General features: G+C 42.4%; 2 protein-coding genes across 3 annotated transcripts; one reads left to right on the top strand and one right to left on the bottom strand.

The window, feature by feature from the left end:
* Positions 1-125,777: 125,777 nt before the first annotated feature.
* On the bottom strand, positions 125,778-184,815 carry TMEM167A (transmembrane protein 167A). The gene is made up of 4 exons (XM_033923691.1): positions 184,690-184,815; positions 139,011-139,120; positions 131,489-131,523; positions 125,778-126,542 (listed from the first exon to the last, which is right to left on the bottom strand). The coding sequence occupies exons 1-4, from the start codon at positions 184,690-184,692 to the stop codon at positions 126,472-126,474; spliced, it is 219 nt and encodes a 72-aa protein (XP_033779582.1). The 5' UTR covers positions 184,693-184,815; the 3' UTR covers positions 125,778-126,471.
* XRCC4 (X-ray repair cross complementing 4) lies at positions 184,816-417,518 on the top strand. 2 transcript variants are annotated; one of them, XM_033923470.1, is made up of 9 exons: positions 184,816-184,955; positions 206,324-206,395; positions 268,499-268,648; positions 280,002-280,192; positions 319,313-319,479; positions 321,314-321,457; positions 323,463-323,569; positions 343,693-343,843; positions 416,355-417,518. In XM_033923470.1, the coding sequence occupies exons 2-9, from the start codon at positions 206,374-206,376 to the stop codon at positions 416,464-416,466; spliced, it is 1,044 nt and encodes a 347-aa protein (XP_033779361.1). In that variant the 5' UTR covers positions 184,816-184,955; positions 206,324-206,373; the 3' UTR covers positions 416,467-417,518. The 2 variants fall into 2 exon arrangements, with proteins under 2 accessions (XP_033779361.1, XP_033779452.1); XM_033923561.1 differs by lacking the exon at positions 184,816-184,955 and adding an exon at positions 184,973-185,167.
* Positions 417,519-576,716: the final 159,198 nt, after the last annotated feature.

Genomic DNA, 576,716 nt, shown 5'->3' with positions numbered 1-576,716 from the left:
ACGGGAGAGAAAGAGGGGACGGGATTAGTAGCAGAATGGAAGGTTTGTGCAGAATTCTGGTATTAAAAACCAGTGTTCAAACAAATACTGGCCAGCACAGGTTGAATATTGACCTACTAACAGTTTACGCATCACCAGAATTTGTACCTTCCTTTCTGAGTATACTACCAAAACTCTTATCCACACTTTCATCACCTCACTTTTAGATTACTGCAACTTGCTTCTCACAAGTCTGCCACTAAGCCATTTCTGTCCCCTTCAATTTGTTCAAAAGTTTTGCTGCACAATTTATCTTCCATCAGTGTCACTATACTCACACAACCCCTCTCTTCAAGTCACTTCTTTGTCTCTCTATCTATTTCCGTAAACAGTTCAAACTCCTCTTATTGACTTAGAAGTGCACTCATTCTGCAGCTCTAAATTCTCTCTCCTCTCTTATCTCTCCCTATGTTCTTCCCCAAGAACTCTGTTCATCTGGTAAGTCAATATTATCTGTACTCGTCTCCTGCACCGCCAACTCCAGACTCCATTCCTTTCAACTTGCTACACCGTATGCCTGTCCATTTCTGACCCTATTCAATTCTAGGCTAAAAGCCCATTTTTAAGGCTACTTTAAACCCTTAACCCCTTATTTACCTGTTTAATATTCATGCTGTCTTAATAATTACCTTAATAAATGTAACTCCCTAATTCTCTATTTTTCCTGTTTGTCTATCTCAAATAGATTGTAAGCTCTTTCAAGCAGCAACTGTCTCATGTGTTTCATGTACAGTGCTGCATATATCTAGTAGCACTATAGAAATGATAAATATTAGAAGTAGCATTTCAATAGAGCATAAAAATAAAAATCTAAGCATATATATATTTATCAGCATCTAAAACCACATATAGGCTTTCATAAAATCATCAGGAAAGGAATTCTTTACTTATACTTTGAGTTTTTATACTGTAGGATAGGATAAAACCAGACTGGCCCATCATATCCTGCCAAAAATAGTCAATGAGTAATCCAGTCTAAGGTTTATTTAATTGCACAGATACTGTAGGGAAGCAGAAGATTATTCAGTGGTGAAGAAAGCAGTGAGTAGACAATATTCGTGGAGAGACTGAGTCAAACTTGTGGACACTTGAACTTTTTTTCCCCCCCTAATATTCTCTTATTGTGTCTTTCTATTTTCCAAACATTGCTTTCATCCATTCCACTGCCAGCAGCATGAAAATGAATGAGTTACGCTGCTGAACAGATTACAGTTTGGACCACATTCTGTTGCAGCCTCACCGAAAGTTTGAACATTTAAAGAAAGCGACTGCACGATATTGAGAGGTTTAAATGCACTCACAGCGATAGATAGCTCCTTAGGTACTGCAGTAATCATCGACATACATGACAGATACTAAACAATGGGTTGACACTCCGACACGTCTAGCAGACAATATACTTGACCTAGTGTCTACCCCTGTGGAGTGCATGGACGTGACAGGAGTGCACATTGAGTTTAAACCATGGACTGATCATGCATTTGTGTGGGCAGTGGTGCAGATTAAGAAAAGAGTTGGCGAATTTATAATTTCTAAGAATAGGTTGAAAAGAGTAAGATCGATGTATGATGATGCCATGTTGTGGCATGAATGGGGACAAGCATGAATGGCATTTGTCTCTCCAGGCCGCATTGGATAAGGACGTCCTAATATGAGAGATAGTTGTAGGAGAGGTGATTGAGAATAAGAAGTGGATGATGAATGACTTCAAAGAACAATGTAGACAATTGAGAAAATTAGAGCATGATTGGCATAGAATGCAGTCAGATGTTTTAAAAAAGAGTGATACCTGTCCCAATTTACAGAGTTCAGGGTTAAGATTCAGAAGGTGAAGCATAATTTATTTCCAGAATAAGGTGAATGGAGTAGTGGGTAAACAGTTTAGACTGTTTTGATTTTATTTTCACTTCTTTTTAGTTTATGATATATTTTTTAATCTCACTTATTGTTTTACCACTTATTTTGTTTTATTTTATCATTCAAATTTCATTTAAATTTCCCCAGAATTCTATTGCTTCAACGGTTCTCCCTCTGCATCTATTCTTATCTCCCCTCTTTTTAACCTTTCAAATTCCATTAGATCATTGTAATCTTATTAGTATGTTTATTTTCTTATTTTTCTCCTCTATCTCTATTTTCTTTCTTTATTACTCTTCTAATTGTCATTTTTCCTGGTACTTTAGTTAGATTGTGAGCCTTCGGGACAGTAAGGGAATTTCTAAGTAACTAAACTAAACTAAACCTTGGGTTTATATACCGCACCATCTCCACGAATGCGGAGCTCGGCACGGTTTACAGGAAGAAAGATGAGAGAGGAGCTACAGTGGAGAGATTAAAGAGTTAGGTGTAAAGGGGGAAGGTGAGAGGCCTAAGAGGGGGGAAGTGTTACAGTTTTGAGAATAGCCAGGTTTTTAGGTGTTTGCGGAAGAGTTGGAGGGAGCTTGAGGTTCGGAGAGGGGAGGTGAGGTGAAGTTATTCCAAATCTCAGTGATTCTAAAGGGGAGGGATGACCCAAGTTTGCCTACATGGGAAATACCTTTTATGGAAGGGAAGGATAGTTTAAAAATTTGGGAGGATCTGGAGTACCTATCTTACTTATAATTTTAATGCACCAATATATTCATTGTAACCCGTTCTGGGCTCTTTTGGGAGGACGGGCTAAAAAAATCAAATAAATAAATTATTTCAGTTGGTTAAGAAGCTGAGTAGTAACGAGACTTCTGAAAATCTGCTCTGCCCATATTCTGCTGATGAGCTTAACCTCTTCTTTGTGCTGAAGGTTGCGCTGATCGTGCAGAGTATTCTGGTTGTGAATAGAGATTGGAATACAGATTTTGGAGTGGTTGGTACATGGAACACGTTTGCAAGAATGGATGAGTCGGCTTTTGGTTAGATCCTGTGTTCCTGTAGGTCAACAATGGCAACGGCAGACATTTGTCCCTCAGATGTACTGAAGCGGCTTGGTAGTAAAATCACTCCGGTTATTACGTCTTTGATGAATCTGATGTTAGAGGAGGGCGAGGTGCCTGATTTGCTGAAAATTGCGACAATTAAACCGTTAGTGAAGGATAAGAAATTGGGAGTTGGAGACATTAATAAATTTCGCCCTGTGGCTTCTTTGCCAGTACTTTCTAAAACACTAGAAAAATTGATGTATTTGCAGTTTGATAGGTATCTGCAGGAGCATAGTATTTTTACGACTATCAGTATGCTTTCCGAAAACCTTGTTGGTCTCGATGCTAGATGAACTTTGGAATGGTTTGGATAGCAGGAGGGTGTATCTGGCTGTCTTCCTGGACATCTCCGCCGCGTTTGATACATTAGATCATAAAATTCTGTTAGATAGATTGAAGGGTTGTGGCATGGGAGGGACAGTTTTGAAATGGTTTTCATCATTTTTGCATGGCCAGCAGCAAGAGGTACTGGTGAATGGGGTGCTGTCCAGCTATAGGAAGGTTATGACGGGCGTTCTGCAGGGATCTGCCCTTTCAGCTGCTCTGTTTAACCTTTAGCCAATCTTAGATAAATGGAATGTCAAAAACCAATAAACTTGGAACTTGATCTTGTGCCGCTCTGCAAGCTGCTGCAGCCCTTGGGTTCTCCTATAGACTTTATGCGGACAACATGCAGTTCTTTTTTCCCCATTGACGGAGATTTTGATGGGGCAGTGCAGCGGTTGCAGATGGTTGTGGGAAGGATAAAGGGTTGGATGGATCACAATAGATTAAAGTTGAGCATCCAGAAAACAAAAGGTCAGGAATGATACATCGGTTGCACTTGAACTCCTGGGTAAAACTGTAACGGTTGTAACGGAGGCAAAGTATCATACTTAGCAGTTCTTGTGGATTCTGGTTTGACTTTTAGGGGTCATGTTCAGGCAATGGTTCGAAAGGTATTTTTTAAATTGCATATGATAAATAGTCTCAGGCCATACTTGTCCAGCAGTACTTTTAAGACTGTTCTGCAGTCGGTTGTTTTATTCAGCCTTGACTCTTGCAATTTGGCTCTTCTGGGTTTACCTGTTTTAGCCTTATGTATTCTACAGGTTGCACAGAATTCGATAGTTAGGATGCTTTTTCGATTGGAGAGGTGTGAGCATGTGTCAGAATGTTACATTATGTTGTACTGGCTCAAATTGGAATACAGGATCCATTATAAATTGTTGTTAATGGTCTATCTTTGTGTGCATAATTTGGGAGCAAAGTACTGTATTTAGTGGATAACATTCTGCCACGTATTCTGCTCCATCAGTTGCCTTCTGTAGATTATTACAAATGGTTAAGCAGTTAAGGCTAAAGGTGTCTAGGACCAGTATATTTTTCTGTATAGGTCCCCGGGAACGAAATGAGATCCCATTGTATATACGCCAACAGGAGAATTTGCAGAATTTTAAAAAATTACTAAAAAGACACCTGTTTTGTAAAATGAAGTACGGGGCCTGAATTTTGGATTGTATGATGGGGTGCTGGGCGCTTAATTGGTTTTGTTGTCTGTGATTATTTTTGTACATGTATTATTATGCTAATGATTATGTATGTATTTGTAGTGACCTGCTTTGTGCAAGGCGGGATATAAATAAATAAATAAACTATAAACTATTAAATGTGAGACTAGACTACACGTTCAAGAAATTTTATTTAATGGAAATTTTAAGACAGCTCTACAGCCTTCAAATTTCTCACAGCAGACATTATTGTATCTAAAGTCAGTCAGCAGAGTTAGCGGAGTCCTGTCTATTTTTTAAGCCAGTGATTTCATGGGAGGAATGTCTGAAAGGATGTTAGCATGCTGCACAGATCCATCAGCACCTCGTGAAAGAAAGGTGTTGATGGATCATACGCTGGGTGCCAGCTCCATAATGGAATTCATATGGATGACGAGGCTCGGATCGGCTGCTGAGTAACAGAAGCCTTGGATTAGATGACTGGGTAGCATTTGCTACCAAAGCAAAGAAGTCATATTTATAGGATGTTCTAGGACAAATAATTGCATGGAGTTTTACAGAAAATGTCATTCCCATTGTCTGGTTTTCTGTACATTTTGTTAACTTATCCTAAGGCCAATTTGTCCTATGGCTCAGATCTAAGTTTTGGACAAAAAAGAGTCCGTTTACATTTTCAGCTTTGAAATAAAAGTTGAATGTGCTTATATTGTCGTATTATGTGTTATATATTCATGTATTGCACTATTGAAGTATGGAAAATCAATAAAGAATTTTTTTTTTTTTAAAGAAAATTTTCAAAATAAGAAATGTGCAAGTCAAAATTCTTTAGAGGTACTGGAGGATGTTGCCCAATTCTTGTAACATTTTCAAGCAAAAAGCAGGTTTATGAGACACTGTTTCTCGGCCTGAAGCAAATGCACTGCTGGCTGCAGCTGAAAAACCTCTGTCCCGGACCTTGTTTCTTCATTCTGCTGATCTGACTTTCAGATGCTACTTTCTCTTAATCTCTTCCCCACCCAACCTTTAGGCTTTGCTTTCTCTTTTTCCCATATCCTCTCTTATAGTCCACCCTCTCTCGTCCAGTACCCTAGCTTTTTACCCTCTTTTTTCTCACCCTAGCTACTGAATGCACTTTCTCTTTTTTCCTGCCCTGTCTGTTTGCTCTCCACCTGTCTCTTTCCTGCCTACCCCCAATCCTGATCCTACTTATTCATTCTCCTGGCATGATTCCCAGGTCTTATATTCTTTGTTTTTCTCTTCTTCCTATCATATCTTTCTTTTACTACAAATCCCAAGATCTTCTTCAATCTATTATTTCCCTGTACTAGCATTGGTTCTGATATTGAGAGAAGTGGAAGCATCAATGGTATTGATGCTTCTGCTTTTACCAAGGCCCTTATTTCAATACAATAATACACGTGTTTAGATTAACTGAGAAGTTTTATGCTTTATGGGCTTGATTTTATAAGAATGAGAAGCAGAGGCATAGCCATGGGAGGCCTGGGACCCCCTCAGGTTGGGCTCAGGCCCCCTCCAAACCTACAACACCTGTTAAATGGCTGGCAGGGATGCTGAAGCCCCACCAGCCAAATACATTTGTTGCTAAGCCGCTCCCCTTTTCCTCTTGCTGCTGCAGGAAACAGAAGTCTGTGGCATGCCCCAAGTCACCAATACTATGGCTCCTCATGCATTATCAGATTTCATAAGAACTGAGCATATTCGGAGAGTCCTGGAGTTAGCGGCTGAAGGCATGCTGCTGATTTCATGATAACTGCCTTAGTGTGTATTTTCACAGCCAACTGTTGATGGACTCTGCGCCCCCCCCCCTCCCAATAATAGGGTTACCATAATTCAGAACAAAGAAACCTGGATGCATAGCCCCACCCTGCCCTAGCCCTGCCTTGTTCTGCCTACAACACACCACATTCCACCTCCAGCCCCACCCTGTTCTGCCCCAAGCCCTGCCCCCATAAAGCCTTGGGGAGTTTTTGACAACTTGCAGGCCACGTCTCGAGGGCCTGCAGCATGCACAGATTCATGTGATATCATTCACACATGGTTGTTAAAGGCCCTCCAGACATGGCCAGAGCTTGAGGCTTTCCAAAACCCAGGCAAACTGATGGGTTTTGAAAAGTGCGTCTGGGAACCCAGGTAGTCCTCTAAAAAGAGGACATGTACGGGTTCTCCCGGACGTCTGGTAACCCTACCCCACAAGGTGTTGCTATCGAGCCAGCCCAAACTCTCCATCTAGAGCAGGGGTGTCAAAGTCCCTCCTCGAGGGCCGTAGTCCAGTCGGGTTTTCAGGATTTCCCCAATGAATATGCATGAGATCTATTAGCATACAATGAAAGCAGTGCATGCAAATAGATCTCATGCATATTCATTGGGGAAATCCTGAAAACTTGACAGGATTGCGACCCTCGAGGAAGGACTTTGACACCCCTGATCTAGAGATATCACAGCCTGAGGTGGAAGAAGAGGAGGACAATCAGGAAAGAGAAGAGGAGAAGATGGAAGAAATGCTAGAATGTGTGGAAAAGACATAGGAGGAGAGGGAAGGGAGCCAGCTTCAGAGAGAAAGCAGGCTCAGCACCCCATCAGCACCTCCACATCCCATGCTGGAATATCTGCCCCACCTTACCACCTACCTCAGGATGTCCCAGCTGTGATACAACCCCTGGGAGCAGGACTACTGTCTGGCAATTATAATAATCAGTGATTTTGATGAAGAGCATGCCTTCTTCACCCCCCTCCCCTCCCCCAAGCAATGTCCATCTTTACCAAATGCTCCCACTCCAAGGTCACATGCAAGTATTACTCCACCGTGGCCCGCAGATGATTATGGAGATGGTGACTTTTCAGCATTGTTGGAAGAGGATGAGCTGATATGGGAGGGCATATAGTACAAGCTAAAGGCAATTACATAAGAATATAAGAGTTGCCATACTGGGACAGACCAAAGGTCCATCAAACCCTGGATCCTGTTTCCAATAGTGGCCAACCCAGGTCACAACTACTTGGAGTAAAATAGATTTTAAGCTGCTTACTGTAGGAATAAACTATGAATTTCCTAAGTCCATCTTAATAATGGCTTATGGTCTTCTGGGTTAGGAAATTATCCAAACCTTTTTTAAACTATGCTAAGCTAACTGTTTTCACCACATTCTTTGGCAACGAATTCCAGAGTTTGATTATACAGTATGTTGAGTTAAGAAATATTTTCTCCAGTTTGTTTTAAATATACTACTTTGTAGCTTCATCGCATGTCCCCTAGTCCTACTATTTTTAGAAACTGTAAACAAGTGATTCACATCTACCTGTTCCATTCCACTCAATATTTTATAGATCTCTATGATATCATATCACAAGCAGAAGACCAGATGGTTAAAAATGTAAAAAAGGGAGGCAAAAATTTTTCAGATATGTTAGCAAAAGGAGGAAGATGAAAAATGGAATTGCGAGACTAAAAGATGCTATGATCCAATACGTGGAGAGTGATGAGGAAAAGGCAAACATGCTAAACAAATGCTTCTGTTCTGTGTTCACAAAAGAAAATCCTGGAGAAGGACTGAGATTGTCTGGCAAAGTTACATACAAGAATGGAGTAGATACCGCACCATTCACAAAAGAAAGTGTTTATAAACAACTTGAAAAATTGAAGGTGGACAAAGCAATGGGACCTGACGGGATCAATCCCAGGATATTCTAGCAGAACCTATTAAAGATTTGTTCAACAAGTCTTTGGAGACTGGAATGGTTCCTGGAGAATGGAAAAGAGCGGATGTGGTCTCTATTCACAAAAGTGGTCATAGATATGAAGCAGGAAACTACAGGCCGGTAATCCTCACTTCAATTATTGGAAAAATAATAGAAGTGTTGCCAAAAGAAAGTATAATGAAATTTCTAGAATCTAATGGGTTACAAGATCCGAGGCAACATGGTTTTACTAAAGGTAAATTGTGCCAAATGAATCTGATTGAATTTTTGTATTAGGTGACCAGAGAATTGGATCAAGGAAGCAGTGGCCTAGTGGTTAGAGCTGCAGCCTCAGCAGTCTGAGGTTGTGGGTTCAAATCCTGTGCTGTTCCTTCTGACCCTGGCCAAGTCACTCAATCCTCCATTGCCCCAGGTATGTTAGACAGATTGTGAGCCCACTGGGACAGATAGGGAAATGCTTGAGTACCTGATTGTAAACCGCTTAGATAACCTTGATAGGCAGTTTATAAATACCTAAATAATAATAATATGATAGATATAATTTACTTAGATTTCAGCAAAGCCTTTGACAGGGTTCCTCATAGCAGGATCTTGAAGAAACTTGACGGGCTGAAGTTAAGACCCAAAGTGGTGAACCGGATTAGAAACTGGTTGACAGACAGACGTCAGAGGGTGATGGATAATGGAATTCGCTCGGAGGAAAGAAAGTTGAGCGGTGGAGTCCCTTAAGGATCGATGCTGGGGCCGATCCTGTTCAATATGTTTGTGAGAGACATTACCAAAGGGTTAGAAGGAAAGGTATGCTTTTTTGCGGACGATACCAAGATTTGTAACAGAGTAGACACCATAAAAAAGGATCTGTTGTGCCTCTTATAGGAGCCCCCCCTACCTTCTTACATCTTGAATGAGAGAGCAGTGGCCTTAGCCTATATACCTACCTGAATATTGGACTTAACTACATAAGAGACAGCCAGCCGAACAAACCCAGATATTTAATGCTGATGCTTAGACATGGCTCAGCAGTGAATATTTGGGAATAGTGCTGGAGGTGGCTAAAAAATACCTCTTTTCTGACAGCTGGAAATCTATATTGCAGTTGGCTGAGCCTCCCTAAAAATCCTACAAGTTGAAGATTCACCTATTGGTACTTAGAAGCTGATATTCAGACCACAGGAGGCAGGCTGGCTGACTTCCACAACCAACACTGATCGTGAATATTCAATGCTGGGCAATTTTTGGTGACCGGCATTGAATATCCGGGGAAGGGAGGGGGGGGGTTGGGCCACTAAAAAGCTACTGAAAACATTAATTCTAATAGTAATTACTTAATAAATGAAGGAAAAGATATCAGAGTTGCCACTCCCAGGATAATAATGTTATTATCCAAAAGAGAATTGTGGCATGTGGTTTCTTTCATTGATCAAAAAACCTTTTATTGATTGTTGGGATATACGGGTTTCCTACGGCTAGATGAACCTGCCGTTATTTACCGCATCATGTTTAAAAGATAAGTGCCAGTTTAAGGCCTGTTCATGATGTTCTATCTTTGCTATTTTGCATAGCCTATATAAATTGATAAGCTGGATTTGCACTAGCCACTTTAAGAAATGTTTGCACTTTAGGCTTTTTTTGCACAGTAAAAGATTGAAAAAATAAGAAAAAATATTAGATAAGTACTCCTCGAAGATAATGAGATAACTAGTTTAGAGTGGTAGTATTTAAAAATATTTAAGAAAATTTTTTTAGAATTTTGAATATTTAATACAACATTACAATCAATAATGAAGGTTTTTTGATCAATGAAAGAAACCACATGCCACAATTCCCTTTTGGACAATAACATTTTTATCCTGGGAGTGGCAACTCTGAGATCTTTTCCTTCATTTATTAAGTAATTACCATTAGAATTAATGGTTTGTTGTTTTCAGTAGATTAACCTTTTTGTGGATCTTGTCGATAGCGGTTAATCTGTTCTCTTGCTTCCCACTAAAAAGCTAACCATTTAATTCGATATTCAACACTGGCTGCTTAACTCTATAGCAGTCAGAGATAGGACTGCTATATACACAACCAAATTGGTCCACTAAACTTACCCCCTCTTCTATGAAACCGCGCTAGTGGATTTTAGCACTCAGTGAGTGTCAGGAGCATTGCAAGCCATTAAGTGTGGCTCTCTGCACTAAAAACCGCTAGCGCGGTTTTATAAAAGAGGGGGTTAGTTTTTTGGCACTGAAATGGCCAGTTATCACGAGATAAAGCCAGTTAACATTTAGCCATTTTTTTTTTTTTTAAATTCAATTTTTCTATACCGTTCTCCCAGGGGAGTTCAGAACGGTTTACATGAATTTATTCAGGTACTCAAGCATTTTTCCCTGTCTGTCCCGGCGGGCTCACAATCTACCTAATGTATCTGGGGCAATGGGGGGGATTAAGTGACTTGCCCAGGGTCACAAGGAGCAGCGTGCACAAGGAGCATGAATATTCAGCGGAGATAACTGGTTAAGTGTTAGTTAACAGGTCAGCGCTTCTCCTGGCCGGTTAAATATCGACTGCATAAAGAGTTATCTCAAATGGGAAATGAATCCCACTAATATTCATTCCAACATCTAAATTTCCCACTTTGAAATTCCGTAACAATACAACCTTACCGGATGATATTCAAAGCAATTTAGTTGGCCGCTGAGTGGTTAAATTGCTTGGTCAGGGCTAGCCACTGAAATTCATGGTTAACACCTAACTCAAAGCTGGACATTTGGGGGGCATTCCTTGAGCAGAGACAGCACTTGGCCACTTAAGTGCTAATATTCAGCCCTTAAGTGGCCAGGTTATGCGCATAAATGGGATTGCATAAAAGTCTGATAATTAAGTGCTACCCTGTGGTTGCTTATGTGCTCAAAACTAACTGAATATTTAAACCTGAGCCTAGACACAGACCAGATTTGAATATCCAGGAAACATGAGATTCACATGAAAAGTAGGCACCAGAAATGTAGGTCTTGAAAAATCCTGGGCTACATTTCTGACACCTACTTTCCCAAAGCCGTAATTCTATAAACGGTACCATCACGTGATTGAAGCGATCGGCTGCCGTTTTAAGGCGGCCATTTATAGACTCTGGGCCTTAGTCTATTTTTTATTCATTTTGTCTAATAGTGATGAATTTTTAGGGACAAGTAATGTTATCTTCATAACTACAGTTTGAGTCTCACCTATGCTCTACCCAGACTCTGCCAATGTGAATGCCTACCTGTGAAATATTCACCAATAACACAATCTATTTTTCACAAGGGTCCTTAATCAAGACTATTCCACATATGGCAGTATAATTTTTCCAAATATAATCAAGGTACAATCGTATTCTATACAGAACAATCTCAATTTAATGTACGTTGTAGATAGTTAAAGCAGGGGTTCATTCACTCACAGCATCATAAGAAACAGGACAGTTGACAAAATAATAAATGAACAAAGAAAAATAAACGTTTATTTTTCTTTGTTCATTTATTATTTTGTCAACTGTCCTGTTTCTTATGATGCTGTGAGTGAATGAACCCCTGCTTTAACTATCTACAACGTACATTAAATTGAGATTGTTCAGTATAATTTTTCCACCATTAGAATACCCTTATGTATACTCAAGTTTTAAATACAATTTTAAAGGATCCTCAGCGGCACCACTTGGAACTCAATAATATTTCATTGTTCCAAGCTTTATGTGTCAACTCGTCATCGGGTCCTAATTATTTTATCCAGTTTTGACAACTAATCTTCACTTCTGCATATTATCAAACACTTTTGAAATTCAAATATTTTTATAAGCTATCACTTAGCTTTTAGGTGTGGTCTTCGGCTAGGGGAATGTCATACCGACATATTTCGCTGTGAGTAGCTTTATCAAGGAATATCCCCTATCAAAACAGCAAAAGTTACATTAGAATACATACATGCATTACCGCTACCCTGGTGATCCATACATTTTAAAAAATCACCCAGACAGCAAGCCTCTTACCCCAATAATAAGCCGTCAGCCCTTATGACCACTCAGTCTTTAGAGATGGCGGCGGCGTCTTCCGCACACATAGGGGCACACATAGGGGCACATATGCCATTTCTCTCAATATGTACACTCATAATTGGTGCACAAATGTTAGCACCTATTTTATAGAATTACCTCCTTGTTGATTAACATCAAAGGCTCCTTTTACGAAGCCGTGTTAGCGGTTTAACGCGCATAATAGCGCACGCTAATTTGCCGGCCGTATTAGCCGCTACCGCCTCCTCTTGAGCAGGCGGTAGTTTTTCGGCTAGCGCGGGAGTTAGTGCGCGCTAAAAAGGTGTGTGCGATAAAGCTGCTAACGCGGCTTCGTAAAAGGAGCCCCAAGTATCTGTGCATGCTTCTAATAATCGTATTCCACTCATCCTCCAATGTCTTTTTTTCCAAGCTCCCTGTCTGATAGTCCAAGCAATGCATTACTTTTATGGGTATGTTGAGAATGAGGGTACAAATATTTATGAGACTGCAGCCAGTGGAGAATAATGATCTCCGCTGGGCAAGGGGAAAACTTTTATAACTGTCATTGCACAGCAGTCTGAGTTATTCTGGACTGTACATTGAGTTTAATGAGGCACACCTGTTGTGTTTGAGTTTTTTTTAAAAACTAGAACAACTATGTTATAATTTAGGACTTCCAACCTATGTCTAATAACACTTCCATTCAAACTTGGGATGTGAGATAGCTTTAATGCTTGTGTGCTATGAATCTTAAACTTGCCCTGCCTGAGACAGATAAATCCTGTCAAGAAATATATATTTTCTATAAGCCATTATGTCTTAATTAATTCTATGAAAGAGAAACTTCTGCTCATATATCATAGAGATGACAGATATCTAATAAGAAGAGAAAATTTGTATAAGTTAAGCATGCCCTACCAATGTTATGAAATACTCAACAGCAGCTTATTAAAGTATGAGGGCTATAGATAATTCTGGCAGTTCTGAGGTGATTTTATTTATATGGGATGAAACAGACAGCTGTGGGAAGAGAAGCCAGGTGAAACTCAGGCTATTTCAGAAAGTACTGGAGAGAATGTCTTCCAAAGACCATATTCAGTTTTGTAAATTATTATATTTTGCTGTGGAATTCTAAACAAATTGAAAGCTGTTGTGGAGAATAATGTGTAGAAGACATGTTTTATAAGATTCCTCTGGTAGGAAGGAAATACTGTACTATTCAAATCCACCAGAATTAAATTGAATAAGCAAAACTGAAATGGTGATGGAGTAGAGACTACCTATATTATACCAAAGGCTCTGTTACAGATGTGCAATCAGTTTTGTCAGTTACCGCAAATTGGGGCCTTTATACTAAAGGGTGTTAAGCCCTTTGGCCTGGATTCTCTAAACGGCGCCATTGTTGGCAGCCACCATAAAAGTGACCGCTGATTGCGTGTCAATCAAGCGACGATGCTGTTCAGAAAATCACGCCTCCAGCAAAGGTAGGCGCCAAAAATGTAGGCCAGGGTTTTCAAAGTCTACATTTTCAGCACTTACCTTTGATGTGAATTGCGCCTACATAGGCGCCTAATGTCGTCTAACACCACTTCCGACATTAGCCACATCTACAGTGGCATTAGGCACATTCCAGTGCCATTTTTGTAGGTTCTTGTGGACACCTTGAATTGTTTGTTTATTCATTTATATCCCGCACTTACCCAGGGCAGGTTACAAACTTACATACAAAACCATAACATTACATCAAACATTACATACACCATCAACAATACATACTCCCATAATACAAAACCTCCCATACAAAAAGTCCCATAATACAAGAAGTACAAACCATAAAATACACAGGCGACCAGCACCTTATTATATTCTTCTTTTCATTAATAACACAGTCTCAAACCTTATCTTTCATCTGACAAAAAAAGGGAATTGTCTTTTAAGTCCAATTTTAAACTGTGTTTTGGATTTAACTTAGGCACCAGCAGGGCACCTACCGTTGTCTAAGTTAAGGCACGTTTATAGAATATGGGCCAAAATGACTTAGGCACTGGTAGGCATGTACATCTTAGGCATCTTAGGCCTAAATTACAAGTACCTAAGGTAGATGCCTATAAGTGCCTAACTCAATCCATACCCAAACTCTGCCTCAAATCCACCACTAATCATGCCTACTTGTTGGTAGGCGTCTCGGTGTAGATGCCTACATCAAAGTGGTTGGCACCTACTGAGTTAGGCGCCTACCGGCAAATTCATTTTGTTAAAATCATTTTGTAACTGGTTTTAAATGGTGCTTTTAATTATCAGTTAAGCCAATTTAAAAAATGGTGCTTTTAATTGCCAATTAAGCCAATTAAAAAAATTAAGTTAGGCACCTTTTATAGAATCAGGGCCTTTAGGTGCTTCTAGGCGCAATTATACAAACAGCATTTAACTTTGATTGACATGCAGTAGTTGCTGCTTTTCTAGGTGCCTACCAAGTTAGGCACTGTTTATAGATGCTGGATCTAAGGGCTCATGCACTAATCACGTAATAATTGGTTGGCAGCAATGTTCCCTCTAAGCTGCACGGTCATGCACCTTCTTTCATTGTACAGCGTACCAGCTGCTGATTGCCACTCACACAAGAGAGCTCTGTACATACACCAATCAGGGAGACAGAGCTGGAGCTTGATGGCCTAATTTCTGTTTCCACGATGGCGGGGCCCGACAGAGAGGAAGGCCCAAAGCTGATAAGAGCAGTGAGTTGTGAACACTGTGCTGCCGATCCGGTAGAGTGACAGAGAGATGGAGAGGAGGGGGAGAGAATTGCTGCACCTGACTGGGGAGAGGGAGGGAGAAGGAAGACCAGGGAAGGGAGAGGAGAGGAAGGGAAGGAAGGAAAGGAAGGAAGGAAAGGAGATGCCAGACCATGGAGGGGGAAGGAGAGATGCCAGGGCATGGAGGGAAGGGAAGGAGACAGAGATGCCAGACCAAGGAGACAGGAAAGAGTGAGGGAGGGAAAGGAAGAAGAGGATATGCCAGAGCATGGAGGGAGAGGGAGAGGGAGATATAGAAGGGAAGGAGAAGAAAGTGATGCCATTGCCTGGGCATGGGGAGACAGAAGGGAAGGAGACAGGTGCCTGACCAAAGGGAAAAGAAGGAGAGGAGATGCCAGAGCATGGAGAGAGAGGGAGAGATGGAAGGGGAAAAAAGAGATGCCATTGACAGGACAGGAGGGAGAGAGAGAAGGGAGGGAAGGAAGGAAAGGAAAAGAGAAAAATGCTAGAGCATAGGGGAGGGAGTGGAGACAAAGAAAAATGGAGAGAGAGTGAAGCTGAGATGAATCATGTACAAAAGAAAGAAGGGGCATAGGATAGACAATTAATGGAAGGGATATAAAAAGAAGAAAGATGGAATATGGAATATGGAAGGGGGAGAGGGCAGACAGCAGAAGAAAGAGAGAGAGGGCAGATAGTGGATGGAAGTGGCAGAGAGAGGGTGGACAGTGGATGGAAGGGGCAGAAAGAAATGGCAAAGGCCGAATAGAAAGGGCAGAGAGAGAGGGCAGATGCTGCATGGAAGGGAGAGAGAGGAGTCAGAGGACAGACACTGGATAGAAAGAAAAGAAGATATTTAAAGCTGAAACAACAAAAGGTAGAAAATCATTTTTTTGTTGTTGCTTTAGAATAAAGTACATGTTGTATTGATAAATGTTTATAAATAGAAAATGGAAATAAGATAATCTTTTCATTGGACTAATTTTAATACATTTTTTGCTAACTTTCGGAGTCCAAATTCCCTTTCTCAGGTCAGGACAGGATACTGTAATGGCAGTATAATGTAATGTATACAAAAATTATCAAATCAACCACTTCAATAAAGAGGTCTATACCAACAAAAAATAGTTGTATTTTTTCTTATTTTTCTCTTGTCTGTAAACATAATTATTGTATAATTACTAAGAGATTAATATGCAGGAAAAGGCCTCAGAGTCAAAGAGTACTACGTTTGGTTGTCACATCCACTTGCATTATCAACGTAGACACTATGGGGCTCATAATCGAAATAGAAAAACATCCAAAAACCGGCCTGTCGGCACTTGGACAAACATTTCTCAAAAACGTCCAAGTGCCGATAATAAAAACGGGTTTTGGATGTATTTCTATACGACCTAGGCCTTCATAGTGCCGCTGAATGACCAAAGCTAAACGAGGTGTTTTGGGAGGCTTGTCGAGGGCGGGAGTTGGGCGGGACGTGGGCCGTCTTAGACTTAGTCGTGCAGCATGTACCGAAAGTTATACAGCATACAATCGACGGAACTTGGACGTTGTGACTTAGACCATGTAAAACATGGTCTAAGTCACAAAAAAACCACCTAAAATCATCAGATAAGCACTGCAAACACATAAAACAGACCCCCCACACACTACCCCAGTGATCACCGACCCCCCCCCACCCCCATAAAAATTTTAATCACAACTTTAAAATTTAGCCTCCAAACCATCATCACCTGGCAGCCTGGCATAGGAAAGCCTAGTCGTGCTGCCCAGAGGCGTCTTAAACCATCTTGGGTGTGGGTTAGGGACCCATGGAGAGGAGGACCCATGCCCATAAGCCCCTGTAATCACTGCATTGATATTGAAACATGTGCATTCCCCTATACACCCCCAAAACCCTTTTGTACTGGCATATAAGTGGCTCCTGCAGCCATAAGGGCTATTGGGGTGGTAGATAAGTGGATCTAGGGGATTCTGGAGGTGGTTTGGGGGGCTCCCCGTAACCTATAAGGTAAGTAAGCTATAGGGAGGAGAAGCCATGGCACCCTTTTTGTGAAGTTCACAGCAGTGCCCTGTAAGGTACCCCACTGTTTAGGTGGCATGTCTGGGTGTGCATTCCATCACTTTGCAGACCCCTCCCACGTCCAACAGGGCTTGTTCTAGGCGTTTTGGACTAGGACGGAAAGTTGGACGAAAATGTGGTATAAAGATGGACGATTTAGTGGCTTGGACGATCAGTTCGGCAGGACGTATAATTAGATGATTTTCAAAACGAAAAAAAAGTTGGATGTATCTTTCGAAAATGTGTCTTAAGCTCTTTTTAACTTTGGACGACTTGCGAGATGGATGTAAACGGACAGACGTCCCTTTCGATTATGCCCCTCCACAGGTATAGCTACTCGATACTTCAATCACTGGCCAAAAACCTGCTGCTTTTTATGTTCTTACTATTTATTTTTTAGCATATCATTTTAGTATTTTTCTTAGTATGTTTACAGACAAGAGAAAAATAAGAAAAATTACAACCATTTTTTGTTGGTATAGACCTCTTTATTGAAGTGGTTGATTTGATAATTTTTGTGTACTGAGTAGTAGTACCACTTAGTTAGGTTTTTCCTAAAAGTATACTGTAATGACCTGAAGAAGGTGGTTTTGGCTTCTGAAAGCTAATTGAAAAATGGATTAGTCCAATAAAATGTTATTTTCTTTTTTTCCATTTTTTGTTGTTATTTCTATTTGTTAATTTGTAAAGTGGTGATTATTTGTCAGGCTGTTTTTCTTTTTTTTTCAAATTTGCGTCTGCTATCTTAATAGTTTGCAGAGTATTAGGGCTTCTGGGCAGTTCAGTTTAACTTTTTGGCTACATATTTCTATTTTTAGTTTGTGATTACTTATTCCATATTGGGCGAGGGTGTATCTGTGTTCTGTATGTATGAAAAGGACATTGTTTTTTATTTGCATTGACTGTGCAGGATCAATCTACGTATATTAATCTGGCGTATTGAGTTTTACAATGGATGTTCAGTAAAACCTTGGATTGCAAGTAACTTAGTTTGCAAGTGTTTTGCAAGACAAGCAAAACATTTTATTAAATTTTAACTTGATATACAAGCAATGTCTTGCAATACAAGTGTATACACATCACAATTGAGCCAATGATTCTTCTCTCTCTGACGCTGCAGGAGTATAGTGACTGTTCTAAACAAGCAGTCTTATAATACAAGTACGTACAGTATACACGCGTCACATCATCACAACTGAGCCGATGGTTCTTCTCTCACTGATGCTGCGGGAGTATAGTGACTGTTCTAAACGAGGAGGTCTTGCAATAAAAGTATGTATAGTATTTTGTATTAAGTTTCCATTATTTCCTATGGGGAAATTTGCTTTGATATACGAATGCTTTGGATTACAAGCATGTTTCTGGAATCAATTATGCTCACAAACCAAGGTTTAACTGCATTGATGTTCCAGTGCTCACTGCAGTTGTTAAGATGCTGCCTTTTCCTGGGTGCACCCTTGTTGTGCACCTAGGTTTAGCAATGTCTCATGCTCACAGCAGTGCTTGGGGTACAGTCTTTTCCTAGATATGTAGATGCTTGTTGTGTGACTTGTGGAAGTTACTGCTATTATAGTATGTTGGAATTACTCTGTAGGTCCTGAGTGACATTTATAGTGTTTTGTTTCAAGTTCAAGTTTCAAGTTTATTATATTATTTGATTAAACGCTTTTCAGAATACAAAGCGTTTTACAAAGAAATAAAATTAAATTTCTAAAATCACAAATACATTGTAATTAAAATTAACTACTTTAAATTAAAAACAAACTGGGGTAAACAATCCACACGAAACAATGGGAAAGGGGGAAGAAAGAAAAAAAAATACAATTTATAAAAAAAAAAAAAAAAAAGTAAGCAGGTTGGGTTAGTACATAGGGAAGGTATTATTTCGCTATACCTGCCTGGTATTGGATTTAGATCACACTTTTCTCAGTGAGGGCTAAAGGCAAGTTACATTCAAGTAGAGCAGATTTTTGCCTCCCCACCCCTCACCCACTCCAGCCCAGCCCAGCTGCTGCTCAGAACACAGCATGGCTTGCACAGCTGCTTCCCTTGCTTAGAGGGAATATTGGTTGGTAATGTAGCTAAACTAACTGATTAGCACAGAATATGCCTACTCTCTGCCCTGGTCTAATTTTTTTTAGAATATGGGAAACACACACCAAGCCAAAATTACCGCAGGATGCCTGAGCGAGTGCTTACTGCAGCATAGTAAAAGGACCTCTAAGTTTTTAAGACACACTACGTAATAAACTGAATGAATGCCCCTATGTGTATATACTGTGATTTTTATTTGCATTAATTAGGCTATAATATGTTGGATATATGTCTTTGTTTTTGACACTTTCATTTTTATGTTTTCCTTTTTATTTATTTATTTAATTTCTATCCCATAATGCAGCACATTCCGAGGATCTAGTACCAACATACATTTCTTTGTAATCCATCGGTCGTAGGCAGGGGAGTTAGGTGACGAACATAAGAATTGCCGCTGCTGGGTCAGACGAGTGGTTCATCGTGCCCAGCAGTCCGCTCACACGGCAACCTTTAGGTCAAAGGCCAGTGCCCTATTTGAGCCTAGCTTTACTTGCGTATGTTCTGTTCCAGTAAGAACTTATCCAACCTTGTCTTGAATCCCTGAAGGGTGCTTTCCCTAAGATAGATCAAAAACAAATGCGAAAATAACAACACCCTACCAGTGAGCAAGAAACTTCCGATGTGGGGTGTCGGATATGACCAAAAGAAATAAGACGTTTCAATGATCTGTCATTTCGTCATGCATCCCCAAACATCAATATATTTTAACAGGGTATTTTGTCTATGTGTTTTTCTAGTGCCCCTAGCCTTGATAAAGATCAGCGAAACGCGTTGGCAGAGGGGAGCGTTGATTGGAACGCTGGAATACAAGAAAACTAAATTCTAATTTACCATTCACTATGGAACGAAGATAAGTTCATATTTAATCTTCTTTTAAGATAAATGCACTGAAAAAATGTATAAAGAATACTTTAAAGCATAAAAGAAAAATATCTTCAAAAAAATATATTGATGTTTGGGGATGCATGACGAAATGACAGACCATTGAAACGTCTTATTTCTTTTGGTCATATCCGACACCCCACATCGGAAGTTTCTTGCTCACTGGTAGGGTTTTGTTATTTTTCCCTAAGATAGGTCATATGGTCTTTATCTACCTTCTCTACCTACCATGGATGTCTGGTAACCCTAACCTATCTAGTCTGCCTTCACCACCCTGCACCAGAACAACAGCAAGTCAGCCATAGGTCACAGTGTCAGTTGGTAAGTCGGGTTCCCCTGGGACAGGGCATACTTCCACCAAACTGTGCCACAGGCGCCTAAAAAGAAACCAAGTAGGAAAAGACTCTTTACAGTTTTGCAATTACACTTCTCTAACCATTTTAGCGGGTTCGAGAAAAAAGTTAAGTGCTTTTTGTCAGCCAAATGGCAGCATCGGAGAAAAGTGTGTAGAGAGAAAGGGATGCAGAGAGAAAAGTTCAGCACTTCAGCACGGTCAGGCAAATGGCAGCTTTATTCACGACTTCACAGATGCATGAGGGCTATACCACAAACCCAGCGAATAAGAAAGCGAAAACGTATTCATGTTTTTTGGTATTCCTAGACCATCTTTGACCCTAATCCCCACGAATATGGAGGGAGTAGTGTAAATAATAGCACATACTGTATTTATTGCTCAGAGAAGAATTAAAAATATTAACTTCATTTTTTAACAATTCTCAAAGCTTTCTAGCTAACTAACATGTTATGGGGCTCATAATAAAAACAAAAAACATCTAAAAAGTGGCCTAAATGGGTACTTAGACGATCAAAAAGCCTAATCGTCCAAGTACCCATAACCAAATCTGGTTTTAGACATATCTAAAACCAGCTTAGGCCTTTCCTCTGCCTCTAAACGCATAGAGCAAAAAGAGGCGTTTTTAGAGGAGGGGAAAGGGTGGGGGGGGGCTGAGCTAGACATAGCCGTACAGCAGGTATAACCAAAGGTTTAGGCAGGTTACCTAGTCAGCACTTATACGCTTTCACTTAGACCAAGTCAAAACAGGTATAAGTGCCGAAAAAGGGGCCGCTGAACTGATCGCAGCTGCCGTGATCAGCTCAGCAGCCCCAGCAACCTGCCTACCCTCTACCGCAATGATGGCTCATCTCTCCTGCCATGATTGTGATCACCCACATCCATGAACCACGGCATTTCGGGGTGAGGATCACGGCAGGGCCCAAGTCCTCCTGCCCCTTTCAAAATCACAACTCTCCCTACATGATCAGGGCAGGAGGTAGCCCAAGCCCTCCTGCCCTGGCAAAACCACGACCCCCAGCAATGATCGGGGCAGGAGAGAGCCCAAGCCCTCCTGCCCCAGCGACCCCCCTACCCCCACTAAAATATGGGCAGGAGAGATCTCAGGCACTCCTGCCCCGACGCAGCCCCCTATTCCCCACCCCACTAAAATATGGGCAGGAGGGATCCCAGGCCCTCCTGCCCCGATGCAGCCCCCCACATCCGCCCCCCCCTGCACCACTGATCGGCCCCCCCGAACAGCCCTCCTCATCCGCTGACCCTCGAGACCCCCCGCCAACCCCGCGACCCCACCCCCCATATCTGAAGAACGTTGGCCAGACAGACGGGTCCCAAGCCCGGGCCTGATTGGGCCAGGTGCCTCAAACCCCACCCATAGGTGGGGCCTGAGGCGCTTGGGCCAACCGGAATAGGCCTAGTTGCCTAGGCCCCTCCTGTGGGTGGGGTCTTAGGTACATAGGCTAGGTTGGGCAGGAGGGCTTGGGCTCCCTCCTGCTCCAATCGTGTTGGGAGGGTTGCGGCTCACCATGGCAGGAGGGCTTGGACTCCCTCCTGCTCGATCTGATCGGTGGGTGGGAGTGGATCGTGGCAGGAGAGATTGGCTATCTATCTTGCCGCGATCGTTGCGGGGGGGGGGGGGTGGATTCTATAACCGGTGTTCTTTTTGACAGACACCGTTTACAGAATCCAGCTTTTAGGTGAAGGACTGGCTCCTCCTTCGCCTGAAAGCTCTTGTGTTGGGAGTTTGGGACTTAGACTTTTTTGGGTTGATTATATGTTGTTAGTATAGATGTACTGATGGTCTGGGCGTTTAAACAGCTGAACGTAGAGGAAGGACATTATTTTTTTTTAAAAACTCCTTTTGGACATTTTTATTTGAAAATGGATATTTTCCCTGCTTCTTCTTTCAATGTTTAGGGCCTAGACCAAGAGGGGACTTAGATTTTTTTTTTGTATTATGCCCCTCCATGAGGTTTACATTCAGGTTCTCAAGCATTTTTCCCTGTCTGTCCCGGGGGGCTCACATTATATCTAATGTACCTGGGGCAATGGGGGAGCAGCATGGGATTTGAACCTACAGTTCTAACCACTGTGTCTCACACTCCCACTTCTATGAAAGTTTGTGATTGCATAAGCATGTGGAATGTTTGTATCCTCTTTAATGCAATCTGCTTATAGGCATTCGTGGCGCTGTTCTCCTCTTTTGTCGTGTTCGGATATAATTTTGTGGAAATTTTCAGAATTGGCTCCTGAAGAAGGGAATTACCTTGAAACTGGGCACAGGTGATCCATTATCTACCTTGCGATGAATATGTGCCAGGAATATTTATCGGAGACACTTTATTATCCAGAGAACCGTGAAACAACTGAGGAGCCCCTGAGATAAGCACTTTGAAATCGCTAGTTTGAGCACTTTTTTTGAAATGATGGATTGCAATTTTGTATTATATAGTTACATTTAGCACGTGCACTTTTTGGTGACTTTCACTATTTTTTATGCACACGATGTATACCCATGATGGTGCTAAGGTGGCGTGAGAAATAGCCCCTTTATATATTGTTTAAGCCTGTGCAGTCGGGTTTCCGAGGCCTATAGCTTTGACTATTGCACTGAGGTTACATCAAAAATTATTGAATTATTTAATGTTTAAATGGGCTTTTTGCTTATTTGATTAATCATTCTTGCAACCCACCTTTTCTAGAAAAGGAATAGAGGGATATTTATTATTGGTATAGGCATTCCCAGGGCATAGTTTAGGTAGCGTAGAGGTAGGGTTTTGATGAGTTCATGTATTTTAACAACTTTGCCTCTACACATACAGAGTGCATGCAGAAATCTACCTTAACTTCTAAGCAGGTGTAAACAGTAAAGGTAAGTGGCGCGCGAGGTGGTGGCACACCTCCCCTGCCCTGTTCTCCATCCTCTCTTCCGCACACACACCCCCTTCCCTTTGCCCGTACCTTTTTATCTTCTCCGGCGTGAGCAGCATGCCCACGTCGGTATCTGCTCGCCCTTTGATGTCACTTCCTGGGTGCGGGTCCCTGAAGTGACGTCAAGAGAGAGAGCTGATGCTGATGTGGGCAGCAGCCTCGTGCTGCAGAAGTAAAAAAAGGTACGGGGGAAGGCAAGGGGAGCGTGTGTGCGGCAAGGAGAAAAGGGTGGAGAGGAGGAGCAGGGGTGAGCCTTTAGGAAAACCACGCCTGGGGCAGACCACACTTCCCCTTACTATGCCATTAAGTGTAAATGTGATTATATTAGCATCCACATTTGAATGCTAAAAGGGTTGATTCTGGTGCTTGTTTTATAAAGGAATATACAGTAGGTACCTATAGGATTAAATTTTACTGTATATATGGTAGCAGAAAAAAAACGCTCAGAACTATTCTTTAAACGGCACTTTAAGATGGCACGGTTTATAGAATAGTGCTTATACCTGGGACCTGCGCCTAACTTTAGATACGGCCATTTGCACCAATTGAAGCATAAAGCAAATCTTTGCACCTAAATTAGGCACAGATCCCCTTATTCTATAACTATGTGTACAAATCAAAGGAACACCCTTGATCTACTTGTGACCCTCCCCCATTTCTGTACCCCCTTTTTTGTCTCTGACATAAAATTTCATTAAAACTAATTAATGCCAATAATTGTTTGTTACGATCCAAATTATTGTCGCTAATTGGCTCATTATCCAATAGTGCAAATGTCAAATTTGAATGCACAATTTACTGCCCTGGTGGATGCGGATTGAAACCAGGGCTGCAGTTTTCTTTTTCATTTTATATTATTTTGCAAGTGAAGTTAACTATAATCTTACTTTGTTAAGACAGCCTAAATAGTTTAATTGGGCCCGTGAATTTAAAAGAGAGAGAGAGACAGAGAGAAGATAGAAAGTAGAGAATGACACGGTGACAAAATTCATCACCGTTCCCGTCCCCGCGGATAACCGCGGGAAACCATCTTCATGTCATTCTTTAAGGAGAGAGGGAAGAATCAGAGTATAATTGGGCACAACCACTGACCTTCAAGCTTTTCTTTGAAGAATGCTGGTGTAGAAGGACTGAAGTTGAAATAGACACTAAAAAAATGACATGGGATTATTTCCCGCGGTTATCCGTGGGGACGGTGATGAATTTTGTCACCGTGTCATTCTCTAATTGAAAGTTTCTTAGAGGGAAGGGGTTCCCTCCATTCCCAAGTTACAGGAACCCTTGAAAGGGGAAGGTCCCTGACCTACCAACTGCTTTGAAGGGGGCTTGGTGAGAGGCAAGATGCCAAGCGTGGACTGTTTTGGCCAAACTTAGACTTTGAGGAGAGTACTGCAGGGGGAATAAATCTCCCTGGGACAAAGCTGTGTTTACCACTTCACTTTATCCTAGGACTCTAATTTTGTTTGGAACTTCACTAGTAAGTCATTGGTGATTGAATGGCATATAAAATTCCACAAAAGAGGGCATATATCACGCTAATAACCAACTTGTGTTATTGAAAGAAAGAATTGACTTGTAGGAACCAATTCAGTGGAGAATATGCGAAGATCTGGAAGAACAAACTCCTTATCAGATGTACACATACTTGTGTTAAATGCTAGTGGAAAATGAGATGTCCATATCTGGACGTCTCAATCCTGTTTTGTACATCATTTCTAAAATGCTGCAGTACACACTAATGCTGAGGTGTCTCGTGTAAATTTGGCAATTTGTGGGTGCATACTGCATGCTAAAAAAATCATTTTTATTTTCTGGGAAGGGGCATGGTTGGTGGTGAAGTGGGCATGACAATGTTAATCAGCATGTGGGGTATTGCAATGCTGATTAGCACAGGGTTAGCGTGTGACATCTTATAGCCTACAAAACGCTTGGTGGTAAAGGCTCACGTGGTAATATTTTTAATAGCTGCATGCTAATTGTGCAATTAGAACATGGCCATTAATCCTAGAATCAGGAAAATTGACCTATTTATGGCCACTGCAAAAGTGGGCTTGGTAGGGATGCACTAAGGCTACTATTGCAGTGGCTTTAGTAAAAGGGCCCCAAAATGTGATCAAAAACAGGACTAATCCAGCTTCATTTTCGTTTGTCCTCTCCAAACAATTCCATATATTTATTGGCTCTATTGCAACCTTTGCTGAATGCCCAAGGGCTCCTTTTGGAAAGCTGCGATAGCGATTCCCGCACAGCTAATGGAATGCAGCCCATTCAATTCTTATGGTCTATGTCGCATTTGCCACACCGGTGCTCACTACTCTGGCTTTGTAAAACAGAGTCCTAAATCTTTTAGACTTGTGTCCAGCAATATTAATGTTCAAATTAATGGTCCATGTGACTCCATAATTTCATAAACTTTAGCAAACTGAAAGCTTCCTTATTCTGCAATTCACTTTCTAATTCTCCTTGTCCAAGAGATACCCTTTCATTTCCTTTTCTTCCCATTTGCTTTCTTCTTCATCCCATGTTTCCTTTGGGGGTTCACATTTTGATGCAATGCCTACTTTGAACCCAGAGTAAATCAGAATTTTGATTTAGTAATTTGCTTAGAAACCCTGATAAGCAATGTTATCAAATTTTAATGAAAACTTGAAACAAGACGGAATTTGGACCTGGCATAATATTCTATAATAATTGATTTGTTATTTGGAATAACTTGGAAAAGAAGAGTATAAATTTGTTAAAACACATTAAAATAATAGGAAGGCCCTATCTTCATTAAATATTCCCAGAGGGGTTGGAATCCATTTCCCTTCTCCCATACTTTGTTCAAATGCTTGTCAAACAAGAATCTCTGGACCCGTTCCCTTGCCTGCTGCTTATAAAACAGGAAGGAAAAGATAAACTAAATGTCACTGTGGTATAAAAAATTATGTTTACTATAATATGCAGGCTGAGCACTACAGGCATATTAATAAGAATATAATTGAACCCATATGGCACAAGAAAGGCAGAGTTCGTTTTTAAAAAGGGAGGATCAGCTTGGCATCCAGAACAACAATTCTTGTTCCTGATTGGTTATTGAGAACAGGCTTAAAAATGTATAAATATAATTATGTGACATTTGTTTTTTAAAGTTATTTAAACACTGAGGAAACATGAAGACAATAAGAGGACATGTCATTTCATGTTTCACAATCCTGCCCTGGACACACTCCTAACTAGTCTGGTTTTGGAGAGATCCATAATGAATATGCATGAAATACACATGGAACAAAATGTGGTCAGTAACAAAGACAATTAGATCATTTAGAGGCCCTTTTATCATTATTTATATTTTGGAGGAACAGTGGGAGAGGGCGATATGATGGAGATGTTTAAATACCAATGTGGCATAAATGCACATGAGGTGAATATCTTTCATTTACTACTACTACTACTACCATTATTAATAATTTCTAGAGCGTTAACAGACGTACGCAGCATTGTACTTAGTCACTAAGGAGACAGTCCCTGCTTGAATGAGCTCACAATCTAATCAATCAAGCCACGACAAAAAGGATTGCCAGGGTAGGGGTTACATTTAACGGGGTATGGTTAAATTACTGGCTAAGGTGATGAGCAGAGGGTGAGGGTTATACGTTGAAGGCAGTCATGAAAAGGTGGGGTTTCAGTCTATTTTTGAACAAGGGAAGGGAAGGAGCATGATGCATGGACTCAGGAGTCTATTCCAGGCATACGGGGCAATGAGGTGAAAGGAATGAAGTCTGAAATTGGCAGTGGAGGATAAGGGCTCAGATAAAAGTAACATATCTTAGGAACAGAGTTCTCAGGGAGGCATATAAGGAGAGACAAGAGAGGAGAGATACTGAGGGGCTGCGGAATGAACACACTTGTGTTTTAGTAATAGGAGTTTGAACTGGATGTGAAGGGAGATATGGAGCCAGTGAAGTAATTTGAGGAGAGGGATTACATGAGTGTAGAGAAGTTGGGGGGTGGGGGTGGGGGGCGAGAGAGGTGGTTCAGTTGAAGACCTGTTAGAAGTAAACTGCAGCGGGCCAAGCATGAGGTTATGAGGATGTGGATAAGGTTCCGGGTAATGTGCTCAGAGAGAAAGGGGCAAATTTTGGTGATGTTGTAGAGATAGAAGCTAGAAAATAAATCCTTCCTTGATATAGTGAGAAAAGCAAATGGCCAAAATGTGCTAAAATCACAAATTTTTCAAAAACACAAATAATAATAATAATTGTTGTGTTATCGAGGAAGGATTTCTTTTCTAGATAATGCTACATTCTTTTTTTAGTGGGTTCGTGTGATTGGATGTAGAGATGTTTGACCCAGGCCACAAGGAAGCGGGAGAGACATGGTATATATTGGTGGAGGGGGGAGGCAGAAATATTGGACATGGCAGTGAAAGCGAGAAAGGGAGAGACTGCTGCATGGGGAGGGTGAAGAGGGATATTAGATCAAGGGTGCAAGGGAGGGAGAAAGAAAGAGATGTTGGACCAAGGCATCAAGGGAGGGAGAGATGAGAGATGTTGGGTATGGGAGTGTATGAGAGGGAGGGAGAGGTAAACAGCAGGTGGAGAGGGAGAAAGAGGGAGATGGATCTAGGAGCAGAAGGGGGTGATGGAGAGATGTCGAATAATGGGAGTGCAGGATGAGAGAAGTAAAAATGCTGGACCATGGGGGAGAGGGGAAGAGGGAAGATAGTAGGGACAGGGAGAGGTCAGGCTATGAGGCAGAGAGGGGAGGAAGATGGAGCAGATGCTGGGCTAGATAGGTGGAGGGAGGAAGATGCTGGGAATGGTGGAACCCTATTGGAGAGGCAGGGAAGGGGGAGAAGAGGGATAGCATGGAAATGAATGAGAGGATAGTGATGGTAATGGGAAGTAGATTAAAGATGAAAGAGCATGGAGGGTTGAAGAAGGAGTGAGATGGGGAATGGGAGAGCTAGTGATTGAACGAAGATGAAAATTTGATAGATAGCTGAAAAGTTAAAAGGAAGAGAAGGACAAGAAAGACAGAAAAGAGCTAAAAAAAATATTAATAAGTCAGAGGCAGGTGTAGTGTAGGTGTAGACAGGAAAGAGGAGAAAAGACCAATAGGCAGCAACCACATGAAGAAGAATTAGCAAACAGAAAGGACAGCAGAAAAGAAAAACTGGAACTAGCATGATGGCAAAATAAAATGGCCAGACAACAAAGGTAGAAAAAAAGCATTTTATTATGAATGTTTTAAATGGAACGTGTTCCAGAGGATGTGGTAATTGGCTAGCATAGCTGGATTTAAACAAGGTTTGGACAAGTTCCTGGATGGAAAGTCAATAGTTTGCTATTGAGACAGACATTGGGAGAAGCCACTGCTTGCCCTGAGATCGGTAGCATGGAATGTTGTTGCTATTTGGGTTTCTGCCAGGTATTTATGACCTTGATTGTCCACTGTGGAAACAGAATGCTGGGCAAGATGGACCATTTGTCTGACCTAGTATGCCTATCATGTGAAATACGTATGTCATCTTTGGGAAATGTGCAAAACAAATGTCTTTGTTTGGTGTTCAGTAGAAAAGGAAATTATCTTCTGTCTCCAGTATTGCAGTACATGCTAAGTTTAACTTTTTGGGGCTCCCAGTTCAATTTTTGTCAAAATGTTTTTATTTCTAATGAATGATCCCTTGTTCTGTGTTTGATGAGGTTGTGTTATTGTGATACTAATGGCAGGTGGGGAGATTAGAGAAAAGGCAGGGAGGAGAGGGGATCAGGGAGGGGAGCCCTCCTTTATTTTCTGACATGGGCCCTATCAGGTCAAATACCAGTCCTGACCTTTGCTGGTAGGGATCCCCAAGCATCCCCAGCTGAAGACCTTCTCCAAAGACAGCCAGAACTCCCATCTACCGCCAACTAAGCATGCATGGGATGCCGGTTTCAGTGGCTGCTGCCTGCCAAGCTTGGTGAAGAAGGAGTTCTGGCTACCTTTATAAGAAAGTTTTCAGCTTACATTTTGAGGTGGGGGTTTAGTGGGGCAGAGAAAACTTTGTGCCCACCCAAATTTGGCTGTCTGGCTAGGCCATTGTTTTTCAGACAAATTTTGTCAGAAATTGCTGAGTTGTGTCAGATTTGCAGAAAGCGTTGCTTGAGAAATCTTTTTGAATGAGTTGGAAGCATTTTGGAGTAATTTTGGGGTTTCTTTTAAAACAGTTTCAGTGGTGAGTGAGTTTCTGAGAATGTTCATGGGACTAGAGGAAAAGCTGGGTGAGCTTTATTTATGGAAAAAAAATGTGCTGATCCTGTTTTCGGAGAGTTTTACCAGAGTCTAGTGTGATTCCTGGTGAGATTTGTATAGCTCCTATGGGAAAAGCTTTTAAAAAGGGGACTGTTTTATTGTTTTCTTAAAATAAATTGGAGGAACTGAGGTTCCTGGAGGAGGGTTTACTGTTAAAAAAACAAAAAAACAAAATTTGTTTATTTTAAATTTGGCTCTTTAGGAGCTTGGACTCTAGGGAAAAGCCAAAGCCATTACAAGCTATGCCTAGGAGAAAGAAATCTCTCAGAAAACCTTTAAATATGGAGATTTTGGTGACTTTCTTGAATTTTGAGGGAAAGAAAAGTGGCTATAAGTGGTATATAAATTCTTAAATAAATACAAAAATAAAGCTCTTTACTGTGGGTAAAACAGACTGCTTGTAGGAAAAGCTTTAGAAAATTAACCCCTTCAAGTCCACTGATAAAATGAGGCACAACAAGGACGTTGCAGTTCCTTATGTCAGTGGTCTCCAACATGTGGGCCCCGAAGTCCTCCATTGCAGCCTTCAAACAGTTGGCTGAAATGCTCTTCAAATCCTGTAAATGTGTTCATTTCAATCTTGCCCACTTGAGAAAGTAACAATCTCTGAAGTATGATACTCAGGAGTCTCATTTACGGAATTTGCTACTTCCGACAATCCCCCCAAAAGTGAGTTTTTAAAAATATATCCTCGAAGTGTTGTAGAACCAATATTAGTATTAATTTTTAATGTTTAATATCCAAAATTGAACAAACAATTCAAGGCAGTTTTACAAAATTAGTAGAATTTTCTGGTGTCCCTCAGAGCTCTCTTGCATTCACACTGTGGCATTTTACATGAAAAAGGTTGATGACCACTGTTCTATGTTTTTGTTGGATGACTTATGCCCTGCTACCAATGCTCATATGGTGAAGCATGGGCTGCTGCTCTAGGCTAAGCCAGGTATTTGCTTGTTCCAGAAAGTCCAAAGTAGCTAGCAAGTTTGAGCTGGACTCCTCTTCCCTTTCCCCTAGAACCCTCTGGATGGGGTTTCCACTAAGAGGGATACACCCAAGACTCTAACTCTGATATGGTAGCTACTGTTCCAAACAGGTTTTCACACAAGGAAGGTAAATCCAGACAAAGAAGGCCACATACGCCAAAGAACACACTCAAGAACTCAGTCTCTGCAATGAAGTGGGGAGTTATGTGGAGAAGTGTGTGGCATAGCGGTTAGAGCTACAGCCTCAGCACCCTTAGGTTATGGGTTCAACCCCCTTCTGCTCCTTGTGACCCTGGGCAAATCACCTTATCTTTCACTGCCTCAGGTACATTAGATAGATTGCGAGCACACCAGGACAGACAGGGAAAATACTTGAAGTACCTGTATATAAGCCACTTTGAGTGTGGTTGTAAAATTACAAAAGGTGGTATACAAGTCCCAATCCCTTCCTTTTCCCCTTCTAACCATTAAGGAGGATCAGTACACTTTAAATTATTTTCAATGAGCTTATTTGAACCTGAAGTAGAAAACAAGTCCTGAATTTGGGTGCTGAAAAAATGAATGTTATACACTGTTCTATAAATGGTGCTCCGAGTTGCACCGTTTATAGAATACCTCTTAGCACTGGGATCAATGTCCAAGTCCTGAGATTCTTGTCCAATTCTGGGTGTGATGATTTATCTCAACTGAAACCTTATGTGAATCCTAGCACCTAAATTAGGCATGGATCTCCCATGACTTTGTGGCTCTGGGAGAGAAGGTGAAGTAGTCAGGTGCACAGGTGGTATTCTCGTCCATCCTCCCTGTTGAGGGTAAGGGCCAGGTTAGAGAAGCACGCAACCTGGAGATGAATGCATGGCTACGTGGATGGTGTCATCGAGAGCGTTTTGGCTTCCTGGACTATGGGATGATTTTCCAAGGGCTGCTGAGCAGGAATGGTATGCATCTATCAAAGAAGGGAAGAAGTGTCTTCGGTGGAAGGCTGGCTAATCTACTTAAGAGGGCTTTAAACTAGAAGTGATAGGACAGAGTGATCAAAGCACCCGGTGAGTATAAGCCCTCAAGTAAGTAAATCACTGAATGCCTCTTCAAGGATGGGAAAAGGGGGCAATGTCTGAAAAGCAGTATATATCAATACTCAAAGTATGGGAAACAAGATTCTGGATCTAGAAGCTGTGATGGAAGAAGTTGAGTTGAATATAGTGGAAATCACAGAGACATGGTTCACGGAGAACTATGACTGGGGGACTAGCGTTATATGTTAAAAATCATATTAAAACCACATTTTTTAAAATATATTCTTTATTTATAATTTTAATAATTGACAATAAATAAAGAATGAAATGCGTCGGTGGAGAATGAGACAGCAATTGTTCAAAAATCAATCAAATTAATCAAAAAGCTAAGTTCATATATATGTAGATAGATAGATAGATAGAGATATAGATATATTTATTCATTGAAAGAAAAATCTATTAGATATAAGCACAGGCACTTTAAGAAATCTTGACACAAATAATTAATTACACCAATTTAAATAGTTCCGGTGAGGAGAACCACCACACAAGATTTGCCAAACGTATAGTGCAAGTGTGGTAATCTGAGGGACTTCGGTGAATACAAAAGAGTATGTTAGAAGAATGAGCTCTTGAAGAATCATTATTGATAAATACCTACATGACATAAATGTGCATGAGCTGAGTCTTTCATTTGAAAGGAAGCTCTGGAATGAGAGGGCATAGGATGAAGTTTATTTATTTATAGCCCGCATATCCAGCAATTCTATGCGGCTTACAACATAACATGCATGATAACAATATATAAACAATAAATTACGGTAATATACTAGGCACATTAAAAGTTAAGAGGTGTTAGGCTCAGGAGTAATCAAAGGAAATACTTTTATACAGAAAGGGTGGTAGATGCATGGAAAAGTCTGCCAGTAGAGGTGGTGGAGACAGAGACTGTGTCAAGAAAGTGTGGGATCTCTTAGAGAGAGGAAGAGATAATGGTTACAGTGAATGGGCAGGCTAGATGGGCCATATGACTCTTTATCTGCCATCATATTTCTATGTTCTATAATACTGTGTACATCTTTTGTGAAAACCCCAACCCTCCCATGCCACTCCCATGACCACACTCCCTTTTCACTTGTATACTAAGGAAGAATGGAACAAGAAAACCAATTATGAGTGGATAGATCTTCTGTAAGGAGCAGCTCTAATCTGAGAGAAAACTGCATATTGTTTTTTTTATGAAAATGACTTCTTTCAAGCTGATGTACCTATTGTTATATTAAAAAAAATCAAATACAAAATAGCAACAGATGTCTGAACTAGATGACCTTTTGTTTGAACTAAATGCCTGTTTTTTTACCTTCTATTTGGGAATGCACAAAGGTTGGCTCTGCGTCTAACCTTCTGATAAAGATTTGCTCAAATGGATACTCTAACACTGTCTGGTGAACTGTCCTTATTCTTGCCAACAGAAGAAGAGCACATGCCATATTACCCAGATACAGTGAACTTGTTCAGCCCAGAGAATACAGCATGGTGAACTGGCGGAATGAGTTTTTTGGAGGAAAGGGAGGAAATAGAGTGTAGAGAGACCACCTTGGCTGCAGGAGATACCATTGGAGAATGCTGACCTAAGTCAGACTTGGCCTATATTAGTGAAGAGAAAAAAAGAGTTGGTGAAGCCAAAAGAGTTTAATTTTAGGCTATTTTGAATGGCAAAATGTCCCTCTCTGGGCAACTGGGTGCTTTGTCTGATAAGTCTGAGAGTTTTCAGGGAAAATCTTTGGTCCAAGAGAGTAATATTTTGGAAATGCACCAATGTGTGGAAATGTGGAGTTTAAAATGGATAAGAAAGAGTCATAGCATCTTTGTTAAAGATGTTCTTTCTCTGCTACAGACGGTGAGTCCTCAGAGAATAAAGCAAGCGGGTATAATTTCCATCTCATGAATTTTCCAGGATTACATCTGTTTTTGCAATTGATATGTTTAAAAGATTTATACTGGAAGCATTGATGGTTCTGTCAGAAACTGTTCTACCTGTTTCTAAAATATATTATCTACCTCCATTTTAAAAGAATAATAACTTTTTTTTAAAATATATATATATACCGCCAACACCCAAAAAGTTCTAGGCGGTTCACAAAATAAGAAGACTGAACATTCCAGTGATAATACAAAGCACTCTAAAAAGGCACAATACAATATTCCAATAATAATAATAACAGAAGGGTAATTACCAGTTACAATTAGATGTTAATATTTTGATACTTATTTGATTTTTAGAGAAATCTGATTCAGGCCCAGATGCATTAAAGTTGGTGATTGTCTAACGATCGTCACTAAACTGGTTTTGACTGGTTTAGCGATGATCGAATTTGCTGACCTGATACACAAAATGGCTCACTGCGTAGTTTTGTGCACGATCACTCATTCTCCAATCCGGCTATGCAAATAAGATCATTAATACTGAAATGCCATGTAAACTAGCAGAGCGATTGATGCTCTAACTGTCTAACATGACTTCCTGATGCACAAAAAAAAAGGGATCGCTTTTAGCAGTAATTTACCTGTCTTAAAAATATACAAAAAAAGGTCCAAGCACTGAACTGCGCTTGGACCTTTCTTGTGTGTTTGATTGACTCAGCCTTGTATTAACATGGGACTTGTGACCTCTGGATTACAACACTACAGTGACCCCTGATGCAGGTGTTTTGTTGCCGAAACACAGCACAGTTTGTGTGTGTCCTTTATTGAAATAAACAAGACCTTTTTATATCAGTGATTCTCAGTGGAGTGTTCATTGTCCGTTCCTACTGTTTTTGGTGTGATTTTGAATCCATGGATTTTTTTGTCCTGTTGGACTTTTGTTATTAATATATTTATAACATACCATACTTTTTTTTTTTTTAATGGGCACTGATGTTATGTGTGTGTGTTATATATGCAAAATATCTGTCCCATTAAAAAAAATACAAACCGAACCCCCCCCCCAATGATGAACCACCACACCCCCCTGATGACAACCGCAGGTTCCCAAACCCACTGACGATGACGGCCACCCCTGCGACAGTGACACAACCAGAGAGACAGGAGGGATGCCCACTCCCTCCTTCCTCAGCAACCAGGTTGTACATCTGTGCCACCTGGACCCCCGGCACTCCCCCTTGCTCCTCCATGCTCCCCCTGACATCCCCACCACCCTTCATGAAGAACCCCCTCCCACCATACCACAAACAGAACTCCAAAAGATAGCCCTGGTGGGCTGAGGAAGGTGAGCTCAGAACTCTCCCCAACTCAAGCAAACCCCCCAATCCCACCTATGTAACTTGTAGTAGAAGCTGGCAAGAGGGATACCCATTCACTCTTGCCAGCAGGCCCGCCTTTTTGAAATGGCAGGCTTTCCCCTTCCCAGTGCATCCTGGGGTGCACGGGAGAGAGGCATAAGGCCCTGTTTGGCCTGGATACCTTAAGCCCCTCCAATGGGAGGGGTCTTAGTTATCCAGACAAATCATAGTCTTAGGTCCCTCCGCAGTGCATCACAGAATGCACCAGGAAGATGGCCTAAGGCCCCTCCCATAGGAAGGGCTTAGGGTATGCAGGTCAATTAGGGCCTTAGGCCCCTACCCGGGAAGGCCCGCCATTTTGAAGAGGAGGGCCTGCTGGCAAGAGGGAGTGGGCATCCCTCTTGCCGCCTTCTCAGCGAGGTATGGGAGAAGGGCTGGGGGAGGTTTGCTTGAGCTGGGTCGGTTCTGAGCTAACCCCCCCCCCCCTTTCCAGATCACCAGACCACCAGAGCTATCTTTTGGGGTCTTGTTGTTGGGGTGGTGTTAGGGGGGCTATTCATGTAGGGTGGGGGGTGTCGGGGGGAGCTTGGAGAACTGCCATGGGAAGAGTCAGGGGGAGTGTCTGGGGGGGTTCCAGGTGGCACAGATGCAAAACTGGGTTTCTGAGGCAGGAGGGAATGGGCATTCCTCCTGTCTCTCTGGGTGTGTCGCTGTCACAGGGGCAGCCGTTATCGTCGGGGGATTCGGGGACCCATGGTTGTCATCCAGGAGAGGGGAGGGGGGCCGGCATGACTTTTTTTTATAATGAGGACAGATATTGTGCATGGGTAGCATACACAACACCTGTGTCTATTTGAAAAAAAAAAAAAGATTTCCTGCTCCGAGCAGCTGAGTGGCAGGAGGCTGCTTTGGGGCTTCCCCTGCCTCTCAGCTGTTCAGGCTTCCCTTGCCGGCTCTGCGCATATGTGAGAGTCGCTTTCACAGTGATTCATCGGCAGGATCGGAGGGAGATTATGACGAACCTCCGCTCAAATCATTTGCATGCAAACTTTTGTGAGCATCAGTCGCTCTTATGGAATCAGTCAAAAATCGGACTGCAGCGGACCCCCGTAGTTTTACCAACCCTGTTTAGTGCATCTAGGTCTCAGACCTAGTGAAATCTTCTACTTTGACTCTGGCTTTAGTACTACTATTACTATTAATTATTTCTAGAGTGCTACCAGATATGTGCAGCACTGGACAGGGTCACAAAGGAGACAGTCCCTGCACAAATGAACTCACAATCTAATCAGTCAAGACAGACAAACAGGATGCCAGGGTAGGGGTTACAGTTAGCAGAGGATGGTTAAACTGTAGGCTAGAGTAATGAGCAGAGGGGAGAGGGTTATGAGTTGAAGTACTTGATTAAGTCTGGTTATTGAAGATATCTTTTAAAGATAAGGATGTCATGTTTTGAAAATATAGAGTTCAAATGTTTTCTGACTGTACTAGATCAATGTAGAAGAAGAGAAAAAAAAGGTTTTGATTTTGTGACCAAATGGCCTGGCATTGAAGACAAAGGTGCTTTTGTCAAAATTTCCCTGTAAATGTTAAATGTGCTTTTCCCCTCCACAATTACTGCTTTCTTAATTGGTAAGAACTCTAGTGGAGTCTCAGATAATTCTCCACCTACTAGGTTGTAACATTGCTTTATAGCAGTGTTATGGTAACCCTCAGTATAATCAATGCATACACTAAGGGTTCCTCTTACGAAGCCGCTTTAGCGGTGTAACGCGCATAATAGCACGTGCTAAACTGCTGGCCGCGCTAGCCGCTACCGCCTCCTCTTGAGCAGGCGAAGTTTTTCAGCTAGCGCGGGGGTTAGCACGTGATAAAAAGTCACGGCACGATAAAGCCGCTAACACGGCTTTGTAAAAAGAGCCCTAAATCTCAGCAAAGACAATATCCTAATTTGCATCTGTGGAATATGTCCCGGCTCCCATTCTGTAGCTTTTATTTTGGCACAGTCAGGATCATGTGCAAGATAAATTTGTAGCTCCCACAGTATAGCTGAAAGATGAGCATAAAAACACATTTTTCAAACTACCACTCGTATACCGGTTAAACTTTGCAATATAAACATACCACCACTTACTTAACCACGTGGGAGAGGGTCTTACCTGATATAAGTAACTCTGGCCTGATCATAAAGCAAAAAGGCTGTCCTAAGTTACAAAGTAGCTGCCTGGGTACAGTACCTGGGTAACTCCCAGTGCCTCTCCTGAACCTACATAGTCAGTGCTAGTACCTACGTAAGGCTCAGAACCAAATATTTGGGCACAATTAAGTTGGTTGTCACTGGCTGAATATTACCACCAAAATATATAGCAGCAGAAAGTTGGTATAAAATTATTCTACAAAATACTTTCAAACCCCTGTAAATGCTGAGTCTTCCATTTAAAACTAGCATATAAGCTTAAATTTGGACCATACTGTTAACCAAGCCAGGCCGATCCAACAAACCTTTCACATTTGAAGAAAGGACCAGTGAGCCAATAGTGATAGATTTCTGAATTTTTTTTAAAAGCACCATCATAAGGCTGAGCTTTATTTCAATAGTTCTCATGTTATGCTCAGAGCTGCTGAGCAATTCATTAAAATGCATATCAGACAGTTGTAAGTTTATGGAAGTATGATACAGCAGAATGGATTCGTTTTGAAAATAAATTATTTACTGATTGACCTGGTGGCTCATTGTCAAGTGTTAATATAAACGGTCAGCCCAATTCCTAGGCCAAGCTTCTCACCAACTCAGAGACAGCATCCATGATTTCTGGAGTAATAATGTCTTAGTCACTCAGTGGTGACATCTGGTGGCAGGTTTAACGTCCGCATCAGCTGCTTTTCGGAAAGAGTTATGATTTCAATATCCTTGCCAAGGGTTGAGAGGGTGGAAGATTTAAAAAAACATAGAGGACAAAATATCACAGGTGGGCATGAATGAAGGCTTGTTTCACTGCATAAAAAATGACTGATTTCAAATGAGCTGAAAGCCCAAAAGGAGCAAGAGGAAAATGCTAGAAGTTCTCAAAACTGTACCTATAAAGAACTCTTCACTATAGATTTAGGTACATTATAAATTCCAGCTGATAATAATGAGTACCGCCGATAGATTTACTTAGGAAACTGGTAGATCCTGATTTATTGTGAGGAAAAAATTTCATCAGTGTTCTTCAACTTCCTATTTTAACACTTCAGAAGAAGACGTAATCATTTCATCTATCAGTGTTGATAGATCCTGAATGCTGAAATGTGCACTTTTATGTTGCAAGTTCATTGAACTTCTCTGTAGCATTTTGAGCTAGTTATCTTGGACTTTGGATTACCTTCCTGTATTTGAAACCCAAGGGATAACCCCTGCTGACCAGGGCTGCTTATTACTCACTCCTGCCCACATTCATCATTAAGATTAGGCTTCGCTGTAGTTTATGGGAGCTGTCCTAAGCTTCAAAGAGCAAGCCTCCTCCAGTCACAGGACCGTTGTGAGGAGGAAATGAAAAGCACTGAAAGATGTGGAAGTTATAGTTTAGCTTGTAGGAAATGCATGGCAATGGGTCATTGCAAGGGCCTAATGTATCTCCTTCTAGCCTTTCGTTTTTTGTTTTCAGTTCTCTGTAACAGCCGGGTATTGCATTAAATTACACAGATTAAACTCTTTCCGAGCAGGCTGGAGATTTGCATCTATATCCCATTTCCTTAACCTTTCATTAGCATTTGTCTTGGGAGAAATAAAATCAGCTACAGTATCTGATATTGTTTCAAAAAAGCCCATGAAGACTGGAGTGCAATCAATGGCCTGTCTTTTGCCACTTTATTGAAAACAGGCGGCCAGACTTTATCTTGTAGGAAGAGTGAGAGAATTTTACTCCCAAAGGCAATTTAAATCAAATCCTTTCTTTAGGTTTGTGCAGCTGAAAGGGTTTAAGATTCATCAGGGATTAGTTTATCAGGAGAATAGGATCTCCCTAGTAAAAGATCATGTATTCAGATGAAATTGTTTACAGACTCTTACACGTCTATAAAAATTATCAGTGGATGCTTCCTTCTTTCTTCGGCATACATAGTTTTGTTTTGGGATTGTCAAGTACTCATTTTAGAGAGATTAACAAACAAAGCGTGTAATAACCATGGGGCACATATTTCGTTGCAAGACTAAACTTATTGCCAACCGTGACTTTCCCCTAATAGTTATAAGAGGCAAATTCTGAGAAAAAAAACTTCTTTCTTTAAATTGAAATTTTGAAAATATAGAATTCCAAAAACAAATAGAAGAAAATACACCATTCATAAACCTAATGCACTTTTTACTAAACCGTGATAATGGTTATGAGCATCGGGTGCAGCATTCAGCGCAGCTCTCTGCGCAAAAAACACTATCGCGGTTTAGTAAAAGGGGGTGTTATATAATGAATCGTAAAGGGACTCTGTGACTAAGTGTCCTGTGCTATCCATATTATGGGTCTTTCCTGTGCGTTAAAGCCAAAAACATACCTCTTTGATAAATTCCTCTAACCCCCGTCCCCTCGACCAAACTAATAATCCCTTGCCTCCCTCCCTACCCTTCCCCTCTCCCCATGCAACAATTATTGGATCTTTTTGTAATTGTCACTGGTTTATGCCATATAATTGTTAACCAATTCTCCGCACCTACATTGTTTAAATCGCTCTGAACTGTTTTTCGATATGCTGTAACCTCGATGTAACTTTGCTATAACTAAGCTGTAACTTCGCTGTAAATGTACAGTCTCTTATCCTGTAAACCGCTCTGAACTGTTTTGTGGTATTGCGGTATAAAAAAATAAAGTTATTATTATTATTATTATTATTATTATTATTTTAGTGCTGATGGGAAACTGACAATTTTTCTGTTTCCACAATAATGGCCATATGCTATTTATCCCATTAGTGCATGGCCATTAGCACATGAGCACTTACCAACACTCATTTTGTAGGAATGGTAGATGATTGAGAAGGCAGTTTAAACACAAATGCAGGTTTTTGTTGAGAGAGAAAATTTGTTAGATTGTCATCAATATGGTTTTCGGACAGGGCATAGTGTTGAAACATTACTGGTCTCCACAGTTGATGAGTTGAGAATTGTAATGGATAAATTAAGAATGGTGGAGATTGGTCGGTTGGTACTTGATTGATTTGTTTCTTATTTTTTAGATCAATTCATAGAGCTGAAAAGTGGTGGTACTGTTTCTAAAATTTTGCCAATCTGTAAAGGAGTCCCACAGGGATCTGCATTTTCAGCAATGCTTTTTAATCTTTACTTGGCATCATTGGGTTGTATTTTTAGGGAGGTAAATATTAGCTATAGATTTTTGTGCAGATGGTATTCTTTCCTATCTCTGATTGGAAGAATGAATTGAAAGAAATTAGCATTTTATTTGAGAATGATAGATGTTTGGATGCAGCGTCAGAAGTTGGTGTTGAACCTCTCTAAAACTGAATTGTTATTGATGACAAAAGTGGAAGATCCAGAATGGTCAGATAGAAATGAGGTTGATATATTGACAATCCCGGTTAAGAAAATGTAGGGCTCCTTTTACAAAGCCACGTTAGGCTTTTTTATTGCCGGCCGTGGCAGTATTAGCTCTGATGCTCATAGAATTCCTATGAGCATTGGATCTAATACCACAGCAGTTGGCAAAAAAAAAAAAGCCTAACGTGGCTTCAAAAAAGGGGGAATTAAAGTCTTAGGTATCTAGTTGGACTCTTCTTTGTCAATGAGAGGTATTGGCTACTGTTAAATCCTCTTTTTTCAAAATGTACCTTCTAAGTAGGTTAAAACTATCAGGGAATGATTTTAGAATTCTAGTGCAAACAAGGGTATTGAAGATTTTGAACTACTGTAATGCATTATATTTATGGTTGATATCTTCTGGATGTATGGCACTGCAAGTGGTACAAAATGCTGCAGTGCGATTAATTTGTGGTAGTGATAAATTTGAGCGTTTCTCACCTTTTGAAGCAACTGCATTTGCTACCTGTTAAAAGTAAAATTGTATTTAAGGTGTTGATATTGACATATCAACCGGTCCATCATGGGATACCATGGTATCTGTCTCAGGTTATGAGATGGTATCGTCCTCAACGCTTACTGAGATCTGAAATGGTGAAATGTATATTAGTAGATAGATTACACCAGACTAAATATCCAGACACTCTAGAGGAATGCAGGGAAAGGGGAGACATGATTGAGACATTTAAATACATCACAGGTCGTGTCGAGGTGGAAGACGACATCTTCTTTCCTAAAGGACCCTCGGACACAAGGGGGCACCCGCTCAAACTCAGAAAGTATTTCTTCACAGAAAGGGTAGTAGATCACTGGAACAAGCTTCCAGTGCAGGTGATCAAGGCCACCAGCATGCTTGACTTTAAGAATAAATGGGACATCCACATGGGATCCCTACGAGGGTCGAGTTAAGGAACTAGGTCATTAGCACTCAGACTTAATGGGGTAGGTCAGTAGAGTGGGCAGACTTGATGGGCTATAGCCCTTTTCTGCCGTCATCTTTCTATGTTTCTATATCAGAGCTAGAGCTATTTCAGTTGCAGGAATAAAATTATGGAACAACTTATCTAGACAATTAAGGATGGTGAATAATATGCAGCAATGGATAGGACATAGGTGTTGGAATGGGGGAGGTCACAGGAGCTATGGCCTCTCCAAAAATTGCCGGTAGTATTAAGGCCAACAGGGAACCTGATGTGGCAGAGAAACACCAACTGAGGCGAAATGCTTTGGCACTCTCAAGGGAGTGGCATCTTGCTGCCAGCAAGCATCCCTACTGGTCAGCTTTCTTTGCCGCATCCCTTCCCCACATCTCCTCCTCACCCCCCCTCCCCCCGCATGTCTACCATGACTTTCTTGCAACAGAACCAATTCACAGTATCGCTTTGCTGTCAACTCTGACGTTTTCTCTCCACTGCGATCCGCCCCAGTGGAAACAGGAAGTTATCAGAGAGGACAGGCTGCAGAGGAGAGAAGATACCAGAGCTGGCAGTAGAACGATGCTGTGAATCGGTTCCACCACCCGGCAAGTGTTACAAGAAAGTCAGGGTAAATGTATGGGGGAGGGAGAGGAGGAAAGGAGGAGATGTTGGGGAAGGGATGTGGCAGAGAGAGCCGACCAGCAGGGAGGCTGTCCGGCAGCATGATGTTGCTCCCTTGAGAGTGCTGCCTAAAAATAAGGCACCTCCTGAAATATTTCGGATTTGGAGGAGGGGTAGAAGTTAGAGAGGGAGCGATATAGGTCTTGGAGAAGGGAGTGGGGGAAGGGACCAAATGAGGGAAGGAGAGAGAGATGAGAAAGAAAGAAAGAAAATAAATGAGGGTGGAGTAAGCCATAAAAAGGAGAAGTGCTAGAAATGATGGATCCATGTGGAATAGGAGATGAGTGAGCAGAATAATGAGTAGACGAGGGTTGAAATGTGGTAATGGGAAGCAGACAAAAGGGAATAAGAGGATGAGAAATGTGAAAGCTAGAGGATGAGAGAAGGAGATAGAAAGTTGATTAGATAAAAAGTAAAAAGGAATAAAGCAATGTTCTCTCTAAGCTGCGTTGCCGTGCACCTTTTGGCAGCCAGCACACTAGGATCTCTGGCCATACTCTGCTGCTGCCTATTACTTTGTGAAGAAAGAAGTGAAGCTGGAAGAAAGGAGGAGCAGGCCTACTTGGATGTCTTAGAACTGGCCAGAACACAGGTACACAAAACACCCTTGGGAAGGGGCACGAACTTGGGAGAGAGGGGGCACAAACTTGTGACAATGGCTGGAAGGAAGGAAGGGGGCATGAACTTGGGACACAGAAGGGAGAGGGAGAGCGCTTTGGGACAAAGAAGAGAAGAGGCATGAACTTGGAACATAGGAGGGAGGGAGGGAAAGATGCTGAGGTGAGGTAGGGAATAAAAAGGAAGAATTGTCGTAAATGGGTGTGAGTGAGAGAGAAAGAGATGGTCTACATGAGGAAAGGAAGAAAGAGGAGAATTGTTGAACATTGGGAGGGAGAGAATTGTTGGACAAGGTGGTAGGAAAGGAGTGAGGTAGAGAGAGATGAGAGGGAGAAATGTTGGATGTGGTGGTGGAGAGAGAACAGTGGAACAGAAGGAAAGGGATGTAAGAGGAAGGAATGTTGGACGTGGTGGTGGAGAGAATGGAGGAAGAGATGTGACATGATGCTGGAGACGGGTGAAAGAAGGAAAAATGTTGGTCATGGGGCTGGTGAGCAGGGGCGAAAGGTGCTGCACACAGTCCAGGAGCTAAGTGGGAGAAATGTTGGATGTGGCATTAAAGGGGGTGGTAGAGATTTACCCTGGATCCCTCTCTCACTCTCTCATTGACTGTGTATGGGAAAGGACACCAGGGCCTTCTGGCCTTTTCATCTTTGTTATGAGGATTAAAGGAAGAATTGCCCCCTTCCCTTACCTGGGTGTTTGTTGGCAGCTAGCATTTATTTAATTGAATTAAGATTTACCATATATATATATTGCATGAAGCAGGTTCCAAGCAGTTTATGACAACATATCAAACGACATGGCTGATCCTATCCAGTACAAATGCTTTCCAAAACCTCAATAAAATCTACTCATGCCACAATCCCCTTGCATCCCCTTTAGTGAGTTAGGCTTTCACACTATTTGTGTTGCCACATTTCAAACGAACCAGAGTGTCATTGTTATTAATGAAAACAGCTGGTTTATGGTGAAATGTAAATCTTGCATATTTACATATATAGTGACAACTTATGTTTAAATAATGCAATCTTGTTGTGTTTTCAAAGATTAATTGTAGTAGACAGCTGTCACAGTTTCAAGGAAGCCCGAGTAAAAGATTAAAGTGAAAGGAATGAATTCAAGGGTTTGTACTTGTGATTTCCTTGCAATCGCTTTGCAGGAAATAGAAATTCTTAATTGTGAAGTGCTCTGTCAACATGAATTCAGAGTTTCTAAATCCTTTATACCACATTACACAAGGAGCTCACAGTTTACAGTTACTCAGTAGGCCTCAAAACGACTCTGCTTCAGAACCGTAATGTGACCTAGACCACACATAACTGTATCCAGTTTCCTCTTTGCCTCTGATACCAACCTTTTAATGGCAGGCTTATCCCCCAAGGCGTCTAGTGTGCACTTCACTGCAAGAGTTAAAGCTAGAAGTCCCACCAGCTTCCTCTTCTTAATGCTATGCTGAGTAGACTTCCTTTTCAGGGGCAGATGCTTTTTGGTAAAGGCCTAGATAATCTGATGGCCAGTGTGACGGACTATCGCCCCAAGTCCACAACGGACAGCAGATCCCTGACGGCCAGGAGTTTGGGTCAGGGCAATTTATGAGGCTCCTGAAGATGTCATATGTGTTCAGGAGGCAAAACGACACGCAGTCCCTTTCAAGGATAGCATCAGAGATTCAGCGAGGGCAGGAGACAGCAAATCTCTGGCTCTCATTTCACACTAACCACTAAGAAAGCAAAATGACGCCAGGCCAGAACCAAGCTCCCCCAAATGGAAGACAGACTATCGGCCTTTTGGTTGGTCTGGTCTCAGACTGGCGCAGACTGCTGGGTTTTAGATGTAATCTGGGAAGGATACAAAATTGAGTTCTTCCTTCCCCCCCTCTTCCAGACTGCTTTGTAATTTCTCCAGCTGGCCAGAGAGAGCCTTCATAGTTCCAGCTACAGTACCAAGGTTGCTGACTCTTCAGGTCATATAACCAGTCCTGGACGTAGACTTGGGCTTGGACAGGGTAGTGAAAGGATGCCTATGCCTAGAGCTAGGCAAGGGAAAATACTCGCCCAAAGAGATAAAACACTACCCACCACCAACACCTCAGCACAGAACTACAGCCAGGCAAGGAAGGTTCAGTGAAGAGCAAAGAAATACCTATTTGTTTTTGCCAGAGTTAGAGAAGGGAGAACAATGAGTGAAGGGAACTAAAGGTACTCGGGATAGTGTTCCTAGGGGGAGGATGCACCACACATCACCTGACCTTCATGGGGAACACAATTCCAGGCAACACCAGGAACATTCCAGTCCTCCAGTTAGGCAGGAACAAGCTACACCTGTTGCTTATTATCCTGAGGCTTATAGGAACCAGCAGCAGTGCTCAGAGAGGAGGCTGCCACTGAACCAACCCATGTTGTACCAGAGTGGAAGGCCTGGAGACAGGAGACCCATTCCAAGAGCCCGGAGCAATGTACCTCAGCCTAACTCCCAGGTCAGATCTAATTGTTTAGAAGCTGAAATGTTAGAGGAGTACATGAGAGAAGCTTCAGACAGTGAAGACTTTGTAGACCTGGAAGAAGCCATGGACTATAAAGAAGGAAGTGTTGATTCTGACCAGTGGGCTATGGAAACCAATGGGGTTTCAAGAAGTTAGGCTGAGTTTGGGTTGTGCTAGTTAATGGGCTGACTGTCTTTGTAACCTTCAAGCCAGAAGAGAGGTTACTGAAAGCCTTAGTGATTTGAGAGGGTTCCTTGCATTCTTTTGAGCAAGGAACCACAGAGTTTCCAGGCTGAGGCAATTAGCGCTGCCCAGCCTTGGCAATAGTGGGAGACCTTTTTCCTTTTGAAATTTGGCTTAGACTGGATTGTGAGCCCTAGTTGGGAGCCAACGGTCATTGTTGGAGGAGGTCCCTTCTGCCCTGAGCTCTGCATCCAGAGAGCTCAGAGGCGGGTCCAGTCTAAAGCCACCAGAAGTGATTGCCGGCAGAGACTGTATCCAACTAGGAGAGAGTATTTGGAAAGTAGCTGGAATCCATGGACTATTATTGCCTTGATGTAATGAAGAGTCAATTTGGACTATTATTGAGGAACACAAGTTTATTTTTCTTTTGGAACTGTGAAAGCACATTGTAGATTTGAAAGCTGAAGTTCCTAATGAAATAAAGAATTTTGTTTTGAAAGTAGAACTGGGTGTTTTTTTCATTTGATCCACCAACTCCAATCAGCACTGATAATCCGCTCAGTCTGCACCGTGTGCCCTGGGCTCTTTCGGTCACTCCCGCTTGGGCGCGGCCCGGCCTAGATGATACACGGTGACAACAGATACTCTCTATACCTGCTAAACTGGGACGTACGCAGGTGAGGCAGGACTCATTTAAAGCACTGGTCTTTGACGTGGGGGCCGCCGCATGAGCGGACTGCTGGGCAGGATGGACCACTGGTCTGACCCAGCCGTGGCAATTCTTGTTCTTAATAAAGCCTCAGATGACTGTAGATGAGTTCTAGACCTCAAGTTAATCAGTGCAGCTCTGCAGGTACCACACTTCTGCATGGAGTTTGTTCGGTCGGTCATAGCGGCAATGATGCTGGCAGAAATTCTTGCCTCCCTCGATCTGACAGAGGCCTATCTTCACATTCCCATTTTCCCAGCCCACTGAAGGTACTTGCAATTACATGTGCTGGAGCAGCATTTCCAGTTCTCTGTGCTTCCCTTCAAACTGGCCACGGTATCCCACACCTTTACCAAGTTGATGGTAATGTTAGCAGCACATCTCCATAAAGCTGGTATTCAAGTGCACCCATATTTGGATGATTGGCTCATTAGAGCTCCGTCCAAAGAGAAAGGCAAACTGGCAGTTTTGAGAGTGGTACAACTCCTCCAGCACTTGAGCTGGATAGTCAGCCACAAGAATAGTCATCTGGAACCAACTCAGACCTGGAGTACCTGGGAGTCTTGTTCGACATGGCCTTGGGCCAAGTGTTTCTTCCACAGCCACACAGACTGAAGCTCCAGAAGAAGATTTTGGAACTGCTCCAGAGACCAGCTCCCATGGCATGGCATTATCTGTAGGTCCTGGGATCGATGTCAGCAACCATAGAGGTGTTTCCTTGGGCCAGAGTGCACAAGAGATCTCTCCAAGACTCTTTGCTCTCTTACTGGTCTCCTCAATCAGACTCTATACAACAGCCACTCCCCTGGCTACCTACGGAGAAGAACAGCCTGTGGTAGTGACTGAGGTCTGCTTCCCTTTCCAGGGGCATGCCTCTTTGCATTTACTCCTGGGAGATACTAATGACCGATGCCAGCCTTTACAGTTGGGGGGTCATTGCCACAGACATCCAGTCCAGGGGCATAGGACTCTGGTTCAGCAAAAGTGGTCCATAAATCACTCAGAACCATTTGTCTAGTGCTTGAAGCACTAGATAAGTCTCTGGAAGGCAAGGCAGTCAGAATCTTCTCGGACAATGTGACAGCAGTAGCATATGTCAACAGGTAAGGAGGCACCAGACATGCCCCATTGCACCTACAAGCTCAACTCATCTTCCAGTGGGCAGAAGCGCATTTACAGGCTTTCTCAGCTGTGTACTGTACACTGTTACAAACTTTTGTGCATTGGCTTTTGCTCACTAATAGCAACCAAAATTACAGCAGCTAGATGTACTGTTTCTAAAATTAACTACTCCATATAAAGATTAATAAAAGTGATCGCCTCTCTACAATAACTATCTTTCAATTTCACCAAAATGAATTTCCATCCCTGGATTTCCCTGTAAAATCAAATACTGAACAAGGAACATGGCTCTTTGGATTTTTTTCCCCCCAGGCTGGGGAATTCTGTAAAGTCTACCAAAAGTTAGGTGCCTACATGTGGCATGCCTAACCAATGTAGATGCCTGACTTAATTGATTAATAGGCTTAATTAACACTGATAACTGGCACTTAACACCTCATAATTGACATTAATTAGAAATTAATTGAAAGGCACCTAACTTGGTAGGCATGATCAGTGGCATAGTGAGAGTAGGAGGTGCCTGGGGTGGTGGTGCCTGTTACCTCCTCACCATCCCCCATCTGTTCCTTCTGTGCCATCCCCTGCCATCCTTGAGCCCTCCTTTCCCACCCCTGTATCTTTTTTAATCTTTGCTAGTGCGAGCGGCTTCTCTGGCCTGCTGCTCACGCCAGCATTGGCTTTCCCTCTGATGTCACTTCATGGCCTCGCGACCTGGAAGTGATTTAAGAGGGAGCCAGGTCAGTGTGAACAGTAGGCCTTAGTAGTTGCTCACACGGATGAAGATTTAAAGAAGTACATTGGGAGGGCGTGACATGGGGTGGGGCGGAAAGGTGCCGGAGCCCCCATCATGATGGCGCCCAGGGTGGTCTGTCCCCACGCCCCTCCCCCTTACTACGCCACTGGGTGTGATTCTTTAAAACTTAGATGCCTTGTCCAAAGCAGCTACTTAAAAGCGGGCATGGCTAGGGGCGGATTGTGGGCATGTTTTGGAGTTAGGCACCTGTTTTTACATTGTGCACATATTTAGGCCAAGAAAACCCTGGCATAAATTCGGTGTGCCAAAAAGTTAGGAAACCTAGCGATGCCTAACACCACTTAGGTGATGCTAAGCATGATTCTGTACAGTGTGCCTAACTGTTATAGAATGGTGCTTAGCACCGTAGTAGTAAGGGCTGAATTTTTAGGTGACCTATATAGAATTGGATCCAAGGTGCATACAATATTTTTAAGAAGCAAGGCAGGTGGTGACTAGGGACCCAATAAATGTAACAGCATTTATAACATTTTAAACTCAACTACAATCCATATCAGAATTTATCCCCCCTCCCCCCTAATCAATAACATTCTTTAAATTCAAGAAAACCTACCATAAACCCCATTCCTATATACCTTATTTAATATTAAAATCAAAAAACCCCTCCCCACATCCTGGGGAAAAATAATATTCAATCATTACAATATTTTGTTAATGGCTCCCAAATCTCCTGAAATTTTCTAAAATTCCCCTGCTGTGTGGCTATTGTCCTTTCCATTTTATAAATGTGACATAAAGAGTTCCACCAGAAACTGTAATTAAGTCTCTTCCAGTTTTTTCAATTACTCTTAATCTGTTGTATGGCAACCCCTGTCATAAGTAGAAGCCTATTATTCTTAGATGATATTTGACTCTTAGCCCTCATTGACATGCCAAACAGCACCGTATCATACAATAATGCCACTGGATTTTCCAACATACAATTTTACAAAATTGTAATCCTTAAAAAATGGCTCTCATATACATGGAATACGGACCCAACATGGTCCGTGTACCGGAGAAACACTCCTTCCTCAAGGGTCCGGGATGACCAAAGTATCACATGTAGAGAGTAAATGTGGAAAATAACGTTATGTTAAAATCATCAAAATTTTTGTATCAGAAGCAAGAAATTCTCCTTTTGTTTAAATGTATCTCACCAGTAGTTTTAAAAACTAACTCCTTAGGAAAATTGTCTCCTTTGGTCAGTTCCAACCATCCTGTGCCAGTTACACATTTACAAAACATTGTAAAGGTCTTTAATAACTATGAGGTTCAGAAGTATATAGGCTACAATTTTAATTAGTAAAATGCTATTATTTTTAAAGTGCTTTAAGCTCCCACAAAAGCAACTTAAAAACATGTGGTGCTGGGTTGTAAAATTAGGACCAGATATGGATCTTATAGTTCACATGATCCAACTGCTAAAACTGGTGACAACAAAAAAGAGACCACTAATTAGTTTCTTCTTGCCAGGGAAAAGATAGTATGTCTAGTTAATGAATATTCACTAATTTCCTTCTGTTGAATTTTGTATTTGATGTTCCAGCTCCATCTTAATTTCTTCTCCAAGAAAATGTTAACACTTTTCATAGGGAAAACAGTAACTATAAATTTGCTTTGTATCCCACAAAAAAAACACATATTTTTAAGATTGCTTGACATTATTATAACTTTTATGTATAAAAGAGGTGAGGAACTAGAGAATGACACGGTGACAAAATTCATCACTGTTCCCGTCCCCGCGGATAACCGCGGGAAATAATCTCATGTCATTTTCTAGTGTCTATTTCAACCTCGGTCCTTCCACACCAGCATTCTTCAAAGCAAAGCTTGCAGGTCAGTGGTTGTGCCCAATTATACTCTGATTCTTCCCTCTCTCCTTAAAGAATGACATGAAGATGGTTTCCCGCGGTTATCCGCGGGGACGGGAACGGTGATGAATTTTGTCACCATGTCATTCTCTAGTGAGGACCTATTTACAAAAGGGTGTTAATGCTCTATCCTCTTTTAGAACTGTATGTTAATGCCTTTTAGAACTGTATATTAATGCCGTGATGCTTAACATACTGTTCCTAGTACACTTTAATCAGCCCTAGTAAGATGTAGTACAAGCACCTAAGATAAGGAATACTAAGGGCTCCTTTTACAAAGGCACGTTAGTGGTTTTAGCGCATGCAGCTTTTTTGCACACGCTAAACCCGCGCTACGCGGCTAGAACTAACGCCAGTTCAATGTTGGCGTTAGCGTCTAGCATGGCCGGCAGTTTAGCGCGCGCTATTACACGCGTTAAACCGCTAAAGCGGCTTCATAAAAGGAGCCCTATGAGACCCTCTTACTAAAGTGCATTAGATTTTGCAGTTGCCATGCCTTAATGTAATAAATTAAGCCAATATTAGAGGGAGCATATCCAGTATGTTTTTGCAGATCCCACACTAAAATGTCCATTAATGTGTGGGACCCTGGTGGTAGTTTTGTCGTTTTGCCTCCTGGCCATCAGGGATCTGTTATTTAGGAAACACTAAGGCCTGGATTTTCAAAAAGGTGCCAGAATCGGCCGGCGCCTGAAAAAACGGCGCTAGTGGCATGTCACTCAAATTACAGTGCTGTATTGAGACTTGCAGTCTGCGTCGAAGATAGGTGCCAGAAATGTAGGCCTGTAAAACCCTGGCCTACATTTTCAGCGCTTCTCTTCAATGTAGAATCACGCTCTTTTGACATTCAGTGGCAGTAAGCGCCTGCGTAGATGCAATTCAGGTGCCTTTTTTTGCTGACACCTCGTGGCACCTACTTTTTTTCTTAATTAGTTTTTAACTGGTTTGTAATGGCGTGGTCTATTACTGCACCGTTAGTAATCAATTAAAACACTTAACTTAGGTGCCGTCCGGGCACCGTTTTGAGAATCCGGGCCTTAGTGGATCCGCACTAACTGAGCAATTGTCAGTTAGCATGTAGTATGTACCAATGCACTAACTGCAATATACTCTCCATACCTATTCTCCAATGCCCCGCCTACTTATTGCTCCAACACTAAAGGCAAGGTATTCCACTCATGAATGCTTAGCGATGCCTAACTAAAATTTGCATGCACTTTTTTTTAAAATTAGCATAGTAATTAACCACAAAGAAACCAATACAAAAGAAAGCAGAAAAACTAAGCGAAGCGGCACAAAGGACGAGTTCCATAGGGAGAGCTCAGGACACTCCAAAAAGGAATGTAGGAACGTCCCAAACGGATTGTTCTTGTTCTTGGATATCCCTGTGTATTATTGATGTGCTAAGTGCTTTTGTTGTTGAACATGGTATTCTTCTCCGTTGCTGCCTCTGTTTGCTATTTTATCCATGTACTTCGCTTGTTTCTCTTGTTGACTCCTTAATAAAAATGATTTTTTTTTAAAAACCCCAAAAAAAACCAGAAAAATACTGTAATAACCAAACACGTCTACTTGTCATCAGAAACAAAACAGAATCATATGTGCATCACAAGCGCTAATAAAAGGGGAGTACAAGAAGTGCCCAAGAAGCTGAGCAACCAATAAAATGAAAAAAGAGAAGGGAAAAGCCTCAAATCACCCTACAGAGACAGGTAACAGGTATAACAGGGTAAACCTCATAGACATAAAAACCCTCTTCTTATGCAAATTAAATCGGTGCTCTGTAAATCCACTTAAATCCCAAAGATTATGGGTAAGGGATTGGGACTTATATTCCATCTTTTTTATAGTTACACAACCACACTCAAAGCGGTTTACATATAGGTACTTCAAGAATTTTCCCTATCTGTACCAGTGGGCTCACAATCTATCTAATGTACTTGGGGCAGTGGAGGATTAAGTGACTTGCTCAGGGTCACAGGGAGCAGCGCGGGTTTGAACCCACAACCTCATGTCTGGTAAATCAATGTCATCATCTTATATTGTATACAATACTGTACTGATAACCATTGAAGCCTGCTCAACAATAAGGTCACATGTTCAAATCTTGGCCTTATAATCAATCATGATTGCAGCATTCTGGATTCCCTGCAAAGCTCTAAAATACATTTTGGCCATCCCTAAATACTGTATAAGACATTGCAGTAATCCAGTTTTGACAAAATTAAAGGTTGCACAACCACACGAAAATCAAATGCACTCAACAGAGGTTTCAATTTCAACAACATGTAAATTATAGAATGTTAATCTAACAGTCTGACCTCCTTGTTCATTACATTATAAATGAGGATCCAAAATCACCTCAAGACTTCTCATTTGCCTGCCCAAAGACACAGAGCTCCAACCCTTCATACAATTCTTAAAATGGGATAATAGTGTCGGCCACCCATCATTACATCTGTAGTCATTGTCACATTTTAAGAAAATGTTGAAAATGCAATTTTATTTGTCAGTGCCTTCCTGTGCTAAAACTTTTCTCTGTTAATACCTTCTGGTGCCTGTTAATGCTTTTTGGGGATTCTGCGACTCCATCCCGCGGGATGGATTTAAAGAAGATTTTGAAAATGATAGTCTGTTAATGTCTTCCTGTGTTTGTTCTGTTGCAACATGTTTAGCATTCATTTAATATGCATGCATGTAATGTTGTAAACCGTTATTATGCGGTATATAAATTTTAAAATAAATTTCTACCATATAATCCTCTTTCTTCTTAGACATTTCCTCTACTGAAATTAAAAGAAAAGAAATTGAATGTCATCCACATGCATTCTATAACTCACATTCAACCTCTGAAATACTGCTCCTAAAGAGGACATATACTGTACATATTGAACAATAATGCCAACAAGGCAGACCTCTGTGGATTCCCCATTGAGATTAGATATACTGATGACGCATCGTCTTTCACAAGCACCTGTATTGTTCTTTCACTCAAATAAGATTTAAACCACTCATAAGCAGTTCCTTGCACTCCCAAATGACACAGTTTAGCCAACAACATCACATTAATCATGTCAAAAAGCAGAAAAGATATCGAGTGACACAAAAAGAAATCTCTTCCATCCCTCCACAGATCTCATCCACAGCTGATGCCAAAAGTGTCTCAACACTATGCACTCTTCTCAATGGCGTAATAAGGAGGAGGGGGCGGTCCGCCACGGGAGCTGTCATGGTGTGGGCGCCGGCATCCCTCCTCCTCCCTGCCCCCGCCTCTTCCCACTCGTCCCCCGCACCCCCTTCCCTTTCCCCGTACCTCTAATTGTTCACCGCTACAATCAACAACTTCAGCGTGCTCCTCGCAACGACATCAGCTCCTACTGATGTCACTTCCGGGTGCCAAGCACAAGAAGTGACATCAGAAGGAGAGTAGTTGTAAGGAGCATGTTGAAGTTTCTCAAGAAAGTGAACAACTAGAGGTACGGAGGAAAAGAAGGGGTGACACAAACGGCAGGGGAGGGCTTCCACTGCTCCAGGCACCTCTCACTCTCGATACGCCACTGCCTCTTCTAAATTCATATTGAAATGGGTCCAAGTCCTGAACCTGATCAACAAACTCTTCTAATTGCTGTAATACTACCCTCTCGATCACTTTACCTACCATCGGAAACACCAAAATTGGCCTATAATTACAAGGCTCTTCAGGATCCAATGAACCAGAGTACAATAAAGGTTTCACCGTTGCTAATTTCAGAACCACAGGAAAAATTCTTAAATTCAAAGATAAGTTCACAAAAAAAACTCAAAGACAGTGCAACATCCCGCAGCTTTATAATCAAGGGAAAACATGGATGTGTCACAGATTTAGTGGGCTTCAAATTTCACACAAAACATTTGTCACCAATGTTTCATCCAGCACCTGGAATTGTGTCAAACAACTTCCAGGTGCCAATATATCAAATGCAATATCAGTATCTAACACAGTCCCAATTTGCAGTGGCGTACCTAGGGTATGTGGCACCCGGGGCCCATCATTTTTTGACACCCCCCCCCCCCTCATGTAAAATTTTTTTTTTTTTTTTTTTGCAATAACCATGAAATGGAATAAATGGTCAGAATAGAAACAGGCAGTGAAAATTTTCTTTTTTTTTTTTTTTTTTTTTCCAAAGTATTTTTTTTGAGAATGGCAAAAGGTCCAGACAAGCAACCATGGTCTGTACAGAAACTTATACATTATCAAAAAGAACACAGAATGAGAGTAACAGCAACAACAAGCATGAACAAGCCTCTCCCAAGAGAAAATTGCCAATGAGAGGCATAGCAATACACAACAAAAGGCCAAAACTTGGGGCAAGCAAACAAATCCCACCCCAGAACCCACAAGAATAATAAGCCGGACTAGACCCTCAGCCATATTTTATAATGAAAAAAACCCCCACAAACAACAACACCCAGACCGCTCACCAGACACACCAATCCGCACAACAAGCACCCAAGAAACACCCAGCCACCACCCAGACAAAACTACCAGACACACCTACCCCACCAAGCCCAGACCCAACCCCCCCCCCCCCAGAGAGTGCAAGCGCAAAGTGGACCGTGAAAAGGGCAGCTGCAGAAGTGGAAAGCCCCAGATAAGTAGGTTAGCTAAAGAAAGCCCACAGATAGAAGAAATCAGGATAACAGAAGTTCCAACAAATGCTCCCACAGAAAATTTTATTTTATTGAACCTCATTTATGTAACCATTATTCCAAACATAACATAACATAAATTATGTCTGAATTGTCATGACATCAGAAGTACATATGGAGTAGTTGCAGGTGATGCTTGGGACAGTTCTGATTATGTTAGTTTGGTTTTATGTGTTTTTTTAATAGAAGGGTTTTTTATTTCTTTTTTTAAGGTTTTGTAGTTTGTGGTCGAGGTCAATAGGTTGTAGAGTTGGGGGTCAAGTGTTGCAGCTCGAATGGCTAGGAGGTTGTCGAACAGTTTTTTTCTTTTGATGTTTTTGGTTGGAGGGTGTGTGAATGGTGCGTGAGTTCTCCTATGTCTGTTTGAAGTGGATTGAATTATTTAGCTGAAGAAATTAGTTACCCCCCCCCCATTCCACACACATTAATTCTCTTCCATTTTTGTTCCCATTATAAAAAAACACTGATAAGTTCCCAGGAAAAAAATACATTAAAATAAGAAGTGAAAACAAAGGCCCCTACAGATGAGAACATAACATAAGAATAGCCTAACTGGGTCACACCAATGGTCCATCATGCCCAGTAGCCCATTCTCATGGTAGCCAATAGTGCTGCCCGATTCAGAGAAAAATATTTCATTCGATCCGATTCACCCTGTTGAATCGATTTTTCGATTAGATTCACTGTTAATGACACCGCTTTTTAAGTTTAAAACAAAGTATAACAATAAATTTCACAACAACAATAAATTTCACAAAGTACTTAAAAAAAAAAAATCACATTTTTCCATTAAAGCAGTTCTGGAGACATTTGCTTGAACAGTCTTTTTTCCCAGTCCATAAGCAAGCAATATGAAAAAGATTTCCTTAATTATCTACTCAAACATTTTTGCTATTTACTTTCATTGTACCTATACTATTATTCAGTAGAAAAAATGGACTTAACTGTGCAGGAAATGAATCTCCTCATACACCCACCATATAGTGCAAAAATGTGCAAAGGTCTGTTTTTTTCTTTCGATCACTACATAGCCTAATGCCACACAAGCAGCGCTGTTACAAACATATTCTGAAGGTCAATGCTAAGGTTGACAAAGTTTCCTTCCTTGGACCAGAAGGAGATACTGACAAACCACTGGAAGAGATTCTAAAACAACTACCCAGAAATAACACCCAAAGACCCACTCAGTGTGTGAACCAGTTGAGTGGAGTGGACTAACTGGGGGTGGAAATGGGCCCAGAGTTTGCTCAGCAGAATTTCCCAGACTACCTCTTCCTCTCAACACACTGACATGCTACCACCACCACCAACACTAGGAACACCTCACTGAGTATGCCAGCAATGCTTATAAACTTTATAAAACACATTATTATATTTTCTTATAAAGCATATATTTTAACTGAACTCAGCCTTGCCATTCACAAAAATAGAAAAGTTCCCATTTCAAGCTCTCATGTACACTTTTCAAATCTAACATATTGTAATCACAAAACAGAAAATAAAATTATTTTTTCTACCTTTTGTTCTCTGGTCAATATTCAAATCTTGTTGGTCCCAGGCTCTTGTTGTCTTGCTTGCCAGGGTCTCCTTTCTCCGTGCTAACCATCCGTCTGCCATCTCTGTTCTCCCCTTCCGTTTCCCTTCCCTCTCCCGGAGATCTGGCATCTTTCCTTTTTTTTGTCTCCATCCACAGATTCACCTTTTCTCAACTCCCCACCACCCCAGGATCCACCATCTCTCCCTTTCTGTTCCCAACTATCCTCCTATCCAGTATCTCTATCCCCCCTCCACACCATCCCCTGTTTCCAAGTTCTCTCCCTTTCTGTTCCTTCCCTCCCTAAATCCCATTATGCACCATCTCTCTCCCACTCCTCTGTTTTTAGACCCATTATTTCTAACCCCCAAAGTCTGGCATATGCATGTATCTTTGAACCCCCCCTTCCCTCTCTCCCTCTGTGTACTTTTACACCAGGACCCCCCCTCCCCCGAAGGTCTGTCCCCCCTCCGAAGGGCTACACCCCACCCCTGAAGACCTGCACCCCCCGAAGGACTTTACCTCCCACCCGAAGGTCTGTCCCCCTCTGAAGGCCTAAACCCCACCCCTGAAGGACTGCACCCCCCCCCCGAAGGCCTGCACTCCCTTGAAGGTCTGCACCCCCCCGAAGGCCTGTCCCCCCCTTGAAGGCCTGTCCCACCCCCTTGTAGGCCTGTCCCCCCTTTAAGGCCTGCCTGCCTGCCTTTCCCCCCCTTGAAGGCCTGTCTCCCCCTTGAAGGCCTGCACCCCCCCTTGAAGGCCTGCACCCCCCCTTGAAGGCCTGTCCCCCCCCTTGTAGGCCTGTCCCCCCCCCTTGTAGGCCTGCCCCCCCCCCCTTGTAGGCCTGTCCCCCCCTTGAAGGCCTGCCTGCCTTTCCCCCCTTGAAGGCCTGCACCCCCTTGAAGGCCTGCACCCCCCCTTGAAGGCCTGCACCCCCCCTTGAAGGCCTGTCCCCCCCCTTGTAGGCCTGTCCCCCCCCTTGTAGGCCTGTCCCCCCCCTTGAAGGCCTGCCTGCCTTTCCCCCCTTGAAGGCCTGCACCCCCTTGAAGGTCTGCACCCCCCCAAAGGCCTACACCCCCCCCCCGAAGGTCTGCACCCCCCTGAAGGCCTGCCTGCCCCCCTTGAAGGCCTGCACCCCTTGAATGTCTGCACCCCCCCCCCGAAGGCCTGTCCCCCCTTGAAGGCCTGCCTGCCTGCCTGTCACCCCCTCCCCCTTGAAAGCCTGCTTGCCTGCCCGCCCGCCCCACCCTGAAGGCCTGATGCCCCGACCCACCCCGAAGGACCGCTCGCCCCCCTGGCCTCCCCGCACCACCTATGAACAGCCGCAGCAGGATCGCGAAGTCAGCGTCGGGTACCAGCCCTAAGGGGGTGTTCCCGGCCTTGCCGTTCAGTCCCCCGCCACCCCCGAAGGACCGCTCGCCCCCCTGGCCTCCCCGCACCACCTATGAACAGCCGCAGCAGGATCGCGAAGTCACTTGCGTCAGCGATCCCTGCTGCTTCCTGCGCCACGGTCCCGCCCCTCCTCTGACGTCAGAGGAGGGGCGGGAACGCGTCGTAGGAAGCAGCGCAGGGATGCTGACGCTGACTTCGCGATCCTGCTGCGGCTGTTCATAGGTGGTGCGGGGAGGCCAGGGGGGCGAGCGGTCCTTCGGGGGTGGCGGGGGACTGAACGGCAAGGCCGGGAACACCCCCTTAGGGCTGGTACCCGGGGCGGCCCGCCCCCCCCGCCCCCCCCTAGGTACGCCACTGCCAATTTGCCTTCCAGCATTTCAACTTTATTCAACAAGTAACAAACAAACTCCTCTACACTTAGACCCACAGGACAAACATATTTCTCATTCCTATAACATAAATGCTTCATAGTCTCAAACAACTTCCTAGATTGAATGGCAGAAGTTCTAATCCTCTCCCTATAATACACATTACGCTCCTTATCACACACATCAACATATAGTATTCCACCAATTTCAATTTATGTCTCACAGTCATCTGAGTCTTAAGTATGTCTCTATAATTGCTCTGATTGCCACAACTCCCTCCTCAGTGACCTCAATGCTATATTATACCATTGGCAGGAACAACCACCCTTCATTACTTTCACCACCCTAACCAGTGCTGTTTTATCCAAAACTTCCTCCAAAGACTCATACCAACCAGCTACTAGACACAGAGAAACATGATGGCATATAAAGGCCAAATGCCCCATCAAGTCTACCTTATCTACAGACACAGCACCACCAGCACAAATCAGTATAATCTATTGATCCTTTAAAGTAGACATATGAAAAAGGGTTGGTCTTGAATGAATACCCATGTTGGTCATTTTCCCCCAAAAAACTGTATCTAGACCAGGGGTGGGCAACTCAGATACTCGAGGGCCAGAATCCAGTTGGGTTTTCAGGATTTCCCCAATGAATATGCATGAGATCTATGTGCATGCACTGCTTTCAATGCATATTCATTGAGGAAATCCTAAAAACCCGACTGGATTCTGGCCCTCGATGACCGGAGGTGCCCATCCCTAATCTAGACTAACCAATAAACTAATCACTGAATGGTCTGCCTCAGCTGTTATAGACAAGCATACTACACAATTTGCACAATAAAGATGATGCCAAACTATCAAACCACCTAAATTAGTGGAGCAATCACTTTTTGATCCACCAGTGGCTCTCATACAGATGATTTCGTGTAACAGTTTACTTGGTGGGTCTTTAGTTTAAGATAAATAGAAGAGGGAAAAGTGGTAAAGGGGTTTCTTATTTCTTTGTAGGGATGAACGACCTTGAGAAAACTTGGTTGTGATACATGTTGGCTAAGTTATCCCATTAAAGAAGACCACATTTGAAATAAGTTTGTTATTAACCAAAGCTAAACTATTTATATACATATATATATATATATATTAAATTGAATCACTATGAAATTATTATGATCCAGTGAGGATTTAACACTTAAAGCTTAGGACTATGAATTATAGGAGTCCAAGGTGGTGTTTCTGAGGATCAATTAAGCTGTTACATGAAATCATCTATGAGAGCCACTGGTGGATCAAAAAGTGATTGTTCCACCAATTTAGGTCCTTAATAAGGGCTCCCATTTAAATTGGACTATTAAACATAGGTGCTAAAATTAAAAATATCAAACCAAGCATATTTTCTGATGAATTGCAACCTTTATAATCTGTTCCAAAGGATAAGACGCCATCACCTCAAATAACACATAGGGCTCCTTTTACGAAGGTGCGCTAGCGTTTTTAGCGCACGCCCGGATTAGCGCACGCTAGCTAAAAAACTACCGCCTGCTCAAGAGGAGGCAGTAGCGGCTGGTGCACACGGCATTTTAGCGTGCACTTTTCCATTCATTAAGGCCCTAGCGTGCCTTCGTAAAAGGAGCCCATAGTCCTTCATTAAAAACCACAATGACAATGGATCCAATGGTGTGTTAAAATCCTCCAAGACACAAACCCTCTCTAAATTTGAAGGCAAAGTTACCAAAAATTCAATCAACAATGTACAATCCACCTCCTATGCTCTAGGTGGGCAATAAAAAACACATTTAAAAAAACCCTTTTATTCTTTAACACCAAACATTCCACTCGCCCTCCTATTACAGAAGTCTTCAATTTCCTAAAATCTATAAAATCCCTAAAAAGCACAACAACCTCCACCTCTCCTCCCTTCCCTACATACCCATTCTCATTTATACCCACCTGGAGTACAGTACAACCACCATATCAGATTGCAATAACCAGGACTCCATTACCACAAACACATCACATTTTTCAGCTACAATTAAATCATGAACCACAGTAACCTTATTTCTTAATGATCTTGCAGTTACCAGAGCTATTTTCAAAAAGCAGGCACCCATCTCCCTCCTAGATAAAATCCTAACATGATATATCACCCCAGGATTCTCCCACCTACAAAAAGTAAAAGATATTAAAGACCCATACTTTCTCCCTCCCAGTTACCACCTCAGTAGTACATATAGCTATTACTTCCTAATAAAAAAAAAAATAATTACAAACCCACCAGTCACCAGTCTATATATTCCCCCCATCAATCCCCCCTGCCCCCAAATGCCAACCAAAGGAACAGTCTAGGGAGCCCCTTAGTTGCACTCATTTGTCGATATGACAAAGGAGGTGCACTGCTTTTACGACACATCATGCTTCCTGTGTTCTTGTGCCCTTCTTCACTCTAGACCACTGTGTGATATCATTTAGGGGATGGAGCCAGTACTGACCACAGGCAACAGGAAGAAATGCACCATCAAGGTATCCCTGGCAAGATGGAACAGATGGACAAGTCAGGTAGCAGGTAATAGACAGACAGCAGCACCATCAAATCAATTCTCACACCACCTCTTCCTCCTCGATGCTCCTGTGCCCTTCACTCCAGGCCACTGAATGATGTTACTCAGGAGGTGTAATCAGCATTGCCCCAGGGCAACAGGAAGAAACACACCACTGAAGTATCCTGGCATGATGGAATAGTTGGACACCCAAGGTGTCAAGTAATGGATATGCAGCAGCACCAACAAAATGGCCCTCACACTGCCTCTTCCTCCTCCAGTATGCCTGTGCTCTTCTTCACTCTGGGCCACTGAATGATATTACTCAGGGGACAGAGCTAGCACTGTCCCAGGGCAACAGGAAGAAACGTACCAGTGAGTTATCTCAGAGAGATGAAACAAATGGATAAGCCAGGCAGCAGGTAATGAACAGACAGCACCACCACACTGCCTCTGCAGGGATGTAAGAAGTTGTTGTAGGTTTCACATTGGATGGGTGTGTAATCAAAAAATTTCTACTGATGCCAGAATGAGGCATTTGGAGCACTAGAATGACGCTTGGAATGCACTGAGAGGTAGCCAGAACAGCAGAATGAGACTTGAAGCACTCATTGTTTGAACAGTGACTATCACCCAAAAAGACACAGGAGTCTGTTAGGGTCAAAAGGGAACAGAGGGTTGAGAGTAAGTAAATAATAACATCAACATCTCCTGTGAGTATAGATGGGGATAGACTGGATCTTTGCAGGTATTATTGGGGATGGATTAGAGTCCAGGTGGGATGGACAAGTATGGGTGAAATTTCTCTACCCATGCAACTAAAGAGCAAAAGCAAAAATATCTTTCAGAATATGCAATTTTTTAGTTTCTTGCTCTTAAAGTGCCATGGCCCACATATATATATTTGCAAGATTTGATAACCATCCCTCATTGGAAAGACATTAAAACTGTGTATGCAGGCCCAGCAAAGTATTACAGAAAAATGTGGTCATGAAAGAGGAAGTGACTTTAGCGGCAAAGATGGATGCCTGAATGTGAGACTCCAACTTTAACCTGAGAAAATCCCTGAGTTGTGAGCAGTCTGCAGGTGTGGCTTTGGTGCAGAGCTGGAGAGTAGTGACTTCTGTAGCTGTGTGGAGGACCACCAGGCCAATCGGGTTTTCAGGATAGCCCTAATGAATATGCATGGAACAGATTTGCATGACTGTCACTTCCATTATATGCAAATCTCTCTCATGCATATTTATTAGGACTAACCTGAAAACCCGATTGGCCTGGTGGTCCTCCAGGACAGGGTTGGGAACCACTGAGCTAGAGGATAAGGGAGACCTGGGTGCATCAGAATAATTTATAAATATGGGGTGTGCTGGAATCCTTGGAATAATGCAACTTGACAGAGGTGGTCATGAGATTGGCCCTCTGGCTTCTGCAAGAGGAGACACAGATTGAGAGAGCCTATCAGGTCCTAGGGTCCCGGAATCAGAATATTATAATTTGTTTCCAGAGCTTTGCACTTAAGGAGAGAGTGATGCAGAAACTGCAGTCAATGGGTATGTTCCAATGTGTATGTTCCAATGTGTTCCAAAGTGTAGAACTGTTCCAAGATGTTGTGCATTTAATGTGCGATATTGGTGGGCTTTTCCCTTTCAACTGGTGGCCAAGAGATTGTCTGCTTTGAATGCAGCCTGTGAATGTTTATGTAAAGTGGGTATTGCTATGACTATGGGCTCATCTGGAGGTACAGTGCACCAGGATGACCAACAATATCTACAGTAGCTGGATTCAGATAGCAGAGAGTAGAGTACCAGGGGTAAGCAACAAGAGCTGGGGAGAATCAGTCGTTGGCATCAGGATCCACTTGATGCATTCTACTGTGTTGCTGGGGTGTCAGATGTTGGCAGAGGGCACTCTTAGATAATCTTCCCTTGGGTAGCTGTGTGTGTGTGGGAGGGGTGTATGTGAGATGAGATGGTTTGACTGTGCAGTGTGAGTGAGGTTTGAGGGGATATATGAATGGGGGTTGTTGGGGAAGTGAAGTATATCTTGGGGGGGGGGTGTTAGTCATGTGGGATTGAATTGTGTGCCTTTTCTTAGAGGTGGCAATTGCTATCTGATGGGAACTTCCTAATAGAGTGGTAGGAGTTGGTGATATGGTCCTTCTGGAGCGGGATTTATAGGGGAAGAAGGAGGAGGGGAAGGGCTGGAGGGGGAGAAGGGAGGGGGTGGGGAAGCTTTACATCGGCTTAGGGTACAGAGTAAGCTTGATGGTGAGAAATTTGGGACTTAAGGTAGTGTACTATAATGTTAGGAATCTCATTTCTCTCCACAAGCACTGAGCACTATTTTGTGAGCTGCAGAGATTGTGAGTGGTGGTCAGCTTTCTGCAGGAGACACATCTTTTGAGAACTCATGAATCTTGTTGTAAGGACCCAAGATTTCTAGTGACATATTGGGCTTCCAAAGTGGGGTCTCCTAAGAAAAGAGGGATGGAGATTTTATTTGCTAAAGAGATGGTGGTGGACACTGATCGGTTTAAGTGGGGCATGCAAGGGTGTTTCTTGGTGTGTACCATAGATGGCCTGTCCAATACTTAGGTTAACATATGTCTTCAATGATAACCAGAGGGTATTCTGAAATAACCCTTCTGATTTTACAGCTGAAGGAGGCAGAACTTATTTTAGGAAGAGATTTCAATTTGATAACTCCCCACTTCGACAATACCTGTACTAGTTTGAGAGGATCTTCTGGCACTAGAGACAGAAGAGTCTTGTACTCCTTTGTGGAGATGCTAAATATAGTGGATGCTTGGTACTGATTGCATGGGGCAGGATTTCACATATTTTTTTTGAATGTCCATAGTTTATATTCACATATTGACTACATCTTTGTAGATGAGAACCTCATGTTGAGGGTGGATGAGTCTGCTATTGAGTAGATCATTTGGTCAGATCATGACCCAGTGTGGGTTGTGGTGAGGGGATGTTGGACAGACAGCTTGGATCCCTCTGGATCTTCCAGGTAGTCTGGTCACTTCTGATCGTACCATCACCTTGGGGCACTCTGGTTTCTCTGGTCACTGCTGGTCACTCAAGTCACCACTGGATACTTTGGCCATGCTCTGGCTACATCAGAATACTTTGGCTTACCGAGAGTTAGGCAAATGCCAGTATTCCTCCCCTTGAGGGTCACCTGAGAGATCCAGACAGCTCCAAATTCCCAGTGTGTTTAGATCTGGAGTCTTATCATCAGTTCCCCATGTTGGTCATTGTGAGGGCATCATCTCACAGACCGAAGTCCTTTAAATATTTCTTGCAAGGGTCTTCCAACCCTCCTGAGGTGGTTAAGAACATAACATAAAAACATAGGAACATAAGAATAGCCTTACATGGTCAGACCAATGGTCCATCAAGCCCAGTAACCCATTCTCATAGTGGCTAATCCAGGTCACTAATATAGTACTCCCCTGAAATTCATGGGGGTTCCATTCCAGGACCCTCCCACCCACCCCCCCCTCCCCCCCCCCACACACACACTGCAAATTTTGCAAAACTGCAAATGCGGTTTTTAGGCAGGAATGACAAGAGAGGGCAGCTGGAGAGGCAGGAGAGGGTAGCTGGAGGGCTGACGGGTGAAGGAAATCACTTGCGGTCTGCTCTGACTGCCTCTTCCTTTAGTAAAGTCGGGCTATACCAATCAGGAGCTGCTTTGACACACAGTTCCTGATTGGTGTAGCCCAACTTTACTACAGGAAGATGGGGTCGGAGCAGACTGCGAATGACCGGGTCCACGATTCACGAACTACGAATTTGCAGGGGAACACTGTACCTGGTTCTTCATTCTTTTCCTGAATATCCTTCATTCTTATTAGGACTGTTTCCAGAGACATCAACTCTTTATTTTATATGCATATTAGAATGCAAATTCTCTCTAGGGAATTCTGATCCCTGGTCCTAGACCCAAGATGACTTCCAATAATGGTTTTCCACAAGGGAGGTCTGCTCTCTTCTGGGATTCCAGGTGACAGGATGTACAGGGGAGTTGGAGGAGAATGGGAGTATGCTATTGGCAACTTAATAAGAGCCTGCTGGAGGACCCAGTGGTGCAGCAAAGTATATTGGAAGCTATAGAAAATTACTTATCATTGAATGTAGAGAGTGGATCATCTGTGGAGGCAGTTTGGGAAGGTCTGAAGACCATTATTCAAGGTCAACTTATATTTATAGCATCATACCGTAAGTGCAAAAGGAGGGAGGCAATCACGACATTGGTGGGTGTGCTTGGTAGATTAGAGTGTAAGCATAAACACCAGCCTTATCAGGCGGAGTTGTTGCGGCAGTTGGAGGATGTGTGCCATTGTCTATGGGAGTATGAGCTTGAGGATTTGAGGTTTAAACTGAAGCTTTTGCAGCAGAAATTCTTGAATTTAATAACAAAGCTAGTAGATTAGTCCTACATAGACTGAAACTATGGAGAACATGTAACAACATCCTGAGCATTCGTTATGGATCTGGGGAGTTGTTGACCTGGGAGGGGGACATTAGGGTTCACTGTGGAGTGCTATAAGAGACTGTAGACACTGTAGAGCAGGGATCTCAAAGTCCCTCCTCGAGGGCCGCAATCAGTCGGGTTTTCTGGATTTCCCAATGAATATGCATTGAAAGCAGTGCTTGCACATAGATCTCATGCATATTCATTGGGGAAATCCTGAAAACCTGACTGGATTCCGGCCCTCAAGGAGAGACTTTGAGACCCCTGCTGTAGAGTCTGTGTGAAGAGAACGAGATTGAGGTGTACTTGAGGGATACTCAATTCAAGCAGATAGATGATGTGGAGGTGAGCCAGTTGGACATGCACATTGAAGTGCAATAGGCACTGCATGCGATGAAGCTGGTTAAGTCACTGGGCTTGGATGGCTTCACAGTTCAGTTTTATAAATGTTTCTGGGATCTTCTTGTTCCCCCCCCCCCCCCATGGTGGGACTTTTCAACCTCTGTAGGGGAGGGGGCTTCTTTGCCCTAATTTATGAGGTTGGCTGGTATTAGGATTATCCCAAAGGAAGGTAAATATGGCTCAGTGTGGGTCATGTAGGCTCATCTCTCTATTGGAGGTGGACACAAAGATTTTTGCAAGGGTATTGACCAATCGTCTTATGCGCTGGATTCCTAGACTGGTACACTCAGACCAGTCTGGGTTGGTGATGGGGAGGCAGGTGGAAGATAACTTAATGGAGATGTTGCTCCTGTCAGTTGATGCCAAGAAGGGAATGTAGAGTTTGTACTATGATTATAGTGGACAGATATATTGAACAAACTTTTACCTGCCCAATATTTGATATGTATATGGGAGATGTTGTTGATGATGTAACATTGTACTGTCTGATGTTTTCCATAAATGTAAGTTTAAAAAAGCGCACAGGACAATTGTGCCCTGACAATTCCGCTCTGTGAAATGCGCACAGCGACAAGTGCGTGCATGAAGGGAGCAGAATTGTCGAGGCGCAATTTTAAGTGTAGTGTGGGGGGGGGGGTTGCGGCAATGTTCTAATTCAGAACACCCCCTGAGCATGTCATTGTTAAGGTGCCCCCCACACATCCCTCAAAGTGTGTGACCCCCTTCAGAATTACACCCCCCCTCAATGAGAGCATGAGTATAGTGGGGGGTTAAACCACACACACCCCTCAGAGCACAAACAGGAAGGCATAGGGCGGTAGTAGGGGGGTTCCTCCTACCCACCCACACACACACACACCCTCACCTCCCCCCCCCCTTAGAGCACAAACGGGAAGGCATATGGTGACAGTGGAGCAAGTTGAAAGTGTTCAACAAGAGTGTGAGTGTAGTGAGGGGTTCACCCCCACATCCCCCCTCAGAGCAGAAACAGGAAGGCATAGGGCAGCACACATTTGTCCTGCTCACAAATATCAGGGCGGAACTGTCGGCACGCCAATGTCCTGCATGCATTTGACACAGTTTTCATCTTAGATTAACAAAAGGCTAACAACAATGTGGTTTCCCTGCCTTTTTTTGAAGGGGACTGATGTCACACAAACAACTTTGCATGGAATAAAAGGCATAACCAGAATCACACACTATGTTACTGTATTTGATATGTTATTATTTGCTTATATTCCGTGACTACCTACATATGTTTTATGTAGATTACAAAAGAACTTTAACTGGTAGATCAAGATAATTAGGAGCTACAAAATTGGTAATATAGGATAACATGTTTAGATATACAATAAACTGCATTTTCCTTTTCAAGTACATATTTTTGAAAGAAAAAAGTTAAAAGAGCTTTATAGAACAATTGGTAGCTTTTAAGTGATCTTATAACAATATATAGAGAGTTCCAAGGTAGAGCAGCTTGATATAAAAAATAAGAATATAATATCTAGTAGTTGTTTTCCTTTTAATAACTGAAAAACATAATAGAAATTGATTTTGTGTATTGAGGCTGATATACAGAGTGATTTAAGTTGGCAGGAAGCTCTCCATCTGATTTACTCAACTCGTAAATATGATGCTGTGACTGCTTTTTACTTGGAACTGCATTGGCTCCCAGTTTAAGACAGAGTATGATTTAAGTTGTGCATTGCTGTTTTAAAAATCTTATGCAGTACTCTATCTTTACACATGACTGAGCTGATATCTCATCTCCATAAAGGCGATCAATATAAACCCCCAATATTCAGCCAGCGGTTTGGAGGTTTGCAAGTTTGGAGTTGTTTAATCAAGTTTTTTAAAACCACCCGCATAAATAGCATTACAATAGTCCAACTTAATAGGACCAGGTTTGAACCAGCAGTCTGAAATTACTGAGCTCAAAATATTTCTTTCGACCACAGATTTCACTTGAGCCTTTAGGGATAGAAAATGTAAATTTATCCAATCCAATGTTAAAGTCTTGAGATAACCAAAAGTGTTCAATTGAGCCTATTCATTAAAAAAATTGTCTTTTCAATGTTCAGTTTAAGCCAGCAAGATGACATCCAATCTTCGATCAATGTTAAGCACCAAGAAATTTTTTTTCACTGTTGTGGGTCAGTCCTAGGTCACTGTAGGGAGTAGCAATGTAATGTCATTTGCAAAGATGAAAAATTTTAGCCCTAATTTATCTAGTGCCATGCCCAGTGATCAATGTAAAACATTAAACAAAGGAGGGGACAATGGGGAGCCTTGGGGCAGCCCACAGCAGACCTGCCAGGGAGATGAGAAAGTTCTTGCTTTCTTAACACTATAACTTCAAGAAGAAAAGAATCCAAAGAACAAGTTCAAAACTCTAGCCTAAATTCCTGTTTCATTTAAAGCTGTTAACATGAGGATATGATCAACAAGATCAAAAGCACAGAAAAGATCAAACTCGATTATTATGGCTTTTTGACCATAGCTCAGGAAAGATTTCTCAGTGGCAACATGAGACCCTAAAACTGTTTCAGTATTAAAAAAGTTTTTTGCGAAACCTACACTGAGATGGGTTTAGAATGTCATACTGATCCAGATAACTAACTGTCCAGTTGTTGAGTAATGTGACCTTCCATAATTTTAATAGAGTGGGATAAAAGCAGCTAGGTATACAAACCTAAGGATTAGATTAGATTAGATTAGCCAATAATAGCTAGGCTCTTGCAGATTCACTTTTGAATTTTTGGGATAGCGTCAAAACAATATTGCCCACATATACAGAAAAGTTACCCATTTCTAACTGATCATTTAGTCTTTCAGTCAATAATATGACAGGACCAGTTAGGGTTACTCTCAGATGTTCAGAAATTCAAGAAGGTGTTGAAGACAACTTTATTTGTAGAGGCCTTTTCCTGAGAGATTCAGGGCTCCTTTTATCAAAGCGCGCTAAGGGGGTTAGCGCGTCGGACATTTCATCAAGTGCTAACCCCCACGGCAGCCTAAAATCCTAACGCCTCGTCAATAGAGGCGTTAGATACTAGCGCGGCAGGCGGTTTAATGCGTGGTATTCCGCGTGTTAAACCACTACCACGCCTTTGTAAAAGGACCCCTTATTTTTTATTTTGAAGAACTTTTAGTTGAATGTAATTTATTTGTTGTTTTTTGATGATTATGTATGTATTTTGTGAACTGCTTAGTCTTAAGCGGGTAATACATTTTTTAATAAATAAATAAAATAAATACTGTGTATAAAAAAAGAGTCTAAACTACAATTAGATTTAGCGCATTTACACCCCCTTTTACTAAACCGCGATAGCTGTTATTAGTGCAGGGAGCTGCGCTGAATGCTCCGCGCTGCTCCCGACCCTCATAAGAACTCTATGAGCGTCAGGAGCAGCACAGAGCATTCAACGCAGCTCTCTGTGATAATAATCATTATTGCGGTTTAGTAAAGGGAGGGGGGGTTATTTATTAGAGAGCTAACATCATGTACCATAAAAGCTACAAATTGTTCCCATATTGGATCCACTGGGGTATTATGCAATATAGACAATGAGGATAGTTTTAACTTATAAACAGATTATAAATTCATTCTAATAGATTCAATACTGTAATGAAGCTGCAAATTAAGAACCCCTTTTACAGAGCTGCAGTAGCGATGCTGCAACAGTAAATGCAGAGAAGCCCATAAGAACTGAATGGGCCTCGGTGTATTTACTGCAGCAGCATCACTACCAAGGCTTTGTATAAGGGGTCTTAATTCCATGGGCCAGAGCTGGACAAGTCCATATAAAGAGCTTTCATTATTATTGCTCATTATCAACCACTTTGCTGCAATTTGGCCTCCTATCCAGCTCCTTCTCCATCTTTTAAATGTGTTGATCTTCCCAGATAGCTATTCACTGCAGCCTCCTTTCCAAAAAGTAGAAGGAATAAATCCTATTATTTATCTTATGCATTTTAGGCATATAAATTCATAGGTATATCAGCAACCATAAGCCTAAACATCAGCTCAACTTCTATAGAATGACCAAAAAAATTGTGATTTTTGGATAGTTCTAAACCCTCTCCAATGTCAGTGGACTTTTCTAACCACTGGCAAAGCAACATGATCATATGGCAGATTTAAGTTAAATCACTGCTTGCACACACCAAGAGTTGTGAGAAATCTGGATAAGCGGTTTCAGCGGGATGTGCGTCTGAGTTTGCCCCTGATGAAGGAAACAAAACGGGGTACTCTGTAGGGCAATCAGCTCTGGCACGCCTTAAAAGATGACTATCATCAGCTCATACATCTTTGAAAAGATAAGAAAAGGATTATTTTTTATATTAATATTTATAATTGAAGTCAGATTTTTTAGTGCTTTGTTTGGATAGTGGGGCCTTTTAATGATGAACATTTCACTTTTCTATTTAAAGTCTTATTAAAGATATTCCAATGAGGTTTAGGTACATGTAATCACCTGGTGGATATAAAATGATGTGAGGGCTATTACTAACAGTGTGCCTATTTTGGTTCACGATCTGTGGGACAAACCCTGGTGGACTCTCACTAATCATTGTATGAGATTTCCCGTAACTGACAATCCATGCGGTGAGAAAATAATATAATAATATACTTGTAATATACAATATACTGTTTCACTTTTATAGCATTCTTGTGCATTTACTATAAGATTTTCAAACCTAAGGGGGGAAAACTTTTAAAGTCATTATAGGAGACATAGAGCGGGTTTTTCTTGGACACTAGAGAGCTGCATGGGGACGACGGGAATCCCGCGGGACCCGCGGGCATCCCGCGGGTTCCCCCTTTGGGTCACGGGGATCCCGTGGGGATGTCCCCTAGGGTCGCGGGAATCCTGTGGGGACCCCCCCTAGGGTTACAGGGATCCCGTGGGGATGCCTCCGAGGGTCGCGGGGTTCCTGCGGGGCGGGATGTACTCAGTCGCGGGGCTCTTCTTCTCCCTACCTGCTCTGCTTGCAGCACAGAGCCGAACGGAAGTCTTCCAGACGTCAGCGCTGACGTCGGGAAGACTTCCGTTCGGCTCTGTGCTGCAGGCAGGGCAGGTAAGGAGAAGGAGAGTAGCCTCGCAGCACGAATGGCGTACCAAGGGAGGGGGTGGTCCACCCCAGGTGCAGCACAGCCGGCCATGTCCCTTTACTTTTGTGGTGCTTCCCTGACCGACCGACTGACAACAGCCCTGGTCCAACAAACCTCCCTGCCCTGTAGCCGCAAATTTAAATTACCTTCTTACAGCAGCTGTAAGAAGGTAATTTAGATTCGCGGTTAAGGGCAGGGAAGTTTGTCGGACCGGGCCTGTTCTGTTGTCGCTCTGGCGGGGAAGCGCCACGAAGGTAAGGGGGCAGGGAGAGAGAAAGGGAGGAAAGGTGGAGTTGAGAGGAAAAGACGCTTAAGGGAAATGGGTAAAACTGAGGGGGGAGAAGGACGCTGAAAGCAATGGGGAAGACAGGGGAGGAGAGAAGGACGCTGAAAGGACATGGGGAAGACAGAGGTGGGAGAAGGACACTGAGAGCACATGTGGAAGACAGAGGGGGGAGAAGGGCGCTGAAAGGACATGGGGAAGACGGGGGAGAAGGACGCTGAAAGCACATGGGGAAGACAGAGGGGGGAGAAGGACACTGAAAGCACATGTGGAAGACAGAGGAGGAGAAGGACGCTGACAGGACATGGGGAAGATGGGGGGGAGAAGGACGCTGAAAGGAAATGGGGAAGAGAGAGTGGGGAGAAGACACTGGCAGGGAAGAAGACAGAGATGCCAGACTATGGGGGGAGCGGAGGGAAGAAGATGGGTGCCAGACCAATTTGGAAGGGGGGAGAAAGGGAGAGGCACAGTAACAGAGCAAATGGAAGACGCAGAGGGAAGAGAGACAGTGGATGGAAGGAATTGAATGAGAACATGAGGAAAGCAGAAATCAGGCAACAAAGGTAAGAAAAGAATTCTATTTCTTTTTTTTTTTTTTGCTTCAGGATAAAGTAGTATATTAGTTGTGTTGATAAAAATTTATAAACATTAGAGGCTCTGGCAGAAACCCGTTTACAAAGTATGTATTCTTCCCAATTAATATTTCCAAATTAATAAAGTCTTTTTGCTTATTTGTAAATGGGTTTCTACCAGAGCCTTTAATTCAGTAGCATAATTAAATGAAATAACTATTTCTGAAGTTTATAGGGACGGGCGGGGACGGAGGGGATTCCTCACGGGGACGGAGGGGATTCCTCGCGGGGACGGGTGGGGATGGAGGGATTCCTCACGGGGACGGGTGGGACTTTGGCGGGGACAGGTGGGATTTCTGTCCCCGCACAACTCTCTATTGGACACATTTGCTCTAACTTCCTCTTGCATACTGTATATATTTTTCTGAGGGCTTACCCCATCTTCTACGAACCTGCGCTAGCAGTTTCTAGCATGGGGAGCCACGCTAGATGGCCCGTGCTGCTCCTGAAGCTCATAGAGTACCTATGAGCGTCGGGAGCAGCGCAGGCCATTCAGCACGGCTCTCTGCGCTAGAAACAGCGCAGTTTCGTAGAAGAGGGGGGTTAGTTTTACATATAATTAGATTACTTGTCATTTTAGTAGAGACAACTTTGATCACCACAATTTAGAACTTTTTTTTGCCTTTCTTTACTAATATCCATTCCTACTTTATGATCATTCCATCTGGTTTTATGCAAATAAAATTCCTACCCTGTAACACAGCTGAAGATCCAAGGTAGGGTGATAGGGGTTTCTCTTCTTTCCTCTTCTATTTTCTAATCCTTCCATGGCCTATTCTCAGATCTTCTCTCATTCAACTCAATAAAGGTCTCTACCAGTTCTACCAGTCATGTCCCTATTCCTTTCCTGCCTAACTTCAGCACATTGCTGTTGACAGCTGAAAGAGAAGCTTCAAGGCAGATGGCAAAGAAAATAGAAGAGCCTCATGCACAGCATGGACAACCCAATCATTAAGCAAAATTAGACAGTCACCTAGAAGGCAGCTTCTTGGGGCCAGCCAAGAGCAGTTACGGTGAAAGGAAAGCAACAGGTCCTGACAGCCATACATAGTAACACAGTAAATGACGGCAGAAAAAAACCTTCATTGTCCATCCAGTCTGTCCAACAAGGTAGTCGGAGCCATGCCTGCCACTTTGTATAGGCCCCAGTGTTGAAGGCAGCAGAGAGATCAAGGAGGATGAAGATGGAATAGAGGCCTTTGGATCTGGCCAGGAAGAGGTCATTTGAGACTTTATCAAGCTCAGTTTCGATGGAGTGCAGAAGCCTGACTGAAGTGGGTCGAGAATATGCTGTGATGAGAGGCAGTCCAGACAATGGCAGTGCACCACACATTCAAGTAGCTTGGGTAAGAAGGGGAGGAGGGAAATGGGGTGATAATTGGAAGTGCAGGTAGGGTCAAGTGTGGGTTTTTTAAAGAGGGGAGTGACTACTGTATGTTTGAAGGTATCAGGGATATTTGCAGTGGAAAGCGATAGGTTAAGGATATGATAGATAGTGGGGGAGACAATGAGGGAGATGGTGCTGAGCAGATAGGTGGGTATTGGGTCAGAGGAACAGGTGTTAGACTTGGAGGCCAAGAGGAGATGAGTAGTTTCCTCTTCTGTGATTTCAGAGAAGGGAAGGTGGCCGGGGTAGATGGGAGGGAGACTGGGTGGGGAGGAGGAGGATGGGGGAGATGAGCTGGTTGAGAATTCAAGGTTGATCTTGTAAGACTTATTGTAGAAGTACTCCACCATGATCTGAGGAGAGAGTGTTTGGGGGATGGGAGGTGAAAGCACTTTGAGTAGGAAATTCTGTGTGGAAAAGAGGTGATGGGAGTTGGGGCCAAGAGAATTAGTTAAGTGATAATATTCTTGTTTGAAGATTGAGTGGGCAAACTGGAAGGAGGTCAGTAGGAATTTGAAGTACATAAAATCAGAGTGAATGTAGGATTTAAGCATGGGCATTCAGCAGAACAGGCGCAAATGCATAAGCAGCAGATTGGGGGGGGTTAGCTAGGTCTGGGGTTTGGTGCATCTTACTGAATGCTGAATGAGAGGAGTGAGGATATCTAGAGGAGAGGATGGAGTAATCAAAACAAACAGGACAAATAGGGGTTAGGGAATTTCTCACAGAAGGAATGATAAAACAGACATTGGTACTTTACAAGTAAGTAAGAGTTAGGAGTTAAAATCAACCTAAGAAAAGTGGGCTTTGAACACTGCCAGAGACAGAGCTTGATTGATGTACTGACTGAGGCATACTGTGCAACAAGACAGAAGGGGCAGAGTCTGGAGTTGGCAGTAGAGGAAAAAGGTACAGATAAGAGAGACCTGATGAATGGAGTTTTCGAGGAGGAATACAGGAAAAGATAAGAGAGGAGAGATACTGAGGAGCTTCAAAGTGAATGCTTTTGATTCTTGTGGTGGTTTTTTGGAACATAGGATTTTTATTGTATTTCTTGTTAGTTCATTTTTTTATATCTGGAAGTTTGTTTACAACTCCATCATTGTAAACCTTTCAGGAGCTATAGATTGAGACAATATATAAATGCTTTGTTTATTATTACCATGGGCTCCTTTTATCAAATAATGGTAGATCCTTTTTACCACAGGCCAGCGAGGTAAATGCTCCGACGCTCATTCAATTCCTATGAGCATCGGAGCATTTATCTCGCCAGCCCATGGTAAAAGGCTTTACTACTGCTTGATAAAAGGAGCCCTATGTTAGCAAAAGGATCCCTTGATTTCCTGCTACTTTTGAAAGGGAAAGCACCCCACAGGGAGAAATAAAAACCCACACCTGTGCAGCCAAAAACTCTTTGCAAAGGTTTCCTGTGTGATTTTAGCCCAAATTGGCTCAATTTTAAAAACTGCACAGTTTACAGTGCTTCTTACAGAAGTTTTTGTAGGCATGATTTCTGTCTATGGATACATAACCGATACTGAAATCTGGTTCTTTGTGTTTTAGTATGCTTTCTTAATGCTTCCTGGCAGTCTAGTGTAACGCACTGCAGTGCTTTGTATGGTACCCATGAAAGTCAGCTTAAATTAAGACAGGATGTGACATTCTTTTGAAAGTGCTACTTCCATCTGATAGAGTAAAACATCTGTAATCTACCACAGAAGGGAAGAGTATATAAGTTTACTTACTTTCATGGACCTTCCTCAGATATATTCATAGCTCTTTCTCTCTCTACATATACAGTCACACACACACACACACATATATATATTTATTTTATTATTTATATAACTTAAGTAGTTTTACATTCAGATACTCAAGCATTTTTTCCTGTGTGTCCCAGTGGACTCACTCTCTGCCTAATGTACTTGGGGCAATGGGGGATTAAGTGACTTGCCCAGGGTCACAAGGAGCAGCATGTGATTTGAACCCACAACCTCAGGGTGCTGAGGCTATAGCTAACCACTGAAGCACACAAGGGATCTTCAAAATGTTCCAGCACTTATTTTTTTAAACATTATTTATTAAATATATCAAAAGCAAATTTCATCACTTTTCCACATAATCACCTTGTTGCCTGACTAGTCACATGACATTGTATGACAAGCCCTTTTACCACATCTCCTGCTCCAACCATTTCCCGCAAAAATATGAAAGTGTGGAAAATTTTTGAAGAACCCTTGCTCGTATACTCTTGCTCGTAAATTGTAAACCGCCTTGAATTGTGCTGCAACTAAGGTGGTATATCAAGTTCAATAAACGATAAGCATTATTATTAATTGCTGTTCAATTTAGATCTTGTGTACTTATTTTAAAAATGTGTACAAATGGCTGAGAAAATTGCACTTTTCTAGTTATTCAAGCACATTTTTTTCAAAGTTCCTGAAGTTTCTATGATATTTATTTTACAAACCTTGCCTTCGATCTTCTAGATTAAGACCTTTCTAGTAATGTGTTTCAGCATTTGACCACTTAGCACTGAAAATGGGGAAGGGTTTATGATTGAGATATGCTCCTTGATTTGGGGTTTTGTTAGCATCAACACTGGTCACCAATACCACGTTTGACTTGCATCTTCATTATCCCCCCATTTTACAAAACTGCAAGAGCGATTTTTAGCGCCAGCTGGTGTGCTGAATGCTCTCCGCTGCTCCTGACACTCATAGAGTTCCTATGAGCATCGGGAGAACATAGAGCATTCAGCGTGCTGGCCTGCACTAAAAACCGCTTCTGCGGTTTTGTAAAAGGGGGGTATATTAAGTATCAGAAAATGTAAGAGCCTCATATACAAAAAAAAGTGTTAAAGTGGCAATTTTTATGGCTAGAATTGGTGCAAACTTTGTATGAAGATTTGAAAATTAAACCAGAACCAGTACTAGATTCAGTGGCAGAGACAAGCTGAGGAGATAAGGGAAAGGGATGGAGTTTGGTATACAGTACTGCCTTTCTGACTATGCAATCAAAGCAGGTACCTATGATGTACCTGGGACAAAGGAAGTTTAAGTAACTTGCCCAAAACCACCAGGAATTGCAGAGGAAATGAACTCAATTTTGCTGGTTCTCAGGCCATTGCACTAATCATTACACTACTTCTTACTCCACTGGCTGGCATATCTCCTACCCTCTCTTCACTGCAGATCCAGCATCTCTCACTCTTCCTCCCTCTCGCCTTCTCTTCCCCTACAGGTCCAGAACTCTCTCTTCCATCTCTCCTCTCCTCCCTGTTGGTCCAACACCTCTTCCTCTCCATCACTCTCTCCCTCACATCCACACAGGTTCAGTGCCTCTACATCTGCCTCCCTCTTCATACCCCCTCCTGAGATCACTGAAAAGTACTTTCTTTGCCTGAGTGGCAATGATAAACATATGCTTCCCTTCAGCAAACCCCAAAGCCTTTCCTTTGCTGCATCCTACCATACAGAAACAGCAAGTTAAGTCAGTGGGAAGAAGATGGAACAGCACAAAGCTTGTATGGGTGTGAGGGAGAAATGGAGGGAGAGGAAGAGCCGCTTGACTGAAAAGTGGGAAGGAGAGCAGGAGACATGCCAACTATGGGTGGAGAGGGGAGGAACAGGAGAGATGCTGGAGCTGCAGGGGAAGGAACGGGAAAGGAGGGAAAAGAAGATGAAAAGAGAGATTCTACTGCAAACTTTATTAAACACTGATTTAAAAACAAACATTTGTACCCCAGGGCTGGAAATTAACTGAATCCCTTTAAGGCCCTGACCACAAACCACTGAGCCCAGAATCTTTTTCTGTCTTTATCTCTCCCCACACCAACTTCTTCCCTTTCTCTTCCCTTTCTCCTGTATCCCAACCCTGGGACAAGCATTTCTCCCTCTGTTCCCTTTCCAGGGCCCAGCATCTCTTTCTCTCCCTTCATAGGTCCAGCTTCTCTCCCCATCTGTCACCCCCTCCCCCCCCCCCAACCACCACTACTCTAGATCCAGTATTTTTTCCAATCTTTCTTGGATCCATTATCTCTTCCCCTCTCTTGCTCCCATTTGGTTTCTCTCCCCACACCCTCTCCATAGGTCTAGCATTTTCCTTCTCTCCCTCTCTGGTGGGCCTCCAAACTTGTGCCCCATCTTCAGCAGCAGCAATTAAGACAGGCTACCCTCTTTATTTCCCAACCTCCTATGATGCACCTTCCTGCTTCCACATGAGCAGAATGCAGCAGAGAGATGACCCCAGGGCTACTACTGCCAGTGACAAAGCACAAGTTTGAAGGACAATGGTGAGGAGGAGAGAAAAGCAAAGAGAAATACTAGATCTGCAAGAGGGAGGGAAAAGGGTGAGAGAGAGATGCTGAACCATGGAGGAATAGAACAAGAACAGAAAGAATGCACATAAAGAGAGCCTTTTGACATGTGAGCTGGAGAAGAGAGCTAAGTTCAAATGACTTGGCATGTTTGCTAAAGGGAAAGGGAAGAATGCCCTGTATTTCTGACTCTCTGGAATTGAGGACAGTTGGTTATTACAGGCACTTTAGAGGACTCTGGTCTAAATATCAGAAATATCTGGTAACCTTAATCTGTGACCCATTGATCCATGACAATGACTTGGAAGAGATCATCAATTATTTTCATCCATGCTCCACTTGCCTTAGAGATGGCTCCGCTCCATGAGCTGATTCTCATGATTTTGACAGTTGATTTCTGATCAGCCTGGGAAGCCTCTTTAACCCCTGTCATTCCAAATGCTCTCTTAATATCCTGTCTCATAACATCACCCAGTCCTTCAAAGCCAGAAATGACCATGTTTTCAGATCTTGATGCTCCTCAGGCTAGCACACTGTCTTCTGAGACCAGGGCCAGAAGCAGCCAAAGCCATATCACTTATCAGCTAAGAGTGATATGTCCTCTTTCTAACTCCTTTTTGATAAGGTTGTGCCGTCAGGATATATAAAGAGGTAAGTGCTTTCATGGGGAAGAATGACTGCCAAGCTCACTTGTTACTTTTATGGAGGAGGAAAGTGTTATGTTGGGGCCACTAAGTTCCTCTTTTTGAAGATGTCATTTGTTATCTGGTTTTATATTTATGGAAGAGGGACAGACTAGAACTGTGGAACAGGAGGGAGAAGAGAGAGGGTTATGGTCCTGAGTGGTGCTAAGAGTTAGGAGGTTATTTCCATCCCTCTGGAGCTCTGAGAGATGAATGCCTGTCTAGTCTTTTGGAAAGGGGAGGGGGGTAACCAAATCATTCCTTTCCTCAGGCAGCAGGTTGCCTTGAGTAACAGCTGAATAGTGAACATACTATATGGCCTCTAGGTGAAATAGAATCCTATAAAAAAATAAGACTGTACGATTGGATTATATTCAGCAGTTCGCCAGCTAAGTTCAACAGCCAGACAGAGCTGCCTAAAAAGGTGGTATATTTTTGGTCATTAAGACTTAACCAGAAAGAATATTGGCCTAGCCAGCTATGTTGCAGCTGGCCAAAATTAACACCTTCAGCACTGGCATCATACCAACGATATCCCTGTGCTTACTCATGTGAGCATTTCAGTTGGATAGATCTTCCTCAAGGGAATTCTATCCGTGTTGCCAATCTTATATAGTAGAGGCACCAAAGATGTGCTCAAGGCAAGTGCAGCAAAAAACATATCTTTGGTGTCTCTGCCATATAAGATTGGCAACACGGATAGAATTCTCCTGAGGAAGATCTATCCAATTGAAACACTCATGTGAGAGTGAGCGTAGGGCTATCACTGATATGATGCCAGCGCTAAAGGTGTTAGTCGCCCATTACAATAAGTGTTGCTAATCAACTACAGTTGTCTGTTTATAAAAACTCTTTTCAAATTATTTTGTGGGGTTCTTTTGTTCACACTATAAGGGGAGGTTGGAGGTGTGCATAAATGATTATAGCCATTCTCTCAGGATGGAGACCTGAAATAACATCCTGGAAAAGGAGGCAAAGTGCGAGGTTATAAAATTTGCAGACGATACCAAACTGTGCGGCAGAGTTACGACCAGGGAGGAGTGTGAGGACCTACAAAGGGACCTGGACAAGCTGGAAGACTGGGCAAACAAATGGCAAATGCGCTTCAACGTGGACAAATGCAAGGTCATGCATATAGGGAAAAAGAACCCGTTGTTCAGCTACAAATTAGGGGGGGTATTGTTGGGAGACAGCAGACTCGAGAGAGACTTGGGTGTGCTGGTGGATGCATCACTGAAGCCATCTGCACAGTGCGCAGCAGCCTCGAAAAAAGCCAACAGGATGCTGGGCATCATAAAGAAGGGCATAGCAACCAGAACACGGGAAGTCATCATGCCTTTGTATCGAGCGATGGTACGTCCACATCTGGAGTACTGCGTTCAGTATTGGTCGCCGCACCTCAAGAAGGACATGGCGGTACTTGAGAGAGTCCAAAGGAGAGCAACGAAATTGGTAAGAGGGCTGGAACACTGCTCATATGCCGAGAGGCTGGATAGGCTGGGGCTCTTCTCTCTGGAGAAAAGGAGGCTCAGGGGAGATATGATAGAGACTTTCAAGATCATGAGGGGCATAGAGAAGGTGGATAGGGACAGATTCTTTAGACTGAAGGGGACAGCAAATACGAGGGGACATTCTGAGAAACTGAAGGGAGATAGGTTCAAAACAAATGCAAGGAAGTTTTTTTTCACCCAAAGGGTAGTGGACACTTGGAATGCGCTACCGGAGGAAGTGATCAGACAGAATACGGTACAAGGATTCAAACAGGGATTGGATGGATTCCTGAGGGATAAAGGGATCGTGGGATACTGAGGGAGGAGCTGGGAGGTAACACAAGTATAGGAAGTAAATCAGGTAATGAGTATAAACTAACCTGGTCGTGCATGTGCAAGACCGGAGGGCTAGGACTTCGATAGGAAGGCAGGACTTAAATGGGAAACCAAGGTGGCAAGGGAGCCCCTTCTGATGATTCAGACAGGTCTTGACCTGTTTTGGGCCGCTGCGGGAGCGGACTGCTGGGCGGGATGGACCTGTGGTCTGACCCGGCGGAGGCACTGCTTATGTTCTTATGTTCTTAGGTCTTATGATATGAGTTCATTTAGCTTTATGATATGCACTCCTCCTAGTCTCACTTATCATTATTATTATTCTTTTTTCTTTATTTATTGATTCATATATTTATACATTGAGATATTTGCAGATAAAGACACTAGAAAAGTGGGAAACTTTTACTGAAAGGCTAAATAGGTGGTTTCTTTCTTTGATATTATTGTGGTTAATGTTTTTTGTTATTGTTGCAATTTTGTTGCTTTGATTTATATATTTGATATATATATATTAAAGCACATTGCTGGCATTTGCATATTTAAGTAGATTGGGGTGATTTAAGGGCTCCTTTTACTAAGCTGCAATAGCGTTTTTAGCGCATGCAGAATTTTAGCACGCGCTAAACCCACACTATGTGGCTAGAACTAACGCCAGCTCAATGCTGGCATTAGCGTCTAGTATGCGCAGCAATTTAGCATGCGCTACAACCAGCTTATGGCAGCTTAGTAAAAGGAGCCCTAAATGTCTAAGTCTGCAACTTACACATATGAAAACACAATGCAAGGCTTCTAAAATCACCTTAAAGTCATCTTCAAGACTTAAAAAATGTCCACTAAAACAACTGCTACTACATTTGGCAATCTCCAGTTGGCTATTGTTACACACAATGATTTGTCTAGCGCTGTTCAAACGACTAAAATCAAATCATTATTATTAAAAAGGAAATATGGGAGAGTGGTGACCTAGCTTAGTCCCCTGCTTGGATATCCTAGATCACAGCGGATGAGGCTCATGACAGCTTCTTGAGCAAAAAACAGAGGTTGACAAAGGATTGCCCCATCTCTACCCATATTCCGATATTTAAGGGGCAGGAGGTCAAAGTTGGACCACCTACTCCATGGAGTTTTCTGAGAGGTTTGTACATTTGCACAACACATTTGGGATATAAAGGTCAAAATGTGCTCTACCTTTTAAATGTTTTGAGGTTTCACCGTTGATGAACCAGAGAAAGAATCAAGCCACAAGGTTCAGATTAAATCTCGACCTAAGATGGAAGGAGCTCAGTTCTGAGTCAAAGCAAAAGCCCCTGACCTAAAGGTGAAAGAGGTCAGATTTAATTAAAAGCAGCTAGTGTGTCCCTGTTATCTATTTATCCAGAGCAGGGAAAGTGCTGACATAATGTCATGCTTAGACCATGCACACCATACAAGCAACAACTATGTGCTGAGAGATAGAAAGGGAAAGTCAATTAAAAGGGAAAGTAGCTTGAAAATTATTCACAGATTGTGAATTATCTATTCCCTTGGTAGTTGATCATTATGTTGGTATCTTTAGTTTTGCACAACATGAAACAAATTGCTCTTGTAAGGGATTTCCTAAGATTTGTTCAGCAATGGTGTGGATCATTGTTTTCCTTAAATGTTCTTTGCTGTCAGACTTTAATGGAATTATGTTTCCCAGAAATTAATTGATTGAAACAATTGAAAAGATCTGAAAACTAGTATACTTTGCCCATAACCATTAATATTATGTATGTACGTTTTGGAACCCACTTTTTTATAAAGCGGGATATAAATCAATAAACTATTAAATATTATGAAGTGTCTTTTTCCTGTATTTTTTTTTAACCATCTGTGGCACAATTGACATATTGCCCATATGAATATTGCAGTTGGTAAACATGAATGCAACACAGTAAGTCCAGATGTTGTATGTGTAAATTTGCCACTTGGAAATATTTCTGAAAGAAATACGGTGTTAATGAGATCCATTAGTGCCTGACCATAAAGTTTTAACAATGCCATATGTTATATAAGTAAGTTGGGTCATTGTTGGGAAACTATCCTTGATTAACACCATAATATTTGGCTTTGTATTCACTAATGAAAGACTGCCAATATAAATGTATTGCACATGGTTTGTCTACTTTCTTTTTAAGACTTTATATGCACCAAAAGAGGCCTCCCCTGACGTCCACAGAGACCCTATATCAAAAAGAGTTGACTAGTTGACTCTGGAAATTAATGAGAAAAGCAGGAAAGTCTGTATTAGAACCAGTTATATGAGATCAAGCAATGAAATCTGCAAGTCATTTTTTGTTTCCAGATTTTTCTCTGAAATAGAGGAAGCAATTTTTTATTCTCTACATGATAAATATCTGTACAGAACATAGTAAATATCCTCAGAAACTGGTAAGAAAGCTGTTGCTGTTTACTTGCAATTCATTTAAGGTCTTTTAGGGGTCTTTTTACTAAAGCTTAGAATGCACTAACAGACATTAGTGTGCACTAATGCCCGGATTCTGTATAGGACACCCGGTCTCAGAAGCCACCTAAGCAGCTTTTGAGAATCGCACATAGGCATTCTTTACAGAATCATGCCTAAGCCCGCCTAAAAAGAACCCAATTTTCTAACTGATGTCCCTGTTACAGACGCTGGTTAGAGAATCGGGTTGCCGTTGAGTTTAACGCAGCAAAGTATCTCCCTGCCGCAATAGGTTTAGCGACAACCCGTCCCCACCCCCTGCGAAGACTACTGGCAGGAGGGATGCCCAATCCCTCCTGCCCGGTATTCCCCCTAATGATTGCAGCAGGAGGGATGCCCAGTCCCTCCTGCTGAAACCTTCTACCCCATAGATCGCCTTCAGGAGGTATGCCCAATCCCTCCTGCCAGAACCCCCTCCCCCTATAGATGCTGGCAGGAGGAATGCCCTGCCCAGTCATTCCTGAAGAACACCCCCCACCTCCCTGCTGGACTATCCAGCCCACCCCAGGACTCCCCCTCTACCCCCCACCTAGACCCCTCCTATGGGAAGGGCCTTAGGCACATGGGCAAACCTAATATTCCGATTGACTCAGGCACCTAAGGACCCTCTTATGCACTGGGAAGGGGCAAGGCTGCCATTCAGACAAAGGCGGGCCTGCCAGCCAGATGGAAGGAGGTCCTGGCTGGCCGGCCATCCAAAAAAGGTTAGAGGGGAGTCCAGAGGGGTAGGGGGGTCCTGGTGATGATGGAGGGGGGTCAGGGGGTAGGCTGGGTGGTCCGGCAAGAGGGTGGGGGTGTCCAGCAGGAGGGACTGGGCATCCCTTCTGCTGGCAATCTATGGGATGCATGGGGGGGTTCCAGCAGAAAGGATTGGGCATCTCTCCTGCTGGCAATCTACAGGGGATTGGGGGGTTCCAAAAGGAGGGATTGGACATCACTCCTACTGGCAATCTTTGGGGTGGGTGGGGGGTTCTGGCAGGAAGGATTGGGCATCCCTCCTGCTGGGGATTTATTGAGGGGGTACTGGCCAGGAGGGACTGGGCATCCCTCCTGCCGTGATCTATGGGGAGTGCCGGGCAGGAGGGACTAGGCATATCTCCTGCCATGATCATTAGGGGGCTGCCGGGTAGGAGGGACTGGGTGTCCCTCCTGCCGCAATCATTTGGGGGGATGTGTGGCTGCAGCCGTTAAACTTATCGTGGCAGGGATATCCTTTGCCACAATAAACTCAGCAGCCATGTCTACTTACAATGTAGGCCAACATTTTGCTGGCCTACATTGTACGCATTTCCCGTTGGCCTAGGGAGATGCATACGGCCGCCTATGTCTGCCTAAGGCTACTTCCGGGCCAAACCATGCCTAGCCTTAGGTGAGCTTAGGCAGGCTTGCGCACCTCTCTAGGTTCCCGGAGGCGCCTCCAATGTAGGCGGCCTGCCTCGGGAGGTTTTTTAAAAAAACATGTGTCCCAATTGGGTGGTTAGACAGCGGCAGGACGCCTACCGCCACCTACAGTCGAGACGCCGTTTATAGAATTTGCCCCTAATGGTCCAATTCTGTAAATGGTGCCTGGATGGGCTTGTCCTGCTTGTTGATTATTGCTTATATTTGATCATTTTTGCATTTCTGCTGTTGAATTTGTACTTTGTATGGTTGTGACTTTTTCACTGTCAATAAAAATATGTTTAAAAAAAAAAAAAAAACTTAGGCGCCATATAGTGCGGTACCTAGATACAATTCTATAATAAAAGTTAAGTATACTTTATAGAATTGTGCCTAAAATGCGCTTAGGCGTACCATATTTATGCTAGGCTTTTCTAGGCCATATATTAGCATCTACCGGTAAGTTCAAAACAGGTGTAAAACACGCCCACAATCCACCCCTAACTATGCCTACTTTCTGAGAGGTGCCTAATTTTAGACACTATGAGATACATAATTGAAATGAAAATAAGTCTAAAAATCCACCTAAATCGGCACTTGGACAACCTAAAAGACAGGTTGTCCAAGTGCCAATAATCAAAATGGGTTATAGACATATCTGGAGGCATATGAGGCCTTTTGGCTGCTGCTGTGCGTCAAGAGCGAAAAGGGGTGTTTTTCGAGGAGTGGTTAGGGCAGAAGATGGGTGGGATGTGGCCTGACCAGACTTAGTTGTCCTGCAGCTATAATCTAAAGTTTAACGAGACTGCCCAAACAGAACTTATACATTGTGAACTATAAACAGGGGTAAGTGCCCAGAAGGAGTCCAAAGTGACCAGATAACAATTGCAGGGACAAAGTACAGACCCCCACGCACTCCCTCAGTGATCACTGACCCTTCCTCCCCTCAATAAATAAAATCTGAATAAAAACGTACATGCCTGCCTCCAGAACATTAGCACCTAGCATAGGAAAGCCTAGTAGAGCTGCATAGAGGTAGCTTAAGTAGTCTGGGGGGTGGACTAGTGAACCATAGAGAGGAGGACCCAGGCCCATAAGCCACTCTGACCACTGCATTCATGGTGAAAAATGTGAGGCCACCAACCCCCCCCCCCCCAAACCTTACTGTACTGCCAAATAGATGGCACCTGCAGCCATAAGGGCTATTGGGGTGGTAGACATGTGGGTAAAGTAGGTTTTGGGGGGCTCACCATGACCTGTAAGGGAGTTGTGGTGAGATGTTTATATGGCACCCTTTTTGTGAAGTTCACAGCAGTGCCCTGAAAAGTGCCCCACTACTCTGTTACCATGTCCATCACTTTGCTGAACCCTCCCACATCTAAAAGGTCTTGTTCTAGGCATTTTCGACTTGGATGATTTTTTGGACGAGAATGCGGTATAAAGATACAATAGATGACTTGTTGATCTGGACAATCAAATGGCTGGATGTATTATTAGACGATTAAAAAAAAAAAAAAAAAATTGGACGTATTTTTCAAGAATGGACTTTAGACACTGCCAACTTTGGGCGACTAGCGCCCTAGGTCCAAAACAGACTTAAATGGGGTTTTTTTTATTATGCCGTTCCACTTATATAATGAAGGCCTATGTGCCACACAGCTCATAGGTAATAAAATAGGAATACAGCATTTAGTGTAAGCTAATTCCATTAGCACATGCAAAGCTTTAGTAAAAGAGCCCCTTTATTAATATGCAAGCTGATCTGTCTAACAAGACAGAGCCACATAAACACTGTAAAATACTTCAAGTTTTTTAGAAAAGGAGAGAATCATATTTTAAAAACTATTCCTAGTCCCATTTTAGGTCAAAAGGGGGAATTTATCCCTCTCCCCCTTTTATAAAACCACACAAGAGGTTTTTAGCACCAACTGGCATGCTGAATGCTCTGCGTTGTTCTGACGCTCCTAAGGCTCCTCCCCTTTGTATTCAGGATACAAGGAGAACCTAAGGGAGTCCCTGATTGGCTCAGATGCCTAATACCCCACCCAAGGGGAGGGGCTTGAGGCATCTGAACCAATCAGGGCCTTAGACCCCCTCCCTGTGTATCAGATGATGCACCAGGGAGGGGCCTAAGGCCTGCATTGCAGACGGCAGACGGCGGAGGAGCAGGAGGGACTGACTGAGAACCCCTCCTGCTCCCAACTTAAAGGTACCAGGGAGGAGGGGGGCTGATGGATATGGGGGGGAGGCGATGGAGGGTGGCCTCTGCTGGCAGGAGGGAGTGGGCATTCCTCATGCCATATTTCAGTTCAGTGGGGGGGAGGGGAGCATCTGGTGGCAAGAGGGAGTGGGCATCCCTCCTGCCATTTTTTTTTGTTCGGGGAGGTAGGGGGGGAGGGGGCGTTTTGTCGGGCGGGGGGGGGTTGTCAGGAGACTTTTTTCTTTTTTTTTTAATTGGGCAGATATTTTGTATGTGTAATACACACAAATATTTGTACCGAAAAGTCTACAGCAGTCGGGTTTTAGGATCGGTAAAACCCGATGCTAAATAGCCAAGCAATGTAAGTGAATCAATTGCTTGGCTATTTTGCATAGGGTTTTACTAATCTGCATGGCCGGATCAGAAAATGGGCAATTGAGGGGGAAAACACACGTTGGGTCGTTTAGTGAATTGGGTCGGTTAGCAGTGATCAGGTTTAGCGACGATCACTGACTTTAGTGAAACTAGTCCTTAGTCCCCCGGATTAACGGACTGGACACCGCTTATAGCATCATGTTACACGTTTCATCGACTTTTGTAAAAGTCCACAGCTTTATTAAACCCCTGAGAAGGGCACCTTGTTTTGCTTTAGTGCTGCATCAGGAGGCATACAGTTTATCTTAAAAAACCGCAGAGCTTTCACAGTCCATGGCCACATACAGAGTTCTGAAGGTTAATAATGTCAGCAAACTATTTTTTTATATAATTAAATCTTTATTGATTTTCAGTTTTTAAAGTTCAAGTATTACACTTGTAAAGAAAGCAATAATAGTAAGATACATTTGAATTTACCGCTCATAAAGAAAACAACATTTAACTCTTTATGCTCAAGTCCTAAACTTTGGATCCAAGACTTCAGAAACAATGAAGTAAAAAAGAAAATACAAAGTATTTAACAAAAAGCTGACAGCTATATCATTGAAAACGAGGCCCCATGCTTAATCAAATTATAAGGCTCAAGATTTTCTTCCGTCCAGATGAGACATTGCCACAAAAGTTGTCAATTGAGATGGTTCAAAGAACACATACTTAACTGTACGGTAACGCAAAATACACTTACAAGGGTGTCTTAAATAAAAGATATAACCCCAGGTTTCATAAGAAGAAATTCACAGTGGCGCTTTTGTGTCTCCCATGAAAGATCTGGTAACATCTGTATTTGTGACCAAGAAAAATTTTTTGTCTGTTTTTAAAGTAAAGTTTTAACAACCATGTTTTATCTATTGGTAGGGCTACAGTTATAATCAAAGTGGCTGGCGATGCTAAGTCTTTATCAGATGTCTCTAAGATTTCTGAAACATTTAAAGGTTCTTGATCTAAAGATTTTTTTGTTGTTGATTACGGCCTTTATCAGGCAGATAATACACCCGTGAGAATGGTGGTAACATTTAGAACATAAGAACATAAGCAGTGCCTCCGCCGGGTCAGACCATAGGTCCATCCTGCCCAGCAGTCCGCTCCCGCGGCGGCCCAAACAGGTCACGACCTGTCCAAATCACCAGAAGGGGCCCCCATGCCACCTTGGTTTCCTATTGAGTCCTATCTTCCCATCAAAGTCCTAGCCCTCCGGTCTTGCACATGCACGACCTGGTCGGGTTTCTATACTTATTTTCTGGTTAGCTTTCTCAGTATCCCACGATCCCTTTATCCCTCAGGAATCCGTCCAGTCTCTGTTTGAATCCTTGTATCGTACTCTGCCCAATCACGTCCTCCGGTAGCGCATTCCAAGTGTCCACGACCCTTTGGGTGAAAAAAAACTTCCTTGCATTCGTTTTGAACCTATCTCCCTTCAGTTTCTCCGAATGCCCCCTCGTACCTGTTGTCCCCTTCAGCCTGAAGAATCTGTCCCTATCCACCCTCTCTATGCCCCTCATGATCTTGAAGGTCTCTATCATATCACCCCTGAGCCTCCTTTTTTCCAGAGAGAAGAGCCCCAGCCTATCCAACCTCTCGGCATATGGGCAGTGTTCCAGCCCTCTTACCAGTTTCGTTGCTCTCCTTTGGACTCTCTCGAGTACCGCCATGTCCTTCTTGAGGTACGGCGACCAATATTGAACGCAATATTCCAGATGCGGACGCACCATCGCTCGATACAGTGGCAAGATGACTTCCCTCGTCCTGGTTGTTATGCCCCTTTTTATGATGCCCAGCATCCTGTTTGCTTTTTTTGAGGCCGCTGCGCACTGTGCAGATGGCTTCAGTGATGCATCCACCAGCACTCCCAAGTCTCTCTCAAGACTGCTTTCTCCCAACAATGCCCCCCCCCAATTTGTAGTTGAACAACGGTTTTTTTTTTCCCTATATGCATGACCTTGCATTTTTCCACGTTAAAGCGCATTTGCCATTTGTTCGCCCAGTCTTCCAGCTTGTCTAGGTCCCTTTGCAGGTCCTCACACTCCTCCCTGGAGCTAACTCTGCCGCACAGTTTGGTATCGTCTGCAAATTTTATAACCTCGCACTTTGCCTCCTTTTCCAGGTCATTGATAAATATGTTGAAGAGTAACGGCCCCAGCACCGATCCCTGCGGCACACCGCTCGTGACTCCCCGCCAGTCAGAATATTGGCCCTTTACTCCGACCCTCTGCAGTCTACCCGACAACCAGTGCTCTATCCATCGGTGCACATCCCCTCCCACCCAACATTTCCACTAAATATCTCTTAAGCATATCTCTAGGTTTTACCGTCTCAAGCCTAAGAAAATTAATTAACCTTAAATTATTACTACGTGAATTATTCTCAAGCATTACAATTTTCCTCCTTAAATTGATGTTGTCCTTAACTAAAGTCTCTTGAAGTTGTTTAGATGTAGTAATTTCCTTTTCAATTTTCTGTATAGATGAGTTAGACGTAATCATTTCCTTTCTTAAGTCATTCAGTTCTTTAGTATGTTCCTTAATTTTCCCTTCAATTTGTTGAAAAGAAGGAGTAATAGACTTTATAAAGTCAGCCATTAAATCCCATAAAGAATTTAGAGTCACTTCAGCGGGCTTAATCAATGAAATTGGAACTTGTATCGACAAAGAGTGCTCACCATTCTGTAGATTTTCTTCAGGGCTCGTCTTCTGGGCATCACCCTCCTGCAGAGGTGAATCTGCCCCAGATATCTCCATTAGGGCTCTTTGAGAACGAGCCCTAATCTCCAAACTCTCCACCGGATCCAAATTTGCCTCTGAAGACGAGAATACCTCAGGCTCCGGGGTTTCCACACCCCTGGGGGAGCTGGTAACCTGAGGCTGCGGGGGCGGCGCCCTTACATTGGGGCTAAGGGTAGTATCAGGCCCAAAAGGATCTACTACAGGTTTGCCTCCCTGTTTCCTCTGCGGCTACCGTCAGATGACGCTAAGACCTCCTGCATTCGCCTCAGGAGTTCCTCAATGTTGCCGAGACCTGGAACTCTGGGCGCTGCGAAGCAGAAGCAGCGCTCCGGCCTTTTTTCTTAGGCATCGCGGTAAGTAAGTAATTACCGCTAAGAAAATTCCTTCATTAAAAAACACACTGACCTGATGCGAACAGCTCAGCATGTCCAGCTTGCAGCAGCCATTTTGGATCCTACCTTGTCTCAATGTCAGCAAACTATTATGAATGTATATACTTTAGAAAAACACCATTCTTTAGAGAATAAAAAACAAAGGTATGTTTGTGTCACCATTCACTCTTTCTTCTGTTTAAACGATGATGAGAGATGGCAGTCAGAATCAATCAGAGGGGAGCCAGCAGGGCCATTTGGTACAGGCCTCTCACAGAAAACAGAAAGGTTTATTTGTTTAATTTTTTTTTTTTTTTTTAGCTAAACACAAAATTAAATCTGCTGGCTGAATTTATTACTTTGCTTTTTGTACATGAAAGTCTGTTTAACACAATAAGAGTGATCCTAATTTGCACTGACCAGGCCTCTGAATCTTTGAAAAACCCTTTAAATTATTCAGGCCAGTCTCACTTAGCTTCAACAAAACGGAGTGCAAGTTCCTATCTTCCAACAGCATTTTTCTGTTTGTTCCAGGCAATACAGATCATAGCAGCAAGCTTCCAGATGTCCTTGAGTAAGTTAACAAGGGTGACAGAGCTGCAGACACAGAAAGGAAATCTTATCAGTCTGTAGAGTTAAAAGCACACATTTGTATACATACAGCAGTCATTTTCAAGAGCCCAAATTAAAGACAATAAAACTACTATCTCACACCTACTTTTTTGCAGTCCTTATGTACAGAAATTTTGGTAAAATACATTTAAAAAGAAAGAATATAAGCTGATACCTTTTCATTGGACTAAATACATTTTTTTACTGTTTTCAGTATCTAAAACCCTCTTTCTTTGGTCAGGACTCAATTGGCTAATACTGTATAATAGAATATAGAAGTGAATCATAAAAGCAAATAATAAAAACAGTCCTTATATGGAACAACTGTTAATAACATTCCTGTATTTGAATTGTAGATCTATTTTACCCTTTGAAACATAAAATCATATTTACTGAAGCACCTTAAAAATGTGTAACATAGGTTTTTAGTACTTGTTAGTATGCCACTGTTAATTCTGCATTTACTAAGGGATATTAAATAATAATAAGATCCAGGATCTGTTATTCTACTTTTTCATATACCAATCCTGTGATCCCAAAGACTACGAGGGACCGCTAAAAAGTTCTCAGCTCAACCAAGAAGAGAATGGTGTAGAACCATGAAACTTAGAAGTTATTCCACATTTTTTCTTGACACTTTTCATTTCATATCATTGAAACGGAGTGTCAAGAAAAGTGTAGAATAACTTGTAAGTTTCATGGTTCCACATCATTCTCTTCTTGGTTGGGCTGAAAACTTTTCAGCTGCCCCTTGTACTTTTCAGTGGCCTTTATCACTGCTTTTAAAGGGGCCATACGATCTTTTGTACAAAGCCTGGTATCAGTTCAAGAGAATGTACAGGAGAAAGAGGGGTTATCTGGTGGTGGTTGTGGGACTAGGGCAGTTGGCATTGACTAAGGATGTGCACAAGTAAAAAAAATGTTCAATTTTGGAAAAATATGGCCCTTATTTTAGAACCATTCCCACATCTAAATAAAGGCATTTATGGATCCAAGATGGCCGCTGTATCTCTGCTGCAGTGAGGACGCCGCTGAGATTCAATTTTACCTGTAACAATTATGCCGAAGAGACGGGGCAAGAACGCTGGTAGTGCCTCCCGGCGACCAATAGCCGCTTCGGTAACGATCGATGATCTTCTTCGACGTCTACAAGAGCAGGAAACGTCGGGAGCCAGCCCGCTTGGGACACCGCCGGGGAGTAGCGCGGTGGTGAAAACCTCAGGGCTCGATGTTACTCTCAGCCCTGACATCAGGACGCCGCCCCTTCAACCAACGCCGCAGGTAGCCAGCTCTCCATGGGACCAGAATGCACCCGAAGAGGTAGCTCTCTCGTCTGCAGAGGCCAGTGTAATGGAAAGCTTGCCGATTGAAACACCTCAGAGTGACATGCTCTCTCTACCAGGACCTGCGACCGGGACAACTGAGGTCAGGGGAGTACAAGACTTCATTGAGGTAAATCTAATCTCAGAACAGTCTCATACTGCACAAGTACATCTTTTTTCTCCCACTAAACCCCCAGAAGTCACACTTGAAGCATTGTGGGACTTGGTAGTGAGTTTAGGAAACTCCATAAATCCTCAAATTAAAAATTTGGACAAAGATTTGAAAGAACAGAAAGGAGAAATAAAATTGATAAAACAAGATATATATCAGTTAAAAATAGAGACACAAAACACAAGTAAAGAGCTAATATCGCTAAAACATAATCAAGAGTTGTTGGTTAAAGATAATGTAATTCTTAGGAGGAAATTGGAAGCTCTGGAGAACAATGGTCGAGCTAACAATTTGAAATTTATAAATTTTCCTAAGATCTTATCAACTTCTCCTCGAGAAATGGTGAAACGTTACTTTATGGACATATTGGAAATTCCTGAAAGCTCTCTACCTCCTCTTACAAGAGTATATTATCTTCCTGCCAAACCCCAATCCAAAGAAGAAGAAAAAGTTGAGGAATCAGGGATAGACCATTGGACATTTCCGCAATACTGGAACAATCGGATAGAGAATTGGCTGTTCCAGCCACTCTCTTGCTGTCTGTGGCCTTGGCTCCAGACAAGGATTGGATACTAAAACTTTTCTTTAAAAATAAATCCAAGGACTTCCTGGGACATCATATTCAGATATTTCCTGATGTCTCCAGAGAGACTCAAAAGAGAAGAAGAGAATTCTTAATCCTAAAACCTGGAGTGACTCAAATAGGGGGTATTTTCTTCTTGAGATATCCATGTAAATGTGTAGTTAGATACTTATCCTTGAAGAATATTTTTACAGAGCTATCTCATTTGATAAGTTTTCTCTCAATGAAACGTCTTGAGAAAGGAATAGCTGCGCCTAAGGAAAGTTAACTCTCTGTACTGATAAATTGTTTGATTTACTTTGCTCTACTCTTTAAAATCTTGGATCTAAATATTGAGGACTAGTGTGTGATCAAACGAGTTTATTTTATTTTATGTATTGTTATCTTAAGTTTAACTGTTTAACCCAATTTTGGGAATTCAGTTAATTTGTTTTTTGATCGCACTTTTCTGTACAAGATGTTTATGCTTGGCCATATTATAAAATTCTATAAATAAAATTTTAAAAAGGCATTTATATGTGTAGATCGTCACGCATATTAATGCCATTTTAGAAAGAGAGCTATTTACATATGTGACTGTTCGCCATGTTACCTTTAAGTTAGGTGCCATCGACTCGTGTTTGAGTCCTAGCAACTTGATAATGATATCAAATTTTCTGGCAGAATACAGAAGTAGACTGCCGGGCTTTACTACTGACGTTGTCATATCAAACGTGATCCTCCGCCTCCAACACTGCCAATCTGCTGCTGCCCAGATGTATGGCACATTGTTAGTCTGACATCTCCGCTGAAATCTGTCCTTCTTGGGAGGCCCTGCTGGTAGTGAAGCTACCAACGGCATAGCTTTCAGCTTCACAGATGCACACAAGCCCCAGTGGCATGACGAGCCTATTTATCCAAGTTTCCAAGTTTATTTATAATTTGATATACCACCTTATCATGTATTTCAAGGTGGTTGTACAATAGAAACAAGGGTAATATAGATAGTATGCCAAAAAAACAGCTAGCATAAAAGGATAACAAAAAGGACACCAAAGCAGATAATAATAAGACTGGACCAACAGGTACAAAAGGAAATATATATATATAATTTTAAAGAAAGAGAAGATAACAGGAAAAAACTAGAGGGTAAATAACAGGAGGTAAATAACAGGTCTATCTTTGGCTGGTATGACTTAGAGCAGTGGTCTCAAACTCAAACCCTTTGCAGAAACATAGAAACATAGAAAGATGACGGCAGAAAAGGGCTATAGCCCATCAAGACTGCCCACTCTACTGACCCACCCCGTTAAGTCTGAGTGCTAATAACCTAGATTCTTGACTCGACTTCCGTAGGGATCCCACATGGATGTCCCATTTATTCTTAAAGTCAAGCACGCTGGTGGCTTCGATCACCTGCACTGGAAGCTTGTTCCAGTGATCCACTACTCTTTCCGTGAAGAAATACTTTCTGGTGTCCCCATTAAATTTCCCTCCTCTGAGTTTGAGCGGATGCCCTCTTGTGACCGAGGGACCCTTGAGAAAGAAGATGTCGTCCTCCACCTCGACACGACCTGTGATGTATTTTAATGTCTCAATCATGTCTCCCCTTTCCCTGCGCTCTTCCAGAGTGTAGAGCTGCAATTTGTTTAGTCTTTCTTCGTATGAGAGACCCTTGAGCCTGGAGATCATCCTAGTGGCCATCCGCTGAACCGACTCATCTCTAAGTACGTCTTTACGGTAGTGTGGTCTCCAGAATTGCACACAGTATTCCAGATGAGGTCTCACCATGGTTCTGTACAGTGGCATTAGAACTTCAGGTTTCCGGCTGACGAAGCTTCTATTGATACATCCCATCATTTGTCTTGCCTTTGATGATGCCTTCTCCACTTGTCTGGCAGCCTTCATGTCTGCACTGATGATTACTCCCAAATCCCGTTCTTCTGAAGTCCTAGCTAATGTTTCTCCATTTAAGGTGTAAGTTCTGCATGGATTTCCGCTACCGAGGTGCATGACCTTACATTTCTTAGCGTTGAAGCCCAGCTGCCATGTCGAGGACCAGTTTTCTAACGTAAGCAGATCCTGCGTCATACTATCCTGCAGATTGCTTTCACTTACTATATTACATAGTTTGGCGTCATCGGTGAACAATGTTACTTTACCTTGAAGTCCACTGGTCAAGTCCCTTATGAATATGTTGAAAAGCAAAGGACCAAGGACCGAGCCAAGCGGCACTCCGCTGGTCACTTCTGATGTCTCAGAGAGGGTGCCGTTGACCACTACCCTCTGAAGTCTTCCACTCAGCCAATCATTGTCCCATACAGTTAGTGTCTCACCTAACCCCATCGATTTCATCTTGTTTAATAGTCTGCGGTGTGGGACGCTGTCAAAAGCCTTACTGAAATCCAAGTACACATTTTGGATTTGTAGGTACATGGAGGGCCTTAGAAAAAAATAGTTAATGTTTTATTAAAGAAATGATAATTTTGCATGAGGTAAAACTCTTTATAGTTTATAAATCTTTCCTTTTGGCTAAGTCTTAATAATAATATTATAATTTATAGCTAAAGAGATATATGATCAAGGAATTGTTTTATTTTACTTTTGTGATTATGATAAACATACCGAGGGCCTCAAAATAGTACCTGGTGGGCCACGGGTTTGAGATCACTGACTTAGATAGTCAACCAATGACTATTACCATGGCTGGCTATGTCAAACATGGCTCAAAATAGACCAGAAATTCAATGCCAGTTGCCAAATATGGCCCTGGCATTGAATTTTGGGGTTTGCCATTTACCACAGGAGATAGCCAGGCTGTCTCCCACAGTCTGAACATTGGCCCCTGAATGTTTGCCTTTTTTTCTCCCATTTTTATAGATATTTTCATTTAGTTTCACACATTCATGTTAATAAAATTACATTTTAGCACATGTTAAAACTTTTTAAAGTGCTAGTGCACATTAAATCATTCTCTGTGCATTTAAAAAAAAATTATAGCAAGGAAGCAAATGTACACCATCAAATGCATAATCTTAATGCCAGTTCTAATTCTATTTTGGTCAGCAACAAGCAACTTCGAGAGGTAGCAGCCATTCCATAGTGTGCTGTACCACAACAAGGATTGCACATAAGCAGACCAGTCACTTTGTTTTCTCATTTGAAGCACTATAATGTTCTCTTCTACCAATTTCTCTGAATTACTAGTTTTTATAAAAGTGGAAGAACAAGAGTTATGCTTTACCTTACTCTTGATTGAGCTAAGATGGTAAGGCTTCAACTGTTTTATGACTGTTGAGAAGATGCCAAAGAATGTGGTGAACGCAGTTAGCTTAGCAGAGTTTAAAAAAGATTTGGCTCCTTTCCATAAAGAAAAGTCCACAAGCTACTATTAAGATGGACTTGGGGAAATCCTCTATTTATGCCTAGGATAAGCAGCATACAATCTGTTTTATTCTTTGGGATCTTGCCAGGTACTTGTGACCTGGGTTGACCACTGTTGGAAACAGGATACTAGACTTGATGGACCTTCAGTCTGTCCCAGTATGATTACTTGCTTATGTTCTCACATGACAGGATCTTTTGACACAGGCCAGATTTAGAGGAACTAATGAAGTGCATGAAGAGATTCAGCTTGATCAGAACTCTCATTTCCAAGCTCTGTGATAAGGTACATAGTTGACTTGCCTACTATAGCCACAACTCTAACAACTTATTTGTCAAGGTGAATGTGATGACAACTCTGCATTATGTGTCTACTGACTCCTTTCAGAGAGTGGCAGGAGACATAACTAGCCTCTATCAGCCTTCTGTCTCTAGATGTGCCTATCTTTGCTAAGAGCATGCTTGGCTACATGCCCAACTATATCAGTATCATTCTATTAAGCAAGAAATGAAGGTTCCAAAGAGCTTCTATAAAATCATTAATTTCCTTATCAAGATAAGCGCAGTTGGCTGTGCTCTTATAGGTTTGTTGCTCCCAAAATGCAAGCACGCTATCTACCAGAATCATAAGCCTTTTTGCTATTTAACCCCCTCTTTTATAAAAGCCAGCAGCATGGACTGGCGTAGTAACTGCTCTGATGCCCATAAGAATTGAATGGGCGTCGGAGTATTTGCTGCATGGCTTTATAAAAAGGGACCTAAATATCGAAATAAGATGTTGACAAAAGCTTTAGCTACATGCCCAGTGTTTGTTGACTCTTTGCCACAATGGCCGTATAAAAATCAATCTTCCGGTATGAATACATGATTGCTTAGACTCCAAAGATAAATGTCTACTAGTAAAGTGCTGAAACCAATTGAAATGTCAAAGATGATCAGAGTGCGAGCGTGAACTTACTCACAGAGGCTCTCATCTCCCTCCTGTTTTTCTTTTTAATTTGATTTAGCTCATGCTTATGTTTTTTGAAAAGATTCAAATGCTGCATCTTTAATACCCTCTGGATATTGCTGGATCATGATTACTTTCCATGTGTTGTGGATATGTCCAACAAATCTAGGAAAAGCCTGGCAGATCAAGCACATGCAGCTGAACCCAACATGGCAATGGGTAAGGAACAACCAGTTCTTATTAAGTCGGAGGAAGTGGCTCGACATCTAACAAAATGTGTTAAAGCTATCCTTGAAGACAAGGGCCACATTCTATAAATGACGCCTAAAAGTTAGGCGTCATTTAGACCTACAGCTCTACAACACTCAGCGCGATTCTATTATGCATTGACACACCATAGAGAATCGTGCTCAGTGGTGCTCAGCAAATTTCAGTGTGCCTATATTAGACTTTCTGTATAGAATCGAGTGATGTTATGTTTGTGTTTTGTAGAATTGTTTTTTAAGAAGCTGGACTCTGCATACAGTGCACCACAGAAACAGTGACACGTCTCCTAAAGCAATAAATAAATATAAATTTTTTTTCTACCTTTGTCTTCTGTGGTTTCTGCTTTCCTCATCTTCTTGCAACTCTCTTCCTTCCATCCACTGTCTGACGTCTCTCTTCCCCTAAATGGCATCTTCTCTCCTTCTATGCCCCTTCCAGAAACTGTATGCCTTCCCCTTCCATCTCTCCTTTCACCCCCATTGGGCTGGTATCTCTCTTCTCTCCTTCCCTCTCCCACACCTCTCCTCTGCAATCCCTTTCCCTTTTTTCCCTCATTTTCCTTTTGAATTTATTGTCTGCATCTGTCTAGATTACGTACTTACTACCCTCTCATCAATGTCCTCTTTTACTGTATGCCTAAAGCTTGCCACCTCTTTACCTCACCCCTCCAGTGTTTCCCTAACTCAATCCTTTTCTCCCCATCATGTGCCCTCCTTTTATTTATCCCCTTCGTCTATCATGTACCCTCTTTCTCCAACCCTTCCATCTAGTACCTTCTCCTCTCTCTGTCCACTTCCATCCAGCATCTGCTCCCCTCTTTCTCTCCTCCCATTTTCTTCCTGCATTTGCTCCTTTATCTCTCCCATCTGCACTTCCATCCAGCATAGGCTCCCCACTATCATCCAATGTCTGCCCTTTCTCTCGTCATCCACCCCTCTTCAATCAGCATCTGCCCCCTTTCTTTCCCTCCAATATCCTTTCCCCTTATGTCGCTCCCCTTTCTCTGTACATCAATTCCATCAGCACCATCCTGATGCCCCCTGCCCCCTTTCTTTCCCTCCACCACTCTTCCATTCCAGCAGTCCTTCTCCTTTCTATCCCTTCATGCAGCAAGGTCCCACGATGACTGTAGCTGCCGGCTGCCAGTCCACCCCACTCCGACGTACTTACTCTGGAGCGGACTCAGCAGCCGCATACTGGAAGGTCCCGCGATGACTCATCTGCTGGCTCTGCTCCGGAAGAAGTAAGTTACGTCAGAGGGGGTGGACCCGGCAGACGCAGGGAGTTGTGGCAAAGTCCCGCAATGACTGCATCTGCCGGGTCCACCCCCTCCGACGTAACTTACTTCTTCCGGAGCAGAGCCAGCAGATGAGTCATCGCGGGACCTTCCTGCACCTCAGTGCGGCTGCCGACTCTGCTGTAGAGAAAGTAAGTCAGAGGTAACGTGACCATTTATTTTTTTCATCAAAAGGGGACATCTATTAATTGACTGTGTATCCTTTCTTTCTGCACTCAGGCCCAACAATTGTCTCTTTCTATTCCCTCCCTCCTTCCTTCCCATGTCCATAGTGCCCCCAGTGTCTCCTTCCCGTGTCCTTAGTGCCCCCAGTGCCTCTGTCCTGTGTCCTTAGTGCCCCAGTGCCTTCTTCTGCCTGGATGGCCCAGAACGTTCTCTTGGACGTCAGAATTAACGTCGGAAAGAAGACTTCTTGTCAGTGATTATCAGCAGCAGTCGGGAGGTAAGATTGCAGCAGTGCTGACCGGGGGAAAGGAAGGGCAGGAGGACCCGGACCTGGCTGGCTGTGCACCCCCAAGCTGTGCACCCGGGGCGAACCTCCCCCTCCCCTTGGTACGCCACTGTAAAGGAACCTCGAACATTATCCAAAGGAAATCCTAACTGCACAACTAGTGTAGAAAATTGTGGCAATGATATACTATATAACTATCCCAAACAGAGTTCTATCTATCTATCTATCTATTCGACTACATGCATACTTACATTCAAAAACAATTTCCGGGGGGATGTGGGGGGGGAGTATTTTTCAAAAACAAGAGTCTAATGATTTTAGGATACTCATATTTAACCAGTCAACATATCCTTATTTAACGAATTTGTGAATGAAAATTTTGATGTGATTTATATTTGCTCCAAATTTTTGTTTAATGTCTTTGTTCATCTGCACTAGGAGCCAGCATTTCTCCTCCATGAAAACTTAAAACCAGGGAGAGAATCAGGTCAAACCAAAATTATAGGGCAAGGATATTCAGGTTGAGAGATTGTGCACATAACAGAGAAACTGTACAGTATGTTTAACACCAATTCTTACAAGATTTATGTTCAAATGTGTATGGATATCAAAGATGCTCAAATGGCTCAGACCAAGGAACCTGGTATCCTGTTTCCAATAAAACTAACTACAGGACTAAAAAGTCACTGAAATGGTTCATTTAGTTTGAAAAGCACCATCAACCTTGGCAAGTTCAAAATGAAACTATACAGTAGAGTCAGTAAGACAGAGTACTACCACCTGGAAGATAATTTTTTGTGATGTTTTCTAATTAAAGGAGGAGGAGAAAAGAAATAAATATTTCCAGAGAATTTGTAAACTGTGACTGCATATGACTAACTTGGTTTTACTGAGTTTGATGCATGCATAAAATATGCAAGCTTCCCTCATCCTTCAAAAAAACACTCCAGTGGAACCCTTGAATTACCATATTTTTCCCTTGGGTGGGATGTTCCTAAAAACAAGCTCATCCATCAATTGTCTAGACTTATTTTCAGTCCCATTTGCAGGCTTATTTTTTATGTCTTCTTCACTCATGGGAACGCCTAGCTGTAGAGACTTTTCAAGTCAGTAGGACAATATATACATATTGGATGATGTTAAATCTTTTCCTTTACTGAAGATTAATGGACAATTACAATATTTAACAAACTATACTCAACTACTAATGTGTCATAAACATATATATTACTTAAAAGTTATCCAATGTGATCAGTAAAAGAAGTAATTCTGGGCCAGTAGTATGTGCTACTCATTGCCATATAGAAGGGTGTAGGTCTGATTCCTAGGCCAGGCTTGTTTGTCAGAAATCATAGAGAGGAAGCCCACAGGAGGAAGCTTGTCGTAGTTACAGTAAATTATGGTAGATAAAGACCTTAAAGTCCAAGGGAGAATAAAGGTTACTGAGAGTCAAGGGTGTTGTCATGGGGTGAGGGGGAGGGGGCCTGGATCCCCCACTTTGGACTCCAGTTCCCTCAAAAATTGCAGCACCAAATGGGTAGTAGGGATGCTCAAACCCCACTGCCAAAAAGATTTGTCACAGGAACCCCAACCTATACTTTCAGAGGAAGTTAGCAGGGTGCTTTAACTGCCAATTCCAGAACTTCCATACATGCTTAGTTCATGCAATTGAACTGAGCATGTGCAGAATTGCTAGCATCAGAGGCTCAATCTTGCTTCCCTGCTCCTCAGGTAGCATGACCCTAGGCTCTAGCAGAGAATATCCTTGGCTGGCAGGGTTTGAGCATCCCTACCACTGAGTGAGTGGAATTCAGAATGAGAGGAAATACTGGCCTCCCCCAGGAATCAAGTTCTGACTATGCCCCTGCAAGGAGATAGGATTTCATATACCATCTTTCTGTGGTTACAATCAAACTAATTTACATACTATATAGTGACCTTAGAATTACATGGTTCTAATTGTACCGAAAGTCATTCTCACAGTTAGAACCTTGCAATCCCATGCATAGACTAATTTCTGTACATAGAACCATATAATTTCTTATGAAATGAAGGAACGGTTAAGTTGCAATAAATCCTCGTGAGTGTTGTAACATCTACATGTCAGATAGAACCCGGAAATCATCGGAGTTAAAAATACTGAAAATTGTCACTTAGAACTCTGTAATTCTAAGGTTGCGATATATAGGCATTTATTTTGTACCTGGGACAATGGAGGATTAAGTGACTTGTGAAAACTCAGAAGGAGCTGCAGTGGGAATCATGCCCAGTTCCCAGGTTCTCAGGCCACTGTACTGACCATTAGCCTACTCAGTTTATTTTAAGAAACTTAAGGGCCATGTTACTAAAGCTTAGTTTGCACTAATGGATATAAGTGTGTGTCAAATGCCACATGGCCATAGATATACAATAGGAGATACACCACCCAATATTTAAAACCATTTAACCAGCCTAGAATGACTCCTAGTCAGTTAAATGGTATTTATCTGGCTATCTGGCAATGTGTGGTGGTGGCCAAAAAAGCAAACAAGATGCTAGGTATTATTAGAAAAAGGAAGATAAATAAGACAAGAATGTTATAATGCCTCTTTATCACTCCATGGTGTGACCTCATCTTGAGTATTGCGTTCCATTCTAGTCACCATATCTCAAAAAAGATATAACAGAATTAGAAAAGGTTCACAGAAGAGAGACCAAGAAGATAAGGGGGATGGAACTCCTCTCCTATGAGAAAAGACTAAAGGGTCTTCAGCTTGGAAAAGAGACAACTGAGGGGAATATGATTGAATTCTACAAAATCCTGAGTGGTATAGAATGGGTACAAATGAATCGATTTATTCTCAATCAAAAATTACAAAGACTAGGGGGACACTCAATGAAGTTACAAGGAAAAACTTTTAAAACCAATAGGAGAAAAAAAAATAACTCAAAGAATAGTTAAACTCTGGAAAGCATTGCCAGAGGATGTGGTAACAGCAGTTAATGAAGATGGTTTTTTTTTAAAAAAAAGTTTAGACAAGTTCCTGGAGGAAAAGTCCATAGTCTGCTATTGAGTGAGACATGGGGGAAGCCATTGCTTGCCCTGGATCAGTAGCATGGAATGTTGCTACTATTTGTTTTTTTTTTGCCAGGTACTTGTGACCTGAATTGACCACTGAAGAAACAAGATACTGGATTTGATGGACCATTGGTCTGACCCACTATGGCTATTCTTATGTTCAACAGGAGTTTTCCAGCTGAATATTGTCGGTTAAGGTTATATTGTGTGAGTGGAAGGAGGGGGGTGATAAGAGAGAAAAATGTCTGGAGAAGGGATAGGAGGGAGGGAGAAGGGGTAATAATGTCTGAACTGAGCAAGCATAAAGGTCAAAGAACCTCTTTTGGATTGAAGGGAACATCATTACTATTAGATTTTTGATATATTGCATCTATCAAGCCATTACAGTATTAGTATTCATATCCTTAACTAGTTTATATATTGAATCTCCATACATTTCATAAAATGTAGCCTGTGGAATAGAAGGATTCAAAAATATATCATGTGGATTCAGTTGAAAGCTATCTAATGAGTCATGAATCTTTTGAATTTTTGATCACAATCATTCATATATGCATCTGGTAAAACACTATAAGATGCCTTTAATTCCACAGGGACAGTTAATAACACGAGGAAAATCAAGAAAAAGTTAATGTGACCATTTCAGTGAGAAGAGAGCCACTGAATGATATATTCTTACTTTCTTTCTTCCACTGCTTCACAATGTTCTTTAATGGTGTTCGATAAGATTCTCTATCTATAACATTACAAGACATGCCATTTTCTCCCCAACTTACATAAATATATTTTCTGTAAACGCAGATCCTTAGAATACCAAGGTACATAACAAGTTATTTTTACATGTTTCACATTATCCACAATAGTCACTCTCTCTAGGATGGAATACAATGCCTGAGTCAAAAAATTTACATTCAATAGATTCAATAGCCTAATTTATATGAGTAATCAAAGAATAAAACAATACATTGAAATGAAAACCTAGTGCTATTACTATTTGCTAAAATGAAAAACCAACATATGGATCCCATTCCAAAGAACAGATTGGACCACTCTGAGTGCAACATATAAGTATTTAATGAGAGAAAAGACCAAACACGCTAACCTAGTTATTCAAATATAACATTCCACCCACTCAGTCCATCTACTCTCAAAGGAAAATACAAAGAACTGAAACAGACATTAAAACTAACTTTTGGATGTCTAGGGTGCTCATTTCCCCTTAGCATTGTAATATCACAGTCCATACTTGAGTTCTGGTTTTTGATCTTTCCCCTGATAGATCATATGTCTGTTTGATAACCATGTTATTTTTATTTTATTAGGTATTTATATACTGTCTATCAAGGCAGTGGCGTACCTAGGGTATGTGGCACCCGGGGCCCATCATTCTTTGACACCCCCCATGTAAAAAAAATATTTTTTGTAATAACCATGAAAAATAAATGGTCATAATAGAAACAGGCAGTGAAAATTTTATTTTATTGAACCTCATATATGTAACCATTATTCCAAACATAACATAAATTATGTCTGAATTGTCATGACATCAGAAGTACATATGGAGTAGTTGCAGGTGATGCTTGGGACAGTTCTGATTGTGTTAGTTTGATTTTATGTGTCTTTTGAATAGAAGGGTTTTTATTTCTTTTTTGAAGGTTTTGTAGTTTGTGGTCGAGGTCAATAGGTTGTAGAGTTGGGGGTCGAGTGTTATGAGGTTGTCGAACAGTTTTTTTTCTTTTGACGATTTTGGTTGGAGGGTGTGTGAATGGTGCGTGAGTTCTCCTATGTCTGGTTGAGGTGGATTTAATTATTTAGCTGAAGAAATTAGTAACCCCCCCCCATTCCACACACATTAATTCTCTTCCATTTTTGTTCCCATTCTAAAAAACACTGATAAGTTCCCAGAAAAAAAATACATTAAAATAAGAAGTGAAAACAAAGGCCCCTACAGATGAGAACATAACATAAGAATAGCCTAACTGGGTCAGACCAATGGTCCATCATGCCCAGTAGCCCATTCTCATGGTAACCAATCCAGGTCACTAGTACCTGGTCAAAACACAAAGAGTAGCAACATTTCATGCTACCGATCCAGGGCAAAGAACAAAAAATGAACCCTACAAATGGAGGTGGAAAAATCACAAAATAGGAAAAAAAACCTCCCAAACCCCAAGACTAGAAAATGATTAGGGGAAAGAGACAAAGACCAACTGAAACTTGAAAAAATAATAATAACCAAGATTAATAAATATTAATTAAAGCCATTTTCTACCTCGCTTTTCAAGCTGTGTCGGACAATCTGAGAGACCCAGCGCAGTCAAGTTCCTGAAGAAGGGGGTGTGCACCCCCGAAACGGAGTCCCGTAGGACGAAGGATGAAGTTACCACTCGCGGACTGCTCACACACGGAGAAGCTAAGTTCTTCCAGTTTGTGTTTGGCTTGGTGTGATCTGGACACTCTTTTTTTCCTTTTGGCCCCATGCTTGGGGGACAAAGACATATTTCAACTTAACTTTAAGAAGGTGTGTGTTTTTTATGATTATTTTTCACACGCATTGCACTTTTTTGTTGCACTAGTTAATCACTTCTCACGCGGAGAGAGCCCAGGGATGTTCCGCAGTTAACACTCTTTTGGGTGTAACCCCGCGACAGCTACACTCTGGATTTTCCAGCGGTGGCTGTGTGACTGAGGGCTCTCCTGCTTTAATTAATATTTATTAATCTTGGTTATTATTATTTTTTCAAGTTTCAGTTGGTCTTTGTCTCTTTCCCCTAATCATTTTCTAGTCTTGGGGTTTGGGAGGTTTTTTTTCCTATTTTACCGATCCAGGGCAAGCAGACACTTCCCCCATATCTTAATAACAGACTATGGACTTTTCCTCCAGGAATTTGTCCAAACCTTTCTTAAAATCAGCAACGCTATCTGCTTTTACCATAACTTCTGGCCACTTCATTTTTAAGCTTAGATCTTTCCTTCCAAACAGAGACCTTGATAGATGTCAAATACAGAAAGAACAAGGTAACTTCACGAGGACTTAGCTGTGCAGGAAATGTGAATCTCCTCATACACCCACCATATAGTGCAAAAATGTGCAAAGGTCTGTTTTTTTCTTTCGATCACTATATAGCCTAATGCCACACAAGCAGCGCTGTTACAAACATATTCTGAAGGTCAATGCTAAGGTTAACAAAGTTTCCTTCCTTGGACCAAAAGGAGATACTGACAAATCAATGGAAGAGATCCCAAAACAATTACCCAGGCTCAACACCCAAAGACCCACTCAGTGTGTGAACCAGTTGAGTGGGGTGGACTAACTGGGGGGTGGAAATGGACCCGGAGTTTGCTCAGCAGAATTTCCCAGACCACCTCTTCCTCTCAACACATTGACACGCTGCTACCACCACTACCACTAGGAACACCTCACCGGGTAGGCCAGCAATGCTTATAAACTTTATAAAACACATTATTATATTTTCTTATAAAGCACATATTATAACTGAATTCTCTGACATCCTAAAGCCTTGCCATTCACAAAAATAGAAGGAAGAAAAGTTCCCATTTCCTGCTGTTTCATGTCCCCGGTCTATACAATATTTTTCTTCTGCAGATCCTTCAAAAGTCTGACCAAATCCTCGTTTCACTTGCATTATAAAGTACTGAGGATGCCAACTCTCCCCAATCCCAGGTCCTAAAGTCTAAGACAGTAGCGCAAACTAGTGCTGCCCGATTCAGGAAAAAATTTTTTAATTCGATTCAGCCTATTGAATTGGTTTTTCGATTTGATTTTCCTGCCCAATTGGGTGTTTTTTTCAAATATCCTGGTGGGTTTATTTTATAGCTTTTTCATCCCCCTTTGGCTTCTCCTAACCATACTGGCGCTGTGGTGAAAATAAAATAAAGAAACAAAAAGGACTTTTTCTTTCTCTGTTAAATCCTAGCTCACGTTTGCAGTCTAACACCAGCTCTGGCAGGATATACATTTCAGATCTGACATATTGTAATCAAAAAAATAAAATTAGTTTTTCTATCTTTTGTTGTCTGGTTATTTTTCAAATATTGTTGGTCCAAGGCTCTGGTTGTCTTCTGATAACTTGCTTGCCAGGGTCTCCTTCTTCCTTCTTTCTGCATGCTAACCATCCATCTGCCATCTCTGTCCTCCCCGTTTCCCTTCCCTCCCCAGGAGGTCTGGCATCTTTCCTTTTTTCGTCTCTCTCCACAGATCCATCTTTTCTTAACTACCCTTTCATCCAGCATCTCTCCCTCCTTCCCCACCACCCCAGGGTCCAACATCTCTCCCTTTCTTTTCCCAACTACCCTCCTATCCAGTATCTCTATCCCCCCCCTCCACACCATCCCTTGTGTCCAACTTCTCTCCCTTTCTGTTCCTTCCCTCTCTAAAAACCATGGTCCATCATCTCTCTCCCCTTCTCTATTTTCAGACTCATTATTTCTTCCCACCCAAAGTCCGGCATATGCGCGTCTCTTTGAACCCCCCCCATTCCCTCCGTGTATTTCTACACCAGGGCCCCCCTCCCTGAAGGCCTGTCCCCCCCTTAAAGGTCTGCATCCTACCCCTGAAGGCCTGTACCCCCCCGAAGGCCTGCCCCCCTTGAAGGCCTGCCCCCCCTTGAAGGCCTGCCTGTCCCCCCCCCTTGAAGGCCTGCCTGATCCCCTTGAAGGCCTGTCTCCCCTTGAAGGCCTGTCCCTCCATTGAAAGCCTGCCTGCCTGTCCCCCCCCCTTGAAGGCCTGTCCCTCCCTTGAAAGCCTGCCTGCCTGTCCCCTCCCCTTGAAGGCCTGTCCCCCCTTTGAAGGCCTGCCTGCCTGTCCCCCCTTTGAAGGCCTGTCCCCCCCTTGAAGGCCTGCTTGTTCCCCCCCTCTTGAAGGCCTGCCTGCCCCTCCCTGAAGGCCTGATGCCCCGACCCACCCCGAAGGACCGCTCGCCCCCTGGCCTCCCCGCACAACCTAAGAAGTAGCCCGCAGCAGGATCGCGATGCCAGCGATCCCTGCGCTGCTTTTGAACTGCTTCCTCCACCGTGGTCCCGCCCCTCCTCTGACATCAGAGGAGGGGCAGGTCCACGGCGGAGGAAGCAGCACCGAAGCAGCGCAGGGATCGCTGGCATCACGATCCTGCTGCGTGCTGCTTCGTAGGTGGTGCGGGGAGGCCAGGGGAACGAGCGGTCCTTCGGGGGGGGGAGGTACTGAACTCCAAGGACGAGAGCACCCCCTCAGGGCTTGCACCCGGGGCGGACCTCCCCCCCTGCCCACCCTTTGGTACGCTACTGTATCAAGGTTATCTAAGTGGTTTACAATAGGTACACAAGCATTTTACCTATCTGTCCCACAATTTATCTAATGTACCTGGGGCAAGGGAAGATTGTGTGACTTGCCCAGGGTCACATGGAGCAGCATGGGGTTTGAACCCACAACCTCAGGGTGCTGAGGCTGTAGCTTTAACCACTAGGCCAATCTTTCCTGTATAAATAGTATCTTGTATTCCACAAGGTGTCTTTCAGAATAACAGAACATTATTCAAGATTTATGAGTACGAACTAGAAAGAAATTTAGAGGAACATTGGGAAGGCAATAGTTTGCCTATGTTCACTGTTTAAATTCTCACTGTCCACTATCAAGAACTGAGCATAGGTATTGACTTTTGTGTATTTTATCAATTCCTCGCTAAACTTTTTAATATTGAGTCTTTTTACAACACAGTTTTAAAATAGAGAAGAATTGTAGTTCTGCATTCATGATTCTGAAAAAAATATGAAGTCCAATTCCGCATAGGTTGTTTAAGGAGGAAAAGGGATGGCTGAATCTGGACATTTACAATTTGTAGAGGGGCCCTTTTACCAAACTGCAGTAAGCACAAACACAATCTTTCTGCAGCTTAAAATAGTGTTTCACGGGTCAAGCTAAACATCCCATGATATTTATGACATGTGCATGTAATGCCAACAAATTTATTGCACCACCACAAATTTATTTTTTCCCTCAGGAGGGTGTATCTAGGGGGTAGAGAGTGAGCTTGTCTGCACTAATCAATTAGTGTAGCCACAGTTCCACATGCTGATTAGCGCGTGCTTAGTGCTTGAGCCCTTAGGCCTGGATTCTCTAAACGGCACCATTGTCAGCAGCTGCCGTACATGTGGCTGCCAATCCTTCTCCACCCCCTCAAAAACAGTGGAATTTCAGGTTCAGCTCTCCTTTGGTTCTCTTCCTACTTTACTGATCAGAACATCATAGTTCACTCTGGAGGCACATCTTCTTCCCCAATCATTCAAACCTACAGTGTTCCACAAAGATCTATTCTCTCTCCTTTACTTTTTAATATCTTCCTTGCCCCACTACTGACCTTAGCACAATCAATAGGATTTACTTCTTTCACCTGTGCCAATGATATTCAACTTCTGCATCCTATCAATCCCTCAAACATAAATGACATTCAAGAAATAAATTCCAAACTCGACAAACTAAGTCTCTGGCTCCGAACCAACCACTATCTCTCAATATAGATAAATCTCGTGGTTTACTCTTTCCGGCAAAAAAGAACAAAACTTTTAAAGGACCTATCTGCATAGACTCTAGACAAATTCAAACCAAACCTAAAGTTAAATTATTAGAAATCATCCTAGATAAAGACCTCATCTACTACGATCAAATCAGCGTGGTCACCAAAATTGCTTCTGCAAACTTTGATTAATTCACTCTACAACCTCCATTCTTGAACCTGCCACCATTCAAACTTTAATTTATTCCTTGATCATCTCACACATTAAATTGTTCAAAAAGAAACCCGCCGACTACAACTAATTCAAAATACCACCATCAAGCTTATTCACAACGCAAAAAAAAATAAAAAATACAATCACGTCACCCCATTACTCCGTGAAGCCCACTGGCTTCCCATTTCGCATCGAATAAATTATAAAATCCTTCTACTTGTATTCAAGATTAAACTCGTACACATTCCATCATTCCTTGATAAACATTTCATCCCATTCGCATCTCTTTGTACCTTCAGATCCGCCAATCAAAATCTACTGACTGTTCCCTCACTCATAGAACTCTTTTATACTTGAAACACTATCTTCTCTGTCACAGCCCTCTGGAATGCAATGCCATCACATCTCCGCATGGAATAATCTTTCGACAAATTAAAAATTGAAATCAAAACCTTTCTATTCCAAGATACATACCAAAATTCCAGATAAAATCATTTTTCTTTTTATCTTCTATGGTTAAAGAGAACCGCTTTTAAGAAGTGTCCCCCCCCCCCCCTATTCATCCTCTCCCTTCCCCTTCTTATCTTCTTTTTATTGTTACTTTTGACTTCGAGTAATTTTGAATCTTCTCCTTCTCAATTACCTTTTGTATCAACTTTTGTCCATAGCTTTGACCTTGACATGGCATGATTCTGCCCCACTTTATTGTCTTTATTTTTTTAATTTTTTTTCTTTCTTTCTTTTTAAAACTCTTATTTTAGCAATTGTAAGCCATCCAGATATTTGTTTGATGGTCAGTATATCAAACTGTAAATAAACTTGGAAACTTATCAATCACACAAAGGTGCCATTTAGAGAATCACATCTCTGGAAAAGGTAGGCGCCAGAAATGCAGGCCAGGTGTTTAAAGGCCTACATTTTCAGCACCTACCTTTGATGTGAATCATGTCTATGTAGGTGCTTTATGGCACCTAATGCCACTTACAGTGTTAGCCACGCCTACAGCAGCGATAGGCACCCTAAAATGCCTCTGGAGGTGTGATTCCGGTGCTGTTTTTTAGGTGCCATAGGCACCTTGAAAAGTCTTTTAAGTCTTCTTTTAAATGGCGTTTTGGTGCCATTTAGAGAATATGAGCCTTAAAATGGGTGGCACTAAGGTCCACATGGTAATGGCCATGAGTTAATGGCAAAATTATCATGTGGTTTGTGTAGTGCTGGCTTCCAAATATGAGCAATGAAAAGGAACAATATATCCCGGACAAAAGAACTCTCTCATTATAGAAGACCAGAAGCACCAAATCTATTCAAAACTTGAGATAAGTACTGTTTGATACATTTTACTGTCTCTTTGATGACTGTGTGGTTTATCAGTTTTGAGATTGATTTGATATTGAAGTTTTGGCACAATTTACATCTAAATTAAGTAAAGAAAATAAAACATTTTCACCTGTATGATTATATGATCCTTTAAAAATAGGGGAGGTTTTTCTTGGCAATGATTGAATGTGAGCAAATATGGTTACTCCACACTCAACTACTACTATTCTTAATTATTTCTATAGTGCTACCAGATATATACAGTGCTGTACAGAGTCCCTGCTTGATAGAGCTTACAATCTAAACAGACAAGGCTGACAAACAGAATGTCATGGATACAGTTAAAGGGAACGGTTAATCTGCTGGCTAGGTTGGTGGGCAGTGGGGAATGGATTGAAGGTAATATAAAAAGGTGAGTTTTCAGTCTGCTTTTAAAAAAGGTAAGGTAAGGGGCAGAGCAGACAAACTCAGGTAATTTATTCCAGGCATAGGGGGCAGCTAGATAGAAACATAGAAACATAGAAAATGACGGCAGAAAAGGGCCACGGCCCATCTAGTCTGCCCACACTAATGGCCCACCCCCTAACTACCTCCATGAAGAGATCCCACATGCCAATCCCATCTTTTCTTAAAATCTGGCACACTGCTAGCCTCAATTACCTGTTGTGGAAGATTATTCCAGCGGTCAACCACCCTTAGAAACATAGAAGATGACGGCAGATAAGGGCCATAGCCCATCAGGTCTGCCCACTCTACTGACCCACCCCCAAGTCTACTATCCTAGGGATCCCACTCCTGGTGACAGGTTCCCTTGGCTTAACCCTCTAAGGGATCCCACATGGGCATCCCATTTGCTCTTAAATTCTTGCACGCTGTTTGCCTCGATCACCTGCACCGGGAGCTCGTTCCAAGGATCAACCACTCTCTCGGTGAAGAAATATTTCCTGGTGTTGCTATGAAATTTCCCGCCCCTGAGTTTGAGCGGATGCCCTCTTGTGGCTGAGGATCCTTTGAGAATGAGAATCTCTTCTTCCATCTCGATACGGCCGGTAATATACTTAAACGTCTCGATCATGTCTCCTCTCTCCCTACGTTCCTCGAGTGAGTACAGCCGCAAATTTTTCAGCCTTTCCTCGTACGATAGATCCTTGAGCCCCGAGACCATCCTGGTGGCCATCCGTTGCACTGACTCTACTCTCAGCACATCTTTTGGCCTCCAGAATTGCACACAGTATTCCAAATGAGGCCTCACCATGGTTCTGTATAATGGCATTATTACTTCAGGCTTCCCGCTGACGAAACTCCTGCGGATGCAACCTATTTCCAATCCAATGGGACTCTTCCTGTACTTAGGGAAAGATTGAAGAGCGCGGATAACGGTTCCGCCAGGAAGTCACTCAACTCCCTGAGCACCCCGGGGTGTAATTTGTTCGGTCCCATAGCTTTGTTCACCTTGAGTCTTGATAGCTCCTTGTAGACACTGCTGGGCATAAACTTGAAATTTTGAAACGGGTCTTCCGAGTTTTCCCTCGTCGGTAGCTGAGGGCTGGATCCCGGCAGCTTGCAAGTGAAGACCAAGCAGAAGTATTGATTTAAAAGTTTGGCTTTGTCGGAGTCCGATTCTACATAGTTCCCATCAGGTTTCCTAAGGCGTACTATCCCATCTGTTTTTCTTTTACTGTCACTAATATACCGGAAGAAGAATTTATCGCCCTTCTTGATGTTCTTCGCAAGGTTCTCCTCCATTCGGAGTTTGGCCTCCCTGACTGCCATTTTGACTGCTTTTGACTTGGCCAGATAGTCTTCCTTGGATTCTTGCTTCCCTGATAGTTTGTAGAGGATGAACGCTCTTTTCTTCTTTTTTATGAGGTCTGAGATCTCCTCAGAGAACCACTGCAGTCTATTGTTTCTTCGCCGTTTACTTACTGATTTGACGTAGGAGTTGGTTGCTTCATGTAAGGTTGATTTCAGAGTTTACCACATTACCTCTACATCACAGTTCTTCAACCGCCGGTCCGCGGACCGGTGGCAGTCCGCTGGAAATTTTTGCCGGTCCGCACAGGGCCGGCAAGATTGACTCCCTTCAATTTCCTGCCGGTCCGTGCAGGGCCGGCAAGATCAACAGCTGAAGTCTGCGCTGGGCCGGAGAGATCTTGGGGAGCCTCCGACAGTGGCTTTCTCCCCTCTCTACAGCTCTCCTTTACTTCCCAGCGCAGCGATTCATGAAGGCAGCCTCGGGGCTTTTGCTGAGTCGCGACTGCCTCTGATGATGCAACTTCCTCTTTCCTCAGAGGCGGCGCGACCCAACAAAGGACCTGAGACTTCCTTCCTGAATCACTGCGCTGAGAAGTAAGGAGAGCTGCTGGGAGGGGAGAAAGCCACTATTGGAGTCTTGGAAGCTGCTGGGCAAGGGGAAACAGATAAGCTACTGGAGAGGGAGAAGGAAAGATGCTGCTAGGAGGGGAGGAGGGAAAGGAATCTGGGAAGCTGCTGGGTAAGGGAAAAAAAGGGACAGCTGCTACTGGACCTGGAGGGAAGGAAAAGGAGAGATGCTGCTGGGAGGGGAGGAGGGAAAGGAATCTGGGAAGCTGCTGGGCAAGGGAAAAAGAGACAGCTGCTACTGGAGAGGGAGAAGGAGAGATGCTGCTGGGAGGGGAGGAAGGGAAGAGAGTTACTGCTGGACAGGAGGAGGAGGGAAGGGAGAAGGAAAAAAGGAAGGAAACAGCTGGCAGAGAGATTAGAGGAGGGGAAGGGGAGACACAGGCATGAGAAAGTAAAGAGATTGATGATAGGAAGGGGTCAGCAGAAAAATAAGCAGAGGGACAACGATGATAGATCTGGTGTAGGAGAGATAAAAATGAAGAGAGCAGTGAAGCTGGAATGAATCATGTAAAAAGAGAGAGGGGGCACAAGCTGGATGGAAAAAGGAGAGGGGCATAGAAAGAAGACAGATACCATATGGAAGGGGGAGAGGACAGACAGTGGATGGAAGGGGCAGATGCTGGATTGAAGAGACAGAGATGCAGACGCTGGAAGGAAGAGAGTGAAAAGAAGATTGAAAGCAGAAACCAGAGACGACAAAAGGTAGAAAAAAATAATTTTATTTCTACTTTGTGATTAGAATATATCAGATTTGAAATATATATCCTGCTAGAGCTGGTGTTAGACATAACTGGGGACTGCAAAACCCAGGCAGTGATTCTTTAGCTTTCAGCTGGCTTAGGGCTCTCTCTGACCAGGGGCAGTTGCCCTAGTTGCACTCCCCTAACACTATTCCTGTCATGTGTGACTGCGGTATTCTGTTAGCATGATATTTATGTGTAGCATTCTGTAATAATTTGGCTTATTCAGTTTTCTTGATAGTAGAGGGAATAAATGTGAAGGGGAGGGGAGACGGGTTTTGTTGATCCTTGCTCTGTATTATTTGTATTTATAAAATGACAATTATACAGAATATTGTTTCTTTTTATACTTTATTAAAATACGTTCAATATTAAATCATAACTGAGGCTTGTGCAGATGGGATCAGATGGTTTGTGGGGACCGAGCTCGAGAAGATGGGGCGGAAATGGGGTTTTTAAATTTTAGTCCTAGTAGTTTACCGGTCCACAAAATAATTATTTTTTTTCTGCTGGTCCACGGGTGTAAAAAGGTTGAAAAACACTGCTCTACATTATCTTTCGGCATGGTTTTGCAGTGCCTGATGGACGAAATCTCCCATGCTTTCGAAGTTTGCGCCCTTAAAGATGAGGACCTTGGTTGATGAAAGGAACAAAGTCTGGAATTGGCAGCAAAGGAGAAGGGCACAACCAAGAGCAGCTTATCTGAGGAACGGAGTTCTCTGGAAGTTGTATAATGAGAGAGAAGAGGAGAGATATTGAGGGGCAGCAGAATGAACACATTTGTAGGTCAGCAATAGGAGCTTGAACTGCAAAGACAGATAGGGAGTCAATGAAATGATTTAAGGAGAGAGATGACATGAGTGTAGCAAGGTTGATAGAAGATGATTCATGCAGCAGAGTTTTGAACAGATTGCAGGGGTGAGGAGAGGAGAGAGGCAGCATTGTGAGAGACCAATTAGAAGTAGAATGAATATCTGTATAGGTGCTGGCTCCACCTCTGAGGTTTTTCCTACCCCTTAGTTGATAGATATTTGATGATATACCATCTATATATGTAGTGGGAATTTTATTTTGTTACTGCATTGAAACATTAGCATGTTACTTCTTTTATTATTATAACAATGTTTTCTCTGTATAACATGAGTGTGTGTCAAATTTAAAGAAGCACTGAAGAAAGCCATGAGGACATTATTATTGAAAGAAGAGATTGTTATCTTTTGATTTTCAATTAAACATACATTTCTGGCACCAGCACATTATATATTTATCCATACATTCGTAGTTGTGGATCCAGTGTTTGACAGATATGAGCTAAGGAGGTAATTAAGGGGGCACTTCATTTTAGGCACTCCAATGCTATGGGATGAAAGCCTATTCCATAATGGAAGATGACATTACCTTGGACAATCATTATTTATTTATTTAATCTGTTTTATATCCTGTCCTCCCCAGAGAGCTCAGAATGGGTTACAAGGTAGCATACATAATAATTAAACAACAACAAGATACAGAAAACTACGGCAGTACGGGCTACAATGGTAATCGGCTAATACAGTTGTTCATCCTAAATTAGCAAACTAAGAGGTACATAATAAAAAAGAAAATACGTTTAAAATACGTCTAAATTGGCACATGGATGACCAAAAGACAGGTCGACCAAGTACCGATAATCGAAAGGGTTTTAGACATATCTAAAACCAGCTTAGGCCCAGAGAGAAAAGGGGCGTTTTTGGAGGAGTGGGTAGGGCGGGAGGTGGGTGGGATGTAGGCCAACCTAGACTTAGTCTTCCGGCAGCCATAATCTAAAAGTTTAACAGGTCGTCTGGATGGAACTTAAATGTTTTGGCTTAGACCAAAGGGTATACGCTCTGGATCGGGCTGCTGAGCTGATCACGGCTGCCGCAATCAGTTCAGCAGCCCAAGCAACTCGTTCTCCCCACCCCATCCCCGTAATGATCGCGGCAGGAGGGATGCCCAGTCCCTCCTGCCCAAACTCACTGTGACCCCCCCCCCCCACACACACACACATTTTCGGCAGGAGGGATGCCTTATCCCTCATGCCCGAAACGCTGCAAATCCCCCGCAACCTTAACCAGCAGGAGAGATGGCCAATCTCTTCAGCCGGAACCTGCCCCAACACCCCAAATGATCGCAGCAGAAGAGATGACCAATCTCTCCTGCCAACACATGCCACAACACCCCCCCCACCCCCCGAATGATAACGGTAGGAGAGATGCCCACTCTATCCTGCCAGACACCCCCCACCCCCGATGGTTCATCGGCAGGAGGGATAATGAATGGATAATGTTATGAGTTTGATTCTACAAACAGTACAAAGTAATGTGGTAGTCCACTTGGATATGCAATATAAAATGATCTGAGACAGATTGTGTTCCTAAAGCTGTTTTGGTGAAAGTATTTGTCTCAAATACTGTATTTATTACTGTTCTTGTTGTTTGGGGCCCTGCAACTTGTTCCTGTTCATTTAGTCTTCCAGCTCAATTGAGAGCACTCTCTACTGAGACAGTAGTATCATGACTCCTCATTTTCAACTACCCATATTTCCCTGTCCCCATTTTTAAACCTTTTTCTCAACACCCTTCTATAGAACACGTTTAGATTACTGCAATCTACTCCTAACTGGTATCCCGCAGTGTCGCCTCTCTCCTTTGCAATCTGTGCAAAACTCTGCTGCACGACTCATCTTCTACCAACCTCGCTACACTCATGTCACCCTTCAGCTTAAGTCACTTCACTGGCTCCTTATCTGCCATCGCATACAGTTCAAGATCTTATTGCTGGACTACTTCATTCTGCTGCCCCTCAATATCTCTCCTCGCTTCTCTCTCCTTATATACCTCCCAGAGAACTCCGTTCCTCAGATAAGTCACTCTTAGCGTTACCCTTCTCCTCCACTGCCAATTCCAGATTTTGTTCCTTTCATCTAGCTGCCCGCTATGCCTGGAATAAATTACCTGAGTTTGTCCGTCAAGCCCCTTCCCTTTCCTTGTTTAAAAGCAGACTGAAAATCCACCTTTTTGATATAGTTTTCAATCCTTAACCCTACTCCTCTGCCCTCCAACCCAGCCTGCTGATTAACCATTCCCCTTAACTATATCCATGACATTCTGTTCGTCTGTCTTGCCTGTTTAGATTGTAAGCTCTTTTGAGCAGGAACTTTTTTCTTATTCTTTCTGACTCTGTACAGCACTATAGAAATAATTAATAGTAGTAGTGTAGTAGTAGCCATTATGGCAATGTATCTTCAGTTAAAAAGAATCTATACCCTCCAGATCAAGATATTTATGCATCCAGCGTCTAAACATTGTGTAATAGCTTGGCCTCCCTGCTTTCTGTGATCATGAAAGCTACTTCTTCAGTAATACCAGCCAAGGTTAGCTCATGGAACAGAATCCAGTCTTACAACAGCTACAGCATGCTGTGAATTGAAGTTTATGCTTTTATGAAAGCTTGAAAACCAAAGCATTCCCTGCCTTGAATGACTGCAAAGGCAACTGAGCAATCTTAAAAGAAAGCATTTAATATTTCCATGCAGTGCTGGCTTCTTACCCCAGTGGTGCTCTTACTGCAAATGCCAGTTTGTGTTTTCTAAATACCAGAGTAGAATGTATTAATCACTGGAATTAAAGGTTATAAGTTTGTCAGCAGGAGGTTAGCTTGGTATCCCATAGCTAACCAACGTCCCATAATGAACGTTGTTTTTTTTTTTACCATAAACCGCTGAGAAAAAACATTCAATGCCATTGTGTTTTGTTTTTCATCCAGTTAAATGTGCTCCTATATATTGTTCCCAGCTGGATTTGCTTTACTAAACTTAATTCTGTGCCTTCTGACATAGCATTTTTCACTGAGTCGGGGGAAATGTGTTATGATTAGCTATGCGCAGTTTCAGACAAAATGTCAGAAAATGGTAATTAAAACTGCAGTTGTGCAATTGTAAACATAATGCACGCAGAGACAAATCAATCTGCATTATATATATTATTAATGAGCCCCTACTTTGCAATAAAAACTACCAAAGGAAAAAAATAGCTTGGACTTTATTGCTCACACAATATGAAATACATACTGGCTCAGCCCTTGTGCTATCACTTGGAATATAATTAATAAATTGTGATACACCTCTGAATCCAAAAGTTCCCTTTGCAATGTCTCCTCACAGTATTCTTTTTCAGTTTTAATTGAAATGCTGTAACATTTTAAAAACTAAAAATTATTTAGTCATTTTACAACCACCATTGGTCAATATTTCTTTAAACTCTTACCTCCTACTGGCTGAACTATGCCCGGTATTTAGTGCCAGCCCTTATTTAAGTACCAGCAAGCTGCCAGGAGTTACCCAGTCGGCCACAGGTGTTATCCAGGTATAGCCAAATGAGAGGGAAAGAGATGGTGTACATGGGGAAAGGAGACAGAGGTGAATTGTTGGACATAGCGGTGGGAGAGGAGTGAGAGGAAGAGAGATGAGAAAGAGAAATGTTGGATGTGGTGCTGGAAAGGGAACAGTGGGACAGATGGAAAAGGATGCAAGAGGGAGGAATGTTGGACATGGTGGTGGAGGGAATGGAGGAAGAGATGTGGCATGGTGCTGGAGAGGGGTGATAGAAGAAATGTTGAGCATGGGGCTGGTGGACAGGGGCAAAAAATTCTGCACACAGTCCGGGGGAAGAGAGGGAGAAAGGTTGGATGTGGCAATAGAGGAAATTGCAGAGATACACCCTGGATTCCTCCCTCTCTCTCTTTCCCTACTCCCTTTGCAGCAAGGGAGAGAATGAGAGAGAGAGAGATGTGGACAGTGAAAGAGAGGGAGACGTTGCATATGGGGATGGAGGAGAGAGGAAGAAATGCTGTGCAGGGAAAAATGAGTATGCTTTGTGTAGTTTAATTTTGTGGTTACCATTATGTATTGTTAATAAGATTATATTGTGTGCTTATGCACTGCAAAACAGTTTACTAACTTCCCTCTTCTCATAGCTGCAACATAATACATGCTGTTGACAGAGTTTTCTGTGTGTTATGCTGTGAAAAGAAGGAAGATAGTACAGTGTTCCCCCGGTCATTCGCGGTCGGCGGTTCGCAGTCCTGGTCATTCGCAGTATTTTCCAACCGCGAACCGAAGGAGAGGACAGTTGAAGAGGCAGGAGAGATGCTGGAGCGCCAGCGAGTGCAGGAAATCACCCGCTGTATGCTCTGATTGTCTCTTCCTGCACTAAGTCGAGCTTTATCCAATCAGAAGCTGCTTTGACATGCAGCTCCTGATTGGTAAGGCCCGACAGTGCAGGAAGAGGCGGTCGGAGCATACAGTGAGTGATTTTCTGCACTCGCCGGCGCTCCGGCTGCTCTCTCCTGCCTCTCCTGCTGCCCTCTCCAGTCTCCCCCATAAAAAACCATATTTGCGGTTTTTCAAGATTCTCGGGGGTTCCTAGAATGGAACTCCCATGAAGATCGGGGGAGTACTGTAACCTGTTTTGCTGGGCATAAGTGTACATGGTAAAGAGTTTGTGTAACTAGCACTCTTCCTTTGGCAAGATTATCTCTGGTGCACGACCTATATCCCATAGCATACAACCCAAAAGGGGGTGTGGCCATAAGAGGTGCATGGGCAGGTCAGGGGTGTTCCTAAAATTTGCATACAGTGTTTTAGAATATGAGGGATGTGCACCCAATTTGGGCACCAGGAATTACACCTGGTTTCAGCAGGCATAAATCCTGACACACAAATTTGGGCACTAAAATCCACACCCAATGCTCTTCTATAATGTAGAAAATTGAGAGCCAATTTTTTTGGGGGGGCACCAAATTTTGAGCACCAGTTACTAAGGACTCCTTTTACTAAGGTGTGCTAGCGTTTTTAGCGTATGCTGAAGATTAGCGCGCGCAAACCACACGCTAAACAAAAATTACTAACGCAAGCTCTATGGAGGTCATAGAAAATATTCAGAGGCACTGTCTGTAGAAACAGAAACACAGAAAAATGAAGGCAGAGAAGGGCCATTTGGCCTATCTAATCTGCCCAACCATGCCATCTACTATCCTCTCCTCTCCCTTAGAGATCCAATGTACTTGTCCCAAGCGTTCTTGAATTCAGATATAGTTTTTTCCTGCACCACCTCCTCCAGGAGGTTGTTCCACACATTCACCAATCTTTCTGTGAAAAAGTATTTTCTGAGGTTTCTTCTTAGTCTGTCCCCTTTCACCTCACTCCTATGACCCCTCATTCCAGAGTTTCCTTTCAATTGAAAAATACGTGCCTCATGCGCATTTATGTCATGTAGTTATGTAAACATCTCTATCATATTTCGTCTTTCCCACATTTCCTCCAAAGTATATATATTGAGATCTGTAAGTCTTTTCCCTGTATGTTTTATGATGAAGACCACTGGCCATTTTAGTAGCCGTCCTCTGGACTGACTCTAACCTGCTTAATATCTTTTTGAAGTTGCAGTCTCCAGAGGACTAGGGGATACACAATAAAGCTACTAAGTAGTAAATTTAAAACAAACTAGAGAAAATATTTCTTTGCACAATGTGTAATTGAAATCTGGAATTTGTTGCTGGAGAATGTGGTAAAAACAGCAGGGTTAAAAAAAAGATTTGGATAACTTCCTAAAAGAAAAGCCCATAAGCCATTACTAAGGGCTCCTTTTACTAAGGTGTGCTAGCGGTTTTAGCGTGTGCTACAATGCAGTGCATGCTAAATGCTAATGCCTCCATAGAGCTTGCATTAGTATTTTTCATTTAGTACGTGGTTTGCGTGCGTTAATCTTAAGCGCACGCTAAAAACGCTAGTGCACCTTAGTAAAAGGAGCCCCTAAGATTGACTTGGGAATATCCACTGTTTATTTCTAGGATACAATCTTCTTTTCTGTTTGGGATGTTGCCTGGTACTTGTGACCTGGATTGGGCATGGTTGGAAACAGGATATAGTACTAGGTTTGATGGACCTCCAGTCTATTCCAGTCTGGCAATGTTTATGTTTTTATAAACGGAGAGATATGATACAGACTTTTAATTATGTAAAAGATATTAATATAGAAACAAATCTTTTCCAGTGAAGGAGAAACAGTAAAACTAGAGGACATAAATTGAGGTTATGGGATGGTAGACTTAGGAGTAATGTCAGGAAATTCTTTTACACAGTCCTCCACATCCCGCTTATGGTGGTGGACTGCATTGAGGCAGTGAGCTTGCTCTTGGAGTATTCCCCAAGTCTTTCTCCCTGGGGCGAGAAGAGGCACTGGTGATGAGTGTGGACCTCCTGCACCAGCAGTTCGGTCTCAGCCTGAGTGAAGTTGGGCTTTCTCGCCATAGGTTTCAGTGCTTTGGGAGCCATGGTGTCAAAGTACCCACACTTTTGATAATATGAAGTTAGACATATTTATACACAATTAAGCACATCCAACAAGCCGTACGTTAGACGACCTGATGTAATACGTTCATCTGGTCGGTTATGGACAAATCCGAAAGACGTCTAGCCCACGTTCCTTGGTACGTTTAAATTTTGAGGGCCGGGATACATCTACATCACCCCGAACCGTCTCCTGTCTGTTCGGAGACACCTTCCTATCTACTGTTGCAATCCGCACTTGTTTGCTGGATGTTACACATTACATGGGCTGCCTTTTCAAGCCTGTGGCTGTACTCAGGTAAGCAAGTATTCCTGCTTCATCTCCAGAGCAAGCCACTGCTATCCCCCCTCCTCCTCCTCCTCCTCCACCACCCTCATCACAGCCCCTCTTTTTTTCAGTGCCGGATTTAGACTTTTTGATGCTCTAAAAGCTATATAAATCTTTGAGGCCTCTTGTTAATAAGTTATAAGTATATATATACTAGTCTTTAAGCCTGTTACATTAACAGGTGCTAGAATACATGTGTGTGTCTGGCTTTCTCTCTCTCTCCTTGGACGCTGTCTGTCTTAAGAGCGATAAATCTCCAGGACCGGATGGCATCCATCCGAGGGTCATCAAGGAACTGAAAGGGACCATAGCAGAACTGCTTCAACTAATAGCCAATCCGTCGATCAAATCGGGAAAGCTTCCGGAAGACTGGAAGGTGGCATATGTTACGCCGATCTTCAAGAAAGGTTCGAGGGGAGATCTGGGAAACTAAAGACATGCGAGTCTGACCTTGGTACCGGGAAAGATGGTAGAGTCACTGATAAAGGACAGCATCATTGATCACCTTGATGGACACGGGCTGATGTGGACCAGTCAGCACGGTTTTAGCAAAGGCAGATCGTGTTTGACGAACTTGCTGCACTTCTTTGAGGGAGTAAACAAACAGATAGACAAGGGCAATCCGGTAGACATTGTAAATCTGGATTTTCAGAAGGCATTTGACAAGAGTCCGCATGAACGACTACTTCGGAAAATTGCGAGCCATGGAATCGAGGGTGAAATACTCATGTGGATTAAAAACTGGCTAGAGCATAGGAAGCAGAGAGTGGGGGTAAATGGACAATACTCGGACTGGAAGAGCGTCATCAGTGGGGTGCCGCAGGGCTCGGTGTTTGGACCCGTGCTCTTTAACATCTTTATAAACGATCTGAACATAGATACGACGAGCAAGGTGATTAAATTTGCGGACAATATGAAGTTATTCAGAGAAGTGAAGACACAGGGGGATTGCAAAGATCTGCAACGTGACATAATCAGCCTCGAAGAATGAGCATTGACATGGCAGATGAGGTAAAGTGACGCATGTCGGTAACAAAAATCTCATGCACGAATACAGGATGTCCGGGACGGTACTTGGAGAGACCTCCCAGGAAAGGGACTTGGGAGTTCTGATCGACAAGTCGATGAAGCCATCCATGCAATATGCAGAGGAGGCAAAAAGGTAAACAGAATGCTAGGAATGATAAGGGGATCACAAACAGATCAGAGAAGGTTATCATGCCGCTGTATCGGGCCATGGTGCGCCCTCACCTGGAGTACTGCGTCCAGCACTGGTCGCTGTACATGAAGAAGGACACGGTACTACTCGAAAGGGTCCAGAAAAGAGCGACTAAGATGGTTAAGGGGTTGGAGGAGCTGCCGTACAGCGAAAGATTAGAGAAACTGGGCCTCTTCTCCCTTGAACAGAGGAGATTGAGAGGGGACATGATCGAAACATTCAAGGTACTGAAGGGGATAGACTTAGTAGATAAGGACAGGTTGTTCACCCTCTCCAATGTAGGGAGAACGAGAGGGTACTCTCTAAAGTTGAAAGGGAATAGATTCCGTACAAACGTAAAGAAGTTCTTCTTTACCCAGAGAGTGGTAGAAAGCTGGAACGCTTTTCTGGAGGCTGTTATAGGGGAACCCCCCTTCCCCCCCAGGGATTCAAGACAAAGTTAGACAAGTTCCTGCTGAACAAGAACGGGCACTGGTAGGGCTAGTCTCGGTTAGGGTGCTGGTCTTTGACCAGAGGGCTACCGTGTGAGCAGACTGCTGGGCATGATGGATCATTGGTCTGACCCAGCAGCGGTAATTCTTATGTTCTTATGTCTGTCTTTCTGTCTCTTTCCTCAGCTGTCCACCACCACCCCTTGCCTGCTCCCCCTGTCCAGCAGTAGCCTTCTCCCTTTCTTTTACCTCCCCCCTGTTCAGCAGCATCCCTTCCCTACTCCCCCTGTCCAGCAGTAGCTCTTCTTTCTTCCTTTTACCTCCTCCCTGTCCAGCAGCACCCCTTCCCTGCTCTCTCTTTCCAGCAGTAGTCCTTCTCCCTTCATTTTACCTTTTACCCAGTTTTTGTGGTGGTCTACAGTGGTTTTGGGGTCGCAGCGTTGTGGAAGAAAGGCAATGTTTAAACCGCTGCAGGCTATGATGGGGAAACTGCCACACGCTCTATTGCACATGCGGAAACTGCAGAACAAAAGTCGCAATCTCCTTCTGCCTCACGCGCCGCAAGCTGCTCCACATGCCTCAAATCAAATTCGGCACACATTACGGCGACAGGGATCACACCATTTCAACAGCACATGCACGGGTAAGGGTTTTATTAGATTAGATGAATTCCAAAATTTGTGAGGACCTTGCAGATTGGGAGGTTCTACATTGTAGCTTAAAAGTAAATATAGCACTGCCAACCCCCATTGGCCATTCGCGGGCCTACTGTTAAATGCTCTGGTTGTCTAGTAGCCCCATCCCCACCATTCACCCTCACTATGTCCCTGCTCACAAGACTACCACAAGAGGTTCTGGGGTCATTTTAGGATTAGAACCAACATAAAAGGTGATGGTGAAAGCTAGAAGGATGTTTGGGTGCATAGGGAAAGGACTGGCCAATACAAAAAAAGGAAGTTTTGATGCCGCTTTTCTGTTGAGATCTCATTTAGAAAGTTGTGTACAGAGCTGGAGACCACACTTTCAAAAAGATATAAACAGTTTGGAGTCGGTCCAAAGAAACATTACAAAAAATGGTCGGTGGTCTTCAACATAAGGCGTATGGAGACAAAATAGCTGGTGTGATGGATATTTAAATGGCACCAACTGGATGATGCTGAGGCAGTCACAGGAAATATTGAGTGGCACTATCCAGATATGCTGGGGAAATCTATGGGTGGAGTTTGGGAGGAGTTGAAGGTTATCCAGTTTGCAGTGATATTTATCCTACTAATTGGATAGCTACAGTATCTGGATAACATAACAACATAAGAATAACCATAGTGGGTCAAACTGATGGTCCATCTAGCTCAGTATCCTGTTTCCACAGTGTCCAATCCAGGTCACAAGTATCTGGCAAAAACCTAAATAGTAGCAACATTCCATACTACCGATCCCAGGGCAAGCAATGACTTCCTTTATATCTGTCTCAATAGCAAACTATGACCTTTTCCCCCAGGAACTTGTCCAAACCTTTTTTTTAAACCAGCTACATTAACTGCTGTTACCACATTTCCCGACAACATGTTCCAGAGCTTAACTATTCTCTGAGTGAAAAAATATTTCCTCCTATTGGTTTTAAAAGTTTTTCCCTGTAACATTATTGATGGTCCCCTAGTCTTTGTAATTTTTGATGGATAAAGACAGGACTGAAAAAAACCTGTTCCAACTTTAGCCAGTTAGCAGTCTGAATATCACCACTAACCAGATAGCACTACCAGTCAACACTGAATCCAGATAGTCAGCAGCAGCCATTATCTAGATACTTCTGGTGAATATCTAGATTTTTTTTTTTTTTTACTCATGGCAGTCAGGGTTTAAAAAATACTTATTGCCACAAGCTCATTATCAGAAGATAAATGCGCATGAGAGAGGAATAAATAAGAGTGTGAGAAAAACTGTAAAACTGTAAATGAAAGGGTGTTTATGTTAAAATAAAAAAAGGTGTGAATGTTGTATAAATTTACTTAGGTGTTAAGATATATCACAAAAGTTTTAAAATTGTAAGAACTGTCAACCACCGGTGGAGGAAGTAGCATTCATATAAAGAAAGTGGCATATTTAAAAATAAATGAAGGTTGCTAATATGTGTTTTCAGTACAGTCTAATATAGAGAAAGGAGAGGATTTGGTTCAAGCTGCCTTTCCTATAGTTTGAAAAATGAGAAGAATTCATGAAACAATTTTTCCTTCATTAAGTAATGTGAGCTATGTGACTGTCGCATTATTCTGACCTGGCCAAAAAATTTGGTTGAAGGATTGCAGAAGGTACTTAAAGGGAGTGTTGTTCAAAGTACTAGTTCAAAGTACTTAAGGAAAACTAAAAATAAATATATATTTTAACACTTAAGAAAAAGTAAGAGTACAGTGGAAGGAATTTGCCAAACTTAAGCCAATGGAAATCGCTAGCCTACTAAAGGGACTTGCAAAGAAACGATGCTATCTCGACCTGTGCCCATCTAACCCACTAGACCAGGGATGCCCAAAAGGTTGATCGCGTTGCCTTCGCGTTCTACTTGCTTCCAGACTCAGAAGCACCGAGCCCACCAACTTTCCCCACCCAACGCCAATTCTGATGTCAGAGAGGAAGTTCCGGGCCAGCCAATCGCTATTTAGAGTTGGGAGGGACCAGCATTGTAATGGTCTGGCCACATAGACATCCCAATAGAGCAGTGGGGCACCATAGAGGTCACTGCTGTGAACTTCACATAAAGGGTAACAGATATACATCTCACTAGAACCTCCTTAAAAAGTATGGTGATCCTTCTAAAACTCCCTCAAAACCTATACCTGCCTTTCTACCATACCAATAGTCTTTTTGGCTGAAGGTGACACTTACAAGGCAGAATAGTAGGATTTTGGTGGACTCACACTTTCTAGTGGTTAATGTCTTATGGGCCTGGATTCTCCTTTCTATGGCTCATTAGTCCATCTACTAACCTTTCCCATATTTGTTCTAAAGACAGGCACGTACTGTTTTATTCAAATTTTTGGTGAGTGAGTCCTCCAAAACCCAACAAAATCCTACTATATTGCCATATAAGGGCCACCTACAGCCATAAGGTTTATTGGGGTGGTAGGCAGGTGGGTATAACAGGTGTGTGTGGGAGTTTTGAAGGGATTACTATACATTTTAAGGTTATAATGAGATGTATATCTGTCACCCTTTTTATGAAGTTCACAGCAGTGTTTCCTATGGTGCCCCACTTCTCTATTGGAATGTCTATATGGCTTCACACTTTCCACCATAAATGTAGTGGTTAAGAGTGTTTTATGTGTATGCTCCTCCTCTCTATCTCACTCAATAAATCTAGGAAATTAAAAAAAAAAAAAAAATATATATATATATATATACATGTCTTGTGAAAAGAGTTGGTGCAAGTTCCATAAACAATGGCAGAAGATAGAAAACGGCCTACTTGGGAGTCTTAAATTGGAATAGAATTCACTGCCTTTCAAAGATTCAGCCATATATATAAGATGGAGCGTACATTTGCAACACAAAAAGGATATATTGATAAGTTCAAGAAGATTTGGGGACCATTAACAGATTTTTGTAATGATTGATATAATTTTTCACATAATAAGATACTTGATAAAGGAGGGGGGGAGGGTTGGTTTATTCTCTTTATCATAAATTATAAATAAATTAAAATAATAGTTATTCTATTGTGTGCAACTAAAAAAAGGGGAGGGAAAGGGATTCATAATTGAATAATAGTTGATAAAATTATTAAAAATTTTTTATATGATGTCTAAAATTATAGTAAGGATTATATAAGATATGTTGTATGTACAATATGTTATGAAGATATCAAGTGTATACTTAAGGTAATTGTATGAATCTTTATGACACACTTGTTGTTATATGAAGAAAAAATCAATAAAAATTTTAAAACAGAAAGGCAGTAAATTCTATTCCAATTTAAGACTCCCAAGTAGGCCTAGTTTTCTATCTTCTGCCATTGTTTATGGAACTCGCACCAACTCTTTTCACAAGACATCCTTACAAGACAAACAAACTATTATTACTGAATGGTATCGAGTTTTCTGATTTGCATTCTTCACAAAGAATGGTCAAGTTACTAACATATTCACATGAGTTTTCCAAGGGATAGTATAGAAAACATTTATTGAAGAGATGCTTTATCACAAACACTGCTAGCTTGCATCTTTAGGCTGCAAATTTGTCACATGATCTTACATTTTCTACTAATACACATAAGTTGATCCGCTTACATTTTATCATTACAGCAACTTATGTTTAAACAGAAGAACCTTAAGTTAAATTAAGCAGAAACAGGGCAGTTAAATCCATTTGCCTCAAGCTACCCATTTTAAAAAGTGAAACACATTTTAACAAACATTTGCATTTCTACCATTCTGTCCCTAACGGAGAATTTTTTATACAGATACATTTCATGTACAAACTGTTTTAAGGAAGATATGATTATGCCCTATATACTGAAAGATCTGTTGTGTATAATTTTTTTTATATGTGCCAAATTTTTTTTTATATATGCCAGATACATTACAACAAAATAACCTAAGTAAACTTGGGCACACAAGTCACAGCATTAACATGCTGGCATGTAAGGCATTACATGTTAAGTAAAATATTCCAGTATAAAATGGTTGACGTTTCTTACCCTTGGTCCACAAATGTTCACAAGATAGAAATAATTGTTGAACTGAATTATTCATTACACAAGAGAAAAGGGCCAAGGTACATTTTCATTTTAGTTTAAAGGTTCAAAAATGTCTTTATTCAAAAGGTGACAAACAATAGATCTTGATAGTTTCCAAATGTTACTGTACGAAGAGAATGCTGAAGGCCATCACTATACAGCACACTGCTACATATGGACTCTTCCGTTCACCTGAAGGAAAGGAGAAAAAAAGTTAAAACAGATTTTCATGACTTTCTAAAACAGGCAAACTATGTCAACATTATAACCACATTAAATCAAACTCTAAAGCAGGGGTGTCAAACTCAATCACATAAGGGACTAAAATCTAACACACAGGCTCTTCCCACCCAGTGTAACATTCCTCCCTCCTTTCCACCACTATCATATCCAGCAGTTCTCCCTCTTCCCCATGTATACCATCTGTCTTTCCACTCCACACACCCTAAGTCCAAGAATTTTTCTCTTCCCTCACCCACCGTCAGCATCTCTCTGTCCCTCTCTTCTTAACCCCCAGCCCATGCAGCCTCTGTCCTTCACAACCCCCTCCCAGGTCGTACAGCATCTGTCCTTTTTGCTTTCCCAGCCCCCTCCCCCCATAGCCTGTGTAGCTTGTCCTTCCCTCATTCCCAATCCCAGCCCTCCCCTCTCAGCTGACCTGTTTCCAGTTCTCGACTCCCCCACTGCTGAAATTTAAAATCCTAAGGCAGCCGATGCAAAGTCAACCTCCTTTCGTTGACTTGCCCCAGAAGTGCTCTATCTGCAGCACTTCCTCTTCCCGTGTAGGCAGGACGCTGCAGAAAGAACACTTTTGGGGCAGGCCGAAAGCGAGAGGCTGGCTTTGTGTTGGCTGCCCGAAGATTATAAATTTTAGTGGTAGGTGGGGGAGTGTAGTGTCAGGTGCAGATATCTAAACTTAGCTCTTGCAAAGGAACAATGGAGCTTAGGCCTTTTTTTCAGCTCTGTATATGTTATAACAGTTTTGCAGACGCAAAAAGCATTTTGTTTAAAAATGTCTGGTTTATATAAAACCAATTAAAAAAATATATATATATTGATTTTTATCCACCCTGCTATTTAGTAAATTAAAAACAAGGAGAAAATATGTCTTCACTCCACATGTAATTAAATTCTGGAATTCATTGCCACAGAATGTGGTGAAAACAGTTAGCTTTGCAGGGTTTAAAAAAGGTTTGGATAGTTTCCAAAAAGAAAAGTCCATAAACAGTTATTAAGATGGATTTAGGAAAATCCACTGCTTATTTCTAGGATAAGCAGCATAAAATCTGTTTTACTCTGTTGGAATCTTGTGAGTTCAATTGGCCACTGATAGAAACAGGATATTGAACTTGAAGAACCTTCGGTCTGTCCAGTATGGCAACTTATAAAGAACATTCTGGAGCAAGGGATCATACAATGAAGGAAAAGGCGATATGAGTAATCTAAGGAAATATTAGTTTAGGGAAAAGTGTGGTGGATGCATGGATCAGCCCCCTGGTGGAGGTAGTGAAGACAAGTACTGTATCTGAATTCAGGAACTCATAGAATAAGCACAGAAAATATCTGGGAAGGGGGAAGGATTGTAGAGCTTAGTAGTTGACAAACCAAACAGCCTATCTATATCATCTTTTTCTCTGTTTCTACATTCAACAGTACAGAGACCACAAAGTTAAATGGATAATTTATCTGTTTAACATTTTATTTTCAGGGACCTTGCTTAGAGATAGGATCACTGAAAATAGGCTCACACAAGTTTTAAAGCAGATAACTTATCTGTTCAAACCAGATTGCACAAATAAATTATCCTGTGAGCAGCTGAATATGACAGCTTGCCAGATAGCTTAGCTCTCCCCATGAACACAACAATTAGAAAAGGATATGTCAGGCAGTTTTAAAGTTTAAAAGGTCAAGCATATTCATGTAAATATCCAAAACCTACAACCATAAAAAGCACTCAGTCAGCAGCACCGCTACCTGTATAAGTGCTTCTGAAGTTACCTCAATGTCATACCTTGCGTTATACTACCTTCTAACAGAAACATACACCTATATAATGTCTAAATTAGACAGGAACATACTTATTTATTTACAGTCTGTTCTCATTATTTGCAGTAATATGGTTCCCAAAATAGTTCACAAACTGCTTGAGAAAAACCAGCTTTACACAAATATATGTGTACAGTATATTGTACTATATTGTATCACTCAAGGTGAACTTCTGTCAGATCAGCCACTGGAGAAGGAGAGGCTTACAGCTCCAGAATGAGTAAAAAAAATAAATACGTCAATGCTGGTAGGTCAACCTCAGCCTGATTAAACTCTGGTGCATGAGTCGAGGCTGGCAGGTTGACTTCTGACACATCAGCCTCTAGAGAGGGACAGGCGTACAGCTCCAGAATGATAGCATCTCTAGAAGATGGGGGATGTCAACGCTGGGAAGTCAACTTTAGCCTGATCAACCTCTGGCGCATGAGTCGAGGCTGGTAAGTCGACTTCTGTCACATCAGCCTGTGAAGCGTGAGTATCACGACTTGTTGACTGAAAAAACTGTGTCAGCCTTGTCTGCTTGGCTTTCCTTCTCAAGTCCTTAAGTGTCTCAACGTAAGGGGCAAATGCAGAGCTTGTCAGACACTTGAATTTTAGACTCCAGCAAGGGATCCAGCATGGGATCACATTCCTCTATGTCACTGAACAATTTTTCCAGCATTGATGCCCATCTTGCTATTTTGTTGACATAAAAGTCACCATTTTTGGAATGTTTTACACCTCTCCATCATCACTGTCTGATGCCTGGTTGTGCTATCTCATCCAGGTCTTCATTACTGGACTCTATGGCATGTTCTTCTAAAATTTCTTTCATGTCTTCATGTGTCCTTGAAGTCTTCTCCTCTGGTTTTTCAAGCACAGCGCATGATGGTTTCCATATTTCCATTTGTGTTTTCTGCAACACCTTTCAAGCCCTCAAACTTTGTTATACAGTCTGGCCAAATTTTTTTCTAACAATTGTTCAAAGTAGCCTGTGTGATGCCATCCCAGGCTATGCCAACATAGTCTAGTACACTTAATATTGCCACTGTCTTCCAGTAATCAAACATGGTGGTTTCCTAATCATCATCTAAAACTTTACAGGCTTTGCTATAAAGCTCTCACATGTTGTGGCTCTTGAAATCCTTTTATTATTTCCTTATCAAGGGGTTGGTGAGAGATGTGTTAGAAGGCATGAAAAGAACTTCAGTGTCAGCGTGTGCATTTTCCAGGTCTTGCTGACTGTGTACTGGTGCATTATCCAAAATCAGCAACACCTTAAATGCAAGGTTTTCATGGTGACGATAACATTCAACTTCCGGAATGAAACAGTTGTTAAACCAATCCCAGAATAGCGCAGCTGAAATCCAAGCTTTGCGGTGCCATCTCCAATGGACTAGCATGCAGTTCAGGTTCTTTGCTTTAAGTGTGCAAGGAGTTTGGGCTCTATAGACCATAAGGGACTTGCATTTGAAATCATCCTTTGCATTGGCACACCAGTAGCAGGGTGTGACGCAATCTTTAAATGCTTTGCATCCTGGGGCTTCCTGCAACTATATATGTCAGTTTCCCAGTCTGCTTTTAAAACAAGCCATTCTCAAACACATTGAAGACCTGCTCTGCACACACCCCTTTTCTTCAATTACCCTTAGCAGGTATGTTTTAAATTCTTTAGCAGCTTCGTTGTTAGATGAAGCTGCTTCCCTAGAAAGACTTACATTTTTTTTAGCGCATATTGCTTTTTAAAATGTTTTATCACAGAAAAAGATTTCATGGTTTTCTGCCCCTTGGTGACAGTTTTGTAAATCTCTCTGGCTTTCATCCTGGCAACAATGCTGCCCACTGTGCTTTTTTTTTTTCTCATTCACATTATCCACAAATTTAGCCACTTCTTCATCTTTTCCACTGACTGAATATGAACCATAGATGTTGTTTTGGAACTTTCCGGTTCAGCTTCGCGAACAGATGAATATCTTCCTCTTTTTACCGGATAGATTGGATTGTGAATTCAATCACATTGAACTCACAGCTGACAGCAGAAAAAGACTTGCCAGAACGAAGCCTATCTAAAACACATAGGGCTCCTTTTACAAAGGTGCACTAGCTGTTTTAGCGCGCGCTAGCTGCTACCGCCTCCTTTTAAGCAAGTAGTAATTTTTCGGCTAGCACGTGCTATAGCTCACGCTAATCTTGTGCGTGTGCTAAAAACGCTAGCGCACCTTAGTAAAAGGAGCCCATAGTTTGTCACCAAGACACTCTTTGGAGTTGGTGGCCATTTCTGGATTTGCATATCAAAACCGCAAAGTAAAAAATGAAAGCAAACAAAGCTGTTTTCTAAGTGTGCAAGCCTGTGAATATGTGAACACAAAGCACAAATAGTGAATAGCAGTCACAATGCATGCAACTGCGGATAAGCAAAATCACGAATCAGGTACGTGCGAATAATGAGAATGGACTGCATTAGGATTTATTTGCTGTCTTTTTGAAGGAATTTACTCAAGGTGGTGTACAACATTAAAGCCTTTACAGTGCTGAGTACTTAAGGATATAGGAACCTGGGTCAATTCCATAGGTAGAATAGTGTCACCGATTCCAGGTATCCTCATAATTTTTCTGGGTTCTGAGTTTTTTTCTGTTGGGGTATATTATGTAAGTGTGAAGTTATATTATGAAGATGTATGAACCTAGAATATGCTACCATAAAGAATCTAGAAAAAAGTATATGAAAAAAAAATCAACCTATGAAAATCACTGTGCACTAAAATCTAGTACAGTACTTAGAAATTTTGGAAGTTAAGACAACTCCTAAAACAACATTTCTCTCCAAAAAGTATCTGATGCAGAGCCTATGGTTACTACAAGTCTAGGATTAGATGATTTCAAAAATGAGCACCTTGGTGTTATAAAGTACACAATGACAACAACAGCTGTGTACAGTCTTTTAACAGAATTAGAAGTGTCCTAAAACATGATATTTAGCTGTTTAACTCCTGCCAATATTTATGCAGAGTTGTAAAATTAAAGAGCTTGGCCAATTGTCTTTTTACAATGAGGCTTTGTGGGAAAAACTGATTTATGCTATTAAAAATAGAAATGAAAAAAAAACAACTCACCAATCCTGGCACACTTCCAAAATATGCCCAGCACTCTGTAAAGAAAAAAAAATTGTTTTCATTCTGTTTTGCACACTGAAAAACCTACTTAAAAATAGTATACTTGAAAAAAAAAAATTTATAGGGAAGAATCATTTGCTCAAAACTGGAGCTTAAGAACTTCTAGCTCAGAAGCATATTATACTAGCCACATAGAAAGTGCAAGCAGATATTCATAAACAAATTAGAATAATACATGGAACGTAATAATGGAGAAGTAGAAGAACCTACATTATAGGAAGGACTAAAATGGTTCATAGAGGAATCCTGATAAAATGGGGGGAACTAGAAAAAAAAGGGAAAGGCTGAGAGGGAGAATAACTTGCTTCAACAAATTTGAGTTATTGACAAGAGATGGGATTACAAAGAGATAAACAGCAACTGGACAAGATGGGGGGGTTGTTATAGGCTTTACATTTAGAATCTCTATATAGAGTTTCAACTATGACAAACTATGACAAACATTTTATGGCTTTGGGGACAAGTCAGGGAAAAGTTTAGCCAGGAAACTTAAGCAGCAGCAAATAAAGTTCTAAATTCTTAAAATTAGAGATGACAAAATAAATGTTTTATTTAAAGAGGATCAAATTTAGCAGAAATTCTATCAGAAATTGTAAGCAAAGTACGATACCATTAAGAAAGGGAATATTACTGTATTTTTCGCACCATAAGATGCACCTGACCATAAGACGCATCCTAGATTTAGAGAAGGAAAACAAGAAATAAAACCATTCTGAACCAAATTCTCCCTGCCAGCCTCTGCACCCAACCCCACACTCCTTGCCAGGCTCTGCACCCTGTCCCTCCTCCCTGCCAGGCTCTATCCCCTGTCCCCAATCTTCTGGTCTAGTGGTAGGCCGGGACAGGGCAAAGGGCAGTGCCTAGTGGTTAGCAGGCAGGTAAGGACAGTGCACAGGGCAGGTAGGGAAGTCTTTCTGTTTCCTGCTCAGCTTTGGAAAATGCACAGCTCTAATACCTTTATGTTTTTATTTCATCTTTTTAAATTTTTTTTTAAAGCAATTCACATGTCCAGCACAAGGCCTCTTGCCTCAGCTATACATTTGTTGTAAATTTAAATTAGTGATTAATTTACTGCAATTCCAGCAGGAGGGCCCCCTTCCGTGGTATCTTTCTGCAGGGTACCTTTCTACAGGGCTGGGAAGCCTCCAGATTAATTTAATTCTGGCAGGAGGGCCCCCTTCCCCGGTACCTTTCTGCAGGACCCTCCTCCCCAGTACCTTTAAGCAATCCTGGCGGTCCAGCGCTGCACTGGCAGCCTCCCCTGCTGAACAGCTGCCCGAGTCCCCATCTGTCGCGGCAGTGAGAGGCAGGTGCGAGCCCCAAGAATGGTGTCGTCAGCTCCCGCGAGTCTCACAAGAACCAACAGCACCATTTGGGTGGCGGTGCCGGACCAGGCAGGTGCACTCGGGGCTTGCGCCTGCCTTTCACATCCACAGCAGATAGGGGAGCCTGCCGATGCAGCGCTGGACCGAGCCGATGACACCATTTGGGGCGGTGGCACGGAAACAGGCAGGCGCGCTCGGGGCTCGCGCCTGCCTTTCACACCTTAGTAAAAGGACCCGTCTGTATCTGCTACTAATTACTATTATTATTATAGCCCTGATTCTATATATGGCACCTAGAAAATTGGTGCTCACTAGTGCGGTGTTAAGCATAATCCTATATAAAAGTTAGGCACACTGTATAGGATCATGCTTAGCGCTGCCTAAGAAGCATTAGGTGTTGCTATTAGGTGCACCCTATTTATTAGTCACTTGGAGAGATGTATTAGTCACATGGAGAGATGTATTATTTACTACACTGTGATACTGTGTTTAAACAAATACCTTCTATAATCACAGCTCAACTTGCAATAATATTGTATTTAATTAAATATTGTGAAAACCTCAGACCCAAAACCCGTGACTGGTGATAACACCAAACTGGGGTTCATTGGGGGACCATCATCGTTTTTCACAGTCCCCTTACCATCCAACTAAGGGGACAAGGATATATTATGGAGGAGTAACAGTGGTTGTTTTTAGCGCACTATAAGCACGAGACAATTTATTCACTGCTGAGGATCATTATTGGGATCATACCATCCGATCTACAGATAAGTTGGATTTTTATGCAATATCTAGTTGGATGGTAAGGGGATAGTGAAAAACGATGATGGTCCCCCAATGAACCCCAGTTTGGTGTTATCACCAGTCACGGGTTTTGGGTCTGAGGTTTTCACAATATTTAATTAAATACAATATTATTGCAAGTTGAGCTGTGATTATAGAAGGTATTTGTTTAAGCACTCTATTTATTGCCATGGTTTTCATGGTCTAAATGCTTGCCCCTAAGTTAGGAACACAATGGTGCCCAACTCAAAAAAACACGCCCACGATCTGCCACTAACCACACCCACTTAACTATGTGCTCTGCACTAGGTGCCTTTTATAAAATCACACCAAGCTAGTTGTGTGCCTAACTTTCAATTTCCAATTAACATCAATTACCAGCACTGATTAAGCCTGTTACTCAAGTTAGGTGCCTATGTTGGCTAGGCGCACCAATGTAGACGTCTAACTTTCGGCAGACTTTATAAAATCAAGGCCTATGTCAATAAACAGAACTACAAATGACCTACTTAGGAACAGATAATTACTGAGTAATATTTTGAAAGGATATTTTTCTTTGCTTTTTTCCTTTAAGATCAACCATATACTATGCACAAGTAATAAATCATGTTAAATTATATGTTTTGCTGGTATATACTGAAATACACACAAACTGTACAAAGCAAATTAGATGCTGTTGAAAAACATATCATAAAAGTTGCTGATAGCGCTATCCAATCAGAGAAGCTCACAAACATACAAATTACTTTATGCTTATTTAATTAGAAATAAGGATTTTAATGTTTTTTTTAATATATGGTAGATGCTATACAAACTAGCATGTCCAAACTAGCATGTCCAAGTATCTTATGGGCCGCATCGAGGCGTAGGAAGATATCTTCTTTTTCAAGGGTCCCACGACAACAAGAGGGCATCCGTTGAAAATCAGGGGCGGGAAACTACGAGGTGACACCAGGAAATTCTTTTTCACTCAGAGTGGTTGATCGCTGGAATAGTCTTCCACTACAGGTGATTGAGGCCAGCAGCGTGCCTGATTTTAAGGCCAAATGGGATCGGCACATGGGATCTATTCACAGGGTAAAGGTAGGGGAGGGACATTAAGGTGGGCAGACTAGATGGGCCGTGGGCCCTTATCTGCCGTCTGTTTCTATGTTTCTATGTCCGAACTGACTAGACATCCAACCACAATAAAAAATACTCAGTTCAGTGTGACTAGGATTCTTCTTGTGATGAGTCCCCTGACACTAGCTTACACTGTGTTTATCCTCCACAAAACCAAACACTAAGGTTAAATAACTAAAAAGGTCTACCACAGAAATTACTCGGTATGCAACAAAACAAAACATCAGTTTAAAATCTATATAAACATAAGACATCAAAAGTTTACAGTGCTGGCTATGTGTGTAGAATTGCTGAAATGCTGAAAACCTTTTGAATCATGAGACTTGCATTGTAGTTCCAAGTGTTCTACTTGAAAAAGTAAACATAGTAGCCATAGACTGAAAGGCATAGAAAAAGAGCCCTATGCCTACAAATCTGCATTGAGGTTCTAAGGGGTGAAGAAATATTTCTGCTACTTACTACATATACTTCCTCGGAGGCCACTGCATTACCATCGGACAGCAGATACTCAGAAAAATACATATACACATTTTCGGTGACCTCTTTCTACCTTCCATGTTTATTAAGGCCAGAAAATGTGATTTCACAACAACAGACCTTATGTGTTTCTGATATTAGCGGTAGTTACTACAAGCAGATTAACCAGTATAAATTCTTATTAAAGGACTGAATGTTAAGGCTTAAGTCCTAGAAAAACTTGTTTATACAAAAATCAAAAGAATCTCTAATTATGGGCTGAATTTAGTGATTAATTTAAAAGCGAATGAAAATTGAACCCCTAAAACCTGCAGTCCCTAAAGAGCTTGATTACATTGGGATTTAAAGGTCCAATAGGTTTGCCTCCCATGGAAATATGCAGTGAGTGAAATTTATGTGGAGGTTAGGAGCTCCAGAATTCTCCAACTGGAACAACCTTGTGATGGCTGACTATAGATCAGGTTTTTCTTTCTTTTCTTTTTGTGTCAGTTGCATGTATTAATCAGGAGCATTAGAACTCAAACTTACATAGCTAAAGGGGTTGTAGCCTAATAATCCTGATAACAGAGTGCTAAATGTCCCATAGGAGGCACTGCTTGTTTTTCTCCTACATGGATCTATGGCCTTGTCTCTCAGTACTCTTAGATAACTATTTGCTGTGCTTGTGCCTCAATGGCTCTTCAATCAGAAAGGAGTCATACCCTGCAGGGCTGCTTTTTAAACCCACTAGTAAACTGCCACTTGTGCCCAGTATGAGTTTAAATTCCAATTTAGCCTCTGTTATGCTATCTGTTGGAAGCATACTTTACTTGTCTCCGATACAGTTTTATTCCTGACTTCATCACCAGCTGTGGCTTGGACCTCAGCCTATTTCTGATCTTGCTGTCCATTGGTGCTCTGCATCTCCAGGTAGGTTAGCTACTTTACTTTATTTGTTACCTATCTACTGTCTTCTTCTGCTCTAGGATACACTCTACTTCTTATATTGAATCCCTAAAAAAAAAGATGTTATTATGATCTCTTGGCATCATATCTCTCTTGCTCCATATTTGTACAGTAATCTATTAGAGATGTCCAAGTTTCCCTACAAAAAGGATCTCATGATTCCAGGCATCAAAAGCAGTGACACTAACAGGTTCTTGATACCTTGGCCAAATCTTCTTCAAATTATATCAAACCATGTTATGGTAAAATCCAAACTGATTGGGGGCACAGGATCTAGTATAACATAGTAAATGATGGCAGATAAAGACCGTCCAGTCTGTCCATTAGTTAGACTCCTTAAAAATACATGAAATTAACTTGTCTCTTTTCTTTGATATTTCTGGGCCATAGACTGTAAAGCCCATATGGTACTGTCCTAGGTTCCAACTGCTGAATTGCTTTCCAAGCTCACTCCAGCCTATCCAACCATCCCGTTGTTTGCAGGTCATCTACCATAAAGTCTGGCCAGGGATGTCCCTATGTTCCAAGTTCCCATTTATGCCCTTCCCAACCCATCCTACACCGAATCATCATACATGGGACACAGATGTGCAAGTCTGTCCAATACTGGCCTTAAGGGTCCTTTTACTAAGGCGCATTAGCCATTTTAGCGCACGCTAAACGCTAATGCTTCCATTATATTCTATGGATGTGTTATCATTTTGTGCATGCTAAATTGGCTAACGCCCCTTAGTAAAAGAGGGGGTTAGTTCTTGAATTTATACCATTCATTTTATAATTAGAGATCCTCTATGTTTATCCCATGCTTTTTCGAATTCCATCACTGTTTTCCTCTCCACCACTACTTCAGTATGTATGTATTTGAAAAATAGTTCTTAAGTTAATAAAACACCTTTGCTAAGAAGGTAATATTAAATGAGCCTCTAAATCAAAGGGTCAGACAAATTTAATATAAATTTTTGAGAATAATCTGAACACTTGACTGTTTTAGTAAATACAGTCAATTACCCTCACTTATGAGCATTTAATAATGTATGCGGACAGTTCAGCAATGCAAATGCAGAGTGCTTTCATCACTGTTTTAGAATAGGAGTTAAGTGAACTAGATGAATTAAGATTACTGTATTTTCACGCATATAACACGCGCATTATACACGATTTTACAAACCGTGCATAACCATGCGCGTTCTACGCGTGAGCGCGTTGAACAAATATTTTTTACATAGTTCCCCCCCCCCGACGTCCGATTCATCACCCCAAAGGACCGCTCGCACCCCCACCCCGAAGGACCGCTCGCACCCCCACCCGAAGGACCGCTCGCACCCCCACAGCCTCCCCCTCCCCCTCCCGCATGGAGAAGCTGCCTACCGTTGTTTCCGGATGCCAGTGAGCCCAGCTGCTTCCTCTGCCGGCGGTCCTGCCCCTTCTCTGAGCTCTGCGCTGCTTCCTTTTCCGGCGGTCCCGCCCTTTCTCTGACATCAGAGAAAGGGCGGGACTGCCGGAAGAGGAAGCAGCGTAGCGCAGGGCTCAGAGAAGGGGCGGGACCGCTGGCAGAGGAAGCAGCTGGGCTCACTGGCATCCGGAAACAACGGTAGGCAGCTTCTCCATGCGGGAGGGGGAGGGGGGGAGGCTGTGGGGGTGCGAGCGGTCCTTCGGGTGGGGGTGCGAGCAGTCCTTCGGAAAGGAGAGTCGGGGCGGGCGAAAGGAGAGTCGGGGTGGCGAACGGAGAGTCGGGGCGGCGAGAGGAGAGTCGGGGCGGCATGCGCGGTATACGCGTGTGCGCGCTATAGTAAAATTTTTTAACATAAATTTCTGTTCCCCGTGCACTATACCCGTGTGCGCGTTTTACACGGGTGCGCGGTATATGGGTGAAAATACGGTAGTTGTTTTATATTTTCTGATGTAACTGTAAAAGATTTGCATAACACATCACAATTAGTATCAGAGTGTTGTATAATTTAATTTCAGGTCTGTTTGGCAAATCAAAGAAAAAAAAAGCGGGGGCTTAAGAAATTATAACACATGGGAAGAGCCGCAAACTCAGAACTTTGTACTTGTTCTAGATCTGGAAGAGCTGTTCTGACCTGGCACTGTCCAATGATGTCATTCTCTTGTGCACCCAATTCAAATTCTGCTTTTTGAAAAAAAAAAATCTCAAATCTGCTTTTGAAAACTACTAATTGAAAACAGCTTTAATGCTGGGAAACAAATCTAAGAAATATATATGTATCATCCAAAATGTTATGCTCCAGCCAGCATCAACTTTTAATACTAAACTAAACTAAACTAAATCTTGGGTTTATATACCGCACCATCTCCATATTTGTGGAGCTTGGCGCGGTTTATAGGAATTGTAATGAGAAAGGAACTCCAAGGAAGGGTTAGATGAAGATCGGGGAAAGAAGAATATTAGAGGGCTAGGATGTCAGATAAGTAGGGGTGTTAGATTCTTGAGAATACACTCTTTTCACCAAATCATCTATGAATTGACTCGATCCTCAATATTTAATGTTGCTGGTCCAATACTTTGGAAAAACCCCGTAACCTATTTGAATATTGAACCCTCTTGTCAAAAGTTTTAAGTCAGTCCTAACATACATACCTTGTTAAGACGACTTATGAATCAACCTTTGCAAGATCTGTTCACTCACTCTAGGGGCAAGACACAGGCAGAACCTGTTAGCACAAGGAAGTGGGAGTCTGCTCTTTTTATTTATTGTTTTTAACTTCTTTTTACCATGATTTGAAACCCCTTAGATGGTATTTTCTGATATGCAGTATATAAAAACTGAATAAACTTGACATACCCAGCTTTATTTTTGTCCAGTAAGCTAGGAGCCATGGCTCGTAGATAGGTACATGTACATATCAGCAGCAGAATTACTGTCAGAAGGCTCTGGAAGTTGAAGATGGCAGACTAAAGCAGAGAGAAAAAATAAAAATAAAAGGAACATTAGAATTCCCTACATTACTAATGTGCATTTTAAAGGCATACTCCCAGTGTGTATTTGTATTTTTTTTCTGATTGGAAATTTATCTTGCACATTATATCTTAAAATTTCTTCCCATATTCCTGCTATGTAATGGCTATTCCTTAACAATCCTTTGTTTATTTAGATACTGCAGTCCCATCAGATGGCATTTTCAACTACTACATTTTGACAAAAGCAGGATGAAAATAATTTATATTAATAGACAGAAAATTCAGGGATGCCATCAATGCTCCCTCTAGGGAGAGGTGAAGGAAAGTTGAGTGACAATCCACTATAAACTAAGTGGCTCTCTTCTTGTTAAAGTATAAGTTAAAATCAAAATTAAATATTGAAGAAAACAAATAATAGTAAAATAAATAAAAATTGGACCAATGAAGATGATAGTGGCCGGGAGTTTGTACTATCCGGTTTTACTCTGAAGGTCCAGACAAAAAATGTGGTTTCATTAAGTCTGTAGACTTTACCTATGTTTATATGAACAGACATCAAGATTCAAGAGTTGAATTAAATAATTGGAGCTATGGTGAGAACCAAATTGTATTGTTAAATAGTAGTGGCAACAATATCTAAGACTATAACCCTCTAAGACTGGCAGGGTATGTGCAAATTTTTTTCATGTGAGCAACAAGTACTATATTTTTTGCTCCATAAGACACACCTGACCATGAGATGCACCCACCTCTAGAGGAGGAAAAACCAAGAAAAAAAAATTCTGAACCAAATAGTGTGCCCTGTTCCCTGTCCCCCCTCTGTTGTGGTAGGCCGGGACATGGTACAGGACACATCTAGTGGTGGGCATGTTGTCACAAGCCCGACTCCACTACCAGCCTTGTACGAGTCAGGAACCCCAGAAATTGCCCTGTTAAGCTGGTTAGGGTTGACCATTATGTCCCTGCAGGCCAGGAACAGGAATATGAAGTTCAGGCTGAGACCCTACAGAACTTTAATCATAGCCTAGGAAAATCAGGTTTGGCCCCTTTAGGAGCATCCATGTTGGAATTGCCGACCAAACAGGCTGGAAGGCAGCCAGAGCTGCACAAAGCCCTTCCTCTGCGCAGGGCTTGGCTTGGCACCACAGCTCTGCAGCATTTAGAGAGCTGGTTGTCACAGAGAGGCAAGCAGCCCAGGGAAGCTCCCATGTTGGAGGAGCCTCCACCATCTCCGTTACTGGAGGATGTTGAGATGCAGAATCCAGAGGCAGAGGAAGATTACCCGAAGAACCAGGAACCTGAGGCCATGGAATGGAATGCCCTGCCTGAACTTCCTCTTTCTGATTCAATGGAAGTAAGCTAAAGTGGATGCTTGTTTGGTTTTGAAAAAGTTTTTTTTAATTAGTTTTGCTGCTTTACTGCTGAGGGAATGGCTTGCCTCTGGAAATGTTTTTGGCTAAAAGTGCCACTATCTAGGTGGTGAATTGACTGTGGTTGCTGGAAAGAAAAAACTGCTAGTTAATTGAGGGTTTTTTTTTTTTTTGGGGGGGGGGAAGTTTATTTTTTGTTCCAAGATGGCTGCTGCTGCAAACAGAGGCTTGGCTGCAGATGAGCAGAGCTGAGCCTGTGAGTAACTGAACAGTTGGTTTTGTCCTTTTTGGAGTTTTAAAAGACCTGAAGGTTGGGGGGCAGGATTTGCCCTTCATCTATGTGGAGGGTTTAGTGGGTTACTTTTGCATTGGCGAGGTGCTGTTTTGGTGAATCCACCATCCTTGTGCTCCTTAGCACCTGAGGAGTGAAGATCCTCAGAATGGTGATGATATGTTTTTTTTGTTGTTGTGCTAAAAGGACTGAATAGTACTGATCTTGTGTTCTATACTATTGTTGCCATTGACAAAGTAACAGGACTTACCTGGGACATGAACTGGACACTCAGGAGGTGAGTGCAGCAGTGTTTTGTTTTTTTTTTGTTACAATTGTTGCTGATACTTTGGACTCTTTTTTCTTTGCATTTTGTACCAAGACTGAATGATAAATAAATTTGATTTCATTCTTTTGAATATTTACCTGTGTTGTGCCATCCTGACTGTTACACACGGGGTAAGGTCTCTACAACAGGGACTTCCTCCCTGTTGGGGAAGCACGCCGGGGCTATATTGTGGTTGTATGTTGATCTCTGCCACAACCCTAAGGGACGGCCATGCTACAACGTCTAATGGTAGGCAGCCCCAAGCTAGCCTGCCCCCAGCCCCAAACCAGCCAGCCAGCTCCATGCCAACCAGCCAGCCCGAAACCATCCAGCCAGCGCCAGACCAGCCAGCCAGCTCCAGGACAACCAGCCAGCTAGCCTCAGGCAAGCCCCCCCCCCCCGTACCTTTTTAAATTCTGCCCAACAAGTCCAGCCGGCTTCTCTCCCTCCCTGCCTTCGCTCTTCCGGGCTCCTCATTTCCCAGCCTTGACGAGTCATTTCTTCCAGGCATAGTGGGCAGCTGGATGAAAGGAAGGAAGCCTGGAATTGGCAGTGGAGGAGAGCAGCTGATGTGAGGAAGGGGTTCTCTGGGAGATAGTGAAGCAAATGGTTGCCATTTTGAGGGTGATTCTGCACGGAGGGGCAGCCGCTTTTTGTGCACTAGAGCCAGTGCAAATGGCGAGGCCTAGACGGGCTCCAAACGAACGCGCATGGCCTTTCCGAATGTGAAATCTCAACATTTCTCTGCGCGCGCATGTCTCGAGCCTCTTGGTCCTGGCGGGGTGAAAGTGCATCAGCGGAAGGGCACGCAGCAGCGGTAGTGCTTCCCGCTCCACTGCTTTTTTTCCTGGGCTGAGTGAGGGCAGGAGCGGAAGCGGATCAGAGGCGGCCCTCGCACGTAAGCAGAACTGAGGGCCCCTGGCCGTCTCCTGCCTTTGCGCGCCCGACTCCTCATTCTGGGGCTCCACCTCTCCCAAGTGTAACAGCCAGTGAAGCATACATGCAACTATCTGCAGTTTTATCACCGAGCCACAGGGTGACATTATGAAGGCATCTGGCACAGGTTGTGCCAACTCCAGGGCACAGCTCCATTTGACTACCTCAAAGATCCACTGGTCTGACAATATGCACTCTATCCGAGCCAAAGAGAGGTCTGGTAAACCTTCATTTGGAAGATCTGGAACCTCTCTCTGAGCTATCATTTGGGGCCATTAAAGAACCCAGGAGCCAAGCAAGACCAATGCTCATATGAATGGAACTGACCTTTTCCCTCAAATGGCAGCAGGGCTACTAAAGTACTATTCTGTAGGGGGGGTGCATTAAGTGTAATAGCATATAAATGAAAGGGGGTATTCACCTGAGTGGAGAATGGGAGGCACTGCCACTTAAAGAATGAAACTTACAGAATCCTGACAGTTATGCATGCCCCTACAGCATTCATGCAACTGTAGTCACTTCAGGTTTATGTCTGGTGTAATTGCAATTTTGGGCATATAGATGCTCTGAAGCTGGGTTATAATCTTTAAGGGGGCACCTCCTTTTTAGGTGATCAGATTCTGTAACTGCCTCATAATCCCTAAACTTTCATAGAAAAAAACAAGGAGATGAATTTTGGAACCCAGAGGAAAGCTGATCTAATTGGAGTGGTCATAGGCTGGAACAGTAAGAAACATGTTATCCAACCAACATCATCCCACCCCCAAACAATAACTGAACCAACCTAATAGAACACATCTTTTGTTCTATAGCTTTAGTTATGGGTCACTAGCAAGAAGGGTAAAAGTCAGCATATGCACCAATAAGTTGTATTTTTCTAGAATTCATAAGATCCTACCCAGGATGCTTATGAAAAAAACTGAAAATGTCAACCAGATTTCTTTTGATCAGAGTTTACAAAAAAAAAAATAAAAAAAAAGGCAGTAACCAAATCAATTTATAAAAAATGAAGAGTTACATGTAGGTCTTCCGGATAGGAGAAAGATAGACCACATTTAAAAATGTATGCTTTTATGGTACAGATGCAGCTGTGTGTTTTTTTTTCTCCAGTGTTACTCTGATTGCAGTACATCAAAAATGAAGTGAATGTGAGCAGAATATTAGAACAGACTTTTCTGGCTGCACTTAAGAGGCAAGTTTTCACAGCCATTAGTAACAATTTTCTTAATCTGCAACATACTCGTGTGATAGCTGCCCTATCCTTTCAAAGTCCTTACACATCTGGATTGGTGACACATTCACCCCGGGGGGTATAATGTTTTGAGGAAGCAGCCTTGCAGTCCAGAATAAAAAGCATCAAGTCATATTTCATCAATGCTGCATTATTACATATCAACATTAGGACAGAAACTCTTGGAAGTTTTAAACATACTACCCAATCTACTGGGCGGGGGGGGGGGGGGGGGGGAGTAAGAAGGGGAAGGATGACTAACAATGGATTATAAACTTACACTTAGAAGAAAAAGGAAATTGTTTACAGTATGCCAAAAAGGTCAGGCAGAGATTAAGTGCAGAAAACTTCACACAACTCTTTCATGCTTTTACATTTACAAGCAAATTATTTAATTTATATGTTTAATCAATATACTTTTGAACCAAATAGTGTGTTTTCTGGCAACAACTGAATGTCACACAAACAGCAAGCCAAAAATCACTAAAGCCCAGATTCATAGTAACTCTCAAGAATTATCATCAAAACCAATCCCTCTTCCTCTTGCCACTGCCTCTAGGGTCATTACTTTCCATTGCCACCATTCCTTTGCCATCACTTTTTCTTGCTGACATTGGCATTATACCAGTGGTTTCCAAACTGTGGGTGAGGAACGCAAATGACTCACAGAGATAGGGTTGAATGTCCCATCCATCTGGCACTCCTCATGACATATGCTCATTAGTAGCAATCAACTAATGCTCATAGGCTCTGTCCCCTTCTCCTGTGTCAGCTTCCTTTTAGAGATCTCAGTGATAAAAAAAATGTGGATTCTAAGAGAATGGGACATTTTCCTCTGCTGTAACTGCCTTATCTTAAGTTATCTGGCTTGCTTGGTTCCTAGGTCAATAGCGTTCTTATCTCTGAAGGTGGAGTTTATTAAATGGACAGCTCTTACCTGAGAGCACTGCAAGGCCCTATATGTTATTAATGCTGTATTCTGATGTTACGACTTTTGTTCCTTTTTCTGTATGAATATTTTGATTGTTTTGTTGTTCCTTTATTACCTTATGTAAGCCTGATCTTATTGTTACTATTTTGGTTGTCATTTATTGAAAATATAATAAAAATTATTTGAACTTAAAAAAATAATATGTATATATATTTTTTAAAAAGAGATCTCAGTACCAGCCTAAGCGCATATTCGCTCAGGAACCCTATGCTGACTGCTCTGTTGTCTCCACCATAGTAGCTGGCATCTTCATATTGGGCCATTCCATGGCAAGAGGTCCAGAGTTCCCCACTCGAACATCTCATAAATTGATGAAATTTTTCAGGGGATATGTTGGTACCTCTAATGAAGATATCCAAAGTTTTGGGGCATGATCTCAACTAGGTCCAGAGTTAGAGCCACTTTTTTGTATCTGTGGAAGGTACTAAAAAGATGTCAACTTTGGATTCGGGTTATGGAAAGAACAGTTGGTCAACCTGGGTGAAAGCCACATTTCTAGGACAACAAAATTGAAGCACACTGCTCAGAACAGTGACAGATGCTTTTTTTGGATCACTAGGAGGCCACAAAATTGGTAAAAAGGTTTGGTGCCTAGTCATAGCTCCTAATCTAGAAGCATCCCAGGGTTAAGAATAAAGGAAATGGAAGAGACTACAGCCAGTGGATGCCCCACAAATGTTGTGAGAAAGAAGTGGCTGAAGAGGTAAGGGCAGAGAAGATATTAAAGGTCAGTTGGGGTTATATGAATTAAACACTAAAATGGGGTCACTCTGGGCCCAATTCTATAAATGTCACCTACAAAAAATCTGTGCCAACTAGTGCATCTATAAAAGTTAGATGCACTGTAAAGAATTACACTTAGCGCTGCCTAAGTGGCATTAGGCATTGTCAAGCATCTTAACTTCAGGTGCACAATATTTTTGTTAGGTTTTCTTGGCCCAAATGTCTGCACCTAAGCTAGGCGCACATTGACCCATATTCTAGGAGTGTGCATATAACTAAAAAAAAACAACAACACATCAACCCCCCCCCCCCCCCCCCCAAAATCCAAGATCTGCCTAGAGTCATGCACACTTTTAGATAGGCACTTTGGACAAGGTGCCTAACCTTTACAGAAATGCACCTATCAAGCTGTGTGCCTAACATTCTATTAATTTCAATTAACATCAATGAGGCATTAAGTGCCAATTATCTGTGCCAATTTAGCCTATTAATCAATTAAGGGCACCTTTTATCAAGGTGTGCAAGAGCTTTTTAGCATGAGCTGATGCTGTAAACGCTCCAACACTCATAGAATTCCTATGAGCATTGGAGAACTTACCTCGCCGGCCCATGCTAAAGGCCTTTAGCACAGCTTGATAAAAAAGAGGGGGGGGGGAGTGTGGGTTGTTAAGTTAGGTGCGCTAATGTAAGTAGACACCTAACTTTAGGCACACTATGTAGAATTTTGGGGTCTGGATATAATACATCGTTTAAAAACACTGTCCAAAGGTCCAGGAGGATACCAAGCAAAAGAGGGTCTAATGACAGTGCGATCAATTAATCTGCAGTCGCAGTGTTCTCCCCAGCGCTTTTCAGCCGGGCGCTCCGCCCAGCAAATTTAGATTACCGCCCGGCTGTCATCTGCCAAATCCTGCTGCCACCACTGCTTAACGCGTAGCCTGAAGAGCCGCCGAAAGACTCCCGCCGGACTTTAAAATAAACAAAACCCAGCAAGCGACTCGAACCCGGCTTCCCTCCGAAACCGGAAGTTACGTCGGGGGGGGGGGGAGGGGGGAGGTAGAGAAGAGAAGCCGGCACAGACTATTAGAGCACCGGAGCATGCGGGAGATAGGCCTGCCACGGAGGGAAGCTTACTTGCTCTTGCTTACTTCAGGCCTTTCTCGCTGCCGGGTCCTGCCTACTTTCTGTTTCCGCGAAGGCAGGACCCGGCAACGAGAAAGGCCTGAAATAAGCAAGAGCAGCAAGTTGTAACTTCCCTCTGTCGCTGACCTTTGGGAGATAGGTCAGTGACGAAGGGAAACTTGCAACTTGCCTTTGTCTGTAGCGAATCTGCCGGGTGTGTGAGACGGGGGGGGGGGGGGGTTAATGGGAGGAGAAATGCTGCTGTACCCAATTAGAGGGGGAGGGGGAAGAGAAACGCTGGTGCTTCTGCTGTACCCAATTGTGTGTGTGTGTGTGGGTGTGTGTGGGGGGGTTTAAGAGAAATGCTGATGATGCTGCTGCTGTACCCAATAGGGGGAGGGGGAAGAGTCACGCTGCTGCACACAATTAGGGGGGAGGGGGAAGAGAAATGCTGCTTCTGCTGTACCAAATTGGGGGGAGGAAAGAGAAATGCTGATGATACTGCTGTACCTAATGGGGGGAGGGGAAGAGAAATGCTGATGCACCCAATTGGGGAGAGAGAGGGAAGGAGGGAGAAGGAAGATCAGGAAAAGGAGGAAAGAGATGCAAAGACCATGGGAGGGAGGGAAAGGAGATACCATACCATGGAATGGAAGAGAGAGATGTCAGGGCATATGGGGGGGGGGAGGGGAAGCAGGGCCGGATTAAAGGATAGGCCCAGTAGGCACAGGCCTATGGCTTGAAATGGTCAGTGGGGTCCCGCCAGTGCTGTGCTTTGGGGCCTCACCCTTGCTGGATTCGCTGGCAGCAGCAGCCTCATCATCATCTCGGGCACCCCCCCAACCCGATCTGACTCTCCTATCTCTCCCTCCTTCCCTCATCAGTGACGTGCCAGAGGGAATCACGGCATGAGAAAGCCCTGAAGCAGCCTGCTTAGAGTAGAGCAGTGCTGTTTAGAGTCTCGTGATGGGAGGGAGGAAGAGATAGGAAGGTTGTGGGGAGGAGAGTAGCAGTCTGCCCCGGGTACTCAGCCTGGCATCATGAACTTCTTTGGCTAGCAACAGCATTTACAATTCACTGCTGTTGCCAGCTTCAGGCCTTCTTCTCTGCCAGGTCCTGCCTACTTCTGTTTCTATGAAGGCAGGACCCGACAGAGAAGAAGGCCCGAAGCTGGCAACAGCAGAGAATTGTGAATGCTGCTGCCTGAAGAAGTTCATGACACCAGGCCTTGGGTGACAGAAGGAGGAAAGGGAGCAGAGGGGGAGAGACTTGCTGCACCCAACTGGAGGGAGAAAGAAGATGAGGGAGGGAATGAAACGAGATGCCAGGGATTGGAGGGAAGGAGGAAAGTATGCCAAACCAAGGGAAAAGGAAGGGGGAAAGGAAGAAGAAGATGTCAGAGCATGGAGGGAGAGGGAGAGATGGAAGAAAAGGAAAGAAGTGAGATGCCAGAGAATCAGGGAAGGGAAGATACCAGACTGTGGGGTGCGAAGGAAAGAAAGGAGAAGAGAGAGTTCCCAGAGCATAGGGGACGGGGTGTTGACAGAGAGAGAAAAACGGAGAGGTGGCAGAGCTGAAATCAATCATGTACAAAGGAGAAGAGAAGGGGCACAGGATAGACAGTTTATTGAAGGAGCATAAAAAGAGGGAAGATGCCATTTGGAACGGGGAGAGGGTGGACAGTGGATGGAAGGGGCTGATGCTGCATGGAAGACAGAGCGGACAGATGCTGGCTAGAAAGAAGACTGTAGACAAGATGATTAAAGCAGAAACGACAAAAGGTAGAAAAAATTTTTTTTGTTGCTTTACGTAGAATCAAGTAGTATTGTATCTATTGATTAAAGTTTATAAATAGGAAATGGAAATAAGGCAGTTTTTTGGGGACTAAACCCCTTTCCTCAGGTCAGGACAGGATACCATACCATAACAGCAGGGGTGCCCAAATGGTCGAGCGCGATCGACCAGTAGATCACAAAGGCAATGTGAGTCGATCGCGTTGCCTTGCCAATCTTTTTCTTCCTGCCTCCCTGAGCCAGGCCAGGCACGTACAAGCGCCGGACTCATAAGACTTCACCTCTGACGTCAATTCTGACGTCAGAGAGGAAGTTCTGGGCCAGCCAATCGCTGCCTGGCTCTTCCTCTTCGACGTAAGAATTGACATCAGAGGTGAAGTCTTGTGAGTCCAGCGCTTGTACATTCCTGGTCTGGCTCGTGGAAGCAGGGAGAAATCGGCATGGTGGCTTACGGGGTAGGAAAAGAATCGGGGAAGTGGAGAAATTGGCGCGATGGCTTGGGGGGGGCAAGGGGTGAGAGAAAGAAAGAGAGACAGAAAGAAAAGGGGAGGGGCAGAAAGAAAAAAATATTGGATTTATAGTCAGAAGAAGGAAGTGCAAACAGAGACTCATGAAATCACCAGACAAAAAGGTAGGAAAAATGATTTTATTTTCAGTTTAGTGATCAAAATATGTCTGTTTTAAGAATTTATATCTGCTGTCTATATTTTGCACTATGGCCCCCTTTTACTAAACCGCAATAGCGTTTTTTAGCGCAGGGAGCCTATGAGCATCGAGAGCAGCGCAGGGCATTCAGTGCATCTCCCTGCTCTAAAAACCAATATTACAATTTAGTAAAAAGGGAGGGGGTATATTTGTCTATTTTTGTATAGTTCCTGAGGTGACATTGCATAGAATCGTCTGCCTTGACCTCTTTGAAAACCCGCGGAATATAAATGATAATTAACATTTTCTCTGCGTACAGTGTGCTTTGTGGGTTTTTTTTTAATTTTATTGTTGGTAGATCATTTTGACTTGGTCATTTTAAAAGTAGCTCGCAAGCCCAAAAAGTGTGGGCACCCCTGCTGTACAGTCATTTCTTGTATGACTGGATGAGCTATATTGATCTTTTTTTTTTAGTTGCTTAAATTCATGCAGAAATAAATGGCTAGATTGAACCTAATGACTTCATTAATGCCTTTCCCTTTTTTAGACCTCTATACCATTTGAAAGAGGGCAAATACTTCTTAAATTTAGTAAAAATATTCTGGCACAAGTGTCAAACCTTAAAAAAGGAAGTCATATTGAGCATTGGAAAATAATAATAATAATTAACTAATAAAAATAGTATACATTTAGGGTTCCTTTTACTAAGTTCTGATAGTGGTTTTAGTGTGCGCTTAGCGCGCGGAGGAATTGCCATGCGCGCTAGATGCTAACGCCAGCATTGAGTTGGCGCTAGTTTTCCTATGTAGCGCAGGGGTTTGCGCGCGCTAAAAATGCTAGCGCACCTTAGTAAAAGAGGGGGTTAATTTTCCCCACCACCAAATATCCCCATCCCACCCCACCCGGCTACTTTTTCATGCCACCCGGCTGGAAAAAATTTCTGGGGAGAACACCGAGTCGTCTTATAAATTTTTCTGTATCAACAAAAAAATTGAAAAGAATCAAATGGAGGTAAATGGAACAAACAAAAGTCCATATGATAATACTGAAAGCTCTTCTTGAGTAAGAATCCTACTACTACTAATCACTTATACAGCGCTAAAAGGCGTACGCAGCACTGTACATTTTGAGATTTATAGACAGAAGAGCTTACAATCTAACTTGGACAGACAGACATGATATAGAGGGTAAGGGATGCAGAACCCAAGATGAGAGGAGTTAGGAGTCGAAAGCACTCTCAAAGAGGTTGACTTTTAAATGGGCCTTGAACATTCCCAGGGGCGGAGCCCACTGTAGGGATTTGGGCATCTTGTTCCAAGCATATGATGCAGCAAGGCACTTATCTCAATGTGCAGCATATGTCCAATTAAATCGGCTTCTTTGGGGGTCTCCCCTTTCAATCCAGCCTGCACCCCCTCTCTCCTTTTTACATGATTCATTCCAGCTTCACTGCTCTTTTCATTTTTAGCTCTCCTACACCAGATCTAGCATCTTTGTTCCTCTCTGCTTATTTATCTGCTGACCCCCTTCCCCTTCCTCTCTACTTTCTCATTCCTGTCTCTCCCCTTTCCCTCATTTGATCTCTCTATTCCATCCTGACCCCCTTCCCCTCCTCTAGTCTCCCTGCCAGCTGTTTCCTTCCTTTTTTTCCTTCTCCCTTCCCTCCTCCCCCTGTCCAGCAGTAACTCTCTTCCTTTCCCTCTTCCCCTCCCAGTAGCATCTCCTTCCCTTCAGGTCCAGTAGCAGCTGTCCCTTTATTTTCCCTTGTCCAGCAGTTTCCCAGACTCCTTTCCCTCAACCCCTCTCAGCAGCATTTCTCCTTCTCCCTCCTTCCAGTCCAGTAGCAGTTGTCCCTTTATTTTCCCTTGTCCAGCAGCTTCAGCCTCCTTTCCCGCCTCCCCTCTCAGCAGCATCTTTCCTTCTCCTTCCCTCCAGGTCCAGTAGCAGCTGTCCCTTTATTTTCCCTTGTCCAGCAGCTTCCCAGCTTCCAACAGTGGCTTTCTCCCCTCCCAGCAGCTCTCAGTACTTGCCAGCACAGCGATTCAATAAGGCAGCCTTGGGTCCTTTGATGGGTCGCGCCACCTCTGAAGAAAGAGTTGCGACTCAGCAAAAGCCCCAAGGCTGCCAAAGTGAATTGCTGCGCTGGCAAGTACTGAGAGCTGCTGGGAAGGGATAAAGCCACTGTTGGAGGTTCCCCATAATCTCGCCGGCCCTGCGCGGACCGGTAGGAATTTTCTGCAGACCAGCGGTTGAAGAACACTGATCTATAGTATTTTAGCAGACAGAAATTGTGTGGAGGAAAATTTTAAGACAAGTATGGTATTTCTAAATAAAATCACAGCATTTAATTCCACCAGCATGTGCTGTCCATTTCTCCAACAGTGGATGATATACAGTAAATACTGTTGCAACACATATTTCTTTGCTAAAGGCCTGAAACAGTTATCAAAGGTTGGGGGAAGTACTTCCAAAGGGGTCCTTTTTGAGAATTATTTAGATTGGGGGAAGTACTTCCAAAGGGGTCCTTTTTGAGAATTATTTAGGAGCATAACTTCAGTTAGGATCCTAAAAACTGTGTGTGTGGAGGGGTAGATTTAGGGTAGAGAAAAATGTCTGGATTTTCAGAAGGCGTTCGACAAGGTCCCCTCATGAACGACTACTTTGGAAAAATTGTGAGCCATAGAATCGAGAGTGAAATACTCACGTGGATTAAAAACTGGTTAGCGGATAGGAAACAGAGTAGGGGTAAATAGAAAACACTTAGACTGGAAAAGCATCACGAGTGGAGTGACGCAGGGTTCGGTGCTTGGACCCGTGCTCTTCAACATATTTATAAACAACCTGGAAATTGGTGCGACTAGCGAGGTGATTAAATTTGCAGACGATACGAAGTTATTCAGAGTAGTGAAGACACAGAAGGATTGCAAAGACCTGCAACGCACATAAACACACTCGAGAAATGGGCTGCGACATGGCAAATGAGGTTTAACATGGATAAGTGTAAGGTGATGCATGTCGGTAACAAAAATCTTATATACGAATACAAGATGTCCGGTGCAGACTTGTAGAGACCCCCTAGGAAAGAGACTTGGGAGTACTGGTCGACAAGTCAATGAAGCCATCTGCGCAATGTGTGTTGGCGGCAAACAGGGCGAATAGAATGCTAGGAATGATTAAGAAGGGGATCACAAACAGATCGGAGAAGGTTATCATGCTGCTGTACCGGGCCATGGTACAACCTCACCTGGAATACTGCGTCTAGCACTGGTCACCGTATATGAAGAAGGGCACAGTACTACTCGAAAGGGTCCAGAGAAGAGTGACTAAAATGGTTAAGATGCTGGAGGGGTTGCCATAGAGTGAGAGATTAGAGAAACTGGGCTTCTTCTCCCTTGAAACGAGGAGACTGAGAGGAGACATGATTGAAACATTCAAGATAATGAAGGGAATAGACTTAGTAGATAAAGACAGGTTGTTCACCCTCTCCAAGGTAGAGAGAACGAGAGGGCACTCTCTAAAGTTAAAGGGGTTAGATTCTGTACAAATGTAAGGAAGTTCTTCTTCACCCAGAGTGGTAGAAAACTGGAATGCTCTTCCAGAGGCTGTTACAGGGGAAAACATCCTCCAGGGATTCAAGACAAAATTAGACAAGTTCCTGTTGAACTGGAGCGTATGCAGGTAGGGTTAGTCTCAGGGCACTGGGCTTTGACCTGGGGACTACCGCGAGAGTGGACTGCTGGGCACGATGGACCACTGGTCTGACCCAGCAGCGGCAATTCTTATGTTCAACAATGATTTTAAGTTTTAAGAACCTAACTTTGGATTCTAAACTTAGGTGTTTATTTTCAGCTGAAAATTCATCTGACATGAGTGCCTAATTTAGAAGCTGTGTTCTTTAATATTGACCTCTGCTTAGAACTGGTATTTGTGTCTCACCTTTTTATAAATAATAGTTCAGGATACTACTTAAATAGAAAACATAAGAATAAAAAAAGATTATACCAAAAGGCAATTAATTTTAAGATTTCATTCAAATTGGATTCAAGTGTCTCACAGTCAGTAACACATCGGAAACCCTTATGCAGCTATCTGTGAAGTGCAAAGGTTAACTGCCATGTTTCTGACACCTGGGCTGTTTGACAGCTTCTATAGTGATAGAAGGGAGAAGGAACAATTTTATGGAAGTGTAACTGAGGAGACTGCAGAGATATATAAAAAGACTTCTCCAAAGGTGATATTGACTAGCAAAGGCAAATCAGAGTTTAATAACATATCTATTGGACAGTAAACTGCATTGCTGAAAAAAAAAGTGAAAGTACAATTATATAAACTTGTGTTGTCTTCTCACAGATGTAAGGGAAAGGGAACGCTTTCCAGGTTCCCACATGAGAATTAGTTGGCACTGCTCCACTGAGGATCAAGTTTCCATGCACACGATTTATGGTGGCCAGTTGTATATTAAGCTGCCACTGAGAGTTAGTTCACAAGTTCCAAATGAGTGACAAATAGCTATAAAGGAGCATGAAAAACACAAGAAATGTTCTTGAGATGGAGGCAAGCAAGATTAAGAAGACAGTGAAGCCAAGACAAAGCAAAGCAAACCTAATGTAGGAAATGTCCAAGGAAAATTAAGATTCATTTTTAAATTGGCCATTTAACTTTTAGCTAAATGTACCTGCACAATGCACTCCATCTATTTAAATATTGATATTCTGCTTATTTAATTGTGTAACTCTAAGCAGATTTTAAACTTTACTCCTAGTTATTGACTTTTTTTTTACACAAATCCCTTGTATTTCAGCATCTTATATTAGAACACTGTAATTACCATAAAGAATGAAAATTTATTTATTTATTCAATTTTCTATACTGTTCTCCCAAGGGAGCTCAGAACAGTTTACATGAATTTATTCAGTTACTCAAGCATTTTTCCCTATCTGTCCTGGCAGGCTCACAATCTAGCTAATGTACCTGGGGCAATGGGGAGATTAAGTGACTTGTCCAGGATCACAAGGAACAGCGTGGGTTTGAACCCACAACCTCAGGGTGCTGAGGCCATAGCTTTAACCACTCCGACCATTGGCAGAGTAAGACTTGAAAGACAGAGGGTGGTGGACACATGGAAAACCCTTCCGGAGGCCGTGATAGAAAATAGCACAGTACAGGGTTTCAAGGAAGACCTGGATAGGTTCCTGGAGGACAAAGGGATTGAGGGGTACAGATAAGAGCAGTGGAAGGTTTAGAGATAAGTGTAGAGGTAGGTATAAAATTAGTCAGGGACCGCTGCTCAGGCAATATGCCTGATGGGCCGCCGCGTGAGCGGACCGCTGGGCGGGATGGACCTCTGGTCTGCCCCGGCGGAGGCGACTACTTATGTACTTGTGTACTGGAGATTTCACTTTCTGTGAGGCCTATGAATAGATGAGGGCTGGAGCATGCCTGCCAATGCAGTGAAAAGCTGAGTGCTAGAAGTACCCGGTTGCTGGCAAGTATCCTAAGGAGTATTCTCTTCTGAGGAAACACAAGGCAGCTGCTGTCCATTCATTAGAACTTGACTGTAGATCAGGGGTGGGCAAATGTAAAGGGAAGGTAAAGATCTGGAAGTTCATGAGACTTCATATCAAATCTTATTGATGTATTTGTGATTAGAGGGTAATTATTTGAAAGGGAACAGACTTCCAGCTCATCTAGCAAAGTAGTCCTTGAAATTATTTGTGTTTTTGTCAGGTACTTGTGCCTGGATTGGCCTCTGTGGAAACAGAATGCTGGGCTAGATGGACCATTGGTCTGACCCAGTACAGTATGGCTGTTCTTAAGATTCTAGACTCATCTTTTGAGTCCAGTTACCAGCTCTCTTCTTCCCCTGCCAGGAAGCAAGATGAATCAAGATTCTCCTCCTGTTTTTGTCTTTTGCCCTTAGAAAGGACTGTTTGAGGACTGTGGCAGGAATTGGGCTTGACTAATAATTGAATAAATTGCCATCAGTTTTCAAGTTCACTATATATTTTACCTGTGTGAATGAGGAAGTGGCTCAGTATCCCAATAGATTTATTCATCACTCCTGGAAACAAGAAGGTACCTCAGTTCCATTCCAGGAAAGAGACATACGGCAAAATAGCAAAAGGTGCCTTTTTGGCTATGACAAGTGTGGTTCCTTTTAAGAACATCCACAAAACTGGAAAATTCCTCAAGTCTAATCATGCAAGATTGAGGAGCTCTGTTATATCCCAACATTGAGTTCCATTTTTTTTTTTTTTTTTTAACGAAGGCTAAGAAAGGATTGTAACAAGCCTTAAAACGAGAAGGTCGGTAGAGAACAGGAAAGGGAAGCATATTACACAAGCAGTATGACAGTAAACACAAAATCCCCTCAGAGATTTAGTAAGGAAAGTGTAAATGGATTTGTTTAATATCCTTGTAAAAAACAAAAAGTGTGGTTTTTTTTTTAAAGGCTCCTCATGTACTGAAAAAGAGGAGCTTAGTAAGGTTAGAACGCTACTAAAATTGGGACCTGAACGCATGAAAGCATATTTCCAAAAGGAAAGTAGTTGAACTTTTAAACTACTATCACCTGTAACGGGTGCATTAGAAATCTGGGAATCAAAATATATAAAATTTTACCCACGGAAAAATATGGAATGGAAAAACGATCCATGATAGATGTGGCACTGAGTATTAGATCAGTGCCACATAAAAACACATGTACCTAAGAAAGTGAACAGGAAAAACAAAGTAACAAACCTGTGTCATTGAACTCCTGTACCCTCTTACTGTGCTATAGAAGAGGGATCATAGGAAACCAGAACTTAGCCGTGTGGTACCCCCAAAAAGTTGAAGAAATTACTCCTGAGCCAGTGGCAACAACTGAAGGTAAGGAGATACCGTAGAGTTGAGAGTGACCTAACTAAACAAAAAGTGGCAATGTGCCTACAGAGTTGCGGTGCTGAACAGAATCTTCTTACGAAGCAATAGAGGTACTTCAAGAAAAGTGGTCACAAGTAGCAGAAAACATGAGAGGAAACGGGCAACCAGAAGGAGAAAACCCCAGTGTTGCACAGAGAAGTACACAATGGCGACAAGCAAAAATGTGTAGAACTAGAATTGCTGGAGCAGAAGCGTAATACCAGAGGTCCAGAAAGAAACCAACATAGATTCAGAATAAGGTCTTGAGAAATAGAAAACATGAGAAATAAGGTATTTAGAAATGGGAAACATGCAAGAACGTTTTCCGCACCCAAACTCATTAAAGGAACTATGAAGAGAATAAAATGCACCCCATATTATTCCATACAGAAATATAGAAGCATAGTGGCAGAAAAAGTCAATCAGACCATCCACTCTGCCCTTCTGCAACAGCTCCAAACTCTTCTCCGCTAGGTAAAAGCAAGAAGTAAATCGACCCTGCTAGACAATTAGGAAAGGGTTGTAGTGAGAGATCACACAAAGTCATCAAGTAAGAATTTTTTTTTTTTTAAATTAATGACCTCCAAGGCATTTAGAATTATTCTGATGGTGGACCAAGAATACAGACTTTCGGTGTCACCATGGAAGGGTTCTGAATCTTCTCCTGAGGACTAGAGAAAAATGAAAAAAGGAATGAGTCCTACAAAGAAACGTGACTGTACTACGTTAGTAGTGCTGCCCGATTCAGGAAAAAATATTTTAATTCGATTCAGCCTATTGACTCGATTTTTTGATTCGATTCGATTTTCCTGCACAATTGGGTGTTTTTTTCCAAACATCCTAGTGAGTTTATTTTATAGCCTCTTCACGCTCTTTGCCCTTTCCTACCCACACTGGTGCTGTGGTGTAAACAAAATAAACAAACAAAAAAGACTTTTCTTCTTTCTGTTAAATCCTAGCTCAGCTCTGGCAAGATACAAATTTCAAATCTGACACATTATAATCACAAAACAAAAAATTATTTTTTTTTACACCTTTTATTGTCTGGTCATTTTTCAAATCATGTTGGTCCCAGGCTCTGCAACAAATGTCTTCTGATAACTTGCTTGCCAAGGTCTCTTGCCCAGATCCACCATCTCTCCTTTTCTCAACTACCCTGTCATCCAGCATCTCTCCCTCCTTCCCCACCAACTCTCCCTTTCTCTTTCTAACTACCCGCCTATCCAGTATCTCTATCCCCTCACCATCTCTTGTGTCCAACTTCTCTTCCTTCCTGTTCCTTCCCTTCCTAAATCCCATTGTCCACCATCTCTCTCCCGCTCCTGTTTTTAGATGCTTATTTCTTCAATCCTTCCCCCCATCTCCCCTCTCCATGATCTCACCCAAGTCCATCTCCCCCCTCTACCAAGTTCAATTCTCCCATCTATCTTCTCCCCATCTCGCCTCCAGTCCACCAACTCCCCATCTCCCCTCTCCCTTTTTTATTTTTTTATGGTACACAAAATATTTATTGTGGTGAGCACAATTATTATAGATTTTAGCCAGAAAAGAAAAAGGCTTTACACTATCTCTCTAAGGCACATAAATCTGAGACCCATCAGAGTGGCTGGGACAAGGACATTTTCTCGTTAGGGTTAGCCAGTGTGCCACTCTCCTGCCGCCATCACACTGGAACTTCCCAATCCCCCCAACCTGTGACACACCCTCTCCAAATCCCCCTACATAAGTAGACCACCCCAAACCTGTAGACTCCCTGGCACTCCTAAGCACCCTCCCCCACCACACCCCCACACCTTTCCCAAAGAGAGTCCGGCAGGAGAGATGCATCTGGGAAGAGGTCTGCCAGTGGTGGTAGCGATCCACTCCTGCCACCACTCCTTGCGTCTTCTTTCCACTGCGGCCCGCCCTCAGTGAAAACTTCCTGTTTCCGCTTGGGCAGCCGAATGGAGAGAAGATGCCCGGAGTAGCGGCAGGGTAGTGAATCGTATTTGCTACCGTCGCTTTTGCCTGGCCAGGGAGGAGAGGAGAAATACTTGCAGCTGGGAAGTAGAGAGCCTTGCTGCCGCCGACCTGCACCAGAGACCTGTTCGGGCTTTCCCTCTGCCACTATAGTCCTTTCTTCGATATAACTTCCAGTTTTGCAAAACCGGAAGTTACATCAGAAGCAAGGATTCCGGTGGCAGAGGGAAAGCCCGAATGGGTCTCTAACACGAGGGCTGACGAATCGGTAAGTCCGATTTTCTTAAAAAACAAACTGATTCGAATCGATTCACCCAAAGTGAATTGGAGAATCGATTCGAATCAGGCAGCACTAGTTAGCAGGAGCGAATATACTATCGGCAAGAGAGGTCAAAAGAAGGTGACCTAGGAGTTTAGTCAAGAGGTCACAACATATAAATAATGCTAGACAAGACTGCAGCATACTGCAGAGAAGGGCCACAGGTAGAACAGTAACGCACTGAATGAAGATCAATATAAAACCCAAGGATCTGTGACAGAGGTACGACTTAGCTTCAGTACTGAAACGATACCCAATGGTACTTACTATACAATGCTTTAAAACTTGCATTGCTATTTGATCTCGTTTTGGAGCCTCTTCTTCTGGCTATTGATCAATCAGATAGCATCAAGGGAATATGTTATGGAGATGACATGTATAAGATCTCGGCATATGCTGATGATATTTTGTATTTTATAAAACCAGTAACATCTATTCCAGCCTTACTGTTGATCGACACCTTTGGATCATTGGAATGTACTCCTTCTGTTTTGGCCTCACTACTTCCACCAGAGGCTATTCTAGACATCCACCACCCTCTGCATTTAAAAAAAAAAGTATTTCTAATCTTGTGCCCTAAGTCTATCTCTATGCAAGTTCAATTTATGACCTTTAGTTCCACCACTTCTTATCCGAACAGGGTTTGTTTGTATATTAAAATATTTAAATACTTGGCAGAACTTAATCTTACCAAAACTGAATCTAAGACTAATGCCATCACCATGAACTCTCTATGTTGGAGATAGTCACTGTTTTCTATCAGTCAGGAATAAAACCGGTAACCCTTATTCTGGAACATATGCAGTGTCTCAGGTAACATGCAGCTTATATGAATTCAATGCAACTCTGGAGAAGAGGAGGTCCATCCTAATTTGAAAAATCTGAGTCTGACTTAGCAGGCTATTACATAATTAGAAGAAATTCTGACAACAAATATCCTATCTTTGGTGCTACCTTGACTTGAAGGACAGGACTAATAAGATATCACATATAATGCCATTCAGGGATTCAGCCATAGCTTTATCTCCAAGACTTCACCTCCTGACAGGCCTGCTGCTAATCCCGGTATTGTCGTGGAGGAGACAAGACTGCTGCCAGCAGCAGGTTGTATAGTTTAAGTTCCATGATCATACACAGCTGGATTAGGTAACTGGCCTTTGCCAGAATTTTGACTGTGTGTGTTAAATCAAAAAAGGCACAATGCTTGCTTTCATTAGTCCTACCTATATTAGGAATCATAGCAATTAGTATTAGGGATTCTTAGAAACTATCGTATAAATCTTTACCTCTGTTTAACATTTTTCTGTACTGCTTGGTTGAACAAACAATGCTTTCCATATATTTCTAATGGTCCGTGTTCCTTATTGCTAGATAAAGAGGGGTTTGGGGCTTGGGACTAATCATGAGGTGGATTAATCCTCTATGTACCAATGTTTATCTTACCTATTTTGAGCACCTTAGGGGTGTCACAATTACCATCACATCCCCTTTTGGGTATACTTATTCAGATCTTTAACTACATATCTTATCATCACTGAACTACTTAATATCTTTTCATGTACTCAGTGAGATAATGGCTTCCAAAACTGAACAAAAGACTCCAAGTGGAGCCTCAGTACTGGGGCATTAACACACTTTTCTTTTGCTTTTCTCTAAGCAGCCTGTCCTTTTGGTTTTGGCCACTGCCTTGTCAAGTTGCTGTTTCACTAGTTTGAGATCCTTGGACATTATCACCACAAGTCTGCTCTCCTAGTCCAAGAATATCAGTCTCTCGCCACCTAGCACATATAACTCCTTTGGATTGTCACACTTGAAGAGCATCATTTTCACTTTTTTTGCATTAAATTTTAACTGCCAAATTTGACACCAGTCTTAATTTTGTAGATCACTTCTCATGTGTCTACTGTCCCTGAGATATCCACTCTTGCATATCTTGGTCCACAAAAGGCAAAACTTTTCCTCTAATGACTAATCATTCAGCAATGTTTTTCACAAATACAGTATATTGACTCAGAATTAGCCCCTGTACGGTTCTGAGGCACTCCACTACTCACCTTTCTTTCCACCAAGTGAATTCCATTTACCACCACCCTTTTTCTTCTGTCAATCAACCAGTTTACAATTCCCATTAGGTCTTAACTTCAGCCCATTCAGTTTATATATGGGCTTCCTATGAGTAACGGTATTAAAGACCTTGCTGAAATCCAAGTACTTCTCCCTCAGTATTCATGGGGGATAGGGACTGAGCCGGACCGCGAATTGAGAAAAACCGCAAATATCTTCTCATCCGCCTCTGACCCACCCCCGCTTTCCTCCCGGCATCCCGGCCTTACCTGGTGGTCCAGAAGGCTTTTGGGGCAGGAGCGATCTTCCTACGCTCCTGCCCCGTGCAGATCGTCAATAGGAAATGACTGCAGTGAGTTCCCGTAGTCTCTTGAAACTACAACGGGAGCTCACGGCAGCCATTTCCTATTGGTGATCTACATGGGGCAGGAGCGTAGGAAGATCGCTTCTGCCCCAAAAGCCTGCTAGACCACCAGGTAAGGCCGGGATGCCAGGAGGAAGGCTGGAGAGAGGCGGGAACGTGAATATGTGAAACCGCAAGTGTGGAAACCGCGAATGGGGAGTGGGAAGTGTACTTCAAATGTATGTCCTCAATCCAGTTCTCTGGCCGTCTGGTTATAAAGGAACTGGATTTGTTTTGCATGATCTTACTTTGATTTTGCCTCAGATAGAAACATAGAAGATGAAGGCAGAAAAGGGCCATAGACCATCAAGTCTGCCCACTCTAATGACCCACCCCCCTTGATTTTACCCCCCTAGAGATCACACATGTGTACCCATTTCCTTTTAAAATCTGGCACGTTGCTGGCCTCAATCACCTGAAGTGAAAGTTCATTCCAATGATCGACCACCCTTTCGGTGAGGAATAACTTCCTGGTGTCGCCATGAAATTTCCCACCCCTGATTTTCAGCAGGTGCCCTCTTGTGGCCGAGGGACCTTTAAGAAAGAAGATATCATCTTCCACCTCATAGAAACATAGAAATAGACGGCAGATAAGGGCCACGTCCCATCTAGACTGCCCACCCCAAAGACCCTCCCCTACCTTTCTCTGTGAATGTCTATCCCATTTGACCTTAAAATCAGGCACGCTGCTGGCCTCAATAACCTGAAGTGGAAGACTATTCTAGCGATCAACCACCCTTTCAGTGAAAAATAATTTCCTGGTGTCCCCATGCAGTTTCCTGCCCCTGATTTTCCACGGATGCCCCCTTGTTGCCGCTTGACCCTTGAAAAAGAAGATATCTTCTTCCACCTCAATGTGGCCCGTAAGATACTTGAATGTCTCGATCATGTCACCCCTATCTCTGCGTTCCTCGAGTGAGTACAGCTGCAACTTATCCAGCCGTTCCTCGTATGGGAGATCCTTGAGTCCTGAGACCATCCGTGTGGCCATTTTCTGGACCGACTCCAGTCTCAGCACATCCTTACGGTAATGCGGCCCATGATATATTTAAACGTTTTAATCATGTCTCCTCTCTCTCTACGTTCTTCGAGTGAGTATAGCTGCAATCTGTTCAGCCTTTCCTCATACGGGAGATCTTGACCATCCTGGTGGCCATTCGTTGAACCGACTCAACTCTCAGCACATCTTTTTGGTAATGTGGTCTCCAGAATTGTACACAATATTCCAGATGAGGTCTCACCATGGATCTGTACAACGGCATTATGACTTTGGGCTTCCGGCTGACGAAACTCCTACGGATACAACCCGTCATTTGTCTTGCCTTAAAGTAACATTTGCATTACTTTTCCAGCCACCAAAATGTGGCTTACTGGCCTAGTTTCCCACTACTTTACTTTTCTGTCACAATTTTTTTAAACAGGTACCCTATCACTCTTCTCCAATTCTCTGCACTATCTCCTGTCTTCATGAATTTATTAAACACATCTTTAAGAGTACCAGCCAGAACCTCTCTGAGCTCCTTCAATATCCTGGAATGTATCTCATCCAGTCCCATGACTTTATGACCAACTGAAAATGGACTTTTATGAATGGAATGGTGTGAAGTTGAGGGGTTCTACTTCGTGAGGAACTGGACAACGTTTTGGGGCAAGAGCAAGCTCTTCAGGAGAGATGGACTGCACCTGAGCGTGGCGGGAACTAGACTTCTAGCAAACAACATCAGGAGAGGAATACAGCAGGCTTTAAACTAAGAAGAAGGGGAAAGCCAACAGTCGACCAAGTGTTGATGATTTGGAAGAAGATATCCCGTGAAAATACTAAGTGGGTAAAATGCTGGGAAGAAACAACGGGCAAAACACAGATGTTGACTGATCCAGAAGAGGAGGATAAGAGGATTATAGCACAGGAGAAGAAAATAAAGATCAAAGCACAGGGAAAGGAAATCAAGACAAAAAAATACCAGGACTTAAATTGCATATATACTAATGCAAGGAGCCTAAGGAACAAAATGGGGAATTAGAAGTCATGGCCATAACTGAGAACCTAGACATCATTGGAGTATCAGAAACATGGTGGAATGAAGAAAACAAATGGGACATAGCACTGCCGGGGTACAAACTCTTATCGTGAAGACAGGTCAGGTCAGAAAGGAGAAGGAATAGCCCTATACATAAAAGAAAGCATACACTCGACAAGAGTGGACACAGCAGTGACAACCAACAAATTGGAATCGCTATGGGTTAAAATACCGGGAAGGAAAGGGCCCGAGATAAAATTGGGCCTGTACTATCATCCACCTGGGCAAACCGAAGCTACCGATGAAGAAATGGAAGCCGAGATGAAACGAGAATGCAAAAGCGGTAACATGATTATTATGGGAGACTTCAACTATCCCGGGATAGACTGGAGTCTTGGAAACTCAAAATGCACTAGGGAGACCAGATTCCTGGAGGCTATACAGGACTGCTTCATGGATCAGCTTGTCAGAGAACCGATGAGAGGGAATGCCACTCTGGATCTAATCCATAATGGGCTAAGAGGACCTGCAAAGGAAATGGAAATAGTGGGACCGTTGGGAAACAGCGATCACAATATAATCAAGTTCAATGTTGAAGTAGGAAGGAATATCAAAGGGAAAGAGAACCAAAGCGACAACTCTCAACTTTAAGAAAGGAAACTACGAAGCGATGAGGGTAATGGTAAGGAAGAAACTTAGGTATAGCTCAAAGAAATGGCAGACTGTAGAGCAAGCCTGGTCTTTATTCAAGGACACGGTGAGCGAGGCGCAAAATCTGTATATCCCCAGATTCAGAAAAGGATGCAAGAAGAACCGAACAAAAGACTCGGCGTGGATAACTAAAGAATGGAAGAAAGTGATAGGTGATAAGAAGAATTCATTCAAGAAATGGAAAAAGGGTAAAACCGAGAACTGGAAAGAACACAGGAAGTATCAAAAAGAATGTCACTTCATGGTTAGAAAAGCAAAAAGAGAATATCAAGAGAGGCTAGCCAGGGAAGCACAAAATTTCAAACCGTTCTTCAGATACGTTAAAGGGAAGCAGCCGGCTAGGGAGGAGGTGGGACAGTTGGATGACGGAGATAGGAAGGGTGTGGTGAAGGAGGAGAAAGAAGTGGCAGAAAGACTAAACACTTTCTTTTCGTCAGTATTTACAAATAAGGACACATCCAACATACCGGAACCTGAGCAATTCTTCAATGGAAATCAAGCAGAAAAATTAACATCCATGGAAGTAAACATTGAAGACGTACACAGGCAGTTAGACAAATTAAAAACTGACAAATCACCGGGCTCGGATGGAATCCACCCTTGGCTACTGAAAGAGCTTAAGGAGGAAATAGCGGAACTACTACAGCAAGTTTGTAATCTATCCCTGAAAACAGGTGTGATCCCGGAGTATTGGAAGATAGCCAACGTTACATCCATTTTAAAAAGGGATCAAGAGGTGACCCGGGGAATTACAGACCGGTAAGTCTGACCTCATTTCCGGGGAAAATGGCTGAAGCACTGATAAAAGATACCATCGAGGAGCATCTAGAAAGGAATAAACTTATGAAAACAAGCCAACATGGCTTCTGCAAGGGAAGATCATGCCTAACAAACTTATTGCACTTCTTCAAAGGAATTAACAAATTGATGGATAAAGGGGACCCCATTGACATCGTATACTTAGACTTCCAAAAAGCCTTTGACAAGGTACCCCATGAACGCTTACTTCGGAAACTGAAGAACCATGGGGTGGAAGGAGACGTACATAGATGGATCAGGAATTGGTTGGCAGGTAGAAAACGGAGGGTAGGAGTGAAGGGCCACTACTCAGATTGGAGGAGGGTCATGAATGGTGTTCCGCAGGGGTCGGTGCTCGGACAGCTGCTATTCAATGTATTCATAAATGATCTAGAAACAGGGACGAAGTGCAAAGTAATAAAATTTGCAGACGACACCAAACTATTTAGTGGGGCTAGGACTATAGAGGACTGCAAAGATTTACAAAGGGACATGAACAAACTAGGGGAGTGGGCGATGAGATGGCAGAAGAAGTTCAATGTAGAGAAATGTAAAGTCTTGCACGTAGGAAACAGAAACCCAAGATACAGCTACATGATGGGAGGGCTGTTAATGAGTGAGAGTACCCAAGAAAGGGACTTGGGGGTAATAGTCGACAAGACAATGAAGCAGTCGGTACAGTGCTCAGCGGCCACTAAGAAAGCAAATAGAATGCTAGGTATAATCAAGAAGGGTATTACAACCGGAATGAAAGAAGTTATCCTGCCGTTGTATAGGGCGATGGTGCGCCCGCATCTGGAGTACTGCGTCTAATATTGGTCGCTGTACCTAAAGAAGGATATGGCAATACTCGAGAGGGTTCAGAAGAGAGCAACACGTTTGATAAAAGGTATGGAAAACCTTTCATACGCCGAAAGATTGGAGAAACTGGGTCTCTTTTCCCTGGAGAAGCGGAGACTTAGAGGGGACATGATAGAGACTTACAAGATCTTGAAGGGCATAGAGAAAGTGGAGAGGGACAGATTCTTCAAACTTTCGAAAATTACAAGAACGAGAAGCCTTTCGGAAGAGGACAGATTCAGAACCAATGCTAGGAAGTTCTTCTTCACCCAATGGGTGGTGGACACCTTGAATACGCTTCCAGAGGGCATGATAGGACAAGGTACGGTATTGGAGTTCAAGAAGGGTTTGGACAATTTTCCGAAGGAAAAGGGGATAGAAGGGTATAGATAGATGGTTACTATACAGGTCCTGGATCTGGTGGGCCCCCGCGTGAGCAGACTGCTGGGCATGATGGACCTTTGGTCTGACGCAGCAGAGGCACTTCTTATGTTCTGTCCCAACTCTGAATTCTTGCTCTTTTTGTGTTGAATCTCGACTGGTATAGAATTATTGCCTTCTTCACTTCTATCATTTGATTGATATTTCTACAACAGCTTGAGAGTGTTATTTTGATTTAAGATGGCTAAAACTAGATTACATGCAAAAGGCTCCTTTGTCTTACTTATATCAAAAACATTTCCTAAATTAAGGCTGTTCATACCTTGTCTCTAAAGCAGGAAGTAAATGGTATATTCCCATGAGCCCTTTCACATTCAATCAAGCCAGAGGCATGTTGAGAGAACATGTGGGTATCTAAAATAGTTCTACTCTGGAAATCTGGAGGAATTGAATGTGATCAGCACAGATGAAGCTAAACAAAATCCAAACTCACCGCATCACAGTGCCAGTGAGTAAGCTTGATGCTGCAATATTCTTGTGGGATGGATGGGAGACAACTAGATTTTTCCAGTGATGTCAGATGGATGCCTTGATAAAGATGAGGGTCTGGTTACACTGCAAATTGATGACAACTTGAAAATCTTTATCCATTTAAAAAGACTCCATGTGAATTATCAGCTAACAAAAAGGAATAGTACTGTGGTATATAAGTAGCCACAGTATACTATGCTACTTCATATAAGGGCTTAAGGGTGCTTTTGGGAAGAGAAGAAGGGAATATCTAAACTTCAAGATCCTCCACTAGGCAAACATGTCACCTTGTAGTCTAAAAAATATATTTTCCTTACAAATGTTTGTTAATTTGTAAGGGCTATTTTCTTCTGGTTAAAACTATTAAACATTCTGCCCTGTAATAATCTACTTATATGTATCTTAAGTCACAACTAAGTTACAGTAAATTATCATTTTACTCCTCTTCCTATTCATTATTCTTCATTTTAAATTGTTCTGCCACTTGAATTATTGTCATTTGCCACTGAAGAAAATTAACATAATTTAAAACTTATTTTTAATATAATTGTTTCCGGGGAAAATGTCTTTAAGAGTTAGGCTTGAATTTGATTTAAAAGAAAAACAAGGAGCTACTTGACAGAACATGATATCTTTTGTTAAACAGTCAACTTTTTTTTTTTTTTAACATGCGGTCCGATTTACTGATCTTTTCCCCATAGGCATAAAATAGGGGAAAAAAAGCCTTAACAGAGGCCTATGGTTTTATAATGTAAAAAAGGGGCTGAAGAAAAGCTTTAGAGATTTGAAGTATTTCAGAAATTGAATGTTTTGGCTTTTCCCATAAATGCTATTATGTCTCAGAGCACTATGTCATCATATTAGCTTTTGTGGAAACAATGTACGGCTGTATAATTCAAGTACTGGAGAGGTTTATGAATGCATGTTCAAATTTCAACTATTTGTGGTAAGATCCTTTAATTACATATTTAAAAAATAGGTGTATGACTATATGTGTATACTGACTTGAGCATTTCATTAAAAAGTGGTTTAAAATAGATTTAAATAAATAAGCAACATTAAAAAAAATAAATAAAAATACCCAGACCTTAAAAATCTTCACATGACCTTGAACATAATGGTGTGTTTCACATGGAAAGTATATACCAAATCTAGCCTGGAGAAAAGTTTTGTAAATGTCTGCTAAAAACTGCATTGTCTGATGGTGAACCAATATGGCAATATGAATAGATGCAGTGGTGGGAGCTCCTTACCTCCTTAGAGGGGCATAATCAAAACATATGTCTAAGTCCGATTTGGGCGTATGGCGATAGACACCCAAAGTCACCCAAAGACACCCAAATGCCCATTTTCAAAAAATATGTCTAGAATTTTATTTTATTTTTTTTGAAAATCTATCTATCTAAACATCCAGGCTATTGTTCATCCAGACCGCTAGGGATGTCCGTCTTTATACCACATTTTCAACCAAAATTTTGTCCATGTTCCAAACACCCAGAACAAGACCGTTTGGATGTGGGAAGGGCCAATCTTGTAATGGACTGGCCACCCAGACATGGCAACAGAGCAGTGGGGCACCTTAGAGACCACTGCTGTGAACTTTGCAAAAAGGGTGCTAGATAAACATCTCATCAGAACTCCCTTATAGGTTATGGTGAGCTCCCACCAAAACCCACTATACCCACCTGTCTACAACCCCAATAGCTCTTATGGCTGCAGGTGACAACTATATGGCAGTAGAGTAGGTTGGGGGGGGGGGTTTGGTGGGCACATATGTTCCACCATAAATGTAGTGGTTAGAGTGGTTTATGGGTCTGGGTCCCCCTCTCTATTGTTCACTAGCCCACCCCCAGGGCTATTTAAGACAACAGTGTGCAGCTCTACTAGGCTTTCCTATACAAGGTACTGATGTTCTGGAGACAGGTATGTACTTTTTTATTCTGATCTTTGTGGGGGTGTGAGGGGGGGGGGGTCAGTGAACACTGGGGAGTATGTGTGTGAGGGGTCTTTACTTTATCTCTGCAGTGGATACCTTTTTGGATCTTCTACCTGTTTTTACATCATCTTAACTAATAACTTTTAAGTTTCATCCAGGATGTTTAGTAAAACACTCGATTATCCCTGCAGGATGACTAATTCTAGAACAGCCCCAATCCTGTCCACACCACTCCTCCAGATATGCCCCTTTCAGCTCTGGGTGCACAGCGACATTCAGATGCATAAAAAGTCCCACGGCATGTTTGGAAAGTTGGTTTGATTATCGGCACTTGGACAACCTGTCTTTTAGGTCATCCAAGTGCTGACTTGGGCGGGTTTTAGACATGATTAAGTTTTGATTATGAGCCCCTTACTGTTTAACCTGGTGTGAACATCTGGAATTCCCTGGTAGAGCCGTGGCTATGGGGAAGAAGAGAAAGGAAGCGGTCTGAAAGGTCCCTAACACTGAGGCAAACAACTAGTGACGACATCTTTGGGAATGCCAGCACTGATCATCTCAGTTGGAGTAGAAAGGGCAGGAGGAAGGAACTTGGTGCCCTCTTAATTCATGGTTTCCTCTCTCCAGATGGTCAACAAGGAAGTGGTGTTTGAAGACTAACTGCAACCAAGTAGACCCATTTCAGGGGGAGAGGAGACACCTATATTTGCTGTGCAACGGTTGCAACTCCGCCCCCCCCACAGTAGTTATAATGGACACCTTGTGGGGATACAATGCAACTTAACTCTTCCTTTTTTTGTCAGTGGTAAGATTGGTGGAAAATATGTCTAATCCTAAAGAAACTTTGGAAAGATATTCTCAGGAGCTGGAACATGCTAGTTGGATAAATTCTTTTGATGCCAAAGTGGTACAACTGCAGGAAACCAACACTACCATATTAAAAAACAAGGCTTATATTGGTGAAAGATTGGGATATGTGGAAACATTAAAACCAGAACACTAAAGGTTTAAAAATTATTCAAAGTCTTCTTTGTTAGTTTCAGTATATATCTAATTTTATCCAGTATTTCTGAGACATATTATGCCTAATTAGGATCAAGGTGACTCACAATATAATGAATTATAGAATGTATAAGCTACATTATATTATAGTAGTTCGAAGACAATCGAGTTATGAATGGATCAATGGGGAAGAGAAGACTTGAGGTTCCATGATATACTGGTATAACACTTGAGTTAAGTATGGGATTTAGTGATACTAGATATAATGTGTTAGTTGTCTATAGTATGTATGCTTTCCAAGAAGAGAGTTTTTAATTTTTTTTTGGTATCTGTTGAAGAATGTTTCCATCCTAATGTCAGTTGGGAGGCTGGTCAAGGTCTTGGTGCCAAGATAAGTGAAAAGCGAGTTGAATACGTGTTTGTATTTAATTCATTTGGGAGATGGGGATGAGTAGTTGGAGCAATGTCAGTTTTCTGGTTCATATTGGCCAGGAGTTGATGAATAAGTTTATGAATGGCTCTGCTGTTTTTGCATATAGGATTTGAAACATTATACAGGACAGTGTTCTCCCCAGAAATTTTTTCTAGCCGGGTGGCACGAAAAAATAGCCAGGTGGGGCGGGACGGGGAAATATGTTCGTGCAAATTTGAGGCTATGCAAATTAATCCTCCCTGCTTACAGTGAAGGAGTCGGAGTGGGGAAGAGGGTTGGCCCACGAACTGGAACGCTATGAAAGTTACCCCTCCCTGCTCACGGTGAAGGAGTAGGGTAGGGGTGTCCAATCTTTTGGCTTCCCTGGGCCACAATGGACAAAAAAATTTTCTGGGGCCGCACAAACACAAACACCAACACTAACACTATCTGATGAGCAAAAAAAAAGGTTGAGCAGGTCCCAAATTTGCAATCACTAATATAGAAGATGTACGTATCTAATAATAAACCTTCATTAAAGGGACACTGTGGAGAAGAACCCAAAAAAGCAGTAATTCTTACCCTGACTGAGTGATCCTCCACGTACACTGCTGACAGTGGGAGCAGCCACAGGCTTCCGCATCCCCACTCTGATGAGCAGGGATGCGCATTCCTGGTTCTCCCATTCACTTCTATTACAGCTATGGTGAGCCTCTTCAGAGGTGAGCCTCATCAGAGCGGGGATGCTGAATCAGCTGTCAGCAGCGCACGTGAAGGATCGTTTAATCAGGGTAAATATTACTGCTTTTTTGGGCCTCCTCCCTGCCCCCCCCCCTTGGTTTTCATGTATGCATGAAAGCAGGGGCAGCTTGAGGATATTGCCTTTGGCTGCAAAGCTTGGAGATTTTGAGTTGCCAGACTGGAGGAAGATGTCTTCAGTTGGCAGGGCTTGGGAATCTCTACTAGCTCAATTATTTATAAACTGCACTCAGGCAGGGAGAAACTTTGGTGCCCCTCCACTAATTTTGGGCTCCAGTCCCTCTTCCAAATCAGCTGTATTTGACTACGCCACTGAATACAAAAATAATTGTGATGCACATATCCCATAGCTAACATATTACAGTTAATAAATTAATAATAAAACAATTTTTTCTACCTTATTGTCTGGATGTTTTGCTTTTCCATCATCTTGGTCCCAGTTTCTCTTTCTACCTTTTGTCGATCTTCTACCAATTCTCTTTCCAATGTTTGCTGTCCAGTTTTTCCTCCTCTCAATACTGTTCCATTCTTTCCTTATGCCTGACTCCAATGTATTGAATTTTCCCTTTCAGCCTTCTTAACTTTTTCTCTTTTTTGCCTGTCCACTCAAATCTTGCCTTCTTTCTTACCCTTCTTCTTTATAAATGTTCAGCTACCTCTCAATTCTCCATCTTCTCTCAGTCCCTAGCTCTCCCATTTCCCATCTCACTCCTTTCCCAGCCTATTTCCTTCTATCTACTCCCCATTACCACATTTCTACCACTGTACTCACTCCTCTCTCACTCATCTTGTCATCTCCCTTTTGATCTCATCCACATGGCTCACCACTTTCAGAATCCCCCTCCCTCTCTCCACTGGTCAGGTTGTAACTCCCTGTCCCTTTCTTTACATCTCCTGCCTAGCATCTTCTTATCCCAGCTCTCTTCCCTCCTGCCCTCCCATGGGTCCATCTCTCTTCCTCTATCTCGATGGTCCAACATTTTGCTCCCTCTCTTTTCTGTTTTCTTCTTCCCTCCCCCTTTGATGCTGAACAATGAAATGGAGGGGGAAAAAGAGAGATGCTGCATCTCTGCCTTCCATCCACATACCTAACATTTCTCCCTCCTTCCCATACCAAGATCCAACTTCTCTCCCTTTCTCTTCCCCTGCCTGCCTGCCTCCCTTCCCCAGGTCCACCATTTCTTCCTTTCTCTTCCCAACAGTTCTCCCTTCAAATATCTCTTTCCCTCTTCCTCCACACCAATGCTATAAATTCTGTGCAGGGTATCAGGATTATGCAGGTACGATGAACTAGACCATTTCTAGAATGCTTTTGAAGAGTTATCAAATGTATCTACAATTGATCTGGATCTCTAGAGCAGTGTTCCTCAACCTTTTGACACCTATGGACCGGCGGAAATAAAATAATTATTTGGGCACCGGCACCAGTCCACGGACCGGCAGTTGAAGAACACTTGGATAAATCATGCCCATCTCCACTCAATCTCTGCCCCAAACCCCGCCCCCATAATAGTACTAATTGTAACACCATTTGTTACATTCATTTTTCATATAAACACACAATGTAATTGTATTAACAGCACATAATGCTTAACCACAAAATTAAAATACACAAAGCACACCATATGCTTTTTAACATTCATTCCTACTATAAAACAGATAACCCCATGCAAATGCAGGACCAAAAATTAAAAGTACTAATATTTACAAACCCTAAGATGCAAGGCTCTGCAAGCAGTACAACCTCAGAGGAAAAGAAACAAATGCATTTCTTCCTGAACAGACAAATCAATCACTAAATTAAAAAAAATAAAAGCATTTCCCCTACCGTTGTTGTCTCTCTCCCTCCATGTGCCTTGCCTTCTGGCCTGCCCCCCCTGGTGTTATCTTTGGGCCGGTCCACTTTGCGATCAATGCAGCATCTTCGGGCCGGCTCCCTGAGTGCTGCATTGCACAAAGTTGTGGGCAGCAGCTCCTCGCATGCATCCCGCGCCTCATCTGGAAGCCTTCCCTCTGACGTTGCGATGTCAGAGAGAAGGCTTCCGGTTCAAGTGCAGGCCGCGTGGAGGAGCCTTTTCCCTTGGCTTTGTGCACTGCAGCACTAAGGAAGCTGGCCCGAAGACGCCGCGTTGATCGCACCGTGGACTGGCGGCTAAAGAACGCTGTCTTGGGCCCGATGGACGTGCCAGCCCTGTGAACCGGCAGAAAATTTCTGCAGACTGGCACCGATCCATGGACTGGCGGTTGAAGAACACTGCTCTAGAGCACCTGGTTTTGGGCATTTCCACCAGCTGTGTGCAGTGAACTTTTATCCCTCTACATGAGGAACTATTCTCTGGGAATAATTTTTAGTCTTCTTCCTTTTGGATAGGGTGATTGTCATTCAAACAGTCATAGCTGCCAGTGCAGAAATTAGAAATAAATTTAAAGAAATGGGTCAAGTTATTTTGGTCTGTTCCCATTTTGTACTGTGTATGAAGGTTTTTGAATCCCTTATACAAAGTTCTAAGTTTATTCAAGACCACATATATGAAATACCCCAAAATACTCACCAATTAATAATTCAGAAACTCCAGTCAGTCTCAGGACTCTTACAGCCACTTTGGTTCTTGGGACACATATTTTTTTGCAAGCCGCACATCAATCCTCTTCCCTGTCTCTACTCCGGGGGTGTCCAACCCGCGGCCCGACAAGGAGTTTTGTGCGGCCCAGCTTCTCTCTCCCTCCGGCGGTAGTTTTCTGTCCAGCTCCCTTCTGCAGTTGGCTGTGGGTGGCGTCGGCTCCTAGTGCGCGATTCATGGCTGATTCGGTAGCCTTCTCTCTGACATCGTGATGTCAGAGGGAACGCTTCAGACACAGCCACAGATCGCGCGTGAAGAGCCGACGCCACCCACAGTCGACTGCAGAAGGGAGCCGGCCAGAAACTACCCACCGGAGGGAGAGAGAAGCTGGGCCGCACAAAACTTCTTGTCGGGCCGCGGGTTGGACACCCCTGGAGTAAGGACAGGGAAGAGGATTGGAGCGCGGCTTTGATGCTGGTGGTGCGGTTGCAAGATGACAGCCGGGTGCTCACCTAAATTAGCTGGGCGCAGCGCCCGGCTAAAACATGCTAGGGAGAACACTGCAGGATAGTTTGAAGGTTATACGAGTTTCGACGGGCAGCTAGTATAAGTTCTTATAGTAAGGCGAGACGGAGTCAAATTTTTTGAGCTTTAATATTAGTCTGATCACTGTATTTTGTATCATCTGTAGTTTGTTCAGGAGTTTGGAGTTTAGACCTGCATAGAGGGAGTTGCAGTAATCCAGCTGTGACAGTATAAGCATTTGTGCTAGTACAGCAAAGTGATGCTCTTAAAAAAAGGGTCTGATTACTCTTAGGGCTCCTTTTACTAAGCTGCGATACCATTTTTAGCGCACGCAAGATTTTAGCGTGCACTACGCGGCTAGAACTAACGCAAGCTCAATGCTGGTATTAAGGTCTAGCGCGCGCAGCAATTCAGCGTGCACTAAAACCGCTATCGCAGCTTAGTAAAAGGAGCCCTTAGCTTTCTCATATTATAGAAGGTTTTCTTCCTTTAAGATGAATACTTCAAATTCAGATGGTAAGGTGGAGTTTTTGTCGCTGGGTGTAAGGGCCCAATATTTGACCTTATCTTCCCAATATGACTTTGTTCGAGAAAAAGATCAATCAGCATTGAACATTAGGTGGTGACCCAAAGAACTACTCTTTTAACAACTTTTGCTCCCGAAATGGAGCAAACCTTGGTTCTTAAATTTAATTTCATGTTATGGATAAGAAGATTTTTGGCTCAAAAATTAGAATGTTTCTTGATTTATCTAGAATTACATATGCTGCTATTTCTATTTAAAATGATTTACCTACACAAATAAGGACATAAGTTAATTATTGGAAATTTCGTAGAACATTGAAAACATTTTTATATGATAGATTGTAAAGTTAGTACTTTTAGTTAAAGGATTGTAAGGGTATCTTTTTATACAAGGAATTGCATTTTCCCACAGAATTATTATGGCTTCTTTTTGACGTAAATTGCCTTGAACTAAATGGTATTAGAGCAATTCAGAAATCTTGTATTAGATTAGAAATGCTAAGAGTTCCTGGCATTATGCTCCAGGTCCCAGACGTTAGGTTTGAAGTTTATGTTATGATTTCATTGCTCTTGTGTTGTTTCTTTTGAAATTGAGACATGTTTTTTGAACCTAATCAACTTTCTGAATATTTAGGGTCTAAGGAAGAATTAAGGGTCCAAATTTCTGTTCCACAATAACTACTGATACTGGTTAAGTAGATTATGCATCAACACTGCATCTTTAATGTAATTAATGTTTACTTTTTTATTTTTTCTTAAACCTTCTATCATTTTATACCTTCTATTATTTTTTCTTAAACCTTCTATTATTATATGCAAATCACTTTCATGCATATTCATTGTGGATATCTTGAAAACCTGACTGGCAAGATGATAATCCAGGATCAACTTGGGAAACACTGAACTAGGATCTTGGGAGTTACACTGAACAGTCTCTCCTTTCACTCCTATATCTCTAAAGTGATTTATTCATCATTCTTCACTCTCGGACAACTCTGTTCTATTTGTGCCCTTCTACAGATATCCCTCCATATTTTTCTTCATTCTCTCATATTGTCTAAACTGGACTGTGGTAACTCCATCCTTATAGGTCTACCTACATACAAGATACATCTATTGCAACCGATACAAAATACTAAAGTGAAAATTCGTTATGGTTGGAAGAAACAGGATCATGTTACTCCTCTTCTCATCACTGAACACATGCTTCCCATCACATATAGCCAGTCTCTTGATTTTCTATTGCCCCTAAAGATCACTTCGCTCAGCTAACCAGGACCTACTACTGGTTCCTTCCTTTTTTAAGGTCTTTCTAGAAGTTCCTATTTTGGTTCTGTCATCCCCACATTGTGGAATGCTCTTTCATGGAACCTGCATTTTGATTAGTTACTCAACAACATCAAATCTAGCTAAAGACATAACTTTTCTCTGGATTTTTCACCCGATACCTGATTCTTTCCTTGTACTTTCTTAAGATATTTGATTCTTGACAAATGCGACAGCTCCAAGCCACCTATTATTTTCTCCCACCCTACTTTTTTCTCCCACTCATGTCTATGTAAACTTTCACTCTCCCATTTCCCTTCCTATCTTTTTCTCACTTACTGTTGTGTACTGTATTCCCATTCTCCCTCTATTTAATTTGCTTATTGTAAACTGCTTAAGATTTCTTTTCTGAAAATTTGAGGTATATTAAATAAACTGAACTTGAACAGAAAGATGCTTGGGATTTTTTTCTTCTTGGACTAATATGAAAAAGAAAGGTCATTACAGACCTCCTGGTACTGTTCCACAACAGTCCCAAGCTTCTGGACTGTTTGATAGTTTTGTTATTCATAGTGCAGGCTCAATCGATTACTGATGCAGAAACTGCTGGTAGTTTTGCCAGTTGAGGAAGATCAGCATGTCCTCAGGCTCTTGAGGTCCTCTTGCCTGGAAGAATCAAGGTAACATTCCTTCCCTAAGCTGCTTTGGCAAGCTGAGGGCAGGGTGTGGCTGAGAATTATGGGGGTGAATTTCCTGATTTTGCTGTAATGGGGAAAACTGCTTTAGAATCTACATGTGAAATAAATGCTGTAGAGCCAACTATTGAACCCCAGGGAAGAAGTTATCTGTCTTCACAAAAGGAAGAGTCTCCAGAAGTGCTTTTTGATAAACTGCAAATATTTACACTAGAAACACTATGGCTAGCTGTTAAAAACTTGAAAAGCTCTCCATTAGAAAAGCTTCAGGGTCAGACCTCAATTGTATAAGACTTCTGAAAATGTCCGCTTTCTCTCTTAAAAATTGACTGAAAATGAGAAGAAACAGAACCAAGGTTATCTAATATTGAAGAATTGGGATGTGCTATTACAAAATAATATTATAAATCATAAAAAATTGGAATACTTTGAGAATATTTCTAGGTCTAAGAATCTACGTTTTGTGAAATTCCTTTTTGTTTTAGGAAGCTGACCACAATTTATATTGGAAAGATACTTTTAAAAAATTTAGAAGTTTTAAGATAGGCAAAAAATATCTGAAAAGTTAAGAGAGCTGGTTGAGTAGTCAGGAAAGCAAAGATGCAAATGGAAGAAAAAAATAGCTGACATGATAAAACAGGGAGACAAGACATTTTTTAAGATATACAGTGATAGGAAAAAGTGCAAAAATGGCATTGTGAGACTCAAAGGTAAAGGGGAGAAATATGTAGAAGCCGATAAAGAAAAGGCTGAATTGCTTAACACATATTTCTGTTCTGTGTTCATGGCTGAAGAGTGGGAGTGGGAGTGCAGAAGACAAACATGAATAGGGATGGAGGAATGGTAGACTCTGATCGATTTTTAGAGGGTTGTGTTCTTGAGGAGCTAGCTAAATTAAAGGAAGACAAAGCAATGGAGCTGGATGGTGTACATCCAAGAGCCCAAACGAAACTGTGGAGATGCAATGTTCTTGACACTTTTTTTATTCAGTTAATCCTTTAAAAATACAATGTCCACATTTTTCATGGAGGACCCAACACGTGCCGTGTTTCAGCAAAACACACCTTCTTTAGGGATCCTGATTTTGAGAGAATGTAATTTGAGTATTTTTATGTTCAACAAGGTGAATAAATGGTGCCCAGTGAGGTGAGCAGATGAAAAAAATCTTTTAAAAAACCGTGTGCAGATTAAATTATCTTAAAAAAAATGTGCAGACAGAAGTACTGCACTGCGATGATGAAGAAGTGGATAAGTGAAAAGCTGGTTTACATGCGTACATGCAAGATGAGGACATTTGAGAGTCCCCTTGAGATTAGACACTATATGTGTTGTGCGTGTAAATCATGAACGGACAAAGTATCTTACATAAATAGTAAGTACGTGAGAGAAGGGTGATATGTACCTACTGAGAGACTGAATGCACAACCTTTACAAATGTGGGATAGTTCTGGTGGTCCCACTGACTGACCTTTTAAATGCTTCTCCAGAGTCAGGAGTGGTACCGGAGGACTGGAGAAGGACAGATGTGGTCCCTTGCCACAAAAGTGGAAGTAAGGAAGAAGTAAGGAATTACAGGCTGGTAAGTCTGACTTCTATGGTAAGGAAATTAATGAAACATGTTTAAAACAGAGAACGGTGAAGTTTCTGGAATTCAGTGGATTACAATAGAAACATGATGACAGATAAAAGCCAAATGGCACATCCGCAGTAACCATTATCTCTTTCTCTCTCTGAGAGATCCCATGTGCCTATCCCAGGCCCTCTTGAATTCAGACACAGTCTCTGTTTCCACCACCTCTTCCGGGAGACTGTTACACGCATCTATCACCTTTCCGTAAAAAAGTATTTCCTCAGATTACTCTGGAGCCTATCACCGCTTAACTTCATCCTGTGCCCTCTCATTGCAGAGTTTCCTTTCAAATGAAAGAGACTCGACTCATGCGCATTTATATTACGTAGGTATTTAAACATCTCTATCATATCTCCCCTCTCCCGCCTTTCCTCCAAATATACAGATTGAGATCTTTAAGTCTGTCTTCATATGCCTTATCACGAAGACCACACACCATTTTAGTAGCCTTCCTCTGGACCGACTCCATCCTTTTTATATCTTTTTGAAGGTGCGGCTTCCAGAATTGTACACAATATTCTAAATGAGGTCTCATCAGAGTCTTATACAGAGACATCAATGCCTCCTTTTTCCTACTGGCCATACCTCTCCGTTTAGCTTTCACCATCATCTTTTCAACCTGTTTGGCCACCTTAATTTCATCACATACAATCACACCCAAGTCCCACTCTTCCATCGTGCAAATAAGTTCTTCACCCCCTAAACTGAACCGTTCCCTCTGGTTTTTGCTACCCAAATGCATTTCTTAGCATTAAATTTTAGCTGCCAAATTCCAGAACATTCTTCAATCTTCGCCAGGTCTTTCTTCATATTATTCACACCATCCGGCATATCTACTCTAATGCAGATTTCGGTATCATCCGCAAAGAGGCAAATCTTACCCGACAACCCATCAGCAATATCACTTATAAAAATGTTAAAAAGAACAGGCCCAAGAGCAGAACCTTGAGGCACACCACTGATAACATCCCTTTCCCTCAGAGGGATCTCCATTGATCACTACCAACTGTCGCCTTCCACTCAATCAGTTCCTGACCCAGCCCGTCACTTTGGGGCCCATCCCAAGGGCACTGAGTTTATTTATTAGACATCTGTGTGGAACACTGTCAAAGGCTTTGCTAAAATCTAAATACAGCACATCTAGCGCACATCCTCTATCCAATTCTCTGGTCACTCAGTCAAAGAAATTGATCAGATGTGGTGTATTTAGATTTTAGCAAAGCCTTCCACACAGACGTCTAATAAATAAACTGAGTGCCCTTAGAATGGGCCCCAGGAACTGGTTGAGTGGAAGGCAACAGAGGGTAGTGGTCAATGGGGATAGCTCTGAGGAAAGGGATGTTACCAGCGGTGTGCCTCAAAGTTCTATTCTTCGGCCTGCTCTTTTTAACATTTTTATAAGCAATATCGCTGAAGGGCTGTCAGATAAGATTTGCCTCTGCAGATGATACCAAAATCTGCAATAGAGTAGACATCCTGGATGGTATGAATAATATGAAGAAACACCAAGCAAAAGCTTGAAGAATGGTCTGAAATTTGGCTAAAATTTAAAGCTAAGAAATGCAAAGTCATGCATTTGGGCTGAAAAAACCCGAGGGAACTGTACCAGAGTTGCAAGAGGACAGAAATTCCATCCGTCCCCACCAGTATCCCACCTGTTCCCGCTCATCCCCGCCAGAATCCCCTCCATCCCCGCCCATCCCGAGGAATCTCCTCCATCCCCACGAGGAATCCCCACGTGCCTTAAAAGTTACCTATCCGCATAAAAAGCAGCAATTACTTCAGACAGTTTTGATTTTTTTTTTAAGTCTTAGTTTATTTAAACCAACAATAAAATATAAACAAATAACAATGAACAGAAATAAGAGATGCATACATCACCGGAAAGAATTAGAATAGAGATTAGGTCATATGACTGTAGGGTCGACCATTTCTTGTTAAAATAAATAAAACAGATGGATTTTTTGGTAATATAAAGAATCAAACTAATACAGCATCAAAATCATTTAAAGTAGAAAGGCACTTTTCAAGGCAATGTTTGCATAAGAAAAATGTGTCAAATCTGAACTAGAAACCCCAAAACAAACTCAGCAAGTACTTCATTTTGTACTAACCACAATTGGTGGCATAACCATTAAAAGGGGCTGGGTCTCCCACTTTGAGCTTAGCCCCCCTCAAAATGAACATTTCCCTTGCTGTAGCTGGTAGGACATTTTGTTTTTCCATCATCTTGGTCCCAGTTTCTGCTTTTGTCTATCTTCTACTAATTCTCTTTCCAGATCTCAGGAACCCCGGTTCTATCCTCATGGGAGTCTTGTGAGCCTGGGGGGGGGGGGGGGGAATCCCTACAGGAGTCCCGTAAGCCGGGGGGGAGGGGGAGATCCCCGCAGAATTCTCATAACCAATTGCAGACAATACAGAATATTTTTTTTTTTTTTTAATTTATTCAATTTTCTATACCGTTCTCCCAAGGGAGCTCAGAACGGTTTACATTAATTTATTCAGGTACTCAAGCATTTTTCCCTATCTGTCCCGGCAGGCTCACAATCTATCTAATGTACCTGGGGCAATGGGGGGATTAAGTGACTTGCCCAGGGTCACAAGGAGCAGCGTGGGTTTGAACCCCCAACCTCAGGGTGCTGAGGCTGTAGCTTTAACCACTGCGCCACACACAGCCCTGAGACTTGTCTATTTCCTAAAAAAATATGACCATATCACAGAGGCATACCATGACTTGCACTGGCTTCCAATAGAAGTGAGAGTGCACTTCAAATTCTACTGCTTACTTTACAAGGCTCTCAACGGAGAAAGTCCAACCTACTGGAATAACCGACTAAATCAATCCTCCTCAACCATACACAGAAGATCCCACTCACTATTCACTCACCCATCATCCAAAGATGTCAAACGAAAAAAACTTTATGATAACCTAATAGCCTCCAAAGCAGCTAAACTGGACAGACAAATCACCACTCTGTTATCTTGGACTACAGACTACAAAGCCTTCAGGAGAGATATTAAAACCATACTCTTCAAAAAACACATAAAAACTATCCAGCACAACCAATTCCAACCCAATATCCAACACTCTATTTACCCTTAGATCTCTCTAATACTCTTTTATCTACCAAACGTTATCTAAAACCCATAATTTCACCCTATTCTTATCTCCTAAAGACCTCCACTTCCCTTTGGTAACTCTTTACCCAACGTATATTACCTTAAAAATTCTATGTCATCGCTTATTCTATTCCTTCAAATTTTGAATGTAATTTTGTTTTAGTTTGGATGTAATCCGCCTTGAATCGCAAGGTAATGGCGGAATAGAAATCACTAATGTAATGTAATGTAATAACCCCCTTCCCGTGCAGACCTCTAAATTGTACAGTTTAGAGGGTGAAGAACTTATGTGCACGATAAAAGAGCAGGATTTGGGAGTAATTATATGTGATAAGTACATAAGAATTGCCGCTGCTGGGTCAGACCAGTGGTCCATCCTGCCCAGCAGTTCGTTCCTGCGGCAGCCCCCAGGTCAAAAACCAGTGCCCTGAGACCAGCTCTACCTGCGTGTGTTCCGGTTCAGCAGAAACTTGTCTAACTTTGTCTTGAATCCCTGGAGGGTGTTTTCCCCTATAACAGCCTCTAGAAGAGCGTTCCAGTTTTCTACCACTCTCTGGGTGAAGAACTTCTTTACGTTTGTACGGAATCTATCCCCTTTTAACTTTAGAGACTGCCCTCTTGTTCTCTCTACCTTGACAGAAAGGTTGAAAAGGTGACGGTGAATGCTAGAAGGATGCTAGGGTGTATAGGAAGAGGTATGGCCAGTAGGAAAAAAAGAGGTATTGATGTCCCTGTATAAGACTCTGGTGAGACCTCATTTAGAATATTGTGTACAATTCTAGATACCACACTTTCAAAAAGATATAAAGGATGGAGTCGGTCCAGAGGAAGGCTACTAAAATGGTGCGTGGTCTTCATCATAAGGCGTATGGGGACAGACTTAAAGATCTCAATATGTATACTTTGGAGGAGGGAGATATGATAGAGATGTTTAAATACCTACGTGGCGTAAATGCACAAGTCGAGTCTCCTTCGTTGGAAAGGAACCTCTGGAATGAGAGAGCATAGGATGAAGTTAAGAGATGATAGGCTCAGGAGTAATTAAGGAAATACAGAAAGGGTGGAAGATGTGTGGAACAGTCTCCTGAAGAGATGGCGGAGACAGAGACTGTGTCTTAATTCAAGAAAGCGTCCTAAATACAGTAACCTAAAATTGAAATAAAGTACCCTAAGCTCTAACTACAATATACAGTCCAAACCCATTCCCCATATTATAAGACTATATAGTCATAGTAACATAGTAGATGACGGCAGATAAAGACCCGAATGGTCCATCCAGTCTGCCCAACCTGATTCAATTTAAATTTTTTTTTTTTTTTCTTAGCTATTTCTGGGCAAGAATCCAAAGCTTTACCCGGTACTATGCTTGGGTTCCAACTGCCAAAATCTCTGTTAAGACTTACTCCAGCCCATCTACACCCTCCCAGCCATTGAAGCCCTCCCCTGCCCATCCTCCACCAAACGGCCATACACAGACACAGACCGTGCAAGTCTGCCCAGTAACTGGCCTAGTTCAATATTTAATATTATTTTCTGATTCTAAATCTTCTGTGTTCATCCCACGCTTCTTTGAACTCAGTCACAGTTTTACTCTCCACCACCTCTCTCGGGAGCGCATTCCAGGCATCCACCACCCTCTCCGTAAAGTAGAATTTCCTAACATTGCCCCTGAATCTACCACCCCTCAATCTCAAATTATGTCCTCTGGTTTTACCATTTTCCTTTCTCTGGAAAACACATTAATTAGAGCATGCACTTATGCAAGCACAGTAACAATAAACCATGCTCATGTGCTAACAGTGCCTTCTAATTCACATGCTAACCCCCAGATTTTAAATATAGCAACTAAAGTTGTGAGCACAAATTTGGCCACATGGTCAAAATTGCCTATGCAACTTGTGTAATGAGACAATTGTTGCTGATAATTTGCCACTAACAAACAATTATCTGCTTTTATACACACGACTTTCTACAAGGGTTGATTGAAAAGTAATGAAATGTTTGTTTTTTTAAATTCAGAATAAGATGACTCCACAGAATCTATACATTTTTCTTTTTCAAAGCAGCATCCTTCACATTCAGTACATTTTTTTCAGCATTTCAAAAACAATTCAGACATGCAGTAGACTGCTTTGATATCACTTTTAGTGCTGCAGCTGTGGCATTTTTCACTTCATCATCCGACGAGAACTTCTTTCCACGGAGTTGATTTTTCAGGGTTGAGAATGCCCAGAAATCAAAGGGCACTAAATCTAGGTTATATGGAGGGTGTTCCAGTGGTGTCCCATTAATTTCAGTCAGTGCTGTCAACACAACTGCAGCAACATGCGGCCGGGCATTGTCTTGGAGCAAAAATCACTGTTTCTTCAGCAAATGTGGTCTTTTCTTCTTTATTGCTTCACACAAAAGAGTTTTCAGGATGCTTGCATAGTAGCCAACATTAACTATCTGTCCACGGGAAACCTAGTGTTGTAGGAGCATACCGTGTGCATCAAAGAACAGCAGAAGCATGCTATACTTGGGTCATGATAATGAATCCATAGTTCATCACACGTCACAATCAATGTCAGGAAATCAGGAATCGTCTCTCACATTCAAACAGTGTTCTTGCACACTTCATCTCGTCAATGCATCTGCTCTCCTGTGAGATTTCTGGGTACACACTTTTTACATTGGACCTTTTGGTTTATGATTTTTTATTCCATATTTTTTGTGGCATATTTTTCAAACCTTTTTGCATATTGGACCCCCAACGAAGGTTTGTCCGAAACACGGACCGTGTCGGGTCCCTTGTTTGGGAAAAAGGTTTTTATAAATTTATATTTGTCACAATAAATTCTGCCTGCATCTTGTACACATCTGCAGTTGGGTTTTGTTTGTTCCTGGTTGGTTTTTTTCTGCAGATAAGGTTGGACCCCTCCTTCCTTTTTTGTTGCTGGGTACACACGCAACATTTTCTGGGCACACACGCAACACATTTTCAATTTCTCTGCCACTATATTTTGAACTCGTTCAAATGAGATGCCAAGTGAAGCAGAAAGTTTGCATAAAGTTAGCATTCTGTCCATTTGCTACAACTCTACAACTTTGGCAATGCTGGCATCTGTAACCGCAGTGGATGGCCTCCCTTCGTCAGTCACTCGCATGTTACCCTGTTTGAAGTGCTTTCATCATCAAAATACTGCAGCACGGCTAACTGTTTCACCACTGTATGCTTGCCATAACATTTCAAGAGTTTCATTACTGCTCTTTCCAAGTTTTACCCCCAAAACTCAATTTCTAGCGTACTCTCACAGACATGTCTTCCTCATATGCCATAACAAAACAATACGAAGTTCTTCTTCTCACTGTAACCCAACAATGAAAACTATGGCAGTCCAAATATAGGTTCAGAAATGTCGATATATGATCTTCACAAGAACCAGCACAATGTTACTACATATAAATTCTAATGTGCAGATCTGAAAGGAGGCATGGTCACGTACCGCTATAGAATACACCTTATCTGCACAGAATTTAATCACAGGCATATACACCAGGTTTTGGTGTAAAATGGTCACGCCTAAATTTTAGTCACAGGACCAGCCACTATGGGCCGGATTCTCTAAACCAGTGGTTCCCAACCCTGTCCTGGAGGAACACCAGGCCAATTGGGTTTTCAGGCTAGCCCTAATGAATATGCATGAAGCAAATTTGCATGCCTATCACTTCCATCATATGCAAATCTCTCTCATGCATATTCATTAGGGCTAGCCTGAAAACCCGATTGGCCTGGTGTTCCTCCAGGACAGGGTTGGGAATCACTGCTCTAAACGGTGCTGGTAGGTGCCCAAGACACCATTTAACAACATTTTTTAAACTGAGTTTCAAGGCACCAGGATGGTACCTAATGCCACTGAAGGTGTGGCTAATGCCAGAAGTGACTTTAAAAACCATAAACAACCTACGGAGGGGCAATTCAAGTCGAAGGTAGGTGCAGAAACATAGGCCTGAAAAACTCCAGCCTACATTTCTAATGAATACCTTTGCTGGAGGTGCGATTCTCTAACTGGCACCACTGTGTGACTGACAAGCAACAGTGTCAGTTAGAGAATCTGGGCCTATGTGTATTCTATAATCCATGCCTAACTTTAAGTGTGGTTTAAATAGCACTAAGCATAGTATTTTTCCATACCGATTTTTGCAGTACAATAAATAGAATCTGGCCTTAACTGCTAGTGCTTAGCACACTTTGGTAAAGGATCCCAACAGTCTAATGATTTAATAAAAGTAAAATCCATTCTGCTTCTTAACTAGCAATTTAAATCAAATCTGATCTTAGTTATGCCTTGCCTATTTCATATGACCCTCTATAAGTAATACGAGTAAGTCACTACTTTTAAAGCAGTGTTGTCATACAATGAACTTAACAATTAAAAAAAAACAAAAAAAAAACACAGTAGTTTGGTCAGTGACATATTAAAAGCATAGGTTTCCCAATTACTCTGAAATAAAGGAATCAGATCAGCATTAACAGACTTTTTTTTCTGCTGCAGGAAAGGAACGTAGCAGATGAGATGAAGGAAAAAAGAGCCAGTAGCTCCGTGGATTAATAATAATAAAAACCACCCTCTCAATTCCCCTGATTTCAGAAAGGAGAAACTTCTTCAAACGTTCTTCCAACTGCAAACCACAATCCCCAGATTTTCGAAAGACTACACGGTGATCCTAACTAGCTCCTATCCATCACCATTCCACGACCACTGTACAATGTTCTTCAGCCCCACAGAGCTAATAAACTTATAGGCTTGCTCACCATTCTGAACTGCTTACAGCCACATCACCATTCCTGCGGCGCGCCCGGAAATGACGACATCATCTCAATCTGATTGATCAACTGGTTTTTTACGTCATCTCCAAAGCGCCGGTCGCCCACTTACCCAACCTTGTCATCTGTCTATGAAACACTGTGGGATAAAAATCGAAGGGCTGTGATGTCAGACAAGGAAGCATTTTCAATTGGTTGAAATGAGACTGCCTATCTGGGAAGTTCGGTGGAGCTACAGTACGGAAGCAAAAAGGGTAGGATTGCCAAGGGAATAGGAATGGGAAGCAAAAGAAGGTGTAGGTCTATGGGCGAAGTGGGGGCTGAGTCTCCCCCAGTATTGAGCAAGTTCTCTTACTGTCTCTAGGAAGTATAAGTTATGCTGCATTTAGTGATCCTACTCATTTTGAAAAGTTGGTACTCCAGCGAGTCTTATTTTATCAGCGCGGGCTAAGAGCTTGCAGAATAGGTGGGCTGATTGGGGGGTTCTTGTATTTAAATAATTATGGGTTTATTTTCTTTGATGGGAGGATGGGGGAGTAGAACAACAAAATAAAACAAAACAGGAGCCAAAAACTCAAGTGGTCTCTTCCACTGTAGATTTTATTCTGTTTCCGGATTTCAGCAGATTGAGGATAGAAGGAAAACTCTACACCTTAGTTAGAATTTCTGGTTTGTTTAAAAGGAGTGGACTAGTGCTTAAAATATTGGACTTTATTTCAGGAGACATTCTGGTGCTACGATCTTTTTTTTAAGTGCACTGCAGTGGTTTGGGGGGGGGGGGAGGTGGAGAGAGAATCTTCAATGATTGTGTATGCTGAGCACAGTACAGATTATCCTTCCTGGACAGCCAATAAGTTTGCTCACTGTTGGTTGGGGAGAGGGGCTGAATGTGTAGCACAGGTAAAAAGCGAATCGGGTTTCTTTCAAAAATTACAAAAACCAGGGGACACTCATTAAAGTTACATGGAAATACTTTTAAAACAAATAGGAGGAAATATTTTTTCACACATAGAAAAATTAAGCTCTGGAACTTGTTGCCAGAGGATTTTGTAACAGCAGTTAGCATAGCTGGGATAAAAAAAAGGTTTGGCCAAGTTCCTATAGACTGCTGGTGATGGTTTATTTGTGTATGCATGGTCAGGCACCAGAAAGTTTGATGGGTACTATTCTTCCTTATGTCCCATTACTGAAGCTTCATTCTGTCTATGTGCTGATTTGCAAATACCGCCTGTTAGGTGCTTGAAGTTGAAGGTGTCAAGAATAAGCATGTTTTCTTGTATGCAGGGCAGGATTAATTCTTTGAGGGCCCCTAGGCACACAAGTACACTGGGCCCCCTTGGCCCTGCCCCTCCTATGCCCCACCCCATTTATCTGTTTTCTTATTTACTTCTTTATTTCCACTTATATTTCTTTCTTTTTTTAAATTCAGAACAAAGATTAGCATACCAATGCACAGTTTTTCTTCTATGCAACCCCAAAACATCTCTGAACAAACCTTCCTTCCTTTCCCACCTACTTACCCAAGACTTTAACTCTGAACCCTTTCCATACATATATAAACGTGTTCAAATATATTGTAAAGTAGTAATACTATCTGAAATAATGTATAAGTCTATATTAATAACCAAGTTTACAACGCCTCTCAACTGCCTCACTCTATGTCAACCAACTGTAACCCATATGTATGGATAAACAACCAAATCTGTAACTCCACTAGTATGTTCCACTCTATGTATGTTAACTTGTAACGAAACAACAAGGCAAGCACTCCACCAAAGAATCTAACATAAAACAAAAGAAGATCAGCAGAAAATAAGGAGAATCAAATCAGGTTTATTCAAGTTGCTCCCAAGAACCATGCTTGATGCATTTCGCTAAACAAGGCTAGTCAACGCTAACAGAAAACCATGTCTTTCATAAACACAGAAACAGATACACCCTCACCCAGTATGGACTAAGTAATCTCAAACTAAAAATAGAAATATACAGATAAAGATTAAACTGAACCGCCAAGAAGCCAAACTGCATACAGTGAAATACCACAGAAACAATGATATATAGCCCCCTAATATTCTGCAAAATATAAATATTGCAGATGTAAATTTGAAGAAACTGACAAACAATCACCACTTTACAAATTAACAAATAGAAATAAAACAAAATTGAAAATAAGAATTTGCCATTTTATTTGACTAATCCATTTTTTAATTAACTTTCAGAGGCCATAGCCTCCTTCAGGTCAATATAGTATACTGCTGTCCTGACCTGAGAAAGGGGGTTTTGGTTTCTAAAAGTTAGTAAAAAAATGTAAAAATATTACCTTCTTTTCTGTTTTAAAAGTTTTATCAATACAACTTCAACACTATTTTATACTAATGCAACAAAAAAATATTTTTTCTACCTTTTGTCGTTTCTGCTTTAATCATCTTGTCTTTACTCTCTTCTTTCTAGCCAGCATCTGTCCTTTCCCTGTCTTCCATGGAGCATCAGCCCCTTCCATCCACTGTCTGCCCTCTCTCTCTGCCCCTTCCATTCACTGTCCGCCCTCTCCTAGTTCCATATGGTATCTTCCCTCTTTCTATGCTTCTTCCATAAACTGTCTATCCTGTGCCCCTTCTCACCTTTATACATGATTCATTTCAGCTTCACTCCCTCTCCATTTTTCTGTCTCCACCCCCTCCCCTATGCAGTGGCATCTTTCTCTTCTCCTTACCTTCTTTCCCACTCCACCCCATGGTCTGGCATCTCTCTCCTCTCCTCTCCTTCCAACTCCCCCTCCATTATCTGACATTTCCTCTCCTTCCTTTCTCTCCCTCACTCCTTCCTTCCTTTCTCCTGGTCTGGCATCCGTCTCCTTCCCTCCCCCCATGCCCTGGCATCTCTCCCTTCCCATCCATAGTCTGGTATCTCCTTTTCTTTCCCTCCCTCCCTCCCATGGACTTGGCATCTCTCATTCCTCTCCCTTTTCCTTCTCCCTCCCCAGTTGGGTGCAGCAGCATTTCTCCCCCCCCTTCCCTGTGCAGCAGCAGCATTTCTCCCCCCTCCTTGTGCAGCAGCAGCAGCAGCAGCAGCATTTCTTCCCCTTCCCACCTTCAGCAGCATTTTTCCCCCCTCCCAGCTGCAGCAGCAGCATTTCTCCCCCTTCTGCCTTTTCCCTGTGCTGCAGCATTAGCATTTCTTCTGGGTCTCCCTCCGGCGCATGCTTAGTTTCTGGCCGGCGTCAGAGGGAATGTTTCTGGTCGTGATGTCAGAGGGAACGCTTCCGATGCAGCTACAGATCGCAAGAGGAGCTGACACCCGTGGCTTTGAACAGGCAGCCGGCCAGAAACGAAGCACGTGCCGGAGGGAGGCACAGAAGAAAGGAAGGGAAAAGGCCGTGTTAGAGGAAACACAAGCTGGGCCGCGGGTAGGACACTTGATTTAAAGGTTTGTTGCCGCTGCTGCTGGTTAAGAAAAGCAGTAGCAGCAGAATAGGGAGGGTGGTTCCAGCGGCGGGCCCCCCTGACCATTTCCGGCCCTAGGCCTGTGCCTACTTGGCCTACCCTTTAATCCGGCCCTGGTTGTATGGGTCCACAGGAAAAGTTGGTACCTATGTATATATGACAGTAGGGAAATTTATGCATCTTTAAGAAGATATTGAAAAGACACTTGTTCTGTAAAATGAAATATGGGACGGAGTTTATTATTATGGTGTAAGCGTTGGTCACAGATTTATTGGTGTTTTAACCATGTATGATGTGTGTACCTGTATATGTGTTTTAAATACTGTGTATGTTTTTGCTGTAAACTGCTCTGTAAAAAGCGGGTTATAAATGAATAAACAAACAAAAGTCTTGAATCTGATTTTGAGGCAGACATGGGAGGAGCTACTGATTGCCCTGGGATAAGTAGTATGGAATGTTGCTATTACAGTATTTGGTTTTCTGCCAGGTAATTTTGACTTGAATTGGTCACTGTGGAAACAGGACACTGAGTGGGCTACATGGATCATGTATGGCTAATCTTATGTTCAGCACCCAGTGCACTCATAAAGCTGGCACCTATGGTTAGAAGCTAGCTCTGTAGGGCACTTGAACATCCCCAATATTGAACAAACTTTGTGACCAGGAAAAATAATTTATGTTGGGTTCGGCACCCTTAATGATTGTGAAAAGTTGGGTCCCATGGCTTTGGTTAGATTTGTGAAATGTAGCCAGAGAAGTGAGGAAGGTACACCTTTTCAAGGATGTAGAGGCCTGGGAGGTGTCTCTTGCTGAGAATGTAGTGGTCTGGTTACACACACATACATACATACACACACATACACATACATACATACACACACACACATACACATACATACATACATACACATACATACATACACACATACATACACACATACATACACACACACACATACACACGCATACACACGCACACATACATACACATACATACACATGCATACACATGCACACATACATACACATACACACACATACACATATACACACATGCATACACTCGCATACATACACACGCATACATACACACACACACACACATATATCTAATAGTTAGTGTAGCAGCCTGCGGAACTGAGGTTGATTCCCACAACAACACTTTGTGACTCTGGGCAAGTCATCTAACCATTGCCACAGGTACAAAATCGTTTCTTCCCCTCAGTATACACACTCTCCCTATCCCAGCTCCTCTCACCTCTACTGCTTTTCCTATAGTCAGCAACCACTATTTTGTTTCCTCCTCCGTAATCCACATCCCAGCCTCTCTAGAGGCTTGCTATGCGTACTGCTTTCAAAACTGCTGTTCAGTTTTACCACATAGAGTTCGAGTCACATGGTGCTTGAATTCCATGCTGTTCTCACAATTTTGCAAGAGTTAGGAGTTTAGTCCTAATGCAGCTCAAATTCACACTAGCAGTAAGCATCTCAGAAGGTGAGGCAAGACTTTATTAGAGTGGGAGAGGCAGAAAGCAGCACTTAGGGATCCTTTTACTAAAGCTTAGTGCACTGCTCACCTTATTGCTCTTAGGTATAAAATAGGATGTGCAGCATTTAGTAGAGAATGACAGGGGAACATATTTGTCCCCGTCCCTGCAAGATCTGTTTCCATTCTCATCCCATCCCCGGGAGTTTTGTTCCTGCCCCACCATTACAGGATACTAACATTTCCTAAAGCATCCCTCCCCTGTTTGCCTCTAGTTTGTTTACTGTGATCAAGTTACAATATTATCAAGGTCTGGATTACTTTAATCAAATCATTTTGTGACACCCAAGGTCAAACATGCCTTATCAGTTGTAATGGCCAAAATGCCCTATGTGTTAATGTTGCAACGAGCAGTGTCATTCATATTTGTTTTGAACTAGATTCCTAGGTTACCCCCCCCATCCCTCCATTACAAAATCACGCAAGCGGTTTTTAGCGCTGTCCGGCGTGCTGAATCCTCTGTGTTGCTCAGACGCTCATAGGAACTATATGAACATCTGAGCAGTGCAGGACATTCAGCACGCCGAACTGCGCTAAAAACTTCTTGGTCAGTTTTGTTAAAAAAAAAAAAGAGGGTGGGGGAGATAATTTCTGGGACTATGGTAATACCACACTTTTGGCTATGATAAATGTTATCCTTTCCATAAAACTTCCATTTTAGATGCATTCAATTTAAAATTATGTGTTCTTAAGTATTTTGCTGTTTAATCTTCTTCAAGGAATGGGAGAAAGTAAATAACAAATTCTGGTTGCTCAGCATGTTTTCTCTTTGTTCTACTGAGAAGGCTGCTTATCTAGTCTTTAACTATTGCAGTTCCATATCCATCTTCTTCAAGAGAAAGCCAATATACTTTTCAAAACCAATGGAGTAGAATCAGTTCCATCCCAAAAGAAATCAAGGGTTCTACTCCAGATGACTTCCTCATTCTGAAAAAGTCAGGCAAACCACACCGGATCTTGGACCTCGGGCATCTCAAATTATTTCTCATGAAAAAAATGTTGAAAATGAACATTCTACTCACCCACCCACCCACTCCTCTGCTTTGAACAAGGAAGACAAGTTACAGAAAATATCTTCAGTTTACCATTCAGTCAATAAAAAGTCATTCTTATTGGACTTCTCTGTGTTCACAGGCTGTATACCAAATATCTAGTGATTGTGGCAACTCACCTAAACAGGCAAGGTCTACTTGTTATCCCATATCTGTACAACTGGCTTCTAGCAGCTCTATCCTCTAATCTGGTGATCTTTTTGCAAGAAAAGACTTTAGTCCAGTGGTTCTCAACCCTGACCTGGGGAACCCTCAGCCAGTTGGGTTTTTAGGATATCACTAATGAATATGCATTGATAACCCAATAGACAAAAAGTGGGACAAATCACTAGTAGATTTTGGCTTCAATTAATTATATCAATCACAGAGAAGCCACTAAAATTGTAATACAAATTTATTTGTTACGTTTTTATTTTTTCTAATTTTGCATTCTAAACTTCATTAAATAATTATAAATACTTCCAACACCAAATATAATCACATTAGAAGCCCTTCCCTTCCCCATAACATTAAAAAGCATTTACATAAATCATTGCCAATTGCCACTAAAAACATCAGCCAAAGGCATTTGTCATAGTTCATCCAAAGTTCATGCACAATTTCCTTGTAGCTGTATCATTTTCATAGTAGTTCATTGATAGACAAGCTCATTCATAAAAGTTCATCAGTAGTCAAGCCTGACACAGGAGTGTGTTTCGCTGTATAGTGTCTTCAGGAGCTTTGACCAGGAAAGGCTCCCATACCTTCCTGTATATATCAGCTAAGACAGCAGCCAAGATGAAACATGCAAATCAGACCTTACTTCACGCTCACCTTGAGATGAAGAACCAGCTGGTCCGATTTGGATGTTTCGTCTTGGCTGCTGTCTTAGCTGATATATCCAATGTACCTGGAGCATTGCAGGTTTCTCCATTTCCTTATTCTGCAACAACATTTCCAGTTTGCAGCTCTGCCATTTGGGCCTGCGTCCACACCCCCACACTTTCACCAAGGTGATGGTAGTTGTAGTGGCCTTTCTCCGCAGGCAAGGTGTCCAGGTCCATCCTTGCTTGGGCGACTGGTTGATCTGGAACACTCGTGATGATGCCAATCACTACAGGCAGAAACAATGGCCAAAATGAGATGAATCCGTACCTGGCAGATATAATGTGAAGCACCTGCTGTTAGTACATTGTGCGAAAATCTATCTTCCAGCACTTCACATAAAACTGGATATGCTGAAAAATTTTGTCAAGGCGATGGACAGAAATGGTGATGCGTTTCAGTACCTAAGAAGTACTTTTGGTTTGAGAAAAGTGAAACCAAAATCAAAGAAGGTGTTTTGTTGGACTTGAAATTTGTGAACTGATCCTGATGATGCATTCAAATAGAAGCTGAACTCAGCTGAATCAGCAGCATGCGATGCATTTGTGCTGGTTGTTCAGAATTTTCTTGGTAATCACTGATCAAAGAATTATGCTGAGCAATGGTCAGACCACACTTGGAATACTGCGTCCAACATTGGTTTCCCAACCTAAAGAAGGATATAAAACTGCTAGAGAGGGTGCAGAGACGAGCAACAAAGCTAATAAAAGGTATGGAGAACTTGGAATACGAGGAACGACTTAAGAGACTGGGATTATTCTTCCTTGAGAAAAGGAGACTGCGAGGGGATATGATCGAGACTTTCAAAATACTGAAAGGAATCGACAAAATAGAGCAGGAAAAAAAAATTATTTACAATGTCCAATGTGATACGGACAAGAGGACATGGACTGAAGCTAAGGGGGGACAAGTCCAGGATAAATATCAGGAAGTTCTGCTTCACGCAATGAGTGATGGACACCTGGAATGCTCTCCCAGAGGAGGTTATTGTGAAATCCACCGTTCTAGGATTTAAAAGCAAACTAGATGCACCTCTCCTTACGAGAGGCATAGAGGGATATGGGTGACTAAAATTATGCCAGGTATATACCTGGCTGGGCCTCCATTTGTGCGGATTGCCGGACTTGATGGACCGAAGGTCTGATCCAGAGATGGCAGTTCTTATGTTCTAATGCTGACAGCATATCAACTAATGGGTGCCAGAATGTCACTTAAAATGCACTTCTTACATTCTCACCTCAGCTTCTTCCCACCCAATTTTGGTGATGTCAGCGATGAGCATGGGAAAATATTTCATCAATATATATCAAAGTGATGGAAAGCAGATATCAGGGAAAGTTCAATCCCAGTATGATGGGAAACTATTGTTGGTTCTTGCAAAGAGAGACAAATGTACAGTACAAGCGTAAAAGCAAGTGTCTCAGACACTTCTAAACATGCTGACATCACTTTTGTGTGAGTTAAGAAGGGTGTAAATATATGCTGTAATATGTTTCCTTATTGTCTTTGTGTTTGTTTTCAGAGTAAACTCCTTAACACAAGTTTGGTGGGACACAGTTCATACTCACAATATTGTGCCGATATGGCAAACTGTCTTAAAAACTCAATAACATGTATCTCAGAAACCTGACGTGCTAGCTGAATTTCAATTACAGATCTGAAATCGGCATCATTAAATTAACTATGAACACTTCTCAAGTTCTCAGTAGGAAAAAAAAACTTTTTTTGTTGACCAGTGAATACATTACTCAAAGCACATGAAAAATATATATATATTGCATACTAAACCTTCCATTTTGGGGGCTAAAGAGGACTCCAGGTTGATTTTAAGTAGAGCATGACACAGTGATGGAAAAACAGAATGTCCAGACAAGGTAGAAAAAAGTGTTTTATTTTGAATTTATTAACTGGAATATGTTGGTTTTGGGACATGTGCATCACAAATATACTTGTATAATACCAATATACATAGAGGGGCATAATCAAAAGACTTGGGCAGGTTTTTAGATGTATTTTTGTTTAGATTATGAGCCCCATAATATACAGTTTACAGGTTGCTATTTGCCATAGTTACATTGCAAGGTTTTTCAATTCAAGTTTTTATCCTAACTTGACACATACTAGGGATCTAAAACTAATATACATAATACACTTCTCCCTCAGTATTCGTGGGGGATGCAGGCGAGCGGACCATGGCTGCAAATATGAAAAAAACACAAATAACTTTTTATATGTTATTTGTTGTTTTTTTGTAACAGCCAGTGTTTTTGCAACTGAAACTGCGAATAACTAGAGCTGAAAGTACCTGGTAGTGTGCCGGATACCGAGTATGTGAGCAGCTCTCTCTCTCGATGTTTCTCGATCTTGCTGGTTGGGCTTTGTGCAGGCTCTGCTTCTGCTCCGTGTCACAACGAGAGGGAGCAGGGTGGTGGCCTGCGTGAAGGACACATCCGTTTTCAAAGCGCTCGGCACTTGCATTTCCTGTGCTGTCTTCTTCAGTTCTTTGCTTTGAGAGGCGAGAGTGGCTGTCGGAGGAGATGATGCGCTGGGTTGGCAGAGGAAATAATGCGCTATTTCTGGGTAGGAACTTTAATCATGATGTAATTTTGGGGAGGCAGTCAGCAGCCGAAAAATCGGGAATAAGTGAATCCGCAGATACGGTAACCGCAGATATGGAGGGAGAAGTGTATACAGTTTACAGGTTAAATTTGTAATGGTTATAGTGCAAGATTTTTCAATACAGCAGACCCTCAATATTCACGGGGATTAGGGGCAGAGCTGGCCCGCAAATATTGAAAAATCGTGGATAATTTTTAGGGCTGGCTCTGACTCACCCTCGCCTCCCTCCTGTATCCTGGACCTTCCCCAGACCTTACCTGGTGATCTAGCGGCGATGCGGAGCAGGATCGATCTTCCTACACTCTTGCCTCGTGCAGAGCTGTCATCAAAATGGCTGCTGTGAGTTTCCATTGTAGTCTCAAGATCGACCACAATGGGAATTCACGGCAACCATTTTGTATATTTAGATCTTTTTATTCTGAATGCAAATAACAAACAATCAAGAACAGGGCAAAGCCAAAAGAGCCAACCATCAACAATACAGCAATTTTAGGTATGTAGTCGGTAAAACAGAAGTATGAAACCCCACCCCCACAACCCAACCCAGCCAGCAAAATCCCCTAGCATAACCTCCCCCCAAAGAAACAGACAGAAGAGGACCAACAGGTCTCTTGCATCCCAAAGGCCTGTACTCTTGTGGCCTTCAGTATCAGTCATTTTGGTGACAGCTCTGCACGGGGCAGGAGCATACGAAGATCGATCCTGCCCTGCGTCGCCCCTAGACCACCAGGAAAGGTCTGGGGAAGGTCCGATGCAGGGTTTTGTTAAAAAAAAAAAAAAATCGCGAATAACAAAATCCGAGGATACTGAAATCGCGGATTTGGAGGGGTTACTGTACAAGTTATTATCATAATGTGACACAGACTGAGGATCTTCTATCTGTCATGGGCGGGGGAGTTATGTGAACAGGTATGCTTTTATTGCTTTCCTAAAGTTGAGGAGTCTTTTAAGGAATCTAATCTACAGAAACAGTCAATTCCAGTGGCTCGGTATCCTGTCCCCATATTAAAGAGCCCTAACCTTATAAGTGGTTCTTCATAAAAATGAGTCATTCCATGTCCTGTTTAACTTTCCTATTTCTGCTATATATTTATTGGCCTGGACTTCAACCATACAGCTCCATTTGAATAGTTACGGATGAGAATGGACATTATACTACAGGAAGATTATTGATCATCAGCATGCCTGAGAGGTGGTTAAGAACATAAAAATTAATAATTGGTCCATGTGATAATGAGAATTGATTGAGGAAACACTGGAAGGGGTTATTGTTGGACTGGTGTGGGTTTGGGTCTCCTATTTATGTCTAAACTTTAAAGTATTTATTGCTTAGGGTTTTAAAATGTGATAAGATTTAGGGTAGTTATAGTTATAATAAAAAATACATTGTTTACAATTTATTGTTCTATAATGTATGTGTGGGATATAGCTCTCTAGTTAGAGTGTATATGCTATATATTTATGAAATATTGAAGACAATTTTATAACACTCTATTTGAGCGAACTAATAATGCAGATAGCTATTCTATAAGGGCATTTATACACTCAAGTGAACATTTTTGACTGGTCAATGGCTCACATCAATGTTCATGCCTAAATGTGACATTAACAAGCACAACAAACAGTATACCATAATCTGTCAACATAAATGTCAGGTCTGTCTAAAGTCTACCAGATCTCTTCTTCTCTCAGTCCCCCTCCCAAGTTACACGTTTTGCAATTTGATCGTGTAATTACAGAATAGTGATTTGTCACATTGCTGCCATTTCTACAAATAAGTGCACAGTTGCATGGATAGGAGCATTTTATAAATTTATGCATAGAATTGGTGTGTAAATTTGAAGTGACTTGTTACAGAATGAGGGAGATGGTGACCAGGAATGTAACACAATATTTTGAGTTCAGTTTAACAATGTATTTGAGGGTAATCAAGGAACTGAAAGGGGCTATAGATGAACTGCTTCAACTATTAGTCAATCTCGATTAAATTGGGAAGGATTCTGGAAGACTGGAAGGTAGCGGATGTTACGCCAATCTTCAAGAAAGGTTCGAGGGGTGATCTGGGAAACTACAGACCGGTGAGTCTGACCTCGGTTCTGGGAAAGATGGTAGAGGCGCTGATAAAGGACCGTATCATTGATCACCTTGACGAACACGATCTGATGAGGACCAGCCAACATGGCTTCAGCAAAGGAAGATCTTGCTTGATGAATTTGCTGCACTTCTTTGAGGGAGTAAACAGGCGGATAGACAAGGATGACCCGGTAGATGTTGTATATCTGAATTTTCAGAAGGCGTTTCACAAGGTTCCGCATGAATGACTACTTCAAAAAATTGCGAGCCATGGAATTGTGGATTAAAAACTGGCTGGAGCATAGGAAACGGAGAGTGGGGGTAAATGGACAATACTCAGACTGAAAAAGCATCACGAGTGGAGTGCCGCAGGGTTTGGTGCTTGGACCCATGCTCTTCAACATATTTATAAACGATATGGAAATTGGTACAACGAGTGAGGTGATTAAATTTGCGGACGATACAAAGTTATTCAGAGTAGTGAAGATTGCAAAGATCTGCAACGTGACATAAACTCGCTCAAGAAATGGGCCATGACATGGCAAATGAGGTTCAACGTGGATAAGTGTAAGGTGATGCATGTCAGTAACAAATATCTTATACACGAATACAAGATGTCCGAGGCGGCACTTGGAGAGACCCCCCAAGAAAGAGACTTGGGAGTACTGATCGACAAGTCAATGAAGCCATCCGCGCAATATGCGGCAGTGTCGAAAAGGGTGAACAGAATGCTAGGAATGATTTAAGAAAGGGATCACGAACAGATCGGAGAAGGTTATCATGACACTGTACCGGGCCATGGTACGCCCTCACCTGGAGTACTGTGTCCAGCACTGGAGGAAGAAGGACACGGTACTACTCGAAAGGGTCCAGAGAAGAGCAACTAAAATGGTTAATGGGATGGAGGAGTTGCCATACAGTGAGAGATAGAGAAACTGGGCCTCTTCTCCCTTGAAAAGAGGAGACTGAGAGGGGACATGATAGAAACATTCAAGATAGTGAAGAGAATAGACTTAGTAGATAAAGACAGGTTGTTCACCCTCTCCAAGGTAGGGAGAACGAGAGGGCACTCTCTAAAGTTAAAAGGGGATAGATTCCGTACAAAAGCAAGGAAGTTCTTCTTCACCCAGAGTGGTGGAAAACTGGAATGCACTTCCGGAGGCTGTTATAGGAGAAAACACCCTCCAGGGATTCAAGACAAAGTTAGACAAGTTCCTTCTGAACCGGAGCGTATGCAGGTAGGGCTGGTCTCGGTTAGGGCACTGGTCTTTGACCTGGGGGCCACCGCAGGAGCATACTGCTGGCACTATGGACCACTGGTCTGACCCAGCAGCGGCAATTCTTATGTTCTTAATTCCTAAAATCAAATTCCTTTTTAGACGCTGGTATAACCTAAGATGAAGAGTTGAAAGCATTGCACATAGTGACTCCAAGATCCATTTACTGAGTAGAAACTCCTAGTACACCTTTGGCCAGGCTGCGCTGGGTAGGCCTGCTCTTACTATCAGAAGCTAAGCAGGGTGAGGCCTGGTTAGTATCTGGATGAGAGACCACCTGGAAATACCAGGTGCTATAGGCTGAGGGGTTCTATGCTGGACAGCAGTGACATAGTAGAGCCACCCTGAGAAGGAGAAAGCAATGGCAAACCATTCCTGTACTCTTTCATGAAACTCACAGAGTGGGTTTCTCACTGTGCATGTTGCCATGTGTCAGTGGCTGACTCGATGGCATAAGCCATCCATCCAACTCCTAGCATAGAACCTAGCATTGCATATTTAGAGCCACCATATGCATCATTCTATACTTGTCTGTTAAATTTCAGCTGCCATTTAGATGTCCAGTTCATCAGTCTGACAACTAAACCAGTCTGATTCTTGTTTTTACATAACCAGCATTTGTTTTCCAAAATATGTTTGATATTTGCTTTGCTGGCATTTGTTGGCAGAGCCAGTATTGAGTTGCTATGATTGCTCCCTCAGTTTCTGTTTTTTAAGTGTTCCAGATTTCAAACGCTGGCATGTCAAATTCTGATCTGCTTTTCCTTCACTATAATGAAAATACTAACCATAGAGTGGTTCATTTTTCCAGATGTTAAACCAGCTTTAAAATGCTTCTTTCTTCTAGTTAACTTTAATTCTTATTGTCTTCAGGAGACCATAAGCAGTACTTTTTTTACTTTCTGGATACAATCATTCAGATTGTGTTTTTATTCTTCTATAGTTTAGTTTTATTTGCTATAATTCCCTGCCTCCTCTATTTCTGGGTAAATATATGTCTGATATTGCTCCTTAGAGAACATGATTTATGGTCATGAAATTCCCAGTACAGATTATAGTCTAACTCCAGGTATTTTTTCCTTGGAAAATTTCTCCAGGTTTCTATCTTATGGAAAATAACTCCCTCCTTTTACAAAACTGTAATGTGGTTTTTGGCGCTGGCCATGACGCTCATAGGAATTCTATGAGCACTGGAGGTGTTACCACCGCAGCCGGCACTAACAATCATGCTATGGTTTTGTAGAAAGGGAGGGGAGGGGGTAAGTGTTGGGATAAATTTGTGATTTTAGAACTAATTTTTTATGGACATAGAAACATAGAAACTTAGAGTATGACGGCAGAAAAGGGCCGACGGCCCAACAAGTCTGCCCACTCAAGAACCCTCCCTCCTCGAGAATCCATCTTTTAAGCATTCATCTGGAGCGACCCCTCCTGACGGTCCCATCGTCCTTTGAAGTCGAGCGTGGTACTGGCCTCAACTACCTGACGTGGAAGACCATTCCATAGATCAATTACCCTGTCGGTGAAGAAGTATTTCCTGGTGTCCCCATGAAATCTTCCCCCCCTGAGTTTTAGCGGGTGCCCTCTTGTCGCCGTGGGACCCGTAGAATAAAAGATTTCTTCCTCCACCTCAATGTGGCCCGTGACGTATTTGAATGTTTCTATCATGTCCCCCCTTTGCGCTCTTCGAGAGAATATAAACGCAGCCTGTTCAGACATTCTTCATATGGGAGATCCTTGAGTCCTGAAACCATCCTAGTGGCCATTTGCTGAATCGACTCCATTCTCTTCACATCCTTTTGATAATGTGGCCTCCAAAACTGAACACAGTACTCCAGGTGAGGTCTCACCATGGATCTGTATAATGGTAGTATAACCAGGCTTTTGGCTGATAAAGCTTTTTCTAATGCATCCCAGCATTTGTCTAGCCTTTGCTGATGCTTTCTCCACCTGATTGGCAACTTTTATATCATCCCGGATGATTGTTCCCTAGTCCCGTTCTGCTGCAGTTCTTGTTAGGTTTTCACCATTCAGGGTGTACGTTCTGCGTGGATTTCCGTTACCAGGGTGCATTACCTTACATTTTTTGGCATTAAAATTCAGTTGACAAGTACTGGACGGCTGTTTTCTTTGCAATTATTAGGCCAGAAGAGACTAAAGAAACACAAAATAAGTCCAAATAAATGGAAAAGATAATACAATAAAATATATATGTACCATACTAATGAAGGAGCCTGTCTTCATGAAACTTGAAAAGTACATATTGTATAAGTTAATGCGGTTCTCACAAATAGGACGATGGGTAAACTGCTTGTTAAGTGATACAAAGGGGTCGTTATTCTCTGACCATTAAATTGGCTTTTACTTTTGGTTTTATTTGTATTAACATAGGCAATTTAAGAACAATGGGTCAAATAATGGTCAAGATTTTAATACATCACCAGCACCAACAAAACATTTAATTAGTCTTTTCAAAGACATCCAAAATTGAATTAGTATTGATAGGTAAGCTTTGGAAATCTTGTTTCCAGAGATGCTGGGAAGGTTTCAGTCATTCACTGGATTTTAATGCACATTAGCTGGATCAGGAATAGAGACCACAGCAAGGTACTGTAAAAAATTATTTGGATAAGAAGCTTTAAAAAGAACATAAGAATTGCCATACTGGGACAGACTGAAGGTCCATCAAGGCCAGTATCCTGTTTCCAACAGTGGCTAACCCAGGTCACAGGTACCTGGCAAGATCTCGAGGAGTAAAACAGATTTTATGCTAAGCTAACTGATTTCACCAAATTCTCCAGCAACAAATTCCAGAGTTTAATTACAGGTTGAGTAAAGAAATATTTTCCCTGGTTTGTTTTAAATCTACTACATAATAGCTTTATCACATGCCCCCCTAGTCCTAGTACATTTGGAAACAGTAAACAAGCGATTCTCATCTACCCTTTCCATTCCACTCAGTATTGTACTGAGCTGTCTCTTCTCCAAGCTGAAGAGCCCTAGTTGCTTTAGCCTTTCATTTATAGGGATGTCGCCTCATCCCTTTTATCATTTTTGTTGCCCTTCTCTGTACCTTTTCTAATTCTGCTATATCTTTTTTGAGATATGGTGACCAGAATTGCATATAGTATTTGAGGTGTGCCGTAAAATAAAGTGATACAAAGGCATTATTTTCATCTTTGCTTTCCATTCCTTTACACTTGCTCACATTAAATATGATTTGCCATTTTCATACCCGGTCTCACAAGGACCTCTGATTTTTCACAATCCTCTTGAAATTTAGCAACTTTGAACAACTTTGTCATCAGCAAATTTAATTATCTCACTAGTTAGTCCCATCTCTAGATAATTCATATATATATTAAAAGGGAACGGTCCAAGAACAGACCCCTGGGAAACCCCACTTTATTCTTCTCCATTGAGAATATTGACCCTTTAAACCTATTCTATTTTCTATCTTGCAACCAGTTCTTAATCCATAATGGGATATTACCTTATATCCCATGACTTTTAAATTTCCTCAGAAGCCTTTCATGAAGTACTTTGTCAAATTCCTTTTGAAAATCCAAATATACAGTATCAACTAGCTCACCTTTATCCACATGTTCATTTACCCTTTCAATGAAAGAAGAGATAATAAGAAGGATGTGGAGGTCTTAAAAACATGTGATAGTGTCCTTGTAAAGATGATTTGTAATCGTCAAACTAGTCATAATTATTCACTTTACCATTTATAAACTGAAAACAATATTCATTAGCTCTCTATCAATCTCCTGTAAATACATCTTTACACAAAACTTTGGTGCATTGCATTGATAATATCATATCAATAAACTAATTTTCTATGTATACCATATTTTTTTAGTTTTCATTTATTTTGATATATTGGGGGAAAAAGTACCCATATGGTTTCAATTGCTTGATTCATTTTCAATTTAAAGAGAAACAGAGGAAAAAAACAACATAATGGGAGCATGATCAAACAAAAACATCAGTTAAAACATCAAAATGCTATAATACATTTTTAATATTTTTTTATAATTATGTGTTTTCTATTTTTGTGTCATCATAACTTCATACTTATATAGTATACAGACAATATTTCATCAACATTGTGTAATATGCTACAAATCAACATTGGTAGAACAGTTGATTCTTCCCAGAACAACTGTGTTGTATGTTCCTTCTTATATTAAGTTGGGTGAGTGGACCATTCCTGTTTTGTTCCAATTTTGGAATCTGGGGATTGTTTGCAACTACAAGAGAAAGATGTAGTCAAGAATGTTTTTATAAGCTTAATTTAATATATAGACTGAAAACTCTTCTGTGTCTTGTTGATCTTCAGATTGTTCTTTAGGCATTGGTGTTATCTGGCTTTGATTACTGTAATTCAATTTATTTGTTATTGTCTGCCAAGACTTTACATCCACTGAGATATGTTCAGAACACTATTGCTTGTGTGTTAATTGGAGCATGTTATTATACATTGCAACATGGGCCATATGGTCTTTGTGCCTTCATTTTTCTATCTAGTCTGCCTATCTGTGTCATCTTCTAATCTATCCCTTCCTCTCCCTTAGAGATCCAATGTATTTGTTCAAAGCTATCTTGAATTCAGCTACTTTTCATCTCCACCACCACCCTTAACAGTATTTTCTGAGGTTACTTCTTAGTCTGTCCCCTTTTACCTTCATCCTATGCCACATCATTCCATAGTTTCCTTTCAATTGAAAGACTCTTAACTCATCTGCATTTATGCCACATAAATATTTAAACATCTCTATCATATCTCCCATCTTCCACCTGTCCTCAAGATCTTTGTTTATCCTCGTACACTTTATGATGAAGATCACCGATCATTTTAGCAGCTATCCTCTGGATCAATTCCATCCTGTTTATATCTTTTTGAAGGTGTAATATCTAGAATTGTATAAAATATTCTAAATGAGGTCTCACCAGACTTTTATATAGGAGTATCATTACCTCCCTTTTTCCTACTGACCATTCCTCTGTGCACCCAAACATCCTTCTAGCTTTTGCCGTTGCCTTTTCTACCTGTTTGGCCACCTTAAGATCATCACATAAGATCATATCCAAGTCCCGCTCTCTTGTGCAAAAAAGTTCTTCACTCCCTAAACTGTATCATTCTGTTGGGTTTTTGCAATCCAAATGCACAACTCTTCATTACTTTGCATTAAATCTTAACTGCCAAATTCCAGACCATTCTTCAAGCTTTGCTAGGTCTTTCCTCATGTTGTTCACACCACCAGGAGTGTCAATACCCTATTGCAGATTTTAGTATCCACAAATAGCCAAAGCTATCAGATAGCCATTCAGCAGCATCGCCTACAAAAATGTTAAAAAGAACAAGAACTGAACTTTGTGGCACACCATTGGTAACATCCATTTTCTTCAGCGTGACCTCTGTTTACCATTACTAGGGTTACCATATTTAAGGAAGAGAAAACCCGGACATATGGTCCTGCCCCATTCTTCTTCCAGCCCCTCCTCATTCCACCTCCAACCCTGCCCCCCAAAAGCCTCATCTCTTTTTTGCCAACCTCCAGGCCGCATCTGGCCGACGCATGTGACGTCATCCATGCATGTTTGTTGAAGGCCCTCCAGACATGGCTGGAGCTCGGGGCTTTCCATAACTTGGACAAACTTGCTAGGTTTTAAAAAGTCCATCCGGGAACCCAGACAATCCTCTTAAAAGAGGACATGTCTGAGTTTTCCCAGACTTCTTGTAACCCTAACCATTACTCTCTTGCCACCTTTCACTCAGCCAGTTCCATTTTTTTTTTTTTAAGTATTTTTATTGTTGGGTGTTTTGATTTATTTTTTTTTTTTTACAAAAGTAAACATATTTCAGAATAAAACTTGCATAGTGCAGGAATAAGTATGAACAGTAATACAGAAACAGTAATAGTGAACAATAACTAATTGCTGAAAAGAGTGATAATGGAGATACTGTACATCATAGCTGAGTAAGTGATATGTCTTGGTAGAGGTGGTGGAGACAGTGACTGTGTCTAGGTTCAAAAAAGCGTGGGATAGGCACATAGGATCTTTTAGGGAGAGGAGATAGTGGATGCTGTGGATGGGCAGACTGGATGGGCCATTTGGCCTTTATTTGTCTTCTTGTTTCTATATTAGTTAGAATGGGTATTACAAAAGTTAATCAAGGGTGTCCAACACAATCAGATGAGTAGCTATAGCTAGCATAATGTAGTTCCAATAGAGATGGAGGATGGTACAATAAAATAGTAGATGAGACAAAGTACCAAGAAATGAGGAGCATAACCAACAGATTTTGCTGAAGGTTTACTCAACTTGCACATCAAGCCCATTATTTTCAGGAGCTTTGCCTTTTGGTAGAGTTTTCATAGATGCAAAATCTCCTTGATTATAATCCTTCTTTAAATGTTCTGTATGGCCACCAAATTAGGCAAGTGAAAAGCTGGCATAATTGAGTGGCACCTACCAGTTCCTAAGTCCACTTAGGTACTGCTTGGTGTAATTTTATAAAAGGCGCCATTTTTTTTATTGACAATCATGCCGAGCGGCATCATTTATTGAATCTAGCTGTGACTATTACATGTAGAGAGTTGGACAAATATTTATGAAAGAGTGACTTGGATAAAGCGATGTATGGTTTGTTTAGATTTTAGTAGTAGTTTGTGAATTGTTTTGCTGTTCCCTAATAATCAGTATAATTGTGGTTTTGAGAATTAGCAATTAGTAAAATTTTAGATTTATTACTCCTGTTTTTTTAGGTATTAGGCTAAGAAATTGCTAGACATTATTTTCTGCATAATATTTAGATTTTTGCATGGAAATAGATGATACTGCTTCTTGAGAGTATTATTTGTATTTTAGTGTTTGTACTTTTTGATAAGTATTGGTGGTGTTATTAATGTGGAGGGGCATAATCAAAAGAAATGTCTAAGTCTGTTTTGGCCTAACTCACTAGTCGTCCAAAGTCTGACATGGGAAAAGGTCCATTTTCAAAAAATACGTCCAACATATTTTTTTTCCCGAAAATCGTCCAACTGTATGTCCAGCCGTCTGATCGACCAGACCGCTAAATCGTCCTTTTTTATACCCCTTTTCATCCCAAAATTCGTCCAAGTCAAAAACTCCTAGAAAAAGACCTTTTGGACGTGGAAGGGGCCAGAAAAGTAAGGGACTGGACACCTAGACATGGCAACAGAGTAGTGGGGTACCTTACAGGGCACTGCTGTGAACTTAACATAAAGGGTGCCACATAAAAATCTCATAACAGCTCCCTTATAGGTCATGGTGAGCCCCACAAAACACCTTCATAATCTACTAGACCCACCTATCTACCATCTCAATATCCCTTATGGCTGCAGGAGCCACTTATATGGCAGTACAATAGGGTTTGGGGTTTTTAGGGGGGGGTGCACATGTTTATCCATGAATGCAGTGATTAGAGTGGCTTATGGGCCTGGGTCCTCTTCTCCATGATTCACTAACCCACCCACAAGACCACTTAAGCCACCTCTGTGCAGCTCTACTAGGCTTTCCTATGCCAGGCTGCCAGGTGCTGATGTTCTAGAGGCAGATATGTAAAGTTGTTGTTACGTTTTTTATTGGGGGGGGCAGTGATCACTGGGGGACTGTGTGTGGGGGGTCTGTACTTTGTGTCTGCAGTGCTTATCTGGTCACTGGATACCTTTTGTGGACTTGGTTTAGATGACCTAAGTCACAACGTCTAAGTTCCGTCTAGGCAGAGTTGTAAAACCTTCGGTTATACATGAAGTATGACTAAGTCTAGGACAGCCCACATCCCGCCCAAATCCCGCCCTCACCACTCCTCCTAAAATGCCCCTTTTAGCTCTGGTCGTCCAGCAACACTGTGAAGGCCTAAGTCGTTTTTAAATACGTCTAAAACCCTGTTTGATTATCGGCACTTGGACGCATTTTGTTACTGATCGTCCAAGTGCCGATTTAGGCCGGTTTTTAGATGTTTTTCTGTTTCGATTATGAGCCCCGCATTGTTTTCAACATATTTAATTTCCGATTCTAATTGTTTTTTTTTTCTGTTTTTTTTTCCCTCTATATTCAGACTTCTTTTATTTATTTATTAAATCTTTATTGATTTATTACCCTCAGAGGTATGCTATCTAGCATCATTGCTTTGTCTACCTTTAGCTAGCTTCTCATGAACACAATCCTCTAAAAAATCATTCAGGATCTACGAATTTTAGCACCAGCCAGACAGCACATCTCCCAGGGCATCATGCCCGTGTACCCTCAGAAGGTAATCATAAACTACTACTACCTTTCACCTTCTAGTGGTCATGGATTTTGAGCTTTGATTCTTCCTCTCCCTGGAATGCTTTCACCTCCACTTCCAGGACTGCATACCATTTCTTCAGTTGGAAAGCAGGTGGAGTCACGGTATCGGTGTCTTGCTGATTTTGTATTATCTGTACTGGCTTTTTGTGCAACAATAAATCAAATGTAAAATGTTGACTCAAATTCATAGAGGTTTAAGTGGCAAGTTGCCATTAAGTATTATCTCAGTTGTAACTTTTCAGACATCCATGTATATTAAGATCCAAACATTTTAAATTAATATGCAAACATATAATAACAATAAGGCCACATCAGAATACTTCTAACAGCATCTAAATTAAATAATTTATATATAGTCAGTAAATTGTCCTTTCAAACTGCCTGCTTAAAAATAATGTTTTATTTTTTCCCCTTTAAATGTAGGAAAAAGCTAAACTCAAGTCTTAAATTGTCAGGAGCAGAATTTCAAAGGGATGGAAGAGCCACAGCAAAAGGGTGAGTATGTGTCTCTGTCAGAAGCAAGAGTCACAGGAATGGAGTATCTAATCGATTCTACCATACAGCTTTTGAAATTAAGTTTTACTCTTTTATGCTAATGGTTTCAATATATTAATATTTTATTAGATTTCTGGCATTGTTTTATGTATTATAGCATTACAGTTTATGATATTACTACTTACTGCACTAATATACTGTGTTTGCTGATCTTATATAATTTTGTACCCTGCCCAGGATTAGTGAAATAATATTTAAAATAAATGTTTCTGTCCAGTTGCTAAGAAATAATAATAAATCTATGTAATAATGCATAGGTGATGACTCTCTCTAAGATAAAATAGTCTGATTGCTGTGTTAGGTGATCAAAAAATGTAGTAAGGTAACCTAATAAAAAAGGAGTCACTTTATTTCTGTGTCAGTAGCTAGCTGACTTAGTGCTATTTGTGAATTTAATTGCATGCTTTCCTGTAAGCTGCTTAGTTTTAGGCAGGGTATAAATTTTATAAATATAAATACAATAAATAAATAAGAGACTATCTCCCTCTTTTATGAATGTATAGCATGGGTTTTAGCGCCGGCAGCAGCGATAATTGCTCTGATGCTCATAGGAATTCTATGAGCGTTGGAGCAGTTACTGCCACTGACGGCGTTAAAATCCGCACTATGCGCTATGCAGAAGGGAATTTGCACATCCATGTCAGGACATATTATTTTACAAGACACTTTCCAAATGTTGAGTCTTCTGTAAAATAGATGCAGGACTGCATGGGTATGCCCCTTCACAAACAACAAGAACATCACTTTTTAAAAGACTTCATGCAGGGAAAGAACTATGTAGCACTACCTCCCTTAGATGGGGAAGCAGCTTTTTGGTATCTTTGATTCTGACACCATTCTTCTCTCATCCATGGCACCACCTTCTGATCATATCCCCAATCCTGACCCCTTCAGAGTCTCTCCTCCCCCTAATCCCACATTCTATCTCTTACCTGGGCTTCCTGGTGTCTAATGGGAAGCTAGAGTGAGTATCAGTTCAAGGTTCAAAATGGTGCCCTTAACTCCTATAACCAGTGTAACATAGCCTAAATAGTAATCAGTTAATTTCATAACAAGCTGTAGCTGTAATATAATAATTTCCCAGCTTGAGCCTTTACAATTTTGTCAAAAGCCTTATGAAAAAGAACATGGGTTTCGCTAATTTTCTAGAAACAAGGTAAGTGGCTGTTACTTGGGCCAGCACTGGAACTTTATTCCAAGTGCTATCCTTTTACTTTTAACACAAGTTTTACTCCCGGGACAATTCTGTTAAATTGTATAACATTGAATTTATGCAGAATTCCTTATCTTTGCAGAATTTTGCAGCTCTCCCTTCTCCCTGTCTTTCCACCATCCATGCTAAACTGCATGGTAAGATGAAGAGGTAAACAGCTACATGTTGGGCTGTGCTACATTCTCCTCCTTTTCTGTCCTGCCCCTTCTGTTCATTTGAATTATGAAACTGTATAGAGTTTCAAGTAGTTCAAGAGAGCAGTCAGGCCCAGGACAGTAGAAAAAGAGGAGGGGAGCAGGAAGATGTGCAGATGTTTGCCATGTAAGTAGGGAATTAGTAGATCTGGAGAAAGCTAGGTGGTGTGTCACAGATGTGAGATACTGTAACAAGCTGGGTGGGGGCAGTTGCAGCAGCTGTGGGGACCCAAACAAGCTAGAGGAAGCTGAAGTAAATTAGAGGATGTACCCTTGGATGGAAAGCTGGAGCAAACTCAAGGGGTGCCATTTGGGTTGGGGGTCTGGTGCAAGCTGGGGGTGACATGGGGCTGGAAGAGAGAGGAGGAAAGGCGGTGAGTATATGCTTGGATGAGGAGGGAGAGATAGAAGAGGCAGGGCTATGCAATGGCAGGGAGGAAATAAAGGAGAGATAAGGTGGGTTTAAAAAAAAAAAAAATTCTGAAAACAATAACGTTATTCGCAGATGACGCCAAACTATGAAATGTAGTAGAAAGGAGTGCAACGGTCAAAAACTCAATGTCCGACAATATGAAGCACGACCTACTCCTATTGGAGCGCTGGTCTAGGATCTGGCAACTAGGTTTCAATGCCAAAAAATGCAAAGTCATGCACCTTGGCAGCCAAAATCCATGCAAAACTTACACCCTTAATGGCGAGATCCTAGCAAGGACTGTAGCAGAACGGGACTTAGGGGTGATCATCAGTGAAGACATGAAGACTGCCAATCAAGTGGAACAGGCTTCATCTAAGGCTAGACAATTCATCGGATGTATATGTAGGGGTTTCGTCAATCATAAGCCTGAAGTCATTATGCCATTGTATAGATCCATGGTGAGACCCCATCTGGAATACTGTGTACAATTCTGGAGGCCTCATTACCGCAAAGATGTGCTGAGACTGGAGTCGGTTCAGCGAATGGCCACCCGGATGGTCTCAGGACTCAAGGACCTCCCGTACGAGGAACGGCTGGATAAGTTGCGGCTATACTCTCTCGAGGAACACAGAGAGAGGGGAGACATGATCGAGACGTTCAAATATCTCACGGGCCGTATCGAGGTGGAAGAAGATATCTTCTTTTTCAAAGGTCCCACGGCTATAAGAGGGCATCCATGGAAACTCAGGGGAGGGAAGCTGCACAGTGACACCAGAAAGTACTTTTTCACCGAGATAGTGGTGGATCGCTGGAATGGTCTTCCACTTCAGGTGATTGAGGCCAGCAGCGTGCCCGATTTTAAGACAAAATGGGATCGTCATGTGGGTTCTCTTCACAGAGAAAGGTAGGGGAGGGCCATTAAGGTGGGCAGACTAAATGGGCCGTGGCCCTTATCCGCCGTCTATTTCTATGTTTCTATGTAATAAACCAGGCAGCTTGCTTCCTTGTGAAAGATTCTCAAATAGCCAAAGAAGAAACCAGTGCAAAAAATATAGAAAAATCTTTCATTTATTCCATATCACAGAAAGAAAAGATATAATTGCACAAGAAAAGTCAACAACAGCATACCTATAAAATCCTATCATTTTTCTACTTAAGCTCAAGTTAACTCAAAATTTATCTGTCACTGGAATTTGTTATTAAAAAATATCTCTAGATAAGTAGGATCAACAAAAACAAGTGTACTTGTTCCCTTTAAAAGAAATCAAATATTTACCAGAAATCTTTAAAAAATTAGATATACTCAGTGTTAAAATTCTAGGTTGTGAGAGGAAGTGCTTTCCTTGTAGAACGGAGAGAAGAGGAGCAGCTGCTCTGAAGTCTTACATTACCTGCACTGTTTTGAGATTGGAGGGCTCCTACTAACACCGAAGTGCCGCAGAACCATCAGGCACTGTGGAGGACACCCTTTGACCATCGGGTCCTCAGCCTGTGAGTGAAGTATGCGTTCACTCCTGTTGTGCGCGGCCGCAGGGCGTGCCCTTAAGGGGAAGGTTTGCCCCCTTGGAGCCATGAGGAGCCATCGGATAGCGGATTTCATCTAATAATAATTTTTTCTCTGTGGGTAAATGTAAGGGTAAGACCCGGGTGTCAACTCCAATAACATCTGGTCCCATGGATAAACATTAACTATGGCTGAATCATCGAAGTTTAAGAGCTCCTTTTACTAAGGTATGCTAACCCCTTGTTACGTGCCAAGAACTAACGCCAGCTCAATGCTGGCATTAGCGTCTAGAGCGCATTAAAACCGCTAGCGCAGCTTAGTTAAAGGAGCCCTAAGAATAACATTTATGAATCTATATCAGGAGCGCCTTTGAGCTCCCCTGATCGTACCCCTCCACTCCCTCCGGATCTTCCTGGGAGCTTGGGGCTGGAGATTGGGTCCCAGGCTGCTTCATTTGAAGCCTCTGATCCTCAGCCTGTTTCGAAGCTTTATTTATTAAAATGTCGCAGATATTTCATAATTTGCTAGAACAGGCTGAAGTATCTGATAATAATACCCAGGAAGTTACCTTAAAAGACTTGTGGCGGTTGAATATGAGAATGGAGATTATGTTGAAATCAGTATCTAATCAGGTGCAAGTTTTTTTCACAAGAGGTTGTTGATAAGATGGCCAATGTTAGTTGTAGAGAAACAGGTTGATAACTTTCAATTTTTTCCCACATCAGCAAGTAAAAATTCTTTGAGTATTCACCTCAAGATAGAAATGACGGAAAATCAAGCGAGAGCAAGAAACCTGTGTTTTGTGAATTTTCTTCAAACCCATTTAATATCTCCTGAGATACTCTTTCGGAGATATCTCAAGGAGATATTGGGTTTGCCTCTTTTACAAAGCTGCACGGCAACAGCCCCGAAGCCCTTTAAATCTGTATGGGCTTCGGGGCCGTTAGCGCAGCACAGCGCAGTCACTAGCGCAGCTTTGTAAAAGAGGCCATATGATTTTTTCAAATTTATATTATATTCTCCAAAAGAAGAAATCTACCACAGAACAGGGAATGGATCAACTGTTAGGGCATAGGGTGAAGTTAAAAGGTGATAGGCTCAGGAGTCCCCACGATAGAAAGCTGTAGCAAAGGGAAAGCTTCCAGGGCCGCCAAAGGCAGCGTGTTCACTCATGCTGTCAGCAGCCTGAAGAGTGAAACGCTGGAAACAAAAAGGTTAAAAATAGCCAGATTCCACCCCAGGGGTAAGGAAGAGGGTAGTACAGAGATGCTGGACTGATGAGATGGGAAGGAAAGGGTAAGAAGATACCAGATCTCTGTGGAAAGAAAGAAGGGAAGGGGAGGACACAATGCCCAAACGCAGGAGGGGGAAGGGAAGGGGGGAGAGATATGCCAAACTGCAAGGAGAGAAGAGAGATAGCAGACCACGGGAAGGGGTGAAGAGGAGAGAGATGCCAGGTGGGATGTGGAGGGTAGGAAGGAGAGACAGATGCCAGACCACAGTAGGGGAGAAGGGAAGGGAAGGAAGAGAGCGATACCAGACCATCGGAAAATGGGAAAGGAAGGAGAGAGAAGGAGGTTATGGTACACATGGAAGGAGAGGAGGGGAAGGGCAGAGAGAGGGAGGAGATGGTGCACATGGATGGATAGGAGAGGAAGACATAGAAAAGTAGACAGATTGAGAAGGAAGCTGAAAAACAGAAGAAAGTTGAATGTTAAAAGTTAATTCCAAAGATGGATGTAAGGAAGAAAATGAAGGAGAGAAAAACAGCAAATGAATAAGAAGGCTCTGGAAACAGAGTTAGAGTTAAGAGCACAGACAGAAGGAAGTATAGACAGAGACTGGGAAAAGATGATTAGAAAAATAAAATCACCAGACAGCAAAAGTTGGAAAAATGATTTTATTTTAAATTCAGTGATTTGAAATATGTCAGTTTTGAGAATTTACATCTGCTGTCTATATTTTACACTGTTTAGGAATAAATTCATTTCTTTCTAGTTCTCTGGTGTTGTACTGCATTCGGATTCTGGCATCATGGTACATTAGTACTTTTTAGTTTATGGTTCTATGGTCTGCATAGTGTGACCTAGGCTAGGTGTTCTGCTAGGAATGAATGTCGATAAGCATTATTGGCATCATGGCCCCAAATAAGAAGATATTTGTCAGCTCTCGTTCAGCCCTTTTGGACCCAAAACGACCATCGCTTAAAAATTAGCGAAGACCACTTTTCTAAAGCATAGAGCTCCTCCTAATATGGAAGTTCCTAGTGCTGCCCGATTCACGATTCAAATCGATTCACCGATTTCACTTCGGGTGAATCGATTTAAATTGATTCAAAACAAAAAATCAGCCTCCCGATTCACTTACTGACCCTCCCCCCTCGCCCCCTAAAGCAAGAGCGGCAGCGCTGCCTCTTGCTGGCCGGCCGCTGCCACTCCTGCTTTAGAGGGCGAGGGGAGAGGGTCAGTTGGGAAGTGCTGGTTTCCGTCTTCCCCCGTAGCCTCCCGCGCATCTAGGGCCAGATTAAAGAGTAGGCCCGATGCGCTGCTACAATGCAGGCAGCAGTGGTGTTTCTGTGTATATCTTCTGCCTCTATAGACAATGCTGCTGTTGGTCCTTACCTGCTTGCGACCCGCCCACTGGCTCCATTTAATTCCTCTCACTGCCGCAATTCCAAAAGAGCCAGGCGCATGCAGTAATGGCACGCTGCCGGCCCATAAGCCTTCTTTCCGTCAGAATTGATGTTGGGGGAAGGCTTATGGACTGGCGGGTTCAATCACTGCATGTGCCTGGCCCTTTTGGATTTGCAGAAGCAGCGGGGGGTGGGGTGGGGGGTGTTAAATTGGAGTCGGCTAGCAGCGACGAGCAGCGGCAGCGGGCAGGGGGTGAGTGGTGGGAGGTGGAATCAGTGGCAGGTCAGCTTGGGGGAAGGCAGGCACGCTTCGGGGGGAGGAAGGGAGGATCCTGCAACACGTGCCATGAGACTGGACCCACAGCAGCACAGCATTTCTTCTGCTGCCATCAGACTGCTGCACGATTAAAAACAAAAAAAAAGAGAGATCAAGGGTAGGCAGCCTGAGAGGAGAGCTGAGTGGAAGGAGGCAAGGAGTGAAGAGCCAATAGGACTAGGCTATAAAGGAGTCAAAAAGTACTGAACGAAGGATGGGAATGAGAAAGGAGACAGAGAAATATAGGGTTGGAAAGAGGATAAAGAGTATTTGAAGAGAGGGATGGAGTGAGCAGAGAAAAAGGTCTGGTGGGAGAAAGGGAAAGAAAGAGAACAGTGAAGAGGAGAAGTAGAGAAGCAAGAAGGGGAAAAAAAGTGAGAAAATGGGTACATGCGGGCGGGGCAGGACATGGTGGGGTAGCCTGGGCAGGGGGGTGCAGGCCTTCGAGGTAGGGACAGGTCTTTAGGGATGGTGGCACAGGCCTTTGGGGGGGACAGGCAGGCTTTCAGGGGTGGGGGCAGGCTTTCAGGGGGGGCCCTGGTGTAGAAGTACATGGAGGGAGGGGGGGTTCAAAGAGATGTGCATATGCCGGATTTTGGGGGGAAGAAATAAACAGAGGAAAGGGAGAGATATGGTGGACAATTGGATTTAGGAAGTGAAGGAACAGAAAGGGAGAGAAGTTGGACACAAGGGGTGGTGTGGAAGGAACAGAAAGGGAGAGATGGTGGACCCTGGGATGGTGGGGAAGGAGGGAGATATGCTGGATGAAAGGGTAGTTGAGAAAAGGTGGATCTATGGATAGAGATGAAAAAAAGGAAAGATGCCAGACTTCCAGGGGAGGGAAGGGAAATGGAAGGGGAGGACAGTAATGGCAGATGGATGGTTAGCATGGAGAAATAAGAAAGAAGGAGTCCCTGGCAAGCAAGTTATCAGAAGACAACCAGAGCCTGGAACCGACAAGATTTGAATAATAACCAGACAACAAAAGGTAGAAAAACTAATTTTATTTTCTGTTTTGTGATTACAATATGTCAGATTTGAAACGTGTATCCTGCCAGAGCTGGTGATAGACCGCAAACGTGAGCTAGGATTTAACAGAGAGAGGAAAAGTATTTTTTGTTTGTTTATTTTGTTTACACCACAGCGCCAGTTTGGTTAGGAGAAGGCAAAGGGGGTGAAGAGGCTATAAAATAAACCCACCAGGATGTTTGAAAAATAAAAAACACCCAATTGGGCAGGAAAATCGAATCGAATAATCGATTCAATGGGCTGAATCGAATCAAATTTTTTTTTCCTTAATCGGGCAGCACTAGTAGTTCCTATTGTGCAGGGTCAAGGTTAGAGAAGGGGGCAATTTCTCCAGGTCAAGGTTAGAGAAGGGGGTAATTTTTCCAAGTGGGTTAATTCTGTGTATATCATTACAGAAATGAACCTCCCTCCTAAGCCAGGGCATGATTTTAGTCTCACCATAGTACTTGCATTGTGCCAAAGAGAGCTTTTTTCTGGAATTAAGATATAACATGTATGGGCAACTTATCTTTGTATGGTTGAAAATTCTATTTAAGAAGAAAACAAAAGGAGCAGAGAGGACCGGACCTTCAAACTAAAAAACTTTGACAGCAATGCGGAATAAAACATAAAAATGGACCCGACATGGACCATGTTTCGGCCACTAAGCCTGCATCAGGAGTCCTCAAAATAGTCTACTCACCAATGAAAGATCTTATGTCTTGGACTTAAAATTTTCCCCATTAAATTTGCATTTCTGTTGTCACTTAGCAAGGAGACTCTCTTAGGTCTGACTGGTACAGATAAACTTGCAAACATGTGTTTTTTTTTAATTTTTGGCTTCAGAGGTCTATCATTACAATAAGGCTTGCAAAGTATTCCTTGGCATTTTCCAGGAAATCATATATTACTTTCTAATCTGTGCTTGTGAATTTCTGTTGAAAATGGTTGAAAATTCTCTTTAAGAAGAAAACAAAAGGAGCAGAGAGGACCGGACCTTCAAACTAAAAAACTTTGACAGCAATGTGGAATAAAACATAAAAATGGACCCGACATGGACCATGTTTCGGCCACTAAGCCTGCATCAGGAGTCCTCAAAATAGTCTACTCACCAATGAAAGATCTTATGTCTTGGACTTAAAATTTTCCCCATTAAATTTGCATTTCTGTTGTCACTTAGCAAGGAGACTCTCTTAGGTCTGACTGGTACAGATAAACTTGCAAACGTGTGTTTTTTTTTATTTTTGGCTTCAGTGGTCTATCATTACAATAAGGCTTGCAAAGTATTCCTTGGCATTTTCCAGGAAATCGTATATTACTTTCTAATCTGTGCTTGTGAATTTCTGTTAGCCTTTAGTTTTACTTTTTCCAGGAAACTTTTAAAGAAATCTCTGCATACTAAGTATTGTGCAACTCTACAACTATTCCCCTTTTCCCAGCTTAGCTGTTTCCAAACAATTTTTGATACCCCTAGGAGCATTTGTAAAATTTAATGTCATAAATTTTTTTCAGTCATATTGCTGTCTATATGAGAAAACACCAGTGTTCCTTCTTTTCTGATTAGTCTACAGCACCTCCTCCTTCATAAGTCCTGTAATACTGGTGCATTAGTGAGGTGGTTTTTAAAGTGTAGTAAAAGTTGTGCTTTTCTGCATTTTAGGTTACCACAGGTATGACTAAGTTGCGTTAGCTCAGTATCACAGTTAGTTAATCCCGCTATATATATATTGCAGGCGGAATACGCTTACATGGTAAGTAGATGCGGCCGCTATACTTAATCAAGGCAAGGAATCTCCCTGCTGTGATTAGTATAGCGGCCGCGGCTACGGCCGTCAGTCTCCCCTCTCTCCCCCCCAACGATCGCGGCAGGAGGGTGCCCAACCCCTCCTGCCCACAGAACCAACGATCACCGGCAGGAGGATACCCTATGGTGAGAGGGGCTTTAGGAATTTGTGGGTTGGACAGGAGAGGGGCGGGCTTGCCTCATTTGGATGGAGGCGGGCCTGCTGGCCGGACGGTGTGAGGGCCCATCCGGCCAACTTGCGGGTAAGCACCTGGGGGGGGGGATTCTGGGATGGGATGTTTGAGGGGGAGTTTCGGGGTGGGGGTTTCATTGGGGGGGGTCCAGGGAGGGGGGTTGGGGCATTTTGATGGGGGGTCTTGAGGGGGGGGGGGTGTCCGGCAGCAGGGGTTGGGTACCCTCCTGCCGGTGATCTTCGGGAGATCGGGGCCTACTGGCAGGAAGGGTTGAGCACTTTCCTGCCAACGATCGTGGGGTTCTGTGGGCAGGAGGGGTTGGGCAACCTCCTGCTGCGATCGTCGGGGGGGAGGGGTGGAAATAGGGGAGACAGAATCGGTTTTAGTTTGGGTGGGTGTAGGCTCGATTCTGTATAGGATGCCCTTCTATAAATCCCTTCTATAAATCCAGGTATGCCAATATCGGATACCTTAAGATCTCTACAACTCTTTGGTAATTCATATGTAACTCTTACGACATCTCTTATGCTATTCTTGTAAACTTTTATGTAATTTCTGGAAACTTTTATGTAATCCGCCTTGAACCGCAAGGTATTGGCGGAATAGAAATCACTAATGTAATGTAGTGTAATGTAATGATTGGTCTTCTAGGGTTGCCAGGTTTATGGAATTTTGGCAACATGTAGAATGTGCCCACAGAAGGATGGTTATATATCTGTTTTGTTAAATGTTGTTGTACCTGCTTTGAAAGTATTTTGATGAGGCTTTTTAGCTGTTTAGCATAATATTTTGTGGAGTCTCCAGTCAGTCAGGTTTATTTTCTGGGTCAATATTACTTTTTGTGGTCCTTACATCCGTGGGGCACTAGTTCTTTCCTTTTATAGTAATCCTCAATGCGCATGCTAAGTATTTTTGCAAATATTTTATAGTCTACATTTAAAAGTAATATATGTCTATAGTTAGCACATGATATTATATAATTTCCATCCCTGGGAATTACTGTAATAGATGCGGAATAGAAAGATCTTTCATCTTTTTATAAAACTCAGCAGGGAAATGATTTGGCTCTATAGCTTTGTTTTTTTAGTGAGAGAATAGCTCTTTCTGCTTCAATTATTGTAAATGATTTATTAATTTGATATCTAGCTGAGTAGCTTTGCTAGCCAGTCTAGTATATGGTTTAAAAAAAATAGAAATTTGGGAAGCATTTAATAAAATCAAATAGAGGAAGTTGCTATATCTTTTCAAATTTAAAAACAAGGGTATTAAGCTAGTGATCTATTTTTGAAAAAATCTTATTACAATGTAGTTGTCATAATAAAATTCTACTTGCTTTATTGGCTTTTTCATAGAGTGATTGTTTAGTTAAAGTCATATAAGCAGTTTTTGTTGTTTCAAAGGTTTCCAGTTTTCCTTTTAACTTCAAGCAACTTTTGTAAGGTAACATCCTTTGTATCTGTTTTCCTTTGTTTTAATTTGGTCAGATTGGATTGCAACTTGGAGACCTCCATCATTCTCCTTTTTTTTTTTTAAGTGAGGAGAAATTGCCTAGATTTCTCCTCTAAGAACAGCCTTTGGTACAATCCAAATTGTAAAAATGTGTGTGCCTGTATTATAATTAAATTTCATTTTTTTTGGGACCAGGCAGCTGACAGCTTTTTGTTAAAAGAGAGAGTTAATAATTGCCTGTTGAAAGATGATTGTTGGGGTGGGGGTGGGGAGGGGATGTCTTTTCTCAATTATATCTTTTAATTGAAAACTGACTGCTGCAAGTTCTGAAAATATATTAATATGCCCAATCTTAGAAAAGTCAATAGCACATAAAAGAACTTTACAAAATATGCCAATAATCTATTCTTTAATAAATTTTATAAGCAGCTCAATAGAAGGAATAATTGTATTCACTTTAGTAGGTCTTGATCTAGATATCATACAAGTTTAGTGGTTTTGTACAGTAACAGAGAACAAACGGTTCACCAAAAAATCCCACACAAAAAGTAGGAAAGCAAAGGGAACAACTGTGGAACCGATGATCTTGATGAAGTCCTTTATATATAGACCACAATCCATTTACTGTGTATTTCTTTGTTTTTTACTGCATCATTTACATTAAGACTGGTTGAATACAAAACTTAAATAAAGGGCTTTATCAAGATCATCAGTTCCATAATTGTTCTCTTTGTTTTTGTACAGTAATAAACTGCTTTTGCTGCAACAGGATGGCTATGCTGGCCACACAATTTTTGTTCAAAAAGCATACAATTAAAGTGTTCTCCAATGCAGATAGACTTCTAATTCTGTAAACAGCATCAAGACCACTTTGATCCACCCAACAATCTCTTCTTGCAGTTCCCTCTATTAGGCAATTTATTTTTTGACACCACTCGCAAAACAATATTTTCAGTGGTAGCCCCAACACTGTGGAATTCACTTAGGCGTTAATCCAACCTCTCCAAATTCAAATCAGTGCTTAAAATCTCTCTCTTTAAAAAGCTTATGAGACCTAGATTATTAACGTATCCTTTACAATGCAGCTTGTCCTTTTGTTTTTCCCTTTCCTACCACCTTTTTATTTTAGCAATGTAACCCTTCCTTTTGCCCTCTAGTGTGTGTTGTAGTTGTTCACGAAACTTGTCTACCTATGTACTTACGTTTTTGTCTACATTTCTATTCTTTTTAAATTTTTAAAGCTATGTAATGTTGTAAACTGCTTTGGCAATGAAAAGCTGTATATGAAGCCTTAATAAACTTGAGTGATAGCATTTAACTTTAAAAAAAAAAGAAGACTATGATAACATGAGGAGAATGCTCCCTAACTTTCGGCATCCCTATGAGAATTAGGGCCTTTGTGTTTACCTTTATCTCTATATCATTTACAGCCTCTTTTACAAAGCCACGCGGCAACAGCCCCGAAGCCCTTTAAATCTCTCTGGGCTTCGGGGCCATCAGCGCAGCTGCTAGCGCGGCTTTGTAAAAGAGGCCATTAATTTGTCTTCCTACTCTTTGAAGGACTTATGTATTCTAGGGTTTTCTTTTTTCAATCTTTGTTTTATTGTAATTAATTGAAATCATTTCTAGCTCATTGTACTATATTTTCAGCTGGGTAATGACGTTTATAAATCAAGGAAATATGTGAAGGGAGAATAATACCTAAATACTTCACCCCCTTGGGTTGCCAGATAAAAAGTAACATAGGTCTCAACTTGCTCTGTATGAACTCTGGGGCATTTATTGGCATGACTATAGATTTAATCTCATTAAATTTATAATCTGAAACCCTCCTATATACTTTAGTTTAAAGGTTGACATAAAGGCAGGTAGAGATTGTTTTAAGTTGGTAAATATTAATATAAAATATATTAGAAAATATTAGAGTGAACTTCCATTCATAATTTCTTGCCAAATCCTAAAATACCAGATTTAGGGCTCCTTTTACTAAGCTGCTCTAGCGATTTTAAGCACGCACTACAATGCCGCGCGCGCTAGACGCTAACGTCATTGAGCTAGCGTTAGTTTCTCCGTGAAGCGTGCGGGGCTTAGCGTGCGCTAATCTGCAGTGCACATTAAAAACGCTACCGCAGCTTAATAAAAGGAGTCCTTAATGTTGTAAAAATGAATGTGGCTCCTAGATTACTTTACTTATTCCCGTCTGTATCTTCTATTTTATTTGATGCATTTTTGTTGAGCTGAATCGTATTATTTCACAGTTTTTATGGGCTGGCCAAACACTATGCATAGCTGTAAAAACTTTGATGTTGTCTTTTATCTAGTTAAATAAAAAGGGGAAATGTGCAAAATAATGAAACCAGTAAGATAAAAATTACTGGGTGCACAAAAGACAATAAATGCAATTCCCAGATTGTAATTCTGGTTTTCATTGTTCATTGCTGGATAACGTTTTTGGACTGGCGTCAGGATGCAACATATTTTGCATCTACAGTATATCTGCAGTTTCTCCTCTTTCTCCAGGATTATTTCACAATTTTCCAGCTCATTTTTGTGGGAGGTCATCTTTAACAGATTTGGGAAATGTGTATAGTATTACAAGGTGTACATAGTACATCAGAGAAGCATATGAGGCAGACCCTACTCCCTGTAGTTTACAAATCTGGTAAAGTCAGACAAGATGCACAACAGTATTAAGATGGCAAGGCCACAGTAGGAAAGTTCTGAAGTAGGACTATAGCTGTGATTAATTGAGTGAGTTTTAATCAATGAAAACAACCAGTGGAGTGGGTGAATGATTTTTTAGTATCATATTATTTCACATGGGAACCTGAAAAACAGCTTCCAGTCTCCTGTTGGCTATCCTTTCATCACTAGTTAAGTATTTTTGTTGCCATAAGCGTAGAGGAAAGGATTTTGAGAAATGCAGTTATTAGCAGGCAGTTTAGTAGGGGTGTTAAACTGTAAAAATGGACAACTTTTTAGTTTTAGCCAAAGATTTGAGATTTGCCAATTCATCCAAACAGTCTTTATAAGAAAAGTAGAGAAATGGATGTAAGGTGAAGAGTGGGAGGGATTTCTGAAAGTTAATGACCATGAAATGCATCTTTCTGCTTTGCAAAGTATTTATGTCTTTCAGTGTATGGCTTCATAGGATTTCCAGTTCTTTTTAAATGTTTACTTCTAATTTGTGCATACTTATTCTGCACTTGTTAGGTGCCTATGTTTTCCATGTGTGACAGAGGTGAGATATTCAAACCGAGGAATCAGTGGAGACAGCCATGATAGAACAAAGGGATACTGGAGTTACATGATTCATAATAATAAAGCCTTTATATATCATATGACTCCTGTATCTCTTTATTCCATTTCAGCAGTGGAAGAGTAGTTGGTTATTCAGCAGGCTTTGATCTTACAAACTGGGTTCAATTCCCACTGCAGCACCTTGTGAATTTGGATAAGTCACTTAACCCCTCCATTGCCCCAGATAAAAAAAACTTAGATTGTGAGCCCATTAAGGACTGTACCTGCCTATAATGTGTACAGCACTGTGTATATTTAGTAGCATTATAGAAATGATTAGTAGCAGTAACTCTCTCCTCTGGCTCCTTGCCTCTCACTGACTACCTTTGCAAGCACAAATTCAATTCAAATTCTACTATTCAAAGCATTAAACGGCTCCGCCCCCCCTATCTAAACAACCGCCTAAACCAGATCCTCACCTCAAGACAAAGAAGAACTCCAAACCCTTTTGCCTTCCCTCCACTCAAGGGCACTCAGCGCAAAAAGATGTTTGATAACCTTCTGGCGACGCAAGCAGCAAAACTTAACCACTCCATCTCCAACCTGTTGACGGCAACGGGCGACTTCAAAACTTCGAAAAGAAATCAAAACCCTACTTTTCAAAAAATGTATCCAGATATCTTAACCCAACCCTTCCCCTCCTCCTAGATAAATTCTTCCACAAAACCTCCACTTAAATAATCTCTTCCTCCCCAAAACACCAACCAAGTATTCAGATCCCTGAAATGTAACGTAATCTTATTTGTACTCTAACTGTAATCTATTTATTATATCACACAGTAACGTACAGTCAATTTAATATCCAACTTGCAAGTTCTCCCAGAATTAATCCAGTACCTCTCCTCCCTTGTAACCCCCCCCCCAAAAAACCCCAAAACTGTTGTAACTTCACTGGAAATGTCCAGTTAGCTCTTTTGTAATCCGCCTTGAACTGCAAGGTATAGGCGGAATAGAAGTCCCTAATGTAATCTGTGAAGTTGTTTCCTTTGGCAGTGGTGAGATACTTGCTAGTGTTAATTTCATATAGGGTTCTGTAACAGTCCAGCTTGTTCTATTTTCCAATCTGCTCTTCCCATTGGGAGGTGTATTGGTATTCTAGGGCTTGCTGTCAGAATGAAGCCTTTTGCAGCATAAGGAATAGTTAGCGTTTACCGCACGTTTTCATATTCACCTCATTCCTGATGAAAGGTTTGAAACGAGATATCACGTTGGAGGGGTGTAGCTGCAAAGCAAGCTAAGTACATATTTCACAACTTGAAATGTATTTAGTAACTTAATATATGATAACTTTACAGAATAAAAAGATTTAAAGCAAATTAAGAAGAAAAAGAAAAATACCGTATTTTTCGCTTCATAAGACGCATTTTTTTTCCACCCAAAAGTGGGTGGAAATCTCGGTGCGTCTTTTGGAGCGAAGATCCAAAATTGTCCCCCCCCATAGTGTTGTAAAACACCCTCCCACTGCTGAACCTTTTCAACCCCCCCGCCTCTCAGCACCGCTGCCGCCACACTTTTTCTAAATACCTCTCGCCTCTCAGCACCGCTGCCGCCGCATCTTTTCTAAACCCCCCTGCCTCTCAGTACTGACGTTGACACACTTTTTCTAAATACCCCCCCACCTCTCAGCACTGCCGCCGCACCTGTTTAAAACAAACACCCACCTGCCATCGCAGTCAGTACCTTTATTAAACAGCCTGGTGGTCCAGCGGTATCCCTCCCTCGCTAGACAGCTCTCGTATTCAGGTCAGGAGCGCGGTTATCAGGAGCAAGCTTTACGTGCTTCCGCTTGGGCCCGCCTCCGCTTTCTGAATGGCTGGCGTCAGTTCTTGCGGGACTCGTGAGAACTGAAGCCAGCTATTCAGAAAGTGGCGTGGGGCCAGGCAGGGAACATGGCAAGCTCGCGCCTGACTTCCGCGCTGCTTACCTGTGTGCCGCTGAGTACAAGAGCTATCTAGCAAGGGAGGGAGAGATGCCTTAATATTAACGCATGGTGATAAACTTTCCCTCTTAATTATTTATCGGTAAGTAAATTCTTGGTTCAGAACAGACCCTGGTCTGGATTCTTGATTGTGAAAGTATGTGTGAGGGGTAAGGAGAGTTGATCTAGGAAGCCTCCCAGCTAAACTACTATACTTCCAGCCTGGGACCTCTAACTCTAGTAACTAAACGCTAATGCGTGCATGTTATCCTATGGACGCCTTCGCGTACGCTAAACACGGTTAAAACGCTTAGCACACCTTAGTAAAAGAGGGCTTAAGTATCTTAATAGAAAATTTGGCCCTCAACTTACCCTGTGTTTTAGATTTTGGCCCCTTATGTGATTGAGTTTGACACCCCTGGCTTAGCTTTCACTATGCACTTGAGTGGTAGTCAATGAAATATTTTGGATTATTGTGAAGAAGATTAATAATAATATAGAACACTGTTTAACATAATAACACAGACACCATTTTTGACTTCTCCCCAGGAACGATGATAAATCTAGCCCTGTCTACTGTTATAGTCTATGTTTTTATACTAGGGATATGCACAGAGAGCAATTTTAGTTTGCTTTAGCTTTCTTTTTCATTTTGTTTTTTTGCAATATGGTGCCAGTGGAGTAGAAGTGATTGGGGTTTGCTCCTGTCCTATTTAGACAAATAGATTGGAAAAATAGGGGAAGGCTGATGGGGGTTTGAGGGTGCTACCACTAAGCCCAAGGCAGTGGGGTTCAGTTTAAAACAAAACGGGGGGGGGGGGGGGAGGGGAGGAGAAAGACAAATTAAAATGTGGTAAGCTACTGAGTTTCAATACTTTGACTACTGGAACTTGTTGATTTTTTTTTCCTGCTTAGAGAAAAAAATAGATTTTGTGTAACGGGGAAATTAAAAAATAAAAGTGTTACCATGCTATATACTGCTCTGTAGTACAGAATTGCTGCAATTGTAAACACTCTTAATTCCTAAAGGTTCTATTTCTCTGCAGTGATATTCGATCTTCACAATAGCAAATAGCTATGCTGGTGAATTTTTACCTGCTAATTTCAAAATGAATACAGACATTTGACTATGCCTGCATTTTCTTTTACTGGTGTAGTGAGCTCAGTATTAATTATAAGAACAGAAGCAGAATTCAAGAAGACATGGGAGAAGCACAAAGAACCCTTAGTTGTTAAAGAATGAAAGGGGAAGACTAGGCCTATTGGGAGCTTATAGCAATGTGACAGACATTCAGTTGGGCAGACTGCTCCTTTATTTACCATCACGGTTTGTGTTTTTGTATTGACCCATGTATCCTGTTAATAGTTAAATCTCTTATTTCATCCAAGTTCTTAGTACGAGTTTGTGTATCTAGTAAGATCAACTAATATATACGCAAACGTTTTAACTCAAAGGCAGGTGTAATATGAACAGTTATCCACAGAGACCAGAAGTGTATAGTTTAAAGTGGATTTTCGATGACAGGTTCCACTGTTTTTTTGCTTTCTGTTGGATTTTTTTTTTTTAATCATTACAAGCTGGATTTTTTTGTGCCTACGCATTTTAACAGTTTAACAATAACAAGTTAACCATTTCAGGTTAATATCAACATTAGTGTGTTTTGGGGAAAGCCATTTTAATCATTTGCTGTTATTGTTTGTTCAAGTGCATATCAAAAGTCCACCCCTATTAACTCCATTTACAGACTTCCAACTTAGAAAGGTTTTGACACAAGATACCAAAGGGCAGAAAACTTTTTGAGTTTGAACATGTCTACATCTGCTGCACAGACTTACCCGTGAATTTATAGTTTTAACCTTACGTGAATTATGCTCTTAAAAAGCTCCGATGAAGAGAAGTGACCATAAAACGTGGGAGTCTAATTTTCCACCAAACTAGTTTACATATTCTGGCAGAGATTGATTGCCCTTGTGCATTACTGTAAGCCGTTAGCCAAACTGAGTTTTTACTGAGAAAGGAAAAAAAATGAATGAAAATACCAGAGTGAGGCTGTGTATCTTAATACAAGCTGCATTTGTTTTTACAGATGACCCAAATGATTATGAAAGGGATTATTTGTTTATAGATCTACTCTAAGATCTTAGAGGCCACCCCGTACATACACAGTAGCTGAACAGGAAGAAGCAACCACAAGGCTTTTTAAATTGAGTCAGTTGTGTCCATTTTATTCCATAAACTCCATAAATATTTTGCATTTGCACCAGTGTATGGAAATTTAAATAAGCAATTTAGGCACATATTAATTTGGCCTTGATGTAAAGGAAAACACAAATATGCAGGTAATACTTGAAGGATACTTGTATAGGCAGGCCATTATTCCTAAAATAATTAGATACTAATTTAAGGTAGCTTGTAACTTTTTTAATCTGGCAGGAGGGATGCCCAGTCCCTCCTGTTGGACCCCCCCGCCCCCAAACATTTCTGACAAATGCTGGAACATCCCCCCCACCATGAACATCGCCGGCAGGAGGGATGCCCAGTCCCTACTGCTGGAACAGCCCCCCCCCCCCCCGAAAATTATGGGCATCCTCTCTGTTGGACCCCCTCTCCACCCCCCAGACCCCATCAGCCCTCCGGAACCCCCCCCCACCTTAAAATGTTGGCCATCCAAAGTCATCCTTCCTGCCTCCAGCCAGCTGGCCTGCCCCTTCCTGGTGCATCGTGGGATGCACCAGTGAGGTGCCTTAGGCCCAGATTGGCCCAGGCATTTAAGGCCCTTCCCATAGGAGGGGCCTTAGGCACCTGGGCCAACCGGAATCTTAGGCCCCATTCGCAGTGCATTCTGGGATGCACTGGGAATGACCTAAAATTCTGATTGGCCAGATCCCTTAGGCCACTCCCAATCATGGGTATGATTGTATGTGATGATCTTAAGGTAGCCAAACAAGTTGAAAAGGTGACGGTGAAAGCTAGAAAGATGCTAGGATACATAGGGAGAGGTATGGCCAGTAGGAAAAGGAGGTATTGATGTCCCTGTATAAGATTCTGGTGAGATTTCATTTAGAATATTGTGTACAATTCTGGAGGCCACACCTTCAAAAGATATAAAAAGGATGAAGTCAATCCAGAGGCAGGCTACTAAAATGGTATGTTGTCTTCGTCAAAAGGTGTACGTGGACAGATTTAAAGATCTCAGCAGGGCAGGATTAACTAATAGGCCAAGCAAGCACGTGCCTAGGGCCCAAAATGGTCAGGGGGGCCCGATGAAGGAAGGCATCAACATTGTTTTTTCCAAACGGCGATGGGCCCCTCCAGCATCAATCAGCAACGTGGGCCCCCCCGATTGGCAACACGGGCCTCACCCCAATCGGCAACCCACCCCCATCGACGGAAAGTAAGACAAGCAACGTGGGTAAGAAAGGCAACAGGAACTGCTTGCCCAAAGCTTCCCTCTGACACAGCTTCCTGTTTCCGTCTGGGTGCATGGTGGGGTGGGGCGGGGCAGGTGGCCCAGTGTACTTGTGTGCCTAGGGGCCCTCGACAAATTAATCCTGCCCTGGATCTCAGTCTGTATACTTTGGAGGAAAGGTGGAAGAAGAGAGATATGATAGAGACATTTAAATACCTACTTGATGTAAATGTGCATGAGTCGAGTCTCTTTCATTTGAAAGGAAGCTCTGGAATGAGAGGGCATAGGAAGAAATTAAGAGGTGATAGGCTCAGGAGTAATTTAAGGAAATATTTTTTTACAGAAAGGGTGGTAGATGCATGGAATAGTCTCCCGGTAGAGGTGGTGGAGGCAGAGACTATGTCTGAATTCGAGAAAGCCTGGGATAGTCATGTGGGGTCTCTTAGAGAGAGGAAGAGATAATGGTTACTGCGGATGGGCAGACTGGATGAGCCATTTCGCCTTTATCTGCTATCATATTTCTATGTTTCTATTACAAGTGAGACAGTAGGAGCTTGTCTTTTCTCCTTGTGTTTCTTTTAATTTAAATTAGGTCCCCCCCCCCCCCACACACACTAACCAAGAGGCTTTTTGGTGCTGCAGAAGATCCTTTTTGTGGGTCTGCTCTGACTACTCTGGCTACTCTGCGGGAGAGCACAGACTCTGAGGTTGAGAGTCTGATTCCAAGGGGCAGACTGCTTTGTAGTGCACCCACTTGGACATCCTGCACTTAGGGATCGTTCCCTTGGGAGCAAAGCTCACCCCAGGTTCATTTGCAGTGGACTTCAGTGCAGGCTGAGTAGTTCCCTGGTGTTTTTTCCAAGATGGTGCCGACAGCGTTTCCCCCCCCCCCCCATTTGAATGCGCATGATCTGTTGGGGGTTGAGGTCTCTGGCCAGTTTGTTGGGCCCGAGAGGCAGGCAGAGGACACAAGCAGTTAAGATTTCAGGGTTTTTTTTAAGTCTCCTTATAAACTGTTTTCAGCTAGCGAAACAAAGAAAAATCATTGTCTGTAGTAAAAGGCGAACACCAAAAATAAGGAAAAGACTGCAGAGTGGAATGTACAAGGTACAGGAATCTTTATTTAAAAAAATATATATAAAATTCTAAACCTTAAAAATGGCTCTCATATACATGATATACATGGAGTATGGACCCAACATGGTCCGTGTTTCGTATAAACACTCCTTCCTCAGGGGTCCGGGATATCCAATGTATCACATATAGAGAGTCATGCGGAAAACAGTGTTGTGATAAGATCATCAAAATTTTTGAATCGGAGGCAAGAAATTCTCCTGAGCTAACGTACAAATCCGATTAAAATCCTATATTTTACATTCCACTCTGCAGTCTTTTCCTTGTTTTTTGTTTTAACTGTTTTCAGCTTCCATTCTTGTAGCTCCCAGCATACAGCATGTCACAGTGAGTAACAGGCTGACTGCCTGGACAAACCAAATTGAGGGGAGTCCTTTAAATTAATTTTGGGGGGATTCTAGGGTTGGAGATAGGTTCCCCCACCTCTAAAATCCCAAAACAGGCAAGCAGGAGACAGGAAAGCAGGAGAGAAAAGCAGAAGGCGAGAAAAGCAGAGAGGAGAACAGGAGAAGGGAAGAAGGAGCAAGAGAAGGCAAGATAGAGCAAAGGGCATCGGCGAGAGATAGCTCTGCCCACCCCCCAACATCATCCACCGGAGCTCCTCCTTAAAAGGGGAGGGTCCAATGGCACTCAGCCGTTTGGCGCATGTCAAAGGTGAGCATTAAAGGTGCTCGCTTTAGCAAGAGCGCCTTTGCGAAGGGCCTTAAGAAGAGACGAGCAAAGAAGAAACACTAAGGAACGACACCTACACAGGCAAGTACCACAAATGCAACAGGACAGACAAGCAGTAGATAAACAACACAGTAGTAGCAGAGGGCAATCACAGCAGACACAGAGGACACATACAAGCAACAGGGGTAGCAGGTTTAAAATTAAGAAAAGGACTTCACAGTAACACCGAGGATAATACACAGGTTTCTACACAAGGAGAAGCCACTTCAGATGACAGACTGGCAAGCGTACAGCAATGAATGCAGCACACAGAAGCAGGATGTTGAGCTACTCAGTTTTCTTCACCGTTTGCCATATGCATGACTACCTCCCCTCTGGGAGGCGGCCTTATATATGCACTCGAGATGAGGAACTGGAGGGCCTGAAGAAACAAATCAGACTCCTGGAGGGCAGAATATTGAAACTAGAAGCACTTCGAGCAGAGGAAACCATTGAGGAAGAAGTCAGGAAGTTAGCGAAGTTCATCGAACAGGCTTACAGGGAGGCAGTGGAAAATCACCAAACAGTGAAGCTGCCAAGATACAACTACTGTGGGCGAGGACCAAGATACAACTACAGTGAGTGAGGACCACCTGGAGGACAACCACAAGGAAGATGAGTTCGGTGCCAGCCAACGCCAGGATGAGGGAAGATGGAAATCCATGGAGGACACAGACCTACAGCTAGAGAGGCAAGAGAAGATAGAGAGGACAGCAATCGTCGTGGGGGACTCCATCATCAGACAAGTCAACAGACACATAGCGGAAAGAAGACAGGTTCAGCTGGTGACCTGCATACCAGGAGCCAAGGTAGAAGATATAATGAGCCGCATCGACAGGATCATCGACAGCGTGGTGGTGATCCACGTAGGGACAAACAAGGTGAGCAACAGGAACTACAGCAGAGAAGGACTGAAGAACCAGTTCTGGATGCTAGGAGGGAAGCTGAATACCAGAACACTGAGAGTAGCATTCTCTGAGATCCTGCTGGTACCCAGGGTGACGAGAAGAGGCAGATGGAGCTGCAAGCAGTCAACACATGGATGAGGCGCTGGTATGAGGAAGAAGGATTCCACTTCGTGTGCAACTGGACGACGTTCTGGGGGAAGAGCAAGCTATTCAGGAAGGATGGACTACACCTTAGCGGAGATGGAACGAGGCTACTTGCAAGCAACATCAGGAGAGAAATTGAGAAGTTTTTAAACTAAGAAGAAGGGGAAAGCTGACAGTCGACCAAGAGTCGATGGTTCGGGAACCAGTATACTCAGAAGATACCATGCAAGAAAATAGCGGGGAAGACTCACCGGATCATAGGCAAGACAGAAATTCTGACGGATTGAAAGGGACACAAGAGGGAAGGAAATGCAAAAAAGTAACAGGCCGCAAACTTAAGTGTATGTGCACGAACACAAGGAGCCTAAGGAATAAGATAGGGGAATTGGAAGCTATGGCACAAAAAGATAACCTAGACATCATCAGCATCACGGAAACATGGTGGAATGAGGAAAACGTCTAGGACACTGTGCTACCGGGATACAAGCTATACCGCAGAGACAGAGTAGGTCAAAAAGGTGGGGATATTGCCATATATGTCAAAGAGGGAACTGAGTCTACCAGAGAAAACATTCCAGAAACAAAAAAAATAAGGTAAAGTATGGGTCAAAATTCCAGGAACAAATGGAACAGAAACAAAGATCGGCATCTACTACCGACTCCCAGGGCAGTCCGAAGAAATTGATGGAGAAATGATGGACGAGATTAAACGCAACTACAAGGGAGGCAACGCAGTTGTCATGGGTGACTTCAATTATCTGGGGATAGACTGGAACATAGGCACCTCCAGCTGCAGTAGGGAGACAAAGTTCCTGGATGCTGTAGGTGATTGCTTCCTGGAACAACTTGTCAAGGAAAATACAAGAGGAAATGCAATTCTGGACTTAATTCTAAATGGACTACGATGACTGGCGCAAGGTGTAGAAGTAGAATGGACACTGGGAAGAAGGGATCACAATATGACCCGCTTCAACCTAGACACAGGGGCAAAACATCGATCCGCAACGACAGCCATGGCACTGAACTTCCGAAAAGGGAATTACGAAGGGATGAGACTCATGGTGGGGAAGAAGATTAAGAAGAGGATAAGCACTGTAAAAACGCTAGAGCAAGCATGGTCCCTTTTTAAGAACACAGTCACCAAGGCGCAAAATCTATATATACCGCGTATCAACAAGGGATCCAAGAAGAAAAAGAACAAGAAACCGGTGTGGCTCACTTTAGCAGTGAAGGAAGCGATCAGAGACAAGAAGATTTCATTTAAGGAATGGAAAAGGTCAAAAACGGACGAAAACTGGAAAAAGCATAAACAACATCAAAGCAGGTGCCATAAGGCGGTAAGGGGCCAAAAGAGACTACGAGGGAAAAATAGCCAAGGAGGCAAAAAAACTTCAAGCCTTTCTTTTTATATATTAAGGGGAAACGACCCGCGAAGGAAGTGGTGGGGCCGTTGGATGACCATGGAATAAAGGGAGTGCTAAAGGAGGACAAAGTCATCGCCAAGAAACTGAACACATATTTTGCATCTGTATTTATCGAAGAGGATATACACAACATACCGGAAGCCGACAGGCTATACGCAGGAAACGAAGACTGGAAACTGACAGGGTTGATGGTCAGTCTAGAAGATGTATGCAGGCAGATTGATAGGCTTAAAAATGATAAATCCCAGGACCGGATGGCATCCATCCGAGGGTAATCTAGGAACTTAAAGGGGCTTCAACTAATAGCCAATCTGTCGATTAAAATCAGGAAGGATTCCAGAAGACTGGAAAGTGGCGAATTTTACACCAATCTTCAAGATAGGTTTGAGGGCAGATCCGGGAAACTACAGACCAGCGAGTCTGACCTCTGCACCAGGAAAGATGGTAGAGGTGCTACCATCATTGATCACCTTGACGGACACAATCTGATGAGGACCAGCCAGCACGGCTTCAGCAAAGGACAATCTTGCTTGATGAACTTGCTGCACTTCTTCAAGGGAGTAAACAGGCAGATAAACAAGGGTGACCTGGTCAACATTGTACATCTGGATTTTCAGAAGGCGTTTGACAAGGTCCGCATGAATGACTACTTTGAAAAATTGCGAGCCATGGAATCGAAGGTGAAGTACACACGTGGCTTAAAAATTGGCTAGTGGATAGGAAACAGAGAGTGGGGGTAAATGGACAATACTTGGAATGGAAAAGCGTCACGAGTGGAATGCTGCAAGGTTCGGTGCTTGGACCCGTGCTCTTCAATATATTTATAAACGACCTTGAAATTGGTACGATAAGCAAGGTGATTAAATTTGCAGACATTACGAAGTTATTCAGAGTAGTGAAGACGCAAGAGTATTGCGAAGACCTGCAACGTGACATAAACACGCTTGAGAAATGGGCCGCGACATGGCAAATGAGGTTTAACGTGGATAAGTGTAAGGTGATGCATGTCGGTAACAAAAATCTTATACCCAAATACAAGATGTCTGGTGCAGTACTTGGAGAGATCCCCTAGGAAAGAGACTTGGTAGTACTGGTCGACAAGTCAATGAAGCCATCTGCGCAATGTGTGGCGGCGGCAAAAAGGGCGAATAAAATGCTAGGAATGATTAAGAAGGGGATCACGAACAGATCGGAGAAGGTTATCATGCCGCTATACCGGGCCATGGTACAACCTCGCCTGGAATACTGCATCCAGCACTGGTCGCCGTATATGAAGAAGGGCATAGTACTACTCGAAAGGGTCCAGAGAAGAGTGACTAAAATGGTTAAGGTGCTGGAGGAGTTGTCTTACAGTGAGAGATTAGAGAAACTGGGCCTCTTCTCCCTTGAAAAGAGGGGACATGATCGAAACATTCAAGATAATGAAGGGAATAGACTTAGTAGATAAAGACAGGTTGTTCACCTTCTCCAAGGTAGAGAGAATGAGAGGGCACTCTAAAGTTAAAAGGGGATAGATTCTGTACAAACGTAAGGAAGTTCTTCTTCACCCAGAGAGTGTTAGAAAACTGGAACCCTCTTCCAGAGGTTGTTATAGGGGAAAACACCCTCTAGGGATTCAAGACAAAGTTCGCAGGTAAGGCTAGTCTCAGATCTTTGACCTAAGGGCCACCGCGTGTGCAGACTGCTGGGCACGATGGACCACTGGTCTGACCCAGCAGCATCAATTCTTATGTTCTTATGTAAAATCGCTCTTTTTTATTCTTCAGTGTAGCTCCCCCGGGCCTTTTTTGGTGCTAAAATCCTACCACTGTGGCCATCTTGGATCGTCTGATTTGAAAATTAAAGCTTCTGCCTCAAAACACCTAATTTTTGCTTCAGAACAGGTAGAATGGATTCCTCAGGCCAGGATACCTTGGATTCATGCCCCATTTGTGGTGGATGGCCGTCGAAGGAGAATCTGTGTTCCACGTGCTGTGCAGCACATGGGGGTGGAATTGTTGGCTTAGCTTCCTCTGGTTCCTTGAAGGGTGTTAGTACCCAGTCAGTCCGAGGAACAGGAAGAAAATCCAGATTTGACTTGGGGAGCAGTGGAAGTGCATCCCTGGGAAAACGCAGCCACGATGCAGATGAAAAGCTCCAAAAAGGAGTTAGATAGCATCCTCATGGGCTGTTTGGACGTCCTGGTCAGGGGTTCCCCCTTGAATTTAATAAGGTTTATATGATTAGCAAGGGCCACATGGAACCCTTTGGAATAACGGCCCTTCTAGTGCTGGGGTCTCCTTCCCCCCCACCCAAGAGCTCAGTTTCTCAGCAACAGTGCCAAACGCAGGTCAGGGAAATTCATTGAAAGGACGAATTGGATGAAAATGATTCTATTTCTATGCCTTTGCTCTCCCAGTCAGGGTCTTCTATAGCAGGAGACATGACTTCATCCCTGGAGGGGTGGGGGGCAGGTCCAGAACTGGTGGAGGCTCCTAATCTTGTCATGGACCTACATGTGTGCAGGCTGTTTAAACCTTCAGCATTTATGGGAATCATCACAGAATCCCTCTAAGAATTGAAGCTAGAGGCTTCTCAATCCTCTGCCAAGCAATGCTCACTTATAAGCCGCACCAAGGCACAGATCTCTTACTTTTCCTCACATCAAGACATTACAAAAATGCTTAAGTATCATTGGGCGGTACCAGAAGGACCCCTTCAAGTGGCCAAAGTTATGTCAAAGTTCTATCCCATGGATGCTGCATTTAACCAGCTTTTTATTCCCTTAAAGGTGGCGCAGGTTAGTGAAGGTGCACCCAGTGAAGGTGGCATGGTATTGAAGGATGCCCAGGACCTCAGGTTAGAGCACAAAGGGCTTTTTGAAGCTGCAGCCTCAGGATTAAAAGCAGCCGTGGTGATGCCTTTTGTCACCCGAGCTTGCCACGATCCCTATACTATCCTGGACAAAGATTTACAGTTTTTAATGAATGGGATGGATTATGTGGCTAATGCTTTGTATGACCAAAATGTCAGCTTATTCCATTTCCACCCACAGGATGCTATGGATCAGACAGTGAGCAGGGGATTCCTCCTCTAAAGCGACCCTGAGTAAACTGCCATTCAAAGGACGGTTACATTTTAGGAAAAGCCTGGATGATCTTATGGCCAGTATACAGGACCATAAGCTGAAATCCTTACCAGACAGTAGGCCTTGAGCCCCTAGGGGGATAGGTTGCGGTAATTTTCAGACCTCCAGGCTATATCGCAAGTTCTTGGGAGGGCCTTTGGACCAGAGATCATTTCAGAGTTCCAGACAAAGATTTGGAGGGGCCAGGTGCCCGCAATCTCCAGGATCTATTCTATTCTGTTCTGAGCTCCCATGGGAGAACAGTATAGAAAACCAAATAAATAAATATTCTATTTCGCTCCACCACAGCTTCAAAAAAGCACTTATAATGCCAAGCCGTCATCTGAACCTCCTTGCATTGGAAGGAGGTTATCGGCCTTTTGGGGGGAATAGGTAGAGATCACCACAGATCGCTGGGTATTGGAAATGATATGGGAGGGGTACAAGCTCGAGTTCTTTTGTCCCATCTCAGACTTTTTTATAGACTCCTCAGTAGGGAAGCCTGAAAAGGTGGTCAAAGTCAGAGTGACATTGCAAAGATTGCTAGATCTGGAAGCATAGAGCCCGTCCCAGATGAAGACTTGGGCTCTGACAGATAGTAAACTTCATCATGCCCAAGAGAGGCTTTGAAGACTGGAGGTTGATTCTAGAACTCAAAACAGTGAATGCTGCTCTTAAGAAACCATGTTTTCTAATGGCACCAGGGGAATTTCTTGCCTCCCTGGATTTGATGGAGATGTTTCTAGATATTCCCATTTTTCTGGACCACAGGAAGTATTTGCAGTTCCAATGTGTTGGAGCAATACTTCCAGTTTGCAGCTTTGCCCTTTGGGCTGACCATGGCACCACAGACCTTCACCAAGGTGATGTGGTTGCAGCTCACCTACGCAGGACGGGTATGTAAGTCTAACTATATCTGGACGATTGGCTAATTGGAGCCTAGTTCGAATTCGAGGGTAGACTTGCAGTTTACCAAGTGAACCAATTGCTGCAGAAGCTTGGCAGGGTGGAGAACTTCCAGAAGAGCCGCCTGGAACTGGCACAGAGGCTGGAATACCTGGGAGTCTGGTTTGAGATGAGGGAAAACAAAGTGTTCTTTCCATAAGCCCGCAGAGAAAAGCTTCTGCATCGGATATAGGAGTTTCAGAGCAAGCCCATTCTGGCAGTCTGGTAGTACTTGCAGGTTCTGGGGTTGATGGCTGCAACCATGGACATAGTTCCCTAGGCAAGGGTTAACTTGCTTCCACTCCAGGAGGCACTCATAAGAACATAAGAACATAAGAACATAAGCAGTGCCTCCGCTGGGTCAGACCTCAGGTCCATCCTGCCCAGCAGTCCGCTCCCGCGGCGGCCCGAACAGGTCACGGCCTGTCTGAGACACCAGAAGGGGCCCCCTTGCCACCTTGGTTTCCCATTGAGTTTTATCTTCCCATCGAAGTCCTAACCCTCCGGTCTTGCACATGCACGACCTGGTCGGATTTCTATACTTATTACTTGGTTTGCTTTCTATACCTGTGTTACATCCCAGCACCTCTCTCAGTATCCCACGATCCCCCTATCCCTCAGGAATCCGTCCAATCCTTGTTTGAATCCCTGTACCGTACTCTGCCTGATCACTTCCTCCGGTAGCGCATTCCAAGTGTCCACGACCCTTTGGGTGAAGAAAAACTTCCTTGCATTTGTTCTGAACCTATCTCCCTTCAGTTTCTCCGAATGCCCCCTCGTGCCTGTTGACCCCTTCAGCCTGAAGAATCTGTCCCTATCCACCCTCTCTATGCCCCTCATGATCTTGAAGGTCTCTATCATATCTCCCCTGAGCCTCCTTTTTTCCAGAGAGAAGAGCCCCAGCCTATCCAACCTCTCGGCATATGGGCAGTGTTCCAGCCCTCTTACCAGTTTCGTTGCTCTCCTTTGGACTCTCTCAAGCACCGCCATGTCCTTCTTGAGGTACGGCGACCAATATTGAACGCAGTATTCCAGATGTGGACGCACCATAGCTCTATACAATGGCATGATGACTTCCCGCGTCCTGGTTGTTATGCCCCTCTTTATGATGCCCAGCATTCTGTTGGCTTTTTTCGAGGCTGCTGCGCACTGTGCAGATGGCTTCAGTGATGCATCTACCAGCACACCCAAGTCTCTCTCAAGACTGCTGTCTCCCAATAATGCCCCCCCCAATTTGTATTTGAACAGCGGGTTCTTTTTACCTATATGCATGACCTTGCATTTTTCCACGTTAAAGCGCATTTGCCATTTGTTTGCCCAGTCTTCCAGCTTGTCCAGGTCCCTTTGCAGGTCCTCACACTCCTCCCTAGACCTAACTCTGCCGCACAGTTTGGTATCGTCTGCAAATTTTATAACCTCGCACTTTGCCTCTTTTTCCAGGTCATTGATAAATATGTTGAAGAGTAACGGCCCCAGCACCGATCCCTGTGGCACACCGCTCGTGACTCCCCGCCAGTCAGAGTATTGTCCCTTTACTCCGACCCTCTGCAGTCTACCCGACAACCAGTGCTCGATCCATCTGTGCACATCCCCTCCCACCCCGTGGTTCCACAGTTTCCTAAGCAGCCTTTCATGTGGCACCTTGTCGAAAGCCTTTTGAAAATCAAGGTAAATGATGTCTATAGGTTCCCCATTGTCCACCCGACTGCTTATTCCCTCAAAGAAGTGCAGAAGGTTCGTTAAGCATGACCTTCCCTTACAGAATCCATGCTGGCTTGTTCTCAGTAGGCCATATCTCTCGATATGCTCGCAAATACCATCCTTGATCATAGCTTCCACCATCTTCCCTATAATTGAAGTCAGGCTCACCGGCCTGTAGTTTCCGGGGTCACCCCTCGATCCCTTCTTGAAGATAGGTGTGACATTCGCCAATTTCCAGTCCTCTGGTACCTCTCCAGTTTTCAAGGATAGGTTGCAAACATGCTGGATTGTGCCCGCTATTTCTTGTCTTAGTTCTTTCAGAACCCTTGGGTGGATCCCATCCGGGCCCGGCGATTTGCCGCATTTTAACCTGTCTATCTGCTTGAGGACATCCTCCTTACTTACCTCTATGTGTTCTAATTTTTCAGCCTGTTCCCCACTCATGAGCTCCTCTGAGTCTGGTATATTAGATGTGTCTTCTCTCGTGAAAACCGACGAGAAGAACGTGTTCAACCTCTCAGCTACCTCTTTATCCTCCTTGATCACTCCCTTCCTATCCCCATCGTCCAACGGCCCCACCTCCTCTCTCGCTGGTCGCTTCCCCTTTACGTAACTGAAGAATGCCTTGAAGTTTTTCGCCTCCCTGGCCAGCCCCTCTTCATATTTCCCTTTTGCTTTTCTAACCTCTCGGTGGCATTCCTTTTGGCATTTCCTGTGCGCCTGGTGATTTTCCTCCGTTGGGTCCTTTTTCCATCTCCGGAAGGACACTTTCTTGTCGTTTATTGCCCTCTTTACTTCTGTTGAGATCCAAACCGGGTCCTTTGACCGCTTGTTCTTTCCACCTTTCCTGAAACTTGGGATGTACATTCTTTGTGCTTCCTGCAGGGTGTCCCTGAATAGGGTCCAGGCGCTTCCTACAGTCTCCATCTTAAGGACGTTTTTGAGCTTCCTCCCCACCATTTCCCTCATAGCAACATAGTTCCCTTTCCTGAAGTTGAGCGCAGTTGTTGCGGTCCTCTTTACTGTGGGTGTTCCCCTTTCTAATGTGAATCGGATCGCGTTGTGGTCACTGTTGCCTAGTGGTCCTCCCACTTCTACCCCTCTTGCAGGCCCCCCTAATCCGTTTAAGATGAGGTCAAGAGTAGCACTCTCTCGTGTTGGTTCCTTGACTAGTTGCTCCATGAAGCAGTCCCTCACAGCTTCTACAAATCCTGTTTCCTTAGTGCAGTTGGAGTGACCCGTACTCCAGTCAATCCCCGGGTAGTTGAAGTCCCCCATCACTGTTACACTTCCAGTCCTGCATTCTTGTCTCAGTTCAGCTTCCAAGTCGTGTCCGATTTCCTCCGGCGTACCAGGTGGGCGATAGTACAGCCCCAGTTTTATGTCTGTACCCTTGTTTCCCGGCAATTTGACCCATAGCGATTCCAGCCCCTCTGCCTTCTTTGCCATATCCATCCCAACCGAGTAGATAGAGTCCTTTATATATAGTGCTATGCCTCCCCCCTTCTTGTGGGTCCTGTCCCTCCTGTAGAGCTTGTACCCTGGCAGCGCCACATCCCATTGATTTTCCTCTGTCCACCATGTTTCTGTAATTCCAATTATATCCAGGTCCTCCCCCTTGGCTACGACCTCTAGTTCACCCATCTTGGCCATGAGGCTTCTTGCATTGGCGTATAAGCACCGCAGGTCCTGTCGTTTTTCCTCCACCTCCTTATTTACCTGGGCCGCCTCCCCTTGAATTTCGGGCAGTTCTCCTGTTCCCTGTGCTTCTGCTTTGCCCTTAGCCTTTACTCTCGCAGCTTTCGGTTTCCCCACATTTCCGCCACCCCTCTCCCCAGCTTCTCCTCTGGGTTTTCTAGCCCTACCGGTCTCCTCCTGGGCTATCATCCCTTGAGGCTCTGTTTGATCCCCCTCGCCTTGTGGCACCCCTATATTGCCCTCAGTTTTCGCCCTCGTGCCACCCAGTCCCCCTGTGTCTCTATGCCCCTTAGTCTCTTCCCAGCAAGCTCCCTTTACCTGATGTTTCCCTCGCTGTCTGATCATAAGATCCACCGGTCTCTCTACTCCCTCCTTGCAGTCAGCCCGTTCAGCATCTGTTCTGGATGCTGTTGTCCGAAGCGTCAACATCAGATCAGCTGTCGGCTTTCCCCCTCTCCTCAGTTTAAAGCCCTCTCGATCTCCTTCCTCACATTGGCTGCCAGTAGTCTAGTTCCCGCTGTGCTCAGGTGCAGGCCGTCCCGCCGGTAGAGCTTGCTCTTTCCCCAGAAGGACGTCCAGTTCCTCACAAAGTGGAAGCCCTCCTCCTGGCACCATCTCCTCAACCATGCATTCACAGCCTGGAGGTCTGCCTGCCTCTTTGCATCTGCTCTCGGTACAGGCAGGATCTCCGAGAATGCTATCCTCCGGGTACTCCGCTTCAGCTTTCGTCCCAGGACCCTGAACTGGTCAGTCAGTGTGGCCATGCTGAAGTTCCTCCGGCTCACATCATTCGTTCCGATGTGGATTATCACCGCAGTCTCCTCTGTCTCTGCTCCGTCCAGGATCCTCTCGATCCTATCAGTGACATCTCGTGTCTTGGCCCCTGGGAGACAAGTCACCAGCCGGTCCTCCCTTCCTCCAGCTACGTGACTATCTACCTCTCTCAAGATCGAGTCTCCCACCACAATAGCAGACTTCCCTTTCCTCAGCAACCTCCTCTGTCTCAGGTCTGTGTCCTCAGTGTAATGTGGTGTCTCTCCCTCGGGGTCCCGGTGGGTCACGGTCTCCTCCTCTTGCGTGATTCCTCCGCTAGGTCCTTCCCCGGTGTCGCCTTGTGGATCCTGGGTCTCGTCTGCCAACATATGTCTGTGCAGCTGATGGTCCTGTTCCTCCACCTTCCTCCTATAGGCCTCCTCGATGAATCTCTCGAGGTCCCTCACCTGGTCCACCATGGGGTCTGCTCCGTCTGTGTCCTTGGTTGACCAGTTCGTCTCCTCTGTGTTTCTCAGTCCCTCCAGTCCCTCGAGTTCCTGGACTTTGACCCTCAATCTGCCGACCTCCATCCTCAGGCTTTCCAGTTCCTGACACCGACTGCATATGTACTCCCGCCTTCCCAAGGGGAGGTAGTCGTACATATTACACTCTGTGCAGTATACTGGAAAGTACCTCTGGGTTCCTGGGTCCTCCATTGCTCTCGTGAAGTGCTGGTGTGCTCCTGCTGTGGGTAAGAGAGAGAAAATAGAAAGGAGAAACGAGAAAAGAGAAAAGTGAATTACTTGGCGTTTCTGGTTCCCTCGCAAGGCTCCTTCGCAAAGGCGCTCTCGCTAAGGCGAGCGCCTTTGCCGCTCGCCTTCGCCGCGCGCCGAACGGCCGCGCGCCGTTGGCTCGCCCCCTTTTAAGGGGGAGCCTGGGCTTTCCGACGCTGCTGTGACGCTGGGGGGTGGGCGGAGCTTCCTCTCGCCGCTACCCCACGCTGTCCGCCTGCCTTCCGACCTGCCTGCCCTCGCCCTCGCTGCTCCTCTCTCCTCTCCGCTCCTTTTCTGATGATGCTCACAGAGTGATGCACTGCTCCAGCATCTTCCTTGGTTAGCGGAAGCCCATTGCAGTCTGGTCTGGTGGTCGAATCCTCACTTTCTCACCAGAGGGGTCCTCCTGCACCTCTCTATGGGTGATTCTAATGACGAACAACAGCCTTTACATCTGGGGGGTACATTGCGAGGGGCGTACAGTTCAGGGACGTTGGTCCCCTTCCCAGAGGAAGTGGTCAATCAACTGTTTGGAACTTCAGGCCATCTACCTGGCACTGCAGGAGTTAGCACTTTACGGAACAAAGCGGTTCAAGTCTTCTCAGACAGTGCAACAGCGGTAGCTTATATCAGTCTCCAAGAGGGCACTAAGAGAGCTCCTCTATGCTTGGAAGCCCAAATGCTGTTTTGATGGGCAGGAGGGGGGGGAGGGAGGTCCATCTTCTGGCACGCTTGTGACGCATGTGGCAGAAGTGGATAATGTGCAAGTAGATTTTCTTCAGCCAGAAGATCCTGGATCCCAAGGAGTGGTCCATGTCCCAAGGAAGCCTTCACCTTCATAGTAGATAGGTGGGGGTGACTGACATGCGACTTGATGGCATCAACTAACAACAAGAAGGCAGATCAATTCTTCAGTCAAAGATGCAAGCCAAGAAGTGAAGCCCCAGACCTCCTGGCTCAATCCCTGACCAAAGGCAGATCTTCTATATACCTTCCCTCTGTGGCCCATGATAGGCCGACTTCTGCACAGGATCATGGCACACCAGAGAATGGTGATTCATGGTATGCAGACCTAGTCTGTCTGCAAAAGGATCAGTCTCAAACTTCCCTGTCATCCCCAGGATCCAATTGCCCTGCAAGATCCAGAACATGTTGGTCTTACAGCATTTATTTATTCATTTTTCTATACCGTTCTCCCAAGGGAGCCCAGAATAGTTTACATGAATTTAATCAGGTACTCAAGCATTTTTCCCTATCTGTCCTGGCGGGCTCACAATCTGTCTAATGTATCTGGGGCAATGGGGAGATTAAGTGACTTGCCCAGGGTCACAAGGAGCAGTGTGAGTTTGAACCCACAATCACAGGGTGCTGAGGCTGTAGCTTTAACCACTGCTCCACACACTCCCCCCATTGAGTGTGCAGTGCTGGCATGCAAAGACTACTCAGATGGAGTGGTCTCCATTATTCTGAGTTGTAGGAAAAATTTGACTGCAGCAGTGGAAATGTTTCTAAACTTGGTGTGCTCAGAGGAGTGAAGACCCGATCTCGGTGATACTCACCTTTCTCCCAGATGGTATAGAAAAGGACCTAGCAGTTGACTCCATGACAGTTCAGATAGCTAGGCTCTCCTGTTTTGGGCCTAGGTTCAATAATAGCATCCTAGCTGCATATCCGGATATAGCCAGATTTTTGAAAGGCACGTTATGGCTCCCCCCTCCAGTGTAATGGTCTTTTCCAATGTGGTATCTTATTCTGGTTCTCCGGATGCTAGCTAGACTACCCTATGAGCCTTTGTACCAAGCATCCTTGATGGACCTTACTGCATATGGAAAAGGAGAGCAAAGAGTGAAAAACACAGAGGACTTTAATAGATGGCTCAGAGCCTGGTGTCATCAAGAAGGCTTCAGGTACATAGGAGGATGGGGAAATACATGGAAGGACAAGAAGCTATATTGCACTGATGGGCTACATATTACTACAGCAGGAAAAAGAAACCTTGCAGAGAAATTTAGACAATATTTTTCTAGGCATTTAAACTAGAAGGTGGGGGTGGTGTATGTACGAAGGACAATTATAGAGACCACCCCCGGCAAAAGAAAAGATGTGATAGTAGTAAAGGCTGCAACATAAGCAATATCAGCAACTCATTTCTTAGTATTGCAACGGAAAGTGAAATGACACAAAAATCCATACGAAAAAGGAGATTATCGCTGAAAAATAGCTGGAAAGCGATGACCACAAATGCTCGCAGTCTAAGCAACAAAGTTCATGATCTGCAAGCCCTGATATTAGAGGCAGATCTAGATATTGTTGCTATCACAGAGACATGGTTCAGTGAATCACATGGATGGGATGCAAACATACCGGGATATAATCTTTTTAGGAAGGACAGAGATGGTCATAAAGGTGGAGGAGTAGCTCTCTATGTAAAGATCAATATACAAGCGACCGAAATGCAAGGGACCTGGGGAGAGGAAGAAACGATATGGATTGCTCTGAAAAGAGAAGATGGAACTTCTATCTACGTGGGTGTAGTCTACAGACCTCCGACTCAATCGCAGCAAATTGATAAGGATCTGATTGTGGATATCCAGAAGTTTGGAAGGAAAGAGGAGATTCTGCTGTTGGGAGATTTCAACCTGCCGGATGCGGACTGGAATGTTCCGTCTGCGGAATCGGAAAGAAGTAGGGAGATTGTGGATGCCTTTCAAGAGGCTCTGCTCAGACAAATGGTGACGGAACCCACAAGGGAAAAAGCGATATTGGATCTGGTCCTCACAAATGGAGAGAGTATCTCTAATGTTCGAGTGGGTGCTCACCTGGGTAGTAGCGATCATCAAACGGTTTGGTTTGATATAACGGCTAAAGTGGAGAGCGGCCGCACGATACTTAAAGTCCTAGATTTCAAACGTACGGACTTTAATGCAATGGGAAAGTACCTGAAGAAAGAGCTGTTAGGATGGGAGGACATAAGAGAAGTGGAAAGACAGTGGTCTAAGCTGAAAGGAGCGATAAAAATGGCTACGGACCTTTACGTGAAGAAAATCAATAAAAACAAGAGAAAAAGGAAGCCGATATGGTTCTCCAACCTAGTGGCTGAGAAAATAAAGGTGAAAGAGTTGGCGTTCATGAAATATAAAAAAACCCAAGAAGAGGAGAGCAGAAAGGACTACAGGGTGAAACTGAAAGAAGCCAAGAGAGAGATACATTTGGCGAAGGCACAGGCGGAAGAACAAATGGCTAAAAATGTAAAAAAGGGAGATAAAAATTTTCTCAGATATATTAGTGAAAGGAGGAAGATAAAAAATGGAATTGCTAGTCTAAAAGATGCTGGGAACAAATATGTGGAGAGTGATGAGGAGAAAGCAAATGTGCTAAACAAATACTTCTGTTCTGTGTTCACAGAAGAAAATCCTGGAGAAGGACCGAGATTGTCTGGCAAAGTTACACGAGAAAATGGAGTAGATTCTGCGCCGTTCACGGAGGAGGGTGTTTATGAGCAACTTGAAAAACTGAAGATGGACAAAGTGATGGGACCAGACGGGATCCATCCCAGGATACTAAGGGAGCTCAGAGAGGTTCTGGCGAGTCCTATTAAAGACTTGTTCAACAAATCTCTGGAGACGGGAGTGATTCCTGGGGATTGGAGGAGAGCGGATGTGGTCCCTATTCATAAAAGTGGTCACAGGGATGAAGCAGGAAACTACAGGCCGGTGAGCCTCACTTCAGTTGTTGGAAAAATAATGGAAGTGTTGCTTTACATCCTTATCAGACTGGCTTTCGAACTTCTCATTCTACTGATTTATCACTACTAGGTCTCATTTCTACTATACAATACTCTCACGATCATCTAAAATCGGTTATACTAATCTCCCTTGACTTATCTGCAGCTTTTGACACCATTGACCATTCTTTACTCTTATCTAGATTAGCAGACTGTAACATCACAGGTCCCGTTCTCAACTGGTTTATATCTTACTTTCATCAACGCAACTTTAAAGTTCATATAAAAAACCAAACTTCTTCTCCAGTAACTCAAACTTTTGGAGTTCCTCAGGGCTCTATCTTATCCCCACTTCTATTTAACATTTTTCTATCCCCTCTTCTTTCTCTGGCACAATCGCTAGGATTCTCAATTTTCGCCTACGCCGACGATATTCAACTGCTCTACCCCATCAATACTTCAAACTCTCTGGATATTAATGATCTTAACACTAAACTAGATATCATAAGTGATTGGTTGTTCTCTAATAAACTTTCACTCAATGTTGCTAAATCTTGTGGCTTACTCCTTCCCATTAAAAAATCCGAAACCTTACCAGGAACAATCTACATCAAATCCACACCCTTACTTATGAATACTAAAATAAAATTACTGGGCGTTACTCTAGATACTTTCCATGATCACATAAGTACAGTCGTAAAAACTTGTTTCTTTAAACTTCATATCATTCGTTCACTCATTTCCACCCTAAATACCGACTCGATCAATATTCTTATTCATTCTTTAGTTATCTCTCACCTAGACTACTGTAATTCATTATTAAATGGACTACCCCAAAAAGAACTCCGCCGTTTGCAGATTATACAAAATACCGCAATCAAACTCATTTACAAAACAGGTAAATTCGAACACGTTACCCCGCTTCTTAAGGAGGCTCATTGGCTCCCTGTTACACACCGTATAACTTATAAAATTTTACTGCTCTCTTTTAAAATCAAACTTTCCCATCTACCCTTATTTCTGGACAAATTACTAATACCCCAAAGTTCTCCCCGTACCTTATGATCTACTGACCAAAAACTCCTTTTCATTCCCTCCTTAAAAGAATCTTACTACACAAGGAAATCTAATTTTGCTATAACAGCCCCTACATTATGGAATTCTCTCCCTCAATTTCTTCGGGATGAAATTCATTTACCTGAATTTAAAACTAATCTTAAAACTTTCCTATTCAAGGATGCCTTTAACAATTCCTAATCTTTTATATCCACTTACTTACTCATCCTTGTCCCAATAGATCTCCTTCATTTCTGCGCATATCTCTTATACCATGCACCCTTGTCCTTCATGTCCTATTCCTTCCCTCTATCTCATTTCCTCTAATATTATGTAACTTTTTCCTTCCTTCCCATTTTTCCTCACGGTCATGTTTGTCAATATATGTCTAATATGTTTTCGTTAATTTTTCTAACACACCAATAACTAGTTCTTACTCTCCTATTTTAAATTTTTTTAATTGTTAACCGGTCAGATATTTGTTTTATGATCGGGATATCAAAAATCAATAAACTTGAAACTTGAAACCTGAAAGAAAGGATAGTGTATTTCCTTGAATCTAATGGGTTACAGGATCCGAGGCAACATGGCTTTACAAAAGGTAAATCGTGCCAAACAAACTTGATTGAATTTTTTGATTGGGTGACCAGAGAGCTGGATCGAGGACATATGCTAGATGTAATTTACTTGGATTTCAGCAAAGCCTTTGATACAGTTCCTCATAGGAGGCTTTTGAACAAACTTGAAGGGCTGAAGTTAGGACCCAAAGTGGTGAACTGGGTCAGAAACTGGCTGTCGGACAGACGCCAGAGGGTGGTGGTTAATGGAAGTCGCTCGAAGGAAGGAAAGGTGACTAGTGGAGTCCCTCAGGGTTCGGTGCTGGGGCCAATCCTGTTCAATATGTATGTGAGTGACATTGCTGAAGGGTTAGAAGGAAAAGTGTGCCTTTTTGCAGATGATACCAAGATTTGTAACAGAGTAGACACCGAAGAGGGAGTGGAAAATATGAAAAAGGATCTGCAAAAGTTAGAGGAATGGTCTAATGCCTGGCAACTAAAATTCAATGCAAAGAAATGCAGAGTAATGCATTTGGGGATTAATAATAGGAAGGAACCGTATATGCTGGGAGGAGAGAAGCTGATATGCACGGACGGGGAGAGGGACCTTGGGGTGATAGTGTCCGAAGATCTAAAGGTGAAAAAACAGTGTGACAAGGCAGTGGCTGCTGCCAGAAGGATTCTGGGCTGTATAAAGAGAGGCGTAGTCAGTAGAAGGAAGAAGGTGTTGATGCCCCTGTACAGGTCATTGGTGAGGCCCCACTTGGAGTATTGTGTTCAGTTTTGGAGACCGTATCTGGCGAAAGACGTAAGAAGACTTGAGGCGGTCCAGAGGAGGGCGACGAAAATGATAGGAGGCTTGCGCCAGAAGACGTATGAGGAGAGACTGGAAGCCCTGAATATGTATACCCTAGAGGAAAGGAGAGACAGGGGAGATATGATTCAGACGTTCAAATACTTAAAGGGTATTAATGTAGAACAAAATCTTTTCCAGAGAAAGGAAAATGGTAAAACCAGAGGACATAATTTGAGGTTGAGGGGTGGTAGATTCAGGGGCAATGTTAGGAAATTCTATTTTACGGAGAGGGTGGTGGATGCCTGGAATGCGCTCCCGAGAGAGGTGGTGGAGAGTAAAACTGTGACTGAGTTCAAAGAAGCGTGGGATGAACACAGAAGATTTAGAATCAGAAAATAATATTAAATATTGAACTAGGCCAGTTACTGGGCAGACTTGTACGGTCTGTGTCTGTGTATGGCCGTTTGGTGGAGGATGGGCAGGGGAGGGCTTCAATGGCTGGGAGGGTGAAGATGGGCTGGAGTAAGTCTTAACAGAGATTTCGGCAGTTGGAACCCAAGCATAGTACCGGGTAAAGCTTTGGATTCTCGCCCAGAAATAGCTAAGAAGAAAAAAAATTAAATAAAAAATTAAATTAAATTAAATTAAAAAAAATAATAATTTAAATTGAATCAGGTTGGGCAGACTGGATGGACCATTCGGGTCTTTATCTGCCGTCATCTACTATGTTACTATGTATTAAGACAATGTTTTTGGTGATGATCACCTCTGCCAGGAGAGAGTGAGAACTTCAGACTTTGTCCTGTAGAGATATTTTCCTTTGGATTATGGATTCAGGCGTGATCTTCTGCACAGTCCCATCTTTCTTGCTGAAAGTGATTTTAAGTTTCCACATCCACCAGGAAGTATGTTTGCCAGCCTTCACACCCTCTGGTTTGAGAAAAAATGATCAGGTATTAAAATCATTGGATGTTTGCAGACTCTTGCTGTGGTATCTAGAAGTTATGAACAAATTTAGATTGTCAGATCTACTGTTTGTGCTGCCTGGAGCAGCCCGTAAAGGTCAGCCAGCATTGAAAACAACTATTTCAAGGATGATCCATACAGCCATTTCTTCCACCTATATCAGAAATAGGAAGCTTACGCCTATATATGTGATGGTGTATTCCGCGAGAAGAATTATTTCTCATGAGCAGAATCCTCGGTGGTTTCCCCAGAAGAAATCTGTAGAGCTGCCACTTGATCTTTTCTTCATATGAGATCTGTTCAAAAAGTTACAAGACTGATTTTATAAAAATATTTTAAACTATCTTACAACTTATTCCATTAGAGCCCCTTCAAAGTGGAAAGAAGAGAAAATGAGAGCTGGCATGGTGAAAAGAGAAAGAGGCTATTAGAACCAAAAAAGGATCCAAATGAAGAGAATAAGAAGAGATATAAGCTCTAGCAATTAGATGCAAAGCACTATAAAGAAATCTAAAAAAGGATATGAAGAGAAACTTGCCAAAGAGGCAAAAACTAATCATAACTTGTTTTTTAAGGTACATTAGAAGTAGAAAACCTGTGAAGGAATCCGTGGTACCATTGGATGATCAAGGAGCAAAAGGGGTGCTCAGGGAGGATAAGGTCATAGCGAAAAGACTGAATGAATGAATTCTTTGCTTTGGTCTTTATGGAGGAAGTTGTAGGAGATTTACCTGAACCAAAAATGGTTTTCAAAGGTGATGATGTGGAGGCACTAAAAGAAATCTCAGTGAATCTGTACGACATGCTGAGCCAAATTGACAAGCTAGAGTGATAAATCACCTGGACCGGATGGTATACATCCCAAGGTACTGAAAGAACTCAAATATGAAATTGCTGTTCTGCTGGTAATGATCTTTAACCTGTCGCTAAAAACGTCTGTAGTACCTGAAGATTGGAGGGATCCAGTGTTGTGCCAATTTTTGAAAAGGATTTCTGCAGAGAGGAAGTTCCAGATTGATAAGCCTGACTTCAGGCTGGACAAAATAGTGGAAACAATTATGAAAATAAAATTGTGGGACACCTAGACATATATGATTTAATGGGAGAGCGTCAGCTTGGGTTCAGCCAAGGGAGGTCTTACCTTACCAATTTGCTTGACTTCTTTGAAGGTGTTAATAAACATGCAGATAAAGGTGAGCCGGTTAATATAGTGTTTCTAGATTTTCTCAAAGTGGTATAGCACCTTAAAATATAGTGCATTCTCATTATCCATAAGTTTCATATTCACAAATTCACTTATTCATTGGCATTTTCACTTATTCACGGTTCTACAGAGCTTGTTCTTATGAGGATGATGATATTCATAGAGCTGTGTGTGAATACTGTTACACCAAAAGACTGTTTTCACAAAAACAAAAGTATGTATAAAATACATTTATAAAATGCAGAATATAATAAATAAGCTGTTCTTTACAAGAAGGGCACATGAAATGATGATTTTATGGTGTTAGGCAGCAAAAGATGTACAATAGGGTCACACAGGAACTTTTTTCCCGTATGATCAATGGTTCTGTATTTGAATTTTCAGTATTCATGGGATTTCTAGGAACCTAACCCCAGCAAATAGCAAGAACTCAATGTAATGTTGTGGGGAGGAGTCATTAATGTGTCTTATTTGCTGCAAGACCCATTACATTGGTACACATTAATTGTTTGTAGAGAAACTTTACAAGATCATAAACAACATAGCAACTGAGTGCCTTAATGTTCTATTTTAATTATAAAATCATGTGGCTTTAAATGTTTCCATAACATTTCACTGGAGATCATTTTTGAGATGGTATATAGATCATTTGCAAAGGCAGTATTCTTCACCATGGTTAAATAATAAAACAATGACTGAATTAATATTCATATTACTTCTGAATTAACTACAGTGAGGGTAATTATAGAACATCTTGGACAGCTTTTAAGAAATTCAGAATGATCCTTTCAATAATCATTTTGACTGCATTTGTTTATTTGAGAGGGTAAATGCAATCTCATTTTTCTCTATTTGTTACTATGGACAAAAGCTTCAATAGGACTGATTGATTAGAACTAACACAAAGTTAATGTGTTGTTCATAAGGGCAGAAAAGGTCATAAAGCCTATCAACACTTCATCATGTATGAACCAAGCATCTTAGGCAAGCTGCAGGTGGGGGGAAGGGGCAGTTCTGTCTTGCTCCTCCTGTTTAAATCATTGGCCTTGCTGACAGTAAAGAACAGTTGAGGATTGATCTCTGTCTTTAATGCTTTGTGTCTTTGATTTCCAAGATCTAATTTAAACAACATTTTTTTTTCTTGGGAGAAAGCAGCTGATGAGGAGTTTGGAAGTGACAGATCTATGCTTCAAACAACTGCCTATGCAGTTGCTGCTGAATAAACAAGATACTTAAAATTAATTTACAAAGACATTTTTATGTTGCCTTGAATAGCTTTTGGGTATAGTGCGGAAGCCCAGTTCCTGGATCCATTGCAAGTGTCTATGATAGTAAATAGTACATTTCAGCTCTTTATCTGCCTGCAGAAGTGACATGTACTCCCCCAAATACCTTTTACGGCAGTTGTTAAAAGTCTCTACTGTTATATATGCAAGACTACTTACAACTGAGAAAAAAAAATTGATTTATTAGAAAAAGTTACAAACTTGAGTGCTTTCAGAAAAATAGACTATTTTCCTTCAAGAGACCCACCTTAATAGTACTGAATCTGCAAAACTTAAAAGAGAGTGTGTGAAGGAAGCAGGCACAAAAGGAACAAACACACACAAGCAACAGTAAGGTAAGGTAGAGCGAAGGCAGCACACACAAGAAGAAGGCAGCAAGGCAAGAAGCAGGCGCAGAAGGAAGCAGGCACAGAAGGAACAAACACACACAAGCAAGAGTAAGATAAGGTAGAGAGAAGGCAGCTCACACAAGAAGAAGGCAGCAAGGCAAGAAGTAGGCGCTGAAGGAAGCAGGCACAGAAGGAACACGTAATCTTAACTGCTAACTTAAAGTAGGAACGACAATGGAAGCAGAGAGAAACCAGAAGATGAGCTTTCTAGTGTTCTGCAAAGATTGTCATATGTTGGTGTCGGGAGCTGAAAAGCTTGAAGAAGGAAGTCAAGCGAGTAGAGGACAAGATACAGGAGCTAGAAGGACTTTACACCACGGAGGACCCAATCAGGACAGCTGAAGACTTCATGAGTGGGAGACACATCGAGGAGGAAGTCAGGGAACTCGAGAAATTCATTGAGGAAGCATTCAGGAGGAGGGTGGAAGAGAACGAACTTCAAATGAAAGATGAAGTTACACCAACATGGAAGGGAGAACAAGAAGCAGATGACCTAAAAAAAAAAACAACCCACAGAGGAATACTGCACGAGGGGGAGAAATTGGCTAGTCGATGCCCAGAAGAAGAAAGAGCAAAGCACACCGAGGACATTGACCTGAGACCGAAGTGAAAATTGAAGAAGGGAAAGTCAGCAATCCTAGTGGGAGATTCGATCCTGAGGCATGTGGACAGCCACATAGCAAGAGGGAGAGAGGATCGACTGGTGACCTGCCTCCCAGGAGCGAGAACCGAGGACATTGTGGACAAAATTGGAAAGATCCTGGAAGGAGTGGAGATGGAAGAGACCACAGTAATGATCCACATCGGGATGAATGATGTCAGCAGGAGAGACTACAGAAGAAGCACACTGATGGAACAGTTTAAGATTCTGGGAAGGAAGCTGAAGATGAGGACCCAGAAGATAACGTTCTCAGAAATCCTACCAGTACAGAGGGCAGATGTGAAAAGGCAGAAGGAACTACAATCAATAAATGCGTGGATGAGGAAATGGTGCGAGGAAGAAGGATTCCACTTCGTGAGGAACTGGACAACGTTCTAGGGCAAGAGCAAGCTCTACAGGAGAGATGGACTGCACCTGAGTGCGGCGGGAACTAGACTTCTAGCAAACAACATCAAGAGAGGAATAGAACAGGCTTTAAACTAAGAGGAAGGGGAAAGCCGACAGTCGACCAATCGTCGACGATTCGGAAGAAGGTATCCCGTGAAGATACTAAGGGGAAACAAGGCTGGGAAGAAACAAGGGACAAATTACAGGAGTCGACTAACCCAGAAGAGGAGGTCAGAAAGATTGTAGCAAAAGAGAAGACACTAAAGACTGAAGCACAGGGAAAGGAAATGAAGACAACAAAATACCAGGATCTAAATTGCATATATACTAATTCAAGGAGCCTATGAAACAAAATGGGGGAATTAGAAGCCATGGCCAATGCAGAGGACGTCGACATCATTGGAATCTCTGAAACATGGTGGAATGAGGAAAGCAAATGGGATACAGCACTGCCGGGGTACAAGCTCTATCACCAGGATAGGTCAGGACAGAAAGGAGGTGGAATAGCCCTATACATAAAAGAAAGCATACAATCGACAAGAATGGACACAGCAGAGACGACCAACAAGCTGGAATCGCTATGGGTTAAAATACCGGGAAGGAAAGGGCCTGAAATAAAGATGGGCCTATACTATCGTCCACCCGGGCAAACCGGAGACATCGATGAAGAAATGGAAGCCGAGATGAAGCGAGAATGCCAAAGCGGTAACATGGTTATTATGGGAGACTTCAACTACCCCGGGATAGACTGGAATCTTGGAAGCTCAAGATGCACTAGGGAGACAGAATTCCTGGAGGCTACACAAGATTGCTTCATGGAGCAGCTTGTTAGAGAACTGACGAGAGGAAATGCCACTCTGGATCTAATCCTAAATGGGTTAAGGGGACCTGCAAAGGAAGTGGAAGTAGTGGGACCATTGGAAAACAGCGATCATAATATGATCAAGTTCAAGGTTGAGGTGGGAATACCGAAAGGAAAGAGAACCAGAGCGACAACTTTTAACTTCAGGAAAGGAAACTACGAAGCAATAAGGGAAATGGTTAGGAAGAAACTTTAGGAACACTTCCAAAAAATGGCAAACAGTAGAACATGCCTGGTCCTTTTTCAAGGACACGGTGAGCGAGGCGCAAAATCTGTATATCCCCAGATTCAGAAAGGGGTGCAAAAAGAGTCGAACAAAAGACCCGGCGTGGATAACTAAAATAGTGAAGGAGGCGATAGGCAATAAGAAAAATTCATTCAGGAAATGGAAAAAGGACAAAACTAAGGGGAACTGGAAAGAGGAAGTATCAAAAAGAATGTCACCATGTGGTTTGAAAAACCAAAAGAGAGTATGAAGAAAGAATAGCCAGGGAAGCACAAAATTTCAAACCGTTCTTTAGATATGTTAAAGGGAAGCAGCCGGCTAGGGAGGAGATGGGACCGCTGGATGACGGAGACAGGAAGGGAGTGGTGAAAGAGTAGAAAGAAGTCGCGGAAAGACTTAACATGTTCTTTTCGTCTGTATTTACAAACGAAGACACAACCAACATACCGGAACCTGAGCAATTCTTCAATGGAAATCAAGCAGAAAAATTAACATCCATGGAAGTTAGCCTTGAAGATGTGCAAAGGCAGATAGAAAAACTAAAAACTGACAAATCCCCAGGTCCGGACGGAATCCATCCAAGGGTTCTGAAGGAATTAAAGGAGGAGATAGCGGAACTACTGCAGCAAATTTGCAACCTATCTCTGAGAACAGGCATGATCCCAGAGGATTGGAAGATAGCCAACGTTACGCCCATCTTTAAAAAGGGATCAAGAGGTGACCCGGGAAACTACAGACCGGTGAGTCTGACCTCGGCTCCGGGGAAAATGGCAGAGGCAATGATTAAAGAAAACATCGATGATCATTTTGAAAGAAATGAACTTCTGATAACCAGCCAACATGGTTTCTGCAGGGGGAGATCGTGCCTAACTAACTTATTGCACTTCTTCGAAGGAATTAACAAATGGATGGACAGAGGAGACCCCATAGACATCAAATATCTAGATTTCCAAAAAGCCTTTGACAAGGTGCCTCATGAACGTCTACTCCAGAAACTGAAGAACCATGGGGTGGACGGAGACGTACATAGATGGATCAGAAACTGGTTGGCGGGTAGAAAACAGAGGGTAAGGGTGAAGGGCCACTACTCGGACTGGAGGAGGGTCACGAGGGTTCTGTGCTCGGGCCGTTACTATTTAATATATTCATAAATGATCTAGAAACAGGGACGAAGTGTGAGATAATAAAATTTGCGGATGACACCAAACTTTTTAGTGGAGCTCGGACTAAAGAGGACTGCGAAGAATTGCAAAGGGACTTGAACAAACTTGGGGAATGGGCGACAAGATGGCAGATGAAGTTCAACGTTGAAAAGTGTAAAGTATTGCATGTGGGAAGCAGAAACCCGAGGTACAACTATACGATGGGAGGAATGTCATTGAATGAGAGTACCCAAGAAAGGGACTTGGGGGTAATGGTGGACATGACAATGAAGCCGACGGAACTGTGCGTAGCGGCCGCTAAGAGAGCGAATAGAATGCTAGTTATAATCAAGAAGGGTATTACTACCAAAATGAAAGAAGTTATTCTGCCGTTGTATTGGGCGATGGTACGTCCGCATCTGGAGTACTGCGTCCAATATTGGTCGCCGTACCTTAAGAAGGATATGGCGTTACTCGAGAGAGTTCAGAGGAGAGTGACACGTCTGATAAAAGGGATGGAAAACCTTTCATACGCTGAGAGATTGGAGAAACTGGGTCTCTTTTCCCTGGAGAAGAGGAGACTTAGAGGGGATATGATAGAGACTTACAAGATCATGAAGGGCATAGAGAGAGTAAAGAGGGACAGATTCTTCAAACTTTCAAAAAATAAAAGAACAAGAGGGCATTCGGAAAAATTGGAAGGGGACAGGTTCAAAACGAATGCTAGGAAGTTCTTCTTTACCCAACTTGTGGTGGACACCTGGAATGCGCTTCCAGAGGACGTAATAGGACAGAGTACAGTACTGGGGTTCAAGAAAGGATTGGACAATTTCCTGCTGGAAAAGGGGATAGAAGGGTATAGATAGAGGATTACAACACAGGTCCTGGACCTGTTGGGCCGCCGCGTGAGCGGACTGCTGGGCACGATAGACATCAGGTCTGACCCAGCAGAGGCATTGCTTATGTTCTTATGTGTCTTTTCTCCAGCAGTAGGCTGTAAAAGGGGTGGGTTGCTATTCTCCTTTCTAAACATCTCTCCTATTCTATAGAGCAATCCTGTCATGATGATGTGGGAAGATGGGTGCTTTACATTAGTAATTGCCTCTAGTCTTTATACATTTCTTAATGTGTATGGTCCGAATCATGATGACCCTCAATTTTATCAGAAACTCCTCAATACGCTTACACAACATCCATCAGATTATTACATTATGGGAGGGGATTTTAATATGGTATCCGATGCCCAGCTAGATAGAAAATCTCAAAGTGCATAAAGACCACAAAAGATGCATTCTCAATGGATGCATATAGTACAGGAACTTTCCCTTACTGATGTTTGGCGTCTATTCCATCCCTCTACTTTGGATTATACATTTCACTCAGTCCCACATAATTCATTCTCCAGATTGGATTATATGTCCTCTCTAATTCTTTGGTCCATACTGTCATTTCCTCTACAATAGAACCCATCCATATATCAGATTATGCTTGTGTTACGGTACGTTTCTCCTTCACATCACCTACTCCTCACACTAGATCTTGGAGGTTAAATTCCATCCTTCTTCGAGACCAGGACTTTTTGGCTCAATTGGCCACTTGGACACAAGATTATTTTACCGATAATGATACCAGGGATCTCCCTTATCATGTGGTATGGGACGTCTACAAGGTGTATGTGCGGAGAAAAATAATTAGTTTCTCTGCCCATAAGGCCAAGACTCAACAACAATTATAACTTTTAGAGTCTAATCTTAAACAACTGGAATCTCAGTATGCTACTTTTCTGACCTGAGAGTTGCAATTTAGGCTTTATAAATTAAAATATACATATAACTCATTGCTGACTGAAAAAGCAGGAGTGCTGTTGTACAAACATCGAAATCGCTCAGGGCGCCTCTTAGTCAATTATCTTAGGTGTATACAGCGGTCACTTAAGGTGCAAGCTCTTAAAGTAGGTGATACATTGTTCACCAAAATAACAGATATAGCACACCAATTCATGCTTTTTTACCAACAATTATATATGTCAGGTGTGTCACCCTCTAAGGAGCAAATTCATAAATTTCTTAATGATTTAACATCTTCTAAACAGTGATTCTTAATTAGATGCCCTGAATGCTTCCTTAGAATTATCAGACATTGTCCAGGCCATTAAACATTTGAAACCCAGAAAAGTCCCAGGTGGTGACAGCTTTACAGGAGAATTCTATAAAGTGAATACTAATAACACACTTAATTCCGAAGTTGTTGCAACTCTATCGGTCATTTATAGATCTCTCATATTCTGCTGGCACTTTCACAGAAGCGGTTATTCTCACTTTTCTTAAACCGGGCAGAGATCCCTTACTGGCGAAAAATTACCGATCTATATCGTTGATTAATTACGACTGCAAAATCTATGCCAAAGTATTGGCTGACAGATTGGCCCAATGCATGCCATATTTGATATCCCCATCTCAAAGTGGTTTCGTTAGAGGTCGAATGGCCTCAGATAATACTAGAGTTCTGAGCCATAACCAAATCCAGGCCATTAAATCAAGGGATCCCATTTGCCTTATGGCCTTTTATGCAGAAAAAGCATTTGATTAAGTATGGAACTATCTTTTTGAAATACTACACTGGTTCTGTCTAGGCTCTTCCTTTTATTGATATGATTTGAGTGCTGTATTCTCAACCACAAGCACGTGTTTCTCTGAATGGGTGTTTGACCAATTCTTTCTTTCTCTCCCGCGGCACATGACAGGGGTGTCCGCTTTCACCATTACTTTTTAACCTAGCCCTCGACCCTCTTTTACATAGTATACAATCACATCCTCTCATTACGGGTATACCCTTGGGCAGACACTCTTTTAGAGATATAAAACTCACCATGTTTGCGGATGATGTGTTACTTTACTTAATGCATCCCAATAAATCCATTCCGGCAGTACTTGTTTTATTACATTTTAGGTCTCTCTGAGGCTGTACTGTAAATTGAGAAAAAAACTGAGATTATGCCGTTAAATGAGCACTGTACTAAACAGATGATCATGCCATTCTTTTTTTGTTGTGTGTGTGGGGGGGGGTTCCTTCACATCTTAATCCAGCAGTCCTGGGAGGATACATTACAATACAATATTAAGTCGGTGCTATCTACCCTGCGTACTACCTGTGTGATTCTTGGTCTCCTTTATGGATTATTTGGTGGGGACGTTTGGAGGCAATGCGAAATACGAATGACCCTAACTCCACGCATATTATACTTATTACAGGTGTTACCTTATTAATTTCCAGATTCAGTTTTTCGACAGATTCCATTTTGAGCCATTTTCTATGGGATGGGAAGAGGCCACAAATATATCTCAAAACTCTTAAGTGCCCCAGAATGGCAGATGGAGTGAATTTTCCAGATTTTAGACGATATATGACTGCATTTCATCTCCGCGGTGTATGTCATTGGGTAACCTCTCCCCCTTTGGAATCGGAACTGGTTTTTCCATAAATATATGCTCTAATTGGCTCCCCCAAATTAACTTTTATTTCCCGAAATTCTATTTTGGTGGCAGCTCTGCATGCAGTGCAGATTTTGGATACCTTAGTAGCATGTTCCCTATACATTATACATGCCATTATGGGGTAATACTGTTTTCCAAATTGGACATAAACACATATACAGGAATGATATACTTATTAACTTCACAGACTTGCAATCTACTTATGGATTATCAAATTCACAGATTTTTTTCATACTTGCAATTTGGACATTGTATTTGAAAAAGCCTAATATATAATGATCGCCTTCCAGGAGACCCTATGCCTGATGGTACTATAGCTTTTGCATGTTGGATTACTGGGCTCACATACAGCCTCTCTTTTTTATAAATTTATGTGTTCATCTTCCTATGGTAAGCCGTTACCTATACAATCTATCTGGGAATTGGACCTTAAGATTCAACTAACTGATCCACAATGGTGTTCTCTTTGGAGTACTGTTTCTAGACCCATGGAGGGGCATAATCGAAAGGAACGTCTAAGTCCGTTTTCGTCCAAGTCGTCCAAAGTAAAAAAGAGCTTAAGACACATTTTCGAAAAATACGTCAAAATTTTTTCCCGTTTCAAAAATTGTCTAACTATACGTCCTGCTGATCTGATCGTCCAAGCCGCTAAATCAGTGGTTCCCGAACCTGTCCTGGGGGACCCCCAGCCAGTCAGGTTTTCAAGATATCCCTAATGAATATGCATGAGAATAATGGAAGTGACAGGTAAGCAAATCTCTCTCATGCATATTCATTAGGGATATCTTGAAAACCTGACTGGCTGGGGGTCAACCAGGACAGGTTTGGGAATCACTGCGCTAAATCATCCATCTTTATACCACATTTTCGTCCAACTTTTCATCCAAGTCAAAAACGCCTAGAACAAGCCCTGTTAGACGTAGGAGGGGTCTGCAAAGTGTTGGACTGAACACTCAGACATGGCACCTAAATAGTGGGGGTACCTTACAGGACATTGCTGTGAACTTCACAAAATGGGTGCCATGTCTTCATCTCCCTACAGCTCCCTTATAGGGCATGGTGAGCCCACCAAACTACAGCCAGAATCCCCTAGACCCACTTATCTACCACCCTAATAGCCCTTATGGCTGCAGTGCAAAAGGGTTTTGAGAGTGTATAGGGGAGTGCACATGTTTCATTATCAATGCAGGGATTACAGGGGCTTATGGGCATGGGGCCTTCTCTTCATGGGTCCCTAACCCACCCCCAAGACAGCTTAAGAAGCCTCTGTTCAGGATGACTAGTCTTTCCTATGCCAGGTTGCCAGGTGATGATGGTCTGGAGGCTGAATTTTAAAGGTGTGATTAATATTTTTATGGGGTTGAGGAGGGATCAGTGATCACTGGGGTAGTGTGTGGGGGTCTGTATTACGTGTTTGCAATGTTTATCTGGTCACTTTAGGTGGGTTTTTGTGACTTAGACAAGTTTTAAATGGTCTAAGTCACAACGTCCAAGTTCTGTTGATCCTGTGCTGTATAACTTTTGGTTATACATGCAGTACAACTAATTCTAAGATTGCCTACATCCCGCCCAAATCCCACACTCGACACTCCTCCTGACAAGCCCCATTTAGCTATGGTCGTTCAGCGGCACTATGAAGGCCTAGGTCATTTGTACACACATCCAAAACCCGTTTCGATTATCGGCACATAGACATCTTTCGTTTGGTTTGTGGACGTTTTTCTCTTTCGATTATGAGCCCCTTAGGGTCTGCCACTCTTTTACAATCTTTGTATTATTTGGCACATAAAGCCTTTTGGACTCCTCTAAAGGGTAATCATATTACCAAGACCCAATCAGCTTCCTGTTGGAGATGTCACATGCATACTGGAACTCTCCAACATATTTTGTTTGATTGTCTCGATGTCCACAGTTATTGGAAAGAGATAGGGTCTATTATCTCTGATATGTTGGGAATTGCTGGTCCACTAACGTATTATCAGATAATTATGTGAGCTCTTGCTCTGCCTGCGCAGCAGTGGGGGATTCTACTTTGTATAATATTATGGTAGCAGTAGCTATCCAAGTAGTACTCTCCCATTGGAAGTCAACATCTCATGCTACAGTTAATCAGTGGTGGAATACAATCAAACAGATTCATGTTTCTGAGTATCTTAGTGGTAGGCTTAGTGGTAGGCTTCAGAGGGTGGTGGTGAACGGTACCCCCTCTGTAACGATGGCAGTGATCAGCGGAGTGCCACAGGGCTCGGTCTTAGGCCCGATCCTTTTCAAATCTTTATAAGGGACTTGGCTGAGGGGCTTCGCGGTAAAATAACGTTATTCGCCGATGACGCCAAACTATGTAATATAACAAGCAAGAGCACAACGAACAATATGAAACACGACCTACTCCTATTGGAGAAATGGTCAAGGACCTGGCAACTGAGTTTCAATGCCAAGAAATGCAAAGTCATGCACCTCGGCAGTCAAAATCCATGCGAGACTTACACCCTAAATGGCGAGATCCTAGCAAGGACTGTTGCAGAACGGGACTTAGGGGTGATCATCAGTGAAGACATGAAGACTGCCAATCAAGTGGAGCGGGCTTCATCTAAGGCCAGGCAGATTATAGGATGTATACGTAGGAGTTTCGTCAGCCGTAAGCCTGAAGTCATTATGCCGTTGGTACGGCTGGATAAATTGCGGCTATACTCACTCGAGGAACGCAGAGAGAGGGGAGATATGATCGAGACGTTCAAATACCTCACGGGCCGTATCGAGGTAGAAGAGGATTTCATTTTTTTCAAAGGTCCAACGGCGACAAGAGGACATCCATGGAAAATCAGGGGGGGGGAAGTTGCACGGCGACACCAGGAAATACTTTTTCACCGAAAGAGTGGTTGATCGCTGGAATAGACTTCCACTTCAGGTGATCAGGGCAAGCAGCGTGCCTGATTTTAAGAAGAAATGGGATCGTCACGTGGGATCTCTGCACAGAGTTAAATAGGGGAGGGTCATTGGGGTGGGCAGACTAGATGGGCCGCGGCCCTTATCTGCCGTCTTTTTCTATGTTTCTATCATAATGCAGAACGTACCACTAGAGTAGCTCGTTATCAAAAGATATGGTCTCCTTTTACTGAATATTGTTCAAAGGTGTCCAGTCATTGATTTCTTGCAAGTTCTAGGATTATATTTACCTGCTTCCCATTATTTGATGTTTTCATATTGCCTGCTGTAATTCTTTCTGTTTTTCCTTCTCTATAGCTTCCAGCTCATGTTGTAGAGTGCCATGATATACACTAAATCTCCTTCCTTTCTAGTTAGTCATGACAGTCTGTATATTATACCTATGCTCATAGATTGAAGTTGTATTATCATGTTCGTTATGATCGCTCAGTGCCTGTTCTTGTTTGTTTCTTCTTTTGTATTTCCTGTACATTTGTTCCGCCACTTATTTCTGTCAAATGGGATGATCAGTGACACTCAGAAAAGCACACAGACAATATAAAGCATAAACAATAACACTTTATTATACTTATATATATAGATGAATATAAAAAAATAACATCACCGTAATATCAGGCAAACATTCTTCCTTCACAATTGGGAATCCTTGCAATTGATAGGCGAGTAGACACGGGAGACTGTCCCTTTAGACATCTTGGATTCTGTCCCTGGAGATGTCTTGGATTCTAATGTTAGGGTCAGAATTCCGGTCTTATATAGGATGACAGCTGGTCCTGCTATTACGATTAGTAAAACAGCTGGTCCTGCTCTTTTGTGCTTTGTTTTGACAACACCTAGGTCAAGAAGGTGTTGCAGAGATCGGTTTCCCATCTGTCCTTTTGATGTTATCAAGGAGGTGTTGCTTTACTGTCCTTTTGATGTTATGTGAGCGACACGTAGGTAAAGGAAGTCAGGATGTCAGTTAAGCTGGGAGGTGTTGAAGAAATCAGCTTCCCATCCTTTTGATGTTGTTTGGACAACATTCAGGTCATATAAGCAGACTTGAGGAGACATATTACGTAGTATGTTGAATTTCAATTACCCCCTGGTCATAGGCTTAACAGTCCACCCCTGGATCCTCAAGTCTGCACCTCCCAATAAGAAATCATCCGCATAAAGGGAGAGAGTGTCCGTTTGTATACACAATAGGTAAACCCACAATTTAGAAATGTTAACATAAGGATAGTTAAACAAAAATATAGAGTAAGGAATGAAGAAACACCTTTTGTGCTGTAGCCCTCCCTCTAGTAAAAGCATCCCACCAAGGGTGTGCAGTGGTAGCTTCAATGTGATCTGTCACAGAATGCAAGTAAATTGCTGATTTGCTTTATTTAGAATTGCTATATTTTGCATGGCTTTCTTTATAGATGGCAATAAAATACATCGGCAAAAGAAAAATTAATATTTACATTTGATATACACATACTGAAAAGGGAGCTTGAATAGCATGAATCACAAGTTTAACAGTACTTCTAGCAACAAAAACATTTTTATGTGATATTTCTTGTATAAAGGTATAACCTTGCGGTGGAATGATCCTTTGGCACAAATTGTAAAGAACATGGTTCATAGAATGACACGTTTGTTTTATTTTGTTCATCTATTTGTTGCCCATGATAAGTGGGAAACCCTAATTGGGGTCCCAATGTCAAAGGCATCACCGTAAAAGGACACATTGTTTCATTTCAAAATTACACCATTTTCTATCTAAGGGTACAGAATGTGATGTGGTTTTAAATCAATGAGATAAAGTTAATTCTTTGTGATATCATTGACGACATGTAACATTAATTGATCATATCGTAGTGTTAGTTCATAATTATGTACAGTATTTGGCACCCATTCACCTTCCCATCTAAATACATCTGCTACTCTGGAGCCAAAATATGCTTGTTTGCCAGCCAGTATTTCAGAAACAATAGTATTTACTATACCTCAGGTTCTACATTTAGGTAAAGGTAAAATGGGAAAATTAATTTTCCCTTCATAAATTATTTCCTTATGTTCTAAACCTGGTATTCTTGCATTCCCTAATATTTCTTGCTAATTAGGCATTTTACTTGAAAGTATCACGTATAGGGAATCATGGAAATTAATAATCTTATTAATATTATATTTGTGCTCTTACTCATGGCTTACATACTTTTAGGGTAGCTTCATATTCACCATCGCTCACTGCAGTTATCTGGTATCCCGTTTTCTTAGCAGCTTTGGTTAGGGTCTGGTTATGCTCCAGTTTCAATAGGCTTGCTATGCCACTCACATGCCTTCACTCACATAAGAGTCAAGTGCACCACCCCCAGAGACCAGCCCTAATGTGAAGTGGCAGGATATAGGCTCACTTCTATTCCTAAGTCGGTGCCACATAATAGCGTCATGGCACGGCACTAAATGTCTGGTTTCGGGTCATCATCTTCTCGATCTGGTGAAATTTTATCTTAACCCAGCATGTTAGCCAAATCATAAGAATAAGAGAGCAGAGCTGACCAATTCTATCACAAAGGGATGAAAGTCTATATGGAATAACATTTCCCAGTACGTGATTTTCCAAGGAAAATATTTCATCATGACTGTTTAGCTTCAATGCTTTAGTTATAATAAACACCCCTAGTGATAAAAGAGAAGATAAGAAAAAGAAGAAAAACCACTTTATGTACAGAATGTGATAAGATGTGACACAATTCTTGTGTGTAAGGTAGTATTTGTTTGAGATAAAAGAAACAACACTAATGCACTTAAAGGTATTCTGTAGGACATTCAGAAAATACACCTTTTTATGTTCTGGACATAATTATTATGTCACTTAAAAGAGACTATAAACACGTACTGATGGTAATACCAAAATAACTTATGTCAGAGATGTGCATTGCACTGTTTATACCTGGTAAGTTAAATAAAGAGAGACCATTTTTTATTTTATTTAGCAAATATCAAATACCAATGAGCACCATTTTACCAGGTATAAAGCTTTCTAATTTTTTCTCTTCAGATATCCTCTTATAATATAACCCCTAACTAAAATATAATTGGGCTGTATGAGCCATAGCATAAAATCATTGTGAGCATGGTTTTCATAAGATACTTTCTTTTATGTGGGGGAATCTTTTTTGGAAAGGGATATGGTACCATTTGGACTAATAGAAGGGGTGGAATAAACTCTGGAAATGGCCAATGTGCGATGTTGGGGTACCCCATAAGCTAAAACAGACAACACATAACAGAAACAAACAAACACAGAGCTCCGGCATGCTTTCTTCCATCGGTAATGATTCAGGGTTGAATTTAATCTGTAAATAAGCACACTATTAATCAAAAGAGTCATAAACAAATTTGGTATCCATTGGATTCCCACTATCAGGTCACAGTGCTGGAAGTATTTTAAATATGGCACAGTGAAATTGGTTCTCCTGACCATGTCTGGATACTAAGCTTCTAAAAGAAAGAGAGATAGAAACTTAAGTTCTTGCTGGTCTCCTTTCTTTCTTCTTCCATTTCAAAGCTCTGTCACACAATCATAAGAGAATGCAAGCAGGGACGTTTTCATCTATAAAACATACAAGAGAGGTTTACGTGCAGGTACAGTGGTTCACAATGTTAGTGTTTGAGGTAAAAGTCACATTTGCAAAATCACTTGGAGTGCAACTTCCTTATACTATCTAACAAAACTTTATACATTATAAAGGTCACTTAGCAATATTTCTACTTTTTTATTGTCCAACCTACCCCATATGTTACCCCAGATGTGAAATATGTTGCCTCCAGAATCCAAAAAGGCCCAAGTCTGTTTTTTACTTTGGGGAGAAGGGAAGTTTACAATTTTCTGTTTAACTTTCTCTATCACCTCTCGGTATCCTTTTGCCCACTTTCTGCTATAATCTTGTGATAGAAAGTGGGACGATGTAAGTATTTTTGTGGTAGTCTGGTAGATGTATATTGCCTCCCTTGCCAAGTGAATGCAAGTTGTTCTGGACATTGCTCCCCTATAGGAATAGTAAAAAATGCATTGGTTCATGTTTACAATTTTAGTGGAGATCGGTACTACTATTGGTTTAGATAATTTCCCCACCACCACTGATCTCATAGGAATGTCTGGCAATTTACCAAAACTATAGATTCCATCGGAAAGCTGTAATGTTAACCCTTTTAGGATATCTAGCCCTATTATATTTTAAGGAATCTCATTGATCAATACAGTATATTCCCAAATTGGTAATTGTTCAATTTTAAAATCTGTAAAAATTTATTTATTTAATTTTTTTTCTTCCTGTTTGTATCATTTTCCCCCCAATCCTGATATTTATATTCCTCCACCCCAGTGTCCACTACAGCTTGTACCTTTTGCTCCCCAGATTTCTACTAAATATTTATCTCTACCTGCAGACACTGTTCTAATTTGGTCCAGGCAAACACTGAGGCTCGGCATTCACATTATTGATCCTCCCAACACTTCCACCCTTTTAAATCAGGATAAAGAATGGAAGCAGTTTCCTCAGGGGGAGCCGTTGGCACCAAAATATCCTCCCTCTCTCCTTTGTTCATTTGTGCTTGAGACATAGATTTCTTTCCCAGTCCTCTACTTTTGTACATTTCCCATAATGTCCTTGTATTTTTCCCATCTATTTCTTCCCCTTTTACACCATCTTTTATTAATTTCAAAAACATATTCCTCCGAGACACCCGATTAGCCCTGTTTGAATTGGATTGTCCTTTTCTCTTTTTATCAAAAGTATTTTGAGGTCCCCAGTCCCCCCGATCTCCTAACTGTAGGACCGCTTCTAAGGCTTCCAAAATAGTCCTGTCTATTTGATTGATCAACAAAGTTATCATTACCTGTTTGTATGCCAGTGCAGCATACTTAATAATTTTATTTCTCATGGACACAGTAAAAGGTAATGACATATATGTGTCAGCGTGACCTATTACTAAGGCTGCCTTCATAGCCTCCTCCTTAATTCTCATTTGAGCATCTTTTAATGTATGCCAAATTTTATCATTTGAGGGCCAATCAGATTCAAGTGGATATCGCCTCGTGACACCCCTACTAATTATCTCTAATAAAGACTATTGGGCATATTTTGCAGGATAAGGATCCTCCCGCAACGCATTTTGCACTGCTACTTCTTGACTAATTTGAACAAATTTAGGGGCATCTGTGGCATGCAACATAATCCCTGCTGCGCACAGCTCCTGCACCCGAATTACCCATTGTATTAGTGGTTCCCCAGGCTGCTGTGTAAAGCGTGCCATCGTATCCATGATTTCATGTGGAGTAACATCCTCCATAACATTATTTCTAGTTAGATTTTCTCCTGTTTGCAGATTTCCCTGTAATCTTTGTCTCCTCACAGGCTCTGCTTCTAAACTTTCTGCCTGTTCTTCTTCAACACATATATCCTCCTCACTGTTATTAGAATTTGAATCCCAAATATCCCCATCCCGTTTGTTTGGATTCCACTCATCCGGCAGATGATAAATTAAGATTTTAACTTTTCTGTAACTCACTTTCCGCCTCCGTTTCTTATATTTATATTGTGCACATCGCACAGCTGCCTTTTCTGTTACATTTTGATTGGTGTCTACCTTATCCATTAACAACTTATTCTGACATTGTAGCATTTTAATGGCATGCTGTTGATTACACCTTTTCTTTTCCAGCTCTCCTAATTTCAATTGTAATTCCTGTTTAGCTTCATGCAAATTCCTCCAGTCTGACAAAATCATCCTTCCTTGTCTAGAAATTCCATCTTGCTCTTCTCCTTTTGAGATTTTCACCTTTTGTAAGGAGGCACATAATTCATGTGGATCCCCACTTCCAAAAGTACAGGATTCACACAATCCTGCTTCTACAGACCACTCAGTGGCCATTAATTTACCTACACTGTCATTCCAATCCGGAATGGAGGGATTGGGAGCCTGCTCCTCAACCCCTTGTTTTCTGGGTAGCTTTTCTGACCACATTGATCACCTCACTTCTGGTACCAATATGTTCCGCCACTTATTTCTGTCAAATGGGATGATCAGCGACACTCAGAAAAGCACACAGACAATATAAAGCATAAACAATAACACTTTATTATACTTATATATATAAATGAATATAAAAAAATAATATCACCGTAATCTCAGGCAAACACTCTTTCTTCACAATTGGGAATCCTTGCAATTGATAGGCGAGTAGACACGGGAGACTGTCCCTTTAGACATCTTGGATTCTGTCCCTGGAGATGTCTTGGATTCTAATGTTAGGGTCAGAATTCCGGTCTTATATAGGATGACAGCTGGTCCTGCTATTACGATTAGTAAAACAACTGGTCCTGCTCTTTTGTGCTTTGTTTTGACAACACCTAGGTCAAGGAGGTGTTGCAGAGATCGGTTTCCCATCTGTCCTTTTGATGTTATCAAGGAGGTGTTGCTTTACTGTCCTTTTGATGTTATGTGAGCGACACGTAGGTAAAGGAAGTCAGGATGTCAGTTAAGCTGGGAGGTGTTGAAGAAATCAGCTTCCCATCCTTTTGATGTTGTTTGGACAACATTCAGGTCATATAAGCAGACTTGAGGAGACATATTACGTAGTATGTTGAATTTCAATTACCCCCTGGTCATAGGCATAACAACATTTATTCAAAAACTTACAAAAAAAAAAAAAAAAGAGCTGCATGGGTTTTTGTTTTGTTTTGGGGTTTTTTTTTTAGGCCAGTGCCATATAATCTATTACAGTCTATTGCCATGGTAGGACTATGCCCTATCTTGGATCTCGGAGAACTCATGGTTCCTTTACAAATAAAATTTCAAAATAAACTACTCCCTCTCTATCTTCTGTTATTTTTTTCTTGGGGGGTAGCCTAATGTGTTTACTGGACTTCAAATATCCCTACATACCTGTTCCAATTAATCCCAATGCAGGAGGTATAATGTTTGATTCTCTGAAACAATAATTACCAGTGCAAGGTTCTTCCCTTTGCCCTTCCCCCCCTCCCCCCAGTGCTTTAACCACATGGTTGGTCATCATAGGCATTCAAACAAGGATATTTGGTTTTTCAATATCTTGATGATGATTAGCTGCTGCCAGCTTCCTCAAGAGCATCTCCTTCAAAATTTGAGCCCTCCTTGGCCTTCGTGTCATTTAGGAAGTCTGACTAAGGTCCAAGAAATGCTCAGCTTCAAGCATGTGGAGGTGAAAACAACCTTTTACTTCTTTTGAGTATGTGACCATCTTCTCCAGAACCAATCAGTATTGATCTAGACAAGCAATCAGGTGGCAATGTTTTTTGGTTTTTTTTTTTTTTATATCAGCAAGCAGTGTGGGAAACAGCATAGATTTTGGACTGTGATTTCCAATTGCATACAAGCTCAAGCTACATGCATATTGAGCAACTGCAGCTACATGGCAAACAAACTACAATATATGAAATTTTTCAAATTGGGGCATTCCTTAAACTGACTTAATTGCCAGCAGAAAAAAAAAAATCACAATACTGCCCCTCTATTGTTCTGTGCATCTATTTTCAGATCACATAGTGAAGGATACACTAGCATTAAATTGATTTTTGATCCTCAGTGCTTATCCTTTCATCCCAGCAATAGAAAAACCTTGCACAATTTTCTCAGTTCTTGCAATAGTGCAGGAATTGTGATTCTGATCAAGGCCATGTTCAAGCTTCAGCAAGAGTATGAAAAATTTATAGTCAGAGACTACCTTAACAAAACTACACCAGGCATGAAAAAACTTTGCTTACTCACAATCCATATAACAGTGGATATTGACTTTTACTTTTGGAATGAAATATACGTTATGTTGGTTGTTGGTGAAACATGGGAAGACACATTTGAAAGTGATGCAAGTTCATCCCTGTTTCAGGAAAATAGACTGGATTATTTTTGTCCTAGGCATTACAATCTTAAGTACATATTATTTGGAGCTGATTTCTGGACCGCCAAAAATCAGTTGGAAGATAAAAACCCAAGGATATTATAAATGTACTCACTGTTCTCTGTGTGGAAGTATGATTGAATAAATAGTGTTTATTCACCCAAATACTCAGCAGTGTTTTGAGTTAGCAACCCCTATGACCTGTCAACACATGTGATTTAATTCAATTCCTTGTAAGTTGATGTATATAGGCCAAACATCAAGAGCTTTAAAAACCCAGCTCACTGAACACACATTGCATATCTCCTGTCAGAAACTGTCAGAACCTTTGATGGCTCATTCTATTGTTGCCCAGCATGAATGCAATATACTGTGCTACACTGTGTTAGAGCAATTAGTGCTTCAAAACCATTGGGGAAATATCTAATGTAAATTGTGGCAACATGAACAATAATAGATATTTAAACTCAATACTGTTGCCCCCGTAGGCTTGAATGCCTCTTTATGGTTGGACAGCTAGGTTTGTTTACATCTGTACATAAACTGAGCTTATTGAAGTTTTGGCATCTCTAATTGGAACCACTGCCATCTTGAAACTGTCAGAGGGTGTTGCATTTTTTTACAGAATGTGTGAAGATTGCTGTGGAGTTCTAAAGTCACTTTCCCCTGAAGCAGCAACATAGTCAAACAGGACCACTATCAGTCTACATTGGATGAGATATGCGACACAATTTGAAGAACTGGAAGATTCACACTGTAGTCTGCAAAGAGATAATTTAACTACGTGTCTGGATAAGAATATTTTACCTACTTGAAATTACAACACTATTTGGGATCCTGTTTATGGCTTATATCTTGCAGTTTGGGATTGTTACACAAATTTTTTGTTTATACTTTGTTGATTTTTCAAGATTTTGTGGAATTTTTTTGACCTATGGCTGTACAGCTCCTAGTACTATGTGTACAGTTAGTATGTTAGAGTATGGGTTTCTGAGGTCGTTTTATTCACTTTATTTTTAATTGAACAATGAGATGCTTCAATATTGTAGATAGCCATGGTGCATGCCTGTTAAACTGAACTCTGTTTTGATTTTCTGATAATTTGTTCAGTAAGGTCATGATAGCTAGTTTGTTTTCAGTTGCCCCCATATTTACTGAATAAATGTACCACTGGAGCCTGCTAAGAAGGTTAAGCTCCTAGATGAAATAAATGACTACTTCATGGAGGCAGCTCATTCAGGAACCAACAAAAGTGGTGCAATTTTAGATTTGATCCTTAGTGAAACACAGGATGTGGTGGAAAAGGTAACAGTGTTGGGGCCGCTTGGCAAACATGATCTGAGATAGCTACTTCATTCTGACATTATGCAATGATGTTACTCACTTGTGTTCTTGATATCCTATAGTCTGTAGAAAGCACTTGTTACATGTAAGGAACATTACTGTCTCGTTATTACAGTTTTTGTTAAATTATATCAATATGCAGCATTATATATTCAGTTGTTAAAATGTTCACTGTATTATTTATATGATTGTGAAGGAACTATTGAATAATCAGCTGATACCTTAGCCTCCTTTGGGTACTGAGATTCCAGCTGGTTGTATTTTAGGCAACATGTGATTTGTCAATTGATATCTGAAGATAATTTTTTTTTCTAGAAAGTACAAGGCAATAGCCCTTTAAAGGCTTAAGTAGTCTATTTCATTTGATGCAACATGTATATTGTACATAGAGAATTCTAATTTCTAGCACTAAACATTTCAACAGAATCATTTACAAAGACTTTTATGTGTTGGTAAAACAGATAACAGAAGTATGGAGAAAAAGATAAGTAGAATTTGTCCTCTTTCGGATCCAAAGACTACATATTTTCTGCAAGTGGCATGGACCACAGACTTGGGCTCTGGTTTCACTCTAACACTTTGTAATGGAAAGTCAGCATGGTCTGGAACAGGTAATACCAAGACTACCTTTAAAATCTTTAAATTTAATGTTTTACATAACACTAACAAACTTTATTGTCTTCATGAGATATTTGCACACGTACCATTGCTCTTCTGATAATCTTCTGTTTTAGAGATAAGCAATCATGGAAGTACAGTTTTAAGCATAGTCCTGGGAAAAACACTTCATTCAGTTAAATGAGTGGTTTTCAACCTTTCTTCCGTTGTGATACACCTGCCAGACAATATTCATATATGTGACACAACAAACACTAAAATTCACAGCTGAACAAAGTATGCCTAAATATTTCATTTTTTAATTATAAGTTTAGAATGAATTTGCTGTCCTAAATCAAAAAGCTGTATGCCCTATAGCAAAACAAATATATTCAAATTCTGGTGTCCCTTTAGTAACAGCAATACAAAATCCCTCCGCTGCCAGATACTGCGAGGCAACAAAAAAAACCCTACAAATATGTTACTCAGAAACTGTATAGCAAAGAGCAGACCTGCAACATGTTCAGTTGAAATTGGAGGTAGCAGTTAATATTGGGGGTAGTGGAGAATCAGAAAAAGGGACTACCGTATTTTCACGCATATAACGTGCGCGTTATACGCGTTTTTACCTACCGCGCATACCCCTCGCGTGTTATACGCGTGAGCGCGGTATACAAAATTTTTTGAACATAGTTCCCACCCCGCCCGACGCCCGATTCACCCCCCCCAGCAGGACCGCTCGCACCCCCACCCCGAACGACTGCTCGCACGCGCTCCCACCCGCACCCGCATCCACGATCGGAGCAAGAGGGAGCCCAAGCCCTCTTGCCCGGCCAACTCCCCGACAATATCGGGCCAGGAGGGAGCCCAAACCCTCCTGGCCACGGCGACCCCCTACCCCCACCCCGCACTACATTACGGGCAGGAGGGATCCCAGGCCCTCCTGCCCTCGACGCAAACCCCCCTCCCTCCAACGACCGCCCCCCCCAAGAACCTCCGATCGCCCCCCCAGCCGACCCGCGACCCCCCTGGCCGACCCCCACGACACCCCCACCCCCCTTCCCCGTACCTTTGGTAGTTGGCCGGACAGACGGGAGCCAAACCCGCCTGTCCGGCAGGCAGCCAACGACGGAATGAGGCCGGATTGGCCCATCCATCCCAAAGCTCCGCCTACTGGTGGGGCCTAAGGCGCGTGGGCCAATCAGAATAGGCCCTGGAGCCTTAGGTCCCACCTGGGGGCGCGGCCTGAGGCACATGGGCCCAACCCGACCATGTGCCTCAGGCCGCGCTGGGAGCAGGGCAGGGCGGGCGAAAGGAGAGTCGGGACAGCGCACGGAGAGGCGGGGCAGTGCACGGAAAGTCAGGGCGGGTGAACGGAGAGGCGGGACAGCGCACGGAGAGGCGGGGCAGTGCACGGAAAGTCAGGGCGGGTGAACGGAGAATCGGGACAGCGCACGGAGAGGCGTGGCAGTGCACGGAAAGTCAGGGAGGGTGAACGGAGAGTCGGGACAGCGCACGGAGAGTCGGGGCAGTGCACGGAAAGTCAGGGAGGGTGAACGGAGAGTCGGGACAGCGCACGGAGAGGCGGGGCAGTGCACGGAAAGTCAGGGAGGGTGAACGGATAGTCGGGACAGCGCACGGAGAGTCGGGGAGGGCGAAAGGAGAGTCGGGGTGGCCAGAGGAGAGTCGGGGCGGGCGAAAGGACAGTCGGGCTGCATGCGCAGTATACCCGTGAGCGCGGTATACAAAAGTTTTTGTACATAAAATCGTGGTTTCTGCGCGCTATACCCGTGTGCGCGTTTTACACGGGTGCGCGTTATCTGCGTGAAAATACGGTAGTTATGGGGATTTCAAGAATCTGATTCTAAAGATTGCTGGTCTTCCCAGCTTGCAGGTGTTGAGTGATGTTTGTAAAGGAAATACAGGCTTGCTATCTTCACCAATTTTTTTGTGACACACCTCTTGGGTATACACTGGTTGAGAAACACTGAGTTAAATGAATAAATGCAATTGCTAACATAAAATTAGCAGCAAATGGAAGAGTGTAATATGCCTTGGCCAGAGCAGTTATCTATCATGTGCGTGCTGCCCAATTCAAGAAAAAAAAAATTTGATTTGATTTGGCCTATTGAATCGATTTTTTTATTCAATTTGCTTTTCCTGCCCAATCGGGCATTTTTTTTTTTTTTTCAAACGTTAGGTCTGACACCAGCTCTGGCAGGATATACATTTCAAATCTGACATATCATAATCACAAGATGGAAAATAAAATTATTTTTGCTACCTTTTGTTGTCTGGTCATTTTATTATTCAGATCATGTTGGTCCCAGGCTTCGTTTTCTGTTTGTCTTCTGTTAACTCGTTCGCCAGGGTCTCCTGCACATTTTGACATTTGCTTCTTTCTTTGTGCTCATCATCCTTCTTCCATCTCTGTACCTTCCCTTCCACTGCCATATTCAACATTTCTATTTCTTTCCCACTATCTTCCATCTCAATCTCTCTCTCCCTTCTACCATGGGTAAAACCTCTCTATTCTCCGCCATGCAGCATCTCTCCCTTCCTCCCCTCTATTATCATGTGCAACATTTCTTTCTCTCTCCCTGCCCTCCACCCTATGTCCAACATTTTGCTCTCCCTCTTCTCCACCACATGCAGGATTTATCCCTCTCACCCTTTTCTACCTCTTTGTTGCATCTCTCCCTTCATCTCGTGTCCAATAATTCTTCCTGTTTCCTCTCTTCCCCCATGTGCAGCAGCTTTCCATCCCACACTCCTATCCCCTGTACAGCAGCTTTCCATCCCTCCCTCCCATCTCCCTGTGCAGCAGCCTTCCTATCCTCCTGTGCAGCACTTCCCAACCTCCTTCCCCCCCACTGTGTGGCCTGACATATTTGTGGGCCTCCTTAAGCAACAGTAGTGGAGGCTGGCTGGCAGAGGCAGTGCTCTAAGTCTAAACAGACTACTTGCGGCCTGTCCCACTAGGGCTACCCTCTGCTGGGTCATCAGTGTTGTCATCCGTGATGCAGCAGAGGGAAGGCCCCGATGGGGCAGGCCATGAGCTGCCTTTTCAGAGTGCTGCCTCTGCTGGCCGGCCACCATTGTTGCTACTGCTGCTGCTTTAGGAGGCCCAGAGATATGTCAGGACTCCTTAAATAGGTAAATCTGATTTTTTTTGTTGTTGTGCAGAATGAATTGATTCAAATTGATTCACTGAATTGGTGAATTGATGCAAATCGGGCAGCACTAATGTGCACTTCCATTTGAATATAAGGCCAAATATGTATGATTGTGCTATTTCTTTCATGCCTTGATTTCTTCAAATTTGAAATTAAGGGCTCCTTTTACTAAGCTGCGTTAGGGCTTTAACGCGCGGAATAGCGCGCGCTACATTGCCACGTGCACTAGACCTTAATGCCAGCATTGAACTGGCGTTAGTTCTAGAAGCGTAGCGCGCAGTAATTTCCTGCCTGCGCTAAAAACGCTAGCGCACCTTAGAAAAAGGAGCCCTAAATTAATTATCCGATGTTATTTGGAGAAAAAGAATAAAAATTATTGCTTCCTAATTGTTGTCCTCTTGATCACTTATTCATGAATCCTATGATTACAGCTTAATCTGCAATAATTTTGTAATCCACCTCTCCCACATCTCCACATAAGATGTCTGCCAGTAAAGAGACAGGGATCACACTCCATAGCATTATGAAATAATTAATTACTGTCCTTGAAAGATATCCTGACAAGTGATGATAATGCTTTTGCAGAGCTAGGAAGAGAAATCATGGACCTTAAAACACAACTATTTCAGATACAGGTAAATAGTAAAAACCTTACTCACAAATGCAAACCACCTCAACCAGACATAGGAAAACTCACACCCCATTCACATACCCGCCAATCAAAGAAGTTAAACAGAAAAACTATATGATGGCCTCCTAGTCACTCAAGCAGCAAAAATAGACAACCAAATCGCCAACCTTCTGATAATGACCCTAGATTACAAAACTTTCAGAAAAGAAATAAAGACTATACTTTTCAAAAATTCCCTGAAAAAGTCCTAACCTCTCAAGCTTCCTTCTTTCATCCCTCTAACCCCCCGAACCCTCAAATTAGAGAATGACACGGTGACTAAATTCATCACCATTCCCGTTCCCGCGGATAACCGCGGGAAATAATCCCATGTCATTTTTAGTGTCTATTTCAGCCTCAGTCTTTCTACACCAGCATTCTTCAAAGCAAAGATTGTGGGTCAGTGGTTGTGGCCATTCATACTCTGATTCTTCCCTCTCTCCTTAAAGAATGACATGAAGATGGTTTCCTGCGGTTATCCGCGGGGACGGGAACGGTGATGAATTTTGTCACCGTGTCATTCTCTACCTCAAATCAACCTGCTCTACTCTTTTTTTCCCTCAAAAAGGACCAGAAATCTTTTTGTAAAACACCCTCTTTAACTCTTTTCTAATCCCCCTTGAACTGCAAGGTAATGGCGGAATAGAAATCCCTAATGTAATGTAATGTGGAGGCTTTGTCAATATCACAACACTTAGACATGATATGAATGGTATAGCAATATCTGACTATTCAGCTCTGTCAGTTCTACTCTTCAGTACTCTTCAGTCTTCTAGTTCCTCATGGAGATTTAATGCAACATTATTATGCTATTACTAATATGAAAGATTTTGGATGCTGCTGATACCCTTGCCGGTACTAGTCAAAAAGATACCTCAGAGTGTCTGGATTTGGGTGAGGACCCCACCATCTGCAGACTTTTTAGATCTGTTTCTGTCCACCATTTCATTTCTGATGCCCTCAAAAATCTTAAATTGGACTCTCAACCATCTACGTCTCAGTTTTTGATCATGGACCATTCTAATGTGCTATCCTCCTTTTTTTCTTTCCTACCTGCAGCTTATCAGTCCGGTGACAGAGCAGTGGGATGCCCCAGAAAGCTCTTTCCAGCTCTCTAAAGCTATAGCTAGGCTTTATCTACTGGCTTCTGATTTTCAGAAGTTTCTTTGAGCAGCTGAAGGTGGATTTTGCCATGGCGTAGGTTCCCAGCGCATAGCCCTCCCTAGCGATGGGGGTGTCGTGTTTAAAGACTCAAAGGATTTCAGCGTGGACAATATCTTGAAAGAGCTTTTTGAGGTGGCTTCTTCAGGTATCAAGGCTGCGGTAGCAGCCTCCTTTATGGTTTGTGCTGGTCACACGAAATTGCGCTGTGTACCCTCTATGGAGGAGGATGCCTGTCCCCACCTAGTGAGGGAAGGTGTGGACTATGTGGCAGACACCCTTTATGATCTTATCAGAGTTCTCAGTATGGTTTTGGCTTACATGGGGCTCCTTTTACTAAGCTGCATTAGGGCATTAACATGTAGAGTAGCGCGTGCTACAATGCCCCGCGCACTAGATGCTAATGCCAGCATTGAGCTGGCGTTAGTTCTAGCCGCATAGCGCGGGGTTAGTGCATGCTAATCTGCTGCATGCGCTAAAAACGCTAGCGCACCTTAGTAAAAGGAGCCCATAGTGTCGGCATGCTGGACTCTTTGGATCCGTAATTAGGCTGGGGACTCTGCCTCCAAGGCCACCTTAAGCAGACCTTCTTTCAATGGTCATTATCTTTTTGGAAAAGGCCTAGATGACCTCATGGCAGGTTGCTGATCACCGCCCTAAGTCTCTTCCTGTGACTAAACTGAGCTTCAGGAAGGAACTGTAGTAATTTTTGTCCCTCCCAAAGGTTTTGTGGAGGATCCTCAGGTTCATCTGCCCAAAGATATTCTCAGAGCTATCGTTCCTGTTACAACACTTCCAATTCAAGACGTCTTCAGGAATCCAGATCCCGGACTGCTACTGCCCCTAAAAAGCCCAATGATGCCAGAAGTCAGATAGGGCTCCTTGTTTTACTAAGCCTGTTGGGCTGGAGTGCTCACTGCGGGGACTGCTCCATTCAGTGGCAATGGACTCCACATCAGAAGCATTGGTTGATCAATCGTCTGGAGCTTCGGGCTATTCAGCTGGCATTACTTGCTCTCCAGTCCACTCTGGAAGGGAGAGTGGTGCGAGTGTTCTTGGACAATGCCACAGCGGTGACATATATAAAATCGTTAAGGAGGCACAGGAAGTGCTCCCTTGGATCAGGAAGCTTGCATGCTGTTTCAATGAGCAGAGTATATCATCTGCCTTTCTCTGCAGTGCATGTGACCGGAGTCGACAACATACAGGCAGACTTCCTCAGTCGACAAGTCCTGGACCCAAGAGAATGGGTCCTCTCATGAAAAACGTTCCATCTTATTGTGCAGCACTGGGGCCAACCACAGATGGACTTGATGGCTTCAGCCTGGAACTCGAAGGTCAGTCAAAGAACAGAGCACGGAAGTATAGGTCTAGATGCCTTGGTACAGCCCTGGCCAGCTCACAAACTCCTTTATTTGTTTCCGCCATGGTCTCTGGTTTATCGGGTCATCCACAGGTTAGCGCCGCTCCCAGCCTAGTGATCCTAATGGCTCTGGATTAGCCTTCTCATCCTTGGTATGCAGATCTCATATGTCTTCGGTGGGACCAAAAGCTCAAGCTCCCTCTTCATCGCGACTTTCTCAGTCAGGGTTTGGTACCCATGGAGAACCCACAGTGCTTTGGTTTTAAGGCATGGCTCTTGGGCACTCAGCCTTGATGAAGCTTGGTTATTCTGATGTGGTTGTTTCAACACTTTCAAAATCCAAGAAACCCTCTACTATGGCTTCTTATGCCAAAGCCTGGAACGTTTTCCAACAGTGGTGTGCCAAGGACCAGGTAGAGCCTGAACAGGCTCCCATTTCAGTGGTTCTGATTTTTCTTCAGGCAAGCTTGGATAAGGGTCTGTGATCTCTCTTAAGGCTCATTTAGCAGGCCTTTCATTCTTCCGAGTGCATAGGGGTTCCAGTTTGCATACTGCTCATCCCAATGTATCCAGGTTTCTGAGAGGGGCACTTTGCTTGCGCCCTCCCTTGCGTCAACCTTTTGAAGGGCCTGGGGAAGTCCCATTTGAGCCCCTGGAAGATGCTTCTCTTCTAGATCTGATGATCAAGACTGTCTTTCTGGTCACCATGTCTTGGCACAGCATATTTAGGAGCTTCAGGCTCTTTCATTTAGGGAACCTTTCCTACAGATAACGTAAGTGGGAGTGGTTCTCCTTACACTACCTTCTTTCTGCCAAAGGTGGTTTCCGATTTCCATGTCAACCAAGGGGTTAGTTTGCCTGCATTTCACTCCATGGGATTGGAGTAAAAAGATAAGATCTTAGGCAAGTTGGACATCAGGAGAATCTTGCTCCACAACTTGGAGAAAACTAATGAGTTTCAGCTATCTGATCATTTCTTTGTCCTGACTACTTCATCTCGGTGAGGTAGTCTGGTTTCTAAGACTTCGATCGCCCATTGGATTCATATGGTCATTTCCGCGACTTACATTGCCCACAGCAAGCAGCCACCAGTTTTCTTAACACCCACTGGACTAGAAGTGTTGCTACGTCATGGGTGGAGTCTCGAACGATTCATCCAGATGAAATTTGCAGGGCAGCTACTTGGTCCTCTCTTCATACCTTTACCCGGTTTTACCGAGTGGATGTGGTAGCTCGCTCTGATGACACTTTTGGGACCTCAGTGTTGAGGGAAGGCTCTTCTGTCCCTCCCTAGATGCTGCCATTGCTTTGGTACATCACCTAGAGTATGGAATCTGGAAGGGATGTAACAGAATGGATTATTAGGTTTTTACCTTTCGATAATCTTTCTGTTAGTCCCTGTAAGATTCCATATGGCATGCCCTCTCTGTTTCTGCTCAGTTGTTCGAAATTGCCTGACTCTTTCTGCCTCGGTTATTCTCCTTATAGGCATAAGGATCTTCAAGCCAGTTGATGGATCCTGTGGGGAGTTCACTCTTCTATGAATATGCATATTACCGATGGCTATTTTCATATGGGTGCTCATTGCACACAGCTGGTTAGTTCTACATTGTTCCTCAATGTTTTTCTGTATTGCATTTTGTTACTTGTTTTTGTAGTTTTCAGACCATAACAGAAATTGTTTATGTTGTAGGAGAGGTTCCCCTGTCACCCCTTCTTTTGTCCTGGATTGGTTCCAACATAGTTGCTTGGATTTGGGAATGAACACTAGGGGCCTCTAATTCTCTCTCTCTCTAAGGTAGGAGGAGCACATGCTCAGAAAAGTGTTTGGATTTCTGCAACTCCCGGATTGCAGGGAGGGATTGAACACTTGGACTAACAGAAGATTATCAAAGGTAAAACCCTAATCTTACATTACTCACCTGTAGCAGATGTTCTGAGGATAGTAAGATGAATATTCTTGCTTGTTGGTGATATCTAACAGGGCCTGTTTGACAGTGCTACCCAACATTAGTGCTGCACGATTCATTGAATCTATTCATTGTTCGAGAAAATCAGACTTGCCAATTCAGCAACTGATCCCTTCCCCCCCTCCAGTGAGATCTTACATACCTCCAAGACCGACTAAAGCATCTGCGGTGGTGACACTGGACGTTATGAATGGGTTGCTTGTGGCCTGCCATGCTGGGGCATTCCCGCTACGTGTCAATGATGACATCACTGATGGTGCGGCAAAGGGAAGCCCTAGTGGGTCAAGCTGCGATTAGCCTGTTCAAAGCAATGCCGCTACTGACTGTCCACTGCTGCTGCTGCTGCTTCTGTTTTAGGAGATCCCGGAGGTATGTCAGTGGGAGAGTCGGTGGGGTGCTGCTGCACAAGGGAATGAGAGGGAGGAATGGAAAACTACTGCACAGGGGGGTGGGAGGGGAGGAATGCTGCTGCACATGAGGGGAGAGAGGAGGGAGGAAGAATTGTTGGGGTGGGGGAGAGTAAGGGAGAGAAGAGGTAGAAAGGGGTGAGAGGAGGAAATCCTGCATATGGTAGAGGGAAGGGAGCCATTCATGGAAAAGAGAGAGGGGGAAATGTTTGATGTAGGATGGAGGGCAGGGAGAGAAGGTGCATGTGGAGAAAGAAATATTGCACATCATAATGGAGGAGAGGAAGGGAAAGATGCTGCATAGAGGGAAATAGAGAGGTTTGACCCAGGGCACAAGGCAGGGAGAGAGAGAGAGAGATATGGTAGACAGTGGGAAAGAAACAAATGTTAGCTATGGTAGTGGAAGGTAGAAAAAATAATTTATTTTCTATTTTGTGATTACAATATGTCAGATTTGAAATGTGTATCCTGTTAGAGCTAATGTTAGCAAGTGTGTGCTAGGACCTAACAGAAAGAGGAAAATATTTTTTTGTTTATTTTGATTACACCACAGCACCGGTGTGGGGTTGGAGAGGGAAAGCTGGGGTGGGATGGGTGGAAAGGCTACAATATAACTCAGGACATTTTGAAAAAAAAAAACCCAAAACCCAAAAAACCCACACCCAAATGGGTAGGAAAATCTAATTGAAAAATCGATTTAATAGGCCGAATAGGATCAAAAAAAATTTCCAAGTCGGACGGCATTATCCAGCATATCTTTAGAAGCTAAGTACAAAAGTTTTAAAGTTGTATAAGAAAAGTTTATCAATTTTCACAAAACATAGAATATAGAGCACATGCACTTTAAAAAAACTAAGGTCTGATGATAAATAAAAGCCAGAAAGAGAAACAAGCCTTCAAATAATTTGGCTGGTGGTTGGCTGGAACTGAAGACCATAGAGGTACTTAGAAAGGTATTATCTGAAAAAAAGATCACTTAGAAATTAGGCACTTTGAAGTTTATTATATGCCGTTGTGGATTGAAGGTGTATATTACATAGACAAAGTCATAAACAACATTGGCTATTTTAATACAACACTTCATATGTGTGCATTTTCTTTCCTGTCATTCTCGCATAAGACCAGCTCGATCTAGTTTATATAGGGTTACCAGATTTTCTGTCTGGAAAATCCGGACCCCTAGACCCGCCCAAGTCCCACCCATCCCCCTCCCGTCATGCCCCGGTTCTGCACCATCATGCCCCCAAGCCCACCCCAGCTCCGCCTCCAATCCTGCTTCCCCCTCCCCCCCCTCCCACTGTCTTCTCGCGTCGGGCAGGACATACGCAGATGCCCTCCTACCCGAAGGAAAGCTTTTCAAAACCTGGACAAAGTCCTGGGTTTTGAAAAGCCATTCGGATCCCCAGACATGTCCTCAAAAGGAGGACTTGTCCAGGGAAATCCGGACATCTGGTAACCCTAAGTTTTTATAGCTTATAGAGTTCAACTCAAAGGAGAGGTTGGAAGTTATCTAATATAATAAAGCCTTAAGCGCACATGCGCACTCCCACCTGCATGCTCCTGTTTTCCGTGAGCTGTAGGGACCCGCAGGTAGGAGTGCGCGTGGCGGCGCGGTGGCTCTTGCCGTCTGAAGGATAAAGCCAAGTAAGTTGCCACCACCTCTGCCCGGAGAAGACGCAGTCAACCCATCCAGCTGATATTCGCGACGAACCGACACCTGCGCTCTGGCACTTATCTCGAGAGAAAGAGAGAGACTGCGATATCAGCAACAGAGCATAGCAGTATTGGCAAGTGGGCGGTTTTCTCGTGCAGCACTCTACACACGCTGCTTTGGGGCCTTCTACTGCCCTGATATCAGCGTCTGCAGCAGTGTGTAGAGTGCTGCAGACGCTGCTGGAATCGGAAGGTTAGTCGGGACCGTGGGAAGGGGGGGGGCGGTGGTAAGGGACTAAGGGAGCCGGCCAGACCGTGGGAAGGAAAGGGGAGTAGGGGAAACGTTGCTGCTGTACAGGGAAGTGGTGGGGGAGGGAAATGGAGGGGGAGGGAATGCTGCTGCACAGGGAAGTGGTGGGAGAGAAATGCTGCTGCATAGGAGGCAGGAAGAGAGACAGATAGAAAGAAAAGACGAAAGACACAGGGGCAGGGAGAGACACAGAAAGACAGACAGACAAAGGGGGCCAGGGAGAGAGACGGACAGCGGGAGGGAGAGAGAGACAGAAATAAAGACACACAGACATATATTCTAGCACCCGTTAATGTAACGGGCTAAAATACTAGTATAAGAATATTCATCTTGCTGTGCTCAGAGAACATCTGCTACAGGTGAGTATCTTCTTTTTCTCCAAAGACAATCATGATGGAAATATTCTTACAAGTGGGAATCCCTAGCTACCAGGCTGTTCTTAAAAAAAATACAATAAAAATGAAATGAAGACGAAGCTTACAACATGCAGAGCTACTGAATATTGGTAGATGGCCAGTTCAGTGGACTTTAACCTGGCAGGAACCTCTCCTGCCCAATTAAACCCATTTGAATATCAGGCCCATAGAGTTTGCTTGCTGCATGTGCATTACATTTATTTTTTTTTTTAAGAAGATACTTTTTTCCCCCTTTACAAAGTTTCTGAAGATGAGATTTCCAAAGAAGCTTCTGACATGGAAATGGAAAGGGAGAAGTACATTGGTGAACTGCAAAAAGCTCTTATTTTGGATGCAGAACTGACCAGTAAATACAATTTTGATTTTTCTGAAGATAAGGAAAGCTCAGATATTTGTCATTTCTCATATGAAAAGAATTTGAAGAATGTTTCGGTAAGTGAAAAGTGTACTACCAGTGTTGCAATGTATTTTGACCTTGCTATGTACAAATATGCATATGAGATGATGATTAAGTTAGAAAAACCTCAAGAAATGTATTGGCATTGTATTAAATTGGCTTACAAAAGCTTGATTATTTGAAAGAGATTAATTTGCTTGGACATCTTTCTGTATTAATTTATCTCTTTGCCATTTGAAAATAAAATTGACCAGAAAGTATGACCTTTTCATTCTGCTATGTGGTTTGTGGTTTCCCTGATATATGTGTAGCTTCTGAGGAAACTTATTCAGACCAATAGTTCTTGAATGTTGATGAAATCCAATTCTATATTCTGTGGGTAAAGATTGAAAAAGGCCCTTACAAAGTCTGACCTTGCCTTGCTTCTGTAATTTATTGGGATTTATTAACTGTCTTTGCAGCTCGACATAAAACTTACAATTTTGTTAACAGTATAACAATAGTATAATGACCAAATATAAACGTAAGTAGAATCAATGAGGTAAACTTAGAAATGCCAAATTGAATCTTAGTAATAGGACTAATGTAATACAGTATCAGGAACACAGCCACTATCTATCATTCCACCTTAAAGCAAAGTACCACAAACCTTTTCTCTAATTTTCAAACCTATCAAGCCAATATTAAAATGGGAGATGTATATTCACCAGGAACTAGTAAACCTGTAATTCTGCTTTGCTTAGATTTTCGGGACTGAGCTGGAGAAGTGCTCCTTTGGGAGGTTTTAAGAACAGACCAAAAAAAAAAATGTTTGAATAATATGTTGAATAATAAATAATCAAATTCAATAAACAACACAAACATAAAACCTATATTATACTATATATTGAGTGCTCAGTTTAAAACACCATAAAAACAGCATTAATGCTCATTTCAAAAGTTCCCCAAGTGTCTCTCAATTCAAAAGTGCTCCAAAAAACAAAGTATTTGTGAAAACCTCTCAAACATGTGAACACAAAATACTCATTTCCGCTCTACACTGATCGTGTTTCACATATTTTACTTCATCAGGAGGAGAAATGAGGATGAAATGAACTAAAAAAATATAAACATAATATGTTGCACTTATTGTTAGGTTTAAAATGAATAAAGATATTTTTAAAAAGAACAGAACAAAAAAGACTGTGGAACCTGATGCTGCTGCTGATGGCTTTATTAAAACAAGCAGTAAATCCACAAATTTGAAACTGCAAAGTTCATCCACAGCTTAAAGACAGTGAAGTGGACCCAACACGGTACGTGTTTTGACTTTTAAAGTCTCCAAATAATTTTGTGGATGTGGCGACCTATGCCCCGCGTAGGTGAGAAGTGTCCTCTAGCGGTCCTAAAGCAGGAGGGGCCTTAGGCACTTGGGCCAATCAGGCCCTAGTATCCAGGGGAGGGGTGGGACTGCCTCATTTGGACAGAGGCGGGCCTGCTGGCCGGGCGGTGTGAAGACCCGTCCGGCCAACTTGGCGGTAAGCTTCAGGAGGGTTCCGGGGTGGGGGGTTCGTTGGAAAGGGGTCCATCAGGAGGGGTTGGGCACCCTCCTGCCGGCAATCTTTGGGGGGGCGTTGAGGGGTCTGGCAGGAGGGGTTGGGCACCCTCCTGCCAGCGATCTTCGGGGAGGCCTTGGGGGGATCCGGGGAGGATGGTTAGGGCATTTTGTTTTGGGGGTCCAGCAGGAGGGGTTGGGTACCCTCCTGCCGCGAATGTGGGAGGGGGGGTTGGGGAGACTGGCGGCTGTAGCTGCGGCCGCTATACTAATTGCGGCAGGGAGATCCCTTGCAACGATAAAGTATAGCGGCTGCGTCTACTTACCATGTAGGCCAGCATTTTGCTAGCCTACATTGTAAGCGTCTCCCGCTCTGCTAGGAAGACACGCAGGGCCGCCTAAGGCTACTGCCTAGCCTTAGGCGAGTTTAGACGGGCTTGTGGGCCTCCCTAGGCTCCCGGAGGCACCTTCAATATAGGCAGCCTGCCTGGGGAGCATTTTTTTTTTTAGAAAATGTGCCTCCGGATTAGCTGATTAGACACCTGTAGGATGCCTACAGCTGCCTACAATCGGGACGCACTTTGCAGAATCAGGGCCTAAATGTTTGTTTACTTGAAAGCATATTTCTGCATAAACATTGTGATAGTTCAGTGTTTTATGAAGAAATTCAGACTAAACCCATCAGAGCATAGGTGAATGAATTTAATTGTGTTTCCTTAGCACACTAAGGGCTCCTTTTACTAAGGTGTGCTAGCGGTTTTAGCGTGCACTTCAATGCCGCGTGCTAGACGCTAACGCCTCCCTAGAGCTTGCGTTAGTATTTTTCATTTAGCGCAGGGTTTGCGCACGCTAATCTTCAGCGTGCGCTATAAACACTAGCGCACCTTAGTAAAAGGAGCCCTAAGTTCCTTAGAACACTTGCTAGATCTATAACTTCTGACTGAGTGTTCACAAACTTTTGCTCCCCACTGTATACTTTGATGCAGTCATCTACCAATAGCATTCCAAACACTCAAGCATTCAATGTCTTCTTGAGATAGGACAAAGCCTGTGATGCTGTTCAACTCCTTGCAACAAAGCCTTGCACTTTTGGTGATGTTCCTTGTTACACAGCATCTTAGGTGATTACCCTGCTTTTTCTACTCTAAACATGGTCCTATTCCCAGGTAACCCAATAATCAAGGGTTACCTGTGAAATTAGATTTTAGGGCAGTAGTCTCCAACAAGTGGCCCCCCTCAGTCAATTCTTGTGCTCTCATATTCAGCAACCCCGCCAGGACTGTGGATAGAGAAGAGGCCCTCACGAGTGCCTGCATGGCCATATATGCATGTACATGCATGCATATGCAGATCAATTTGCCTCTGCCTGTGCATGTGTGTCAGTGTGACCATGCAGTCAGACACAACCCAGTGGAGCTTCGTGGAGACTCTTCTCTACCCACAGTAGTGGCAAAACTTCCGAAAGGCAGCGATCAAAGAGTTGACCCCTTGGGTTCACAGAAGTGTAAAAGTCCAGAACAAAAAAAGACTGGAACCTGATGTTCCTGATGATGGCTTTATTAAAACAAGCAGTAAATCTACAAATTTGAAACTGTAAAGTTCATTCACAACTAAAAGTTAAGTGACCTCTTTGAAAGAAAACCCAAATATAAATGATAGTGTAACATTTTCTCTGCGTACAGTGTACTTTTTGTGCTTTTTAATTTTGTGGATAACGTTATGTATTTATAAGATTATATTGTGTGTATATGAAAAATGGATGATTGCATTACAATTAGTACTATTATTATGAGGTGGAGTTAGGGTTGGAGCTTGGACAGGTCTGAGGCAGAGCTTGGGCGTGGGTACTCTGTATTTGTTAGGCTTAGGGCAACCCTGCACAACATACGGCCCGCGGGCTGCATGCGGCCCAAAACAGCTCTCACTGCAGCCTGGCTTGATATGGCTCTCCACGCTCCTGCTCTTCCCCCCCTAGTCTCACCTTTAAAAGCGCCGCCGCCGCTTATCGAGGACCAACAAGCTAATTATGGCAGCCTGCAGAGCGAACCTAGCAGGCTGCCATCAATCTCTGCATATGTTCCCTCTGCCGAAGTCCTGCCCCTGACGTCGGAGGAGGGACAGGACTGCGGCAGAGGGAACGTGTGCGGAGACCGATGGCAGCCTGCTAGGTTCACTCTGCAGGCTGCCGTAATTAGCTTGGTGGTCCTCGATAAGCGGCGGTGGCGCTTTTAAAGGTGAGACTAGGGGGGAAGAGCAGAAGGGAATGAGCCATATCGGGCGCGGTGGTGGTCAAAGCGCAGTAGACGACCTCGCTGGGTATGGGAAGCAGTAGAGGTAGGGTCCCGCCCATCGCAAGGGCCCCGGCGGAATGGGGATTGCCAGAGACGCTGGATCTGGACACCGGGGGTGGGGACAGAAAAGGACCTTGAGGAGGGGAGGGAAAGCAGATTTGAACCAAAAGGGAGGGGGAAGACAGGGCAGATGCTGGACTAGAAGGGGTATATAACAAGACCCCTGCATTTTTATTTAGGTTTCTAATTCCATATACTGCAAAGAGAATTTTACGATCTAGTGAACAAAATTTATTATCTATTCCCTCACTAAAAATTATTAATACGAGACGACAATTTATCTTTTCTTGTACTGCACCGCAGACTTGGAACGCCCTCCCTATTTTTTTACGGGAGGAGAAGGAGTTTGGGAAATTTAAAAATGAGTTAAAAACCTTCCTTTTCAAAGATGCCTTCGCAACCTAATTTTACTATTTTATTGTCTTATTTAACTTTGCTATACTTTTGTTAATTATTACCCCTTTGTATTTTCCCTTAATGTCTTTTCTTTACTTTAAGAATTGTATTTCTTCCCTCCTTACCCATTGTTTAGTAATGTTAATTTAATATAAATTAGCCCTATTTAAGTATTTGTACGTATTGTATTGTCCCCTAAACAAATGTGAATTTTAAAGTGTACATCGCTTAGAAATCCTGATTAAGCGATTAATCAAGTCACCTAATAAACTTGAAACTTGAAACTTAAACTTGAAACTTGAACCGAGGAGAGAGAGATGCCAGGCCCTGGGGAGGGGGAAGACAAAGAGAGTGAGAGAGACAGAAAGACCTGGATCAAAGGTGGGAGGACTCAAAATGTTACCAAAAGGAAGATAGAGGGAGAAACCTGATACAAAGGGCATGCAGATGTTGGACTTGGGGGTGTATAGAGGGAAGTGAGAGAAAGAAAATGCAGAGACGTGGAAAGATTCTGTACCAGGGATGAAGGAAGGAAAGAGAGAGAGAGAGAAGCAGAGAAAGACCTGGAAGAAATGAGAACAAATGCTGGGGAGGGGGTGGGGGTGGTTGTAAGCAGAAGAAAGACAGAGGGAGAGAACGGCCTGAACCAAAGGGAAAAGACAGGAGGCAGATGCTGGACTATGGGAGGTGCAGACAGAAGAGACAAAGGGGGAGAGACCCTGAGGAAGGACAGAGAAATGGAAGATCACAACAGAGGAGGGAGGGAGAGAGAGGGAGACCTGGAACAAAGGTGGTGGTAGGTGCATAGGGGAACTGATACTGGATCTGGGGAGGGTAAGCAGAGAAAAAAGAGATAGAGACCTGGACACAAAGGAGATAGGGATGGATTGTGAAAGAAATGTTGGATGCACAGTCAGAAGGAAGTCCAACCAGAAACTAATTAATTCACAAGACAACAAAGATATGAAAAATTATTTTATTTTCAATTTAGTGATCAAAATGTGTCCGTTTTGAGAATTTATTTCTGCTGTGTGTATTGTGTGTATATAAAAAATGAAAGGAAAAAATTGCATTATAATTAGTAAAGGGAGCAGGATCTGGGGCAGAGTTTGGGTGGGTTTAGGGCGGAGCTTGGGAGGTCTGAGGATGAGGGTACTTAGCTTGAAGTAGTTGAGAGATACTGATGTCATCATGGCAACGTCCGTGCACTTCCGGGTGCCTCGAGCCGTGGCCACTACCTGCACCCTTGCTACATTTTCCGACTTCGTTTCGGCCTCGGATCATTTTTGAGTTGTGCAGGCCTGGCTTAGGGAGTACTTGGCTTGAAGAAGTTGAGAAACACTATTCTAGCACACCCTTATACATATCCCTATTCAGTCCCTGAAATCCTATTCACTCAATATCTGTCCCTACTTACACCATACCCAAGCTCCTTTTTTTTTTTTTTTTTTACAAAACCCCCACAATTCCTACCTGGCTTTTCTTCCCAAGTTCTTGTTCTCCTTTACTCTAAAAAAATGAGAAGATGTGGATGGTATAGGGCAGGGGTGTCCACACTTTTTTGGCTTGCGAGCTACTTTTAAAATGATCAAGTAAAAATGATCTACCAACAATAAAATTTAAAAAAAAAACAGAAAGCACACTGTATGCAGAGAAAATGTTAATTATCATTTATATTCCAGGGGGTTTCAAAGAGGTCAAGGCAGATGACTTTATGCAATGTCACCTCAGTAACAACTATACAAATATAGACAATTAAACCCCCTTCCCTTTTACTAAACCACAATACCGTTTTTTAGTGCAGGGAGCTGCGCTGAATACCCTTGCTGCTCCCAACACTCATAGGCTCAGTTTAGTAAAAGGGGGCCATAGTGCAAAATATAGACAGCAGATATAAATTCTCAAAACGGACATATTTTGATCACTAAATTGAAAATAAAATAATTTTTCCTACCTTTGTTGTCTGGTGATTTCATGAGTCTCTGGTTGCACTTCCTTCTGACTGTGCATCCAATATTTCTTTCCTTCTTTCTGCCTCCTGCATGCTTCCTCTCCTCCAGACCTCATTCCATTCCCCAACCAACATCTCTCTCTGTCCTTCCATGAATCCAACTTTTTCTTCCTCTCTCCCTACCTGCCCCCTGCCACCCAATACACACCATTCCCTCCCCCAACTTTTTCTTCCTCTCTCCCTGCCCTTCCCCTTTCTTTCTGTCTGTCTTTCTTTCTCTCCCTACCCCCCTTTCTTTCTGTCTGCCATTAATCTAAGACAAAACCACTTTTCAAAACTTAAAGCTAATTTGAATTGTTGCCATTTCTTTGGCATCAGTCACAGCAAAAAAAAATAACTAGAGAAACTCATGTCTATCTTTCTCTCTCTCTCTCTCCCCCCCTTCTTTCTTTCTGTCTTTCTCCCTGCCCCCCCCCCCCAAGCCACCGTCTTTCTTTCTCTCTCCCTGCCCCCCCCCAAGCCACCTTGTGGGAGTGGTCAAGATGGCAGCACACACCTGGTGAGCTCCGTGTCTCTCCTCTGTTGAGATAAGATTTTCTTGCTTCTGTTTCCTGCAATTTAGTTGAACTATGCTGCATATTAAAAGAAAAGGGATGGTGCAGATTACCACCTCACTTGATTGCACCTCCCTTTCTGGTACAACAGAAAATGGAGAGTGATTTTACCGGGAACCCAGCAGCACAGACCAGAGGTGAGAGCCCTGCATTTGCTCAGCCTGAAGGAGTGGCTGCACCTTTGGGGCTTGATGTTACTCTTTCTACCCCACCCCTTTTTCTACTCTCTCCCTGCCCCTCCCCCAGCCACCATCTTTCTTTCTCTCCCTGCCCACCCCCCCAAGCCACCAATGACGACGATTTCTCTCTGCTTCCCCGACGCACAAAAGCCAGGCCCGTGCAGCCACTACACAAGCCTTCTCCCCCCCACCCCCCACATCAATTCTGACATCGGAGAGGAATTTCCAGGCCAGCCAGATAGCGATTGCTTGGCCCATAACTTCCTCTCTGATGTCAAAATTAATGTTGGGGGGGGGGAGGCGGTGTGAGGCTTGTGTAGTGTCTGCATGGGGCTGGTTTTTGCACATTGGGGAAGCAGGGAGAATGCAAAGGCAATGCATTGCCCTTGCGATCTATTGGGCGTTCGTGATCAACCTTTTGGGCACCCCTGGTATAGGGGCATTCTCCCCTCCTCTTCTTTATAGCTACTTTCTCTAATCCTTTTTCTCTCCAGTCAGTCTTTTCTTTCCATCATACATGATGTCTTTTGGACTGGCGAGACCTGTGAAGTGGCACTAGCCTTTCTAACTCCTCTTCCTCCCCCTCCATGAGTTTCTCTAATTATTTTTTTTTTTTTTGCTGTGACTGATGCCAGGGAAATGGCAACAATGCAAATTAGCTTTAAGTTTTGAAAAGAGGTTTTGTCTTAAATTAGTGAAAGTTGCATACAAGAGAAACAGGTTTTTGGGTAGTAAAGCAACATGCAGTTTTGTCACATTAAAATAAAAATGACTGTCACTTTTGGTTTATAGTGGGACCTGTGTATCAAGCCAGCTGCAATACAAAATGGACCACCCACACAGACAGCTCAGTAAGGGGTCACTGAGATTTGGTCAGCTAAACTACTGACACCTAAACAAACATTGTCAGAGAGTTAGTGATTTAGCGCTTGATCTAAGTAGGTGACCAGTTTTAAGTAAATGTATTTAAACACACAGTATGTAATTTCACAAATAATGTAAGACATAGGATGCAGATTGTTCTTAATTATTTTTTCTTAGTAGCACTGATCTAAATTGAGTAAATAGCTTTCATTTAGTAGCTATCTGACTTTCTGTTTTATTACAAGTTAGTGTAGCAAGAATTAAGTGCACATGTCTTCTAGTAAGAAAGTTAGAAAAAAAAACAACAACCCACCAGTGAAATAGATAAGCCAAAGTTACTGAGACTAAATTGTTTATCCTGTATTTCAAAATATTTTATTGAGACTTTAAAATTAGATTCGTGATAGCAGCTCTTGCCATGTTCACTTTTTTCCTGTTGTTTTTGCTTATCTGAGTTTAAAATTGTTAGTTTCAACCTCCGTTAATTCAATCTGTGTGTGCTTGTTGAGCTTTAAAATGGTTTGTGAAATCACAGACAAGTACACTGAAGTACATTGAAACCCTCATTTGTTAGTGTGAATAAAGCACAGAATAGTATGGAAAAACATTTACTGTATATAAGAAAGTTTCAGATCAGGCTTTAAAATGCTACTTAGCACTAATAATTAGGCAGGAAAGGTCATTCGGAGTTCGGGCTGTTTCCCAGGCAATTTAACTAACTGCTGAATTTAAAAATAAAATATAGCACAGAGATCAAATAATATTAGTAGGTTGGTATAAAGCTAACATATAATAAAGAATAATCTTTTTAGAGTACAGTATGTAGGAAGATGCATTGTATTATATTGATTTTAGGATATGTTTTGTATGTTGTTGGTTTTATGTATGTTTTATTGTAACCTGCATAGGTATAGGTGGGCTATAAATGCAAAAATGAAATAAATTAAAATACCTCGGCATATTATTTGGTTCAAGCATTGAAGAAACTGTTCAATTGAATGAAGAGGCCTTGATTTAGGCAATGCAAGATTTAACTGAAAGGTGGTCTCCGCTTCGACTCTCATGGTGGGGAAGGTTGGACTCCACTAAAATGATGATAATGCCCAAAATAATTATACTCTCCAGATGTTCCCTTTCTATTGTAACTTTAAATTGTATCATAAGTTGGAGAGAATACTAACGTCTTTCCTGTGGAATAACAAGCCATCGCGTATCGCCATCAAAAACTAAAAGCTAATAAGACATCTGGGAGACTTGACTTTCCTAGCTTCCTGGAATATCACACTGCACACATCCTTAAACAATCTATTGGATGGTTTGTTGATAGTGGAAAAGTGGAAGATTACCCTGAATGGTTACATGTGCAATTAATCCTGATGTGGCGAACCAAAACTCCGCTTCTAAGTCTAAGGTAAGTACCCTCACTGCAAAAGAATCGCTAGGGGACACTTTAACTCAAATGGGTTGCTCTCTACATGAGCTTAATAAACAAAAAGAGTGGAGAGCTATGTATGTTAACGCACGCAGCCTAGGGAACAAATTTCTAGACCTGGAAACAGAAATAGTTAATGCAGACCTAGACATAGTAGTGATTTCCAAAACATGGTTCACAGACTCTCACGGGTGGGATATAACTATACCAGGATACAACCTGATTCGGCAAGACAGAGAGGGTAAGTTAGGAGGAGGGGTAGCACTTTACATCAAAGAAAACATCAAAACAACCAGGATCACGGATGTCAAGTATACTGAGGAATCCATCTGGGTAAACCTGGCCAGAGGCGGAGAAAAATGCCTGTACCTTGGTGTGGTGTACAGACCTCCAAGACAATCGGAGCTCAAGGACGCTGATTTAATTGATGACATTGAAAATATCACCTTACGGGGGGACGTTGTTCTGTTGGGGGACTTCAACATGCCTGATGTAGACTGGAACACACTCTCAGCGACAACTTGTGATAGCAGGAGGATATTGACGTCCATGAAGGGAGTATGGCTCAAACAATTGGTACTAGAGCCCACTAGAGCCCAGGCCATCCTGGACCTGGTACTTACGAACGGGGAAAGTGTCTCAGAGATCTCGGTGGGAGAACCGCTAGCCACCAGTGACCATAACATGGTATGGTTTAACCTTAGGAAAGGCTTTCCTAGATCACAAACAAAAACAAGGGTACTCAACTTCCGGGGTGCTGACTTCGCACACATGGCAGACTTCGTCCATCAGACGCTTCAGGTTCAAGAAGGAACGGATAATGTGGAGGTTATGTGGTCAACCTTGAAATTGACCCTTCATGAGGCAACTATCCGCTACATAAAATCAGTAACTAAACAACAAAGAAGAAAGAAACCCCAGTGGTTCTCTGATAAGGTCTCGCGCCTCGTCAAGGAGAAGAAAAGAGCATTTCTCTCGTACAAATGCACCAGGGAAAAAGAAGCAAACATTGAATACAGGACAAAGTCTGCAGCGGTCAAAACGGCAGTTAGGGAGGCCAAACTTCGAATGGAAGAAACTCTAGCAAAGAACATCAAGAAAGGGGACAAATCATTCTTCAGGTACATTAGTGACAGGAAAAAGAACGCAAACGGGATAGTACGCCTTAGAACGCCAGATGGGAATTATGTGGAAACAGATTCTGAAAAAGCCAAACTACTGAATGATTACTTCTGCTCAGTCTTTACCTGCGAGGCACCAGGGCACGGGCTACAGCTGGAAGCAAAGCAAAGCAAGGAAGACCCATTTCAGAATTTTGAGTTCACACCAGCTGATGTTTACAGAGAACTGTCAGGGCTCAAGGTGAACAAAGCCATGGGACCGGACGAGTTGCATACAAGAGTTCTCAGGGAACTAGGCGATGTTCTGGCGAAACCGTTAGCCTTGCTCTTCAATCTCTCCCTAAGTACAGGGAGAGTACCCCTGGACTGGAAAACAGCAAACGTCGTTCCTCTGCACAAAAAGGGTTGCAGAGCAGAGGCAGCGAACTACAGACCAGTGAGTCTCACATCAATAGTGTGTAAACTCATGGAAACTCTACTTAAAGGTAAATTAGACTCGATATTGGATGAAGGGAATCTAAGGGATCCCTGTCAACATGGATTCATCAGAGGCAGGTCATGCCAATCTAATCTTATAAGCTTCTTTGATTGGGTGACAGGAAAGCTAGACTCAGGAGAGGCTCTGGACATAGTATACTTGGATTTCAGTAAAGCTTTCAACAGTGTCCCACACCGTAGACTATTAAACAAGATGAAATCGATGGGGTTGGATGAGAAACTAACTGCATGGGTCAATGATTGGCTGAGTGGAAGACTTTAGAGGGTGGTGGTCAACGGCACCCTCTCTGAGACTTCGGAGGTGACTAGCGGAGTGCCGCAGGCTCAGTCCTGGGACCATCCCTTTTTAACATATTCATAAGGGACCTGACCCGGGGGCTTCAGGGTAAAGTATCACTGTTTGCCGATGACGCCAAACTGTGTAACATAGTAAGTGAAAGCAACCTCAAGGACAGTATGACGCAGGATCTGATCACGTTGGAAAACTGGTCCTCGACATGGCAGCTGGGCTTCAACGCTAAAAAATGTAAAGTCATGCATCTCGGCAACGGAAATCCATGCAGAACATACTCCTTGAATGGAGAAATGCTAGCTAGGACTTCAGAGGAACGGGACTTGGGGGTAATCATCAGTGCAGACATGAAGGCTGCCAAACAAGTAGAGAAGGCCTCATCTAAGGCAAGACAAATGATGGGATGTATCAATAGAAGCTTCGTCAGCCGCAAACCTGAAGTCATAATGCCACTCTACAGAACCATGGTGAGACCTCATCTGGAATACTGTGTGCAATTCTGGAGGCCACATTACCGGAAAGATGTGCTTCGAGCTGAATCGGTCCAGCGGATGGCCACTAGGATGGTCGCCGGACTCAAGGGTCTCTCATACGAAGAAAGACTGGGCAAACTGCAGCTCTATACCCTGGAGGAGCGCAGAGAAAGGGGTGACATGATTGAGACATTTAAGTACGTCACTGGTCGTGTCGAGGTGGAAAACGATATATTCTTTCCCAAGGGACCCTCGGTCACAAGGGGGCACCCGCTCAAACTCAGAGGGGGGAAATTTATTGGTGACACCAGGAAGTATTTCTTCACGGAAAGGGTGGTAGATCACTGGAACAAACTTCCGGTGCAGGTGATCAAGGCCACCAGTGTGCTCGATTTTAAGAATAAATGGGACATCCACGTGGGGTCCCTACGAGGGTCAAGTTAAGGGACTAGGTCACTAGCACCAAGACTCAATGGGGTGGGTCAGTGGAGTGGGCAGACTTGATGGGCTGTGGCCCTTTTCTGCCGTCATCTTTCTATGTTTCTATGTTTCTAACACTATTGGACAGTTTTCCTTTACATCTTTTCTCATTTTCATCAAACAATAAGTTAACTAATAGAGATGTTCTTCTTGATAGTATGTCGCAAGCTGTGAAGATGATTGAGAAATGCTTTACTACGCCATGGGAGACAACGCTACATGTACCTTCATGTAATAATAAAAGATACAAGGAGTGATGGTGCAATGGTCAGTGTGGCAACGGGCTGGTATATGGTCAATCTGTCAGTTATGAAAAGATGAAAAGTGGTTATCCTTTGCAATGTGAATACAAGCTACTTCCTAATCAATTCTATAAATGGATACAACTGCAATACTGCCTTAGTGCCTTCTTGAAGGACAAACCGCTCTGTTCTTCCACTCCAAGCCTGCTGTCTTTTATGGCAGTAATATCATCTAAAAAGAGGGCTGCTTCTAAGTGGTATAAAATATTGCAGGCTAATACATTTTCTCATCCCAAAGGAATGGAATCTATGTGGTAATTTTATATTTATTAAGAAGGATGTCTCTGAGTAATGTTGGGAGCAGGTTTGCAATCCCATACACAAATCAAGATCAGCTGCAATTAAACAATCTGTATTTTTTGTGTTTCACAAAGCCATATGGACACCTTATAAATTATCTAAAATCAAAAGAGATGCATCAAATAAATGTTGGTCATGTTTAAAGGAGGTTGGAACTTTAACCCATTCACTGTATTAAGATGATAATATATATGGCTATTGGCTAAAAGTTTGGGACACTATCTCTAACTTGCTGAAAATTAAAGAACAACTAACATTAAATATCATCGTATTGGGCCATTTTGGGTTTAAGCAGCCAATATCTGATGATCACTCTAAATTATTAAGAATGTTGCTTAATTTGGCTATTAAAACCATCTTAAAACATTGGAAGGATGTATCAAGGGTAGAATATATAACCTGGTGGAATATTGTTTGTATAACTGCTAAATTGGAACGTGTTGCATTCAAGTTTCAATTTTCAAGTTTAATTTTAATATATCGATCATTGATGTGCACCTGGCTGGTTTACAATGCTAAAAATGAAAGGTTAAAATAATTTTTTGTAGAGGGGGGGAAATGTGAACATTAAATAGATAAATTACAAATACGAACATGAGCTTGAGGGGAAAGTTAATAATTATATCATTAAAAACAAATTAATTAAAGGGAAGGGGGAGGATAAAACACCAGCAATGGGGATTGTTTCTTAAAAGTGGTTCATGTTTATTTTGCTAGCTATTGGAAAGGAAATATTTGGACGCTATGGTATGCATCTTGGAATAAGAACTTTTTTAATTTAGTCTTGAATTTGTTGAGTGAATTTTCAAGGCAGAGTTGAGGTGGCATGGCATTCCATAAAGTTGGAGTTACAATGGAAAAGTTAGTTTTTCTAGTGTAGTATAATTATTTGATGGAAGATATGGTTAGTAAATTCTGATCAGCCAATCTAAGGGTCCAGGGAGTGCAAAAGGGGATGATGAGTTTATCAAGAAAAGATGGGAGACACAAACGTTTGATTTTGAAGACCAGCATTAAAGTTTGATAGGTGATGCGGTGGGTGATGGGTAGCCAGTGAGATTCTCGCAGAAGAGGAGTAACAAGATCATATTTCCCAACCTTATAGATAAGTTTGATTGCCGTATTTTGAATGAGCTGTAGACAACATAATTCTTTTTGAGTAATTTCATTGTATAGAGAGTTGCAGTAATCTAAATGAGAAACAACCAGTGAGTGAATGAGGGTTGTGATAGCATCAGTTTCAAGAACTGAGGTTAAAGAACGATTGAGCCAAAGTTGTGGAAACAGTTTTTTACGATAGAGCTTATCTGGTCAAGGAAGGTTATTTCTTTGTCTAGAATAACTCCGAGCAATTTTATTTTTGATTCCATTTTTACCGGGCAAGATTAAATAAAATATGGGAGCCATTGGAACATTACAGTCATGCGCCTGTTAAACCATGATGGTTTGATTGAATGAGGTGTACATGCACACTGTCTTGTCGTATTCGTGATAGCATTAATGAGTAATTGCTGTTATTGTTTCTTCTTTTTCTCTTTTATTTATTTATTTATATATATATATATATAACTCATATTATATTGTATTTTATGCAAATATTAATAAAAATTATTGAAATATAAAAATGAAATAAAATATGATGCATTTGAAATACCAGTCACTCTTCCCTCTAAGGTGCATAGATATGCACCTTCTCTTAAGAAGCCATGCAGCAAGCACACTGGGACCGGGACCTGCCCCTCTCTCCTGCCACCAGCCCCACTACCACTGTTTCAAATCAGCACAGCAGCAAAATAAAGTGCAGCCATCAAAGGGCCAACTCAGCATACTTGCGGCAGTCAGTCCCATCCTGTCTGACATTCTCTTGTTACGGGGCAGAACCTGCAGCCACAAATATGCAAAGTTGGCCCATTTTATTTTGCAAAGTTGGCTACATTTATGCAAAGTTGGCTACATTTTATTTTGTTATTGCTGCTGATGATGATCTGGAGCAGCAGTGGCAAGGCAGATACTGAATGAAAATGTTGAACAGAAGGGTTACGGGCTGGATGGGAGGGTAAGAGAAAAGGGGCAGTCACTAGATAGAAGGGGAGTGGAGCAGATGCTGGATGGAAGGGGGAGAGGGAGCAGATTTGGATGGAAGAGGGATAAAGGGGGCAGATACTAGATATAAGGGTCAAAGAGAAGGGGTAGAAGCTTGGAATCTGTGAGAGAACACAAATGCTGGATTTGAAAAGAGACAGACAATAAATAGAAGGCGCAGAGGCTTGATGTATAGGGACAAAGTTTGACCTTGCCCTGTCCCTGTGAGCTTTATCCCTTTCAGATCTGTCTGATCCCATCCACATAAACCTTGAATAGTTATAATAATAATAATAATAACAACAGTTTATATACCGCAGGACCGTGAAGTTCTATGCGGTTTACAATGAATTAGAAAGATTCTACAAATTGAATGGAACATTCATAGTTAGAGATTGGTGGTTAACAGTTTACAAGATCAGATTTGGGGGTGGGATTGTGATGGGGTCTATTGTCCAGATTCGTTACCTAGGTATTTTGAGAACAGGTATGTTTTTAGGTGTTTCCTAAATTCACCATAGTTGTTTGTGTGTGTTGCACCACACTTGGGAACCGTGGGATTTTCTCCACCGACAAACCAAGCAGTTTATGTCGGGCTCTTATCTATTTCATATATATACATTCTTCTAAATTAATCTCCGCTCCTGACGAAGTGGCGAAACGGAGCTCTGTCGAGTGGTGATATCTATTAGTGATTTTTGAAGTTGTGATTTACTTGGATGTTTGATTGGGCTCTATTTGAGTCGGTGTATGAGTCAGTGTATGTGTGTGAGTGTTTAGCAGTTGCTAGTTACGCATTTATTATTCATTATTTTTGCTCGGTGCGTGTGTGTGTGTGTGTGTGTGTTTGTGGTGCTTATAACTTATGGTTAGTTTGAAATTGCACTTGCACTTTAAACGGAAGGATTCGCATTTGCACCTTATATTTGTATTTACATTTATATTTAGAAGTGTTTTTGGTGCTATAGATTGCATTTGCACTTTATGTTTCATTCCTGCCATATATTCTCTTGCACGTTGTATTTCCTTGACATTTATTGATCAGGTATTTATTCATTTATGGTGCTATATGTTGCATTTGCACTTTATGTCTTATTCCAGCCACACATTTTGTACTCTATGAAGCACCCTGCACTTTTGTATGGTTATTTATTAAGTATGATTATTTATTAAATATTTATGTATTTATTTTTTTCATTTGCACTTTACACACAAACACTGCCATATTATATATACATACATATATTTTTTTACATGCATATTTATAGTATTTATTATATTTATTATATTCATTGCTGCATGCATTAGAAAACCATATTCTCTTCACAAGGTGTGTTTTTAGGGATAGTATGTATGTGTCGCCCACTTAACCCCTTTTCCTTGGTGTACAAAAGTCTATTCAGTTTTGGGAGGTTGTGGAATGCAGTTTGCATTTCCAGACACACATGGACTATATGATGTATGAGGCTATTCTCATTTAGACTGCGGTCTGGTGCTGGTCACCTTTTGAGATATTGCCTGAGCCAGAGGTTTCACTTATGAAGGGCTCATACTGATGTCCATTATTTATTTACTAATCTGTAGATTTGCCCCATCTCCTTAGACTTTTCTTCCCAAGGATCAGGTGTGTCAGCCAATTCCTCATTTCTTTTATGTCTAGTGAAAGGCCATGTTACATGTGCTCTGCGGTGCATTTCCTGAAGCATTCTTTCCAGTCAGGGGGAGCCCAAAATGTCAAATTGGCACCGGAGACAGTGCCCTTGTGGCCCCAGTGAAACACAGCTGCGATTTGACATCTAAGGCACACAAGTACTCCAAAAGTTCTAAGAGGGGTATCCAGGTTATGGCTGTTGTCTCAGATAATGGGTTTTCCCCAGAATTTAACATGTGTTATCGGGTGTATTTAGCCAATAAAAAGGTGCTTTCTGTACCTCCTCTGGTGTCCTTGCTGACTGTTGGGAGTTCCACCTTCCCAGGACACGGGTCTTAAGTCCAGTCTCCCAGAGTTGTCCAAGGATGTTTCGCCAGCTGATAACCAGGATGACCTGATCATATTTTTGCATACGCAGGCTAGCTATTACTACTACTGCCGGGTATGATGCAGTGCTCGCAAACCTCCAGGATAATAATAATAATTTTATTTTTATATACCGCCATAGCCATGGAAGTTCGAGGCGGTTTACAGCAAGAAGCGTTGGACAATCAGCGAAGAGGTTACAATCAAAGTCAATAGTACAATCTTACATAATGAAAGAATTGGAAAGCTATATAGTTCTTAGCAGAGCTGTATAGATTCTTAGTTTACAAATCAATTGAACAAACTCGTTTTTACCAATTTTCTAAAATTGAGGTAGGATGAGGAGAGCGTGATAAAGTTACTAAGCCAATCGTTCCATCTGCCTGCCTGGAAGGCAAGAGTTCTGTCCAAGAATCTTTTGTAGTGGCAGGCTTTTATTGTCAGATAGGTGAACTTGCCAGATTAAAATGGGAAACTAGGTAAGTGGGGGACAGACCAAATATTGATTTATAAAACAGACAAGAGAACTTAAACAGGATTCGCGCCTCCAGGGGCAGCCAATTGAGTTTTTGATAGTAGGGGCTTATGTGTTCCCATTTCTTCAGCCCAAAAATCAGTCGAACTATCGAATTTTGAATGACTCTGAGTCTTAGAATGGTTTTTTTGAAGGATCCCAAGTAAATGATGTTGCAATAATCGTGCAAGCTTAGGAAGGATGCTGCATCAAAGTATTTTCTGATGGTTCTGTGTTTTTTATTCATACAGTCAGATATTAATTTATACCACTTGGCTGCCTGATGCCCTAGCTAATCAGTCTGGAAACATAGGCCTGGCAAGCTTTACTGAGTTTTTAAATTTTGCCATTCAGGGAACCCTTTCTGAATGGCCTGCTTCAACTGCAACCACTTATATGCTTGAGACTTTGAGATACCAAATGATTGTTGCAGTTGTGAAAAATCAAGCATTTTCCCATTTGATAACACTTCATCTAAAGCAGTAGTTCCCAACCCTGTCCTGGAGGAACACCAGGCCAATTGGGTTTTCAGGCTAGCCCTAATGAATATGCATGAAGCAAATTTGCATGCCTATCACTTCCATCATATGCAAATCTCTTTCATGCATATTCATTAGGGTTAGCCTGAAAACCCTATTGGCCTGGTGTTCCTCCAGGACAGGGTTGGGAATCACTGATCTAAAGTACATATACCTGCCTGCAGCCACTGCTTCCAGAGGATCTTAGACTCGTCAGTTTGAATCTTGGAGCTTAACCATAAGGATTGACACATGGATTGTTGTACTGGTATAGATGTTAAATTATCAATAAATTTTAAGGTTTTCCAGGTGGTAAAAAGAATATATTGCCCTTGTAAATACGGGGTAATTTGATACTCAAAATATGGCTTAACCGTAATGGGGTCATAAGTTGCCATTCTAAAATCAGCCAGTCCAGAAGATGTTCCAAGACTTCAGGAAGGATCCAATACATACCCTGCCGCATAATGAAAGCTTGATGGTATCTATAGAAATTTGGGAAATTTACCCCCCCCCTCCCCCTACCGATTGTGGTTTTTACAAGGATACTAAAGCAATGCTAGCGGTTTTACAAGCCAAATAAATTTTGTGATAATTCCATTCAGTTTTTTTTATAAAGGGACCCTTGAAAATAAACAGGCAATATAGTCATTTGGTAACAAACTACAGGTAAATCAACTTTTGGAGATCTAATGGGAGGAAATCAACTTGATACTGGAATCCTCAATTCCATTAACCTATGAGACGGTAATATGTGGGACATCATTACAGACCAAACCTTCATTAGATAGTCATAGGAGTAGGTTCTTTATGATTATGACTGGGATAGCCATGCAAATGATCACTAAAAAATGGAAAAAATTGTGAGAGACTCCACTTTACCTTTTGGTGGGAATTTTTATGTTTATACTATAAATATGAGAAAATTAATTTTGTAACATTGTGTCATAATAAACAGTTTAAATTAACATGGGGTCCATTGACAAATTTTGGTCATTCTGATTAGTTGAATTATACCTTTATTTTCCCTTTTAGATTGCATATCCAGGATGGGTGGGAGGGGGGATTATATACTTAACAAATGTTGTCTGTGATTTTAATTTCATGTATAAAGCATTTCTTTTTGTTCTCAAACTAGGGTGGGAGGGAGGGGATAATTATTTTGTATTAATTTCTGATTGATTGTAAGTGCTATCTCTGATGATAATTGTATGTATAATTTGAAAGCACTATTCTAGATTTGAAAATCAATAAAGTTTAATACAAAAAAATTTGATTTAATCACCTATCGAATTTCTAGGCGATATACAATAAAATTAAAATGAATACAGAATAAAACATACAAATACATTGTATGCATTGCAAAGATAAACTAGACAGATAAGTTGAAACAAGCAAGGGAGGGGGAGAAATATATTTGTAACAGGATAGAATAACAATAAAGGTAAGAACAAAAGGATTGGGAATATGGGAGGTTATGGCCTGATAGAGTTTACTATTATAGTTGCTTATCATCTTTAGCTTTGTGCATTAATCTGATTATTATATGTTCAAAAGCTAGTTACAAATATGTAGAGCTCATTTAAGAATGTCACCAGCAGGTTGTTTTGCCTTTATTTTTAGGTAAACAGAGAAGAAACACAAGTGAAATGGGACTTGGGTTGTTAACAATGGGTCATAACATATCACTCAGGCTTTAAAATAATTGTAGATTTCAGTTTGCGGAAACATTTTTATTTTGCCTCAGTATAGGCATTATCTCATCTTTGTTCACATTATACAGTACATTTTCTTTCTAAACCTGAAAACCAAGATTACTGAGATTTTTTAAGCTTAAGAGCACTTTTACAACATAATTATCGGTTTTCATACTACTGCATAGTGATTACTGAATTCTTTTTCAAAGGAGTGTTCTAAAGCATAAAGATTTCCCATTACTGACCAAATTAAAGGTCAGCCCTTTGAGAGGAAGTTGCCTCCTGAATAAGCTGTAGTCATTTTGTATGACATTTATGGTTTAGAAATCCCATTTAAATTTTATTAAGTTTAGTTCTAACCAGAATTTGGCAATTGCATCTATGAGTATTATAAGGAGGGACATTATTAGTCCCTCCTATTATTATGAATAGGGAGGAGAACAATTAACATTATAGGTTTTATGTGATGATTAACAGAATTCATCTTTCAGAAAATTGTACAAACTTCTAGTTATGAATAACAGAATAAAATAATCAGCTGAATGTCTTGCTATTTATTTCAGCTATTGTGGACAGTATATTTATCTATATTGATCTATGACTTTTGTAAATAGTTTATGGAGTCAATTGAAACCTTTACTTCTGTTTTTGTTTTACTACTTCACAGTGGGAAATGAAAGGTTTATATTCTGAGAAATAAAAAAAAAAAAAAAGATTTAAAGCCCCAGTTTACTTAGAATGTAGAGATTGGAAATAGAGAGATTCAGGTTGGGACGTGCTGAGTTTTGATGGTATTTTAGAAAAGTATCAGCTGATATTTTTCATGGTTTTAATTATTTGTGTCAACATTTTGTAGGCTCCTGAGGCAGGCCGGATAGGTCAAAACACGTGTCGAACCATCATATCAATAAAAGCAGAGTTTTCAAACAAATAGCACTTTTGTGTTCTTGGACATCTCCACTGTTTGGTTTATGCTTTGCCATCTTACATCTGCTCCAAACCCTCTTGCCCTAAGTTCAAATCACTTCTCCTACTGTCTTTTCTACCTCTATTGTTTCTTACCCTATTTTTTAAAAATTATAAACCGCATAATAACAAGAATAGCCTTACTGAGTCAGACCAATGGTCTGGCTGGGATGAATCATCCTCTCCATGATGGCTGTGATGAACTGAGATGAATCGTGCCTCTCCTCTTCTCTGCCCCTTCCCAGCCGGTGCCGCTCCTCCTCTCCACCACCTCTCCTCTGCCAACACCTCTGCTCCCCTCCTGCCAATGCCTCCTCCTTTCTACTCTCCTGCCAGTGCCACTCCTCCCCTCTGCCCCCCCCCCCCCATATACCTCAGTGCAAGCAGGAAGTGGAAGATGCTGCTTGCGCCAGCAAACTTTTCAAGCAGTATGCGAGGCGGGGGGGGGGATGCAGGGATGCACTCTTATTTTGGGGGGGATATGGAGGCACTCCTACTTTGGGGAGGCATGTGGGCCAAGAGGCATGTGGCCCGCCTACTCCACAGGGCTTTAAACTAGGTAAGTTGGGGGAGGGTACATACTTATATCCCAGAGCAGTAAGAAACCACCCTGAGGAGGCAAGTCGCACTCACACTACCAAGTCTAAGGTAAGTACCAATGATATCCACAATAATTCAGGGAGAAATATCACTGATAATTTAGGAGCCACACTAGCTCGTAAAGGAATCTCTTCACAGATATGGAGGGCTATGTATGTTAATGCACACAGCTTGAGCAATAAAATTCTAGCATTAGAGACTGAGATAACAAATGCCGATTTTGACGTGATAGCGATATCCGAAACCTGGTTCACGGAATCGCATGGGTGGGATATGGTTATACCAGGGTACAACCTACTTCGTTGCGACCGAGAGGGTAAATTGGGAGGAGGAGTAGCGCTATACACTAAGGAAAGCATCAAAACCACCAGAATCACAGATGTCAGATACACCGGGGAATCCCTCTGGGTGAACCTGGCCAGAGGGAATGAAAAATGCCTATACCTTGGGGTGATATATAGACCTCCCAGGCAACAGGAGGACAAAGACATGGAATTAATCGAGGACATAGAGAACATCACACTGCGCGGGGACACAGTAATGCTAGGAGACTTGAACATGCCAGATGCAGATTGGAACACCCTCTCCGCGACTACGGGTAGCAGCAAAAGAATATTAACCTCCATAAAGGGTGCACGTCTCAAGCAATTGGTATTGGAGCCCACCAGGGACCAGGCATTACTAGACCTAGTTCTCACCAACGGAGATAGCGTCACGGAAGTCTCAGTAGGAGACACACTGGCCTCCAGCGACCATAATATGGTATGGCTCAACCTCAAGAAAGGTTTCCCTAAGACAAACACAGCAACAAGGGTTCTCAACTTTAGAGGCACAGACTTCAACCGCATGGGAGATTTTGTCCATCAGGAGCTATATAAACAAGCAATATCTGACAATGTGGAGGATATGTGGTCGTCTCCGAAGTCCATCCTACACGAAGCAACAGACTGATACATAAAGACAGTAAGTAAACGCAGGAGAAACAAAAGACCCCAATGGTTCAGTAAAGATATTTCAGACCTAGTTAAACAGAAAAAAGACGCATTTATCACCTACAAACATTTAGGCAGAGAGGGGGCGAAAGAGGACTATCTAGACAGATCTAAAGCTGTCAAAACAGCAGTCAGAGAAGCCAAACTCCGAATGGAGGAAGAGCTAGCACGGAAAATTAAGAAAGGGGATAAATCTTTTTTCAGCTATATTAGTGACAGGAAAAGAAACAAAGATGGGATAGTACGCCTGAAGCAATCGGACGGTAACTTTACGGAATCAGATTCTGAGAAGGCAGAACTACTAAACAAATACTTCAGTTCAGTGTTCACCCGCGAAGTGCCGGGAGCTGGTCCACAGCTGCAGACGGGAGATAACCAGAAAGACCCGTTTCAAGATTTCGAATTTATGCCCAGTAGCGTCTATGATGAACTATCAAGACTCAAAGTAAACAAAGCCATGGGACTGGATAACCTACACCCCAGAATGCTCAGGGAGTTAAGGGAAGTCCTGGCAGAACCATTATCTGTTCTTTTCAATCTTTCCCTAAGCACAGGAAGGGTCCCCTTGGACTGGAAAACCACCAACGTAATCCCACTCCACAAAAAGGGCTGCAGGACAGAGACAGCAAACTACAGACCAGTGAGTCTCACGTCTATAGTGTGTAAACTCATGGAAACACTGATCAAACAGAATCTTTACACAATCCTAGATGAAGACAAACTGCATGATCCACACCTACACGGGTTCACCCAGGGTAGATCCTGCCAATCTAATCTGATTAGCTTTTTTGACTGGGTTACTAGACAACTGGACGCCAGAGAGTCACTGGACGTGGTATATTTGGACTTCAGTAAAGCATTTGAAAGCGTCCCTCATCGAAGATTACTGAACAAGCTGAAATCGATAGGATTAGGAGACACTCTAACTACATGGGTTGGGGATTGGCTGAGCGGTAGACTTCAGAAGGTGGTGGTGAACGGTACTCCATCCGAAGCATCGGATGTGATCAGTGGAGTGCCGCAGGGCTCGGTCCTGGGCCCGATTCTATTTAACTTATTCATAAGAGATATGACGCAAGGACTTAGAGGAAGGGTATCACTGTTCGCCGACGACGCCAAACTTTGCAACATAGTAGGCAAAAGCTTATTACCTGATAATATGACACACGACCTACTGTTGCTGGAACAATGGTTAACTACTTGGCAGCAAGGCTTCAATGCTAAAATATGCAAGATAATGCACCTGGGTAAGAGAAACCCGCGTAGAACTTATGTACTAAATGGTGAGACCTTGGTTAGGATCACGGCGGAACTCGACCTAGGGGTGATCATTAGTGAGGACATGAAGGTTGCCAATCAAGTGGAGAAGGCTTCCTCCAGGGCAAGACAAATGATGGGGTGTATCCGCAGAGGTTTCGTCAGCAGGAGACCTGAAGTTATGATGCCGTTTTACAGAGCCATGGTGAGGCGTCACTTGGAGTACTGTGTTCAGTTTTGGAGACCACACTACCGAAAGGACGTGCTGAGGATCGAGTCGGTTCAGCGAACGGCCACCAGGATGGTCTTAGGGCTCAAGGATCTCACGTATGAAGAAAGATTAAAAAAATTGCGGCTGTACTCACTTGAGGAAAGAAGAGAACGGAGAGATATGATTGAAACGTATAAGTACATCACGGGACGCATCGAGTCAGAAGATGATATCTTCTGGCTCATGGGACCCTCGACCACGAGAGGGCATCCACTGAAAATCAGGGGAGGGAAGTTTCATGGCGACTCCAGGAAGTACTGCTTCACCAAAAGAGTAGTGGATCATTGGAACAGACTCCCACTCCAGGTGATAAAGGCCAGCAGCGTGAAGGATTTTAAGAGAAAATGGGATACTCACGTGGGATCTTTAAGGGAGTAAATTCAGGGGAGGGGATACTTGGAATGGGCAGACTTGGTGGGCTATAGCTCTTTTCTGCTGCTTTTTTCTATGTTTCTATGAGGTCAGGTGCTGCCGTATACGATTCATTATAGCCAATTCAGTGATGAATCGGCCGTGATGAATTATCCTAGACCAGGGATGGGCAACTCCGGTCCTCGAGGGACGGAATCCAGTCAGGTTTTCAGGATTTCCCCAATGAATATCCATGATATCTATTTGCATGCACTGCTTTCAATGCATATTCATTGGAGAAATCCTGATTGGATTCCGACCCCCGAAGACCAGAGTTGCCCACCCCTGTCCTAGACCCTGGTCCAAATAGCCTAGCATCCCGTCTTCATGCTGGCCAATCCAAGTCACAAGTACATGACCATAGTTGCTACTATGAATCATATGAGGTATATCAAGCCTCTAGAAATAGAGTATGTGAAAAGAATGTGCTAATTACATAATGTCTTGAGCAGGCATAATGGCTACACCTTTCTGTAGGGCTTGATCTATATTTTATAGAGGTGCATAGATTTAAAATAGACATCTTCACCATCTCTAAACCTAGGCACTCTGTTATAAATTTACCCTCATAAAGTGCATTTATCAGCTACTAGAGAGTAATCCTTTGTCTTTAAAATCAAGCTGTTGCTAGAGGTGGGGTTAGTAACACTTTAATTTTAGAACTGTAGTCTGAGGGGAAGATTCTCTAATGCTCTCGGTAAAATACGACGGGTCACTGTCATAGAAACATGATGGCAGATAAAGGCCAAATGGTCCATCCAGTAACCATTATCTCTTCCTCTCTAAGAGAGCCCACATGCCTATCTCAGGCTTTCTTGATTACTCCTGAGCCTACCACCCTTTCTGTAAAAAAGTATTTCCTCAGATTACTCCGGAGCCTAGCACCTCTTAATTTCATCCTATGCCCTCTCATTGCAGAGTTTCCTTTCAAATGAAAGACTCGACTCATGCACATTTATTTTATATTACGTAGGTATTTAAACATCTCAATCATATCTCCCCTCTCCCGCCTTTCCTCCACAGTATACAGATTGATAGAAACATGATGGCAAATAAAAGCCTTTATTGTAATCATTTTAAAAAGACAAGTCATTAAAAAAACAAAACAAAAAAACAACACGCATGCAAATGAGGTTCATGGAGATTCGCAAAGGGTCACTAAATTTACATGTAATGAGTCGCTAGTGATACTAATCGGCACATGCAAAGAATACACCATGAAAAGAGGCTTAAATGTGCATATGTGCTGGGAAAGCAATGCCATCATCATCACCTTCGGGTCTCATTGCATATCTTCTCATCAGAACAACATGGAAAGCACGAGGATAAAAACCACCATCCATAATACCATCCGCTATTGTAGCACAAAACACATGTGGTTCACAAACGTCTGTAATTCGCAGGCTTTTGAATTTTGTAATGTTTTAATGTCAAATTTTATCATGAGCCAAAGCCAGAAACACATGAGACATGCGCTCAAGAAGCATGCTTTGTTTTCCCCCAACCCCCCAAAACTACTATAACATTGGCCAAAACTCATTTTGGTGCCTCAAATGTTAGACCTGTTTCTGGGTATATTTGACCTGCTGATTCCAAAAATGGCATCAGTTTTCTCTTATTAGCTCTAGTTTTTGAGATGCCGAACATGTGCTATATACTACTCTTCACTCTGCTCGCCCATAAAAAAATCAGGATATTTTAATGTGTTTAAATTAATAGCTTTTAAGCATGAAGGAAACATATTAAAAATTAAAAGAAAAGTATACAATGTGAAAATCTACTTATTTCATACCAAAAGCACAAGTTTATGATACAAACTTTCCAGTCATTTGCCACACAAGAAGCTCCTTTTGTAAGACTTCTGAGAGTGGGATCTGCCAGGACAATCCCACATAAGATTCCAAAAATAGTTTGCAATCGTGTATGCATCCCATCTTCCTTGGTATCTAGCTTCCATTGTTTTTATTTCTTGATGAAATCTTTCACCATTCTCTTCGCTTAAGTCACCAAGGGTCTCTGGAAAGTGATCTAAGTCAGTGGTTCTCAACCCTGTCCTGGAGGACCACCAGCCAGTCAGGTTTTCAGGATAGCCCTAATGAATATGCATGAGAGAGATTTTCATATAATGGAGATTATAGACATGCAAATCTGCCCCATGCATATTCATTAAGGCTATCCTGAAAACCTGTCTGGCTGGTAATCCTCTAGGACAGGGTTGGGAACCACTGATCTAAGTGACTGTGCAGATAATGGACTTTTATCACTCATGTTACAGCCAAGCCTGTTGAAATGAAAGAACATATCCTCTACTAATTGTGTGTAGTTCTCTGCCTTCTTGTTGCCAAGAAAGTTTTTCACAACAAGAACAAATAAAGGCCAGACACATGATTTGATCTCATTCATTGATACTATGAGAACTTTCTTAGAGAGCAGAATCTATAGGTGACCCTTGAGGTTAATTCATTCCCGCCCACCCCAAGGTGGAACTTTTTTGGCTCTTCAGCCAACCAGGAACAGGGCATTGCTTTGGTAGGATTCTGATTTAACCTGATTGAAATTTTTGATTGGGTGACCAGAGAATTGGATCAAGGGCATATGCTAGATGTAATTTACTTAGATTTCAGCAAAGCTTTTTACATGCTTCCTCATAGAAGGCTCTTGAACAAACTTGATGGGCTGAAGGTAGGACCACCCAAAGTGGTAAACTGGATTAGATTGACAGACAGGCCCCACAGGGTGGTGGTTAATGGAATTTGCTCAGAGGAAGGAAAGGTGAGTAGTAGAGTCCCTCAAGGATTGGTGCTGGGGTCGATCCTGTTCAATATGTTTGTGAGCGATATTGTCGAAGGGTTAGAAGGAAAGGTTTGCCTTTTTGTGGATTATATTAAGATGTGTAATAGAGTTGACACCAAAGAGGGAGTGTAAAACATGAAAAAGGATCTGCAAAAGTTAGAAAAACGGTCTAATATCTGGCAACTAAAATGCAGTGCAAAGAAGTGCAGAGTAATGTATTTGGGGATTAGAAATCGAAAGGAGCCATATGTGCTGTGAGGTGAGAGACTGATATACACGGATGGGGAGAGGGAGTTTGGGGTTATAGTGTCTTAAGATGTAAAGGCAAAGAAACAGTGTGACAAGGCAGTGGCTTTTGCCAGAAGGATGCTAGGCTGTATACCTGTAGAGAGAGGCGGAGCCAGTAGAAGAAAGAAGGTGTTAATGCCCCTGTACAGGTTGTTGATGAAGCCCCACTTGGAGTATTGTGTTCAGTTTTGGAGATTGTATCTGGCAAAGGACATAAGACTTGAAGGGGTCCAGGGAAAGATGACGAAAATGGTAAGAGATTTGCGGTAAAAGACGTATGAGGAGAAACTGGAAGCCCTGCTGTCATTTACTATGTTACTATGTTCCTTTTTTCTTCCAGGTGTAAGTATTTCTGCAAATACAGAATGGTTGGGAAACATCATGTCACCAAAGCTGCTTCTCAGGTTACAGCTTCTGTCTCTGTGCAGACAGAACATGTTACCCAAGCAGAGAGAGTGGTTCCATGTACAAGCTGTCTTCAGCTTGAATATCTCATGAAGGAAGTAAAGGAACTGAGAGAGGAGGTAGCATGACTGAGAAGCATCCATGAGAATGAGAGGTGCATCAATGAAATGGTTCATGATGAGTCAAAGATTTCCAGTAGTGGGGAAGAGGAGGCTGTGTTGAGGGAAGACAGCTGGTCTCAGATTATAGAATCCTGCAAGATTGGTACTGTGACTCCATCCGCCTTTGAACTGAAGAACCGGTATGCTGCCCTGGAAGTGGAGGAGATGAGAGCATCCCAGGGTGAGGAAGGACCAAAGCATTAAATCCCAAAAATTGCTGGATCCATGGCCACTAGGTAGTAGTGGTTGGCGATTCCCTTCTGAGGGGTACAGAAGTGTCCATCTGCAAACCAGACACGATGTCCTGGGAGGTATGCTGTCTACCTGGTACCAAATTCCAAGATGTTATGGTTATACCAATTAGAAGGGGTGCCAGGGGTCTACAGGTGGGGGTGGCGACAGGAGGAAGTGGGCATTCCTCCTGCTGGGAGATTTGTTGGGGTATTGGGGATGTCAGTGGTTCCAGGAGGGAGTGGGCATCCTTTCTGCCGGCCAACTTAGAGGGGGTTTGGGGGGTTCCCTGCCATAGCCGCTCAACTGATTGCAACAGGGGGATTCCCTTGCTGTGATCAGTTGATGGCAAGGGATCAGGCATGATTCTCTAACCGACGCCTGTGATATGGGTGCCAGTTAGAGCTTTTGACCGGTTAGGCGGGTTTAGGTGTATGTCTGTTAGGGCAGACACAATTCTGTATATGACACCAGTGTTTGATTGAGACTGGTGTCCTATACAGAATTTCCCCCTTAATTTATTCACTGAATTTTTATCAAGGCATGAAAACAAAAATCACCATGTTATTCTTTTCCTAATTTCTTAAGCTACATTTTCTCTTTAACTTTGGAGATTCACAGGATACACTATAAATTATATATGATTATAAAACACGATGTATATAGTACAGTGGCTCTGAACCTCACCCACAGACATGGTTACTGTTGCACAATACAATTCCCTGGAGGAAATGGTGGCACAATTTTAAAATTCAAGATCAACTCATTGATTGATTAGGTAGCTAAAAAGCTAATGCTTTCCAGACCAAAATTTATATGAACAATACCTTCTCTGTATAAAGAAAGAACTTAGTGCTAGTGTTATTCATATGACTCATTCTTTGATTGAAGAACTGGTTTTCTCTTGCATTTTCTGCCCTAAATTTGTGAATATTTTCTGACTCAGCTAAAGAAACATTTTGTGAAACTCAATTTTTTTTCTTTTCAATTTGTGTATATACTGTATATACTCGAATAAGTCGAGACCCCCTTTTTTCCCCCAAATATAAGTCGGGGTGTTTAATATTGAAGTGCCCTGCCCTGTCAGGATCTGCACCCAGCTCCCTTCCCTCCCTCCTCTGTCAGGCATTGCACCCAGCCCCCTTCCTTCCTTCCCTCCCTCTTCTGTCAGGCACTGTACCCAGCACCCTTCCCTCCCTCCCCTGTCAGGCATTGCATCCAGCCCCCTTCCTTCCTTTTCTCCCTCCCCTGTCAGACTCTGCACCCAGCACCCTTCCTTCCCTCCCCTATCAGATTCTGCACCCTCCCTCCCTCCCAGGCTCTGTGCCCTGCCGCCCTCCCTGTCCTAGCCTCATTACTCTACTGCGGATCGCTGGTAGAGGTGCAGCGGGCAGGAGCAAACTTTCCAAGTTCCTGCCCTGCTGTTAACTGGCTGCCATGAGTGTCTTTGGCTGCTGAGAAACAGGCACACGATTTGTGCTGCTGCTCAGTGCTGAGCGGCTTCCTTAATGACTCTGGCAAATGCTCTGGCACCCATTGAATTCCTTTGGGCATTTGAGCATTTACCATGCCAGCCTGCACTGCTGGCTTTAGTAAAAGTGGGAGTTACTGTTGCTATATCCTGGCTACCGATGAAAACAAAAACTGTGGATACAGATGTTCTGGAGATAATTTATTAAACACTGACCGTGTTTAATATATAAAACCATGAAAATTAAATTAAAAAAGTACAATGATAAAAAATACTGTGATAAAAATCCAACTGAACCCTACACGGTCCGTGTTTTGGTGAACACGCCTTCCTCAGGTGGTCCAATGGTTTGCAAACTCACATATAAAGAATTGGATTGAAAACAGTCTATTGTCTTTAAACATGTGAGAAAAGAACACCGCAGACAAGCTGAAGTAGCAAAAAAATGCTAAGACCTTTTCATGGTTTTATATGTCAGTGTTTAATAAATTATCTCCAGAACATCTGTATCCACAGTTTTTGTTTTCATCAGTGGATTGTTTTCACTGTGGATCATTAGGTCTCCCCATTTTTCTTTGTTATATCCTGGCTACTACATACTGCCCACTAAGCCAGTTTGGCTGTTCTCTCAATATGCCAGATGACTTCACTGTAGTTAAACTTCCTTTTGTGGTTGGTCATGGATAAATAGTAGGAATTCCAGAAGTAATAAAAAATGAGAAGCCAAGGGATGAGAGTATGTATAGCACTAAATGAAGATGATCAGTCTTTCTGATAGCTGGTAAGTAGAGGATATCCAATGGGACTGTATCTTGGTATATTGTTTATAAATAGAGGATTGACTCCAGCACTTCTCTGCTATCAATTGTGACTTGACAGAAATTTTTTATTTCAATTACTGTAATGTTGACTGGATAAATGTCACATCATGAAATGGTAGGGAGATAACATTTACTGGATGGAATGATTGCTTCATGTTGCGGCTAGTTCAGGAACCCACAAGAAGAGGAGCTATTTTAGATACAAGATGTAACGATGTTGGAGCTTCTAGACATTAGTGATCATAATGAGATCTAATTTGTGTTAATGGCTGGAGTAAAGACACTAAGAGCTCCTAAGGTGTGCTAGCGTTTTTAGCGCACGCAGCATTTTAGTGCGCGTTAAACCCCCACTATGCTTCTAGAACTAATGCCAGCTCAATGCTGGCGTTAAGGTCTAGCGCGCACGGCAATTTAGTGAGCGTTATTCTGCGCATTAAGGCCCTAACGCACCTTAGTAAAAGGAGCCCTAAGTGAATCTAATGTGGCAGTGTTTCAAAAGAGCAAATATGATAATATAAGAATAATGGTTAAAAAAAAGCAAGCAAAAGGAGAAGTTAAAAAGTTAGGTATTTAAATCAGGTATGAACATTGTTTTCAAAGTACCATCTTGGATGCCCAGAAACGATGTATTTTACATATTAAAAAAGGTGAAAAGAAGGCAAAAGAGCCAGCATGATTAAAAGATAAGGAGAAAGAAGCTATCGGAGACAAAAGAACATCTTTCAAAAAATGGAAAAGGATCCAGATGAAAAAACTCAAAGCAGCATTAACACTGGCAAATTAGATGACAATACAATGACACCCAATGTGTGGCAGCGGCCAAAAAAGCAAACAGGAATCTAGGAATTATTTAAAAAAGGGATGGTTAGCAAGACTAAGAATGTTTTATAATGTCCCTTTATCACTCCATGGTGCACCTGGAGTATTGCGTTCAATTCTTGTCTCCTTAGCTCAAAAAAATATAGAGGCACTAGATAAGGTTCAAAGAAGATTGACCAAGATGATAAAGGGGATGAAACTCCTCTCGTATGAGGAAGGACTAAAAAGGTTAGGGCTCTTCAGTTTGGAAAAGAGAAGGTTGAGGGGAGATATGATTGAAGTCTACAAAATCCTGAGTGGAGTAGAACGGGTACAAGTGGATCGATTTTTCACTCCGTCAAAAATTACAAAGACTAGGGGGGACACTTGATGAAGTTACAGGGAAATACTTTTAAAACCAGTAGGAAAAAATATTTTTTCTTAGAGAATAGTTAAGTTCTGGAACGCATTGCCAGGGGTTGAGGTTACAGCAGATAGTTTAGCTGGTTTTAAGAAAGGCTTGGACAATTTCCTGGAGGAAAAGTCCACAGTCTGTTATTGAGAAAGACATGGGGGAAAACACTGCTTGCTCTGGATCAGTAGCATGGAATGTTGCTACTCATTGATTTTGGCCAGGTACTAGTGGCCTGGATTGGCCACTATGACAACAAGCTACTGTGCTTGATGGACCATTGGTCTGACCCAATAAGGCTATTCTTATGTTCTTACAGTTCATTCTCATTATTCACGCTTTTCCAATGTGCAATTTCACATATCCGCAGTGCATCTATTATGACCAGTATTCCCCATTCACACTGCTGTGCTTATGTATTTGTGAGCCTGATTTTTTTTAAAACCCAGCTTTCTTTGCATTCATTTTCACTTCGTGTCTGGTGTTTGCTTCCAGTTATGTCCCCCAAGTGTCCAGAGAGTGAATTACAAACATCTACAGTGCTGTCCCATGCATGAACCTAACCCTAATTTCTCAATAGGATCCACTGTTCACCTTCTGTGATTTTGAGGCACTTGTACTGCTGGAACATAACCTCTGTTTTCCCACAGACTCAACATTTCATTATTTGTGGTGTCACAGTTCTCAAACATTTTATGAAACCTTACTGCCATGAATAATGAGAATAGATTGTATGTATTTTTGTTGTTGCATTATGCTTTATTTGATGTCTGAATGTTCTTCTTCACCTTGTGCATGGTACTGAGTAAATCACTAAACTGAATTAAATTAAAATATGAATAACCCAATAATTACCTGCATGAAAAAAATTTAAAGCATTATGGTAATTTTATTACTAGTGTTGTTTTTCTTAAGTTAAAGGTCAACTTGGATCTCAAATATATAGGTTTGGCTAAGTCTGTTTTACTATCAGTAATGCTGTGTCAGATTCCCCATTTATCTAAGCTTCTGTATTTTCATAATCACTATGTTGTGTATCAAACATATTACATGATTGTTTCACACAGGTGATGAAAACAATTTCCTTTATACAAATATCAATTTTTGTCAAGGCTGCTGGACAACTGTGATAAGAGTATATAATGTCACCTTGGTAATATAATGTTCTACTGATAATATAATCTTACTTCTAAAAATAAAATTGCTCATCACTGTTTAGCTTTAAAGAATAGTTTTGTAACAAGTACAGGGAACAGATAAGTTGAAGTTAGTATATTGTTCCCAAAACCCCCCCTAAACCATGATCCTATTTACCAAATAAATTTGATTTAATAATGAAAAATAATATTTTAGATAGTGTGTAGGTAAGGGACGAGAAACAAATTGAATATGATCTCTTTTTATGTGACTATTAACAAAACACTAGATATAAAACTATTATAGACCAAGAACCTACATTATGGAACTCCTTGCCTAATGCAGGGATGTCAAACTCAATCACATTAAGGGACTGAAATCTAAAACAAAAGCTAAGTCGCCAGACTCCGCCTAATCTCTGTACCAGACCCCGCCCCATAATAGTACTAATTGTAACACCATTTTTTCCATTCATTTTTCATATATACACATAATATAATGTTATTAACAACAAGTTTCAAGTTTATTAGGTTTTTATATACCGCCTATCAAGGTTATCTAAGTGGTTTTACAATCAGGTACTCAAGCATTTTCCCTATTAACAACACATAATGGTTAACTACAAAATTAAACTACAGAAAGCATTAACTTTTAACATTCAACATTCCCATCTATCCATAAGAAGCATTTCTTCTTATCTCTTCCCTGCCACATCCATTGCTGTGCACCATCTCTTCCCTCTGTCTCCCTTTCACCTCCATCCCTGTGCACCATCTCATCCCTCTCCCATGGTCGGACAACTCTGTCTTCCCCCTTTCCCCTCATATGGTCTGGCATCTTTCTCCTCTCCTTCCCATAACCTATAATCTTTCTCCTGTCCTATGGTCTGGCATCCATTTCTCCTTCCCTCCCTCTTCCCGAGGTCTACCATCTATCTCCTTCTCTCCTCTCCTTTCTGCAGTCTGGCATCTCTCTCTCTCCCCTCCTACCCTTCCACTCCGTGGTCTGGCATCTCTCTCTCTCTTCTTCCAGTTCCAGTGGTCTGCAATCTTTCTCTTCCCTATGTATCTCTCTACCTCACTCCTCTCCCACCACCATGTCCAATAATTCTCTCTCTCTCCTTCTCTCTGCCCAACAATTCTCCTTTTTCTTCATCTCCTCATGTGCACCATCTCTCTTTCTCTCTCAGACACCCAATTCTCCCTTTCTATTCCCTCCTTCATCTCAGCATCTCTTTCCCTCACTGTCTCCCTCCTTTCGTTCTATGAATCTCTCCTTCCTTCCCTTCATTCTATGTCCCAAGTTCATGCCCCCTCCCTTTTTACCTTCTGTCATTTGTCCGAAGTTTGTGCTCCCTCTTTCTTGAGTCCCAACATGCCCTTCTCCCTCTCTCCATTCTGTCTCAACTGGTTGCCTCCCTCCAGTGTGTGTCTTACATTTTCATTGTCACCCCCAGGTGTTTTATCTTCTGGCAGGCTTTCTCCTCCTCACTGCCGCAGTGTGCACAAAGCCGCGGATGGCGGGTGGCGTGTCCTGTGACTGGTGGTGTGTTCTGTGCCTGAATCAGAAGTCTTCTATCTGATGTCACAACGTCAGAAGGAATGCTTCCGGATGAGGCATGGGACGTGCAAGGAGCCGCTGCCCGAGGCTATGTGCACACTGTGGAAATGAGGAGGGAGCCAGCCAGAAGATAAAACATCCGGGGGCGGCAATGAAAACGCCACATCATACTGCGGGTCTTTTGTTTGACACCTGTGGCCTAGTGCATAAAGGATGATTTCTTCTTATAAAGATTTCCAATAAAAATTGAAAATGTGGCTTTTTGTATATATCTGCTATATGCATGATTTGCCTGTGATATGATTTTAGATGTATTAATGCTGTTTTGTGTATTTTTTGTAATTTGTATGACTAATCCGCCTTCAGCTGGAAAATTAAAGCAGAATATACTGTAAATGCTCATATTAAATTAAACATATATGTCAGTTTAAAAAAGTTAACTTCTCTCCACTGAAATTCAGGTTTACTGGCTTGATGAGGACAGCGTAAAGCCTGAAAATTTGTCACAGATATATTAAGGTGCTCTTTTACTAGACTTATTCTTTATTCAGAGAGATTCTTCTCATCACAGAAACTCCTAATTGCTCCATCAAACAAATACTCTGGTCTGACCACCATCTGACCACAAAACAACCATCAACCAGGAAGCAAACCCAGCCTATGAAAGTATACAATGGCGATGATATTGACTTAGGATGTCGCTCCTCAGGCCTCTCCAAACTATCGGGAACATTAAAACCTGTCTCTAAACCCATTGATGAAACTACCAAGGCTTGGCACACCGAAGTAAGAGCCCTCTGCGAAGGCTTAGCACCAAAGAATCAAATACTATCTCCACAAACTCTCCTCCCGACAACTTAAGAAACAAGAAAAGAGAACTAAGGAAGGTGAAAGGAAATATTAGAAATCCAGACTTAACGATGACAAATTCAGCTGGAAGAAACTTCATGAAGAATACAAACAAGCTACCCTTGATGCTAAAAAAGTATACTACTCCCAACAACTACTAAAGACACTCAATAGATCAAAAACCCTTTTTGAACTAGCAAAAAAGATATTCACAATATCGCAAGGAAACAACCAAAATCTCAACACAGAACTCGATAGCAAAACACTCTCTTTTTCACTGACAAAGTAGAGAAAATACATCTCACCTTGACTGCAATGCATTACCAACACCAATTCTCCACAACCCAAACAGGACACTTAAATCTACATCTGGAAATCTAACCCACTTTAAGACAGTCTTACACAATGACCTTACAAAGATACTAGACTCTATTCACCCTTCTGGCTTCATCCTAGACCACTGCCAGCTACACCGCCTAGTTGTCACAAAAGACACCTTTGTAAGCTCCATCCTTCCTCTTATCAATGCCTCTTTACAGTCAGACTCAGTGCCCACAAACTGGAAATCAGAAATCAGACCAATCCTAAAAATCCCCACACTCAACCCTAACATACCCAGCAACTTTAGGCCTGTCTCCAATCTACCCTTCATCTCTAGGATTCTGTAAAAAAAACAAAACAAAAAACCATACTCAACCAACCACTCCCCTTCATCAACAAACAAGAAGCTCTATCCACCTTCCAGTTGAGATTCTGGAAATTCCATAGTACCGAAACAGACATCTTCGATGACTGATGGAAATTCAATTGGGAGGAGCCTTAGGCATCTAGGCCAATCATGATGCACCAAGGAGGGAAGGCCCACCATTTTGAATTAGTGGGCTATGAATGTGGAGGGATTGTACTTCCCTTCTGTGTCCAGCAGAAAAGGGGGGGGGTAAGGGTTGGGGGAGCATCTGGTAGCAGGAGGGAGTGGGCTTCCCTCCTGCCTTTTTTTTTTTTAAGGGGTAAAAGGGGAAGGATAGGGAATGGTTTGCGCGGGAGGCCTCCATTGACAGGAGGGAGTGGGCTTCCCTCCTGCCAATTTTTTTCTCACACATGGGGGGGAGTCGCCATGGCAGGAGGGAGTGGGCATCCCTCCTGCCATTTTTTCTCACGTGGGTGGTTGGGGTCAGCATGGCAGGAGGAAGTGGGCATTCCTGCTGCCATTTTTGCTGCTGCAAGGGTTAGTTCCATATGCCGTTTCGTTGGGTGTGTGTGCTTTTTTTCTAATGGTGCAGATTTTGTGCAAGTGTAACATGCACAAAGTAAACAACAAAATCACTCCATTAATGATACCACCTGTGCTACTAAGCACTGCTTAACCAGTGAAAGAAAAAGCCTCAGAGCATTGGAGAAATGAGCCCACACTCTACCACTCTCACATCATCAGCAGAAAAAACTTTTGCTATTGTGGTTAGAAAACCAAGAAGTGAAAAACTTCTCACACTAATAAACAAAATGATTTTATGTGGATAACTGATAATTTAACACAAGGCCGACAATCATTTTGCAGCATAAGTGCCACTGCTTCAGGGCCTCAAGAAAGAACAGGCTATTAAGAACATAAGAACATAAAAATTGCCGCTGCTGGGTCATGCCAGTGGTCCATCATGCCCAGCAGTCCGCTCGTGCGGCGGCCCTTTGGTCAAAGACCAGTGCCCTAACTGAGACTAGCCCTACCAGCATTCGTCCTTGTTCAGCAAGAACTTGTCTAACTTTGTCTTGAATTCCTGGAGGATGTTTTCCCCTATGACAGACTCCGGAAGAGCGTTCCCGTTTTCTACCACTCTCTAGGTGAAGAAGAACTTCCTTATGTTTGTACGGAATCTGTCCCCTTTTAACTTTAGAGAATGCCTTCTCATTCTCCCTACCTCTGCAAACCTATTCTTTCTTGAGGCCCTGAAGCAGTGGCACTTAATGCTGCTAAACGATTGTCGGTCTTGAGTTAAACTTTCAGTGTTATCCACATAAAAGCATTTTTGATTATTAGTGTGAGAAGTTTTTCACCTCTTGTTTTTTTAACCACAATAGCGAAAGTTTTTTTCTGCCGATGATGTAAGGGTGGTAGTGTGGGTTCACCTCTGCAATGCTCTGAGGCTTTTTCTTTCACTGGTTAAGCAGTGCTTAGTAGTACAGGTGGTATCATTAATGGAGTAATATTGTTGTTTACTTTGTCTATTTCCCCATTCCCCCCTTTTTTGCATTACTTGTGTAACATGCATAGCATCTGTGCCCATTTAAAAAAAGAAAAAAGGTTAGACAGGTAAGTGACTGATCTTGACCAGTCGCTTTTTTTGGATCGCTAAAAGCGATCACTTTTTTAGTGTATAAGCCATGTTAGAGCATCAGTCATTCTACTACTTTACATGGCATTTCAATATTAATGAGCTTATTTGCATGGTCGAATTGGGAATGAGCGATCGTGCAGAAAACCATGCGGTAAGCCATTTTCTGCATCGGGTCGGTAAATGCAATCGTCGTTAAAGCCGTTAAAACAGGTTTAGCGATGATCGCTGGTTTTATTGCATCTGGGCTCCAATGCTTCATGGTAAAGGGCTTTCTTAATTCACCTCTTCTCCTATCTATTGTCTGGTTCATGCTGGCCTACCCATGTCAAGATAAGATAGATAAAAGATGACCTTTTCCCTCGCTGCTACTGAAATCCAATATGGTATTCGCTGATCTCGGGCAATCTTTTACTCCTTAGTTGCTTTAAATTAGAAAGTATACATAAATCAATCTTGCACTTTGAGAGCAATTCTGTAACTGGGGGCCTACAATTAGACAGCTGCAGCACATGTGGTAGAATCCTATTTTCCTTTAGAGAATGCTAGTATGACTGGGTATATACAGTACATGTTTTTAACATTTAAGGAGAAGTACACCAGCCCTAGAGTTGGTGTGTTAACACCTAAGTATGAAAGATACCTGCACAACATGTATACCAGTGGTTCCCAAACCTGTCCTGGAGGACCCCCAGGCCGGTCGGGTTTTCAGGTTAGCCCTAATGAATATGCTTGGAGCAGATTTGCATGCCTGGCACCTCCATTATATGCACATCTCTCTCATGCATATTCATTAGGACTATCCTGAAAACCCGACTGGCCTGGGGGTCCTCCAGGACAGGTTTGGGAACCACTGATGTATACGTAAACATAATATAGTCAGTCAGTGCCCCAACCCCACTCCCTCCTTGAACATACATGATATGTAAATTCAGTGGATATTTTCAGAGTAGTGCTTAGGTCAGTGGTCTAGGTCATAAGGCTTACGGGGACAGACTTAAAGATTTTCATATGGGAGAGGAAGATATGATAAAGACGTTTTAATACCTATGTGGCATAAATATGCATGAGGCGAGTCTCTTTCAGTTGAAAGAAAACTCAGATTGAGAGGGCGTAAAATGAAGTTAAAAGGTGGTAGATGCATGGAGTAGTCTCATGGTAGAAGTGGTGGAGACGAAGACTCTGAATTCAAGAGAGTGTGGGACAGGCACCTAGGATCTCTTATGGAGAGCAGGAGATAATAGATGCCTCGGATGGGCAAACTGGATGAACCATTTGGCCTTTATCTGCCATCATGTTTATGTTTCTATGCACATACATATTTGTTTACTAGTATTCTAAACTTTACTTGTGTAACATGTAAATGTTAGTATCTAGTTTATAGAATTGTCCTGTTTGGTTTCATCTTTATGGGATAGTATTCAAAAGATTTTTTCATAGATAAAGCTGTTTAGCCACATAAATGTTGTGAAAAAAAGTGTTTGCGGTGTATATTGTTTTCTCAACAAAAAAAAAAGTGTTGAATCAGGGGAATAAAATTACACACAGATTAAATTTTCAAATACTAGTAAATATTTTGTATCTGCATGGGAAGAGGTATAAAGTGTGTTGGTACAATGAATCTATTCTGTGTACAGCAGACATATTTTCTAAGGAAACTCATGCAGGGCAAAGTACCTGGGGGAATTGCAAGATTCCAGTACAATTTTATTATGGCTCGACTAATGTGATGGTGGCATTTCAAAGCAAAGTTCTAGACAAGTAATCAGGTTTGTTTTCTTTTGCTTTAGTTTAAACTTGGATCTGTGAAATTAAAGAAAATCTCAGACCCTGTTGAAGTCATTAAGGAGTTGATTGGCTATTGTCTTGACTACACAGCAGACCTTCATGCCAAAAATGAATATCTTCAGAAGGAGAATAAAAGGCTACTAAATAATTGGGACGAGATGCATGAAATGTAAGTTTCCAATGAATAGAATATTTTATATACATAGAGATGCATATATCTCCTCTTTAGGACAAGAAAAATTATTTTGCTTCCTCTCTTTTTTCAAATGCATCTACTATGGGCTAGATTCACTAAGCAAACCAAGCCCTTTGCGACCCGATTTCCCTCCGACCCGATTCACTAACCTGTGTACCAATCCGATTCTGATCCATGCATGCAAATGAGGGGAAATGGCATGCAAAGTAGGCAGGGACGTGATTCGCTAAACAAATCTGGGACACCGACTAGGCTGGCCGATCAACAGAAGAAGCGACTGGTGGGGACCAGTCGCTCACAACCTTTCCTGCTGTCTGCCGACTTCTCCTGTACTTTTCAGCCTGACTGCAACCCCAACTCTCCTAGGCCTGTCCTGACCTTTTCAGCCCGACTTCTCATGCCCTTTTCAGCCCCGACTCTCCTCGGCCTGTCCTGCCCTTTTCAGCCCAACTTCTCCTGCCCTTTTCAGCCTGACTTCAGCCCTGGCTCTCCATTCGCTGCCCTACACCCCAGCTCACCGCCTCGACTCTCCTGCTCTTCCCCGCAGTGCGCGCCCATGGTTTTAACCCTCAAAGTAGTAGTAAAAAACAAACAAACAAAAAAGCAGCTTGCAGCTCCATAAGCATACGCAGACCACCACCTCTCAAATACGGGCAGGAGGGATCCAGGCCCTCCTGCACATGGTGCATCCCCCCATGACCACCCCCGAACCCCTGATTGCCCCTCCGAACGGCCCCCCTAACCCCGCTACCCCCGACACCTCCCAACACTCCTCTCAACTTACGTTAAGTTGGCCAACCGAACAGGTTCCAAGCCCGATTGGCAGACCTAGGGCCTGATTGGGGCAGGCACCTGATTGGGGCAGGCGCCCATAGGAGAGAACTTAGCGCCTGGACCAACTGTTCGGGGGGGCGATCAGGGGTTCAGGGGGGTGGTCACGGGGGGAGGGGTGCACCGTGGGCATGAGCGCCTAGGATCCCTCCTGCCTGTATTTGAGGAGGGTGGGGGGTTGCCTTCCAGCAGGAGGGGTTGGGCTCCCCTCCTGCCAGTATTTCTCGGGGAGGGGGAGTCGCAGGGGGGGCGCCTTGGCAGGAAGGGTTGGGATCCCTCTTGCCGGTATTTGAGGGATTCAGGGGGGGTTCGGGGGCTCGCGCCTTGGCAGAAGGGATGGGCTATCTACTGCTGGTATTGTCGGGGTTCAGGGGCATCTTTCCTGCCGTGATCATGATCTCCCTTCCCCCGAACTGCCATGATCATGATCTCCCCCTCCCCGAACTGCCATGAATCGTGACAGGAGAAATTAGGCATCTCTCTTGCCACGGTTTGCGGCAGTTCAGGGGGGGATCACGGTCGCTGCAGGAGAGATTAGGCATCTCTCCTGCCACGATCGTTGCGGTGGGGGGTGGGCAGGTTGCTGGGGCTGCTGAGCTGATGGCATTAGAAAAAAAATTGCTATATTCTATTTTTTTAGTTCAATTTTTTTATTGAAAAATTTTCAAGATAAGGGCATAACAAAAATAAATCTATAGTACATAGAACTTGGAAGATAATCAATGAATATATTCAAAACATCCGAACAGATTTGTTTGCTGACAAAGAGCTAATATTGGTATGAAAAAGTGCTACATTGTTACTGTTTCGTCAGGGAACACAACTACACTACTTGACTAATAAAATGAGCTTCCAGCTGAATATCCATAATGTCTACAAGTGTACTTTTTGAAATCATTAATTCTTTTAAATCATGTGGCAGTGAATTGAGAGAGAGATTAAATTTAAGAAACTGATCATAATACGTACATTTTAGATTGGACAAAAGTGTGCAAGTCAAAGAAGAGCTTGAACAAGAGCTTTATAGTAAGTTTGTATTGGTGCTTAATGAGAAGAAATCGAAGATAAGAAGTCTGCAAGAGAAATTGAAAGAAGCTCATGAAACAGCAAAACAGACTAGGTATTTATCTTGGTATATATGTGTATTGGATGTGTATATATAAACATGGACACCCTAGTAGTCCAAACAGAGAACACCTAACTTGTGAATTTAAACTATACATAAATTGTGAGAAAGATATGTATTTCAGCAATTTAATAGCTGGTGACATTTTAAGAGTGGTTGTGACTTGCCCACAACAGCATGCATAGGAGTCAGATTTTTTTTTTCATCTGAACTTTGAACTGATTGGTCTGAGGGTATGTGGGAATCTTGACCCCCCCCCTCTCCCCACTCCCCCAAGAATTTTGTTGATCCTGCTACCTTGGAATAGCCAGTGGGTATAGTGTAACACCAATGCTGTCTATTTACTTCCCCTTCTTTCCATTACCTCATTTTCCCTTTTTCTTCCTCCCTTTGTCCTCATTTAACCAATTTCATGCTCATAAGAATATAACATAAGAATAGCCATACTGGGTCAGACCAATGGTCCATCTAGCCCAGTGGCCAATCTAGGTCACCAGTACCTGGCAGAAACTTAAACTGTAGTAACATTCCATGCTACTGATCCCAAGGGAAGCAATGAATTTCTCCATGTCTTTCTCAATAGCAGACTATGGACTTTTCCTCCAATAACTTATCCAGAAGTTTTTTAAACACAACTATGCTAACCACTGTTACTACATCCTCTGACAACAAGTTCCAGAGCTGTACTGTTCTTTAAGTGCAAAAACATTTCATCCTATTTATTTTAAAAATATTTTTTCCATGTAAGTTCATTTACCATCCCACCCTTTACAAAACTGTAACACAGTTTTTAGTTCCGACCGCAGCAGTAACAGCTCCAATGCTCATTGAATTCCTATGAGGATCGGAGCTGTTACTGTCCTGGCTGGCGCTAAAAACCATGCTACTGTTTTATAAAAGGGGGTTTAGTGTCCCATTGTCTTTGCACTTTTTAACAAAGTAAAAATTGACTCACTTTTATCTGCTCTATTCCACTCAAGATTTTGTAGACCTCAATCATATTCCCCCTCAGTCATCCTTTTTATAAGCTGAAGAGCCTTAACCTCTTTAGCCTTTCCTCATATAAGGGGAATTCCATCCCTTTATCATGTTGGTCCCTCTTCTTTTACCCTTTTCTAATTCCATTGTATCTTTTTGAGATACAGTGACCATAACTGAATACAGTATTCAAGGTAAGGTCACAACATAAGTGATAGAGAGGCATTATAATATTCTTGGTCTTATGTACCTTCCCTTTCCTAATAATTCCTAGTAGGGTAACCAGGTTTCTTAATGAAAAAAAAGAGGACGCATGGCCCAATCCATTCTACCCCAGCCCTGCCCCACACAAACCTTGTTTCTTCTTCCCCAAGTCTATGTCATATCTGAGCTTTTAAAACAAGCACCAAAATTATTTTCATAATTTATTGTGACCCCCAAAGGGTCAACTTAAAACACCATTAGAACCACATTTGCACATTCTAAAAGCAGATAATCCCTCCTCTGCTTTTAGAATTTCATTTTAATGTACAGTAGACTACAAAATTGTTTATTTAGCAAAATCTGCAAATAATTTTCAGCTATAATTTTTAATGTACTGAATTTGAGTGAATTTGAGTCCTTACATAGTAATTAAGCTATTTGATAATGAGAAGTTTGTTTTTTATTGGCAAGATGGTTATTTTTTTTTTTTTTTAATATGCCTCTAGAGCAGTGGTTCCCAACCCTGTCCTGGAGGACCACCAGCCAGTCGTGTTTTCAGGATAACCCTAATGAATATGGAAGAGAGAGATTTGCATTAATGGAGGTAACAGGCATGCAGATCGTCCACATGCATACTCATTTGGACTATCATGAGAATCTGACTGCCTGGTGGTCCTCCAGGACAGGGTTGGGAACCACTGTTCTAGAGCATCAGGTAAATTCATAAGCAGATATATTTTTCCTTTTATTCTTAATTTTTAGTAGCTGTATTTAATGAAATATACATAAATAGCAAATATTTGTTCTTTTGCTTTAGAGATTCTCAGCCAAGTGTCTCGAACACCATCATTAATACTGAAGATTATAATGTTAGCACTGATGAGGAAAAGGAGAGTCAATCTGTATATATTCCAACAGATCATGGTAAGAGAAAATATTGTAGCACAGTTAAATTTATCCCAACCACCCAACACAAAACTCTTCCCCTCTTGAGTCTGTGACCACTACCATTAGGAGGCATCCTTCGATATAAGGAGATATCTTATTTATATGGAAACATAGAAACATGATGTGAGATAAAGGCCAAATGGCCCATCTAGTCTGCCCATCCACAGTAACCATTATCTCTTCCTCTCCCACGTACCTATCCCACGCCTTCTTTAATTCAGACACAGTCTCTGTCTCCACCACTTCTTCTGGGAGTCTGTTCCACACATCTACCACCCTTTCTATAAAAAAGTATTTCCTTAGATTAGTCCTGAGTCTGTCACCTCTTAACTTCAATCTATGCCTTCTCATTCCAGAGCTTCCTTTCAAATAAAAGAGACTTGACTCATGCACATTTATGCCACGTAGGTATTTAAACATCTCTATCATATCTCCCCTCTTCCGCCTTTCCTCTAAAGTATACATATTGAGATCTTTAAGTCTGTCCCCATATGCCTTATGATGAAAACCACACACTATTGTGCACTCCATCTGCTCAAACCCTAACCAATTTCTTTAAAAATAAATCACCGACCTAGGAGCAACAATACCTACACGCAAAACCAACACAGAATTCTATTTTGGACCCCACGAACAAGAGTCCAGAGCAGACATGCTCTGGGACCATTTTGAGTTCCCAAACTGGCATCAATTCTTAACTTTGTTCAATAAATATACCAAATCAAACTGCTTACTGGACGAATGTCCCTCTAAGATCATGAAAATTGCTCCACCTGATTTTAAAAAGGAACTATTCACTTGGCTAACAACTACTCTTACTAATGGAATATTGAATGAGGACATGGGACGCATACTGATCACACCTATCCCTAAAGATCAGAAAAACTCAACAACCCTGACATCCAACTACAGGCCTATAGTGAGCATCCCCCTATTCACTAAGCTACAGGAAGGATTAGTCAACTTGGAATTAGTGAACTACCTAGATAAATTTAACATTCTTAGTGAACATCAATCAGGTTTAAGAAAAGGATACAGCACGGAAACAGTCATAGCTTCCATCCTAAACCACCTCTATGCCCTTTTCAGCAAAGTGCTCTGATTTTACAACTAGACCTTAGTAGTGTGTTTGATTTAGTAGACCATGAAATAATGCTACTATGTCTAGACGCAATGGGGCTCTGGGAAAAGTAAAGAAATGGTTCAAGGAATTCCTAACAAAAAGATCATACCGAGTGGCCAACGACGGGAATTACTCTAACCCATGGAAAAACCCCTCGGGGGTTCCCCAAGGTTCCCCACTATCACACACACTATTCAACATTTACATCTCATCCTTAGGCCATCTATTACAAAAGTTAAACTTAAACTATTATATATATGCAGATGATATATCTATCTTAATCCCCATAAATGACATAACAAATGAAATTATAGATCACCTTTCTCACATAATGACAGAAATTGAAAAATGGACAATCGACTTCAAACTGAAACTAAACACAGAAAAGACAAAAGTCTTCCTGGCAAGCCCCAAGGACAAAATTACCAGAACATTGTTACAATTATACGGCCATGAATACCCAATCTCCAAAACCATGAAAATACTGGGAATCACACTGGACACACACCTAACCATGGCTGACCACATGAACTTAGTGGTGAAAAAATGCTTTTGTACACTATGGAAACTAAGGACCATTAAAAAAATACTTTGGAGGAGGAGGGGCTTGACTAAGATGGCAGTCTGAAGCACTCGAGGAGACACCGTCCCATTAGACCTCAATTTGCGATACCTACCGATGGTAAAGAGGAAGTCAAAGCTCCGGGTTTTCCCGGATGAAACACAACAGCAGTCTGGCCCAATGAACGCCTTCCTGGTGGCTTGCGGACACCACAACTGGGAATTTCCTCAGCTGGAAAACGAGCGTAGACTGAAGCGCTGGAGTTCTCCTTTGATGGCGCTACTCTGTCCCTGGTGGAGCGTATGCCGCCGCCCCACCCCGATGCAGCGGAAGAGCCGTTGGCTCGGGACGTCTCCTGCCGGTTGTGGAGAGTGAGGGTTCTGGCTCTAGTTTGAGGCAGAAAGAGCTGAAGGAGATATCAACACAGCGTTCGGCAGGGGGAACTCGACCGACCCATGAGGTTTCACCGGTGGCTGCTGTGGATATAACTACTTTTTTGCCAACAGGGGCATCTGGAGCAGAGTTGTTCCCCTTGCAGAGACCTCAGGTAATCAACTTAGAATCTATTTGGAATGCTATTGCTAACCTAAATGCTTCTCTGGGGAGCCAAATACAACAACTTTCTACTAATTGTAACAAGGTACTTTCAGAAAATCTGAAACTCAAAAATAAAGTAACAACTTTGGAAAATAAATCTGAAGATTTGGAAATTTGGATGAAAACTTTGGAAGCGCAAGCTTTAACTTGGGTTAAAGACAGTGCAAATTTACATTTCAAACAAGAAATTCTGAAAAATTCCATCAAGAGATGTAATTTGCGGATTATAAATTTTCCCAAAGTTTTTCCAATAACTGCTTCAGTTATGTTCAAAAGATATATGACTGAGATCCTGAAGGTGCTGGAAACTTCTTACCCACCTCTATCAAAGATATGTTACCTGCCTAAAAGAATTAAGTCTCAAAATCCAAACCAGCAGAATGTATCTGCTGATAGTTTGGATTTAACTAATTTCCTTGAGAGGTCGGAGTCTGAGGTTCAGATTGCCTCTACTTTAATGGTACAATTTGCTATTGATTTTGATAGAGAATGGATGTTGAAATTGTTTTTTTAAATATAAAGATGTTCCATTTTTGACCAATACTATCAGAATGTTTCCTGATGTATCTCATTTAACCCAGAAAAGACGAAAACAGTTCCTTATTTTGAGACCTCAGGTCATTCAGTTAGGGGCTACTTTTGTTCTATGTTTCCCCTGTAAATGTGTAATGGTCTATAAAGAGGACAGATATGTCTTCTATGATCCACAGCAACTATCTAAATGTTGAGAACAAAGCCAGTCATTCTAACAGTGGTAACAGGATTCTCAGAAAAATCATGCAAAATTTCTCCTTTACCAGATATTTGTTGAGAGCTCAGAAGTCTAGAATTGGACAGAGACCTCTGGTCTTTTATGAGGAAATATTTGGAGTAGAACTTTCGGCCCTTTTCATGGAAGGGAACTTGTTCGATGGCATTGAGCTGGAGAAGGGCTGAGAACTCCTGGTGAAGGAGTGTTTTCTGATGGTAAGTGAAAATTGACTATTTTGGAGGATGATTTGGAGGTTTAATTCTCTAGAAGCAAGTCAAAAAGATTGTTGGAACTTTTGCTGAGTTTAAGGTTGAGATTTTTGAGACCTCTGTTGTCTGGGATACTCTAGAGGACATAGATGGTTGAGTGTATCTTCTCTTGTTGTAATAAGAGGAGTGTCTAGGGGTGTAAAAACTTTTACATGTTTGAGGTTTGGAGGAGGATAAAGTGACCATAAAATCCTCATGCCTCTTAATTTTTTGGGTTACCTCCTCTACAGGTATTTTGTCTCTGAATAGGTCTTCTCCCAGACTGGGAATATTGGCCAAATGTTTTTGTATATTGACATCCAGTCTGACATTCAAAGCCATGCTTGCATCCTCCTGGCTATAGACACTGCTGATGTTTGTGATGTGATGTCAAATGCATCAAAGACTGAGTGAGCCATAAATTTACATGTTTCAAGAAGATGATTGGTGATGACTGTAGCAGGTTTCCAGGTCTCGCTGTGTAGAAAGAACCGATGTTTCAGCCATCATGCTGGCTGAAACATCAGTTCTTGCTACACAGATGCAGCGAGACCAAATTTGTCCAGAGTTCTACCCTCTTACCTGGGTGGATTATAGGCATAAGTCCTGAAGCTATTAACTTTCTTCAGTGCAGAGTAGACTCAACTAGCAGGGACTGATGTTGCAGTTGAGGTTAGTCAAAACCTGGACAGGACTGCACCCTTTATAAAGTGTCTAATTTACATGATGCTGTTGGAATTAGAAGTGGTGTTTCCCAGTTCTTAAATATTGTCTCTTTGATTAGATTATGAAAGGATAATTTTAAGCAGTCTTTTGACCACTGTTTATAATCCAAGGCATCAATCAACTCAGCTCTGTGTTCTGCTTTAGATTCCATTTTAATGGGGAGTGAATGACCCTTCTGCCTGATAAAACATGGGCATGCAAACTTTCAGGCGCTGACCTTCTGCAAGGATGGATGTGATAGAATTCCATATGATTCCTCTGCAGAAAAGTCTGCATAGTCTGAGGAAGAGTGTTGTGACAGGTCAGAGTCATACTTTTTGATGTCATATCTAGGAGATGTCAGAAGGACATTAGGTGATCATCAAGGGAGTCTCTGAGAAGAATGTTGTGGAGAACGTTGACTGTATCAATGGAAAGTTTGCTCCCTGGAGGCTCGATGAGATTTCCCAATGTTGAGTCGATGAATGTCTGGAACAAGAAGCTGTATGCTCTCTAGAAGATAAGCTTCCTCTCAATGTCAAGCATTGATGAAGCAGGGTCCAAGACTGAGCTCTGGATGGTTGCTGAGGTTATTGCTTGAACTGGGCTGATGCATGGAAGCCAGTACCTGCACCATGTGTGACTTCAGCATCGCAGCCTGTTTTCTTTGCACCAGTTTTTTTTTATCTGGTCCTGTAAAGACAATGCCGTTACCGATGGTATAGTCAGTACAGAGAGCACAGACAGTGGCTGATGTTGAGGCATGCCTCTGGGGTAACACAATTTGTAGAGATGGAGATCGAGCCTCAGTACTTCTTCGCTTTGAATGGGTCGATAGTGTAGACGCCTTGGATGACTCAGAGGCCTGCCTAGAAGGGGAAGGATTCCTATGCTTCTTAGCCTTTTTACAAAGCTCTCCTGATGGAGGCAAAGAAATGGTTGTTTAAGGCATTGATGCTTTTGTTGTCGATGTCAACATGTCAAAATAGATTGATGCTCCCAGCATGAAAACAGGCTGAAAGGAGCGTGAAGGTCCCAAATAAAATTTTGGAAAAAAAAGAATTTGAGACCAAGCAACAGAAAACACAATAAAAGGTAAAATTATGAAGAAAAATTATGACAGGAAAAGCAAAATTTCCAAAAGTTTGACATGCTTGGAGAACTCCAAGAAACACAGCTTCTTAGCTTAACAGAAAACTAAGAACTGATGGTCCCTTGAGGTGACATCAGGCAAAAAGGCACAGGCACATACGTGTTACGAGCAGTTTCAAGACTTAGAAAATTTTGTAAAGTGACAATACACCTTAATACTGTCTGTACTGGGTTCCGTTGATTTAACCCGCATGTGAGAATTTAACCCACATGTGATTTAACCCTGCCTGCTGTCTTCATATAACACCTGTTGCAGGTAAGTAACTGTGCTTTATGCCTGCTCATTTTACATTGATATATGGAACAAAATTATTATAAGTACGTAAGCCTTAGAAAAAACAATCAAATCCAGATCTATTGGTGGCACATAGAATATTTAAATAATTCCTCTTTGCTCAACAAAAAAACAGATCCACCATCAAGTGCTCTTTTTACTAAGGTGCGCTAGTGTTTTTAGCGCATGCAGGAAATTACCGCGCGCTACACTGCATGTTGCGCTTCTAGAACTAACACCAGTTCAATGCGCTATTCCGAGCGTTAAAGCCCTAGCGCACCTTAGTAAAAGGAGCCCTAAATCATGTTTAGGAAGATGTGATTTTTTTCTGCAAAAAGATCAGCAACTTTATATCAACTTTGTTGGGTTTTTTTAAACTAAAATTAATGAATTTACAGCAATTATGATTATATGTTCAAAATAAACACAACATCTTATTTGTATAGCTATCTCTATATTTTTCTCTCTATAAAAATAAAAGGGGTATCTAATTTCCATGTCTTGCATGCCAGTTCTGCCCCCTGCCTTGCACTGAATCTGAGTGGGTGTGTCAAACCTATGAGATGTTGGGGAAACTTTACACATGCATGCTCATGCTGTTATGCATGCACATATATGAGGAAAAACAGTCCATGACATCTGTCCACATGTAGTGCCTTATACTGTAAAACAGTGTTTCTCAACCTTTTCAAGCCAAGTACCCCCTAAGCCTAACAAATACCAACCGAGTACTCCACCCAAACTCTGCCCCAAACCCACCCAAACTCTTCCCCAGACCCGCCAAAACTCCGCCCCAGATTCCACCCCCATAATAATAATAATACTAATTGTAATGCAATTTCTTCCATCCAATTTTCATATGCACACAATATAATCTTATTAATACATAATGGTAACCACAAAATTTAAAAAACACAAAGTACACAGAGAAAATGTTAATCATCATTTATATTTGGGGGGGGGGGTTCAAAGATGTCAAGGCAGATGACTTTAAAATATGCAATCTCACCGCAGTAACTATAGAAAAATGTACAAATATAGTGCAAAATACAGACAGCAGATATAAATTCTCAAAACTGACACATTTTGATCACTAAATTGAAAATAAAATCATTTTTCCTACCTTTGTTGTCTGATGATTTCATGAGTTTCTGGTTGCACTTCCTTCTGACTGTACATCCTTCCTTTCTTTCTTTCTTTTTCTGCACTCAGGTCCAACAATTGTTCCTTTCTATTCCCTCCCTCCCTCCTTCCTGTGTCCTGAGTTCCTATGTTCCTGCCCTTTCCGCCCATCCTCCAGGCTCAGATTGTGCTCTGGCAAACTGGAAACACAAACTTTTTTTCTGTGCGGGTTCTTACTTCTTGTGAAAGAGCATGAAAGGGAGCATCACGTAACCGCCTGTGAAAGCAGTGGCTTCATTCTCTCACACTCTGGCACTCTAGCAGTGAATGCATCTGGCGATAGGGGAAAAAAGTCTTGCACCACGCTATGGATTAGCCTATGTCCCCCCTCCCTCCCCCCCTGAACTGCACTGAAGCCTGCCTTCCCCCCAAGCTGACCTGCCGCCACCCACCTACTCCATTTAATTACCTCCCGCTGCTGCCGCAACTCCGGGAAGGGCCAGGCGCTTGCAGAAATTGCACACCACCGGCCCTCAAGCCTTCCCCTGTATGTCAATTCTGACATCGGAGAGAAGGTCCAATCAGCAATTGGCTGGCCTGGACCTTCTCTCCGATGTCAGAATTGACATCAGGGGAAAGGCTTGCGGGCCGGCAGCATGCAATCGCTGCATGCACATGGCCCTTCCCTTCCTGGCGCTATGGCAGCAGCAGGGGGTAATTAATGGAGTGGGCGAGCAGCGGTGAGCAGTCCGCATACCCCCAACAGGCAGTCCGAGTACCCCCTAGGGTCCGCGTACCGCAGGTTGAGAAGCCCTGCTGTAGAAGTACTTGTATCCTTTTACATTTTTCAATTGTATGAGTGTCTAAAAAATATAATTCAAAATGCATTAAAGTAAAAACTTGTTTCACTGACCTCCATAACCTACTTTCAACATGAAACTGTAATTAAGATTAAGACATCAAAATATTGATCGCATAAGTCTTCATACCCTTTGTCACAGCAAATCAAAATTAGCTCTATTTCTAAAAACAGCCTTAGGAGCATTCACAGTAGGATTAATGAAACCCATCTGTATCCAATCATAATAGTTGAGTTGATATGAAAACTTCTGAACCAGAGATTGAGATGTTTTCTGTTGTACAAAATGAAGCTGAAACAAAAGTCTAAACATGCCAAAAGTGGAGCTGCTGAGAGAACTCGGGGATAAAGTTATTCAAAGAGATAGGTTGAGTGAAAGCTATTAAGAAAATTTGAGTGTTTGAATATCACCCAAGCACTGCCAGGTCTATCATTGTAAAGTGGAAATAGTTTGGCACCAGTAAATATAGTGCTTTGATCAGGTCATCCTTCAAAAATAAGTAGCTATGGGTTAAAGAAAAGTCATTGTGAGGTCTAAAATAATAATTTTATTTTTTATAAACTGCCTAACCAGGAATGGTTCTAGGCGGTTCACAATAAGTAAAAACTGAACATACAGCAAAAGTACAATTTAAAAGAGGAAATATATCAAGTAGTAAAAACATAAGAAATGCTTAAAATTTTAAAAAGACAACAGAATGCATTAGGATACAACTTTATCAAATAATTGGGTCTTCAATAATTTTCTAAAATAAAGATAGGAGGAAGCTCCTAGCATGATTTTTCCAAACCAAACATTCAAGTTTCAAGTTCAAGTTTTATTTTAACTTATTGAATCACCTATTTATTTTACTAAGCGATTTACATAATAAAAAAACACATATACTAATATTCACAATAAGTTACATAGATTTAACAAATTGACATACAAACTAACAGCTACATAAGGAAAGGAGGGCAGAACTACAATAGTATTTATTAGAAAACAAGACATGAATGGTAAGAACAATGGGAAGGGGGAATAAATAAAAAAGAAGATAATCGTTCGATGTGATTATACTTTGAAAACGTCTTTAAAAAGGAAGCTCTTCAGAGAGCGTTTAAAATGATTCAAGTCATTTTCTTCTCTTAAATACAGAGGTAAGGTATTCCATAACTGTGGTGCTATAACAGAAAAAATTTCATGACGACGGGTTCCGATAACTTTCAATGAAGGGGCTGCTAAAAGTTTTTGATTAATAGACCTTAAAGAAAGTGATGAGCAATGAGGAATAAGTAATTTATCAATAAATTGGGGTTCATTTGAAGATAGGGTTTTAAAAACTAAAAGTAAGATTTTAAAAGTGATACGGTGAGTGACAGGTAACCAGTGTGATTCAATAAGAAGTGGAGTAACATGATCAAATTTTTTGCGATTATGTATCAATTTAATTGCAGTATTTTGAACTATCTGAAGACGTCTCTTTTCTTTTTGGGTAACATTTATTAATAGAGAATTGCAGTAATCAATTTTCGAAATAACCAATTCAATTTAGCAGCCTGAAAAAGAGACCTCTTTTGAAAGAGTTATCTCAAGAAAACATTTATAACATAATTTAACAGAAGGGAATGTAAACAAACAAACTCTACATGTAAACTTATTTGAGTGGTTCATAGAAAAATGGGAAACAAGGGGAACTATAGCAGTTTCTTTCTTAGCCTGGGGTAAATGGTGATTGACCAAAAATTTCAGGTCGCTGCTAAAAAAAAAAAAGCCATATGCAACTTTCTAGCTCATATGCTCAGTGATACACACCGTCTACCAGGAAATCAAACTGCATCAAACACCTATTCTGTTAAGTGTGAGTTTTTCCAGTGGGCGTCCATGAAATTGTGGAGGTGCCTACAAAGTGACGTCCACATCCTTTGGATGTCCTTGTGCCAATTATCGCTCATTAAGACCCTTAAATGGCTCATTAACTACTTAGTTTGGATGCCTAAGTCCCACTCAGCATTAGACAGGACTTAGGCGTCTTTTAGGCACCCTTTATAGAATCAGGGCCTTGGTGTCTATCCTTGATAAAATTTCTGCCACTGAATTGTTTTAGTGCCAGTTTACATTTTGTGTCCTGTTTTTTGGGGGGTTATCCTTCAACTGTTTTGGCATTTTTGCTTTGGGCTTTTGTCAATTCATAGGCTTCATAAAATTCTACATACCATCTACAGGCTACAAGTTAGCCATCATTAGAGAGAAAGAGACTAGTATTTTAAAATGAATAATGAATTGCAAAAATAAGTAATGACATAGAAGAAATTATCAAGGTATGAGTAGCTTGTGTGAAGCATATGGATACTTCTATTAGGCCTGCACGTAGAATTCAATGGTCACCTATCCGACAATAAAGGCCTGCCAATACAAAAGATTCCTGGACAGAACTCTCACCTTCCAGTCAGGTAAATGGAACGATTGGGTAAATGGGTAACATTATCATGCATTCCTCATCCTACTTTAGTTTTAGAAAATCAGTAAAAACAAATTTGTTTAATCGATTTGTAACCTAAGAATTTTATAGTTTCACGTCTTCTATTCTGTAAGCTTGTATTCGATGACTTTTATTGTGACCATTTTGCTGATTGTCCAGCACCTCTTGTTGTAAACCGCTTCAAACTATCATGGCTTTGGCGGTATGTAACAATAAAATTATTATTATTATTATTTTATTGTTGGAATGAAAATAGCAAGAAGTTATGGTAGAGATATAGAAAAGGAAGAAGTGTGCAAGCCTATAATGAGGGAATGTGAAGTTTTATTTCCATGCAGAATAGCATGAAGAGTCAATTTAAGGAAAAGTAGATACTAATTTGTGAAAGAACAAAATTATTCTGGTTTTGATTCATTATAAAGAACAAAGTGAAAGGCAGTAAGATTGAGAAGAAGTGGTTATGCAATAAAATTAAGAAGCATTAGAGCATGGATTAGGGTTTTGACTGGAAAGGAAGATAATAATTGGGAGGACTGGGTTAAACTGTAAGAAGAAAACAAAGATTTGGTAATAGAATGGGTGTGAGAAGGATGGAATAATAAAAAATATGATGCCCAAATTAGTGGGTCTGGGAAAATAGGAAGGTTGTGGTTTTTAAACACTGTGATGGAGAAATAGGAAAGTGGGTTAGAGGATGTCGAAGACCATATAACACTTTGGGGCAGGATGAATTTGATTTAAATCAAATTAATTTAAATTATGATTTCAGAAAATTTATTTTAATCATGATTAAAATTACTAGTCTGGAAACCTTAAAAGAAATATCTGTCTGCTTATTTTAACTAAAGTAAAAGTAACAGTACTATAAAGTAATGGTTCTCAGCTGGTGTGTCATGACACACTAGTGTATTCCAAGCATTCGGAAGGTGTTTCCCATAGCAAGTGGAAACAGAGCAGTGGCTCTGAGGGGACTGTGACAGTAGAAAACACAACTCAGTGGCACGAGACCTGGCTACACAAACCTGATGCCACAGTTCTTTCCTGTGTTGTCAGCAGCAAGCCATACTTAACAAGTTAGAAAAGTTTTCACTTTTTTTTTTTTTTAATCTTTAGTCTTATATACTGGGTCATTCCCCTGAGGGACTTGAACTGGTTAACAAAACTTAACTTAAGGAGACGTTAATGAACAACAGTGCAAGCATGGTTACGTTGGGATTTGTGTAACTTTGAATCCTGCCACAGGGCTATGTTTCCTGCTGCCACTCTCTCCTCCAAGTTGATGCTTTGCCAAACATTAATGCTGCATTTTTGACAAGGGGGGCTTGGAGAGAAAGAGGACACAGGGAGGTGCTGCACCATAAGGATGGAGGAGATGGGAGAAGGGACAGGGAAATGCTAGGCCATAGAAGTGGAGGAAGAGAGGGACAGGAAGATGCTGGTCCTTAAGGGTAGAGGAGAAGGAAGAGGGAAATGCTTAGGGTTACCGGACATCCAGGAAAACTCAGACTGTCCAGACTTTCCAAAACTCAGCAGTTTGTCCAGGGTTTGGAAAGTCCCAAGGAGCTCCGGCCGCATCTGGAGGGTATCTGAGCATGCTATCTGAGCATGCACGGCTGATGCTCCAGGCCCTATAAAGCCAGTACTATAAATTTAAATTTTAAACTATTTTACATTTTTCTAACTTTATTATTGTAAACTGTCCAGATACATGTGATGGTTGGTATATAAAGCTATAAATAAACTTGAAACTTTAAAACTTAAACAATGGTTCTCAGCTGGTATCCCTGTGAGAGTTAAATTTGGAATCGCTGTAGACTTCTGCGGCTCAAGTTTCCTTTATGAGCAGCTCCAAGACCCAGTCCACATTTTCTTTGCATCCAGAGATCACCATTATGCTGACGGAGCATTGTGATGTGCCAGAGGACCCTTTAAGGGTTGCCAGAGCCATGATGGAATTGTGCCCGATGGCTCCTGAGTCCAGCAGTTATTCGTACCACTTAAGGTGGATTCACTGGTAGCACAAGTTACAAAACACGTCACTTCCTATACTAGTGAAGGTTGGGTCATTATAAAGTATTCAAAGAGTGAACCAATAACTTAGACTGCAAATATACTAAAAAAAAACAAAGAAAAAGGACCGCAAATGCCCTGACACTACCAATTGGACAGTGTCTTTATTGGGGTATGAATATTATCATAGGTCCAAAAAAACCACCTTGTTACATTTTAAATTTTATTTTGATATTTTTAAATACTAATATCCTTAATATTACTGTGCAGCTCCACTTTGTGCAAAAAAATAGTAACACTTAGCTTAAATCTATCCGACGGCAGCTCAACCATTTCACAATTCATCAGGGATAAACTTTGCAAAAAGATGTTAACACCTGGTGACATGAAATTGCTGATATCCAAATTGGATGGCGAGCACTCTTCAGTAACAACTTAAAAAATAATACATCCAAACAGGCATTGTTCATAAAGAAAGAATGACAGTACTGGTTAAGATAAAAAATAATTATATGACTTCCAAAATATCTCCAATGTAAAACAGTCTGTACTTACATCAATACAAGCTGATGTTTTTTTAAATGGCTGGCGCCATTTTTTAATGTGTGTGAATTGAATGAAACACACACTGCCGTTCATTCCATTCAGCAGCAAATGGTTTACGGCTTATATTGATACACATAGAATCTCATAAGATCTTCTCTGGATAGAACCAAAGCCAAGAACACAGATAAGAAAAAGTCAAATTTTACACACACACACAACACACACACACAACACACACACACACACATTTAGTGAATAGAATGGATATATTTTGATAATGCACTGTCTAGCTAATAGAAAAGATAAATGAATAAAGAAATAGAAAGGATAAAAATGTGGAGAGGCATAATCGAAAGGGATGTCTACGTCCATCTCGCAAGTCGTCCAAAGTTAAAAGAGCCTAAGACACATTTTCGAAAGATACGTCCAACTTTTTTTACTTTCGATAATCGTCTAATTATACGTCCTGCCTATCTGATCGTCCAAGCCACTAAATCGTCTATCTTTATACCACATTTCTGTCCAACATTCCGTCCAAGTCCAAAACACCTAGAACAAGCCCTGTTGGACGTGGGAGGGGTCTGCAAAGTGATGGACTGCACACCCAGACATGCCACCTAAATAGTGGGGTACCTTACAGGGCACCGCTATGAACTTCACAAAAAGGGTGCCATGGCTTCTCCTCACTACAGCTCCCTTATAGGTGATGGTGAGCCCCCCAAACCACTTTCAGAATCCCCTAGACCAGAGGTGCCCAATACGTCGATCGGTCGATCGGGAAGGCAACGCGAGTTGATCGCGGAGCCCATCCCGAGTTCCATGATAGACTCGTGTTGCCATCCCGATCGACCAGCCGATCAGCCTTCCTCTCCCCGAAGTTCCCCACCGGTCATCACTTCACGCACACCCATTCTCACTGCGCCCTTCCTTGCCCGACTGCCAGAACCCGTCTTCCCTCTCTCACTTTCGCCCGTAGACACTCTTTGATAGATGATGTCACTTCCTTCAGGAGAAGGCAGGAGGGAGGTCTAGGGAAGTCACGACCCTGGAGAGCTGAGCATCGGCTGTCCTGGCAGAATCGACAGAACCGCCAGACTGGAGAAAGGCGGTCAGGAGCAGGAGGTGCTCTGCCCAAAAATGCCGGAGTTGCTGCTGCTGCTCTGACGTCTTGAGCCTGAAAATGGGAAGTTGAGGTGGTTCCTATGGGGGGGGGGCTAAGCATTCTTGTAAGTGCCATGCTGAAAGGAGACTGGAACGGCTCTCATGGAAGGATTTATAGACTGGCTTTTTTCTTTTCCTCGGCCCTGGGCATCCGGAGATTTGGGCCTGCAGAAGCCTTGCGCTGACCAGCATTCCTCTCCGATGTCAATTCTGACATCGGAGAGGAATTTCTGGGCCAGCCAATCGCTGCCTGCCTGGCCCGGAACTTCCTCTCCGACATCAGAATTTAAGGGGAGCAGAACGCTGGTCAGCGCAAGGCTTCTGCAGGGAGAGCTTGGGGGTCGGTGGCTTGGAGGCCTGTTCCCCAGTGGCGATGGCAAACCTAGTGGCTTGGGAGAAAGAAACAAAGGGGGCAGGCAGGGAGACAGAAAGAAGGGAAACAGAAAGAAAAAGGGAACAGGGAGACAGAAAGAAAGTGGGCATGGAGAGAAAGAGAAAGAAAGAACAGGAGGCAGGGAGAAAGAAAGAAAAAGTTGGGGGAGAGAATGAGGTCTGGAGGAGAGAAAGCATATAGGAGGCTGAAAGAAGGGACAAAATATTGGATGCAGGAGTGGGCTGAAGTCAGAAGATGTCAGAAGAAGAAGTGCAGCCAGAGTGAAGTGAAAAGAAGTCAGAAGAAGAAAGTGCAACCAGAGATTCATGAAATCACCAGACAACAAAAGTAGGAAAAATGATTTTATTTTCAATTTAGTGATCAAAATGTGTCCGTTTTGAGAATTAATATCTGCTGTCTATATTTTGCACTATGGCTCCCTTTTACTAAACCGCAATACCGTTTTTTAGTGCAGGGAGCCTATGAGCGTCGAGATCAGCGTGGGGCATTCAGCGCAGCTCTCTGCACTAAAATCTGCTATGGGGTTTAGTAAAAAGGGAGGGGGTATATTTGTCTATTTTTGTATAGTTGTTATTGAAGTGACATTGCATAGAGCCATCTGCCTTGACCTCTTTGAAAAAAACCAGAATATGAATGATAATTAACATTTTCTCTGCCTTTCAGTGTGTTTTGTGGGTTTTTAAAAAATTTTTATTGTTGGTAGATCATTTTGACTTGGTCATTTTAAAAGTAGCTCGCAAGCCAAAAAAGTGTGGGCACACCTGCCCTAGACCCACTTATCTACCACCCCAATAGCCCGTAACGCTGCAGGAGCCACTTATATGCTAGTAAAAATGGGTTTTGGAGGTGTATAGGGCAGTGCACATGTTTCAGTATCAATGCAGTGATTACAGGGGCTTATGGGCATGGGTCCTCCTCTCTATGGGTCCCTAACCCACCCCCAAGACGACTTAAGCTGCCTCTGGGCTGGACGACTTGGCTTTCCTATGCCAGGCGGCCAGGTGATGATGGTCTGGAGGCTGAAATGTAAAGTTGTGAATAAAATTTTTATGGGGGTGGGGGGGTTGGTGATCACTGGGGTAGTGTGTGGGGGTCTGTGTTATGTGTTTTCAGTGCTTATCTGGTGACTTTAGGTGGGTTAAGTCACAACGTCCAAGTTCCGTCTAGGCTCTGTTGTTAAACTTTCGGTTATACATGCTGTACGACTAAGTCTAAGCCGGCCCATGACCTGCCCAACTCCTACCCTCGACATGCCTCCCGAAACGCCCCATTTAGCTTTGGACGTTGAGTGGCACTATGAAGGCCTAGGTCGTTTTAAATACGTCCAAAACCCGGTTTTATTATTGGCGCTTGGACGTTTTTGAGAAATGTTCGTCCAAGTGCTGACTTGGACATTTTTCTCTTTCGATTATGAGCCCCATATTGCATAATGGCAGTTCTCAAACCTGTCCTGAGGGATCCCCTGCCAGTCAAGATTTCAGGCTATCTACAGTGAATATTCATGAGAGATTTGTATCACTGTCTGCAAATTTCTCAGTTGTGTATTTATTATGAATTTCCTAAAAACTTGACTATCTGGAGTCCTCCAGAACAGGTTTGCAAATCACGGTTGTACAGTAAAATGCAGCTAAGCATGTTTAAATAGCATACCCAGTTCTTTTTTCTTAGAGACCAATTTTTGGCTGATGTAAGCCACCGGGTGTTCCTACCCATCTACTTCTTGGGCTGAGACTGCCCCAGGCCCAACATCTGATGCATCTGTTTGCACCACAAAAGGTTTTGAAGTCTGGGCTAATTAACACCGGCTCTGAACAAAGGGCTTCCTTCAGGATCTTGAAAGCAGAGTCCAATTCAGATATCCATTGCATCTTCTCAGGGGCTTTCTTCTGCAGGAGGCAAGTCGGGGGCTCCTCTTTCTCAGCCAACCCCAGGGTAAAGTATCAATAGCATCAAGAAGGCAGTCTTTTCTTAGGCAGCTGGTGTGAGGGGCACTTGCAAGTACCCCTTGGTCAGGTCCAGAGTTGAAATGAATTGGGCACCTTCCAGCCTTTCAATGAGCTCATCAACCAGCATTCATTTTCCCGTCTAGTTTTGGCACCAGAACTATAGGAGATAACCAGTTACTGATGGACTCCTCACTGACCCTCAGTCCCAGCATCTCAGAGACCTCTTTCACCATGGCCTATTGCAAGATTTCTGGGACCTGACAGGGGTGATCTCAGACCACCATTCCTGGATCTGTGATTATATCAGTTTGGATAATTTCCAAAAAGAGAAGACCATAAGTCAGGGTGTCCAACCTTTTGGATTCCCTGGGCCACATTGGCTGAAATAAATGTTTCTGGGGCCGCACAAACATGCAAACACTGCAGCAAGACAGAGGAGGGAGCCGGCAAGACGATAAACACCCGGGGGCAGCAGAGGAAAACACTGCATCGCCCTCGACTGGGGCCGCACAAAATACTTCACTGGGCCGCAGTTGGACACCCCTGCCATAAGTCATTATTAAGATAGCTTGGGGGAATCCACTGCTTATTCCTAGAATAAGCAGCATAAAATCTGTTTTTCTCCTTGGGATCTTGCCAGGTACTTGTGACCTGGGTTAGCCACTGTTGGAAACAGGAGGCTGAGCTTGATGAATCTTTGCTCTGTCCCAGTAAGGCAACTCTTATGTTCTTATGCAAGGTGTGTCCTGGCCTGCCAGAAAACACATCTTCATTTTGGCAAGCTGACTGTTCGGAATTATATTTTTGCGTGGCTGAAACCTGATTTCCAAACAACACAGCCCAGCATAGAAGAGGGAGGATCTTCGGGCACGGCACCGGCATGTCCTGTGCGTTGGTGCTGGTGCCGGTGCCCAATTGGGGTAAGGGATATCGTTTTGGTGCTCGGGGAAGCATGTAAGATCGCGGGGGAGGGACGACTCGAGAGGGGGGGGATGCCGGATCGCTGGGGGGGATGCTGGATCGCGGGGGGGGGGATGTGGAGCAGCGCCGGTAGCCTTGGGTAGGGGGGAGTTGGTGGAAAGAATCAAATCAAGTTTCCATTCATTCCTATGGGGAAACTCACTTTGATATACGAGCAATTTGGTTTACGAGCATACTTCTGGAACGAACTATGCTCGTAAACCAAGGTTCCACTGTACACTTCCCCCTCCCCATTCGCGGTTTCTGCACTCGTGATTTCACATAATCGCGATTTTTTTCTGGGGAGGGGGAAAATTTTAAAAAACATATTTTTTACCTCCCTGCCGCCTTCCCGGCCTTACCTGGTGGTCTAGTGGGCTTTCGGGGCAGGAGCGATCTTCCTAAGCTCGTGCCCCGTGCAGATCGCCATGAGGAAATGGCTGTAGGGAGTTCCCTTCGTAGTCTCGAGAGACTACGGGAACTCACAGCAGCCATTTCCTCATGGCGATCTGCACGGGACAGGAGTGTAGGAAGATCGCTCCTGCCCCGAAAGCCCTCTAGACCACCAGGTAAGGCCAGGAAGGTGGCAGGGAGGTGGGGGTGGATCAGAGCCGGATAATCGCGGTTTTTCACCATTCGCGGTCCGACTCTGCCCGTATCCCCCGCGAATAACGAGGGAGAAGTGTACTTGTTGTCACAAGCTGTCTTTTCACGCGGCCCCACAAAATCCATAGACACTCTATCAAATGGGGTATCAAAATGGACATGGGCACAAGGGGGGCAGGTAGCGGGCTACTCAGCTGGTAGGATTGGCAGAAAAGCACTACCTGTTTATATATATTGGGCCAGAAAGATTGGGTTAAGATACATTCCCAAGTTTTCTATTCTCCCCAGGTAACCACTTAACAGGTAATGCATGCCAGTTGCGTAACCTGGTGATATAGATGCAGTATTAACAATTGTTCTATCTCCTCTCCCTCCAGGGTTCCCTTGGTTCCTCTATATGGCAAATCATTCTTCACTATGAAATTTGGGAGAGTTACCTGAGAGGGGTCCTGGTTGCCTATGGGATTCCTATCTACCATTATAATCTTGGCCCATGCTTCTCTAAAGGATTTGTCTTCGACCTGAGCTGTCTTAATATTTCTCATGGTCCCTTCCCCATTCTACTCAGGAAGACTGTCTAAAGGGTCTGTAGCATCCTATACCTCTTGTTCCCCTTGGCCCAAGTCTCCCTCAACTGCAGCTCCAAAATTCAGAGGGCAGCACAGTTTGTCTAATCGCCGCTGATGGTGACGTTTAGGAAATTCCAGGCTCTCTATATACAAATCAGAGTCATGCAACAAGAAAATCTTGGGGAAAGTCTCCTCTTCCTCCTCCTTTAAGCCAGCTGTCAGCTGGGCCCAGACAGCTCAGAACTTTGAGAAATTCTGCCCCAGGTCAACTGGGTAGGGGAGCCAGGGCAAAACCACCACCTCCAACTGGACTTGCCCGACTGGTGTATGAAGTAATACCCAAGCTGTGGGATAATTTCTCTGGTCCCCATGTACACATGACAGTTTGGTTTGATCATAATTCACTTGCAGTTGGAGTCTACTGGTGCCTGGTAGGGATTCCTGCTCACTTCAAATTGCAATATACAGTTCCTGTTCTCAAGGTGAGGCTTCCAAGAAGTTTCAAGCATAGAGAGTGACCAAATTCACATCTATGTTTCTTCATCTAACTCTGAGCTGTCTCTGGCTATGTGACATCTTTCTCCACATCTGAGAGAAAGTGTGGCTCTGGTGACTGGGTCAGCAGAGTATGGCATTCGTGGGGATGAGGACCTTCATTGCTCTGACCCCCCACCCCCCCACCCCCTTCTTGGGGATGCCGGGCTGGAGGGCAGTTTCAGGTCCTTAAAGTTTTCAGATCCTACTTTCTCTCATTTCTTCCCAGGACCTCCAGCTTTTGAGTGTTCTGGTACTGTAATCAGTAATTTGAGCTTGCAGAAAGCTTGGTATAACACCACACCTAATAAAATGTTGTGGCATAACTAGAATTAATAGATATTACTGATCTCCTTTACTGTTTAACATTTTCTGATGTCTAGAACTTCCACATGATAAAGTGAGGGTATGACATTACTATTAAAAAAACAACACTTCGTTAATATGTATATTGAGCTATGCAGTGTATCATATTCATATATAAGCCCATAACTGGCTAAATAATGTGATTTGCAGTACACTTGTATGTAAGATACTCTTTATGAACCAAGATTTCTAAATGAGCCTCATAATTCTTTGCCATAGGGACCTTTATAATATATATATATTTTTTCATTTATTATAATTAATTTTTATCAAATGGGTATGAAGTTTCATGTAGATGTGGGATCCTTCTTGATGTGCTATCAGAACATAAAATCAAAAGCTTCTAAACCACTATTTCAGTTTCTAAAATTTGACATAATTTCGGAGGAAGCCATATTTGGCAAAGTCAGGCTGATTTGAAAAACCTGAGAAAACTAAATTGGTTAAAGATGTCTGGCATGAGAATGTTCTATGGAACGTTATTTGATACATGGAAATAATCCAAAGAAAATACTTAATCATATATAAGGATTCAAATGTTGTCATATAATACTTTTGTATCTCTACCTACATTTGCTAACAGCTAGTTTCATTTATTTCATCATAGACTTTTCATTTCACATTTGTCTGCAGGCTTTCACACAGAAAATCATACTTATTAAAACCAATGAATTACATTATTGGGGAAAATATTATATTCCAAGATAAATTCTAAATGTTTCTTCCAGATTGGAACTGATGCTGGGATTTTTGTGCTATGAGTCTTGATTCCCAACTACTATGGGATTTTCCTGTACTTAATTAGGCCCACCCTTCCTCTGTTCCTTGTTTGGTCATTACAGCAGCAGGTCTGAGCCTAGGAATCCTGCATCTGGCCTCCTTCTGGAAACCTCTCTCAACTTCTCCCCAACCCACCCCCTCCACCCCCAACTGTGCACCTGTACTAAAACTGGTACAAAGCATAATATACTAAAATGTCAAGTGGTGATTGAAATATGCAATCACGGGTTGTGCTTTCCCTACCCCTGACCTAGTGTTATCTCTCTTTTTCCATGGTTGTTACTGCTGCTCTTTTTCATAAGGAATGATTTAAGCATTGTATTATTTTTTCTCAAGTATTGACTTGTACCCTCATATCATTGCTTTATTTAGCTGCTTCATCCAGAAGCCATTCCCTTCTCAGCACCCCAGATGATGTTCCAGATGTTGCACCAAATAGAAAACGGAGGCAACGGCAGCAGAAAAAAACAGTGACAGAAAGCAAAGTGACTAAGAAACAACCTGTGACTCAAAAGCAAGAAAGGTAATAAACATCTTAATGTTTATGCTATTACTAAATCAGTCAAATACTATGAAGCTCATAATCAAAACTTTGAAAATGTCCAAAACCCAGCCCAAGTCGGCAATTGGACATCCTAATACCGGGACGTCCAAGTGCCGATAATCAAAACTGACTTTCTGGACATCCAGCAGCACTTTTAGGCCACTGTGTGTCCAGAGCTCAAAGGGGCACTATGGGAGGTGTGTTATGGACAGACATCAGGCGGACTTAGACCTGTACGTCCTGCATGGGCCCAGAGTTTGCTCAGCAGAATTTCCCAGACTACCTCTTCCTCTCAACACACTGACATGCTACCACCACCACCAACACTAGGAACACCTCACCGAGTATGCCAGCAATGCTTATAAACTTTATAAAACACATTATTATATTTTCTTATAAAGCATATATTTTAACTGAACTCAGCCTTGCCATTCACAAAAATAGAAAAGTTCCCATTTCAAGCTGTCTCATGTACACTTTTCAAATCTAACATATTGTAATCACAAAACAGAAAATAAAATTATTTTTTCTACCTTTTGTTCTCTGATCAATATTCAAATCTTGTTGGTCCCAGGCTCTTGTTGTCTTGCTTGCCAGGGTCTCCTTTCTCCGTGCTAACCATCCGTCTGCCATCTCTGTTCTCCCCTTCCGTTTCCCTTCCCTCTCCCGGAGATCTGGCATCTTTCCTTTTTTTTGTCTCCATCCACAGATTCACCTTTTCTCAACTCCCCACCACCCCAGGATCCACCATCTCTCCCTTTCTGTTCCCAACTATCCTCCTATCCAGTATCTCTATCCCCCCTCCACACCATCCCCTGTTTCCAAGTTCTCTCCCTTTCTGTTCCTTCCCTCCCTAAATCCCATTATGCACCATCTCTCTCCCACTCCTCTGTTTTTAGACCCATTATTTCTAACCCCCAAAGTCTGGCATATGCACGTATCTTTGAACCCCCCCTTCCCTCTCTCCCTCTGTGTACTTTTACACCAGGACCCCCCTCCCCCGAAGGTCTGTCCCCCCTCAGAAGGGCTACACCCCACCCCTGAAGACCTGCACCCCCCGAAGGACTTTACCTCCCACCCGAAGGTCTGTCCCCCTCTGAACGCCTAAACCCCACCCCTGAAGGCCTGCACCCTCCCCGAAGGATTGTCCCCCCCCACCCGAAGGTCTGTCCCCCCCTGAAGGCCTGCACCCATCCCGAAGGCCTGCACCCACCCCGAATGCCTGCACCCACCCCGAAGGCCTGCACCCACCCCGAAGGCCTGCACCCCCGAAGGCCTGTCCCCCCCCCTTGAAGGCCTGACCCCCCCTTGAAGGCCTGCCTGCTTGTCCCCCCTTGAAGGCCTATCCCCCCTTAAAGGTCTGCCTGTCCCACCCCCTTGTAGGCGTGTCCCCCCTTAAAGGTCTGCCTGTCCCACCCCCTTGTAGGCCTGTCCCCCCCTTGAAGGCCTGACCCCCCCTTGAAGGCCTGCCTGCTTGTCCCCCTTGAAGGCCTGTCCCCCCCTTGAAGGTTGGCACCCCCCCAAAGGCCTGCACCCCCTTGAAGGCCTGTCCCACCCCCTTGTAGACCTGTCCCCCCCTTGAAGGCCTGCCTGCTTGTCCCCCCTTGAAGGCCTGTCCCCCCCCTTGAAGGCCTGCACCCCCCCTTGAAGGTTGGCACCCCCCCAAAGGCCTGCACCCCCTTGAAGGCCTGTCCCACCCCCTTGTAGGCCTGTCCCCCCCTTGAAGGCCTGCCTGCCTGTCCCCCCCTTGAAGGCCTGCACCCCCTTGAAGGTCTGCACCCCCCCCCCCCGAAGGCCTGCACCCCCCCGAAGGCCTGTCCCCCCACTTGAAGGCCTGCCTGCCTGTCCCCCCCTTGAAGGCCTGCACCCCCTTGAAGGTCGGCACCCCCCCCTGAAGGCATGCACCCCCCCTGAAGGCCTGTCCCCCCTTGAAGGCCTGTCCCCCCCCTTGTAGGCCTGCACCCCCTTGTAGGCCTGTCCCCCCCCCTTGTAGGCCTGTCCCCCCCTTGAAGGCCTGCCTGCCTGTCCCCCCCTTGAAGGCCTGCACCCCCTTGAAGGTCTGCACCCCCCCCCCGAAGACCTGCACCCCCCCTTGAAGGCCTGCCTGCCTGCCTGTCACCCCCCTCCCCCTTGAAAGTCTGCCTGCCCGCCCGCCCGCCCCACCCTGAAGGCCTGATGCCCCGACCCACCCCGAAGGACCATTCGCCCCCCTGGCCTCCCCGCACTACCTATGAAGCAGCCGCAGCAGGATCGCGACGTCAGCTATCTTTGCGCTGCTTAGGAGCTGCTTCCTGCGCCGGGCTACCTTAAGCTACTGCCCCCCCCACGCCCGAAGGACCGCTCGCCCCACTGACCTTCCAGCACACCTATGAAGCAGCCCGCAGCAGGATCGCGACGTCAGCAATCCCTCAGCTGCTTGGGCGCTGCTTCCTGCGCCGCGGTCCCGCCCCCTCCTCTGACGTCAGAGGAGGGACAGGACCGCAGCGCAGGAAGCAGCGCCCAAGCAGCTGAGGGATTGCTGACGTCGCGATCCTGCTGCGGGCTGCTTCATAGGTGTGCTGGAAGGTCAGTGGGGCGAGCGGTCCTTCGGGCGTGGGGGGGGGACTGAGCGGCAAGGCCGGGAACACCCCCTCAGAGCTGGTACCCGGGGCGGCCCGCCCCCCCCGCCCCCCCCTAGGTACGCCACTGCCTGCAGCAATAATCAAAGCTTTCCCTAGACATAGTAAATAAACATAAGAATAGCCTTACTGGGTCAGACCAATGGACCAGTAGCCCGTTCTCACGGTGGCCAATCCAGGTCACTAATACCTGGCCAAAAGCCAAGGAGTAGCTTCCCTCATGTCTTTCTCAATAACAGACTATGGACTTTTCCTCCAGGAAATTGTCCAAACCTTTCTTAAAACCAGCTATGCTATCCATTCTTACCACAACCTCTGGCAATGCATTCCAGAGCTTAACTATTTTCTGAGTGAAAAAAAAATAATAATAATTTCCTCCTATTGGTTTTAGAAGTATTGCCCTGTAACTTCATTGAGTGTCCCCTAGTCTTTGTAATTTTTGACAGAGTGAAAAATTGATCCACTTGTACCTGTTCTACTCCACTCAAGATTTTGTAGACTTCAATCATTTCTCCCCTCAGCCATCTCTTTTCCAAGCTGAAGAGCCACAACCATTTTAGTCTTTCTTCATACGAGAGGGGTTCCATCCCCTTTAAACCAGCTATGCTAGTACACGATGGCAGATAAAGACCTGAATGCTCCATCCAGTCTGCCCAATCACACTCATTATACATTCATAGTTAAATTGCCTTTTCTTTAATATTTCTGGGCAATAGATCATAGAAGTCTACCCGGTACTGTCTCAGGTTCTCACTGCTGTATTTGCCATTGAAGCCACTGAAGCTTATCCTAACCATCCTATCACTGGAGCTTTTATCAAAGCCCTCCCCAGCTCATCTTATACCAAATCACCATATACGGGGGACAGACCATGCAGGATTGCCCAGTACTGGCCTTAATTTGTTTTATACCATTTATTTTCTAATTAGAGATCCACTGTGTTCATCCCCTTAAAGATGCAGAAGAGAATTTCAGGCAGTGATGACAGTGATGTCTAAAAGGCTGGTTCTTGGAGACTAACCTCTTATTATAAAGCAATGCTTTAGAATTCATTTGGTAACATTTGTATCTCAGAATTGTCATTTATTGACATCCTAGACCACAGTTCTTCAACCGCCAGTCCGCAGACCGGTGTTGGTCCGCAAAAAAATCTTGCCGGTCCGCAAAGGATTCGGGTCCCCGCCGCAGCAAAAGGTGTCGGCGTCAGCTGACGTGCAACATTCCTGTTGCCGTCGCTATGCCGGCACTCCTGCCTTCCACCACCAACTCCTGCCGCGTATGTCTCCACACCCCCAGACAAGCAGCGGCAACTCTGTGTGCTTTTAACTTCGGCACACAGCTGCCCCTAAGCAGTATTTTAGCGCGGTTTCATGAGGCAGCCTCGGGGCCTTTGTTAGGCCGGCCCACATCGCATCATCGAAGCGGGCCAGCCTACCAAAGGCCCCAAGGCTGCCTCATGAAACCGCGGCTAAAATACTGCTTAGGGGCAGCTGTGTGCCGAAGTAAAAAGCACACAGAGCTGCCGCTAGCCTACATAGAGAAAACATTTGCTGGAGAGGGAAGGAGGGAAGGGAGAAGGGGTACTCCTGGACAAGGGAGGGGAAGGGGCTACTGCTGACAGGGGAGAAGGGAAAGGGAAGGGACGAGAATTACTGTTGGATAAGGGGAGGAGGAAAGGGAGAAGGGGTACTCCTGGACAAGGGAGGGGAAGGGGATACTATTGACAGGGGAGAAGGGGAAGGGACAATAATTACTGTTGGATAAGAGGAGGAGGAAAGGGAGAAGGGGTACTCCTGGACAAGGGAGGGGAAGGGGCTACTGCTGACAGGGGAGAAGGGGAAGGGACAAGAATTACTGTTGGATAAGAGGGAGGAGGAAAGGGAGAAGGGGTACTCCTGGACAAGGGAGGGGAAGGGGAAGGGGATACTACTGACAGGGGAGAAGGGGAAGGGACAAGAATTACTGTTGGATAAGAGGAGGAGGAAAGGGAGAAGGGGTACTCCTGGACAAGGGAGGGGAAGGGGCTACTGCTGACAGGGGAGAAGGGAAAGGGAAGGGACGAGAATTACTATTGGATAAGGGGAGGAGGAAAGGGAGAAGGGGTACTCCTGGACAAGGGAGGGGAAGGGGATACTGCTGACAGGGAAGAAGGGAAAGGGAAGGGACGAGAATTACTGTTGGATAAGGGAAGGAGGAAAGGGAGAAGGGGTACTCCTGGACAAGGGAGGGGAAGGGGATACTATTGACAGGGGAGAAGGGGAAGGGACAATAATTACTGTTGGATAAGAGGAGGAGGAAAGGGAGAAGGGGTACTCCTGGACAAGGGAGGGGAAGGGGCTACTGCTGACAGGGGAGAAGGGAAAGGGAAAGGACGAGAATTACTGTTACATAAGAACATAAGCAATGCCTCTGCTGGGTCAGACCAGAGGTCCATCGTGCCCAGCAGTCCGCACACGCGGTGGCCCAACAGGTCCAGGACCTGTGCAGTAATCCTCTATCTATACCCTTCTATCCCCTTTTCAAGCAGGAAATTGTCCAATCCTTTCTTAAACCCCTGTACTCTACTCTGCCCTATTACGCCCTCTGGAAGCGCATTCCAGGTGTCCACCACTCGTTGGGTAAAGAAGAACTTCCTAGCATTCGTTTTAAATCTGTCCCCTTTCAACTTTTCCAAGTGTCCTCTTGTTCTTTTATTTTTCGAAAGTTTGAAGAATCTGTCCTTCTCTACTCTCTCTATGCCCTTCATGATCTTATAAGTCTCTATCATATCCCCTCTAAGTCTCCTCTTCTCCAGGGAAAAGAGACCCATTTTCTCCAATCTCTCAGCGTATGAGAGGTTTTCCATCCCTTTTATCAAGCGTGTCGCTCTCCTCTGAACCCTCTCGAGTAACGCCATATCCTTCCTAAGGTACGGAGACCAATATTGGACGCAGTATTCCAGATGCGGGCGCACCATCGCCCGATAAAATGGCAGGATAACTTCTTTTGTCCTTGTTGTAATACCCTTCTTGATTATGCCTAGCATTCTATTTGCTTTCTTAGCGGCTGTTGCGCACTGTGCCATCGGCTTCATTGTCATGTCCACCATTACCCCCAAGTCCCTTTCTTGGTTACTCTCATTCAATAATATCCCTCCCATCGTATAGTTGTTGGATAAGGGGAGGAGGAAAGGGAGAAGGGGTACTCCTGGACAAGGGAGGGGAAGGGGAAGGGGATACTACTGACAGGGGAGAAGGGGAAGGGACAAGAATTACTGTTGGATAAGAGGAGGAGGAAAGGGAGAAGGGGTACTCCTGGACAAGGGAGGGGAAGGGGCTACTGCTGACAAGGGAAAGGGAAGGGACGAGAATTACTGTTGGATAAGGGGAGGAGGAAAGGGAGAAGGGGTACTCCTGGACAAGGGAGGGGAAGGGGATACTGCTGACAGGGGAGAAGGGGAAGGGACAAGAATTACTGTTGGATAAGAGGAGGAGGAAAGGGAGAAGGGGTACTCCTGGACAAGGGAGGGGAAAGGGCTACTGCTGACAGGGGAGAAGGGAAAGGGAAGGGACGAGAATTACTGTTGGATAAGGGAAGGAGGAAAGGGAGAAGGGGGTACTCCTGGACAAGGGAGGGGAAGGGGATACTATTGACAGGGGAGAAGGGGAAGGGACAAGAATTACTGTTGGATAAGAGGAGGAGGAAAGGGAGAAGGGGTACTCCTGGACAAGGGAAGGGAAGGGGATACTGCTGACAGGGGAGAAGGGAAAGGGACAAGAATTACTGTTGGATAAGAGGAGGAGGAAAGGGAGAAGTGGTACTCCTGGACAAGGGAGGGGAAGGGGCTACTGCTGACAGGGGAGAAGGGAAAGGGAAGGTATGAGAATTACTGTTGGATAAGAGGAGGAGGAAAGGGAGCTGGACAAGGGAGGGGAAGGGGATACTACTGACAGGGGAGAAGGGGAAGGTACAAGAATTACTGTTGGATAAGAGGAGGAGGAAAGGGAGAAGGGGTACTCCTGGACAAGGGAGGAGAAGAGGATACTGCTGACAGGGGAGAAGGGAAAGGGAATGAATGAGAATTACTGTTGGATAAGGGGAGGAGGAAAGGGAGAAGGGGTACTCCTGGACAAGGGAGGGGAAGGGGATACTGCTGACAGGGGGGAAGGGTCAAGAATTACTGTTGGATAAGGGGAGGAAAAAAGGGAGAAGGTACTGCTGACAGGGGAGGAGGAACATTGGAATGAAACAGCTGGCAGGAAGATTAGAGGAGGGGAAGGAGTCAGGATGGAATGGAGAGATCAGATGAGGAAAAGGGGAGAGACAGAGGAATGACAAAGTAGAGAGAGATTGATGCTGGGAAGTGGGGTCAGATGAAAAATAAGGAAAGAGGGACAAAGATGCTAGATCTGGTGTAGGAGAGAGGGGCATAGAAAGAACACAGATACCATATAGAGGGGAGGGGTAGAGGGCAGACAGTGGATGGAAGGGGCAGATGCTGAATTGAAGAGACAGAGGGCAGATGCTGGATGGAAGAGAGTGAAAAGACGATGAAAGCAGAAACCAGAGATGACAAAAGGTAGAAAAAAATAATTTTATTTCTATCTTGTGATTAGAATATATCAGATTTAAAATATGTATCCTGCTAGAGCTGATGTTAGACATAACTGGGGAGTGCAAAGCCCAGGCAGTGCGTCTTTAGCTTCCAGCTGGCTTAGGGCTCTCTCTGACCATGAGGCAGTTGCCCTAGTTGCACTCTCCCTAACACCATTCTTGCCATGTGTGACTGCGGTATTCTGTTAGCATGATATTTGTGTAGCATTCTGTAATAATTTGGCTTATTCAGTTTTCTTGATAGTAGAGGGGATATATGTGAAGGGGAGGGGATACGGGGGTTTTGTTGATCCTTGCCCTGTATTATTTATAAAATGGCAATTGTACAGAATATTGTTTCTTTTTATATTTTAATAAAATATGTTCAATATAAAATCATAACTATTTGAGGCTTGTGCGGATGGGATCAGATGGTTAACGGGACCGAGCTCGCGGGGATGGGGCGGAAATGGGGTTTTTAAAAATTTCAGTCTTATTAGTTTGCCGGTCCACAAAATAATTATTTTATTTCCACCGGTCCATAGGTGTAAAAAGGTTGAAGAACACTGTCCTAGACAGAACTTAGACGCCAGCAATTAGACCTGTTTTAGTTGCCTGAGTGCCCCATGACCCCTGGAGGGATTAAGGCATGATCCCCTTTACTCCTCCAGTGGTCACTGACCCCCCCCCCCCACCAACCAAAGATGAGGGGGAAAAAACAGTACATTGAGGACTTGCCATCAGCTGATCGTGGCAGGGGAATCTCCATCAGCTTAGCCAGATCAGCTGAACTGACAGGGAGATTCCTCTCTCCATCCCTCCCTCTGAGGCATCCCTCCTGCTGAGGGTTCTGGTGGGAGGGAGTGGATAGCTCCCCTACCAGGGGCCTTCACAGGGGCTTCCTTGCCGCAGTTGCTCACCTGATTGCAGCAGGGGGATTCCCTTATCGCGATCAGCTCAGCGCCCGTGTATACTTGAAATGTACATTTCAGGCATCTGTTACGGCCCTACGAAGGCACCTAGGGCCACTTAAACTTGCCCAAGGTCACTTCCGGGTGAAACCATGCCCAGCCTTGGGTGAGTTTACAGTAAGTGTCCTGACGCGTCTCCCTCAACTGCAACAAACGCCTACAGTGTAGATGGCCTGCCTTCGTTTTTTTTTTTAGAAAATGTGTGTCCTGATTAGCTGGTTAGACAGCAGTAGGATGCCTACCGCTGCCTACAACCAGGACACCGTTTATAGAATCAGCCCCTAAATTTATTTTACCTATGACTAATGTATACAAGATTCAGCACAGCATACCAAATTTTTTGCTCCATAAGATGCATTTTTTTCCCCCAAAAAAAGTGGGTGGAAATAAGGGTGCGTCTTATGCAGTGAATACCGTGCACCTCCCCTCCCCATACCTTTATGTAATCCTGGCGGTCCAGCACGGCATTGGCAGGCTCCCCTGCTGGACGGCTGCCCGAGTCCTCATCTGCCACTGCAGTGAGAGGCAGGCGCAAGCCCTAAGCACGCCTGCCTGGTCCTACGCCACGGCCCGAATGGTGTTGTCAGTTCGGTCCAGCACTGCATGAGTAGGCTCCCCTATCTGCCGTGGAAGTAAAAGGATGTGGTGGTGAAGAGGGAACAGTTGGACAGATGGAAAGGGATGCAAGAGGGGCATCAAGGAGATGGAGAAGGTGTGAAGAATACTAGGATCAGACTTTGGGAGGGAAAAAAGTTTTCCATTACTCTATGCTCAGAGGTAAGGCTTCCTGGTCAGCCATGGGCAATATATAGAAAATGCTACCCACATCTTTGTGAAGAGAAACAAGTGCATAAATGTAAACCTCCTATCTTTTCTTTCTTTTTTTTTTTTTTTTTTGTAATATCATGTTTATTAAGACGGAGAGTCAATGCAGATACAATGCAGATACAGAACCAAAGAGAAGCACAAAAATTACCTATCTTTTCTTTCTATTTAAACAACAGTATTTCATTTTGAGGACTGTTTCTTTAATGTTTAATATTTTTATAAACTGTGTACTGTACAGGAGAACATAAATACACATAGATTTTCACATGATCTGAGCTACATATAATTTCAACTTAAGAACGGTTTTAAAATTAGAACTCATTCTAAACTCGGGGACTGCCTGTATTTATATTGATAGAAAGTTCTTGAAGTTACTTTAAGGGGGCCTTTTACTAAGGCCTGGCCTGCAGCAATTCAGAAATTAGCACGAGTCAAAAAAGTGCGGCTCAGAGGTGTCTGCTGCAAGGCAGGTTTTCAACCACATGTACTGCCAGGTGAAAAGGCTCCTCCGCTAACCCAGTAGTAAGAAGCACCAAGCATCTTTACTACAGCATGCCAGTGCATTTTAGGTACTGTCTTACTGCCTGAGTTGCTGCACATTAAATCTTTTTTTACTGCAGCGACAATTGTGGCGTGCCTGCGGTATTGTTTATCATGCAACAATGCCTCACCATGCCTTAGTAAAAAGGCCCCTAAGTTCACTGGAATGTTCTGCAAAAAAGGTAAATTTCAAAATATCAATGTCTTGGTCACAAAAGCACTCTATGAGCACCAGGAGCAGCGCGGGCCATTCAGCATGGCTCCCCGCACTAGAAACTGCTAGCGCAGTTTAATAGAAAAGGCCCATAGTTAATGAAAATGGTGTATTTTGTCTAATCATTTGAGCTCAATGTATCATCATTGGTATTTCCCTCAAAATTGTGTGCATAACTTGCAAATGATTAAAACTTTCTCCCATATAGTTCGAACAGTCAAATTCTCCATGGAACTCTCTGTCCTCTCCAAATAATAAAGTGCTAAACAATCAAATAAAATGTATTTGCTAACGTAGTATCTCATTCAGAATTTGTGCAAATAATACAGTACTTAGCTACATCACTAGCATCCACTGTTGAGGGAGTGAGCTTGAGACGGTTCAGCGTTTCTTGTGCTCTCCTCAGCAAAGGATTTTTTTTTCTGTAACTATTTATTCATGCATTTCTTCTGATACATAATGCCAACAACTTGACCCCAAAAGTCAGTGGAGGCCATAAGTTAAAACATTTCTTATGCACAATATATGAGGACAAAGCTCAAAAAGAGTGTGCCCACCTCTATTAGATTTTCTTGTCACCAATAATCATCCTCTTTCTTCTCTTCAAACATGGCAACAGCTTTACAAAAATGCTGACAAATGTGGCTGCTGCCAATCCAGTTATCCCAAGTGGAGAATTCCAATTACCGTATTTTCGCGGATATAACGCGCGCGTTATACGTGATTTTACGTACCGCGCATACCCCTCGCGCGTTATATGCCTGAGCGCGGTATACAAAAGTTTTTAAACATAGTTCCCACCCCGCCCGACGCCCGATTCACCCCCCCAGCAGGACCGCTCGCACCCCCACCCCGAACGACCGCTCGCACGCGCTCCCACCCGCACCCGCGATCGGAGCAAGAGGGAGCCCAAGCCCTCTTGCCCGGCCGACTCCCCGACGTCCGATACATCCCCCCCCCCGGCAGGACCCTCACCCCGAAGGACCGCCGACTCCCCAACAATATCGGGCCAGGAGGGAGCCCAAACCCTCCTGGCCACGGCGACCCCCTAACCCCACCCCGCACTACATTACGGGCAGGAGGGATCCCAGGCCCTCCTGCCCTCGACGCAAACCCCCCCCCCCCAGCGACCGCCCCCCCCCCCAAGAACCGCCGCCCGTCCCTCAGCCGACCCGCGACCCCCCTGGCCGACCCCCACGACACCCCCACCCGCCTTCCCCGTACTTTGTGTAGTTGGGCCAGAAGGGAGCCCAAACCCTCCTGGCCACGGCGACCCCCTAACCCCACCCCGCACTACATTACGGGCAGGAGGGATCCCAGGCCCTCCTGCCCTCGACGCAAACCCCCCTCCCTCCAACGACCGTCCCCCCCCAAGAACCTCCGACCGACCCGCGACCCCCCTGGCCGACCCCCCCACCCCCCTTCCCCGTACCTTTGGAAGTTGGCCGGACAGACGGGAGCCAAACCCGCCTGTCCGGCAGGCAGCCAACGAAGGAATGAGGCCGGATTGGCCCATCCATCCTAAAGCTCCGCCTACTGGTGGGGCCTAAGGCGCGTGGGCCAATCAGAATAGGCCCTGGAGCCTTAGGTCCCACCTGGGGGCGCGGCCTGAGGCACATGGGCCAAACCCGACCATGTGTCTCAGGCCGCGCCCCCAGGTGGGACCTAAGGCTCCAGGGCCTATTCTGATTGGCCCACGCGCCTTAGGCCCCACCAGTAGGCGGAGCTTTAGGATGGATGGGCCAATCCGGCCTCATTCCTTCGTTGGCTGCCTGCCGGACAGGCGGGTTTGGCTCCCGTCTGTCCGGCCAACTTCCAAAGGTACGGGGAAGGGGGGTGGGGGGGTCGGCCAGGGGGGTCGCGGGTCGGTCGGAGGTTCTTGGGGGGGGACGGTCGTTGGAGGGAGGGGGGTTTGCGTCGAGGGCAGGAGGGCCTGGGATCCCTCCTGCCCGTAATGTAGTGCGGGGTGGGGTTAGGGGGTCGCCGTGGCCAGGAGGGTTTGGGCTCCCTTCTGGCCCAACTACACAAAGTACGGGGAAGGCGGGTGGGGGTGTCGTGGGGGTCGGCCAGGGGGGTCGCGGGTCGGCTGGGGGACGGGCGGAGGTTCTTGGGGGGGGGCGGTCGTTGGGGGGAGGGGGTTTGCGTCGAGGGCAGGAGGGCCTGGGATCCCTCCTGCCCGTAATGTAGTGCGGGGTGGGGTTAGGGGGTCGCCGTGGCCAGGAGGATTTGGGCTCCCTCCTGGCCCAATATTGTCGGGGAGTCGGCGGTCCTTCGGGGTGGGGGTGCGAGTGGTCCTGCCGAGGGGGGAGAAGAATCGGACGTCGAGGGGGGGCATCAGGCTTTCAGGATGGGGACAGGACTTCAAGGGGGGACAGGCAGATCTTCAAGGGGGACAGGCAGACCTTCAAGGGGGGACAGGCAGACCTTCAAGGGGGGACAGGACTTCAAGGGGGACAGGCACGGAGAGGCGGGGCAGTGCACCGAAAGTCAGGGCGGGTGAACGGTGAGTCGGGGCAACCAGAGGAGAGTCGGGGCAGTGCACCGAAAGTCAGGGTGAGTCGGGGCAACCAGATGAGAGTCGGGGAGGGCGAAAGGAGAGTCGGGGTGGCCAGAGGAGAGTCGGGCAGCATGCGCGTTATATGCCTGAGCGCGGTATAGAAAAGTTTTTGTACATATCATCGTGATTTCTGCGCGCTATACCCCTGTGCGCGTTTTACAATGGTGCGCGTTATATCCGCGAAAATACGGTAGTCTATTATAACAGTACCAGATTACAAAGTTTATCAAAAAAACATTCCAACAGCAGTTAAAAAAAAAAAATCCAACATTTCTCTATTATCAAAAAATCAATAAAAATGTTGCCATTCAATCCAAAGATTTAACCTGGTAGGTTCAAATTAATGCAACTAAATTTAAATAGAAACATAGAAAAATGAAGGCAGATAAAAACTATATGGCCTATCCAGGTTGTCCATCTGTGTCATTTATTATCCCTTCCTCTCCCCCACCGATCTTATGTACCTGTCTCAAGCTTTTTTGAATTCAGATACAGTTTTCTCCCTCCCATCTCCTCCACCAAGAAGCCATTCCACAAATTCACCACCATTTTCATGAAGAAGTATCTCCTCAGTTTACTTCTGAGTTTGTCCCCTTTCACCTTCATACTATGCCCCCTCTTTCCAAAGCTTTCTTTCAGTTGAAAGAGATTCACCTCATCATTTATGCCATGGAGGTATTTAAACATCTCTATCATATATTCCTTCTCCCGCCTTTCTTCCAAAATATACATATTGAGATCTTTAAGTCTGTCCCCATAGTGTATTTTGATTTCCATGATTAGTCTTTTAAAAAAAACCCCTCCTTTTTAGCTTTAAACAAAGTCGGTTCTCATTTTTTACTTCAATTTTGTTCATGAGCTTTGGATTATGCGGGATATAAATTTAATAAATAAATATAATTTTGGTATTTAGTTTTCATCAATTACATGTACTGTTTACATATTGATTGAACAACCATGTGCAAGCCACAAAACAATTTAAAAAGTGTTCTGTGTATTCACATGACTTTATCAGCAAGTCTAGATTTCTTCCATATCTTCCATATGTGCCTTCTAAAGCTGACAACGTTTTACTCTGCCTCGGGGAAGAATATTTTATGTAAACATCAAAGCAAGGAATTGCTAATTCAAAACACTTGTTAAAAAAAGACTCCTGTTGTGCCAGTCCAAAATATTCACTTGCGTCAAACAAACAAATTACTTTGAAATATAGCTTGCAACTTTACTGCCAAATGTGAAATAAAAAAACTGCTTGATGTTCTTCTGCTTGCTACTCCTCTTTTCTGATATTAACCAATCACTCCATGTCTTTTCAATTCTACCTTAACCTCATTGGTGTATGGTTCCACAATCACTTTTAAACTAAGTATAATCAGTAGATTACCTATTTCTGCCCACACCCTTCCCCCCCTCCCCCCGGGCCCGATCCATATATATACATATATACATATATATATATGTGTGTGTGTGTGTGTGTGTGTGTTTTAACCTTATGAAATAGCAATGTGTATTCAAATTACAATCTTAAAAATAACAGGGGACAATCCCCTTTTCTTACAATTTGGAGCTGATTTATGTAGCTTTTCCTCCATAGATACAGGATAGAAAAAAAGCCTTTGTGAATCCAACCCTTAATGACCAATATACTATATATATTTTAAAAATGGAGAATGACGCGGGAACTCATTTTCCTGCTTCGTCTCCGTGAGTTCTTTTCCTGCCCCTGCCCCATTCCTGCAAGCTCCGTCCTCATCTGCACAAGCCTCAAACACTTAAAAATCATAAGAATTTGAGGCTTGAGTTAAAACGGAGCTTACAGGAATTGGGCAGAGACAGGGATAGCGCCAAAACCCGCGGGGACGGGGCAGGAAAATTAAGTTCCTGTGTCATTCTCTAGAAAAAACTAAGAAAACACAAGGTCCAGACATAGTGAGAGTATTGGTGAGACCGTCTAGTGTGAATGTCTTTGCTTTTGTAGGTAATATTCTTTTGGTTCTCATGCACCTACACTTTTCCTTTACCAGACTATTAGGTGTGTTGCTTTCTGTTAAAAAGGCAGAAATCTGTAACTTTGCCACTTCCAATGTCCCTTCAGAGAGAATGGAATGGAGAATTTATCTAGACTTGGGATAGCAATTCTATTTATTATTTGGGAATTACCATTCCTTGTGATTCTCCTAAGAGGGCTTATTTGTCCCGCCTTCGTGAGACCGCTCCCTGTCTTCGATGCCAAGCTCCAGAAGCGGGCTTGGGACACATGTTTTGGACTTGCCCTGCTGTTCAAGATTTTTGGACTGCTATTTTTGTTTTTGTGGAGCACATTTGGAAAATTATCATTCATCGCTCCTCTTTGCTTTTATTTGGAGTGGTTCCCCACTATTTCCCTTGTACACGGGGGGCTGCTGCTTTCCTTAAGTGGACTGTCCTTGTTGCCCTGAAATGTATTTTGTTAAAATGGCTGGAGGATGATGCTACGGATTACTCCCTTTGGCGCTGTCCGATGATTACCCTCGTAATGTGGGAACGGAGGGATGTGGCGGACCTTTCCTCTCTTTCAGGCCGCATCTTTCAACGCACTTGGGAACCATTTTGGACTACCATGACTCCTTTGGCTCGCAGTCGTTTGCTTAACTATTGAATCTGTGTTTTCTGTCCCATTATGTTGAACTTGGCATGTCTGTTTCCTTTTGTGTTTTTTTTCATTGCTAATGTTGTCCTTGGAAGGAGGATCCCGGGGGGGGGGGGGAGGAGGAGTTTGGGAGGGTTTGTTTGAGGGTGGGGCGGGGTTGTTTGGGGGGAAGAGTTGTGTGGGGACTGGGTTCTGTACTCTAAAAACTTGAGCTTGCTTGTACTTTGTTTCGTTACCCTGTTGTTGTTTTTGCTGAGCTCAATCAAATATATTTGAACATTCCTTGTGATTTAACCACCATATATGCTTCCAATATACAACTGCTCCTGACAGCCACTGAATTGAAATTAAAAGTTTGGCAAAAAAATCCCATATCATTATTAGACAAGATTGCTCTGCATAACTTGATGATCATACCCAGTGGTATAGTGAGGGAGGGAGGCGCATGGGGTGGTAGCGCTCAACATTGCCTTGCAGCCCCCACTCTTGCCTGCCACTTGAATAGCTCCCCTCTGCATACCTCTTTAAATGTTCGCAGGCATGAGCAGCATCTTCCACCTCCTGCTCACACCAACCTGCTTGCTCTAGTGAACATTTCAAGAGGTATACAAGGGGCAAAGAGGAGGAGAGGCACAGGCAGCACCAGATGGCATCCGAGGTGGTCCATCCCCCTCCCCCCTTACTACACCACTGATCATACCTCAATAGCTTTATATTTTCAAAATGTAAAAGAGATCCTGCACAACAACCTCTGGACTTCATGCTGTGCTATAGACCTCTTGGATTATGGTCAAATGTGCTCCAAGGGAGTATGAGTTCATATCTAATGCTATCATGTTCCTCTCTTATGTGGTTAGGTGACTTTAATCTACCCCTAGAAAATATTTTAGATGAGGATGTGAATGATCTTAAATAGTTCCTTAATAACTTTTCCTTTTTATGTACAGTATCAGTAACGTGATCATTTATATTTTTCCTCAAAACAGGACATCTACTAATTTTCAGTCCCGCCCTCAATTTCTTCCATTCATTTTTCATATACACACAATATCTTAATTCATAATGGTAACCATAAATTTTTTTAAAAAAACACAAAGCACACTGTATGCAGAGAAAATGTTAATTATCATTTATATTAGAGAATGACACGAGGAAAAAAATCTGTCCCCGTCATCGCCCTGTCCCCGGCCCACCATCCTCTGCACCGCCCCATCACCGCCATTCCCTTCACCGCCCCTGTCACCGTCACCGCCATCCCTTTCACCGCCTCATCACCGCCACTGCCATCCCATTCACCGCCCCGTCACCGTCCCCGCAGCATCCATATAAGCCTTAGTACTGTAATATTTAGCTTATTCCTTTCTTATAAATCAAAGTTCCTGCTGCTGAACTAGAGAAAGAGATGTTCAGCTGGCAGGGCTTTGTTTATAAATTTTTATCAACACAACTAATATACTACTTTATCCTAAAGCAAAAAATAAATAAATAAATAGAATTTTTTTTCTACCTTTGTTGTCTGGTTTCTGCTTTCCACATCTTCTCATTCAATTCCTTCCATCCACTGTGTGTCTTCTCTCTGAGTCTTCCATTTGCTGTTACTGTGCCGTCCCTTCACCCTCCCCCAATTGGTCTAGCACCCATCTTCTTCCCTCCGCTCCCCCATAGTCTGGCATCTGTCTTCTTCCCACTCTGTCTTCCACATTTCCCTTCAGGGTCTGTTCCTCTCTACCCTCTTTCAATGTCTGTTCTATTCCTTTCTACCACCACCCTTCCCTCTCTCCTTTACCATCTGTTCCTTTCTACCACCCTTCAGCTCCTCTCGCGTGGCCTATCTATCTACCTCCCTCTCTCTTATTTTCGTGGCACGTTACAATGTAATTTGTGCAAGCCGCTGGAGCCTGCGAGCTCTGTCCCTGTCCCATTCCTACAAACCATCTTGCTTCTGTGTTCCTATTTTCCCCATTTCTAATATTTCTCCTATGTATCTGCCATTGCCCCCCCCCTGTGTCCATATACCATCCCCATGGCATGTCCCCTTTATGTCTCTGTCCCTATGCCCCATGCACATAATTTCCCCTCTTTCTGTTACCTTCCTCTGTCCAGATTTCCTCTATCTTCCTCTTCCATACCAGCGTGTCTTCTTTTCAACCCCATCTAGCTTCTTTCCTTCTTTCTCCCCCCCCCCTGTTTCCAGCATCTGGCTCACCTGCCTGTCTTCCCCTTTCTTTCCTGCTGTGGGTTTCTTTCTTTCCCTCTTCATCCCCTTGACCCAGAATTTTTTTTCCTTTCACTCCCTCCTTCCTAGTATGAGCCGGGAACAAACGCGATTGCAGAGTCTAGCAGCCCCCACCTACCCGATCGCAGCGTTTAGCCAGCTCCCTCCCTCCACCTCACCTTACATTCTGAGTTTGCCGGCTTCCTTTTTCCATGAGCCGCACGCGTTTAAAAAGACACTCACGCGCGGCTGCGCGAGTCCATCAAGCTTCTCCTCTCCTGCAACTTCCTGTTTCCGGTTGCATCAGAGGAGAAGCTTGATGGACTCGCGCAGCCGCGTGTGCACGGCTTTTTGAACGCGTGCGGCTCAGGAAAAAGGAAGCCGGAAAATTCAGAATTTAAGGTGAGGTGGAGGGAGGGAGCTGGCTAAACGCTACGGGCGGGCGGTGGCTGCAGGGACCGCGCGATCCTTAATGCCTCACTGCGGAGACAAGACCATTCACCGCTCCACGGGCGGTGAATGGCCTTGTCCCCGTCCCCGCAGCAACTGTTATTTTTCATTCCCCGTTTTGGCGGGTTACCCGCGGCTAGCTTGATGACGGTAACCGCCACCGTGTCATTCTCTAATTTATATTCAGGTTTTTTTCTAAGAGGTCAAGACAGATAACTTTAAAATATGTAATGTCACCTCAGTAACAACTATAGAAATAGACAAATATAGTGCAAAATATAGACAGAAGATATAAATTCTCAAAACTGACACATTTAGATCACTAAATTGAAAATAAAATCATTTTTCATACCTTCATTGTCTGGTGAATCTCTGGTTGCACTTCCTTCTAAATATGCATCCTTTCTTTCTTTCATTTCTTTCTCTTTCTGTCTTTCTTTCTCTCCCCCCTCCTTTCTTTCTCTCTGTCTTTCTTTCTCTCTCCCTGCCCCCCCAGCCACCACCGCCACACTCCCCCAACTTTTTCTTTCTTTCTCTCTGCCTCCCCCCCCATCGCCACTGCCGTTGGTGATTTCTCCCTGCTTCCCCGACGCCAACGCTGACACAGCAACAGGGCCAGGCGCGTGCCTGCACAACGGACGGCCCACAAGCCTTCCCACGATGTCAATTCTGATGTCGAAGAGGAAGTTTCAGGTTAGCCATTCACTGCCTGAATTGATGTCGGGGGGAAGGTTTGTGGGCCGGATGTTGTGCAGTTGCTGCACGCGCCTGGCCTTGCTGCATCGGCATCGGCGGCAGGGAAGCAGGGAGAAAGCCCGGGCTCCGCGATTGACTCGCAGCTTCAGTATAGCACAGCTTCAGGATGCCGAAAAGTCCCGTTTTCAGAAAGAGAGAAATCCACTAGACTCTAATGGGTTGCTCTCTTTCTGAAAACGGGACATTTCCACATCCCGAAGCTGTGCTTGAGGACAACGGGACTGTCTATCTAAAAACAGGATGGTCACATTAAGTATCAGGCCCTACTATCAAAAAGGGCCATTCATTGGATATGATTACAGTAAATGAACCAAATCTGCTGTCTTTTAGTGAATGGTCACCTTTAATTTGTTCAGAGTCAGACCATTATTTATGCAGATTTACTCTAAATTGTAGATCATCTTACATATACTCATATCCAAAAGGAAAGTCAATTAGGACTCGAAGGACAATTGATGTTCAACTATTTTGGAAAAGGATGGGTTCTTCTCTAAAGACAATTCCAATCCTGACCTAAATTGTATACAATAGTTGAAATCCATGAAAACCACATGACTCTATGGCTCCACTAGTTGAGAGAAAAGTACCTAGAAGTGAAAGAAGGCCATGGGTTTTTTGTTTGGTTTTTTTGCAGAATTGAGGAGTTTAAAAGAGAATATTGCAAATTAGAACAGGCTTGGAGGAATTCAGAGGAATCTATTGCTTAGAGATAAATGGAGGAAATCATTTTCACACTACAACTGTGAAAATTAAGCAACACAAATGCAAATATTTTACAGATTTGATTGGGGAGGACAAGAAAGATTTAAGAAAACTATTTAAAATTCTGACAAAACTAACTGACTGCTCTTCTGTGAATTCTTCAAATGTAGATTCTCCTACATCTAACACACTAGCATTATATTTTTCAAATACAATTGATACTATATTAAACTACAGAAATGCTACAGATGATACTATCTCTGAGGTAATCTAGTTAGTATACCAAAAGATAGAACAGTAGTTCTCAAACTTTTTTGGTTTGCATCACAATATAAAAAATAGGAAAAACTTTTACAGTGCACTTGTACACAAAATTAAGAAATATTAACTAAACTATGAATAAAAGTAATAAACTTCAGAAAGCTATTAAGCTTATTTTAATAAATTAAGGCCCTCTTTTATCAAGCCTAAGCATGGTTGTTTGAAACATAAGCTTGATGTTTTTTGGCAACTTTCTCAGTGTTAGGATATATATGAGACAAACCTACCCTCATTTCATCTTCATTGCATTGAAGTCTTTCTCACTCTTTTTTTTTTTTTTAGCATGTAATATTACTTAATGAAGAAACCCTAATTCACATAGATATGATGTAGAAAACTGAGGTGACAACAAAGGTGACCAATTGGTGTTCACTCTCTTTTAATGGGCTCAACACGATCGTGTTTCGGCCCACAAGGGCCTGCCTCAGGAGTCTTATATTAAATCAATTTGAGCAATTTCCAAACCTTCAATGCATACTACAGTTTGTAAGGGAGAGGAGAAAAGTTCATTGTAGTATGTATTGAAGGTTTGGAAATTGCTTGAATTGATTTATCACACGACTCCTGAGGCAGGCCCTTGTGGGCCGAAACATAATCATGTCGAGTCAATTACAATTAAAAGAGACTGAACACCAATTGGTCACCTTTGTTGTTGGATTTGCTGCTCACTGCTGTGAAGGCAGTTTCTCCTATTTGTATCCAAGAAAACTGAGGTGATACACGCCATAAAAAAGTATTAAAAGAAAAGCTAAGTTTGTCATTTACAGTGAAACACTCACAGAAGGAAAAAAAATACAGGTGTGCCCCATCAGGGAGGACTAAGAAGAAAACAATGACTTAGAAAAATGTAAAGTTAAGAAATAGGCAAAGGACATACCTGAGAATGACCGGGGGGTCATGTGATGCCGGGAGAGTGAACGGATGTGTGCCTCCACAGCTCCTGGCTGCACCGCAGCAAAACCTTACACAGACCTTTTGCATTTGCTTCAGCGGCCGTACATTTGGCTTTCCCCTGCTCTTTATTATAGCGGCGAGCAGCGCCTCTCTTTCTCTGAGCAATCTCTGAGGCATGTTGGCTAAACTGCAGTGCGGGGTGAAGGGTAAGCAGAAAGCCCCAGAGCCCAAGATGGCGGAAATCCATGAGGCGCCGATATTTACCTTAGGAGCTGCCGCGGTGCAGGAGCTGACACGCTCTCTTACCCTCGTCATGGAGGTTAAACGTGATAAAATACATACTTTCATGGAGGATATTAAGGAGAGTTTGGACTCTCATGCTGGGAGACTGCAGCACGCTGAAGATCGTATAACTCAGCAGGAGAAGAGCGCAGCTCATTATGAAGAACGGCTCTGCACTCTGGAATCGGCGAATCGTACCCTCTCGGAGCGCCTTGAAGACCAGGAGAACAGGGGGCGCCGGAATAATCTCCGATTTGTCGGCATCCCTGCCTCAATTCGGTACGTTGATCTTCACAGCTGGCTGGAGAGCTGGCTGACCAAGGCCTTGGATCTACAGGACCTCCTGACACCCTACTCTTTCGATTGGGCCCATCAAGTGGGGCAATGGCGAGAGGACGATCTGAGGCCTCGTCCAGTGATAGCCCGCTTTCTTAGCTATGTGGCTAAGGAAAAAATTCTCGCTCAGTACCACAAGGGCCATGCCTTCACCTATGAGGGCACTAAGATCCTCATCTTTCAGGATTTCTCCCCTCAAGTTTCATCGCACCACAGAGCCATGGCTCCATACTGCAACACCTTGTTCACCAGAAATATTCACTTTTCTCTACTGTATCCAGCGAGGGTCCACATTTCCTTCAATAACAAAACCATCTTTTTGAACACACCTGAAGAAATGGATCTCTTCATCAAAAAACTGCCTGCTGCGCTGCCTGGGGAGCCTCCTGTGCCGTGATTAGATCTGCTTCATGTGCCTGCAAGTTTGAAAGCAGAGAGGACCCACACCTACTTCTGGAGGATCTTGTTGATACCTGCTTGTAGGCCTTGAGCCCGCACATGATGTGGTTTTGTTTGACCTTGTACATACAGAGGTGATTTCGTTGGGCCATGTACTGCTGGGTCTCCCTCTGCCCTGTTTCCTTCGGGCAGTTTTGCTACCACTTCTTGTCTGCAGGCCTCCTGCCCTCTAGCCCTGTGGGGAGGGCAGGGGGAGGGTCCGCTTTGTATTCTCCTGTGGACTTTGCACTGTGTTATGGTTGCACTCTGTTTATTTTGTTTATTCTGATTATATGCGGGGGTTTGTGGGGGGGTCTATTTTACCTCTCCTATGCCTCTTTGTTTGAGTGTGGCCCGGAGCTACCCATTGTTCTACATTATGTGTGCTCTGTTTTCTGTGCGACGATTGGGGTGTCGCATGGAGGAGGATGGTGTGTATGGGAGGTGGGGAGTGAATGGAGGATGACTGTGGATGTATGGCTCTGGATTGTGCGGTGTGTGCAGCGTTTCTCTTTGATGTTTCCTTTGGGTGCTTGTGAGACGAGGGGGGGATTTTGCTGGGACGTCCCACCTTCTTACCAGTTTTCTATGTTTCTTTGTTGCAGTTTGTCACCACCTGTACTTCTGCCGAGCGCTTTAGGCAGCCTGGCAGTGACATATGACTTAAACTCTGGCGTGAGCCCCTTTGAAGTAGGGGAACCTTTCAAATGGGACACCCCTAGGCTATCACCTAGCCCAGCTTGTGTATGTTCCTTTAGAAAAACTCCCTCAGTCAGAATGGCTTCAGTGAAAATTATAAGCTTTATTGGGCCACTGGCCTCAGCAACACAATGCAATCCCGGTTTCACCGGTGGCATGAAACTTTACAAACTAGTAAAGAATTCTTCAAAACAAAAATGCAATTCAATCTGTTCTGGGCTTTGTCAAATAAATCACAAAACATAACATTTCTCCTCACCAGTGTCTTATACTTATGCAGGCTATCTGCCATTAGAATCTAAAGTCCTTTCGGCTTTAGAAATGTCTTGCTGAAAATGGCTAGCTGGAAAACACTCACTAAGCTTGAGCTTTAGTTAACAAGCAAAAACGGAGCAGTCTTCTAGTCAGAGTTTTATCTAAACTTCTAAGGCATGCAGGGCTAATTGTCTTTCACAGGTTGCTATAGCAATCAAATAACAGCTATAAGCATTCACGGAGGTTTGGGAACAAGGAACCCAAGCAATTCCCAGGCTGATTTTCTGTCCAGCGTTTGTTTCAGCTAATCTACTGTTTGTACAGGAGAACAGTATTGGCTCTTGTGCTCAACCCCAGCCAGCTAATCAGGAGGCAAACTTTGCAGTCTCAAACATAACAGTCTCTGGCATAATACTTTCTCAGTTTATCAGTGAGAGAGAGAAAAAAACACAGCAAGGGAAAATAATCTTCCCCTGGACTCACGGTTCTCAGGCTATCTCCATTTGCTCTGGCTGATTCTCAAACTCAGCACTGCACTCTTCTATCACCATAGGCTCAAGAAGGTAGGATTCACGACCTGTTCTTCTTTCATGTCCCAGTTGGAATCAGCAAGCTGCCCTGGCTGCTCCCAGGCAAGCTCAGCCTCATGCTGGGCTTCCTGCCTCTGCACTGCTCCTGCCTTGAGGTCTCTCCTGGTTCCTTCCTCTCTAGCTCTCTAGAGAGCCTGCTTTAAGCTGAGGGAAGAAACCACTCCCCTGTAGCTTCAGAGTGGGGGAGGGTTTCCTTCCCTCTGCTTGTACAGTTTCTCTCAGGGAAAACTGCTTGTCTGCCTTCTGCTTCCCAGGCACTGGATAATGAGAGAGCAGAGATTTCTGCTTTTGCTTAGACACTAACTTAGGTAAAGCAAAGCTTTCTTGTTCTGTCTCCATGTCTTCCTCACTGCTTACAGGGTAGTCAGCTGCATTACTCTCTTGGGCACTGACCTGGTCAGCCCTTCTGCACCGGGGTTTGTATGTTTTACTATATTTCCCTGTGATGAACCTCGGGGATACAGTAGGTTTGTCACAAGTTATATCATCTCTCTTGGTTATGGCACAATTGAATGTCAGGTTACTTAATGTAGATGGGATCCATTCCCCAATTAAACGTACCAAGATACTAGCCTATCTTAAGAAAGAACGTACTGACATAGCTTTCCTTCAGGAGACTCATTTGACCTCTGTAGAATATGCCAAACTTTGCAGGGAATGGGTGGGACAGGTGGGTTCTGCCTCTTTCACTGCCCGGAAATGAGGGGTGGCCATCCTGATCCACAAAAATATTTCTTTCCATCTGCACACTCAAATAGCTGACCCCAATGGGTGATAGGTTATCATGGTGGGGGAGCTGTGTGAGCAATCCCTTGTTCTCTATAATATCTATGCACCCAACGTGTATTCTCATAGTTTTTTTTTCCTCTTTGGTGGGCTTCTTGGCTCCCCTCAGTCCAGCTCCTCTTATTTTGGGTGGGGATCTTAATGTAGTGGCGGACCCTGAGATGGACTGCAAACCGGCTAAGTGCACACCTAAGGGACATTTTTCCAGAGGGGTGAACTTTCTTTTGAAGGAACTGGGCTTGATTGACTCTTGGCGCACCCTCCAACCAGATGAGCTTGACTTCTCTTTCTATTCATCTCCCCATGCGGTCTATGCTCGCATTGATTATCTTCTTATCTCTGCTTCACTCTTTCCGAAGCTCCACGTAGCCTCTCTATCAGCCCTGTGGCTGTCCGATCATTTCCCTGTTGGGCCTCACTCTGCAGTTTAACCCTCCTTCTGCTGACCATATCTGGAGAATGTCTCCTCATTTATATCTCGATCCTCATTTCCGGAGCTACTTAAAGAGCAAATGGGAAGATTACCTTTCCACAAATCCTGCGAGAGATGTTAGCCCGGTCTTATACTGGGAGGCAGCTAAAACGGTTTTCTGCAGGTAAATCTTGGCTTACTCTGCGGCCCTGAATAAGAAGCGCAATGGGGATCTACTCTCCTTGTCCTAGGAACTACAATGCTTACGTAAGACCCATATTTCACGTCTGGACACCGATTCCCTGGCCACCCTGGAAAAGATGAAGTGTCAAATTCATGACTTGCTCCATCAGCGTGCGGCGCGTAGTATCTACTGTTATAAACACAAACTTTACCGCTGGGGTGATAAAACGGGCAAATTGTTAGCTAATTTAGTGCACCCACCAAAAGCCAAACATATATAAAAAAAAAAAAAAAAAAAGAATGACCATCCCAGCACTGCATCCCAGAGAGACAGGGAACAACGGGCCCAGCTCACTGCTCTCGGGGCCAACTACTGTGAATTGCATAGTCCCTTCCCTGGCCCTGACATGCGGCAGAGAGGGCAACCCAGAACCAACTGACAACGCTCGAGCGCATGCCGCCCCACCTGCCCATTGCTTCTCCTTTCATATGCTCCCTTCCCTCACCCCTGCACTCACCTCACTCATCTCACCTCTCTGCCTATCTTGCACGTTTTCCTCAGCCTCACCACGCTTTCACTCATGCATTCCCAAGCCTTGCCAAATTTCTCTTGCACCTTCCCCAAGCCTCACCTCTAAAATACTTACCCATAATAGTTCACGGTACAACTAGGCACTTCTTGCAATGCGCTAGGGTTCCATGACACACCAATTAAGAACCACTGATGCAGAGTATGGACAGTTTTTAATACAGTCACAGAGAAAGAGTTAAGACTATTGGTAAATAGGTTATCTGGAACTGGTTGCCAATTAGATGTATGTGCATCTTATCTGTATCATGATAAGTCAGAAGAAGTACTTAACTGGTTAGTTGAGTTCTACTCTAAACCAAGGATGGTTTTCAGAGGCATTTGGCAAAAATTTACTAACACCCATCCCAAAAGGAGTAGATTTAGACCTAGCGCAAACCACTATAGCAAACATACCTTTTATGACAAAGTTGACAGAGTTTGTAGTTGCCTCACAGTTAAAACACTTTATTATGTGTTGGAATCTACTGTTACCCACTCAACATGAGTTTAGATAGAAATTCTCACACAATACAGTGACATGCTTGGTTCATCTAGTGTCCATAGGATCAGTGTTAAGTATGGGTGAGCAAATTCTGTTATTGCAATTCAATGTCTCTGCAGTAGTGCTTCCAGATTCACCGATTCACATTGGTGAATCAGTTTGTTTTCTTAAAAAAAATCATGTTTTCCAATTCACAGACCAATCCTCCTCCCTGAATACCTTTGAGCCTCCTAAAGCAGGAGCAGCAGTGCTCTGGCAGCAAAAAGCCTGTCCTAAGCGCTTCTTCTTGCTGGTCATCCACTGCCGCTGCTGTTCCTGCTTTAGGAAGCCTGATGTCAGAGCTCACGGTGGGGGGAGGGGGGGAATTGTCAATTGGGAAGTGCTGCATAGGCGCCAGTGCTGTGGGTACCCTTGGCTCTGTGTCTTTAGGGGTTTCCCAAAGGCCGGCATGTTTTCCCCTTCACCCCACCATCGTCCAGCTTCCCCCTGGCCTCCCAGTCTTACTTTCAAAACCAATTACGGCCTACAGAGGATCCCCGGTGATGTAGTGATTCTAGCAGGCTGCCGTCGGCCTATTATGCACATTCCCTCTGCCATGGTCCATTCCAGATCAAAACAGGATGCAACGTCAGAAGACGGCAGGACCGTCGGCAACCTGCTAGAATCGCTACATCACCGGCCATCCTCTGCAGGCCGTAATTAGTTTTAAAAGTGAGACTGGGAGACCAGTGGAAAACCAGACAATGGTGGAGAGAAGGGGGAAACATGCCGGCCTTCGGGGGGGAGGGGGCCCTGGTATAGCTATTAGAAGTACACGGAGGGAGGGGGTCCAAAGAGAGTGGCATATGCTGGACTGAGGGGGGGGAAGGGGAAGAAATAATGTTGTGTTTTGGTTTTTTGTTTTTTTTTTACTAGTGGTAATGAATACAGCATAAAACCTATTAAAGAATTGGATCTTGCTGCTATATGCATGGTGTTTCATTGGTAAGATGTCAGGGTCAGAAACTCATTGTGGAAATTTATTGTCAACCTGCTGAATGATGTTGGCTTTTGTTAAAAAGCCTATAACTGGATTTCTCCTAGATAATTAGCCTGCTGATTTCTCTTAGGTTCTTACCCTTTACAGTCAATATGTTATTTTACTGCTAGTAAGAGAAGAAATCTTGAATGACATTTGAGAAGCAAATGTTAATAAGCTAGAATATGAACAATTTAGGCTACTTTTATTCCAGCTACATAGTCTGAAATGTAGTTAAAAGTCCATCCTTAAAGAGCTGGCTATTGAGGGTTTTTTTTTTTTAAAATCAAATTCTATTCAAAAGTAACAAAAGAAGTAAACTACTTGTCAACACTACCTTAAATCTGTTAATTCTAGCAAAGCATCTCACACAGCTTTGGAGAAGGTCCAGTGAAACAACTCAGCCTTTCTAGACTCCAGCAAATAATTCAATATGATCTGTTCTCATACATAATTGTATCTGTCTGAGGAACACAGTATGTTTAATTCCTGAATCTGTCACTTGATGGTTAAGCGTGTGTAAATTATGTACTAGCGCCTTCAGAATAAGGGAGAATGAAAGTATGTGGGGGGGGGGGGAGGGTGTTCATCCAATATATCAACAAGATCAACAAGAGACGGGACAGAAATCAAAAATGTGATATTTTTTGCAAAGCTAAAGCTTTACACTACTACAGAAAAATGTCTGTTGTCTTATATTTAACAAATAGAGACTATCTCAAGAATCCAACCAAATGCCATAATGAAAGGATAGAGCAGCAAGTATGTGTTGTATATTTTTACTAACAAAAGGCAGTTTATTAAAGGCTACAATTAGATGAACAACTTCTAAAAATATTGTTTTTCTGTAATGAGTTACCTGGGTGGTTACCCAGGCTGGAAGAAATCAAAGAAATATTTTAACTGGAAAATGTTTAAAATAAAATCATAACTTTTGAGTGAGGGGTGTAAAAAAAATTGTTTTGGATATTGCAGGACCCACTAACTAAACTAAACCTTAAGTTTATATACCGCATCCTCTCCACGGAAGTGGAGCTCGGCACGGTTTGCAAGAACTTAAAATATAAGAAGAGAAAGGAAAAGGTTTACATGAGCTTATATATAGAATGGAAGAGTAAGGGGGGAAATAGAATTACATGTTAGAGAAGAGCCAAGTTTTCAGTTGCTTGCGGAATAGTTGGAGAGAGCCCAGGTTCCGCAACGGGATAGTAAGGTCATTCCAGAGACCTGTGATTTTGAAGAGAAGAGATATTCCCAGTTTATCTGCATAGAGAATACCGTAGAGAGGGGAAGGATAGTTTATATCTTTGGGCGGGTCTGGTGGAGTCAGGACTAGAGGTTTCACTAGAGGCAGGTCTTGTCAAATAAATCTAACTAGTTTCCTTGACTGGGTGACAGGAGATTTGGATCAAAAGAGAGTGCTAGATGTGGTGTATTTAGATTTTAGCAAAACTATTGATACAGTTTCACATGGAGGACTAATAAGCTTAGGGCTTCTTTTACAAAGGTGCGCTAAGCATTTTAGCATGTGCTAAATGCTAACTCGTGCATGTTAGTCTATGGACGTGTTAGCGGTTAGCGTGTGCGTATATTTAGCACGCGCTAAAACGCATAGCGCACCTTAGTAAAACAGGGGGTAAGTGCCCTTGATATGGGCCCCAAAGTGACTGACTGGGTTAGGAATTGGTTGAATGGAAGATGACAGTGGCAAATGGAGCTCACTCTGAGGAAAGGGATGTTACTTGTGGAGTGCCACAAGGTTCGGTTCATGGGCTTTTTAACATTTTTGTAAGCGATATTACCAAAGGGCTGTCTGTTAATGTTTGCCTCTTTGTAGACCAAAATCTACAATAGGGTAAAAACCCTTGATGGTGTAGAATGATAATGTGAGGAAGGGCCTAGGCAAATCTGAAGTATGGCAGCTAAGATTTAATACTAAAAAATGCAGAGTCATGCATTTAGATAGCAACAGGATAATGTAGAGAGATGAAGATTTTTTGTGCACAAGAGAAGATGATCACTTGTGATTTATCTTAAGGTGGTCAACAGGTTAAAAAAAGTGACAATGAAAACTAAGAGAATGCTTGGGTGCATAGGGAGAGAAATGGCCATAAGAAAAAGGAGGCAATGAGGTTCCCTCTATAAGACTCTGGTACGTATGGGTGGGGGGCCCCCCAGAACTCCCAAATCAGATAATCCAGCCTGCACCAGGCTGCTCAGCACCTTCTCCATAGCATTCTGTGCCACCACCCCGGGGCTCACGATTCTGCCCCGATCCGGCATGTGGGGGGAGAGGGGGGGGAATGTCATCCACACCCCCATCAGCACTCCACCCACTCGATCCAGCAAGTGGCGCGCTAAACTTGTCCCACGATGAAAGGACTGCACTGAGCTGGTGGCTCTTGAACGGATGCAATGAATCATCCCACTCTGCCTGGAATGAGGTAACTACAATAAGAATCTTTTTCTATTTTCAAATCTTTAAAATCTGACAACAAGCGTGGCATAGAATTTGCATTAGCCAGGATGTTCAAAATCTACTGCAATGGTTTTTGTGATGTACCGGTAGTCTGGTACATTAAAAACTGTTTTAAATCAAAATGTCTAAACATAATACATGTTTGGGTATGACACATACGTTGCAGCTCTGCAGACTAATAGGATCTTTAAAAATGTATAGTTTGCTGTCAGTAATTCATAAATGCACCAATGATGTACAAATTCTGCATTAAGGAGCAGCTGCCATGCATTTTTATGCACAGTCCTCCTTTATTTAAGTAGACAGGTGTGTGTAGCTCTGAAAACAATATAGCAATTGTCAGATTGTGAGCTTACAGACTTTCATTTGAGGAAATCTTGCCTAATATTGAAAATCATGGTTACAAATGAAAATGGATAAAAGCTCATAATCCAATAGGATGTTTGAAAGTTCTCCAATACCTTGAAATTTTGTTTTTTTGTCTTTTCATTATTTTGGGCCCAGTGGATTCCTCCTGCTTCTCAGTTCTGAACCTACATCCTCTAGGTTCTGTTCTGCTAGGTATCTTTCAATGTGAGCAAACAGCCAATATTCAGCCTGCAGCTGTCGGCATTATTTTTTTTTAACACTGGCAGTAGCTACAATTCCCTTCCTACCCAATGCAGCTCTCTTTGCCTACCCTCCCCCCAGTCAGCAACTGTAACAAACCTCCCCCTCCCCACACAAACATTCTTCCCCTTCTAGGCATGACACTGTGTCCCTTCCAAGTGTTAACTTCCTCATTGCATAGTAAGCATCAATGCACCAAGCACCTCTATCCTTCCATCCGACTGATGTCTCTTCATAGGTTGCCTCAACATTGAAGTCTCCCATACCCCCAATTCTGGTACAATAAACTGCTTCCCTGCCAATTTCTCTTCCAGTAAGGCATTCACAGGGACATAGTTTAGGCAAGGCAGTAGTGAAATTGCAGTATTCCTGCAAACAGGACAATCTAGCCTAAATATCCCATACTCTCTATCGAGGAATCTCTCCTACTCATTATTTAACCTTATTCTTTCTCTGTTACTTATCTTATATCCTTTACTACCATATGTTGCTATCACAGAGACATGGTTCAGTGAATCACATGGATGGGATGCAAACATAACGGGATATACCGTATTTTCTCGCATATAACGCGCGCGTTATACGTGGTTTTTACATACCGCGCATACCCTTGCGCGTTATACGCGTGAGCGCGTTGTACAAAATTTTTTTTACATAGTTCCCCCCCCCGACGTCCGATTCACACACCCCCCCGCAGGACCGCTCGCACGCACCCGCACCCGCATCCCCACCCCGAAGGACCGCTCGCACGCACTCCCACCCGCACCCCCACCCTGAAGGACCGCTCGCACCCCCACAGCCTTCCGACCTCCCCCCCCATCATGTAGAAGCTCCTACCGGTATCCTGCTGCTTCCTCTTGGCGGTCCCGACACCCGACACGATCGGGGCAAGAGGGAGCTCAAGCCCTCTTGCCCCAGCCAACCACGGCACCCCCGACACGATTGGGGCAAGAGGGAGCTCAAGCCCTCTTGCCCCAGCCAACCGCGGCACCCCCGACACGATCGGGGCAAGAGGGAGCTCAAGCCCTCTTGCCCCCCCCCTGACTCCCCAACACGATCGGGGCAAAAGGGAGCCCAAGCCCTCTTGCCCCGCCGACTCCCCAACTCCCCGACAATATCGGGCTCCCTCCTGGCCCTTGCGACCTCCCCCCCCCCCGCTAGTTGTTCGGGCCAGGAGGGAGCCCAAACCTGCCACTACATTACGGGCAGGAGGGATCCCGGGCCTATTCTGATTGGCCCAGGCGCCTTAGGCCCCACCAGTAGGCGGAGCTTTGGGACGGATGGGCCAATCCGGCCTCATTCCGTCGTTGGCTGCCTGCCGGACAGGCAGGTTTGGCTCCCGTCTGTCCGGCCAACTACAGAAAGGTACCGGGAAGGGGGGTGGGGGGGTCGTGGGGGTCGGCCAGGGGGGTCACGGGTCGGCTGGGGGGGCGGTCGGAGGTTCTTGGGGGGGCAATCGTTGGGGGGAGGGGGGTTTGCATCGAGAGCAGGAGAGCCTGGGATCCCTCCTACCCGTAATGTAGTGTGGGGTGGGGGTAGGGGGTCGCTGTGGCCAGGAGGGTTTGGGCTCCCTCTTGGCCCGAACAACTAGCGGGGGGAGGTCGCCAGGGCCAGGAGGACTTGGGCTCCCTCCTGGCCCGATCGTGTCGGGGAGTCGGGGGTCAAGAGGGCTTGAGCTCCCTCTTGCCCCGATCGTGTCGGGGGTGCCGTGGTTGTCTGGGGCAAGAGGGCTTGAGCTCCCTCTTGCCCCGATCGTGTCGGGGAGTCGGGACCACCAAGAGGAAGCAGCAGGACACCGGTAGGAGCTTGTACATGATGGGGGAGGGTCGGGAGGCTGTGGGGGTGCGAGTGGTCCTTCAGGGTGGGGGTGCGTGTGCGTGCGAGCAGTCCTTCGGGGTGGGGGTGCGAGCGGTCCTGCGGGGGGAGGGTGTATCGGACATCGGGGGGGGATCAGGCTTTCAGGGTGGGGACAGGACTTCAAGGGGGAAAGGAGAGTCGGGGCGGGCGAAAGGAGAATCGGGGTGGCCAGAGGAGAGTCGGGGCGGGCGAAAGGAGAGTCGGGCAGCATGCACGGTATACGGGTGTGCGCGGTATATAAAAATTTCTGTACATAAATTTGTGTTTTTCGCGCGCTATACCCGTGTGCGCGTTTTACACGGGTGCGCGTTATCTACGTGAAAATACGGTAATCTTTTTAGGAAGGACAGAGATGGTCATAAAGGTGGAGGAGTAGCTCTCTATGTAAAGATCAATATCCAAGCGACCGAAATGCAAGGGACCTGGGGAGAGGAAGAAGCGATATGGATTGCTCTGAAAAGAGAAGATGGAACTTCTATCTACGTGGGTGTAGTCTACAGACCTCCGACTCAATCGCAGCAAATTGATAAGGATCTGATTGTGGATATCCAAAAGTTTGGAAGGAAAGAGGAGGTTCTGCTGTTGGGAGATTTCAACCTGCCGGATGCGGACTGGAATGTTCCGTCTGCAGAATCGGAAAGTAGGGAGATTGTGGATGCCTTTCAAGAGGCTCTGCTCAGACAAATGGTGACGGAACCCACAAGGGAAAAAGCGATATTGGATCTGATCCTCACAAATGGAGAGAGTATCTCTAATGTTCGAGTGGGTGCTCATCTGGGAAGTAGCGATCATCAAACGGTTTGGTTTGATATAACGGCTAAAGTGGAGAGCGGCCGCACAATACTTAAAGTCCTAGATTTCAAACGTACGGACTTTAATGCAATGGGAGAGTACCTGAAGAAAGAGCTGTTAGGATGGGAGGACATAAGAGAAGTGGAAAGACAGTGGTCTAAGCTGAAAGGAGCGATAAAAATGGCTACGGACCTTTATGTGAAGAAAATCAATAAAAACAAGAGAAAAAGGAAGCCGATATGGTTTTCCAACCTAGTGGCTGAGAAAATAAAGGCGAAAGAGTTGGCGTTCATGAAATATAAAAAAAACCAAGAAGAGGAGAGCAGAAAGGACTACAGGGTGAAACTTAAAGAAGCCAAGAGAGAGATATGTTTTGCGAAGGCACAGGCGGAAGAACAAATGGCTAAAAATGTAAAAAAGGGAGATAAAAATTTTTTCAGATATATTAGTGAAAGGAGGAAGATAAAAAATGGAATTGCTAGGCTAAAAGATGCTGGGAACAAATATGTGGAGAGTGATGAGGAGAAAGCAAATGTGCTAAACAAATACTTCTGTTCTGTGTTCACAGAAGAAAATCCTGGAGAAGGACCGAGACTGTCTGGCAAAGTTACACGAGAAAATGGAGTAGATTCTGCGCCGTTCACGGAGGAAGGTGTTTATGAGCAACTTGAAAAACTGAAGGTGGACAAAGCGATGGGACCAGACGGGATCCATCCCAGGATACTAAGGGAGCTCAGAGAGGTTCTGGCGAGTCCTATTAAAGACTTGTTCAACAAATCTCTGGAGACGGGAGTGATTCCTGGGGATTGGAGGAGAGCGGATGTGGTCCCTATTCATAAAAGTGGTCGCAGGGATGAAGCAGGAAACTACAGGCCGGTGAGCCTCACTTCAGTTGTTGGAAAAATAATGGAATTGTTGCTGAAAGAAAGGATAGTGTACTTCCTTGAATCTAATGGGTTACAGCAGTGTTCTTCAACCTTTTTACACCCGTGGACCGGCAGAAAAAAAAGAATTATTTTGTGGACCGGCAAACTACTAGGACTAAAATTTTAAAACCCCGTTTCCGCCCCATCTCCGCGAGCTCGGTCCCCACAAATCATCTGATCCCATCCACACAAGCCTCAGTTATGATTTTATATTGAATGTATTTTATTAAAGTATAAAAAGAAACAATATTCTGTAGAATTGTCATTTTATAAATACAAATAATTCAGAGCAAGGATCAACAAAACCCCTGTCTCCCCTCCCCTTCATATATATCCCCTCTACTATCAAGAAAACTGAACAAGCCAAATTATTACAGAATGCTACACAGAAATATCATGCTAACAGAATACTGCAGACACACATAACAGGAATAGTTTTAGGGGAGTGCAACTAGGGCAATTGCCCCCTGGTCAGAGAGCGCCCTAAGCCAGCTGGAAGCTAAAGAAGCACTGCCTGGGTTTTGCAGTCCTCAGTTATGTCTAACACCAGCTCTAGCAGGATATATATTTCAAATCTGATATATTCTAATCACAAAATAGAAATAAAATTATTTTTTTCTACCTTTTGTCGTCTCTGGTTTCTGCTTTCAATCTTTTTTTATCACTCTCTTCCTTCCAGCGTATGCCCTCTCTGTCTCTTCAATCCAGCATCTGCCCCTTCCATATGGTATCTGTCTTCTTTCTATGTCCCTCTCCCCTTTCCATCCAGCTTGTGCCCCTCTCTCCTTTTTACATGATTCATTCCAACTTCACTGCTCTCTTCATTTTTATCTCTCCTACACCAGATCTATCATCGTTGTCCCTCTGCTTATTTTTCTGCTGACCCCTTCCTATCATCAATCTCTCTACTTTCTAATGCCTGTGTCTCCCCTTCCCCTCCTCTAATCTCTCTGCCAGCTGTTTCCTTCCTTTTTTCATTCTCCCTTCCCTCCTCCTGTCCAGCAGTAACTCTCTTCCCTTCCTCCCCTCCCAGCAGCATCTCTCCGTCTTCCTCTCCAGTAGCAGCTGTCCCTTTTTTCCTTGCCCAGCAGCTTCCCAGATTCCTTTCCCTCCTCCCCTCCCAGAAGCATCTCTCCTTCTCCCTTTCCAGTAGCAGCTGTCCCTTTTTCCCCCTGCCCAGCAGCTTCCCAGATTCCTTTCCCTCCTCCCCTCCCAGAAGCATCTCTCCTTCTCCTTCTCCCTCTCCAGTAGCAGCTGTCCTTTTTTTTCCTGGCCCAGCAGCTTCCCAGATTCCTTTCCCTCCTCCCCTCCCAGATGCATCTCTCCTTCTCCTTCTCCCTCTCCAGTAGCAGCTGTCCCTTTTTTTTCCTGGCCCAGCAGCTTCCCAGATTCCTTTCCCTCCTCCCCTCCCAGAAGCATCTCTCCTTCTCCCTTTCCAGTAGCAGCTGTCCCTTTTTTCCCCTGCCCAGCAGCTTCCCAGACTCTGATAGTGGTTTTCTCCCCTCCCAGCAGCTCTTCTTACTTCCCAGCGCAGCGATTCACGAAGGCAGCCTTGGGTCCTTTGTTGGGTCGCGCCGCCTCTGAGGAAAGAGGAAGTTGCATCATCAGAGGCAGCCGCGACTCAGCAAAAGCCCCGAGGCTGCCTTTGTGAATCGCTGCGCTGGGAAGTAAAGGAGAGCTGCAGAGAGGGGAGAAAGCCACTGTCGGAGGCTCCCCAAGATCTCTCTGGCTCAGCGCACGCTTCCGATGCTGATCTTGCCGGTCCTGGGCGGACCGGCAAGAAGTTGAAATGAGTCAATCTTGCCGGTCCTGCACAGACCGGCATAAATTTCCTGCGGACCGGCACCGGTTGAAGAACTGTGGGTTACAGGATCCGAGGCAACATGGCTTTACAAAAGGTAAATCGTGCCAAACGAACCTGATTGAATTTTTTGATTGGGTAACCAGAGAGCTGGATCGAGGACATTTGCTAGATGTAATTTACTTGGATTTCAGCAAAGCCTTTGATACAGTTCTTCATAGGAGGCTGTTGAACAAACTTGAAGGGCTGAAGTTAGGACCCAAAGTGGTGAACTGGGTCAGAAACTGGCTGTCGGCAGATGCCAGAGGGTGGTGGTTAATGGAAGTCGCTCGAAGGAAGGAAAGGTGACTAGTGGAGTCCCTCAGGGTTCGGTGCTGGGGCCAATCCTGTTCAATATGTATGTGAGTGACATTGTTGAAGGGTTAGAAGGAAAAGTGTGCCTTTTTGCAGATGATACCAAGATTTGTAACAGAGTAGACACCGAAGAGGGAGTGGAAAATATGAAAAAGGATCTGCAAAAGTTAGAGGAATTGTCTAATGCCTGGCAACTAAAATTCAATGCAAAGAAATGCAGAGTAATGCATTTGGGGATTAATAATAGGAAGGAACCGTATATGCTGGGAGGAGAGAAGCTGATATGCACGGACGGGGAGAGGGACCTTGGGGTTATAGTGTCCGAAGATCTAAAGGCGAAGAAACAGTGTGACAAGGCAGTGGCTGCTGCCAGAAGGATGCTGGGCTGTATAAAGAGAGGCATAGTCAGTAGAAGGAAGAAGGTGTTGATGCCCCTGTACAGGTCATTGGTGAGGCCCCACTTGGAATATTGTGTTCAGTTTTGGAGACCGTATCTGGCGAAAGACGTAAGAAGACTTGAGGCGGTCCAGAGGAGGGCGACAAAAATGATAGGAGGCTTGCGCCAGAAGACGTATGAGGAGAGACTGGAAGCCCTGAATATGTATACCCTAGAGGAAAGGAGAGACAGGGGAGATATGATTCAGACGTTCAAATACTTGAAGGGAATTAACGTAGAACAAAATCTTTTCCAGAGAAAGGAAAATGGTAAAACCAGAGGACATAATTTGAGGTTGAGGGGTGGTAGATTCAGGGGCAATGTTAGGAAATTCTACTTTACGGAGAGGGTAGTGGATGCCTGGAATGCGCTCCCGAGAGAGGTGGTGGAGAGTAAAACTGTGACTGAGTTCAAAGAAGCGTGGGATGAACACAGAAGATTTAGAATCAGAAAATAATATTAAATATTGAACTAGGCCAGTTACTGGGCAGACTTGCACGGTCTGTGTCTGTGTATGGCCGTTTGGTGGAGGATGGGCAGGGGAGGGCTTCAATGGCTGGGAGGGTGTAGATGGGCTGGAGTAAGTCTTAACAGAGATTTCGGCAGTTGGAACCCAAGCACAGTACCGGGTAAAGCTTTGGATTCTTGCCCAGAAATAGCTAAGAAGAAAAAAATTAAAAAAATAAAATAAAATTTAAATTGAATCAGGTTGGGCAGACTGGATGGACCATTCGGGTCTTTATCTGCCGTCATCTACTATGTTACTATGTTATTATTGTTGAATTTGCTTTATTCTATAAACCGCTTAGAACTGTAACTCTTGAGCGGTATGAAAATAAAGATTTATGTTATGTTATGTCATGTTATATGTTAGGGTAACCCCAGTTTGCCTAGACATTTGCCTAGTGCTTTTCCTGTGGAGTGGGAACTGAGCACACAACCAAATTTATTTGTTGGAACCAGAGCTGTGACTGGATAAATATTTTAGCGGCCAAATAACCAGTTTAGTCTTTTATAACTCCACATACACTCAGTCTACTCCAGTGATGTTGCTCTGAACCAGAATTTTATTAATGTCTCAGAAAGTCCTGCCACGTTAATGTAATGTAATGTGGGCAGGATGCGGCAGGGGAAAGGTCCTACCAGCTGGAGAGATAGTCATTAGTGCTGTCTCTGGTGCTGTAGCTGTAGAGGACCCAGTGGGAAAGTAAGTAGCTGATCGCGGGTGGGGAGGTGTCGGACCTGGGAAGGGGGCATCTCAGTTCTCCCACCCAAAGCCTACTGAGTCCTAGCAACATCACTGAAACTAGCATAGTATCTATACGTTCAACCTATGTTTCTGTTTCTAGTATGGCCTGCTGAATAAAGGCACCAACTTCAGCTAAGATTCACTACTGTGCAGATTTTCTTAGGATAATGTTTTGAATTCCAGTTTGTAAGCTGGGATCAGAGAGTTGCGCGGGGACAGAAATCCTACCCATCCCCGCCATTATCCTCTCCGTCCCCACCCGTCCCCGCCAGGATCCTCTCCGTCCCCACCCGTCCCCGTCAGGGTTCCACCAAAGAGATTCCACAAGGAAAACAGCAGCATAAACACAAAAGAAACTGTGGAACTGATGATCCTATCAGAAGTAATTGCTGTTTTTTATGGGGACGGGCGGGGATGGAGATAATTCCTTGCGGGGATGGGTGGGGACGGAGAGGATCCTGATGGGGACGGGTGGGAATGGAGAGGAACCTGGCGGGGATGGGTGTGGACGGAGAGGATCCTGGCGGGGACGGACGGGGATGGGTGGGATTTCTATCCCCATGCAACTCTCTATTTCAGAGGCGCCCGACTAAATAGGCGCCTATCCAAATTGAATAACAAGCTCAATTAAGCTTTTTAATCAGCACTGATTGAAACATAGGCGCCTATCAAGAAAGCGCGATTCTGTAACAAGGCACCTCTAAAAATTTAGGCGGCCTTCAAAAAAATAGGCGCTATGCATGTTAGGCATGGGCATGGCTACGTGTTAGGCGCCTTCTTACAGAATCACTGCTCTTAAGTGTACTTAAGCGCTCGCATGGGCGCCTAACTTTTAGTTGTGCCTAGAGCTGACCTATTTAATGGGCGCCTCCAAAATAGGTGCCGCTCAGCATGATTCACTAAACAGCACCCAATTTTACTTGAACCACGCTGAACAGTGCCTACATCAGCACCTAACTTTTGGGCGCTTCTTATAGAATTTGCCCTTATGGGCTATGCAGCATTTACCAGGCGATAAATCCCTTAGCACATCTTAGAAAAAAGATATTATAGTGACTAGATTTATGATCTATGATTGTAGGATTCTATAATGAACCTTAGAGTATGGTTCTTGTTAGGACTTGTCTGGACTAGATGAGGTGGGAGAGAATTATAATAGGGACAAAATATCCCTGGTAATTCCAAATGGAGTCTGCTGGTTTGAATGCCAGTCCTAATTTTGATTTAACTAGAAGCCCAAAGGAGCAGAAAGAAACTGCTAGCTAAAAAAAGAATGTTATATGGTTTCACTTAATTTTATATTGATTTGTGCTTTTTAATAGTTAACATGGCTGCTGTTTAGAGTGATGACTGTGTGATTTGGCTCTGGCAGGCTGATTTTTTTAAGCCTGTTTCATTGTATTTTTTATTGCAGTCCTATAATTTAATTGGATAGTACCAACATGCAATAAGATAATTTGAAAAACTCATAAAATTGGCTCCACCTATCATGACTAGACCATGTATCAATACTCACTGTAATTTATGGATATTTTTGGCCATGCATCAATCATAATGTTAATACGGCAGAGTTGAAGAAATTCAAGCACTAAATGAGAAGGGATCCAGAATTATGGAGCAGTCCTACAGATATACTGTACATACTAAAAAAATTATAAAACTGGATAGATGAGCAAACTAAACCAGGAGTAGAAGTATAGTATCTTGTGTTATTCCAGAATGGTTGCTGAATGATTTGTAATGAAATGTTGGTTATTTCGTGGACAGTTGGGGTTTTTTTTTTCCATCTATTGGGTTTTTCATCTATTGGTGTTGACATATGAGGGAAGATATATATATATAAATATGAAGGTCGATGAGTGAAAACTAGATTTCACCAGTATTGTTCCTAAAGATTTCTACATTAATCCCTGAAACAGAGAGCAACAAGGATAGCTTTATGTGAGGGTACCAAAAGGCACTCTCAAAATATTTAACTATGGAACTCTTTCACTAAGATGCGGTAAACACTGGTACATGCTTACTTCAGCTTCAAATGACTTACTATAGGCCACATTCAGGCATTCTGTGGTAATTTTTGAATCTGTGCGCATAAACCATGCGCTTAAAAATATGGTAAAAATGTGGTTAAAATGGTCTTAGCATACAGGAAAACTCACATAAAGATGCACTAAAGCCACTTTTTACTGTACTTTAATAAAAGAACCCCTATATTTGCCCATTTGCAAAGCAGCCCATGGTCTATCCACATACCTCCATCTACCACAGTAGAGTACCTGATTACTATTCAATGTATTGTGAATCTCTTCATGAAAAGGCAGTTATTAAATCTCTATAAATAAATACTGTATGAGCACAAGCCCTGCTCATTCTCCTAACAATTTCTTGTCTTGCTCTTGCTATTGCACTATTTATCCATCCTAAGGATTACTGAATTATTCCAGTTTTGTTTTTCCAGTAAGCAGTGATGAGGGGAGAATTTTTGAAATCTGAGATTTATGAGGATGATTTTTAAAAAGGGGCACAATGCAGGAGTGCGACCTTTGCGCTTTCTGCCTGGTTCTGTGGTGCTCTGTGATTGGCTGCAGTCAGTTACTGACTGCAGCCAATCACAGAGTGGCGCGGGACAAAGCAAGAAGCACAAAGGTCACACTCCTGCGTTATATGTCGCTCTGCAGAGAAAGGCAGCCGTCCAGCAGGAGACTGCACTGAACCACCACTACTTAAAAAAGGTACCAGGGGGGGGGGGCTATGGGCTGCAGGCTGCTTTGGGCTGTGGGCTTCCCAGCACCAGACCACCAGACGCACCTATGTGAAGAAGAGGAAAAACCAAGAAGAAAAAAAATTCTGAACCAAATTTTTTTCCATTGTTTTTCCTCCTCTACAGGTGGGTGTGTCTTATGGTCCGAAAAATGCAGTACTAGTATAGGAGGGCACCTGTTTTATAAAGATATATAGTTGCCTGTATGTCTTCATAAAATATTAGAAGCAATTGTGCTTAGATTCATTTTCATTTTTAAACTTTTTTATTGAATTTTTCAAAAAACCGAAGGCATGGACATTATACCTGTTTGAGAACAGATATTGCCCTCTGGGTCTCAAGAAGAGTGCAAGTGCGCCCTGCAGCTGAGCTGGTTCACCAGGTTTTCCTCCTCCAGGTGACTGAGACTCATAGGAAAAACGTGCAAATTCAGTACTTAAACAATAAAGCACAGTCCAACAGCCAAAGGAAACTGAAAGCAGTGTGCAACCACAAAGATTTATTTCCTCATTTAAAGCAAAAAAAATTGCCAGGATTCATTCTTCCATTTGACATAAAGTCCAACTTCGAGGTTCCCCACTCCCTTAAGCTGATAAAGGAACATAAGAATAGCCTTACAGGATCAGACCAGTGGTCCATCTAGCCCAGTAGCCTGTCTCATGGTGGACAATCCAGGTCACTAATATCTGACAAAAAAACCATAAAGTAATAACATTCCATGCTTCCGATCCAGAGCAAGCAGTAGCTTCCCCCATATCTCAATAACAGACTATGGACCTTTCCTCCAGGAAATTGTCCAAACCTTTCTTAAAACCAGATACATTGACCTATCTTACCAAAACCTCTGGCAACACATTCCAGAGCTTAACTCCTATTGGTTTTAAAAATATTTCCCTATAACTTCATCGAGTGTCCCCTAGTCTTTGTCATTTTTGATGGAGTGAAAAATCAGTCTACTTGAACCCGAGTCTCTACGAAAATCAAGAAGCTACAGTGAGAACAGAATATGGCAACACTGATTCGTTTCTAATAAAATGTGGTGTCAGGCAAGGATGCATCTTGTCACCTTACCTGTTCAACCTTTATGGCGAAGCAATCTTCAGAAAAGCAAATTTAGAAGAGTGTTAGTTTCAAAGTTGGTGGCTGAAATATAAACAACATTCATTACCAGCAGCAAAGAAGACATGCTGTATCTACTGAGAAATATCGAAGCCGAAATGGCTCTCTTGTAAACAAAGAAGCAACTAGAAGAGAAGAATAGCATCTGGTCACTGTTCAATGAAGGCTCTCAACAAAATATTCAAAGGCAAGGAAATAACACTCCAAACAAAGATCAGACTTGTCAAAGCACTCATTTTCTTACTGGTCAGTTATGGATGCGAAAGCTGGACACTATGGAAACAAAACAGAAGATTGACTCATTTATACATGCTGTGGACTGCCAGAAGAACTAACAAATTAATTCTGGAAGAGGTCAAACCTGATATGTCACTTGAAACCCAAATGATGAAGTTATGACTGTCTTATTTTGAACATACTGTCAGAAAGATTATTGGAAAAGGACCTCATGTTAGAGAAGATAAGAACATAAGAATAGCCTTACTGGGTCAGACCAATGGTCCTTCAAGCCCAGTAGCCCGTTCTCACAGTGGCCAATCCAGGTCTCTAGTACCTGGCCAAAACCCAAGGAGTAGCAACATTTCTCAATAACAGACTATGGGATTTTCCTCCAGAAAATTGTTCAAACCTTTCTTAAAACCAACTATGCTATCCACTCATACCACAACCTCTGGCAATGCGTTCCAGAGCTTAACTATTTTCTGAGTGAAGAAAATGTCCTTTTATTGGTTTTAAAAGTATTTCCCTGTAACTCCATCGAGTGTCCCCTAGTCTTTGTAATTTTTGACGGAGTGAAAAATCAATCCACTTGTACCCGTTCTACTCCACTCAGGATTTTATAGACTTCAATCATATCTCCCCTCAGCCATCTCTTTTCCAATCTGAAGAGCCCTAACCTTTTTAGTCTTTCCTCATACAAGATGAGTTCCATCCCCATTATCATCTTGGTTGTTCTTCTTTGAACCTTTTCTAGTTCCACTATAGTTTTGAGATAAGGCAATTAGAATTGAATGTGATACTCAAGGTGAAGTTGCACCATGGAGCGATACAGTGGCATTATAACATTCTTAGTCTTGTTTACCATCCCTTTTTTAATAATTTCTAGTAGTTTAATAATTCCTAGTAGTAGTTTAGAGTCATCTGAAAATTTTATCATCTTGCTTATCGTTCCAATTTTCAGATCATTTATAAATAAGTTAAATAGCACTGGTCCCAGTATAGATCCCTGTGGCACTCCACTATTTATTCTCCATTGAGAAAAATGGCCATTTAAACCTACCCTCTGTTTTCTATCCAATACTCAATTCCTAATCCACAATTGAACCTTGTCTTTTATTCCATGACTCTTTAAGCTTTATGAAAATTTAGACGCACTACATCAAATAGCTTACCTTTATCCACATGTTTATTCACAAGCAAATTAGTGAGGCAAGGTCTCCCTCAGCTGAACCCATGCTGACTCTGTCCCATTAAATCATGTTTGTCTACGTGTTCCACAATTTTATTTTTTATAATTGTTTCCACTATTTTGCATGACACCAAAGTCAGGCTTACTAGTCTGTAATTTCTCGGATCTCTATTGGACCTTTTTTAAAAATCAGTGTAACATTGGCCACCCTCCAATCTTCAGGTACTACAAACAATTTTAGTGACAAGTAACAGACCACTAACAGCAGGTCAGTAATTTCATGTTTGAGTTCTTTTAGTACCCTGGGATGTATACCATCCAGTCCAGATGTTTGATCACTTTTTCACTTATCAATTTGGCTTAGCATATCTTCCAGATTCACCAAGAGTTCTTTCAGCTCCTCTGCATCATTACCCTTGAAAACCATTTCTGTTAAATTGAACTTTGTGCATGCTAAATAAAAGAAGCCTTAAAATTTTGTTCAGGAGTTTCAAGTTTGAAGCATACAAATATAGACTGTTATCAATTGGATTTTTGAGTCTGCTGAATGACAGAACCCTAAAAGACTATTCTGGACATGTTTTTGGACTCATTGATTTTTATGTGAACTGGTTAATACTTTGAACAGATGTTGAAAAGTGATCTGCAAGCAAAATTGAATAGTACAGGATTCAGAACAAAACTTTGTAATATGGGGGGAGTATTTTATGACCTATGAAGCTGAACTGGAGTCTTTTTCTCCCCTATATTAATTTTTGTATAGTGAATGAGAGGCTTGAAAGTTTGTATTAGTGGGTTATGAGGTTATAGAAACATACTCTTCTCTCTTTGAATAGTGATTTCAATTACCCCAACATTGATTGGATACATGTTACATCAGGGAGTGCTAAGGAGATAAAATTCCTAGACATCATACATGACTGCTTCTTGGAGCAACTGGTCCAGGGACCAACAAGAGGGGAAGCTATTTTAGATTTGGCCCTTAGTGGAATACAAAGCATAGTATGGGAGGTAACTGTTGGGTCCGCTGGGAAATAATGATCATAATGTGATCAAATTTGATCTATCTGGAGTGACATCACAAAATAAATCTATTGTAGCAGCATTTAATTTTTGAAAGAGCAACTTTTTTTGCTCTAGTCCCCACAGGAACTCAATTTTCCCATCCCGTCCCCATGAGTATTGCCGCTGTGCCTGTACAATTCCTGTACTCTGCCTTAAAAGCACAAGCCTAAAATACTTATGATGTTAACGTGTTTGAGGTTTGTGCAGATGACGATGGAGCTTGCAAAAATGGGGCAAGGACAGGAAAAGAACTTGCGGGGACAGGGAAAAATTTGTCATTTGTCATTCTCTTAATGACTATGATAAAATGAGGAAAATTGTTAAAAAGAAACTAAAATGATCAGTTGCAAATGTTAGGACCATTGCGGAAGCCCAGACCAGATGTATTCCACAGATTAACAAAGGTAGAAAGAAGAGAAAACGAGAGCCAGCATGGTTAAAAGGTGAAGTGAAAGAGGCTATTAGAGGTTAAAAAAAAATCATTTAAAGAATGGAAAAAGGATCCACATGAAGAAAATAAGAACAGATATAAACACTGGCAAGTTAAGATGCAAAGCATTGATAAAGAAAGCTAAGAAAGAATATGAAGATAAACTTACCAAAGTGGCAAAAACTCATAGTAACAATTTTTTAGGTACATCAGGAGCAGAAAACCTGTGAAGGACTCTGTGGGACCATTGAATGATCAAGGAGAAAAAGGGGCACTTAGTGAGGAAAAGGCCATAGTGGACAGACTTCACACATGGAATTTCTATCCACATGGATTCGATACTGCTATCTATGTCATGCAGAATGTTTATTTTGTTTGATTCAATTCCCTCTTTAACATATAGTGCAACACCCCCTCCAATTTGATCTACTCTATCCTTGTGATATAATTTGTACCCAGGTAACACAATGTCTCATTGATGGTCCTCCTTTCACCAGGTCTCTGAGATGCCTATTATATCTATCTCATCATTCAATGCTATGTACTCTAACTCTCCTATTTTATTTTGTAGACTTTTAGCATCTGTATACAGACACTTCAAATTGAGGTTTTTTTCCTTGCATCTACAGGCTGCTGAGAAGATGACAGGGATAATTTGAGTCCTTTACTCTGCCTTCCTCTTAAACACTGTCTTTCTTTCACCATTATTGAACGAAAAGGTGTAGTGGTCATATTAGACCACTCTTCAGTGTAATATGTAGAAATAAAAACAAAGAAAAAAATAATACCTTTTATATTGGACTAACTTAATGTACTTTATGATTAGTTTTTGAAGGCCAGAAATAAGCAAATATTCTCAAAATCAATCTGATTTTGCCAACTTTCACCTTTATTGAAACCTTTCTATTGGAAGTCCCTAAATATCCTTTTTCAATAGTATCCTTCCAAGGATACTTCCCACCAAACCATCCGTCTCAGTTTAAAAACTATTCTACCTCATTTATAAATGCTAGTTCCAGGAGTTTGGGTTCAGTGCTTTCTGCCAGCCTCTTAAAGCTATACTCCACTATCTTTTAGCCTCGTGAGGCGGCCACAGGATGTCTCGGCAGCCATCATCAGAGCTGAGAGAGCAAGGGCATGAGCGAGTGAGATCGTTCCTGCACAAACGCCCTGCTAGACCATCAGGGAAGCACAGTAGGCCTGGGGGTCCTGCCACTGGGTCCGGGATGGGGATGGATCATGCCTCTTTGTGGTGGGGGGGAAGAGGGAGGCGTGTGCTGATGGCGGGGGAACTGCTGGTTCTGGATGGAGAAGGGATGCTACTTGGTGGATAGATTCAAATATAAACTGAGACACACACACACACAACCAATTTCTGAAATCTTGGTTTATAGTCGAATATATATGGTAATCCACTGAAATAGCTAACCCTAGTAAAACACCTTAGTTCCAGCAGGGTAACTAACTGGGACCTGGTGAGGGAGGACTCCACCCCAAAATCCTTTAATATCAGTTCTTCCCCAAAAATCTCCAGGGTAACTTTTAAACACAACTTCAGCAAACTACATTAGAGATGTTTGCCCACAAAAAATAATTTAAAGCAGTCAGATTATAGCTCTACCCATGCAGCAAAACAAAAACTTAACCCATAACTGTTCTTCCTCTGGCTCTGGCTAAAAAACAAACAATGTCATAAAATAATACCTCCTAGGCAAGCCTCCAGCTGCCTAAAAATCCATGGGACTGTCCTCTAGTCCTGCTTCCATTAAAGAGTCCCCAAGGTTCAGGGGATCTGATTTGTCCAGCTACACTTCCATAGGCTGTTGCTGTCCTCTCGCCTAATATGCCAGACTTCCTTCATCTGTGTCATAGTTTTCCTTTCCTGCCTCTTGTGTTCTCCCTTTCCCTTCACACCAAACTTCCATGTGGTTCTCCTTTCCTATTGGTTCCCAGCCCTGCTCATCAATTTGTCTTGGGGGGGGGGCTTCCTCCCCTCTTTCTTAGATTGGCTAGGTTTATTTAGAGCTTGAGCCCTCCCCCTCTCCTGAAAGGTGACAAGTTTGTGCTTTCCTCTCAGGTTTTCCAATTCTCAGCTCCTTCAGGTAGGCAGCTGGGTTCATAGACAACGGTGCGAAAGACAAAAGCGCGTGCCGACAATTGAGCGCAGCGCGCGCTGCCGCGCCGCTTTAAATTACAGTTTTTAGGGGCTCCGATGGGGGGTTTTGTTGGGGAACCCCCCCCCCCCAGTTTACTTAATAGACATCGTGCCAGCGTTATGGGGGGTTTGGGGGGTTGTAACCCTCCACATTTTACTGTAAACTGAACTTTTTCCCTAAAAACAGGGAAAAAGTGAAGTTTTCAGTAAAATGTGGGGGGTTACAACCCCCCACACCCCCCACAACGCGGCGCGATGTCTATTAAGTAAAGTGGGGGGTTCCCCCCCCATGCCCCCCCCCGTCGGAACGCTAAAAACAGTAATTTAGAGCGGCGCAACAGCGCGCGCTGCGCTCAATTGTCTGGGCGCGCCTTTGTCCCGGCGCGCTTTTGACCGGACACCAGGCAGCTGTACTATGCCCACCTAGACATTTCTGTCCATTTGAGGACAGAGAGCTTTTTTCCCCACAGTGTTTTCTCCAGGGATTTCCTTCTCTCTAATTCAGTGGTCTCAAACCCGCGGCCCGGGGGCCACAAGTGGCCCACCAGGCACTATTTTGAGGCCCTCAGTATGTTTATCATAATCACAAAAGTAAAATAAAAGTTTCTTGATCATATGTCTCTATAGCTATAAATGACAATATTATTATTAAGATTTAGCCAAAAGGAAAGATTTATAAACTATAAAGAGTTTTACCTCATGCAAAATTGCCATTTCTTTAATAAGACATTAACTATTTTTTTCTGATGCCCTCCAAGTACCTACAAATCCAAAAGGGTTTGAGTTTGAGACCACTGCTCTAAATAAATTTTCTGTTCAGGGAAATCCTCCCAGCCTGTCATGCTGGCTCCTCCTCCCTCCTCCCCCCTTTTCTTCTCTAGGAGACTGGTTTATAGGCCCTCAAGAAACCCCTCCTCTTCTCTTCTTTCTTTCCTTCCCCAATCTGGGATCATACAGAGAGAAAGCTTCCAGGTCGTCGAAGGCAGCTGCCGGCAGACAGCACAGAGAGTTACAGCAATGTCGGGTGAGCAAGCACAGGATCCCAAGGGGAGGGGGAGAGGGAGGAGGAATCTGAATAGGTTGGGGGAGAGGGAGGAGGATCCCAAATTGGTACATTGAGTGGGAGGAAGGAGGAGAACTCTGGAAAGGTGTGTGAGTTGCTGTACTAGATGTCCAGTTTCACCAGACAAAAGTTGTAAAATTGAAAAGCCATCCGGACTCCCGACATAGTCCTCAAAAAGAGGACATGACACCTAGATCCTTTTCCTGGGCAGTGACTCTTAACATAAAGCCCTGCATCACATAACTATAGTTCAGGTTTATCTTTGCACTTGCTCACATTAAACGTCATCTGTCATTTGGGTGCCCAGTCTTCCAGTCTCACAAGGGCCTCTTGTAATTTTTCATAATCCTCTTGCAATTTAACAACTTTGTGTCATCAGAAAATTTAAGCCCATCGCTAGTTATTCCCATCTCTAGATCATTGATAAATATGTTAAAAAGCAGCAGTCCCAGCACAGACCCCTGGGGAACCCCACTATTTACATACAATAAATAGCTGTAAATAGTTCTCAGTGGCACAGGTACAAAAAGCTTAACAATTTTGATCATTAATAGCTAAAAATGTATTTTTTAGCCTGAATCCTCTAGCTCAGGGGGTAGGCAATTTCTGTCCTCGAGAGTTAGAGCCAGATCAGGTTTTCAGGATAACCACAATGAATATGTATGAAATGGATTTGCATGCACTGCCTCCTTGAGATGCAAATCTGTGTCATGCATATTTATTGTAGATATCCTGAAAACCTGACCTGGCTCCGGCTCTCGAGGACCGGAATTGCCTACCCCTGCTCTAGCTGATATGAAACATTGTCAATCATATCACCAAATTTCATAGCTCAGACATTTTTTTTTTTATTTTTGTTTAAAAATCAGAACTGAGATTTTGGGATTAGTTTGCCCTCTGAGCTGATGTTTTTCTATCTCTATTTCCAGTCTCTGCCCAGAACTCAAATTGCGTGCCTGCTTTAGCAGATTCTCTTGTTGCTAGATGAGGCACAAGCTTTGTCTTACCTTTTCAACCAATAGTCATTCCACTTTTCTTTCTGTCAGTATAGAGAGAATTCAGTCTAACAGTTCTCTATTTAGATCTCTTTTCTTTCAGCCCAATCAGGTTAAAATCAGTAAGAGATGCATTATATTTGTTCAATAAAAAAAAAAAAAAAAAAAAGTTGTCACTTCTTAAAGTAAAAACATATCTATGGAAGAACAGTGTCCTTCATCTTTCACTTCACGTGCAATAAACTTGTTCAATTGTTTATGTGCCCTCAGGGCAATAGTTATCTACTGTACTGATCAATCAATATTTGCATAGTTGATAAATGGTAACATTGACATTAGCAGTTTGTGAAAGGGTAATGACATTTGATCAAAGCATGCCTTCTTTTCTAGTGACCTTGTTTGCCAAATGGCTAGATCTTTTTACGAGCTTGTTTTCTGTCAACAATGCAACAACAGAGTAAATGGATGAGAGTAACAGCACTGTAACAAGAGGACTAGAAAAATATTCATTATGGTCAGGCCTTGGTTGTGGCGCTGTTTCGTTGCAATATTATGCAGAAACTGCTGAAAGTTAAAAATAGTGCTTTTTGATATCTCTATATTAATAAGGAAGTTGATGGGTATATGCAGATATGACCTTCAAGTATTTCTGATTGCATAGTGCATGCGAACATGGTTGAGGTGTTTTATGAGATAGCAAAGCATACAGTTTTGTCAAGAATGCTATTTATAACAAACTATCTTGCAGACTTCCCAAATGAAGGTTAAAAAAAAAAAAAATTGTTGTTGCAGTCAAAGCAGAACCTGTACATAAAGAGCAGTTGATGTCATGTGCCTGCTGTTCACATCTGTCTGTGTTCTCAAAGCTCCCACTTTGGAAAATGGCTTCTTCGTTAACTGTAAAATTACTATCTCTGTCCTCAGTGAAAATATGCGCTTGATGTACCATGTACAGGTAATCTCTCTGTCAGACAAGCCGAAAGATGACAACTTTCAGATTCAATTCAGGCAGGGGCATAGCTACCATTGACTGAGTCTGGCAAGAAGCCCAGAACTTCTCAATGGTCGGAGCCGCCTGTTGACCTCTGCTTTCCATCTCTATTGTACAGCATTTCTCTATCTCCCTTCTTTGACCACATTCCCCAATCTCTCTATCCCTTCCTCTCTCTCCTACCTGTAGGTCTGGCTTCACTCTCTAGCTCCCCCCACCCCCCGCCTCTTCACTTTCTGTTCATCTGTCTTCGCCATCCTTTTGTGTGCACATCGCCTTACGAGAGGCATAGAAGGATATGGATGAGTAAAAATGGCGCCAGGTGTACACCTGGCAGGGCCTCCGCGTGTGCGGATCGCCGGACCAGATGGACCGAAGGTCTGATCCGGAGATGGCGCTTCTTATGTTCTTATGGCTCTCCCTTTCCATCTATACCAGTGTCACCTTCATGTCTCTCCATCTTTATTTGTATCTCTCTGTGCCTATGTCCTTCTATCCATCTCTGTGTGTAGCAGTCTGTCTCTCCCTTACCTGTGTGTGAATGTCTATCTGTGTTTCTGTCTTTCCTGAGGCAGGCCTGTGGGCCGAAACATGTACATGTTGAGTCATTGAACATATCATTGTGATATTGGATGAATAAAGGATCTTCATATTACCAGAGGAGTTGGAGGACACTTTTCTTGTGCACATCATTCTGATCTGGACAATTCCATTTTGGTTTCTTTGTATTTGTGTTTGTGGTTTTGTTTTCCCATGGTCTGTTCTGCATGGGTCTTTCTCCACCTGTATTACTTTTCCTCTATGTCTTTGTGTGTCTGGGCTTCTTTCCTGCTTTGCTCAAATGTAAAGTGCACCAAGAGAGTATAAGAAATGATTTCAAAATCAAATTGGGAATCAGAATAGTGAGGAAATGTACCAAAAGAGCAAAAAGAGAATCTTGTACTCTAGAAAGAGCCTTTAGTTAATTGAGCCCAACAGAAAATATTACCAATCAAAGTTCACGCAACTACAAGTTAAGGTGGCACAAAAGATCAGACTCATCATGGCTATGGGCTCCTTTTATGAAGGTGTGTTAGGGCCTTAACGCGTGGAATATCACGCACTAGCCGCTACCGCCTCCTCTTGAGCAGGCGGTAGTTTTTGGGCTAGCGCGCACTATAGCGCGCATTAATCCGATGCGTGCGCTAAAAACACTTGCGCACCTTCGTAAAAGGAGCCCTATGTTTAAGTGGTAATGCCTGCTTCAGGATTCATATAATCCCAAAATAATGTCACTCAGAGGTGGCAATAAGCTTCCATTTGTAGTACTGCAAACCACAATTACGATAAAGCAATGCATCAGCATGTGTACTGGCAGCGTCAATTCCAATACCACCTGGAGCTGAAAATCCTGGTATAAGTTTAAACCCTATGGCCAGCATTTGAATGTAGCACTAGCCATGACAATTAAATACTGTATGGGCTGTATATGATTTAATGTGTGGCGCAGTGGTTAAAGCTACAGCCTCAGCACCCTGGGGTTGTGAGTTCAAACCCAGGCTGCTCCTTGTAACCCTGGGCAAGTCACTTAATCCCCCCCCCCCCCCATTGCCCCAGGTAAATTAGGTAGATTGTGAGCTCGCCAGAACAGACAGGGGAAAATGCTTGAGTACCTGAATAAATTAATGTAAACCGTTCTGAGCTCCTTGGGAGAACGGTATAGAAAATTGAATGAATAAATAAATAATGAGATCTGCAGTTTATCACAGGTTTCTATTTGCTTTATATGTATGAGTTAATTAATGATGTTATTCTTGCAATAGATTTATAACATGTAATTATCTAATGGTACAATCTTCCAGTCTCAGAGGTATTAGATATCAGACACCTCTCTTGTCTTTTTCTTATCAGCCAGCAAAGGTATGGAATATTCTACCAAATGATGTAAAATTTCAAACTAACTATGAGGCGTTCAAAAAAGCTATAAAAACTATTCTCTTCCATAGGTATTTATTTATTTTTAAAATTTCTATACCGTTTTTTTTTCAAGACAGTTTACAAAAAGTTACATACATAAATTATTAAAACAAATCAGAACAAAGTAGGAACAACAACAAACAGATTCAATCCTTAGATAAGATCAGTTATTCATAGAAATGCATCTACAAATAGTTGTGTTTGCTTAATTAATATTATGTTTGTTGACTGATCATAATTCCTGCTATTTGTTATTAGTGGACTATAAGAGAAATGATATAAAGTAATTAACAAAAATAATTATATATTTTCTTTAACTTGTCTTTTTTAAAATAATGGATTGATATTTATTATTTCAGTTTATTCTTCTGTGTTAGAGAAATTTAATTTTGTATGACCAGGATGTGTGATGTTTCAGGGTCACTGTTACTGATTGCTTTCAGGTTTTCTGGAAGAACTTATTCAGAATGAACTATGATCAACAAACCCATTTGTTTATTGGTAACCTGGATAATCTTGTTCCTGTTTACTGATCTGGAGTACTGACAAAAAAAAAGAAAAGATGTATGCTCTCCTTTCTTCTGGTTTCTTTAAATTGCAGAGCAGGCTATAAAATCCATCAAATTAAGCCATATAGGTTTTTTGTTCTTTGAATCATAAAACTTCTGAATAATGCTGACCTTAATTGATACTATAACCTTGATTTTTAAGGTCTGGTAAAACAGAACCATATAATTCTTTTTCAACTTTAAAAGAGCAAACAAAGATAGACTTATTAGCTCTTTGTCTTATTTGAGAAGAGTTGATGGTCCTTTAATAACTGATGATTTCCTTCCTTTTTTTCAAGTTTCCACATTACTGTTCTTTTTCCTTCATCATCCATTCAGCCACACTAGAATTCTGTCATGAGCTAAAATGTAAGAATTGAACAAAGGAGATAATTTTTCTAAACTGGTACCCTTTTTCTTTTCCGGATCATAGGTCTTTCAAAAATTCTTATTGCGGTATTATTAATTAGCAAATCCTAAAAAAAAATTTCAGGTTAAAGAGTTCGAGGGGCATAATTGAAAGGAACGTCTAAGTTCGTTTTCGTCTAAGTCGCATGTCGTCCAAAGTAAAAAAACAGCTTAGGACACATTTTCGAAAAATAAGTCCACATTTTTTTTTGTTTCGAAAATCGTCTAAGTATATATCCTACCGATCTGATCGTCCAAGTCACGAAATCGTCCATCTTTATACCATATTTTCATCCAACTTTTCGTCCGAAGTCAAAAACGCCTAGAACAACAACCCTATTGGACATGGGAGGGGTCTGCAAAGTGATGGACTGAACACCCAGACATGGCACCTAAATAGTGGGGCACTGCTGTGAACTTCACAAAAAGTGTGCCATGTCTTCATCTCACTACAGCTCCCTTATTGGTTATGGTGAGCCCCCCAAACCACCTCCAGAATCCCCTAGACCCACTTATCTACCACCCCAATAGCCCTTATGGCTGCAGGAGCCACTTATATGTCAGTAAAAAAGAGTTTTGGGGTGTATAGAGGAGTGCACATGTTTCAATATCAATGCAGTGATTACAGGGGCTTATAGGCATGGGTCCTCCTCTCCATGGTTCCCTGTGCAGCACAACTAGGCTTTCCTATGCCAGGCTGCCAGGTGATAATGTTCTGGAGGCATAATTTTCAAGTTGTGATTAATATTTTTATGGGAGTGAGGGGGGTCGGTGATCACTGGGGTAGTGTGTGGGGGTCTGTATTATGTGTTTGCAGAGCTTATCTGCAAACTTTAGGTGGGTTTTTATGACTTAGACCATGTTTTAAATGGTCTAAGTCACAACGTCCAAGTTCCGTCGATTCTGTGCTGTATAACTTTCGGTTATACATGCAGTACGACTAAGTCTAAGCCTGAGATGGATACAGTTAGCTCGGCTGGACTGAATGATACTATTGAATGGAGCACATTGCTGTAACTGCCCGTGCTTGTGTGTATTTTGCTGATAAAGCTTGTTGAAGATGACGCGGTTCTCAGCTGTTTTAAATTGCCTTGCGTCTCTGCCACTCGTGTCTCACTGGCTTGCCCCCTCATAAAAGGTTTCTTCTTGCCTAAGCTCCTGAAAAAGGGTGTGTTACTTGAAATTGGACCAGTTGAGCTACTAACCTGGAGGTTTTGCCTCGTCTGGAAATAGAGAAATCATTCTGAGAGTTTGAGAATGTTGGATACGAATTGTCCTGGCAGCCATTGCAGATAAGTTTTCAATTGCCACTGGTTTTGAGTCCTAACCTTGAATCGTTGACAGCACTGCATTCTAAGTTTGCTGATTTCATATTTATTTATTGCACTTGCACTTTAAATTCACTACAAGTTGTGCACAGGTGGGGCCTATGATGGTGCACAGCGTGGCTTGAGAAAGAGCCCCACTTTCAAGTGGTAAGCCAGGAGCACTGGTAATCAGCGCACCATAGCTTTTACTATAGCACTGAGGCTTCACATCTATATATTTATAGTTATACTAGTCTTTAAGCCCGTTACATTAACGGGTGCTAGAATAGAGTGTCTGTCTGTCTGTGTTTCTTTATCTCTCTCTCCTTGGCTGCTGTCTGTGTCCTTCTGTCTCCCCCCCCCCCCCGAGCAAAGCTGTCTGCCCCCAGCACACACCTCCCACCCAAAGCAGCCCCCTTTCCCTCCCCCTGTCTCTCCATGGCCCCTTCTGTCTGCCCCCAGAGCAAAACTGTCTGTCCCCAGCACACCTCCCCCCCAAAGCAGCCCCTTTTCCCTCTCCCTATCTCTCCATGGCCCCTTCTGTTTCCCCCTAGCACACCCCTCCCCCAAAGCAGCCCCCTTTCCTTCTCCCTGTCTCTCCATGGCCCCTTCTGTCTTCCCCCTAGAGTAAAACTGTCTGTCCCCAGCACACACCCCCCCCCAAAGCAGCCCCCTTTCCCTCTCCCTATCTCTCCATGGCTCCTTTCCCTCTCCCTCTGGCCCCCTGAATTAATCCCCCTGCTTACCTGGCCTGCTCCTCTTCAAAGCAGGCCGCGATCGTGGTGGCCGGCCCCAGCGAACTTCGCAGGCCGCTCCCCAACCCGGAAGCATGCTCCCCCCGACGAGATCCCGTGCGTCAGAGGGAACGTGCCACCGAGGCCGGAAAGCGGCCCACAAGGCCCGTCAAAGCCGGCCACGATCGCAGGCTGCCCCAAAGAGGAGGATCAGCGGCAGTGACAGCAGCGGTGAGCGAGGGCGGGAGGTATGGTCCAGCTTGGTGAGGTGAGGGCGGGAGGTCTGCTGAGCTTCCTTCGGGTTGGTGAGGGCGGGAGGAGGGGCGTGGCCAGAGTGATCATTGGCCGGGTTCTAAAATGGAACACGGCCATGGATCACACACCACGGCCGCAGTAATCACGCTTTTTTAAAAGCGCATGCGCCACTAATCTTTTATTATATAGGATTGCCCTTATTAGGGATGTGACTTGTTTGTGTGCAGTATTTTCTACCTTTCCTGGTTTATATCTGGGGATTTTAGCTTTTTTCATTTTTAATTGTTAATGTTAGCATTAGTGCACAGCCATTTTTTAAAATTACCATAAGAGTACTTCTACCTATTTAGGAGGCAGCAAGCTGTCCCACGTTAACCATGCACTAACTAGTCAGTACGCAATAATGTAGCTGTGCTAGCTGGTTAATGTAGGAAAGCTCAGTCTCTGCCCAGACACCCTTCCTCCCCCCCCAAAAAAAAAGGCAATATTCAAAAAACCTGGACAACTGCAATAAAAAAAATAATAATTTCCATGAGTTTAGTGAGCACGCTTGCCAGAATTAACATAGAATGCTCTTGAAATCCATATTTTTACATGATTAAGGGCATCACATAACAGAAATTATGTATATGAGTGACTTACTTACATGCTATGCTCCAAAGATAAACTTTTGAAAGGGAAAGCAAAGGAGAACAGTGGATCTCATTAAGGACAACCAGACTGTCACTAACCAGACCTTCTCCAATTCTATATCTAGCATCACAAAATTTCCAGAATGGATTTCAGAGATGTAGCTTCCCCTCCCCCCTCCCCGCAAAGATAGCACTTGTAAAGGAGGTAGTTATTAGGGTGCAGTAAGAATCAGGCTTTTACCATACTTTGATTTACACTGTTCAAAGTTGTTAAAACGCATGCAAATTGTGAAAAATTGCAGGTGGACCTTAGGAAATTGGAAGACTGGTCCAAGTGGCAGATGAAATTTAATGCGGATAAATGCAAAGTGATGCACATTGGGAAGAATAGCCTGAATCACAGTTACCGGATGCTGGGGTCCACCTTGAGGGTTAGCACCCAAGAAAAGGATCTAGGTATCATTGTAGACAATACAATGAAACCTTCCGCCCAATGTGCAGCGGCGGCCAAAAAAGCAAACAGGATGCTGGGAATTATTTAAAAAGGGATGGTTAGCAAGACTAAGAATGTCATAATGCCCCTGTATCGCTCCATGGTGTGACCTCATTTGGAGTATTGCGTTCAATTCTGGTCTCTTTATCTCAAGAAAGATATAGTGGCACTAGAAAAGATTCAAAGAAGAGCGACCAAGATGGTAAAGGGGATGGAACTCCTCTCATATGAGGAAAGCCTAAATTGGTTAGGGCTCTTCAGCTTGGAAAAGAGACGGCTGAGGGGAGATAAGATTGAAGTCTACAAAATCCTGAGTGTATCGATTTTTCTATGTCAAAAATTACAAAGACTAGGGGATAACTCAATGAAGTTACAGGGAAATACTAATTAGGAGGAAATACTAATAGGAGGAAATTTTTTTTCACTCAGAAAATAGTTAAGCTCTGGAACGCGTTGCCAGAGGATGTGGTAAGAGCGGATAGCGTAGCTGATTTTAAGAAAGGTTTGGATAAGTTCCTGGAGGAAAAGTCCATAGTCTGTTATTGAGAAAGACATGGGGGAAGCCACTGCTTGCCCTGTATTGGTAGCATAGAATATTGCTACATCTTGGGTTTTGGCCAGGTACTAGTAACCTGGATTGGCCACCGTGAGAACAGGCTACTGGGCTTGATGGACCATTGGTCTGACCCAGTAAGGCTATTCTTATGTTCTTAATAGTGCAGGCTGTTAATCTCTTCCATGGTATATGAGTAACACTGCTTGTGGTTAATCTCACAAGCAGCATTATTCATCTTTCCTGGAAGCATCAGGCTGCTAAGCTGTGATCTGATGCTCTTGGACAAGCCAATCTAATTTAAAGGTCCCCCTTTCTCCCACTTCCCTCCATCACATCCTTACCTCCTAATGTCCAATCAAGCATAATTCTTCCTCAAAGACAACCCCTTTCAAAAAATACTCCCCCCTCCCCCGGCCTATCTTGAGAAATCCCTAATATCTGGTGGGGGGGCAGTATGGGGCAGGAGCAAACCCCAGTCACTCCTGTTCCTCCTAGTGGCAATTTGACACTATTTAACATGTGATAAGAGGCAAATAACTTAATTTTATGGTTGCATTCTTTTTGTTTGAAGGATTCAGTCAGTATCTTGAGATGTTTATCTCTGTCTCTTTGGTTGTGTATAATGAAATTTATTTATACATATAAAGGGTGGAAATAGGAGTTACGGAGGTAGCTACATCTGTCAGAAACTGTGGTGTCCAGAAAGCTGACTTTTCTGTGGAGTAATTAGTTTTGAATCTGATTGAAGAATGGGAAGCATTAAACAGAACTGTAAAATTTTTGAGTCTCTTCTCCCTTAGTCTAAATCATAAAATTATCATCAATACAATACTCCCCCCAAATTTGTGGGGGTTCCGTTCCAGAAACACCCGCAAATTTCAAAAAAACATGAATACGGTTTTGTGCCTATCAAAAGGCAGGAGAGGGCAGCTGGGGCACCGGCGGGTGCAGCAAATCATTCGCGATATACTCCGAATGCCTCTTCCTGTTACTAAAGTCAGGCTACACCAATCAGGAGCTGCTTTGATACGCAGCTCCTGATGGGTATAGCCTGACTTTAGTAAAGGAAGAGGTGGTCGGAGCATACTGCGAATTAGTGAGTCTGCGAACTGCAAATTTGCGGGGAAAAACTGTATACCATTCTGCTGTGGATACACAGGCATCCATACTCGAGTTGTTGATTCCCTCTTCCCGCAAATTGTAGAAGAATATTCCTTTAAGAACTTGAGAACTTCTCTCCTTCTGCAGTGGAGCACAGCACCTCTCTTGGTTATTCCTTCTACAAGCGAACTCCAAAGGTGTTTTCTTTATTGTTTTAGATCTTTTTTGGCAGATATTTGAAGTTCTTTATGGTTTCGGTGCTCAGAATGTTTCCTGCTCGGACATATTCCGCTGGGGAAAGAATGTAGTCCTGCATGGGAGGATTGCTGCTCCAAGGACAATCTCTCAGAGTCTGTACAGAGCCAGCCTGCTTTGAGCCCTTCAGGAGCTCAGGGTCCATCTCCCTGGGAGTGACTTTCCTGTTGATTGAGGCTTGAGCAAAGGCTGTGTGGCCCCTATGTAAGAACCCTAGGGGTATCAAGAAGCCAGCTGCATAATTTCTCCCCCCCCTCCATTGCTTTGTGTTTGTTGTTCACTGTTTACTTGTAAATTTTATTGATCATTGTTCTATTTCCTAGGTTTCAGAGCAGAGCAGAATGTATTTCTTGATGGAGAAGTTCCCTGTGCTTCTCCTTCTCTTTTCTTATGTTTCAGTGGAGTTCAATTGCTTTGCTACCAACTGAGGGGGTTGCTGTGCTCCACTTCAGAAGGGGAGGAGTTCTCAAGTTCTTAAAGGAATATCCTTCTGCAGTTCGCTGGAAGTGAGAATCAACAGCTCAGGTATGGACTCCTGTGTATCCTAACAGAACCCAGATTGCCGCGGTAAGAACCTAATCTGTTGATAATATTTAAGAGGGGTGTTTTTCAGTTTGGGCTGCCATTAAGTTGGGTTATTTTGCAACATTTCCCATTTGCCATATTTTTCCCATTTTGTGCAATGAGACCCTATGCTAAAATAACTTGGCTTGTGGTAAAATAGCCCGACTTAGCAATAGGCCACGTTGATAACTTCCCCCCTTATTCTGGTATGTGTCAAAATTTATCTTCCAATTCTATCACAAAAAGGTTTGCATATTGTGGTGCCATCCTGGTGCCTGTAGCGATGTCCATGGCTTGCAGATAGATAACATTATTGTAGTGGAAATAGCTGTTAGAATGAATTTGATTAATTTTGCAATAGTTTTTGAGTATAGTGTACACTTCTAGGAATTTGTCACATGCAACTACGCCATCCGCATGGGAAATGTTGCTGTATTCTACATCCCTTGTGACCAGAAGAGAGTCAGGTGGTAGCTGCTTGATGTTTTATAATTTGTTCAGAAAGCCTGTGGTGTCTTGTATGAAGCTGTTTGTCCTGTGTACTAGTCAGGAATGTATTAGCTTAGTTTATTCATTATGTTCTATCCAAAATCTACATTTTAATGTATCAAAGAGTGGTGCTTTGTGTTGAAGAGAAATCATTTTTTAAGAATGGCATCTAGAGAAGAGAATGGATTGCACTCTTTTGGTGATCACGTCATACAGTTCTGTAACCAGTTTTTAAAGAACAAAATATGCTTCAAAGTCTAAACAAAGGCTAAGGCTATATGCACTGACCAAGTATTGCATTATGATATTACTGTATAATAGAACATCATTATATCTAAAGCAAAACTGAAGCTTCTTATCACTACCACAAAGCCAGATCAAGTAGGTAATACTGCTATTTTAAATCCTTTCCTTAAATAACAAAGAATGCCACGATATAGCAGCTTATCTGATGACAGCCAGAATCAGCCATCACTCATATGTGTGACATCACTGCTGCTGGTGCAAATGGATGTTTTCCAGAGCTTGCCTCAGAGGTTTAGGAAGATACTTTTGAGCTTACTGTTGTGGTTTGTACAATGTGCCTCCGTTTGTGTTTTTTCCTGTTATGCAATCACAATCAGTCAATGCACAGCTGAATTATGATTGTATAAATTAATCAGCTAATAATTTATTTATTATGATAATTGAATATAGATGTGCTCAGATATAATTGAGAGACTGTCACCAATCAAAAAGATCACTTGTGTCACACTCTGAACATGATGTACGTCATTGCGCTTGAAAATCTTACTCCATTATTGAAAATATTTATAAAACAAAATTTATGAAAACTTATGTATTTCAATGTAGTACATCTGAATTATATTGACTTCACAGGGTCCTGATACAGGCTGTTGTTTTTTTTTTGGGGGGTTGCTGCTTCGGGGAACCCAAGAAATGCATTTCTCTATCCAATTATTAAAAAAATATATAAATTATCAGCTGATTGATTTATACAGCCATAATTCAGCTGTGGGTTGATTTATTGTGATTTTGCTTAATTTTCTGCCAGTGTTTTGAAATTCCTAAATCCTGATTGCTACCAGGAGAAAAAAATAAACAAACAAGCGTATACTTTTCTATAGAGCAACTCCTTTCAGTTGATCTTGAGAACATGTATCTGGAAATTTTTCATACCGCTCTCGCTTTTTTCAGATTCCCTGTCCCTTCCAGTTCTCTTAATCAAGTTGATAGCAACTTAATTTTTATTCTTTGTTTTTCATTGAATTCTATAAGTAAGCCTTGTATTGCAACAGACTATACCAGGGGTAGGGAACTCCGGTCCTCGAGAGCCGTATTCCAGTCGGGTTTTCAGGATTTCCTCAATGAATATACATTGAAAGCAGTTCATGCAAACAGATCTCATGCATATTCATTGGGGAAATCCTGAAAACCCGACTGGAATACAGCTCTCGAGGTCCGGAGTTCCCTACCCCTGGACTATACAGTCAAACATTTTTTCTTTGAGGTGTCTTTTGTGAGTCAACTTTTTTTTTTTTTTTTTTTTTTTTTTTACATTGGCCGAGCCAGAAAAGGTTTAATTTAATAGTTAATATAGAGGCCCTTCTACTAAAAGGCGTTATGAACAAGATTACACTACTGCTTGACTTCCCCTCTATATGCCTCCAATATGCTTTTCAGCCCGTGCCCTTCTATGCTCCCTATGTTAACCAAGTCCCCTCCACCAAAATTATGTATGCCCTTTGTCCCTCCTGGTTCCCGTCTGTACACGATAACATGTTAGCCTCACCTTGTACTTAGATCCATTGCCTACGGAATCTGTACGCTTCTCTTTGATAATAATTTGTTAGCCTTTAATATTTATTTAATTCAATTTATATCCCGTCCTCCCCAAGGAGCCTAGATCGGGTTGCACGGTAACATACATAACAGCAAAAACAAGACACATAATAATTAACAACGAGGCATAGAAGACTAAGGCAATAGGGTACAGTGGGATGTGTTAATTGTTAATTGTTCTGAATTAGCAGACACTCTATTTATTCATTCATTCATTCAATGTTCTATACCATTCTCCCAGGGGAGCTCAGAACGGTTCCATGAATGTATTCAAATACTCAAGCATTTTCCCCTATCTGTCCTGGTGGGCTCACAATCTATCTAATGTACCTGGGACAACGGGGGAAGGGGGAAGAGAGATTAAGTGACATGCCCAGGGTCATAAGGAGCGGCATGTGTTCATACCCACAACCTCAGGGTACTGAGGCTGTAGTTTTAACCACTGTGCCACACTCTCCACTGGAGCCTGAAGCATGTACAGGGAGAGAATCAGTGTGTGCACACGGAGTCAGTTGAACATCTATTAAGAATACAGTGGTTTGGGAGTAACAGTCTGAATGCTAGCTTGTCCTTGTTTTTCTAAAGCTCAAAAGTTTATCAAGGGGTCTGATGTTAGGAAGTAGCTGATTCCAGTATTTTGGTAAGAAGTGAGAATATGACCTTCGTCTGACACTTTCTAGTTGGAGGTTCTGACCAGGGGGTATTTTGAAGATGTGTTTCCTTCTGGGAGCAGAGGGGATTGTTTGGGACATAAAGCGGGAGTTTGGTTGATATGTAGCCGGGTGCCATGTTGTGTAAGGACTTGAAAGCAAGTACTAAGCCTTTGAAGATGCAATGTTTGGCTATGGGCAGCAAGTGGGCCAACGCCAACGCTTGGGATATTGAGCTGCCGGTGCGAAGGGTCTTTAGTAGTCTGATTGCTGCCTTTTGTACACATTGGAGATTGTTTTTTGCCGGCAGTCCATTGAATAATGCAATGTAGTATTGTACCTAAGTTCCCTCTGTTCTCTGTAACCCTACCAGTCCTTCAGTTACCCCGCTCTCTGAATCTGTGTTTGTTCTACTGTTACCCACCATGAGCTTTCTGGGAGGGCAGGAAATGAATAAATAAAACCCTTAGGCCTGGATTCTCTAATCGGTGCCGTTGTTGGCGACCGCCTTAAAAGATGCTGCCGATCACATGTCAATCACGCGATGGTGCCGGTTACAGAATCATGTTTCCCAGGCCTACATCTCCAGCGCCTACCTTTGATGTGAATCACACCTCTGTAGGTGCTTTACAGGACCTAATGCCACTTCCAGCATTAGCCACACCTAAGGTGGTGTTAGGTGCCGTAAAGCACAATTCTGATGCCTATTTTTTAAATAGCATTTTTCACTGAGCTTGGGCACCTAGAAACTGGTGCCATTCAGAGAATCTGGGCCTTAAGGCAGAGTTAACACATGAGAATAGGTTGCCGTGGAAATGTGTTAAAGAATTTTGTGGTAGTTATGTATTCTTAAAAATGATTTTGTGAGGAGGTATCATAGGCAGAGAGGGAGTATTGATATGTTATCCAACTAGCATATTAGAACGCACTAACTGGGTAATGCAGAGTTAACACGGGAGAACCTAGAATTTCAAAGATAGTTCATAAAACAGTGTTTCTGAGCCATTTAAGGGCCTTAGACTTCTCCCTCTGTATCCCAGGATCCACCGAGCAGGGGCACTAAGGCCTTTATTGGCTCAGACATCCTCTGGGAGGGGCTTTAAGATTATTTTAATGTTAATGACCTCATTTTAATAGTTATGAGGTAGTTTGCATGTCAGAGTTGGAGAATGTACGACCGTACGGAAAATCACACAGTGAGCCGTTTTGATAATCAGGTCAGCAAATTTGTTGATCACTAAACCAGTCAACTGGTTTAGCGATCATCAGTACATGATTGGAGCATTTAGTGCATCTAGGCCTAAGTCCAGTATGACCCCCATCCCACATGGGTTCCATTACTAACTTCTGGAACAGTTCTCCTTGTAGAGAATCCAGGATCTCCCTATTTTTAGAAGACCGAGCAATAGGGATACCGCAATCAACCCCTAACATGTTAAAATCACCTATTAGTAATACTGTACTTCCTCTTTTACATCTTTATTCCGAACGTTTACTATTAAAGCTCTGTTTACTTCTGTCTATGAAGGAGGACTGTATATCATACCAATGTAAATACATTTTACATTCCCTTTTTCCAAATTGATCCACAGTGCCTCTTCCTTACCCTGCAGATCCTGCAATTGTGTAGCTTTAAGAACATAAGAATTGCCGCTGCTGGGTCAGACCAGTGTCTGCTCACGCAGCGGCCCCCAGGTCAAAGACCCATGCTCTAATTGAGTCCAGCCTCACCTGTGTACGTCCCAGTTTAGCAGGAACTCGTCCAACTTAGTCTTGAAACCCTGGAAGGTGTTTTCCCCTACAACAGACTCCGGAAGAGCGTTCCAGCTCTCCATCACACTCTGGAGACTAGTCTGTTTTGATGAATTTCATTTTTGTATAGATACAGGAGAGAGACTCAGTGAGATGAGAAATTTGGCTTAGAACTATATGTTATATTGTATAAATGTAAGCATCTTATTTTAGCATGGATGAGTTACTGGAAATATAGTGTAAAGGAAACTCCCAAGTTAATTGATTGGTCAGAAGTTAGTTTACCTTGCAACAATATGTAGTACTATAACTGTGAATTACTTGACTAAACTGCTTTAAACAAGGGTCTGATGAATCATTTGCCTAAGTAGATTTTGTATAACATTTGGGTTGTGCCTAGGTTTTATACAGTAATCATATTCTCTTTCTTTGTAATGACTTTTACCAAAACAAAGGGCTGTTTCTTAAAACATGAGCAATTCAACAAAACTTGTTTCAGTCTGTCATAAAAGTGTTTCCTTTTATAGGATAGCAATTTAGAGAACAATTGTACAATTAGCTCCCTGGCTTCTTATGAGAAATGTAAATATAAGTTCATATATAGCATATTTGTCATATTTAGGGTAGGTGGCGGAGATCATTGAGGAGGTCCTGAGAAACAGAATGACCCTTGAAAACAAACAATTTCAAAGTGATGCAAAGCTTTAATCCAATTTGTGCCATTCTAGCCCAAGAGATTACAATCAGATAGCTCATGCTACTGACAAAAGTTTACCAAACTTAAGCATACTTTTATAATTTTGTGTAGCCTGTTAATCTGAGCTTTAGAGCCATATCTTAAACTCATTTATTTTAATACAATATAACACAAACAATTTTCAAAACAGAGTGCAATTAAATATATATCCTGCCACAATTAGGTATGAACTGGTGTATTAATAGAGCTTCAATTGCAACTCCATTAGTTGGAACCTAAGGACAGTATCAGGTAGACTTTTATGGTCTCTGGCCCAGAAATAAGAAAGAAAAAAAAAGTTAATTTAATCATGAAATTGTAATGCATGTGATTACAGGACAGACTGGATGGACCATCAGGTCTTTATCTGCTGTCATTTACTATGTTACTATGAGATGCTAAGAATTTTAAGAAAATAGTGTTAGATACCAGCTTGTCAACTCATGCCACTAAATATGCAGATTTAAAGAAACAGCCAATCATTGAAAGAGCTAGATAACTTTATGCTTTAGAACAGGGGTGTCCAACCTGCGGCCTGAGGGCCGCATGCAGCCCCATGAAGTATTTTGTGTGGCCCTGGTTGAGGCCGATGCAGTGTTTTCCTCTGCTGCCCTTGGGTGTTTATCATCTTGACGGCTCCCTTCTCTGTCTTGCGGCAGCGTTTGCGTGTTTCTGCGGACCCAGAAAAAATTTTTTCAGCCAATGCGGGCCAGGGAAGCCAAAAGGTTGCACACCCGTGCTTTAGAAGGTTAATATATAGAAGAGGTCGTTAATAACAAAAACAGAAAACTCAAGTGCCAATACTTCCAAGAAAAGAAAAAAAACCTTACAGTAAGCCAATTCATGACATTAAGGTACAGCATATAAATTCTAAAGGTAGGTAGTAATATAATAAACCACATGGTTTCTTTTGTTATCAGCTTTTACCTGAACAGCAGAATTTGGTTGGCTACAAGCAGGGCAGGATTAATCAATAGGCCAAATAGGGCCCAAAATGGTCAGGGGGGCCCGATGAAGGAGGGCATCAACATTGTTTTTTCCAAACAGCGATGGGGCCCTCCAGCATAAATCGGCAACGCGGGCCCCACCCCCATCGGCAACGCAGCCCCCCCAATTGACGGAAAGTAAGACAAGCAAGCAACGCAGGTAAGAAAGGCAATGGGAACTGTAATTGTGCAAGCGGTGCTGCTTGCCTAAAGCTTCCCTCTGATGCAGCTTCCTGTTTCTGCCTGGTGCATGGTGGGGTGGGGTGAGGCGGGGCAGGGGGCCCAGTGTACTTGTGTGCCTAGGGGCCCTCGACAAATTAATCCTGCCCTGGATACAAAGGGCAATGGCCCAACCAATATTTTGCCCAACACAGCACTTCAAAGGTAGAGCTGTGGATTGGTTTCTCTGCTCCCCCCCCCCCCCAACCAAAGAGGTGCTCCAGTATCCCTGAATTCATGGATTTAATGTAAATGGTGCGTGTTTGGGACCAACAAACAGATTGTACAGTTGAGGAATCTTTTGCAGTCCCTGCTTTCTAGTATGACCCCAAATATAGTGTGAGGTAATCATAGGAGATGAACCTGCCTGTTAGTTATTGCTCAGGGGATGTATCCCACATTGGGGGAAGGAATTACAAAGGCACTGCATCCAGTGATCAGACACCTTGGCTACTTTATAGAGCAGCTGGTTCACTAACCAAAAAGAGGGGAAGCGATGTTTTGGTCTTTTTTTTCCCCCTGATACAGCAACAAGCGAAACACTGGCCACAGTCAGTGGACCAAACAATGTGTGCATTTTCTGGAGTTAAGTCTATTTGGCCATTAATGAGTTGTCTACTTTGCATTTAAACAAGTTTGCTATTGTGAAGACTGTTAACTGAAGATTATTGAACGGTTTTGACTATTGGAGGGGGGGGTTAGCCGATGAAGTTACCCTTTCCAGTCTGAGAGTGAAAGTTACTGTTACAGATGGGGTTCTGAGGATTTTTCCTTCTTCTTTTATATGAATTCACTTTAATATATGTAATTTACAGCCCATCAAATGTTTTCCTGTATCGCAACGTGAAGTTTGTTTTTTGTTTATGGTCAAATATATTTTATTGAGCTCAAAAAGTAGACACACAACAGTGCAGAGAAAAGCGCAAAACAAGCTCAAGGTATATCAAAAACCTCCAACTTCCAGTTACTCAACCCCCCCAAGTTAGTCCCCCCTCCCTCCCACCCCCTGGTTCTCCTTCCAAATAAAACACCCTGGATGTACAGGAGTAGTACCATAGAAAAGGTAACAGTACACATAAAATAAATACAGCAGTAGGACAATGCATCAACAATTAAGCAAACGGCTACGCGCCAAAGGCGTCATAGTAGTCCAAAAGGGTTCCCAAGTGCACTGAAAAGAGCGCCCCGGGAGAGAGGAAAAGTCTGAAACATCTCGTCGTTCCCATAGCAGAAGAGTAATCATCCGGCACCGCCAAAGTTGTTTTTTTGTTTATTAAATCCACTGCTTATCCCTGGAGTTAAGTAGCATGTAATCTTGCTACTTTTTGGGTCTTTACAGGTACTTGTGACAGGATACTGGGTTTACAGGTACTTCTGAAACAGGATACTGGGTTAGATGGACCTATGATCTGACTTTTATATTCTAGGAAACATCTCTGCCATGTAGGGCTCCTTTTACTAAGGTGCGCTAGCGTTTTTAGCGCACGCAGCAGATTAGCATGTGCTAAGCCCGCGCTACCTGGCTAGAACTAATGCCAGCTCAATGCTGGTGTTAGCGTCCAGCACGCGCAGGGCATTGAAGCGCGTGCTATTCCGTGCGTTAATGCCCTAAAGCAGCTTAGTAAAAGGAGCCCTTAGTCGCTTGCAAAGGTTTGTGCGACTCACAAATGGAAGATTAGATTAGATTTAGAGGATAAGTACATCTTTTATATGACACTGTAAGCCCCACCTTTATAAAGTACATCCTGTGTGCTTTGGTTTCTGGTCCTACATAGTTGACGGGCTCTGGATAGAACGAGCTCACTTTGCTTGACAGTTCCATAGTATAGCAAGTACTTTGGCAACAACTGCTTATTTTATTATTTAGTGCTCTATTACAGTGTTCTTCAACCACCGGTCCATGGACCAGTGCCGGTCCACAGAAATTTCCTGCCGGTCCACAGAGCCAGCACGTGCATCAGACCCAAAACAGTGTTCTTCAACCGCCGGTCCACGGTGCAATCAATGTGGCTTTATCTTCAAGCCAGCTCCCTCTTCCTAACTGATTCAGTGCACAAAGCCACATTGCAAAATCAGAGGGAAGGCTTCCAGATGAGGCACGGGACGTGCAAGGTGCAATTAGTACTATTATGGGGGCGGGGTCTGGGGTGGAGATTGGGTAGAGATGGGCAGGGTCTGGCCCACGACTTAGCCCAGTGTTCTTCAACTGCCGGTCCACGGACCAATGCCGGTCCACAAAATAATTATTTTATTTCTGCCGGTCCATAGGTGTAAAAAGGTTGAAAAACACTGCTCTATTATGGCAAAGGTGTGGGAACTTCATAGTTTGTGCCTTAGTTTGGTTCCAAATCTGTTGAAGCTAATCGTGCACAATTTTCATACAGATCTTTATGTCTTCTTGTTATATTATGATGGTGAAAGTATGTGGATTGCAGCTTGAACTGAAAGTTAAATTTTAGCTGGAAACATGTATATGGTCATTGGTTGTCCCCCCTCCCACCCCCTTTTTCTTTTTTGATCAAGCAAAAGAAAATTTGTCTTAAAATACAGTGCAGGCAGCACATGGTATTTGTTCCTTAAGAGAAAGTCTTTGATAATGAATAACCTATTTTGTGGTTCAGAAAGCAGCTACTGTTTATTTTCTTTGGAGACAGAAATACGTTCAGAAAAAAGGCTTAAACTAATACACACAATAGAGAAAATGTTGTATTTATATGGGATTTAACCTTGTTTTGGTACATGGTACACAGCTTGGTTCACTGCTAGAATGGCCTGATTTTTAAGAGTTAAACTTTTAATGTGGGCAAGGTTCTAAATTTTCATTTAAAGTAATTCAATTATATTGGCCTCAATATTATAGAATTAGTTTGTGCTGAAAATACATTCTGAGACAAACTGGATAAAGATACCCTTAACACTAGATCTACCAATAATTTTCCCCACCTGGAAAGACCAATAGGATCATTTTGACCCTAATTTAAAATTGCTTCTTATGTGAAAATAGGGAGATGTAACTTACAGCTACTAAACAAGATTACAAGCAAACATGATGTTTTAAAATTTAAAAAAAATCTATGGGCTATTTTTACTAAATTGTGTGAGAGGTTTTTAGCATGGGCCAACAAGGTAAATGCTCCAGCACTCATAGATTTCCAATGAACATTGGAGCATTTACCTCACCCGCCCATGCTAAAATCCTCTAGCGCCTTTAGTAAAATCCAGCATATGTTCATTAAGACTCATTGATAATGCATTTTTTCGACAATGTAAATTGGAGAAAATAAAATACAAATAATTGATTAAATAAAACGCGAGTCATTCTATAGATATCAGTTATTTTGGAACACATGTTCCACAGACCAATGCTTCTCAACTTTTCTGGTACACTTTCAACACATGGGCTTCTTACAGGCTCCACAAACTTCTACAGTGGTTTTTTTTTCCTTTGCACATCTCAATCTGGCACTTCCATTGTTTGTAGCTCACTGCACGCTCTTCTTGGTCAACAGGTGTCTCTGGCCAATACTTTCTCAAGGAGATGTGATGCTGTCAAAGCTAAATGAAGGAAAAACTCAGGTTGACTTATTTTGTGGCTGATGACTCTATTGTACAACACTGGTGGTACTGATTGCAGCCAAATCAAGGACATTGTGGAAAACCTGAAGTGGCAATCTTCAACTTCCCAGTTTCATTGCATACTTCCAAGCTAAAATCCAAAGTGTCAATCCCTGATTTTGTCTTGTTTTAAAAAGCTACTGTCTCAAATATTTTCTTTTAGTTCCAATGTGGCAGTGGCGTACCTAGTATATGTGACACCCGGGGCCAATCATTTTTTGACTCCCCCCCCCATCTGTACAAAAAAACATGATTTTTAGTAACAAGCCACACGTCACACATGAGTACCTAGGAAAAGGCAGCATCTTACATCGAGCAGTGCAACATCAATACACCCATTGTAAAACTAAACAAGCCATACTAGTACAGATCAATCCTACACCGTCATTCCTAACAGAAAACCATGTCTTTCGAACACACAGAAAACACCTTCACCTAGTATGGAATATGTAATCACAAACTAACCCCTCCCTCTTTTACAAAACTGTATTTTTTCCCTCATTTTCCTTTTCAATTTATTTTCTGCATCTGTCTAGATTACGTTCTTACTACCCTCTCATCAATATCCTCTTTTACTGTCTACTTAAAGCTTGCCACCTCTTTCCCTCACCTCTCCGGTGTTTCCCTAACTCAATCCTTTTCTCCCCATCATGTGCCCTCCTTTTATTTATCCCCTCCTTCCATCATGCACTTCCATCCAGCGTCTGCTCCCCTCTTTCTCTCCTCCCATTTCCTTCCTACATTTGCTCCCTTATCTCTCCCATCTGCACTTCCATCCAGGATAGGCTCCCCACTACCATCCAATGTCTGCCATTTCTCTCTCCATACACCCCTCTTCAATTAGCATCTGCCCCCTTTCTTTCCATCCAATATCCTTCCCCCTTATGTCTCTCCCCTTTCTCTGTACATCAATTCCATCAGCATCACCCTTCCATATCACCCTGCCCCCTTTCTTTCCCTCCACCACTCTTCCATTCCAGCAATCCTGCTCCTTTCTCTCCCTTCATGCAGCAAGGTCCCATGATGACTGTCGCTGCTGGCTGACAGTCCACCCCACTCCAACGTACTTGCTCTGGAGCGGACTCGGCAGCCGCATGCTGGAAGTTCTCGCGATGACTCGTCTGCTGGCTCTGCTCCGGAAGAAGTAAGTTACGTCAGAATTGACATCGGAAAGAAGACATATTGTCGGCCAATTCTGACGTCGGAGAGGACGTTCCGGGCCAGCCTGCCTGGCTGACCCAGAATGTCCTCTCCGACGTCAGAGTTGACGTCGGAAAGAAGACGTATTGTCGGCTGCGATTAGCAGCAGCAACAGGGAGGTAAGATTGCAGCGGCGCGGATCGGGGGAAAGGAAGGAGAGAGGGGTTGTTGGTTTTTTCCGCAGCAGGAAGAGAAGGATGTAGGCAGGCAAGCTGGCTGGCTTTAGCGCGGCAGGGAGGTAGGGAGATAGATAGATAGATAGGTAGGTAGGCAGGCAGGCAGGTTGGCTTTGGGGGTGGACAAAATCTGGAAGGCAGTGGGGGGACATAAGAAGGAGACACTGGAGGCACTAAGGACATGAGAAGGAGGCATTGGGGGCACTAAGGACACAGGACGGGGGCACTAATGACATGAGAAGGAGGCACTGGGGGCACTAAGGACACATGAAGGAGGCACTGGGGGCACTAAGGACACAGGAAGGAGGCACTGGGGGCATAAGACACACCTGACCATAAGACGCACCCTAGATTTAGAGGAGGAAAACAAGAAAAAAAACCATTCTGAACCAAATTCTCCCTGCCAGGCTCTGTGCCATACTCCTTGTCAGCACCCTGTCCCCCCTTCCTGCCAGGCTCTGTACCCTGTCCCCCTTCTGGTGGTCTAGTGGTAGGCAGGGGCAGGGCACAGGGCAGGCACGCCTAGTGGCAGGCAGGCAGGCCTAGTGGCCTAGTGACAGGCAGGCTGGCCCCATACCCCTCACGTACCCTAAATCATCCCCCCCATACCCTCCAGTACCTTAAATCATCCCTCTACATATCCCCCAGTACCTTTTTTAATCATACCCCTTGTACTTTTTAAAATCCCTCCCTCCCTCCCTAGATTGCTAGCCTGGTATTTTAAACATCCACAAGAAGCTCCTTTTGTAAGACTTCTGAGGTTGGGATCTGCCAGGATAATCCCGCAGAACAATAGTCTGCCATCATGTATACATCCCATCTTCCTTGGTATCAGGCTTCCATTGTTTTTATGTCTTGGTGAAATCTTTCATCTTGCTCTTTGCTTGTCACCAAGGTTCTCTGGAAAGCGATCTAAGTGACTGTGCAGATAATGGACTTTAACATTCATGTTACAGCCAAGCCTATTGAAATGAAAGAACATATCCTCTACTAATTGTGTGTAGTTGTCTGCCTTCTTGTTGTCAAGAAAGTTTTTCACAACAAGAATAAATGAAGACCAGGCACATGATTCAATTTCATTCACTGATGCTATGAAATGTGGGTCATTTATAAGTTATCTGATCTGTGGGCCATCAAAAATTCCTACCTTCAGTTTTTACATGGTAAGTCCAGGTAACATTTGCGCTATGTATTCAATGCACGAAATGTCTTTATTCAAAGCCTTTACAAATTGTTTCATCAGGTCTAGCTTTATATGTAGTGGTGGCAGTATGATTCTATATCGTGCTACCAAAGGTTCATTGATTACATTTTGTCCTCCATATAGGCCCTTGGAGGCCAATCATTTTTTGCCAAACGTTCATGTTTGGCCGTACTATCCCAAAGGCATAACTACTATTCCATAACCATATCTAAGAAACTAGAACTGATGTGATCTATCCAGTGCAATTTTCTGAATCAATAACTCAAATAACCCCAGGAAAGGTCAAAAACCCAAGTCATGATGAAAATGTTGTTGTTGTTGTTGGCCTGGGTTATTAATGTATATGTTTTTGTTTATACCCTGCCTAGAATTTTTAAGACAGAGTGGGCTATAAATTTTTTAAATAAAATAAAAAAATAAATAAACTGGATGTATTTGAAGGATGGAGGGTGACTTGGCATCTAAGAAAAAAGAATGGCTAGAAACATAGAAGATGACGGCAGATAAGGGCCATAGCCCATCAGGTCTGCCCACTCTACTGACCCACCCCTAAATCTACTATCCTAGGGATCCCACTCCTGGTGACAGGTTCCCTTGGCTTAACCCACTAAGGGATCCCAAATGGGCATCCCATTTGCTCTTAAATTCTTGCACGCTGTTTGCCTCGATCACCTGCACCGGGAGCTCGTTCCAAGGATTAACCACTCTCTCGGTGAAGAAATATTTCCTGGTGTCGCCATGAAAAGTCCCGCCCCTGAGTTTGAGCAGATGCCCTCTTGTGGTTGAGGGTCCTTTGAGAAAGAGAATCTCTTCTTCCATCTCGATACGGCCGGTAATATACTAAAATGTCTTGATCATGTCTCCTCTCTCCCTACATTCCTCGAGTGAGTACAGCCGCAAATTTTTCAGCCTTTCCTCGTACGATAGATCCTTGAGCCCCGAGACCATCCTGGTGGCCATCCGTTGCACCGACTCTACTCTCAGCACATTTTTTCGGTAGTGTGGCCTCCAGAATTGCACACAGTATTCCAAATGAGGCCTCACCATGGTTCTGTATAATGGCATTATGACTTCAGGCTTCCGGCTGATGAAACTCCTGTGGATGCAACCTAACAACTGTCTTGCCTTAGATGAAGCCTTCTCCACATGATCAGCAGTTTTCATGTCTGCGCTGATGATCACTCCCAAGTCTCGTTCTGTTGAAGTTCTAGCTAAGGTCTCACCATTCAAGGTGTAAGTTCTGCACGGATTTCTGCTGCCGAGGTGCATGATCTTGCATTTCTTAGCATTGAAGCCTAGCTGCCAGGTCGAGGACCAAAGCTCCAACAAATGTAGGTCCTGCGTCATACTATCAGGTGAATTGCCATCTGGAAAAGGCGGACTGAAAAATTCCGAATACCCATGGAAAGAACTGGAAAATGCTTTATGTCTAGGGAATAAAGTGTATGTTCTATCAGTCCCTCTGTAGCCATTCTTGTAGTTCAAAAACTGAAAGAGGTAGCTGAAGGCTGCTAGAGAATAATTTAATTTTCCAGCATGTAGCAGTGGAAAAATTATTTAAAATTTCTTTCAAAATACAACTGCACCATAATGAGTTTACTATCATCAGTAAATACTAAGGGCTCCTTTTACAAAGGTGCGTTATGGCCTTAACACGCGCTAAATTGCCGTGCGCGCTAGCCACTATTACCTCCTCTTGAGCAGGCAGTAGTTTTTTGGGTAGCGCACGCTATCGTATGCGCTAATCCGGTGCGTGCACTAAAAATGCTAGCGCACCCTTGTAAAAGGAGCCCTAAATGGTGATGAATTGAACTAGGAGCACTTATTAAATAATATCAACTATCCAGGAAGACACATACCCTGGAAAGAATAATTAAAATCTTAAGGTTGAATTTGTATGGTTTGGGTTTTTTTTTCATTCTATACAACATTCTTTTTCAATAAACACATCTGCCAAGTTATTTGTTTGCTTTTATTTCCCAGACTGAATCCAGCCCCACTACCGAAAACCAGCAAGAGCCTTTCATCTGGAAGGATGTCTTTAGAAACCTTGGAAAACACTGCAGATCCAGAGGACCTCTTTGATGATATGTAAACTCCCTTTTTGCTCAGGAAACTGACATGTATAATCTATCAGTGAAAGTAATTATTTAATTGTTGGGCCAAGATATGATTTAATGACATTTGTAGTTAGTTTGAAGAGTTCTACATAGAGCAGGACTGCCCAAGTCCGGTCCTCGAGATCGACAGGCAGGCCAGGTTTTCAGGATATCCACAATGAATATGCATGAGATAGATTTGCCTGCACTGCTTTCTTGGTATGCAAATCTCTCTCATGCATATTCATTGTGGATATCCTGAAAACCTGGCCTGCCAGTAGATCTCGAGGACTGGACTTGGGCAGCCCTGACATAGAGGTTACTTTTCTGGGATGATATTAAAGATTGTCTTGGTACACTGAAGCACTAAATTAAGGGAAAGGGAATGGGACTTTATAAATCACCTTTCTGTGGTTACAGTCTATGCAGCTTACATATTATATACAGGTACACAACTATACAACAAGCTCTTCTAAAGACTATAGAGAAAACATTTCTCATAAGGGAGAATGCCAGTTGTTTTTTAAGCACAGCTGGTATACTCTGCTTCTATTTCGGTACAAAGAAATGCATCAAAGAATTTCCACTAAGTTTATCTTCATTCTAGCAAAGTAAGACAATAAAATTAATGTGTGGCAGTACATTCTCATCTTGGGTAATGACCTCATTACCACCAAAATAAGAGAAATTTCCCAATGTACTATTTTGAAGATAGCTAATAATTATCTCCATTGCTAACTCAGTCATTCGTAATGCATATGATATACATTGTAAAAGGTCAAAAGGTCAGTGTTAATGAGGAGGGGGAACGTGAGACTAGCACCCCCTCTGGTCACTTAGCCAATTGTTCAATATTACAGCAAAGCATAACCTTAATAAGCAGTCAGACAAAAACTTCTGGTATAAAATAGGCCACAGCTTCGCTTATTGGTGAAAAGCCATGAAATCAAACCTGAAGTAAGAGTTATTTAAATTAACAAACAATAAAAGCAGACTACTGCCACAAACAGCAAGTTTTGCCTGGGCATTTATTACCGAGGCAAAAAAACCCAATCATTTATTACCCAGGCACTGTTGCTCTCGTTCATCATCAAGTTATGTAAAGCAGCTATTTTCACTATCTGCCAATTATAAAGGTTAAATTAATGCACAACAAAAGCAGACTACCATTATAAACAGCAAGTAGTCCCAGTGAGGCAAACCAGATAGGTAACGTGTACACAGCCATAAACAGCAAGAGCAAGTATAGTTCTGGACTTTCCTGTCTGAATTTACATGCTTAGGCCTAACCTTCACTACTGGGTGAAAATTGAGGCCTGGTCAAAGAACATCCTTTGAACCCACCCTTTGCCCAGATACCCCCCACAGGGGAACTACCGAAAAGGTAGTCTATCTCCCCCGCCCCCTGAGAATGAAGCTGCTAACCACAAAATAGATTCCAGGGCTTCCTGGAAATTGTTAAGGACCAAATTGAGGCCCACATTGGGCAATTGGACACCATCATAACCATAAAGGTTGGGGCATGAAATGTCCACCCATCCATGCTGGACATGAAAATCTCCCAGAGCCATAAGCCACTGTACTTACTTTTTAAAGCCTGGTGGTCTAGTGGTGAAGCAGGGCAGGAGCGATCTTCCTACACTCCTGCTCCATACAGAACCAGGAACAAAAATGGATGCCATGAGTTCCCGCAAGACCACGGGAACTCACATCAGCCATTTTTGTTCCCAGTTCTGCACAGGCATAGGAAGATTGTTACTGCCCTTCTTTACTTCTAGACCACCAGGTTTTAAAATATATAAGTACAGAGAAGAGGTCCAGGAGGCAGGAGTGGGTGAGCAAGATGAAAACTGCAAATAACCAAAGTCGCAAGTTCTGAACCTGGGGATATGTACTAATTTTGGCTTTTAACCTATTAACTTCTGATAACTGCAAACTTTTATATTTGGTTTTTAGTTCAATCTTACAGAATAATACAATTCACAAATAGGTCACAACATATGTATACTTACAATAAAAATATTTTTTCAAGAATTTGTCTATATCTTATCCACCCATCCCTCCCTTACCCAAGCCCAACCCTTACCCAGTCCCCCACCCTACACTAAGAGCTGCTGTAATTACACTAAGATGTGCTGTGATTTACTATTTAAACATCACTGCAGATGTCACTGGCAAGACATTTAACCATTTTATTTTTTTGCTTTCTTAGAAAACATTAAAACTTACTTTTCAGGCTAATTTTATTTAGTACATATCGAATGTAATTCTAGAAAAAATATCCAACTGTCCTTTAATTTCAAGGTTAATTTAGAGAGCTATATGGAAAGGCTTGCCTAATTTATCATGGTGGACAACAAAAATAAACCTCTACTCTACATGACACATGATGTATGCCTTTGTTGTTGTTTTAAATGGGAAGCAGTAAATGTCAAGGGGTTTATTAGTAAAGACATTACTGGATGGCATTTTCACCCCCTACAGTTCTAGTTCAAACAGATCTTAGACCGATAAGTGAAAAGAGTGGCCATACTCTGTTTCCTTGCAGTATTAGAACAAATAGACTGCATATCAATATTGTCTGTGTTAGATGTTACTTCCAAAAGTAAATGAACGTAATGATCAGTCAACTGAAAATGCATTTTAGATCGAAACAATGGTGAAAAATATTCCAGGTTGTGAAATATTGGAAAACTAGGCATTAATTGTACAGATAAATCCCTTCTTTTACAAACCACACTAGCATTTTTAGTGCCGGCCGCAGTGGTAACAGCTCGCACACTCATAGGAATTCTGTGAGCGTCGGCGCAGTTACCGCGGCGGCTGGCACTAAAAATGCTAGCGCAGCTTTTAAAAGGAGGGGGGGAAATAAACTCTTTTAAACTAGAATAATAAACCAAAGCAATGTTAATTATAAAACAAAGCAACTGCCGGTAGTACTATGAAAGGACAACAGTGCCTCTAAGTTGTGTATATGAAATGTATACCTGAGCTACGATGACCTGAAACAGATTTATAATGGTATTTCTAGCCTGAAGGTTTTATGAATTTTAAATTATTAAATGAAGTAATGTAGTTGACCTGATGGTTCATAAAATATACTGTTCAGAAATATAAATGGATATCTTACTCTTTCTTCGGATCTGGGATTCTTACCTTTTTTCATTATCACCACGGGCTAGAAGTGACATTCTAAATTCCTTGTGATTTTTTCTGAGACCCGGGCTTGTTTTCCATCTTTGAGGGGCGCCAGGTATACTTCTCTTTCTCTTTCTTTCTTTTCCTTCTTTTTTTTTTTCTCTTCCTTCTTTCTTTCCGTGTTGGAGTCAATTATTATCTTTGGCAGTTGGCTATCTGAGTCCAAGCCTACTGCACTACAATTATTCCTGCTTCAGATTAGGGGGTTTGGGGAGGGGGGTGGTCTGGGTGGGATTGTTGGATCTACTATTTTGTTTCTGATTGTTTTCTTCTGTTGATGTGGTTTTTGCATATTGGTTTGTCCTTTGTTATTTGATAATAAAAATTGATTCAACATAAATGGATATCTTTATTTTGTTTGATAATGTATTGTTAATGATGTTTTTGTAAAGATATGATGTCATTGTTGAGGATAATGTTGAAACCCTCAGCTCAATGTGCAGCGGGAGCTAAGAAAGCAAATAGAATGTTAGGAATTATCAGGAAAGAAATAGAAATAAAGATGAAAATGTTTTAATTCCCTTGTATTGCTCTATGGTACACCTCGAAAATTGTGCGCAGTTCTGGTTGCCATATCTCAAAAAAGATATAGCAAAGTTAGAAAAGGTACAGAGAAGGGCAAGAAAAATGATAAAAAGGGATGGGATGACTTCCCTATGAGGAAAGGCTAAAGCGGTTACGTCTCTTTAGCTTGGAGAAGAAATAGTTCAGGGGTGATATGATAGAGGTCTATAAAATGATGAGTGGAATGGAAAGGGTAGATGTGAATCACTTGTTCACTCTTTCCAAAAATACTAGAACTAGGGGGCATGCAATGAAGCTACTAAGTAGTAAATTTAAAAGAAACCAGAGAAAATAATTCTTCACACAATGTGTAATTAAACTCTGGAATTTGTTGCTAGAGAATGTGGTGAAATCATTTAGCGGGGTTTAAAAAAGGTTGGATAATTTCCTAAAAGAGAATTCCATAGGTCATTATTGAGATGGCTTGGTGAATCCACTGCTTATTCCTAGGATAAGCAGCTTAAAATCTGTTTTACTACTTCGGATCCAGCTAGGTGCTTGGGACCTGGATTGGCCACTGTTGGAAACAGGATACTGGGCTTCATGGATCTTTGGTCTGTCCCAGTATGGCAAGTCTTATGATCCTATGTAACAAATTTAACTCTCAAAAGGTAGAAAGTTACATGCTTGGTTTGGCATGCAATGATAAACTGTTTTTTTGTTTGTTTGTTTGTTTATTATTTTAACAATTTAAACAAGAGAATAAACTTCTTGTACAGAAAATGAATAAGATATAGATTCCAATATCGCAACAATAAATTTTTTTAAAGTAAAATTATCAACTTGGGAAAAATGGTAAGAAATGCTTGGAGGCATCATGAGTCGCTTGAACGGTGCCAGGGTACAGTAGGAAAAATTAGGTATTGATGCCCCTGTATAAGACTCTGGTGAGACCTCATTTAGAATATTGTGTACAATTCTGGAGGCCAGGGTGGAGTTGGTCCAGAAGAAGGCTACTAAAATGGAGGCGGTCTTCGTCATAAGGCATATGGGGACAGACATAAAGATCTCAATATGTATACTTTGGAGAAAAGATAGGAAAGGGGTGATATGATAAGAACATAAGAACATAAGCAGTGCCTCCGCCGGATCAGACCACAGGTCCATCCTGCCCAGCGGTCCGCTCCCGCGGCGGCCCAACAGGTCACGACCTGTCTGAATCACCAGAAGGGGCCCCCTTGCCACCTTGGTTTCTCATTTGAAGTCCTATTATCCCATCGAAGTCCTAACCCCCCGGTCTTGCACATGCACGACCTGGTTGGCTTTCTATACTTGTATTACATCCAAGCACCTCTCTCAGTATCCCACGATCCCTTTATCCCTCAGGAATCCGTCCAAACTCTGTTTGAATCCCTGTACCGTACTCTGCCTGATCACTTCCTCCGGTAGCGCATTCCAAGTGTCAACGACCCTTTGGGTGAAGAAAAACTTCCTTGCATTTGTTTTGAACCTATCTCCCTTCAGTTTCTCCGAATGCCCCCTCGTTCTTGTTGTTCCCTTCAGTCTGAAGAATCTGTCCCTATCCACCCTCTCTATGCCCCTCATGATCTTGAAGGTCTCTATCATATCTCCCCTGAGCCTCCTTTTTTCCAGAGAGAAGAGCCCCAGCCTATCCAACCTCTCGGCGTATGGGCAGTGTTCCAGCCCTCTTACCAGTTTCGTTGCTCTCCTTTGGACTCTCTCAAGTACCGCCATGTCCTTCTTGAGGTACGGCGACCAATACTGAACGCAGTATTCCAGATGTGGACGCACCATCGCTCGATACAATGGCATGATGACTTCCCGCGTCCTGGTTGTTATGCCCCTCTTTATGATGCCCAGCATCCTGTTGGCTTTTTTCGAGGCTGCTGCGCACTGTGCAGATGGCTTCAGTGATGCATCTACCAGTACACCCAAGTCTCTCTCAAGTCTGCTGTCTCCCAACAATGCCCCCCCCCCCCAATTTGTAGTTGAACAACGGGTTCTTTTTCCCTATATGCATGACCTTGCATTTTTCCACGTTAAAGCGCATTTGCCATTTGTTTGCCCAGTCTTCCAGCTTGTCCAGGTCCCTTTGCAGGTCCTCACACTCCTCCCTGGACCTAACTGCCGCACATTTTGGTATCGTCTGCAAATTTTATAACCTCGCACTTTGCCTCCTTTTCCAGGTCATTGATAAATATGTTTAAATACCTACATGGCATAAATGTACATGAGGTGTATTTTATTTGACAGGAAATGCTGGAATGCGAGGACATGGACTGAAGTTAAGAGGTGATAGGCTCAGAAGTAATCTGATACGTTTTTTTACAGAAATGGTGGTAGATGTGTAGAATAGTCTCCTGGTAGAGGTAGTGGAGACAAAAACTGTGCCTTCGGCCCGTTCCTCCAGTGTTTGATAATTAAACTCAACAATCATGATCATCACACTATCATCCTTTAAAAATGCAAGTTAAAGAATAGTTTTTTGAGTTTGTGTGGATGTTACATAATACTAATCCTTCATGGAAATCATTTGCAATCTATTTTTAACCTTCCTGATACTCAATTCTCTAAATGGATTCAATTACTACATTCTCTAAAGAAATAATCACAGAAATTAAGTACTTGAGCGCTTTTCCTTCATTGACCGTTTATTGCAAACAATTTATGGTCCCAGGTCATATAGCATCTCAATTTGACAAGTTAATGACGTTTTTATTGTCTGAACATTTAACAGGACTACAACATAAATGGGAGAATGATTTGCAATACAATTTCTCTAATAGTGACTGAGAGAAATTTTGGAATGTAACTTTTGCTTCGTCAAGATCAGCAACTATTACGAAAACAATGGGCTCCTTTTATCAAGCTGTGGTAGGCAGTTAACGCGCGGAATACCACACGTTCAACCGCCTGCCGCGCTAGTCGCTAACGCCTCCATTGACAAGGCGTTAGTTTTTTGGTGTGCCGCGGGGGTTAGCGTGTGATGAAATGTCTGACGCACTAACCCCCATAGCGCACCTTGATAAAAGGAGCTCAATGTTTTATATAGCTCATAAATCATGTTGGACACCAATTAAGTCACACTATTTGAATCCATCACTTTCTCATTCCTGTTGGTCTTGTAAATCTGTTTTAGGCACAATAAAACATAAGCTGTTTGAATATAAATTTGTTCAAACATATTGGAAAGAAATTTGGAATACTGTTTGCTCAATATTTAGGGCTCCTTTTATTAAGCTGGGCTAGCGGTTTTAGCACGCGCTAGACGCTAACACCTCCATTGAGCTGGCGTTAGTTTTTGGCATGTAGCGCGGGGTTAGCATGCGGGGCAATGTAGCGCGTGCTAAAAACACTAGCGCATCTTAGTAAAAGGAGCACTTAATTTGACAACTGAATTAACATACAGACATATTATTTTGTGATCTATATGTTTCCAACATATCCTAAACCAGCAACAGTGCCTATTAGATTCTTTGCTATCCATTGCTTTAAAAATCATTTTAAACTCTTGGAAAGACCTATCCAAAATTCATTATTTGCAATGGTGGACTTTTGTTTGCTTAACATATTAATATGAAACTTATTTAACCAAAAAATTATTATTACACTCCAAAAGCACTCACAAATGGTCTATTCTATCTGCCTATATTGATATAGATGATATATCTATTGCATTGTCTTAGGTTTAATTTTGTTCATGTTAGCACTTTTGCTTTTTCTTCACAATTGTTATGATGACAAAACTTGTTATATCAATTTTGATGTTTATTTTGTTTTTGTAAAAAAACCTTTTTCTCAATAAAAATACAAAGACTAAAATATATATATATATAGTTTTGAATTGAGTGCAGCTGCTCTCTGTTGCCCCCAAGAAGATTCTGCCTTTGGTATCTGCCAGTCCTGATTAAGGTACAGTTTAGACCAGGGGTGGGCAAACTTTTTGACTCGTGGGCCACAATGGGTTCTTAAATTTGACAGAGGAGCCGGACCAAGAGCATCTTTCTATTCCTCCATCCCTCCCATCCCCCTGTGCAGCAGAGCCCTTGCCCAACTTCCATCCTTCCTTCCCTCCCTCCCTCCCATCCCTTGTGCAATATAATCCTTGAGCACCCGCCCCTGCCGCGCAGCCCAACCTCCGCTGACCCTCCATCCATCCCTCCTATCTGAACCCTCCAGAGCAGTGTCAGGCCGGCAGCACTCTAAACAGGCTGTTTCACGGCCTACTCTTGTTGGGGAATTCCCTCTGCTGCATCACTTATGATGTCATCAGTAACGCATCACATGTAAGGCCCCAAAGAGAGAAGGCTGTGAAGCAGCCTGTTTAGAATGCTGCCAGCCCGAAGCTGCTTTGGAGGGAGGTATGTAGGGCTCGTCAGTGGGGTTCGGGTGGTCGGCGAGCCGGATTAAAAAACTAAATGGGCCAGATATAGCCTACGTGCCATAGTTTGGACATGTCTGGTTTAAACTTGTCAATCTCATACTGTTTGATCCTTTACCATGTGCAAGAGAAATATTTGAAATGAAGCATGCATGTTCTTTTGGACTCTCCAATTGAAAGTTTATTACTGTGAACAGTGAATACGAGCATTTCTTTCAGCAGCCTACCTTGGCTTTGTGACTTGAATGGAATTTGGAAGGAAGAATGTGTTTGCAGGTAAATTTTGATTCTGAATACATTTGTTATTGTTTATGTTTACATATTTTTGTGAAATTAGGAAATTATGGGTGTCACCACCAGATTTCTTGTTTACCTGGCCACATGATTTTTGTATACATTTTGAAAACTACTCAAAAAAACATCCTGGTAAAGCAAAATTTCAAAATGTGTATTGTTTGGTTCCAGAATAATCCAAATGTTAGCAAGATTATTAGACTAAAAATACTAACAGAAACATAGAATATGACGGCAGAAAAGGGCCTTCGGCCCAACAAGTCTGCCCACTCAAATAACCCTCCCCCCTAAGTTCTTCTTTGAAGTGAACACACATGTTGATCCCATTTGTTCTTAAAGTCAACTACCTGAAGTGGAAGATCATTCCAACGGTCAACCACCCTTTCAGTGAAGAAGTACTTCCTAGTGTCACCATGAAATCTCCCGCCCCTGATTTTTAGCGGATACCCTCTTGTCGCCCTAGGTCCTGTAAGGAAAAAGATGTCTTCTTCCACCTCAATACGGCCAGTAACGTATTTGCGTTCCTCGAGAGAGTATAACTGCAACTTACCTAGACGTTCTTCATATGGGACATCCTTGAGTCCTGAGACCATCCTGGTGGCCAACCGTTGAACCGATTCTATTCTCAGCACATCCTTCTGATAATGTGGTCTCCAAAATTGCACACAGTATTCCAGATGTGGTCTCACCATCGACTTGTACAGCGGCATTATCACTTTGGGCTTTCGACTGACAAAACTTCTCCGGATGCAACCCAGCATTTGTCTAGCCTTAGATGAGGCTTTCTCCACTTGACTGGCTGTCTTCATATCTTCACTAATGATTACTCCCAGGTCCCGTTCTGCAACAGTTCTAGTTAAGGTCTCACCATACAGAGTGTAGGTTCTGCATGGGTTTCTGCTACCAAGGTGCATAACTTTACACTTCTTGGCATTAAAATTCAGCTGCCAAATAGTAGATCAGTGCTCCAGTAAAAGTATGTCTTGTGTCATAGTGTCGGGCACAGTACCTCCGCCCATTATATTGCATAATTTAGCTTCATCGGCAAATAATACAATTTCACCCCGAAGTCCCTGAGACAGATCCCGTATGAAGATATTACATTACATTAATGACTTCTATTCCGCCCGTACCTTGCAGTTCTCAGCGGATTACAAAAGAAGCAGCTGGACATTTCCAGGAGGATTACAAGAAGATTGGAGAATTACAATTTAGGGTATAGAATACAGAAAAGATGACTGGCTGTTCCAGTAGAATTACAATTTGGGGATCTGTACAAATATGAGATAGTGCAATTCCGGTAAATATACAATTTGGGAAGCAGTTGACATGCTTGAGGCTTTGAAGAGAAAGAATAACTGGAGATGAGGAGAGGTTAGGGGGAGGAATACACGGAGGGGAAAATATTAAATAGGATTGGACCCAGGACCAAGCCCTGCAGTACTCCACTGTGCACTTCCAACTTTTCAGAGGGAGTACCGTTTACCACCACCCTTTGATGTCTGCCACTGAGCCAATCTTTAACCCATGCAGTTAATATTTCTCCTAGCCCCAACTGTTGCATCTTGGCAGCATGAAAAGTTGCTACCTCATCTCTGTACCTGATCAGTCTTTCCATCTATGGAAAACATTACAAGTAAGCAATAATGCTATTTTTTTCCATAGGATCTGGTCTAAGTAATTCACCCAAAATTATTCCTTAACCTTCTTCATTGAACACAAAATGCAATTAAAAATTTTTTTTCCATTAAATTTTATTTAAAAAATTTTTATACATTAATGTTCAACATGTTCAACATGTATTAAACTAACATTCAAACAAATTACAAACAAAAATAGAAGCACAACACTTATACAGCATCTGAATAAGTAATAATATACATCTAAGCATCAATGGGAGGACAATATAAAGAGAACACTGTAACATCAATAGTCATGGAGAATTCTAGGCACAATAAGAGGGTAAAAGAGACCAAGGCCTAGATTCACTAACCTTCCAATCCGTGTCTGATCCGTGGGCAATTGGCGGCAGGCTGACCGATTCACCAATCATCATCATGCAAATGGAGACAATCGGAGGCGCACCCCCATCTGATGACATGGATCACTGGGTAGCAATCCTGACGCATGTGCAGACCATCTACTTTGCCTGTAAATGGTCTGCGCATGTTTTCCTTTTTTTTTTTTTTACTTGCCCCAATGTGTGCTGTTCTATTGGGTTGTTTTTTTTCTTCACAGGCTTTAAACCCATGGGTTAAAACCACGGGCTTGCACTGCAGGGAAGGACAGGAGAGTTGGGGCAGACAGCAGAAGATCGGGGCAGAGAAGCAGGGCAGAGAGCAGGGTAGCAGAAGGCAGGGCAGTCGGAAAGGACCTGAGTGACTGGTCCTCGCTTATTTTTGATCAGTCAGCCCAGTCGGTGTCCCTAATTTTTTTTAATGAATCGCTGCCTGCCTACATTTTCATGCCGTTCCTCCTCATTTGCATGCACGGATCTAAATCTGATCGGCACAGAGATTAGTGAATCGGGTCGGAGGAAAATCGAGTCGCAAAGGGGTTGCAAACTGATCGGTACACGATTGGCTTGCTTAGTGAATATAGCCCCAAGTTTTCTGGATTGCTCTAGTGGTTCCCAGCTTATCTGCTATAGCCAATTCACACCTGTAATGAAACGAGTGAATTCCACCAAGCCTGAACATTAAGTAAATGCGAAGTTTTCCAATTTGACAGTATCAATTTTTGAGTGACTATAAGCAAAATAGCAAATAATTTCGAATGCCATCTTGAAATACAGATATCCAGTGAATGAGATTTGCATATAACAATTGAAAAAGATATCTGATTCGCAATACCAAATATATTTTGCATAGTTATTCAAATATCTTTCCATAAGGAATTAACAAGGGGACATTCAAACAACATATGCATTAATGAGCCTGGTAATTCAGTTTTTACAGGTCATGTAGAGATGGCAATTTTGTATGCTTTTTCTTGTAAAAAGGCTTCTAAACATTGTCTGGCCTCTACAGGTAAAAGTATAGATGCAGTATAAGAGCATGTATGGTCATATTTGTGGCAGAGCTCTAAGTAGCAGAAAGGATGCCTGAAGTTGCTCAGATATTTATTCTTCTGAGGATTGGAGAGGACTAGTTTAAAAGAAAACAAATTAACCTTAGAGAAGCAGATCAGATGAACCAATTGCATTATCTGTCAAAACAATAGATGTTTCTCTAGGGGGAAGTCCTTGCAGAGGATGGAGTAGGTCTCCAAGCCACCCATATTCAGGTGGTTGTAATTAGTTAGGAGTGCTACAGATAGAGGACGGCTCAAATCAAAAAGCTCCAATATCCTAGAGGGTTTAGGGGTCATGTTCAGAAGCTGGAAGAGAGAGCCCCTGCTTGCCTAAAAAAATACTGTATAGTCACTGAGTGATAGGGCTGTTCAAAAAAGTAGGCTCAAAGAGCCTGATTCTGTAAATGGAGCCATTTCATTGAAGTTCTGAGGCAGAAAGTCTTTTCCATTCTCTCAGGCTGCAAGGAAAGATGACAGACAAACGCCTTTCTGATCTATAAGTACAGCCCCATTATTTCCTATGGAAAAATTGGTTGGGGGGGCAGTGGTGCAGTAAGGGGGGGTCAGGGGGGCGGTCTCCCCTGGTGTCATCTTAGTGAGGTCACAGGTACCTGTCCTCCTCGTCTATCTAGAAAAGATCAATGATTTTTGCCTTTCAGCCCATCTGTTTGTGTTAACTAGCCAGTCCAGACTGGGAAGGCCGGCGTCCAAGGTTTCTGTAGCCATATAGATTTGCATGGCCATTTTGTCCTCATATGTCACCTGTGCCAAGCAGCTGTCGGTTTCTCTTAAGGCACATTCGACCAGGAGTGTCACATCTTCATGGGCGGAGTCTCAGGCAGTTCCTCTCACAGAGATTTGTAGAGCACCGACTTGGTCTACTCTTCATACTTTTATGAGGTTTTACAGAGTGGACGTGGAAGTTTGAGAGGATGCCACCTTTGGGTCCTCAGTCTTGCGAGCAGCCTCTTCTGTCCCTCCCTAAATGTCAGTGGGAATAAAGAGGAGTCACCACTATATAAGGTCACCACACCAATGAGATCATATTTGCAGGTATGGTGTGCTTTTCTTCAGTCCTTTAATGGATTAGCGTTCTGGCAGAGGCATCCAGCGACAAACAAGAAGCTACAATTGTTCATGGATGCCTCTGGCAGTACAGGTTTTGGTGTTTATTTTCAGGGTGACTGGTGTGCTGAGCGCTGGCCCGCATGCCGGCATGATAACGGTATTACTAAAGATATTACCTTTTTAGAATTATTCCCAATATTAATTGCACTGGCGTTATGGGCCCCAGAGGTAGTTGACAATCACATATTATTTAGAACAGATAACATGGCAGTAGTTGACGTAGTGAACCGCCTACACGCTAGAATGCAAGGGGTGGTACCTCTTATGAGGCAGTTAGTTTTAAAATGTATGAGTTTTAATATCACTTTCAGAATGGTGCATATCCCGGGGGTACAAAATAACATAGCAGGTGCTCTTTCTCATTTTAAGATGGAAGATTTTATCACCACGCACCAGCAGTGCACGAATGTGGAACACCTTTCCCCTCAGAGCTCTGGAGGTTTGCCCCCCACCCCCACCCCACCACACACACACACACACACACACAGCAAATGATCTTCGCATCACTATCCGAGGCGACACAGAGGAAATACAATGCAATTCTGCCAAGATAACCAGCTGCAGGGGGCACCTTGTTTCTCTCCCAATGTGTTGCTGCAGTATCTCCTCCTTCTGAGGGAACGCAGAACATCAGTATCCAGTTTGCGATCCCGACTGGCGGGAATCAGATTCATCACCAGGGCAATAGGTTATTTGCTCCGGGCTTCTTAAGGTTGGGGAGGCCTCACTGGGGGTCCCTAATGTCTACCCCCCTTTTCCCCTTCCCCCCACAAACCAGAGTCAGAGACCATGGCTAAATTCCGCTAAGGAAGTTTATTTATGGCCGCAGGATGGTTACCAAAAAAGCACTGTAGAATGACGATGTTCCTGAAATTGTTTCAAGTCTGGTCCCAGTATTAATGACAAGTATGAGTGAAAATTTTTTGCACTCAACTGTAGTTGTAAGAAGCAGCAGAACAATGCACTAGAAATGTGTAAATATGAGATAATTTTATAACAGGTCAGAGAGGTAGGAAGTCCAAGTAGGTGTTTATTTTGGTGCTATTTTATAAAGACAAATGGATGTTTAGAAGCCGGTAACAACTGCAGGTGAAGTCACCCTTGCTTGTGGTTTGTTGTAACTCCTACCCCTTGAACATTTACTCTCAGGTGACTTAAAAACAGGTATGAACATTCTCCACACTTTCTTTATATGTGAAGAACTATTTGGGTAATTTCATTTTTTAAAAAACCTTTCCGTGGAGAAGATAGGTATGAACATTCTCCACACTTTCTTTATATGTGAAGAACTATTTGGGTAATTTCATTTTTTAAAAAACCTTTCCGTGGAGAAGATAGGCTTTACCTGCATAAAAAATTCATGATACCAGACCACAGATCACAACCCTGGCAGAAATGTGGAAAAAGGAGCTGTGATCACTTGGAACATTCCAGTTCTAACTGATAAAAAATAAAACTTGACACAAGAAAACTGACCATTATGTCAATGGACACAAATACAAGAAGAGAACTGCATTAATAGATGTATTGATACCAATTAATTATTATATACAACTTACGGAAAGAGAGAGAAAGAGAAGATCCTTAAATATCAACAAATTAGAAACCAAGAAAATATTGTGGAACAATTTAGAAATTCTCTCAATTGTATTGGGTGCCACTGCTCTGATTTGGAAGAATTTTCCAAGAAGAACTTGATATGTTGTCTGTATATATTGTACCTTATGAACTCCAGAAGGAGACTCTTTTAAGATGCAATACAAGTGTTAAAGAGCAATGGCAGTAAATATGAGTGAAGCTCTTTCCTGTATTCATATGTGCAAAAACTAATCCATTTGGACATCCTTTATTACCCAAAGTGAAGTCTCCTGCCAAAATGAATGAACAAGTGTTCCAATCAACTAAAGCACTACTGTATTTCCCCATGTATAGGCCACGGCCTATACATGGGTTTTACAATCCCCTGCAGTGGGTGCAGCTTCCTTATATGGGGCGGCCTATCTAAAGACATCATAGATAAGCTGCCCCATTGGAAGATCAGCCATGGAGTCCCCCGTACCTGCAGCTCCCTCCTGGATGGCTGCCAGCTGCCTCCTATCTCATCGCGGGTAGCGGTGCAGGGCAGGAGAGATTCTGTCAGCATCCAGCTGGCCCTGTGCTGCTTCCTCAATGCCTGTGCCAGTTCTCATGGGACTCGCGAGAACTGACGCAGGCATTAAGGAAGCAGCATGGGGCCAGCTGGATGCTGACAGGATCGCTCCTGCCCTGCACCGCTGGCTGCGATGAGACAGGAGGCAGCCGGCAAAGATATTTACCGGGGGGGAGGGTGTGGAGAAAAGGAATATATAGGCTGCCCCGGCTGCCCCATTGTATTGGCAATGTATTGTATTGTATTGTATATAGGTTTTAAAATGATAGCTAAGCCGCAGCTAGTAACATGGGGTGGCTTATCTAAGTTTTAAAACCTAAATCTGCATTTCCTGCGGCCTATACATGGGGAAATACGGTATTGGTGCTAACATTGGAATTACAGTAAAACTCTGGATGACAAGTAACTTAGTGTGCGAGTGTTTAGAAAGACGTGCAAAATTTTTTATTAAATTTTAGCTTGCTAAACAAGCGAGGTCTTGCAATATGAGTACATACAGTATATGCGCATGACAACTGAGTCGATAGTTCTGCTCTCTCTGATGCTTTGGAAGTGTAATGACTGTTATGAGTGAGGCCATGCAATATGCGTGTCACATCATAGTGAAAGTTGTCCTACACAATATCCCTCATCCTCTCCTCTCTTTCATCTCCCTCACACCTGCCATGATTCTTTTCAAAAGTAAAGTGCAGGTTAATATATTTTTACTTTATACAGTATTTTATATTAAAGTTTTTGGGTTGTGGAACGAATCATCTGAGTTTACATTATTTCTTATGAGGAAATTTGCTTTGATATACGAGTGTTTTGGATTACAAGAATGTTTCCAGAATGAATTATGCTCACAAACCAAGGTTTTACTGTATTTTGATAAACTATAAATGCAGATAAAGTAAACATGAACAGTGAAGGTTGCTCTGAATAATCTATAACAAAAAATAATTGTTCAGGACACTAATATTGAATATACTTAGCAATATTGGGTAGCCATAGCTAGTAATTACTAAGAATCTTATAGCTGAATCGAGTTGCTACATGTTTATCACATGACTTCCCCTCCCCCCCATGATATATTTCACTCAACCTCTTTTTGGCTTTTAGAATCATAAGTAGCTGGTATCTATTCATTCACTAATTATTAGGCATTAAACTAATTTTGTAGACTTCTAAGTATTTACTGACCCCAATGTTGAGCAATATATTTTCTTGATATAACATAGAATTACTCTCTATTAGTTTATATTTTATAAACAGCCACCCATTTTTTGGTGGTGGCATAGGCAGCAGAATGCTTTTTTGTTTGGGGGGCCTATAAGCTCTGCCCCAGACCCTGCCCAATCTCCACCCCAGACCCCGCCCCCATAATAGTACTACTTGTAATACTATTTTTCCATTCATTTTTCATATATACATACTATAATCTTATTAACAATACATAACGGTTAACCACAAAATTAACCTACACAAAGCACACTGTACGTATGCTTCTCAACATTCATTCCTACCAGAACACAGATAACCCTTATGCAAATACGGCACCACAAACTAAAGTTACTAATATATATATATAAACAAAACCCTAAGATTCAAGACTCTGCATGCAGTACAACCCCAGAGAAATTGAAACAAATGCATTTCTTCCTTAACAATATAAAATATAGACAGCAGATGTAAATTCCCAAAATTGGCACAGTTCAATCACTAAATTGAAAATAAAATCATTTCCCCTACCTTTGTTGTCTGTTGATTTTGGTTTTCAAACGGTCTTTCCCAGTCTCTGGCTGCACTTCCTATCTGTGCTCCTAACTGTGTATCAAGAGCCATCTTATCCATTTTCTGGTTTTTTCTCCTTCATTTTCTGCCATACATCCATCTTTCAAACAAACCAGGGATTTAAAAGTGCAGTCCAATTTAGAGAGAGGCAAAAATTCAAATAGAACAAAACATACCACTCTTAAATGCTGGGCTAATCTCCCAAAATATTGTCACCAGATTCACTTATAAACTCTTTGTATTTTAAGCGTGCTCATAAGCTCTTCAGCAAGGTGCCACAACAGCAATACAATGTCGCTGGAACAGTGCTTAGGTTTCAATCAACACATTTAAATGGAGCAAAAACTTGCTTCCACTGGTGTGGCGAATCATATGGCTCTACAAAGGTTTAAAAGTAGACCACTTATCTGAAAAGGTTGATTCACGGCTTCAACACAGTCTATGTTTCGCTATGGCTACATCAGGAAGCCGGAAAAATTAGCTTTTTAAACTATTTTCATTTCCATTGTGCTGTGCCTGAATCCTTTGGCAGGGCGTCATCTTTTCAACTTCAGGTGTGTGCAAAGGATTCAGGCACTGCACAATGCAAATGAAAATAGTTTTAAAAGCTCATTTTTCCGGCTTCCTGATGTAGCCATAGTGAAACATAGACTGTGTTGAAGCCGTGAATCAATCTTTTCAGATAAGTGGTCTACTTTTAAACCTTTGTAGAGCCATATGATTTGCCACACCAGATTCACTTATACACTCTTTGTATTTTAAGCGTGCTCATAAGCTCTTCAGCAAATTTATGCTCCATTTAAATGTGTTATGATTGAAACCTAAGTACTGTTCCAGCGACATTGTATCGCTGTTGTGGCGCCTTTCTGAAGAGCTTATAGCACACTTAAAATACAAAAAGTTTATCCATGTGTACCATCTCTTCCCTCTTTCTTCTCCCCTACTCCCATCTACCCATAAGAAGCATTTCGCGGGAGCCAGTCTATCCATAAGAAGAATTTGCGGGAGCCAGTCAAGAGTCTACTCAGCGCTGAGCAGGAGCACCATAGTGCACTTCTGCTCATTGCCACTCAACGGCAGAAAAAAACCAATCCTGTGGGTGAAGAGCCTGGCAGGGGTTGGAAGGGAAAAGGAAGGATACCGGGGCAGTGCCAATTTTTTTTGAGGGGGCATGGCCCCTGTTCCCCCCCCCCTCCCTGTTCTGATGCCTATGGGTGGTGGAAATGCATATAAGAACCTAAATATGTGCTGTGATTTGATGATATGCGCTTTGCTAGTGGGCATAGGCATGAGTAGAGTTTGGGCAGAACGCATGCATTAAAACCAGCCATAAATATGGTATACATAATTGTGCCTTATTGTAAATTCATTATTTGCCCTCTGTGCTAATATTCTTTAAAGAAAGGCTCTTGCTTTCCCTAAGAAAATAGGTTTAAAAAAGGCACAAGGACTAGTGCCTATAGTTGACTTTTCCTTTAGAAAAACGGTGTGTTCTTGGTCAGATTGTGTCCTGTGCTGGATCTCCTGACTTTGTATCACTGATAACATTTTGTGAGGTTTTTTTGTTAGTGGGGGGGGGGAGGGTAATTTCATCTTGAATGGCTGCTTTCACCCTGAATCAGAAGCTGGAACGGAAATTTTGAACTCAAGGAAACCCGAGGAGTTGCTATATCCTTGTAGGAACTAAACTATTTCTTTAGTGAACAAAACTTGATACTGTTTGACTAAGTATTTAACTTACTATTGCTAAGTTTCTCATTTTCTAGGCAGGTACCAGTATTTTCACATGATGTCATTAGGGCACTGCATGCTAAGGTTCAGTGCCAGTAGCTTTAAGTGAAAAAGAAACAAATAAGAAAGTAGCTTTTATTCAAGTTAATTAAAGAACAGCTGGAAATTCTGACTCACATTTTCAGCACATGGCTTCTATTAGAGGTCTTTTGAAAGACGTATGTTCTGATCATGAACCCTAAATTTGACAAATGTTACTCTTCTTGCTCTAAATTCTGTACAATGAACCCTTTCATTTGGGCCCAAAATAAGATTGAAATAGGCATTAATTCTAAAGCTAAGTTTTATAAATTTGGAGGCATAGATGGGGAAAAAAGTGGCCATGTCTTCCCTCATTGTGGCATCATCAGTTACATTGTATGATGTCATACATACTTTTGGATGTGTGAGAAGATATCATGGTGGAGGTTTAGAGATTTTGTAAGAATTAAGTGGCTATTCACTAAGGTACCCTTTTATGAAGCTGCGTTAGGCTTTTTTATTGCTTGCTGTGGTGGTATTAGCTCCAACGCTTCTAGGAATTCTATGACCACTGGAGCTTTTTCCGTCGCAGCTACCATGATCATATTTCTCTCACTGTTAAAAACTGCTTTTTCAAACTACGTCTTATCAGGTCAATAGCCAAATTTTTGAGCCCTAATTCCATTAAGATACTAATCCATTCATTAATTATAGCAAAACTCGACTACTGCAACGCTCTTCTCCTTAACATCACACAGAAAGAAAAAAGGAGACTTCAGCTGATTCAAAACACTGCCATTAAATTAATATATAATGCTAGGAGATACGATCATGTTTCACCGTTACTAATAGATGCTCACTGGCTCCCAATTGGTCATAGAATCATCTTTAACTCTTTCAGGACCATAAGGATCGTAGGCCAATTTTTGTGGTTTTGACGACATTTTTATGGTAAAAAGGGCTTGCAGATGCCAAAAAATTGATTTTTTTTGTGAAATATCATTATTTTTTTTAAAAAAAATCAAACTTCTGGCTTATGGACAGTGTGGCAAGTGAATCTTCTCGTCAATGTAGCAACGACGCTAATGAATGAATGTCGGAACCAGTTTGTTTACATAAAGGCAGTATCATATGGAATCCGTACATATCAAATTTAGAACTGTAGACTATCCCAATCAAAATGTATAGGATTTTAAAGTTATGGGACAAATATGTCCCTTGGTCCTGAAAGGGTTAAAATAATACTGCTCATCTTTAAAACTCTAGCCTTCAACGAACCTCAATTCATATCTAGACTATTAATACCTCACACTTCCCAACGTTCACTTCGCTCTTCGGGTCAAAACCTGCTTACAGTCCCCTCTTTGAAAATGATCGGTACAAGAAGAGCAGACATATTCTCTGTGATGGGACCTCTATGGTGAAATGCCCTGCTACAATATATTAGAAATGAAAAGGACGTTATAACATTCAAAAAACTTTTAAAATCTTACTTATTTAAAGATGCTTTTAATATTTAAATGTTTAGCGAGATTCCAAATTGTGCTGTGGTTTACTTCCCCTTATCCTTTTGTTTTTTCCCATTTCTTCTACCCCAACCAGAAAATTGTAACTTTTATCCTTTCCCTCCCAACTCATGTTTGTTTTTGACGAAAGTACTTTGTTAAATGTTTGTTTCTTTTTATTATACTCTATTTTTGATTTTGTACATCGCTTAGTGATTCTAATAGGCGATTTATCAAATTTATTAATAAACTTGAAACTTGATAAAAGGGGTGTGTGTAAATTATTGTATATAATTTGGTATTCACACTAAAACATCTTGTTTATGTAAAAAAAACTTGATAATTTTAAATTATGTAAAAAAAAGTTTCAAACTTTTGTGTGATCATATTAGCCTTTCTTCATTATTTATTTTCTTTCTATGGGGCTCTTTTACTAAAAATAACCCTTAGCACCCCCTTATGTGGATCAATTCTATGTGCTGCAGGTGTAAAACGTGTTTTGTTTTGGGTTTTGTTGTGTTTTGTGGTTTTGTTTGGTGTTGTATTTTTTTTTTTTTTGCATTAATATCAATTCACTGAAGTTGCTATTAGCACACCACCATTTTAAAAAAAATTACTGCAGGAGCATTTTGTCTCCTATTTTGTAGGCGGTAAGGGCTCCTGCATTATCTTTGCACTGACCAGTTAGCACAGGAATGCCTACTCTCTCTCCCTGATGCACCCCACTCAAAAGAGATAAGAAAGATTTTTTAGTGCATGGCTAGTGCCTGGATATTCCAAAGGTACTATATGAAGTTATAGCTCATCTTGTGGTATTCTGTTTTTTGTGGGGCTGTACATTGATGTGGTGGAGAGGAAAATAGTGAAGGAATTCAAAAAAGTGTGGGATAAACAGAGAGGATCTCTAATTAGAATATGAACTAGCAGACTTTTACAGTCTGTTTGGATAGGCTGGAGTGGGCCTCAACAGCAACTCCAATAGTTGGAACCTAAGGACAGTACTGGGTGGACTTCTAAGGACTATGGTCCAAGAGATTCCACATGCCTGTCCCGTGCTTTCTTGAATTTAGACAAAGTCTTTGCTTCCACCAACTACCGAGAGACTATTCTACACATTGTTCTAATAATCGCCCACAAAAGATTCCACAGCATAACCCCTACATACATAGCTTCCAAACTATAACTGTATACCCCCAATCGCCCCCGCCACTCAGCCGCGGAAAAACAACTGTACATCCCACAAGGAAAATCTCTCCAGATGGAAACGGCCTGGAAACGCTCATACAGTCATTTCATCCCTCAGCTCTGGAACCAGTTGCCTGATCAGATAAGATCTCAGAACTCACCAATGACATTCCGAAGAGCAGTGAAAACCCTCCTTTTCAGCTAAACAGAGTCCGACAGACTGCCTCTCCCTTTCTGTTCCCTCCTCTGAGCCCCTTGGTTTCTGTGAATTTTCAACACTTTTTCTGTACCCACTATCCTTTGACCAGTCATGACCCTCATTTCTGCAAAATGTTTGCACTTTTGTAAAATGTCTGCATTGTGAATGTTCTTATGTAACCCGTTCTGAGCTTCAGGGAGGACGGGCTAGAAATTGAAATAAATAAATTTACCACCCTTTCTGTAAAATAGTATTTCATTAGATTACACCTGAGCCTATCACCTCTTAACTTCATTCTATGCCCTCTCATTCCAGAGTTTCCTTTCAATTGAAAGAGACTCACCTCATGCGCATTTATGTCACATAGGTATTTAAACATCTCTATCGTATCTCCCTTCTCTCGCCTTTCCTCCAAAGTATACATATTGAGATCTTTAAGTCTATCCACTACATCTTATGATGAAGAACACCAACCATTTTTGTAGCCTTACTCTGGACTGACTCCATCTTATTTATATACGCTTGTATTTTTGAAGGTACAGTCTACAGAACTTTACACAATATTTCAAATGAGATCTCACCAGAGTCTCGCACAGGGACATCAGTTCTAGCCATTAATCACTCTATGCACCCAAGCATCCTTCTAGCTTTCACCATCAACTTTTCAACCTGTTTGGCCACCTTTAGATCGTCACATACTATCATACCCAAGACCAGCTTTTTCATGCACAAAAGTTCTTTCCCCCTAAACTGTACTGTTCCCTCAGGTTTTTGCAGACCAAAATGCATGATCTTGCATTTCTTAGCATTAAATCTTAGCTGCCAAATTACAGACCATTCTTCAAGCTTCTCTAGGTTCTTCCTCATGTTACCCACTCCAACAAGGGTTTCAACTCTATTGCAGATTTTGGTATTATCTACAAAGAGGCAAATCTTACCTGACAGCCCTTTAGCAATATCACTTATAAAAATATTTTAAAAAGAACAGTCCCAAGAATCAAACCTAGAGGCCAGTGGTGTAGTAAGGGGGGGGGGGCAGGGTGCTGTCTTGATATGGGCACCAGTACCTGTCCTCCTTTACACCCCCCCCCCCCGCTGTGCGCCCCTTCCCTCCCCTTTTACTTCTTTAATTTTCCTTGCTCGAACAGCATTATGAACTTGTTGCCTGCGTCGGTGTCACCTCTCTCTGATGTCACTTCAGGGCCCCGTGCCTAAGAAGTGACATCAGAGGGATAGCCAATGTGACGGGGGCAGCAAATTCATGATGTTGCTCCCACCTGGAAAATTAAAAAGGTAGGGGGGAAGGGAAGGGGGGCACATGCACAGCAGGGGGGGGAGGTAGGAAGTAGCAGGAGGGAGAGAGGGTGGGGGAGGGTGGGGGAGCACTCACCAATGCTATGCCACTGCTTGAGGCACACCACTGGTAACATCCCTTTCCTCAGAGTGATTTTTGGAAAAAGTAAATATGACCATGTGACACCTTTGCTTCTGAGTCTCCATTGGCTCCCGGTTTATCTTAGAATTCATCTTGCTTGCATCTCTTTCAAAATTTTATATGGTATTTTTAGTCCCCTTGTTCCCTTATTATGGAATGTGTACAGATTATCCTATGCAAGAGGCATCCAACAATTCAAACTCTCCCTCCCTTCCAGAAAAGAAATTAAAGGAGTTTAGATCTTTAGTCAATCTCTGGCTTTTAAACTTTCACATCTATGGAATGAACTTCCCTTAACTCTGAGGAGCCCCAGTCCTTTCCAATCTTTTCGTAAATTTCTAAAAATCTTTTTATTTGCTAAACATTTTGACAATTAATCTCTTTTACAACTTCTGCTCTTAGTTTTTCACTTATTATTTAATTATTGTAAACCGAGTCGAGCTTCCTTAGGTTTGATGACCCAGTATATAAAGTTAAGTTTTAGTTTAGTTTAGACCTCATTTGACTCCACTCTCTCTCACCTTCTCAATCAGTTCCTGACCCAGTCCATCACTTTGAGGCCCATACTGATTAGATGCTTGGTGGTGAAATTACTTTAAGACTATTTGGTTTAAGTACCTTAGTTTGGCACATTGATATTAGATTTGCACAGTGTCACAAAGAGGATATACTGTATATACAGGGTGAGCCAAAAGTAGGTATGCCATATTTATTCATTATTTCTTTTTATTTTACAGGTGTCGGGAATAACATTCATGTGAAGTTTTTGTTTTAGTTGCATTGTTTCGCTTTTACTTATCATTCAGTAGTGTACAATATCTGTACAATAAAAGAAGTTAGGTGCCATTGACTCATGTTCGAGTCCTAGCGACTTGATGAATTACAGATCTAAAAAGAGATTGGGTTTGTGTTAGTCTGGTAAAGTCCTACAGCGTCATCCCCACTGTTGTTTTCAAAGTGTCCAGTCATCTGATTGCAGGTCGCACTCTTTCCCTGGTTCCTTCGATCTTCCCAAACATGATGTCCTTCTCCAATGATCTCTTCTAATAGTGTGACCAAAATAATACAGTCGTACCGTCATCATTTGGGCTTTGAATGACTTAGCTGATTTGATCTCTTCCAGAATCGATTTGTTTATCTGGCGGTCTATGGCATGCATAAAGCTCAAATGGGTCAATCTTTCTGTTTTGTTTCCATAATGTCCAGCTTTTACATCCATAACTGACCACTGAAAAAATGAGTGCGAACACAAGTCAGATCTTCGTTTGAAGTGTTATTTCCTTGCCTTTGAATTCATTGTCAAAAGCCTTCATTGAAGAGCAACCTAATGCTATTTCTGTGAATTATTTCTTCCCTGCTATTTGCTTCTTTGTTTATGAAACAGCCCAGGAGATTGAAATCCTTTACAACTTCTATTCTATCGTCTTCAAGCTCAAAATCTTCATCATTTTCCATGTTCATGATCTTAATCTTGTTTATGTTCAATTCTAGTCCCATGTTATGACTTTCAGCTTTGATTTTTCTCTGTAGATACAGCATGTCTTCTTTGCTGCTGGTGATGAGCGATGTATATTTTGTATAGCACAGGATGCTTATATTTGGGCTACCAACTTTGTAGCCAACGTTCTCTTCTTCCAAAGTTGCTTTTCTGAGGATGGCTTCATCGTAAAGGTTGAACAGATAAGGTGACGAGATGCATCCTTGCACGACATCATGTTTTATTGAAAACCAATCAGTGTTGCCATATTCCATTCTCAGTGCATCTTCTTGATTTTTGTAGAGGCTCTTTATCATCTGAATTATGTGTTTGAGTACAGTGGAACCTTGGTTTACGAGCATAATTCGTTCCAGAAGCATGCTTTTAAACCAAAATACTCATATATCAAAGTGAGTTTCCCCATAGGAATTAAGGGAAAATCACTTGATTCGTTCCCCCTCCCCCCCCCCCCCGAGGCCAGTGGCGTTGCTCTACCCCCCCAAGAACCGGCATTGCCCTCCCCCCCGCGTGATTCACCATCCCCCCGCACATGGCACCCCCCCCTGCATGATCCACCATCCCTGCTCGCATCGCACCCCCCCCACCGCGATCTGGTATCCCCCAGGCACCCACCCACCCGATCACACCCCCCATTTGGCACTGGCACCAGCACCAACGCACAGGAAATGCCGGTGCCCGAAGATCTGCCTTCTTCTTTGCTCTGGGCCTTGAGCATTTGCGCATGCTCAAGGCATTCGGGTTCCCGTTTGAGATTCTTGGAGAGAACGGGAACCTGAAGGCCTTGAGCATGCGCAGATGCTCAAGGCCCAGCGCAAAGAAGAAGGCAGATCTTCGTTCACCGGCATGTCCTGTGCGTTGGTGCCGGTGCCAAATGGGGGTAAGGAATGTGATCGGGTGGGTGGGTGCCTGGGGGGTGCCGGATCGTGGGGGGGCGCTCGTAAATCGAGGCACGCTCGGTTTCCGAGGCGCCGATTTTGTGAATGTTTTGCTCGTCTTGCATATATGCATATACATATATGTGGTGTGTGGGTGTGGGTGTGTATGTGTGTGTGTATATATATATATATATATATTTTTTTTTAACTTATTTTGGAAAAAAGTAAAGAAACTGAATGGAGGTTCTTTTTAGGACTTATGATGCTCAAGGGAGAGAGACTAGCTATTACAAAGTTTCCCAGATCCTACTACTTATAGTTAGATTGTGAGCCTTCGGGACAGTAAGGGAATTTCTAAGTACCTATCTTACTTATAATTTTAATGCACCCTAATGTATATTTTCTGTAAACCGCTTAGAACCTAACGGATTAGCGGTATATAAGAAATAAATTACATTACATTACATTACATTCTATAGCACTGCCAGAGATGCATGCAGTTCTGTACATTACATTAACCATGAAGAGATAATCCCTGCTTGGCAGAGTTTACAATCTAATCAGACAAACAGGATAATTGGAGAAGGGAACTACAGAGAGAATGACAAAATAAATGTGGGTTCTTTACAAGCGGTTTGTTGTTAGGAGTCAAAAGCAGCATCGAAAAACATCCATTTTCTATCTGGATGTTAGATCCTATATACTATAACTGGTGTAAAGAGGAAAAACATTAGCATGTATCCATTAATATAAAATATGGAAGGTCTGCCATTTTAATGCTTAGCATGTGGTAAAGGCCAGTTTTTGTTGCAGTTTAGCAAAAGAACCTCTAAATGAAATATTTTCAGTGCACAGATATTAAGCACATGCTGTGTAGAAAATATTTTTACAGCAAGTTAAAGCAATCTAATATTCCTAGAACTTCTGTACATCACTAGGCACCCCACATACAGAAAGACTACCATAACAGTTCAGTACTCTAATATAAGATGGGAACAATGTGTTTCATGCTTCATGTGTATCTGTTTATTTCAGTTTGCATGACATACTTCCCAAAGCAGAGCCAAAAACCTAGAAGATGGAAAATCAGCAGTCTAGAAATTATAAAAATAAATAGGTATAAAATGAGACCAGATTTCTCAAGAACCAGAAAGTAGCCGAGCTGGAGGATATTACTGAGGGTGAGCAAAATGGTGCCAATTTAGGGAAATAAAACTGGTACCAGTCCTAGGCAGAAGAGACCATATCTTCTGCTCCAAATGATCTAGATGAGGATGGGGGAGAGGGTCGTTTAAAATTTTTAAAAACACTACCATACTATAGGGATAATTTTATACAAGACTTAAGCATAGAGAACGGTGTTTTATACCCTCAAGTAGGCTTTTAGAAAATAAGTCCAATGTATACACATGTAAACTTTAGATATGTTATTAATGTGATTTGCTCTTCATTTGAAAAAAAGCTGGGCACGAGATTGGCTGAACGTAAAAGCTGTATAAATAAATGGGCATTAAGAGACAGAAGGAACATTGGAGAGAGAGAGGATATGTTTTTGAAGGATTGATAAATAGCCAGAAAAATGGTGAATGTACGCTAAATGCAAATTGAACTAGATCTATTGTATGTCAACTTAGCATGAACATACTGTATTGTAATCATGACATATTGTAACCCATTTTAATTATATATACCATATATGTTAACCTGTAATCCGTTCTGTGCTTGTTGGAGAGAATGGGATATTCTATATATACTCTAATATAAACCGATCTGATTATAAACCGAGGTAACATTTCCCCCCCCCCCAAAAGGGTGAAAAAGGTTCACTTGAATATAAACAGGGGGGGGGGGGTGTTGTTATTCAGTTGCCCTGCCATGCACCCAGCCCTGCTTCCCTCCCTCCTTCCTTCCTCCCCTCCTTCCCTTCCCGTCCAGCTCTGCACACAGCCTGCGATGCCCACTGCAGGCCCCCTTAAGCCGTAGTGGTCCAGTGGTGAGCCGGGACAGGAGTTCCCGAGTCCTGTCCAACTTCCCTGCTTCCCTCCAACCTCCTGAATCCCTCTCCAGCATACCTTTTGAACCCTGGTGGTCTAGCAGTAAAGTGGGGGCAGGAGCAATTTTTCTTTGCTCCTGCTCCTGCTCCGTGTGGAGCCACAATTAGAAATGGCTGTGCAAGTTCCCGGGGCACTCTACAGAAATTAGGCATGATGCTATAGAATACCTCCATCTGTGCATTTAAGAGCCTTGAATTGGGCACAGGTATTAATGCCAGCCTTTGGCAGGTGTAAATATTTTCCCCCAAAGTTGGATTTAAAATGTGTGCTAAGCTAATATTCTATGATGGAAGCTAAATGCAGAGTTCCCTTTACAAAATACTAGCTTAGAGCGTATCATTTTGGCAGCTATTTTTGGGTACCATTTGCAGACTCTAGCCTAAATATTTATTTATATATATATATATATATATATATATATATATATATATATATTTATATTATTAATTTAGATTTTAAAATTTTATTTTTATTATATGTATTGTAAAAGCAAATAAACTTAAATGTGAAAAATCCTTGTATATAAAAAGACTATTACTTTATTTATTTCAATTTTATATCCCGTCCTACCCAGAAGCTCAGAACGGGTTACAGTAGTACATTCCCAGTGTTTGGGGTACAGGAATATTGATATATTCTATATTGTAGGGTAGAAACAATACAGTCATAATGTTTTAGAAGTGCATAGTTAATAGTGCATATATAGTATACTGCTAGGAGGGGCGAGTACAGGTAGGGTTATCAGACATCTGGATTTACCCGGACATGTCCTCTTTTTTAGGCAGGGGTGATGTGGCTAGGATGAAGGCGGGATCATGTGTTCTCTTTTGTGACTTTGCAAATATGGTAACCCAATGCCATCAGCCCTGCAAAGATGGCGCCTGGGGTGATCTGCCCCCCTTACTACGCCACTAGGTAGCGGTATTGCTTCTGATCTTCTTCCTCTCTCATGGTCTTTAGCCTTTTCTTCTTCTTTTTTTTATTTTCATTTTTCTCTTTCCTGTCTTGATTGTAGTTTTTTAAAAAATTTTAGACTAGGTTTTGTATATTGTGAACTGCTCTGATTCTCTTGCCTGAGAGGTGGTGTATATCAAGTACTGAATAAATATAAATAGAAACACAATTCATAGCAGATGTAAATGCTGATGTTTAATTTTGGTGTTTTAAACATGGCCCTTTTACGATACGTATACAAATTTGACTAGCGATGCCTAAACCTTTGCACAGAACTGTATACTATAGTATGTATAATCTCCAGGAACATAACGAACATGCCTCCTCCATAGACATCTATAAGCTTGTGCTGTGCTGGTTATATGTGTACACATTTTCTAAAAGGGTGGTTGATACCTAGAATGTTCTCCCAAGGGAGGTGGTAGAGATTAAAATAGAGACAGAATTCAAAAATGGTGGGATGAACACGGAGAATCTCTAATTAAAAAATCAAACCAACTCTTAAATGGCTGTGTGTGTGTTGGTGTCAAGTGGCACTTAGATGGTGACAAATGTACAAAAACTAATACATGCTGTTTGAAGTCTTTGCTAGAATTTTCACATGCATCCACATAAGACAGTCACAATTAGATGCATAAAGACAAGTGGAGAAAAACAGACCTCAATCTTTTGGCTCAAAAACACTAAAAAAAAGTGCAAAACAAGCCACTATCATCACAGATACTGGAAAAAAAACTCCACTTAGACATCATACTTCACTGCTTTCAAACTTGTGCTTTCAAACATGTGTTTTACTGTGGATGATATAAAGTGTGAAAAAATCAATAGCAAAAATATTATAAGTGGTGATAGCAATCCAATTGTAGGAGGCAAATATGCAAAAGAAAAAGTGGCTACCAGAAAGACAGTATCACAACACTGTCTCAAAAAAAAAAAAAGGCAAAAAAGTAACCACTTATCTTGAAAGGTCTGTCATACAAGGCAGGCTGATATCTCGCAGTCCATTGCACAACTTCCTGACAGGGGACCACCTATTTCGCCACAAAAAGGGCTACCTCAGGAGAAAAATCTTTTCAATCTTCTTATTCATATTTCGCAAAACGAAACTGTAGAGTCTATGTTCAAAGATGGCCGCCACATAGATGGTATTTCCATTTGTGAAGAACTAAGGCTGGAGCTGGGTAGACTTGTATATGCATAGCAACCTGGTTTAGGATGGGCTGGAGAGGATTTCGGGGAACCAAAACCACAAACGCAAAGACGCAAAATAAGGGGTGAATTTGTATTAAATAGACTGGTGGACACAATCTATTGTATACATGTCCTTTTATTCATCCAATAACTCAATGACTTTTATTCATCCAAGAATCAAGAATGCTCTGGACTTCTTTTGGTTACCACACACCTGAGGCAGGCCCTTTGGGCCGAAACATGTACATGTCAAGTCGTAGAGCTATTGGATGAATAAAAGAGTCATTGAATTATTGGATGGATGAATGAAAGGATATTTATACAATAGATTGTGTCCACCAGTCTATTTTGGACAAATCCACCCCTTATTTTTCTGGAGAGGATTTCAACAGTAACTCCAGTAGCAAAAACATGAGGACTGTGCCAGGCAGGCTTTTATGGTCTGTGTCCCGCAAATGACAAGATGAATTTGGATAGGTGGGAATGGACTTTGACAGCAACTCCAGTAGATGGAACATAAGGACAGTGTTAAGTGGATTTCTACAATCTATGTTCCAGAAATGCCAGTTAAAGACTATGATCAAGTATTTTATATCACATTCATTCATTGTTGGTTTAATCATAAATGAGTGTGATTGTTGGGCAGACTGGATGGACTTTTCAGGTCTTTATTTGCTGTCATTTACTATGTTGCTGTTGCTATGTTACTGTATTCTCCATTTTGCATATGTAAGTCTGCCACTTACATGTGCCAATGGTGAACACATCTTCTAAATATGACTCTTATCCGCTATAATAATTCCCTTAGCGCGCATGCACACTTCAAACCTGGTGGGTCTGTGATCCTTAGTGGCGTGCTGTGCATGCGCAGTAGGCAGGAGCCATCAGCTGTTTCCCCATTGGCCCGCGGTCTGGCCGGCTCCCTTACTAAAGTTATTTGCGGTGGCGGCTCCTCTTACATCTGGCCCTGTGTACAAAGCCTCTCCGAATGCTGGCTCCCTTGACAATGTTATTTTTCTGTTCAAAGCTGCCGTGGCAGATTCTCTCAAGAGCCGCACCTGCGTCGGAAACCTCTCTGACGTCACAATGTCAGAGAAAAGGCTTCTGATGCAGGTGCGGTTCGTGCGAGGAGCCGGCACTGCCCGCGGCTTTGAAATGAAACATGCCTTCGGCAAGAGAGCCGGCCAGAAATGAAGGTAAATGCTGCTGCCCTGCTGCACATGGAATGGGGGAAGGGCACTTCTAAAATGTAAGGTGGCCTTGCCTACCAAAAGCCTTGAGGCTGTATGGTTTACAGGTAAGGAAGAAGGGGAAGGTAAAAGTAAGTGAAAAGGGCTACTGCTTGACAGGGGGAGAAGGGAAAGTGTGCTGCTGAATGGGGGAGGTAAAATAAAGGGAGAAGGGCTACTGCTGGATAGGGGGGAGCAGAGAAGGGGTGTTGCTGAACAGTGGGTATGGTAAAAGTAAGGGAGAAGGCCTACTGTCGGACAGGGGGAGCAGGGAAGGGGTGCTGCTGGACAGGAGGTAGATAAAAGTAAAGAAGAAGGGCTATTACTGGACAAGGGGAGTAGGGAAGGGGGGGGAGTGCTGCTAGACAGGGGAGAGGTAAAAGTAAGGGAGAAGAGCTGCCAGCACCTGTTAATGTAACGGGCTAAAAACTAGTATTTATATATTAGTGTTTGCAATATTATGCATGATTTTTGTTTTAAAGAACTCACTTCCTCAGATCAATATTAATACCTTCTATACCTCTTTTTTTACAATTCTCAGCACACTAAAGAATATCTGAATTGTGTTTCATTACAAAAGGTGAGAATATAAGGAAATTTATTCTAATGACCCATTTTCATCTAACCTGTGCCATTTCTATCACTTCCTGATTAGTTTTCAGGATATGATTGCATAATGTGCCTGTGGGGTTTTTTTATTTTTAATTTGCATTTTTAATCAGATTTTGAAACCTGTTAAAACACGAATTTAGAAAGTGGCTTCCCAACTGCTGACTGGACTTAAATGATCCACACATGGATAATTCTTAAATACAGTGCTATAAACTCCCCAATGAACAAAATAATCTTTAAGTCAAAAGTTATTTGTTTCATATTTTCAAAAATCTCTTTTGGGTGCCAAAGGTTGGGCTATTCTTTAACCCCACTGTTTTGGGGATGGATAACTAGCAAGTTACCTAAATACACTGATAAAAAAATAACTAATTTTTTGGTACCCAGACACCAACTTTGAGGCCAATGGCACATAGCTTATCTCAGCTTATTCACACAATTTTGGGCACTGCTGAAAGTACCATATGGTGGTGGAGACAAAGACTGTGGGCTAGATGCACTAAAGTTAGCGATCATCGCTACACCAGTTTTGACTGCTTTATCGACGATCGCATTTGCTGACTTCGATGCACAACACAGCTCACTGTGTGTTTTTTCCCCTAGATCCCCAATGTCTGAGAAAGGTACACTTGGGGGTTTGGGGGAGCATCTGGTGGCAGGAGTGAGTGGACATCCCTCATGCCTTTTATTTGTGGGGGGAAGGGTAGGGGATGGTTCATGGGGGGTCTCCTGGCATGGGATGCCCTCTGTTGGCAGGAGGGAGTGGGCATCCCTCCTGATATTTTCACTGCCATGGTGGGGTTTGGTCCCCATGCCAGTTCATCAGGGGGAAGTTGAAGAGGGCTATTATCGGCGGGGGAGATTTTTTTTTAATGAGATAGATATTGTGCACATCTATGTCCATTAAATAAAAGAAAGAAAAAAAAATTCTGCCCCAAACAGCTGAGTGACAGAAGGCTTCCCCTGCCTCTCAGCTGTTCGGCCTTCCCCTACCGGCACCGTGCATGCATGAGAGTCGCTCTCACTGCCATCAATCATACAGGAGAGACAGGAATTATGACGAACTTCTGTGTGAATCATTTGCATGCAAATCCTTTGGTGCATCAATAGCTCTTTTAAAATTGGCCAAAAATTGGTTCGAAGCAGACCCACGCGGGTTATTTAGGAGAAGAGGCAACATTAAATCACTTCAAGTCAAAATTAAAAACTTTCTTATTTAATAATGCATATGGAACTTAACTGTCCTTTTTAGGATAATAGAAAGATCTATCTTTTCCCCTGCCATTTGTTTTTTCCCTTTTTTGTTCTTGTAGTTCTTTCCCTTATTCCATATGTCTTTGTATGGCATGTCATGTATTAATCCTCTGAGTCGTCTGTATTTGTTATTTTTAAGTATTTTATATGCATTTTATATTGTACACCACCTAGAATTTTCATTAGGCAGTTTATCAAATTTTAAATAAGCTTGGAAACTTAGTGCATCCAGTCCTGTGTCTGAATTCAAGAAAGCTTGGGACAGGCAAGTGGGATCTCTTATGGAGAGTGGATGCTGTGGATGGGCAGATTGGATGGGCCATTTGCCCTTTATATGCCATCATGTTTCTATGTTCAAATGAGTTTTGTTTATAATCTAACTGTACACAGTGACTTGGGGAGAAATCAGCACAGGGCTCATTTCAGTCTCATGATATTGAAGCTGTTAGTTATTGACAGACGAGGCAAAGAGCTGGATTTTTCTCAGTGGTAATTACACATTTATGTTACCAGGGGGATAGGGGAGGGGAGAAATGCCAGACCAGGGAAGGAGAAGAGAAAGATGAAGACCATAGGAGGAGCAAAAGAGTGCAGGAGAGGAGAGAGATTCCAGCTGAGAGAACGGCAGGGGGGGAGTAGAGATGCCATACAAGGGAAGGGCAGGGGAAGGGAGAGCAATGACAGACCAGGGAAGGAGAAGAGAAGGATGAGACCATAGGAGGGCCAAAGGGAAAGTCAGATGTCAGAACATGGGAGAAAAGCGAAGGAGATGGTGCCCAGGGATTGGTGAGGAAAGGAAGAGAGATGGAAGAAATGCCGTTTATGGATAGATGGGAATAGAGTAGAACAGGGGTGTCCAATGTCGGTCCTCGAGGGCCGCAGTCCAGTCGGATTTTCAGGATTTCCCCAATTAATATACATGAGGTCTATTTGCATGCACTGCTTTCATTGTATGCTAATAGATCTCATGCATATTCATTGGGGAAATCCTGAAAACCCGACTGGATTGCGGCCCTCAAGGACCGACATTGGACACCCCTGGAGTAGAAGAAAGAAAAAGGAGATGGTACACATGGATTGAGGAGAGAAATGGAAAGGAAAAGCAGGGCGAGGGAGAAAATGGTACAAATAGATAGATGGGAAGAGAAGACATGTAAAAGTAAATAGATTTGAGGAGGAAGCAGAAAAATGGAAGAAAGTTGAATGTTAAAAGTTAATACCAAAGATGGAGGTAGGGCAAAAAATGAAGGAGAGAAAACCAGCAATTGGCTAAGAAGGCCCTGGAAACATAGTTTAGAGCATAGACAGAAGGAAGTGCAACCAGAGACTGTGAAAAGATGATTAGAAAAATAAAATCACCAGACATCAAAGGTAGAAAAAATTATTTTATTTTCAATTTAGTGATTGAAATGTGTCAGTTTTCAGAATTTACATCTGCTGTCTATATTTTGCACTGTTCAGGAAGAAATTCATTTCTTTCTATTTCTCTGATGTTGTACTGCATACAGAGTCTAGCACAGTGGTAGGGAACTCCTTGAGAGCCGAGCACAGGGGTATGGAACTCCTTGAGAGCCGTATTCCAGTCGGGTTTTCAGGATTTCCCCAATGAATATGCATGAGATCTATTTGCATGCACTGCTTTCAATGCATATTCATTGGGGAAATCCTGAAAACCCGACTGGAATACAGCTCTCGAGGACCGGAGTTCCCTACCCCTGGTCTAGCATCTTAGGGTTTTGTTAGTGCATATTAGTAATTTTAATTTGTGGTCCTGAATTTGCATAGGGTTAATCTGTGTTCTGCATGTGTGACTAAGGTGTTCTGGTAGGAATGAAGGAGGAAAAGTGTTATTGGTGTCATGGCCCTAAGAAGGAAGATATTTGTCAGCTCTCCATCAGCCCTTTTGGACCCAGAATGGCCCTCACTTAAAAATTTGTGGAGACCACTGCCCTATTGAGATACCTGGGTTTTACTTATATTGCTTTCAATGGAAGTTTAAACTGGATGTCTCAATCCGTCCTCCTTTTCTGAAGCGTATCCTATTTGGTTTCTCACTGCAAAAGCAATAACTCATGTGCTATAGGTTAATGTTATGGATGGCCTGTTTAGGTTTAGTATAAATCATGTTTTATTGGCACATCAGCAGTAAATACACAATACAGCACGACAGTACAACAAGGTCGCGAACACCAAACGTACCATCAAACACATTTTCACCCCAACCAAAGAATCCCTCCAATCCCCACCCCCTCCAAAGCCCAAACCCCCACCCCATCCCAAACCCACACCATGAGACCCAATCCATATCCAAAAAACCCCCAGCAAGAAAGGAGTATGCTGAGCAAGCTGGCCTGTTTAGGTTTAAAAGTTAATGGAAATGACTGAGAGAAAAGCACTAAGTTATTTACATGTGATATGTAAGATGATTGATTATGATATAAATGTGTCTGTATTAAAACCATTTCAGAAAATGCTAACTCTGTACTGTAACACCTTTACATAAGCTTATGTATTGAAACACCATTACAGAAGCTCACATAAACCACTCTGAATTGACTCCCCAGTCATTAATAGCAGTATAGAAGCTTTCAATAAACAATTTGCTAGCTTTCTTTTGTTACTTGGAAATGGACAGTTTGTGCTATTTGGTTTGCCTTCACACTGAGAAAAGCACTAAGCCATCTGCTATTGGTTTGCTTTTACACTGAAAAAAAAGGCATTAAGTTATTTGTGTGTGATATTCTGAGGATTGTTCTTGATATGCTTTACACATGAATAATTTGAATTAAAATTATTGTCTGGACTAAAATATTACTGGTGTTGAGCTGATGTTTTGCTTTCTGTACATAATGCAGAACCCAGCATGCCTCACAAGTTTTACTTTTGTTGATGTTCTTTCAATAAAAACAAAAATTAGAAAGAAATACCCCTGCGGGCTTAAAGGCCTGGATTCTATAAATGGCACAGTCATCGTTGGCCATCTTAAAAATGGCTGCCAATCGAGCGTCAATCATACAACAACGCCAAGAGTTTTTAAGACCTACATTTACGATGCTTACCTCCCATGTGGTAAGCGCCTAATGCCACTTCCGGCATTACCTCCCATGTGGTAAGACGCCTAATGCCACTTCCGGCATTAACCATGTCTACCAGCTTCTAAGTTAAGGTTTATAGAATATGAGCCAAAATGTTTATTTGTAATGTTTTAGGTCCATAAAATTGCATAAAATCATCTTTCTGCTTTGAGTGGAGAGATGTGGGGATGAAAATTAAGATTGCAGAGATAGTGAGGGGACAGGGATGAAACTTTGTCCCTATATCACTCTACTTCAAAGGACACTGCCAGGCTGTTAATGACACCTCTTCAGCAGCCTCAGCCAACCAGGAGTGAAAAGGGGGAGAGTGTGGCGCAGTACTTAAAGCTACAGCCTCAGCACCTTGTGGTTGTGGGTTCAAACCTATGCTGCTACTTGTGATCCTGGGCAAGTCATTTAATCCCCCCATTGCCCCAGGTACATTAGATAGATTGTGAGCCCACCCGGACAGACAGGGAAAACTGCTTGAGTACCTGAATAAATGCATGTAAACCGTTCTGAGCTCCCTTGGGAGAATGATATAGAAAATTAAATAAAAAGACCTTATTGGAGGATTAAACCAAAAACCTGCTGACTGCTGCCCTTGTGAATTTCTTTGCATGCATTTGTACAGGACACAGTCCCTTAATATTTTTATTGTGTTAATCTATGTTAATAGAATATTTCATGTTACAATAAGATGGGCATCTCTAGCTAACTAAAGAAAAGTAGCTTTAATGCCCTTTAATACATCGACCCTAAGGACATTCATATATAGACTATAAACCTATGCTCTATAATAAAATCAGATGCGGTGCTACCTGTAGTTTCAATTGACAATTTCAAGGATACTTCTACAGAGAAATTAAAAATTTTCTCAGAACCGTAAAACCAAAGAATTGAATTCAATTGGTTTAAAAAGCATTTCTGTATCTTAATAGGGGAAGTAAAAGGGTAAAATAATGTCTTTGATCGTGAATTATTATCCCAATCTACTTATCAACATCTTGGGAACACTCACTAGAGTTACAATGATAGATACATCTCCCCATTTTTATACTTTTTACTGCCACCCCTTTCATTTCAAAAATCATCTCTCATTTTGTAATATAGTAAAACCTTGGATTGCAAGTAACTTGGTTTGCAAGTGTTTTGCATGACAAGCAAAACATTTGATCAATTTTAACTTGATATACAAGCAATGTCTTGCAATACAAGTACTTACAGTATGCACACATCCCAGCTGAGCCGATGGTTCTTCTCTCTCTGACACTGCAAAAGTGTAGTGACTGTCTTGCAATACGAGTACATACAGTATACACGTGTCACATCATCACAACTGAGCTGATGGTTCTTCTCTCTCTGACTCTGCAGGATTGTAGTGACTGTTATAAATGAACGAGGTCTTACAATACAAGTACATATAGTATTTTGTATTAAAGTTTTGGGGTTGTGGAATGAATTGTCTGAGTTTCCTTTATTTTCTATGGGGAAATTTGCTTTGATATACAAGTGCTTTGGATTACAAGCATGCTTCTGGAACAAATTATGCTCGCAAACAAAAGTTTGACTGTTTTTTAGGTTAGGTGCTAACTCATGTTCGGATCCGAGCAACTTGATGAACATCAAGTTTTTGTGGCAGAATGCAGAATTAGATTTTCAGGCCTTCTGTGCAATATTAATTGTATATTGTCACTGTTGGTGCATCAAATGTGATCCTCCATCTCCAACACTGCCCATCTATTGCTGCCCAGAAGGGTGGTGCATCGCTAGTCTGACATCTTCACTGAAACCTGTCTGCCTTGAGAGGCCCTGGGGAGTGTATTCTGTACCCGGTGTTAAATCCAGCTTTTAGGTGAAGGACTGGCTCCTCCTTCGCCTAAAAGCTCTTGTGTTGGGCGTTTGGGACTTAGGCTTTTTTTTGATTGATTATATGTTGTTAGTGTAGACCAGTGGTTTCCAAACCTGTCCTGGGGGACCCCCAGCCAGTCAGGTTTTCAAGATATCCCTAATGAATATGCATGAGAGTGATTTGCATACCTGTCACTTCCATTATATGCAAATCTCTCTCATGGGATATTCATTAGGGATATCTTGAAAACCTGACTGGCTGGGGGTCCCCCAGGACAGGTTTGGGAACCACTGGTGTAGACATAGTGATAGCTGAATGTAGAGGCAGGCCATTATAAAAAAAAGCTTTCTTTTGGATGTTTTTTTGAGGATGGACATTTTCCCCGCTTCTACTTTCAGCGTTTAGAGCCTAGGCCAGGGGTAGGCAATTCCGGTCCTCGAGAGGTTTTCAGGATATCCACAATAAATATGCATGAGATAGATTTGCATCTCAAGGAGGCAGTGCATGCAAATCCATCTCATACATATTCATTGTGGTTATCCTGAAAACCTGACCTGGCTCCGGCTCTCGAGGACAGGATTTACCTACCCCTGGCCTAGGCCAAAAGGGGACTTAAATGTTTTTTTTTTACTAAGCCCCTCCACCTGTATTCTCAAGAAGTGAATAATTAAGTCACCAAACAGAAGTCCATACTTCATACAGCCAATATCATTTTATTTATAGGAGTAGTCTTCTATAGACAAAAAACATTTTTAAATACATGGAGGGGCATAATTAAAAAAAAAACCTTCTAAGTCCCTTTTTGGCCTAAGGCCTTAAACGTTGAAAGTAGAAGCAGGGAAAATGTCCATAATAAAAAAAAACGTCCAAAAGGAGGTTTTTTTTTTTTTTTTATAATGGACTGCCTCTACATTCAGCTGTTTAAATGCCCAGACTATCACTATGTCTACACCAGTGGTTCCCAAACCTGTCCTGGGAGACCCCCAGCCAGTCAGGTTTTCAAGATATCTCTAATGAATGTCCCATGAGAGCAGTGGCGTACCTAGGTTATGTGGCACCCGGGGCCCATCATTTTTTTACACACCCCCATGTAAAAAAATATTTTTTGTAATAACCATGAAAAATAAATGGTCATAATAGAAACAGGCACTGAAAATTTTCTTTTATTGAACCTCATATATGTAACCATTAATCCAAACATAACATAAATTATGTCTGAATTGTCATAACATCAGAAGTACATATGGAGTAGTTGCAGGTGATGCTTGGGACAGTTCTGATTGTGTTAGTTTGGTTTTAAGTGTTTTTTTGAATAGAAGGGTTTTTATTTCTTTTTTGAAGGTTTTGTAGTTTGTGGTTGAGGTCAATAGGTTGTAGAGTTGGGGGTCGAGCGTTAGGAGGTTGTCAAACAGTTTTTTTCTTTTGACGATTTTGGTTGGAGAGTGTGTAAATGGTGTGTGAGTTCTCCTATGTCTGGTTGAAGTGGATTTAATTATTTAGCTGAAGAAATTAGTTACCCCCCCTCCCATTCCACACACATTAATTCTCTTCCATTATAAAAAACACTGATAAGTTCCCAGAAAAAAAATACATTAAAATAAAAAGTGAAAACAAAGGCCCCTACAGATGAGAACATAACATAAGAATAGCCTAACTGGGTCAGACCAATGGTCCATCATGCCCAGTAGCCCATTCTCATGGTAACCAATCCAGGTCACTAGTACCTGGTCAAAACCCAAAGAATAGCAACATTCCATGCCACTGATCCAGGGCAAGCAGACACTTTCCCCATGTCTTAATAACAGACTATGGACTTTTCCTCCAGGAATTTTTCCAAACCTTTCTTAAAATCAGCAATGCTATCTGCTTTTACCATAATTTCTGGCCACTTCATTTTTAAGCTTAGATCTTTCCTTCCAAACAGAGACCTTGCTAGATGTCAAATACAGAAAGAACAAGGTCTTAGCTGTGCAGGAAATGTGAATCTCCTCATACACCCATCATATAGTGCAAAAATGTGCAAAGGTCTGGTTTTTTCTTTCGATCACTACATAGCCTAATGCCACACAAGCAGCGCTGTTACAAACATATTCTGAAGGTCAATGCTAAGGTTAACAAAGTTTCCGTCCTTGCACCACAAGGAGATACTGACAAACCACTGGAAGAGATCCCAAAACAACTACCCGGGCACAACACCCAAAGACCCACTCAGTGTGTGAACCAGTTGAATGGAGTGGACTAACTGAGGGGTGGAAATTGGCCCGGAGTTTGCTCAGCAGAATTTCCCAGACCACCTCTTCCTCTCAACACAATGACATGCTGCTGCCGCCACCATCACCACCATTAGGAACACCTCACCGGGTAGGCCAGCAATGCTTATAAACTTTATAAAACACATTATTATATTTTCTTATAAAGCACATATTTTAACTGAACTCTCTGACATCCTCAGCCTTGCCATTCACAAAAATAGAAGGAAGAAAAGTTCCTGTTTCCTGCTGTCTCATGTCCCCGGCCTATACAATATTTTTCTTCTGCAGACCCTTCAAAAGTCTGACCAAATCCTCGTTTCACTTGCATTATAAAGTACTGAGGATGCCATTTCTCTCCAATCCCAGGTCCTAAAGTCTAAGACAGTAGCGCAAACTAGTGCTGCCCGATTCAAGGAAAAAAAAAAAAATTCAATTCGATTCAGCCTATTGAATTGGTTTATCGATTCTACTTTCCTGCCCAATTGGGTGTTTGTTTGTTTTTTCAAACATCCTTGTGGGTTTATTTTATAGCTTTTTCACCCCCCTTTGGCTTCTCCTAACCACACAGGCGCTGTGGTGTAAATAAAATAAAGAAACAAAAAGGACTTTTCCTCTCTGTTAAATCCTAGCTCACGTTTGCAGTCTAACACCAGCTCTGGCAGGATACACATTTCAAATCTGACATATTGTAATCACAAAACAGAAAATAAAATTAGTTTTTCTACCTTTTGTTGTCTGGTTATTTTTCAAATCTTGTTGGTCCAAGGCTCTGGTTGTCTTCTGATAACTTGCTTGCCAGGGTCTCCTTCCTTCTTTCTGCATGCTAACCATCCATCTGCCATCTCTGTCCTCCCCGTTTCCCTTCCCTCCCCAGGAGGTCTGGCATCTATCCTTTTTTCATCTCCTTCCACAGATCCATCTTTTCAACTACCCTTTCATCCAGCATCTATCCCTCCTTCACCACCACCCCAGGGTCCACCATCTCTCCCTTTCTTTTCCCAACTACCCTCATATCCAGTATCTCTATCCCCCCCTCCATACCATCCCTTGTGTCCAACTTCTCTTCCTTTCTGTTCCTTCCCTCTCTAAAAACCATGGTCCATCATCTCTCTCCCTCTTCTCTATTTTCAGACCCATTATTTCTTCCCACCCAAAGTCCGGCATATGCGCGTCTCTTTGAACCCCCCCATTCCATCTGTGTATTTTTACACCAGGGCCCCCCTCCCTGAAAGCCTGTCCCCCCCTTAAAGGTCTGCATCCCACCCCTGAAGGCCTGCACTCCCCCCCATGAAGGCCTGCACCCCCCTGAAGGCCTGCACCCCCCTTGAAAGCCTGCATCCCCTCTTGAAGGCCTGCCTCCCTGCCCCCCCCCCCTTGAAGGCCTGCCTGCCTGATCCCCTTGAAGGCCTATCCCCCTTTGAAGGCCTGTCCCCCCTTGAAGGCCTGCACCCCTCAAAGGCCTGCCCCCCCTTGAAGGCCTGTCCCTCCCTTGAAAACCTGCCTGCCTGTCCCCCCCCCCCTTGAAGGCCTGTCCCCCCTTTGAAGGCCTGTCTGCCTGTCTCCCCTTTGAAGGCCTGCCTGTCCCCCCCCCTTGAAGGCCTGCCTTCCTGTCACCCCCCTCCCCCTTGAAGGCCTGCCTTTCACTGTACGGCAACTCCTCCAGCCCCTTAATCATCTTAGTCGCTCTTCTCTGGACCCTTTTGAGTAGTACCGTGTCCTTCTTCATGTACGGCGACCAGTGCTGGACGCAGTACTCCAGGTGAGGGCGCACCATGGCCCGGTACAGCGGCATGATAACCTCCTCCAATCTGTTTGTGATCCCTTTCATCATTCCTAGCATTCTGTTCGCCCTTTTTGCCGCCACCACACATTGCGCGGACGGCTTCATCGACTTGTCGATCAGAACTCCCAAGTAAATTGGGCAGACAAGATAGACCTTACTGCTATCATAATAGTAGTAGTAGTATCATCTGCCATCAGATTCTACGTTTTTCAGTGACTTCTCATCTGAACTGGACGAAAGCACAGCAAATAAAAGGACTTGCTACAAACAACCCAAAGAGAGTTTACTTTTGAAGTGACAGTCAAAGGTAAACAGGAGAAAACAGCTGTGAAACAGAATTCTCTGTAGTCATCTTACAAAAGTGCAATAAACATCTTACTTTCTTCAAAATAAATATGAACCAGATAAAATACAAAATACATGGGGCCTTGTCCAGTAGAGATATTTTTGAAAGGTATAGAGGGGTAAAAGTCAAGTTGAACAAACACCCTAGTTTCTTGAGAACTAGCTTAGTATTAGTATCCATAACTCCGGTAATGTTTAAGTATTCCTAAGCTATATAACTTAAAAAGGGAGGATCATTAATGTATTTTTAAAACAAGAAATCCTCTGAAAATAATCCCTGTAAAGCAGTAACTTGAAGAATACCTTTTCCTTGGAACAATTACTTTTCTCTTTGGGCTTATCTTTGGGTTCTTCTGGGATTTGTCCTATTGCTGCAGTTCTTTATTCAATTTTGCTGTATCTTATGTATTTTAAAATATACACCACTGGGGTTACCTTGGCAGTTAGGCAGCATATAAAAAATAATAAAACTGTAAACTTTTTTTTTCATTTTGCTTGTAAATTTGTCATGACATATTTTAGTTCTCATATTTTTGAGTATTTTATTGCATTTGAGGTCTTTACATTCTTCTTTTACACATAAAGAGTCAGATTTTACAAATGGCACCCAAATTTGTATACTGAATATTGAGTATTGCATTCACTTCTGATCTCCTTATCTGAAAAAAGATATAGCAGCACTTGAAAAGTTTCAAAGAATAGCGACCAAGATAATATAGGGGAAGGAACTCCTCTCATATGAGGAAAGACTAAAGAGATTAGGGCTCTTCAGCTTCGAAAAGAGATGGCTGAGGGGAGATATGATTGAAATCTACAAAATCCTGAGCGGTGTAGAACGGTTACAAGTGGATCGATTTTTTTACTGCATCAAAATTTACAAAGACTAGGGGACACTTGATGAAGGTAGAGAAATACTTCTAAAACCAATAGGAGGAAATATTTTTTCACTCAGAAAATAGTTAAGCTCTGGAATGCCAGAGGATGTGGTAAGAGTGGTTAAAAAAAAGGTTTGAACAAGTTCCTGGAGTAAAAGTCCATAGTCTGCTGTTGAATCAGACATGGGAGAAGCCACTGCTTTACCTGGATGGGTGGCATGAAATACTGCTACTATTTGGGTTTTTGCCACGCACTTGTGACTTGGATTGGCCTCCATGAAGACAGGATACTGGGCTACCTACTTGTGACTTGGCCTCCGTGAAGATGGAATACACTTCCCCCTCCGTATTCGCGGTTTCCGTATCTACGGATTCGATTATTCGCGGTTTTAAAACAAAAAAATGCTTTTTCATTTTTCAGGCTATTTTAAGCCCTGAAAGCCCCCCCCCCCCTTAAACCTTACCTGGTGGTCTAGCAGGTTTTCGGGGCAGGAGCAATCTTCCCACGCTCCTGCCCCGTGAAGATCGCTCACAGTAAATCGCTCGAGAGGCTACGGGAGCTCAAGGCAGCCATTTCCTGTGAGCGATCTGCACGGGGCAGGAGCGTGGAAAGATCGCTCCTGCCTGAAAACCCGCTAGACCACCAGGTAAGGCTTAAGGGGGGGCTTTCAGAGCTTAAAATAGCCGGGGGAAGCTGGAGTTAGGGGCAGAACCGGCCCAAATATTATTCGCAGTTTTTTAATATTTGTAGGCTGGCTCTGCCCCTAACCCCCGTGAATACAGAGGGGGAAGTGTACTGGGCTAACCCAGTAAGGCTATTCTTATGTTCTTATGAGCAGTGAGCATTATTCTATAAATGGTGCTCCTATTTGGGTGCTGTTTGTAGAATAGTGCTTAGTAATAGGATCCTCCCCAACTTTTGGCATGAGGATTTTCACTGGAGAATGACACGGGGACACATTTTTCCCTGTCCCCATGGGAATTCATTTTCCCGTCCTGTCCCGGCGAGTTCTATGCCTGTCCCTGTCCCACTATTGCAAGCTCCGCCCTCATCTGCACAAGCCTTAAACACTTTAAAATCATAAATGTTCGAGGCTCGTGTGGTTAAGGCAGAGCTTACAGGAATGGGGCAGGGATGGACACAGTACGGGGAAATTGAGTTCCTGCAGGGACGGGGAAAAATTTGTCCCCATGTCATTCTCTAATTTACACCAACTGAAACCTGGTGTAAATCCTCAAGTGTAAATTAGATGCGTATCCCCCAAATTCTATAATACTGTGTACATCTTTCGTGAACACCCCTGACCCACCCATGCACCTCCTTTTTAGTTGAACACTACAAGATTTATGCACGTATATTTATAGAACAGTGCCTAGCAAGATGCTGGCATCAATATTTAAAAAGGAGACAGAGCAGCTTTTAAACTAGAAACTTTGGGAAGGCCAACAGTTAATCATATAAGCATGGTTCAGAACAAGGTATGTTTAAAAGATATCACCTAAAGCAGTGGTCTCAAACTAGCAGCCCACGGGCCGCATGCAGCCCTCCAGGTGCTATTTTGCGGCCCACAGTCAAGACGCGATGATCAACTGCTCCCTTTCTGCAGTTGATTGTTCCGGTCAAAGCTGCGGCCGATGGCGGCTCCTCGTGCCATCCACACCAGCATTTCTCTTTCCCCTCCCCTTCTGTTCCCTTCCTTGTGGAGCAGCAGCATGTCTGGCTGGCTCCCTTGCTCAGTCGATCTTTCCTTTCAAAGCCGCGGGTGGCGGCTCCTCGCGCTATCCACTCCTGCATCGGAAGCCTCTCTGACATCACAACATCAGAGAGGCTTCCCACGCAGGTGCAGATCTCGCGAGAAGCTGCCACCCGCGGCTTTGAATGGAACGAGCGACTGAGCAAGGGAGCCGGCCAGACTCGCTGCTGCTCCACAAGGAAGGGAACGGAAGGGGAGGGGAAAGAGAAATGTTTCTGCTGCATAGGAAAGGGTGACCCTAGGGAAATGCTGCTGCTGTAGCACAGGGAGAGGGAGGGAAGGGGGAAGAGAAATGCCTCTGCTGCACAGGAAAGGGGGAAGGGAAATGCTGATTCTGTTGCTGCTGCACCCACTTGGGGAAAGAGAGGGAAGGAAGGAGAAGGAAGACAAGGGAGAGGAGAGGAACAAGAGATGCCAAGTTCATGGAAGGGAGGGAAGGAAAGGAGATACCAGACCATGGAGGGGGAGGGAGAGATGCAAGGGCATGGGGGGAGGGAAGGAGACAGATGCCAGACCAGGGGAAAGGAAGGAAGGAGGGAGGGAGAGAAAGGAAGGAAAGAGATGTCAGACCATGGAAATAGGACGGAAGAAGAGAGAGATAGGAAGGGAAGAGAAGACATGGAAACGTAAATTTTGAAAAGAAAGCAGAAAAATTGAATATTAAGTTAATGTCAAAGATGGATGCAAGGCAGAAAGTGAAGACGGAGAGAAAAACAGTCAAAAGGACAAGAAGGCCTTGGAAACATAGTTAAATGCACAGAAAAATAGTCAGCAGCCAGCAAAGGTAGGGAAAATGATTTTATTTTCAATATAGTGATTGAAATGTGTCAGTTTTGAGAAAGAAAAGATGTTAAACTTTAAATGTGAGGGCTGCAGAAAAAATAGGGTACTTGGAGGGACGCAGAAAAAATAGTTAATGTCTTATTAAAGAAATGACAATTTTGCATAAGATAAAACTCTTTATAGTTTATATATCTTTCCTTTTAACTGTTAAGGAAAGTTTTATAAACTATAAAGAGTTTTACTTCATGCAAAATTGTCATTTCTTTAATAAGACATTAACTATTTTTTCTGCGGCCCTCCAAGTACCTACAAATCCAAAAAGTGGCCCCACAAAGGGTTTGAGTTTGAGACCACTGAGCTAAAGGGAAAGGGAATGGGGACTTGTATACCACCTTTTTATGGCTTTGGCATTTCAAAGCTGACATTCAAAGTGATGGGCACTGGAGGATTAAGTGACTTGCTCGGGGTCACAAGGAGCAGCACTGGGGTTTGATCTCACAACCTCTGGGTGCAGATGCAGCATCTCTTCAAGTGACAACCTTTTTTTAAAAAAAAAAAAATCTGACTAATGTGCCTGTGGCAATGGATTGTTAAATGACTTGCCCGGGATCACAAGGATCATAGCTGGGCTTGAACCTGTAACCTCAGGGTGCTGAAGCTGTAACTCCTAGGTCTCACCTCCACTTTCTTTATATTGCACTAAATGAAAAGATAGATATAATAAGCATCTCTGAGACCTGGTGGAAGGAAGATACCGTATATACTCAAATATAAACCCATCTGACTATAAGCCGAGGTAACCTTTTTCCCCGAAAAAAGGTTGACTTGAATATAAACCAAACTCATGGCAGTGTTGTGAGGTTACTATGGGAACTTGTATCAGCAATTTTGAGTAGTGACAGCATGGAGCAAGAGCATAGGAGGATTGCTCTTGCCCTGGCTCATCAGTGGACCAGCAGGGCTTAAGGTAGGCCTGGGAAGAAGCCTGCGATGGATCCAAGAGGGGGAGGACTCTAATATAAACCAAGACCCCCATTTTGGACTATTTTTGGGCCCAAAAATATAGGTTTATATTAGAGTATACACAGTAAGTAATAGGATACTGTGATTATATCACAGTGATAGAATAGATCGAATTGATAGAGGCGTGGCAAAGAAGGGAGCAGAGACATACCTTGCAATCCCTATGGGTAGAAATTCCTTGTATAAATGGGAAAAAGACAGTAATAGGAACATGAAACTTACAAAGTATGAATCAAGAAAAATTAGAAATTATTAAAGATCAAATGGAAAAAAGCAAAATTGATTTGATAGGGATCCATGAACTCAAATGGACAGGACAGGGCCATTTTAAATCAAACGAACACTGGATCTGCTACTCTGGTCATGAAGCACACAGGAAAAACAGTGTGGCATTCATCCTCAACAATAAGCTTTCAAAAATGGTACTAAAGTCCATTGTTATCAGTGATAGAGTCATGTCAATCCATCTACAGGGAAAGCCAATCAATGTCACCTTGATCCAAGTATATGCTCCAATGATGGAAGATGGAAGATGAGGATGTAGAATTGTTCTATGAACAACTTCAAAATGAAAAGATCAAATGCTGAAACAAGATCATTATGAGGGACTTTAATGCAAAAGTAGGAAGTACATCTGAAGATGCAGTAGTTGAAAAACACAGCATAGAAGAAAGAAGTGAAGCTGTTGATAACAGTACAGCTTTGCAAAACAAACCATCAATCATGAATACACATTTCTAACACTACAGATTTCGCCAATACACATGGACCTCTCCAAATGGCATGTATCAATATCAAATTGCCTATATATGCATAGGACAGAGATAGAAATCTGAAGTTTGGACTGCAAGGACTAAACCAGGAGCTGATTGTGGAAGCAACCATGAGCTTTTGACATGCAAGATCAAAGTAAAGCTTCGCAAGAAGATTATTAGAGACCTCCTAAAATATGATACTGAAAATATTCCATCCGACTATGGACAAAACTAGACAACAGATTTGCCTGTCTTGATACAGGAGATAAGAGATTCCAAAGAGTTATGGAATGACATCAAATCAGTAATTAGGGTGAATCTAAAAAAACACTCCAGAAGAAGAGAAAGAAAGCCAAGAAATTTCATTGGATCTCAGAAGAAACAAGAAAAGTATCAGAACAAAGAAGACAAGCAAAATTTTCTAGTGATTTAGAAAAAATGAACCTAGTGTTTCAATGTCAAGTTTGGCAAGACAAAGAATGATATATAAAGGATATTTGTCAGAAAATTGAATTGGAATATGTAAATGGATGTATCAGGATGTTAAGAGATTGCTGCAAAAATTCAAGCCTTGACTGGGGATACTTAAAGATATTAAATGATCCAGAAAGCATTAAAAAGAGATGGAACTAGTCTACCCATTCTTTGGCCTGGTACTTTCCCTCTAACTTGGGCTCCTGGGAAAGTTGTTTACTTGGGAATTACAATGCCACAAGTTATTTCTCAGGTTCATGACCTTATTGGACAGGACTAAAACTCGTCTCTTAACTTGGCGTCATTTTCCTATTTCTTTAATGAGTCGTATTGCACTCTATAACATGATAGTGTTGCCTCAATGGTTATATGTTTGTCAGATGTTACCTCGGTCTCTTTCCTAAAAGATAGAACTACACTTGAACAAATTGATTTGTGGATTTATTTGGAGGGGAAGTCGTTCTCGCCTTTCTCTTAATAAGGTGGTTTTATCAATTGATTAGGGAGGTCTAGGTGTGTTACCTCTATGTCGTTTTGTAGAGGCATGTCATATGTGTCATATCCATGATTGGTTTCTGTCCACATCTTATTTTTCATGGACTAAAGTAGAAATACAATTTTGGAAACTATCATTTTAGTTACCTCCTTCATATTCCTTGTGTAGAAGCTGCTGTTCTGGGGAACCCATATTATTTTAAGATCCACATGGAGACAAATCTGTAGTCAGATGGATCTGGACTTTCGCTCTACTCTTTTGTTACCTATTTGTGGAAATGGGTCTTTTCATCCTGGTATTTATATCAACTCCTTAAGGATGATGGTACTTTACCAGTCCTCTCTCAGTTGTGTACTGCTTATGGCTAGATTAACTTAGACATTTTTTCTTATAAGCAAATTAAACATTAAAGGGTTCATAATAAAAAAAAAACCCACGTCTAAAAAGTGGACTAAATGGCTACTTGGACAATCAAAAAGCCTGATCGTCCAAGTACCCATAATCAAAGCTGGTTTTAGATGTATTTAAAACCAGCTTAGGTCTTTCCCCTGCCTCTAAACACACAGAGAGAAAAGAGGCGTTTTTAGAGGAGGGGAAACGGCGGGCAGTGGGTGGGAGGTGGGCCAACCTAGACCTAGGCGTGCAACAGGTATAACCAAAACTTTAGGCAGGTTGCCTAGTCGGCACTTATATGTTTTGACTTAGACAAAGTCAAAAACAGGTCTAAGTGCCGAAAAGGGGGCCACTGAGCTGATTGTGGCTGCTGTGATCAGCTCAGCAGCCCCAGCAACCTGCCTACCCCCTACAGCAATGATCGCGGCAGGAGAGATGCCTTATCTCCCCTACCGCGATGCCATCTACCCGAACTGCTGTGACCCGCGGTAGGAGAGATGCTCTATCTCTCCTGCCGTGAGTTATGACAGTTCGGATAGAGGAGTGATGGCATCGTGGTATGGGAGATGAGGCATCTCTCCTGCCGTGATACATCACCACCCCCACACACACAACATCGGGGCAAGATGGAACCCAAGCCCTCTTGCCCCGTGGCACCGACCCCCCCCCCCGATTACATTCGGGGCAAGAGGGAACCCAAGCCATCTTGCCCCGCGGCACCCTGACATTCCCCGACGACATCTGGGCAAGAGGGAGCCCAAGCCCTCCTGCTCCGGGCACCCGCAGCACCCCTCGATTATGATCAGGCCAGGAGAGAGCCCAAGCCCTCCTGGCCTCTCACCCCCACCCCCCTACATGATCGGGAAGGAGGGAGCCCAACCCCTTTTGCCCAGGCAGACCTCCTACCCGCCACCCCCCACTACAATTCGGGCAGGAGGGATCCCAGGCCCTCCTGCCCTCAACACAATCCCCCCAATAACTGCCCCCTGAACCCTTGATTGGCCCCCCCACCAACCCGCAACCCCCCGCCGACCCCCCAACCCCCTACCCCCAATCCCACCCCCATACCTATAAAATGTTGGCCGGACGGACAGGTGCCAAACCCGCCCGTCCGACAGGCCAGCCAGCTGCAGAATGCGGCCGGATTGGCCCAGGCATCTGAAACTCCGCCCACAGGTGGGGCCTAAAGCACCTGGGTCAACCAGAATAGGCCCGGGAGTCTTAGGCCCCTCCTGTGGGTAGGGCCTTAGGCACATCGGCCGATCAGAATCTACTGACCATACCTTCCATCAAAGAATTCTATTACATTAGTAAAACTTATTTCTCTGTTGTAGCTCCTACTTTATAGAACGCCATGCTACTTCAACTCTGCTTTGAAAATTCACTCGACAAATTCAAGATTAAACTAAAAACGTTTTTATTCAATGATGCATACCATAGCTTTAAATATTTCTTCTCCATCAGCTAGCAAACTAAATATGAACCGCTTTTAAGAAGCAATCCCCTTTCCTGACATTATATCCTCCACTCTTTTCCTCTCCTTTTAATTTGTTTTTTTAATGATGTAATTATTAACTTTCCCTTCCCCCTTCCCCTCAAGCTCACGTTCATACCTGTAATTTGTCCATTTAATGTTCACACTTCCCCTCCCCCTATAATAATTTATTTTTAACCTTATATTTTTAACATTGTAAACCGGCCAGGTGTCTCTCGATGGTCGGTATATTAAAATTAATAAACTTGAATTTGAACTTGCTGTATCTACTGAGAAAAGTCAAAGATAAATGTCATAATAACATGGGATTCAAACTGAACATAAATAAGATGAAGATCATGAACATAAAAAATGATGAAGATTTTGATCTTGAAGGCAATAGAATAGAAGATGTGAAGGATTTCAATCTCCTGGATTCTTTCATAAACAAAGAAGCAATTAGCAGGAAAGAAATACTCTGCCCTACAGCACTTGGTTGCTCTTCAACGAAGGCTCTCGATGAAGTATGTATTCAAAGGCAAGGAAATAACACTCCAAACAAAGGTCCATGCACTCATTTTCTCAGTAGTCAATTACAGATGCAAAAGCTGGAAACTACGGAAACAAGACAGAAAGAAGATTGATTCATTTGAGCTTTGGTACTAGAGAAAGATTTTATGTGTGCCGTGGACTGCCAGAAGAACTAACAAATTGATTCTGGAAGAGATCAAATCGGCTATGTCACTAGAAGCCCAAATGATGAAGGTATGACGGTCTTATTTTGGTCATATCGTTGGAAGAGAAAGATCATTGAAAAAGTATATCATGTTTGGGAAGATCAAAGTAACCAGGTGAAAAGGGCAACCTGCAATCGGATGGCTGGACACATTGAAAACAACCATGGGGTAACACTGGAAGACCTTACCAGACTAGCACAAAACAGATTTCATCAAAAGTCGGTAGAACTCGAACATGAGTTGATGGCACCTAACAGGAGAGTACTACCGTCTGGCTGACCGGGATGAACAGACAGGTGCTGATATATTATCAGAAATTAGAGAGGCTAACAAGCTGGGTAACACACTGGGTAATGATTGGTGATTTCAGCTACCCTGATATTGACTGGATAAATGTAACATCAGTGCATTTTAGGGAGATAAAATTACTTGATGAAATCAAGGACTGCTTTATGGAGCAACTGGTTCAGGAGCGCAGATAACAGAGTAATCAAATCCACAGAATACAAAGTAGCAAAAATTGGTGGAATTGTCCAATCAGAAAGGTGCACAAATAAAAGTGTCTTTAAACTCATCTGATTGATCTTTATTCATCTAAAGTAACTCGACCCGACATGTACATGTTTCGGCCCTAAGGCCTGCGTCAGGAGTCTACAAGTCATATATAACAACATTAAAAGAACATATAATTATACATAAAAATATAATAAATATTAAAAAACATGAACAAGAATGAGCATAAATATTAATAAAAATATAAATTTTATAAATTAAAAACAGCAAAGCATATAAAAAAAAATTACTTCAATACAAAATAAAATATATAAATACATAAATACAAAATCCATGGGCACAAAAATACATATTATTTAATCAATACACCTAATATCACATATATAACTCGCAATGTTCAATAGTAATGATAAAAAAATGTATATAAAAACTCTCAAAAGAGACCGCAGTAAATAGTAAATATAAGACTTATATAAAAAAGGTAAAAAATATATATATAATAATAATGATAAGAGCAATCAGTATATATAGTCAACCAAACGAAATTAATGAAGAATTTCAAAACTAGGACAGCAAAAGGACAACTATAATATTTTAGAGGTATGGTTTAAAAGGCTAAACCCCTATAATATATAGGGACGACTACAATACCTTGAAGATCTTTGGGTTTATGAACAATAATGTGAACCACTTGAAATGCCGTTTGTATCTAAATGAAGCATAAAATAAAAAATATATATATATAATAAATAAAAATATATGCCAACAGGAAAAGTCGGAAGGCCAAAAAGCTAATAAGACCGCCGTGAGGAGCACAAACCGAGTTAAAAAAGAAACTGAGTTAAAAAAGAAAGGAAAAGTGCATAAAAAAGTTCCTAGAAAGAACACCAAAAAAACGTAGAGCTTACCAGGACAACATTGTGCCATAGCCTTGCAGTAAATAAAAATCTAAAGGATAGCATAATCACAGTGATGAACTAAAACTAAGCCAAAAAAAAGGGGGGAAGTGCATGAGACGAAGAAAGGAAAGATAAAAGTCTAGAAGGAGCACCGGATCGAAAAAATATATATAAAAGTCTAGAAGGAGCACCAGATGAAAAAAATATATATAGCAGAGAACTTACCAAAACATCGTCGTGCCGCAACCTAACAGTAAGTGAAAATCAAAAAGAAAATATGGTCGCAAAATGCAGGGCATAAATAGAGGAACCGCACAAAACGTGATGACATCATCAAAACTAAAACGAGGGCTGGAACGCATAAAAAATGAAACGCACAGGTTTAACATAAACCAAATAAGTAACTGAAAAACATCTGAAAACATCAGAAATGCCAAAAAAGAAAAATATAAAAAATAAATAAAAATATGAGAAATGTTATATATAACTAATATATGAAAAAATAAAAAGATGATGAATAAATAAAAAATAAAAAAGTAGTAAAAAAATAATAATAAAATAATAATAATAGAAAAATTTTAAATATATAAAAATGATAATAAAAAAAGTGTCATATGGCATATGTATAATGGGAAACATGAAAGCTCACATATAAGATCTCAGATCTAAATTATTGTTTAGACCATATGGACTAATGGTATTGTAATTATGAATAAAACGCTGTTCCTCCCTTACAAGAAGGTTATCAATATTGCCTCCTCTCCATTTAGTCTTAATAACTCTCAGGACAAAAAACTTTAAATCAGCAATACAATGTCCTTTATCATACCAATGTTCAACAATAGGCGCAGACTGTACATTTCTGCTGATACAGCTCCTATGCTCAATCAGTCTAGTTTTGGTCATACGTTTTGTTTTACGAATATACCATTTCTTACAGGGACAAATTATAGCATAGATGACTTGTGACGTCTGACAATCACTATATTCCTTTAAATTGATTTTAGTTCCGGTGACTGGATGTTCATAACTCACTACTGTCATGCTGTGCTTACATACGGAACAATGTCCGCCCGGTATATGTCCAACCGGAAAATTGCTAATAGATGGAAATTCTGGTAAAGCAGATGGTACTAAAATATCTCTCAGATTTCTATTTCTAGAATATGCTATTACTGGTTCAATTTTTTCAAAGCAATCATGAGATTTTAAAATATGCCAGTTTTTTCTAATGATATGTTGTATATCACTAGAAAGGCATGAGAACCTGAGAGTACAAACTAGTTCTGGTTTAGATCTAACAGCAACTTGATGTAATAGTTCGTCTCTATGTTTCATTTGTGCTTTCCGGTAACACTCATCGACACACTCTTTAGGATAACCTCTAGCTATAAAATTGTTACGCATTAATGGAACCTGTTTTTCAAATTCTGCAATATCTGTGCACAGTCTGCGTAGTCTTAAAAATTGTGAAAAAGGAAGATTTTTTTTAAGACTCCTATTGTGGAAACTTGTAAAATGCAGGTAGGAATTCCTATCAGTATCTTTTCTATAAATGGTAGTTTTTAATCCATAAATAGTTTAAAAAAATTTTATATCTAGAAAATCAGATGAGTTTAAAGACACTTTTATTTGTGCACCTTTCTGATTGGACAATTCCACCCATTTTTGCTGCAGCTGGTTCAGGAACCATAAAAAGGCAAAGCACATGATTTGGTGCTGGCTCTAATGGTGCTAGGGCCATTTGATAACAGTGATCATAACATGATCAGATTTAATATAATCTCTCAAGTAAGCACATACAGGAAATCCAATAAAATGGTATTTAACTTTAAAAAATGAAAATAAGATAACATGAGGAGAATGGTATGAAAGAAACTTAGAGGAGAAGCTGCAAAGGTCAAAAATTTATATCAGGCATGGATGTTATTGAAAAATGTCATCCTGGAAGCCCAGAGCAGACATATTCCATGCATTAAGAAAAGGAGGAAGGAAGACCAAACGGCAGTCAGCATGGTTAACAAGTGATATGAAGGAAGATATTAAAGTTAAAAGAAAATCCTTCAGAAAGTGGAAGAAGGATCCAACTGAAAATAATAGGAAACAGCATATGGAATGGCAAGTCACATGAAAGGCACTGATAAGTAAGGTAAAGAGAGAGCTTGAAAAGAAGATTGTGTTGCAGGCAAAAACATATAGTAAAAACCATTTTAGGTATATTAGAAGCAAGAAGCTAGGAAAAGAATGACCTGTGACAGGGTGTGTGAAACTGTTGGTTAACTCCATTGTTACCTCTCAAGTCATACATGCTCCATATTTGAAGTGTCCGGCTGAAGAGCTGATAGTCTCAGAAGGACTTGCTTGTAAGACATTGATGTCAGAGGGACTTAATAGTTCTTTAAAGTTCCTTTGGCATGTAAATGTGTTTCAGTGAACAGCAGATTTAACTTCATGATCTCCCAATGTCTCCGTAACATCTTTGTAATTGCATTCATTTTGGGAGAGTACTGCAGGATACATGAGGCCACGTTATCATCAAGGTCCTTTTCTCTCGGGGTAAACAAGAGGTCCCTATTCAAGAACTTTGCCCTTTTATAAGCCTTCTTAAGTGTTGGACCCGGGTAACCTCTCATCTTTAATCTGGCATATAACTGCTTGCTCTTGAGTTTATAGTCAGCAAAATCCGAACACAAACAACGATATCTAAAAAACTGAGATTTTGGAAGGCTCCGTTTCAAAGGTAAAGGGTGATTACTAGAGAAATCAAGAAACGTGTTTCTATCCATGATCTTCCAATATATTGAAGTCTCAATCACCCCATCTTTCTTGATGACTAGAACATCCAAAAATGAGTGCTTTTTATTGATACTCTTTATTGTTACTTTTTATTGACACTTTTTTCTGATGTTTTCACTTATTTTTGTTTTATGGTAACATTTTGTTTTAAGGTCAGTTGTCTCACATGATCTCTATCTATTTTCGAGTTTTGTTTTCCTCCAAAGAGGTTTTGCTCACATATTACACACTATTAATACATGCACAGTTTATTAAGTTGAGTTTGGTCAGACACTACATTTCCCATGGATCTGCATTTTTGTCCTGCCCTGTTCAGTGACTCATTGACATACAACTTAGTCTAGCGAATAGCGTGTTTGATGACGCACATCCTGTGCTCATGTCTCATTATCAGGATCATTCAAATTGAGTGTCACCTTGTGGGAGCCATCTCAGGAGCAAGAGGCGGTTTGGCGTTCTGTTCTGAAAGGTATGTCCTCTGTATGCTATGCTATGCGGATTTTAATTTGTCTGGGACACATCCGAAAGAGACTTTTAATTATTTATATTCTTTTCTTTTGTGCTCCTAGAAACCTGATTGGTCGGGATACACCCTGAGGCAGCATGAATTTGTGAAACGCTGGCCACCGTTGGTGTACCGATCAGTGAAGATAAGTGGAATAATTCCTCTATTATTTAATTTCCGTTGGCTCATTACAGCACAGCATAAGACTTTATCACATAATGAAGGTTTTTTGCCAGTAAGGTGAATGCTCGACCACCTCTTTGAGCCATTTTGGTGAGGTGAGAGGGCCCTTTCTGAGGCTTTTTCATTCATTTTTTGGATTGAGTTAGGTCTATGCTGTTCCTGTCTTACATTTTTGGACATCTTCACATTCAGTGTTGAAAGTGTTTACTCTAACATGTGCTAGGTACGCCACTGAATCCATGGGGAGCCCTGTTTTGGATATAATCTTTTTAAAAATACAGTATATTTTTTAAAAGATATAATAAGATTAATGGGTATAGAAAAGTGGCATGGATGGATTGTGGATTTGAATGATTCAGCGAAGTTATTTTCAGCCAGTGATTGAGGGTGAGTCAGTCCCTTGGGTTCATTTGCTGAACAGGATTGCTCTCTTCAAAAACTGAGGCTTTTTTCTCTACTGAGTATAACTGGTGAATGTTTATGGCTCTATATTGTGGATATTGAGCGTTTATGGTTTGAATTCATTATCCTAATATTAACTGGATAAATGTTACATCAGGGAGTGCTATGGAAGTAAAACTCCTAGACATAATAAATGACCGCTTCTAGGAGCAACTGATCCAGGAACTGACAAAAAGTGAAGCTATTTTAGATTTAGTCCTTAGTGGAATGCAGGGCATAGGACGAGAGGTAACTGTGTTGGGTCCACTAAGAAACATTGATCATAACATGATCAAATTTGAGCTGATATCGGGAGTGATATCACTAAAGAAATCTACCGTAGCAGCATTTAATTTTCAAAAGGGCAACTATGATAAAAGTAGGAAAATGGTTAAAAGGACTAGTAGTGAAAGTTAGGACTTTAAATCAGGCACAGATGTTATTTAAAAATACCATCATGGAAGACCAGAACAGATGTATGGAAAGAAGAGAAAATAAGAGCTAGCAAGGTTAAAAGGTGAAGTGAAAGAAGTTATTAGACCCAAAAGAACATCCTTTAAAAAATGGAAAAAGGATCTAAATGAAGAAAATAAGAAGCAAGTTAGATGCAAAGCATTGATAATGAAAGCAAAAAAAAAAGAATATGAAGAGAAGCTTGCCAAAGAGGCAAAATCTCATAGTAACAACTTTTTCAGGTACATCAGAATCAGAAAACCTGTAAGGGAATGCTTGGGATGATCAAGGAGCAAAAGCTGCACTCATGGAGGCTAAGATCATAGCAGAAAGACTGAATGAATTATTTGCTTTGGTCTTTAGAGAAGAAGATGTAAAATATCTACCTGAAGTGGAAATTGTTTTCAAGGGTGATGATGCAGAAGAACTAAAAGAAATCTCAGTGAACCTGGAAGATATACTGAGCCAAATCAACAAGTTAGAGAGTGATAAATCTCCTGGTCTGGATCATATAAATCTCAGGGCACTTAAAGAGCTCAAATATGAAATTACTTATCTGCTTTTGGTGATCTCTAACCTATCGCTATGATTTTAACGACAGGCTACAGATCACCAACAACAGATAAGTAATTTCATATTTGAGCTCTGAGATTTATACGATCCCTGAGATTTATACGATCCAGTCCAGGAGATTTATCACTCTCTAACTTGTCGAATTGGCTCAGTATATATTCTAGGTTCACTGAGATTTCTTTCAGTTCTTCCACATCATCACCCTTGAAACCCATTTCCTGAAGATGGGAGGGTGGCCAATGTTATGTAGATTTTTAAAAAGGGTTCCAGGAGCGATCTGGGAAATTACAGACTGGTAAGCCTGATTTCAATGCCAGGCAAAATAGTGGAACTTATTATTAAAAAAAAAATTACAGAACAAGTAGACAAACTTTAGTAATACCCATTAAAAATGCATGATTAAATTAGCTTGTCTCTTCTTTGAGATTTCTGGGTCATTGACTGTAAAATCCACCTGGTATTGTCCTAGGTTCCAAATGCTGAAGTTGCCATCCAAGTTTACTCCAGCCTATCCAACCATCCTGTTTGCAGGATAAAGTCTGGCTAGTAACATCTTCATGTTCCAAGTTAGTGTAGTTCCCATTGATGTCCTCCCCAGCCCAAAACTATACCAAATCATCACATATGGGACACAGACCGTGCAAGTCATAGAAACATAGAGTATGACGGCAGAAAAGGACCATCGGCCCAACAAGTCCGCCCACTCGAAGAACCCTCCCCCTAAGCACTTCCTCTAAGTGAACCCACATGTTTATCCCATTTTTTCTTAAAATCGAGCACGTTGCTGGCTTCAACTACCTGAAGTGGAAGATCATTCCAACAATCAACCACCCTTTCGGTAAAGAAATATTTCCTAATGTCACCATGAAATCTCCCACCCTTGATTTTTAACGAATGCCCTCTTGTTGCTGTAGGTCCTGTAAGGAAAAAGATGTCTTCTTCCACCTCAATACGGCCAGTAACATATTTGAACGTCTCTATCATGTCTCCCCTCTCTCTGCGTTCCTCGAGAGAGTATAGCTGCAACTTACCTAGACGTTCTTCATATGGGAGATCCTTGAGTCCTGAGACCATCCTAGTGGCCATTCGCTGAACTGACTCTATTCTCAGCACATCCTTTTGATAATGTGGCCTCCAAAATTGAACACAGTACTCCAGATGACGTCTCACCATGGACCTGTACAGCGGCATTACCACTTCAGGTTTTTGGCTGACAAAACTTCGGATGCAACCCAGCAATTGTCTAGCCTTGGATGAAGCTTTCTCCATGTGATTGGCAGTCTTCATATCTTCACTAATGATTACTCCCATGTCCCATTCTGCAACAGTTCTTGTAAGTTCTGCATGGGTTTCCGCTACCAAGGTGCATAACCTTACACTTTTTGGCATTAAAACTCAGTTGCCAAGTAGTAGACCATTGCTCCAGTAAAAGTAGGTCTTACGTCATAGTGTCGGGCCCGGTAACTCTGCCCACTACATTGCATAGTTTAGCGTCATCGGCAAATAATGTAATTTTACCTTGAAGTCCCTGAGGCAGGTCCCGTACCAGCCATAACTCTTTAATTTACATTCTTCATTTTCTAATTAGAGATCCTCTATGTTTATCCCATGTTTTTATGAATTTCATCACTGTTTTCCTCCCAACACTTCCTTCAGGAGGGCATTCCAGGCATCTAACACCCTCTTCGTAAAAAATAATTTCCTAACATTACTCCTGAGTCTTCAGATCGCGGGTTCGGGGGGGGGGGGGGAGGTTGGCTGGCAGGAGGGCTTGGGCTCCCTCATGCCGGTGATTGCGAAGTTCGGGGGGAGGGGATCGTGGCAGGAGAGATTAGGCATCTCTCCTGCTGCGATCGTTAACGGTGCAGGGAGGGACAGGTTGGCTGGTTGCTGAGCTGATCATGGCAGCAGCGATCAGCTCAGCGGCCCCTATTTGGAACTTATACCTGTTTTCACTTGGTCTAAGTCAAAATGTATAAGTTCTGTCTGGCAACCTGTCAAACCTTTTTGGTTATGGCTGCCAGACAACTAAGTCTAGGTCGAACCACCTCCCACCCTTTTCACTCCTTCAAAAATGCCCCTTCTCACTCTAGGTGTACAGACGCAGGGTAAAGGCCTAAGCTGGTTTTAGATACATCTAAAAGCAGCTTTGATGGTAAAAAAAGATAAACGCATTAAGGGTGAACCCATCTAGAAATATCATTTTTGAAAAAGTAAAAATAGATATTTTGGGACTGATTCTACAAAGGGGCATCCCGATTGAAGGCAGCTTTAGGCCAATCAGGATGCACATTTTTAGAAGAAGAAAAAAAAACTCCCCAAGGGGCTTGGGGGGTCAGGGGCATTCTCAAAAGATACGTGCAGTGTTACAGAATTCTAGGGACCCACACCCAACTTGTACTCCAAGATTTACATCCAGAGTGCCTGTTATAGAAGACCACTGAGCACTGCTTTTTCCCCTGTTTTTCAGTGCCATTTACTGAATTCAGACCTTTGTGGTGTTTAAGAAGTAAGACTGAGCCTGTGGATTCTCTAAGCGAAAAAGATTGGATTGCATTTTTTACTTTCTTTTTATTAAATATTTCAGTAATAAGAGGAAACAGATAAATTTAAACAAAGGAAGAAAAAAATACCAATACATTAGACCACATGAAGGAGCATAAAGAAAATACCTGAAAGAGCAGGGATTAACTGTATTAACAAAGGTCTATATTATCCCTCTTAAATATATCAAAGAAAAAAGAAATCTAAATTAATGTTCATCAGCAGGATTTCACCCCTTACTTCCTTACTTATTAAAAAGAAAAGACTCTAATTGAGAGGGTTGAGTAGATATATTTTGTGTCTGAATAAGTAATTATATGCTTACAAGGAAATCATAGAAAAGAAATGTTCCTATACAAGTAGCTAAGACAAGTTCTTTTAAGTGCAAAAATGGTTTCCGTGTAGTTTGAATAGCTTCCGAAACATCAGGAAATCAATTACATTTGCAAAGGATAGATTCTCCAACATTGGAATCGCATCAAAAGCTGAGGCAGGCATAGCTGCAAAACAATTTTAACAGGAAACATATAACAACTACCTCTATGCTCTGTGTGGTGCAGCTTCCATCCTCTCCCCATTCACTGCCCAATCCCCCCATCCCCACATTCCCCACAACCTTCCATGTTCAATGGTTCATATGGAAACTAGCACATACTGTGGTACCCTAATGACATTATGGGGGCAATTCTATAATTGGACTCCACAAATTCGGCACCCATAAGAATATACGAGTTGCCATACTAGGATAGACCGAAGGTCCATCAAACCCAGTATACTAATTCCAGAAGTGGTCAATCCTGGTCACAAGTACGTGGCATGATCTCAGAACAGATTTTATGCTGCTTATCCTAGGAATAAGCAGTGGATTTTTCCAAGTCCATCTTAATAATGGATTATGAATTTTTTAGGAAATTATCAAAACTTTTTTTTAAACCCTGCTTAGCTAACTGCTTTCTCCACATTCTCTGGCAACAAATTCCAGAATTAAATTACACACTGAGTGGAGAAATATTGTTTCCAGTTTGTTTTAAGTTTACTAATTAGTGGCTTCATTGCATGTCCCATAGTCCTAGTATTTTTGGAAAGAGTAAACCAGTGATTCACGTCTGACTGTTCCACTCAGTATTTTATCAAATCTCTTCTGAGCTGTCTCTTCTTGAAGCTGAACAACCCTAGCTGCTTTAGCCTTTCCTCATAGGGATGTCATCCCATCTCCTTTATCATTTGTGTCATCCTTCTCTGTACCCTTTGTAATTCTTCTATATCTTTTTTTTAGATGGGGTGATCAGATTTGTACAGTGTTTGAGGTGTGGTCGCACCATAGAGTGATACAAAAACATTATAACATTCCCCTTTTTGTTTTCTATTCTTTTCCTAATAATTCTTAACATCACTTCCTTTGTGAGGATTGCCCACAAACCACTCAAAGTCTGGAAGAAACCTAGGTCCAGTTCCCTCCTAGACCCCTGTTGGGCGCCAAATGGGACCTTTCCCCCATTAGCACAGTCTTCTTTTTTAGTTCTCAGTTTTATGCAAATCAGTATGCACATTTGTCTCTGCTGTTCATTTGTTGGGCACTATTCAGTCCTACCCAACACTCAAGGAATTCTATCTCCTATGATATGAGGCTTCCCATTGTCTGGATCCTATCACAGCCTCTACACTAGAATGTAAAGCTGTATGGGCTAAAATCTGAAAAATGTGCACACACTAAGCCATACTTTGAGACAAGTAGGAGGAAATATTTTTTCACTCAGAGAATAGTTAACTCTGGAACGCGTTGCCAGAGGATGTGGTGAGAGCAGTTAATGTAGGTGATTTTTAAAAAAGGTTTGGACAAGTTCTTGGAGGAAAAGTCAATAGTCTGCTGTTGAGACAGACATGGAATGGTAGCATGGAATGCTGTTACTATTTGAGTTTTTGCCAGGTACTTGTGACTTGGATTGGCCTCCACGAAGAAAGGATACTTGGCTGGATGGACCAGTGTTCTGACCCAGTGAGGTAATTCTTTTTTTTTTTTTTTTTAATTATTTTCAACTTAAATTTCAAGTATTACACTTGTACAGAAAGCAAGAATAGAATAGATATCAAATACAATAGTAATATAATTCCTAAGTTAACAAATATACTATTTATGCTCAAGTCCACTAATTAAGATCCAAGAATTAAAGAAAATTGGCGAAATTATAAAAAAAAGGACAATAACAATATTAAGAAACTGAGAGCTATAGCAATGAGATAGGGTAACAATATCCAAATTATAGGGCTCAGAGATTATTAACCTTCAGGCGAGACATAACCACGAAATTTGTCAGTTGTGATGGTTCAAAAAACACATATTTAAGAGTACGGTAATACACAATACATTTACAAGGGTGTCTCAAATAAAAAGCTGCCCCCAAAGATAAAACCCCAGGTTTCAAAAGAAGAAATTCACGGCGGCGCCTTTGCATCTCCCATGCCAAATCTGGGAACATTTGTATTTTATAACCAAGAAAGCTTTTTTGTCTATTTTTAAAGAAAAGTTTTAACAACCATGTTTTATCAATCGGCAAAGCTAAAGTAATAATCATAGTGGCTGGCTGGTGATGCCAAATCCTTCTCAGATGTTTCTAAGATCTGTGAAATGTTTAAGGGTTCTTGATCTGAAGATTTTACTTTTAATTGTTGATTTTGTTCTTTATCAGGCAAATAATAAACCCTTGAAAAAGGTGGTAATGAATCTTCGGGTATCTCTAAATTCTCCACTAGATATATCTTAAGCATATCTCTAGGTGTTACTAACTCAAGTCTTGGAAAATTAATTAACCTTAAATTATTACTACGTAAATTGTTCTCAAGCATTTCAGTCTTCTTCCTTAGGTTAGTATTGTCTTTAACTAGGGTCTCTTGAATTTGTTTCAATGATACAATTTCTTTTTCTATTTTTTGAATAGATGAGTTAGAAGTATTCGTTTCTTCTCTTAAGTTCTTCAGTTCCTTATCATGTTCCTTAATTTTCCCTTGAATTTGTTGAAATGTAGGAGTAATATTTTTAACAAGACCAGCCATTAAGTCCCAAATAGAATCTAAAGTCACTTCTGCAGGTTTAATCAGTTCAATTGGAATTTGTGCTAATGTATAGTGCTCACCGTCCTGAAGTCCTTCGAGGGGTGTCTTCAGCCCTTCCCCCTCATTTTGAGATGGTGTTCCTCCAGATACCTCCATGGGGGCCCTGGAAAGGTGGGCCCCAACCTCCAAGCTCTCCAATGATTCTTTCCTTGCCTCTGGAGAGGAGAAAACCAGTGTATCCGGGGTTTCCCCGCCCCTGGGAGAGCTGGTCGTCTGGGGCTGCGGGGGCGGTGCCCTAACGTCGGGGCTCAGGGTGGTGTCGGGCCCAGGAGTATCCACGATGGGTTTGCCTCCCTGTGTTCTCTGCGGGCTGCCTTCCGACGTCGCTGTGACCTCCTGCATGCGCCGCAATAAATCATGTATATTCCCGAGACCCGGGGCTCCAGGACACCGCGAGGCAGAAGCGGCACTCCGGCCCCGTCTCTTCGGCATTGCGGTAAGTAAGTAAATACCGCTAGAAAATTTTTCAAACACGATCCTGGGACACGCAGCTCAGCGCGTCCTGCTCTCAGATCGCCATCTTGGATCTGGTCGTGAGGTAATTCTTATGCTCTTATGTTTGCTTTCTTAGTTACCACTGCATACTTAAATCCTTTTCCTGGGCGGTGATGCCCAATGTGGAACCCTGCATCACATAGCTATAGTTCAGGTTCCTTTTTCCCACATGCATCACTTTGCACTTGTTCACATCAAACGTCATCTGCCTTTTTTATTTCCTGTTTCACAAAGTCTTCTTGCAATTTTTCACATTAAAATGAGAGGGCTTGTCATTATTCATTAATCCAGATAAAAATGATATTTGAATTTTAGTTACATCTAATTTCATTTGGTTGCCTCTCATCCATTGACTGATGGTATGCGGATAGAGCTGCATTAAGGACAATTAATTATTGAAAGATTGATCCAGGATGAGGGGAGGGGGGGAAGGGTTTTTTGATTTGAATATTAAATAAGGTATATAGGAATGGGGTTTATGGTAGTTTTTCTTGAATTTAAAGAATGTTATTGATTAGAGGGGATTTTAACAGAATATTAAGTGTTGTATTTGAGTTTAAAATGTTATAAATGCTGTTACACTTATGTACATTTTTTAAAATAATAAATAAAGAATTGGGAAAAAAAGAAAGACTGATCAATGTGAAATAAAAACTGAATGTCATCTGCATATATTTTTAATTGAAGACCCAAACAATGCAGTAACTTGCATAATTGTAAATAAATAAATAAAAGAGGGGACAAACAAGAGCCCTATGGCATCCCAGTACTGCAAACCAACTCAGCCAATTTATCTATTCCTTCCACCACACAAAATCATCTATCTTTCAAAAATGAATAAACCAATTCAGCACCAATTGCATAAGCACAATGCAATAAAACCTCATGGTAGACTTTGCCAGATGCCACAAGATATCCAGAGTAATCCACAAATTTTCTAGTAATGTCATGCTTATTCTGTTCTAGCGTGAGAAAGAGAATTCTAGCTCCTGAATGCTAGTCAAAGAATTTATACAAGAAAGAGTGTCATCTTTTTTTTAGAACATGAGGGCAGATAAAGGCCAGATGGCCCATTCAGTCTGCCCATCCGCAGTAACCATTATCTCTTTTTCTCTCTAAGAGAGCCCACATGCCTATCCCACGCTTTCTTGAATTCAGACACAGTCTCTGTCTCCACCACCTCTTCCGGGAGACTGTTCCATGCATCTACCACCCGTTCTGTAAAAAAATATTTCCTTAGATTACTTCTGAGCCTATCACTTCGTAACTTCATCCTTATGCCCTCTCATTCCAGAGCTTCCTTTCCTCTAAAGTATACATAATGAGATCATTAAGTCTGTTCCCATATACCTTATGACAAAGACCACACACCATTTTAGTAGCCTTCCTCTGGACCGACTGAATCTTTTCAATATCTTTTTGAAGGTACAGTCTCCAGAATTGTACACAATATGTTATTTCATAACATTTATTTCTGTGCATTTAAGTAGACTCACGGGAGCAATCACTCTACTTTATTCAAGGAATTTAGGCAATTGCAACACCTATGCATGTTAAAATGCCCCTTTTACAAAGCTGTTATGGTAAATGCACTGAAGCCCATAGGAACTGAATGGGCTTTGGTGCATTTGCCACGGCAGAGTCGATACCACAGCTTTGTAGGAGGGACCCAAAATAAACTTTGTAGGATGTGCACGCACAAGAATGTGAATGAGGGTCCTTCCTGTGTCCTAGTCAGAAATCAGTGACAAGGTGTACTGCAGATTTTACAAATTTGTTAAGAATATGACAAAGGTCAGGATGTGAACATTTCTGATATGACCCTTAGAACTGAACTGAGACCACCAACTCATTTCACATACATACTGACCTGAGCATGACCCAATGGCCTAAAAGTGAAAGGCTCTATAATGTTGTAACAATTCCCTTGAGTCATCCAATTTCATAGGTCTTACCTTTATAAATATTTATTCAATGTAGGTACTGTGGTTTCAAAATCCCTGAAGAAATGTCAAGGATTTATTACATAAGGTTCTTTATTTTTCGAACTTAAAGCTCTAGAGAGGGTACGGTATAATTGGCCTCTAATCAGTAAGTCATGATTGATGCCTAGGGCAGAAGCCCAGATTGATTGCACAGTGGCTAATGTCATTACAAAGACACTCTGATTGTATTCAATAAATTCAAGTTTGAATCAGTCACATTTGAAAAAATGATAGGTACAGCTGATCCTGAAAATTAATTTAGCAAATTTTTAAAACATTTACTAGCTCACAGAAAGAGAATGAAGATAATTTGTCCATCAGATATGGGGGTTTATTGCCACTGCACTCTGAAAAAAGGATAGCTACACAATTACATTACATCCTTCTTTTCCTTGGGGGGCCTAGCCAGTTAATCTCCCCACCCCCACCCCTCAAAAATGTAACTAGTCAATCATTAATCAAAAAGCACATTATCTATTGTAGAAATAATATAATATTAGCTAATGGCTCACTTTCAAATAAAGGGGTCCTTTTATTAAGGTATGCTAACCAATTTGGCGCGCGCTTAATGCTAAGACATCCATTATACTCCTATGGGTATCTTAGCATTTAGCGTGTGCTAAATCAGTTAGCACACCTTAAAAAAAAGACCCCTAAGTGTGTTAGATTTTGCAGTTACTGCAGTAGCTGCAAATCTAATGCAGCAGCTATTAGGGGCACATCCAACTTTTTTTCTTTGCAGGTTGCATATTAACAGTTGCATTGGCACAAGTAATTAGGTTGTAGTTAGCAAGGAGGCACTTAGGCCCAGATTCTATAAACAGCGTCTGAAGTTAGGCACTGAGATGGGCGCACCTAGACGATCTAGATGCCTAACTTAATTTTTTAATTAGCTTAATCAGCGCTGTTAGTGAGCTCATAATTGTCAAAAATTAAAACGAATTGGGCGGTAGGTGCATATCACTTATGTGTAGACACCTACCAGAAAGTAGGCATGGTGGTGGGGGAGTTGTGAACAGTTCGTGGCCATGTTTTGTGTCTAGGCACCGTATTTAGGCCAAGACAACCCTGGCATAAGTAGGGGATGCCTATGATTTTGACACCTACCGGCACGTAAGTCCAATTTAGATGCCGCTAAATTTGATTCTATAAATGGCACCTAACTGAAGATTGGCAAGTCCTATGTGCTGTGTTCCTCAGCGCCTATCTTTTAGGCGCTGTTTATATAATCGGGATCTTAGTGCTGCCTGTTTAGGAGGAGGTAAGTGTTCCTGCACTAACAGCATATTAATTAGTCACCACACGGTAAGTACAGGGCTGCTTTTACAAAGCTGCTCTAGCGGTTTTAAACACACGCTAAATTGCCAAGCGCGCTAGATGCTAACACCAGCATTGAGCTGGCGTTAGTTCTAGCTGCGCAGCGTGGGTTTAGCACACGCTAAAATTCTGCGTGCACTAAAAACGCTATCGCAGCTTTGTAAAAGGAGCCCACAGTGTTTTAATGGTTGTTCGTTCTCCATGCCCTTTTTCACACCAGGCCCCACCTAAATCTTCTTACTAAGTCAAAAGTCCCTTAACCCATGACTTGGCATACAGTAACCTTCAAAATATCATTTGTGCGTTAGCTGTTACTGCGCGCTATACAACATTTTAACAGCCTAATGCATTTTAATTAAAGGACCCCAAAATGTCTCACCATAATATTGCTGGAGGAACTGTAATTACTGAACATATAAAGAATGCATGAAAATCCAATGTGGAGGGGCATTTTCAAAACACATGTCTAAGTCCAATTTGGACGTATGGCACTAGATGTCCAAAGTTGGCAGTAAGAAAATGCCTATTTTCAAAAAGCAAACCACTATAAGTCTAGAAATATATATACTTTTTAAAATCCTCTATCTGGACGCCCAGGCCATTGGGATGCCCAGACTGCCAGGATGTCTATCTTTATGCCACATTTTCAACCAAAATTTTGTCCAAGTCTCAAATGCCCAGATCAAGACCATTTGGACATGGGAGAGGCCAGTCCTGTAGTAGACTGGCCACCCAGACACGGCAACAGACAAACTGGGCAAGAAGGTGCATCAATACACTGTGTTCAGGTGGAGGGAATTACAGTATTAGGATCTAGACAGAATCCAAGTTGGTAGTCATCTAATCATTCATACTCGCAAACTTTTACAACTATCTACTATGTTATGTTATGATATAATATCAAATTTTCCAAAACCTTAGCTAAAACATGAGGTCTGAATAAGACAAAAAAGTTCCATTTTCAAAACATCCAATGATGACCTCTTAAAATTAGACACGCTGCTGGCCATTTTAATATAGCAGGAGCTGAACCAATAGTAAAAGAATGATTAACGATTAACAATCCATGTCACAGAAAGTCTATACTTGGATATAGACGTCATATCGAAAATGCCCCTCCACATATATAGCATTCCTGAATATATGTATTAATTCATATAACATGACCATCATTTAAATTAATGAATGGACGAGTCACTGGCATAGTAAGGGGGGGGAGCGGCGGTCCACCCCAGGTACAGTTTTTGTAAAGGGCACAGAAACCCGTATTTCTCTCTGCTGTGCATGTGCGTCCATTCCCGTCCTTCATACCTCTTTAATTTTTCTTGCGTGAGCAGCATTATGAACTTGCAGCCCGTGTCAGTGTCGCCTCTCTCTGATGTCACTTCCAGGCACCGCACCTAGGAAGTGACATCAGAGGGGTTGCCTCAAGACGCGGACAGCAAGTTCGTGCTGTTGCAGAATTTGGGAGTGAGTAAACAACATGCATATATCTCCAAACTTAAGCATTTTGTACTGCTTGCTGAAAATCTGCATTACTTATCCATTTAAAGTTATATAATCCTTGGACCATTGAATAACAACCTGTTTAGCTTGAGCTTGAGAATTAGACACCGCATGAAAACACGACAGAAAACCATGCAGGGGTAACACAAAGGCTAAGGTTTTCACAGTGAGATTTTCATCTTTCGGGGACCCCCCTTATAAGGAAACCAATTAGAAAGTCTACCATTAGCAATTACTACCAGATCCTATTGTTTTCACATGATAAATTCTAGCATGAAGAAACCAAGATAATTAGGTCTAGAAGTGCTATATAAGTGATAAGTAGTAGTAGTAGAAGTAATTATAGTTTCTAATCCCATGGGTAATGGGTGGATCTGCAACATTGCTTTAAGTGGGACTGTCCACATGTTCCCATCATATAAAACATGATGAACTCACACCCTTCCACAGAAACTCGCCTATTGTAGTCATTAGCAATGCAGCTAATCAACAAACGAGATAAGATCCCCGTTACCGACAGAAGAAATGCTTCTATAGTCTGTTGAATATATCATGTTGTTGGCTGGAAGCCTAGATAACATGTTATTTCAGACGCATCTCTTTTCCTAGTGTACAATACACAAACAGATCAGATTCACAATTTGTTTCAAAGGGAAAGACGGAGATCTAATCTGAGAAACACAGCTGACAATTCTTCATGTTGGCACTTGATTCACAATAATATCTCGGATTCAGACTTGTCATTTTGATAGTCATTGATAATTTATCAGTTAGAGTACATAGACTCTGCAGGCTGCAAATGCTACACGATTAAATAATTGTGTCAGCACATATCTAGACAATCTGATTAAATAATTGTGTCAGCACATATCTAGACAATCCATTATGTATTGATTAGTCAGAATAAAAACAAGTAACATTAAAACTTCAAAATGGTGCCTCGATGCTTTTTTGACATGTAAACTGCTCTGTTCTTCCACCCCAGGCCTACTATCCTTCAAGTCAATAATAGCTTCTAAAAAAAGGAGCTGCCACTAAGTGGTATAAAATATTACAGGTTAATGCTTTCTCCCGTCCTAAGGGAACAGAATCTACATGGCAATTTGACATTAAGAAGGATGTTTCAGAGCAATGTTGGGAACAGATCTGGACTTCTATTCATAATACACTAAGATCGGCAGCTGTTAAATAATCTACGGTATATTTTTTTGTTTTTCACAAGGCCATCTGGGCACCATATAAATTATCAAAAATTAAAAGGGATAACTCTAATAAATGCTAGTCATGTTCAAAGGAAGTTGGCACACTAACACATTTGTTATACTACTGTGATTATATATGTGTTTATTGGCAACATATATTTGGATACCATCTGTACTTTACTAGAAATTAAGGAATAATTTACATTAGATGTTATAGTACTGGGCCATTTAGGACTTCAGCAGCCAATATCTGAATAGCATTCTAAATTGCTAAGAATTTTACTTAATTTGGCCATCAAAATCATTTTGCAACATAGAAGGATGCTTCAAGGGTGGAATACTGTTTGTCTAACTGCCAAATATGAACGTGTTGTTGCAGAAAGATTAAATGGGTTAAATAAATTTAATAAAATATGGGAGCCATTAAAATCTTACAGTCACGAGCCTGTTATACCATGATGATTCAGCTGAAAAAGGTGTACATCTATCTGTCCTTTTTGTTGTATCTATGATAGCATTATTAATTGTTAATTGTCATTATATCGCTATATTGTTTTGCCTTTTTTTTTCTTCTCTACCTTTTCTTTTCTCATACATTTGACTCATGTTATCTTATACAGTTATATTCATTTAAGTATGATCTATTTAAATGTCAATAAAAATTATTGAACTAAAACAAATTTTTTTTTTTAAACCTGCCTAAGTCAGCACTTGGACGTCCTATAATCGGGACTTCTTATGCCTGTGAATGCTGCTGTGCACCCAGAGCTGGAAGGGGTGTATCCGGAGGAGTGGTCAGGGCAGTATTTGGGTGGGCTGTGGGCCAACTTAGACTTAGACGTCCTGCAGGGATAATCAAATGTTTTCCTAGATATCCTGAAGGAAACTTAGATGTTATGAGTTAGAAGATGTGATTAGGCGGTTTAAGAAATTTCAAATAAACTTGAAACTTGAAAACAGGTATAAGTGCCAAAAAGGTATCCAAAGTGATCAGATAACCACTGCAGAGACAAAGTAAACACCCACACACACTCCCCAATGTTCACTGATCCCCTGCCCCCCCCCAAAGATCAGATTTAAAAAGTACATAACTGTCTCCAGAATAGCAGAATCTGATATGGGAAAGCCTAGTATACAATACAATACAATACAATTTTTATTTGTATACCGCCAATACCTCCATGAAGTTCACAGCGGTTTACATAAGTAATTATGGTGATACAGATTAAAACTAGTGTTACAATATTTAGGAATTATTAGTAACAAATTAGATTGCTGGTTAATATTAGTTGGTAATGGTTTCCACAGTTTTGCTGCTTGATATGACCACGTGGAGTTAAAAGTTCTGTTGTATCTAATGTTCCTAATGACTGGATACCGAAAAATATCATTGTTTCTTAGGTTCAAAGATGGATTATTAGAAAATTTAACAAGACATGGCCTATACTCAGGAGTTTCTCCAAACTGTATTTTAAATAGAATACAATAGGACTTGTACGACATTTTGGGATATAAATGTTAGACCTACACACAGGTGTTCTACATAGCTAGGTAGGAGGGATAGTGAACCATAGAGAGGAGTAGCAAGTCCCATAAGTCACTCTAACCACTACATTCATGGTGGAATATCTGAGGCCACCAGAATCTCCCCAAACCCTACTCTACTGCAATGTAGATGCCACTTGCAGCTATAAGGACTTTTGGGATGGTAAAGAGGTGAGTATAGTGGGTTTTGGGGGTGTTTGGGGGGCTCACTATGACCTATAAGGGGTTTGTGGTGAGATGTACGTGTGACACGCTTTATGTGAAGTTCACAGCAGCATCCTCTCAGGTGCCCCACTGCTCTGTTGCCATGTCTGGGTGGCCAGTGGATACAAACAACGAAGGCGACTGATTGGTGTTCAATCTCCTTTATTGACTAATAAGACTCTTATTAGTCAATAAAGGAAATTGAACACCAATCAGTCACCTTCGTTGTATGTATTTAGCCTTTCACGATTTGTGAAGATGATATCTCCTGTGCTCTCTGGGTGGCCAGTAAATTACATTACTGGCCCCTCCCATATCCAAGTGGCCTTGTTCTAGGCGCTTTGGACTTGGACAACATTTTGGTTGAAAATGAGGTATAAAGTTAGAAATCCTTGGCATCCTGGATGCTGGTGGCCAGAACATCCAGATAGATGATTTTTGAAAACAAAATGATGGTTGGATGTCTAGTGGATCACCTTTCCAAAATGGCTTTTTTCCCTTGCCGACATTGGTCGTCTGGCACTCCACGTCCAAAGTCAGACTTAGGCGCAATATTGATTATGCCCCTCCACATGTTCAATTTAATGAAATGTAGTAAAACTTTGCAGTTGCTGTGGATTTGCAGCCAAAATTGATGCATGATAACTGCTAAGCTTCAGTGTGAACCTTTGGGGGTTGCTATAAAAATGGCGGGTAATTCTAAAAAGAGGCCAAGAATGTGCATATTGGGAGCCTACTCTATACAAAAAGGAGGTTTCTACTTTTCTTTATAGAATACTAGTATAACAGATCAATATTTGCCTATATTTTAGGTGCGATCATTTATATTAGTCATAGAGCTGGTGTAAAATGTTCATGCCTAGATTGTTTAAAAAATGCATGTGGCAATGGTATTTTATAAGCTACAGTGGCAATCCTATAAATTGGTGCCAGGATTAAGGTACCACAATACCATGGACTTAGTGCCAATTCTAAAATGGCTTCTTGACACCAAGATTCTGTTATAGAATATTGACATAAGTAGGAATTGTCACCTAAAGTTAGGCACCAACAATTATAACATAACATAACATAAAAGTTTATTTATATACCGCAAGACTTTGAAGTTCAATGTGGTTAACAATAAAATAAAAACTGTACAAACACAGTGATATACAAACTTAAGCTGACAACAATTATTTAAACAAAAAAGTCTTAAAAGCAATTTCCTAAAATGTTGGTAAGAAATAGAGTTGATTATCAACACATTCCTAATCCCATGTCGTAGGCTGAAAAGACAATAATCTATGAAAATATCTTTTATGTGAACAACCTTTTATAGATGGAAAATAGAACATAGTGACATTTCATAATAAACATCTAGGGCCTAATTCTGTATAGGATACTCAGACTCAGAAGCCGGCTAATCAGCTTTTGAGAATAGCACACGGATGTCCTATATAGAATTGAATCTATCCTAACAAACAGATGCCTAACCCCGCCTAACCACCCTGATTCTCTAACTGACGTCCATGTCACAGGTGCCGTTTAGAGAATCACATTGCCACTGAGCTCATCATGGCAAGGGAATCGCCCTGCCATGATCAGCTGAGTGGCAGCGACAGGGAACCCTCGAACCCCACTGCAAGTCGGCTGGCAGGAGTGATGCCCACTCCCTCCCGCTGCCATCCCCGAATCCCCCCCACTCTGTCCATAGCAGGAGGGATGCCCACTCCCTACTGCCAGAACCCCCAAAACAACCTCCAGCAGGAGGGATGCCCAATCCTTCCTGCCGCAAACCCTGAAAAAATCCCCAGCAAACCCCCAAACAATCCTTGCTGTGATCAGTTTAGCGGCCGCGTCTATTTTAAATGTAGGCCAGCACTTCTGGGCGAAACTACACCCACACCCAGCCTTGGGTGAGCTTAAAAGCATCCTTAGGCGCCTCCCTGCATCCGTGACAGATGCCTACAGTATAGGTTGTTTTTTAAGAAAATGTGCGTCCTGATTGGCTCGTTAGACAGCGGTAAGATGCCTACCACCACCTACAATCAGGATGACGTTTATAGAATTTGGCCCCTAGAGTTTACAAAAATGAAATGGTCAACAAGATAATTTGGAGCAAGGCAATGTGCTACCTTATATTATGCCATGTCAATGTCAGTTGTAACTGTTGGCACCTAATTGTGTCCTGAAGTATGCATAATTTATAGTATTCTATAAATTATGAGAATATCTCAGAGTCATGACCCACCCAATTAGTGGTTTTAATCATCTCTAACATATCACAGAGGGGGCGGTCTATCCTGGGTGCAGGGAGTTGGGGGTACGTGGAGTCAGAGCATCCCTGCACATGCCTATTACTGGCGTGCATTACTGGTATGCCAGTCGGGTCAAGTTTTACTTCAGGTCACCATGCATGTGCCATCAAGCCCCATATTTTTCTTCCGGCAGCCGGCGCTAAACAAAAACAAAGCCACCGCTGTCAGGAGACATCGTGCATGCATGGTGGGCCCTCCAAGCCCACAACAGACCCGTAACCAAGCATGGACTGAATAAAATAAAAAAATTAAAAAAAACCAATGGACCAAGGATCCAGGGCATGGCAGCACTGCACCTGCCACCCAGGTAGATAAAAGTTTTATCTTCTTTCAGTTGCAAGTAGATGAGTGAGAGGAGGATAGTGAATACAGAGTTAAAATTTGATATTGAGGGAATAGAAGACTGGAGAATGAGGAGGTGGTCTTTAGCTTGCAGGATTTTGGGATCTACACCAGCCATAGTAAAGGATGTGGATAATTTTAGGGGGCCTGGGCTCAGGCTTACCTTTAGCTATGCCACCAATTATGCTCAATACTAAAAGAAGTGCACTTCTGTTTTTATTTCTCCATTGCTGACTTTAATTTCTTGGGGTTCCCAGTTCAATTTTAGTCTTCTTATGAGTTTTTCTATTTCTATTTGCAGTCCTTTTTCCTGTATTTGGTAATGGTCTTTCTGTGTTTTGTATGTGAACAAGTCATCTCATTTAAAATAGTTTTATGTGTGGTAATAATGGCAGGTGGGGAGAGCAAGGGAGGAGGGAGATCGAAGGCCCCCTCCTTAATGTCTGCCCTGGCCCCAGCATGTTTATAACCGGCCCTGCATATTGGGAAACACCGAAAGTACATCAAGCCCAGTATCCTCTTTCCAACATTGTCCAACCCAGGTCAGAAGTACCTGGCAAGATCCCAAGACAAAAAGCAGATTTTATGCACCTTATCCTAGGAATAAGCAATGGATTTCCCCAAGCCAAGTGCACTACTGTCAATCATGCACATAAATATTAATTAATCTATAACTTGCATGCTGAAATATTGCCTATCTTTAGACATTAATAAATAGAATTGACCTTCGCATGTAGAATTGTGCTTCCCACCCAGGCTCTATCCAAACTCTCCCATTGTGAACGCCAACCCACAATCTTACAAAATACAGCTTAGCAATGGTCATTTATATGCAGATGATTTCACATATGCACATAATTAACTAGAAATTGGGAATTTGCATGCGTTCTTATTAATTAAATCTAGTTGGCTCCTCATAAAATTATCTCTTTAATAGAAAGAACATTCTGTTAACTAGGTGCTAATTGAATGACTGGTAAGATGTGGTTAGTTACACTTATTCAGATTATGTTAATTATGTCACATTATCTGCCATGCTAAGGGCTCCTTTTACTAAGCCGCGTTAGGGCATTAACGCGCGGAATAGCGCAGGCTAAATTGTCACGCGCGCTAGACGCTAACTCCAGCATTGAGCTGGCGTTAGTTCTAGCTACGTAGCATGGGTTTAGCGCGTGCTAAAATGCTGCGTGCGCTAAAAACGGTAACGCAGCATAGTAAAAGGAGCCCCAAGTGTTAATGGATAGTTATTTCCCGTGAGTTTATTCTAGAGTGCAATCTCTACCTATTCTTCCTCTATTCCCTACCTATTAGCTGTTACATGTTAGCTATTAACACAGAAATTAATTGCTGATATGCTGTGTTAACTTTTACCACACATTGATTGCCATAATAACAACTAATATAATTTTGGAAATAAGCCCCTGAATATTTTGTACTTCCTATAACTGATTGTTCAGGTACATGTACGTTTCTATATACACTCATTTATATGTCACAAAACTTGATTCCAAATCTATGTCATAGTGAGCTGCAAACAGAAGCCACTGCATTTTAATTATTATGCACTGGAAAATCCATTCTTTCTAATTCAGTTACTCTTATGAATTTAATTGCTAATTATTAAGCACTCAATATATTTGAGCCATGAGTTTAGCAGTGAAGCTGCATTAATTTGTGGTACATTATCAGATTATCCATATTTCTAAATAGTAAACAAAAATATTTACCGGTATATACAGAAATATGACAAATCTGTAAGAACTAATATTGTAATTGGCTTTTGAGTCTGGAAGTAATAAAAGAGAAATCAGGAAGAGATGCAACACCTTTTTCTTCTACATTGATGGTTCAGGGATGACTTGTCTGAAAAATCATCTCCATCTATAAGCTGTTTGATGGGGTATGTGAAATGAGCAGATGGTCTGAGTCCAATTTTTAGTAATAAGGTGTCCCCATCCCTAAAGATGTCTTCACAAATGACGCTAATTGGCAGTCTTGTCAGTCGGACTGAATCTAAGCAAAGCAATTAATAGCCCTGTTATCTTTGCTGAGGGATGGTTGTAGCACATTAATAGGCAGCCTTTGCTATAACTGTTCAATGAAAAAAGGCATAAATTTGGTATTCAGGGCTATCAACCTTGAAACTTTCAAGTTCATTGAAATCTGAATTTTTTAAAAATATAAAAAAACAATAAAATTAAAGAGTGAAATATGTGCCATAGAATTGACAAGAAACAGATCAACTGCAGAACTTAATGGTTTTACTGCAGAATTTTTATTATTTTGTTTGGATTGCATGAAATTAAAGGAAAAGTAAAACTACCGATGTCATAGCTTTCAGCTTCACAGATGTGCGCAAGCCCCAGTGGCATGAGAAGCCCATGTACCATGACTTGAGGCATTAGGCTAACAACTAATTATTGCAGTGAATTGGCTCCAATTAGGATTTGTGCATGAATCTTGGTAAGTGTTATTCAACGAAAGCTGATTGAAAAGCAATGAGGCTGCCTCTGGTTTTCTTTCCAAGACATAGATAGGCAAAGCAGTGCTGGCTCTTGTGAAGCTCATACATCAACATTTTTGAACCTGCAGTTAGACTGCCATAGTTTTCATTGTTGGATTACAGCGAGAGGAAGAACTGCATAGGTTTCATCATGACAGATGAAGACGACGTGTCTGTGAAAGAACACCAGAGGTGTGTGATTGAATTTGGTGTTAAACTTGGAAACCGCAGTAATGAAATTCTTGAAATGTTATGGCTTCCACCACTGAAACACTACAGTACGGCTAATTGTTTCACCGTCATATTCTTGACGTAACACGACTTTCTCATCTGCCACAACAAAATGTACAAAGTTCTTCCTCTCATATAAAACTTCAAATACAAATATTTTAAAGCCAACTCAAAGGGGGGCAATGGAGAGTCAGGGGCATTCACCAAAGATGTGCACCCAGTATTACTGAATATCAAGGATCCAAGCCTAGCTTACCAAGGAATTACACCAGGTTACAGTTGGTGTAAATCCTCACACCCAAAGTTTGGTGTGGAAAATGGCTCTGAGAACTGTTCTATAAATGGCATGCAATTCAGAGTGCTTTTATTGAAGAGTGTTCTACATAGATTTTTTTTTTTGTGTGTGTGTGTGTGTGTGTGTGCCAAAATATGGGCATCGTTTGCTGAATCTAGTCCTAGCTGCATACTCTGAAATGGGAAGGTTATGGGTGGAGAGTAGGCATGGACTACACCTTACAGCCAGCCTTGCAGATTATTATTGTGTGCTGTCACTTGAACAGTCAGCACTGGTATATTTACCGTCTCCTAAACAGGAACCTTTTGTAAAATAAGTAAAAAGATGGCAGCATAAAGATGGGACCAGTCATTTCACAAACCTATACATGCATAAAAAGAGTAGCATCACTTGTCATTTTGTACATATAAACGTTGGCAATTATACTTGGAAGTGATGATTTTTGACATTTCCAGGTATAACTGCTGGCAAATAGAAATGTGAAAGATAATTTTTTTTTTTTAATAAAGATACCTGGAGGAGCATTTTCGATATTCACCCAAACGTCCTAATCCCTCCCTTTTCCCCTCTCACCTCCTCTTAGAATCATCTCATCAAAATTGCTTTAGACCTTACGCCTTCAATTGTATTCCTTTTACTGGAAAAGTCCAGCTATCTTTTTTGTTGTACTAGGACCAACTTCTTTAATTGTATTTCTCTTCCTGGAAATGTCCAGCTATCTTTCTGATGTAATCCGCTTAGAACTGCAAGGTACAGGCGGAATATAAGCCAGTAATGTAATGTAATATAATGTAAATCCAAGTTTGGAAGTTTTGCAGAACATGCACAAAAATCCAGTAGTGAAACAGGAAAAAAAAATCTATATTTTTGTTTTGAAAATGGTCATTTCTCAGATGTGCCTGTATGACAGCTTCAGATGTTCTGGGCAGTCCTAGCAGAGCAGAAAGCAGGTTCATGGAATAGCCTTGTGGTCAGTAGAGTAGATTGCCGAAGACGTTATGATGCGCTGTGTTTGGGGGTCTAACCATATGAGGTATGAGGAAACCTAGAATTATGGGAAAACACGAAAAATGTGGCCATTGCCAATGGTTTGTTAACACCATTGAGGGAGAGACTTGGTTAGACCCCCAAACACAGCGCATCATAACGTCTTCGGCAAATACTAATTGCCAGACAGCGGGGGTTGTATACATAGTAATGTGTCCTTGCAATTTAATATATGTGGGCCGTACTTCAAGGCCTGTTCATATCCGTCTTAATGAGCATAAGTCACGGATAAAAACAAAAACAATGCAAGCTCCTATGGTGGAGCATTGTGTAACCTCGGGGCATGAAGTGAGTCAGCTTAAATGGAGAGTGATAGACCAGATTAATGTTGGGAGGGAGGGACGGTTAAATATAGATGAATGTTTAAACTATAAGGAACAGTGCTGGATTTATGCGTTGAATACAGTTATTCCACATGGGTTAAATTTAGAACTGGAATGGACATCTTTGGTTTAATCCATGCAATTAGTGAGAGGGATCCTAAAAAGTTTTATGTATAAAGTTGGTTCATACTGTAAGGGGCCGTCCTCTGTCGTCAGGCTTCCACGTCATCAAGTGGGCTTGGCTTCAGTATCGGCCCGATCTATTAAAAAGGAAGAACGCTGTCGGCTCCTCTGTAAAGCGTTTGAGGAGGTCGATAGTATTAGAGGTAAGAGAGAGGGTTATCTTAAGCAAGTCTGGTATATTTTAAATGTCAGATATCCCAGTCTTTTCTGCAAGAGTTTGCTACAAGTTTCTTAATCTCTCTTTTAGGGGTGGAGCCTTGATAAAGCGGTTCCCGCGAAACATGTCGGCTATAAATAGAAAGTTATAAGAATTGAAATATAAAAGCTCTTGAAAAAATGAAAATTTAGAAAAATTAGACCCAGTGACGATTTGCCACGTAAAGCTCAGAACAATGAGACGTTTGAGTTCTGAGTGGTGACGCTGAGGGCCTAATAATAACCATATGAACAGGTCGCTAGTTGAAATAAGGAAGAAGTTCCTATTTCTACCAAACTAAGATTTAATATGCAGCACAATTAAGTAATTTATAAAACAAGTATTAGTAGAAAGTAGTGTTGTACATCAACATAGATGTAGTTTTTATTGCTTGGTTAATAATATATTTATCAATCAATCAATTAATTAATTATTTTTTGTAAGTTATTTGTTTAATTAATCAATTTACCAATGCATTAATTTAACAATCTTACTCTCATTTAATTTTTGGTGAGCTATCCGTTTAATTCATCAGTGTTGGAATTCATGTGTTTTAATTGTATGAATTAATCATTAATTTACCTATTATATAACATATGCAGGTGACAGGTTGGAACTTAAAGTCTATTATCAATTAGTAATTTATATAATATATTAAATAAAAAATTTTAATTGGTCAAGCCAAGATTTCAAACTATAAATATTAATCAAATTTTGTTTCTTTTAGTTTTTGGTGCATATATTCAAAGGAGGCATAGTCCCTGACGAAACATGGTGTGAAACGGTTAGGCAGCCGTCGGCCACAAAAGATAAGTGCCTTCCTTTCTTTAGCACCTTAAGCACTAAATGCACTTCATATTTATTAATTGTCATCAAATTAAAAAGATTTGAGCACATGTCAATTACCAAGACCAATGATGAATTACCTACCACCCCAGTAAGGGCATGAAAAATTATTAAGTAGTGCCTTGGGTATTTGAGGTCTGGTTAATCAATTTGACTTGATATCAGTTTGTTCTCTGATATATGCAATTATTGTTTGTTTGAACAAATTATTGTTTTCTTCTACAACAAGTTGAGAAACCCAAATAGCAACATTCCATGCTACCAACCAAGGCTAGCAGAGGCTTCTCCCACCCCCATTTGTAAAATTTTCCCCTTAACATGCGTACATGTTAATATTTTGTAAATTTGCAGGCGCCCAGTAGTACAATTTCCCTTTATGTGTCTTTGTACAGCATTGATAACATCTGGTATGCAGTATGGAAATCATGATAATAATAACAATATTGCTGACAGCCCAAACAAGAAATATCCTGCCAGAGGTGTCACTGCTCGGATGTCATTCTAAGCCATGAACCAGCACCCTTACAAACAGCTGTATACATACATTTAACTGATTGATTTCATTGAAGACTGTCATGGGTAGTACTGCAGCCCTGGTGGTCTCTTGTTTTTCAAGTTAATTATCCTGTTTTAAGATAGAAAAACAGGGTCTTGAGCTCTGGGAATTCTGTCCCTATTTATTTGGAAACCGGCTCTATTTGTTTTGGAAGCCAAAATATTTTATGAACCTAAGTATTGAAAGGAACAAGATAAGATAATGGTAATGACATGTTTCTGAAAAGGATACTTACATTTCAAGATGTATTGTTACCAGTCAGTTAAAATGATCTGCAACCCATTAATTTGACAATGACTTTTAAACCCAAGTAGAACATAGGTTAGATCCCATTCAACAGGATTCTCTGCAGCTGGTAGTAATGATTTTGTATTATGATTTATGGTTTAATTTTATTTAATATACTGCCCTTACTTAGGCAATAACAGAGCAGTTTACAATATTACATTTAAAATAGAAAGGAACTCCATATTCTTAAAAAAGGCAATGTATATATGGGATACCATCTATACTTTACTAGAAATTAGATGTTATAGTACTGGGCCATTTAGGACTTCAGCAGCCAATATCTGAATAGCATTCTAAATTGCTAAGAATTTTACTTAATTTGGCCATCAAAATCATTTTGCAACATGGAAGGATGCTTCAAAGGTGGAATACTATTTGTCTAACTGCCAAATATGAACGTGTTGTTGCAGAGAGATTAAATGGGTTAAATAAATTTAATAAAATATGGGAGCCATTAAAATCTTATAGTCAGGCGCCTGTTAAACCATGCTGATTCAGCTGAAAAAGGTGTACATCTATTCTGTCCTTTTTGTTGTATCTATGATAGCATTATTGATTAATTGTTAATTGTCATTATATCGCTATATTGTTTTGCTTTTTTTTTCTTCTCTACCTTTTCTTTTCTCATGCATTTGACTCATGTTATCTTATACAGTAATATTCATTTAAGTATGATCTATTTAAATGTCAATAAAAATTATTGAACTAAGAAAAAAAAAGGCACAGAATGAAAAACAGCAACAGCAACAGTATGGGTAGGCATAAGCTCAAGTTAACATTTGGACTTGGAGGATGAGATGTACAGCATCAGCATCTATGAGACAAACATGATTTTTTTTTTTGTTACATAGAAGTTTCTAGACCCCTGTTTGTTTACAAAAATTAGACAGTTCTAAATCTAATAGATGCTGGCACTTTCATCTTGATATAGGGACACTAGATCATCTGCTATTCTATTGTCCTTTGATACCTAACTTTTGAAAGTCAATATGGGGACAGATTAAAACCATACTGGAGGCATCAATTTCATTGACCAATGAGGTAGTCATATGTGGAACATTATTGCATATTAAGCCCTCCATGGAACGCTATAAATGCCAGCTTTTCCTAATTATGACCAGGATAGCCATGCAAATGATTACTCGCAATTGTAAGAATTGGGATCACCTTAGTGTTCCTTTCTGGTGGGCGAACTTATGCGTAACTTATAAGTATGAGAAAATGAATGCTGACTTGCTGGGGCATATAATAAGATATTCAAATTGGTTTGGGGGTCCATTGACGTCTTTTGTAGATTTGTTATAGTTGCCCTTTATCTTTATTTTCCATTGAACAATCGCCTCATCCAAGCACCCACTACCAGACACAGAAAAACGCACTCCCCATTCATACCCCCCCCAATCAAGGAAGTAAAAAGAACAAAACTACACGACGGCCTCCTAGCCACTCAAGCCGCAAGGCTGGACAACCAGATCTCCAACCTTCTGATGATCACCCCAGACTATAGGACGTTCAGAAAAGAAATAAAAACCACACTTTTCAAGAAATTCCTGAAACAGCAATAACACCACGACCTCTTAGTAACTCTAAAACTGACATTTGATCTACCCATTACTGCACTAATAATAACAAAAGAATCTCCACTATGACCACCTATTAACTCTTTTACAAACCACCTCACCCTCAACAACCCGCAAAATGTCTATAAGATCTAAAATTTACCTCTCTAGCTAATCATTGTAACTCTGTTCTTTTTTAAATTAACCTTTTGTAATCCGCCTTGAACCGCAAGGTAATGGCGGAATAGAAATCCCTAATGTAATGTAATTGCACCCACACATCCGACGGGGGGGGGAGGGGGGAGCAGGAGGGGGATATATCTTTTGTTTTGGTAAAATTCCTGATGGTAATGATGGATGGGGGGAGGGAATTTTTAGCTTTTGTATAGATTCAGATTGTTTATAAGTGCTTATTTGATTATTATTATTATTGGATATAAATTGTATTACACTTTTTGTAGGCAATAAAAACTAAATAAAATTTAAGTTAACAACATTTTGAAAAATGACACCCCCACCCCCATTTTAGAAAACAGTGATAGCAGTTTTTTAGCGTAGGTATATATGCTGAATGCTCTGCGCAGCTCCTGACACTCACAAAGTTCCTATGAGCGTCGGGAGCAACACAGAGCATTCAGCGAGCCGGCCTGCACTAAAAACTGCTATTGCGGTTTTGTAAAAGAGGGAAGGGGGATTAAATCACATATTTAAAAATATGTTCTATGTACTTTAATGACAGACTTTTCCTCCTAAGCGCTAAATATTCTAACGCTGCTCCGATGCTCAAAGAATTCTTTGAGCATCAGAGCATTTAGTGCCCCGGGCAGTGGTAGAAATCTCTACCGCGGCTTAGTAAAAGAGGGCGTTTAACAATAACACAAAATCTATTTTATTTCTTTTTTAAATGAAGATTTGTAAAAGTCATCAAAGGGCTGTTGAAACGGATGATTTTTTTACCAGTTTGCGGTCTCTGTGAGAAATACTTCCCATTGAGGTCTGTGGCATGAACGTATGTGAAAGCAGAAATAATCTACAATTATTATTATTATTTTTTTTTTTGCAATTGTACTAAGGGCTCCTTTTACTAAGCTGCAGTAGCGTTTTTAGCGCGCACTGAAGGTTAGCGCCGCTAACCCCCACGCTATGCGGAAAATCTAACGCCAGCTCTATGGAGGCGTTAGCGTCTAGCGCTCGCTAAAACCACTAGTGCAGCTTAGTAAAAGGAGCTCTAAGTTTAGCTTTCAGCACTTTTAATTTTATTAGAACAACCTGTTGCACATTTCTTGTCGGCATGCTTTGCCCATAGTAGGAAGTGAGCACTCACACTGGCATCCTTGAACTCCCATCTGCTTGGATTTCATGCCCAAGAACGGATTCACCCTATCGCAGGCAAAACTGTGTGTGCTGTTGAAAGAAAATCACTGCTGCTTTGAGCTAATGTTCTCAATACTTGATTTTATTTCTTTTTATGCTAAGGGATCCTTTGTCTATATCGCATTATTTATTGCATTCCATTTTCCCTCTACCACCTCCTCCAGAAGAGTATTCCAGTTATCCACCAACCACATTTGTGAAAAATGTAGTTTGGCCTTACTCCTGAGTCTTCCTCCATGCAATTTCATATCATGCCCCCTCATTTAACAGCTTCCTTCTTTTGGTAAGGCTTGTTTCTTGCTCATTAATACCTTTCAAGTATTAATGCATAAATATCATATGTCTTCCTTCTTCTCTCTTATCTACGTTATACATATTGAGATCCTCCAGTTTCTTCTTGTATATCTTCCTGCACTTTCTTGAAATACAGCCTCCAAAATTGGACACAATATTCCAGTAATGAACTGTATGGGGACACCATTACCTCCTCCTTTTCTGCTGGTTGTGTCTCTCTCTCTTTTTTTTTTTTTTTTTTTTTAATAACTGTTTGTTAGCAGTGGTGAATAGAATGAATACATGAGGAAAGTCACACTGTAGTTATACAAACAATTCAAAAAATTAGCATTGCCATAACTGCGGTAATGGTAAATAAGATAGAATAAGCAAGTAGCCAAAAAGGCATTGGTCATCATTGTTGCTACCTTGAGATCCTCAGACATTTTTATCCTAGTTCTCTCTCTCTCTCTTTTTCTTACTCTTTCTCTCTGGTTAGTGCACATCTGTCTCAATCCCCATCGTGTAAAACTACTTTGGATTTCTGCAACTCAAATGCTTCACTGCATTTCTTCACATTAGAGCTTAATTGCTCAGCATTTAGCCAGACTTTCAATTTTTGTAGATCACTTCTCATATTGTTTACTTCCTATGGGAGTCCAATCTACTGCAGATCTTCATGTTTATGTATATTAAGACTTGCTATATTGTGTATTCCAAAACAAGGATCTACCCGGTGTACAATATAATTAACATTTAAAATAAAAGAAAGGAATGCCATTCTAAATATAAGACAGGGCAAAAACATTCATTCAGAAGCACAATACTTTATCACTTACCATGGTCCAGAGACTGACTCACAGCAGCTAAAAGTGGATGTCAGAATTAAGGGTCCCGAGTCTATAAACAGCACCTACCATATGTCATTCAAAGTTAGGCATCATTTGTAGAATCATCTAAATCGAATTAGGTGCCATAAGAATTGCCGCTGCTGGGTCAGACCCATGGTCCATCGTACCCAGCAGTCCGCTCACGCGGCAGCCCTCTGGTCAAAGACCAATGCCATAACTGAGACTAGCCCTACCTGCTCTGGTATATTAGGTCAGGATTTTCTTGGCCTAAAACACTGGTCCTTAATTCAATCCACGCCCAAACTCTGCTCATAACCACACCTACTTTTTGGGTAAGTGCCTTAGTGTAAGTGCCTACATTGTGCCTACTGGCGAATTACATTTTTTAATTATTTGAAAGTGCCATTAAAAAACAATTAAAAATAATCAGCACTAATTAACCAATTAAGAAAAAAATTAAGTTAGGCTACTAACTTGGTAGCCGCCATTTATAGAATCAGGACCAATAAAGCCTGTTGAAATAGCACAACTTTAAGAGAGATTTAAATATAGAAAAATATTCTTCATTGTGAATACAACTTGGGAGATTATTCCAGAGCTTAGAAGGCAGGTATAAAAAGGCAGACTGATGAGTAGACTCGTAATGAGTCAATCTAGGGTTAAGAAGAACTAATCAATTAGCATAAAGTGAGCCGAGGTTACGTGATGGTATATAGGGAATATTTAAGGCTGAAAGGTAAGAAGCATCCACAGTATGATAAGCCTTGTGAGCAAGCATAAGAATTTTAAAGAGAATACAATATTTAATAGGAATCCAATGTAAGTGAGAAAGTAACAGAGAAACATGGTCATGCTTCTTAGATTTACAAATAAAGTGAACTGTGCAATTCTGAAGTGTTTTGAAGCTGATTGTTTTGAGTGAAAAGTAGGCCAACATAAATCATATTACAGTAATCTATTCAGGTAGTAAAGAAAGCGTGTAAAGATATATGCAAACAAGTCATGATCTAGAATAGAGTGAACAGAACAAAGAAAAACCCAGTCTAGTTACCTCAGAGATTGGTTTAGTGAAGGATAATTGTGAGTCAAACCAGACTCCTAAATAACAGAAAGAAGATACACGGTGAATAGGAAGATTAAATAAGTCTAGGGAGAGGGTAGGCTAGGGTAGAGAACCTGAGATCCAGCATGTTGTTGTCTTTTTGGATTCAGTTTCAGTTTGTTCTTGGTGATCCAGTTGGCCAGATCAGAGATAGTTTTGAAGAGGTTGCAAGTTGATGTTAAGAGGAGACACAGGAAATACCAATAAAATGTCATCAGCATAAATAAAAAATTTAATATTAAACAATTGGATAAGAGTTGCTAATGGGCTGATGAAAATATTAAAAAGCAATGGAGATGAAACTGACCACAGGGAACACCAAAAGTGAGAGAATAGGAGGCTTCAAGGTAAAATAACACTATTTGCCGACGCCGCCAAATTATGTGAGCAGCTCCAATTTACACGATAGTATGACACAGGACCTGTTTTTGTTGGAACATTGGTCTTCGACCTGGCAGCTAGGCTTCAACGTCAAGAAATGTAAGGTCATGCACCTCGGCAGTAGAAACCCGTGCAGAACTTACACCTTAAATGGTGAGACCTTAGCTAGGACTGTGACAGAACGAGATTTGGGAGTGACTATCAGTGCAGACATGAAAGCTGCCAATCAAGTGGAGAAGGCTTCATCTAAGGCAAGACAAATGTTGGGTTGCATCCGCAGAAGTTTCGTCAGCCGGAAGCCTGAGGTCATCATGCCATTGTACAGAACCATGGTGAGACCACATCTGGAATACTGTGTGCAATTCTGGAGGCCACATTACCGTAAAGATGTGCTAAGAGCAGAGTCGGTTCAGTAGATGGCCACCAGGATGGTCTCGGGGCTCAAGATCTCTCATACGAAGAGAGGCTTGACAAATTGCGGCTCTACTCTCTCGAGGAACGCAGAGAGAGGGGAGACATGATTGAGACGTTCAAATATATCACCAGGCGTATCGAAGTGGAAGAAGATATTTTTCTTCTCCAAGGACCCTCAGCCATAAGAGGGCATCCGCTTAAACTCAGGGGCGGGAAATTTCATGGTGACACCAGAAAGTATTTCTTCACTGAAAGAGTAGTTGAACATTGGAACAAGCTTCCGAAACAGATGATCGAGGCCAACAGCGTGCCAGGTTTTAAGGGTAAATGGGATGCCCATGTGGGATCCCTGAGAGGGTGAATGTAAGGATGGGTCATTTGGAGCGGGAGCTCTAGAGCAGACTTAGGGGGTGGTCTGTGGAGTGGGCAGACTTGATGGGCTATAGCCCTTATCTGCCGTCATTTTTCTATGTTTCTATGAAATTACATATGCTAATCTGACTTTCTATTCCTCCTTTACCTGTTAAGTTCAAAGTCAAATTACATTGCAAGAGGTGGGGTCAGTTACCCAGAAAGTTAGAAAAGACATTTTGACACGGGCATTCAATAGAATTTCTAGTACAGGTAGATCAGAACAGTTATTAATATAGTTAGATCATAGTTACAAGTTCAAGTAGGTCTTCATTGACTCATTGTTATGACCCAGGAGTTGCATTAGACAGTTTAGATATGGGCTTTTATAAATACCATTTCAGTTACTTTAGGGTTGACTCCATGTCTTGGTATAGAAATGCTGTCCGAACCTGAGATAGTGGTCACAAGATCATTGTGTAAGTGGTAATTGGTTCCAACATTTTGCTAATTGATAGTAGATGCATAAGGTAATTTGCCTGGTAGACTTTATATTGTTGCTTGCTAGGAATTTTAAGTGGAAAAGATTTCTGGTGGATTATCTGTTGGAGGCACCCTAGAGTAGGATGGCCAACTCTGTTAGGCATTTGGGGGTGTTGCCTGTCAGTATCTTAAAAGCAGTGATGCCTAATTTAAACTTGATCTTTGCGGTTATGGGAAGCCAATGTGGTTTCATATAGTAGCACTGTAGGTGTTCTGATTTCCATAGTCCTTATATGAGTTTTATTGCTGCATTTTGACCTAGTTGTAGATGTGTAGCAACATTTTAGAGCAAAGAAGTAGTGTTAGGATTAGGGATGTCACTAAAAATTGGAAAGTCTATGTTTCAAAGTATTTTTTGTTGGATCTTAGCTTTCTCATCATAAGGAAAGATTATTTTATTATTGATTGTATGTGGCTCTTCATGGATAAATGGATTATCAATTTCTACTCTTAAGATTCAGGACTGTAGTTCTAATGGAAAGTATGTGTTGTCTACTGTAATCCTTGGAGTGTAGTGCATGTCAGTTGAGGGTCAATTGAGGGTCCTAGTCAAAAGAACTTGGTTTTGTTCTTATTTAGTTTGAGGCAGTGGTTTGAGATCCAGTTTTCTATGATGTGGACACATTTTTTAAAATTATTTTTTTATTATACATTTCAGATAATCTCACAAGTACACACTTGTTCAAGTAATACAGAACTAAGGTGCGCTAGCATTTTTAGTGCACGCAGGAAATTACCGCGCGCTACACCGTGCACTACGTTTCTAGAACTAATGCCAGCTCAATGCTGGCATTAAGGTCTAGCGCGCATGGCAATGCAGCTCACATTATTCCGCGCGTTAAAGTCCTAGCGAACCTTAGTAAAAGGAGCCCTAAGTACTTAAATTGTTATAGGAAAAGAAACAATTAAGAAACAATTTAAAGTTCTTCCTTAGACCCCAAAATTGAAGGAGGCGTTCTAAATGATAAAGAGAAAAAAGAGAGCAACAAATAAGTAAGAAAAGGCTTTAACCTGATTTAAGCTCCGATACAATCCTTAAATTTGCAATCTAAATAGCATGAACTTCAGGCGGACAACTTCTTTAAATCAATAAATGCCCTCAGATGCTCTGGCTGATAATAAATGTAAGTTATACCCAAATATTTTAGGCAACATTTACAGGGATAGGCCATCAAAAATTTTGCTCTCAATAACAAAACTTCCTGTCTCATTTCCAAAAAAGCTCTTCTAGTATTAAGTGTCTGTCATGTCACATCTGGGTAAACCTATAAAATTTTCCCACAAAAGAGAACATGGGTATTTCTAAAATATAATTTCATAATTAAACTCACATCTTATTCGAATACAAATGAGACCAGTAGTGGGTTTTGTTTTGTTTTTTTCTTTATTTCTTTATTTATCAATTTTTCATTTTAACAAAATCAAACATTTTGTACAGAAAGATTGTCTGATTAAACATAATTTTTTTTTAAAAGAAAATTCTCCAATAAATTCTCTATTCAAACAATCTCAAGTCCTCATAATAGATCCAAGAATTTATGAGTGAACATTTAGTAAATTCAAAAGATAAGTTCTATGCCAAATAAAGGTATCTAGTGAGTGGGTCAAGGAGCTTAATTTGTATTTACTGGTCCGTTGTTCCTTCCTTTTCCAGGCGTTTCAGCGTCAAGAAAGTTGTAAGTTGAGCTGGTTCAAAAAACACATATTTATTATCACGATACCTTACTATACATTTACATGGAAAGCGCAAGAAGAAAATGCCACCTAACTGTGTAACTCCTGGTTTCAATAAAAGAAATTATTATCTACGATTTTGAGTTTCTTTACTAACATCTGGGAAAACTTTAATTTTCAAACCTAGGAACTCCTTATGTTTATTTTTAAAAAACATTTTTAATATCCATTCTTTGTCTGGCAATAATGCCACAGATAATAGAAGAGTTGCTGGTTTCGCCAAATCTTTATCAGATACTTCCAAAATTGCTGTTAAATCTAATTGAGGTTCCTGTTCAGTCTGGAGACCAGTAGTGTTGACCTTTCAGAATTCTCTGTTAAAGAAGATTCTAGGATTTCTGAAATATTGAGATCCTCATTCCTCATTGCTTGCTCACTAATCTTTGTAGGATCGCCTATTTTCTTTGAGGAAATATAATATATTTTATTCACTGAAGGTATATTTTGAGAGGAAAATTTTAGAACTTCTATCAAATATTTCTTAAGAGCATCAAGAGAAAAAATTCCAGGAGATTTTGGAAAATTTAAGAAACGAAGATTCAATCTTCTATTATGATTCTCTACCATTTCAATCTTCTTATTTATTACTTGATCATCTTTTATTATAGATTAGGAAACATCTTTTAAAGTTCTCATTTCTTCTTTTAGCGATATCAACTGAGTAGTTAATTCACTTTTTGTCCCTGCCAAAGTCTCCAATAAGGTATCAATTTTACTTACAAAAGAAGATATTTCTTTAGTTGAGGTGTCCACCTTCATATTAAGATGCTGGAGAACATTCCATAAGCTCTCTAGCACTGCCTCAAGAATTTTCTTGCTGGTGGAAGTGACAGAGTGCTCGGAAGATTTTCTAATTTGCCCCAAGGATCCTATTGCAGAATCGTCCCCACAGGGGGCTTCCAATTTAGCGACTTCCACTGAGGGAAACCTCTCCAGATTTGCAGGGGCCATGGGGCGAGGCGGCGGATTGCTCTTTGGGGGTGAGAGTGAAACATCCAGTCCCGAAGCCGTCGAGTCTCCTTCCTCGCAAGGCAATGCCGGGAATCATCCAGAACCTAGCGTCGGAGTTCAGACCACAAAAGTCTCGATGGTCATCTGCAAAGTAAGTGTGGCCTTAAAGCTCGGGGGAAGAGCCTTGACTATTGCCTTCCTTTTCATATGTGTCATAATTGTAAGCAGAATCAGGCAAAACTCACAGTGAGACCTAAGTGCAGTTCATTTCACGCCACCATCTTGAAACACTCCCCATGTATGTAATGATGTGGATACATTTTTTGACAGTGTTGAGGGTGTTGGTTAATGCAGCCATAACAGGTAGCATGATCGTTATGTCATCTGCATAGGTGAAATGTTTTATTCGTACCAGATCAAGGTTGGCTCCCAAGGATTGCATTAGAAGATTGAATACTGATGGTTAAAGTAAGGATCCTTAGATAACCCTGCTGGAAGAGTATCAGCTGTCAGAAAATTCATCATTCTTATGTATAGCTTTGTGCCAAATGGTTATGAAGCCTTGGAATCATGAATGGACTGGGCCGCTAAATCCAAAATGACTGAAGATATCAGACATTTGATCAAAGTCTACTAGGTCAAATGTGCTGATTATGTCAAACTGGATTATGGTTGCACTGTGACCCTTGCTTAGTAGTTCTTTGCCATATGTTATTAGTGTTGAGCCCACTGGCTTGGTTCTGTTATTTTTCCTGAATCTCGATTGTGAAGGGAGGAGGATATTGAAGCGTTGTAAATAACATTTGAGTTGTTCTATGACATATCCTTCCATCATTAGAGAAGACTACGAAAGAACAATTGCGCAATAAAGAAGAGAAACAGTCATAAACAGGCCCAGTGTTTCCAATGTCAGATAAGCAAGATAAAAGAAGATGATGGTCCAGAAGATCAAAGGCTGCAAAGTGGTCTAAAGATACAATAAGCGAGATATAGCATTTGTCTAGAGTATTGTAAAGATCATTCAGAAGAGCAGTGATGATAATCTCTATGCGATGCTTCTGGTGAAAGCCAGACTGGTGCGGATGAAAAGCCAGAGCCTGCTAGCTACAAAAAATAATACTATTTCTTCTAAATATTTGGCAGGTTTCAGATCTCTGTTATATGAAGACAAACTGCAGACCACACAGCAAACCCTGAAGAAAGCCACAGCATAATGGCTGAATGTAGGTTCTACTTAGTCAGATGTGGCAAGACCCGGATAACTGCAACAATCAACATTTTTTCTATGTTAATTTGGGCTCTTATTTTATCACATTTAGATTACTGCAATAATTTGTATTCCACTATCTTGGCTAAACTTCAATTGAAATTTCAGACTCTTCAAAACACAGTTAGCAAAATTGATTTTCTGCTTGAAGAAATTTGATAGGCCCACCTCTTCTTTGATTCCATTATATTGGCTGCTACTTCAGGCTCATATATTCTTTAAATTGGCATGCTTAGTGTTCACAATTTTTTATGCAACATCTCCAGAATATTTAATTAATTTAGCACTTAGACACACATGCTACAGTGGAGGGGCGGACCTGCCTCATTTGGACGGAGGCGGGCCTGCTGACTGGATGGTGCGAGTTGCCGTCCGGTCAAATTGGAGGTAAGCTCAAGGAAGGATTCTGGGGTGGGGGCTTTCATTGGGGGTGGTCCGGCAGGAGGGGTTGGGTACCCTCCTGCCAGCTATCTTAGGGGGGCCATTGGGGGGTCCGGCATCAGGAGTTGGGCACCCTATTGCTGGTGATCTTCGGAGGGGGGCCATTGGGGGGTCCAGCAGGAGGGGTTGGGTATCTCCTATCGGTGATCTTAGGGGGGGGCATTGGAGGGTCTGGCAGGAGGAGTTAGGCACCCTCCTGCCGGCGATCTTCGGGAGGGGCGGGTTCTGTCTGCAGGAGGGATTGAGACCTTCCTGCCAGTGATCGCAGGTTTTGTCAGCAGGAGGGGTTGGGCACCCTCCTGCCGGTGATCTTTGGAGGGGCCATTGGGGGGGGGTCTGGGGAGGGGGTTGGAGCATTTTAAACCTGATTCTGTAATCGGCATCTGCAACATGGGCGTCGGTTACAGAATCGGGTTAACTTTGGGTGGGTGTAGGCCCGATTCTGTATAGGACGCCCGGGACGGGCATCCTATACAGAATCTGGGCCTTAGCGCTTATTGCATACTAATCATTAGTACGTGCTAATGCGGTTAGTATGTGCTAACGTGGTAGCGCCTGTTGATGAATTTCCCCGCCCCCAATTAGTCCACTTGTCTAACAAGAGGTTTCAAATATTGCAAAAAAACAAAAAACAAAAACAAAAAACAACAACAACTTTTCAAATGGGGTCCTCTTATAATTTGTATGGGATCCAAAAACAGATGTAGGTCAGTTAGTCTCCAGGTAAAAACATTCATGTGAGCCATGACAGTGTCCATCACCAACAACAAACATAAATTTGATAATAATGTCTCAGTGTTTGATCACAAACATTCCTATCTCCTAATTTCTTTGTTTCAAATCTGGGGTTTCTGAAAGCTTTCTCAAGAGGAAACAATTTTCATTCCGGGGGCTCGGACTTGGAAAATTCAGTTCAGTAGCCAGGCTGCCTCCTGTAGTCTAAATATCAGTCTGTCTCAGTTTGAATCATCGGTCCTGTTTCATTTTTATCCAATTTACTGGCACAAAATTATTTTCATTCAAAGAATTCTGTGGACTTGATGCTAATAAATTGGATAAAACTGTAAGTGGACTAGAGCTCAAGAAGTTCAAGCTGTCTGCTGACTGATATGTCTCTTTTCTCTTTTGATGGTCCACTCAAATTTAACTAATAAATATACCCCCCCCCCTCCCGCCTCCCCGCCTTTACTAAGCCATGGTAGAGGTTTCATGAGCATTTAACGCTCTGAGTCATGGTAGAAACCTCTACCACGGTTTAGTAAAAGAGAGCCATAATAAATAAAAGAGGAACAGAGAAAAATGAAGGCAGATGAAGACAATATAGCCTATCCAGGCTTCTTATCTATACCATCCACTATCTCTTCCTCTCCCTTAGAGATTCTATGTATTTGCCAAAAGAAATATTTATGAAAGCATTTGTTTTAGGCATTTCTAAAATAGGTTTAAAATAAGTGCTTTTGGACTTCTCATATAGGTGTCCTGTCATAATATCAGGACCTATACTTTTAAATGATGCCATCTTTATTTTTTATTTATTCAATTTTCTATACCGTTCTACCAGGAGAGCTCAGAATGGTTTCCATGCGTTTATTCAGATACTCAAGTATTTTTACTTGTCTGTCCCAGCAGGCTCACAATCTATCTAATGTACCTGGGGCAATGGGGGGATTAAGTGACTTGCCCAGGGTCACAAGGAGCAGCGTGGGTTTTGAACCCACAACCCCAGGGTGCTGAGGTTGTAGCTTTAACCACTGTGCCACACACTCCCAAACAGCCCATGTTCCAGCCATATAATTTTGGCTATATAATGATTTACATGTCCAAAGATACCTATTCAAATGACTCAACTTATTTTAAGAAAGGCTTTTTGCAGTCAGCCTCGCTTCATGGTGTCTTTTTCCTTCTTCTTTAGCACACTGAATTTCTTTTCATTTTTTTAAACTATGCCTAATATTTTATTTGTTTAGGCCTTCATACCTCTTAAATATACCTTTTTACTTGTAGCACTGGCGCCCTATGGCTACTGTGTTCCTATCCTGTTTCTTATTTTTATGAACAGATATACTTTAAGCTCCTGAAGCTGAGCGCGAAGAGACCCTTGGAAACCTTTAAGGATCATAAAGTATTTTGCTCTGTGAGAAGTCTTTGGAGAGAAGCCTAAGCCTTAGAACATATATTTGCTGTGCGTCTAGTTCTTCCAGCATGGAGAGTTTTCCCAGTTTCTGGGCCCTGGCCTACAATAACAGCCACCAGGAAGATTATGCTGAACAACTTAATGATTTTTCTGATCCTCTGGAAAGATTCAACAACCTCTTTAGAAGGAAAACTGAATGAATGAGTTAATAACTCTAACATGTTTGTAGGGACTGTGGAGGAACTGAGGAGAAAGGAAAGAACTGTTTGATATGCTCAGAAGAGTGAGCACTTCAGCCTGTGTTAGGAAGTTTCCATATTATCGTCAATGGTCAAACTCCTTGATATTTTTTTCTCTGCTAAGGGGCTAACTTTAGAACATATGCTGTTGTCAGAAGTGGATGTGAATTCTGCACCTTCTGATATTACTGACATTGGAAAACTACCAATATTGTTTCCTATATGTTTCCTCCCCCTCCCAACGGCTATGAATGTTCAGTTCCATGGCTTCCCTGGCATGACAGCAATGTTTGTGCCATCCGAGAGGTTTTCCTATCACAAAACGACATTGTCAACTTTATCCAGTGATGAAACCATTGTAGGTCCAATCCATATTTGTTCAACCACATTCAGTAAACAGTGGAAGTCTAAATCCTATCTTCAAGAACTGTGTCTTTTTTTAACTATGCCTCATATATTATTTGTCCAGCAATCATCTGATAACTAGGGAAGCTATGGTTGAAATTTAGTTTCTCCCTCTGACATTCACTATGACCTCGGGCAACTCACTTTATCTCTAATTGCCTCAGATACTGATTTATAGTTTAAGCTCTCAGGGGCAGGGGCATATTCCCCCTAATTTTCAAATGTTTCATGACCAACCTTGTAAATAACATACAAAGATATAAAATAAGGACAGTTGTGCAAATAACTTAAAAGATTAATTAGATGCTTATTGGTTTTAACAACCAATTATTGACTATAATTAGTGCTAATTGACAGTTGTGTGTGTAATTGGTTTTGTATAAGTTATGTGCTCAAATTTCAGGGTGTGCAGCTCCATTGGGAGGGGGGAATCTGGGGGAGGACATAGGCAGATCTGGAGTGTGTCAGACAGTTGCGCATGTGGGTTATAGAATATTTATTTGATTTCTTTTTTTTTAAAGTTGCTATGTACTGCATTTCCAAAAAGGTCAAAGTAGTGTACAATCTACGATTAAAAGAAAGAAAGGAACTCAAAAATTTAAATAAAGGAAAGACCATTCAATTGTCACACTCACTCAAAAAAAATATTGTCCTCTCCATGCAGTAGCCCTTTGAAAAGAACACAAGAATATCAGGCAAAAGCTTGTTCAAATAAAAAGGTTTTTTAGGGCCTTTTTGAAACTTGGAAACTCAGCATGCCCCTAATTAAATGGGTCCAGTCATTCCAAAGCTTAGGGGCTAGAAAAAAGAATGCTGAATGTCTAGTAGATTTACAATAAGCTTTGGAAGGTGAAGGAAACACTAGCTGGCTAACTTCTAATGAATGAAGGGTGCTAGATGGAGTATAGGCAGAGATTATATTTGAAAGATAGGATGAGATGCCTTGTTGGAGGGCTTTATGAACGAGGCATAATATCTTAAAGTGGGAATGATAAGAAAAGAATGATAAGAATACTATCATTTATGTGCTTAAGGGGAAAATTCTACAAATGGAGCCTAAACTCAGGTGCCGTTAGGCGCCCTTCAGGCACCTAAGTTAATTAAGAAACGCCATTAAAAATGACAAAAAATTTGAAGATAAAGCACCTACCGGTGCCTAAAATTTGGCGCCAGAATCACACCTCTATAGGCACTTTAGGACGGCTAACGCCACTGTGAGCATGGCTAACACCGGAAGTCATCTTGCAACAGACTTCCGTTTAATAAACACAAAATGACAATTACTCTATAGCTACAGACTCAGTTCAAATGCCGCAACAGATACTTAATTTATATCATCTGGAAGATTACCAGAGGTCCTTAGGGGTATCAGACAGCCCTTCAAACAGCATAGTTTGGAGGGGTAGATTCTTCATTTGCCCCGTGGTACCTCCTCCTCCTTACTTTTTTTTGACAATTGTTTCTATATTTTTTTAAATTTTTTTAACTTTAGTTATTTGACTTTTTCATATTAAATAGTTAAATGTACTTAGCTTTCAGCTTAGCATTCAGCTTCATACTATTTCCCCGAACGCCAACACGTTTCGAATTCTTTATCAAGGCGACATGGGGAACTATTATTTAACAATGCACAGCATACAGCCTACCAATATCATAAATGGGCCCATTTATCATAAATGGGCCAATATCATAAATGGGCCCATTTATGATATTGGTAGGCTGTATGCTGTACATTGTTAAATAATAGTTCCCCATGTCACCTTGATAAAGAATTCGAAACGCGTTGGCGTTCGGGGAAATAGTATGAAGCTGAATGCTAAGCTGAAAGCTAAGTACATTTAACTATTTAATATGAAAAAGTCAAATAACTAAAGTTAAAATTTTTTTTAAAAATATAGAAACAATTGTCAAAAAAAAGTAAGGAGGAGGAGGTACCATGGGGCAAATGAAGAATCTACCCCTCCAAACTATGCTGTTTGTAGGGCTGTCTGATACCCCTAAGGACCTCTGGTAATCTTCCAGATGATATAAATTAAGTATCTGTTGCGGCATTTGAACTGAGTCTGTAGCTATAGAGTAATTAACACCGGAAGTGACATTAGGTGGTGTAGACGCAATTCACAATAACGATAGGTACCGGAAATGTAGACCTGGGAAACCCTGGTCTCCTTCTCTAGTGCCTATCTTTCCTGGAGACGCGATTCTGTATACAGCACCGTCGCGTGACTGACACGTGATCAGTGGCGCTATATAGGCAGCTGCCAATATCGGCATCACACAGAGAATCCAGGCCAACTGCCTACAGTTGGGGGTGCAAATACCCTGTACTGTTTCTCGCCGTCTACATGGCTTTGCAATGTACTCAGCAAAAATACACGGAGAGAAGCACAATTAAAGATGTTCAATAATAAAAAATAGCTAATAAGTAACTAATAGCAATAACCAATAAGTACCCTCAGTGTGTAGTCTTAAGCGATGGGCTAAACCAAGACCTCAAACACCCGAGACACTACTTAATTCATTTTGTGTCCTTGCTGAGGTGACGTGTTCATCATCAGTCTTATTTGATTTTTAATAATAATAATAATAATAATAATGATAATAATTTTATTTTATATACTGCCATACCCAAGAAGTTCTAGGCGGTTCACAACAATTAATTGAAATACAAACAATGCTAATCATTGAAATCAACAAGTTATTTGCATATAATATAGGAAAAATACATACATGCCATATAAAGAGGGTAGACAATCTTAAAAGAATAAAAGATTATAATAATAAAATATATTAAGAACTCAGCCTGTTAAATAATAGAGTTTTAATCTGCTTTCTAAACTCAAGATAAGAAGAGGCATCAAGCACAATTTGGGCGAGCCATGAATTTAGTTTGGCCGCCTGAAAAGAAAAGGTTCTTTCAAAGAACCTTTTATAATGACATAGTTTTAATGAGGGAAAAGCAAACAAATGTATTCTTCGAGAGCTCTTATTGTTATAACTCAAAGTGCTCTTCTTAAAATCTTTTACAGCACCACATAGATGCATTAGGGGATAACCTGCATTAAAAATCAAACAAGACCGATGATGAACACGTCACCCCAGCAAGGACACAAAATGAATTAAATAGCGTCTCGGGTGTTTGAAGTCTTGGTATAAATACAAGCTGCAATCAGTTTGTTCACATATATTTGCAAGCTCTTTGCCATACACCATTAATATTATGCACTTATTTTATTATTGTACATCTCTCCATGTATTGCAAAGTCTTATAGATAGTAAGGAACCATACAGGGCATTTGTACTTTTACTAGTTTGGGTTTATTCTTTGAGTGAGATTTCTACAGTTAGGAGTGAACATTTATAGCAGTCGTTTAACAGGTATAAGTGCTCATGCCCACAGTTAGGCGAATAAATGCCAACTTGCGCTGGCATTTTAAAGTGGTAGTTGCATGTGCAGCTCCCATGATAGAATCTGCCTTTTACGCACATCATCCCGGTGCCTGGCTTTAGACAATATATTGAGAATTAACCCGGTTGTACCTACTTATTACCACTGAACAGTACGGCACATGCCCAATGGCGCTGTTGTTATTATGATCACTCACTTTGCATATCTCCCAAACAGGCACTTTTACAACAGTTTCTGTTTGGCAAAACCCAAACTTCCCAGGATCTTTGTCCTTTAAACCTTGAAAGCGGAGGAGTGATGCGACCGCCTACTGAGGCAAAGTAATGTGTTCCAGGATCCTATGTCATTTGCCAAAAGTCACGGCATCTTAAATCTGCCAATTTTAGTCAGCTAAATACTGAAAAAAAATGTTAGCCTTAAAAAATCGGTACCATAAATTTGACATTTAAAGTGAGTTATAGTGGCTGACTTGTTTTTCCATCAGATAAGGGAACTACTGAATGAAACACTTAACACAGAAGTTCTATACATGCGAGCATTCGGGGTTGTTTTTTTTTTCTTTTGGAAGGGGGAATTTCCTGGACATAGACAAAAAGAAAAAACAAGTCTAGTTAAATAAACTATTTTAATTACTTAACAAGAGGTTCCATAGAGAACTAATGGAGCCATACTGGGTCAGACCAATGGTTCATCTAGCCCAGTATCCTGTTTCCAATCCAGGTCACAAGTATCTGGCAGAAACCTAAACAGTAGCAAGATGTGCATATACTGTACAGTATGTAGATCAAAGACAAATCCCCCATATACTCAACATTTGTTGTGAACAGGACAGTAGAAACACAATAACATAGCAATATACTTGTTTATTGCAGCTACCTCTCAGTTCTATGCGGTTTACAGAGTAAAGATATTGGACATTCAAGTTTTAAGTTTAATAAAGATTTGATTGATCGCTTAATCAGAATTCTAAGCTATGTACATATTACTAAAATTACAAAATTTAGGGAACAATACAACAAATGACAAAACCAAGACTAATGAGTAACGTTACAGACCCATGAAACACAAGGAGATGAAGGGGAAGGAAATACAAATTGTTTGATAGTAAATAAGACGTTCAAGGGAAAAACAAGAGTGAATTACAGAGAATTACAATCCATTAGTTAAAACATTGATCAAACAAGTATGTTTTTAACAATTTTCTAACTGTCAGATAGGTGTTGGAGCTTAATATAAAATTACCAAAATGTTTATCCCATATACAGGCCTGATAAGATAAAATTCTGCCAAAGAATCATTTGTAAACACATCCCTTAATAGATGGAAAGTCAAATATCCACAAATCCCGTGTAGGGCGTTTTCTATTAACAAATTCAAAGTGGTTAAGAAAATAACTAGGTAAAAGACCATGTAAAGACTTAAAACTTATACAACCAAACTTAAACAATATTCTCACCTCAATTGACAGCCAGTGCAATTTTTGGTAATGTGTGTTTAAATCTTTTTATTAAATTTAACAGATTATCAATGACAAGCAAAGATCTCCAACAGGTCCCACCCACCCAACTTCCCTCCTCCCCCCCATGGGAACAGCCACTCCAAAGTCCAGCATATTAGTTCAATAGTCTACTGCGTACCAATGGTGTTAAAGTAGAACAAAAGGGCAACCAACATCTAAGGTGCAGGGTACCACGTCTGGAATCCATGTCCGCAATATCCAAACGTTCACATCCCGCCAATTGAATCATTTGAGTCCGCCAATGCGAAACAGTGGGTGTGTGAGGCGATAGCCAGCACTGAAGGATAGTTTTGATGCCCATCAAGATGGCCTTCCGGGCGAACACCGCTGCTCCAGGACGAGTCGGTTGTAAAGACAACTTCAATGTAAAGAGGAAAGTGTTCGTAGGTAACCAAGTACTATTCCAGAAAGCGGCAATATGTAAGCAAAGACGCTTCCAGAAGGCCCGAATTCCAGGGCACAACCAGAACATATGGCCTAAGGAAGCTCGAGGAGCCACACACTTAGGACAAGCATCAGTATTACAAATATGTGCGTGAAAGGCTCTGACAGGAGCAAAGTAGGCCCGAACTAAAAATTTATAATAGCGCTCCCGTTCAGTCATAGCGGTCATGGATTTTGTCCCTTTCAAAATGCTCCGCTTTATCATATCTGTAGAGATGGGAAACTGTAAGTCAGCTGACCACTTATTAGCCAGGGCCATATAGTCCAATTCTCCAGCCAACTCCTGTAAAGAGCGATGGTGAAAACGCAGGGGGATGAGCACCTGGGCAGTAAGACTCAAAATCTCAGACAGCTTTTCTTGGACCTCCTCTCGCAAAACTGATCCAGGGAAGGAATGAACATAATGCTGCAATTGTCCATAAGAGAACCAATCCCCAGCCACTAAGGCAGAAGAATCACACAACATTTGAAAAGGTTGAAGAGTACCATCAGATTGTAAAACATGAAACAAATAATGCATGCCCTTCCCCGGTCACCTAGGATGAGCATCTAGGCCCATACCAGGGATAAAGTCTCCATTGCCAGTAATAGGTAAGTACGGTGTCACATCAAACCGGAGAGTCAATTGAGTGCAAAGCTGCTTCCAAATTTTCCGTAAAGGAAGGAGAAATAAGTCCCCATATGATTGCTGTCGGGGGGAGGGGGGGCAGGCATTTCACATGGAGTAAATAACTAAAATGATAAGGAGCAAAAGAACTACATTCCACCTCTGCAACAGAAAAATATGAGGTAGCACAGAACCAATCGTTCAAATGCTTAAGCTGACAAGCCATATTAAATTTACCAAGTGTAACAGCCCAAGACCCCCTTGAGTAGTAGGTAAAGATAAAGAGTGTAAGGGAATACGAGACCGCTTACCACCCCACAGAAAGGAACGGAGGGAACGATGATGCAATCGTAAATAGCAATGTTGTAAAAGAATAGGTAAAGTCTGAAAAAGATAAAGCCACTGGGGGACCACCATCATATTATATAATGCAATTTTCCCCATAAGAGAGAGTGGGTAGTGACGCCAAGCCCACAGCCGCCGTTCGGTACTAGCCAACAGAGGAAGGACATTGCTAGAGTAGAGCGTAGCCAAGTCCTTGGGTATAAGAATGCCTAAGTAACGAATCGAAGAGTCAGCCCACACTAAAGGGAAAGAGCCCACCCAGGAGTCGCGAACAGAGGGCTGCAAAGGAAGCACCAATGACTTCTGTTTATTTAAAGTCAACCCAGAGAACAAATGAAACTCATCGAAGAGCTCCAGAGCACGCAGCAGGGAACGGTGTGGATGAGCCAGAGTGAGCAATAAATCATCGGCAAAGGCCAACACACGTATTTGAGAAGAGCCCTCAGGCAAACCAACTAGTTCATCATCCTTTTGGATCGTGCGCAGCAGGGGTTCCAGATAAAGAAGGAAAAGCAATGGGGAGAGAGGGCAACCCTGACGTGTCCCTCGGCCCACTTCGAAAGAATTGGTTAGAATTCCATTAACTAAAACTGAAGCTACCGGTGCAGAATAAAGCACTCGCAAAGCGGACCCAAACCAACCCCCTATACCTACATATTCCAAGACCCGGAAAAGATACGGCCAACGAACTTGATCAAAAGCCTTGGCTGCATCCAGACTCGCCAAAAGACCTAGCGTAGAAGCAGCCCGGGCTCTGGAGATAGCTAACAACACCCGTCGAACGTTGATCACGGAGTGTCGGCCCTGCACGAACCCCACCTGCGCCGAAGAGATCACATGAGGCAGTAGGGGGGTCAGTCGATTCGCCAGCAGACGAGCCAATATCTTCAAATCAACATTAAGAAGGGAAATTGGACGGTATGAGTCAATTTCATCCCGTGGTTTGCCCGGCTTTGGTAGCAAGGTGATAGTAGCAGAATTAGCATGGGACGGAAACGTTCCCTTTTCCAATGCCGTGGCAAAATAACCTAAAAGAGGCTCACACACCTGCAGGGATAACATCTTATAAAATTCAGGAGAGAACCCATCGGGGCCCGGAGCTGTGCAAGAACGCAAGTTTTTAATCGCTTTTTGGATCTCTGTGCCCCGAAAGGGTCCACTCAAAACAGACCTCTGCAGATCAGTGAGCTGAGGCATGCCCGCATCTTCTAAATAGTCAAGAATATCAGGACCACAATAGGGTCCGGGGCTAGCATAAAAAGAAGAGAAGTGCCTGTAAAAAGCGTCTGCTATTTCTGCTGTTTTGACAGTATAAGAACCGTTAGCCGTCCGAATCTTAGAAATATAACGATCCTCCTGCCAGTTCTTAGTCAGAGTAGCTAACATTTTCCCGTCCGGTTGCCATACCGATAGAACCGATATTTCCTATAAAAGAGTGAACATTTGATACGAGCATGCAATAAAGTGTTAAGGGCCACCTGAGCCGCGTGGAGTTCCTCCCGTAGTATACGAGTGGGGTGTTGCAAGTATTGAGCTTTCAAGCTGGAATACTGCTTTTCCATCCGAAGGATGCCAGAGGAAATGCGCTTACGACGAGCAGAAACATATGATATAATGTCCCCCCGAAGAACTATGGCCGTTTCCCAAAAGAGGTCAGGGGTAGATTGATGTTGACCATTAGTAAGCAGAAATTCGTCCCATCGATTACTGAGATAGGTCATAAAGTCAGGATCATCCTGCAAATAAGAAGGAAAGCGCCACCGAAGGGATCCTGAGGGAGGAACACCCCAAGCCACATTAATCCATACAGGGCAATGGTCTGATACTTCTAAGGGCCCAATAGTGGCTGCGGTGACACGAGAGAAGAGATATTCTGAAACCAATAGATAATCTAAGCGAGAAAAGGACCCATGTGCTCTGGACTGGTGAGTATAGTCTCTCTCAAAGGGGTGGAGAAGTCGCCAGGGATCGACCAAACCTAGGGACTTACAAAGAAATGACACTCCCTTGGTAGAGGCAGGGGCAGGTGAGACTGAGACAGTAGATCGATCAAGAAAAGAATCCAACACTTGGTTAAGGTCCCCAGCCACAATCAGAGGAAAGGAAGAATCCAAGAGGCCAAGTGAAATTAGAGTAGCAAAATAGGATGAAGAATAACAGTTAGGCCCATAGGTAATCAATAAACGAAATTCCGATCCCTGTAAGGATACATGCAACAATAAGTTCCTACCCTGAGGGTCCTGGTGATATACCGTAACAGCACACTTTAGACCTTTCCGAACCAGCAAGCATACCCCAGCCCTTTTACCCGAGGAAGAAGCATAGAACACAGAGCCTACCCATCCCCTCTGTAGTTTCTTATGTTCCTCAATAGTCAACTTAGTTTCCTGCAAGCAAGCCAAGTCGGCTCGATGGTGTTTCAGCTGTTTTAGCAGCTTTGTACGTTTCACCGGGGATGTTATCCCAGACACGTTCCAGGAGACTATACAGAGTGTGCTGTCACCCAGGAGCTTCTAACCTAAGTAACATACAGCAAGTAGTAATCAAAATCCTCACCCAGGTGCCCAGCCTCACCCAAGTGCCCTCCACATGGTATTCCAGATAGCACCCTGTAAGCAATAGAAAAACAGGCAGCAATAATAGAAAACAAAAGAACAAAAAATGCCAGAAAAATGACAACAACCAAAAAGCATTCTCGTAGACTGTTCCCACCCAAACAGCAAACCCCCCCCCATCCCTCAAACAACCCACACAGCATATTCCAAGAATATGCAAGAGGACCGTGAAGACACCTCACGGTGCCCCGATCCACCCAATCCCAATTAGCAGTGAACATAACTCAATGAACAGCAACTAGCAAAAGTTAGCAAGGATCACCCTGGCCAAAGACACAGCCGGATCAGAATGTAAAAAAAAATCAAGGCGGATCTGAAGGGGAGCCAAGATGTTGATTAATAAAGTCTGCAGCCTCCGTGGCCACCGAGAAAGGATGCCAGGTACCATTATGTTGGATCTTCAGCAGAGCAGGGTATACAAAGAGGAAACGTTGCTTAAGCTCCACCAATCTGGTGCACAGAGGGTATAAGGCCTTACGCCGGTCAGTAAGAGCCGATGAGTAATCCTGGCTAAGACGTATAACAGAGCCCCGTAGTTGTAAAGAGTCCTTCTGGGCCCAGGATTGCCTCAGTATGTCCATCTTGTATCGGTAGTTAAGAAATTTAGCAATGACCACACGTGGTCTGGATTCACGAGCAGGCCGCACACCTAAACGATGGGCCCGCTCCAAGCAGAGAGAGCCAGGCGCCACAGCGTCAGGGAACTCCATCTCGAGCCAACCCTCCAATTCAGCCAAAAGACGTGCATCAGGTATCATTTCAGGGACCCCCAGAAATCGCAGGTTGTTCCTGCGCGACCGATTTTCCAGGTCATCCAGTTTTTCAGCCTGTGCATGCACCGTCTCCTGTAGGGCCGCTAAGTCTAACTCGTGTGAATTTAAGGAGTCCTCCGCTGTAGACACTCTCTGCTCCAGTTCTGAAGTGCGTGCCGCGGTGTCTGTGAAAAGATGCTCCAGGCGATTCATCTGGGTGGTTATAGTTTCCAATTGTGGCCCGAGTACCTGAGCCACTGCCTTCTTAATATCTTCGATAGCCGTGTCAGCGAGCACAGACACTGCCGCGGTCGAAGCCGCCGCCATTTTGGTTTCGCCGGTTTGCAGGCGTGCCGGAGTTTTGCGGGCAGAGGGTGGGCGAGCCGCATCTTGCGATCGGGTCAGATACCTGTCCATAGTATCCTGATCCGTTGTGCTACGAACTGGGGCTGCCAGGGTGCCGGTAAACAGTGTTAGGTTCAGTTAGGTGGATCGGGGTCCCGGAGCTGCAGGGAAACACGTCCTCAGCAGCTCATTGCGTCACGTGACCCAATTTTTGGTAATAATATGTCACATGGTTGCATTTTTTCAGACTGAATATCAAACGAACAGCGGTATTTTGAATAACTTGCAAACTCTTGATATTTTTCTTAGAGATTGACAAATAAAAAATGTTACAGTAATCTAAAGTGCTTAGAATAAGTGACTGTCCCAAAAGTCTAAAGGAGGAAAGATAAAAATATGGCTTAATTGTTCGAAGCTTCCATAACAGAAAAGAGCATTTTATAACAAGAGTGTTAATGTGAATATCAAGTATTAGGGACATATTTGCACATATCGATTTTATAAGTTTACATTTCTTCCTTTGGAAAAGTATGGTAAAAAACACAAATCTTATTTATTTTTCATGCTATTATAATATACTGAAATATGGGGGGCCATAAGAATGCTAAAAATTGGCCTTAAGAACATAAGAACATAAGAATTTGCCTCCACTGGGTCAGACCAGAGGTCCATCGCGCCCAGCAGTCCGCACCCGCGGCGGCCCATCAGGTCCATGACCTGTCATGTTTACTTGATTTAGCCCTATAGCCCCCTTGTTTTTATCTTTACTCTTTCCATACTCTTATCTACCCTTATCTGTATCCCTCAATCCCCCTATCCTTCAGGAACCCATCCAATCCCTCTTTGGAATCCCCGTAGCATACTCTGCCCGACCACTTCCTCCGGGAGCGCATTCCATGTGTCCACAACCCTCTGTGTGAAGAAGAACCTCCTGGCATTGGTTCTAAACTTGTCCCCTTCCAGTTTCTCCGAGTGCCCTCTTGTGCCTGTGGTTCCCTGTAGTTTGAAGAATCTATCCTTGTCTACCTTCTCCATGCCCCTCATGATCTTGAAAGTTTCTATCATGTCTCCCCAAGCCTCCTCTTTTCCAGGGAGAAGAGTCCCAACTTGTCCAGCCTGTCAGCGTATGAACAGTCTTCTATGCCATTTATCATCTTCGTAGCTCTTCTCTGGACCCTCTCAAGTATCGCCATGTCTTTCTTGAGGTACGGCGACCAATATTGGACGCAATACTCCAGATGCGGGCGCACCATTGCACGATACAGTGGCATGATGACTTCCTTCGTCCTGGTTGTAATTCCCTTCTTAATGATGCCCAGCATTCTGTTAGCTTTCTTCGAGGCCGCTGCACATTGCGCTGATGATTTCATGGTTGTATCCACCAGCACACCCAAGTCTTATGTGGGTTTTTCCCACATGGTAAAGCTATTTGTAGTGCAGCAGTAAAAATGAGCAATTTTTTAATTTTTGTACTTGTGGCCATTAGTGTGTGTGCCCTTATTGCCAGCTATTTTGTAGACAGTATAGGCTCTCGTGCTAATCATGTACTAATCAGCATGCAGCAATATAGCTGTGCTAATTGATTGCCACAGAAATGGCCACTCTCCACTCCCAGACACATCCCTTTCACAATAGTCGTGCACATGCTATCCTGGAACTATTATTACTACTACTTATTATTTCTATAGCACTACCAAACGCACACAGTGCTGTATAGTATATTAAACACACAAGAGACGGTCTCTGCTTGAAAGAGCTTACATACACAGGATGCCTGACCGTGCTCCATGCTAAGTTTGTTTAAGCTGCGGTAAGTATGTGCTAGTGCTTTCTGCAGCTTGATAAAAGGAACCCGGGGCATTTTCAACCAATGTCATTATGAAACACCAGAATGTGATTTTAAAAAAAAGTTTTAAATATACAGTAGTTATATATATATAATTTTGTGTAGAAAAGAATGTTGCAGGATGTGAAGGAGTCTATAGGAAGTTACCATTCCCCTTTCACAGTTGCAGAACCACCTTAAAACCCACACTGCCACCCAGGGAGGAGATGCCTTAACAAAGGCAGAGCCTAAAGGGCATGGCCCAGGAAGTTAAAAAGCTCAGGGCACAGCTAGGTCAAGAAGGTCCAGAGGGGAGAAGAAAAGCCCTTCAGCATATGCCTCTAACACATACGTATAAATTACAGGTTCTACAATCAAGTAGGCCAGGTTCACCTTGAAACCCTGCAGAATTTTATTTCTGGAATCTGTTAGTGGGAGAGACAGACTGATGCACCCTGTGGCCTTGCCAGTGCAAGTTAGGAGACCACCTTGAATTCAAGCCAAGCATCTAGGCACTATTTTCTAAGTCAGAGAGTGAAACAGTGTCATGAAAACTATTACTGACTGAAGAGTATTTAGACCCTGAAGAAGTCATAGACTTTAATGAGGGAAATACTGAAACTGACCCATGGGTCATGGAAACTGATTGTGTTTAAATTGAGGTCATGCTGGGACTTTGCCAAATAGCAAACTTAGAAGTTAAAACGGTTGCTAGTTTGGTGGCAAAGTAAAGGGGCTGGCTGCCCCAATAAACTCAAGTTTGGATAAAATTTACTGTAGAGCCTTAGTGCCTGGTGAAGGTTCTTGTAAGCTTCTTTTGGAAAGAACCTGAGTTTTTCTAGACTGTGGCAATTTGCACTGCACAGCCCTGGCAGTAGTCTTTTGGATATTTTTCCTTTTTGGTTTTCTTTTAGACTGGATTGTGGGTCCTGTGGGTAGGGACCACAATCAATGATCACTGTGGGAGGAGGTCCTTTCTGCCCTGAGCTCTGCAGTCAAGATCCAGTCTGACGCTGCCAGTAGTAATCTTGAATAAGAAATTGAATAAGAAACTGTATTAAAGCATTTTTTTGAAACCAGTTGAATATAGCACTGGGAATAGTAAGGAGTACCTGATGCCAGCAGTTTGAATGGACTATATTTTTGAAAGCCGAGTTTTCTTTTGAACCATGAATGTTATTTGGGGTTTTTTCTGAAAATTGAAGTTCCAAATGGAATAAAGCACTTTAAGTTGGAATCAATCCAGGTGTTTTTATTACTTGATCCACCACTCCAATTGGGAACTGATTAACTGCTCGTCAGCGCTTGGGTGCAGCCCGGCCTGGTGATGCATGGTGACAATATACAGTAGATGACAACATATATACAAATACCTCTAACATTGCACTACTCTTTTACAATAAGAGTCTTCCCAAGCACTGAAAACCTGCGATTTTGGCATAAAACAGGGTCCCACAACATGTTAGGAGGGGTTTGAAATCATTTTGAAGTCTGCATATATCTACCTGGGACCACCTGGTTTTTGTTATTAATAAACGACAATTTCCTTGTCATCTACAGCAGATGAATCCAGACAAATGGATTATGTCCATCTATCAGCAGGCAGAAATAGAGAGCACTGCCTTGCTTGATAGATACCGGATGGCACGCTCTCTGTCACTTCAGTATACTCTATCTCCAGCAAGTGAGTGGGTGGCCATTCATAGTTCCTTTGTATTGGGGTGTGATAGCTCCAGACTTGCTCCTGATCTTGTAATTCTATTTCTGTAGAGCCCTCTTATTAAAAAAAAAATAATAATAATAATCAAATCAAACAGATTAGTTTAAACCCACTGGAAGTCAGAGTCCTAGAATAGTGGATCTACAAAGAAGGTGTGGCCAAGGGAGGAGCATGGTCAGCTCAGGGGCATCCCTTTAAAATGTACACAGTGTTATGGAATAGTATGGATCTGTACCCAGCTCATGCACAGGTATAGATACCTAGTTTCAATTGGTTTAACTTCTTGCATCCAAAATTAAGTATGGATCCCGATGTTAGAATATGGTTCAGTACAGATTGTTTTCGGCAACAAATTTTGAGCCCCATTTATTGAATCCAGTCCTATCTGTATGAGTGCTTGCCATCTTGCGACATGTATACTTTAAGCCAGTGTGACACAAACTGTGTGTTGTGGCGAGAGTCCAGGTGTGCCATGAGTAGCCAGGGAGGAGTAGAGGTGTTGGCGCTAGCTGACTGCCTACAGGATATGCCTATCCTCCTCGCCAGCGACTCTCCTATTCTCCACACCTCTTCTCTTCCAGCACCCCCCCCCCCCCCCACCGGCGGCTCAGAGCCCCATCTGGAGGGCTTTCGTGCTTGTGCGATATCGATGTGATGTCACACATGTGTGGGACATCTCGTTGACATCCACACATTTCCAGATGCCCTCATCCAGTTTAGTGTGCAGCAGCTTCAGAAAGTGTAGCTGGTTTTAAGAAAGGTTTGGAAAAGTTCCTGGAGGAAAAGTCCATAGTCTGTTATTGAGAAAGACATGAGGGAAGCCATTGCTTGCCCTGGATCAGTAGCATGGATTGGCCACCATGAGAATGGGCTACTGGGCTTGATGGACCATTGGTCTGACCCAGTAATGCTATTCTTAGGTTCTTATGTTCTTAAAGTTTATGAGAAACTGCTTTAAGCCATTACTTACTTTTAGAGAAACTCATTTATGGGTGAAAATCTATATATATAAAATCGGATGTATGTAGGTATGTGCCGCGATCACGCAAAAACGGCTTGACCGATTTGAACGAAACTTGGTATGCAGATCCCTCACTACCTGGGATGATATGTTCTGGGGGTCTCGCGGCCCACCTGCACACGTGGGCGGAGCTACCAACAGAAAATCAGATTTCACCCATTCATGTCAATGGAAAAAATGTAAAAAGCTGCCATTCTCACAGTAATTCAAAAACGGCTTGACCGATTTGAACGAAACTTGGTATGCAGCTCCCTCACTACCTGGGGTGATATGTTCTGGGGGTCTCGCGGCCCACCTGCACACGTGGGCGGAGCTACAAACAGAAAATCAGATTTCACCCATTCATGTCAATGGAAAAAATGTAAAAAGCTGCCATTCTCACAGTAATTCAAAAACGGCTTGACCGATTTGAACGAAACTTGGTATGCAGATCCCTCACTACCTGCGGTGATATGTTCTGGGGGTCTCGCGGCCCACCTGCACACGTGGGCGGATTTACAAACATAAAATCTTATTTCATCCATTCATGTCAATGGAGAAAATGTAAAAAGCTGTGGGACCGATTTGAACGAAACTTGGTATGCAAATCCCTCACTACCTGGGGTGATATGTTCTGGGGGTCTCGCGGCCCACCTGCACACGTGGGCAGAGCTACAAACAAAATCAGATTTCACCCATTCAAGTCAATGGAAAAAATGTAAAAAGCTGTGGGACCGCTTTGAACGTAAATTGGTATGCAGATCCCTCACTACCGGGGGTGATATGTTCTGGGGGTCTCGCGGCCCACCTGCACACGTGGGCGGAGCTACAAACAGAAAATCAGATTTCACCCATTCAAGTCAATGGAAAAAATGTAAAAAGCTGTGGGACCGATTTGAACGAAACTTGGTATGCAGATCCCTCCCTACCTGGGGTGATATGTTCTGGGGGTCTCGTGGCCCACCTGCACACGTGGGCAGAGCTACAAACAGAAAATCAGATTTCACCCATTCAAGTCAATGGAAAAAATGTAAAAAGCTGTGGGACCGCTTTGAACGTAAATTGGTATGCAGATCCCTCACTACCTGGGGTGATATGTTCTGGGGGTCTCGCGGCCCACCTGCACACATGGGCGGAGCTACAAACTGAAATTCAGATTTCACCCATTCATGTCAATGACAAAAATGTAAAAAGCTGGGGAGCAGTTACCGGACTGGAGGAGAGCTGTGGGTGACCTGTTTGCTGGTCCCGGATTCCGGCAGCGGCGGCTTCCCTTCCCGACTGGCGGCGCAGTCAGGCATCTACAGGGACGGACCCCTGACGTCACTGGGTCCGTCTCCAACATCTTAAAAGGCAGCCGCTGTTGCGGTAATACTGGGAGCAGTTACCGGACTGGAGGAGAGCTGTGGGTGACCTGTTTGCTGGTCCCGGATTCCGGCAGCGGCGGCTTCCCTTCCCGACTGGCGGCGCAGTCAGGCATCTACAGGGACGGACCCCTGACGTCACTGGGTCCATCTCCAACATCTTAAAAGGCAGCCGCTGTTGCGGTAATACTGGGAGCAGTTACCGGACTGGAGGAGAGCTGTGGGTGACCTGTTTGCTGGTCCCGGATTCCGGCAGCGGCGGCTTCCCTTCCCGACTGGCGGCGCAGTCAGGCATCTACAGGGACGGACCCCTGACGTCACTGGGTCCGTCTCCAACATCTTAAAAGGCAGCCGCTGTTGCGGTTGCGGCTGCAGCCGTGCGGCCGCAGGGCGTGGCCGAAACCCCTTAGGGCACGCCCCTTAGGAGCCACGTGGAGTCCGGGAGCCGGTAGTGGGCAACTTTTATTTGGGGTACATAGACCCGGTGCGGATTCTGCTCCCTATTATTGGATCTAAGATGTTCATTCCATGTCTGCTGTAGTGAGGACGCCGCTAAAGTTTTTCTTTTTTTTAAAATGCCGAAAAGACGAGGAAGGAACACCGGAGGAGCCTCCCGGCGACCCTTAACTCCAGTGGTTACTATTGATGACTTTCTCCGACGCCTACAACGGGAACAAGAAGGGTCGGGGGCTAGCTCATTGGGGACACCGCCGGAGAGTAGTGCGGTGGGTTCCCCTGAGCATGATATCACTCTTAGCCCCGACGTTAGGACGCCACCCCTTCAACCAACACCGCAAGCAGCCAGCTCCCCACGGGACAAGAATCCACCTGAGGAGGTGGTTTTTTCATTGTCCACAGAGGCTAGTATGGAGGGCTCGCCGAATATGACAACGCAGAGTGGAAGGATCTCTCTGCAAGGACTTGCGACCGGGTCAACAGAGGTTGGAGGAATACAAGACGGCACTGAGGTAAAGCTAATTTCAGAACATTTAGATACTACACCATTACAACTTTTTTCACCTACAAAACCTCCTACAGTCACACTTGAAGCATTATGGGACTTGGTAGTGAATTTGGGGAATTCCTTAAATCCTCAAATAAAAAGTTTGGATAAAGAATTAAAAGAACAAAAGGAAGAAATAAAAGTTTTAAAGCAGGATATGTCACAATTTAAAACAGAGACACAAAATACAAATAAGGAGTTAATGCTATTGAAACAAAATCAAGATATGCTGGTTAAAGATAATATATTACTCAGGAAGAAGTTAGAAGTGCAGGAGAATAATGGTCGAATAAATAATTTGAGATTTATAAATTTTCCAAAGATCCTGTCAACTTCTCCTAGAGAAATGGTGAAAAGATATTTTATGGAAATTTTGGAAATTCCTGAAAATTCCTTACCTCCTCTTACAAGAGTGTATTATTTACCTGCTAAGCCCCAATTTAAAGAAGAAGGAAAAAAAAATGTAAACAGCTGCCATTCTCACAGTAAATCAAAAACGGCTTTACCGATTTGAACGAAACTTGGTATGCAGATCCCTCACTACCTAGGGTGATATGTTCTGGGGGTCTCGCGGCCCACCTGCACACGTGGGCAGAGCTACAAACAGAAAATCATATTTCACCCATTCATGTCAATGGAAAAATTGTACACAGCTGCCATTCTCACAGTAAATAATAAACGGCTTGACCGATTTGATCGAAACTTGGTATGCAGATCCCTCACGACCTGGGGTGATATGTTCTGGGGGTCTCTTCACCCAAGAATTTATATGTTCTTGCTCCTGGAGGTGAAACTAAAAATGTTGTTTATAATCAAGTTTTGTGTTTGTTGTATTGTATTCATTTTGTCAAATATTTCGCATTATAATTTGATTATTGTATTTTTTATAAAGCTGTAAAAATATAATTTCGTTCACCACTATAAAGTATCTTTATTTGAATCCATTTACTGTGTTATTGCTATAATTAAATACCCGTGCAACGCCGGGTCATCAGCTAGTAGTTTATAATATTACGTCTGTTATGGAATAATATAACAAATAAAGTGAATTAAATTATTTAAAGTATATACTATAATATTAAAAATAATTATAGAGTGCTCAGTGTAATATCGTATTCAAAACCAACAGGTTAATAGAATGAAGATGTATTAACATTGCATCATTGCACTCACCTACCTACCAACCCTAAACATTTAGTTAAATTTAAGTTGTTCAAGCAAATTTGTAGTGGTGAAGATATATAGATGAATACTTAGCTGGATATGATTGATGAAAAACATGAAAATCTCCACTATCAAATATGTCGTCTCAAGATAATCAAAAGTGTCCTTGAGATCTGCTCGTCGGTACTGGGAGTCGTGCAATGAAGTACTTCTTATGTAGTTGGTTTAGAATTGGTACCACTGGCTCCCAATTCAAGCTAGGATTCTTTTTAAAATGGGTTGCACTTGCTACAAGACATTATATACGGACTAATACCTACTTATCTCGTGGATCATTTTAACTTTCACAGACAGAAAAACACAACTTTTCGCAAACTCGGGACTCCTTTTACTAAGCTGTGATAGCAGTTTTAGTGCAAGCTGAATTGCCCCACGCGCTAGACCTTAACGCCAGAATTGAGCTGGCGTTAGTTCTATCCAATTAGCGTGGGTTTAGCGCGTTAAAATCCTGCGTGCGCTAAAAATGCTATGGCAGCTTAGTAAAAGGAGCCCCCAGTTTCCCCTATAATAAAGGGCTGTATTTACAAGCATTTTTATAACAGAACTTTAGGTTGCCAAGCTGGCCTCTGGGGCAAGAATTTTAGCAATTTGATAACTAACCCCCTCTTTTACTAATGTGTAGCGCGGGTTTTAGCGCCGGCAGCAGCGGTAACTGCTCAGTTGCTCATAGAATTCCTGTGATGCTGAAAACTCATCTATTTGGTAAATTTTATAGATAAGTATTTTGCAATTTAAGTATATAATTCATAAGAACATAAGAATAGCCTTACTGGGTCAGACTAATGGTCCATCGAGCCCAGTAGCCTGTTCTCACAGTGCCAATCCAGTTCACCCTGCCAAAACCAAAGGTGTAGCAATATTCCAAGCTACCGATATAGGGCAAACAGTGGCTTCCCTTGTGTCTTTCTCAATAACAGACTATGGACTTTTCATCCAGGAACTTGTCCAAATCTTTCTTAAAACCAGCTATGCTATCTGCACATACCACAACCTCTTGCAACGCGTTCCAGAGCTTAACTATTCTCTGAGTGAAAAAATATTTCCTCCTATTGGTTTTAAAAGTATTTCCCTGTAATTTCAAGTGCCTCTAGTCTGCAATTTGTGAAGGAGTGAAAAATTGATCCACTTGTACCCATTCTACTCCACTCAGGATTTTGTAGACTTCAATTATATCTCCCCGCAGCAGTATTTTTTCCAAGCTGAAAAGCCCTAACCAATCGCTCTTCTTTGAACCTTTTCTAGCGCCACTCTCTTTCTTGAAATAAGGATACCAGAATTGAACACAATACTCTAGATGAGGTCGCACCATGGAGCATTATAACATTCTTAGTCTTATTAATCATCCCTTTATTAAATAATTCCCAGCATCATATTTGTGCATGTACAGTGTTTGCATCTGTTAACCGTATACAACTGAAAGGTTTTGCAGTATACAAATGGCTTGTTATGTTATGTCTACTATCCACTCCCTCCCATATCTGCCTCCTTTTCACAGGTATAGAAACTGCATGCATTGTTGACTGCCACACATACTGGCACCCTGAAAAATGGTAAGAACAAATTCTAACAATAACTATGATTAAAATGTAAGCTATAATATTCATGATTTTATGGTCGTGCTTTAGAATTAAGTATGTTGACTTGTAGCATTCAGGAAGTGTTTTGACATTTCTACTCTGAATCAAGTAATTGCATTGACACAGGTCCCTAGAGATCAAACCCAAGAGTTTGCTTTGAAATTAAGAGTCAATTTTTTAAGTTTTTCAATGTGCAGCTGGGCAAGTCAACCTAGGCTTGAGCCAAAGGACTAACTTTGGCTCAACTCTGAGCCAAGATTGCGGAGAGCTAGAAGAAAATGTTCAGTTGTAAGAAGTGAAGGCGTTTTTGCAAAGGTTACCATCTGGCTCCATGTTCAGGACCTGATGATGCAATGCCTGATTCTCATAGGAAGATTAGAACTACAAGGCCATGACCCTCAAGAGACTGAGCCACTCTAAGGTTTATTAGGACCATCTTCATGATTTCTCTCTCCTCCTTATTTTCTCAGCTTTCATATGTTGCCTAGCTTGTGCATATTTAACCAATTAGATTATATTTGCTGTTTATGTTTTTTGTCATTAGTCCTGCATCTGTTCCCTGCATCCCGGACCTTATTTTAGAAGCCCTGTTTGCAACATAAATGTATAAATACCTGCAGTTTCAGAAAGCCGGTATTTGCAGCTTTATCTGTATACTTTCAACAATACTTGGGGGTTATAACTAAGACTCCATCATGTTTGGATGTCTATGTGGTTGGCATGGTGGGGACTACATAACATAATAGCAAATTTCTAGACTGCATAACCATAAGTTCAATACAGTTCAATACAATACAGAAATCTAATTGATCAAGAATTTGGAAAAAAGAAAAGTCTTCAAAAGTTTTCTATAATGTTTATAAGATGTGGGTCTGATCAATAATGGATGGAAATCTTTATCATAATAAGCTGTTTGGTAAGAAAGACAATGCCTATGATGTTTCTTACTTTTACAACCTTAACTGAAGGGAACGTAAATAGGCTTGGATATGGACGGGAACACCCGGACACATGGCCCCGTCCCATTTTACCCTCCGCCCCACCTCCAGCCCACCCTTTTCCACTTCCAGCCCGACCCCAAAAAAGCCTTTGTCACATGCGTGTGATGTCATCTGCGCCCTCCAGATGCGGATGGAGTTCGGAGCTTTCCAAAACCAGGGCATATCCTGAAGATTAGGATCCATGCCAATGGTATGAAGCCAGGCAAGGCGATGCATTGTTACAGACAAGCAGCCACCTGGGCAGACAACTCAAAGGCATCATAAGAAGACTGAAGAAGATGTAATCTGAGTTGTGATAGAGAAGCAATGACTTCTTGAAATTCAAAGTGCTTATTTTGAGTATCTAAATAACCTAGAAATTTAGGCAAATGAGCAATGAGCAACTCAAAATAAGTGACAAAATGGAAATTGTAATTGAGGACTTTAGAGGACATCTTGATATTCTGATAGATGCGACGTCCAAATTTGTCCATAATTTTCCCTTCTCTTCCAGGAGGAATGGTAGCACAAACCTTGGAAGGATGGGATCTTTTCAAGGAAGACTCCACAAGTAGGGATTGGTGAGATAACTGTGGAGGCAGGAGGGCCCTTGGTCGAAGCCGAGACCGAGGTTGGTTTCGGAGTCGAGGGAGTGGTCGAATCCATCTGGAAGAGCTTCTCCACTGACGTTTAAGGGCTTGAGGTTGAAGAGTAGCACAGCGCTCGCACGACTTCGGATGATGTTGGGTCCGTGACAGAAATCGCACACTGGCACTGGCTACACTTCTTGAAGCCTATAGCTGGCCGGAACATAGAAGGAAAAACAGTTGCTGCAAGGTCGAAGCCCCTGGGCAGTAGCCAAGCAGCCTGCCCCTGCAGCTGAATGGAGGAAATAACTTTATTTTTAAAAAACTAGAAATAAAATAAATAAAGTAAGTACAGCAATTCGTGAAGAAAAATAGCACAAACTGCGGTGAGAGAAGGCACGTAGTAAGTAAGTTAAACGCAGAGAGTCAAAGACGGACTTCTCGGCTCTGCGGAGAACTGAGGAGACACGCCTTGTGCTGGGCGGGAAGGCACTCGCGCATACGCGGTGCGGCTGATTTGAAACTTCTAGTTTTTTCAAGCTAGTCTGCTTGCGAGGCTTCCGCATCGAGGCTCCATCGGTGATGTCACCCATATGTGAGAATAGGCTGCCTGCTTATCCTGGGATAATTGGGAGTTCTGATCGACAAGTTGATGAAGCCGTCCGCACAATGTGCAGCGGCAGCGAAAAGGGCGAACAGAATGCCAGGAATGATTAAGAAGGTGATCACGAACAGATCGGAGAAGGTTATCATGCCACTGTACCGGGCCATGGTACTCACCTGGAGTACTGCGTCCAGCACTGGTCGCCATACATGAAGAAGGACACAGTACTACTCGAAAGGGTCCAGAGGAGAGCAACTAAAATGGTTAAGGGGCTGGAGGAGTTGCCGTACAGTGAGAGATTGGAGAAACTGGGCCTCTTCTCCCTAGAAAAGAGGAGACTGAGAGGGGACATGATTGAAACAGTCAAAATACTGAAGGGAATAGACTTAGTAGAGAAAGGCACCCTCTCAAAGGTAGGGAGAATGAGAGGGCACTCTCTAAAGTTAAAAGGGGATAGATTCTGTACAAACGTAAGAAAATGCTTCTTCACCCAGAGAGTGGTAGAAAACTGTAATGCTCTTCCAGAGTCTGTTATAGGGGAAAACACCCTCCAGGGATTCAAGACAAAGTTGGACAAGTTCCTGCTAAACCAGAACATACGCAGGTAAGGCTGGACTCATTTAGAGCACTGGTTTTTGACCAAACGGCCACCGCGTGAGCGGACTGCTGGGCACGATGGACCACTGGTCTGACCCAACAGCGGCAATTCTTATGTTCTTATCAGTGGTATCGGTATAGCATTTTAGCTGATTTTGAGTTTCAGTCCAGTCAAAACTGACCGGGAGCATCATGGTGATTTGTCATCAGTACATATCAGAGATTTAAAACCCAATTTGTTCAATTGAAAGTCAAATTTATTTATTTTATTTAGGCATTTATATACCTCCTATCAAGGTTATCTAGATGGTTTACAATCAAATACTTAAGAATTTTCCCCTATCTGTCCACTAATGTATTAAATAAAATAGGGGAAAGGGGTGACCCTGTGGGACTTCACTCCAGCTATTAGATGAATCCCCCTTCATTTTTACTTGATATGACCTCTTAGGGCTCCTTTTACAAAGCCGCGGTAAAGATTTCTACCACGGGTTGGTGAGGAATTCTATGAGCATTGGAGTGGTAAAAACTTCTACTATGGCTTTGTAAAAGCCGGTGTTAATCAGGATTGACATTCGATTTTCAAAAGATGACCATTTACTTATTGGCCATCAGCAGCTAGCAAGTAAATGGAAACATCCTGGATAGAGAACAGTATAAAATTAAACCCATTCTTGCCAAACATATGGGCAACAGTTCAATACATTCTTCTGCCGAGAGTTTTACCATAACCAGCTTGATACACTTTTGATAATTATTGAAATCCCCTTCGCCCTCCCCCCCACTAGAATAAAATCTCAGTTCAAGACCACACTGTACATTCTGGAGTGGCAGAATCCTCAGAATTCCACCATTTCAAAGAGGCTCAAGATGCCATGGGACTCATTTATAAATAGGGCCTAAATTAACATGGTTTTCCCTGTGCCATAACAAACAGAAAGAGAACTTCTTCATTAGTTCAAAGGTAATCGAGCAAGGAGTTGAAGAAGCTATCCTTTCCATTTTTAGTAGAGTGGAAAAACCGACTATAACGGCCCCTGACATTCACCACAGAAACTTGGCCTGTGAAACATACCTTGTAAATCCCCCTAATCAATCCAGAGCTTAAAAGCCAAATAAAATAGAAATTAAAATATAATTTTAAAATGGGGCATCCTAATGGCACACATAATGGCATGTACATAGGGGTGTGCCCCTTTGGCACAAATATTTGGCAGTGTACTGGCAGCCATGCAGCTGAAAGAGTTCCAGCAAGTAGGTGAAGGTTCCAGCTCTGGTGCCTTAGACAGAGTGCAGATGAAAGGAATTATAAAGTTCTCAAGATGCAGGCCTCGGGTAGGTATAGTCTATGTTTGGCTGGCATATATTCCAACTGCAAGATCTCTAAGACTACTCTAATACAATTCATTTTTCAAGCTAAAAAAAAACCAGCAAAACCTTGGCTGGCTCAAATGCTTACGTGATGCTTTGTAATGATACATGAATTATAAGAATAAGAAAATCAAATGAAATGCTCCAGAACTGCTTACTGGGACGCTCTTTGCCTCCTGTCCTAACTAGATTCTGATTCCTGAAATCCAGAAGACTCGGTGGCATAGCGAGGGTGAGAGTTGCCTGGGGTGACAGTGCCCTTTCCCTGCCCTCCTCAGCTCCTTTCCCTATGCCCCCTTCCCTTCCCCATGCCTCTAGTTGTTCACCGCTGCGAGCGACAAGAACTTCAATGTGCTCCTCGTGACCTCTCTGACGTCACATCCTATGCACAGCACTCATAAGGGATGTCAGCGGTAGCGAGTAAGACGTTGAAGTTGTTGCTTGCAGTGGTGAACTTCTTGAGTTACAGCTGAAGGGGAGGGGTGTGTGCATGTGGCAAAGGGAGGGGTGAGAAGAGGCGGGGCGGAGAGGAGGAGTGCTGGCGCCCACACCAACATGGATCCTGGGGCAGTGACGACCCCTCTCCCTCATCTATGCCCCCCGTTTCTCCCTGCCATGTGCGCCCCTCGTTCCCTTCCCCTGTATCTCTAGTTGTTCACCGCTGTGAGAAACAAGAACTTCAACGTGCTACTCATGACCCATCTGATGCCATTTCCTATGACATCATCGGAAGAGACAATGTGTTCGCGAGAAGCAATTTGAAGTTGTTGCTCATGACAGTGAACAACTAGAGGTACGGAGGAAGGGAAGGGGGTGCATGTGTGGTGAAGGGAAGAATGGGAAAAGATGGGGGCAGAGAGGAGCAGGGCCAGCACCCCCACCAGCATGGCACCCAGGGCAGACCGCCCCTTGCCCCCCTTTTACTACGCCACTTAGAAGAGCATTTTGGATTGATCAAGAGGTATAAAAAAAGCAGAGTCAGGGCTCTGTCCTAGCAACTCCACAGCTAGATGGACTTTCAGGATATATCCACAATGTATACGTTGTCAGGCTCCAATAGAAGCCAATGTTCATTATGCATATTCAGTCACTAAGCAAACCAATAGTGTACTGATCTGTTTGCGACCCCTTTGCGACCTGATTTTCCTCCGACCTGATTCACTAACCTCTCCTGCGATCCGCTTCCAATTCGTTCATGCAAATGAGGGGAAACGACATGCAAAGTAGGCAGGGATGTGATTCACCAAACAAATCTGGGACACCGACTGGGCTGGCCGATCAAGAAAAGAAGCGACTGCTGGGGATCACTCACACATGTCTCTGCCGACTCTCCTGCTCCATTGCTGCCCTGTACCCTGCCCCGATCTTCCAGCCCTGCTTTCTGCCCCAATCATGTCCTCTCTGCTCCGAGCTCTGGATCTCTGCTGCCTTCCCGGCAGTGCGAGCCTGCGGGTTTAAAGCGGGGGTGCACGCCGCAGTGCAGCCCGCTTTAAATCTGCGGGCTCGCACTGCAGGGAAGGCGGCAGAGATCCAGAGCTCAGGGCAGAGAGTAGGGCATGACAGGCTGACAGGAGAATGCAGGCTTCAGTGTCAACAGGAAAACTTTAGGCCTTGAACTTATGAAAAGTCGAAGACGTTGTAAAACAGCTGAATACAAATCTCCCAACTCCAAGAGAGCACCGAGCAGCAGAAAGGCAACAAGCCAGTGTCGGAGAAAGGGAAGAGGCTGCTGCCACTGGGGATAGCCCTTCCCTGGGAGAGCAGGAGAGTTGGGCCCCCCAAAAAAAACCGGACACAAAACGCATGCGCAGACCATCTGCAGGGAAAGCAGATGGTCTGCGCATGCTTCAGAATCGCACACTAGCGATCAATGCGGTCAAAGGGGGGACATTCCTCCAATCGCCCTCATTTGAATTTTTTTCCTGTTGTGAATTGATTGGGCCTGCTGGAATCGGCCACAAATCAGCCATGGAAGTCAGGTTAGTGAATCTAGCCCATAGTCCTGAAAGTCTGACTGGCAGTGGACCATCTGGACAGGTTTGGGTAGCTCTCTATCTTTGAGATGAAGGGCTTGTTATTTCCACCTCAGTGTTAATGGGCCAGTGCAATCTAATCACAAAGCTGGACCCCAAACTGGGGTTGTGCCTACCTCTCAGTCTCCAGTAATGGGATACTTGCGCCCCTATGCTTGGCTATTTGTGCAGACGTAGGCACGTTAACAGTATTAAAAGCAGGGCTGAAGTGAGATGAAAACTCAACGTAAAACAGTGTGAGCAATACCAATTATTTTCCACCCATCAACTCTGTCAAGAAGCCTATTTCCTAAGTGCTCCGAGTTGTATTAAACAGCCCCATACGAGAGGAGACAGCTTCTGGTTAGGAAACCCCCTTTTCAGCCCTTATTACAGCCGCTGCCTGCAGCCAAATTCGGATTACAACCCTCTTCTGTGATTTATTTCTTTAGGAATCCAAATCAATTTTCACAGCATTAACTCCTTGTCCAATGTCTAATTAGAGGATACTTTTCTTCACACCACATCTTTCCTTTTGGTTTTATCACTGCGCTGATTAAAATCTCTTTCCTTGACATAGCTGTCTTTATGTTCAAAGGGCACAGACTGTGACCCCAGACAGCAAGAAAAATATACAGACCTACGTAATGAGGCGGGGTGACTACATTAGTCAGAAGTGGAGAAACTGCTAATGAATTAAGCTTGTTTCCCCTTGTGATAGCAACTAGAAAATTTTGCTTTTTGTGTTCCCTATTTCAATTCATGTTTGAGCCAAAATTGTTTATTTTTTTTTTTTTTGAGAAGCCCAAACATTCAGAAACCTACAACTTAACACAGTTTACTTCATTCAGAACCAAGCTCTTGTTGTAAAAGTTTGTAAAACGTAGTTGCACCGAGGGTAATGTTCAAAGACATCGCCACAGACAAAGCGGTGCTCTACATTATGAAATAAGAATGTATAAAATTGCTCCATCACTATGGGCTCCTTTTTATGAAGGTGCACTAAGCGTTTTAGCGCACGCACCGGATTAGCGCGCGCTAGCCGAAAATCTACCTCCTGCTCAAAAGGAGGCAGTAGCGGCTAGCACGCGCGGCAGTACATTTGTTTACCTATCCTTCCATAAAATCCTGTCGTTATAAGAGGTTCCTTGAGAGAACCCTCTCATTTCAAGCCGCCAAACTGAATTCATGGCTTGGAAAAATTATTCTAGAGGTCTCCTCTTACTTTGCTTTTAGAAAATTATTAAAAACACAACTTTTTGATAGGTTGGTATCTTAATGCATTGCTATTTTTTAACAAGTCTATTTAGATCCATCTGATTTATTTTTATCTGTACTATATGTATCAACTTGTTGTTTAGGTTAGTTTTTAACTGCTTCTTTCTAAAAATCTTAACTAGTTTAGACTCAGCTGACATTTTATTTGGATTACCGTATTTTCACGTAGATAACGCGCACCCGTGTAAAACGCACACACAGGTATAGCGCGCGGAAAACACAAATTTATGTACAGAAATTTTTATATACCGCGCTCACCCGTATACCGCGCATGCTGCCCGACTCTCCTTTCGCCCGCCCCGACTCTCCTCTGGCCACCCCAACTCTCCTTTCGCCCGCCCCGACTCTCCTCTCCCCCTTAAAGTCCTGTCCCCACCCTGAAAGCCTGATGCCCCCCCCTGACGTCTGATTCACCGCCGCTGGACCGCTCGCACCCCCACCCTGAAGGACCGCTCGCACGCACTCCCACCCGCACCCGCACCCCCACCCTGAAGGACCGCTCGCACCCCCACAGCCTCCCGACCCCCCCCCATCATGTAGAAGCTCCTACCGGTGTCCTGCTGCTTTCTCTTGGCGGTCCCGGCCCTTCCGTGAGCCCTGCGCCTGCGCTGCTTCCTCTTCCAGCGGTTTGCCCTTTCTCTAACGTCAATTCCTCTTTCCCCGCCGACTCCCCGACTCCCCAACACGATCGGGGCAAGAGGGAGCTCAAGCCCTCTTGCCCCAGCCAACCGCGGCACCCCCGACACGATCTGGGCAAGAGGGAGCTCAAGCCCTCTTGCCCCCCCCCGACACAATCGGGGCAAAAAGGAGCCCAAGCCCTCTTGCACCGCCGACTCCCCAATTCCCCGACAATATCGGGCCAGGAGGGAGCCCAAACCCTCCTGGCCACGGCGACCCCTACCCCCACCCCGCACTACATTACGGCAGGAGGGATCCCAGGCCCTCCTGCCCTCGACGCAAACCCCCCTCCCCCCAACGACCGCCCCCCCAAATAACCTCCGACCGCCCCCCCAGCCGACCCGCGAACCCCTGGCCGACCCCCACGACACCCCCACCCCCTTCCCCGTACCTTTGTGTAGTTGGCCGGACAGACGGGAGCCAAACCCGCATGTCGGCAGGCAGCCAACGACGGAATGAGGCCGGATTGGCCCATCCATCCCAAAGCTCCGCCTATTGGTGGGGCCTAAGGTGCCTGGGCCAATCAGAATAGGCCCGGGAGCCTTAGGTCCCTCCTGGGGGTGGGGCCTGAGGCACATGGGCCCAACTTGACCATGTGCCCAAGGCCCCGCCCCCAGGAGGGACCTAAGGCCTCCGGGCCTATTCTGATTGGCCCAGGCACCTTAGGCTCCACCGGTAGGCGGAGCTTTGGGCTAATCCGGCCTCATTCCGTCGTTGGCTGCCTGCCGGACAGGCGGGTTTGGCTCCCGTCTGTCCGGCCAACTACATAAAGGTATGGGGAAGGGGGGTGGGGGTCGGCCAGGGGGGTCACGGGTCGGCTGGAGGGTGCGGTCGGAGGTTCTTTGGGGGGGCGGTCGTTGGGGGGAGGGGGGTTTGCGTCGAGGGCAGGAGGGCCTGGGATCCCTCCTGCCAGTAATGTAGTGCGGGGTGGGGGTAGGGGGTCGCCGTGGCCAGGAGGGTTTGGGCTCCCTCCTGGCCCGATATTGTCAGGGAGTTGGGGAGTCGGCGGGGCAAGAGGGCTTGGGCTCCCTTTTGCCCCGATCATGTCGGGGGGGGGGGGCAAGAGGGCTTGAGCTCCCTCTTGCCCCGATCGTGTCGGGGGTGCCGCCGTTGGCAGAGGCAAGAGGGCTTGAGCTCCCTCTTGCCCCGATCGTGTCGAGGGTGCCGCGGTTGACTGGGGCAAGAGAGCTTGAGCTCCCTCTTGCCCCGATCGTGTCGGGGAGTCGGCGGGGCAAGAGGGCTTGACGTTAGAGAAACGGCGAACCGCCAGAAGAGGAAGCAGCAGGACACCGGTAGGAGCTTCTACATGATGGGGGGGGGGGGGGGTCGGGAGGCTGTGGGGGTGCGAGCGGTCCTTCAGGGTGGGGGTGCGGGTGCGGGTGGGAGTGCGTGCGAGCGGTCCTTCGGGGTGGGGGTGCGTCGGGGGGGAACTATGTAAAAAAAATTTTATATAGCGCGCTCCCGCGTATACCGCGCAAGGCTATGCACGGTTTGTAAAAACACGTATAACGCGCGCGTTATATGCGTGAAAATACGGTACATGCATCATTTTCTTGCCTGTTAGAGGGTATTTTTATTTGCACTCTTACTTCTAATGTATTTCACTGGCATTATATTGTAATATGCATTCTGATTATTGTTAAATTTTATTATTCCAATCTGTTGTATTTCATCTGTATTTTATGTACTTGCCCAGTCGGTGTGAACCACCTAGAACTCTTTTGATATGACGGTATATAAGAATAAATTATTATTATTATTTAGCACGCACTATTCTGCGCGTTAAGGCCCTAGCGAGCCTTCATAAAAGGAGCCCAATTGGTCTTTCTCAGAGCAGCTGAAATGATATGTGCACTTCCACAACCATGGAGAAAATACAATTAAAAATTGCTAAAATAGAATCATGGTACCATAGTAGATGATAGCAGAAAAAGACCTGCATTAGTCTGCCCAATAAGAAAAACTTGTACTGTTCAATAATCAGCCTGCAGCTGACTACCAAGGGCAGATTTAGCCCTGGATATTCAATACCAAGCTGTGTCCAAGCACCGGCATTGAATATGTGTGACTAAATGAATGTAAAGAATCCACGAGTTCATGCAGGTCCCAGCTAATATTCATCCAGGACCCACATAAGACACCTATGTGGGCCTCAGCTGAAAGTCAGCTGGAATCCACATGTAGTGCTTTCTTCCTCTGAACCTCCCCCTGTACCTTTCCCAACACCCAATCCCTCCTCAATCCCACAGGTATTTCTTCAGAGACTGGTTGAGGTCCCACCACCCAATCCCAACCCTCACCTCTACCCCTCACCCCCTTAAGCCATGTGGGACTGCTTCTACATACCTGGTGGTCCAGAGGGGTCATAAGGACAGGAGTGATGCCCGTTCGCTTTTGCCCATCATGCTAGCCAATACAAAATGGCTTTCAATGAATGCTAGCAGAATCCTTGTGGTACTTGTTAACCCACTGGACCATCAGGTATGTACATATATACCTGAAATTTGGCTGGAGGGGGTGTTCAATGGGCCCTTAAAAATGTGCCTGATAGGAAGGAAAAGAGATTGGGTATTGGGAGATAGAGGGAGGCTACTAACCAGTTTGGTCTCAGCTTCTCCCAAGTTCCATCCACTGACTTCCCCGGCAATAATCATACATTGCAGATGAAGCCTATAGTGATATTCAACAACATTGTATGGTTAAGTTCACTGAATATCATCACTTTAGCAGTCAAAGTGATTTAACTGGGCAGGAACCTCTTCTGCTCTGTTAGATTGCTTTGAATATCAGGACCATAGCATATGATATGATATAACATATACATTCTTGATCTTGATCTGTCCTTGCAATTTTCAGGGCACAAACCATAGAAGTTTGCCCAGCACTGGTCTTATTCCCTAACAACTGGAGTTGCTGATGAAGCCTACTCCAACCTGTCCAGTTCTGTCAGGCTCTGGTACTCAATTACAAAAGCAAATAGGATATTAGGAATTATTAGGACAGGAATGGCAAATAAGACCTAGAATACTACAATGCCTCTGTATCACTGTGTGAGTAATGCATTCAGTACTGATCGCCATATTTCAAAAAAGATATAGCAGAATTAGAAAAGGTTCAAAGAAGAGCGACCAAAATGATAAAGGGGATGGAATGCTTCTTTCATGGGGAAAAGGTAAAGAGGTCAGTGCTCTTCATCTTGAAAAAGAAATGGCTGAGGGGGGCTATGATTGAGGTCTACAGAATCCTGAGTCATATAGAAGAGGTAAAAGTGAATCGTTGTTTTTTGTTTTTTTTTTTACTCTTTCAAAAAGTACAAAGATCAGGGGACACTCAATGAAATTAGTTGAAAAAACTTTAAAAAATAGGAGGAAATATTTTTTCACTCAAAGAATAGTTGAGTTATATAAACATGTTCAGCATGTCACAGCATCATCATTTCGCTATTGCAGTAATGTATTGACATCATCGGTTACATTCCCCATACATGGTAATACTGCAGACATTTTCCATGGTGCATTTTAGATGCATGGCGACATTTATTGGTAAACAGTGATACCACCTATAGATGCCGATTTTCCAGATGTTTATCTCAGCAATTTTTGAAACAAACCATACATTTTAGATATTTTTTTGATTATCACTGTTTGATCTTGGATGTCTTGCAGGCGACATCTAACCTTGTTATATTGAAAATGCCCTTCCAAATCTTTCAGGTAATCCAAATTAATTTGCACAGTTTAGCTAGCCTGAAATGAGCAAATAAAAGAAGAACCACTGCCTTAAATCGATGCAAAAAAAAAAAAAAAGAAGATAAAAAGCATACTACTGTACTTTGTGCACCGTTCTACTGTGGGAACAGGCCCTAATCAAATCCAAGGAGAAGATCTATCATTGCTACTGCTCCTATAATTAAGAACTATCTCCAGTGGAAGACCTGGCAAATCATCCATATTGGGTTGGAATGTCTACCTTAGGGGTTCTATCTCCTGCTCTTTGTAGGAGACTTGAAAGGCAGCACGGAGGAACATTGGGATTTTGGTGACCAGTAACCCACCAGGTTGGCATTTGGAAAATAAAAATCTTATTATCTTGGGGACAACGCTTGCTGCTGCTGCTCTCAATAAAAAAACAATACAGCCACATAGGCAAACAGCTTAAGTTAGAGTGATAGATAGAGGTACCCAAAGATAGATAGCCTAAGATAGAGATAGATAGAGGTACCCAAATACAGGGAGTAAGGCAGGTGTGGAACATAGTGAATACTAGATGAATCTGAGAAAGGAGCATTTACAGTTGTCTGAGGGTGATGCATGAGGGACATGTGGAGAGAGCACAGGGTTTAATGATCTGCTAGAAACTTATTGAACAGGTAGGTTTTCAAGCTCCATCTAAAATGCATGTACGATGAAGAGGACCCTATGATGGGGAATAGTTCCTGTAAAACACAGTGATCGGCTGCCTTAGAGAGCGAGTTGTGTTTTTCATTCTTGTGTTTATCAGAAGGTAGGAAATACTGTGAATCCATTCTCTCAGTGAAAAAGAAACAGGAATGAAGGCCAATGGAAAAAAAAAATGTAGCAGCAATATGAGTAAAAAAGAATGACTTGTGTTCCAAAATTAACAAAGTGTGTCACACAAACCCAGAAAGTTTTACTAAACTCTTAAAATGCCATTTTAGGTGGGTATCCTTCAACCGGAATGTCCAAAATTCACTCCCTGTCTGTGACCTAGGCAACAAGAAACAACTATTGGCAAATGTAACGGGAGGAGTGACTACATTACTCATGGATGGGTGAACTAGTCATGAGCTGTGCTTATGACTGATAACATGACATGTAAGTTCCACTTTTTTCAAGTTTTGCACACTTTATTTATGATAATTTTGCAGTTTTAGATCTAAGGTCAAATATACCATCATCAAAAAGCAAACACACCAGCAAGATTGTTCAGTACACAAACCTGCATTCCATTCCCTTTATCTCTCCCTTTGCTCTCCTTATTTTTCTAAATCTCTACTTGGACTATTTCTGTATTTCTATATTTTGCCTTCCAAATTAATTAGACTGTTCTGATGGTATAACATATACTGTAGATAAAAAGCAGCTGGTTGGTATGAAACAGCTTTTTTAAAAGGATATCAAACTCAGAATAAAGAAGACTAGGTTGATACACAACTGGGAGTGCTAGTGTTTTTTAAAGAACAGGATATGTTCTAAAATACATGAGAAATACTGTAGATGTCCATATGCTGGTGACATCATCAGGAGTCGCCATATTCAAACTGAAACATCCAAAGAGACGGTTGAGGAGAGATATGATTGAAGTCTACAAAATCCTGAGTGGAGTAGAACGGGCACAAGTGGATCGATTTTTCACTCCGTCAAAAATTACAAAGGCTAGGGGACACTTGATGAAGTTACAGGGAAATACTCTTAAAACCAATAGGAGGAAACATTTTTTCACTCAGAGAATAGTTAAGCTCTGAAAAGCGTTGCCAGAGGATGTGGTAAGAGCGGATAGCGTAGCTGGTTTTATGAAAGGTTTGGACAAGTTCCTGGAGGAAAAGTCCATAGTCTGTTATTGAGAAAGACATGGGCGAAGCCACTGCTTACCCTGTATTGGTAGCATGGAATATTGTTACACCTTGGGTTTTGGCCAGGTTCTGGTGACCTGGATTGGCCACTGTGAGAACGGGCTACTGGGCTTGATGGGCCATTGATCTGACCCAGTAAGGCTATTCTTATGTTCTTATGGGGCAAAATGAGGGACATGGACACTATTATGGCAGCATAGAAACATCCATGTTATAAAGTGGCTGCAAGTGGAGGGTTAAACATAGGATTTCCAGATTCTCCCAAAGGAAAATCCAGACTCATGGTCACGCCCCCGCCCCCAGGCCTTTCCAGTTCCGCCTGCATCACACCCCATCCCACCCTCTAGCCCTGCCCCCAGCCCCACCCCCTTTAACCTGTTTGTATGTTGGAACGGCATCTGCACATTCAATGCAATGGTGTTGCGCATGTGTGCATGACGTTACCACGTTGAATCCGCGCATTTGCGGATGCTTTCCCAACGTGGGAAGCTTTTTAGAACCTGGACAAAGTCACAGGTTTTGAAAAGCTGTCCGGACTCCCGGGCTTGTCCTCAAAAGGAGGACATGTCCGTGGAAATCCAGACGTCTGTTAACCCTAGGTAAACAAACTGTGAACTAGTAGACCCTGGTTGAAATCCCTACTCCAGTTTGTTTATTTAAACTGTGAGTCCTCCGAGATCAGGAAAATACCTACTATACCTGAAAGTACACTGCTTCAGTAGCCTTCGGATTTGTGGGTGGTATATAAGAAACTTGCAAGACTGAAGGTTATTGAAGTGGTATACATTCAGGTTCAGTAGGTATTTTCTATTTCTTGAGGGCACAGAATTTAGAAATAATGCAGCTGATAACACACAATTGGAAGAGTTATGATCAACTTAACTTTACTTTTTGGTGGGTGAACTTATGCTCCAGCTACAAATATGAAAGAATGAATGCTGAAATCTTGGGGCATAGTAGTGCATTTAACTTGGTGTGGGGACCATTGGCATCTTTTATTGCTTTGATATAGTGGTCATTTCCCTTTCCTTTATGCCTGATTTCCTTACACATCCAGGGTGGGATAGCACTACTATTTATTATAACTAGATTATTGAAAGTATATATGCATTTCTATTTTTTATTAGTTAAGGAGGGGGGGGAGAAAAATGATTGTTTTTGAAATATTTGTATGTTCAAAGTGCTTTTCTTGGTTAGACAGAGTTTTCTCACCCTCTGGAAGCTTCGGTCCATTAGAGCATATTTTGATGTTTCATCATTTAGAATTCTGGTACAATCCCTTATAGTGAGTCAACTTGATTACTATAACATCGCCTACTTGGCACTTTCCCAGAAGAATATGTGGTGATTGCAACGGGTACAAAATGCAGCGGTTAGGCTACTTTGTGGATTGAAGAAGTTCGATCATGTGACACCTTCCTATCAACTTCTACATTGGCTGCCGATGGAGGCACATGTGAAATTCAAGTTTGGATGTTTTTGCTTTAAGGTACTATACGGTTTAGCCCCTAAATATATAATACAGACCTTTTCTCTTTCACATCCAACAGACATAAGAGAAGCTCACATCCGAACTTTATTTCTCCACCGGTTAGAGGTTGTAAATTTAAGACATCATCAACATCTTTTCTCACATCAGGCAGCATTATGGGGTAAAGATCTGGAACAACTGCTCATGCCTACTACTTATGGGGAATTCAGGAAACACCTAAAAACATATCTGTTCCTAAAGTACTTAGGTAACTGACCTATACATTTTTAGTCCATAACAACTGATCTTTAGAACTGTTAATCACTAACTCCTAACTTTGTTGATTCCACTCAATCTATAGCATCTTCTAAACCACATAGAACTTCACGGTCCTGCGGTATATAAACTGTTATTATTATTATTATTTTTCTTGATTTGTTTATGTTCAGATTCAATGTATTGCACTGTTATTACTTGAAAATTAATAAAGAATTTTTTTTAAAAAAAAGAAAAAAATTTCAAAGAGCTGAAGGGGGATTTGAACTGGCTCATTATGCATGTACTCCCCATTATCATTCACTGTATGTCGCTTGATTGTCATACCTGTATTGCTCTGCTCCTATGTGTCATAGCTAGGTTCCCCACTCTTTATTGAATCTATGTACTGTATGTTCTCCTGTAACCTTTCTGAGCTTTCTAAGAAGATGGATATAAATAATTATTATACCACTACTCAACTCCTTGGAGAAGTTAATTAAAAAAAAGATTTTAGTACCATGTCACAGAGCCCAATATCCCTTGCCAGTTTTATATATGTTATGTTGTTTGTGGTCTTATTCTGCCAAATCCTCGAAGCGGGTTGCAACAATAATCAAAGCAACATGAATATTACAATACAAGCATAAATATATAGGGGCCATTTTACTAAGGCGCGCTAACCGATTTAGCGTGTGCTGATTTAGTGCACGCTAAATGCTAAGGCATCCATTATATTCTATGGGCACCTTAGCATTTAGGTGCACTAACTTGGTTTGCATGCGCTACATCAGTTAGCGCTCTCAGTAAAAGGACCCCATAGTGCGAGAAAATAGTCCGGTTTTGCTTCTAACGTGGATTTCTGATGCAGTGAGTTCGTGGGTAGTATATATAGTTCAAAATTAGGGTTGAGCTGGGCTCCTAGTCAGGATTTTGGGGGAGAGAAGGGGACAGCAACTACTGGGGAATTAAAGAAGTGTCTTGATTTAATCCTTCCAGTGAAGAGCTGCTGAATCAGAGCACCTTTTTCTAATCTGGACATACTATGGTAAGTACAAGATCTAAATAACAATGTCCATGTTTTTGGACATAGATATTTTGTCCTCTTCTGAAATTAGAGTTGGATGTTCATATGTTGGCCTCTCACTAGTCCTCTCTAAAACAGTCCCAGACCACGCCCTCTTACCAGAGGACCCTATCCTGACTTTATAAAATCAGGATTTAAATGTCCAGTTTTCAGACATCCATAGTGCCATATTGATTCAGACCAAAAGTCCATCAACCCGAGTGTCCTATTTCCAACAGTGGCCAAACCAGGTCACAAGTATGGCAAGATCCCAAAAAGTAAAACAGATTTTATGCTCTTTATCCTAGGAATAAGCAGTGGATTTCCCCAAGTCCATCTTAATAATGGTTTATGGACTTTTGTTTTAGGAAACTATCCAAACCCTTTTTAAACCCTGTAAGCTAACGGCTCTCACCACATTCTCTGAGAACAAATTCCAGAATTTAATTACACATTGAGTGAAGAAATATTTTCTCCGGTTAGTTTTAAATCTACTACTTAGTAGCTTAATTAGTAGCTCCCTAGTTCTAGTATTTTTGGAAAGAATAAACAGTATTTTATATACCTCTATCATATCTCCCCTGAGCCGTCTCTTCTCCAGGCTGAAGAGCCCTAGCCGCTTTAGTCTTTCCTCATACTGAAGTTGTTTCTTCCCTTTTATCGTTTTCATTGCCTTTCTCTGTACCAGGTCAAAAAATGCTTCTGCTCCCTCTGGAAACTTCGCACCATCAAACGCCACTTCGACCACCTTTCCTTTCGTCTTCTGGTCCAATCACTAATCTTAAGCATACTGGACTATTGTAACATCAAATACCTGGAATCCTATAAAAACACCATCAAACGTTTAAGAATAGTCCAAAATGCTGCCGTCCGCCTCATCTTCGACCTCAAAAAATATGACCACGTTAGCCCCTATTACACTAAACTCCACTGGCTGCCGGTGGAGGCAAGGATCATCTTTAAATTCGCCTGCCTCTGCTTCAAAACCCTAGCAGGCTCTTCACCAATCTACCTATCTGAGCATCTCAAAATTGCAGGCCCCTCTCGTACACGAAACACTTACCTGTTTTCCTTTCCTTCCCTGAAGGGCTGCCTCTACAAGAAATTCCTCGATAGATCCCTAGCATTCCAAGCGGGCAAATGGAACAAATGCCTTACAGCCCTCATCTCCAATTCCCCCACCTATCAAATATTCAGAAAGTCAATCAAAACTTATCTTTTTGACAAATTCCTCTAATTTCTCCCCCCCCTCTTCCCTGCCTCCTCCTCTGATCTCGACTCACCTCCAGTCTCTCCGACTCCCCCAATCCTGTTAGCCACTAAATGGCTTAGCAAAATGGATCACTCATTTTCCCGTCTTTGTTACTCCTCATGCCAAATGCCTCTGCTCTACCATATCGAACATCACTGTATGTAACATCGCCGTATGTAACTCACAGCAAATGTAACTTCATTGCAAACGTAACTTTGCTGTAAAAATAACTTCACTGTAAATGTAGCATCGCTGAAAATGTAACTTCGCTGTAAATGTACAGTCTCTTCATCTGTTAACCGCATAGAACTTCCATGGTAATGCGGTATACAAGAATAAAGTTATTATTATTATTATTATTACCTATTCTAATTCTGATATATCTTTCTTAAAATGTGGCGACCAGAATTCTACACAGCACATTATAACATTCTCATCTTTGTTTTCCATTCCTTTCCTGATAATTCCTAACATTCCATTTGCTTTCTTAGCCACCGCTGCACACTGAGCTGAGGGTTTCAGCATATCATCAACAATGACACCTAGATCCTTTTCCTGGGCATTGACTCCTAACATGGAACCCTGCATAACTTAGCTATAGTTCGGGTTCCTCTTTCCCACTTGCTCACATTAAACATCATTTGACATTTTGATGCCCAGTCCCCCAATTTTTCATAATCTAACTTGACACGTACTAGAGGTATAATACTAATACATAATATACAGTTTACTGGTTTCAGTTTACCATAGTTATCCTTACAGTGCAAGTTGTATCCTAATGAACCCACATAGACAGTTTACAGGTTGGATTTGCCTTAGTTGCAGTGCAAGATTTTACAATACAAGTTTTCCTTACGTGACACATACTGGGTTCTGGTACCAATATACAGTACATTTCATTGTAATCCATTGGTCAAGGCAAATAGGTATGTTTGTATTGCTTTCCTAAAGTTGAGGAGTCCTTCGAGGGATCTGATCTGCGGGGGAAGTCGATTCCAGTGGCGTGGTATGAAGTGGGAGTAGGAACGTCGCCTGGCAGTTTGCAGTCGAAGGGGTGTTTTGAGGCTATGTTAAAAAGTAGAGGTCCCTGCACAGGGAATCTCAGTATTTATTCTTCTACTTTGAGATTATTGACCCTTTAATCCTACTCTTTGGGCTCCTTTTATCAAGGTGCACTTGCGGGGTTAGCGCGTCGGACGTTTCATCACACGCTAACCCCCGCGGCAAGCCAAAAAACTAACGCCTCGTCAATGGAGGCGTTAGCAACTAGCGCGGCAGGCGGTTTAATGTGCGGTATTCTGCGCATTAAACCCCTACCACGCCTTGATAAAATGACTGCTTGTCCACCCTCATCTCTCTTGCCCCAACTTATCAATCCTTCAGGAAATCTCTCAAATCATACCTCTTTGATAAATTTCTCTAACCCCCGCCCTCCCTACCAAACTAATAATCCCAACCTCGCCTCCCCTCCCTCCCCTTATTCCCCGGTTGGTACCCCCCTGGCAACAGCGATTGGATCATTTTGTAATTGTCACTGGTTTATACCATACACTTGTTAACTAATTCTCTGTACCTTCATTGCATAAATTGCTCTAAATTGTTTTCTGACATGCTGTAACTTCGCTGTAAATGTACAGTCTCTTAACCTGTAAACCGCTCTGAACTGTTTTGTGGTATTGCGGTATACAAAAATAAAGTTATTATTATTATTATAAAAGGACCCCTTTGTTTTCTGTCTTTTAACTGGTACTTAATCCATAATAGGTCATTACTTCCTATCTCATAATTTTCTAATCTCCTCGGATGTCAAATGTCTTGAAAATCCAGATACACAATATTGACTGTTTATTCACCCCTTTGAAGAAGTGTAGTAGATTGGTGAGGTAAGATTTCCCTTGACTAAGGGCTCCTTTTACAAAGGCACGCTAGCTGGGTTAACACGCGCGACTTTTCATCACGCGCTAACCCCCACGCTGGCCAAAAACTACCGCCTGCTCAAGAGGAGGCGGTAGCGGCTAGCGAACACTATTATGCGCGTTAAACCGCTAGCGCGCCTTTGCAAAAGGAGCCCTAAATCTATGTTGGTTTTGTCTCGTTAATGCATGCTTATACTAAAACAGCTTTGTAAAAGGGGCCCTTATGTAATCTCTCTACTACAGCCTGGTCTTCCTTGAGCGCCCTTTTTACCCTTCGGTCAGCCAGCGGTCCAACTGATTCTGTTTCCAGCTTCTGTGTTTGCCTGCAACTCAATCTTCTTTTCAAGGTATCGCTTTACCTTCCTTATTAGTGCCTTGCATTTGAGTTGCCATTCCTTAAGCAGTTTTCTATTATTTTGGGTCAGATCCTTTTTCCACTTTCTGAAGGATTTTCTCCACTCGTGATGCTTTTCCAGTCCGAGTATTGTCCATTTACCCCCACTGTCTGTTTCCTATCCACCAACCAGTTTTTAATCCACCCTCAATTCCATGGCTTGAAATTTTTCGAAGTAGTCGTTCATGCGGGACCTTGTCGAACGCCTTCTGAAAATCCAAATATACAATGTCAACCGGGTCACCCTTGGATCATTTCCATTCTCTGCTCTCCCTGGTTCCACGCACATTCCTGTTTTCTGGGACTGGCTGCTCACCCTTTTTTGTATTGCAGCACTTACCCTGGCACTTACAGATTCCAGAGCGATGACCACCTTTCTGCCTGCAGAGTCCACATCAGATTCTTTGCCACATACTCACCCTGAACTTTAGAAGCCCAGCAAGGATCACATGTTCTAGCAGCCCAGGGCATAGACGCATGCTCTCATACTAAGCCACTGTGTTCTGGGCTGCCTGCAAGTTATGTGAAAAAATCTCTCTAGGGCCCTTTTACTAAAGCCGTAGCAAAAGTGCTATAAAAATTCTAAGTGTTACGTCAAGCTCCTTCTCTGGCAGTGTTCAAATCTAGGCTGAAAGCCCACTCTTTTGAGGACGCTGTTAACTCCTAACTCTTACCAATATCTGTTTTATCATTCCCTCTGTGAAAAACTCTCTAAGCCCTATTTGTCCCATTTGTCTGTTTTGATTAGATTGTAAGTCTATTTATCAGGGAGAGTACAGCTGACAGCACTATAGAAAAGATAAGTAGTAGTAGTAAAAGTGGCATGAGCTCGCCCCTTACGTGGGTCTTTCCCATGTGCTAAGGCCGGGAAATGGCTGATTTTCTCATTTCCTGAATTAATGGCCATGCGCTAATTTTGCCATTAGTACATGGCCATTATAAAAACCTTACCATGTGAGCCCCTACCACCACCTACTTTGTAGGCAGTAAGGCCCTGATTCCATATAAGGTGCCTAAAGTTAGACGCCTAACATAATTTTTTAAATTGAATTGGTGCTGATGAAAGCTCCATTAAAAAATACAATTAAAAAATAATTTCAAAAAATTAATTAGTCAGTAGGCGTCTAACTCAGTAGATGCCTACAACTTTAATGTAGGTGTCTATACGGAGGTGCCTACCGGCATAATTAGAAGCAGATTTGGGGTGGAGTTTGAATATGGATTCAGTTAGGCGCTGGTATTCTAGGTCAAGAAAGTACTGGCTTAATATACCAGTGCTTAAGTTGTTCATGCCTACCAGTGCTTAAGTTGATTTAGGCGTCCCTAGGTGTGATTCTACAAATGGTGCCTAACTTAGATTGAAATGTGGTGGGTGCTATTTTCCTAGGTGCCTACTGAGTTAAGCGCCATGTATAGAATCTGACCCTAAGGGCCCCCACGCTAACCCTAAGCTTATCAATTAGCACACAGCAATGCCACATATGTTAACTGATTACCTTATATACTCAAATATAAACTAATCCAAATATAAACCCAGGTAACATTTTCTCCCCACCTCCCCAGGCTGACCTACAGTGCCTTTCGGAGAGTAATTAAAACTGACAGATTCATCTCCTAAACAGAAGCCACACTAAATTTATAAACTTATATTTTCCTTCTATCTATTTCTTGTGTAATATGTTGTACCCTCACTTTTTGCATTCTGTAATTCGCTGATTGTCCAGCTTTATTCTTTGGGTTGCATACTTGAGATTCATACTGCATACTTGAAATTCATATCTTCCTTATGTCTATTTCTTGTGTAATAAGTTGTACCCTTACTTTTTGCATTCTGTAATTTGCTGATTGTCCAGCCCTCTTCAATGTGAAGTGATCTGATTATGGCGGTATAGAACAATAAAGTTGTTATTATAAAAGGAGGAAGAAAAGTTGACTTGACTATAAACCGAGATTAGAAATTTGGGTATGTGAGTGTCGTAAGTAGTGCTATAAGTAAACTAATTTTTCAGTTGGGGCTGTTTCGAGTCCAAAAAAGCTGAAGGAGAGCTGACAAATATCTTCCTACTTGGCCCGCAACACCAACCAAAGTTTCTGGACTTCCATCCCACCAGAACACCTGGCCTCAGTCACACATACAGAAAACAGAAAAACCCTTTTCAAATACAAACCCACAAACTAAAAGTACCATTGTACACAAACGAAGCTCACATATGCCAGACCCTGCACAGAATAAACCACACAAGAAATAAAAAGAAATGCATTTCTTCCTGAACAGTTCAAATTATAAAAATAGATGTAAATTTTCAAAATTGACTATTTCAATCACTAAATTGAAAATAAAAACAATTTTCCTACCTTTGTTATTTGGCGATTTTATCTCTCTGATTATCTTGCTCCCTCTTTGCTCTTAACTCTGTTTCCAAGGTCTCCTTATAAATTTGCTGTTTCTTTCCTCTCCTTCTTCACCTCTTGCACTACATCCATCTTTGGCACTGATTTTCATATTCAGTTTTCTTCCATTTTTCTGTCTCCATCTCAAATCTATCTTTCCAACTCTTCCCCTCTCCATGTGCACCATCTCTTCCCTCTCTTCTCTCCTACTTCCCTCCACCCATGTGCACTATCTCTTCCCACTTTTCTCCTCCCCTCTGTCCATGCGCACCATCTCTTCCCTCTCTTCCCCTTCCCTCCAACCTTGTGTACTATGTCTTCCCTCTCTTCCCCTTCCCTTTATCCATATGCCACCATCTCCTTCCTCTTCTCTGCCCCTCCCATTCAGCATCTCTCCTTTCTTTCTCCTACCCCTACCCCTACCTGGTTTCACCAAATGTCTTCCCCACCTTATTCCGAAGCACTCCTCACTACAAAAACTACAAGGAGGTCACCAGTGCAGGAGCAGTTCTTGCACTGCCCGCGGCCTCCTCTACACCGTTCCTTTTCTGCGGTCTGCCCAAGTGGAAACAAGAAGTTGCTTCAAAGGGGAGTGGCCTGAATCAAAAGAACAGTATAGAGGAGGCCAAGGCAACACTGGAGAATTAAAGAACAGTGGCTTAAGCACTTTTGTCCTTCACTACCCGCTAACCTCCGGCCTCAGACCAACATCATACTTACAGTGCCGGGACTCAGGAAGCTGACGCCGATGTTCTGTGCTGGTGAAGGGCTTTGAGCATCTGTGCACGCTCAAGGCTTCCTGGACTCCCTTCGAGAATCCCGGAGAGGACGGGAGCCAGCAGTTCCTGAGCATGCACAGACTGTAAGATTAATGTTGGTCTGGGGCGGGGGCGGGGGTAGTGGGTAGTGGAGTTTAGGAGTGCCAGTCATTGGGGTCGGGGAGAGAAAGATAGCAATGCCAGTCATCAGGGGGATAGCAGTACTGGTCATTTGTGGGGGAGGTAGGGAGACCATAGTTCCAGTCATCAGAGGGGGGAGACAACAGTGCTGGTCATTGGAGTGGGGTGGAGGACATCAGGGGTGGGATGGGGTGGTGTGGAAAATTGGGTGGGGAGGGGAAGAAAAAAGCACTGGAGTTCATTTCTACCCTAACACTTGTTAACCGTGTCGAGCTTTACGAATGTAGAGATGATGCGGTATACAAACCTAAGGTTTAGATTAGATTAGATTAGATCATGAAAAAGGAGGCTCAAATATAAACCAAGACTCCCATTTTTTGGCCCAAAAATTTGGGTTTATATTCAAGTATATACGGTAGCACTGTCATGTCAATTGTTCTCCCCCAAACATCCCCCTTCCCAGAAATATATTTTTAGTGTACAGTGTGCATGCACATATTGGCAAATTTACCACAGGACACCAAGGGGTGTCCAGCAGTAAGCTTGTTAATGTGTAGTTAGCACATGCTAGTGTTTATTGCAGTTTAGTAAAAGGACTCCTTTGTCTTTAAGCTCAGTAATAAAAATTCTTGATGGAAACCCCTGAGATGGTGGTCTAATTTGCTGTAGAAATCTGTAGGAGGAATCCCTGAATGAGTAAATATCTCTCCTCCAGATCTCCCAACTATCTTTGGGCAGGCCCTGCACTGTGGCCCCTGCAAGAAAGATGCAGAACACTTTACAAGAAATATTCTTTAAACTTGACTTCTTTCTGTTGACTGGGAACAATTCATTTTTCCAACTTGGGTCATATTTTAAGGCAGAATTTTCCCGGCTACTTTGGGGGAATATTGTATACTTTTATTGTTACCAGTCAGCTCATGTAAGCAAGAACTCGGCAGTCAACTCCATGAGTCTATCAACTTAAAATGGTACTGCATTCCCAGAAGGTCAAATCCATGAGTCTATCAACTTAAAATGGTACTGCATTCCCAGAAGGTACCTTAAGGTGGCAAAGAGTTCACTGCTATTTTTGTAGTAGCACAATCTTCCTCAAATTAGTAAGGAGGGGTAGCTAAAAAAAAATTTGAGCTGTTTTAGATTACCATATGGCTCCAGAAAAAGTAGTATGGATTGAAATATCTGGGTTTTACTTCCATTGAAAGCAATGGAAGTAAAACCCAGATGTCTTAATCTGTCCTCCTTTTCTGGAGCTATATGGTAACCCTATGAGTGAGGATCTACTAAGGGGGGAAAAAACCCCACTGGAATATCTTACCTGCTGGTATTCAAACTTGGGAAAAGGTAAGCTTGGGCTTCATTGGGTTATTTCATTGTTATTCTCTTTTACTTTTATAGTTTAGTACTCTGCTTTTTCAGGAAAGTCAATTTATGCAATAGTGTAGCCTTTAGAGTCTCTGTTAGGGTTTCATATAAAAAGTGTTTTAGTCTAGATTAGTATTTTAGGCTGCATTTCAAAGCATAAGATAAAATCAGATTATGGCACAGATAGCAGTTGAGGAAAGTCTCTGTTTATTGTTTAATTTCATCCCACTCCAAGGCTGATATTTTGATTTATAGGTTCTTCAGCCAATTAAGAGGGCATTGCTTTGGTATGAATTTTTTTCTGCTTTATTTTCAACAGGTGCAAGTATTTCTGCAACCACAGTATGGCTGGGAAACATTGTGTCATCAAAGCTGTTGCTCAGGTTACAGCTTCTGTCTCTGTGCAGACAGAAAATATTACCGATGCAAGATGGCCGCAGACCCTTTCAGCTGAGTAACACGCCGCGGAGTCTCACCTCAAACCAGTGGCGTACCAAGGCGGGGAGGTCCACCCCGGGTGCACAGCTTGGGGGGGTGCACAGCCGGCCAGGTCCGGGTCTTCCTGCCCTTTCTTTTCCCAGGCCGCGCTGCTACGATCCTACCTCCTCTCGCCAACAAGAAGTCTTTCCGACGTCAATTCTGACATCAGAGAGGACGTTCTGGGCCAGCCAGGCAGTGATTGGCTGGCCCGGAACGTCCTCTCCGACATCAGAATTGACGTTGGAAAGACTTCTTGTCGGCAGGGGGAGTAAGATTGCAGGCGCGGACCGGGGGAAAGGAAGGGGAGACGTGCTTTTTTTTTTCCGCGGCAGGGAGGGCAGGATGTAGCAGGCAAGCTGGCTGGCTTTAGCACAGCAGGGAGGGAGGGAGGGAGATAGGTAGACAGGCAGGCTGGCTTTGGGGTGGCCAAAATCTGGAAGGTAGTGGGGGGGACATAAGGAGGCACTATGGACACAGGACAGAGGCACTGGGGGCACTAAGGACACAGGATGGGGGCATTGGGGGCACCATGGACATGGGACGAAGGCACTGGGGGCACCATGGACATGGGACGAAGGCACTGGGGGCACCATGGACACGGGATGGAGGCACTGGGGGCACCATGGACATGGGATGGAGGCACTGGGGGCACTATGGACATGGGAAGAAGGCACTGGGGGCACTAAGGACACAGGACGGGTGCACTGGGTGCACTATGGACACAGGACGGAGGCACTGGGGGCACTATGGACACAGGACAGAGGCACTGGAGGCACTATGGACACAGGACGGAGGTACTGGGGGCACTATGGACACGAGAAGGAGGCACTGGGGGCACTATGGACACAGGACGGAGGCACTGGGGGCACTATGAACACAGGACGGAGGCACTGGGGGCACTAAGGACATGGGAAGGAAGGAGTGAGGGAATAGAAAGGGACAATTGTTGGGCCTGAGTGCAGAAAGAAAGAAATGAAAGAAAGGATACACAGTCAATTAATAGATGTCCGCTTTTGATGAAAAAAATACATGGTCACGTTACCTCTGACTTACTTTCTCTGCAGCAGAGTCGGCAGCCATGCTGAGGTGCAGGAAGGTCTCGCGCTGACTCATCTGCTGGCTCTGCTCTGGAAGAAGTAAATTACGTCGGAGGGGGTGGACCCGGCACAACTCCCTGCGTCTGCCGGGTCCACCCCCTCCGATGTAACTTACTTCTAGAGCAGAGCAGGAGACACCCTGGGCTTCGGGATACCCTCTGGAGATGCACCGGAGGGGGTAGAACGGATGCGATCTCCTTGGGCTTGGAGACAACTCTAAGCCCCAAAGCCAGAGCACCTCCCCCCCTCCTCAGATTACCAGCTCCCCATGAGAGGAGGTGCTTCCAGAGCATGGGCAGTACTCTCCCTCAGAGGCCACAGAGAGCAGAAAGGGGAGAATTGAGACAAACTGTCGTTTGCAGGAGAGTTTGGAGGAGACTGAGAGTCCAACAACTGTAGGGGTAAATCAGAACTGGAGCAGTGCTGTCCAAGAGGTGATATCAAATGGTGAGACTTCTTATTTTACAAATGCCCTTTGGGATCTGGTGGCAGACTTGGCAAAATCAGTTAAACCCCAACTGAGTCTATGGTGGGAAACTTGAAAGTTGAATTTGATGACACAAAAAGTTCCCTAGAAAGCATCCACCAAGAATTGAAAGTTTCTAAATAGATTAGAGAAACATTAATCAAGGACAATATTAATTTGAGAAGGAAGCTGGAATCCTTAGAAAATACCTCCAGAAATAATAATCTCAGATTAATTAATTTTCCGAGGGTTGCAACAATATCCTCAAGAGATATGGTAAAACGTTCTATAACGGAAATTTTGGAAATTTCTGAATATATGTTGCCACCACTTACTCAGGCTTATTATTTACCCATTACACGAGATGAACAACAACAATTACAAGAAAGGGGCCAGCAACCACTTGATGTTACAACATTATTGGAACTTTCTGACATAGAAATGGCTACCCCGGTGACACTCTTTTAAAAGAGTTAGGCATGCGAGTTGAATGTAGATCTATGCTAATCTATAGCATTTCACTCATTTTAAGGAAACACCCCTGACCTGCACATGCACCTCCCATGGTCGGGCCTCCTTTGTAGATACACATAGAAACACTGAGTGTGGACCTGCTGTTTCTGTCCCTTTTTGGCACCTTGCAGCTGTTAGAATGCTTTTCCATGCTGAAAACTTGGTGTGGAAGTATTGCCTAATGTTCAGTGTCATATATAGAATTCCACTGCAGGTGTAAAGAGGGTGCTCTTTTCTTAAAATGTGCGCTCTGTGAAAGAAGGCTCACTCTCCTTAAAGTCTGTGCACTATGTGGAAGAGAGTGCTTTCTTTTTAAAGAGTCTGCACTGTGAAAAAGGGCATACTCTTCCTAAAGAGTGTGCACTATGGTGCTGAAAACATTTGACGCTGAACGGTATTCTAAAATTGGCATTCTGGGATTGGCTCCCTTTATAGAATAGCATGTAGTGTCAGGAGCCACTCTCAACTTTGGGTGTGAGGAGTTAAACCAATCAGGTAAAAATCCCTGTGCGCATTTTAAGGGAATGCCTCTGACCTGCTTATGCCCCTCACATGGCTACACCGTCTTTGTAGATATTGGCAGGAATACTTAAGCACTATTCTATAAATGAGCTCATAAGTTTGTTTTTGTATGGATCAGCCATTTCTGCCCCATTTTGGCACCTTGCAGCCATTAAAATGCTTTTCAGTACCAAATATTTGATGCAGAAGTAGCGCCTAACGTTCACTGCTACAGTATATATAGAATGCACCCTTTATCAGTGATTTTGTTGGAATTGACAGCCCATTGCTAGTATTGACCCTTCCTAGATCCCGATGCATACTATAGCTATCAACCTTGCAATCTCCTGTGTATCCTGGGAATGCCCAGGCTAATTTCTTGTTGTAACCGCCTAGAATTGAAAAGTATTGGCGGGAAAGAAGACATCAATGTAATGTCTGGGGAGCAGTTTGGTGTAAATCATAATTCTTTTTCCTATAAATATCCTGCCTTCATTATGGGATCATCAGCCTCAGAGTAGCCTGAATTAATTGCCTTGTGTTTCAGGTCCAACATGAAGAGAAGAAGGGCTATCCTAAAGCTGAAAATCAACAGAGAAGGGTTCTCTGTACATAGAGGGGTTTGGTTGGTTTGGTCAGCCATTCTAAATAATAATAATAATAAATTTTATTTTGTATACCGATTATTTCACTTTGATGGACCCACTATACCCAGTGGTAAGAACATAAGAACATAAGAAATGCCTTCACCGGATCAGACCGAAGTCCATCTTGTCCGGCGATCCGCACACGCGGTGGCCCATTTAAGTACACCTTTTGGGAAACCCGGATTTCCCGTATCCCTCAATATGGTTTTCAAGAATAAGAAATGCCTTCACCGGATCAGACCGAAGTCCATCTTGTCCGGCGATCCGCGCACGCGGTGACCCATTTAAGTACACCTTTTGTCCTTTAGATCCCTGTGATATGGGGGGGGGTGGGGTGGGTTTCCACCAAAAATGGATTCACAAATAATCATGAGCATTTTGCTTCACCATGATTTATACACAATAATAGAGACATATGGCAATATAAATAGTGCTAGTAGGAGAAAAATGTTGGGTCTTAGAATGAGTAAAGAGCTTGAAAAAATCCTTTCCTCTGAGTTTGCGTAAGAACATAACAACAATCGCTGCCAGACACATCTGGAATATCTTCAGTTGTTCATTAGCAACACTGGAGAGGTATTATATGATTTCCCCAAATCAGTATCATCACTGTCACAAGAAGCATCAGCATAGCAGATGCATCAAACCTGCTCCCTGCCAAGAGAAAACACACAAGCCGTAATAGGAAAGTTTTTGGCAGTGAGATATCTGTTATATGATTAAATGTAAGTTTCTACAATAATGGCCATGGGAAGGAAAGAATCTCCACTGCTTTGTGAAGGCATTACTACTATTTATTATTTCTATAGCGTTACCAGATGCACATAGCACTGTACATTAAACACACGACAGATGGTCCCTGCTCAAAAGATCTTACAATCTAACTATGAAAGATGCTTTTGACAAAAATGGTGAATCAATATATGCTGCTGATATAGGGAAATACAAAGGGAGGAGAGGGTAGGGGGCTACAGAGGGAATGGCAGACAAATGTGGTAATTTACAAATTGGTAGGGTTAAGACTTAAATTCAGTTTCAAAAAAAGTGGGCCTTCAGCCTGGACTTCAGTACCACCAGAGATAGAACCCATTGTACCTAGTCAGACAGGTTATGCCGTATATGTCCATCTGCCCCTTTATGTCTCTTTTTGAACAATTTTCTCCTTTGAAAATGAGCCTCTTATTGCATGTGTGTGTGGGGTTTTTTTTAATTCACTTTAATGTTTAATTGCAATTTATGTGTTCGTATTTTTCTGTGTTGTTCTGATATTATATCAATACAAATATTTGAACTAAAAAGAAACTGTAACTGGAGTGTAAGGGAAGAAAGGGTAAAAGTCTCCTCATATTGCTGGAGAATTTTTTCAAAAGCAAAACAAAAAAGAACCAACAAAACCTGCAGTGAAGATGCAAAACAGAAACCAAGACAAAACTGCAGGAAAATGTACAGGGTACAGGAATTTATTAAAATGACAAAAATCTTAAAAACATATATGACATATATAAAACGAACTCGATATGATTAGAAAAATAAATAAATGAATTCAGGTGATCTTCCCTATGCTTCCCGAACGGGTTTGGGAGCTCCGTGCCTGGTGTCCCCTCCTGAAGAAGCTCCAATTTGTGAAACTCAAATTGGGGGGGGGGGGGGGGTCGAGGGAAATGAGAGACAGCATTTACTAGAGTTTTAAAATTGGATTGGAACAGTTGCTGAGGTGTCACAGCCCTACCACCGCTACAAATAAGTAAAGAGTGGAAGGTTTAGAGTATAAGATCTATAGTAAGATGCAGTGATTTGAGATAGTGAATAGCTGTGATGGTCTCATTTACAACTGCCTCGTGTTTATCAATAGAGGTTGGTTGTTGGGTCTGAGCTTTTCACACATATTTATTTAATATTTATAATCACAATTTTATGTACTATAAAAGGTGATTAAGGATGTGATATATAAAACGAATACATGAGCTACAGCGCTTTAGACAGATTTCCTCGTCTGTTCATTTTTGTATTTGTTTATTTTATCCAATCTGGTTTTCTGATACTCCATGTACCAACATTTGGGACCCCTGAGGAAGGAGTATTTCTTTGAAACATGGACCCTGTCGGGTCCGGTCCACATGAATATTAGGTGTTTGGCTTGGCTGATGTCTGTTTCTCTTGTGATTTGTTCATCCAATAAAAATATATATAAAAAAAAAAAAAAAAGGACCAGTTCTTTGGATACAATTACTGTAGCTCATGTATTCGTGGGCTACAGTACACATATACTTAAAAATATGTCATATATGTTTTTAAGATTTTTGTCATTTTAATAAATTCCTGCACCCTGTACATTTTCCTGCAGTTTTGTCTTGGTTTTTGGAGCATTTTTTCAGCATTCTCCCCAATCAGCCCCATACACTGTGTAGCCTGGTAGAAACTGCTCTGATAGCTGCTGTGGATAGAGGCTGTTTCTCGCTTCATGCTATACTGTGCACCCCAGCCCAGCTGCCAGTGTACATGTGCATTTGGCTTCATAGGGAGCTATGGTCTATAACTCTGACCAGCGACTGAGTGCAAAACCTGAGTTAGGTGTAAGAGTTATACAAAGTAGGGGAAATAAGCCCCGGTAGTTCTGAATGAAGGCTCATACAGTATAATCTCGTTATAACTGACTCATTTATAGTGGAACCTCGCCTATAGCGGACGAGGTCCGCTGGTCCCGGCCGTGCGCCATTATAAACATACAGAAAATCATCACATATAGCAGACTTACATATAACGGACTTTCGGATATAATGGACAACCAATTTGGTCCCCAGAGCCGCTTTTTAGCTGTAGTTTTCTTCGGCTATAATGGACATGCAGGCTCCGTCTACAAGGCGCATGGCATGCAGGTGATATAGTATCAAAATACAGCCCAGAAGAAAATGGCAGATTATTTTTCTTTCCAGTACAGTACAACATAATGCTTTAGAACGTCTTTTAATGTTCTGGTTTTGAAATCATTTTGTACCATACCAATGTTTTGCTGAGTTTTTGTTCTTGATGTTGCTGATATGGTTGTACAGTGACTGTTGCTCATTGACTGAACCTAAATAAAGTTTTTTTAAAAATGCAACTCTGGATATAACGGACTCTGGTTATAACAGACCGTTTTTCCAGAAAGAGACTACGGGAACTCATGGCAGCTATTTGCTATGAGTGATCTGCATGGGGCAGGAGCATAGGAAGATTTTGCTTTTGTGTTTCACCAGCCTTGTTTTTGCCTGCCGGGAAGTACGTCCCACATATAACATACTATAGGGGCAGATGATCGTATATATGACCCACTGTGACTTGCTTTTGTGGTTAACCATTATGTATTGTTAATAAGGTTATATTGTATGAATGAAAAATGAATGGAAAAATGGCATTACAATTAGTACTATTATTATGGGGGGCAGGGTCTGGGGTGGAGTTTAGGTGGGGTCTGAGGTGGGGCTTTTGAGCACCTCCAATCATTTTGAAAAGTTGCCTCCTGTGCAAAACAGTGAGGCAGTCTACGGGGTACTGCAGTGAACTTCACAAAAAAAGTCCCAGGTACACATCACATCATAACCTCCTTATATTGTATGGTGAACACTCCAGGAATAGCAAAAAAAATCTACTGTACCCAACTGTACACCACTACAATATCCCTTATGTCTGCAAGTGTCATCTGTATGTGGGATCTGTAGGAATTTTGTTGTTTGGGAGGGTACTCACACTTTCTACCATATGTGTACCAGTTAAAGTGGGATATGGGCCTGGGCATCGACCACTAGGCTACTGCAGGGTCCTGCATGCTGCTCTAAGAGGAGTACCCATTACATCGTATTTATTTGGTACGTTTTATATCCCATCCTCCCCAACGAGCTCAGAATGGGTTACAGCTTTCATAGAGTCTAGTATGTACTATCACCTCATAGAAGGGTGGGAGGGGTCAGTCATAATTGGGAGGGGCATGCCTTTATCCCTCCAGTGGTCATCTTGTCAGTTTGAGCACCTTGTTGATACTTAGGGCCTCTTTTATCAAGCTGAATAGCGTGGGCTGGCATAGTAAATGCACTGAAGCCCATAGGCATTGAATGAGCTTTGATGCATTTCTCGTGGCAGTATCGCTATCGCCACTTTATAAAATGGGTCCTTAGTCATTATTGAAACAGGTCTAGCCAAAATTTTAAAAAAACCTAATTTTGGCCCTGGCTGTTTTTACAATGTTTTTTTACTATCACCAAAAAATGTCCAGATCGTAAGATCACCCTAGTCCAGGGGTAGGAAACTCCGGTCCTTGAGAGCCGTACTCCAGTTGGGTTTTCAGGATTTCCCCAATGAATATGCATGAGATCTATGTGCATGCACTGCTTTCAATACATATTCATTGGGGAAATCCTGAAACCCCAACTGGAATACGGCTCTCAAGGACCGGAGTTCCCTACCCCTGCCTTAGTCCCACCCAAAACAGCCCTCTAACAAGCTCCCTTGAGATTTGGACAAACTGCAGAGAAAAACATCCTAAAAATATGTTTTGAATATAGCAATTTGCACGTTTTTGAGAAAACAAAATCCATCTGCTGCTTTGTGCCATTTTTGGACTTTTTTGTGTGTTTCAAAAATAAGCCCCATAGACACCTATGTGTCTGTTATATTAGAAGCAGTCCTGTGGAAATTGTGGGTAAAATAAACCTGCATACCTTTACTCCAGCTCAGAAGCAGGTGAAAACATATGCATCTGAGGTATGAACATAATTGAGTATTTTATAACCTACACTTTGTTACTCCACTCATTTTTTGCCAAAATACATCACATGTGTTTACTTTACTATGGAATATATGAACAAAAATCCTTTATAAAATTACCACAATCGCACCTCACAAAAGTGCATTGAAATAAGTAAAGCATTCAATCTAAACAGAAAAAAAGAAGGAAAGAAAGAAACATTTCCTATGTAAGATAAATTATTGTCAGTGTTTCCTATGGAACCATGCAGCAACTTTATGGTGACTAATCAGCCCACAACCTGAGAAAACAGCCATGTTTTACATTTTTCTCTGAATGGCATGTAGGCTGTCAACTCAGATATGCAAAGGCACATAATAGGAGAACAGAACCAGTCAATGTGCACTCTTGCATGCAAAATCAGCCTAATCTCATAGGCCATGGGAAATTTGTCTAAACAAGAACAGTCCTCCATGTTAATGAAGTCATATAGGAATCAGTATGTATGCCAGGGCTATACATTCTCTGAACTGAATGAAGAATGGGTCTTATAAAACTATTATCATAGGCTTCCAGACATATAGGAGCCAACTTTTCAAAATGATTGAGGGTGCTAAATCAAAAAGTCTCCCTCCTAGAACTAGGGGCTAGATGCACAAAACACGGTCGTTAAGACCGTGTGAATAGCTGTGTGCCAATTTTGTGGCTGACTCTGGAACAGCGAATGATGTTCCAACAGACCTCCATGCAAATTAATTATACAGAGGTTTGTGGTAATCCCCATCCGATCAGTCGCTATGAGAGCGACTGACAGATGCGCAGAGCCAGTCTGGGGAAGCCCTAAAAGCTGAGTGGCAGGGGAAGCCCCGAAGCTATTAGGGCTTTTTTTTTTTTTTTTTTTATGGCACAGATATTGTGTGTATGTTACCCAAGCATAATATCTATCCCATTTTTTTTTTAAATCCTTTATTAATTTTGAAATAAATACAAAGTGCAATATAATATACAAACCAATGATACAATAAAACAGCACTTTTATCTCACAAAAATGATATAAGTAAATTTTCCCCCCTTCCGCCCTCCCGGGATGTGTGTGAACTTCCTTTTAGAAATTAGAAATCAAATGCTTATACTAGTGATCGTTTTTTTTTACAAATATCACCAATGGCCCCCAAGTCTCATTAAATTTTTTTATAGTGTCCCATCTGTTCCGAATTTATTCGCTCAATTCTATAAACTCAAATACAGGAGAATCATTGCTGCACCAGCAACCACTTTGCATTTTAAAAGGCGAGGGGGGCTTCAGAATTGGATGGGGAGAAAGGAAGGACATCCCAGCCCTGCTCTTCCTTTGGGTTTTGGAAAGTCCATGCAAGAGCCCAGACATTCCTCTAAAAAGAGGACATGTCCAGGTTTTCCCAGATGTCTGGTTCTATTCTAGCCCATCTACCAGGTTACTTAAGATGCTCTACTAGGCTTTCTCATACCAAGTATTACTGTTCTAGAGACAGATATGTTTCATTCAGATTTTTGGGGTGGGTGGGAGGGGGTTAGTGAGCAGTGGGGGAGTGTGGGGAAGTCATACCTCCATGTATCCAGTGGTGATCTGGTCAGTTTGAGTACTTTTGTGGCACTTAGACGCTTCTAAAATAAGTCTAACTCTGAACGTCTAAGTTCTGTCCAGGACATCTTGGAAAAGGTTTGATTATCACTGCAAGATGTCCATGTTAAGCCTACTCAAAGCCCGCCCAAGACACACCCTATAATGTCTCCCAGGACGCCCCCTGGAACTCTGGACGCACAGTAGGAGAAACATCTCAGTAGATGTCTAGGAAACCTTAGAAGTCCAGGCAATTAGGACATTCAAGTGCCGATTTTGGCATTTTTTGGGACATTTTAGTGTTTTGATTATTATGAGCCCCTTTTGCTGAGCATTCAAATTTGTGCATGCAACTTTGGGCACCGTATATAGAATCTGGGAGTTGGTGTCCTGTGACACATAATTGCTAAGGAATTGCAGAACTACACAAAGCAGCTCATTACCTGTTCTCACCTAACTAAGGGCCCCTTTTACAAAGCCACACTAGTGAGTCCCGGCTCAGCACATTTGACACAGCCCATAGAAACTGAATAGGATGTGTCGTAGGAATTGCTAATGCAGCTTTGCAAAAGGGGCCCTAAGTTTCACATAAACCAATTTTGCAAAACCAACATTTCTCATGAAACGTATTCTCTGAGGTTTACTTAAGGGTTTTTTTTTTTCTTGCAATAAAGTCTGTGATCTAGTATGGACTTTACCCAAAAAGTCATGCAAAACATATTTGAATAATATGTAAATGTTAGATATTTTGAGAAAAGATGTGTGTTGTACCAGTTCATTCTTGTGAACCTACTCACATTCAGCTGGATCCTCTTTCTCTTCTTGGCTTGTTGCCTCTGCGGACTTCTAACATCAAGATGGTGGCCGGGTAGGTCATCAACTGCACTGTCTCCCTTTTCCCTTTTTATTTTTGGTTTTCTATTGCTTTGTTTTGTTTTGTTTTATTTAGTTGTTTATTTTTTGTTTGATCTATTTTTATTAATCTTATTTTGACTTATTATATTGGTTTTGGGCTTCCACTCATGAAATCTAGACTGATAGCTTTCTGATTTGACCGTTGGTTTTGGTCTAACAATCGAAAGGCCTCCTTCCTACCTGATGTTCCTTGCACCTCTGGCAGGTCTGAGCTGTGCCTGGCAGCTGAGCCATAGCAAGTGAAACTGGTGGTGGAGAGTCAAGAGGGGAGCGGCGCTGATGTCGGTGGAGGGTGACTGAGACATCGGGAAGCGGTGGCTATTGAGACCTGGATGCGCCATATTTGAGGTGCTCAGCGAGAACACCATTACCGGCAAGGATGCAGCTCCAGATTTCCTGCTGGCAGAGCGACATCGGCAGGATGGGAGGTCCGCAGAATAATTTTGTCATGTCTGAAGTCTCGCCACGTCCAATATCTCACCAACATGGGAGTGGTGTGAGGGGCGGTGTCAGAAAGAGCGAGGGCTGGCAGAAGGATGCACAGTTCGGACCAAGGTGCGGAGGAATGGAGTCGGCAGGAACTGTGAGGAAGCTGAGCTGTTCAGCGCAATGGCCGGTGAACTGGAGATCGAAGGATGTTTCTTTTTTGCATCAGGGGAGGTGACCTGTGGTTGGTGCGCAGAGGATGATGATGGTGGTTGCTCGGCTAAAACGGCTGATGTGCTAGGGATGGTGGTAATAGTGGCCTGACTGAAGTGGAATTGAGACCCTCCTGACTTTTATACCATCATGTATACCATATCTTTTATCATATTGTTTTTTACCTATTTGTTTTATTTCTTCATTTAAATTTCCTTAGAATTTCATTGTTTAACGGTTTCTCCTTCTATTCATATTCCCTCTCTATACCTTTTTCCACACTTCCAAAGTCTTTTATATTTCTATATTTTATTTCTAATTCAAAAAAATTTTAATTTAATTTAGTTTATCCATTATATTATTGTTGGGATGTACATTTTGCTTTAAAGAGTGTGGCCTTAGAGAGATCAATATATTCTTGTTTGGGATATTTCAAATCTTGTTTTTTATCTCTGTCTTTATTTCTACATCTTTACTATTCATTAATTGTTTTTCCCAGGTACTTTAGCTAGATTGTGAGCCTTCAGGACAGTAAGGGAATTTCTAAGTTCCTATCTTTACTTATCTTATTTTAATTGTATCCTTAATGTATATTTTCTGTAAACCGCTTCGAACCTAACGGTATAGTGGTATATAAGAAATAAAATAAAATAAAATATATTGATTACCAAGAATGCAATCTTTGAGTAACAGGAATATTTTGAAATTAAGACAAACTTTTTCTTAAGAAGACAAATGATATGTATACATTTCTGCAGGTGCTTTCCTCATCATGTACTTTGTGCAGAGTAAAATTTGGTATCACTGAATAGGCTAGAAGGACACACAAGTCTTAGTGAGACTGTATGTTAACAGACAAAATAAAACCTCTAGTCAGTACTAGGATCCGGCCTATCAGGAAACTGCCTGTCCCAAAATGCATTCTCTTCACGACTATATCACATTCATATCACATGGAAAGTGACATGAAAGGGTTGTTTCATTGGGTGCATGTAAATGAACAAAAGCCCAATTGATTATTTAGCATTATTTCTGCATAAAATCAAGTGCTGCAGAGACCAAATTATCAAAACACAAATAGTTTCTCTGGCAGAGTTTATCAGACGGAAGTGCGGGAGAGTGAGAGATTTGTAAAACACTTGGCTGTCACAGAGGCAGGAGGGAAGCGATAACTCTTGTTCTCTTTTGTGGCTTGTTCTGTTCTTACTGAGGTTTGAAGGAACAGAAGAGTACATAGTATTCATCCACCTAAACATATACGCCACAGTACTCCTACAGTAAAATATGGTGCCTTTATTCCTTCATTTAATGTATCAAGTTAGGTTAAAAACTTGTATCATAAACTTATACAGAAATTATGTATGTTAAACCTGTAACCAATTCTGAGCTCTTTGTGGGACAACGGGCTAGAAAGCAAATTAAATAAATAAATTTCCTGATCATGGGGGTTTCACATTTAAAGGACGAGTGTCCAATATTGGTCACCCTACCTTAAGAAGGACATGGCGTTACTCAAGAGAGTTCAGAGGAGAGCGACGCGTCTGATAAAAGGTATGGAAAACCTTTCATACGCTGAGAGATTGGAGAAACTGGAGAAGAGAGACTTAGAAGGGATATGATAGAGACTTACAAGATCATGAAGGGCATAGAGAGAGTGGAGAGGGACAGATTCTTCAAACTCAAAAAATAAAAGAACAAGAGGGCATTCGGAAAAGTTGAAAGGGGACAGATTCAAAATGAACGCTAGGAAGTTCTTCTTTACCCAATGTGTGGTGGACACCTGGAATGCGCTTCCAGAGGGCGTAATAGGGCACAGTACGGTACTGGGGTTCAAGAAAGGATTGGACAATTTTCTGCTGGAAAAGGGGATAAAGGGTATAGATAGAGGATTACTTCACAGGTCCTGGACCTGTTGGGCCACTGTGTGAGCGGACTGTTGGGCATGATGGACCTCAGGTCTGACCCAGTGGAGGCATTGCTTATGTTCTTATGTTAATTATATGCATTGGCAAAGGCAATATATGTTGTTCTATGGAAGAAGGAAAGTCAGCCTGGTACCTATGGGCCAGTGTTGTGTGTTGTTTCCTGAATCCAGCTTCTTCTCTGCAGGTTTGCCAGGCCTTGGAGTTGCCACAGCGCAAGTGTTCATTAGGGAAGGGAATCCAGGAAATTTTAATTTTTGGCTCCTTTTACAAAGGTATGCTAGCGGTTTTAGCGTGCACTTAGTGCGCGCTAAAATGCCGCACGCATTAGCAGCTACTGCCTCCTTTTAAGCAGGCGGTAATTTTTCAGCTAGCGCATGCTATAGCTTGCGCTAATCCTATGCCTGCGCTAAAAACACTAGCACACCTTTGTAAAAGGAGCCCTTTGTGTTGTTTCCCATGTCATTTACAGGAATTTTTAAAAAATTTTATTTGAATTTTTCTGACCGCTTTGCCATTTTGATAGTTTCCAATAATAGCACATAAGCTCTTTGGAAACAGTTTGCCCTATGTGGAAAGAAGGCACATATTTCAGAAAGAGAGAACACACTTTTCCTTAGTTTTGGGCACACGTACCAATTTGAGCAAGTATGGTGTTTCCTCCGTTGAGTTTTTTCCTCTATCAACACAGTACACACTATTTCCAAAGAATGTTCTCTGTGAAATTAATTTTAACTGTTCACTTTTCTTTGGTAATGATATGCAGTGCCATTGCAAATGACAGCCCATCCCTAGTGCTTACAGCTCCTAGGGGGAAGGAGTTCCTGGAAGTGCTTAATAGTGACATATAAAGGATGGAGGCAGCCATGTTTTGTTCTGTAGCTCCCTAGTCAAAGTGGTTTGGGCTTAGTAGGAGGTTACAAAATAAGGGAAATCCCCCATGCACTTGCAGACAAAGACCCAATGTGCCATAACCCGTTACAGGTGGGTTCTGATTGAACTGGAAGCCCAAAGAAGTAACATGATGCTTCCGGGTAGGGTTGCCAACTGGATCCAGATTTGCTTGAGAGGGTCAACCCACTGCTGGGTTTTACCTCATTGCGTACGGGACTTGTAATTCTGATTTCTCTATTACATTCCCTAAGAAAAGCAAGATTTAAAATCCCTGCATGCAGTGGGGTAAGCCCAAAACTGGATCAACCTTGTCAAGTGAATCTAGATCAGTTGGCAACCTAAATTCCAGGTCAAAATTTTTTTTTTAATCTAGTTTGTAAGATTTTGGCATTCATATAAGGAGCCCTATGGACCTTCACTAGCCCAAGTGCTCCAGATATCAGCATTATATTATTTTAAAGTAATGAGGAGATATAATTCATCTGAACTTGCTGTAATGGTTCTGCTGAATCTGTATAACCCATTGACCCATAGGTGGCAGTGTGGATTGCCTTTGGATTTCTTTAGCATGCAGTCACTGATGTGTAGATTTCTTCTGACTCTGTAGTTTTTCTCTTGTGAATAATTTTCCTTGAGTTATCTTAATTTAAGAAGTTTATTTGTAGAGATAGAAAATGTACTCAACCCTTTGATAGCTCAGTCAAGGAGTTTGGAGAGGAAATTCTGGTTTGGTGCATAAGCAGAAGACTGAAATCCCCATCTGAAGCTAAACATAAGGACAAGAGGATCCCAGTATGGAAGGGGGAATCCACTGTAAGAATAATGGGATTAGATTTTCCCAACATCTGGAAAGACTTACATCCTGAAGAACTGTGGAAACAAGCAGGATCATACCAGTGGCGTACCTAGCATATATGACACCCGGGGCCCATCACTTTTTGACACCCCCCTCCCATCTATATCAACAAATATGATTTTTAGTAACAATCCACATATTGCACAACAAGAGTGTACCTAGGAAAAGGCAGCATCTTAAACACTGCAGTGAGCACTAGAACACCAACACATACATTGTAAAACTAAACAAGCCAGATCCCGCACAGTCAATTGATCCTGCAGTCAATGTCAACTGAAAACTATGTCCTTTTCATACACAACACAGAACAGAGATACACAAACTAAAAATAGAAATATGTAGACAAAAATTAAACTGAACCGCCAAGAAACCAGACTCTGCATACAATGCAACACCACAACACCACAAAAATAGTGACACATATCCCCTAATAATGTGCAAAATATAAAGACAGTAGATGTAAATTTGAAAAAAACTGATACAGAACAATCACCACTTCACAAATAAAAATAAAACAAATAATGAGAAATAAGAAAATACCATTTTATTGGACTAATCCATTTTTCAATTAGCTTTCAGAGGCCAAATTTTTCTTCAGAACAGTACAGTATACTGCTGTTATGCTATCCTGTCCTGAGGAAAGGGGTTTAGTCCAAAAAATTGCCTTATTTCCATTTCCTATTTATAAACTTTTATCAATACAGTTACAATACTACTTGATTTTAAGTAATGCAACAAAAAAATCTTTCTACCTTTTGTCGTTTCTGCTTTAATCATCTTCTCTTTGCTCTCTTCTTTCTATACAGCGCTTGTCCTCTCTTCCTTCCATGCAACATCTGCCCTCTTTTTGCCACTTCCACCCAGCTTCTGCCCTCTCTCTCTACCCCTTCTATCTACTGCCCACCCTCTGTCTGCCCCTTCCATCTACTGTCCACCCTCTCTCTCTTCCATATGGCATCTTCCCTCTTTCTATGTCCCTTCAATGAACTGTATATCCAGGGTCCCTTCTCTCCTTTGTACATGATTCATTTCAGCTTCACCCCCTCTCCATTTTTCTGTCTCCACCCCCTCCCCTATGCTTTGGCATCTCTCTCTCTTTCTCTTCTCCTTTCCTTCTTTCCCACTCCACACCATGGTGTGGTATCTCTATCTCCTTCCCTTCCCTCCCCCTTTGCCATGGCATCTCTTTCTCCCCCTCCATGGTCTGGTATCTCCTTTCCTTTTTTCCTTTCTCTCCCTCCCATGGACTTGGCATCTCTGCTTCCTCTCCCTTGTCTTCCTTCTCCCTTCTTCCTTCTCTCTCCCCAATTGGGTGCAGCAGCAGCAGCAGCATTTCTCTCACCCCCTTCCCTGTGCAGCAGTAGCATTTCTCCCCCCTTCCCTGTGCAGCAGCAGCATTCCCCCCCTTCCCATGTGCAGCAGCAGCATTTCTCCCCCTTTGCCTGTGCAGCATTTCTTCCCCCCCCTTCCCTGTGCAGTAGCAATATCTCTTCCCTGCCCTGCATGTCTGGCCAGTTCCCCTGCTCAAAGCAGCGGGTGTCTACACCTCACACGATCCGCGGCTGCGTTGGAAGCCTTCTCTCTGACGTGATGTCAGAGGGAACGCTTCCGACGCAGCCGCGGATTGCATGAGGAGCCAACGCCCGTGGCTTTGAGCAGGGGAGCCAGCCAGAAGTGAAACAACCACAGGAGGGAGCACAAGCTGGGATGGACACCACTGTTTACAGCAGGGATGCCCACACTTTTTGGGCTTGCGAGCTATTTTTAAAATGACCAAGTCAAAATGATCTACCAACAATAAAATAAAAAAAAAAAACACAAAGCACACTGTACGCAGAGAAAATGTTAATTATTTATATTCAGGATTTTTTTCAAAGAAGTCAAGGCAGATGACTCTATGCAATGTCACCTCAGTAACAACTATACAAAAATAGACAACTACCCCTGCCCTTTTTACTAAACCGCGATAGTGATTTTTAGTGCAGGGAGCTGTGCTGAATGCCCCGCGCTGCTCTTGATGCTCATAGGCTCCCTGCGCTAAAAACTGCTATTGCGGTTTAGTAAAAGGGGGCCATAGTGCAAAATATAGACAGCAGATATAAATTCTCAAAACGGACACATTTTGATCACTAAATTGAAAATAAAATAATTTTTCCTACCTTTTTGTTTGGTGATTTCATGAGTTTCTGGTCCTTCTTCTGTAAAGCCAATATTTCTTTCTTTCTGCCTTTCTTTCTCCTCCTGCCCCCCCCTCTTTCTTTCTGCCTTTCTTTCTCTCTCCCCCTGGGCCCCCTCTTTATTTCTGCCTTTCTTTCTCTCTCCCCTGGCCCCCCTCTTTATTTCTGCCTTTTTTTCTCTCTCCCCCTAGCCCCCACAAAGCCATCGTGCCGATTTCTCCACTTCCCCGATTCTTTCCCTACCCCCACCCCCAAGCCAGCAGACGATTTCTCCCTGCTCCTTCCCCGAGCCAGGCCTGGCGCGTACAAGCGCCGGGCCCACAAGACTTCACCTCCAGCATCAGTTCTAACGGGGAGGGAGTTCCAGGCCAGCCAGAAAGCGATTGGCTGGCCCAGAACTTCCTTTCCGACTTTAGAATTGACGCTGTAGGTGAAGTCTTGTGAGCCCTGCACTTTTTCCCTGCCCACCATCCCACCTCACCTTTTGCCTCCACCTACCACGCAGCCGGCCGGGTTAAGGAGTGACTCTGGGGGGAGCCGGTGCTGAGATGCGGTGGTTAGATGGAGCAGCGGCAGAATAGGGAGGGTTTCTGGCTGTGCACCCCCTTGGGGCGTGCACCCGGGGCGGACCGCCCCCCCCCCCCTTGATATGCCACTGGATCATACACACAAAGAAGTGTCCATTGATACTTAATTTGTGGAAGTCAATTTGGGGACAAATAAATATTATTCTTGAGTCATTAATCCCGTTAACCTGCGAAGCCATAATTTGTGGTACAATATTGCATATTAAGCCTTCTTTAGATAGATATAAAAGCCGGCTCTTCTTGATTGTGACTGGAATAGCCATCCAGATGATTACGCGTAACTGGAAGAGTTACAACATACTTAGTTACGCATTTTGGTGGGCAAATATTTGTTCCATGTATAAATAGAGAATGAATGTGGAGTGTTTGGGGTTCCACCTTCGGGTCATGGGGATCCCATGGGGATGCCCCCTAGGGTTGCGGGGATACTGTGGGGATACCCCCTAGGGTCGTGGGAATCCCGTGGGGACGCCTCCTTGGGTTGTGGGGATCCTGCGGGGTTCGATGCAACTCGAGCCGCGAGGCTCATTTTCTTTTTCCTACCTGCTCTGCTGCAGCACACAGCCGACCGGAAGTCTTCCCCGATGTCAGCGCTGATGTCGGAGGGAAGGCTTAAGCAAAGCCCTCCCTCCCTCCGACATCAGTGGTGACATCGGGGAAGACTTCCGGTCGGCTATGTGTGCTGGGGCAGTGCAGGCAGGAAATAGAAGATGAGCCTCGCGGCTCGAGCTCCATTTTGCTGGTAATTTGCTTGCAGATGAGGGCTGGGAGGCGGAATACAAAAGGGAGGAGGGATGCATTTTTGGACACAAGGCATGAACATGGGAAAGAGGATGGAGGAAGGGAGGGAAAGAGATGCTGAGGTGGGGGAGGGAGTGCGTTTTTGGACACAAGGCATGAACTTGGGAAAAAGGATGGAGGAAGGGAGGGAAAAAGATGCTGAGGTGGGGGAGGGAGTGCATTTTTGGTCACAAGCATGAACTTGGGAAAGAGGATGGAGGAAGGGAGGGAAAGAGATGTTGAGGTGGGGGAGGGAATGCGCTTTTGGACACAGAAGGCATGAACTTGGGAGAGAGAAAGGGAGGGAAAGATATGGTTGTGTACATGGGAACGGAAGAAAAGAGAATTTTTGGTCATAGGGAGGGAGTGAGGTACAGATTAGAGGTCTGCACGGGAACGGGGATCGCGGGGATCCCGCGGGTCCCGCGGGGATCCCGCGGGTTCCCCCCCTGGCCCACGGGACTCCCACGGGGACGCCCCCTGGCCCACGGGACTCCCACGGGGATGCCCCCCTGACCCACGGGACTCCCACGGGGACGCCCCCTTGCCCACGGGACTCCCACGGGGATGAAAACAACCTACCTAAATTCTGGCGATGCAAGCATGCAGCTTACAAGTCTGGCGTCGCGTCGGGAAATAGCCATGTTGAGCAGTGAGCTCAGCACGTACACAGATGAAAGCCTTGCTTGCTGATTGGTCCGGCGGCCCCGCCCCACCGTGCCGCCGGACCAATCAGCAAGCAAGGCTTTCATCTGTGTACGTGCTGAGCTCACTGCTCAGCATGGCTATTTCCCGACGCGGGCATTAGGCTGTTTTTTGTCATTTCGGGTGGGGGATGGCAGCGGCAGCAGCAGCCTGAAAAAGAAATCATCCTGGCCGGGTTCGGTGTCATGCTCCGGAGCTTCTACAGCCTTCCTATCTCCCTCTCCCTTCTACCTGCGGCTCTCTTCGGCAACTCAGCAGCAACGATCGACACAAGCTTCTGGCGTCGGGGCCTACCCTCTGCGAGTCCCGCTTGTTTCAACTTCCTTTTTCCACAAAGGTGGGACTCGTAGAGGGAAGGCCTCGATGTCGGCAGCTTGTCTTGATCACCGCTGCTGACGAGTTGCTTAAGAGAGCCGCGGAGCAGGGGGGTGTTGCCAGGTGCAGGTAGAAGGGAGAGGGCCAGATGCAGGACTCGTGGGTGAGGGAGGAGAAGAGAGAGGGGAGAGAAACAAAAGGAAATATTTCATACTGGGCTGGGCCGGAGTGGAGAGAGGGTGGAAAGATTCTGGCTACAGGGTGCAGTAACAAAGGAAAAGGGGGGAAAGCTGAAAATGGAGATAGTGACACAAAGAAGAGAAAGGGTAAGCAGGACCTTCTGAATAAGGATAGAGATACAGAGGGGACATGAAGAGGAGGTGAAATAGAGACATAGAAGTAATGCTGAAAAAGTGTGTGTGTGGGGGGGGGGAGATAAAGACATTGAAAGGGCAAATGGTGAATATGGGGTAAAGACAAGGACAGAGACAAATGAAGATTCTGAAAAAGTGGTGAGATAGGGATATAGGTGAGATGGACACAAAGAAGGGTGATGCTGGAAAATAGGTGGAATGGTAATTCTGACAGACACAGAAGGGAAATGCTGGATCAAGGAGAGATGGGGCTCAGGCTGGATGGAATGAGGAGAAATGCCTTGTTGGCCCGGAACTTCCTCTCCTACGTCAGAATTGACGTCAGGGAGCGGAATGCTGGTCAGCGCGACGCTTCTGCAGGGAAAGCTTGGGACAGCGGTGGCTTGGGGACTATTCCCCGATGGCGGTGGCAGCAAACCGAGTGGCTTGGGGGAGGGCACGGAGAAAGAAAGAAAGGGGGCAGACAGAGAGACAGAAAGAAGGGGGAACAGGGAGACATAAAGAAAAAGTTGGGGGAGAGAATGAGGTCTGGAGGAGAGGAAACATACAGGAGGCTGAAAGAAAGGAAGAAAGATTGGATGCACAGTCAGAAGAAGAAAGTGCAACCAGAGACTCATGAAATCACCAAACAGCAAAGATAGGAAAAATGATTTTATTTTCAATTTAGTGATCAAAATGTGTCTGTTTTGAGAATTTATATCTGCTGTCTATATTTTGCACTATGGCTCCCTTTTACTAAACCGCAATATTGTTTTTTAGCGCAGGGAGCCTATGAGCATTGAGAGCAGCGCGAGGCATTCAGCGTAACTCCCTGTGCTAAAACCTACTATTGTGGTTTAGTAAAAAGGGAGGGGGTGTATTTGTCTATTTTTGTATTTTGTTACCGAGGTGACATTGCATAGAGTCATCTGCCTTGGGAAATGTATATGGCAGATATCTTTGTTTTGTGTTCAAAAGAAAAGGAAATGCATTTCTGGTTTTATTTCTACAGTGTTGAAGTACTTGTTGGCCCTTGCTGTGACTGGTGGGGATCCCCAAGCACCGCCAGCAGAGGACCTCCTCTAGAGATGGCCAGAACTCCCCTCCACCAAGCGCAGCAGTCGCTGGCAGCATCCATGAGCCACTGAGGTGCCAGCATCTGTGACTCAGGGACGCTACTGCTGCCTGCCAAGCTTGGCAAAAGGGACCCCAGGCCAATTGCAAAGGAAGTCCTCAGCTGACAGTTTGTGGGTTCTCATCAGCTGAGTATTTATATTTTATATTTACATTAGAGGTTCTGGTAGAAACCCATTTACAAAGTATGTATTCTTCCCAATTAATATTTCCAAATTAATAGTCTCTTTGCTTATTTGTAAATGGGTCTCTACCAGAGCCTTTAATTCAGTAGCATAATTAAATAAAATAACTATTTCTGAAGTTTATAGGGAAGGATGGTGACGGAGGGGATTCCTCGCGGGGACGGGTGGGGACGGAGGGGATTCCTCGCGGGGACGGGTGGGGACGGAGGGATTCCTCACGGGGACGGGTGGGGACGGAGGGATTCCTCACGGGGACGGGTGGGGATGGGTGGGATTTTGGCGGGGACGGGTGGGGACGGGTGGGATTTCTGTCCCCGCGCAACTCTCTAGTACAGATGAGAAATGGATGCAATGGATGTGATGGAAATGGACAGTGAGACAGATTGAAATGGATGCAAGATGGAGGAATGTTTGACATAGTGATGAAGGGAATGGAGGGAGAGATGTGGCATGGTGCTGGAGAGGGGTAATAGAAGGAGAAATATTGGGCATGGGGCTGGTGGGCAGGCACGAAAGATGAGAAAGGGATAAATTCTAGACCATGGTAGGAGGAACCAATGGACAGCAA

Source organism: Geotrypetes seraphini, chromosome 1 (assembly GCF_902459505.1).
Source record: "Geotrypetes seraphini chromosome 1, aGeoSer1.1, whole genome shotgun sequence".
Lineage (NCBI taxonomy): Eukaryota > Metazoa > Chordata > Amphibia > Gymnophiona > Dermophiidae > Geotrypetes > Geotrypetes seraphini.
The sequence above is the reverse complement of the archived record's forward strand: the minus strand, read 5'-3'. Positions and strand labels throughout refer to the sequence as shown.

Excerpts from the sequence above, each read along its gene's own strand:
- TMEM167A (XM_033923691.1), bottom strand. Across the intron at positions 131,524-139,010 it reads CTGGACAAAAATAAAGCTGG|AGTGCTGGGCATATTTTGGA; the intron begins GTATGTCAAGTT and ends TTTTCTTTACAG. Across the intron at positions 126,543-131,488 it reads TTGGAAGTGTGCCAGGATTG|GTGAACGGAAGAGTCCATAT; the intron begins GTGAGTTGTTTT and ends CCTTTCCTTCAG.
- XRCC4 (XM_033923470.1), top strand. The coding sequence starts at position 206,374 with ATGGAAGAGCCACAGCAAAAGG. Across the intron at positions 319,480-321,313 it reads TGGGACGAGATGCATGAAAT|ATTGGACAAAAGTGTGCAAG; the intron begins GTAAGTTTCCAA and ends CGTACATTTTAG. Across the intron at positions 343,844-416,354 it reads GTGACTCAAAAGCAAGAAAG|ACTGAATCCAGCCCCACTAC; the intron begins GTAATAAACATC and ends TTTATTTCCCAG.